The 507,244-nt window shown below is 50.4% G+C and overlaps 9 protein-coding genes, 1 long non-coding RNA gene and 2 pseudogenes across 35 annotated transcripts; 6 read left to right on the plus strand and 6 right to left on the minus strand.

The window, feature by feature from the left end:
* The first annotated feature begins 2,177 nt into the window (after positions 1 to 2,177).
* NICOL1 (NELL2 interacting cell ontogeny regulator 1) lies at positions 2,178 to 4,147 on the plus strand. Its single transcript, XM_005554303.4, is given in 5 exon segments — positions 2,178 to 2,223; positions 2,225 to 2,259; positions 2,508 to 2,662; positions 2,912 to 3,000; positions 4,037 to 4,147. Coding segments are annotated over 5 exon segments (384 nt in total). The 5' UTR covers positions 2,178 to 2,184; the 3' UTR covers positions 4,103 to 4,147.
* Positions 4,148 to 20,132: 15,985 nt separating this feature from the next.
* NAT8L (N-acetyltransferase 8 like) lies at positions 20,133 to 29,789 on the plus strand. Its single transcript, XM_045392041.3, has 3 exons — positions 20,133 to 20,700; positions 21,757 to 21,921; positions 24,505 to 29,789. The coding sequence occupies exons 1-3, from the start codon at positions 20,325 to 20,327 to the stop codon at positions 24,870 to 24,872; spliced, it is 909 nt and encodes a 302-aa protein (XP_045247976.1). The 5' UTR covers positions 20,133 to 20,324; the 3' UTR covers positions 24,873 to 29,789.
* A 2,858-nt stretch (positions 29,790 to 32,647) lies between these two features.
* POLN (DNA polymerase nu) lies at positions 32,648 to 190,206 on the minus strand. Of its 10 annotated transcripts, XM_065544683.2 has the most exons (25): positions 189,935 to 190,206; positions 173,363 to 173,442; positions 166,993 to 167,493; positions 156,738 to 156,931; positions 151,810 to 151,872; positions 150,703 to 150,815; positions 136,603 to 136,760; positions 133,654 to 133,722; positions 132,068 to 132,128; positions 131,335 to 131,399; positions 124,792 to 124,875; positions 124,376 to 124,471; positions 114,283 to 114,339; positions 112,988 to 113,041; positions 111,917 to 111,982; positions 86,102 to 86,159; positions 84,004 to 84,081; positions 82,950 to 83,064; positions 57,520 to 57,602; positions 46,968 to 47,099; positions 43,066 to 43,176; positions 42,398 to 42,476; positions 36,225 to 36,292; positions 33,663 to 33,724; positions 32,648 to 32,988 (listed from the first exon to the last, which is right to left on the minus strand). In XM_065544683.2, the coding sequence occupies exons 1-25, from the start codon at positions 190,065 to 190,067 to the stop codon at positions 32,803 to 32,805; spliced, it is 2,766 nt and encodes a 921-aa protein (XP_065400755.1). In that variant the 5' UTR covers positions 190,068 to 190,206; the 3' UTR covers positions 32,648 to 32,802. The 10 variants fall into 10 exon arrangements, with proteins under 10 accessions (XP_065400755.1, XP_073895339.1, XP_073895338.1 ...); XM_074039238.1 differs by lacking the exons at positions 133,654 to 133,722; positions 136,603 to 136,760; positions 151,810 to 151,872; ... (2 more) ...; positions 173,363 to 173,442; positions 189,935 to 190,206 and adding an exon at positions 33,226 to 33,322 and having other exon boundaries at positions 150,703 to 150,839; XM_074039240.1 differs by lacking the exons at positions 133,654 to 133,722; positions 136,603 to 136,760; positions 151,810 to 151,872; ... (2 more) ...; positions 173,363 to 173,442; positions 189,935 to 190,206 and adding an exon at positions 33,148 to 33,322 and having other exon boundaries at positions 32,867 to 32,988; positions 150,703 to 150,839.
* On the minus strand, positions 49,954 to 52,076 carry LOC135970865 (uncharacterized; annotated as a pseudogene).
* A 1,126-nt stretch (positions 190,207 to 191,332) lies between the features above and the next one.
* Positions 191,333 to 203,498, minus strand: HAUS3 (HAUS augmin like complex subunit 3). 2 transcript variants are annotated; one of them, XM_005554304.4, is made up of 5 exons: positions 203,428 to 203,498; positions 201,438 to 202,491; positions 200,001 to 200,440; positions 197,629 to 197,857; positions 191,333 to 192,994 (listed from the first exon to the last, which is right to left on the minus strand). In XM_005554304.4, exons 2-5 carry the CDS (start codon positions 202,344 to 202,346, stop codon positions 192,761 to 192,763), a joined length of 1,812 nt encoding a protein of 603 aa, XP_005554361.3. In that variant the 5' UTR covers positions 202,347 to 202,491; positions 203,428 to 203,498; the 3' UTR covers positions 191,333 to 192,760. The 2 variants fall into 2 exon arrangements, with proteins under 2 accessions (XP_005554361.3, XP_015305520.3); XM_015450034.3 differs by having other exon boundaries at positions 202,903 to 203,498.
* A 5,457-nt stretch (positions 203,499 to 208,955) lies between these two features.
* MXD4 (MAX dimerization protein 4) lies at positions 208,956 to 227,899 on the minus strand. Of its 8 annotated transcripts, XR_001490548.3 has the most exons (7): positions 223,380 to 223,576; positions 223,188 to 223,287; positions 219,502 to 219,531; positions 213,937 to 214,051; positions 212,586 to 212,748; positions 209,725 to 212,210; positions 208,956 to 209,644 (listed from the first exon to the last, which is right to left on the minus strand). XR_001490548.3 is itself a non-coding variant. In XM_005554307.4 (6 exons), exons 1-6 carry the CDS (start codon positions 223,441 to 223,443, stop codon positions 212,053 to 212,055), a joined length of 630 nt encoding a protein of 209 aa, XP_005554364.3. In that variant the 5' UTR covers positions 223,444 to 223,576; the 3' UTR covers positions 208,956 to 212,052. The 8 variants fall into 8 exon arrangements, 5 of the variants coding, with proteins under 5 accessions (XP_005554364.3, XP_065400753.1, XP_045249088.1 ...); XR_012434556.1 differs by lacking the exons at positions 223,188 to 223,287; positions 223,380 to 223,576 and adding an exon at positions 227,687 to 227,899; XM_005554307.4 differs by having other exon boundaries at positions 208,956 to 212,210.
* A 3,190-nt stretch (positions 227,900 to 231,089) lies between these two features.
* ZFYVE28 (zinc finger FYVE-type containing 28) lies at positions 231,090 to 384,711 on the minus strand. Of its 4 annotated transcripts, none has more exons than XM_045393152.2 (13): positions 384,275 to 384,711; positions 319,229 to 319,369; positions 305,694 to 305,831; positions 303,631 to 303,833; positions 301,250 to 301,339; positions 297,951 to 298,040; positions 281,889 to 281,990; positions 266,649 to 267,899; positions 236,002 to 236,156; positions 235,111 to 235,227; positions 233,159 to 233,263; positions 232,796 to 232,899; positions 231,090 to 232,341 (listed from the first exon to the last, which is right to left on the minus strand). In XM_045393152.2, exons 1-13 carry the CDS (start codon positions 384,311 to 384,313, stop codon positions 232,210 to 232,212), a joined length of 2,667 nt encoding a protein of 888 aa, XP_045249087.2. In that variant the 5' UTR covers positions 384,314 to 384,711; the 3' UTR covers positions 231,090 to 232,209. The 4 variants fall into 4 exon arrangements, with proteins under 4 accessions (XP_045249087.2, XP_045249086.2, XP_065400749.1 ...); XM_045393151.2 differs by lacking the exon at positions 384,275 to 384,711 and adding an exon at positions 330,345 to 330,890; XM_065544677.1 differs by lacking the exon at positions 319,229 to 319,369.
* LOC123573683 (transcription factor Spi-C pseudogene) lies at positions 285,990 to 286,868 on the plus strand (annotated as a pseudogene).
* Positions 384,712 to 384,976: 265 nt separating the features above from the next.
* Positions 384,977 to 431,729, plus strand: CFAP99 (cilia and flagella associated protein 99). Of its 3 annotated transcripts, XM_005554308.5 has the most exons (16): positions 384,977 to 385,128; positions 394,024 to 394,151; positions 402,913 to 403,057; positions 404,108 to 404,202; positions 408,580 to 408,692; positions 410,608 to 410,785; positions 415,422 to 415,502; positions 415,687 to 415,758; positions 416,699 to 416,770; positions 417,183 to 417,271; positions 418,016 to 418,220; positions 425,046 to 425,187; positions 425,431 to 425,582; positions 426,348 to 426,553; positions 428,729 to 428,891; positions 429,098 to 431,729. In XM_005554308.5, the coding sequence occupies exons 2-16, from the start codon at positions 394,041 to 394,043 to the stop codon at positions 429,212 to 429,214; spliced, it is 1,941 nt and encodes a 646-aa protein (XP_005554365.3). In that variant the 5' UTR covers positions 384,977 to 385,128; positions 394,024 to 394,040; the 3' UTR covers positions 429,215 to 431,729. The 3 variants fall into 3 exon arrangements, 2 of the variants coding, with proteins under 2 accessions (XP_005554365.3, XP_065400751.1); XM_065544679.2 differs by having other exon boundaries at positions 428,729 to 429,289; XR_012434555.1 differs by lacking the exons at positions 428,729 to 428,891; positions 429,098 to 431,729 and having other exon boundaries at positions 425,436 to 425,582; positions 426,348 to 426,557.
* On the plus strand, positions 394,240 to 395,487 carry LOC135970838 (uncharacterized). The gene is given in 3 exon segments (XM_074040914.1): positions 394,240 to 394,248; positions 394,340 to 394,405; positions 394,407 to 395,487. Coding segments are annotated over 3 exon segments (1,038 nt in total). The 3' UTR covers positions 395,370 to 395,487.
* LOC135970866 (uncharacterized) lies at positions 427,204 to 429,183 on the minus strand. 2 transcript variants are annotated; one of them, XR_010586708.2, is made up of 4 exons: positions 428,571 to 429,183; positions 428,273 to 428,442; positions 428,053 to 428,138; positions 427,204 to 427,930 (listed from the first exon to the last, which is right to left on the minus strand). It is a non-coding gene; the product is annotated as an uncharacterized lncRNA (long non-coding RNA). The 2 variants fall into 2 exon arrangements; XR_012434558.1 differs by having other exon boundaries at positions 427,358 to 427,933.
* Positions 431,730 to 435,397: 3,668 nt separating the features above from the next.
* RNF4 (ring finger protein 4) lies at positions 435,398 to 480,976 on the plus strand. Of its 3 annotated transcripts, XM_045393155.2 has the most exons (8): positions 435,398 to 435,523; positions 456,640 to 456,799; positions 464,260 to 464,374; positions 467,321 to 467,400; positions 477,066 to 477,075; positions 477,543 to 477,702; positions 478,197 to 478,245; positions 478,777 to 480,976. In XM_045393155.2, exons 2-8 carry the CDS (start codon positions 456,791 to 456,793, stop codon positions 478,924 to 478,926), a joined length of 573 nt encoding a protein of 190 aa, XP_045249090.1. In that variant the 5' UTR covers positions 435,398 to 435,523; positions 456,640 to 456,790; the 3' UTR covers positions 478,927 to 480,976. The 3 variants fall into 3 exon arrangements, with proteins under 3 accessions (XP_045249090.1, XP_073895345.1, XP_073895346.1); XM_074039244.1 differs by lacking the exons at positions 477,066 to 477,075; positions 477,543 to 477,702; positions 478,197 to 478,245; positions 478,777 to 480,976 and adding an exon at positions 473,598 to 473,955; XM_074039245.1 differs by lacking the exons at positions 477,066 to 477,075; positions 477,543 to 477,702; positions 478,197 to 478,245; positions 478,777 to 480,976 and adding an exon at positions 473,602 to 473,865.
* The last annotated feature ends 26,268 nt before the right edge of the window (positions 480,977 to 507,244 follow it).

The following is a 507,244-nucleotide window of genomic DNA, read 5'->3' on the forward strand; positions in this document are numbered from 1 at the left end:
TTGTTGAGGGCTCAGGGAAGGGGACATGGAAAGGCGGGGGACAGGTATCGCTTATAAACACCCGGGAGGAGCAGGCAAAAATGGGAGGGAGGGGACCCAGACCCGACAGGAGCGGGCTCCAGACGGAAAGGGGTAGGCACTGGCCGGCCGGAGAGGTGCGGGTCGCCGAGGGGGCGCCAGGTTTGTTTTGTTTGGATGTGAGGGAATCTCAACCCGTTTGCTAGAAAGAACAGTAGGGTGGGGGCTGTGCCTTGGGAGGAGGCGGCTGGGAGGAAGCGAAGGTGCACGGGCGGCCCGACGGCACAGCGATGTCCCCAGGAGAGGAGGGGGAGAGGGAGTGTGTCGGGCGGCGGTGGCCAGATTGGATAGTGGGACGAAATAGGTCCTCAGGCCCTGGGTGCCCGGGACGTGGGAGAAGGTGCGTGAGGGGTGTACGAGGAAGGGGGTGCGGTGAGGCCGAAGGCAGCCAGGGGCCATCCAGACCCTGGGAGGGGGGGCAGCAAGCCCGAGACTCCTGGCGACCCAGATGCACCGCCGACTGAGGCCCAGCCCACCTCGCTTCTGCGGAGGCGTTTCCCTTCCCCGCAGGGACGCGGCCATCTGTGGGCGCTAGAGGCAGGGGTGACAGGGCAGGTTTCGAGGGGGCGCAGCGTGGGACCGAAGGGGAGAAGGACGCCTGCGGCCCAGCACGTCCCCGGAGGCACGTCCCCCCCAGGGCTCAGCGGCCCCGGCGACCGCGTGGGGCTCCCCCTCTACGGCTCCCGCCCCACTGGGGGACTGCGACGGCCTGCTCCCGGGCTCGGGGCTCCGGGTGGAGAAGAGCGCGGAAGTGCGCACTAGCCCGACACTCGGGAGGGCCGCTGCCTCCCCGGGCGCCTGGGACACCAACCCGCAGCCCCCACCCATCCCCTCGGGCCCCGCCTGCGTTTCAGCGCGCTAGGGATGCAGTGCACCCCCGAGGCGTGACCAGGTCCCCGAAGCCCGGCGTCGGCCCAACCCGGAGGAGGCAGCAGCGGTCATGGGCACGCTTCCCCAGCCCACCGTCCCAGCCCCGCTCAGGGTCAGGACACCGCGTCCCGCCTGGGCAGGGGCGGCTCTGACCACGCGAGAAGCAGGTGCGTCCGCGGTCCCAGTTTGTGCCGGGAAGACCACCGGCCAGAAGCCCAGAGGTTGGGGATACAAGTCGGCTAGGCGGCGGAGGGGGCGCCCGAGGCTGGGGGTCCTGCACGGCGAGAGGGGCGGCCTCCCGGTAGGGGTGCGGCTCCGCCCACCAAGAAGAGGGTCTGGCGGGAGGTGTGGTTAGTCCCTGAGCTCCTGGCCAAAGCGCGGACTGCTGTGGCGGGGGCGGGGGGGGGGGGGCGCCAGCACCCACGTGGGCCTGGGACGCCTTCTGCGGAGGCCACGGCCTGTGTAGGTGTCGGCGTGGGGCCTGGCTCCGACGTCTGAGACCATCTCTCCCAGGGCGTCCGGGGCCCAGATTCGCACTTGCCGGGCGCCCCCAGGGACCACTGGAGGCACCGCGCTCTTTAAGGCCAACAGCCCTGAGTTCATGGGGCTGAAATCGGCACAGAGAGGCCGAGGACCTGTGGTTGGGGCTCCCAGCAAGCGGTTCTCCGGGCTCCGAGGACACCGAGAGGAGGAGAGGAGGACCCTGGGGAAGGGGTGGGCAGCCGGGAGGGACCGAGGAGGCTGGTGCCCACTCTGACGCCCGAGGATCAACGAGAGGCTGGGTCAGGGAAAGGCCGGGCGAGGGCCGATCCCCCGAGCTGATCCCCCAGGCCAGCTCTCTCCGGGCGGCGCGACCCCACACTGGACACTACCCGCCCGGGGTCGGAGGCCAGGCTTTTGCATGCACCGCTCCCCGCCACTCGCGAACATCTAGCAGCTCCCTCAGGATCGCCCCCGACCTGCTGAGATCCAGCCAAAGATCTCCCACTTCCTCAGCTTTGCTTCGCCGGCAGTGCGCCCTGGAGGTCTCGCCCTGGCGCCGCCTCCTCCAGGCAGCCCTCTAGACTGCATCGGCTATGGGCCTGGACGCTGCTCCCGGGGCAGCCCCCGGCCAGGGTTAGGCACACCCGACTCCTGGAGCGTCCTAGGTGCCTCTAAACGCGTGGCCAGCGCAGTCTCGGGTTTCCATGACGACGACGTCTGATGGGGAACCCGGGCGGGGTCGGGTCGGAGCGCATGCGCGGTGCGCGCCGGACGCGGAACGTCTGCCGGTGTCGCCCGCGCTGCTGGTCCTGGGGTCCCTGAACCGCGGTAAGGGCGGGGGTGCGGGCGTCCGAATGGGGGTTTTCAAGATAGGGGGCGCGGACTAGAGGCTAGCTGGGCCCAGGGACCGGCCAACTGGAGTCAGGGAGCCGGGGGTGGGGCGGGGGCTCCCTGGCCCGGGGTGGGTGGGTCCAGGGCTCCCCGGCCTGGGGCGTGGACGAGGGTAGCGGGCCTGCGGGAGGGGACGGGGACTCACCGGCCCGGGGCGGGCGCCGCTGACCCCTCGCTGGCTTCAGGGCGGCCCCGCTCCCTCCGCTGGCCATGGCCCCTCCGCCCGCGTGCCGGTCCCCGATGTCACCGCCGCCGCCGCTGCTGCTGCTGCTGCTGAGTCTGGCCCTGCTGGGCGCCCGGGCCCGCGCCGAGCCCGCCGGGAGCGCCGTCCCCGCGCAGAGTAGGTGCTGGGGGGCCGGGTTCCGAGGAGCGGGGCGGAGCTGGCGCCGGGGGCGTGCGGGGCCGGTCCGCGGGGAGGACCGCGCCTCGCCTTTGTTCCTGGGAGCGGGTCCTCCCCTTCGCGGGAGATGGTGCCGTGGGGAGTGGGGACGCGCGCTCTGTGGCTCTGGGTGGACGGGCCTAGGGTGCGTGGGGGCCTTGCGGGTGACCCCCCCTGCGCCCCCTCCACCCTGACCTGCGTTCCCCGCAGGCCGCCCATGCGTGGACTGCCACGCCTTCGAGTTCATGCAGCGCGCCCTGCAGGACCTGCGGAAGACAGCCTGCAGCCTGGACGCGCGGGTGAGCGCACGCAGCGCGACGGTCCTCCCGGGCTTCTCCGGGGGTGGGGAGGGCAGGGAGGATGCGGAGGAGGCCCCCGGGGGAGAGTGGAGGGTCCCTCATCCTTCACCCCTGATTTAAGACTCCACACCTATGCCCCCTTCCTCTGGCTCCAGTCATCCAAGGGGCATTCTGGGCACCCATCTCACCTATGAGACACGCCTCTCTCCAGCATGCTCTGTTTCCAGCCCCTCCCCCAGAAGGCCCTCACTGGGCACTTTGTCCTATGACTGCCACTCCTGAGGGCTGTGACAGACCTGGACCCTGAAGAAGAACTGTCAGCCCAATCCAGGATCCCCTAGGTGGGCGGCGAGGCCCTGGGGCAGAGAAGAAACTGAGGCCAGAGGATGTGGCCAAACTGTCAGGAATGGGGGGTCAGGCTGGGCAGCGTGGTCTGGATCCTGAGTGGATGCACAGGTTGGCTAAGGTCCCTCCAAGCCTGGGTGAACAGGGAGCCCCCAGGCCATGGGGTGCAGCGAAGGAGTTTTGGTTTGTGCCGGGGCTCCTGCTTCTTCCCGGAAAGGGAAAATTCTAGGAAGGAGAAAGCAGGGAAGACCCTGCCTGGTCCCCCCCACCAGCCCTAGTGTCCTTCTTGGGAACACTCCAAAGGGCTTGGACTAAGACCTGGAGCCCTGTCCCCACTCCCAGAGGCTGGAGCTGAGCTTTTGGGAGGAGCAGCCCCCACCTATCCTTAGGCATGGGGGTGGGAGGGAGTGGGGGACAGCGGACCCCTGCGGGTGGTGTGGGAGCTGGAAGAAGGCAAGTGGGCACTCTGGCATGGCATGGGCACCAGCAGACCCCAGGCAGGCCCCACCAGTGGGAGCCACTGCAGAGGGAAGAGACAAGTGGGAGGCTCTGGGTGTGGGGCTTAGAGCCAGGGCCTGACCTTGTCTGTCTCAGGAGCCGGTGGAGATAGGGCTGCCTTGGGTGGGTGGAGGTCCAGGGGAATGCCAGTGGGCAGCTGGGCTGCACCCTCACACCTCTTGTTGCTTTGCAGACGGAGACTCTATTGCTGCAGGCAGAACGCCGTGCCCTGTGTGCCTGCTGGCCGGCAGGGCGCTGAGAACCATGCTGCTCCATGTCAATAAATGCCCAGTGGCACACCTGTGTCCTGTTTCCCTGTTCTGGCCATCAGAGCCCCTGCGTCGCCCCCAGCAGTCCTGGGTTGGGCCCCTCTCTGGGCTTGGGTTTCCCCAGCTGTTCCACCTGGGCAAGCCCTCTTGGCTGCTGTCCCACACCAGTGCCCATGCGGAGAGGTAGACACACACGTCTGACCTCAGTGACCTGTGCTTCCTTGGACCTGCTCCCCTGCCTGCCTGCCCTTGTTTTGAGGCTGGGAAAGTGTAGAAATCGGCCTGACCCCCCTGAGTCCCCAGAGCAGCTGCCCCAGGGCTGAGCCCCTCCAGGCTCCTGTACCACTGAACTGGTGGACCAGCTGCCTGAGACTGGGAGACAGAGGGTCCTGGGGAGAGAGGGCAGGGCCACCCTGCACAGCCTCAGCTCCCCTGCCAGTCCCACCTGTAGCCCTGAGCCCGGCCCCTGGTCACCGGGGAGCTCTGAGTGGGAACTTGATGAGGCTGTCCTCCCATCCACACACATGTGCACACAGCACCCAACAAGTGACCTCCAGCTGAAGCAGGCACCTCCCTCTTTTCATTCAGTCTGTAAATGCTTTTTCAGTAAAATTAGAGCCTTTTATCAAAGTAATGCAGGAACGTGGTTAGGAAAAAATCCAGGTGAACAGCAAGCCAGAAGTGACTGCCATGTGCCCTAGGTGGGACTCGGCCTTTGGGGCTTTGGTTCCCTGGCCCTGGGGCCCCAGCCCCACCCTGCCTCAGGCCGGTGGAGCTGGACAAGCCTGGTATCCACAGTGAACAGAGTCATCCCTTGGAGCTGGCACCCGTGGAGAGACTGAGTCAGGTGTCCAGCTGGGAGGATGTCTGCACCCTCTAATGCAGGCCAGGGAGAGGAGGGGCCCGACATCACTGCAGGCCCAGGCAGGGTGGGGTGTGGGGCAGGAACCAGTGCCAGCCACCAGCACTTGCTCAGAGGCTAGGAGGCTGGGCCATGTCTTTAGGGGCGTGGCTTGGGTGGTGCTCATGTCCCATTGGTCAGCCTTCCTCACGTGGCCTTTCTAGCTGCAAGGGAGGCCAGGAACATAGCCGTATTTCTAGGCTTATATTTACAGATTTAGCCAGTCAAGTCCAGGAACAGCCAGATTCTTGTTTATCCCTGCAGTGTTAGGGATTCCTCACACTAAACATTGTTTATCTAAAAATTCAAATATAACTCAGTGTCCTGTGTTATGGGCAGCTGTGTGTCCTGGCACAGGGTGAGGTCTCCATTACTATAAAAGACAGAGTCTGGAGCATACTTGTCACGGAGCCCTGGGGAGATGCCCTCTGGGATATGGTGGGGACACGAACCAGGCTTGGCTGTGGGGCACTGGGTGGATAGGCTTCCTCCTAGGCCTTGCAGGGCTGGGGCAAGGACAAGGTTTGGCGACAGGAGCTTCTGGCTGGCGGTAGGGAAGGGATTCGTGGGGCCTGTGAGGAGGTGACGGCAGACTGAGAAGGAGAGCGGCCCCATGGCAGCAGAGGGTAAGAGGCAGCTGGATTCCAGGTGTGTTTGCAAGTAGAGCCTGTGGGATTTGGGTGGGGGGTGGGAGTGGTCATGGGGGTCTGGGAGGCCACTGGGGGGGTACGCCTGGAAAAGGAGCTGGAGAGAGAAGTCTGGGATCCCCTGTGGCCTGTTTGGGGGCAGAGGAGAGAAGAGGGCCCCTAGGGGTGATGAGCAGCTGTGAGGCAGGAAGAGAACCAAGCTGCATCCCAGGCAGCCACAGGTGTGTCTCATGCTACCAAGGTCAAGCAAGGCAAGAGGACCACAGGGTCCCTGAGGATCGGGGAAGGCCTGGGAGGAGCAGAGTGGAGGGAGCTGGGGCATAAGCGTTGGCAGGGCCAGTGGCATTCACATTCAGTCCTGGAGCCATGGCGTGGCTTTCCTGCCAGGGGCTCAGCAACTCCAGGATGAGTCAGCCCTGGCATGGCCGAGCAGTGACCTGGCACTGCAGTCTCTTTCTGGGACATCTTTTCTTTCCCTGGACCTGCTGTTTCCCTGATCTTCCCTGCATTCCCCCCTTATATCTGTACCTTCTCCAGTGTCAGGGCATCCCCTTGGTCCAGGGCCTGTCCCTGTGTTCCCTGTGGGCCCTGCCTTCCTCCCAGCCAGCTGGGCATCCCCACTGCCCACCTGCACTCTAGCCCAGAGCTGCCTTTCTCTGGATCCTATGCCCTCTGCTCCCTGCTGCTGTGTTGAAAAGTGTGTGGGAGGGACACTGTGTCAGCTTGTCTGGAAGGCGGCCGCTGCCACAGTTCATCTGCAGGTCACCCTTCCCACCGCAGGGCCTGTGCATGCGCCCTCTGTACCCACGCACTCTTTGCCCCGTGACCGGCCTCACTCTGCAGCCCCGTGTCCCTCCTTAAATAGTTTATTTTTTAGAGAAGGCCTTGCTCTGTCACCCAGGCTGGAATGCAGGGGCCCCATCACAGCCCCCTGCAGCCTCAACCTCCTGGGCTCAAGCCATCCTCCTCACTGGGCCTCCTGAGTAGGTGGCCCACAGCGCGGGTACCGGCCCACAGAGCCCAGAGCCTGCAGCTGGGTTCCCAGCACATGCCCACACACCCAGCCCTGCCTTTTCTTCGATGCGTTTGTCCCTAAGGGGTCCCGGGCTGTTTGTCTCTGTTTCTTTCCTGACACCCCGCCACCCCACACTGGATTGTGAAGCCCAGGAGGGTGAGATCTGCGCTTCCCGGGGCCCCTGCAGGCCGAGTGTTCACCCAGTGGAAGCTGCAGGGAGGCTGCCCGGGCCAAGGCTCTGGGAGGAGCTGGCTGCAGGGGTCCCCCGCAGCCCCTCTCCCTTCCTGCCCTGGGGTCTTTGGGACGCAGGGCTACACGGGGTGTGGTTTCGGGCCATCTTCCCCTGGAAGATGCTGGCAGGGAGAGCCTGGGGCTTAGGGCGCTTTTCTGCCACTCCCACCTCCCGGCCTCCTGTGGAGCCCCCGTTGGGCGCCCTGTGGGTCTGGGGACCGTTCTGCTTTTCGTCCTTCTTCTTCCGGCCTCCCGGTCTGTAGTTCTGCTTCATAAGAGCAGCCGCCCCGCCGCCCCCGGCTCCGTCTCACCCGCAGCTCCATTCCACCCCGCCCGCTCCCTCCCCCCGTGGCCAGGCCCGCGCCGTCCCGGGGTTCCACTGGGCTGCTCGCCGGCTCCCCGCGCCCCTGTTCTTCCTCCCCACGGACTCGGGCTCGGGGTGGCCGCGGTGGGATAGGAGCGCCCCGACGGCCTTGGAGGAGAACCCGCGCGTCCGGCTTGGGCGTGGGCTCGCGGGTCCCAGCTCCGCTGTGGGTGGGGCTGCCCTGCCAATGTTCCCTGTGTTTGGTGTGCCCTCCTCAAACCTGAGTATCCAAGCGGCGGAGGCCTGGGCGCCTCTCAGCTTGGCCTCTGAAATCTGGAGTCTCGGCCGCCGTGCTCTGGCCAGGCCGGGCGCGGGGGCAGCTGGGGTGGGGGCAGCTGGGGCGGGGGTCTCCGGTGAGGAGAGCGCTTAGGGAAGCAGGAGCCAGAGGCAGGGATGGGCGGCCAGGGAGGACCGACAGGTCTGGGTTTCCGCTCTTGCCCCGCAGGCTGACCTGAGCGAGCCTCAGTTCCCTTCTCTGTAAAATGGGCCTTGGCGCCAACCTGGGGCTGATACAGGCGCTCTGCTGCTGGCGCTGGCAGAGGAAGCACCTGTTGCCTGCGGGGTTCTCCCCTTGTCGTGGGGAGGGGGCTCTAGACTCCCCCCCCAGCCCCCACCTAGAGCAGATGCCATGGTCTCCCAGACCTTCCAGGCTGCTGCCTAGAGCCCAGTCCTGACCCTTCCAAGCTGACGGTGTTCTGGTGCCTTCCAGGTACCTGTGAACCCGGGGCTGGAGCACAGGCCTCAGCGGACCATCATGGCCACTGGGGGTCACGTGGCCCCAGGCGTTGGGTGACTTGTAGGGGGCTGAAGGCTGAGGCCAGACAGGCTGGAGGGAGGAAGTCTGCAGATGCAGACTGGAGGGGCCACCAAGGCAATACTGAGCAGGAGCCCAGGCCTGGCCTCTGCCCTTGGGCCTGGCTAATGGGGCCCCGCAGTGGCAGGCTCAGGCTCAGGCTGTGGGGATGAGGTGGAAAGGGCAGGGGCCAGCAGAGGCTGTGGCCCTGTCAGGGCTGGACCACTCTCCTTGGAGGTCACTAAGGCCTTGGGGTCTGGGTGGGGACACTGCTCAGGAGCTCCTGGACAGTGGCCGTGGCTTCTTCCCTCTCCTGGCTCCCATCAGAAGCATGACAGCCTGTTCCCCCAGTATCTGCTCTGGAGCCCAAGGTCCCCATTCAAAACCCAGCCTCACCTTCCTCCAGCCCCCTGGCTCTCCAGGCACACCAGCCCCCAACTCGTCTCCAGTGCCTGGTGTTTCCTGCCCCTTGTGTGCTGATCCCTCTGCTGGGACGCTCTTCCTGCCGTCCATGTGGCCAACCTCGGGACGACACTGTGGAGCTGCCCCTGCGGCTGGGCAGGGACCCTGGTCAGCGCTTGAGCCTTGCGTGCAGGGGTTGTTGAATGGATCAGCGAGTTCCTTCGAGATGTTCCATGACCCACGTTGCCTCCCTGGAAGGCATGAACGTAAAGGGTTGCCCTGACCCTGTGCCCCGGGGCTGCAGTCCTCAAGCCTGGCTCCAATAAACTCTCTACTTCACATTAGTTTTGCCTCAGTTTTTTCCATTAGGTCAGCGTATCTGGCGTAATTCAGCAGGCTTCGGTGACCCTCTTCCCTGACCACCCGGGGCTCCTTCCAGGACTTGGGGTGGTATGAGCAGAACCCACCGTGCTCCCCTCCCTCCAGAGGTTTCCTGGGTGCACAGCAGTGAGTCCTCCCAAATTCAGAGCTTTGTTTTCTTTTTGCTGGACACCTAGATTTCATTTGAAGTGTTTTTTAAACCTGCTTTTAACAGAAAGGGGGCTTCAGTCTCTGTCTCTGGACAGGGGACTCAGATAAAGAGAGAACTCTGCCTTCTCTGCCACTGCCTCAGGGCAACAGGTTTAGGGCATGGTATGGGCAGTCTGGCACTGGTGGTTTCACATCTTTGGGTCTAAAGTTACACAGCAAGCTTTAAAATTGCAACTGTTGGGCTGGGCGCGGTGGCTCATACCTGTAATCCCAGCACTTTGAGAGGCCAAGGTGGATGAATCATCTGAGGTCAGGAGTTCAAGACCAGGCTAGCCAATATGGCAAAACCCCATCTCTACCCAAAATAAAAAAATTAGCTAGGCACAGTGGCACACACCTGTAATTCCAGCTACTCGGGAGGCTGAGACACGAGAATCACTTCAACTCAGGAGGCAGAGGTTGCAGTGAGCCAAGATGGCGCCGCTGCACTCTAGCCCGGGCAACAGAGCGAGACTCCATCTCAAAAATAAAAATAATAATAATAACAACTTCAACTGCTCCCCGTTGCCTGTAGTTCGGACTTGTCTTTTCATTTGGGGCCAGTTCCTATCCGTCCTACACGGCAATGTGCATAAGCGTGAGTTTCCTCGCCCCGAAGAGAAGAGTCAGGTGCTCTGTGTGACCCATGCAGGTGCTCTGGGCAACTAGAGACTTCGCAGATGTCAGAACTGTTGTCCTGGGTGTGCGGTGGCCTCATAGGACACCCCTCACAGGAGAACATTTCTGGAACTCTCACTTATCTGGAAAGGTATAAATAAGGGACTGGTCACCCCATTACCTTGAGTACCCGACTCTCAGTTGACACCCTGAGGAGTGGCTCATTAGCAGCACGCTTCACCCGAAAACACATTCTCGGCCTTGGTCACTTTTGAAAAGTTCCTAAATTATGGGAAACCAAGCTTCAAAATCTGAGCATTCTTTTTCTATTTTTCTTTCTTAAAAAAATTTTTTTTGAGATAAGGTCTGGCTGTATTGCCCAGGCGGGAGTGCAGTGGCACGATCTCAGCTCACCGCAACTTCCCCTTCCAGGGTCAAGCCATCCTCTCACCCGAGTAGCTGGGGCTACAGGCATGCACCACCACACCTGGCTAATTTTTGTACTTTTTGTAGAGATGGGGTTTCGCCATGTTGCCCCGACTCATCTTGAATTTGTGAGCTCAAGCAATCTGCCCACTTCGACCTCCCAAAAGGCTGGAATTACAGGCGCAAGCCACAGTGCCTGACCAAAAGCTGAGCACTGTTTTAAGGGACAACTGCCTTGAGAAACAGCAGCTGGTTTTATGTACATCACCTGTGAGGCATCCTTTTGTAAATATCTAGGGAAATGGACCCACATAGCCTGGGACGGTCGTCAGCAGTAATGGCTGAAATGGGGGTCCTTTTAATTGCTAAAATAATTCATTTGTGTGCACAGTTGGAAAAGCTGATTTTAGAAACAGACTGATGGAAGACCTACTTTCTGTTTATCCTGACTGAAATCTGATAATAAGAGGGTGGAAGGGATTTTTTTTTTTTTTTTAATAGCTCTATGGTCAGAAGTCAGCCTAATTAAAAGCTAATATTCATCCACGTGGGCAACATAGCAAGATCCTGTCTCTACAAAAAAAATTTTTTTTTTTTTTTTTTGAGACGGAGTCTGGAGTGCAGTGGCCGGATCTCAGCTCACTGCAAGCTCCGCCTCCCCCGGGTTCACACCATTCTCCTGCTTCAGCCTCCCTACAGGCGCCCGCCACCACACCCAGCTTTTTGTATTTTTTTTAGTAGAGACGGGATTTCACCATGTTAGCCAGGATAGTCTCAATCTCCTGACCTCATGATTCGCCCACCTCGGCCTCCCAAAGTGCTGGGATTACAGGCATGAGCCACTGTGCCTGGCCCAAAAAAACTTTTTAAAAATTAGCCAGGCATGGTAGCACATGCCTGTGGTCTCAGCTACTCCAGGGGCTGAGGCAGGAGGATCACTTGAGCCCAGGAGTTTGAGGCTGTGGTGAGTTATGTTCGTGCCACTGCACTCCAGCCATCTCACTCCATCCACTCACTCCACCAACAGAGTGAGATCCCATCTCTTAAAAAAATAAAATTTGAGTTACGCACATGCGCGCGCGCGCACACACACACACACACACACACACATTTTTAAAGGCCTTTCTATATTTTTGTCTTGTTTTGTTTTGTTTTTGGTAGACACCGAATCTTGCTATGTTCCCCGAGCTGGTCTCAAATTCTTTGGCTCAAGTGATCTTCCTGTCTAAGCTTCCCTGAGTGCTGACTCTTCTGTTTTGGATCCTGTTGCTGGGATTTTTTCAGTCGACTGAAACCCCTTTCAAAATAAGTTTGGTCCCTTTGTTTGCTTTTCTTGTTGGCATGATTTTGCTGCAAACAATGTAAAACGTCCTTGACCTTTTAGAAAGCCTCAAATCTTGAGAACTGGTTCCTCTGTGACGCCTTCCATTTGCCGCCGCTTGTGCTCCTCCTGCCTTTTACCATCTTCAGCACCACACAGGAGACTTCCAGCAACCTGAGACCTCTTGAGGAACACAGAAAAGGCCACGCACACCCCGTTTTGGGGGGGCTTCTGCCTTTCTCACGGAGTCTCAAGAGTCCGGGGCAGGCCCCTCTCAGGCCCAAAGCTCTGCAGTCTTTTGCATTGCATTGCCTGATCTCTTTGGCTTTGCGGGTTCCAGGGATTACTTTGTACTATGAGAGAGAACCTGACCTTCGTGTGTGCCATGGCTGACAAGGCACTGGCGAAAGCTACAGTTTGGGCAGCAGCTGGCAGCGGCTGCAGTGAACCGTTATCGTTGCAGGGGCTACTTGTTTCTCTGTGCAGTTTGGGTCCCTGGAGGCTATGGGAAGACTTGCCACCAAGGGATAAGACTCCTAGGGGTGGTGGGCTGACCACAGGGCAGGCTGATTGGTGTGGGGTCACCCACCAACCTTGGGAGAATGTCTTGGTAGCATGGTGTGCTGCGGAAACACTGCGTGGCCCGGTCCCACGGGGTTTCTTCTCTTGGGGGACCTGGGATTTGGTGTAAAGATGGGATCCTGGATTCTTAAAGATCTGGATGCTCTGCCTTCCCGCTGTGCCTGCTCTTCACATACTTAAACATCAGGCCCGGAATACTGCAGATGCTTTCTGCACCCTGTTCACTACAGGGCTCTACCAGAACGCAACTTTCTGACATTTAGCTGGCTATTTTGAGACTCTTTGTAAAAGAAATGGACATCTATAAAGGAAATCTCCATTTCTAAGGACATCTCTTTCTCTAAACCACTAGAAACTTTGAGGATGAGGAAGATATTGACTTAACATTTATATTTACATAACAAGTCTTACTTTTGCTTAAGATACTTTTCCTGGCATTTTTAAATTGTTAATTAAATTAAATTAATTTATTTATTTTGAGAGAGACGGGGCTTCACTCTGTCAAGCAGGCTGGAGTGCAGTGGCACGATCATAGCTCACTGCAGCTTTGAACATGCGGGCTCAAGGGATCCTCCCACCTCAGCCGGGATCCCGAGTAGCTACATGCATATGCCACCACAACTGGCTACTTAAAAAAATTTTTTTTCTAGAGATGGGGTTTCACAATGTTGCCCAGGCTGGTCTTGAACTCCTGGCCTCAAGCAATTCAGTCTTATCTTGACCTAATTATCTGTGCTCCTTTTGGTCTCAAGAAATAACAGTGTTTAGCTCTAAGTTCTGTGCCTTTGAGATATAAATTTTCTACCTTGTTTCACCTAAGAATCATGTCTTTGGAAGTACAAGTTGAGGGTTTCTGAGCTAACAATTGTTAAGAGCAATGGAACAGGTAATCAAGAGACTGATAGTCTAAAGGTGGGCGAGAAACAATTTGAAAACTGGCAGATGAAGAATCTTATACCCCTACAGGATCTGCTGCTGTCTGTGTGTCTTTATGTCTCTACGTTTATGTGTCATACGCATGTGATATTTCACTACCGACAGGTATGAAAGTGCTCTAGTTAATTAACCAATTCACCAATTAGTTACTTGGTTTAAAGAAAAAGGTGTTAAAATATTTTATCAGAAAAATAGAAACCAACTCAACTACCTTTGAGTTCACATGACTTGAGGAAATCTCTGGTAGGTAAGACTAGTTTGATATTGTTAGATGAAAACAACGGTGTCTTCTGATTGGTGACATGCCTGTGTTTGAAACTTTGGGGTTCTCACTTATATGGTCACTGCCTCACATTTTCAGGCTGTAAAAATTATTGACAAGGAAATAACCTGAGATGATGGCTAGCTTTGTTTAATGGACAAATCAAGCATAATTGTTAAGAATGAGTAAAGTTGGCCGGGTGCGGTGGCTCACGCCTGTAATCCCAGCACTTTGGGAGGCCGAGGCGGGTGGATCACCTGAGGTAGGGAGTTCAAGACTAGCCTGACCAACATGGAGAAACCCTGTCTCTACTAAAAATACAAAATTAGCTGGGCGTGGTGGTGCATGCCTGTAATCCCAGCTACTCAGGAGGCTGAGGCAGGAGAATTGCTTGAACCCAGAAGGCAGACGTTGTGGTAAGCTGAGATTGCAGCATTGCACTCCAGCCTGGGCAACAAAAGTGAAGCTCCGTCTCAAAACAAAACAAAACAAAACAAAACAAAAAACAATAAGAAGAATGAGTAAAGTGAATGTAAATGGGATAAAAATTTATAAATGAACTTTTCATAGTTACAAAAGTATTTTTACTTTTTCGTTTGTTTTTGAGATGGAGTCTTGCTCTGTCGCCCAGGCTGGAGTGCAGTGGCAAGATCTCGGCTCACTGCAAGCTCTGCCTCCCAGTTTCACGCCATTCTCCTGCCTCAGCCTCCCAAGTAGCTGGGACTACAGGAGTCCACCACCGCACCTAGCTAACTTTTTGTATTTTTAGTAGAGTTGGCCATGTTAGCCAGGATGGTCTCGATCTCCTGACCTCGTGATCCGCCCTCCTCAGCCTCCCAAAGTGCTGGGATTACAGGCATGAGCCACTGCGTCGGGCAGTATTTTTACTTTTTAAAAAATAGGATCGGCCGGGCGCGGTGGCTCAAGCCTGTAATCCCAGCACTTTGGGAGGCCGAGATGGGCGGATCACGAGGTCAGGAGATCGAGACCATCCTGGCTAACATGGTGAAACCCTGTCTCTACTAAAATATACAAAAAACTAGCCGGGCGAGGTGGCGGGCGCCTGTAGTCCCAGCTACTCGGGAGGCTGAGGCAGGAGAATGGCGTGAACCCGGGAGGCGGAGCTTGCAGTGAGCCGAGATCCGGCCACTGCACTTCAGCCTGGGCGGCAGAGCAAGACTCCGTCTCAAAAAAAAAAAAAAAAAAAAAAAAATAGGATCTTGTGCTGTTGTCTAGACTGGAATGCAGTGGCGCAATCATAGCTCACTGCAGCCTTGAACTCCTGGGCTCAAGTGATCCTCCTGCCTCAGCCTTCTAAGTTGCCAGATTTGCAAGTTCCACTGTACCTTGCTGAAAAATCTTTTTCAGTAACTTAGTATTAAAATCATGTTATGTCAAATTAATAGGTAATAATTGTATTAGTCTGTTTTCACACTGCTGTAAAGAACTACCTGAGACTGGGAAAATTATGAAGAAAAGAGGTTTAATGGACTCACAGTTCTGCAGGCTGTACAGGAAGCATGACTGGGAAGCCTCAGGAAACTTATACTCATGGCAGAAGATGAAGGGGAAGCAAGGCACATCTTCCCATGGCACAGCAGGGGAGAGAAAGAGAGAATGAAGGGGGAAGCACCACACACTTTTAAACCAGCAGATCTCATGAGAACTCACTCACTATTGTGAGAATACCAACGGAGAAATTCACCCCCCTGATCCAGTTACCTCCCGCCAGGCCCCTCCCCTGACACATGGGGATCACAATTCAACATGAGATTTGGGTGGGGACACAGAGCCAAACCATATCAATCACAACATGTCTGAAGTTACTTTTTATTTTTATTTTTTGAGACGGAGTCTCGCTGTGTCGCCATGCTGGAGTGCAGTGGCATGATCTCGGCTCACTGCAACCTCCGCCTCCCGGATTCAACTGATTCTCCTGCCTCAACCTCCCAGGTAGCTGGTACTACAGGCACACGCCACCATGCCCAGCTAATTTTTGTATTTTTAGTAGAGACAAGCTTTCACCATGTTGGTCATGATGGTCTCGATCTCTTGACCTCATGATCTGCCTGCCTTGGCCTCCCACAGTGCTGAAATTACAGGCATGAGCCACGGCGCCTGGCCACAACATGTCTGAGGTTACTTTTAAGTGAGTTAAAATACTGAAATAATCATTAAACACAATTTTAAATTGATATACTTTGGCATTATATTTTTATATGGTATAGAAAAGTTAAAAATATTTAGATCTGTTAATAAGCAAAAAATTGAGGAAACATCTTCCTAAACAATTATTAAACGGGCTGGGCACAGTGGCTCATGCCTGTAGTCCCAGCACTTTGAGAGGCTGAGGTGGGCAGATCACGAGGTCAGGAGATCAAGACCATCCTGGCTAACACGGTGAAACCCGTCTCTACTAAAAATACAAAAAAACTAGCCGGGTGTGGTGGTGGGCGCCTGTAGTCCCAGCTACTCAGGAGGCTGAGGCAGGAGAATGGCGTGAATCCGGGAGGTGGAGCTTGCAGTGAGCCAAGATTGCACCACTGCACTCCAGCCTGGGCGACAGAGCGAGACTCTGTCTAAAAAAACAAAAAACGAAAAACAAATTATGAAATGGTTTTCTTCTAAAAATACTGATAAGAAACAGTTCAAAATTACTTCCTAGGTTTTTTACTAAAATTAAGGCTCCTGACTTAGAATTGTAGTTAATGCACTTTGAGAGACCAAGGCAGACAAATCACTTGAATCCAGGAGTTAGAGACCAGCCTGCACAACGTGGTGAAACCCTGTCTATACACAACATACAAAAATTAGCCAGGCATGGTGGTGTGGGTCTGTAGTCCCATCTACTTGGAAGGCTGAGGCAGGAGGATTGCCTGAGCTCAGGGGGCGGAGGCTGCAGTCAGACGAGATCGCAACACTGCATACAGCCGAGATCTTGTTGCCTGAGCAACAAGAGGGAGACCCTGTCTCAAAACAAACAAACAAAACTGTAGTTAATGTATGTAATTAAAACTACTAGATGTAAAAGAAACAATTCTGAATACAGAGCATGTAAGAAAAATAGGTTATGTTTTTGGTAAAGATTATAAAGAAGGCATGAGTGTGGTTTTTGCTGGGCGCGGTGGCTCACGCCTGTAATCTCAGCACTTTGGGAGGCTCAGGCGGGTGGATCACGAGGTCAGGAGATCGAGACCATCCTGGCTAACACGGTGAAACCCTGTCTCTACTAGAAATACAAAAAATTAGCCAGGCGTGGTGGTGGGTGCCTGTAGTCCCAGCTATTCAGGAGGCTGAGGCAGGAGAATGGCGTGAACCCGGGAGGCGGAGCTTGCAGTGAGACGAGATTGTGCCACTGGACTCCAGCCTGGGCGACAGAGCGAGACTCTGTCTCAGAAAAAAAAAAAAAAAAAAAAAAGAAAGAAAATGTGGTTTTTGTTATGGGAAGAGTAAATTTGTCTAGAGGTTTTTAAAGGTTAAGCTGAAGGGATAAAAAAGAATGATAGATAAAAGTGAATGGATATAGAAAGCTGTGGAAAGAAAGAGAATGGGGAAAATTGTGACAGGTTATAAAAGATTTACTGGGCCGGGTGTGGTGGCTCACGCCTGTAATCCCAGCACTTTGGGAGGCCAAGGCGGGTGGATCACCTGAGGTCGGGAGTTTGAGACCAGCCTGACCCAACATGGAGAAACCCCATCTCTACTAAAAATACAAAATTAGCTGGGCGTGGTAGCACATGCCTGTAATCCCAGCTACTCGGGAGGGAGGCAGGAGAATTACTTGAACCCAGGAGGTGGAGGGTGTGGTGAGCAGAGGTTGCGCCATTGCACTCTAGCTGCCTGGGCAACAAGAGCGAAACTTCATCTCAAAAAAAAAAAAAAAAAAAAAGATTTATTGGCCGGGCATGATACCTCATGCCTGTAATCCCAGCGGTTTTGGAGGCCAATGTGGGAGGGTCACTTGAGCCCAGGAGTTCCAGACCAGCCTGGACAACATGGAGAAACCTTGTCTCTCTCTGAAAAAAAAGAGAGAGAGAGAGAAAAGAAAAAAAGATTGATTGCCATCTTACCTTGCAGAGTGCAAGCTGGTTGGGATTGGAGGGATTGGCATTCCCACCGTGTTCGCAGCCTTCCTCTGTCTTCCAGACTGTGGAACGCACAGGTGGGATAATAGAAAACCCATCTGCAAAGCTAAAACCAACTTCTAACTCTCCCTGGCCTAACATGTTTCCACTGTGGTGCTTAACTTGGGTTCTACCCTGTTTGGAAAACTTCAGCTTTCTCGCTTTGAAATAATACCAGGAAGGCCCTGTGCCTGCATGAAGGAGCCTCCAAACCAGCTCCCCTTAAAGGCGATATTTTTCATTATTGCCAAGACCCTATAGAGCTTCTCATTGCACATTCTAAATTAATTAAGGATTCTGTTAACAGCAAGTTCTCAGGAGATGAAGATATGAAAGATCAAGGTCTCCAACCTGGAGATTTTATGAGAAAAGCATCAAATATGCTTCCTCCTGGGACCACACCAGGCAGCCTCACCAGAGATGACGTTTTCATCACTGGAGAACTTCAACATCTTGTTCTTCAGGCCAGGACCAGAAGGAGACAAAATAGGTATCTGTTTACCTTCAGAAATAGAAGCACTCTTCAGTTCTAGATTTCAAATTGTTAACAGTTGCCCTTATTTGTGTCATATTTTTCTTTTCTTTTCTTTTTTTTTTTTTTTTGAGGCAGAGTCTTGCTCTGTTGCCAGGCTGGAGTACAGTGGCATGATCTCAGCTCACTGCAACCTCCACCTCCCAGGTTCAAGCGATTCTCCTGCTTCAGCCTCCCAAGTAGCTGGGATTACAGGCGCCTGCCACTAAGCCCGGCTAATTTTTGTATTTTTAGTAGAAGCGCAGTTTCACCACGTTGCCCAGGCTGGTCTCAAACTCCTGACCTCACGTAATCTGCCCGCCTTGGCCTCCCAAAGTGCTGGGATTACAGGCATGAGCCACCACGCCTGGCCCATATTTTTCATTCTTAAATTGATTAGGCTTTGTGTTTCTGGATGTCCAAAGTCAACCAAAACACCCCGAGGATGCTAGCTAGATGCTCAGAAGGCATCCAGCATGCGTGGCTCTTTTGTAGCAGATGGCCTGACAGACCCTGTGCCAATCAACCTTGGCCTTGAGGCCTCAAGAAGTACTTAAGCGCCCACTAAACGTCTCCTCTTTCCCCCCATGCGGGGTGAGATGGCCCGGGAATGAGCCTTCCCAGCAGAAAAACTTACATCTAGAATGTCAGTCATCACTGCTTTGAGAAGAGAAAGATTTTGATCAAACACAAGAAATGAGAAAAGAAAAATAGCCTAGAGCATCCTGAGCTATGTGGGGTACCCAAAGATTATCTGGTCCAGAGACACCTGAGCACAGGGCCTCAGTCCCGCCTCCCCACCCACGCCTGGGGCAACTGCTGGAAGGCATTTTGTTCTTTTCTTTCCTATATTGTCCGCCTGGCCGCCTCAGCGTCATCTTCATGTTCCTGGAATTTGTGACACAAATAATAATGCACACCAATCAATAGCTTATGTTATTTGAGTGCAAATTCTTGGTGAACTTAGGAGCTGCGTCTTCGTTTTTCCTTTAAAAACGCACTTGTAAACTGCTGCGAATGAGAGCGCGTGCATTCAGACCAACTTGAGTCTGTGCTTCCACGCTGCAGTCCTCAAACTTGGCCCCAACAAAGTCTATTTCTATTCGTTTTGCCTGTTTTCTCCTTTAGGTTGAAAAGCTGACAGCGGGCCCCAGACGCTGAGGGGGCGCCTTCCCAGCTTGACTTCCCGCCCCTCCCCACCCCCGCCCCGTCCCCTGCCCCTCTTCAGGGCCTGTTTACTGGCAGTCGGGGCTGTGGACCAGTTCAGCCATCCCTCCCCACCCCACCAGGGCGCTGCGGCCTTACTCCTACGTCCACGAGCAGGCTCAGCCCCTCCTGGCAGCCGGGTGACCTCAGCTACCCCTCTGGCCCCAACTCCACCGCACAACGCAGACTGCGGGACCCCAGGCCTGGACCCCTGGCCCCGTCCCGCCCGCGCAGGTCGGGGGAGCTCCGCTCGGGCAGCTCTCGGGGTGGTGCTGGGAGGCCGCGCAGAACTGCAGGTGGCTAGGTTCGCGAAGCGCCGAGAATGGGGTCTGTGGCCTCCTGCCCGCACCTGAGTTCCTCCGCCCCAGCCTGCGGCGTCTGCAGGTCCCGCTCCGCGCCGAGCCCCCGCTGCACCTGCACCGAGGCCACGGGGCGCATGCGCGGCCGCGGGGAGCGGGGGCCGGGGCGGGAGGGGTCCTGCGGGCCCCGCATCCCCATGCCCACTGCGGGGCTCGGACAGGGGGACGCCACGCCAGGCCGCAGACCCCGCCCTTCCACGTCCCCACTCCGGCGGCCCGTGCGACTCCGGACGACGCTTCCCGGGGGCTGCGGGCCGGGGCAGCCGCGGCGCCCCCTCCCCAGGTCCACCGCGGGCGCCGCTTTCAGACAAAGGCAGGAGACGGAGCGGGAGACGCTGCCGTGACTGCTCCGGGCGGCCGCGGAGGAGGAGAAGGACGTGGCGCCACCGACGCCGGCGGCCGGGCCCGGGGTCTGGGCGCTCCCAGGCGCGCGGCGTGGGAGCGGGGGGCGGGGCGGGCGGCGCCCATCACGCGTTCCGCGGCCGGGTCCCGAGCCCCGTCGGGCGCCCAAGGGGCCAGGAGTCCCCGCCCGCGCCGCCACCCCCGCCCGCGCCCGGCCCCTCGCGCTGCCCCGCCGCCCCGTCGCGCCCAGCGAGCCACGGCGGGGCGGGGGCGGTGTCTCCCCCACCCCCGCGATCACATGGTGACCCCCGGCAGCCAATGCAGTGGACGCTAGGACCCTGCGGGCCGCGGGCGCCGCGACTGCACCGGCGCCGCCGCATTATAAATACTTCTCCAAAATGCGGCGCAGCTCCCTGCGCGCGCCCCGGCCGCCCGCCGCCTCCGCCCCGCGCCCCTGAGCCGCCGCCGCCGTCGCCGCCGCTGCTGCCGCCGCCGCCGCCGCCGCCGCCGCCGGTCCGAGGGCGCCGCGCCCTTGCCCTGGGCCCGGCCGTGCCCGCCGCCGCCCGGCCGCGTCCCCGCTGCCGCGCCGCCCGGCCGGGTGCATGCATTGTGGGCCTCCCGACATGGTCTGCGAGACGAAGATCGTGGCCGCCGAGGACCATGAGGCGCTGCCGGGGGCCAAGAAGGACGCGCTACTCGCCGCCGCCGGCGCCATGTGGCCCCCGCTGCCCGCCGCGCCCGGGCCGGCCGCCGCGCCCCCCGCGCCCCCACCTGCCCCGGTGGCTCAGCCTCGCGGCGGGGCGGGGGGCGCGGGGCCGCCGGGGGGGCGCGGCGTGTGCATCCGCGAGTTCCGTGCGACCGAGCAGGAGGCGGCGCGCCGCATCTTCTACGACGGCATCATGGAGCGCATCCCTAACACGGCCTTCCGCGGCCTGCGGCAGCATCCGCGCGCGCAGCTGCTCTACGCCCTGCTGGCGGGTCAGTGCGTCGGGCCCCCGGCTGCCGCAGTCCCTCGGGCCGGCGCGGAGCTCCCTCGCCCCGGCGTCCACGCGGACCCCGCGCCCGGCGCCCGGGGACCAGCCTGGGAAGCCCCCGCTTTCTGCCGCGCCGGCCCCGGGCAGGGCTGGCCAGGGGCGTGGGGATGAGCGCGGGGCCCAGAGCGGGCTAGAGCCGGGGAGGGTCCGGGGTCCACACCTGCGTCCCTGCCGCGCAGCTCCCCACCCCCCACCGCCTCCCCTGTCCCTTCCCGGGCATCCTGGGTGGGGGCGGGTGCCAGGGCAGGTAGCGCCCGCCGCGGCTGGGCCCCGGCGAGTGCCTAAATATAATCTGCGGGCGGGGGAGGCCGCCTCCCGCTCGGTGCTAATTTATGAGAGGAAGACAGCCGGCGCCGCGGGGGGTGCGCGCGCCTGGCACAGCCGGGGCGGTCGCAGAGGCCGGCCCCTGCAGGGTCTTTGGGTGCCCTTCCCCTCAGAGCTTCCTGCCGGGGAGAGGGAGTTCGCTCCCATTTTACAGATGAGGAGCTTGAGGCCGGGTGGGGAGAACGCGACTCCCCCAAGGTCATGGCAGCCGAAATGCGGCTGGAAGCCGTGTGGGGCCTCCCTGCCCTGTCCCTGCTCTCAGAGCGCCCGGACGCTAGCCAGGAAGGGCTCTTGCTGGGGCCCTGGGAAGAGGGGGGCCTAGGGCCCGGTGCGGGAACGTGGGACTTCCCTTCCCCCTTCCCCTCCCCCGTGCGGGGCCTGGTCTGCGGGGCAGCTCCCTGGCAGAATCTGCCCACCTTGGCTTCAGCAGGTCAGCGTGGGCAGGGCCCTTCCCAGCCCGGGCACCCCAAGGGTGCCCTGCCGTGTTTGGAGGCTTGTTCCAGGCGCTGGGGGTGGGTGGGGTGGTTGTCTTTACCGCAGGAAGCTTGGAAATAGGGAGAAGTAGAAAGCACCCGAGATGACCCCGGCTCCTCCACCCGGAGCGCGGCCCGGCGCGGCGTCTCCCAGGGCCTGGGGACCCCCCGCCGCGCCGCTGACCCGCACCCTCTGCCCGCAGCGCTGTGCTTCGCCGTGAGCCGCTCGCTGCTGCTGACGTGCCTGGTGCCGGCCGCACTGCTGGGCCTGCGCTACTACTACAGCCGCAAGGTGATCCGTGCCTACCTGGAGTGCGCGCTGCACACGGACATGGCGGACATCGAGCAGTACTACATGAAGCCGCCTGGTGAGTCCCGCTCCTGCCCCTCCCCGCCCTCCGCCCCAGACAGCCCTCGGGTGCACCCACTCCAGCAACCTCAGGGCAGATTTGGGCGAGGGCCAGCGTGGGTGGGCCTGGGCCGGGGCCCCTGTGACCTGAGCCTTCTGGGTGACCGAGGCCTCCAGTGTCAGCGGGGCTGGGGGAGGCAGAGCCGGCTCCTCCCGCTGAGTGACCTGAGCTGGCCCTGCGACGCGGTGGCTCCACCATTCCCTGCTCTGGATGCGTCTCCCTGGTGTCTGCTGCCGTGGGGCAAGGGCCGCTGGGCTCTGTGGGTCTTATCTGGCATGCCTTGGGGTTGCCTGCAGTGCCCGGCCCTGGGGGGAGGGGACTTGTGTGGCAGGGGCTGGGGGCCCTATTGGGGCACAGAGGATGGGGTGGCGGCAGGGGACCTGACCTTGAGCCTTGGCCTTCACTTCTGGCCTGATCTCTGGGCCACTTAGCTGGAGGGTTTTGTCCCAGCCCCTGTGGCCTTCTGTAGCTGGAGGGGCTGGGACTGGGCTCTAGGGGGGCGGGGGGTTGCTCTCCACCCCAGGCTGGCCCCCAGCCGCTGAGCCACACCGGTTCCCCCATGCCAGATGCCCCAGGGGCGAGGACTTTGCTCTCTGGGGTAGGAGGCTCTCTCAGATCCTGGAGGGTCTGTAGGCCAATGAGAGGGACAGAATGGGCCCAAAGGGTTGGGCAGGGTCTGTCAGTATCCCGGTCAGTGTCAGGGGAGGGGCAGCGGCTCCGGCATCGCTGGCTGCCATGCTCTACCCCCGCCCCACAGCCTTGGCGCCTGCTGCTCGAGCTTGACCCTTTCCTAAACCCAAACAGAGCATCTGAGCAACCCCTGAGCCCTGGCCAGCCTCTGCTTGGGAGGGGAAATGGGCCATGAGGAAGCACAGGCCACAGCAACAAAGGGGGCTCTGGTGGGCACATGGGGCATGGCCTTCTCCCTCTGGGCTGTGGCCTCCCTGGTGTGAGGGAGTGGAGGGGTAGCTGGCAGGGCTGCAGGAACACCCCGTGAGGGCAGAGGTGGATAGCTGCTGATGGTCCATGCTGGATACCTTGGAGCTGCTTGGGCACATGGGCAAACCGAGTCCTGGAAGGAGTGAGGTGTGCCCAGGGCCACATGGTGCTGGGGGTTGTTATTCCTGGGATGGGCTTGATCTCTATCTGGTCTTGCATGGGTAGGTAGAGGCAGAACCCCTGGGTGGTGGGCAGGCCAGCTGGTGGGAGGGGTACTGGTCCAGGACTCCCTCCTTGGAGGTAGAGGTGTTGTGTAGGTACGGAGATGGGGGGGTTGGGCGTGGGAGACCCCAGGGGCTCCAGGCCAGGGGGCCGAGAAGGGGCAGCCCTCCTGGGAACCCTGGAGCTGCACAGAGCTTGGAGGGCCGAGCTGCTCGGGCCCGTGGCACTGGCAGCGGTGCCCGGTGGCTCCCCCTGGGCTACTTCTCCTTGAAGGGCCCTCAGTACCCCCTTAACCGCCTGCCAGGCCTCAGTGTCCAGCACTGAAGGAGATGGAGGTCCCCCCCATGGAGCCAGCGGGCTGGTGGCTGCGCAGAGCGGCAATGGGGAGGGATGGGAGGGCTTCCTGGGGCTGGGGGCAGGTGCAGAGCCTCCTTGAGGAGGAGGCCGGAGGGGCCACAGGCAGCCTGTGTGGCTCTCCACTGGCCAACCCCTTGGTCTACAGAGAGGTCTCTGGGTGTCACCTCTGCCTTTGGCTGCTGGAGGCGGCCGGGCTTCCCTTGTAGCCTGTGCCTGCAGGTTCCCTCCCACAACTGCCCCCACCTGCCCCTGCACCTCTCCTCCCCTGCCGGTTCCCCTCCCTGACGACCGCCACCTCCTGGCTTCATGCCTGACTTGAGGCGGGAATTGGGCTGTGCTGTGGATGGGGTGGTGGCCTGGCCACTTGGCTTACTGCCAGGAGAGGCTGGGACCAGAGGGGCCACCCGCCATCCCCCACTTGGATTTATAGGAAAGCTCCTCCTGGGCTGCAGGGAGCCTTCTGGACGCACTTTGCTGACCGCTGCCTCTCGCGGCCTCTGGTGTGGGTGCTGGAGTTTGCCGTGATGGCCTGGGTGAACCTGGGTGGCCAGGAGCCACAGCAGTTTGGCTGCACCATGGCCTGTTCAGGGTGGCCCAGGCCATCGAGGCATTTGGGTCTGGAGTAGCTGGGCAGGGCAGGCGCCTGACTGGGCAAAGCCTACCCCAGCTGTTGGTCTCAGAGGAGGGACTCGGGCCTTTGACCACCAGTCTGAGCAGCGCAGCCTCCAGGCTTGAGTGGGTCCTGGCTGTTGGGCTATTGGGTAACAGGTGTTGGGCTGGCTTTCTCTGCTTAAGGAGCTCTAGAGGGGGGTTCTACCTGCTTGTCCTGAATAGTGGCTGCCCCTCCCTTGGCTCCGGCAGAGCTAGGACCGGGGGGCTGCCGGGACTGGGTGTCCCACTGCCCTGACTTGGTGTCTGGCTGGAGGGGACCCCTACCAGCCCCTGGCCCTGTCTCACCCCAGAGGTGGAGGGGTCTCCCCAGCCTTCCTCACCGGGTGTCCCTGACCACCCTGTCCCCTGCAGGCTCCTGCTTCTGGGTGGCCGTGCTGGATGGCAACGTGGTGGGCATTGTGGCCGCACGGGCCCACGAGGAGGACAACACGGTGGAGCTGCTGCGGATGTCTGTGGACTCGCGTTTCCGTGGCAAGGGCATCGCCAAGGCGCTGGGCCGGAAGGTGCTGGAGTTCGCCGTGGTGCACAACTACTCCGCGGTGGTGCTGGGCACGACGGCCGTCAAGGTGGCCGCCCACAAGCTGTACGAGTCTCTGGGCTTCAGACACATGGGCGCCAGTGACCACTACGTGCTGCCTGGCATGACCCTCTCGCTGGCCGAGCGCCTCTTCTTCCAGGTCCGTTACCACCGCTACCGCCTGCAGCTGCGCGAGGAGTGACCGCCAGCGCTCACCCGCCTGCCACCCCGGCCGCCCTGCCCGCCTGTGCCCGCCTGCCCGCCGCCCGGCGCGGCCTCTGCTTTCAGACGCCCACCTGGCGTTTGGGTTGGGATTTCCCTTTTCAACATCCTGCGGTTGTCTGGCTGGTTCTGGGGGGTGCGGGGCTGTTGCTCTTCCGCGACACTGGTGGGGGTGGGTCATTTGTCGCCATAGCCCCTTGCCCTTCCCCACCTGCCCGGGCGGCTTGCCACCTGAAGAGTGGCATCTTGGACCACCGCAGTTGTCCACGACGCTGCCCTGCCCGCCGCCACTGGGGAAGGCCCAGCCTTGCTCACCAAGCACAGAACCTCGCAACAGAGCCCGGGGCCAGGCTCCAGCCCCGCCTGCGGCCCCAGCGCCACTGCCCGTGGAGGCCCGAGCTGGCCATGGCGCTGCTTTGCTCCGCGCATGCCGAGGGTGTGGCCCGGCCGAGCATGCCGCATGCACACAGCCCCGCCCTGCCGCCCTGCCCGGAGACCCGGGCCGGTGAGCGCCCCTGTCCCTGGCCCCGAGCTGGCCATGGGAGGGCCTGTCCCTGCCCCCACCCCCTGGAGGGCCTGGTCTGCCCTGCGCCGCCCGGCTCTGTCCACGCCTGCTTTGCTCTGATGCCCTCCTTTCCTCTGGCTCCGGCCCTTCCCCTGCCTGGGCTGGGCTGGCTGGTGTCATCACCGGGGTGGCTCCCATGGCGTCCGTGGCACTGCCGGGGTGGGGGTCCATGGGATCCCTCTCCCCAGTGCCCACTGGATCACGGTGGTTTCTCTCAGATTTCCCTGGGGACCTCCTGTCTCTGGCTGATGGTCCACCCTGTGAATCTTACCAGCCCAGGCTGCTGCCAACAGCGCCCAGCCCACAGCTTCTCCCAGCCTGAAACCAACCCATTTTCTAATAAGTTATTTAGACAGAATAGCACTCTGCATGACTTTAATTCTTGGGACAAAACGGTAGTTTGTACCGTAAGACACAGTTTCTGGCCCAGTGTGATGGGGGTGGGTGGCCGGGTGGGTGGAGCGTTCTGCTGTTGGAGACCTGGAGGGAAACCCTGACTGGGTGTCATTTCCCACCATGGAGCACGCCTCCCAGCCCTGGCCTGCAGGGTGGGCAGGGTGGGGGGCAAGGGAGTCCGCAGCCTCTGGGAGGAGGGGCAGGGCGCTGCCTTGGGCTGGGTGGGAAGAGGGTTGGCCGCCTCGGCTCCTGCTGGCCATGCTCCTGGTCTCTCCTTCCTGAGGTCCCAGGCGGGGGTTGCCCTGGGTGGGGGGGGTGGCCTGGAAGGGGAGACAGAGGAGGAGGGTGACACAGGTCACACATCCAGCCTAGAGGCAGACCTGGCTTTGGTGGCAGGAGAAGAAACACTTGCCCAGACCCTTTTGTGTAGGGAATTGGGGAGGGGGTGTGGCAGGCAGGTGGGCCACGGAACTGGGTCCCGGGCACCAAGGCCATGTGCAGGGCCACGGACGGATGCTCCTCACGAGGCTTCAGAAGTGAGCGAGGGGACGGAGAAGCCCCGCGTCCGAGGGCCTTTTGTCCCGTTAGCAATTGAGGTGTGCAGAGCACTGTACAGACCCTACTCCCCTGTACATTCTCCCTGGAGGTGCCCGGTCCCTGCTCGGGGATGGGAGTTTTGTAGACTGTATAGAAATCGGCACCCTATTTTCTTGCAGCTAGATTTTGTTAATCTGGAAAATACAGACAGACGTGAAGTGTTTTAGCAAAATGGAAACAAACAGTTGTGCCTTTTTCCTCTTTTGGTTTGGTTTGGGTTTGGCTGGGGGCAGGAGGGGCAGGGCGGGCCAGGTGCAGTCAGGTCTTGGGAGTGTCATGTCGGGGTGCCACCAGCTTCCCTTGGTCCTGTGCCTTTGGAGCCTTGGGCTCCTGGGGTTAAGGGCACTTGGGGCTGGCTGTTGGAGCCCACCAACGCCAGGGCAGGGCCTGGAGGCCCAGGGACTGCCAGTGTCTCGTTGATACTGACCTGAGCTGGGCTCATAGCAGCTCCCCCTCCTGGGGGTTCTGAGAGTTCTGGGCAGTGTGGCCCTCTCCCATTCTGGTGGCACCTGCGCCCCTGAGTGACCTCTTCCCTGGCTGCACTGCCCTGTGGGTGGTGGGACGCTTGGCCTTTCTTTGTTGCTGCCAGGACTTGGGAGAGATGGCAGGAAGGGTGTGCGGGGTGGTTGTGTGCGGAACCCTGCCGCCCCCGAGGTGAGCGGAGGCACTGGCGTGCCTGCCAGGCTGGGGCGGAGCTGCCCGGAGCCCTCTCCAGGCCAATGTGCAGCTCAGTGGGGCCCTTGAAGGCCACTGGGGGGCAGATGTGTCCTCCCCCCGGGCTGGAGGCCAGTTGCCCTGGTGGGTGGCCTGCCCTGGGCCGCCTTGTCCCTCCAGCCCGGGATCTCACTGCTCTGCACATGTGCACTGACGTGAATTTTATATGTTTGTAGAAACTGATGTAACTTCTTCTACCTCTGAAGCGCCCTCCTGGGCCCTGCTGTCATGTGGCTGGTGCGGCTTCCCCGAGTGCTGGCCCCCTGCCCGCTCCCCATGGGTACCCACCACTCAGACTCTGCGTGGCGAGGCCCGGGGAAAGCCAGCCCGGGGCCCGGCACTGCGTAGGGGCCTGGGGCTCCTGGAATTCCTGTGTGTTTGGAAGCCTCTGTAGTGGGGAGGGCGTAACGTGGGAGGGGCTGGCAGTGCCCGGGGCCAGAGCTGGGCGAAGGAGGACATCCTCGCTGGACGAGCAGTGCAGGCCTGACGAGAGGCTCCGGGCAGCTGAGGGCTGAGGCGCCTTGGGATGCCCCGCACTGCCCAGAGCCATGGGTCTTGCTGTACTGGGGGTGGGGTGGCCCGTGTGGCTGCCACCACCCAGGTGTGAGCCGCTGCAGACCTGGCTCCTGAGGGTGGGAGGCCTGCTTGTGCTGAAGCTGCCATTTGGTCTGGCCCCCAGAAGGGCTCCTGAGTGTAGGGAGTTGAGCCCCGCAGCCATGGTGGCGTCTCCCCCTCCTTCCTCCGCCCAATGCCCAGCCTTGCTTCCGGCTGGTGTCATGCCTTGGGGCCAGGCAGCAGCTGAGAAGCTGCCCCCGGAGGGAGGGACCGAGGGCTGAGTTAGTCTGGCCTGAGGGGTGGATGGCTGGCCCTGGGGGAAGGCTGGGTCTGGGAGGCCTTGTGGACAGCAGGCCTGGGGCCACCCCTCTCCTCTGGGTGTCCTTCTCAGAGAAGATGGCAGAAGGTTGCAGGCCCTAGAGGGGACGGGCTGGGGACTCCCTGAGCTTCCTGGCTGTGTGGTAGGTGCTGAGGAAGCTCTCTGGGCCATAAGGACCTGGCTCCCCTCTGAGAGGCCCACCTGCCCCGGGGCACCCAGGACTGTGCCTGTGGCCTGAGGCCGGGAACTTGGTTTCCTGGGCTCTGCTGGTGCCTAGGATTTGTGGGGGCCAAAGGTGATTGCCCCGCCAGGCAGGGGGCTGTGTGGGCCCTCATGGGGCCGCCTTCTTGTCAGTGCCCGAGGGACGGTGGAACAGTTGCCCCTGCGCCGAGGGAGCCCACTGCCGTCCCCTATGAGCTGGCGCTGCAGCTGCGCACCCTGTATTGCCTGCTGACTTGCTTGTGTCTGTTTGGAAGCAGTTTCTGTTTGGCCACAGGCCTGTGTGCCTGGGCTGATGGCCACAGAGCTGACACTTGGGGTTTGAGTTCCAGACTTGGCAGACCCTGGGATCCGCTTACTCCTCGGCGCCATGGCTGCTGTGCTTCCAATGGTGGCATGATGCCTCCTGGGGCCACAGCGGGGTGAAGGAGGGTGAGCCGGACATACCATTGTTGGATGTATTTTTTTTTTTAAAACAGCAATAATTAGCCATTTTAAAGGAGGGGTGTACCTGTGTGTGCATGTGCACGTGTTTGAGCATGTGTGTGTGTGCAAGTGGGTTCTTGATATGTGTAGTGTGAACATGTGTGCATGTGTATAGGTGTGCATGTGTGAGCGTGTGCACATGTATGAGTGCATGTTGTGTATGTGCATAAGCATGTACACGTGTGAGCATGCATGTGTGCATGTCAGTGCACACGTGTGTACAGGTGTACATGTGCATGAGTTCTTGCATACCTGCGTGAGCACGTGTATGATATACGTGTGTGGGTGTGTGTGCATGTGTAAGTGTACATGTGTTTGTGTCGGGTATGCATGAGCATGCACGTGTATGAGTGTCCATGTGTATGCATGAGCACGTATACATGTGTGATGCACATGTTCCTGTGTACTTCTCTGAGGGGGCACATGTGTATGAATGGATGCGTGTGTACATATGCGTATGGTGTATGTGTACTTGTGTATGCGTGGGCGTGTATGCGTGAGTCCTTACGTGTGCTGGTGTATGTGTGGGCATGCACGTGTATGGATGTACATGTGAGGTGTACATGTAGTGTATATGTGTGTTGCATGAGCATGCACGTGTGTGAGTGCCTGTGTGTGTACTTGCATATATGTGGCTGTGCAGGTACCCGGCGGTGGTGAGCTGGCAGTGCCCGGGGAAGCAGGTCCTACCCACCAATTCCCTGCTGGGCCCCCGGCCCTGGGCAGAGCCTCCCTGGCCCCTCTTGCCCCTCAGTGGGGCAGGGCCTCGGTGGACGGCCTGGGCAGCTCCAGGGCAGGTCCAGGGAGGCCAGGCTTGGGGAGCGCAGGGGGTGGGGTTCACCTGCTGCTGTTTGTTCCCGAAACTGTACTGTGAGCCCACGGCGGGGGCAGATTGTTCTGAGGCCCCAGATGTGCCAAAACAGCCCCCAGGGTGGGGGCAAGCGCGTTCTGAGGAGAGGGGCTGCGGGGGCCCGGGGTGGGTGTGCACCCCTCCCCTGGATGGCCCCCAATGCTGCTGTTTTTCAATAAAACCAGAGTTGAAGGCACCTGGCTCCCGTGCTCTCTTGAGGCGCCTCCTGCCCACTGTGTGGCAGGGCTGGCTTTCAGGGATGTGGGCCCCCACCCTTGGTGCCCCAGTTTGGCCCCTGCCGCCTCCCCCTTCTCCCCTGGCCACCCCCTTTCCTCACCTTGGCTCCCCTACACCTGGCCAGGCTGCCCTGCAGCCAGCACTGCCCCCTGGAGGGAGTGTAATCTGGGAGGTGGGGCAGAGAGGCTTGGTGGCCTCATGGGCTGAGGCCCCTCCCCCAGCAGGCACCCAGCCGGGTGGGCTCTGCCCATTCACTCTCAGGCCCGGGATCCCCCTGAGCAGCTCCTGGGCTCTGCCCTCCCCCAGCTCTGTGCTTGGCCCTGGGCACTCTAACTCTTGGCAGAGAGCTTGGCCCCCAGCCCCTGCCCCCACACCATCCTTGCCACCCCAGTGGGACTCCCGGCCAGGCCCACCAGGCCCTGCTGTCCTGTCCTCCTGGGTCTGAGGTTCCCAGTTCTCGTGGTTATGCCCATCCTTGCCCTGGCAGCCCCAGCACCTGCCTGGCCCCTTGGAGGAACAGTGGTGCTGAGGGAGGGTGTGAGGTGAGTGGGCATTAGAGCCCACCAGGATGGGGGTGGACCCCCAGTGTCTGTGAGGGAGGATGCCAGGTCTGGGGTCCAGGCCGAGGGTGCTGCAGCTCAGGGCTGTGGTGGGGAGCAGGGTGTTGGGGGGGGGTCTTGCAGACAGACATGGGGTGGACACAGACCCCTGCCCTGGCAGATCCCTGTCAGGATGCCAGTCTTGTTGGCAGAGGGACTCCTGGAGTCTAGGGGTCCCCCAGCTCCATAGCCCGGTCCCCTGGGCCGCTTTCCTGGTAGGGGTTTCCTTGGCCCGGCTTCTGCCTTCTCCACCTTCCCAACCCGTGCTGCCAGGCCCTCCAGCCAGGACCCTGGAGGAACCCCAAGCTGCGAGTATCTTTCCAAGGGCAGGGGCAGGGCTGCCCCTCAGCCTGGAGGGCTAGGCAGCCTTGGCCTGGGCTCAGGTAACCAACGGCAAAGCCCATCTGGGACATCCCACTGAAACTGCGGCAGGACGGAGGCCTGGGTGCAGTGGGTACATCAAGGCCTGGCGGGGCCTGGTGGGGCTCAGAGTGCTGCCCAGGGAATGGAGGCAGGGGCAGCACCGCGCTGGCAGGAGGGCCCAGCAGTGGTTACAGGCAGCTCCCTGGATCACTGGGACGTCCCACCACACTGGGGACAGGCCCGGTCACCCACGACCCACACACATGGGAGGCGGTGAAAATGTTTTTGATGCCGGGAGAAAACCAGGCTGTCTCGGCCAGAGTGGGTGTCCTCTTCCTGGGGAGAAACCAAATGCTTCCTTGAGACACAGGATGGGCACCTGGCTCCCCCCAGGGGGCAGGAAGCACGAAGAGGGGCGAGGCTGGCGTGGCACAGCAGCAGGACTGTGATCTGGACCCAGCTGTCCCTGCCTCCCCAGCGCCACCCATGGTGTCAGGCAAATGCTGCATAATTGAAGGGAAGAAGGAACGGACTTCCAGCACCCACAGACCACAGCAGCGAGGTCCCGGCCAGTTTATTGTGATGACCCAGGTCACCCAGAAAAGATGACCCATGTTCAGTGGGCACAGGCAGGCCGCGCGGGTGACACAGCCGCCATTTGAAAGAGGGCAGGGTGGTACACGTGGTGGGAGGGGGCCACTGCTTAAACCCACAGTGCCATCTGCACCCCATATACTCACCCCGGCTGGCCTCCTGCAGTGGCACCAGGTATCCCCACGCGCAGCCAGCACCTTGATGGTGAGCCTGAGTGCTGGCCGCTCTGTGGGTGGCACCCACAGAGGTGACAACCCTGAAGGGTGCAGGGGGCCCTGTGCCCCACTTTAAGGGATGCTCTTGGAGCCCAGACCCAGACCTTGGTAAGGAAGTACATGGAAGGGGCTGAGGCACCCGGGGCGGGGGTGGCCTGAAAGCAGGACCCCAGGAGCACATTTCCAGGGGCCACCACAGAGACAGGGAGCCATGGTACAGGGTGAGGATGCAGCTGAAATCCTGGCTGGCGCAGTTTTGAGCCCTGTGACCTTTTGGTGCCTCAGTTTCCCCACGTGCAAAGGGGGGATCGTGTTGGTGCCTCTGTCGCAGCCCGCTGTGAGGTGGAGGCGAGTCACAGGTGTCTTGCTGGGATGGCAAGCGAGGCCACTGTGCATGAGGGAAGGCAGGGGGCACGTGGGATGGGAAGAGTCTGGAGGGGCTGCTTGGAGCACTGGCTGGCTGGCGGGAGCCAGCCTGTTTGCAGCCACTGGTCACCAGCCTGCAGGAGGCTCATGGGAGAGACCTTGTGTCCTGAGAGCATGTGACCCCAGACGCCCACAGGTCCTCGGTGGCCCCCAGGCCGTGTCCATGGCGGAGGCCTGCAGTGGGTGGGCAGGCCTTCTCATAGAGGGGCTCCTCTGGTCCTCCTGACGCATCAGTCAGGAACACAAGCTCCAGGGGCCTCAGTGCCTGCGGGGAGACTGCGTTCTCTCCGTCTCAGTACAGGGCTGCACGCTGGGCTGGCCTGGGAGGACGGTGCACGCCCTGGGCCATGGCTTCCTGAAGCAAAGGGAGCCAGCAGTGGGGGGACACCACAGGGCGTCAGAGCTGGTGGCTTCTTGGACACCTGCCAGGGGTGAGCAGCTGCTGAGCCACGAGGGAGCCCTTCCCCTGGAATCCGTGGGGGAGAGAACCAGGAGTGCCTACCCTCTCTGGAGTGTCTGGCCCAGACCCAGCCTGGGTCACTCCCACTCACGGCCAAGTGGCTGGGGGTTGTGGACGCGACATTTCCCACGCACAGGAAGAATTCACTCAGACAGGATGAGGAGGGCTTTGCACAGGCATTTACTCCAGGGGATGACAGGCCACCCCAGCCCCAAAGGGTTAATGCGTCCTGGGGCACACAGAGCTGGTGACCTTGGGGAAGGCCACACAATGGACTGCTGGAAACCAGTTCTCTCCTCCCACTGTTGCCTGGGGCTACAGACAAAATGAAGGCGAAAAATGCGGGGGCGGGGGGTGGCTGCTGACAGGGGACCCGGGGGTAGCCAGGCTGTTGCTGGGAGACTCAGTGCGACATGGGCCTAGTGGAGGGCCCCAGGCCTCCTGCAGTGGCAGCAGGTGTCCCCATGAGCGGCCGGCACTCAGGCTCACCTTGAGCGGTACCTGCAGATGGCAGCCAGAGGTGAGCCTGAGGCCTGGGCCGGCCATCCCCAGCCACCTCCCAGACCCCACGCATGGGGACAGGGCCTACAGCACACAGGTGCACACATCCAGACACGTGATCAGCCACACGCACACGTGTGCATACACGTGCACACTCACCACACTCGCCCAGTAACAGGCGTTTGCCACATCCACCTCCCAGTCACGACACCTCGATCTTGGCGGAGGTTCCCCCACCTGCCAGGGCCTCTGTGCCAGTGGGTAGGCTGTGGCTGGCAGACAAGGTGCCCTTGGACGGGTGCGTGTGTCCTGGGTGTGCTTGCCCCTCAGGGTCCTGCCCCTGAGAGGATCGGTGGTTCCTAGAGGCCAGGAGAGCCCTCCCCGGGGTCCCTGACCCTGAGTGGACCAAGCCTCCACGGCTCTTGACAGGGAGGGAGGGGTCCAGCCCCGCCTGCTGTCCCTGTTCACTGAAGTGAGCAGAGTCGGGTGGGGCTTCCCAGCTTCAGGGACCGTCCAGCCTCCACTTCTGTGCCTGCTGTGGAGTGGCCATCTCTGGGCCAGGGCCATCTCAGGGCTGGGGCTGCACCCTTTGGCCTGGCTCTTCTGCCCTGGGGGTGCTGGCCTCCCCTCACCCTGGGCTCCGTGAGACTGGGCAGGGTTGGGTGTCCCCTCACCTGAAGCTGCAGCTCCAACGCCTGCACCTGTTCCAAGGACTCCATGGTCCTCCTGACGAGAGCTAGAGTGCGGGAGAGAGAGGAGGCCCTGCTGGTCCCTTGGCCTTGGGGCCTGGGAGCCCAAGACAAGAGAACCTCCAGGCCCAAGTCCTGCCCCGACCCCCGAGCCCCCTTGTTTTTCCTGTATCCACTCGGTCACCCAAACCAGCTGTGGGACCTTAATGCCCACAAGCAGCCCCTGAGTGCCCGGCCCCTGAGGCTGGGTCCAGCTCCCTCGGCCCCGTCTACAGTCCAGGATGCCTCTCGCAGGCCCCTTGGCCCTCGCTGCATCCCCTCCTCCTGGCCTGGCCCGCCACACTGCACTGGCCCTCACCCCTACCCCTCCGGCTCAGCTCACCCCAGCTGGGGGCCGTGGGGTGGGGCAGGCATCATGCCAGCTCTGTTCCAGAGCCTCTGGGGCTGGGAGGAGGGGGGAGGCACAGGGAGCCCCACCAGCCAGAGCCACCAGGCACACAAGAACCCCCAATCCCCACTACTGCCGGGTGAAGTTTGAGGAAACAGTGGCTTTGTACCACGGGCAGACTGGCCCCATTGTGGGGGCTTGGATCACCATGCAGCAGTGGGGCTCAGGGCCCTGAGAAAAGGAAGGCCTGGGCAGGGGGTGGGGGCGGGGGCAGGACCCACAAGCTCAGGCTTTCTCAGGGCTCGCTCTGAATCCTTGAGCCCCTGGATAAACATTCGTTCAGTCCTTTTGTGCTGTGTGACACCGCAATGCAAAGATGGTGGCAGGAGCCCTAAGCTGTGGTAGGCACCACCTCAATTTCCAGCCCTGCTGGCCCCAGAAGAGCCAGGGCCTCCCTGGTGTGTCCTGAGCCAAGGCCAGTGGCCACCTGAGGTCTGTGGCCCTCAGTGTCTTCTGTGCAGGAGCCGGTCACTGTCTGCAGGGAGCTGTCGGCCAGCAGGTGGGCATACGGCCCATGTGCACGGTGGGGAGCCCTGCAGAAGGACCTGGGCCGCCCTGGGGACCTTCTTATGGGGACAAGGCTGGAGAGCCGATGCAGTCCAAGCTGGACCGTTGCTCCTCATGCTGGCTGGGGCTACCCCGAGTGTGCAGAGAACGGGCCCCTCCTCTGTGCCTGGTAGGGTGGTGCTGTTGACTGAGTGCGTGATCCCAAGCAACTGCTGCTCAGAGAGGGGCAGCAAGCGTGGGGCTGAGCTGGCACTCAGTTGGAGTGCTCCCTGTGGGGCCTCGGGAGGGCAGGCAGGGCAGAGATGCTGGGCACTACACGCCGCCTGGGAGACACGACCTGACCCCCAGCCCTTCAGGGATGGTGCAGGCCCTGCAGTCCCTGGCCCTGAGTGCTCTTGAGAGAGCAGTGCACAGGCTGCAGCCTGCCTCAGGAGCTGCCAGGCCAGCTGGAGGAAGCTGCTCCCGGGAACAAGGCCGTTTGGGAATGTTTTCTTTCCTTTTTTAACCTACAGCTGAGCACACGTTATACTTGTTAAATGGTCACGTAAGATGGGTGTGTTTTCAAATGAGTGGCTGGACATAGTTTTCAAGTGGCAGAGCCCTGCTTTAGGCTGGAGTGGGCTGGGTGGGCACCAGGGATGGGAGCCTCACACCCCTAAGGGTAAGACCTGGAGAGGGTGGGGCTAGGAGGGCATGGTGACCACCACTCGACAGTTGGTGCCCGAAGCTTCCAGCCCTGATGCTCCCGTGCCTCTTCTCCCAACGCGTGAAGCTGCCCTGGCCATTTACAGACCTGGCCTGGAGAACTGGGGGCACAGGTCCACGTGGGCACCTGCCCTCACCTCTCCCCTGTGAGGCCAGAATGGGAGCCTCCATGGGACCAGTGGCTGGGTGTTGTGGGGAGGTCCTGGCCCTCCCAAGGGAGACAGAAAGAACCCCTCGGCCTGACCGCTGGGGGTGACTCTGCCTGAGCTCACTCATCTATGGGCTCAGCAGAGGGGGTGGCCTGTGGGACAGGATGGGACCCAGGCCTGAAGTCTGTGCTGAGCCTGCGGGGCCTCCGTGACTCCAACACCCCAACAAGAACACCTGCTGCCCGCTCCGTAGCCTGGCCCCAGTCACCTGGGTGGCCCCAGTGCCCACTCCCCATCTTTCTAGACCCCAAGACACAGAGGCCTCGGGCCGCAGACAAAGCAGCCTTGGGTGTCTGCAGCTGCTCTCCCGAGCTCCCGTCAGCTGGAACACCTGGCGCGCTCGGGGGCGGAGCCCACGTGGGCCTTTCAAGGGCCCCCAAACCCAGGCTGGCCCCTCTGCCTGCCAGGACCAAGGTGACACAGCAACATGAGGTGGCAGCAGCCCGGGGGCTTTCCTGGGCTGGGCCCATGGAGCATGGAGCCTCCTCTTAGCTGTTCATGAAGACCAAGCAACGCTGTGTTGCCCCAGGACTACCTGCACACTCCGGGACGCCCCAGGGCTACCTGCACGCTCCGGGACGCCCCAGGCTACCTGCACGCTCCGGGATGCCCCAGGGCTACCTGCACGCTCCGGGACGCCCCAGGCTACCTGCACACTCCGGGATGCCCCAGGGCTACCTGCACACTCCGGGATCTGCGGATCTTCCACTTCAAACAGCAGCTCATCATGGATCTGGGCCACCAGCCTGGCAGGGAGGGAGGGGGTCACCTTGGGAGGCCAGGACTGTGGGGTGGGGGCTCAGGGTTGCATGCAGAGGCGGGGGCCCATCCTCAAGGTTTCTGAAAGGTGGTTCTGGCACTGGGGCCCAAGAGGATGTGGCTCCGTGAGGCACGGGGAGGACCCAGCCCATGGGCACCACTGCCTCCCCATGGCATGGGGAGGACCCAGCCCATGGGCACCACTAACCCAGCCCATGGGCACCACAGCCCATGGGCACCACTGCCTGAGGTCACCCACTGTCACCAGGACAGCTCTGGGCAGCTGGGAGAAGGGGTGATAGGGAGACAGGCTGGTTGGAAGTGACTCTGGTCAGCTGCAAGGAAGCAGGTGGCACACCCAGCAGGAGGGGCTGGGCGGCCCGTGTCCGCCCCACCCAGGTTGGTCCCATGGGGCTGAGCAGTTCGCGTTCTGAAGTCTTGGCAGGGATGGAAAACAGCCCTTCGCGAACTGTTGTGGGGCCTGACATGGGCTGAGCCTCATGAACATCATGGGTTCCTGTGCCCTGAAGGCTTCTCGGAGAGGCGGGGTGCTCATTCCTGGCTCCTGCCTCGCTCTGGTGAGCGTCCAGCCAGCCCCAGCCAGCCCCAGCCAGGCCCCAGCCAAGCCCCACCCTTCCCCAGCCTCCTTCATGGAGCCCCTCAGTGCCCCTCCCAGGGCGTCAGCAGGGAGAGCAGGTGGGACCCGAGTGGGAGGACATTCCGGTGAAATGCACTGCCGGGGGCAGGTCCCTGGGGCAGGGCTTACAGATTGAAGTACAAGTTCAAGTGTGCACAAGGTGGACGGATCATGGCTCCGGGCGATCAGCTCTTAAGGGCCCACACCACGCTGGGCACAGACCCGGCCACAGCTGGATTCGGCCAGGGCGCTGCGGCTCCACATGCTCCTTGGAAATGGGTGATACACACCTTGGGCAGATGATGCCTCAAATGTTGGTGATGTGAGACCTCTGCTGAGGCCTGCTGCCCCCAGACCCACTGCCAGCCTCTGTCGGGTGGACACGGGCAGCTCACCCTGTGCCCTCGGAAGGGTACATGCGGTGTGGGAGACTCACAGGATGAGCTGCTGGGAAGGATGGGGTGCCAAGGGGTCCCACACGCTTTGTCCTCTGTGTGACTTTGGCTCTGTCTCCTGGATTGAGCCTTCATGGGCAGGGGTCACGTCCTATCTTTGACCCTGCTGCCCGTCCTTGGTCGGCACAGACAGGGGCACAGCGGGCCCAGGGCCCTAGGGAGCTGGGCTGCCAGGGAGCCCTCGCCGGGCAGTAGTCACGGGCATGTGATGGAGAGTCCCAGCTGGGATGAGGGGCAGCCTTCAAGCCCCAGGGTACAGGTGGGCCATGCTGGCACTTTCCACAGGGGACGTGGACTTTGCAACAGCGATTTCTGGTAACCTGCCCCAATCCGCCCTTCCTCTCTTTCTTCACGTTGGTCCCTTTGTTGCCGGATGGGGTGGAGGTGGGGCTGTGTCCTCAGCTGCAAAGGACATTTCGCAGGCTCTCTCTCAGGCAGGGTGGCCCAGGACCGCATTCCCTCCAGCTCGCAAGGAGGCTATTTTTTTTTTCCCCCCTTAGCAGGGAGGGAGGTGAGGAGTGGGATGGAAAAGGAGACTCCAGGAAAGCTCCTAAAAGGGAAGGCTCTTTAAAGGGCTGACTGTAAAGGGCTGCCAGGGGCAGATGCTCTTCTGACCACTACTACTTTCTCCTTTTGCCTGGAAGGTGTGATGGCTGGAGCAGCAACCTCCATCATAGCACCAGGAGGGAGTGGCCAGGGAGCCAGAGGGACTTCGGTCCTGCTGCTCTGCGCCTCTGAAACAGCAACCACTGTTCTCTGGACTTCTCATGATGGGAGAGAAATCTGCCTTCTGGAGCCTGAGCTATTGTAGCTTGGGCCTGTGTCCCTGACGGCCAAGTGTCCATCCTCCTGGGTGTACATCCACAGCACACTGCGTGGGCCCAGACAGTGGTACAGTGCTGCTCACACCCTGTACCTGGCAGGCTGCCCCCAGGGAGCGGGAGGTGGGCCTGTGCTTTATGTGCAACCTCTGGCCAGGGGCCGTGGACGCTGCCCTTCCAGAAGTCAGAGGGGTGAGAGAGCCCCAGGCTGTCAGCACCAGCGAGCTTGTCTTAAACTAACTTCAAGGCCTCGGGCAGAAGTCTTTGTCTCCCAAGAGAACTTACTTTTCAAATGGGCAGAAACCTCAGAAAAGGCACTTGTAACTTTTTCCAGATTTAGCAGAAGCAGTTTTCACACTTCTTGAAATTACATTGTGAAATTCTGAGCTGCTGGTGTGGCAGGAACCTAAGAATAGGTGTAGTTGTCAGTTACTTACACATCATTCTTGCAGCCACTGAGACATGACCGCGCTTCTAATTGGGAAATGGGGCATGGGTGAAAGAAGAAGGACGTCTGTCGTCTCCGTGTGGGGTAGAGGAATGCAGGACCTTGGATCCTGTTGTGTTCCGGAAGGGAGTGGACCTCTGGTGCAACTCATATCCCTGTTCCTGAGAGGGGTCGGCCACAGAGCTGCTGTGTTCGGCATCTGGATGGCCTCACTGAGATCACTGCACGAGTAGGAGAATGTTCCAGAAGAGCCTCACTGCGTTGCCCTGTCTGGGGCCTGCAGGGGCAGCTTCCTTGCAATGGATGCCCCCAGCCCTGCTGAACTGTTTTGTGGACTCATCCTGAGTGTGGGCGCATGGTGGCCTCATGCAGACCCGCCTTGAGAAGGCCCAGGAGAGGGACCGTCACAGCACTGACACGTTCTGAAACCCAGGAAGGCCTTTTCATAAAGGGCCTGCATCAGAAGAGACAGGACAGCTGAGCCATGGCACAGAGGCCTGTGAACACTGGCCACTGGCCTCCTGCTCTGAGCCCGACCTCTCTGGTCTTTTTAGAGTCTGGACCGAGAGGCACGAACAAATGCCATTTCTCTATCACAGGGACTGTGGGTGGGGAAGGGGGACTGTCCTGTGGCCCCAGCCCACCTGGGCAGACCCTTGGGGCGGCCAGATGAATCTTTTTTGTTGTTAGACAGCATCTCGCTCTCGCCCAGGCTGGAGTGCAGTGGTGCGATCTCAGCTCACTCTAGGGGCACCGTGTGCCTCCCAGTGATCGAGTTTCATGCCTGCTGCTTCAGGCAGAGATGCCCGGCCACACTGAGTCTGCACCCGTCCCTTCCAGATGCCATCCACGTTACTCCTGGAAGAACAAATTACGTTCACAAAACACAGACCATGGAGTGCCCAATATTCCACATGAGTCCGCTTTGCATTTTGCTATGAGAGCATTTCCTCGTGACAGCCAATGGTTGATAATAGAAAGACGACTAGCGGGTAACTGTGTTCCTGAGTAAAAGTGTCTGTGTCCAGCTTTCGGAAGGACTCAGTCAGCAACAGAGAAAGACCTCAGCTCCTCACATGCCAACTTCCTTTATCAATTCCACAAGGGTTGAAAGTGAACCGACTTTTTCTTTTTTTGAGGCAAGGTCTTACCCTGTTGTCCAGGCTGGAGTGCAGTGATGTGATCATGGCTCACTGCAGCCCCGACCTCCCAGGCTCCGGTGATCCTCCCACTTCAGTCTCCTGATTAGCTGGGACTACAGGTGTGCACCACCATGGCTTGCTTTTTTTTTTTTTTTTTTGGTAGAGACAGGTTTCACTATGTTGCCCAGGCAACACATATGTTGGTCACAAACTCCTGAGCTCAAGTGATCCACCCGACTCGGCCTCCCCAGTGCTGGGATTACAGGTGTGAGCCACTGCACCCAGCCTTGAATCAACTTTTCTAGACTTGCAGTATCTTAGAGGCAGGACCACCATTTGGCTTTCAGTTCCTGCCAAAACTAGCACAAGCTGCTCATACCCTGGGAGAAGCTATAATTTACCTGCAGAAACTGGAAGTGAGCTGGATGCATGGATTTCAGGACACCAGGAGAACACTGTGCGGCACTAGAGGCTGGCTGGCATCAGTGTGTATGTATGTGTGTGCACGGGTGTGTGAATACACGTGTGTGTCCATGTGTGTGCATGTGTATGGGCGCATGTGCTTATGTGTGCATGTGTGTGCGTGTATGTGTGCGTGTGCATGCACACGTGTGTGTTGGGAAGGAATGCAGATGGCAGCGAGATGGGGCAGGAGAGGACTGAGAGTGAATCTTTTTTGTTGTTGTTGTTAGCGTTTCACTCTCACCCAGGCTGGAGTGCAGTGGTGTGATCTCGGCTCACTGCAACCTCCACCTCCTGGGTTCAAGCGATCTTCTTGCCTCAACCTCCTGAGTAGCTGGGATTACAGGTGTGTGCCACCACACCTGGCTAATTTTTGTATTTTTAGCAGAGATGACATTTTGCCATGTTGGCCAAGTTGTTCTCAAACTCCTGACCTCAGGTGATGCATCCGCTTCAGCCTCCCAAAGTGCTGGGATTACAGGTGTGAGTCACCACGCCCAGCTGAGAGTAAATCTAATGCTCCACTCCTGCCTCCTGACCACTTCAGTTACTGCAGAAAGCAGCACTGATAGCCCACAGCCCAGTGAAGCTGCAAGCAGAGCCTCTGGGGCAGTGCTTAGACCCTGTGGGGTCTCAGGTATCCTCCCTCCCTGGGATGACAGCCTGGGCTTCAGCCTCCTTCTGGGCTTCGTTTCCCTGAGGTTTTGGGTGATTGTGGACCAGAGGAAGTACCCAGAGGGGCTGCAAGGGGAGGAGCCAGCTGGGGTTCGGTGGACTTAGGGACCACCCCCTCCTCTCCATTGCTGGGTGTCACACCTTGGCCTGGGCAGGGCCATTGCTGGGGACACAGTTCTGCACAAAGTCGCTGAAATCACTGGAACAGCACAGGCTTGAAAGCCACAGTGACAGGAGGGAGTTCGTGAAGACATAAGGAGGCCACTTTTAAAGAGAGATGAGGGATCTCTAATAAGGCAAAAAATCATGCCTTGAGAATGTAAAATAACCTCAAAAGCCAAGAGAAAGTTGTAAGCTCAGATGTTGTAAAGTTGTAGGCAGGACATGGGTTTGTGTAAGCTCCTGCAAGGACGTTTGTGATGAGATGGAAAAGAGAGGCCACGGGTAGGCAGGACCCACAACCCAAAGTCAGGGGTGTGCACACTGGGGAGGCCTGAGCCACATCTTATACTCTAGAAGCCTCTGCCTCAGCCCACCCTGGGCTCCCCTCCTGGGTGCATCTGCAGTGGCAGGTGCACCCTGGTCTGCAGAGGCTGCCCCCATGGGACTGGCACCAAGAGCTTCAGGGCCCTTAGGGTGGGGGTAGGAAAATGTCTATGGTGGGTCAGAGCGCCAGAGGCCCTTCTGGGGGCTGACACTGGGGGGTGCTGAGGCGGCTCAGCTCCCAGAAGGGGCTCTGGGATTCCTGAGGGGATCCCCCACAAGGAGAATGAGGAGAGGAGCTGTCTGGGTGGCCATTTCCAGCAACCCCAGGGCCTTGGTTGGCAAGGAGGAGGTGGTTGGGTGAGGGCTGCTTGTCCTCTGGCTGCCGAAACTCTTGAGGTATGTGCCCTGGGGGAATAACTGAGGCAGGGACAGAGGCCTGAGAGAGCTGTGGCCTGGGGGGCAGCCACGGTGCAGCCTCCACCACCAAGGCACGTCTGAACGTTGGCTTTGGGCTCGGGGCTGCAGCCAGAGCTGGACGTGGGGCACACTGCCTGGCATTGGTGGCAGCAACAGGTAGGAGTGGGGACAGTTTGGAGTTCCCAGGGTCCTGCTCAAGGGGCTGAGGGGTTCACCTGCCTCTGGGGTGGGCAGCCCCAAGGGGTGCCCCTGTGCTGTGCAGACACCCTGAGGAGGAGGGGTCTGGGGGAGACAGCATTTCTGTCTGGAAAGGCCTCATCTGCGCCCCATGCTGGTAGACAGCTGGTTGCTGTCTGCATGCCTGCTGGGGGTAGCCTCCAGGGCCTGCCACAGGCTGAGAGCCTCGGGAGGGGTTGGGGGCCCGATGAGCAGAGCTGGTGAGCGGTCAGAATCGTGAGCCCCCAGAGGGTCTTCCCGCAGAACACTAACCCTCCCATCCAAGCCCTGGGAAGGGCTGGGGCCCAGGCAGGCTGACCGCCACCCACTGACCTGGCTGTCAAGGTGCGGGAAGTGGCCACTGCAGTGAAGACACGGATCATGGCCAGCTTGCAGAGGTCAGCAGCGGAGCCTGTGGGGCACGTGGTGCTGTCTTGAGGTCCCAAGGCACACGGTTCATGGTGCACTCAGCATTTGGCACCGTCGCCACAGCTCTCACGGCACCTCCACACAGAGGTGCTGGCTCTGAGCTGTCTGAGTGCCAAGGCCACAGACGACTGCAGGCAGACACTTCATCCTTGCTCCTCCCGCCCTCTTGCTACTGCAGGGCACCTGGGTTTTGGGTGCCTTATTCCCAGAGGCCTCACCCCTGCCAGGCATGCATGGAGAGGATGGAAGGGCCTAGGCCAAGCACCAAAGGACCGAGCTCCAGGTCTGCCTAAACCCTTGAAGCCTCAGTTTCCCACCGCAGAGATATGGGAAACAGTACTGCCTGGGCCCAGCTCTTGGGGGAATCATCCTAGCTACAAAGATGACTGTGTCCCCTCACGCCCCTGACAGTAACTGCCAGGCAGGACATGGGTAGTGTAAGCTCCTGCAAGGAGGTTTGTGATGAGCAGGAAATACCACATCAGTGATCAGTGGGTGCCACCAGCCCTGTGGCTGCTAAAACCCAAGAAGCAAAAATGGACACAGAACTACAGGGTTAGAGGCTTCCGTACCTTGCACCACAAAGTTCACTGCCTGTCGCTCTGCTTGTGCCCGGAGTTGCTGGTCATGAGCGTGAATCCTTGGCAGGGGTCTCCTTCTGCCCATGATGGATACCACATAGCCTGAGTCACACAGAGCAAAAGCAGATGAGGGACAGAAACAGGCACTGCAGCAGGTGCAGCTCCCTTGGGCCAGGTCCAGAGGCCCCAGAGAGACAGTCACACTGCAGTGCAGACTCCGAGCCTCCCCTGGGCCCTTTGAGTCTATCGCAGGGGCAAGCGGGCTCTCCAGTGGGAAGGCAAGGGTCTGCTGCTGGGCACTCTGCACTTTTTTTTTTTTTTTTGAGACAGAGTAAGACTCTGTCACCCAGGCTGGAGTATAGTGGCGCGATCTTGGCTCATTGCAGCCTCCTCCTTCTGGGTTCAAGCAATTCTTCTACCTCAGCCTCCTGAGTAGCTGGGATTACAGGCGCCTGCCACCACGCCCAGCTAATTTTCTGTATTTTTAGTAGAGACGGGTTTCACCATGTTGATCAGGCTGGTCTCGAACTCCTGACTTCAGGTGATCCGCCCACCTCGGCCTCCAAAGCACTGGGATTACAGTGGGGAGCCACTGCCCCTGGCCACACTCTGCACTCAGCTCTGCACTCTCCTGACTTCTAGCTGCACCTGGATCTCATATAGGACGAGGGAGGGCAGCTTTTGCAAAGTCATGTGGAGGCCTTGGGCCCAGGCCAACTCCGAACTGTGTGGAATGGAGGAGAAAGGGGTCAGCCCACATCCTCAAGGAGGGGCATGTCTGAGTCAGGTCCACACCCTGCACTGGGCAGATCCAATCTTGTGTGGCCTGAAGTGTATGCGGTTTGGGGGCTCTTTTTAAGAAAATGACTATATTCCTGACCAGTGAGGACTTCTGCCTTAACTAGGTGTGGGCGGGAAATAAATCCTCCACCTGTGACTGAGGATGAGAAGAATTTCCCACATCTGTAATAATCAAAGTGACAAGGGATTGAGTACCTACTACATGCCGGGCAACACGCAGGATTCCTGAGAGGGACTGGCATGAGGACCCGAGACGGCTTCTGCTCTGACCTGGTCCCTTTCCGCTCCTGCTGTTTTGTCGGTCTAGTGAGTTTTGACCGGACGCTGGGCACTGTGAATTTTACGTTGTTGAATGCTGGGGTGTGCTGTCTTCCTTTTGAGGGTGTTTTGGCAGGCTTAAGTTACTTGCCAATCATCCTGATCCTTTTGAGGTTTGCTTCTAAGCTTTGTCAGAGTGGATTTGGAATAGTTGTAATCTAGGGCTAGTCCAGACCTGTCTCTAAAGTGTGACCCTTCTGAGGCCTCTGCTGAATGTCCCAGGTGTCTAACAAGGACTCTCTGCTCTGGATGGTCAGAACTCAAACATCTCCTCGTTCCATGTGAACTCTGGAATCATCCAGCTTACTGCTCCCAGCAGTTTTTGTGCTTAGTCCCGTAGCGTTTCACTCAATGTATCTGTATCTTAGTGTTCAAAAACAGACACAAGGGAGACTCCTTGAAGATTTACAAAGCTCTCTCTCTCTCTCTAGCTCCCTCCTCTCTGACACTCTGACTTGCAAAATACAGCTGCATCTGCCTCCCCAGCCTGGATCCATGTCTCCTCCACTCATCGAGACCACTCTGCAGTCTGCGTGGCTCCCCTTGCACACACGGGCTGTGCCTCCAGACACACGGCGTTCACAGGACTCAGCTCACTGGCGTCCTTTCTCTCAGATACAAGAGCAATACGCTACCCACTAGCTAGTGTTGGAAATGGCTGCTCCAGGTACTTTGCCCCGTTTTCTGGTTCTTCATGGTGGGTGCAAAGTCTGAAGCCAGTGACTTCCTTGTGGCCTAAGGCAGAAGTCTCCTGACTCCATACATTTCAAACCTCATTTCTCCTCCACCCAGTGCTACCAGTGCCAGTGTCCTGGCCTTTTGTGGTGATGCTCGCATGGCACCAGGGCTCCTGGAAGCCACTCTTGTGCCAGGATGGCTAGCACCACACCACACAGAGAAAGCAGGGGACCACAGGAGCACCAGCAGGAAAATCCACATTAAATGAGTTGCCAGCTCAACTGGCTGTGGCCCCACTGATGCCACCCGGCATAGAAAGGTGTGTGGTGGAGAAAGCCAGAGCGGTGGAGGCAGCAGTCCTAGCCGAATGTAGCTGAAACACTTTCTTTTGACATGTTTACAAAATGTAGAAGGACGTGAGCACATTGCAGGGCCTCTCCCAGGGCCTTGGGACGGCCAGCATCAGAGTAAGTCTGCTCCAGCCGGGGCGGCCAAGTGCCCTGTGGAGAGCACTGACCCCTGAGGGCTGGTGGCCAGAGAGGCATCTGAGATCCCAGCTGGCTCCCAGCTTTTGATGCCTCTTTGACATCTCTTACGTGCCATTCTCCCTCCGCCCCTCCTCCGTTACTGTGTTAATGCCTGCATGCTTCTAGATTATTCTCAGGGGTGGCTTTGACTGCACCTCAAATCTCTTTCCCACATCGTGACTGGAATCATTGTTGAAGGACAAAGCTCAGGTTCTTTCTGCATGGAGTGTCATGCGTGGTCTGGGTTTACCCAGCCCTACCTGTTCTCTGGCCCACCTGCCCATGCTGGCACTCCTCCTGGCCCTTCCTGTCTCCACTCAGGTCGCCCGTTCCATGAGGTGGAGACTGGCACAGCTCCCTTGGGGCCTCTGCGACTGCTCTGTTCCTCTCACACCTGGATGCCACCTTCCTGTCCTTGTCTGGATGCTTGTGGGTTTACCGTGTCCTCCAAGGACTATAAGCTCCATGGGAGCAAGCAGCTTATGTCTCAGGTGCTGGAGAGGCCCCCCTTCCAGGCTAGCATGGGCTGTGGCACAGATGCTGCCCACCTGCCCGTCTGCTGTCAGACCAACGAGGAGCCTGTAGCAGGGCTGGCCAGAGCTCATGGGTACTTTGGGCACGGGCCCCAGAGTGAAAAGTCATCAATGAGTCACTGGGAGAGGCTCACGGAGAGGCTCTACGAGGCTGCACACAGACACTGCCAGCACCCAGAGGCAACAGGTCACAGCATCCAGGATGCTGGCCCTGCTGAGGCCAACTCTCGGCTGATTTCCTCACTCCCAGTGACTGCTGAGTGCTGTGAGTGCTCTTCCTGTGTCTGTCGTTCATCCTCCTCTTTGCTGTTTATTTCATTAATTTCTGCTCTCCCACTAATTTCTTCCCTTTTTTCTCTGCTGCTCATTTCCAGATTTCTTGTGTAGAACACAACTCATATATGCCCACAACTTTCTCTTTCTTTAAAAAATACTCCTTTAAAAGATTCCTTTGCTTCTGAGTGAGGCGTCAGCTTAGCCACATCCCAGTTTCTGATGAGATACTTTTACTTTTAATTTATTTCTAACATTTTTTGTCATTTTCTTAGGGTTTCTTTTTTTAATCCTAAATTATTAGGAGTATAATCAATTTCCAAATAGGTAGGTGGAAGGATGGCTACAGATACTCAGACATACATGTGTGAAAACACCTTTTCATTGCACTGTGGTCACAGAATTTGTTCTACTTGATATTCTTTGAAATTTATTTGGGTTTCCTTTGTGACCTGATTGTGGTGATATTTGTAAATATACCAGTGCTTTTCACAAGAATCCATGTTTTCCCTTTCCAGGTGCAGGCTTGTATCTGTTTTTACCTATCTGCCCACCCACCATCTAGTCACTCAAGTATGTTCACTGTGTTGCTTCAAGCCGCCCAGACTCCTGTCCCTTCTCGTGTGGAAGCTTCAGCCCTATTTGTCCAACAAGAGCTGAGGATTCACCCAGGGCCCGCCCACACACCACCCACCCAGCTGTCCCCGTATCCTCCCACAGAGGGTGGGCAGGGAGCAGGAAGCTCTGGTTGTGGCCAACTCACCTGTCCGGTGACACTGGGCAATAGCTGCTCGGGCAAAGTCCTTGATTTTCTTGTACTTCTGCAAAAAACTCTCCAAAAACTGGGCAGCTTCCTGAACAGGAACTCCAAGGCAAGCAGCAAGCCTCTCCTTCACTGTCAGTCAGAGAGACGCATGTCAAGGCCTCACTCACACCGGCCGTGACCGTGTGCATGGGCTCAGTGAGTCAGGTCCAGTTGACAGCACTGGTCTTTTCTGATGGGTTGGGATGCAGTTGGTGTTGGCTTTACAAGCTGGGTGCTAGGTGCCAATCAATCAGGACTGGGGCCTGTGAAACATGTATTTATTCAGTGATACTAACTCAGCGCCTGCCAGGTGTTTCAGGTAATGTGGTGATGAAGTAGACACGGTCCCTCCTCCCAGTGCAGCCAGTGGGAGACCCAATTCCAGAACTGCGGAGGTTAGAGTGGGGCACAGAGGAAAAGAGGAAGGGGAAGTTCCATGGTCAAAGTATGAGAAAATGGTGCTCAGGAGTTCAATATTTGGTTCTAGAAGATGCAGGTGTTCTTGTGACACTGCTGGTAGAAATGTCTCTGGTTGGGGCCAGGCATGGTGGCTCATGCCTGTAATCCCAGCACTTTAGGAGGTTGAGGCGGACGGATCACTTAGGCCAGGAGTTCAAGATCAGCCTGGGCAACAAAGTGAGGCCTACTTTCTATTTATCAACAAGAAAAGAAAAGAAAAAAAGGACTTTGGCTGGGCAGTGGCTGAGTTCCACAAGCATGTGAGCAGGTTCAGCGACCACAGAAGCCTGGGTCTGGGCCCAGTCCCACCAGGAGGTTCCGTGTGGCCCTGGGGATGTTGCCTGACCCACATTAAAGCTCGTTTCTGCACTGTATATTAGGAACAAGAGCCCTTATCTCCAGCTGGGAGCCCCATGAGCTAAGGCATGGGAAGCTCTAAGCAGTGCGTGGTTCCTACTTGGTACTCAATATACACTCATTCCCTCCCATTTTCCTCCAGAAGAGAATAATAATGTAAATAGAGAATGAGGAATCCATGAGGACATCATCCCTTGCTTGACAGTGGGATCCTAGGGAAAGCCTTGGCCCTGGGGAGTAGTGCTGTGTCCTTGGAAGGAACCCCAGAGAGACAAGCAGCCTAAAGACCTGCCTTCCTGGGGGAGCATGCCCGGGACCAACAGCGGTCTTGGCTGTCCTCTGTGATAGGTAAACTCTGGGGTTGTACTAGAGGGGGCTCCATGGATCTTTGGACAGGATAGTGCAGAAACATGGCCCAGGGGGTGAAGGTGTGGGGTCTGTGAAGACCAGGGAAGAACCCTCTGGAGGAATGGGATCGACTGGCCTCTCTGATTCAGCCCTTCTTTCAGCCAGGCCACTCCTGGCCCTGGCCAGCTAACGGCGCAGCAGCTCTGGACAGAGAGAATATTCAAGTCTTAGGAGAGTGAAGGGGCAGGCGTTTGCTTCCACTGCTTTGCCAGCAAGAGTGGGAAGGTCTGGGGTGCCCTGTTCTCCCCAAGTTTATCCTGGCAGAGAGGGATAAAGTCATAGTCCTTCTATGCCCAGGACTGCCTGATGAATTGGCACCATTTGGCTGGAAATGAAAAATCTCCAATATCTCTTTTAGGGCTTAAAACCTATTATTGTGATATCTTCACAAATAAGTTATGTGTTCTGCTACACTTTACTGAAATAATTCATCTATGACTCTTTCTTTCTGTCAAATTCCAACCACCACCCTCACCTAGTGCCTCAGCTATGGTGCTGCAATGGAAAATTCCCTTGGCTCTCAGAAAGAAATCCAATGGTGGCTGGATACACAAGGTTGGCCAGATGAGACTTTGAGTATCTTCTTAGACAAGTCTTTTCTCACCTCCAATCTGCTGTTAAGCCCATCTGGTGAATATTTTATTTCTGATATGCAGTTCTAGAAATTCCATTTTAGAATTTTATTTCTTGAAGTTTTCTTTTTTCATTTATTATGAGCATATTTTCTTTTACTTCCTTGAGCTTAGTTATTAATAGCAACTTTAAAACCCTCATCTGTTAATTCCAACATCTGGGTCATCTTAGGATCTGTTTCCATGATTTCCTTTTCTCTTAAGTATGGTTAAGCTATTCTGTTTCTTCCTGTTTAGGAATTTGGGGTTGTATGCTGGATATCATGTATGATATATGTAGAGTTTTGGATCCTATTATGTTCTTCTAAGGGGTGCTATTTTTTTTTCTGTTTTTCTTTTTCTTTTTTTTTTTTTTTTGAGACAGTGTCTTGCTCTGTTACCCAGGCTGGAGGGCAATGGTATGATCATAGCTCACTGCAGCCTTCAATTCCTGGGCCCAAGCGATCCTCCTGCCTCAGCCTTCTGAGTAGCTGGGACTACAGATGTATGCCCACCATGTCTGGTAAAGGAGTGCTAATTTTTTGTTTACACTTTTTATATATTTATTTTAAAGTGTATATTTAGGACAAATGTTTTTAAAAATGTATAAAAATAATTCACATAAAAATCCAACTTCTATATTTACATGGTCCCTTAAAAGATTTTCATTTTATTATCATTAAAAATGTATTTCAACAATCTTCACAGTACTCTCAAAAGTCAGGAATTTTAAGATTTTCTAATAGAAAAATTTCAGTATTTATCTACACAAAAATAATGAAACTAGGAATTATACCATATTTTAAAATATAATGTCTCAACTATGCTGTGCCACATAAGAATAATCTTCACACTAAACGATTATAATTCCAAGTCCTGGCATTTTCATTGATGAACAAAGCACAAAAACATTTCATAGAAAAAAAATTTCATCATAAAAAACATAGGAAGTGGAATGCTTCAAACAAAAATATCTGAGGTCTGATTTCACAACAAGTTTCCATATCCACTTTGTAAACATATACTTACTCAGTATAGGTTACCAGCTTAAATAAAGTCAGTTATCACCGAAAGAAGACATAGTTAAAAAAAATTCAGTGCAAAAATACGTATCAACTAATCAACTGACCTATAACAACTTTGGTGAAAATCACAATTTGAATCCCATCATATAAAGTGATTCTCTGAAGACTTTAATTAAAAATAAAAAGCTCTACAACAGCAATCAAGTTTTCCTTTTGTTGCTATTCTCTAGTAAATGCTTTTTTTGATTAGCTTTTACAATATCATCATGTGATACTGATTTGAAGTCAATGGTGTTATCACTACAAGAGGACTTATTTCTTTGTCCTTTACATCTTGAACTTGTCTACCATAAAGAAAAGTCTTACAGAAGTCAAGGGTGCGTCACTTGCAGCTTTTCAGTGGGTGACAAAGACACAGTGTTGAGGGAAAAGCTGAACTTCTAGCAGCAAGGGCCTTGGTCTAAGACAGAGAAAAAGGTGGTTTCCTAGTCAGACAGCCTTATTGTTTTTCTTATTATCCTTAGCAAAATTGGAATTCTTCCCTAGCTTTGAACTTAGAACTTCAGTTTGTGACGATGGAGCAATGGATTGGTCTACTATACGCTTTGAAACAAAATCTGGGTTTTTTATAAGGACACTGAGATCAATATTTGAATCTATTCCAGGAGACCTCTCTTCAGATAAACTGACTTCAAAGGACTCTTTCTTAATCTGAGAGTTGTATACATCAATCGTTTCTGCAATCAATTCAGAAAGTGACAAATTCTCAAGGTCTCTTGTGAGAAGCTTTAGGAAATGCCAGTGACAACAGAGATCCTGTTAATTCTGATATTCCGGGTGAAGACTGACAGTGATTTGCTAATTGTGACAGGCGAAAGGATCCCAAACTTAGATCTGTGAAACTGGCAGATGACTGGTTACAAAGGTCAGACAAAGTAAAGCACTGGCTTATATTGGTTTCTTTGTGTTCCCGAAACAGTTCAGTTAGGAATGGACTTTTCACACTGAGAAAACTGCAAATTATCATTTTAAAAAATGTAATTCTTGGCACTTTGTTCAACTAAAGAAACACTTCCAACTTCAGTTTCTTTACTAGCATTTAAATTATCAACAGTCATATTTTCCAATGAGCTAGTTAAGCACAAAGGATTATTTGAACTTCCTAAACTGCCCTGTACTGGAATGTTTTGAAAATCAGATAGTGAATTATTTTGAATATATAAAGAATTACTCGGTGTTGTGCTCTTTATCATCATGGCCTTTAAATCCGGCATTTCTTTGAATGCAGAATCATCTTTGGAAACACATTCGGATGCATGAAGTCTCAACAGATCAGCATCTAGGTTCTTTGAAAGTAGACTTTGCAGACTGTAGATGATAATCTGACTGATGGCTGACTGTCACAGGAATCTCTTGACATATCATGAATTAGGTCAGTTAGTGAAAGTTCTTTTGTTAACTTACATAATTCCAGTTTCTTTTCCCTTTTAAGTCTGTCAAGTTTCTTCTTCCTAAGGAGTAAACAGTGACTTGGAACTGAAGAATTATGAGATAATCCGTATTTTCCTACTGAGCTAGAAAAATCAAAGGGTTTGCTACGATAATCCAAATGATTTGCTGACTGAGGATAAGAGCTTTGAACATTATTAGCTGAAACTTCAGAAGAAGAAAATAAGACTCCTTACCTTTTGTTGTCTTTCCTGTAGATACTGTTCCCTCATTCTCGTCCTTCAAATTCTGCATGCTAATCCAGAACCCCTGACAAAGGCTTCTGCACATCAAACTTGTTCTTCAGAACTGCTTCAATTAATATTTCATCTGGCACAGCATCTCCAAGTACCTTCTCTCATTTGATCAAGGAATGAATAAAGATGAGCTTGATCAAATCCACTGAGCTGGTGGTTCGAAACAGAATTGGAAGATTCTTTCAGATCTTCATGATCATGTTCTTTTACAGGCTCAATGGAAGGTTTGTCACCCCGTGAATAAATAAACTGAGCAGCTGTTGATGGTGAAATACAATAATCATCCTCTACAGACTGGCCATAGAGATCATCAACTTCAAAATCTTCATTGTAGTCAAAGCCTCGAACATTCCGATGCCGGGCCATGACGGCGGAGAGGGCGTTTACCACAGCCCCTTAACTCTTTCCAAAACACTCCGCTTAGATACTGTGCCAACTCAGGAGTACTAATTTTTTTTTTTTTTTTTTTTGAGACGGAGTCTCGCTCTGTCGCCCAGGCTGGAGTGCAGTGGCCGGATCTCAGCTCACTGCAAGCTCCGCCTCCCAGGTTTAGGCCATTCTCCTGCCTCAGCCTCCTGAGTAGCTGGGACTACAGGCGCCCGCCACCTTGTCCCGCTAGTTTTTGTATTTTTTAGTAGAGACGGGGTTTCACCGTGTTAGCCAGGATGGTCTCGATCTCCTGACCTCGTGATCTGCCCGTCTCGGCCTCCCAAAGTGCTGGGATTACAGGCTTGAGCCACCGCACCCGGCCAGGAGTACTAATTTTTTTTAAAGGGGCACTTAGTTTGGTTGAAATCAAACTCTGTCTCCCTGCAGTGGGAAAACGCTGAAATCTCAGGTCAGTCCTTTTTGTCTTGGCTTCTGGATTGTTTGAAGTCTGTCCTATTCATGCATAGTTAGGAGTCAGCCAAGGATCTGAGTAGAGTTCATACCTGGAATTTGGCCTCATTTCCTGGCTCTCTTCTTTCTAGAATTTCTCCCTTCACTTTCCAGATCCTCTGGTTGTCCAGAACTCTGTCCTCCAGTTCTTCAAGCTAGTAGGATTGTATGTTCCTAGCAGAGTTTCTGTCCCCACAGCATCAACTGAGGTTTGCCTTCAGGTAAGGGCTATAGAATGAGAAATTCACCAGTGCCATTCCTTTCCTCCAGGTGTCAGCTGACCTCCAACTGCTGTTGCTCTGGTCACTTCCCAGTGCCTCTGGGTAGTTGTCTTTTTATACATTTTCCACAGTTTAAAGCTGATCCCTGCAGGAGGGCTGCTCCAATCGGAGCGACTTGGCCATCACCAGAAGTCATGCCTTGCTTTCTAAATACTTATGGCCAAGGGAGAATCCCTTTCCTTTCTTCTGTGGAGCTGTCGGGATCTCTGAAGGGCAGCGGGTGGCCTCAGTCCCCATGCATGAAGAACGTCCATCCACAAGAGAGCAGACGGTGTGGTGGCTCCACAAGCAGCAGGGATGAGAGACTGAGATGGAGCCTGAGGGTCCGGGAGGACTTCCAGGCCCTGGATCCTTGCTCCTCACTCCTTGGACACCCTTAGCAGTGAGGCTGTCACACTCAAAGGTCACTGTCCCTTCCCCAAGCAGGATGTCTTTTGGCTCTGTGGGGACTTCTCTGTCTCACGCTTCCTGTGGACTGCTCCTTCTTTTCATAGAACTTGTTCCCACACTGTGATTCCGTTGATCCTGTTTCACACACAGGCCCTGAGAGATCTGCATACTAGGGGCACTAAGTCCTCCCTACCTCTGAAATCCTACATGAACACACAATTTGACTCTTCCCACAGACAGCTAATCCTATCTGGTGGGTACACATGTGAGTCTATGTATGTGTGTGTGCTACAATTTGACGTTTAGCAGGGACAATCTTCACTCCCTTTCCTCCAAGTGCTCTTCTGCTCCACACATATTGCTAACAGGCTTTCACTCCTGTTTATGTTTCTAGGGATGAGCAAGTGCCTGTACATAGTGGGCCTTTGGGAATGTGGGCTGGTCTAGCTGGGACAGACCTGACAGTAAATCCTATGCTACTTTCAAAACTCAGCTCGGGTGTTGCTGCTCTGGGCCAGCTCCTGGACTCTCCCAACTCTCCTTGGGCTGGGTCCCTCCCCTGGCTCCCTTGGTACCAGGGACTCCTGCAGATGCACTGATGGCACAGCGCTATGTGCCCAGGCCTGCTCCTGTGTCTCCTCTGACAGGTGCGAGCCCCTCGGGAGCAGGCACTGAGCCAGGGGGCATGCCCTCAGCACAGGCCTGTGGGTCACATGATGACTGGATGTGGAGGCAAGCTTCAGAGTCATGGAGTCATCTGAGAAGACTCAAGGGTTAGACTCTAGGAGCAAAAGGGGCTCAGAGCAAGATCCGAGGAGTTAGGAGCTGCTTCCAGGAGAAGGCAGGTTCCTGCTGGGCTCCGCAGCAGCCATGAGCAGGGCCATCAGGCTGGGGATGGACATTTGAATTCAGTTGACTGATAGAGGAGCAGTGAGACTGTGAGCCAGCCTCTGGGGTCAAGGCTCCCAGACAGTGGCTGCTCTGTTACTCCGTGTGTTCCCTGCCAGCTCCTCCACAGTGTCTGCGGGGGCTGAGCGTACAGACCTTGCACCCTCTGGGGCATCTCCCCTGCCTCTCACACAGTCCTGCCGCTTCCTCTGCTATCTTCTTTACAGTTTTCACAATAGTCATGTCGCCGATTTCTCAAGAATGTGTAGGAACCGTGCCTTGCCCCACGCCCCCAGCATTTGTGGGCCGTTCAGAGGTACGTTACGTGAAAACATGTCACTGCAATCCGCTGCAAGCCGGTAGGTGCAAAGCTCCTCTATGGAATTTCCAAAGGGTACCCAGCGGCCCGGGAGGCCTGGCAAGTTCACAGGCTTCCTCAGTCCCAGCTCATGTGACAAAGTTTCAAACACAAGGAGAACAGAGATGCAGCCTAAGCCCACAGCAGTGGATACACAGTAATTCCAGCTGTCAAGCCAGACCAGAACAATGGGAGCAGCAGAGCCGGAGGCTCAGGGTGGGAACCCGTGTCACTGTCACAGCTAAAAGCAGCCAAATTACCCTTTTCGACATTATGGTTAATGACTCAGTACTTATTTACAAAATGCAGCTCTTTTCCTCTCCAGGAAAAAAAAAAAGAAAAAGAAAGTGAATACTCCAGAAGGAGCCAAATGGGTGGCAGAGAAGACCACCTTTTTCTGAGGAGGTCAGGGCAGCCGTCCTGCCGGAGCACAGCTGCCCCACGGCAGGTGCTCGCACTCTCATTCTGTGTTCCTCCCTCCTAGCTGGATTTGGGGTGGCTGCCCCAGCTGGGGACAAGGCCGGGGCTGCCACAGGAGACCTACAGAAGCTGCTCAGTCACTTGGAGGCATTTATTGACATGGCACAGAAGTGAAGTAGGAGTCAGACATAATGGCAGATGACACAGAAGAGAGCTGACTGTGCCAGGTATGGCCCCGTCCACCCTATGAAAACATTTTCCCAGGAGGAGATGGCACAGGGAGGCGGAGGGCCTTGTACAAGGCCACACAGTCAGGAGGTGACAGGGTTGGGGATCAAGTCCAGGCTGCCTGGCCCAGGATTGGGGAGGCGATGTCTTGCCCGCAGAGCAGAAGCAAATGTTATGTTTGCAACACAAGATGCTGGAGCAGGATGCAAGGCAACAAACTCTCATATAATTTGGCAGAGTGATGCCTTCCCCACAAGACAGAGGCCCCAGGGAGGTTCAGGGGTACAGCACAGAAGAGGCTGAGAGGAGGAAGTGGACCAAGCAACTTTGAGGAGAATCAATCCAATGTCACATTACTGTCACTCACAGAATCTAGTTCTTTAAAACAAAGTTTCTTAGTCTATTTTCCAAAAACCATGTACACAATCAGAATGTTTTCAAAAGTGGAAATAAGACCACCAAGTCCACTAATTTGTTCCTGTGTCTTCTCTGTGCCAGGCAGTGAGCTAAACTGATGAGCTCCTTTCTTTGAGATGCCCATGTTCGAGCTGGTGCATGAGACCATGAACAGGCAAGTGAGTGCAGAGCTGGCGTATCTTGCTCCCTCGCTGGTTTGAAGAGCAGAGCTGCCAAGATGTAGGCTCTGCCCAAGGCGTGAGGCCCATGTGGCAAGGAGCTGAGACCACCTCCGGCTGACAGCCAGCAAGAAATAGGCCAGCCAGGTGCGGTGGCTCACGCCTGTAATCCCAGCACTTTGGGAGGCCAAGGCGAGCAGATCACTTGAGGTCAGGAGTTCAAGACCAACCTGGCCAACATGGTGAAAGACCATTTCTCCTAAAAATACGAAAAATTAGCCGAGTGTGGTGGCAGGTGCCTGTGATCCCAGCTACTCAGGAGGCTGAGGCAGGAGGCTTGAGCCCAGGAGTTGGAGGTTGCAGTGAGCCGAGATTGTGCCACTGCATTCCAGCCTGGGGAACAGAGCAAGACTGTCTCCAAAAAAAAAACAAAAAAAACAAAAACCAAAAAAACCCAGAAGCCAACAAAGTGGATCCCTCCCCAGCCACAGATGCGACCACAGCCCCAGCCAACACCTTGACTGCAGCCCTGCAGGGGACCCAGTTATGGCATGCCCACACCCAGAGAAACTGTGGGATAGTGTGTATTATCTTAAGTTACTATGTTTTTGGCAATTTGTTACCCAGAAATGGGTAACAAATACTGTGGTTGAGGAAGGCTGCACAGGGGAGAGTTAAGCGCAGGTCTGCAGAAGTGAGGGATGGGTCCTGGTGGTGTAGGGGCAGGCGTTCCGGTAGAGGGAAGAGCAGTGCAAAGCTCTGAGGTTGGAGCCAGCCTGGCTGACTGACTGACTGTGGTCAGCCAGGTGGGGCACTTTGGACCCTTGTTCAACAGCACCACAGTCTCAATGGAGACTGCAGGGCAGCTCTTAGGGACGATGTACTATGTGCTTGCCCCATTATTCTTCCACTGAAGCTTGTTTGGTTTTGCTGCTTTTCTGTGAATAAACAAAGGGTTTCCATGGCAGGATGGTGAATCTTCTTTTAAGGGTCTTTGCACAAGCCCCTGCTGCTCAAAGAACTGATCACAGGGAAAAGGAGGTCTGAACAGGCTTAAGAAGGAGCTGGCGGGCTGGGGAAATTAGGCCACACTGATTCAGCATTACCCAGGGCCAGAAAAGAATTAAAAAAACCCAGACAACCCATGTCAGGGAGTCCAAGGGAGAGTAGAAGAAGGGCGAATGGAAGAGAGTAGAAGGCCTGCTTTGACATGGGCGCTGGGGCTGGGGGGTAGGAGGAAGGAGGGAGAGGAGCAGAAGCAGGAAGAGAAGTGAAAAGGGAAGGGGAAGAAGAGGCTTGCAGAAGAGGTCCCAGGCAGCCCAAACCTCTGGCCTCCAGTCCTTCCCGGCCTAGCTCTGCTTTCTCCTATCTGCTACCCCTGAGATTGGATCCCCACTGTCCTGCTCCCAGCCCAAGGCCTGGTTCTGCCTTCTGTGGGGTGCTTTGGCTGTGTGGCCCAGCTGGGTGAGCTCTGCCCTAGGGAGATGGGGTGCATGCTGAGATGTGGCAATGAGTCCAAGCACTGCACACCGTGAGGCTGTCTTTATAACGTCTTGGCATGTGTGTGGACAAGGGTCTCCTCGAAGGTCTCCAAGCACAGCAGTGGTGCCTAGCACAGTAGTATGGTGTAGGGGTGGAGCCAATGGCTTGGTCACACTTGACCTGCCCACCTTTGTGGCCTCCCCCTGAGAGACTGGATGTGACTCTGAGCAGGTCAACGCGTGGGGTGGTCTGGCCAGTGTCTGGTGGCTGCAGGTGTCATCAGAGCATAAACACCACCCAGGGACTCACAGATGATTTCTGAGGCACAGCCACATTTAAACACAGGCACACAGCTGCCAGCTTACAGGTGACCCCGAGACCCCAGCTCCCAGCCTGCAGCCTACCTGCTCCATAGACCACCGCGTATACCACCCTCTTGGTTTGCTCTCTGTCTGCGTGTGTCACGTGTTCCATGGGCACGTCCTTCCTGCATGGAGAGAACATGTGTGTTCAGGCACAGGAGGCATTGTCAGTGCAGGGCAGACAATCTAACCACACGCCCCACCACTGCGCTTCCTCTGGAAATTCTTCACAGTTTCACGGTGGCTGGCACACCGGCACGGGAGACATTCCATACCTGTGGTGTCAGCTTGGCAAGGGCCCCAGGCAGATGCCTTTAGCAACACTGCAGCAGCTGCTGCCAGCCAAGCACTACCCCACATTCCCAGGTGTCCACAAATCAAAACCCAAAACTGCTTTCACCAAAGGCATGCCCACCCAACTTCAGGAAAGCCCATTCCCCATGTTGGGGTGCCTGGACCTGGGCCACGTCTGTGTCTGCTGCAGTGGGGGAGCTGGTTTCTAGGCCTATCTAGTCCCACTGCTTGACTGGATGAGCAACTCTGTCCTGGCCTCCCACAGATAGAGGCCATGGGGGTGAGCCCCACCCTGGGGCTACAGCATTCAGATAGAATAAGGATCAACCCAGCATTTGACCCGCATCTGAACCACAGCAATCTCCAGAGATTAAAGCTGAGACATCTGAGTAGCACAGGAGCTCCAGGGCACTCCCAGCACCACCAAGAGTCCCTCCTCCTCTGAGAGCATCCCCAAAGGATAGGCAGCCTGCCAGGTGCCCTGGGTGCCGCCTCCTGTCTGCTGCTTTTGTAAACATCCTTATCATCTACACCAGGCCTCCCTGATGGAGTGGGCATCTCAGATTCAGAAGCCGAGAGAGAGAGAGTGTGAGAGAGAGAGAGAGAGAGAGAGAGAGAGAGAGAGAGAGAGAGAAACAGAGACAGAGAGAGACAGAAAAAGTAACAGAAACTTCTCCCAATCTGTTTTGTGAATGACTTTGTGCTGGGGCCTCCTTCATTGCTTAGCCAGGTTGTTCACAGCTCTACCTTAGCCTTCACTTCCTACTTGCACTGAGCATAGAGACCAGCCCCAGGTGAAACTCAGGTCTTCTTAGCTCTTTTCTGAGCATGCAAGCTCCCTGCGCATGTATGGGGCTTTCTACATTTCCTGGTATCCACAGGTACTTTTGAATGCTCTAATTTCCAAAAGCATCTCTCTCCTCAGTTTTTCTTCCAGAGCTTTCAGTGCTTCATTGTTGTCTCAACTATACTTTTTAGCTCCAGGAAGCTGCAAGTTACTTGCCTTACAATGTTTCCAAGCAATGTCTGCCACTCTTCTGCAGCAAGTGGGTTCTGAGTTAGGTGAAACAATGACAAGTGCCTGTGTCAGCCCTTCAGGCAGCCACCAGACTGGTGAGAATACCCACTTCTTTTCGAGTAAGGTGTGCTCTGCCTCCAGAAGCAGAGACCAGGTCCCATGCTCAGAATATACTGCTGCCTTCAAGATTGGGGGGTGGGAGGAGGGTAAATAGAGTCATCACAAGGCTCTCCTACCATTTTTTATTTTTTTTTGAGACAGAGTCTTACTCTGTCGCCCAGGCTGGAGGGCAGTGGCATGATCTCGACTCACTGCAACCTCCGTCTCTTGGGTTCAAGTGATTCTCCTGCCTCAGCATCCTGAGTAGCTGGGATTACAGGCACCTGCCACCATGCCCAGCTAATTTTTGTATTTTTAGTAGAGACGGGGTTTTATTATGTTGGCCAGGCTGGTCTCAAACTCCTGACCTTGTGATCAGCCTGCCTTGGCCTCCCAAAGTGCTAGGATTACAGGCGTGAGCCACTGCACCCAGCTCTCCTATCATTTTTAAGTTTTTTCTTATTTTTATTTTTTTAGAGGTAGGGTCTTGCTTGTTCCCCACTGGTCTTGAACTCCTGGTCTCAAGCGATCCTTCTGCTTCAGCCTCTCAAAGTGCGGGGATTACAAGCATGAGTCACCATACTCCGCTTGCCTTTTTCTTGATTCAGCATTTGCTTGGTTGCTGTAAACCTTCGCCTATTTTTCAAAGTTTTGATGAAGTTGGTTGAGACGGTTTTGTTAGATTTTTCAATGTTTCTTTGGGGGACGGGCCCATGGGGCTGTATACCCCATCATTCTTGCTGACATCCCAGACTTCACTGATTTTTTGCCACCTAATTTCTAAGTACCAATGCATTTCCAGTTTTCCCCCTTTTTCTGCTGTGTTAAGCTATTTTGCCACCTCATTTAGCTGCCCTTAAACTTGGCATTGTTAATAGCTATATTTAGATAAGAAGCAAAAAGCCAAAATGGGCTGAGTGCAGTGGCTCATGACTGTAATCTCAGCACTTTAGGGGGCTGAGGTGGAAGGATCATTTGAGGCCAAGAGTTCGAAACCAGCCTGGGCAACACAGCAAGACCCCGTCTCTACAAAAATGAAAATTAAAAAATTAGCTGGGCATGATGGTATGCCCCTGTGGTCCCAGCTACTTGGGAAGCTGAGGTGGGAGGACTGCTTGAGCCTGGGAGGTTGAGGCTGCAGTGAACCATGAGTGTGCCATTGCACTCCAGCCTGGGTGACAGAGTAAGACCCTGTTTAAATGAATAAACAACTACATGACATTTTTGTAGACTATTTTATAAAACATATTTAAATTTAACCAAATGAAAATGTATCATAGAGGTCTTGGTAAGTTTAGTTTGATGCCAGGTACATAAGCAAGGGAAGGAGCTAGAATGATCCACGGGTATGGCTTAGCACCAGAGACACCAGTATGAACTCATAAGCTCCATGTCGATGCACATGGTTACACAGAGAAATATTTAAAGATGTGTGTATATACAAGGTTGGCATGCATGCATAACTTCCTGTTCTGTCAGCTGAGAGGGCCTAGAAGCAACCTGCTCAGTAGCAAAGAGCACCTAGGAGCTTGGCCTTTAACACCACTCTCCAATGAAAAATGGGGCTCCCTTGGAGAAATGGCTGATTCCAGGACTGGGGCAGGAAACATACAAGATGAGCCTGGAATATCTTCTAGTGCCGGTAAGTAAGGAAGTGATAAATGTGTGTGCACGTGCGCGCGCGCACACACACACACACACACACTAAAGAGGTTAAGTCAAAGGGACACAGGAGCCATCTGAAAGAGGTCCCAATGGCCAAAGCTGGAACAATTTAAGCAAGAAAACAAAAAAAAAAAATTGGATTATAGCCCAAAGTAAAAAATAAATATTCATGAATCCATACGAATTTGGATTCAAAGGATTAAATAAATAAATGGGGGAGAACACAGATCTCCCATACAGAACAAATCCAAATAATGTATATAGATATCCTGTCCTTAAGAAGACAAAGCATAACCCCCAACTCCTTAATTAGAGGCTGTGCTCAGTGACTTGCTCTCAAAGGGTACCATGTGGAATCAGAGTAGAAGAGAGTATCTTTATAGTAGAGAAACCTGACAAACACGCCATCAGCCAGGTGACCCAGGTCAGCATCAGCAGGGGTAAGTCCTGTTGACAGTGCGTGTCCCTGATTCAGTGTGATGGGAACGGCCCTGCACCTCTGTGCTCTTCCTCTTTCAAACCCCAAATCCCAGTCTCGTCATGAGAAAAACATCAGACTAACACCAACTGAGGAACATTCTACAAAATACCTGACCAGTCCTCCTCAAAACTGTCAGGGTCATTGAAAACAGGGCAAGTCCAAGAAAGTGTCACCATCAAAAGGAGCTTACAGAGACTGTGACTAAATTCAGTGTGGTGTCATGGAGGGGGTCCTGGAGCAGAAAGGGGACAGCAGGGAAAGACTGAAGAAATTCAAGTCATGTGCGGACTTTAGTTTATGATAACACACCAGTATTGGGTTCCTTCATTGTGACAAATGTACCATATTAATGGAAAACATTCATACCAGGGAAGCAGGGGTGGGATGCATGAGAACTCTTCGTACCATCCTTGCCATTTTTATGTCAATTTAAAACTGTTCTAAAATAAAGTTTATTTAAAAAAGTGATCCAGTTCAAGACCAATCTGGGCAACATGATGAAACTTTGTCTCTACTAAAAATACAAAAAAATTAGCCAGGTGTGGTGATGTACACCTGTAGTCCCAGCTATGTGGGGGGCTGAAGCAGGAGGATCACTGGAGCCCGGAAGGCTGAGGCTACAGTGAGCTGAGATTGTGACGAGTGAGACCCTGTCTCAAAAAAAAAAAAAAAAAAAAAAAAAAAAAGAGAGAGAGAGAGAGAGAGATCCAAAAATTATGCTAGGTTGCAAATCATTTATATAGTATGACTCGATTTTAAGTCATAAAATTGCAGATAAATATGTGAGGGAAAGCCCACAAGTAAGTCTAGTGGGCTTACGGAAATTTGGTTTTTGTTATTTTGATAGCTGGTATTTAAATTTTTTCTAACCAATGAAAACTATAAAGAAAAAATTACCCATAAAAAATTCCACAGTAAATACAGGAGAGTCAATAGCTTTCCTACTAGTAATAAACAGAAACTATAATAAAATGACCACACTCACAATAGCAATAAAAACCTCAACATACCTGACAATAAGTTTAAGAAGAAATGCACCAGACTTTCAACAAGGAAGGGGCATTAAAGGACACAGTGGAAGATGTGCCGTGCTCCTGGACAGGACACTACAACAGTGAAAAGACATCAACTTTGCCATATCCAGTTTTACCTTAGCACACTTTCAATTAAGGTATCGAGAGGATTGAGGGGGAAAACTTAAGAAAGCAATTCTAAATTTCATCTGAAAAACAAAACAAATGGGAACAGTCAGGCCAAAGCTAAAAAGGGCGAGTAATGAGGAAGAACAGGGAAAGGTACACAAAGCTCAATACTGACGCAGGAGTAAAAATAGATAAATCGGGGGAAGCAAAGAAAAAGCCCCAAACAGGCTGTAGTATATTATAAAACATAGTCAATGATTTGGCATTTTAAATCTATACTGGGTTGGAACTGACTCATTATTTGGGAAACTATGAAGTTAAATGCCTACTTCCTATCATACACAAAAATAAATTAGAAGCTCATTAAAGTAAAAACAATCATGAAAGGATGATGTTGAAATACATATACAGAGAAGAACAGAGAGCCCAGTGGCGGTGCTGGGGCTCGTGGGCCTTGGTGTGTTGCAGAGGTGAAACACTGGATATGGCCCCATGCATTGACCTGGGACAACTGGCTCGCCATGGTGGAAAAAATCAAATTAGATCTTTGTTGCCACACAAATCACAAAAATGGGGTCCAGACTGAGTAAATGCCTAAACATGAAAGAAAATCAAAACTTAAATAAGGCTAAAGAAAACAAAGGAGAATACATAAGTCTCATAAATAGGAGTGCATTGAAAAGAAACACAAACAATACAAATCATACTAAGAAATATCTTTTTTTTTCAAAACAGCTGATTAGATGCATTTCAAGCATGCCTCATCCACTTAGAAGAACAAAAATGCTATGTAGACAATCACACTTTGAATACATTATCCAAGACAGAACACAGCAGTTCAACAGAAAAGCAAAAGAAAACTCCACAATCTAGGAAGAAGGAAAACAGACAGCCTGCGTGGCCGGGACAGGCTGGGAACCAGAGTGACTCCCCAGTACTGGAGGGGTGATATCTTTCTGTGGTCCACTTTCCCACTGGGAGATCATATAATCCAGGCCATAGGAGAGCACCTTAACCCTCCCCAGCCCTGCTTCAGGGAGGGAACACGCCCTGGGTCCCACGTCCTTCCTAAGACCTAAGTAGCTAGAGTAAGATGTCATTGTTGGTCCTAGCTTCTAACAGACTGTGTGGTGCCATGAAACAATGGCATTAGGCCTAGGCATCAGGAAAACTTGGGCTGCTGCTTGTGGAACAAGGATGTGAGCAAAGTGTGAGCTCCCACAACTAGAATTGGAAAGCAAGCATGGCATGGGCTGCAGTCACCAGAGTTGAAAGTAGGCACTTTCCCTGGGAATTGAGCAGGACGAGAGTAGCTGTGGAGGCTTGGTCTTGAGCTGGATAGGGGCTCTTATGGCCCAGGGCTGAGTTGTGGGTTAGGTGTGAGTTGCCAGGTCTGACTGAAAAGTGAGTCAGCTGTGACAGCTGGGATGGGGGAGGATGCCTGGATTGGACTGGGGTGTGAGAGGGACACAAGTTCCCCACTCTCCAGCCAAGGCTGTGATCACCGGAACAGGCCTTCACTCGCAGGACCTCAGCATAGTGGCTGTTGCCCTTCACTCAAACATTTCACCAGGGGCCTGGGGATTGCCATGCCATCCCTAGCCCTTCACCAACGCAGGTGCATGAACTTTCCACTGGGGGGCACTTACCATTCGGGGTCCAGCACAAGTTCACCTGGTCCGGCTATGCCTGCCTTTATCCCCAACAGAGTGCAGGATCCAGGGTCCTGGGGGTTCCACAACCCAATTCAGCACCTGGGACACTCAAGCACTTTTCCAGCGGGGCAGAGGTCAGGCATAAACACCATACCACTACCATCTCAGCTGGCTCCTACCTGCAAGTGCTGCCTGCTGGCCTGGGGGCCGGCCTGCATAGCCCATTGCAACCACTGCCAACACAAATGCACAGCACTTGGGACCCAAAAGAGTATCTCACAACCACTGCTACTACCATCACTCAAACCACCCTGGCAGCCGAGGAGCTCAAGAGCCCACTCACCCAACCAGGACATCACTAGTACAAATGGCATCTGAGAAAGCCAACCAGAGGTCTAAGAACTGGTCTGCCTGGAACCGCCAATACAGGTGCCAGCATATGCTGTCCCAGGGCACAAGGACAGTCATGCTTAGCTCACTAAGAGAAAGTGGCTGAAACCTGAAGAGAGGCCCATCTGGCATTTTAGTCCCTGCAAAACTTTACCACAGCCTCCACCAATACCTACACCCTGACATCCCAAAGAAACCACAGATACCACTAATGCTATTCACAGCCAAAGAAATCATACAGAGTCTTCACTACTGCATGCAATCAGAAACAAAGCCAAAGGGTCCTATCCAACCAACAGAGAGTCACATCTTCAGGAACCCCCACACCCAAATGAAAGTAAATTAAAAAATAAGAAGCAGCAACTGTTATACTAGATGTGCAGAAATCAGTGTAAGGACACAGGAAACATGAAAAAGCAAGGTAATATGACACCCTCAAAGGAACACAATAATTCTCCAGCAATAGATCTTAACCAAAAAAGAAATCCTCAAAATCCCGGATAAATAATTCAAAATACTGATTTTTAAAGAGGCTCAATGAGATGCAAGAGAAATTTGGAAATCAATACAAAGAACTCAGAAAATTAACTCAGGATGAATTAAAATTAATTCACAAATGAGAAACTTACCAAAGAGATAGATATCTCTAAAAACAAAACCCCCAAAACCAACTAAACAGACATTCTGGAACTAAAAAATTCATTGAAGGGAATATAAGATACATTTGAAAGCTTCAACAACAGACTGGGCCAAGCAGAAGAAAAAATTTCAGAACTTGAAGACAGGGCCGGGCACGGTGGCTCAAGCCTGTAATCCCAGCACTTTGGGAGGCCGAGACTGGCGGATCACGAGGTCAGGAGATCGAGACCATCCTGGCTAACACGGTGAAACCCCATCTCTACTAAAAAATACAAAAAACTAGCTGGGCGAGGTGGCGGGCGCCTGTAGTCCCAGCTACATGGGAGGCTGAGGCAGGAGAATGGTGTGAACCCGAGAGGCAGAGCTTGCAGTGAGCTGAGATCCGGCCACTGCACTCCAGCCCGGGCGACAGAGCCAGACTCCGTCTCAAAAAAAAAAAAAAAAAAAAAAAAAGAACTTGAAGACAGGTCTTTTGGAATCCAGTAGGCAAAATTAAAGAAAAAAGAATAAAAAGAATGAACAAAATCTTTGAGATGTTTGGGACTATATAAAACACCCAAATTTATAAATTATTGGTATTCCTGAGGTTGAAGAGAGATCAAAAGGCTTAGAAAACCTATTTAACAGATTAGTATATTAAAAATTCCTGTCTAGTAAGAGATTTTGACATCCAAATCCAGGAGGTTCAGCAATCCCCAGGAAAATACAAGAAAAAAGGACTTTGCCACAGCACATTACAATCAAACTGTCTAAAGTTAAAGTTAAAGAGCAAATTCTGGCCGGGCGCAGTGGCTCACACCTGTAATCCCAGCACTTTGGGAGGCCAAGGCGGGAGGATCATGAGGTCAGGAGATCGAGACCACCCTGGCTAACATGGTGAAACCCCGTCTCTACTAAAAAAATACAAAAAATTAGCCGGGCCTGATGGCGGGTGCCTGTAGTCCCAGCAACTTGGGAGACTGAGGCAGGATAATGGCATGAACCCAGGAGGTGGAGCTTGTAGTGAGCAGAGATCATACCACTGCACTCCAGCCTAGACGACAGAGTGAGACTCCGTCTCAAAAATAAATAAATAAATAAAATAAAAATAAAAAATAAATAGAGAGCAAATTCTAAAGTCTGCAAGAGAGAAGTGTCTAGTCATCTACAAAGGAAACCCCATTAAACTAACAGCAGACTTTTCAGCAGAAACCTTACAAGCCAGAAGAGAATGGAATGACATATTTAAAGTGCTGAAAGAAAAAGCAAACAAACAAAAATGCTGTCAGTCAAGAATTCTATATCCAGCAACACAATCTTCATAAATGAAGGATAAATAAAGTCTTTCCCAGACAAGTAAATGATGACTGTATTTGTCACCACTAGACCAGCCCTTCAAGAAATGCTCAAGGGAAGCTGGGCGCAGTGGCTCACGCCTGTAATCCCAGCACTTTGGGAGGCCAAGGTGGGCGGATCACAAGGTCAGGAGATCGAGACCACAATGAAACCCCGTCTCTACTAAAAATACAAAAAATTAGCCAGGCACGGTTGTGGGCGCCTGTAGTCCCAGCTACTCAGGAGGCTGAGCCAGGAGAATGGCAGGAACCCGGGAGGCAGAGCTTGCAGTGAGCTGAGATCGCGCCACTGCATTCCAGCCTGGGCGACAGAGCGAGACTCTGTCTCAAAAAAAAAAAAAAAAAAAAAAAAGAAATGCTCAAGGGAGTCCTAAACTTGGAAGGAAAAGGATGACATTCACCATCATGGAAACATACAAAAGTATAAAACCCACTGGTAAAGCAATCACACAAAGGAGGAAGTGAAAGTAATCAAATGGCACCACTACAGAATTCCACCAAACCACAATGACAGAGAAAATGAAAGAAATAATTTATAAAACCAGAAAACAATTAGCAATATGACAGAAACAAAACTTCACATATCAACATTAACCTTAAAGGTAAATGGATTAAATGTCTATGGCAGAACAACAATCCACTGTATGGATAGACCATATCTTGCTTACTTGTTCTGCTGATAGACAGTTAGGTGTTTCCACCTTTTGGCTATTATGACTAATACCACTATGAACGTCATGTACGAGTTTTTGTGTGGACATATGTTTCCATTTCTATTGGGTATGTACTAGGGGTGGAATTGCTGGGTCATATGGTAACTCTGTGTTTAACTTTTTGAGGAACTGCCAGACTGTTTTTCACAGTGGCTGCACCATTTACCAATGGCAATGTATGAGGGTTGATTACTTTTATTTTGTAGGAAAGCAGGAAGGAAGATCAGTCCTTGAGCTTTTTACCCAAACTTCCCCCAGAAAACACAATCCTGGAGCCCTTAACAAATAATTAAAACTCTCTGGAGGGATATTTGACTGAGCAACATGGGCCTATGCTGTCTGCACCCAGCAGAGAGCCTCATTTGCAAGTGGCATCTCCCTCTTATAGTAAAAGCTATCCCAGTCAGACCACATGAGCCATGACGGCTGTATCTGTGGCTGAAAGAGGAAGAGCCCCAGGGATAGACTGTGGCCTCAGGTCATAGATCAAAGCTGTCCACTCCTCAGTGCGAGTTACTGCAAAGGTGCACGTGCTGTTGCTGTCATTCACCCTCCAAGTGCTGCATACCTATCAGGGTGGCAGGGAATCAGACTGGCTCCCTTCAGAAGCGTGCACAGGTCGGGGGCACACACATGCATACAGTCATGTGCAGCCCAAGAGCAATCACCACACCAGCTACCCTTTGTTGAGATCTGCCCCCCACTATCCCATCTGAGCTCCAGTCTCAACAACCTATTTGGCCTCTCCACATGGGTGCAGCAGAGATGTCCCAGGTTCAACACGTCTGCGTCTTAACTCTCGTTCTGACCTCCCCTCACATCTTGTGAAAACACACCACCCACCCTGCTGCTGGCCCTCAATTGCCCCACTGGCACTCCCACGTCCAGTCCATCTCCAAACCTCATCACCTCCACCTCCTAATATCGCTGGAGTCTGGACCTTTTTATCGTCTCTACTGATTGTTCCCTGCCCCTCATCTGGATGGCAGCAATAGTCTCCTCTGCCTTTTGTTCCCCTACAATCCATTCTCTGCTCAGCACCATGCAATTTGAAAACTTCCTTGCTAAGGCCGGGTGCGGTGGCTCAAGCCTGTAATCCCAGCACTTTGGGAGGCCGAGACGGGCAGATCACGAGGTCAGGAGATCGAGACCATCCTGGCTAACACGGTGAAACCCCGTCTCTACTAAAAAATCCAAAAAAACTAGCCGGGCGAGGTGGCGGGCGCCTATAGTCCCAGCTACTCGGGAGGCTGAGGCAGGAGAATGGTGTGAACCTGGGAGGTGGAGCTTGCAGTGAGCCATGATCCGGCCACTGCACTCCAGCCTGGGCGACAGAGCAAGACTCCGTCTCAAAAAAAAAAAAAGAAAACTTCCTTGCTGAAAATCATTCAGCAGGCATCCAGTTAAAGGTGGCACATCTATTTCTCTCTGCTCCCTACCAAGATCCCACTAAAATAATGCAAAGGAATTAAGAGGAATAAATCTACAAGAAAAAAGAGATCAGGAGAGGGATTATCACCAGGCAAGAGAGCTCCATATATTTATGAAAGCTGGTGAAGAGCTGGTGGTGAGAAAAGCCATCACCCAGAAGACCCAAGAATGTGAGCTCCGGAATAGGGAGTGCCTGGTATAATGCAAGGCGGAGACGGGGAGCTGAAAGCAGGGAGGGGACATGAATCCAACACATGTACACAGAATGGTCAAGCATCCTCTTTGACTCGCCACCCATCACTCCCGACCCCAAACACTCCACACAAGTCTGTCCAGGAGCCCACTCCCCCAGACAAATAATGATGATGATGATGATGGTGATGATAAAATGGACCATGGGATTCTCTCTACAGAAACTGATGGTCTTGGCAAGCTCTCCAACACCCTCCATATTGCTGAACTTGACAGTCACTCCCTAGTCTCTGGCCTTCTTAAGATGTCCTCAAAGAAGAAAACCTGTTCTGTGCTGCTCACTTCACTCTTACTGAGCAAACTCAGGAAGAGTTTACTCAGGTACTTTTTTTTTCCTAGCAAAAATGATCTCTATGGGCCTACTATGCTTATAATGCTAGCTAATGAAATTCCAGAGTCTGTCTTTAAAATGCAAGTCTTCATAATTAAAAAAAAAAAAATTGAATCTAAGAAAGAAATGAAGATGTTCTCTCTGGCCTGCAGCTGTGGAGAAAGAAACATCAATCACAGACCCAATTTGAAAAGTGTTAAATGGGGAACTTTCACGTGAATAGCCATCCTGGTTTCCTGGGAACTGCAAAAACTGGCATGAATATCCTTAACTACTGCACTCTTCTCTCTTCTGTTACCATGAAATTGCCTTTGGAGGTCTTGCGAGACTCCTAGACTTTAGAATGTATTGCCATGTCCTGTGACAATCATCTTGAAGAAGTCTTGTAATTTTGATAGACTGTCTTACTTGATAAATTTTTTGCCCAGGGAATAATGCTAAAATTGGCATGTGTGAATTCCTAACCCATATAAATACTTACAAGACCTAGCTGTTGAATAAGAAGAGTGTCACTGGCTGTCCCCTCTTTCAGCATACACAGGACCAGCAAATACAAAGCCCAGGGCTCTTCCAGATGATTATTTAACAGATCCTTTGAAACAGTTTTTCAGTTAAATTGCATTTATCTTTTATCATATACTAAATGTTTACACATATTCCAGTAGGTCTTTTTATGGACTTCATTTTTTTCCATTGATCTATTCTGGTTTTTATTCATACCACTGTGTTTTAGCAACTGTGACTTTAATATTAATATATTTTAGTATCTGGCAGGACTTGGTCTTTTTTAGTGCTTCTCTTAAAAAGTTTTTAGGATTATTATGCATTATTTTTGCATCATAAACTGCAGATTAGTTTGTCTAGTTACTAAAAAAACCTTACTGGTATTTTTTGGCATATTTGTTAGGATATTTCTATATTTACATATTAATGTAAGGAGAAGTAACATCTTCATAAAATTGAAGTTTCCAATCTGTCCTATTTTTCACATTTCTCAGATCTTGCACATTATCCATTGTATTATTATAGATATTTTCTTTTTCATTGCACCTTTTCTTCCAATACATTTTCTAACCAGTTGTTTATATTTGGGGAGGTAATTTCTGTATATTAATCTGTGCCTAGTCTTCTTCCAGGTCCTAGTTTTAATAGTTTTTAATAGTTTTCTTTTAGTTGATTCACTTGGTTTCCTAGGCAGATAATCATACCGTCTTCACCAAATGATGGGTTTGCTTCCTCCTTTCCAGGTTTTTTTTTTTTTTTTTTTTTTTAGGCGGAGTCTCGCTCTGTCGCCCAGGCTGGAGTGCAGTGGCCAGATCTCAGCTCACTGCAAGCTCCGCCTCCTGGGTTTACGCCATTCTCCTGCCTCAGCCTCCCGAGTAGCTGGGACTACAGGCGCCCGCCACCTCGCCCGGCTAGTTTTTTGTATTTTTAGTAGAGACGGGGTTTCACCGTGTTAGCCAGGATGGTCTCGGCCTCCCAAAGTGCTGGGATTACAGGCTTGAGCCACCGCGCCCGGCCCCTTTCCAGGTTTTAAGCTTGTTTCATTATTTCATCAACCAGAGTAACCATACATACTAGCAGCAATAGTATCTTTTCTCATCTCTGAGTCTCACAGGGGTGCTTTGGTGTTTCATGCATGGCTTGCGGTGGGTAAATACTGTCAGCCATTGAAAGCTTGGAGGGGTTGCATGATCTGACTGAATCTCAGAGAGATAATGGGGTAGCATTAGGGCGTGGATTGGAGTTGGGGAGTGGGGGACCAGCCAGGAAATTATTACAATGGTAGATGTGGGAGATAACAAAGGCCTAAGCTGAGGTTGTGGAAACAGGAAGAGAGAAAAGGTCTAAGGCCAGGGGGACCACTGGCCTGGGGAATGTGAGGTGGGAGAGAGGAAGAGAGGAGGCATGACCGCTGCCTGAGGTACTGGCCATGGCACTGAGCTCCCTCCAGACCCACTGAGTTTGAAGTGTTTGTGGGATAGCCATGGAAAACCGCCCCTGAGGACTGGAATGCTGGCCTGAGCTCAGGACAGAGAGGAGCTACAATGACCACAACAGCCACATATCAACCACTCCTGAGGTCTTGCCATGAGCCAGGCACTGGGCCACTGCTTCTCCTCTGAGCATCACCTGATCCCACGATACCTCTGCGATGCTCTTCATCTGAACACTTTGCACCTTTGCTCCTTTTGCCTGGTGAGCACCCCTTCTCTTCCTCTGCTGGATTTCTCCTGACTCTTAAACACTCAGTTTCTCCTAAATTCTTCAGAGAAGTCTTCCTGACTCCAAGCAGTCCCAGCTGAGGGTCCCTTCTCTTTCTGGCCAGGGCTCGACTGTGATGATTCTAAACACAGGAGGCTAAGAGAAAGGTACGAGGCATTGACTTGCCAAGACCCAAGGGCTCAGATCAAAGCTCCAGAATCAGACTGTATGGGTAAGGAAGGTGGCTGCTTCTCTCGCTGGACAACTGTGCCCCCCCAGGCACGTTTCTTAAAGGCCCCAGGCCTCAGTTTCCTAATCCATAAGATGGGGACAATAGCAGCATCCTAAGTGGTGGTTGGTATTTAATCAGATGTGCTTAGAAAAACCTAGACATATAGTAAGAACTCGATAAATATTAGCTATTTGTATTGTTAAAGGGATAGAATGCAGAATAAAAAGAGGGAGAGAACGCTCCTAGGTACAGAAAGGAGGATGTCCACAAGGTGGTCAGAACAAAAGTTTAAATTCGGTGAGTTTTTCTTCTAAATTTCGATTACAGCTCCTAATTAACCATGCAGTGAATCACATGTATTGACGCCCACTAAAATTGAAGAAGACTTTTAGGGTAATTTTGTCGCAATTATTTTCTCCTGGCTTTCTCCCTGTAAAGCATGCAGTGTGATTCTTTGTGTGTTGCTCAAGCTCTGGAACTTGGCTGCAGCTAACCAGAGACACCCCGGACAGTGCCAGAAATTTGTGGCTGACATTCACCCCTTCTTCCACGGGTGCCCCCTCAGTATGGCACACTAATCTTCAAAACCTTGATGGGAAATGACAAAATGGCCATGGTCCTCAGGCATGCAAAGACGCTTTCCTCGTGGGCAATGAGGAGACGGTCCACCAGGCTTTTCCACCGAGAGTGGGGGCTCTGCTCATTCACAGGAGTGGGCGTCTGCTCTGCCCGCTAAGCAGAGCTGCTGCTTTAGAGGGTTTGTAGCGCTAGGAGGCTTTGAGGGCTTGTGAAACACTAAATCATTAAAAATCATCAATGATTATAGAAATACTGGAAGGAATTAGATGTGCCAGGGATCTGGTAAATTTTTTAGTAGAAGAATCTCAAAGATTAAGCAATATCATTTAGGAGGAAATGATTGAAAATGAAAAACAAAAAACAGGCCGGCACGGTGGCTCAAGCCTGTAATCCCAGCACTTTGGGAGGCCAAGACGGGCGGATCACGAGGTCAGGAGATCGAGACCATCCTGGCTAACACGGTGAAACCCCGTCTCTACTAAAAAATACAAAAAACTAGCTGGGCGAGGTGGCGGGCGCCTGTAGTCCCAGCTACACGGGAGGCTGAGGCAGGAGAATGGCGTAAACCCGGGAGGCAGGGCTTGCAGTGAGCTGAGATCTGGCCACTGCACTCCAGCCCAGGAGACAGAGCAAGACTCCATCTCACAAAAAAAAAAAAAAAAAAAAAAAAAAAAAGAAAAACAAAAAACAAAAGGAACCTCTGAAGCAGAGCTAATCATGGGGGGAGTCCTTTGCTATAATTAATCGTTACGGCACAACTTTCTTTTTCTTTTTTTTTTTTTTTGAGACAAAGTCTCGCTGTGTTATCCAGGCTGGAGTGCAGTGGCGAGATCTTGGCTCACTGCAAGCTTCGCCTCCTGGGTTCACGCCATTCTCCTGCCTCAGTCTCCCGAGTAGCTGGGACTACAGGCGCGCACCACCACGCCCGGTTAATTTTTTTGTATTTTTAGTAGAGACGGGGTTTCACCATGTTAGCCAGGATGGTCTCGATCTCCTGACCTCGTGATCTGCCCGCCTTGGCCTCCCAAAGTGCTGGGATTACAGGCTTGAGCCACCGCGCCCGGCCGGTACAACTTTCTTAAGGAAGCACCACACAGGGTCTAGGAAAAAATAATGTATGGTAATCAATGTTTAACAATGCAGACAGCCTGAAATCAGTAACATAAATTGTATCCTAAAAGAGCAATAATCAAAATAATACAATATGGCATCTTAATTGCACATTTATTAAACTTTATTTAAATAGAAATTCCCCTTCTGAGAAAAGCAATGAGACTTTTTCAGGGAATGAATGATTGAATGAAATGTAAATTCGATTTCACTCTTTAGTTCTGTCAAATTTTGCTTTAGGTATTTTAAAGTTGTTTTAACAGGTGCAATAAAATTTAGGATTACTATATCTTCTTGATGAATTGGCCCTTTTATCACTATGAAATGTCCCTTTTTATCCAGCAACACTTTTTGTCTTGCAGTTTACACTGATACTAGTCTAGTAATTGGCTTTCTTATGCCTAGTGTTTGCATGACATATTTTTCCTTACCAGCAGTTGTAACAGAGGGAAAGAGATGAAGAGGAACCACGTGCAGACTCTTAAAGTCTTGCTTAGGAGTGACATGTCACTTTTACTCATGTTCCATTGGCAAGTCACATGGCCAAGTCTGACACCTACCGGGTACGGAAGCACCATCTTCCCTGGACAGGGAGCCACAGACAGCAATACTGTCTTCCACACTTGCCTGTACTTTTTCTGTATATTTCTTGGAATTTTCTACACTGACAATCATGTCATCTGCAAGTAGAGGCAGTCTCAGAGAAGCACTCCAAAACCATCTTAAGCAGAAGAAAAAATGAACATATTCTGCAATTAAAAATTCTTCCGGCCGGGCGCGGTGGCTCAAGCCTGTAATCCCAGCACTTTGGGAGGCCGAGACGGGCGGATCATGAGGTCAGGAGATCGAGACCATCCTGGCTAACACAGTGAAACCCCGTCTCTACTAAAAATACAAAAACTTAGCCGGGCAAGGTGGCAGGCGCCTGTAGTCCCAGCTACTCGGGAGGCTGAGGCAGGAGAATGGCGTGAACCCGGGAGGCGGAGCTTGCAGTGAGCTGAGATCCGGCCACTGCACTCCAGCCTGGGTGACAGAGCGAGACTCCGTCTCAAAAAAAAAAAAAAAAAAAAAAAAAAAAATTCTTCTAAGTTTCAGTCTGAAAATGCTGAGTTGAATGCACAGCTGATAAGAATTGTTTTTTATTTGCATTTTATAAAACTTTTAGGAATTCACCTAACGAGCCAAGGACACGATGGTTCCTTGAAGAAGGCGCCTCAATGGCATGTCTTGGGCCCCGCAGTGCATAATGGCTGTGTCTTTTGCTTGTGTGAGTATGCATGTGTGTGCACACGTGTGTGTGTGAAGTTGCTGGAGCTGCAGCAAGCAGCTCTGAGGTCCTGTCTGATGTGCATTCCCTGGGGAATTCCCAGCTCTCTGGGTGTCAGCACCAGTCTCTCAAATTGTGGCTTTATAGTTGATTTCTTTTATTTCTTCCAAACTCCATTTATATAAGCTTAAAGGTTTTTCAAGGAAATTGTTATTCTTTGAAAACATTACTAAATATTTCAGAATATCACATCAAATTGCCTTTTTGCTTTTTGTGTTTCAAACAATAAGGCATTTACATGAAACAAACATTTTTAAGAGTGTATTTGATCTTGCTGCTTTTTTACCACATGCTATTCTAGTCCTCTGTTTGGAACATAAGAATTATTTCCACAGCAACTAATTACAGTGTAAGTCACAAATGTTGGATTACTATTGCTGATGGGGAATTAGAAGCAACCACCATGCAAATATTAAAAGCTTCTTATTTTTGAAGTTCTCCCAAGAACTAATACAAGCTAATAAAATACAGGGAAGACATATGCTATATCCAATGTAGATATGAACTTTTCAAGTTGGCTTTATGAGTGCTCGGCTTGACACAAATCTGAAGAGAATTATTTTCTGTCTAATATGTTACACCTTTGTCAAAAATTGGTAAAGTATATTTGTTTGGGTCTATTTCTGGTTTCTCTTTTCTGTTCCACTGATCTAGTACCTATCCTTCTGTCAGTACCACACTCTCTTGATTACTATATGTATAAAGTTTTAATATCAGGTGGAGTGACTCCTTCCATCTTATTCTTCTTCAAAATGGTTTTAGTTATTCTAAGCCCTGTGCCTTTTCATCTACATTTTAGACTAAGCTTCTCTGTGTCTACAAAAACCTTGTTTGGGTTTTAACAGGAATTGCACTATAAACCTACAGACCAATTTTGGGAGAACTGACATTATTTGTATGTTGAGTTTTCCATACCATGAACATGGTATTTCTCTTGAATTCTTTGATTCCTTTCATCAGCATTTTATACCTTTAGGCATACATATCTTGTATATGTTTTGTTAACTGAAATTTAAGTACTTTATTATCTTTGGAGTGATTTTTTTTTTTTTTTTTTGAGATAGTTTTGCTCTTGTTGCCCAGGCTGGAGTGTAGTGGCTCAATCTCAGATCACTGCAACCTCCACCTCGTGGGTTCAAGTGATTCTCCTGCCTCAGTCTCTCAAGTAGTTGAGATTACAGGCATCCATCACTACAACTGGCTAATTTTTTGTTTTTTTTAGTAGAGACGGGGTTTCATCATGTTGGCCAGGATGCTCTCGAACTCCTGACCTCAGGTGATCCACCCACCTTGGCCTCCCACAGTACTGGGATTACAGGTATGAGCCATCATGCTTGGCCATCTTTGGAGTGATTATTAATGGCATTGCGTTTTAAATTTTGATTTCTGCATGTTCATTGTCAATTTATAGAAATGTGACCAATTTTTGTGAGCTGATTTTGGGACTTGCAACCTTGGTGAACTTACTTATTAATTCTAAGGGTTAAAAACAACTTTTTGTCTGTTCTGTGGGATTTTCCACATAGACAATCATGTCATCTGCAAAGAGAGACAGTTTTATTTCTTCCTTTCCAATCTATATGTCATTTCCTTTTTTTTATCTTGTGCAGTGGCTAGAACTTCGATATGCAATATTAACAAGTTGTTCCTGATCTTAGGGGGAAGGCATCTTTCACCATTAAAATATGTTGTTGGGGCCTGGGTGTGGTAGCTCATGCCTGTAATCCTAGCACTCTGGGAGGCCGAGGCAGGCAGATCACTTGAGGTCAGGAGCTCGAGACTAGCCTGGCCAACATGGTGAAATCCCGTCTCTACTAAAAATACAAAAATTAGCTGGGCACGGTGGCAGGTGCCTGTAATCCCAGCTACTCTGGAGGCTGAGGCAGGAGAATCTCTTGAACCTGGGAGGCGGAAGTTGCAGTGAGCCGAGATTGCATCACTGCACTCCAGCCTGGGACACAGAGAGAGACTCTGTCTCAAAAAAAAAAAAAAAGAAAAAAAAAAAAATCTCCAAGGAAGCCATCTGAGCCTGAGGATTTCTTTTTCAGGAACTTTTAAGGGACAAACTCAATTTCTTTAATAGTTATAGGAATATTTAGGGTATCCATTTCATCTTAGTTAGATTTTGGTAGTTTGTGATTTTCAAGAAATTGGTCCATTTCTTCTAAATTGTTGAATTGTTATAGTATTCCCTTTTTATCCTTTTGATGTCTGCAGAATCTATGGTGATATCTCCTATTTCATTCCTGATATTGATGATTTACATCATCTATTTTCATTTTTTGTCACCCTTGCTAGAGTTTATCAATTTTACTGATTTTTCAAAGAACCAGTTTTTTTCATTGATTTCCTCTATTGTTTTCTGCTTGTCAATTTCATTGATTTCTGTTGTTTATTATTTCATTCCTTCTGCTTGCTGTGGGTTTATTTTGCTCTTCTTTTTCAAGTTTCTTGAGATAGAAACTTATTGACTTGAGATCTTTCCTAATTTCGAATGTAAGCATTTCATGCTATACATTTCCCACTTTACCTATATCCTTCGCCCAGTACTTTGACAAAAATGCTTTGCTGTAATACTTGGTTAGCAACAGCCAGAGTAGCTTTGGGCCCACTGAAGAAAGTAACACTTGTGATCTAATCACCAACACTCGCACTGAATTGCAGAGAGATTCTCTCATGCATTCTAAGGGAGGAAATCCAGGACACCTATTCCATCCAAGCGCTAAGGTGGCAACAAAGCTCAAAGGTTAACCAAGAAGCAAAATGGTCTTCCTGCCTGAACTAAAACCATCTTCTAAGACTTTCTGTATCTCTGGAGAGAGAGCAGGGGTGTTATTAAATTTATTACATACTTTAAAAATTCTATATTGTCTTATATCCTAACTGGAAGGAAAGCGAAAGTGAGAAAAAAGGACACCTTCTGGGAGGAGGGACACAGAGAAAGGCAGGCAAGTAAAACACTCCAGGGTGCACCTGTGTTCAGGTGTAGAGGAGGGGCAGGGACAGAGAGTAAATGACAAGTCCACAAAACCATGCTCAACACCCATCTCCATCAAGGAAATGCAAGTCACAGCTCAATGAGATACCACTTCACACTCACAGGATGGCTAGAATCAAAAAGACAGGTAATACGAAGTATTGGTGAGAATGTGGAGAAGCTTGAACCCCATATACTTATGGGAATGTAAAATGGTGCAGCATTTTTGGAAAATTATTTAGCAGGTCATGGAAAAGTTAAATATGGGTACCACTGAATTGCACATTTTAAATGATTAAGACAGTAAATTTTATGTGACAGGTATTTTACCACAATGAAAAAAGTTAAACATAGAATTATTTTATGACCCAGCATGTCTACTCCTAGGTATATACTCAGGATAAATTTAAATGTATGTCTGCACAAAAACTTGCACACAGACCAGGGGCGGTAGCTCACACCTGTAATCCCAGCACTTTGGGAGGCCAAGGAGGGAGGATCGCCTGAGCCCAGGAGTCTGAGGCCAGCCTAGGCAACATAGGAAGACAATCTCTACCAAAGAGAAGAAAAAAAAATCTAACCAGGCATGGTGGCATGTGCCTGTGGTCTCAGGTACTCAGGAGGCTGAGGTGGGAGGACTGTTGAGTCCAGCAGGAGGTCGAGGCTGGAGTAAGCTGTGAGTGGCAGTGAACCACTGCACTCCCACTAAGGGTGACAGATCGAGATCTTATCTCAGAAACAAAACAAAACAAAACAAAACAAAACCTCAGCCGGATGTGGTGGTTCACGCCTGTAATCCCAGCACTTTGGGAGCCCGAGGCAGGCAGGTTGCTTTGTAATCAGGAGTTTGAGATCAGCCTGGCCAACATGGCAAAACCTCATCTCTGCTAAAAATACAAAAATTAGGCTGGGTGCAGTGCCTCATGCCTGTAATCCCAGCACTTTGGGAGGCCAAGGCAGACGGATCATTTGAAGTCAGGAGTTTAAGACCAGCCCGGCCAATACAGTGAAACCCTGTCACTACTAAAGTTACAAAAATTAGCTGGGTGGCAGTGGCACATGCCTGTAATCCCAGCTACTTGGGAGGCTGAGGCAGGAGAATCTCTTGAGCCTGGGAGACAGAGGTTGCAGTGAGCCGAGATTGTGCCACTGCACTCCAGTCTGGGCAACAGGGTGAGGCCCTGTCTAAAAAAAAAAAAAAAATCAGCCAGGCATGGTGGCATGTACCTGTGGTCCCAGCTACTCAGGAGGCTAAGGCTGGAGAATCACTCAAACCTGGAAGGCAGAGGTTGCAGTAAGCCAAGATCATGCCTTTGGTCTCCAGCCTAGGCGACAGAGTGTGACCCTGTCTCAAAAAAAAACCCAAAACCAAAGCCAAAACCAAAACCAAATCTATATACAAACGTGCATAATGCATTGTTCATAACTGACAAAAAGTAGAAACAACCCAAATGTCCATTGAAGGACATCTGATGAATAGATAAATACATAGATTATTTGCTTATTTATATTGAAATATATAGAATATATTATTCTATATAATAGAATATTTTTCAGTCATAAAAAGGAATGAAGTACTGTTACCTCCTACAGCATGGATACACCTTGAAAAAATACTATGTTCAGTAAAAGAAACCAGATACAAAAGGTTCCCTGTTATACAATTTCATTAATGTGAAGTGTCCAGAATAGGTAAATCTAGAGACAGAAAGTAGATGAGTGGTTTCCAGGGCTAGAAGGCGGGGTGAATTGGGAGTGGTGGTTAATGGGCATGAGGCTTCTTTTCAGGGTGATGGAAATGTTCTGGAATTAGATAGCGGTGACTGTAACTTTATTTTTTGAGAGACAGGGTCTTACTCTGTCAAGGCTGGAGCTCACTGCAGCCTCAACCTGGGCTCAAGCAATCCTCTCTTCTTAGCCTCTCAAGCAGCCAGGACTACAGTACAGGCGTGTGCCACCTCATCTGGCTAATTTTTTTTTAAATTTTTTTTGTAGAGATGGGAGTCTTGCAATGTTGCCCAGGCTGGACTCAAACTCCTGGCCTCAAGTGATCCTCTCCTCTTTGCCTCCCCAAATGCTGGGATTATGGGCATGAGCCACTGTGCCAGGCCAATTGTAACCTTAAAAGGGTGAATTCTATGGTCTGTGAATTATATCTTGATTTTAAAAGATGGTGAGAGCTTGGGAGAAGGATGTTTTCCCAGGAGCGGGGGCACAGAGACCAGGAGAAAGCACCGGGACAGGCAGGGACCAGGGCTGCCGCACACCCACAAAGACCTGTGCAGTCTCTGACTTGTCCCTTGCTGGGGGTGGGGTCTCGCTGCTGTTGCTGGCCCTGGACCTTGGAGCCAGAAACACCCTGGAGGCAATCATTGTCTTAGATGTGAGGAGTTCTGGGCTTCAAATACAAATAAAGGCCTATGTAGGTAAAATGAAAGTTTGTTTTAAGAAGCAAGAAAGAGGTGGCAGTGAGAAAGTATAGGGAGTAAGTGTAGATTTCTTTTGTATAAGCAATAAACGAGGTCTTCAACCAGGTTGAAGATAGGATTTCTTTCTAGGGTTCTATTTAGGGGAATCCTAAAGCAGGATTTTTGTCCCCCAGTAGAGGGGAACGAGGAAATCAACAAGGATATATTAACAATGCTAGAGTAAACATGGAAAATAAAAGGAATATGGATGAAGGCTGCCATGTAAGGCTGGGCTGGTTGTACACCGCACAGCTGTGGGAGGAACCAGGCACACAGGTCTAGACACGTGGCAACTCCTGGAGATCTACACTGCACACTCCTTATCCTGGCAATAGAGAAGCTCCCTCCTTTGAGACAGGAGCCATTGGAGAGAGGGAGGACGGTACATGGAGACACTGAGGCAGGGTGGAAGGGAGTTCAGAAGCCCCTGTCTTAGGCTTTCTACTTTGTCATTTAAGTAAGAGGGGAGGTTCTTTTTGGAGATTAAGAGAGAATAGTAGTTATTTGTGGGAGATCAAAAAAGTCTGGAGCAACAAGAGAAGACAGGAAGTCGAGAATATTAAGGGCTTCTCTGAGTCCACATGGCCTGAATTTCTATTGGACTCAGCTGCCACCACCTTGCAACTTCTTCCAGCACCTGGGGTGGGGTAAGTGGTGAGCAAGTAAGTAATGGGAATCACTCAGGGCTGGAAGCCAGAGAGCAGGGAGAAGTCAGAGGAGCACAGCTTCCTAAGGGGGCAGCTGATGGGGCTGAGCAGAGAGAAGAATGGGTCTGTGTGTGTCCTGGGATCCATCCTGGGACCTTTCCGGAGTGCCCAGGAGGAGCTGGAGCTGACTGGGTCTCCGTGCTTTTGGAGCTCAGTGGGGTACAGGCAAGACTGGCTAAGTGACAGACCTGGAAAGAGATGCCAGGAGGAAGGCCACTGGCAGAGTTGTGAGTGAGGCTAGCGAGGACCCGGTGCAGATCTGGGCATTCAGAGGTGGAGAGTTGGAGTCCCCGAGTGGGCCCTGACTGGGGTGGAGGCCACTCGTGTGAAAGGACCGGGTCACAGAGGGTAGGGTGCAGGGTCTGAGGATGAGGGAAGAGGATGGGAGAGAACAAGAAGATGCCCTGGATATGGGGTGAGAGGCAGGACCCAGTGCTCAAGAGCTGGCCTTGGCTCCTGCTGCCCTGGACCCCACCATGTGCCGTGCTCGTCACATCCACCCAGTACAGTGCCTCTTCCTGGGCTGGGCAAACACTTCATTATTCTTTGCTTTTCTCACTTTCCCTGCTGTCACTATAAACACAATTTCACAGCTACTCCAAAGTCCAGTTGAGTGTACAGTAACATTCTCAATCCTCTGCTCCTGGTATATAAAATATTTCTTCCTGAATTTTGTCATTCAAGTAAGAGTCCTGTGGTGGTAGCCTTTTTGGAGAGATTTTCTGATTCAAACGCAAGTTTGAGTTCTATACTATTTGTTCATTTATTTGACAAATCCTTTGTGAGTCCCCACCCTTTGTGGAGCACAGTAGGGACCAGAGTGGATGAGGTCTCGGCCCCTGGGCGCTGATGCTGCAGCAGGATGAACAGTAGAGCAATACATGAGAATGTGCATCGCACCAGAGACGAGTGGAGACCAGAGAGGAGTGGCAGTGTGCCCAGCATCAGGGGAGGGTGGTCAGGGGAGGGCCCTGAGGAGATGCCGGGAGGGCCCACTTGGATAAGGTGGTGGAGGGAGACACACGGACATTTGGGGAAAGAGCTTCCTGAGCCCCAGGGCAGGAAAGGCCGGAGTGAGGCGGGTAACTGGTGTGCTCAAGACCAGCCAGGGTAGCTGAAGAGGGAGCACAGGGAGAGTGGGTGGCAACCAGGCCAGAAAGCAGCCAGAGCCCTTGCAGGTCCCCCTGCCTTCAGCAAAGACAGAGGCAGAGACAGCACATGGGGAGGGGAGTGCAGGGGCTTAAGAACGCAGGGAATGCAGGGGGCCGGCCTAGTGAGGGGACAGACCCCCCCCCAACCTGCTTAGGACTCTGCTCCTCTGACTTCTCCCCTCTGGCTTCCACCCCTGAGGGACCCCCCGATCCGCTTCCTCATCTCCCACCCCATAGGTGCTGGGCAGCCTTTCTGTGTGACGTGGTGAGGGTCAACAGGTGTCAGGAGATGAGCTGGGAGGGGAAGGGTAGGGAGGGGTGAGGGGGCTGCAGGGGGAGCAGAAGAGGCCCAAGGTGATGGGAAGGTGGTGCCTGCAGCTGCTGAGGAAGGGGACGGTGACTCAGACACAGGGACCTTCCACCAGCCAGCACACCCTCCCCCTCCCCTCCTCAAAGGGGCACTGATGCGCCTGGCCCGGTGAACACCTGCCATGTATACACCTAACACAATAATCACTCCTCCTTTTTGTGGAGTAGAATCTCTCCACCTCCCTTGCAGCTGGTGCAGCTGCATGACCTGCTCTAGAAAGTGGGGTGTAGCTGTTGTCTGCACTGGGCTCTGCAAGAGCCCCTTGACTTTCCTGGGCAGAGGAGAGGGGTGAGAGGAGAGCCTCGCACCTGTCTCTCCATCCTGCTTTGGAGACTGGAGCAGGTATTCCACAAGGAGGAAGAGAAGCCAACGTCCTGAGAATATGATGCAGAAGGACGGGCCTGGGACGACCCTGCCAAGCTGCCCAACAAAACCCGAGCCCATCTGCCTCTGGAATTCTCCAAGAGTGTAAGCCACTCAGGCAGGGTCTTTCACCTGCAGCTCAAGAAGCCCCTGGCCCACAGACGGGCTGGGGTGTGAGTGCGCAGCAAGCACCTTGCTCTCCTCGGAGGGCAGCGGCTCACAGCCAGCACCGTGGGCTCACTCTTTCCATGTTGCTCACCTGTAGGGTGCAGGACTCGCTGGTTATTTTATCATTTCTATTATATTTTCTAGGAACGGACTTCTTTTTAGTGGAGAAGAATCATCCCTTCTTTCACAATTAGGTAACTCATGGCATCCTAGTTATCTACTCTTCTTTTCAAAATGATTAACTACTAGCCACATACACAAAAAAATATATAATTTCTGTCTTATGAAAGTAGCCTTGGAATAATTCAGGCTTTTAAACTCATATTGGCCTTCCTGCAGATCTGATAATATTGTGAGTTCATATAGCTTACCACTGTGAAGTCAGAGTAGAAAATACATCATCTCTTTCAGATTCCTGGAATAACTTCAGAAGTTCTGGATCCCCAGATAAATGTGCAAGAATGCGCAATTCAATCTGTGAAAAGTCTGTGAGATACAGTTCTGCATTAATTTAGAATTTGCCAGCAATGTTCCTCGTGGTTGCTGCCCAACCCGGCCACCCTCAGACTCTCCTGACTGTAGCCTCAAGGTCCACGTCCCCGCCTCCCATCTCCCAGGGTCTTCTGGCCTCAGTGTCAGGAGGTGAGAAATGAAATGGGGAGGCTCGCACAAGGTGAGGAGGCTCAGGAGTGAGTGAGAGTGTGTGCGTGGAGGGGAGTTGTTGTTATAAATAGGATGACCAGTTACCTTATAGGCCTCATCAACAAAATGACATTGAGCAAAGGCATGGAGGAGGCAAAGGAGTGCACTAAGATGGTCTCTGGGGAAGAGGAATGGCTGGGAAAGGGCCTGGAGTGGAGGTGATACTGAGCTGGGAGAAGCAGGGCCGGGCAAGGCCGCAAAGAGCAGGGCAGACAAAGCACGGGGGTGGGGACCAAGGGTATCTGGGATTTAGATATGGTGATGAGGGGACACTGGAAGCAAAACTTGTTATTATGTACTGTGCCTTAGAATTTATTTGAAAGAGGCTGGCTGCAGTGGCTTATGCCTGTAATCCCAGTACTTTGGGAGGCCAAAGTGGGCAGATCACCTGAGGTCAGGAGTTCGAGACCAGCCTGACCAACACGGTGAAACCCTGTCTCTACTAAAAATACAAAAATTAGCCAGGCGTGGTGGCGCACACCTGTAATCCCAGTTACTTGGGAGGATGAGGCAGGAGAATCGCTTGAACCCAGGAGGCAGAGGTTGCAATGAGCCAAGATCGCACCATTGCACTCCAGGCTGGGCCACAAGAGCGAGACGCTGTTTCAAAAAAAAAAAAAAGAATTTATTTGAAAGAATGAATTCCATAAGTACCTTTGAATTGTTCAATTTCTAAACCATTGAACTCTATGAAAATGCATAAAGTAAGCTACAGAAACGTACCTGCTGCTAGAAAGGTGTGGCCTTTGGATGAAACAAACATGGCCCTCGGGGAGATCGTGAGAATTTCATCTTCTTTACCTGAATTGTTATTTCAAGAGCATTTAGTGACTTTGGTCATGAACTGACATAGCTATTCCTTAATACAATATTATTTGAATATTATTCTAAAGTCAAGAGTTAAGATTTTAAATTTTTCTGAATATTTTTATGAATTTAATTTTTTTTAGAGATGGGGGTCTCACTTTGTTGCCCAGGTTGGAGTGCAGTGGCACAATCATAGCTCACTGCAGCCTTGTACCCCAGGGCTTAAGCAATATTGCTGCCTCAGCTTCCCAAAGCAAGCTGGGACTACAGGTGCACACCGCCATCACCAGCTCATTTTTAAGTTTCTTATAGAGATAGGGTCTCACTATGTTGCCCAGGCTAGTCTCAAACTCCCGGACTTAAGCAATCCTCCTGCCTTGGCCCCCCAAAGTACTAGGATTACAGGTGTGAGCCATGGTGCCTGGCCTTATTAATGTAACTTAAAAATAACATATTACTACTGAAAGTTAACTAGGTTTTCTGTCTTTTTAAAATTTTCTGTTTTGTCTAGAATTCTTAGTGAAGAAAAGAAAAAGTCAAATGTTGACAACTGAATGCATTCCAGTAAAAGCAATCTTGAAACTCTCTGAGCCTCACTGATTGAAGGTCTATGTGGGAAGCACAATTGTGATTTTCCCACTGAAGACATTTTAAAGGGGCAGCAGGGGATGAAGCTGCTCAGGATCCCTCTCCATGGACCCTATTTCAGGGCAGTTACATGTATTTTAGAAAAGACTGCTCATCGGGGTGGGGAGCAGTAGCTCACACCTGTAATCCCAGCACTTTGGGAGGCCGAGGTGGGAAGATCACTTGAGCCCAGGAGTTTGAGACCAGCCTGGGCAACATGATGAATCCTCATCTCTACTAAAAATGCAAAAAATTAGCTCGCCGTGGTGGTGTATGCCTGTAATCCCAGCTACTAGGGAGGCTGAGGCAGGAGAATCGCTTGAACCCAGGAGGCGGAGGTTGCAGTGAGCTGAGATCATGACATTGCACTCCAGCCTGGGCAACAGAGTGAGACTCTGTCTCAAAAAAGAGAAGAGAAGAGGAGAGGAGAGAAGAGGGGAGGGGATGGGAAGGGAGAGGAGGGGAGAGGAAAGGAGAGAAGAGACAAGATTGCTCATCGGGTTTCACTGCTTTGCCAGGACCTTCTTGCACAGCAGGGCCCCCAAGAGAAGGGCAGGAGCACCACTGCCAAGGGGAGGACGTGTACAGGGCATGGGCAGCAGAACTCTCATTTGCTCAGATTTGAACTTTTTCTTTTTTAGAAATGTACCCATCAGCATTACAGCAGAATAGTTTAAAAGAAAGACGAGTGTTAGTGTGCTTTATAATGTGCTCTTAGACTCTTTTTAAGAGTGTTAGTGTGCTTTTATAAACATTTCCAGTAATGTTCAGACTTTAATAAGCACCAGTGCTATTATATGTTTGTTTTTTCTTTATTGGGAGGCTGGTGGGGGAGAGATGGTAGGAGGAAAGCTACTTTCCTGATATAATTATCATCTATTTCCACTTGTAAACTGCTAACAGGGAGGTACCATATCACTTTAGCTGTTTTTTATTTTTTCAATGTATATTTAAATCCTGGTGATGCAAATACAAAGAACTTCAGGAAGGTGAAGCAGTTAGTTCTACAGAAAATCAATGACAAGTAACCTTTTTAAAAATTTTAAAAACGGCACAGTGGCTCACACCTGTAATCCCAGCACTTTGGGAGGCTGAGGTGGGAGGATCACTTATGCCCAGGAGTTTGAGACCAGCTTTGGCAACATGGCAAAGCCTCATCTCTACAAAAAATACACACACACACAAATTAGCCGGGTATGGTGGTGCATGCCTGTAGGCCCAGCTACCCAGGAGATTGAGGTGGGAGAACCACCTGAGCCTAGGAGGTCAAGGCTGCAGTGAGCCATGATCACACAACTGCACTTCAACTTGGGTGACAGAGTGACACCCTGTCTCATAAAACAATTACCAAAGACTTTATTTAGCAAGATAGTAAGAAATGAGTTACCTTTAAAATTCTTAGGTTTAGTAATCTGAATTGGGTGCTTGGAGATACCTTGGATATTCTGTTAATAATAAGAGACTAGCTTTAGTTAAAACATCTACTCTTAATCTGTACCATTTAGGATATTTAATGGGTATCACATTTTATTAAACATTAAAACAAGTAAGCCAATGTATCATGCATAAGCACATTAATACTTAATACAATTGTCTAATATCAAAACATAATTTTGGCGAATATACCACTAAATGTACTTAGCAGATTTGAGAACAATTCCTTTTGACTCCAGCCTGTGTGACTCTTAACATAATTATGTACATTCTTTTTACAGCAGCCCAAATTATGAACTCAGCTAACTTAAAAATTCCTACAACATATGCTGATGGTAGGTTTCGGTCAAATTTGTACATTGTACTTTTATTTGAGAACATATTTTAAGATGAAAATTCTGGTCTCTTTGATGCTGGTCATTGCCCTCCCTCACAGGTCCTGGCACTTGGTGCCTGCCTCTGTCTCAGCCTGTCCTAAACTTAGTGGCTTGTGCTGTGTCCCCTGCAAACTCTTAGGGTCATTTGTCAAGCACCTTCGCACTTTTACAACTTGGACAATGTGCAATGATTCACATGCTTCTAGCCCGTTTCAACTATTCAAATCATGAGAATTTCTGTCACAACATCTTTTGGATTCTTGGTAGTATCTTGAACAATAATACCCTGCTATGTCTGGGAATAGAACTCCCTGGGCATTATTAGTTAGTCTTGACTCCCTGGCTAAATCTGACAAATTGCGCCAAGCATCGAAGTCCCGGAGTCTTACAGCGATGCTCCTTAGTTCCGCCTAGAAACCCTGGGAAGTGGTAAGGCCACATTGTCCTCCTCATTTTTTTAAGATGAGGACGTGAAGGCCTTGGAGTATTAAGTCAGTGGCTCTCAAGTTTTCTATACATTAAAATCACATGATACCTCAAAAAATACCCAATATTTACAGGAAAAGCTCAATAATAGTGTAGAGATGACAGAGAAAACAGCTATTGAATTTGAAGAGAGATCAATAGAAATGATCCAATCTAAAGAAGGGAAGAACAATAAACAAAGACTCAGGGATCTGTGGGCTAGTATCAAAAGACAATATCAAATTGTGTTCTCTTAGTTCCTGGGGAAAAGAAAGAGAATTGTGCAGAAAAATATTTTCTTAAAGAAATAATGCCTTCAAATTCTGAAATTTAGTGAAAGACATACTTTTTCCAATTTGAGAAGCTGAACAACCCTAAATATGGTAAAGTAAAAGATAACCAGGCCCAGAAACATCATAATCAAACTGCTGAAAAACTATAATTGAAAAAACATCTTGAAAATAGCCAGAGCAAAATTGACACTTTACATGCTGAGGAATGGCAATGTGCGTGACTGCAGACGTCTTATCAGGGACCATGCAGACCAGAAGACAGTGGAACTACAACTTTCACAGACTGAAAGAAAAGAACTGCCAACTCAGAACTCTTTATTCCATCCTCCAGGAATGAAGGTGAGTTAAAGACATTCTCAGACGAATAAAAATTAAGGTACTCTGTCTGTCATCTGCAGACCTGCTCTAAAAGAAATGCTACAGGAAATTCTACAGGCTGAAGGGAAATGCTTCCAAAGGGAAACCTGGAACTTCAGGAATGAAAGATGAGCAACAGAAATGGTCAGCATCTGGGTAAATATTAATAAATCACCTTTTTTGAGTTCAATGGCTTGTGTAAGCATTTTGCGTCTTATTTGAAGTGGTAGAATATGAAATCTAAAAATAGCCTGTGATTGGGCACAGTGGATCACACCCGCAATCCCAGCACTTTGGGAACCCAAGGCAGGAGGATCGCTTGTGCCTAGGAGTTTGAGGCCAGCCCGATGTAAATTTACATGGCTATTATAAAAAATAGCAAAAAAGAACATGCTGGCAATAATGCAAAGAAAGGGGGAACTCTGGTATACTGTTGGTGGTAAAGTAAATTAGTGCAGTCACTATGGAAAACAGGATGGAGGTTCCTCAAAAAAAGAAAAATTAAAATACCATATGATCCAGCAATCCAGTGCAGGGGATGTATGGAAAAGAAAGGAAATCAGTACGACAAATAAGTATCTGCACTCCCATGTTTATTGCAGCCCTGTTCACAACACTCAAGATATGGAATCAGCCTAAGTGCTCATCAGTGGGTGAATGGATAAAGAAAATGTGGTAAATATACACAATGAAATACTATTCTGCCATAAAAAGAATGACATCCTGTCACCTGCAGCAACACGGATGAGCCTGGAGGCCATTATGTTAAGTGAAATAAACCATTAAACATGCAATATTTGCAGTGTATGTACATAGTGGTAGCAGAACTGTTCACCTGTACCCCTGTGGAAACCAACTTTATTAACTAGAGTGCAGTAATTGGGTTCAGTTGCTTCTGCCTTTTGTCTTTAAGACTCCACTCATTTCAGGTCAGCATCTTTTTCCTCCCCTGCCCCCCAACAACTTTCCCCAGTGAGGCTGTTTCACGCAAATTTAATATAATTAGATTGATATGTCACATTCTGTTTCCCATCCTGAGATCCCCCGACGTCATAAATGACTTTTTAAAATTTAAATACATTGTAGTTCACTCTTGCTGTTGCACATTCTATTGGTTTTGACAAATGCATAGTGTCAGCTATCCACCATTATAGTATCACACGAAATAGTCTTACCACCCAAAACAATCCCTGGAGCTTTACTTATCCAACCTCATCCCCAAGTCCCAGCTCAGAACTTCTGGAAACCACTAACCTGTTACTGTCTCTACAGTTCTGCCTTTTCCAAAACGTCACATAATTTGGAATCGTATGGTATGTAGCCTTTCCAGATTGATTTACTTCATTTGGCAATATGAATTTAAGATTCATCCATGCCTTTTTATGGCTTTATAGCTTATTCCTTTTTATCACTGAATAATATTTCCCAGTATGAATGTGTCACAGTTTATCTATCTATTCACCTCTAAAAAGACATCTTGGGCCGGGCGCAGTGGCTCAAGCCTGTAATCCCAGCACTTTGGGAGGCCGAGACGGGCGGATCACGAGGTCAGGAGATCGAGACCATCCTGGCTAACACCGTGAAACCCCGTCTCTACTAAAAATACAAAAAAATTAACCGGGCGTGGTGGTGCGCGCCTGTAGTCCCAGCTACTCGGGAGGCTGAGGCAGGAGAATGGCGTAAACCCGGGAGGCGGAGCTTGCAGTGAGCTGAGATCCGGCCACTGCACTCCAGCCCGGGCTACAGAGCAAGACTCCGTCTCAAAAAAAAAAAAAAAAAAAAAAAAAAAGACATCTTGGTGGGTTACAGTTTTTGGTGATTATAAATAAAGATGCCATAAGCATTTGTGTGCAGGTTCTTGTGTGGACATAAGTTTTCAAATTAATTTGGTGGATGCCTAGGTGTGTAATGGTTGGATCATATGGCATTTAGTTCTGAAAGAAACTGCCAAACTAGAAAAGTGGCTGTACCATTTTTCATCCCCACCAGCAATGAATGAGTGCCTGTTGCTCCACACCCTCACCAATTAATAATATAAGGGTTTTTAAATTTTTATTTTTTTTGCTTTTTGATCTTAGTCGTTCTAATATGTATGTAGTGGGATCTTGTTGTTGTTTTAACCTCCTCACCTTTTTGATATCACGACTTCTCCTCATCCTTCAAATCTGCACACAAGCAGACTTCCTCCTTTCCTTAAGAAAGAAACCTCCTCTAGCTCCCTAAGCAAGCAGGCTGGGGTCTGTCACAATGCTCTGAAAAGCATCCTTGACAACTCTCAGTTCAGACGAAGTACTGATCACAACACTGAACAGCTGGGGACCTGGATCCCCCTTACCAGGAGCACCTCACACATAGAAAGCATGTAATACATGCGTGTTTACTGAATGAGTGAGACAGAGAAGCACTGAAAGCCTCTCAGTTATAAAAACTGAATACACGTAATGTAAAAATTGCCACCTTTGACTAAACTCCTTCCTTCTGCTTGTGCCTTGTGCACGTATCCCTCCAATACTGGTGATGTTCTGCTACACAGAAAGCACCACGACACGCAGCCCAGGGCGGGGCAGCAACGCAAAAGAACTCACACACAAATCTGGCCTTCTGGGAGTTATTGTCTGTCGTGACGTGTGTATCACACATACAAGTCACATAACGCAGGGTTCAAATGAACAAAATGAAAGGATGTCACAGGAGACTCTCCATGGCGCTCTGAGGGAAGAAGAGAGTACTTCAGGCCCCTGAGGAGCGAGGCAGGGGAAATCAGCCTCATTGATGGCAAATTTCCAGGAAATCAGGAGACAGGAAGCAGCCACAGAACCACATGTGTTTCTTCTGTAACCGACCTTCACGGCCCTTTCAGCAAGGCCTCTCTGGAGGAGGTACCAGCCCATGCCAAGCCTTCCATGACCAATGCTCCCCGCTGGTTGTGGCACTGTGCGCCAGGGAGATCTGTGAATGTCTGTTCATGTGCATGGGTTCACATTTCCAAACACATGAAATGCTGCTGCACTTCTCTGTGGGCCTCTGTGATGCAAGCAGCCATCACACAGAGTGCCGTCCCTAACGCCTCATGGGCAAACGCATGCTCACAGGTGTCTACGTGAGCAATGAGCACAAACAGCATGTGAGCTACCAAAGACCAAAGGTGACCACAGTGACTGCGGCGGGAAGCGACAACTAACAAGAGTCCGAACATCTGGGAGGAAGCTGGGTCCCACTGGGTGGGAGGCCGAACGTGGGAGAAGCCTGTGGCTGGCACCCAGCACACTAGGGGTGTGGATTAAAGTGTGGTTGTCACACGACCATGAGAGCATCGAAGTCAGACATCACTCCAGCAAGCGGCTGCTGTCACAGACCAACACCAGGTGCCAGCACCCAGGAGAACCGTTCGAGGAAGAAGAACAGAGAAGCAATCACTGCCTGCAGGCATCCTTTACAGGGAGGGGCTGGACCCCCCGTTACTCTCCTTGGGCGAGGAGATGGCCGCCCAGGCTGACAGCAAATGGTGATATCTGAATATTTCTGCAGGTGAAAGCCTCGGAACCAGCACACTCCTAATTTGTTGGAGTCAATCATGTTATTTACATTACATCAGCTGGTCCCCTCGTGTTGACCATCCGTGGACATTTCATCTCCCAGGTCCAACCAATGTCCAGGGGGCGGAGACCATGCCCATGGGTCTCCTAAGCACTCTGGAGCCGAGCAGAGGGAGCACACAGTGACACAAGCACACAGCAGAATGACTGTTTTAAGTTCCCCAAACTATGGAAATGGAAGCAAACTGGAATACTTTTCTTAGAATTTTAATATCCTCTAGGGTATACAATTTTCTGCTGTTACTGTGGACATCAAAATGTGTGGAAATCACTTCTCAGCTGCCTGTGTAAATAAGCCCAGTCAAACCCCACAGAGGTGGGCTCAGCCCCCATGGGTTGCTCTGGGCAGCCCAAGTCTCCCGTGAGTGGCTGCAGGGGAAAGTGCCAGCTGTGGGGAGGGGGCACACCCCAGCATCTGTTTTCTTGGTGAACTTGGTATGTTTTTGCAAAAAACAAAAATGATCTAAAAAAATTGAATGTTAGCCTCTATTTAACATTCAGTGAAAGGCAAGGTGCTGAGATGATGTTTTCATTCTACAATGTGGCATTTGTTAAAATCTCAGTAGTTGTTAAGTGAAATGCTATGCAGGGAATAGTTTCAGCTGTGGGTGAAGGGGTTGCACCCAGGAGGTACATGAGCCTTTGCTTTTCTCCCTAGGTACTGTGTGGGCCTGGGTATCTTCATCTGTCTACCTGACCGAAGCTCCAGATGGAAGGTGCCAAACTGGGGAGGTGGTGGATATAAGGGAAAGGTGATGGCAGCCCTGCTTTTAATGTGTCAGCTATGTCCTTGCAGCCTCTGGAATGAAGCCAAAGGAAAGTGATAGTCACAGGGTCTCGGCCAGCCTGAGGGCACGCCGGCTCTTCTCATCCTGAGAAAGCTGTGGCAGCTGCCCCACACGCGCCAGGCTGTGTGAGGCACCTGAGAGGTGCTGTGCAAAACAGCCACATGGTATTCCGCCCTCTGGACACAGCCTCCCGGGGCAGGGCCCACGGCGTCTTCACTGTGTCCCCAGCACCTACTACACAGCCCAGCACACAGGAGCAATTCACAAATGGTGGTTGAATGAGTAAGATGAAAAATAAGTAATTTTTTTTTTTGAGACGGAGTCTCGCTCTGTTGCCCAGGCTGGAGTGCAGTGGTGCAATCTCTGCTCACTGCAAGCTCCGCCCCCCAGGTTCATGCCATTCTCCTGCCTCAGCCTCCCAAGTAGCTGGGACTACAGGCGCCCGCCACCTCGCCCGGCTAATTTATATATATATATTTTTAGTAGAGACGGGGTTTCACAGTGTTAGCCAGGATGGTCTCGATCTCCTGACCTCGTGATCCGCCTGCCTCGGCCTCCCAAAGTGCTGGGATTACAGGTGCGAGCCACTGCGCCCGGCTGAAAAATAAATAATTTTCACAATAACCTAGCAAAGAAGGTGCTACTTTTATCATTCCATGGATGAGAAAAGTGAGGTTTCCATAAGTTAAGTAACTTGCTAGAATAACACAGCTATTGACTGAGCTGAGATTTGAACTCAGTTCTGCCCTAGGCCAAGGTTCTGTTGCCTCCAGAGTCTGCCGGAAAATGCCAGAGGTCTCCTGAAATAATTTTTCTTGATACAAAAAAAACCAAACCAAACCAAAACAAAAAACCCAAGTGAAAACCACAACAAAAACACAGAAAAGGGCAGCTGGCACAGAGCTCAGAGTGAAGGCCACAGCGGCATAGCTGCTACGGCACCTGGGCCAGGCTGATGCCGCTGCACTTGACCTAAGCAGCTTGTGGAGCCTGACCTGCAGCCTGAAGGGCAGTGTGGCCCTGACCCCATGTGGGGTCTGGAACCCTGTGAGTGGCTTGGATGGGAAGCCCCCTCTGCCCGCTCCACCTTGATACACTCCCGTGGCCCCCCTTACCCACTAAAGCTTCTGCTCAGTTGCCCCCTCCCCAACCTCTTTAACACTGCCTTCCCGAGGCTGGCAATCCCCCCGCCACTACATCCGTTCCACACATTCCACTCTCCCCTGTATTGTTTCTTATTCCATATGCGTATTGGCTGTCTCATGCCTTCTATCCCGAAGACTTCACAGAGCAGAGGGGTTTCTTTGCGGGGGTGGGAGGGTTGGAGTGCACAGAGTCTTACTCTGTCACCCAGGCTGGAGTGCAGTGGTGTGATCTTGGCTCGCTGCAACCTCCTCCTCCTGGGTTCAAACAATTCTCCTGCCTCAGCCTCCCGAGTAGCTGGGATTATAGGTGCATGCTACCACACCCAGCTAAGTTTTGTATTTTTAGTAGAGACAAGGTTTCATCATTTTGGCCAGGTTGGTCTCAAACTCCTGACCTTGTGATCCGCCCACCTCAGCCTCCCAAAGTGCTGGGATTATAGGCATGAACCATCGCGCCCGGCCAGGGCAGAGTTTTGACCCATACAGTGCAAGCACCCTGAACATCCTGGCACACAGCTGTTCAGAAAACATCTGTTGAATAAATGATGACGAATGGAGAGTGGCAGGAAATGGAGTTGGAGAAGCAGGTGGGGTCAGACCACCCGAAGCCCTAAGAGCCAGGTGAGGAGACCAGACATTAGTTAGCCCAAGAGCTCTGGGAGCCACTAGAGACTTTAGGGAGTGGAGCTAAGGCGTTGGGCTTGCATTTCTGAGAGACTCCTGGCTGGAGGGAGAAGAGCAGGAAGGTGGGTGGGGAACTGGAAGTCTGGCACCAAGATGTGTAGACAACAAGGGTGGGGACAGCTATACCGGGAGGCCCAAAGGCCTTGGTGCCCAGCTGGGACCCCTGGGCTCCAGCCTTTGTGACCAGTTAGTTGAGCTGAGGAATCACCACCTCCACAGGGTAGCTCAGAGGAGAAGCCAAAGATCTGGCTTAAAAATCGTGAAATCAGCCAGGTGCGGTGGCTCATACCTGTAATTCCAGCACTTTGAGAGGTCGAGGTGGGTGGATCATTTGAGGTCAGGAGTTCGAGACCAGCCTGGCCAATATAGTGAAATGTGGTCTCTCGTAAAAATACAAAAATTAGCCAAGTGTGGTGGTGCATGCCTGTAATCCCAGCTACTTGGGAGGCTGAGGCTACTCTGAACCCAGGAGGCAGAGGTTACAGTGAGCCAAGAATGTGCCACTGCACTCCAGCCTGGACAACAGAGTGAGACTCTGTCTCAAAAAAAAAAAAGAAAGAAAGGAAAAAAAAGAAAACGGTGAAATCACTGTGCCCTTTTTTTTTTTTTTTCTCTAAGATTCCTGAAGGAAAGCTGAATGAAGAGGGTTGAGACTCATGAGCATCTGTGCAGGCGTGGAAGCTGCCGGGAAAGGAGGTGCTTGTGCAGTGGGCTCTGAGGAGCAAGGATGAGCACCCTTGACCACAACAAATGGGTAGAGGGAGAGGAGCCCACTCCTCTGGGAAGGGGACAAGGCGCAGGGTCAGAGGGGAAGGGCAGAGCCACACTGGGTCACTAGCAGGGCAGAGTGGAGACAGGGAGGAGCCACGGAAATGGGCCAGGTCCCCAGGGGGAAGCATGAGCCTCTGCCAAGCAGGGCTGGCTGGAGCCTGGGGCCCGCAGCTCCCCTGGGGTCAGCAAGGCTGTGGTCACTGTACTGGACAGCGTGACTCAAAGGGAGCCAGGCTCCTCTACCTGCCAGCCTTTGGCTCTGATGATCCATTTTAAACTGTGGGTCCCAGTTCCTTAGTGGGTCACAAACAGCACTTTCAAAGGTGAACTGAATAGAAGAGAAAATAGCAATGTGCGCTGCACGTAGTGGAACCTGGAACCTGCTCTGCATATATCCCAGTCAAGAGGCAATGCACAGAAAGTACCAGAAGGCTCCTCTTCCCACTGTGAGGTGACGGATGGAATAAGGGGATGGCTCAGTTTACTCTAGGTAGAAATAGGAAAATATTAAATCACTCAAAATAATAAAGTACAAAGATTTTAAAAGTTCATTTGGGTTTCAAATAGTGCTACAGATTTAGCAGTAATTATGTGATGTATGAACACCTTGCTAATAAATCTTTTGATAATATTTAAATTATATCATATGGGAGGAATATTCATCAGGAAAGCAGAAAAATAACATGGCAACAATGTAAAGGTCTTGATTAGAATTACTTCAAAATAGTACTTATATCATTTATGTGGGTCCTAATGAAAACAGAGCCTAAAGACTACATCAGGAAAGAAAGTCCTCTTCATGTGGGGGTATAGTCAGTACCCTGAAGAAAATTTTATAAGAATCTCCAGGAAATAACAACTTACGAGTGGCTGGGGCTCTGGAAGACAGAATAGAACACTTCCTATTAGAACTCAAAAGGTAAATAGTAAACAGCTCTTTCACTTGTTTTTGGTACATTCAAAGGGATTTTTTTTTTTTTTTTTTTTTTGAGACGGAGTCTTGCTCTGTCGCCCAGGCTGGATGCAGTGGCATAATCTCGGCTCACTGCAACTCTGCCTGCCGGTTCAAGTGATTCTCCTGCCTCGGCCTCCGGAGTAGCTGGGATTACAGGTGTGCTCCACCATGCCCAGCTAATTTTTCTATTTTTAGTAGAGACAGGGTTTCACCATGTTGGTCAGGCTGGTCTCGAACTCCTGAACCCATGATCTGTCCACCTCAGCCTCCCAAAGTGCTGGGATTACAGGCATGAGCCACCGTGCCTGGCTGGGATTTGTTAAATTGATGCATGGAACAGGTTTAAAGTGTGTAACCCTTATTTCTGCTGACGGTAGGAATAAACTAATTTGCCACTTGGGCTGGGCGCAGTGGCTCATGCCTGTAATCCCAACACTTTGGGAGACCAAGGTGAGTGGATCACTTGAGGCCAGGAGTTCAAGACCAGCCTGGCCACCATGGCAAAGCCCCATCTCTACCAAAAATACAAAAATTAGCCAGGTGTGGTGGTTGTACATCTGTAATCCCAGCTACTCGGGAGGCTGAGACACAAGAATTGCTTGAACCAGGGAGGTGGAGGTTGCAGTGGGCCAAGATGACGCCACTGCACTCCAGCCTGGATGACAGAGTGAGATTCTGTCTTAAAAAAAAAAAAAAAATTGCCACTTGTGGAGGACACAGGCTATTTGGGGCCATACAATACTTTCTTTTCCATTTTGTTTAGAAAATGACACTTGGATCTTCATGATGGTGCCCACCACCCCCCTCCTTTAAGCCAACCAGCGGACCTCATCGTCATGGAGACACAGGGAGACACTTGCCAAGGCATCTGCGAGACGCATGTCTTCATCCTTCTGTGAAGCTGCATGAGATGCTCTGCATCCCCACTGGAGAGAAACCCAGCAAGCACTGCCCAGGCCTGCTGGGACACGTGGGGAGGCTATGCAAGAGAGAGGCTGAGGAAAGGGCAGAGAGAAGCTGGGTGTGCTCATATAATGTAGGCTGCCAGATCAAACCTTGCCTGAAGCTGGCCCTTCTTCAGCCTTCTAGGTCAGGTAAGCTGAGACATACCCCTAATTGTTTAGGTCAACTGAGTTTGGTTTTATGTAATCTGCAACTGAAAGTCTGCCTGAACACATGGATTGTGGTATTTTAACCTACAGTTAAAATGCTGGGAAAAGCGCTTGGTCGGTGTGGCATTCATAGCTGGCTGATTAAGAGCCCAGCTGCTCTCCCCTCTCTGTCCTTCTCCCTCCACTCACACTTCTCCTTCCCGAGGTGGTGTCTGGGGTGGTGGATGATTCAGGGAGCCTACATGCCCCTCTGGCACCTGAAGAGAGGGTCCTGTGTCCCCAGCTGTGGCCACCCTGCCCTTGTGGGCCTCGGCTGCCCATGTCCTTGCCCTGTTTGCTCTGTTGGTGAAGTGTCCATGAAGGACTGCAGTGAGTTCTGTGCTCTCGGCACGGCCAGCATCTAACATACGTCCTCTGCCAACTGGGCCCTGGCGCTGGCTCTGGCAACACTGTTACCTCCTGAAGCTCAACGGCACCCTCCCTGTGGACCTGGCCTTTGGCTGCCCATCTCACAGCTCTCCTCCACGGACCAGTGAGAACCCAGAAAACATGGGCAGCCGTGGCTTCCGTATCAGGGGAGTGCAGGACCCCAGGACCACAGGAGCTTCCAGCCCCCTCTCAGGCTCCTTGGAGAGCACTGCTTCCGGCCCCCTCGGCCTGGCACTCCTGGAGACTGTGACCCAGCCTGTGGGGCACTGCATTCCCCTCTCTGGCTTTCCACCCCCACTCTGAGTTTCTAACCCAGAGGGGCCAGAGGAAGTCAGAGCCTTTCAAAGACTCTTTCAAAGTGTGCTGAGCTCTTGGTTCTGCTCTCATGCTCTCCCCCTCAGCACCTCTTCCAAGCCAAGGAGGTACCCTCTCCCTCCTGTGAAGTGGGTCTCTTGCATCCTCTCTACTCAATGGCTTCCTTTATAATGTTAAACTCTAAAAATACAAGGCTTTGAGTCTTGATATTTAAAAGGAAGCTTCTGAAATTCAAAAATTAACAAAACAAAACACTTTTTGATCTCTCATGCCGATACTTTTCTTGTTTCTGCTGTGCCCTTTCACAAGTTCTAGTTGAAAGCCAGAGCTGAACACTGATTCCTTTATTCTCAGCTGAAACTCCCTCTCCCTCTGAAGTAACAGAGGCCTCAGCCCCACTGGGCAGGCAGTCTCTAAGTAGCAAGAGGTGCTGGGAATAAAATATGCACTGGAGGGTTTCTCAAAACTACCCCGGTGCTATCAAGTATTTTGTTCGATTAAAACTGCCAATAAGGAGACTTCTGCTTCCAGGAAGGTTGTGTAAACACGTTCCCTGTCCCTATCCCAAGATACAACTAAAACCCTGGGCAAGTACAAGAGACTCGGAAAGGTGGAGAAAATAAGGCAGATTGGCTAGGGACCACAGGACCCAAAGAATCCCACAGAGGTGGGTCCCAGGTTTCTTTTTGCCTAATGTGTCCCAGACAAGCCAGTAGCGTGGAAATGCCAATAACCACAGACAAAAACAACAACAAAACAAAACAAAAAACAAAACCTAACAAAAGCCTGCTCTCATTAGCCAAAAGACCAGGAAAAGGCCAGCCTAGCGGGAAAGAAAACCTTTAGACAATAACTATTCTACTCCAGCCAAATGCCATACAAAAACCCGTATTTGTGGTTTTTTTTTTATCCCCCACCCCCACGCCCGCCATCCTTGATACCTAGCCAAGATGTTTTTGGTAATTTTCCATCTACTGAACCCTCACCCCCTCTGTTGGCTATAAATCTCCAGCTGCCAGTGTGGTATTTGGAGTTGAGTTCAATCTCTCTCCCCTATTGCTGTAATCTTAAATAAACTCTCCCTTGCATGTTTAACTCTGATGCAATTTTTTTTTGGACAAACTATAACATGTCAAAATGTATGGGTTAAAGCTAGAGCAGTGCTGAGAGGAAAATTTATAGCACTAAAAATGCATACATGAGAAAAAAGAAAAAGTCTCAAAGCAATAATCTAAGCTTATACCTAATAAGCCTAGAAAAAGAAAAGCAAAATAAACCCAAATCAAGCAGAGAAAGGAAATAATATGGAATCGATAAATTGAAAATAGAAAAATAATAGAGAAAAATCAATGAAAAGATCAATAAAATTGACAGAACTCTCAGTAGATTGACAAGGAAAAAACAGAGAAGACACAAATTATCAATATCAGAAATGAAACAGGGAATATCACTACAGACCCTAAGACATCAAAAGGATAAGGAAATGCTATGAAAAACCACACACATGTAAATTTCACAACTTAGACAAAATGGACCAATTCTTCAAAAAACACAAGCAACTGAAATTCACCAAATATGAAAGAGATAATATGGGCAACTGCATAACTATTAAGGAACTTGAACTCATAATTTTAAAACTCCCCCAAAATAAATGTCTAGGCCTAGATGATTTCATTAGAGGATTCTATCAAATGTTTAAAGAAGAATTAACACCAATTCCACATTATATCTCCCAAAAAGTACAAGAGGAAAGAACACTTCCCAATTCATTTTATGAAACTAGTAGTACCTTGATACCAAAACCAGATCCCTCATGAACATACACATAAAATCCTTTAATAAATATTACCATACAGAATTCAGCAATATATTAAAAAATATATGATCCAACAATTGACTTGTGCACACTTATCCCAGAAAAATAAAGACTTAAGTACACACAAAAACCTGTATATGAATGTCTATGGTAAACTTATTTTAACAGCCCAAAACTGGAAACAACCCAGACGTCCTTCAAAACTAAAGTGCAACTTATACCCAGGAACTTCAGGTGGTAATACATTGCCCATGGGAACTTAATATCTGTCTTCAAAATACATTTTAAATATATGATTTAAATATATTCTTTTGAACAACTAATAACTTTCCTCAAAGTTGTAAAAAGGGTCTTCTATAAAATACATATTCACTGTTAAAAATTTGTTTTTTTGTTTTGTTTTGTTTTGTTTTTTGAGACAGAGTCTCACTCTGTCACCCAGGCTGGAGTGCAGTGGTGAGAACTCGGCTCATTACAACCTCTGCCTCCCAGGTTCAAATGATTCTCCTGCCTCAGCCTCCCAAGTAGCTGGGACTACAGGCACGTGCCACCATGCCCGGGTAATTTTTGTATTTTTAGTAGAGACTGGGTTTCACTGTGTTGGCCAGGCTGGTCTCAAACTCCTGACCTTGTGATCAGCCTGCCTCGGCCTCCCAAAGCGCAGGGATTACAGGTGTGAGCCACCACCCCGACCCTAAAAATATTCTTAAGAAGACTCTTAACTAGAGGATTTCATTCATTGTATTCATCAAAATCCTGCCATGTGCCAGCTATTATGAAAAATGCTAGTTCTTTAAACACATAACCTACAAATAATTAATATTTAAATAATATATAAACTACTGGACAAAATTCCTTTACCTGGTGAATATAGGCTGTAAGAATGAATGCTACGTATTTTTCCCTAAAAATTGCCCCCCGCCCCCATTATCCATTAGCTATATTTAGCACTCGATAACTAAGATGTAAGTCCCTGGTTTTACTCTTTCCTTCAGTAACATTTAAGGATTACCTATCAACTAGTAGACACTGAGCTTGTTTCTTGGAATAAAATATTGAAAAAATTCAAGGAGCCTACAGTAGAGAGAAGGCAATCACTAGCAATGGAACGATGACCACGTTAGGTAGTCAACACTCTGGGAATACATATCTGTAATGAAGCTATAGGAAGTTAAGACTGTGTAAGAATATGGAAATAGACCAAAGGCACAGAATTGAGAGCCTAGAAACAGACCTATGCATTTGTCAAAATTCACAAATGACAGAGGCATTACAAATTACTGTAGTTCTTACAATAACAATAGTTATAACAAAGTTACCCAAACGGAAAAATAATCAGATCTCTACCTCACACCTATATAAAAACAAATTCCAAGGGAATTAAAGACTCAGTGTAAAAAGTAACTTTATTAAGAGAGTATTTGCTATCACAGAACACACGACAGGCAAAAAAAAAAGAGAATTTGAGTATCTTTATGATCTCCAAGTAAGAAAGGGTTCCTTAAATGAGACAGACAGATACAAACCTTAAAAGAAAAGACTACACATTTGGCAATAGTTTTTAAACATCTGTAAATCAAAGACATAGAATCCAATCTGAGAAAAACCAACCAATCACAGACTGGGAGGAGATATTTATATAAGTGAACAAAAGACTATTATTCATAATAAAATAAAAAACTTACAAGAAAAAGACAAACCACTATATTGAAAATGGGCAAAAGAGATAAACAAGCGAGTCATTGAAAAAACTCAAATGACAAATAAACATACAAATACACTGACCCTCATTAGTAATTAAAGTAACATGAATTAAGCCACACTAAGATATTAATCCACACTCATCAAATTGGCAAAAACTTAAAAATGTGGTAATACCAAGTGCGGTGGTCTGTACGGCAATGACGTCTCTATCACACTGCAGGTGAGAATGTGAGTGAGTCCACTCATTTGGAGGGTGTTTAGTGATGTCAGGATAGTTGAATACCAGCATGCCCTATGGTCAGGCAATACTGGTGACGTGATAGAGAAACCCTCGCACATGTTCCAGAATATTCCTCCCAGCATTTACTTTTTCCTTGCAGCATTGTTTTTAATAGTGAAATATTGGAAACAACCTAGTATATCTGTACAATGACATACTACATAGCAGCCAAGATGAATAATTTAGAGCTACGTCTGTCAACACAGATAAATCTCAAAAACATAATGTTAAATGAAAACAGCAAATTTAAAAGTACAATATGCTATAATTTATATAAACTTTAAAATAGCAAAAAAATACAATCTATCATTTAAGGACATATATATATTTAAGAAAATATAAATAAATAAATACATACATACATAAATAAATGCAAGCATTAAAATGGGATGATAAAGACTAAATGTAGAATAGAAAAGGGAACTGAACTGGGAAGAACACACTTGGGAAAGGATTAACAGGGGCTTTAAATGTTCTCAAGTAGGCCAGGCTCGGTGGCTCACACTTGCAATCCCAGCACTTTGGGCGGCCGAGGCAGGCAGATCACCTGAGGTCAGGAGTTCCAGACCATCCTGGCTAACATGATGAAACCCCGTTTCTACTAAAAAGATAAAAAATAACCCGGGAGGTGGAGGTTGCAGTGAGCCAGGATTGCGCCATTGCACTCCAGTTTGGACAACAAGAGCTAAACTCCGTCTCAACAACAACAACAAAAGTACTCAAGTAATATTGAAGCTTTTAAGCTGAACGATGAATACACACGTGTTCATTATATTGGACTCCATACTTTGTTACTAGGAAAAGGGGTACTCACTGACTTCTAGTGTGGGGAGGGGCAGGCGGTTGAACAAGGCTTTTGAGGACATGTCCCCTGCACTGAAACCAGAAGAACTAACAGGCAGCAGCCAGGCCAAGAAAGCTGGGCTGAAAGATGTGTTCATGGATGTAGAGACAGAAAAAGTATCTTGACAGAGGTAACAACAGCAATGGCTTGAAGGCAGGTGAGAGCACAAGGAATCAAATAAACAAATTTTATCAAAGTATTATCATCACAGGACAAAATGGTAATTTGGCTCCATCCCAGTTAGATACTAAAAAGCTAGTACAAACATGCTAATGCAACAATGAACACATATTTAGGAAAATAAAAAAACTAAGGGGGAGAAAGACTCATCAACCAAGAAATCAAAGCAAATATCCAGCTAAATAATCCCTAGATTTTAACATTTCCAATTAATACAGCTATAACATTTAAAAAAATTAAATACTAAGCTACAAGAAAAATGAGAACTCAAGATACTAAAGAACTCATAAGAATACAATGTGAAAGGTCAGATATTTTGAATTACATAATGTTGATAAATTCTGAGCCAGTATCATGAGTGACTGTAGTGAAATGAGGACATTGACAAAAACTGGCTCTGCTGATATAGAAATATTAGGAGGGACCTCAAAGCCATGTGTGATAAGGAGGTATTAGATTTAAGAACGTGGCTCCTGGCAGTGCAATGAGAACAAAGGTCCTCAACACCTTCCCATGAGAAGGCCTTCGTAAAAAATGACAGCTCTAAGAGGGGCTTTCAAAACAAGGATTGACAAGATGACCCCTAAAGTATCCGAGTTGGGGAGAGAGGAGGATTTAGAAAAACAAGAGTCCATGACCAATTCATGCCCAGGGTGAAGAAGGCGACAGTCCAGCATGGGGAACAGGCTTGGCCCACATTGTCAACAGGCCATAATACTGATCATGATCCCAAACCAAATGATTTTGAGACACTGAAAGACAATTCAAGAGTAGATCAAACATCCAGTTTTTCTTTTCTTTTCTTTTCTTTTCTTTTTGAGACAAAGTTTCACTCTTGTTACCCAGGCTGGAATACCATGGCGCAGTGTCAGCTCACTACAACCTCCACCTCCCAGGTTCAAGCGATTCTTCTGCCTCAGTCTCCCAAGTAGCTGGGATCACAGGCGCCCACCACCGCGCCTGGTTAATTTTTGAATTTTTAGTAGAGATGGGGTTTCTCCATGTTGGTCAGGCTGGTCTCGATCTCCTGACCTCAGGTGATCCACCCGTCTCAGCCTCCCAAAGTGCTGGGATTACAGGCGTGAGCCACCGCGCCCAGCGTTTTTCATTCAATACACACTTGGTGCCTACTGCATTCCAGGTACAGAGCCAGGCTTGGGGAAATGTCAGTGAAGCACACAGAAAAGGTTCCCATTCTCATGGAATTTACAGTTCAGCGAGGTGAACAGAAGTGCAGGATGTTATAATATGGTATAACGAGCACTATGCTAGAGGAAGTATAGGGAATATTTGGGAGGACACTGGACTGAGGTTCTAATAAAGCAAAAATTGAACTACAGCAATCAGTGAACTAGACAATATAGCAATAGAAACTATCCAAATTGAAACAGAAAAAAAAAAATCCCAGGAAAAGAATAAAAGTGAGTTTCAGTGAGCTATGGACAATTCAGTGAGCTATGGGACAAATTGACCTAATATATGTAATTATAAGTGGAATCCCCGATGGAGAGGAAAGGAGGACTATAAAAAGTATGTGAATAGGCTGGGTGCAGTGGCTCATGCCTGTAATCCCAGCACTTTGGGAGGCTGAGGCGGGTGGATCACGAGGTCAGGAGTTTGAGACCAGCCTGACCAACATGGTGAAACTGCGTCTCTACTAAAAACACAAAAATTAGCCAGGCATGGTGGCACGCGCCTGTAATCCCAGCTACTCAGGAGGCTGACGCAGAACTACTTGAATCCAGGAGGTGCAGGTTGCAGTGAGCCGAGATTGCACCATGGCACTCTAGCCTGGGTGACAGAGCAAGACTCTGTCTCAAAAAAAAAAAAAAAAAAAAAAAAAAGTATGTGAATAAATAATCACCAATAAATTTTCAGGTTTGATGAAAACCATAAACCAAATATCCAAAAACTCAATGAATCCCAAATACAAGAAACATGATGGCATATCATAATCAAATTTTTCAAAAATAGTGATAAGGAAAAAAAAGCTAAAAGCAGCAAAGAAAAAAGGCACATTATATGAAGATAGTGATGAAAAACTTCTGATCAAACAATGTGAGAAGAAAGTAACATCTTCAAAGTATTGAGAAAAAAAACTTGTAACTGAGAATTTTATACCTCTCAAAAAAACCTTTCAAAAACCAAAGGTGAGGGCTGGGTGCAGTGACCTGTCACTGTGGTTACAGGCTGGGCGTGGGCCTGTAATCCCAGAACTTTGCGAGGTTGAAGCAGGGAGATGGCTTGAGCTTAGGAGTTCAAAACCAGTCTGGGCAACATGGTGAAACTCCATCTCTACAAAAAATACAAAAATTAGCTGGGTGCAGTGGTATGAGCCTGTAGTCCCAGCTACTTGGGAGGCTGAGGCAGGAGAATTGCTTGTGCCTGGGAGGCAGAAGTTGCCATGAGCTGAGATCGCACCATTGCACTTCAGCCTGGGCAACAGGAGTGAAACCCTATCTCAAAAACAAACAAACAAACAAACAAAAACCCAAAACAAAAAACAAAACCAAAGGTGAAATAAAGACATTTCCAGACCTACAAAAGCCAGGGGAATTCATCAATGGCAGACCTACAACACAAGAAATGTTAAAGGATGTCCTTTAGGCAGAAGGAAAATGATGCCAAAAAGAAATCTGTTTGTAAATAGGGAAATGAGAGCACTGGAAACAGTAACTACATGGGTAGATAGATAGGATTTTTCTTATTATTAAAATCTATGCTGCCCAGACTGATCTTGAACTCATGGCCTAAAGGATATAGGATAGCAAGATCCATCTCTAAAAAAATTAAGAAGTTAGCCAGGCACAGTGGCACACATCTGTGGTCCTAGCTACTCTGAAGGACCAGGCAGAAGGATCACTTGAGCCCGGGAGTTAGAGGCTGCAGTAAGCTATGGTTACACCACTGCACTATATAGCCTGGGCAACAGAGTGGGACCCTGTGTCTAAAAAGAGAGAGAGAGGGCCGGGTGCGTTGACTCAAACCTATGTAATCCTAGCACTTTGGGAGGCCGAGGTGGGCGGATCACGAGGTCAGGATTTTGAGACCAGCCTGGCCAACATAGTGAAACCCCATCTCTACTAAAAATACCAAAAATTAGCTGGGCGTGGTGGCGGGCGCCTGTAATCCCAGCTACTCAGGAAGCTGAGGCAGGAATCGCTTGAACCCGGGAGGCAGAGGTTACAGTGGGCCAAGATCACGCCACTGCACTCCAGCCCGGGCAACAGTGTGAGACTCCGTGTCAAAACAAAAACAAAAACAAAAACAAAAAACAAACAAAAAAACAAAACAAATAGGAGAGAGAGAGAGACACATATGCACACACAATAGTTTAAACGTAAAAGAACAGAAAATACCACGCTACCATTCAAAGAAAACTGGAGTGGCTATTTAACATTAATATTAAATTATATTTTTATTAATTGTATTATTTCCAAAATTATTCTAACATTTTGTTAGTTAATATTAAATTAATATTTTAATATTAGACAAAATAGATTTCAAAGCAGAGAACAATACCAGGGATAAAAAAGGTTATTTTATCAAAATAAAGTAGTCAATTCTCCCCAGATTGAGTTCTTGATTCAAGGTAATCCCAATGAAAATCTCAGCAGGCTTTTTTGTAAAAATTGACAAACTGCTGATTATAAAGTTCATATGGAAATGGAAAAGACCAAAGACCCGAAATAACCATTTTTTTAAAAAACAATGTTGGAGGACTTACATGCCCCAATTTAAAACCTTACTCGAAAGCTATAATAATAAAGACAGTGCATTGCTGGTATGGTAGGTATATAGATCAACTAGACCAAGATCAGAGTATAGTATTAAACCCTTACATTGATAGTAAATTTATTTTAGACAAAGGCGCCAAGGTAATTAAATGGGGGAAAGATGGTCTTTTTAAGAAATGGTGCTGGGACAACTGGATCTCCACTCGTAAGAAAGATGATGTTAAACACTTAACTTTACACCATATACAAAAGTCAATTCAAATGGCTCTAAATGTAAAGCCCAAAACTATAATACGTCTAGAAAACAATGTAGAAAAAATACTTGCAATCTTGGTTTAGGCAAAGGTTTCTTAGATACAATATCAAAAGCATGATCAATGTAAGAACTCATTGATAAATCAGAATTCATTAAAACTTAAAACTTCTGCTCTTCAAAAGATGGTGTCAAAAGAATGAGAAGACAAACCACACACTGGAAGAAATTATCTGCCAAAATATACCTGATAAAGGACTTGTGTCTAGAATATATACAGAACTCTCAAAACTTAATGATAAGAAAATAAGCGGTCCCTTTAAAATACACAGAAGATCTGACTAGATGCTTCACTGAAAAAGAGAAATGAATGGCAAATTAGCACATGGAAAGACTCTCAGCAGTAGTGATTAGGGTAATGCAATGAAAACTGCAATGAGACACAACAATGCATCTAGCAGAATGGCTCAAATTAGAAAGACCAGCCAGACCAAATGCTGCTGGGAGTGTAAAAGAAGTAGAATTTATACACTGCTGGTAGGAACGTCAAATGGTAGAACCACTCCGGAAAGAGAGTTTGGCAGTTGCTTAAAAAGTGAAACCTACACCTACTGTATGACTACACCTACTATATGACTCCTTGGTGTTTACCCAAGAGGAAAAAAAGTATCTATCCATGTAAGGACGTGCAGTGAATGTGTGTAGTAATATCCTAAACTGAATAATATCCCCAAACTGGAAACAACCCAAATATTGATCAACAGGTAAACTGATAAACAAAGTGGGGTACACAGAGTCCATGGAACACTACTGAGCAATAAAAAGAAATGAGCTACTGAAACACAGAGCAACATAGCTGAAGCTCATAGTCACAATGCTGTGAAAGGAGCCCGATAGGAGTCCATGCTGTGTGGCTCCATTCACAGAGGTTTCCAGAAACTGCAAACGAATAGATAGTGGCAAAGAGCAAGTCAGTGGTTGCCAAGGACATGGGTAAAGGTTGAGGGGTGGGGAGGGAAGGGAGATATTACAAAGAGACACAAGGATACTTCTGCACAACTGGTAGCAATGACTCTTTTTTTCTTCTTTTTTTATTTCCATATAAAGGACCAGAAGCAATAACTTTCTCTTAGGAGGGGGTGTGGGGGAAATTTAGCTTTCTGAAAATACTGAGAACCAGCTATAACCTAATTTTCTTTTCTTTTTCTTTCTTTTTTCTTTTTTTTTCTTTCTTTCTTTCTTTTTTTTTTTTTTTTTTTTTTTTTTTTTGAGGTGGGATCTCACTCTGTCACCAGGCTGGAGTGCAGTGGTATGATCTCGGCTCACTGTAACCTCCTCCTCTCGGGCTCAAGCAATCCTCCCACTTCAGCCTCTTGAGTAGCTGGGACCATAGGCATGCACCACCATGCCCAGCTAATTTTCTGTATTTTGGTAGAGATGAGGTTTCATCATGTTGCCCAGCCTGGTCTCAAACTCCTGAGCTCAAGAGATCTGCCTATCTCAGCCTCCCAAAATGCTGGGATTACAGACATGAGCCACTGCACCTGGCCTGACTTTTTTTTTGTTTTTTTTTAAGAGACAAGGTCTTGCTCTGTCACCTAGGGTGAAGTGCTGTGATGTGATCACAACCCCCTGCAGCTTCAAACTCCTGGGCTCAAGTGATCCTCCTTGCCTCAGCCTCCCAAGTAGCTACCATGCTCAGCTAATTTAAAGCATCTTAAAATTTATGTAGAAATGCGGTCTTCCTATGCTGCCCAGGCTAATAATCTGATTTTTTAAAATATTAGTCAACTGTATTTTGTGCACTTCAAGCAAAAAAAAAAAAAAAAAAAAAAAGCAATTGAAATTCTAGCCATTTTATGACATTATCATGTAACCTACATAGTATTTTCTTAAATAATGTGCAGCTGGATTCAAGTTTTATGTGTACAAAAACAGAAGCACAAATGTTCTATCAGAAAATAGAGGTGAGTATTTAAATAATCTGTCTAAGATGACACTAAGACAGAAACAATAAGGGACGTCAGTACAGGGGAAAGTCACCATAGAGAGTGGGAAAGGCTCTGCCGCACATTGCTCAGGGCAGAGACAGGCTGAAAGCATTTTGGAAGACAATCTAATAAAAGCTATTAAAAGTAAAAATGTAATATCTTCTGTACCCAGTATAGTAATTACTCAGTAATTCCATATCTGAAAATCCATCCCATAAAAATACATGTACCAATACAACAGGACATACATGCATGGTGTTCATTGCAGCTCTACTTTTAGAGGGCAAGTGCACAACACACCCACGTGTGGAACACACATAGCTAAGAGTGGGACAAGGCTCTGTCAGGTAAGCTGCAGGGATCCCCATAAGCTGTTGCTGACAGCAAAAAGCAAGAGGCAGGAAAGGAAAATTCTGAATCTGTAAAATAAATAATGACAAAGTGCATGTTTCTATGTGTATATGTGCAGACACATATGGGCCTATATGAGACTGTATAATAAGTCACAAGGAAAATATGGATATGCAAGCTCTAGGCTGCTATCATGGGCTACCAAGAGCACTGGGATTGAGGGTGGAGGGCTGAGGTATGTGGGTGTGAGAGAAGTGTCTACAATAAAAACAACATATAAAATGTGATCCCATTTATGTAAATGTGTGTGTGCATAAAGAGATAAATTAGAGGATGGTTACCAAAATGTTAAAGATGGCCATAGCGGGGATATGGAGTTTTGAGTGACTTTTTACTTTGTTATTTACATTTTTATCTATTGTTTGAATTCTTTAGAAATATCATGTTATTTGTATAATTTTAAAAAGCCATTTTAAGTATAGTAAACCAGAATATGTATCTTAAAAGTTAAAAGGCAAAAGAAAATTGGAGGAAAATAATTCAACATTTTATAAAGGGTTAATCTTTATTATATAAAGAGCTTTTCCATACCAATAGGAAAAAATAAACACCCTCCAGAGAAATGGGCAAATGACATGAACAGGCAATTCAAAGAAGAATAGTTGTTTCATGTAGTCAACCTCAACACATATTTAAAGAAATGGAAATTGAAAAAATGAGTCAGGAAAGTAATCAAAATGAAAACTCCTTGTGTTGGCAAGGATTAGGGGACCAAACATTTCACACACTATGTGGTGGGAATGTTATTTTTGGTGGAGAGGCTAATTTGGCAATGTAAAGCCTTAAAAATACATATATACTGTAACTCAGAAACTCTGTCTCTAGGAATTTATGCTATAGAAATCAACATAAAAAAAGTACCAAAAATGCTTATGGTATTGGTTCTGGTATTGCTATTGAAATTGGTATGGTATTGCTATGATAAAGTACAAGTATGTTTATGGTATCTCTATAAAATAATTAAAACTGCAAACAATCTAAATGGCCATCATTAGGGGTAGCCATTAAATGGAATACAATGCAGCTGTTAAAATGATGACACAAGCTTCCAGTTAAAGGTCACGGCTGAATGCACATGTTATGTTTACATCTCATCTTTCCAAAAGCTCAACTGAAATAACGGAAAAATGAGTAGGTAAAATTAGAACTTCACAGAGAACTTGGGAGGAGTGCTACTCACAAACCAGACCCTTCAGAAACTTCTGGAAGAGAATAAAACACAGCAAGAAATTTACTGAAAATGTAATGGAAAAAGAAACTTATAACTCCATAAAAGCAAAAGCAAGGACCTCCACGAAAAGTTTCTCAGCAGAATTCCTAAATAACTCCTAGATAAGAAGTATCAACTAAGAGAAAACTGCAGCAGTTGTGGTTGGTTGAGAAATTAGCCCAAGGGTAATGTGGCAGCAGTGCCTGCATTCAGAGGAGATGGCACTGGTATTCACATGGATATTGGTGCTGGTATTGGTATTCACATTAGTATTGCTATTACTACTACTCTTCCCTAGATAAAGACCCCAGAAGAGCCCCCTAAAGTGCAAGGCCAGAGACAGCTGGCAGCCCGAGAGATGACTGACCAAGAGTGGGTGTCCATGCACCCAAGAGACCATACAATCAGTGCAAACTCCCCCCATCCCAGCCTCTCTTCCTCTTCCTCACACAGTCACCCGAGTGTGTCCCTCTGCCTGCACGCACCTGGTACACCATCTATGCAAATGCCTGGATGAAGTCCTGACCATTAATGGAGGGAACCCACGGGACAGACACATGTTATGGAGGGAAGGGAAAGATGACTAACATTTGCTCATTCTGTAAATCTCCACATACTTGTATTTCTTTACCATTAATATATATTCATATTTGTATATATTAGTGTATACTTAAATAATTCACATATTTAATTCATATATTTAAATTTAAATATAGATTCAAATCAATATTTATTAATATAGAATGATATCAAGAGATGTTAAAATAGAAAAGCATAATATAAAATAGAATGGCTTTATCTTTGTAGAAAAAAAAATTTTTTTTTTTGAGACAGAGTCTTGCTCTGTCACCCAGGCTGGAGAGCAGTGGCACGATCTCGGCTCACTGCAAGCTCCGCTTCCTGGGTTCATGCCATTCTCCTGCCTCAGCCTCCTGAGTAGCTGGGACTACAGGCACACGCCACCATGCCTGGCTAATTTTTGTATTTTTAGTAAAGACAGGGTTTCACCATATTGGCCAGGCTGGTCTCCAACTCCTGACCTCATGATCTACTGCTTTGGCCTCCCAAAGTGCTGGGATTACAGGCATGAGCCACCACACCCGGCCTAAAAAATTGTATTTTATAAATATATGTGCTTAGCAAGAAGTGTGGAAAGACAGACACCACAGTTCTGCATGGTGCATAACAAGTGACTTTTTATTATTTTTATTTCTTTTCTGTATCTAAGGAATTTTCTGTAATGAGAAATTAATCATGAGTCTTTTTTAGTTCAAAATACAGAGCCATGGCCGGGCGCGGTGGCTCAAGCCTGTAATCCCAGCACTTTGGGAGGCCGAGGCGGGCGGATCACAAGGTCAGGAGATCGAGACCACAGTGAAACCCCGTCTCTACTAAAAATACAAAAAATTAGCCGGGCGCGGTGGCGGGCGCCTGTAGTCCCAGCTACTCAGGAGGCTGAGGCAGGAGAATGGCGGGAACCCGGGAGGCGGAGCTTGCAGTGAGCCGAGATCGTGCCACTGCACTCCAGCCTGGGCAACAGCGTGAGACTCCATCTCAAAAAAAAAAAAAAAAAAATACAGAGCCATTTAGAAAGTTAATTGCTTTAAGTGTGATGGAAGCTGCATCATAAGTTCAAGGGAATTTACGGCTTTTTTTTTTTTTTATCAGAGACACAGTTTCAACAACCACCAAAAAATTAAGCTGTTCATCATAGCATCAGCTATTTCAACACATTTCTGGAAATCAGAAGCCACCTGTCTGGCACAAATCTGAAAAGGAAGATGGGGTAGGGGTGCCCTTTTTGCCCTCACACTGGAGTGCATGGTTTCTGGGTGTGAAGCCCCCGCCCTGCTAACTCAGCACTTCACAAGAAGAGAACCCACCTGCCTTGTTCTCCTGCTATGTTCTCAGAATAAACAGAATAAAACACAGCATATCAGTATGAAGCCCCCTCTTGGAAACAGAAAGTACACAGGCAAACGCATGTGGAGACAAAACTTCAATAGCAAGGCAGGAAAACGGCGTTTAACAAAGACAGCTGTTTACACAACTTACAGGATGCTTGGCTGAAAGTCTTCCAGTCACAGTTCCAGTCTGATTCCATGTAGAGGAAATGGAGCCCTGTATTAGTTAAAAAGAATCAGTGTAAACTCTGGCAATGCTATGTGAAGTCGAGGATGTGGCGGAGCCTCCACCCACAACACACAACACTCACTGGTCCTCCGGAAGCCAACAAGCTGCTGGCCCTAAACTTCCAACCCTGAAATGTCCTTGGGGTTACAAAATTCCTGACGTGTGATTAGGGAAGGGTGAGGAAGGAGGCTCCCCCTAACCCATGTAGGAACTGCAACAAGACTTTATGTCACTCACAAATCCTGTGCATGGGGAGAGTAAGAGCTGTTGGGCTGTGGGGAACTTGGCATGGGCTCAAGATAGGACTGTGCGTCACAGACAGGTTCTGTCACTTGCTGAGTGAACTTGACCGAGTCACAGAACATCTCTTGACTGCAGTCTCCTCAGGTCTGAACTAAAACAGTAACATCTTCCTCAAATGAATCCAGAACAGAGACACAATCGTGGATGTGAAAGGTGGTCAGCTAGAGCTTCCTCATAAACGGAGGGTTTCAAGGCATAACGTCAACCTATGCTGCAAGGGGACCTAAATGATACCAATATTATGGTTCATAGTTTCAAGGATATTAGATTATTTTGGCTGGGCGCAGTGGCTCACGCCTGTAATCCCAGCACTTTGGGAGGCCGAGGCAGGTGGATTACGAGGTCAGAGTCTGAGACCAGCCTGGCCATCATAGTGAAACCCCGTCCCTACTAAAAATACCAAAAATTAGCTGGGCGTGGTGGCGGGCACCTGTAATCCCAGCTACTTGGGAGGCTGAGGCAGAAGAATCGCTTGGAGCCGGGAGGCGGAGGTTGCAGTAAACTGAGATTGTGCCACTGCACTCCAGCCCAGCGACAGTGCGAAACTCTGTCTCAAAAAAAAAAAAAAAAAAAAAAAAGAGAATATTAGATTATTTCATCATTTACTAAAATTACAAAGGTTCTATATGTATCTGAACTCACACAAAAACCACAATCCTAATCACAGTATCTTTTTGTAAAGCTTGTTACCTTTTTCATACAAGCTAATAATCCATCTACAAAGGTTGACTTGATCTTGTGAACCTAAGGTAGAAAGACAAAAAAAATCATTTTCTTTAAGTCGTAAGTCTTTTTTGGGCGGGGGAAGGAGTCTTGTTCCATTGCCCAGGCTGGAGTGCAATGGCATGATCTCAGCTCACTGAAACCTCCGCCTCCTGGGTTCAAGCAATTCTCTTGCCTCAGTCTGAGTAGCTGGGATTACAGGCATGTGCCACCATGCTCAGCTAAGTTTTACATTTTTAGTAGAGATGGGGTTTCACCATGTTGGCCAGGCTGGTCTTGAACCCCTGACCTCAGGTGATCCACCTACCTCAGTCTCCCAAAGTGTTGGGATTACAGGCGTGAGCCACCACACCCGGCCGGTTTAAGTCTTTAATCAGGAATGGTGTGAATGGTGTTTCACAGAGTGCTGGGTACATGCTGCTACTATCACCTCAGATGACTCCGGGAGGCCCTGGAATGACCTTAGGTGGCACCAGGATTAAATAACACTGATCCACACAGAAAGATGTCATTCCACTCTTTAAAAATAGCTCTATTAATTCTAGAATCTTTCTAGATTTACAGGACATTTGCAAAGATAAACAGATAAACAAATACTCTGACACAGTGTCTCCTGTGGCTGCCCCTTTACATTGCTGCAGGGAGAAAGGGCCAGGCTGGAGCCAATGTGCTCCCTCACAGCTGCCAGGCCCTCAGGATACAGCAGGCCACAGGCTCAGTGAATACTAGGACCTATGCTGTGGGCAGTGGCAAAAGCTATAAACGTGGTTCACAACCAAAAGAGAACTTTGGAAGGAAATGGCAGGTGTGTGAACAGAGAAAGGGAATCACCAGGGGAGGGAAGGGGGCCACTCATGAAATCTCTGGCAAATGTAAATGCAGGACGACACAACACTGCTATGGTATGGTCTTGGCAGACCTAGAAGCCAGGGAGGGGTTATGGGAGGCTTCGAGACTAGGTACTGCTGGGCGTCTCCTGCACACTGACGACACACAGCCGTGGCATGCCACCTACTTCCTTCTGATTCCTCATTGTCTTCTTCCATTTTGACTCCTGGGGTTCGCGAGTGGGGCTGATTGCAGACTTGGGTAAAATCACATTAGGGTGCAAGTAAGCAGTGCCAGTACAAGGTTAACCTGACAAAACTCTATTCCCCCGAGAACACTGGGAGGGCTATTTCAGCCATTATGGATTTCTGTTGATGACACAGGGCTGTATGGTTCCCCTTCATCACCTTTTACGTACAAAAAAATTAACTTACCTGCCTGTATTCCAAAATTATCTTGGGTAATGGATGAAGGTCTCGCAGAGCATTTAACTAAACATGAAAATAAATATTACCAATGTAATTCATGTTAACATTTTAAACACTTATTTTCATCTGGAGAAAGTCTTTGTAATAAATGGTCTAATTGAGCATATTTTCCAAAATAAAGATGCATAATAAACTCAAGTTTATCAGGTGTCTTAATCCTAACCCCTTACAAAACTATTCTGATGTCTACATGGGCACTAAAAACATCTCAGATAAGCTTGGAAATAAGATTCCTCTTGAGATTTAAATTAGCGAAATCTAAATCTAGGATAGGTAAAATACCGTGTCAGTGTCTACAAACATATAACTCACTAACTGCATAATTTCAGGGAGGGAGTAATGGATTATGAGTTTAAAGATTAGCTTTAAAAATCAAAATATAACATACCTATAGGAAAGTGCAAGAGAGTAAGAAAAGTTTGTTAATTATCACAAAGTGAGCACAGTTGTTAACCACCACCCACAACAAGCAACGACACATTCCAATTTCCCCAGTAGGTACTGGCTGCTTCCCCAGGGCTGACCACCACCTGGACTTCTACCACAGGCTACCTGTTTCCTGTCCTTGGTCCAATGTTATTTTTTTTAGGGTTCATCAATATATGAAGCAGTATTTCATTTATTTGCACTGCTGTGTAGTATTCAAGTGCATGAATGTAGAATATGATCCATTCTACCTTTGATGGATATGTGTTTTTTTTCTACCTTAGGGCTATTATGAATAATGCTGGTACAGAGATTTTAGTTAATGTATGTCCACAGTTCTGTGGAATACATACATTAAGAAGTGTGAAACTGCTGCGTCAACTTTAGCAGAGATACTGCCAGTTCTCCAAAGTAAACGTACCTGCTTATACCCCTTTCAGCAAAACATAAAAGTTCAAGCTGATCCACATTTTTGCCAATGCATGTCATCACTGGTGTTAATTTTAGCTGTTCTAGTAAATGAGAAGTGATCTCTCACTATAGTTTTAGTCTGTATTTCCCGTGACTAATGTTGTTGGACACTATTCATATATTTGACTAATTGTATATCTTCTTTCATTAAGCCCTTGTTCGTGTCTTTTGCTCACTTAAAAACTTGGTGTGTCTTTTCCTCCTTGAGTTGTAGAAATTTGTTATTCTGGACAGTTTTTTGGTCAGTTATATATTTATGGGAAATATCTTTTCTCCTTCTGTGGCTAGCTTTTTTATTCATTTTTTTTTAACTTTTAATTTTTTTTTACATAAGGTCTCACTCTGTTGCCCAGGCTGGAGTGTAGTGGTGCAATCATAACTCACTACAACCTTAAACTCCTGGGTTCAAGTGATCCTCCTCTACCTCAGCCTCCCGAGTAGCTGGACTACAGGTGCACACGACCATGCCTGGCTAATTTTCTAAATTTTTGGCAGAGATGAGGTCTCGCCATGTTGCCCAGGCTGGTCTTAAACTCCTGGCTTCAAGTGGTCCTCCTGACTCAGCCTCCCAAGGTGTTGGTATTACAAGCATGAGCCACAGTACCTGGCTTTTTCACTGTTTAATGGTGTCTTTTCGTAATTAGAGATTTTTAATTTGATTGTTGTCCTGTTTATCAAGCTTTCCCTTTATGGTTGATGCATTTGCTGTCCTACTTATGAATGTTTACCTACCTCTAGGTCTTAAAGATATCCTCTTGTTATATCTTCTCCAATCTTTACTATTTTGCTTTTGATACTTAGATACACAATTTACTTGGAATTTATGTTTATGTGCTGAATGAAATGGGGGCCAAGAAGCACTGGCCCTTTATGTAACAAGCCCTCCTTACTTAATGCTTTGCAGTGATGCCCTATGAGACACATTCTCTCTCCCTCTCTTTCTTCTTGAGACAGGGTCTTGCTCTGTCACCCAGGCTGGAGTGCAGCGGTACCATCTTGGCTCACTGCAACCTCTACCTCCGGGGCTCAAGGTATCCTCCTGCCTCAGCCTCCAGAGTAACTGGGACTACAGGTGCATGCCACCATGCCCAGCTAATTTTTGTGTTTTTTGTAGGGATGAAGTTTTGCCATGTTGCCCAGGCTGGTCTTGAACTCCTGGACTCAAGCAATCCTCCTGCCTTGGCCTCCCAAAGTGCTGGAATTACAGGCATGAACCACCATGCCTGGCCCGATTTTCTTTATTTTTTTTACCTTTAAGTTCTGTTGGACTTGATGTTTGTGGATTTTCTATCTTGGTCCATTGGCCTAGTTACTGACCCTCGAGTCAACACCAAATGGTATTGCCTAATTAATTCCTAGTAATTCCTATTGCTTTATAATTAGTCTTGATATTCAATAGACTATGTCCTTAAATAGTGCTTCCCCTCCTCCCTCCAGATTATTTTGGCTCTTTTTAGTTTTTAGCATTTCCATATAAATCTGAGAATCAACTTTTCAATTCCTAACAAAAAAACTCCTGCCAGGATTTTAATTAAAATTGTTTAGAATCTATATATCAACTTGCGGGAGAACTGATTATATGATTTTGATGTAATAGTGTAAACCACTAAATCATAGTGCTCTCTGAATAAAGACTGAGAACACAAGAGCTGGAACCATAAAACATTAACAGTGGGAGGTATCTTGCCTCAGTATAATCCAGAATTGCAGTTTTTGTAGAAAAGCTATCCCCAGGGGGGTGAAAGTGCATGAAAATACTTAGCCAAGAAAACAGCTTAAGATCATCTAACTCTCCTTATCTTGATACCTTACTCACAAACTAACTTTCTAACCAATAGTCTCCCAGTATATTTTGACTTGAGCAGCCTGAGAACACCAAAAAGAAGTAGTGTTTGATTGCACAAACCGTGTATAAAGCACTGAGTGTTGGCTGAGGGCCAGAGGCAGAGCGCCATCCGCCGCCATGGCTCTGTGGGCTCACCCGCGCACTCTGCGCTGGCTGCAGACACCACATTCTCCTGACCTCCCTTCTCACTCGTTTCCCGCTGGTGCCTCTTCTCTCTCTGACCTTTAAAATACCAGTTTCTCGGAGTTTAACTCTGTGGTCATCTATACCGGCTGTGTACCGCAATCAACAGGGAGCTTCAAAAGCAGGCCCATGACTAGGCTCCGCCACCCAATTCTGACTCAGGGGATCAGCTGTGGGCCTGGGCATCCGTGTTTTCCAAATCTCCAGGCAGGGCAGAGGAACATTGTCCCAGGGCGACTTTAGTAAAAATCAGCTGGCAGCTTCCAGGTGTGGATTCCCAGCATGAGCCCCGTCCCACAGGCCCACTGCTGTTTTGTGACATGGCACATCACTGTCTCACATACACTTCTGTCCTAACATATCCAAGGCTGAACACTTGACCTTGCCCTCCATAAACAGTTCCTGTTCCAGTTTTCCCTGAGTAGTGGCTGTATCCATTTGCCCAAGTGCACAACTTAGAAAACTCAGAACTACTCCACATGCTGACTTCTGTTCACACTCACATGAATTTATCAGAAGGTCCTTTCTGTTCTAAATATCCTCTAAAAATCCATCTGTTTTGCTCCATTTTCATTGCCATGACCTAGACTGCAGTGACAGCCTACTAATGAGTATCCCCCATTCTCCAACCAGCTAAAAGAGTAATCTTGGCTGGGCATAGTGGCTCACGCATGTAATCCCAGCACTTTGGGAGGCAGAGGCGGGCGGATCACCTGAGGTCAGGAGTTGGAGACCAGCCTGACCGACATGGAGCAACATGGAGAAACTCTGTCTCTACTAAAAATACAAAATTAGCCGGGCATCGTGGCATGCACCTGTAGTCCCAGCTACTCAGGAGGCTGAGGCATGAGAATCACTTGAACCCAGGAGGCAGAGTTTACCATGAGTCAATTCATCACGCCATTGCCCTCCAGCCTGGGCAACAAGAGCAAAACTCTGTCTCAAAAAAAAAAAAAAAAAAAAAAAAAAGGCTGGGCATGGTGGCTCACACCTGTAATCCCAGCACTTTGGGAGGCCGAGGTGGGCGGATTACCTGAGGTCAGGAGTTCGAGACCACCCTGGCCAACATGGTGAAATCCCATCTCTATTAAAAATACAAAAATTAGCCAGGAATGGTGGCACACGCCTGCAATCCCAGCTACTCGGGAGGCTAAGGCAGGAGAATTGCTTGAGCCCAGGAGGCGGAGACTGTAGTGAGCTGAGATTGTGCCATTGCACTCCAGCCTGGCTGACAGAGCAAGACTCTGTCTCAAAAAAAAAGTGATCTTATAAAAACATATCCAACACCTATTAAAATGGTGAAAATCCAGAACACCAACACCACCAAGTGCTGGCAAGGATTTGGAGCAACAGGAACTCTCATTCATTGTTGGTGGGAATGCAAAATGGTGCAGCTACCCTGGAAGACAGTTTGGCGGTTTCTTACACAACTAAACGTACTCTTATCATTTCATCCAGCAATCGTACTCTTTGGTGTTTGCCCAGATAAGCTGAAAATTTATGTCCACATAAAAACCTACACGCAGATAATTATCTCTGCTTTATTCATAATTAACAAAACTTGGAAACAACCAAAATGTTCTTCGTAGGTAAATGGAAAATAAACTGTGATACATCCATGCAATGGAATATTATTCACTGCTAGAAAGAAATGAACTATCAGGCTATGAAAAGACATGGAAGAAACTTAAGTACCTACCACTAAGTGAAATAAGTCAATTCAAAAAGGCTACACACTGTGATTCCAATTTTGTAACATTCTGGGAAAGGCAAAACTGTGGAAACAGTAAAAAGCATAGTGGCTGTCAGGGGCCGGCGGGAGGAAAGGAGGAATAGGCAGAGCACCGGATTTTTAGGGCAGTGGCACTGCTCTGTATGATGCTGTAATGGTAGATGTATGTCATCATACATTTGTCTAAACCCACAGAATGTCTAACACCAAGAGTGAACCCTACACACAAGAGCAGTCCAAGAGTATACTGTGTAACTACGGACTTTGGGTGATAATGATGTGTCAGTGTGGGTTCACTGACTGTTAACAACGGTACCATTCTGTCGAGGATGTTGATAGAGGGGGAGCTTGTGCATGTGTGAGAACAGGGAGTACAGAACAGGGAGTATGGGAACTCTTTGTACTTTCTGCTCAATTTTACTGTGAACCTAAAACTAAAAAATAGTCTTTTTTTTTTTTTTTTTTTTTTTTTTTTTTTTGAGACCGTGTCTTACTTTGTTGCACAGACTGGACAGCAGTGGTATAATCACTGCTCAGCGCAGCCTTGAACTACTGGGCTCAAGTGATCCTGCCACCTCAGCCTCATGAGTAGCTGGGACTACCAGCATGCACCACCACACCTGGCTAATTTTTAAATTTTTTGTACAGACATGGTCTCACTATGTTGTCCAGGCTGGTCTTAACTCCTGGCCTCAAACAATCCTCCTGCCTCGGCCTCCCAAAGTGCTGGGATTACAGGCGTGAGCCACTGTACCTGGCCATTAAAGTCTATTTTTTAAAAATCTAGATCATAGTTGCTCCCTTACTTAAACAATTCCAAGGCTATCCATTTTTCTAAAAATCTACATTCCTCCCCATAGCCTGCAAAGCACAGCAGAATTGGGTCCTTGTTCACCCTCAACCCCATCCCTCCCATTCTTCTCAGTCACAAGGCTCCAGCCTCAGCCCCTGAGCAGCCTGAGCCTTTTCCCATTGCAAGGCCTTGTTCTTATCCTTTGCATAGGCACTTCCTCATCTTCGAGCTTCAGCTTACACACAATTCCTTAGGGTTCTCTCTGGACCACTCGGTCTGGAGTGTGTCGCTCTCCCTGTTATTACCTTAATGGCTCTTATCCTGCTGGATGGTTCTTGTAATATCTAATTTTAGGTGTCAACTTGACTGGGTTATAAGACAACCAGACAGCTGGTAAAGCATTATTTTCTATGTGAGTGTTTCCAGAGGAGGCTGGCATGTGAGTTGGTGGACTGAACAGGGAAGATCTGCATTGATGCGGGCAGGGAATATCCAATCAACTAAGGGCCCAGTTAGAATAAAAAACAGAGGAAAGGTGGATTCACTCACTCTGCTGGCATCTGGGACACGCTTCTCCTATCTTTGGACATCAGAACTCCAGACTCTCCAGTGTTTGGACTCTAGTACACACACTGGTGACACTCCAGGCTCTTGGACCTTCAGCCTTGGACTGAGTTACACCATCAACTTCCCTGTCCCAAGGCTTTCGGGCTTGGACTGAGCCACACTATCAGCTTTCCTGGGTCTCCAGCTTGCAGACAGCCTATCGTGGGACTTCACAGCACCCCCAACTGCATGAACCAATGTCCCTAACAAATCCCTTCTCATATACCTATTATCTGTATCTATATCTGCATATATCCTACTGGCTCTGTTTCTCTAGAGAACCCTGCTGTAGTTCCTCACTGGAATAGATATTCCATGATGATAAAGACGTTTTCCCCACTAAACCGTCAACAGTGTCTAACACAGAGCCAGGGCCACAAGAGTGTTTGCTGACTAAAACAGAAAGGGCATCTGTCCTGCTCATGGCTGTATCCCACATACTGGATGCCCAGCAATGGGGTCAGTGCACACACATGACCTGGAGACTCCATCACTTCAGTTAGTCAAGGGGTGTCAAAAGCAACTCCTGGAAATGATGAGTGACTGGTCCAGGAATCCTGATCCCAAAGCTGGACCACTTTCCCAGAGTTTGAACTCCCTGTGATGTTCTGAGAACATGTGACTTCATTGCAGAGAAAAAAAAAAAACCATCAAAGCTTCCTTCAGTTCGTTAGGGAGGGACCTTTGTTCCCCACTCGTCACGTGCCTACTGAGGGGAGGGAAAGGGAATTCCCACTATACCCCAGCAGGAGTGAGCGGACCAGCTAGGCACCACAGGACTCTAAACTACACTGTACAGGTACAAGGGTACGTGTGTTCTTCAGCCCATGTGGAGCATCTGAGAACCCTGAGGTGAGTGTCAAAGAACTGACATTGCATAGATCGTGTTCTCTTACCACACTTCATTTAATTCAGAAATCAAGGCTGGGCACGGTGGCTCATGCCTGTAATCCCAGTACTCTGGGAGGCCAAGGTGGGCAGCTCACCTGAGGTCAGCAGTTTGAGACCAGCCTGGCCAACATGGTGAAACCCCGTCTCTACTGAAAATACAAAAATTAGCCAGGTGTGGTGGCAGGTGCATGTAGTCCCAGCTACTCAGGAGACTGAAGCAGAAGCATCGCTTGAACCTGGAAGGGGGAGGCTGCAGTGAGCTGAGATCACACCACTGCACTCCAGCCTGAGCGAGACTCTGTCTCAAAAAAAAAAAAAAAAATTAGAAATCAATAACAAAAACTATCTGGGAACCCCACACACATTTGGAAATGTTAAGACACACTTCCAAACAACTCAATGGTGAAAGAATTATAAAGAAAATATGTAGAGTTAAACGATGAGAAAAAAATGGCACATCTCAAAACTTGAAGGGTTCATTAGTGACTTCCTGAGCATCCACTATGCCCCAGGCATTGTACTAAGCACTGGGAACATCCCAGCAACAAAAAAAAAGTTGTGCACTCTTTGGGTTACATCTAGTTGGGGGAGCTGAGCAGCAGCAAATCTGTGTGTGACGCAGGGGATACCATCAGCTGGTTTCCCCGACATCAAACATGAATTCGTGGAGGAAAAGGGCAGGTTGGGGACAGGCGCTGGGGTGAGAGGAGCCACAACGCTCACCAAGGCCTCTGGGAAGGGGGCAGGGAGGATGGAGAGAAGTCATGAGAAGAAATCTGAATCTTGAATTTGTCCATGTACATGGCATAAGCCAATCTTTTCATATGCATGAATGAACAACTTGACTTATTCAGTTAAATAAAAGAGTGAGGCTAATATGACTTATGCTCATTATGTCTTTATGGGAGAAAAATGAGCTCCTCATGAAAGCTGTTGCCTTAACATGAGAGCACATCAGCACCAGAAGACAGTGATGCCTCCTTTCTTGCATTGCTGGTTGTCTGGAGAGGGAAGGGAGCTGCAAAGGGAAGTGCGGCAGTGCCAGCTGGTGCCAGGACAGAGGTGAGCTCAGGTGCCAGTGCGGGATGAGCGGCTTGCCCAGGCAGCGCCCCCTGCTGGAGCTCTGGGGCATGTTACCCATGTCCACTGTGTGGTGTTGAGACCCAAGCCTTAGTCTCTGCAGCAAGACAGATGCTGCTTCCAGGAACCACCTGCTGACCCAGCACTCCATGAACACACCACAGATGCTGAGTTCAACACCAGGGGCTGGTTTGGTTCTGGGGACAAACTGAAGTCTTTGATCTGCACAACCTACATTCTAATGGAAAAAGCAAACACACACCTAAGATAAATTTTAGGTAGTGGTGAGTTGGTGAGTTGTGTGCAGAAAATAACTCAAGGTGAAGAAACAGCTGTGACCGGGGACCTTACTGTAGTCTGGGCGACCAGAGGTCTCCTGAATGCAATGTATAAGCTGACAATCAGAAGCAAGCGGGAAAAATTTGTGGCACGAGTCTGGGGACAGAGGAGGAGCTGGCGCACAGAGCTGCAGGCAGCTCAGCAAGTGCTGGAGTGTGGAGAGAGAGGAGGTGCGGGGCCAGCAAGGCACAGCCAGAGCACAGGCCTGGGGATATGCTCTGCAGCTCGGATTTGATGGTAAGTGCAATAGAAGCTACTGGAAGTCCTAGGGCAGTAACATGACTTTTCCAGTGCTTTTAAAGGATCACTCTGCCTGGGTGTGAGGGATGAGCAGCAGGGGCAAGAGTGGTTGGAGGGATCTAAGTGAGAAAGGTCTATGGTGGAGACGGGGAATGGGGAAAAGGAGGCACGCTCAGGACCTATTTTGTGGGTAGAGACTGTGACACTCGCTGTGGGGGAGGTGGAAGGAAAGTCAAGGATGACTCACAGGATTTTTCTCGGAATGGCCAATGCTAACTGGTCTTTTGAGAGCTTTTATGTCAGGCACAGTCCTAAGTGCTGTTTCACACAGACACATGGACACACATGCACGTGCACTGAATTCTCACAAGATTCTAGGAGGGAAAGTACTATTATTATCTTTCTTTTATAGATCAGGAAACTGAGGCACAAGTAATGTTTTCATGCTGTCCAAACCATGCCGGCCAGTGATGGCTCACCCCACTGCCCCTGTTCTTACTCACTACTCTGCACTAGCTCCCAAGGACCTGGATGGAAGATGGGCCCTTCACTAAGGTGGAGAAGGCTTGAAGAAGAAGAAGATTTGGAAAGGCACAGTTCTGAGTCCCTCCAGTGGAGCATCCTCTGCAGGAGTCCATTATTCACCCAGTAACTGCTCATTAAACCAGCAAAGGCCAAGTGCAGGTACAGTCAGCGAGCTCAGGCTCCATGAGGGCCTGTACTCTAAGACACCCTCACAGGGCGAAGACCGGAGGTATGTGGTACTGGAGAGGGAACAGGACCAGAGGAGGCATCTTAGAAGGAAACCTTCCTTTGCTACAAAGTCAAATGCTGGACAGAGCACAGAAAGCACAAACTGGAGCCTCAAAAGCTGATTCTCACCACAATAACCAATATTCACAATGACATTAATTCACTTATTTACTGACCTCCACTCTGGGTCTTTTCAGTAAAAGTACTCACTGGCTTCTGAATATCGACGTATACTCTCCCACTCCAACACAACACAATCTCACTACTCCTTGTCTTCAAAAAATTGATTCCTCTCAAGAGAGGAGTAGGTAAAATTCTCTAAAATAAATCTGGGGAAAGGAGAAGACTGATGACCTGCTTCTAGTTCCTCTTGGGGACACGAAGCAAAGAGATTTTGACTGGATTGTCAAGAAGTTGGTTTTAAGAACAAAACTCCACCAAATTATGCTTTTCAGAAAGTCAAGCCAATTAACTGCTTCTGCAAAAGTGCACTGTCTGACTCTCTCTCCTTGGTCCGCAGTGAGAAAAGCAACCTTGGTGTGGGGAGCCCCTCTTCTGCAGAAACTGCTGCCAGCATGAGGGGACGGCCTGAGAGTCTCGGGTGGGTCTAAAGGTCAGCACACAGGTGGTGCAGACATGCTGTCATTCTGAAAAGAAAAGGATAACTCTGAAATCTTACCACTGCTTCTGATGTGGATGGGTATTTCTGCAGCCCTGTTCTGGGGAGACTGTTCCTTCGACTCAGCAGGTGCAGCTTTAACTTGCCAAAGAGGATCTTCAACAAAGCAATTTACACATGGTGAGGGAATCTCACATTTGAAAGAAACAGAACATTACTATAGCAGAGCCCATGCCGCCAGCCAGAGAATACACACCCAAACAGACGTTACAACATGCTTAAATTCTCACTTAGTACTTTTCTTTGATTTAAAGGCTTTGAAGTAATGAATCTCAGTGTGTTCATTACTTGTGAGAGACCATGAAAAACTTACTTTTCGGATAGTTGACATAAAATATTTATAAATTCAAAATAAATCTCCCTTTAACTCCTGAATAAGAAATACATTTTATGAAAGAGCCAAAATTCAGCTTTACCTCTCGAAGCTGGTTACTGCTCATTATAAGAAACCGTTCTCCTGCAACAAAATGAGCTTCTTGCTCCAATTCCTTGAGACGAGCCTGAAAATATGATACACACAATTAATCTCATTCATAGCTTTCACAATTTAAGATTATTTTTTGTTCATCAAACAATTCTCAACAGCGAGATGGGCATGGTGGCTTACGCCTGTAATACCAGCCCTTTGGGAGGCTGAGGCGGGAGGATCACTTGAGCCCAGGAGTTTGAGACCAGCCTGGGCAACACAGTGTGGCCCCATCACTAAAAAAAAATTAGCTGAGCACAGTGGTGCACACCTGTAGTCCTAGCTACTTGGGAGGCTGAGGTGGGAGGACTGTATGAACCTGAGAGTTCAAGGTTGCAGTTAGTTATAACTGCCACTGCACTCCAGCCTGTGTGACAGTGAGACCCGGTCTCAACAAACAAACACATACACACAAAATTCCCAAAGAAAGCTCTTAAGAGAGTAATAAATAACCTATAATTTATCAAAATAAGCATAAAAATACATATTTTGGCCAGGCGCAGTGGCTCACACCTGTGATCCCAGCACTTTGGGAGGCCGAGGCAGGTGGGTGTCTTGAGCCCAGGAGTTTGAGACCAGCCTGGGCAACATAGTGAAACCTCATCGCTACAAAAAAATAAAAATAAAAATAAAAATAAACGTATTTTGCCTCATGGTGAAATACCTAGGCTCATAGAAGCATCCTCCCCCAAAGGTAAGAAAACAAACTTAAAGAAGCAAAAATAATGGGAAGGGAAGAATCAATTCTCCAGCAATATTAAGACTAAAAAAGGAATCCAACATCATATAGAACAAGACAGAGGTAGAAAGTATAGGAAACAGGCTTGTATCAAGAATACATCAGGATATCCTATACATCAGTAAGCAAAAATATAAAAATGGGTAAAAGACTTGAGCAGATCCTTTACAAAAAGAAATTCCTAAAAGCTAATGATGCTTATGAAAAGCTAATCAACCCCACTAGTGTGAAATGTGACATACAAAATGACATCACTCTGGTCCAGAGCTCTAGAGTAGAGTCAGGGAGCCATTAACGCTGAAAAACAAAACCAAAAAGACAGGGACTTGCATTGAACCTCTGAACTGGGCCAAACTGCAATGACCACAACATCCTGGAAAACAGCTGGATTTTGCCAGTGCTGCAACTCCTGAAGAGTGACAACCAATGAGCTCAATGGATTCATGCACTGAGCCAGCCACCTCCACCAAGATCATTCTTTCACAACTGTGTATTTGCCCTTAGCTTCCTCTGAAAAATCTCGACTCCCCTTCCTCTCTTTGGAACACAATTTGGCCTTTAGCTGAATGTGTCCCCTAAATTGCAATTCCTAAGACCCCAATAAATGCCTTGTTTTACTGCTTTTCAGTCTGGTTTTTTGCCTTTTCTTGGTTGACATTAAATGGTGTCAGAAGTAGGACACAAAGCAACTCTCCTCTGCATTCTGGCACTGCCACAGATTTGAGCATGATACTTGCAGGAACCCCTTGTGCCCTATCACCTCCCTGAAGGCCTGGGACCCTGGTGGAGAATCCTCTGGTTTCCCTGAACACCCTACCTCAGTTGAGGTTCAGACCTTTACTGGGCGTCTGTCCTTTGCTGCTGGCTGTTGACAGAGGGACTTTTCCCTTTTTGGTGAGTACTCATGGTGACTTCTGCTTCTGAAAGTACAGGTGCTGAGTCACCCTCTTCTGGAATTTCTGCTGATTTTCTGTACAAAAATTACGGTTCTTTATCTTATAAATTTATTTATTGAACCAACATCACTGAAAGTGATTTGGAATTACAATGGCCAATCTGGGCATCTTTGATCTCCCAAAATTTGTTTTCCTCCACAGAAAATTAGAAGGGCTAAAAGGAAAGATTACACAGCCTGAGTGGAACAGCCACTTTACTTTGGTATCTTGAGGCATCTAAAAGAATCCAGGGAACTAAACTAATGTTCCTAAGAGATAACAATGCCGAATTAGCTCAAAGACTCTCTAAACTAGGAAAGAAAAAATAAAAACCCAGAAGCATCTTCTACCCCGACCCTTCCCATCCATTGTCACGCTCTGTACTCTCTTGCTTATATGGTAGAAACTTATTCTAAACCTGGAAAATTACCTCCCGGGTTTTCCATGAAGAGGCGGCTTACTGGATTGGGTAGCTACTGGAATAAGTATACCACTGGAAATTCTAATCATCAGTAGCCAAACAGTAGATCTTTAAATGAGAAAAACTCCCATAAAATATTTTTGATATCTCTCATTCTTACGGGAGGATCAATTTTTTTTAAGAAAGACACATAATAGGCTGAGTGTCGTGGGTCACACCTGTAATCCCAGGACTTTAGGAGGCCGAGTCGGGAGGATCACTTGAGCCCAGGTGTTCAAGACCAGGATGGGCAACATACTCATCTTAAAAAAAAAAAAAAAAAAAAAGCCAGGCATGGTGGCATGTACCTGTAATCCCAGCTACTCAGGAGGTTGAGGCAAGAGGATGGCTTGAGCCCAGGAGTCTGAGGCTGCAGTGAGCTATGATTGCAGCAACTGCACGCCAGCCTGGTTGACAGAGCAAGGCCCTGTCTCTAAAAACAAAAATAAGGCCAGGTGCGGTGGCTCGCACCTATAAACCCAGCACTTTGGGAGGCCAAGGCGGGCAAATCACTTGAGGTTAGGAGTTCAAGACCAGCCTGGCCAACATGGTGAAACCCTATCTCTACTAAAAAGACAAAATTAACGGGCACGGAGGTGGGCAACTGTAATACCAGCTATTTGGAAGGCTGAGGCAGGAGAATTGCTTTCAATTGGGAGGCAGAGGTTGCAGTGAGCCAGGATCATGCCACTGCACTCCAGCCTGGGCGGACAGAGTGAGACTCTGTCTCAAAAATTAAAAAAAAAAAAAAAAAAAAAAAAAAAAAAAAAGGCCATGCAGGGTGGCTCACACCTGTAATCCCAACACTTTGGGAGGCTAAGGAGGGTGGATCACTTAAGGTCAGCAGTTCGAGACTGGCCCAACCAACATGGTGAAACCCTGATTCTACTAAAAATACAAAATTAGCCGAGTATGGTGGCACATGCCTGTAATCCCAGCTACTTGGGAGGCTGAGGCAGGAGAATTGCTTGAACCTGGGAGGTGGAAGTTGCAGTGAGCCAAGATTGTGCCACTGTACTTCAGCTTGGGAGATAAGAGTGACACTCTGTCTCAAAAAATAAATAAATACATAAAATAAAATAAATAAATTTAAAAAGACACATAATAGTGTCATGGCTAGCCTCAGAAATTCTCTTGATGAAATTAAACAACAAAAATCTGACCTGAACAACATTAACATCCTTTGTACATTCAAACTGCCTGCTTTGGATTCCCTGCGGAACTTACAAAAAAAAAGAAGACACTCTACTTTGGTCTCATGGAGATGTAAGTCCTTTAATTCAGGAGAAGAACCACTAATTTAAAACCTGGTTTAATATGTGTGTGACTCTTGACTTTGGGGGGGTTCTTCTATTTTTCTCATGGATCCCCAAGAGTGATGAGCAGGTTCAAGTCTAACATATAGGCACCTCAACTGACTATCCTCTGGACTCCAAAACTTTTTCTTTTTTTTTTTTTTGAGATGGAGTTTTGCTCTTGTTGCCCAGGCTGGAGTGCAATGGCACAATCTCAGCTCACTGCAACCTCTGCCTCCTGGGTTCAAGCGATTCTCCTGCCTCAGCCTCCTGAGTAGCTAGGATTACAGGCATGCGCCACCATGCCCGGCTAATTTTGTATTTTTAGTAGAGATGGGGTTTCACCATGTTGGTCAGGCTGGTCTCAAACTCCTGACTTCAGATAATCCACCCACCTCGGCCTCCCAAAGTGCTGGGATTACAGGCAGGAGCCACCGCACCTGGCCTCCAAGAAAACCTTTTCAAAGAATGTTCCCAACATTAACCTTTGTTTTTCTTCCATTTGTGAGGCTGTCCGCAATGCCGTCTTCTGAAATAAGACACAACTATTTAATTGAACTGACCAGTTCCCAGAAATGGGAGAGTGGCTTAATAGGACCTTTTGCCCCTCAGGTAAATCAATTTTTCTCTACACATCCATCAACGTAGCTGTTACCGTGTGAAGCCTCCATGGGAGCTTCAGAAAAGGGAATGTTGAGGTGCAGAAGATGATCCTCCAAATATGGTGATTTGGCATGCTGAATGCTTTTGAGAACTGAAAGGCTCCAGGAATATGTCTTAGAATCTAGATCCTTCTAATCTTGTTGTTCTTCCCACTCCAAGAGCAGGGAGGAACTCTGTCTCTGGAATTTTCTTATCTGGCTAAGAAAGCTTCTTACCAAAAGAAATACAATTGTCTTCTACATGGTTCCTGAAATCTCATTATCTATTTCGGAAAAGAAGACTGAGGAATGACATTTAGACATGTTAATAAAATGTGTGGCTCTCCTGATATACAGCTAATCACCATATAATAATGCAGGCCTCCTTATTAAAACGGCTCTCTTGTTACTCAAAGTTCACTCATCTCTGAAGCCATATTGCACACTGACTTTCAACAACCCCCCTCTGTGAGATAAGACACTCTAAACAGGCAGTTCTAGTTCTGGGGAAAAGAGATAACAAATCTGTGGCTGACCAACCAATAACTGACCAGTGATGATTCCACATTTCAGATTTTGAGCAAAAGTGGGGAATGTGACATGCAACATGCAAAATGGTATCATTTTGGTCCAAGGCTCTAAAATGAAGTCAGGAGGCCATTCTAAGGACTACCTATATGACCTGCAACCCTGCAAAACAAAACAAAACAAAACAAAACAAAAAAACAAGGACTTGCCTTGAACCTCTGAACTGGGCCAAACTGCAATGACCACAACATCCTGGAAAACAGCTGGACTTTGCCAGTGCTGCAACTCCTGAAGAGGGACAACCAATGAGCTCAACGGACTCATGCACTGAGTCAGCCACCTCCACCAATGATCATTCTTTCACAACAACTGTGTATTCACCCTTAGCTTCCTCTGAAAAATCTCGACTCCCCTTCCTCTCTTGAGAACGCATATTGGCCTTTAGCTGAACCTGTGTCTCCTGAATTGCAATTTCTAAGACCCCAATAATACCTTGTCTAACTGCTTTGCAGTCTGGTCTTTCACCTCTTCTTGGTTGACAGTAGTAATCAGGAAAATAGAAACAAAACTCATAATGAGATATCATTATAGCCTCACCAAAATGGCCATAATGTAAATGTAGCCAGGGGAAGTGAGGATGTGCAAGAACGGGATCCCGTATGCATTCTCATGGGTGAGACTCTGGGAAGCCATTGGGCATTACTGAATAAAACTAAGCAACAGATTCCCTGTGTCCCAGCACACTAGTCACCTCATAGCCCCCAGAAAGCTGTGCCCACGGGCACAGGGAATACCCTCAGAGGTACAGCGTGGTTTGTAATGACAGCCACTTGGAAACAACCACACGCCTATTGGCAGTGGGACAGAGACACCAAGCACAGCACAGCCCACAACAGAAAATTCCACAGCACTGCGTGACACACAGAAATACAGGTGGAGCTGAGATGTAGAAGGCTGGGTGAAAGGCTACATGTAAATCACTGTTTACTTACAGTTCAAAAGCAAAGCTAACCGACATTGTTTAGGCTTTGAAGTGGGAAAGCTAGAAAGAAGAGCAACAATGAAAAGGCTACAAAAGTCAGGGCTATAGTTACTTTTGGCAGCAGGAAAGGGGTTCCCATAGGGAAAGCACACAGGGCTCTGGAAATTCTATGCTTTGAGCCAGGTGATGGTTATATTGGGGTTTCCTTAAACATTTTATTTTAAAGATGCTCCTGGCATGTGGTTTATTTAGACTTTTTAAAAAACTTGTGCAGATGTATGTGGTATGTGAGAAAATGCGTTACGTGTATATAATATGTGGTGGTGAAGTCAGGGTATTCAAAGCGCCCAGCATTCGACTTCAATACCTTTGTGTTAAGTACAGTTATCCTATGCTGCTATCAAACACTGCATTTATTTCTTTTATTTTACTGTTATGTTTGTACCCTTCAGCCCGCTTCTCTTCATCTTTGCCCTCCCCGCTGCTCACCCTTCCCAGCCTCTGTGTCTATTTTCCCACTCTCCATCTACATGTGTTTTCTTAAGAAAACTGAAGTAGAGCATTTTTATGTATTTTTTCATGCATCTTTACACGTCTCTGTATTTTTGTTTTTCAAGAAACCCAAGAATTCCTTCACCAAACTACAGGGGACAATGTCCCTGTAAGAAAACTTAACTTTTGAGAAGGATCCTGAGGAGCCATTAAAGAACTCCCCGGACACACATGCACTATGCTGTTTAGGTCTTTTCAATGCTTGGTTCTCCCCTGCAGGAGTCAGAAAGAGGGAGAAGAACTGTCAACATCAAACCAGGAAGAGAAGACAAGGAGAATCTACTCTAGACCTGCCACTGGGAACAACTATCTCATGCAGGAAAGAGATGGCCAGTACACACCGTCTGGAATAATAACTTACCCCAAGAAGTGCTGATATCTTCTCCATCTCCTCTTTGTTCACCTGAATGGCGTGGCTTTCCATCACTGTGATTCAAAACCAGATCATATTTGCATTAATGTATCCTTTTTACTAAACGCTAAAATGCTTCACTCCCTGATGAGGACAATAATGACTGCAACTGCCATTTACTCAGCACCTGCTGCATGCCAACCTCTGCACAGGATCTGTCAGGATCCCTGTGTCATACAGGCAAATGGGTGCATTGACAGAGCTGGCCTTTGAGGTGTGAGTGGGCGAGGGGACCGCAATGGCCAGCCTGGCCCTCCCCACACTGTGAATGCCCCCTGGCTGACGTGGTGCCCATCAGGACCTGCGTCAAAGGCAAAGGCAGAAGAGAGCCCTGCATCGGTTCTTGCAGGAAGGTTCTCAAGGTTATAAGGACAGCAAACCAGAATGAGAGACAACCACTAACACATAAAATATTTAGAGAAACCTACTCCTCCTGGGCCAGGCAGCACAGCAGGGATCCCATATGACCAAAATGTCAGAACCTCTAGTCTTTCCACACCAATGGGGAATGCAGTCCAACCCCTCACTACATACAGAAAGGGAAAGTAATAGGCTTGCTACCTCTCCGGTGCCCATGGGATACACTATCTACTCCTAAATAAGGTACAGAGAAATATTCATCCCAAACAGTGTGAAGAACCCTCTAGAAAAATGGCTCTACTTCATCTTTATGGTGACTTACCTGCCAAAATTGGTATCAAAGGAACCTCCAAAGTACAAAATAGTTGCCATAAACCATACTCCTGTTTAACAGGAAGAAATAATATCAATGTCAATTTAAATATTATTGTATCTACATTTTATTGAAAAGCCTATTTTTTTTTTGAGACAGTGTCTTGCTCTGTCGCCCAGGCTGGAGTGCAGTGGTGCGATCTCGGCTCACTGCAACCTCCACCTCCCGGGTTCAAGCGATTCTCCTGTCTCAGCCTCCTGAGTAGCTGGGACTACAGGCACCCCCCACCACGCCAGGCTAATTTTTAAACATTTTTGGTAGAGACAGAGTTTCATCATGTAGGCCAGGCTGGTTGTGAACTCCTGACCTCAAGTGATCTGCCCATCTCAGCCTCCCAAAGTTCTGGGATTACAGGCAAGAGCCACTGTGCCTGACCAAAAAGCCTCCTTAATTTTGTTGAGCTAGAATAAAGGAGACCCCTATCATGAGCATGGCTGGTCTCCTACCCAACTTCTACCCCTCTTGCTTGCTCTTCCCAATAAACTTATTTCCCTTAAGTAGGCTATTTTATTACCAAGATCTGGTAGAGATATTTAGAAATATAGATAGGTTCAAGTCAAACATTGGAAGTGGCAAAAAAGAAATAAAAAGAAATATCTGATAGGCCAAGCCCCATTCTCAATTTTCTTTACTCTTTTTCATTTTTAAGATTGATTTAAGCATTTGTAGACTTTTAGACTACCATTTTAATTTCAGAATAGGCTTACTGAATTCCCAAAATTTACTAATAATTCTCATTGATTTTTCACTGCCACTATGGATTAATTTGGGGAACATTAGAATCTTTATTCTAGGCCACCTCCCCTGAGAGCACGGAATCTCTATTTATCTGGGCCTTCCGGTGCTCTTCATGAGTCTCATTTTTTTAATTTTTCCTGCTGCCATGAGAGAGTCCCAGGTTCCATCCTCCAACTCTTGCCCTCATGTTCCCTCCTGCTCCTCCAGACCCATTCTCTGCCCTGCCCTTGCCCACAAGGCGGGGCAGGCCCCTCCAGGTCACATCACCCGGGCCACTCCTCTGCCTTCAGATTGGGCACTGAGGACAGAAGGGAGGGAAACGGGCTGAGCTACTGCCTGTCCCTGGAGGCTTCTCCTTCTGGCTGGTTCCCTTTGCCCTCCCTGGCCTCTGGACACAGTCCCTCCACTCAACACTTCTTGGTTGTTCATTGCAGTGGCTGTCTGCTTCCCAGGAAGACTCTGATTGAGTGAAACTACGTCCATCCCACTATTAATCAAAATCAATGCTCAGCTTTTACGTTAACTATGGCACTGGAAACATCCCACTGAAAGAGGAGGCTCTAAAAAATATTACAACTGTTTTCAACCTAGAGAAAGCATTTTTAAAACTTCAGGTCTTATCATTGCAGACTACCCTTCTCTGAGTAATGCACAGGTTAATTTGTTCTTAGAACTCAAGGTTGCGTTTTCTTCACATTCAAACACAGCGCAGGGTTGCTCCCTGGGAGTGCGGGTGCAAATGAAAAGACATCTCTTGTGAGTCTCCGTCAGCCAGAAATTATAATAAAATGTCTTGCCTTCAGTTTAGAGCAAAGGTCCATTGTAAGTCTGTAGAGTATCTTCAGGTTGTCACGTACATTCTGATTCTTTAAAAGAGTAAAAGTATTTTTAAAAATCAGATAAACTTGGTGGCAGTACTCATTACGGTCTGGAACTGACATGACTCGAAAACTGTTTCCTAGTAAAAGCCCATGAGGTTTTCAATGGCAGATGTCATGTATGTGGTAGTATCAACAAACACCTCAACTGGACAAGTTCCTGTCTGTAGAAAGTGCTTCTACTGTGCAAGTGCAAGCTATCCATAGTTGGACACTTCCTCCCAACCTAGGGTATTTCCTTATTTTACAGATTAAGAAACAGAAACACAAAGAAGCCTAATGTCTCAGGTGCAATGATTAAATGGTAGTAGGGAGAGGAGAATGCAGACCTGGCCTCTCTGGAGTCCACAGCTCCATTCTCTCAGCCTTACCACCTTGTACCTGCGCACAGCTGCTGCCACGCTCCTCACTTACCCCTCCATTCTCAGCCCAGGAGATGCACACAGAGGCCCTGGGAGATGACAAACAAGGGTCTGTGTTTGGCTGACAAAGAGGGAGATGGGATGAGATGTGCCCCTCAATACAGAGTCTAATTATCCTTCCCCTAACATGGAGCGCCAGGACCTCTTCTTCAACACCCCATTCTGTCAAACAAATCCCCCAACTCCAGCCCACTCAGACTCAGTTTTCTGCTAAAGGCCTGAGATTAGAGTGAACATCCCATGGGACGAGTGGCGAGCCACACACCACCTGGCACTGTTTTCTAGTCATCTCGGTTGTGGCTCTCCTGTGAATGTCGGGAGAACATCCTATGGAAGAGTCCCTCCACGTCAAGTTCTTAACTGCCACTTGGGAGAATCTACCCGGCTGCCTGCAGGAGCCTTCCGCGCCCCAAAGCTGACCATGTGATTCCCAGTCTGATTAGCCCCAGGACAGGCCCGGCTCCCTGGTATGGCGCAGCTGCATGAGGAGCCCCTACATTTTCTCTGGCTCCCCACAGCCATGCCTCCTTCTCCCCAGGTCGGCCTTGCTGTCCTCCACAAAGGCACCATGTTCTCTGAGAGTCTTACTATATCCCTGCTGCTCCCTCTACCTGGAACTCTCTTCCATTTATCGGAACAATTCATGCCACCTCTTTGGAGAGAAGGGTGTAATCTGTGATCATGTAGATTAATGGCTGGACCTCCATCTCCCATCCTCATCCATGCACCACATGGCTCAACTACAGACACATATCTGGCTGATGAGACATAAATAGAACTGCATCTGAGGCTGTCTCTTTTCTGCCTGGAGTGTGGATGAGTTAAACCCTGGGCCTCAATTTGACCCTGGGCAAGGTACATGTACGTTAACCTTTCTACACCTCAGTTTTCTCATCTGTAAACTGGGACTGATAATTCTGAGATGGACTACTCCTCTTTCTAATATCTCAGCTTCTGTTTGAGAAGTCTTCCTGCCTGACAGCATGGATTCTGAGTAGGAATACTAATCAAGATGCCTGGCCTCCTTGGTGGGGTGTAGACACATGGTACAAGGAGGGAAAGAAAACACTCTCCAAGTGCTGAAACTTTGACTTTTGGACAAGAGAAAAGGTCATGGTTCAGTGCTGCCACCATGCCTACCGGTTCCAGCTCCCTGGGACCCAGGGCCACCTGACTCCTGTTCTTCCCAAGGCCTGGTACTGCTTTTCCTCTGACTCTGTTGGCTACCCTATATCCTTCTGATAAATCTCTTTTTATATTAAGGGAAAGTGCATTTCTGCAACTTATAACACCAAACCCTTATTGGTACAAATCTTCACATCATAGATGATCTGTGAGGATGAAGTACATGAAGCAAATATCCCCAGCTCAGTGCCCGGTGCCTGGCACGGGCTCATATCACCTCTTACCCCCAGCTCAGTGCCCAGCGCATGGCACACGCTCACATCACCTCTTGCTTTGCTCTGATTGCTGGAGCTAGCTCAGTAGCCTGTGTGTTCTTCTAGCAGTGATTTTACCATGTAACTGTTCACTGACAGCTAACTAGAAAGCCTGAACAGAGTGGCCCCAACTGTGACCACACTGACACCACTAGACACCTCTCCTCTGGGGCCTGCTGAGAAGTCTCTCTCTGGGTTCTAGGCACAGTTCTAGAAGCTGTGAGTGCCTTTGTTTCTCCAGATGGTGCTTCCTGATAACAAGGGGGAATCTCTATCAGGGGAGGGCCTGGAGAGACCCAAGACAGTTCCTTTTTTTTTTTTTTTTTTTTGAGACAGAGTCTCACTCTGTCACTCAGGCTGGATTTCAGGGGCACGATCTCAACTTACTGCAACCTCTGCCTCCCGGGTTCAAGCAATTCTCCTGCCTCAGCCTCCCGAGTAGTTGGAACTACAGACACCCGCCACCATGCTTGGCTAATTTTTATATTTTCAGTAGAGACAGGGTTTCAGCAGGTTAGCTAGGTTGGTCTTGAACTCCTGTCCTCAAGTGATCTGCCCACCTTGGCCTCCCAAAGTGCTGTGATTATAGGCATGAGCCGCTGTGCCCAGCCTGAGACCCAGGGCAGTTCTGACCATTCTCTCCACATAGACTGAAGAGTGGCCATCCCAGGACCTCTGGCACTGTGGCCACATCACCAGCACTAAGGATTTATCAACGAGTGGCTTTCTGTTCATGGAGCAGGGGACACTGACACCAGAGAGTCATCTGGAAGAGTCACACTATGGACAGATTTCCTAGGAACAGGTGCCATGGAAGAACAGACATCACCCATCCTTATTCAACATTCTCCACCAGAAACGCCAAGGTCAGGACTATTTGTGCTGAGTAAGTGAAAATGAATGTTGACAACATTCTTTTTACTATTAGGCTATCAAAAAAATAGAAAAAGCTTCCGGAAAGAAAAGGATGTATTAAAGTTGATAAAACCTTATCTTAAACAACTCACCACAATATTTCTTGAGGAATTTTCATATGTGCTGTTCACTTTAACCGTAATGGATTTTTCACAGTATTTTTCTACTAAATCTTCAAAAGAGGGTACGGCATCACTAGGATCTATAAGCCATGCAGCAATTCTGGGATCTAACCCTACAAAATCAGCAACTGAAGAGAAAAAGGTCATTCAGTCATCCCAGGAAAAACCAATAATTGTTTTTCCTGCTTTGACAAGGCTCTTAAGTTCAAATGAGTAATAGTAGTATTATCATCCTCTCAAATTATAGAGCTAAGGACCAAAGTGACTCTCCATCATTCTCCAGAATTTGGAACCTTTGGTAAGGCAGCCTCGATGAACCCAAGTCCCACATGGCCCATCTCTGTGGGTGTCACATTAAAGAGGCAGATTTCAAGTAGCCATAAAAGAGGAACTCCAAGCTCACTTGCAATTTGGATCTCTCAAAAACATGTTAAAAGCTGTCGAAGTCAGTGTGGTGGGCCATGCTTTCTGCCTCCCCTCTTCCTTGCTCCTCTTTCCCTCAGGCATCCTCTCTGCCAAGTTCTGCCCTCCTCCAGCCTCTCACTGGGCTGTCTTGCACCATGGAGTCTGGAATCCAAGCCTCTTGAGCAAAAGGAAGAAGGGTGGGAGTTGCCTGAGCACACACGACACCCTCGTCGCTGAATGTTGAACAGGTAGTGTGTGCAAGGCAAAGACACTTTGGCACTCTCCCTGAAGTGTGGAAAATCCACAAGACAACTAATGTGCAGCGCCTTGGTACTGTATAAGGAACACCAGGTCTAGATTCTGAATCACCCTCTGAGCCTGGGAGGCCACCTCGCCCCTTCAGTGTTAGTTTCTTCATCCAAAAACTGGGGGGAAAGATTACTGCAATTATCTGAGATACACATGAGAAAACACTTTCTAAAAAGTAAACACGATATTTGCTAAACAAACAAGTGTTTATACCAGAACACTTTAGACATGAAGGGAGAGTCATAAAAGGACAGAGGGCGGGTATAAATTAATAGACAAACTAAATCCTAAAGTGACTGCTTTTTAAGTTACTTTAAAATTTTGAATTGTGCCATACAAAAATAAGGAGTTTGCCTTCAAATAAAACTATAGTCTTAGATCATATCACATTAAATATTATATGTTCCAGCATCTTAAATTATACCCGTCTAAGAGATTTATATTTACCAAAGCAGCCAGTATTATGACTTTCTCACTTGATAGCTAGGAAGTCTCTTACAGTGGCACATTTAGAGCTCTGGATTAGAGAAGTCAGTGGTCCTCTGGCTGCCTGCCACCTCTGTCAGCAGGGCATGATTTTCTTTTTTTTTTTTGAGACAGAGTCTTGCTCTGTCACCCAGGCTGGAGTGCAGTGGCCGGATCTCAGCTCACTGCAAGCTCCGCCTCCCGGGTTTACGCCATTCTCCTGCCTCAGCCCCCAGAGTAGCTGGGACTACAGGCGCCCGCCACCTCGCCCAGCTAGTTTTTTGTATTTTTAGTAGAGACGGGGTTTTGCCGTGTTAGCCAGGATGGTCTTGATCTCCTGACCACGTGATCTGCCCGTCTCGGCCTCCCAAAGTGCTGGGATTACAGGCTTGAGCCACCGCACCTGGCCCAGGACATGATTTTCTACAACACAGTCTGGTGATGCAGACTGACCCAATAGGACTGTTTCATTCCACTTCCCTTTTCAATGCTCTAATGTTTCTAAAGTAACGGTTATCAACATATATTTTTTAAAATCCTTGGGGAAGCTCTGACAGTATAAGAATGCTCTGGGAAATGGTCCCTATAATCTCTTGCAACTGACAAACTGAAGCTTGCCAGGACAAATCCCACACTAGGGAGAAAATGCCAGTAGCTGAAAAAGAAATGCTAACAAAATGAGATTTAAAACAAGTTCAGAAAATTAAGAAAGAGTAAAAGTTATGAATAAGTAAATAAATCCGAATTATATACTTAGAAATTAAGTGACTGAGAAAAAGAAAAATTATACAAAAAAATGACAGAATCCAGGAGAGAAAAATTTTTTAAAAAGACAATTCAGAAATAAAAACTAAACTGGCAAGACACAAACGCAAATAAACATAATAGCTAACTACTTAAAGTAAAAAAAGATTTAAAAAAGGGAATTTTTTTGTTTGTTTTGTTTTATTTTTTTGAGACGGAGTCTTGCTCTGTTGCCCAAGCTGGAGAGCAACAGCACAATCTCGGCTCACTGCAACCTCCGCCTCAGAGGTTCAAGTGATTCTCCTGCCTCAGCCTCCCGAGTAGCTGGGATTATAGGCCCCCACCACCACGCCCAGCTAATTTTTGTTTTTTTAGTAGAGATGGGGTTTCACCATGTTGACCAGGCTTGTCTTGAACTCCTGACCTCAGTTGATCTGCCCACCTCAGCCTCCCAAAGTGCTGGGATTACAGGTGTAAGACACTGTGCCCAGCCAAAAAAGAGAATTTTTTTTAATAAAAAAGAATCAAGTCCACCAGAACTAAAAAATAAAATAAAATAAAATTTTAAAAAATCAAAAAGAAATGAAGAGACTGAAAATGGATTCCGGACAAAAAAACGATAAATATGACAAAAAGATAAATATGAAAGACAGACAAAAAGATTCAACATATGAAATAGGAAATCAAAGGGAAAAAAACAAACGAACACAGCATTAAACACTATAATTCAAGATGACTTTAGGCAGGGTGCGGTGGCTCATGCTTGTAATCCCAGCACTTTGGGAGGCCAAGGCAGGCGGATCACGAGATCAGAAGAGGCAGATCACAAGGTCAGGAGATCGAGACCATCCTGGCTAAAATGGTGAAACCCCGTCTCTACTAAAAATACAAAAAATTAGCTGGGCGTAGTAGCGTGCGCCTGTAGTCCCAGCTACTCAGGAGGCTGAGGCAGGAGAATGGTGTGAACCTGGGAGGCAGAGCTTGCAGTGAGCTGAGATCGCACCACAGCACTCCAGCCTGGGTGACAGAGCGAGATTCCATCTCAAAAAAATAATAATAATAACTTTAAACTACATAAAGACGTATACATAATCAATACAGTATAGTATTGACACAGAATAGACCTACAGATCAGTGGAGCAGAATTGAGAGTCTAGAAATAAACCCATACATCAGTGGTTGATTGATTTTCAACAAAAGTACTAAGAATGGTGTTAGACACCAACAGCGGGTTGAATTGTGGTCCTCAAAAGATAACTCCACCCAGAATCTCAGAATGAGAACTTATTTGAAATAAGGGCCTTTGCAGATATAATTATGGTAGGAATCTTGAGATGAGATCATCTTAAGTTAGGGTGAGCCCTAAATGTAATGATGGGTGTCCTTATGAGAGACAGAAAAGAAGGTGACATATAGAGACACACAGAGGGAAAAGGCCACATGAGGATGGAAGCAGAGACTGGAGGGATGTATCTACAAGTCAAGGAGTGAAAAGGACTTCCAGCCACCACTAGAAGCTAGGGAAGAGTCACAGAATGGATTTTCCCTCAGAGACTCCAGAAGGAACTGTCAACACCTTAATTTGGACTTCCAGCCTCCAGAACTGTAAGAAAATAAATTTGTTGTTTTAAGCACTCAGTTTTAAGTTACGCAGACCTAGGACACTAATACAGACCCCTACCTCACACCATATGCAAAAATTAACAAAAAATGGATCATAAGCCTAACCTCGGAGAGAAAATGATTAAACTCGTATAATAAAAATATTAGTAAATCTTTCTGACCTTGGATTAAACAATAATTTCTTAGGTTTGACACCAAAAACACAAATGACAAAAGAAAACACAAATAAATCAGATTTCCTTAAAAAAAAAAAAGAGTGCTTCAAAGGACATCAAGAAATTAAAAAGACAAGTCACAGATTGGGAGAAAGTATTTGCAAATTGTATATCTGACAATAAACTCATATTAGAATATAAAAATAATTATTTCAAATAAACAATAAAAAGACAACACAATTTTAAAATGGGCAAAATATTTGAACAGACATTTCTCCAAAAAAAGATATAAAAGTGGCCAATAAGCACATGAGAAGATGTCCAATATCATTAGCCATCAGTATAATACAAACCAAAACCACAAGGTGTAACACTTCACATCCACTTGGATGACTAAAATAAAGATAGACAAAAACATGTATTGGGCAAGGATGTGGGGAAATTACAATGCTATATACAGTGCTGGTTAAAATGGTGCAGACCTGTTGGAAACAAGTTTGGCAGTTCCTCAGAATGTTAAATACAGAGTACCACATGACCCAGCAATTCTACTTCTTCTAGATATATACCCAAGCAAGTTGAAAATATATCCATGCAAAGACCTGTACACCAAAGTTCATAGAAGCATTAATCATAACAGCCAAAAGTGAAAACAACTCAAATGTCCATCAGCTGATGAATGAATAAACAAAATATGAATATTATTCAGCCATAAAAAGGAATAAAGTACTGATATATGCTACAACATGAATGAACCTTTAAAACACTAGGCTAAAAACCACCAACAACAAAAAACTACATCAGGCTAAATGAAATAGGTCAGTCACAAAAGGCCGCATATGGTATGATTCTATTCATGTTAAATATTCAGAATACACAACTCCAGAAACAAAAATCAGCAGATTAGTGCTTGCCAGAGTCTGAGAAAGGGGAGATGGGGAGTGGCTGCTAAGGAGTACAGGGTTTCTTTCTGGGGTGACAAAATGTTCGTAGTATGACAAAATATTCGTAGACAAAAAATGTTCTACGAACATTTGGACTTAATTTGTCATAGGTTAGGCTTATGATCCATTTTTTGTTAATTTTTGCATATGGTGTGAGGTAGGGGTCTGTATTAGTGTCCTAGGTCTGCTGTAACTTACCATAAACTGAGTGCTTAAAACAACAAATTTATTTTCTTACAGGTCTGGAGGCTGGAAGTCCAAATTAAGGACTATGACAAAAATGTTCGTAGACAAAAAAGTTCGTAGTGATATTACGTAGTGGTGATAGATGCACAGTTCTGTGATTACTTTAAAAACCCCTGAATTGTACAGTTAAAGAGTAAATTTTATGGTATGAAATTATATCTTAATAAAACTGCTATTTTTTAAAGCTATACCAAAAAGCTGTTTACAACTTTTTTTTTTCTTTTTTTTTTGAGACAGTCTTGTGAGATCTCTGCTCACTGCAACCTCTGCCTCCCAGGTTCAAGTGATTCAACTGCCTCAGCCTCATGAGTAGCTGGAACTACAGGTGCACGCTACCATGCTCGGCTAATTTTCAATTTTTAGTAGAGATGGGGTTTCACCATGTTGGCCAGGCTGGTCTTAAACTCCTAACCTCAGGTGTTCCACCCATCTTGGCCTCCCAAAGTGCTGAGATTACAGACATGAGCCACTGCACCCAGCCAAAGTTTTTTTTTTTTAAAGGTACATACATATATTGGAAAACTGATCCAAAACAGCCAACACCAAGACACAGTCTAGTAAAACAACTAGACTTAAAAAAAAAAAAAAAAGAAAAAAAGAAAAAGGAAAACAAAACAAACAAAAAACTTTGGGCATTCAGACAAAAAGACCAAGTCATTAATTAGGGAAACAGAATCAGATTTTCACCACACTTTCTGAAAGCACCACTTTATGCCAAAAAACAATAGTATAGCATATTTTAGAAACACAAAGAAAGATGCAAACCAGTGATCTTATATACAGCCAAACTGACCTCCAAGTACAAAGGATTCTTCGGTATGTTTTAAAGGAGATGAATAAGGTTAAGTAAAAACTCTGTCATCCTGAACATGAATTAGAATTATCAGTATGAACTCATGGTATATTTTATCTTTAAAAATACAAGCATCTTAGCCTGGTAACAAAAGTCAACCTAATAGTGAGGTTTACACCCAGTGACCAAATTCTGGTCTCTAAATGCCATTTTTACTAAAGTAATAGGGCTTCTTGAAGAAATGGTTAATTTCAGGTCTAGGGCAGGAAATGCACAAGATGACCTGGAAACATCCTACCATACCGCAAATCAAGGAAGATGCCCAGATTACTAGGTTTGTATGACAAAGACTCACCTAACTCATCAAAGATCATGTGCAATGTGTCAAAACATATCAAATATATTTAAATTCATATGCTCATAATGATACTAAAATGAAAAGACTTTTAAAATTATCACCTTTTGGTGATTCTATGAAACAATTCATTATTTTGAAAACAGGTAAATAAAGGAAAATAATCAAATTTTTATCTTGGCTTTTCCAAATGAAGTACACTTAGGGTAACCAAATAGATGATAAAGGGGGATTTCTCTTTATGTAAGTATTACAGCTAATAAATGAAGAAAGCATAATAGATCTTAAATATCACCATGTTGCAATTAAGGAACCTAGACAATGACAAGCAGTAGCTTCTAACATCACACAAAAAAAGGTAAACATCCAAACATTATATACTTCCTGACAAATATATACAACACTATGTAGTCTTGCTCTCCCAAAATCTAACCTGAATCTGATCAAGCATCTGGATCTAACTGCCAATTTACAGGAAATAGAAGAGAGCGAACATATTAAATGACAAGGAGATGTGCTCAGTAAAATCCAGACTGTGAGAAATTCTACAGGACAAACACTCTGGTTTCTTCAACAACAAAACAACTGCAAGGATGTAAGACAGAGGAAGGGAGAACATATAGATGAAAAGAGGCTTAAGAAATACAAGCACACCTGGCTGGGCGTGGTGGCCCATGCCTGTAATCCAAACACTTTGGGAGGCCGAGGCAGGCAGATCACCTGAGGTCAGGAGTTCGAGACCAGCCTGGCCAACATGGTGAAACCCGTCTCTACCAAAAATATAAAAAACTAGCCAGGCGTGGTGGCACGTGCCTGTAATCCCAGCTACTCAGGAGGCTGAGGCAGGAGAATTGCTTGAACCTGGGAGGCAGAGGTTGCAGTGAGCCAAAATTGCACCACTGAACTCTAGCCTGAACAACAGAGAAAGAAAAAAAAAAAGAAATACAAGTTACGGGCTTTGGGCCCCAGTTAAAACAAATTGTAAAAAACAAAACAAATAAAACAAAAACAGTTATAGAACAACTAGGGAAGTGCAAACACTGACCAGATATCTAATAATAAAAAGAGATTATTGGTAATAGACTGATGTTACCAAAATGGTGGAACACAAGCAAGCTGGCTTCACTCTCCTTCACAGAAAAGCAACAACCAATATATAACATCAAGATTATCACCAGCAATATCCCAGAACCCAAATATAAGGATGACACAGTTTCCAAGGCCACATAGAAGTGAAAAAACTCCATGCAGATAGTAAGAGAATCAGACTTTATGTCCCTTCCCCCATCTGCCAGTCACCAAACATGTAGAAAAATTTCCCTCAATTCAGTTACTAAACTGGAAAAAGTGAGACCAAGGTGGACAATCAACTTTCCCATCATCTTGGGCCCCCTGGCAGGAGAACCCTCCCTGCCACAATCCACAGGAAGCATCATGAGTGCCTGAAGGGAGAAATATCCCTGAGGAGAGCCAGAAATGGGCGGTGGTTGAGACTAGCAGACACTCTCCTCTGTACCACAGACAGAGAAGACACCAAACCAGAAAGGCTGGTCAGGAGGATCATGTTGTAGGAGGTAGATCCTACAGGTCCCCTGGGCATGAACTCCCAGCTAGCCTTCCCATACTGCGAGGTATATACCCTTAGGGACTTTCCTCACCAGGGATGGGGAGTGCTCTGAAGTTTGCTAGAGCCAAGGCACACCTGGGCTTAAGATGCCATCTAGTGCTGAAAAGGAAGCAAGGACCTAGCAAAAACGAAAAGATACTCAACAGATATATTGAAAAAAATTCTGAGCAAACATATCCAATAAAAAACCAAAACAAGCCAGAAAGAGAAGATTGGAACAAAAAACTAATCCTTCAATGCAAAGAAATAGATATACATTCACAAGAAATAACAGTAAGTGGGGAACCATGACCTCTTCAAACCAGACAAAGCAAGGAGCCAGGGACTGACCTTAACAGGATGGCGATAGGGAAGCTCTTTGATCAAGAATTCAAAACTGCAGTATTAAGGAAACTCAGTGATCTCTAAAATAACACAGAAAAACCCAGAAATTAATCAGAAAAATTTAATAGAGGTTGACATAATTTAAAAAATCAAACAGAAATCCTAGAACTGAGAAATATATTTGCTGAACAAAAAAATTCATTAGAGGCTCTCAACAGCAGAATGGATCAAGCAGATAAAAGAATCAGTGAGTCTGAAGATAGGCTACTGGAAAAGACACAGAGGAGAAAACAGAAAAGAAAGAAGAGAAATGAAGAACACCTATAAGATATAGAAAATTGCCTCAAAAGAGCAAATCTAAGAATTATTGGTGTTCAAGATGAAGCAGAGCAAGAGCAAGGAGTAGAAAGCTTATTCAAAAAATAATAACAGAAAACTTCCCAAATCTTTTTTTTTTTTTTTTTAGATGGAGTCTTGCTCTGTTGCTCAGGCAGAAGTGCAATGGCTTGATCTTGGCTCATTGCAACCTCTGCCTCCTGGATTAAAAGTGATTCTCCCATCTCAGTCTCCCAAGTATCTGGGATTACAGGTATGTGCCATCATGTCTGGCTCACTTTTGAATTTTTAGTAGAGACAGGGTTTCACCATGTTGGCCAGGCTGGTCTCAAACTCCTGACCTCAAGTGATCCACCTGCCTCAGTCTCCCAAAGTGCTGGGATTATAGGCATGAGCCACTGTGCCCGGCCCAAATCTTGAGAAATATATAAATATCCAGGTACAGGAAGGCCAGAGATCCCTAAACAGATTAAACCCAAATAAAACTACCCTATAATTACCCAAATATAACTATCCTATATTTTACTACACATATAATAAGCAAACCCCCAAAGGTCAAGTACAAAGAAAGGACCCCAAAAACAGCAAGAGAAAAGAACAAATAACATATAAAGGAGCTCCAATTCATCTGGCAACAGGTTTCTCAACAGAAGGAGGGAGTGGGATAACCTATTCAAAGTGCTGAAAGAAAAGAAAACTGCCAGGCTTGGTGGCCCACACCTGTAATCCCAACACTTTGGGAGCCCAAGGCAGGAGGATTGCTTCAGGCTAGGAGTTCAACAGCAGCCAGGACAACATAGTGAGACCCCTGTCTCTACAAAATAAAAATAAAAACATTATCTGGGTGTGGTAGAACACACCTGTAGTCCCAACTACTTGGAAGGCTGATGCAGGAGGATCACTTCAGCCCAAGAATTTGAGGTTACAGTGAGCTATGATCGCACCACTGCATTCCAGCCTGGGTGACAGAGTGAGACCTCATCTCCCCACCACCCCCCACCCAATAAAAAGGAAAACAAAACAAAAGACAACTGCCAACCAAGAATTCTGTGCCCAGCAAAGCTATCCTTCAAACATGAAAAAGAAATAAAGCCCCAGACAAACAAAAACTGAGGAAATTCATCATCACCAGATATGTCTTCCAAGATATGCTAAAAGGAGTTCTTCAACCTGAAAGAAAAAAACACAAACATACAAAAAGGAAACATTTGAAGGATTGAAACCCACTAGTAAAAGTAAATACACAAACTCAGCATACTCTAACACTGTAATTGTGGTATACAATCCACTCATAACTCCAGTGTGAAGATTAAAAGATAAATCTATAAAAAGCAGTAACAGCTATGGCAACCTGTTAAGAGATGGGCCATATAAAAACACATAAATTGAGGCAACAAAAAGTCAAAATGTGTGTAGGGGGTGGAATTAAAGTGTAGAGGTTTTTTAGTTTTTCCTTTATTTGTTTGTTTCTATTCTTTTCTTTGTAAATAAAGGTAAGTTGTCATCTGTTTAAAATAACTAGTTACAAGATTTTTTTGTAAGCCTCCTTTTTATTTGTAGTGTATATATTATCGGTTTTTGTAACCACAAAGCAAAAACCTACAATAAATACACACACACAAAAAAGCAGCAAATTAAAAAGATCCTACCAGAGAAAATCACTTAACCACAAGTAACAAAATGGCAGAAATAAGTCCTCACCTACCAATAATATTGAATGTAAATGGACTAAATGTTTCAATTAAAAGTCATGGAATGGCTGAATGGATAAGGAAATACTTATACAGATTTACATAGAATAAAAGTGAGGGAAAGCAAGAATTAACATTGCTAAAATATCAATGTTACCAGCTGGGCGCAGTGGCTCATGAGGTCAGTAGATCGAGACCATCCTGGCTAACATGGTGAAACCCCGTCTCTACGAAAAATACAAAAAATTAGCCGGGCATGGTGGCAGGTGCCTGTAGTCCCAGCTACTCAGGAGGCTGAGGCAGGAGAATGGTGTGAACCTGGGAGACGGAGCTTGCAGTGAGCCAGGATCGTGCCACTGCACTCCAGCCTGGGCGACAAGGAGAGACTCCATCTTAAAAAAAAAAAAAAAATCTGTGTTACCTATAGCAATCAAAGAGTCAATGAAATATCCATCAAAATACCAATGACATTCTTCATAGAAATAGGACAAAAAGGCCAGGCACGGTGGCTCACGCCTGTAATCCCAGGACTTTAGGAGACCAAAGTGGGCGCATCACAAGGTCAGGAGATCGAGACCATCCTGGCCAACATGGTGAAACCCTGTCTCTACTAAAAATACAAATATAGGCATGGTGGCGGGTGCCTATAGTCCCAGCTACTTGGGAGGCTGAGGCACGAGAATCGCTTGAACCCCAGGAAGTGGAGGTTGCAGTGAGCCGAAATCACACCACTGCCCTCCAGCCTGGCAACAGAGCAAGACTCCATCTCAAAAAAAAGAAAAAAGAAAGAAAAAAGAAAAAAAAGAAATAGGACAAAAAAAGCCTAAAATCTGTATGGAACCAAACACCCTGAATAGCCAAGCAATCACAAGCAAAAATAACAAAGCTGGAGGAATCACACTACCTGACTTCAAATTATACTACAAAGCTATAGTAACCAAGGCAGCATGGTACTGACATAAAAACAGACACATAGACCAATGGAATAGAATAGAGACCCCAGAAATAAATCAACACATTTACAGACAATTCATTTTTGACAGGCTCCAAGAATATATATTGGGGAAAGGTGCTGGGAAAATCACATGCAGAAGAATGAAACTAGACTCCTATCTCTCACCATATACAAAAATCAAATCAAAATGGATTAAGGACTTAAATCTAAGAACCTGAAATTATGAAACATCTGGAAGAAAACACTGGGAAAATGCTCCAGGACATTTGTCTGGGCAATGATTTTTTTTTTTTTTTTTACTAAAACTTCAAAAGTATAGGCAACAAAAGCAAAAATAGACAAATGAAATTACATCAAGCAAAAGCTGTACAGCAAAGGAAACAATGGAGTGAAGAGACAACTCACAGACTGGAAGAAAATATTTGCAAACTATCCACCTGGTAGGGGATTAATAACCAGGATATAAAAGGAACTCAAACAGTTCAACAGGGGGAAACATGATTTAAAACAGGCAAAGTATTTGAATAGACATTTCTGAAAGGAAGATATACAAAAGGCCAACAATAATATTTAAAAATGCCAAATATCACTAATCATAAGAAAAACGCAAGGAAAATCACAATGAGATATCACCTCACCCCAATTTAAAAGGACTTTCATCAAAAAGATAGGGAATAACAGATACTAGTGAGGATATGGAGAAAGGGGAACCCTCATACACTATTGGTAGGAAAGTAAATTAGTACAGCCACTATGGAAAACAATACGTAGGTTCCTCAAAAAACGAAATAGAGCTACCATATGATCCAGCAATCCCACTCCTGGGTATATATTCAAAAGAATCAAAATATTCAAAAGAATCAACATATCAGAGCAATATCTGCATTTCCATGTTACTGCAGCACTACTCACAATGCCAAAATAAGGAATTAACCTGAGTTAATTTATCTGTCCATCAACAGATAAATGAAGAAAATGTGGTATATTTATACAATGGAATTACTATTCAGCCATAAAAAATAATAAAATCCTGTCATTTGCAGCAACATGGATGGAACTGGAGGTCATTATGTTAAGTGAAATAAGCCAAGCACAGAAAGACAAATATCGCAGGTTCTCACTCACATGTAGGAGCTAAGAAAGCAGATCTCATGAAGGTAGAGTAGATTGGTGGTTACCAGAAGTCAGGGAGGGTAAGGGGGTGGTGGGTGGGATTAAGAGTAGTTGATTAACAGTTGCAAATATATAGTTAGGTAGAATAAAGAAGACCTGGTGTTCAGTAAATCAGTAGAGTGACTATAGTAAATAATAATCTATTGTATATTTCAAAATAGCTAGTAAAGGAAAATTCAAATGTTCCCAGTATAAAGAAAAGATAAATGTTTAAGGTGATAGATATCCCAATTATGCGGATTTGATTATTACAATTACACATTATATGAATATATCAAAATATCACAAGTCCCCCCAAAAAATGTATATCTATTATGAATCAGTAAAATTTTTAGAAGGAAAAAAAGAGAAAAAGATTATTGGCTAATTTCCTCGGGGGTGGGTAGAGATGATGGTGTTGTTTTAAAAACTGAATCTCACATTTTAGTCATACAATTGAAATATTTAGAGATGAATCACATGATGTTTGGGTTTTGCTACAAAGTATTCAGGAGGTGGCAGTTTGGAAGTATGGGGAGTTATAGAGCAAAAGATTGGCTGTAGCCAGGTGCGGTGGCTCACTTTGGGAGGCCGAGGCGGGCAGATCACAAGGTCAGGAGTTCAAGACTAGCCTGGCCAGCATGGTGAAACCCCGTCTCTAATAAAAATACAAAAATTAGCCACTCATGGTGGCGCGCACCTGTAGTCCCAGCTACTCGGGAGGCTGAGGCAGGAGAATCACTTGAACCAGGGAGGTAGAGGTTGCAGTGAGCCAAGATCATGCAACTGCACTCCAGCCTGGGTGACAGAGTGAGACTCTATCTCAAAAAAAAAAAAAAAAAAAAAAAAAAAAAAAAAAAAAAGTTTGGCTGGAAATTGATAATTATTGAAACTGGGTGATGACTACTTTTGTATATGTTAGAAATTTTTGACAATAAAAAGGGCTTTTTCCAACCTTTTATTATGAACAGTTTCAAATACACAATTTGAAAAGAATTATACAGTGAACACATATGTCCACCACCTAGATTCTACAACGAATATTTTTGCTATATTTTCTTTACCACTTATCTGTCCATCTAATTGTGTGTTTGTTTTTTTTTTCTCCTGAGACAGAGTCTCACTCTGTCCCCCAGGCTGGAGTGCAGTGGCGCAATATCAGCTCACTACAACCTCCACCTCCTGGGCTCAAGCAATTCTCCTGCCTCAGCTTCCTGAGTAGCTAGGATTACAGTCATTAGCCACCACGCCCAGCTAAATTTTGTATTTTTAGTAGAGACGGGGTTTCACCATGTTGGCCAGGCTGGTCTCCAACTCCTGACCTCGTGATCCGCCTGCCTCAGTCTCCCAAAGTGCTGGGATTACAGGCGTAAGCCTCCGCGCCCGGCCATGTCCATCTAGTTTTTAAGAAGTTATAAAAAACTTTACTACTTTAAGCGAGGTGCAGTGGTCAGCACTTTGGGAAGCTGAGGCAGGAAGTTGGCTTGAGGCCAGCAGTTTGAGACCAACCTGGGCAACAGAGTTGGACCCCATCTCTAAAAAAATCAAAAAACTAAAATATATATGTACATTTAAAATCTTCAGTATTTTAAATAAAAGGTAGGTCCTATATTGTTTCAATGTTAATTACTCTGGACTGTAGTTTAATTCTTAGAAAGTTTATAAGCGATTTGTGGTCACAACAAATCTCACTGACCATGCTACTTAAGTTAATTCTTTCCTATTTTAAATTATGAAAGTAATGTATACTTGTAAAAATTCAAATAACCTAGAAACATGGAGGAAAACTTCCTTCCCATGCCTAGGGCCCATGAAGAGGCATATGAGTGTGTGTGGCCAGGTCCCCCAGGAGTTGTGTGACATGGCTGCCCTCACCATTCTCCCATTGATAGGAGGAGTCACAGTTGAAGAGTTAAATTATAGAGAGAACAAAAAATATAACTTACCATGCTTCCAACTGCCATCATTACCAAAAAACTGCAGCACTATTCTCACAAAATCCTTAGCATTAAAACAAATAACAGGACATTTACATTTCAGTGTTTGAAATAGCACGTTCCTGGAAGATGAAAAGAAATTCACTGATTTAAACATTAACTTGGAACTTTCAACCTTGGAAAAATATTACTACTACTAGACGAATAGCTATCACTTAGACAGCACATACACACATTAACTAAAGAATTCCAAGAGGTTGGTATTATTTATTATCAGCATTTTACAGATGATGAAAGCGAGACACAGAGAGACGAGGTAAGGTACCAAAGGTCACGCAACTGTCAAGTGCTTATCCCTGGGTAACATCCCATTACCTGTAGATTAAGACCTACATCCCTGAGCAAGGTACACCTACTCTGGGCTCTTCATAGCCAGGCCCCAAGATGACTCTCTAGCCCGTTCTCCCAGAGCTCCCCTCAAACATTCTACTCTCTCATCGCACTAAATTCCCTTTCCTCCACCACCAGGCTGTGCCATGTCCTGCTCTGCTCCTGGGCCACTGCATATACTGTATTCTTGACTACAGTTCTCTTCCCACAGTTTTCACAAACTGTTCAAGGGCCATCTTCAGGAAGGTATGCCCTAATTCCGCAGGCAGGGGGCTGCTCCCTCTTCTGTATCTCTTCTGTAGCCCTGCCCACACAGGTAGTACAGTGGGAAGCACACTTGCTCTATTAGAAGGTACCTTGAACATTTGTTCTCTCCATTATACCATGAGCACTTTGAATATGGGATTCACAATTGTTAAAACTGACTGAATACTTACCATGTGCCAGATACCATGCTGAACACTTCGTAGCATTGTGTGTGAGGTGACTGCTGCATTGAAACCTCATCACGATCCTATCTGGCATGCACTAGAACCATTTTACAGATGAGAAAACTTCGTCTTGAAAAGCTTAAGCAATTTGGCCAGGGTTAAATGACTAACAAATGGCAATGCTGGGATCTGAGACCGTATCTTCCTGCTGCCAGGGCCCAAACTCTAAGCTACCAAAGCCATCAATCCCTCTTTATAGTAAATGTTCATTAATACATTAATGAAGATTTCTTACCTGGCAAATTGTTGATATGCCTCCTGTTCTTGGTCCCAGAAGGTCGAGGTTCTTTGGTTAGAGCTGAGGGAGAAAGAAATCAAGAGCCTAATGAGCTTTGCACACTTAGCCAAACTGCAGTTAGATTTTGCTTGGACTTGTTCCACAGAAAGACATTTGTAGGCTTTTTGTACTTTATGTGATTTCACCTTGGTTTCCCTTGAAAAGGGCGGCCAGGATGGTAGGGAGGGTAAAGTGCCAATAACACAGCTTCAGATCTTGGCTCGGCTGGACCGGTGAGGAGGGTGTCCAAGATGGAGTAAAGAGCTTATGAAGGAGAAGAACTGGGGCCATGGAGCCCAATTCCCGTTGCTGCTCCTTCATCCTTAAAACTCAAGAGTTTCATGATAAGGTAATCTACCAACTACACTATCTTCTGCTAATAAGAGACTAATTGATTTTTATCTTTATAAAACAAACAACAAAAAGAATACCTTGTAAGCTAAATGGCAATTAGCGAGGCATGGTGGTGCATGCCTATAGTCCTAAAGTCCTAGCTACTGGGGTAAGGCTGCTGAGGAGGGACAATCACTTGAGCCCAGGAGGTTGAAGCTGCAATGAGTCGTGATCACAACCACTGCACTCCAACTTGGGCAACAAAGAGAGACTCTGGCTCTTAAAATAAAACATGTATATATGTACATGTATATACACACATACACACATATATATTTACATATATATAAGCTAGATTTGAGGCTTTCTCATCTGTAAAATGGAGTGAATAAGGTATAACATACAGAGAGAATGTGAAGGTGAAGGGACAGTGTGTATGTGAAAGGCCTTGCACAGGTCATTTAATAAATGTTATTAAACATGTTTTGTGCAAAAAAGTATGTGTATTAATTTAAATGCGATTTATTTAAATTTATTTTGAATCTCAAAGACATAATCATAGGATTGGGATTATTATTTCCAATTTATGGTACTTGAGGCAATGTATTAATTTGATTGTCCTAGAACTTATAAAAATTAAGCCTCAACATTCATTCATTCAATGATAATATTGAATAAATACTGATTAAACACTTGCTTTGTAGCATTGTTCTTAGATATTGGGGATACATTAATGAACACACTACTGAACACAAATGAAAGTCATGTATGTGGGGTTAGCAGTGGGGTACCATCTCATGTAGGGTGGTCAAGGAAGGTCTGATAAGGTAATTCTTTTTTTTTTTTTTAGCTTAGTAATTCTTTTTTATTTATTTTAGCTTGGTAATTTTTTTTTTTTTTTAAGACAGGGCCTCACTCTGTCATCCAGGCTAGAGTGCAGTAGCGCAATCACAGCTCACTGCAGGTTCAAACTGCTGGGCTCAAGTGATCCTCCAACATCAGCCTCTGGAGTAGCTGGGACTATAGGCACATGCCACTGTACCCGGGTAATTTTGAAATTTCTTGTAGAGATGGGGTCTCACTGTGTTGCTCAGGCTAGTCTCAAACTCCAGCCTCAAGCCATCCTCCCACCTCAGCCTGAGCCACTGTTCCTAGCCAAGGTAACTCTTGAGGAAAGACATGAAGGATAAGGTAAACAAAAGCCTAGTTGGTAGAGGAAAGTTATTTACAGAAAATTTTAGCCACTAGATGTGGAAGAAACGATAGAGTTAGAAAAATCACCATCTTACTAGCCATAATTAAATAAGTGATTTAGATGATCCTCATCAAAGGACAAAACCATTAAGGGAAAGTTTGGGGGAGAAGTTTATAAGGAAGGGCTTGTGCTGACACCACCTGAACCCGCTGCTCCCTCTCAGCACCATGAAAACTGGGACAACCCAATTGCATCATTAAAGGAAGTCTGGAGGACACCAGTTAAGTCTGAATTTCAGAAAAATCATGAATAATTATTATCTGAAAAAAATTACATATTTTTTAGAGATGTATTCTTCTAGTATAAGTATGTCCCATGCAATATTTGGGACATACGTATACTAAGAAATTAGTTATTTATCTGAAATTCAAATTTAGTGTCCTATATTTTAATTTGTTAAATCTGGCCATCCAACTGCATCACAGATGGAGTGTAAAGCTTATGACTCCACCTAGGAAGTGCTGCGCAAAACAAGTTGGACCCAAATAATCAAGCATTTAGAGCTAACTCCAGTTTACAGAAAATATGGAGGAGAGAGAACAAGTTAAAGAACTTCATGATGAGGCAAACAAACGAATCCAGGACATGGGACCTCCTCCAAGACAGGGAGAGGGGCTGAGGGATGCTCCAGATTAGAAAAAAATAGAGACATGGCCACCCAATGCTATGTCCTGATCCCAACAAGTCAACTGTAGAAGGACATTTTTGAGACAATCAGGTAGCTTCAAATTTGGACTGGATATACAACTTGTTAAGTTTTAAAATGGCACTGTGGCTCTGTAAAAACAAAACAAAACAAAGCCCATAGTTTTTAGAGTCATGAGAGGGCAAAACAATAGGTTGGGATTTTCTTTAACCTCAGTCCTCTCCCCCTGCCCCAGGAAACGGACAGATGAAGGAAGTAAGGAAAAACCTTTGATAATGTTGGCCTGGGTGGATGCGTATACTACTCTGTACTTTTGTGTTTTCATAGTTTACTTTTTGTTTGTTCAGAGAAAAACATAAAGGAATGTGGCAGCAAACCATGCAGTTATTTGGGAGAATGCTGCAGGGAAGGATGGTGGCACCAGGCCCTTGGGCAGAGGCGCGTAACACATGGTCAGGAACAGCAAGGAGGTGGGAGTGCACTGAAAGGCCGGGAGAGAGGAGGGGTGAGGCTGAAGACAGTGGAGGGGCCAGAGTAAGCAGACCTTGAGGGCAAGGGCCTTCACAGGTCCTGTGGCTTTTCTTTTTTTTTTTTTTTTTTTTGAGACGGAGTCTCGCTCTGTCACCCAGGCTGGAGTGCAGTGGCCGGATCTCAGCTCACTGCAAGCTCCGCCTCCCGGGTTCACGCCATTCTCCTGCCTCAGCCTCCCGAGTAGCTGGGACTACAGGCGCCTGCCACCTCGCCCGGCTAAGTTTTTGTATTTTTAGTAGAGACGGGGTTTCACTGTGTTACCCAGGATGGTCTCGATCTCCTGACCTCGTGATCCGCCCGTCTCGGCCTCCCAAAGTGCTGGGATTACAGGCTTGAGCCACCGCGCCCGGCCCCGTCCTGTGGCTTTTCTACACTTGATCTTAGCCAGAAGGCCTAAAAGCAGTGATTTTGGGTTTTCCTCAGAGTGAAGCAGGAGTTGTTTGAGGGTTTGGGGCAGGGAAGTGATGTGACCTGATTTGTGCTTTAACAGGCCAGCTCTGGGTGCTGCACAGAAAACAGACTGAAGAGGCAGGTGGAAGCAGGAGTCCAGTGTGGAAGTTCTTGTGATCCAGTAGGAGGTAACAACCTGTGCCGAGTAACAGCAACACAGTGGATAAGCAGAGGGCAGATTCTAGCTACACTTAAAGGCAGAGCCAATAGGACTTGCTGAGAGCTTGATATGGTTTGTGGAAAGTAGAGAGAAGTCAGAGTTAACCCCAGGACTTTTTGCCTAAGCTCATGGAGGGCTGACACTGACTAAAGACAGCCAGGCCACAGGAGGCAGGGTCCAGGGAAGACAGGAGTTCAGTCTGGACATGTTTGCCTAAAATGACCACTAGATGTCCAAGTGCAAAACGTCAACTAGATTCAGAAACATCATCTAGATATTAGGGCTCTGTCCTCACAAGGGATCTCCATACACTAGACCTGACCAGTTGTTCTTTAAAGAGAAAATTACATAAAAAGAAAATGAAGGGTTCTGTTGGGAGCTGAAAGCTATGTTTGTCACACATTGTCCCCTTCTCCCCAAAAGTTACCTAAAATCACCCAGAGCCCAGTGAGCCTGTATGAAGCATGGAAAGGCTAGTAATGGGGCCCAGCTTCCTCCGGAGCTGGCTTGATCTTCCAGGGTGGCTAACTGGCCTTAAATCAGAGGGCTGGGGCCGGGTGCGGTGGCTCAAGCCTGTAATCCCAGCACTTTGGGAGGCCGAGACGGGCGGATCACGAGGTCAGGAGATCGAGACCATCCTGGCTAACACGGTGAAACCCCGTCTCTACTAAAAAAGTACAAAAAACTAGCCGGGCGAGGTGGGGAGCGCCTGTAGTCCCAGCTACTCGGGAGGCTGAGGCAGGAGAATGGCGTAAACCTGGGAGGCGGAGCTTGCAGTGAGCAGGGATCCGGCCACCGCACTCCAGCCTGGGTGACAGAGCAAGACTCTGTCTCAAAAAAAAAAAAAAAAAAATCAGAGGGCTGGGAAGGTAGTGGATACCTCCATTTGAGGCAGAAGCCCAAGTCATGTGTATAACCTAAGCAAAGAAACAGTGAGGAAGAGTACAAGATCCATCCCAGAAAGGGTTTTTCAGAATCCAGAAGGGGCGGCAGGAGGAACCCTGCCTGCTCTAAAATTCTGTGACTCTAAGAGGGCCAGTCCAAAGAGGTGAGACAGGTCTTGCCTCTTTCCACAGACATAGAGCTTTGAAACTAGTCCCATCCTTGGTGGTATTAAGGACAATTATTGTTTGCAGGCAGTGATAACTTTGTTTTCTAATGCTGTGAATGAATGAACAAGTATGATAAGGAAAATCATCTGGGACTCTGCCAGTGACAGGGGATTTTCAGGGTCTGGGGTTGATGCTTTTCTCCCTAGCTTCTCATTGTGAAGTTGCTTCAAGTCCTGGAGCAGGCTGCTCCCACAGAACGGAACTCCATTCCAGATACTCTCTGGGAGAGAGAGGGCCAGTATTTGTAGAGATTTCTATCACTTGGATCCATTTTATTTTCATGTGCCCACACAAAACTTCTAAAAGTTTAAACAATTAAAACTGGACCTTGAAAAACTTTCCATTAGTATAAAGCAGGCATGTAAGTAGGGTGTGAGTCCATGCGTGAAGATTTTTTACCGGGCAAATTGTCGATGTGCCTCCTGTTCTCGGTCCCAGATAGCAGAGTGCTCTATTTGAATGTAGATGCATGGATCATTCGACACAAAGCCCTCCAGGACAGGACCACAGGCCGGGGCATCTGGACAACCATGGCCACCCTCTGCTTGGCGCTTGAGTAACATCACAATTCCTCTAACAGAGGAAATGGGGGTCTGTGGAAACACAACAAAATAAATTAAACCTAGACAATATATCTGTTGTAGAAAGATACACATTTTAAAATTAAGCAGAGAGAACAAGAAAAGGCCTAAAATTAAACTTGAAAATGAATGGCTTTTTTAATGACAATTGAGGCCAAAAGCCGAATCCATGACTTTACATTCCAAATCTGGTGTCTACCCTCTCCAACATCATGACGGAAGTCTCATCCAGGGCAATATGAAAGGAGAAAGGAATAAAAGGCATACACATCAGAAAGGAAGCATCATACTTTCCCTATTAACAGATGGCATGAATGTCTGTGTAGAAAATCTAAAGGAACCTGTAAAAAATGAATCCTGAAGCTAATATGTAAATTTAGCAAGGTTGCAGGATACAAGATCAAAGGACAAAAATGTAATATATTTTTATATTCTAGCAATAAACATGTGAAAATAAAATTTTTTAAAACCACCATTTATAGAACTCTAAAAAATGAAATACTTAAGTATAAACTAACAAAATACATACAGGATACGTATGCTGAAAACTACAAAATGCTAATGAAAGAAATCAGAGAAGACCTAAATAACAAAGACATATAATACTCAAGGATTTAAAAACTCAACATAATAATAAGTTTGTCCTTTATCCCCAAGTTAATCATTAGAACCAAGAAGATCAATAAACCTCAAGTACAAGGAACATGAAGAAAACTACAGATCATTTGCTTAAAACCAGTGATAAAGGGTGGGGGGTGGTGAGAGAACACATTACATAGATAGAAACAAAGATAAGGATGACAGCAGATTTCTCGTCGGAAATAAAGCAACTCAGAAGACAGTAGATATATATACATACTTTTTTTTTTTTTTTAAGAGACGGAGTCTTGCTCTGTCACCCAGACTAGAGTGCAGTGGTACAATCTCAGTTCACCGCAACCTCCGCCTCCCAGGTTCAAACAATTCTCCTGCCTCAGCCTCCAGAGTAGCAAGGACTACAGGCACACACCACCACAACCAGCCAATTTTTTTTGTATTTTAGTAGAGACAGGGTTTCACTGTGTTGCCCAGGCTGGTCTCGAACTCCTGAGCTCAGGCAATCCGCCGACCTTGCCCTCTCAAAGTGCTAGGATTACAGGTGTGAGCCACCGTGCCCAGCAAACAGTAGAGTAATATTATGAAACTACTGGAAGAAAATAAACTATCAACTTACATTCTTTAGCCATCAAAATGCCTTTAAAAAAATGAAAGGTAAAGCAAGACTTGCATACTACACTGAAAACTATAAAACACTCCTAAAGGAAATTAAAGTTTTAAATAAATGGAGATACCCCATGTTTATGGATCAGAATACCCCATGTTTATGGATCAGAAAACTCAATACTATTATAATAAGATGGCAAGACTCACAAAATTAATCTATAGATTTAACACGATTTATATCAAAATTCCAGTTGGATTTTTGCATAAATTGACAAACTGATCCTAAAACTGACAAGCAAAGGAAGCACAATACCCAAAAGAATCTTGAAAAATACAAAGCTGGAGGACCCACTCTTCTTGATTTCAAAACTTACTACAAAGCTCCAATAATCAGAGAGAATTAGGAGACCATGGCAGATGGGAGGCAGAAGTAGATTGCAGCTCCCCCTGGGATGGACAGAGCAGAGCGTGGAGGCTTGCATTGTGACCTTTTGCTCTAGAATGACTACAAGAATAAATCAGGAAAGCAGAGAGAACACAGACCCTCTGAAGGAAGCAGATTGCTCCTGCAGGACCCAGGAGACACCCCAAATACTGTGTTGGTGTCCATGGCCAAAAGACTCACAGACAGTTCACATCACAGGACTCTGAGCACACAATCCCTAGTACCAGCCTGGAGCCTGGTAGACTTGCTGGGTGACTAGATTCAGAAGACAGATAACAGTCAATACAGCTCAGCTCTCAGGTAGCCACATCCCTAGGAAAATCGGGAGAGGACGACATAAAGGGAACACCCTGTGGGATAAAAGAATCTGAACAACAGCCTTGAGTCCTAGACCTTCCCTCTGACAGAGCCTAACCAAATGAGAAGGAACCAGAAAACCAACTCTGGTAATATGACAAAACAAGGTTCTTTAGCATGCCCAAAAAATCATACTAGCTCACCAGCAGTGGATCCAAACCAAGAAGAAATCCCTGATTTACCTGAAAAAGAATTCAGAAGGTTAGTTATTAAGTTAATCAGGGAGGGACTAGAGAAAGGCAAAGCCCAGTTTAAGGAAGTCAAAACAAATGACACAAGAAATGAGGGGAGGCCAGGTGCTGTGGCTCATGCCTGTAATCCCAGCACTTTGGGAGGCCAAGGCAGGCAGATCACGAGGTCAGGAGATTGAGACCATCCTGGCTAACATGGTGAAACTCCATCTCTACTAAAAATATAAAAAATTAGCCAGGCGTGGTGGCACATGCCTGTAGTCCCAGCTGCTCGGGAGGCTGAGGCAGGAGAATGGTGTGAACCCGGGAGGCGGAGGTTACAGTGAGTCCAGATCATGCCACTGCACTCCAGCCTGGGTGACACAGTGAGACTCCGTCCCCCACAACACTCCCAAAAAAAAAAACAGAAAGAAAGAAAGAAAGAAAGAAAGAAGGAAGGAAGGAAGGAAGGAAGGAAGGAAGGAAGGAAGGAAGGAAGGAAGGAAGGAAGGAAGGAAGGAAGGAAGGGAGAGAGAAATGAGGGGAGAAATTTTCAATGAAATAGGTATAGATAGTATATATTAAAAAAATCAAAACTTCAGGAAACAATGGATACACTTATAGAAATGCAAAATGCTCCGGAAAATCTCAGCATTAGAATTAAACAAGCAGAAGAAAGAACTTCAGAGCTCAAAGACAAGGTTTTCAAATTAACCCAATCCAACAAAGATAAAGAAAAAAGAATAAGAAAACATAAAGCCTCCAAGAAGTCTCACATTATGTTAAACGACCAAACCTAAGAATAATTGGCGTTCCTGAGGAAGAAGAGAAATCTAAAAGTTTGGAAAACATATTTGGGGGAATAATCAAGGAAAACTTCCCTGGACTTACTAGAGACCTAGACATCCAAATACAAGAAGCTCAAAGAACACCTGGGAAATTCACTGCAAAAAGATCATTGCCTAGGCACATTGTCATCAGGTTATCTAAAGTTAAGACAAAGGAAAGAATCTTAAGAGCTATGAGGCAAAAGCACCAGGTAACCTATAAAGGAAAACCTATCAGATTAACAGAAGATTTCTCAGCAGAAACCCTCCCAGCTAGAAGGGACTGGGCCCTATCTTCAGCCTCCTTAAACAAAACAATTGTTTCCAGCGAAACTAAGTTTCATAAGTGAAGGAAGGATACAGTCCTTTTCACACAAACAAATGCTGAGAGAATTCGCCACTAGGAAGCCAGTACTACAACTGTTAAAAGGAGTTCTAAATCTTGAAACAAATCCTGGAAACACATCAAAACACAATCTCTTTAAAGCGCACATCTCACAGGCCCTATAAAGCAAAAATACAATTAAAAAAAAGAAAAGAAACAAGCTATGCAGGCAACAAATAGTACAATGAATGGAATGGTACGTCACAACGCAATACTAAGGTTGAATGTAAATGGCCTAAATGTTCCATTTAAAAGATACAGAATTGCAGAATGGATAAGAATTCACCAACCAACTATCTGCTGCCTATAAGAAACTCACCTAACACATAAGGACTCACATAAACTTAAGGTAAAAGGGTGGAAAAAGACATTCCATGCAAAGGAAGACCAAAAGCAAGCAAGAGTAGCTAACACAGTAATAGCCGGGGACTTCAAGACTCCACCGACAGCACCAGACAGTTTATCAAGACAGAAAGTCAACAAAGAAACAATGGATTTGGCCGGGCGCGGTGGCTCACGCCTGTAATCCCAGCACTTTGGGAGGCCGAGGCGGGCGGATCACAAGGTCAGGAGATCGAGACCACGGTGAAACCCCGTCTCTACTAAAAATACAAAAAATTAGCCAGGTGTCGTGGTGGGCACCTGTAGTCCCAGCTACTCGGGAGGCTGAGGCAGGAGAATGGCAGGAACCCGGGAGGCGGAGCTTGCAGTGAGCTGAGATCCGGCCACTGCACTCCAGCCTGGGCGACAGAGCGAGACTCCGTCTCAAAACAAAAACAAAAACAAACAAAAAAAAGAAACAATGGATTTAAACTGTACCCTGGAACAAACAGACTTAACAGATATTTACAGAGCATTCTACTCAACAACCACAGAATATACATTCCATTCATCAGTGCATGGAACTTTCTCCAAGATAGACCATATGATAGGCCATGAAATGAGCCTCAGTAAATTTAAGAAAACTGAACTTATATCAAGCACTCTCTCAGGCCACAGTGGAATAAAACTGTAAATCAACTCCAAAAGGAACCTTCAAAACCATATAAATACATGGAAATCAAATAACCTGCTCCTGAATGATCATTGGCTCAAAAATGAAATCAAGATGGAAATTAAACAATTCTTCAAACTGGGCTGGGCATGGTGGCTCACGCCTGTAATCCCAGCACTTTGAGAGGCCGAGGAGGGCAGATTATGAGGTCAGGAGATCGAGATCATCCTGGCCAACATGGTGAAATCCCATCTCTACTAAAAATACAAAAATTAGCTGGGCATGGTGGCACGTGCCTATAATCTCAGCTACTTGGGAGGCTGAGGCAGGAGAATCACTTGAACCTGGGAAGCAGAGGTTGCAGTGAGCCAAGATCTGCCACCGCACTCCAGCCTGGCAACATAGTAAGACTCCCTTAAAAAAAAAAAAAAAATTCTTCAAACTGAAGGACAACAGTGACACAATCTATCAAAACCTCTTGGATACAGCAAAGGCAGTGCTAAGAAGAAAGTTCATAGCCCTAAACACCTACATCAAAAAGTCTGGCCGGGTGCGGTGGTTCACGCCTGTAATCCCAGCACTCTGGGAGGCCGAGGCAGGCAGATCACAAGGTCAGGAGATCGAGACCATCCTGGCTAACATGGTGAAACCTCGTCTCTACTAAAAATACAAAAAAAATTAGCCAGGCGTGGTGGCGGGTGCCTGTAGACCCAGCTACTGGGGAGGCTGAGGCAGAGAACAGCATGAACCCAGGAGGCGGAGCTCACAGTGAGCCGAGATCGCGCCACTGCACTGCAGCCTGGGTGACTGAGCAAGACTCCATCTCAAAAACAAACAAACAAAAAAATGTCTGAAAGAGCACAGACAATCTAAGGTCATACCTCAAGGAACTACAGAAACAAGAACAAACCAAACCTAAACCCAGCAGAAGAAAGGAAATGACCACGATCAGAGCGGAATTCAATGATATTGAAACAAACAAACAAACAAAATACAAAAGATAAATGAAACAAATGCCAGGCACGGTGGCTCATGCCTGTAATCCCAGCACTTTGGGTGGCAGAGGAGGGCGGATCACCTGAGGTCAGGAGTTGGAGACCAGTCTGACCAACATGGTGAAACCCCGTCTCTACTAAATACAAAAAATTAGCCAGGTGTGGTGGTACACGCCTGTAATCCCAGCTACTTGGGTGGCTGAGGCAGGAGAATCACTTGAACCCGGGAGGCAGAGGTTGCAGCGAGCTGAGATTGCGCCATTGCACTCCAGCCTGCACGAGAGCAAAACTCTGTCTCAAAAAAAAAAAAAAAAAAAAAAAAAAGATAAATGAAACAAAAAGCTGGTTCTTTGAAAAGATAAATAAAATTGATAGACCATTACCAAGATTAACCAATAAAAGAAGAGAGAAAATCCAAATAAGCTCAGTTAGAAACAAAATGGGAGATACAACAACTGACACCACAAAAATGCAAAAGATCACTCAAGGCTACTATGAATAACTTTACAAACATAAACTCGAAAATCTAGAGGATATGGATAAATTCCTGGAAAGATACAACCCTTCTAGTTTAAATCAGGAAGAATTAGACGTCCTGAACAAATCAATAACAAGCAGTGAGATTGAAATGGTAACAAAACAATTACCAACAAAAAAAGTCCAGGACCAGACAGATTCACAACAGAATTCTACCAGACATTCAAAGAAGAATCAGTACTGATCCTATTGACACTATTCCACAAGATAGAAAAAGAGGGAATCCTCACTAAATCATTCTATGAAGTCAGTATCACCCTAGTACCAATACCAGGAAAGAATATCACCAAAAGAGAAAACTACAGACCAATATCCCTGATGAACATAGATGCAAAAGTCCTTAACAAAATACTAGCTAACCAAATCCAACAACATATCAAAAAGATAATCCACCATGATCAAGTGGGTTTCATACCAGGGATACAGGGATGGTCTAACATATGCAAGTCAATAAATGTGATACGTCACATAAACAGAATTAAAAACAAAAATCACATGATCATCTCAATAGATGCAGAAAAAGCATTCAGCAAAATCCCGCATTGCTTTATTATTAAAACTCTCAGCAAAATTGGCACACAAGGGACATACCTCAATATAATAAAAGCCATCTATTATAAACCCACAGGCAACATAATACTTAATGGAGAAAAGTTGAAAGCATTCCCCGTGAGAACTGGAACAAGACAAGGATGCCCACTCTCACCACTTCCCTTCAATATAGTACTGGAAGTCCTAGCCAGAGCAATCAGACAAAAGAAAGAAATAAAAAGCAACCGAATCAATAAAGAGGAAGTCAAGCTGTCACTATTTGCTGATTACATGATTGTTTACCTAGAAAACCTTAAAGATTCCTCCAGAAAGCTCCTATAACTGATGAAAGAATTCAGTCAAGTTTCTGGATACAAAATTAAGGTACACAAATCAGTAGCTCTTCTATACACTAACAGTGACTAAGCTGAGAATCAAATCAAGAACTCAACCCCTTCTACAATAGCTGCAAAAAAATAAAATACTTACGAATATACCTAACCAAGGAGGTGAAAGACCTTTGCATGGAAAACTACAAAACACTGCTGAAAGAAATAACAGATGACACAAACAAATGGAAGCACATCCCATGCTCATGGATGGGTAGAATCAATATTGTGAAAATGACTACACTGCCAAAAACAATCTACAAATTCAATGCAATTCCCATCAAAATACCACCATCATTCTTCACAGAACTATAAAAAACAATCCTAGGCCAGGCATGGTGGCTCATACCTGTAATCCCAGCACTTTGGGAGGCCAAGGTGGGTAGAACACCAGGTCAGGAGTTCAAGACCAACCTGGCCAATATGGTGAAACCTCATTCTACTAAAAATACAAAAATTAGCCAGGCGTGGTGGCAGGCACCTGTAGTCCCAGCTACTTGCGAGGCTGAGGCAGAAGAATCACTTGAACCCAAGAGTTGGAGGTTGCAGTGAGCTGAGATCACACCACTGCACTCCAGCCTGGGTGACAGAGCAAGACGAGCAAGACTCTGTCTCAAAAAAAAAAAAAAAAAAAAAAAAAAAAAAAGAACAAATCTGGAGGCATCACAGTACCTGATTTCAAACTATACTATAAGCATCATTACCAAAACAGCATGGTACTGGCATAAAAATAGGCACACAGACCAATTGAAGCAAATAGAAAACCCAGAAATCAACCAAAATACTTTGTTTTTTTCTGAGACAGAGTCTCGCTCTGCCGCCCAGGTTGGAGTCCAGTGGCGTGATCTCAGCTCACTGCAAGCTCTGCCTCCCAGGTTCACGCCATTCTCCTGCCTCAGCCTCCCGAGTAGCTGGGACTACAGGCACCCGCCACCACGCCTGGCTAATTTTTGTATTTTTAGTAGAGACGGGGTTTCACTGTGTTAGCCAGAATGGTCTCGATCTCCTGACCTCATGATCCTCCCGCCTCGGCCTCCCAAAGTGCTGGGATTACAGGTGTGAGCCACTGCGCCCAGCAATAAACCCAAATACTTATAGCCAACTGATCTTCGACAAAGCAAACAAAAACATAAAGTGGGGAAAGGACACCCTATTCAACAAATGGTGCTGAGATCATTGGCAAGCCACATGTAAAATGAAACTGGATCCTCATCTCTCACATTATACAAATGTCAGCTCAAGATGGATCAAAGACTTAAATCTAATACCTGAAACTATAAAAATTCTAGAAGATAACATTGGAAAAACCCTCCTAGACACTGGCTTAGGCAAGGATGTCATGACCAAGAACCCAAAAGGAAATGTAATAAAAACAAAGATAAATAACTGAGACTTAATTAAACTAAAAAGCTTTTGCATAGCAAAAGCTATAGTCAGCAGAGGAAACAGACAACCCACAGAGTGGGAGAAAATTTTCACAATCCATACATCTGACAAAGACTAATATCCTTAATCTACAATGAACTCAAACAAATTAACAAGAATTAAACTAAAAAGCTTTTGCATAGCAAAAGGAATAGTCAGCAGAGTAAACAGACAACCCACAGAGTGGGAGAAAAATTTTGCAATCCATATATCTGACAAAGGACTAATATCCTTAATCTACAATGAACTCAAACAAATTAGCAAGAAAAAAACAAACAATCCCATCAAAAAGTGGGCTAAGGACATGAATAGACAATTCTCCAAAGAAGATGTAAAAATGGCCACCGAATGTATGAAAAAATGCTCAATATCACTAATGATCATGGAAATGCACATCAAAACCACAATGCAATACCACCTTACTCCTGCAATAGCCATAATCAAAAAGTCAAAAAATCATAGATATTGGCATGGATGCACTGAACAGGGAACACTTCTATACTTCTGGTGGGAATGTAAACTAGTACAACCACTATGGCAAACAGTGTGGAAATTCCTTAAAGAACTAAAAGTAGAACTACCATTTGATCCGGCAGTCCCACTACTGGGTATCTACCCAGAGGAAAAGAAGTCATTATATGAAAAAGATACTTGCACATGCATGGTTATAGCAGCACAATTTGCAATTGCAAAAATGTGGAACCAACCCAAATGCCCATTAATCAAGGAGTGAATAAAGAAACTGTGCTATATACATATGATGGAATACTACTTGGCCATAAAAATGAATGAATTAATGGCATTTGCAGTGACCTGGATGAGACTGGAGACTACTATTCTAAGTGAAGTCAGTCAGGAATGGAAAATCAAACATTGTATGTTCTCACTCATAAGTGGGAGCTAAGCTATGAGGATGCAAAGGCATAGGAATGACACAATGGACTCTGGGGACTCAGGAGGAAAGGGTGGGAAGGGGGTGAGGGATAAAAGACTACAAATTGTGTGCAGTGTATACTGCTTGGGTGATGGGTGCAGGAAAGGAGAGGAAAGAAGAGGAAAAGAGAGGAAAGGAGAGGGAGGGAAGGAGGGAGGGAAGGAGGGAGGGAGGGCGGGAGGGAAAGAAGGAAGGGAGGAAGGGAAAGAAGGCAGGGAGGGAGGGAAAGATTTTTTTAAAAAATTAACAGAGATCAAATTTTTAAAATATTGTGCTTCAAAAGACACCCTCAATAAATTCTTTAAAAATAAGCCAGAAATTGGCAGAAGTATAAATGTTATATCTTATAAGAGACTTGTATCATAATGTATAAAGAATGCTTACAGATCCAAAATAAAACACAAATAACCCAATTTTAAAATGGGCAAAAAATTTGAACAGATATTTCATCAAATCATCAAAACAGAAAGAAGATATCAAAGAAGATATACGAATGGCCAATAAGCACATGAAAAGATGCTCAATGTCACTAGGTAATAGGGAAATACAATTTAAAACCACCATGAAATACCACTTCAGAATCACTAAAATGGCTAAAATAAAAAAAAAATAGACAACAACAAGTGTTGACAAGGAGGTGGAGAATTTGAAACCCTAGTACACTGCTGGTGGAAAGTAAAATGGCACACCCACTCTGGAAAACAGTTTTGCAGTTTCCTAAGAAACCGATGGGAGCTATCCATTGTCAATCACTTACCACTGGAGGGGAGGGAAAGCCTTAAAATCTTGTTTCTAGCTCTCCTATCAAAATCAGACACTAAGAAAATGGGCTTCTTTTATGGTGTCAAGACAGCAAACAAAAACCATCACTGTTTACTAACCTGGTCAGCTCTTAACTGGGTGGAACCATCAGTATACATCAGAGTTACCACCAGGGCTGCTGCCTGTTTGAGCATTTCAATCAGCTGGCTTTTTGCCCAATCATCCAAATGCCTAATATCACAAAAATGTTTTTTCAATGCTCCTGAGTTCCCAGAATTTAGGTAGGCTTCAGCCTCATCAGTATCTTCTTCCAATGCCATTTGTTTACTTGTTTTCTCTGAAGAATTATTATATGTAATATGTTTTCTTTTAAGATTAATGCTTCCTTTATTTTCATTATTTATATTCTCCATTAGGAAATGCTTTCTTTCATGCTCCTTTTTCTGTAGAACTGAAGCCTCTTGATTATACCGTGGAATTAAACAACTTGAAAGAGCCAATGAGCTGATGCTCTTCTGTTTTTGGTCAGTAGATAGCTGATCTGTGAGTCTGACACCGAAGGACTGAGGAGAGAGCTTAGCGGAACCTCTTGATGTCTGACTTCTTAAAGATTTAAGATTCTACAGAAAAATGGAAAATATTTCATTAGAATATGGATTCCTAAGACAGATTTATAAACCAAACTAATTTCTGGTAAAAACTTGTCTAAAGTAATACAGAGACACAATCTTCATATTATCTATAATCACAACTTCTTTTTTTTTTTTTTTTTTGAGGCAGAGTCTGGCTTTGTCGCCCAGGCTGGAGTGCAGTGGTGCGATCTGGGCTCACTGCAAGCTTCCCCTCCTGGGTTCATGCCATTCTCCTGCCTCAGCCTCCCGAGTAGCTGGGACTACAGGCGCCCACCACCATGCCCAGCTAATTTTTTTTTTTGTATTTTTAGTAGAGACGGGGTTTCACTGTGTTAGCCAGGATGGTCTCTATCTCCTGACCTGGTGATCCACCTGCCTCGGCCTCCCAAAGTGCTGGGATTACAGGCGTGAGCCACTGCGCCCGGCTTCTATAATCAAACCTTCTAAGGAAACCACATAGTGTCTTCTAGAGCAGTGATTTTTCTCAACCAAGGTAGGCATGCATATCTGGATCAAGAGCTCAAAAGCCTAGTAGCTCACACCTGTAATCCCAGCACTTTGGGAGGCTGAGGCAGGTGGATCACTTGAGGTCAGGAATTTGAGATGAGTCTGGCCAACAAGGTGAAACTCCGTCTCTACTAAAAATACAAAAATTAGCTGGGCATGGTGGCAGGCGCCTGTGTAATTCCAGCTACTTGGGAGGCTGAGGCAGGAGAATCACTTGAATCCAGGAGGTGGAGGCTGCAGTGAGCCGAGACTGCACCATTGCACTCCAGCTTGGGTGACAAGAATGAAACTCTGTCTCAAAAAAAAAAAGCTCAAAAGCCTCCAACAAGCCCCTGTTCTGGGAATCAATGCACGTAATGAGAGATGTCATGGATAGGAATATGTTGCATATGTGCATAAGAGAGAAGATTAATAATTTACAACTTCCAAGTAAAGACCATTTATAGGCCGGGCGCGGTGGCTCAAGCCTGTAATCCCAGCACTTTGGGAGGCCGAGACGGGCGGATCACAAGGTCAGGAGATCGAGACCATCCTGGCTAACATGGTGAAACCCCGTCTCTACTAAAAATACAAAAAAACTAGCCGGGCGAGGTGGCGGGCGCCTGTAGTCCCAGCTACTCGGGAGGCTGAGGCAGGAGAATGGCGTAAACCCGGGAGGCGGAGCTTGCAGTGAGCTGAGATCCGGCCACTGCACTCCAGCCTGGGCGACAGAGCGAGACTCCGTCTCAAAAAAAAAAAAAAAAAAAAAAGACCATTTATAGAGAAAATGAAATCACCAAAACTATTTAATAATATGTTAATCTGTCTACTAAAAAAAATTTTTGGGGCCAGGCGCAGGGGCTCACACTTGTAATCCCAGCACTTTGCGAGGCTGAGGTGGGCGGATCATGAGGTCAAGAGTTCGAGACCATTCTGGCCAACATGGAGAAACCTCGTCTCTACTAAGAATAGAAAAATTAGCTGGGCATGGTGGCGCATGCCTGTAATCCCAGCTACTCAGGAGGCTGAGGCAGGAGAATCGCTTGAACCCGGAAGGTGGAGGTTGCAGTGAGCCAAGATCATGCCATTGCACTCCAGCCTGGGTGACAGAGCAAGACTCTGTCTTGAAAAAAAAAAAAAAAAATTAAACCCAACTCAATAGCAGTTCTCTACCTGTCTCATTCTCATTCCATCAATGTACAATATACATTCATAGATCCACAAACTAATCAAGGTGGGGAAAGCAATCCTATCCATTTCATTATAGAACTTATTTATGATAACACTTTATTTTTAAGGTTTCTTCTCTTTTCCTTTTTTTTTTTTTTTTTTTTGACACAGGGTCTTGCTCTGTTGCCCAGGTTGAAGTGCAGTGGCACAATCTCAGCTCACTGCAACCTCCATGTCCCTGGTTTAGGTGATCCTTCCACCTCAGCCTCCCATGTAGCTGTGACTACAGGGGTTCACCACCACACCCAGCAAATTTTTCTATTTTTAGTAGAGTGAGGTTTCACCATGTTCCCCAGGCTGGTCTCAAACTCCTGGACTCAAGCAATCTGCCTGCCTTGGCCTCCCAAAGTGCTAGGATTACAGGTGTGAGCCAACGTACCCAGTCAAGGCTTATTTTATATATATATATATATATATACACACACACACACACACACACACACACATATATATATATGTTGCTTTGAATGACTATATTAATATTACATTTTAAATAATTTTGAAAGAAAATGTTTTAACGCTTGGTCATATGTCATGAAAATTTTTAATGCATACTTGTATTTTTGTTTCAGATAAATACATGGTTTCCAAGAGTAGGCTTTCAAGCATAAAATTACATTAACAATTCCGTGGAGGAGTAAACAAGAAAGGAATTCAAGGAGAAAAAGAAAAATATAAAATTTCAAACTGTTGAAGATCTTGCTCTGTCTTTTTTAAGGGGATTATTGTGGGCTGGGCACAGTGGCTCACACCTGTAATCCTGGCCCTTTGGGAGGCTGAGGCAGGAGGACTGCTTGAGCCCAGGAGTTCAAGACCAGTCTGGGCAAAATGGCAAAATCCTGTCTTACTACAAAGAATAGAAAAATTAGCTGGGCGTGGTGTCCTGTGCCTATAGACCCAGCTACTCAGGAGGCTGAGGTGAGATCACTTGAGCCCAGGAGGTCAAGGCTACAGTGAGCCATGGTCACACCACACTGTACTTCAGCCTGGGCGACACAGTGAGAAAGTCTCAAAATAATAATAATAATAAAAACAGGCCAGGCATGGTGGCTCACGCCTGTAATCTCAACACTTTGGGAGGCCCAGGCAGGTGGATCATGAGGTCAGGAGTTCCAGACCAACCTGGCCAATATGGTGAAACCCTGTCTCTACTAAAAACATAAAAATTAGCTGGGCATAGTGGTGTGCGCCGTAAATCCAGCTGCTCGGGAGGCTGAGGCAGGAGAATCGCTTAAACCCGGGAAACGGAGGTTGCAGTGAGCCAAGATCGCATTACTGCACTCCCGCCTTGGTGACAGAGTGAGACTCCATCTCAAAAAACAATAAATAAGTAAATAAATTAATTAATAAATAAAATAGGCCAGGCACGGTGGCTCACACCTGTAATCCCAACACTTTAGGGGGCCGAGGCAGGCAGATCACCTGAGGTCAGGAGTTCGAGACCAGCCTGACCAACATGGTGAAACTCCGTATCTACTAAAAATACAAAAATTAGCTGGGTGTGGTGGTGGGCACCTGTAATCAATCCCACCTACTCAGGAGGCTGAGGCAGGAGAATTGCTTAACCCAGGAGGCGGAGGTGGCAGTGAGTCGAGATCGCGCCACTGCACTCCAGTGAAGGTGACACAGCAAGACTCCATCTCCAAATAATAATAATAATAATAATAATAATGAGATGATTGTGGATATCAAGTTGTCAAAGTGCAGTATTTAATTTTTGTGAATATATTTTAAATAATGTAACAGTAAAAATGTCAATATTAACGATAGAGCAGAAATCACGTACTTTGCAATTTTTTAAACTTGTGATAAAGACTTTAAATTTCGGCTGGGCGCGGTGGCTCACGCCTGTAATCCCAGCACTTTGGGAGGCCGAGGCGGGCGGATCACAAGGTCAGGAGATCGAGACCACGGTGAAACCCCGTCTCGCCGGGCGCGGTGGCTCAAGCCTGTAATCCCAGCACTTTGGGAGGCCAAGGCGGGCAGATCACAAGGTCAGGAGATCGAGACCACAGTGAAACCCCGTCTCTACTAAAAATACAAAAAATTAGCCGGGCGCGGTTGTGGGTGCCTGTAGTCCCAGCTACTCGGGAGGCTGAGGCAGGAGAATGGCGTGAACCCGGGAGGCGGAGCTTGCAGTGAGCCGAGATCGCGCCACTACACTCCAGCCTGGGCGACAGAGCGAGACTCCGTCAAAAAAAAAAAAAAAAAAAAGACTTTAAATTTCAACTTTAAAATATATCAGGCAGTACACACAGTTTGAGATGGCCAGGCATGGGGGCTCACACCTGTAATCCCAGCACTTTGGGAGGCCAAGGCGGGAGGATTGCTTGAGCCCAGGAGTTTGAGGCCACCCCGGGCAACATGGTGAAACCCTGTCTCTACCAAAAATACAAAAATTAGCTGGGCAATGATAGTGTGTGCCTCTAGTGTCAGCTACTTGGGAGGCTGAGTTGGGAGGATCACTTGAGTCCAGGACTCAATTGATTAGCTGGGCACGGTGGCGGAGGTAGAGGTGAAAATTGCAGTAAGTTGTGATCACACCACTGCACTCCACCCTGGGCGACAGAGTGAGGGGCTGTCTCGAACAAACAAACAAACAAAAACAAGAAAATTATTTTGAGAGAAAGGGAGCAAAAAGTTTGCAGACCCCTGCCTTCGGGATCCAAGGAGCACAGTTTGTTCACCACTGAGAGATACAATTTCCATTCATTTACAGAGGGAAGAAGAGAAGAGTCCCTTCTCTGTGGAAGATACCTCTTCCCTCCACTCCAAGGGCAGATAATCATCCTATGAGCCCAGGGACAAATAATTATCCCATCAACCCAAGAGACAGGTCCTATTATCTCACTTTACTATAGGGAGTTTAGGTTTAAATTTAGTTAGCTTGGGACTTGAACACAGGTAGTTTACCCCAAAGTCCATTCTCTTAAACATTATGTAGCCTCTACCACTTTCATACACAAGGTCTTTGGTGATGTGACCTTTTCTTTTTCTTTTTTTTTTTTTTTTGAGATGGAGTCTCGCTCTGTCCCCCAGGTTGGAGTGCAGTGGAGCGATCTCAGCTCACTGCAAGCTCCGCCTCCCGGGTTCACGCCATTCTCCTGCCTCAGCCTCCCGAGTAGCTGGGACTACAGGCGCCCGACACCACGCTCGGCTAATTTTTGTATTTTTAGTAGAGGCGGGGTTTCACCATGTTAGCCAGGATGGTCTCCATCTCCTGACCTCATGATCCGCCTGCCTCAGCCTCCCAAAGTGCTGGGATTACAGGTGTGAGCCACCGCGCCCAGCCACAACCTCTTTTATATCTCCTCTCTAGCCCGTACCACATAACGCACCCATTGTGAATGTTATATCCCTACCTTTCTGAACTTCTATTATTTCTACTACCCAAAGTTCCAAGCTTTCTTCCCTTATCTGAAAATGTTCTCAATGTCCTGCCCCTACTCCCTTAAAGGTGGGGATCTTTTTATTTTTTATTTCTATTTTTTAGAGACTGAGCCTTGCTCTGTTGCCCAGGCTGGAGTGCAATCACAGCTCACTGCAGCCTCAAACTCCTTGGCTCAAGTGATCCTCCAGCCTCAGCCTCCTGAGTAGTTGGGACTACAGGAGCAGGCCACCATGCTCAGTTAATTTTTTTTTTTTTGTATTATTTTTTGTAGAGACAGAGTCTCCTTATGGTGCCCAAGCTGGTCTCAAATTCCTGGCCTCCAGTGATCCACCCTGCTCAGCTTCCCAACGTGCTAGGATTACCTGTGTGAGCCACTGCATCCAGCCTAGGTTGATCAACTCCTAATCATCCAATAGATCTCAACTCAGATATAATTTTCAGACTTCAGAAAGACATCCCTGATTCTTCTCGTCAATACCCAGAAGGGCAAAATGAAATAGCACAAAACTGAGTTAGATGTCCCTCCTATTGTCCCAGAGCACTCTGAACTTACTTCTTCTCTCACGGCGCTTACTTGCCCCTCCCCACATCCAAATTAAACTATAAGCTCTTGGAGAGCAAGAACACCCTTCTTTTTCTTTTTTAGGTGTTGTATCTACAGTGCTTAGCATATAGTAGAACACTTAATAAGTATCTGTTGAACAAATGAGTGTTATCTGTTTAAAATTACTCATATTTGCAATGATTTACCTTTTTTTCTGGTGATCGATTCTTCCCATCTTCAAGTTGTACTGAATACTTAACACTGGACTTGTTTATCACTTCTGTAGCTTTTAAAAACAACAAAAAAAGAAACATGGGGCATTAAAGAAACACTAATATCTAAGTAATACAGTTAACACTGAAATAACCTCTATAATCATGCTTATTTATTCATTATTAACTTACTTAAAACAATGTAATAAAATTCACAAGTAAAATGCTTAGTACCATTGCAATAAATGTTTATGTAAAGTACCTTCAAGTTAACTGAAGATAGCTCTATATAATCATAAAACATTTATTAAAAATCATTATTTGGGCCTGGCGCGGTGGCTCACGCCTGTAATCCCAGCACTTTGGGAGGCCAAGCTGGGCAGATCACAAGGTCAGGAGATCCAGACCACGGTGAAACCCCGTCTCTACTAAAAAAAAAACAAAAAATTAGCCGAGTGTGGTGGCGGGGGCCTGTAGTCCCAGCTACTCGGGAGGCTGAGGCAGGAGAACGGCGTGAACCCGGGAGGCGGAGCTTGCAGTGAGCCGAGATCGCGCCACTGCACTCCAGCCTGGGCGACAGAGTGAGACTCCGTCTCAAAAAAAAAACAAACAAACAAAAAAAATCATTATTTGGCATTTGCATTTGAATACGTGACTCTAAAAACCTAAGGTCAACATTTATAGAAACCTTAAAAGTATTATTAAAGGTTTGGGGAAATTCTTAGACTGAATACTGCAGTGGAGCAATTAAAGGTTCAGTAAAACATCATTAAAACAAACTTCTAACTTAGATTTTTGTTTTAATTTCAATAAGCCTGGGCTGAACAGTAAGTGACAGAACCAGGATCCAATCCCAGGCAATATGATTTGGGAGTCTGTGCTCTTAACCACTGTGACATATATTTCTTCTGCAGGAAAAATAACAACCTAGAAATGCAAATAGGGGAAAATATTCCACTTACAATATAAAAACATTATACTTAGAATAAATACAACAAAAAAAGATACAAGGCTCTCAATGATGAAAATGTAAAATCTTATTAAATGGCATAAAAAAAGATCTGTACAAATGAAAAGCCACAGCATTAGGATATATATCACAAAATGTTTAATTCTTCTAAATTTAAGGCAATTCCAATTGAAGACCCTACAGGGATATTTTAATTTAATAAATAATTTCAAAGTACAAAGAGACAAGAAATGTAAGCTTAGGCCAGGTGCGGTGACTCACGCCTGTAGTCCCAGCACTTTGGGAGGCCGAGGCGGGTGGATCACCTGAGGTCAGAAGCTCAAAACCAGTTTGGCCAACATGGTGAAACTCCGCCTCTACTAAAAATACAAAAATTAGCCAGGTCCGTGGTGGCAAGCACCTGCAATCCCAGCTACTTGGGAGGCTGAGCCAGGAGAATTGCTTAAACCCGGGAGACGGAGGTTGCAGTGACCTGAGATCGCGCCACTGCGCTCAAACCTGGGTGATAGGGCAAGACTTCATCTTGGGGGAAAAAAAAAATGTAAGCTTAAAAAGAAAAAAAAAAAGAGAGAGAGAAAAGACCTCTAGAACAGGACAGACAACCCAGAGACTGATCCCAAGTCTTTATATACAACAAAGACAGTATTCCAATTCAATAGAAAAGGATAGATTAATTAATAGGGCTGGTACAACTAGCACCACATCAAAAAGAAAATAAATGCATTGGGAAAACTATTTGGAACAAAAATGACAAAGAGTTAATTGCTATATATACAACAAGTTCTCATACACTTACAAGATAAGACAAACAATTCAACAGAAAAATGAGCAAAGAATAGGAAGAGGCAATACACAAAACAGAAAACCCAAACAGGAAACGAATACAATACTCAGGGAAATGCAAATTAACTATAACTGAAAACGGAGGGGAAGAGGTAGTCTCATGTATTGCTGGTAAAAATGTAAATAATTAGACTCTTTCTAGAAGGCAAACTGTCAAGACTTATTAAAATTAATAATGCGGGCCGGGCGCGGTGGCTCAAGCCTGTAATCCCAGCACTTTGGGAGGCCGAGGCGGGCGGATCACAAGGTCAGGAGATCGAGACCACAGTGAAACCCCGTCTCTACTAAAAATACAAAAAATTAGCCGGGCGCGGTGGCAGGCGCCTGTAGTCCCAGCTACTCAGGAGGCTGAGGCAGGAGAATGGCGTGAACCCAGGAGGCGGAGCTTGCAGTGAGCCGAGATCGCGCCACTGCACTACAGCCTGGGCAACAGCGTGAGACTCCGTCTCAAAAAAAAAAAAAAAAAAAAATTAATAATGCGTACATCACTCTTGGGAATTGGGAGGAGTGGGTCACAGGGAGCTTAACATGGGCCTCTGGGAATGCTAGTGATGTTTCCTGAACTGGGTGTGGGTTTGTGAAATTTTGACCTAAACGTAACAGGATATGTGTGCTGCTTTTTATATATATATACACACATACCCATATACACATATATATACACACGTATCTATATATACCCCAGCCATATATATATATGAGAGAGAGACAGTGTTCTTGTCTCAACAAAAACAGAAAATAGTATCAATCATCTAACCAAATAATCTCACTCTTGGCTGTTTCACAGAAATATATGCAACAGTAAACAGGTTTAAACCAAAACGTTTATAGCAGTATTGCTCATTTTGGCAAAGGACTGAAAACAAAGTAGATACCAATCAGAAGAAAACTGAGGAATAAATTACATAATATCCACATCATGAAATATATAGCCACTAAAAAGAATGACCTTGTTAAAACATAGATTGCAGGGGGGAAAATGACTCCAGCTATAGTGATTGACTGAAGATGATGACCTCATTTTTAAAAATAATGACTAAATCTCCCCACTTGTGTACACGAAGATGTTATGCACGTAACACTGGCACAGGTGGGGTCCCCTGGGAGACCACCTCTGTGATGAAGGCTTGCATTTGAAAAGGTGATTGGAGAGTGAAGGAGGCACAACCCAACCAAGGAAGATGCAGTCACTCAAAGGTCTGCCCTGGGCTGAGCACAGTCCTGCAGAGGTGTCTCCCAATGGGTCAAGGCAGCTGGGCTTTTATACCCCTGCACACACTAATCACTGGACCAGTCACTCTTGGGGAAGGCGTGGGCCCTTGAGCAAAGACGTTCTTTGCAGCCAGGCAATTGGGGAGGAGCTGTACCAGGAGCAGGGACAGTGCTTCAGTACTAAAGGGGCACATGGGCGCCACAGTGCTCGCTACAGTCCACACTGTGCTGCTCATAGCCACTTGCTTCAGAGACGTTCTGGGAGCAGCTCCTGCAGGATTCTGGTGGGCCTTTTCCTGGGGAAATTTAAAAAGGGAAGGTACTGGGATGAACTACATCTTGTTGCTGCAGCTGGCCTTGAGGTTGCAAATTACATTCATCTCCCCGCTCTACTGCCCATGCTAGGGTTCATCCTCACCCTTGCCTATCTCCTCTACTGCTCTAGGTGGCTTAGTTTACCTGATCAGGTAACGCAAACCCTCATCCCTGAGAGGTAAGCCCCTGGCCACCATGCCCTTCTCTGGCCATAGCCCCTGCATTTGCCATCAACTTTGGGCAGGGGACCATGAGGTGGCCAATCACATCACCTGGGTGCGTCTCTGCCCCCAGTGTGGTGCCAAGTGTGGCGGTAGCCAGGTGTGGTGGCAGTAACAGCTCTACCTCCACCTGATGCCCATGGTCAGTCATCCCAGAAGATGGAAATTACATTCCTTGCCAGCCAGTCTCTTGGCACGAGGAACTCGAAATAACCAGGCAGCAGCCAGAGCTGGAAATTAAATGACATTGTTCATTTGCCCCTGCTGGAAAGGTTTCCCCTTTGAGAGTCAAGACCTTTAAACCTTAAGAACCCAGAGGAGTGTGGGGGAGAAATACAGATTTCTAAGTGGGTCACTGGGAGTGATGAGTTTCACCTTTTGGTTCCCAGACCCATTTATCACACAAACCAAGGACACTGCATCAGTACTGGTCAGTGATTTGCAGTGCAGACTGCACCCTGGAGGTGACTGCTTCATCGCAGGTGTCACCTCCAGGCTGCACACGAGGTGAGCTGTGCCTTCCACAGACCATCCTGCTGCTCCATCAGGCTGGCAGCTTCTTGGTGTGTGGCTGTGAGGGAGCCAGTGGGTCCCATTCTCATGTGTCCACTGCTGCAGTTCCTTGGCTGTGTGCCGGATCCTGTGGATCAAACACTCTGTGAAACTTGGGTGACAGAGCTGACTCAATCCATGAGAACGGGAAAGGCAAACCCATGCCTATAACATGTGTTGGTTCCAGCCAAGATGAATCACTGTACCTTCTAGGGCACAAGGGATTCAGTGTTGTCAAATGACTGTTTCCCTCCAAGGAAGGTGCAACTGGGGACTCAGTGTTTCGTCTTTGTTGTTGGAAGACTGGATGTTCAGCAGAGAAATAGCTAGGTCAGCTCTGGTGAGGGGGAGCCCCATGCTATGGGCCATGCCCAGCATCTACCCACCCCATGATTCCATGAGAGAGCCCAGTGTGCCAGCATGGGCACAGCAGATGGCAGAGGCTAGTAGATGTCAACTGGCCAAGTCATCCTATTAATGTGGTGGTTTGGTGTGTCCTCATGGTGAATGTTCTCGGCTGGGATGTACTTCATGTCTGTTCCCACAGATCCCTCCACATGCCTTACTCCAGGAAGCCCCTGATCTTCCAATCTTTCTTATTCCAGGTACCTGAGCAACCTGTCAAGCCACTAACCATTGCCCAAGAGTTCCAAATGTGTTAACATTGGGGCCACTTCTCCTTCCACACCAAGTAGTCAAGGGGACCACCCAACGTTCTACCCATTGGGTTTCCCTTGAGCGCTGTCTTCCAGGGCTGCCTAAATCAGGCTGTTCAGAGCCCACCCACCATGAACCAAGCTCGAACTTTTCCTGCCTCCATCAGCTTGTCTTAAGACTGCCCCCTTTAGAAGTACCAGTGCCAGCACCGATGATGTCATGGGTTCTGGGCCACACGAGAAGCTTGGTTGTGCCTGCTTGTACCTAGCACTAAATGAGCCACTTCCAACTTGCAATGGACAGCTGCACGCCCACCTCTCTGTGGGTCTGACAGAACCAGCTCATGCTGGCAGTTCTGGCTCACGGTCACTTGATGTCACCTTGGCCTCACGCTCCATCTCTACCAGGGCCCAGTAGCATGACAGTTTTGTTTTTGAAAAATTTATAATTCTTTTCTGCAGATAGCATTGCCTTGCTCCAGAGTTCTAGGAGGTCTGCATTGAGATTTTCCTGCTGGGGCTTTGCCTTAAGCCTCACATGGCATCTTTCCCCACTACAGATACCTCTAACATCATAAGGTCTGTTGGGTTGGAAGTCCAAGTAGCTGGGCCACTTGCTTCACAGCCTAGGCCTCTTACAGGATGCTTTCCTATGCAGTATTCCCAATGTAGAATATGCTGCCTCCACTCCCTAAACCCAGAGATGCCTATCAGGTGTTATGGTTCACTCTTAATGGTTAATGTGGTTAACCACGTTGCAGGATGACTCGACCAGTTTCCATCTTCATTCTTAATGCTTCATTCTTAAAAATGCAGTAATTTTGCCAGGTGTTCACTTGTAGTCCCAGCTACTCGGGAGACTGAAGCAGATCACTCTGACCCCAAGAATTTGAGGACAGCCTGAGCAATATAGTGAGACGCAGTCTCTCGGAAAAAAAAAAAAAAAAAGGTGGCCGGGCTCCGTGGCTCACGCCTGTAATCTCAGCACTTTGGGAGGCCAAGGCAGGTGGATCACCTAAGGTCGGGAGTTCGAGACCAGCCTGACCAACAAGGAGAAAGCCTATCTCTACTAACAACAACAACAACAAAATTAGCCAGGCATGGTGGCGCATCCCTGTGATCCCAGCTACTTGGAAGGCTGAGGCAGGAGAATCACTTGAACCTGGGGGACAGAGGTTGTGGTGAGCTGAGATCGTGCCATTGTACTCCAGCCTGGGCAACAAGAGTGAAACTCTGTCTCAAAAAAAAAAAAAAAAGAGGCACTAATTTGTCCTTTACTTGCAAGGGGATATCCTACCTATCCCTCAGACCACCAAACTTCCAAAAACTTCATGGTTGTGGTGGGTCCCAGAATATCTGTGGGCTTATCTCCCATGTGTTGGACAGCAAGACGGCTAACAAACTTGCCATTTCTTGCTTATGCTGATTGGCATGATGTCATCAAAACAGTGGATGGCTGGATAACATAGCACTGGGGCAAGGTGCAAATTTATATTGTCCATTCAGAGTGAATATTTCTGCAGGGACGGAAAAGAATGTGTTCACCAAATCAGTAATTCCATTTCATATACCTGAGGTCTTGTTAATTGCCTATGCCATGGCCGGGCGCGGTGGCTCACGCCTGTAATCCCAGCACTTTGGGAGGCTGAGGCGGTCGGATCACAAGATCAGGAGATCAAGACCATCTTGGCTAACAGGGTGAAACCCCATCTCTACTAAAAATACAAAAAAGCCGGGCGTGGTGGCGGGCGCCTGTAGTACCAGCTACTTGGGAGGCTGAGGCAGGAGAATGGTGTGAACCCGGAAGGCGGAGCTTGCAGTGAGCCGAGATCATGCCACTGCACTCCAGCCTGGGCGACACAGGGAGACTCCGTCTCAAAAAATAAAACGAAAAATAAAATTGCCTATGCCACATCCAGCCCACCAGCTGTCATTAGGGCTATAACTTGGTCAAAACTATTCACGGTGTCAACTGTTATTCTCCAGGATCTGACTTCTATGAGCACCTACCTGGTGAATTAAATGAATATATGACAGGGACCACCCTGTGCCCTGAATCCTGTAGGTGTTTAAGGATGGCACTAACTTCTGCCATTTCTCCTGGGTTGCCATACTGCTATACTAATTCACTATCTTTGCTGGGAAGGCAGTTTCAGCATCATCCACTTGAGCTTACTCACTATGAGAGCTCTCATCCTCAGGCCAAGGAGCCAGTACCTGAGGGTTCCTCCAACAGTCTGTTCACTCCAAATAACATTTGGGGACTTGGAAAATGGCTTCAGAGTGAGCCCTCCCATTATGGTGTCATCTGGGCCAAGGTTCCATTTATTGCTTGAGTCCTCGTGCCTCTGACAGAGAAACCATGATGATACTTTAGGTCTCCAGGCATCAGTATCATATGAACGTTTCAGTATCCCCCTCTCCCATGTATAAGTTCTCAGAGTAAATGGCCACAGGTTTCCCTGGGGGAAAGACAGTAGGAACAGCTGCCATATACACTTGCTATGGTGTTACACAGTCCTTCCTCCTGGGGACCCGGCCTCTCCTTCAGTCAGTCAGTTCCAGGTCTGAAGTCACTTTATGAGAGCTGTGCCTACCCTGCTTCTGACAGACACCACCACCTGGCCTCTATGTCAGGATTCTGTCTCCCTCACTGTTATCAGGAGGCATCTCCTACTATCATCCCTGGTCTATAGAGGACACCACTGAGATTCTCAGTGAAGCCGATGCTCCCCACTCCCTCATCAGCTTTCATTATTGCTTCGGTAAATACAGCATCCAGAGCGCCCTTCTGCAGAACACTGTTACCTGCTGAGTTTCCCAGCCCTCCACAATATGGACATTCTAGCATGTCCACCTCTCCTGGCTTTTCATGCCTTCTTTTACCATCTGCCCTGGCAGTTCTAACATTTCTACTTCACTTAGTGTGAACCCTCTCCTACAAGGAACTAAAAGCCATCCTAGCAGTATGTTGGCACCACCTCTTGGAATCTTCATCGGGTTGTCAAATCCAGTGTCTCTGAAGTGATCCCGCATCAATAAACTTTCCCTTACCCAACCTTAGTTCCACCTGCCTTAATCTAGTACCCTCAGACCCAGCCCACCCATAGGTACTCTCCCAGGCCTGCGTTTATGACCAGTTAGGTCCTGCAGTTCCTTGGGAGTAGAATCTCTTTTGTCCCTGTGCCAGTTATCAACGTACTGCCTCTCAGTTACAAATTCACCCCTCAGCACACTGCATGCCCTACAGAAAATACACCTCCTTTGCCACCTGGCACGATGTTAACCTCTGTCAGCAGAGGGTGCTAGAGGGACGCTGCCAGAGAAGAGGCCTCTGGCTGCTGTGCTTTGCTTTCCTTTCTTCTTGCTCCTGCAGCTCTTAGCCAGTGTACTAGACACCCATGAGCAGCCCCACTGGCCACTTTCCAGCTACTTCCACAGACATTCTAGCCAGCCCTTCAACAAGTTTCAGTCGATCCCTGTGGGCAGCTTCCTATTGAGTTTCACAGGCACCCCTACCAACTTCTCAGTGAGTTCAGTGATGCTCCATAGGTGGGTTCCCACTTGCCAGACTGACTCAAGCACGTCAGCCAACTTCTTGGCCACCCAGTGGGCTACATCCACAACCTCTGACAGTCTGAATCTCAGCCTTGAGGGGAGAGATTCTGCTAAATTTGTCCCTTCCTTCAGCACCCCACTTCAGCCCTAGGGGAGGAAACTGCTCCCTGTGTCTGCTATTGCTGGATTCTTTAGAATTTTCTCTAAAGCTATTCCTGGTAGCTAATCCTGCTAGTTAGTAATGCCTTAAACATTCCCTGTTCAAATTACTCTATGGTTTCTGTCCCCTGACTGGACTGCAACAGGCCCAGTACTTTTTGGCTGGGTTATTTTGTGACTTAATGACCAGGAGAGGAGGAGGGGGCAGCAAAAAAGAAAAAGCCTGAACAATACATTTATGAATCTTTTCACAGTTCCATATGAAATGACATATGTATGCGTGTGTATAACTATACAAAAAGATCTGGGGAATTATGAACGTTGTTTGGTTTTTCTGTTTCTCCCTCCCCTCCCCAAAAACTTTTCCTAAAGTATTATAAAATAATGAGGGAGCATGTCTTATTTTTCAAGACAGAAGCTCTCCATTGTTCTCAAGCAAAGCTGTGGGGCGGCGGGAGCGCTCAGGGTGGGGCCATTTCTGCAGGTCTCAGAGGTATCTGATACTCAAGATTTATTTTTTAAATAAAATTTATTACAATTATTATTTTTTGAAACAGGGTCTCATTCTGTTACCCAGGCTGGAGTGCAGTGGCACAATCTCAGCTCCCTGCAACCTCCACCTCCCAAACTCAAGCAACAATCCCCCTGCCTCAGCCATCCAAATAGCTGGGATTACAGCCACCCAGACAGCTGGGATTACGTGCCATCATGCCCCACTAATTTTTTGTAGAGATGAGTGTGAAAGGAAAATAAATCTTGGGAACCCCAAGTCACTAAGTTAAAGGGAAAAGTCAAGGTGGGAACTGCTTATGGCAAACATGCCTCCCCATTTTATTCAAAGTCAAATTCTATCCGAGGTTCACCTGAGACAAATGCGAATCGGATTGCTTCCTCTCCCCTATTGTTTATGTAAAAATACAGACTCACTAAATTGTGCTCCCACTGGTAAGCCAGACAAACCCACCTTGAGCCAAAGTCTTCTCGCTCTCGCCGACCCAGGCTGGAGCGCAGTGGCGCGATCTGGACTCACTGCAAGCTCCACCTCCTGGGTTCACGCCATTCTCCCGCCTCAGCCTCCCGAGTGGCTGGGACTACAGGCGCCTGCCACCTCGCCTGGCTATTTTTTTGCATTTTTTAGTAGAGATGGGATTTCACTGTGTTAGCCAGGATGGTCTCTGTCTCCTGACCTCGTTATCCGCCCGTCTCGGCCTCCCAAAGTGCTGGGATTACAGGTGTGAGCCACCGCGCTCAGCTGAGCCAAACTTTTAACTCCACTACTACTATTTGCATTCCACCCACAACTTGTGATGAGGTCATCAGTGCCAGCTCACCTGCGGGAGACCAAACTCTAAAATCACATGTCTACTTTCTCAGACAACAACTGCCACCAGCTGTAGCAGATCAGGTTCCCTGAGACTGAGATTTGTCAGCAGAAAGCTTACTGGGGAGTGGCCTTGGAGATTAGAAGAATTCAGCCTGCAGAAGCTGAAATGTGATACATTGCAACAAATGCCTCAGCCAATGCTACCTGACGAGTGGGGTTGGCACAGATATATACAAGCTATAATTACAGTTATGTGGGGTATGTTCTGAGAAACGCACCATTAGGTGACTTCATTGTTATGAAAACATCACAGATCAAGGATCCCCAACCCCTGAGTTGAGGACCAGTACCTGTCTGTAGTATTAGGAACCAGGCCACACAGCAGGAAGTGAGCAGCAGGTGAGTGAGCATTCCCACCTGAGCTCTGCCTCCTGTAAGATCAGCAGCAGCATTAGATTCTCATAGGAGCATGAACCCTACTGTGAACTGCACAAGCGAGGAATAGGTTGTGAGCTCCTTATGAGAATCTAATGCCTGATGATCTGAGGTGGAACAGTTTCATCCCGAAAGCATCCCCCCAACCCCTATGCCATGGAAAAACTGTCTTCCATGAAACCAGTCCCTGGTGCCAAAAGGTTGGGGACTGCTGTCATATAGTGAACTTACACAAACCTAGATGGCATAGCTTACTACAATCCTAGGCTGTATGGTCTAGCCTATAGCTCCTAGGCTACAAACCTGTACAGCATGTTACTGTACTGAATACTGTAGGCAACTGTAACACAACAGTAAGTACCTGTGTATCTAAACATAGGTAAAAATACAGTATAAAAGATTTTAAAATGGCACTTATATAGGGCACTTACCATAATGGAGCTTGCAGGACTGGCAGTTGCTCTGGGTGAATCAGTGAGTGGGGAGTGAGTGTGAAACCTTAGTGCATTACTGTACACTACTGTAGACTTCACAAACACTATACACTTAGGACACACTAAATTTATTTTTAAAAATTTTCTTTCTTCAGGCCGGGCGTGGTGGCTCACGCCTGTAATCCCAGCACTTTGGGAGGCCGAGATGGGCGGATCACGAGGTCAGGAGATCGAGACCATCCTGAACGGTGAAACCCCGTCTCGACTAAAAATACAAATATTAGCCGGGCGAGGTGGTGGGCGCCTGTAGTCCCATCCACACGGGAGGCTGAGGCAGGAGAATGGCTTGAACCCAGGAGGCGGAGCTTGCAGTGAGTGGAGATTGCGCCACCGCACTCCAGCCTGGGTGACAGAGCGAGACTCCGTCTCAAAAAAAAAAAAAAAATTTCTTTCTTCAATAAAATCAATGTATTTTAACATTTTTTACTTTATACACTTTTAAATTTTTGAACTTTTGAACTCTTTTATAACATTTACCTTAAGACAAAAACACATTGTACAGCTGAACACAAATAGTTTTTCTTCATATCTTGATTCCATAACCTTTTCTCTATTAAGATACTTCACTTTTAAAAAAAGTTCTAAACTTTCTTGCTTAAAACTAAGACACACACACACATTAGCCTAGGCCTACACAGGGTAAAAAGCATCAGTATCACCACCTTCTACTTCTGTATCTTGTCCCCCTGGAAGGTCTTCAGAGGCACTAATACATATGTAGCCGTCACTTCCTATGATAACAGTACCCTCTTCTGGATACCTCCTGAAGGACCTGCCTGGAGCTGTTTTACAATTAGCTTTTTTTCCATAAGTAAGAGTACACCCTAAAACAATGATAAAAAGTATATATACTATTGTAAATATATAAACCACTAACATAGTCATTTGTTTTCAAGTACTATGTGCTACATATAATTGTATATACAATTATACATAGTACAGTACAGTGTAGTAGGCTATGCCATTTAGGTTTGTGTAAGTTGACGGTATGACATAGATATATACTATATACAGAGTGCTATACTTGTATATATCTGGTAGTGCAGTAGGTTTGTTTATGCCAGCATCACAACAAAAACATAATGCGGCCGGGCACGGTGGCTCATGTCTGTAAACTCAGCACTTTGGGAGGCCAAGGCGGGCAGATCACCTGAGGTCAGGAGTTCAAGATCGGCTTGGCCAATATGGTAAAACCCTGCCTCTACTAAAAATACAAAAATTAGCCAGGCGTGGTGGCGGGCGCCTGTAATGCCAGCTACTCAGGAGGCTGAGACAGGAGAATCACTTGAGCTGGGAGGTGGAGGTTGCAGTGAGCTGAGATCGCGCCATTGCACTCCAGCCTGGGTGACAAGAGTAAAACTCTGTCTCAGGGGAAAAAAAAAATGTAATGCATTGTGCTATGATAACAGGACAGCTAGGATGTCACTAGGAGACAGGAATTTTTCAGATCCATTATAATCTTATGGGACCACCAACATATGTGCAGTCTGTCGTTGACCAAACATCATTCATTATGCAGTGCATGACTCTCCAGCCATAGAAGTTATAATCATAGAAAAAAATTAACAAAAATATAAAACGCACATACTAAGTTGTTAACATAGGTTAATAATAAGGGAGAGGGTTCAACAAGCAAAAATTAACTTGAACCTTCTCACAATTTTATATTAAAATAATGTAAGTATGCATGTATACAAATATGTAAAAAAAATTTTAAGAAAATGTCTTTGGGAGGCTGAGGCAGTTGGATGGATCATTTGAGGTCAGGAGTTTAAAACCAACCTAACCAATATGGTGAAACCCCGTTTCTACTAAAAATACAAAAATTAGCCAGGCATGGTGGTGGGTGCCTGTAATCCCAGCTACTCAGGAGGTTGTGGCAGTAGAATCCCTTGAACCCAGGAAGGGGACGTCACAGTGAGCTGAGATCGCACCACTGCATTACAGCTTGGGTGATAGAGTGAGAGTCCGTCTCAAAAAAAAAAAAAAAAAAAAAGATAGAAAAGAAAATTGTGTGGAATTACAGATTTCAGTTTAAAAAAAAAATACGTGGCCGGGCGCAGTAGCTCACACCTGTAATCCCAGCACTTTAGGAGGCTGAGGCAGGCGGATTACAAAGTCAGGAGATTGAGACCATCCTGGCTAACACAGTGAAACCCCGTCTCTAATAAAGAATACAAAAAACTAGCCGGGCATAGTGGCGAGTGCCTATAGTCCCAGCTACTCGGGAGGCTGAGGCAGGAGAATAGCGTGAACCCAAGAGGCGGAGGTTGCAGTGAGCCAAGATTGCGCCACTGCACTCCAGCCTGGGCGACAGAGCAAGACCCTGTCTCAAAAAAAAAAAAAAAAAAAAAAAAACCATGTTTCCTAATGTATTACAAAAAGACTCCCCAAAAATGTTGTGGAAAAAATTTATAATACTAAAAAAAATAGTAGAACAGGCCTGTAATCACAGCACTTTGAGATGCTGAGGCAGGAGAATCATGTGAGCCCAGGAGTTTGAGACCAGTTTGGGCAACACAGTAAGACCTCGTCTCCATAAAAAAATAAAAAATTAGCCAGACACGGTGGCAAGTGCCTGTATTCCCAGCTACTTAGGAGGCTGAGGTGGGAGGATTGCTTGAATCTGGGAGGTTTAGGCTGCAATGAGCTGTGAACTCCAGCCTGGGCGACAGAGCAACACCCTGTCTCAAAAAAAAAAAAAAAAAGTAAGTTTACTTCTCTCTCATGTTCTGAGGTGAATGGTCTCAGTAGGTGGTATAGCTGTTTTTTAAAGTCACTCAGGGGCCCAGGATCCTTCTAGCATGTTGTTCCACAATCCTCTAGAACACTGTTAGCATTTGCAGGGTTGGAGAAGAATCATTTCAGCTCTGACTGACAGGAAGCAAAGAGGCCAGACAAGTAGGCAGGCTGTCTTGGAGCCTCCCTTGGAAATGGCACCCGCTTGAGCTCACGACGCACTGACAGGCACCTGGCAACTTGGTCAAACCTGACTGCAACAAGATTGAGCCATGTAGTGTAACTGTGTGCCTCAGAAAACAAGGATGGATTCACCGTGGTAAGAAATGAATAATCGCTGCCAAAAAGTTATCTGGAATAATATAAAATGCCCATGATTATGAAGTGGTTGCCATAAAAGGCAGGATAATTAATGACTACATTTGAGCATGGAGAGATTTTAATTGAGTAAATTTTAATTAAGTAAATTTTGAGGTGTTGGCAATGTAAGTGGTAGTTACATGGATGTTCTCTTACATTAAGTTTTGCATTTTTAGTGTTTTTCGTGACAAAGTGTTTTTAAATAAAGAACTATACTTATTTCAAGAAGATATAATAGTCCAATCTTTACTGTAAGTGTATCTTGAGACACCTCAGTCAGTCTAGCAGATAAAAAAATTAGACCCCAAAATGACAAGTATCACAGGTTTAAAACAGTTTGGTGTGACTTAGTGTTTGTAAAAATATTTGTAGTTTATTTCCATTAATTTCTGAGTTTAATTTTGGTATTTATTTGGTAGGAAATAGGCTCATGGAAATGAAAGGCTAATTTACAATACTTTTCTTAGAATAATTTGACATTAACAGCTCAGTATTTGACAAGAATCTGGAGTCAGTTAAAACTTTAGCTCCAGCATCACTCATCAATAATCCACCAGCAATCCAACTTTAATTTGGATTCAAATGATGAAGGAATAAAACTGGTGAGAATCTGTGGTGGAAAGACTCCAAGGTGGTCCTATGATCCCTGCCTCTTGGTATCATGTCCTCACGTAAACCCCCACCCCTCTGAGTGTGAATGGGACTACTGATTAGCTTCTAACCAACAGAACACACCAAAGGCAGCAGCATGTATGTGATCACATTATATAAAACTATAATGTCAGTCTTGTTAGAGAGACTTTTGCTGGCTTAGAAAAAGTGAGCTGCCATATTGTAGGTTGCCCACAGAGAGGATCATATGACAGGAACTGGGGATACCTTCCATACACCAGCCAGTGAGAAACTGAGACCCTTGGTCTGAAAGTCTGTAAGAAAATGAATTCTGTCAACAACCATGTGAGTTTAGAAGAGAATGCTTCCCCAACTGCAGCCTCAGGAGAGACACCAGCCCTGGCTGATACCTGGAGTCCACCCTTGCAGAGGACCTAGCAGAGTCAGGTACAGGCTCCTGATGCACAGAAACTGTACAACAATAATTGTGTTGTTTTAAGCCAGTAAGTTTGTAGTAATAATGTTATACAGCAATAGAAAATATAAAATCCTTATGAAAATTCCACTATTTTTCCAAATCCAAGAGAGAAAAGTAGTATCATATATTTTTCTTTTATCTTCTCAATAACCTTTAACAAACAAAAGCCAGAATTTTAACAGGGTATTTTATTTTCAGAGATGGGATCCTGCTACGTTGCCTAGGCTGGACTCGAACGCCTAGGCTCAAGTGATCGTCCCAGGCATTAACGAGGTATTTTAGGACAACAATAAGAGCTGATATGAGATGGACTGTCATAAATTTTTCATCAGACCCTCATATTATAGCTGCCAGAGGCATTTCATTATTCTTACCAGTTTTTGAAGGGGAGTGTATTTCCACCTCTGTCAAGTATACACCACTCTATTATTCAAAAAAATATGGACTAATAAATGTGATTATGATAGTGTCTTACACAATCAATTGCTAGGCATGTAATTTGCACTTAAAAATTCTTACCAGTTTATTAGTGACTTTTACTATAATAAAGTACAGAAGCAACAGCTGCCTGAATATGAATGGATCAAAACGTTAAGTGCAACTGTATCTTAATCAAGAAGCTGTGTTTATAAGAGCTTTTGTGCTAATATTCAGCAATATTCTCAATTATTTCAATTCAATTTCATTTCTCAATTATATCTCACTCACTTATACCTTATTTTGTAGGAGAAACTAATCACAAATTATTGACTTGCAAATTTAAAATAAAAACTGTTTTGCTAGTAGCAAAAAAAAGACAACAAAAAAGACAACAAAAAAACACCAAAAACCCTGGTGTTACAAACATTTCAGTGACATTTGTGAGCATATCACTGCTTTTACTTTTTTTTTTTTTTTTTTTTTTTTTTTGAGACAGAGTCTCGCTCTATCACCCAGGCTGGAGATCTCAGCTCACTGCACGCTCTGTCTCCTGGGTTCATGCCATTCTCCTGCCTCAGCCTCCCGAGTAGCTGGGACTACAGGTGCCCACCACCACACCAGGCTAATTTTTTGTATTTTTAGTAGAGACAGGTTTTCACTGTGTTAGCCAGGATGGTCTCGATCTCCTGACCTCATGATCTGCCTGCCTTGGCCTCCCAAAGTGTCAGGATTACAGGCGTAAGTCACCGCGCCCAGCCCCACTGCTTTTACTATTATACCACGTCATAAACCCATATACACTGATCCAATAATCCTTGCCACCTAAGAGTTTACATTTCTATAGAAGTATAATACACATATTGTCAAAAACATATCTCTTGTTCACCACACACAACAGCAAATACTATGTACAGGTTTGATGACCTGAGAACCAAGATTAAAGCATCCCTTTCAAAGATACTAAAATACCTGATCCAGATTCTAAGGGAATGTTTGACAGAAATACCTGGAATAAGGAAGAGAGTGTTACATTTTTAAAGCAATGAAGGTTAAGGGAACATGAAAGTTAGCAAGCAGAAGTTCAGTCGGCACTGAGTGTAAAAAGGCGCAGAAGCTGGGCTTCATCTGTCTAGATGCATTCGATTTTCAATTCTTAGTCTTTAGAACAACTAACATTCAAAGTATCAAGAGAGAGAAAGGTTCATAAAAATTACTTACTCTCTGTACTCTTTCCCCAAGTCTTAGAATCCACTAAATCACCTGAATGCATAGCAGACATAATCTTCTGAGCAACAGTGGAGAGCGGTGTATTACAGAGATCAAAGCCTACCAATGCCTCATAATTTTCCATTTTCACAAAATCCTAAATGTAAGATTAACATAAGATAAATCCCATATATTAATTCTAAGACTTTAAAACAGGAAATACAATTATTTTGAAAAATTTATATACCAAGACTTTCATTTAAAATGTCTATATTCATAACCATAGAAAATAGGAATCAATCATCCAATAATACGGATAGAAAGAAAAAAGCAAAATAGCTAGAGGCTCAATCCAGGTATCATAGTAAATAGATAAAGAACTTATTTTCTAGGTAACCAATTTAGAAGCAAGAGATCTACTCAAATACTTCCTGAGGTTTGAAAAATGATATTAAATCTCCAAATAGGCTCACGCCTGTAATCCCTGCACTTTGGTAGGCCGAGGCAGATGGACCACCTGAGGCCAGGAGTTCGAGATCAACTTGGCCAACATGATGAAATCCCATCTCTACTAAAAATACGAAAAATTAACCGGGCATGGTGGCACCTGTAATCCCAGCTACTCAGGAGGCCTGAGGCAGGAGAACCACTTGAACCCAGGAGGGGGAGGCTGCAGTGAGCTGAGATCACGCCACTGTACTCCAGCCTGGGCAACAAGAGTGAAACTCCGTCTCAAAAAATAAAAACAAAACAAAATAAATCTTCAAATAAACATATCTAGTAACACAATGATTATAACTTCAGTAATTATGGCAGACACACAACTACCATCCCTGCCTTGATCAGTCCTGCTGGTCCCCTGGCCTGAGCAAGCGAAAGTTTGGGTGGGGACAGTATAAATCAAGCATCTGGGCAGGGGCATGGTGGCTTACACCTGTAATGCCAGCATTCTGGAAGGCCAAGGCGGGTAGATCACTTGAGGTCAGGAGTTTGAGACCAGCCTGACCAACATGGTGAAACCCCGTCTCTACTGAAAATACAAACATTAGCCAGGTGCAGTGATGCACACCTACAATCCCATCTACTCAGGAGGCTGAAGCAGGAGAATCACTTGAACCTGGGAGGCAGAGGTTGCAGTGAGCTGAGATCGTTCCACTCAACTCCAGCCTGGGTGACAGAGTTAGACTCTGTCTCAAAAAATTAATTAACAAATTAAATAAATCAAGCGTCTGGCCACACATCTAAGTATCTGACACTAATTTAAAGAGAATTTGCTACCATAAACCAGGAAACCAGATGACGTATTTTCCACATTATTGGAGAAAAGAAAAATTTTAAGTAAACTCTCTATCCCAAGACAGAATACAAAAAAATATATACAACAAAAATGTTGCTCAGGTGATATGGAGCTGATAGCAAAATTGTAAACAAAATTTATTGCTACAAAATTAAGGTTTACATAACATTTTAAATAACAAACACAATAACTGGAAAATATTTTTGTTCGATGGGTTTCAAAAATCAAGAGGGTTCATCTATCATCCAGGTATGCCTGTTTTCTGATGGTTATAGCTAAAAAATTCCACAAAGACCACCCAAAACATGTAGTTTTTAGATTGGCACTCCATATTACAAACAGGTGAGGAATATTCTTAAAGGTATTCCTACAAAGCTCACAAGGTATTTGTCATAGGCCACGTATAAATTAGGCACTCAAGAAGCATCTGATGTAGTAACAGATGAGCTACTTCAAATTATTTTAGACCAACCCTTATTTTCTGGTTGCCCAAATACCATTATTAAATATAATTAAACATTTTTGCTCTTAAACTGATTAAAATAGTATCATACATCTTTTGAACAACCACTTTTACAGAATTTTGAAATTCAAATTTCATTTGAAAGTCATTTATGATGTGTAAGTCACATTAAAGTCAAAGCACTGCTGAGCTGTCTTGTAGAAAACTTTGAGTCCCCAGAATTCAGACTCTAAAATGAATGATGGCCAAGGAAGTCCTAATACTCTGCGGTACAAGTAGGGACATTAAAACAGTCTAAAGGTCCATAGCAGTGAATTATGGAGTAATACAATTTAAGCAGCAAAATTTTATCTGACAATCAAACACGAGGGGACCTGGCTATTTCACATATTAAGGTCTATAGATTTAAAAATGCTGACTAGAAGTTCTACACATTTTAAAATATTTAATAGCAGCTGAGCGTGGTGGCTCACGCTTGTAATTCCAGCACTTTGAGAGGCCAAGGAGAGGGGATCATGAGGTCAGTAGATGGAGACCATCCTGGCCAACATGGTGAAACCCCATTTCTACTAAAAATACAAAAAATTAGCTAGGCGTGGCAGTGCACGCCTGTAGTCCCAGCTACCGGGGAGGCTGAGGCAGGAGAATTGCTTGAACCTGGGAGGTGGAGGTTGCAGTGAGCCAAGATCGTGCCACTGCATTCCAGCCTGGAGACAGAGTGAGACTCCATCTCAAAAAAAAAAAAAAAAAAAAATTTAACAGCAGAAAATTTCTATTTCTAAAAAGAAAGTAAAGAAGAGAGATAACTATATTTAAAAATATTTGCATTATGTAATAATGCTTTTTCCCAGTAAGTAAAAAATTACCAGGACTAAGTACCACTAACATGCTCAAGTCATAAAAAGCACTGGTACTCTGAATGTACCACATGAGAAAAAAGCCAAATTAATACTTGAATTCATCAAATGAAATGTCCCATTGACCTCAAATTTTAAAAATTTAGTAGTGTTTATTATATACAGTCTCCTCCTAATAAATAAAAGAGCACATGTAATAAAGATTCGGTTTCCAGTAATTTTCAATCTTCAAGACTAACAGCCTTAATCTTTGATTGAGTTTCTAAATTCTCCACAATATCTTTCAGATAATCTTCATCTTTTAAAAAATATACATATAATTCTCTTTCCATTTGATGTAATTTATTATTTGCCAAAGTTTTTCTTTTTGTCTTCACATCAGCAAGAATATCAGTGAGGAGATGATTTAGCTTATTCAGTTGAGATTCAACTTGATGAAACTGCTCTGTTAACTCCTAAAAAAAGGAAAATAAAAATAAAAATTCAAACACTTTTTTCCTAACACCAATTATAAAATTAAAGTATAATTTACATGGAAAGACTTTAAATGACTTAATAACTTCCCACAATTTTAGCAATAAATAAGCCTCAATTTAAAATCCATAATAGGTTTAATATAAATTCTTAGTAAGATTAATTGCAACAGTTTCTGATAGGTAATTTTAACTGATTCAAAGGAAACTCTTCCTGAAGAGTACTTGATATGTACGCTGTTCTGTGCATTCATATATTCAACAAATACTATTGTGCCAAGTACTGTTTTAGAGATTACTGATACAAGAATGAATAAAATCTCCCTCATGGAGCTTATATTCTGCTTAATTAGTCAAACCTTGTTTTAGCTTATTCTCTGTTTATTCTAGACAGAAAGTACAGAGAAAGTTGAAATGAAGACCAATAAAAGAGAATTATCTCAACACAAATCTCCATTTTTCATTTTTTCTTATTATCTTACCAAATGGAATTACATGACATTCCATGAAAATTATGCTGACTAATCATGTAATTTTCCTGCTCAAGAATCTAGACATGCCGACCCTTCACATTTATTATTATAAATTCAAAATCCTTAGTGTCTAGCATTTAAACTAGATTAACAAGTTTTCATAGCTTTCTAATCAAGCACTCTACTTACAAATTTTAGCCAGTATCACCAAAGAGGTTCTCAGAAAAATCTGTTGCTCTAACTACCCTCAATTTTCTACAGCTTCTAGGCATGGTCCACAAGCATAATTATCTGAGGTACTTGTTATGAATACAGATTCCTGTACCCCCTACTAGATTAAATTACTTAATCTCTGTACAGAGCTAGGAACCTGCATTTTGATATGCTCCCTGATGATTCTAATGTACAAGTTCAAGAATGACTACCTAAGACCTGTCATAAATGCCAATTCACAGAGCAGTACTTCTTAAAATACATATTTTTGAAAATCAAGTAATTTCAACATTTTATCTACATTTAGTGATCTCCTCTAAGACAAACTTGATAAACTTGAATATACTGAGAAACAACAATCTCATCTTTACCTTCAATTAAATACTAAAGATCATACAGTTGCTAAAATATTGCTACAGAGACTGAAGTTCAGCTTCATTAATAATAGAAACACAAGTTAAAATTGATACAGCATTTTACATCACATTGAGCTAGGGAAAAATGCTAATGATACCTACTGATAAGATTAGAGTGAAATTACCATATTTTAGTGATTCTTGGATGCATTTTTTTTTCACATTTTAACATATCTGAAATGAAGATGCATCTTAATCAAGAACATCACATGACTGTTTCTGGCCAGGTACTCTTAAGAAATACTTTCTCATCAACATTCTTGATATACAGTGTGGAAAATTACAGACAACTCTGAGTCCAAAAATAACTTAGAAGAATTGAACATTGAAATGTGATGCTTTAGAACTACCCTAACCATTTAAATTGACTTATTTTTTTTCCTTTTAACATATGTCCAAGAGTGGTATGATAAAAATCTATGTCTACCTACACATAGGTAGGTAAAAGATCTTTTCTACTAAGTATGAAAAACAAAAATTCTTAATAAGAAAACATTGTGTCGCTTTAACTAAGAGGTTTTTTTTAGCAATTCATAAAATGATGGTGTGCCAAATGATCAATGGTGTCTAGTGGACGCTTAAATAGTGCTGGTAGCATTATAAACTCCTTTAAAAGGCAATCTGGCAGTATCAAAGGCAAAAAAAGTGTATATACCACCCCGGCACAAAAAACCCCAACGATCCTATTTCTAAGAATTTATCCAGATGGAAGTATCCAACAACAAAAAGCTATATACACAAAGATATACATGATATTGTTCAAGAGCAAATAAAAGAAAAAAATGAAGACTATCAAAATGCCCAATAACAATAACCAGCTACAAAATTAATGGCATAGTAATTAAATCAAGACAGTATAGTTAACATTAAAAGTTAAGAAAACTTTAGAGAGTAAAAATGTTTATTTCATCATGCTAAGTAAAAACAAAACTATGGTCTTTGCTGAGGGTCTTTAGAAGTTAGCACCACGGCAAAAGACATGAAGGTCAAAATTAAGAACTACAGGACTGTCCCATTTGACAGCCACTTTGTCAACTAGAACCAGAACATGAACTGCTGGCAGAACTACCTGGACTTCTACCACTCCAAGAAGGCAATGCCTGCTAAAGGGGGTGATGTCTCTGTGTGCAAATGGTACTGGCATGTGTAGAAGTCCCTCTGCCCCGGCCGGGCGCGGTGGCTCAAGCCTGTCATCCCAGCACTTTGGGAGGCCGAGATGGGCGGATCACGAGTTCAGGAGATCGAGACCATCCTGGCTAACACGGTGAAACCCCGTCTCTACTAAAATACAAAAAAAATTAGCCGGGCGAGGTGGCGGGCGCCTGTAGTCCCAGCTACTCGGGAGGCTGAGGCAGGAGAATGGCATGAACCCGGGAGGCGGGGCTTGCAGTGAGCTGAGATCCGGCCACTGCACTCCAGCCTGGGCAACAGAGCTAGACTCCGTCTCAAAAAAAAAAAAAAAAGAAGTCCCTCTGCCCTATATCCTTGGTCTTGACCTGGGACAAAGGCACGCTTCCTGGGAAAATCTGAACTGGCTCCACCCCACCTTTCCTCTGTTCTCCATCCTTCTCCCAGGGTGGTAGAGGGGGACCTAGGTACATGATGATCCCTACCCTGGGTCCGTGAATTAGGACTTAACTAATAATAAAAACTTAATGGAAAAGTGTAAAGAAAACTATATGCCTTACAATTACTAAGAAAAAGAAAAATGACACAGGAATATTAATATTAGACAAAAGAATATTAAGACAAAAAGCATCACAGGAATAGTCATTATGTAATGCTAAATGCTTTAATTCACTGCAATTTAAAACGATCAGGATATTCACTGTGATTTTAAACCTAGATATAACTTATAAAACAGACTCAAAATACATAGAGGAAAAAATGATATACAACTACACGGAGAAATTTTCTTCTTTTTTGAGACCGAGTCTTGCTCTGTCACCCACGAAGCAGTGCAGAGGCACGATCTCGGCTCACTGCAACCTTTGCCTCCCGGGTTCAAGCGATTCTCCTGCGTCAGCCTCCCAAGTAGCTGGGATTACAGTTGTCCGCCACCACGCCCAGCTAATTTTTGTATTTTTAGTAGAGATGGGGTTTCACCATCTTGGCCAGACTGGTCTTGAACTCCTGACCTTGTGATCCACCCGCCTCAGCTTCCCAAAGTACTGGGATTATAGGCGTGAGCCACTGCGCCTGGCCTACGTGGAGACATTTTCGAATCCACCATCACAGTGGAAATTTGTATACAATTCTCAATAGATCAAGAAGACAAAAATCAGTAACGGGAGACCTTTCAAAAAACAAATCACAGATACCACTTCACACCCATCAGGATGGCTACTATTTTAAAAACCACAGGAAATAAGTGTTGGCAAAGATGTGGAGAAACTGGAATTGTGCAGCTATGAGACATACAAGACTATCATAGGAGTAAGATCTATAGTAATAAAAACTGTAAATAACCTAAATGTCTGTCAATCTAACAGATAATTTCATTGTGGAATATCACACAATGGAATACTAACTACACAAAAGAGAACACTATGAATGAACTATAGCTTTACATATGAGTGAGTCTCAAAAACACGTTAAGCCATTGAAAAAGCAAGCAAGTCATTGAAGGATACATACCTTCAATATACATACCTTCGGTATACCAACACCAGTGTAACAGCATATAAAGTTCAAAAACACATAAAATTAAGTCTAAGAGAGGCCGGGCGCGGTGGCTCAAGCCTGTAATCCCAGCACTTTGGGAGGCCGAGACGGGCGGATCACGAGGTCGGGAGATCGAGACCATCCTGGCTAACATGGTGAAACCCCGTCTCTACTAAAAAATACAAAAAACTAGCCGGGCGAGGTGGCGGGCGCCTGTAGTCCCAGCTACTCGGGAGGCTGAGGCAGGAGAATGGCGTAAACCCGGGAGGCGGAGCTTGCAGTGAGCTGAGATCCGGCCACTGCACTCCAGCCTGGGCGGCAGAGCGAGACTCCGTCTCAAAAAAAAAAAAAAAAAAAATTAAGTCTAAGAATATATATATATGTGTGTGTGTATGTGTGTGTATAATAAAACTATACATAAAAGCAAGAAAATGATGAACAAAATTAAGCATGGTAGTTACTCTTTGAAGATGAGAGAGGAATTATGTTAGGAGGAGCATGTACCAGTAAGTGTACACAGAGGATTTTAAAGATATAAAGGCAATCCTGTGTTTGCTAAGATGAGTGAAAAAAATACAGAGGCAGTTTTATTTTTTAACACTAATATAAACATTACATATCCTTTTGTGTCTGAAAAATTGTATACATTTTAAAATTTCTGTGCACACTCATCAAAACTATCTGAAATACATATTTATATGTGAAGAAAAATTAGGAGACATAGAAATATATTTTATATTAAGGCAATGGAATTGGGGTAATATTTTCCTCATGTTAACATTTTCTTTAATATCTTTTAAAACAAGCATTTTTTAAAAAAGCATTTTTAACTACTATGGCAAATACCCACCTGATCACTAAGCAAAAGCTGATTTCCTCCTTGATACAAAGCATCACAAAGCATGTCCACATCCTTATTCCGTTTGGACAGAAAGAAAGAATGTTCTTGAGCAGATACTGCCAACTGATCTTGTACTAAAGAAACATTCTGTTTCAATTTCTCAGCCACTTCTTCAAGGTTTCCATGAGTTAGAAACAATTCTTTTTTCTTATTCTCTCCCTCTAAAAGTTGGTAAAGCCTAAAATGTAAAAATTAAAATTATAGGGAAAAATTATCAAGTCAGTATCATTTTCAAAATTATAATCCACTGTATTGGGGCATTTGTGGAGATAGCTAAGTAACAACTTATAAAAATATTGGCCGGGTACAGTGGCTCACGCCTGTAATCCTAGCACTTTGGGAGGCCAAGGTGGGCAGACTGGCTGAGCTCAGGAGTTCAAGACCAGCCTGGGCAACATGGTAAAACCCCATCTCTACTAAAATACAAAAAAATGTTAGCCAGGCATGGCAGCATGCACCTATAGTCCCAGCTACTCAGCAGGCTGAGGCAGGAGGATTGCTTGAACCCAGGAGGCAGAGGTTGCAGTGAACCAAGATCGCGCCACTGCACTCCAGCCTGGGCAACAGAGTGAGACGCCGTCTCCAAAAACAGAAATAATAATAATAATAATAATAATAATAATTTGTGCGCCTGCAAAAATCAAGCAACTGAAACCATTCTAACTGTAACGCTATCTCAGTACAGAAATATATATTCTAACTACTACATTAGATAAGCAGTCTATTACTGAATCCCAGTTTCCCCACCATCCAAGTTTTAGATATAAAATTCTTCTTAACTGCCACTAACCCACTTCAAAGTGCAATTCAGAGATACCTCCCAAGAAAACACTTGTCTCACAGAATGTAACGATGATGTAGTAGAAACAACAGGCTATGGCTCGTGCCTGTAATCCCAGCACTGTGGGAGGGTTACTTGAGCCCAGGAGTTCAAGACCAGACTTGGCAACATATTGAAGTCTCATGTCTACAAAAATAATTTTTCTTTTAATTAGCCAGGCATGGCGGCATGTGCCTGTAGTCCTAACTACTCAGGAAGTTGAGGCAGGAGGATCACTTGAGCCCAGAAGCTGGAGTCTGCAGTGAGCTATCATCACATCACTGCACTCCCACCTAGACAAGAGAGTGAGACCTTGTCTTAAAAGAAAGAAAGGTAAGGGAAGGAAGGGAAGGAAGGGAAGGAAGGAAGGAAGGGGAGAAAGAGAGAGCAAGGAAGGGAAAGGAAGGGAAAGGAGGGAAAGAAAGGAAAGGAAGGAAGGAAGGAAGGAAAAAACAAGCAAGCAAGCAAGCAACGAATTTGAAACAGAAGACCTAGGTCTAGGTCTGAGTTTTCTGTTACGTGAAACCTAGGGCATATCAATCTCTGAGACTTATTTCCACATCTTAACTACTCCACATCTTAACCTACCTGTATTACTGGATTGTGGTGGGATTAAAAGAGAAAAACTAAAATTGTAAACAATGTAAAATATAAAAATAAATGTAAATTTTAAACAATGTAAAATGTAAATAGTTACATAAATAGCTATAATAGTAAACTTTTGCTCAGAATTTTTTAAAAAGTTATTTTTTTAATCAAGTTGTAACAGACTTTCTAAAACTGGTTCAATCCCAAAGCTGCCAATTACATTCTTACAGGTGTAACTACACAATTTCAGGGGTATCACTCACATAGATCATGATGTCAGTGGTACCCCCTGAAATTGTGCAATGAGGCAACCCTATCCAGGCCCCTCATTTTATTAATAAGAAAACAAAAAGATTAGATGCTCTTACCCTAGTCCTGGAGAAAAATGAGGAGTAGGAGCCAGATTTTTGAGGTCTTAAGACTACTTCAGCCCTCCAATTTTCAGTATCCCTCTGCCATCAATTGCTCAGACATCCAGATGAAGCTTGGGAGCTAGCATTCATTCTCAATGATTCTCCTGACTACACACAGAAATGAAGTCTTCTCCCCTCTCTACTGCTACCTTCTCCAAATGCAGTCAATCCCCTGCCCAGCAATACCTACCAAACTTCTTGCCCCAAATCTAAAATAAGGTATATAAATAATAATGTCTAAAGGGGAATAAAACCCATTCATTCCTCCACCTCATCCACTTAAGCTACAAAGTAGCTATTTTCAGATCTAACATAAATGGAATAGGCAGCAAAAAAACTAAAAATGAAAAAAGGCATATGAAAATGGAAAAAAAATAGAAAGATCAAAAGTGAAATGCAAAGAATTGTTAAAAACTTCCAAAATTTTAGCTCAAACTCTCTCTAGTATTTTGCAAAAACAAAAGGAAAAATTTACTAAGGAAACAATGAAGCATACATACCTATGAGTAGAATAATCCTTAGTATCAATGGTATTCCTTGGATTTATCTGCTGAGAAACTGATGGATCTGTTAATATTTCTAATTGCTTGTAGAGCATCATGTTACTTTGACTAAGTTCTTGAACCAAATTTTCAAGTTCACGATATATGTCCCAATGCTTTCTTAATTCAATTTCATACGATAACTGTAGAAGTTCAAATGATGCCTTTTGTTTTATTAATTGATTTAAAACTAACTCTTGTCTTGCTGTGTAATAATCTTGTTTAGCAATCTGCAGATCAAAATCTCCCTTTACCACTGGCATATTCAATAACTGGGCATTCTCTCTTACCACAGCAGGTAAACTTCTGTCTTTTATTTGAGTGATCTGTTCTTCAAGTTTCATAATCTCACTGGTCAAGCTAGAAATTTTAGCATCTAAATTTTCTTTGTCCACAGCCTATACAAAGAAAAGCAATCACATTTCAAACTGTATGCCTAAATTTGAAATCATCTTAAGATTATTTTCACTTTCCACTTTAGGTGACCAGATAATAAGCTCAATGAATGAAAACTAATTTAATATTCATATAAACCAAAATTACAGTTTAAAAGGGAAAAATGTGGACTAAATTAAGGATATGAATTACTAAATTTTACTGCTATTACTACCATATATATAGTAATGGCTACCAAAATAGAGATCTTATTATACTTGTTTTACTCAATCAAAATCATTATTAATAGCACACTATTCACTGAATCCAAGTGTATGTTACTAGTTTTTCTTAAGTTAAAATTACCTCAATAGGTCCTAGTCAGCCAGTTGATTTTAGCACTTCTACATAACCATTGGATTTCCTATATTATTCCAGTTTTTTGTCAGCTATAGAAACTAACCTGGTGCTGATATTCAGATTCAGAAATGTTACATTTTTTACTCAAGTATCTAGCAGTTATATTACCCAGAAAGCAAGCTCTCCAAGAGTGCAGACAGACATCTGCAATACATCTATCCATATATTCTCAAAAAGAAATCAGTTTCAGTCTACTGAACCTGGACCTCTGACTTCATTAGCACTATGCTCTGGTTGGAGCAAATGAGGCAGAATACCCAAAATAAAGCAATTAGTTTCTAGCCACATCCTAAAAAGAAAATTTCAGTCCAGTCTGTATCTGCATTACACAAATTTAAAATTCAGAATGCAAATTAAAGCACGTTTGTTTAAAATAAACTAGATAATGTGGTTGAGATAATTACTATTGCTGCCTCCATTAACGTACGAATCTATTTGTATGAAACACTGACACAGATCACAAACAAACACTGAACAATGAGAAAATAAAATGTAATCTCTTATTAGATGCCCCATTCTAAAGTACTTCAATAGCAATATTATATCCTCTATTCCTAACAATAATTACAATGTGAATCCAAGCTCATTTCTTATGCTTACCTTGCTGGTTAGGCTATGAAGAGTCTCCTCTGCCCATTTTATACTTGACTTCATGCTTGAATTACTTGCTTTCAAGTGAATTAATTGATGTTGAGCACAAATGTACGCCAGCTGCAGTCTAGCCATCTCTAGTCGTCTCTCCTCAAGGATTTCTTGATTATCACAAATAGATGGTGTTTGTATATCTAAAAGCTGAAAATTGTCTTCATTTGAACTTTCAACTACTTCATGTATACCCTGAAAGAACTGTTTTTTGGTATACAAAGTTAATGCTGCTGTGCTTTGCTCTTCCTGACTTAGGTATTTTTCCAAGGAAAATTGCGATAAAAATACCAGTGGATTTGTCCCTTGACCTAAATTAGAATGTCTGAAGAACATCATCAATTGTGTAACTTCATCAGTAAGAGCCTGAAGTTCATTACTGATCTTAGTATTCACTGCATTTAGAATTCCTTGACTCTGCTTCAGCTTTTTAGTGGCTGATTCTTCTTTAGCATTTAACCTCAGAGATTTGTGGCTAGTTACTGAAGCCATCAATTGACATTTATTACGCCGCTGAATTTTTAGGTTCTTTAATTTCAGTAGAGTTTGAACCTCATCCTCTAATTTCTCCAGCTCTTTGTCATCCAGTCTAGGTGTCTTCAAATCAGAAGTTTTACACGTTTTAAGAGCTTCATCCAGTGCCGCCCCTTCTAGGATGGGCTTGCCTGATTTCTGAAGAACGCTAAAAGCTTCCAATTCTCTTTCAGACAACACGTTCTGTTCATTCACATTCCCACAAAACCACTTCAGAAACGATTCATCTTCAATGCCCTCAAACAACCAGTCAAAGTCTTCTCCATTAAGATTATCAGCTTTGGGAAAACCAATTTTTTTTAATGTTTCCACAAACTCATTTCCACAACTCATGGTTTAACTACCCCAATTTTGTTGTATCTGATGTGGGTTTACGGTGTTGATTTTTAGAAAATAAATCCAAATAGAAAAAAACTACGTTTTATACCAAGTCCACAGAGAAGGGAAAATCTATTTTTAGAATCTATAATGATTCCTCCTGGGGGGGGAGAAAACAAGTATTAGACCACAAATATGACGACAGTGTTTTTAAAAAGAAGACACAGACAAATATCACATGATATCCGAGAGCAGCATAATTGGCAGGCAGTCGTAGCTGCAATGTTTGATGATGATAAACAATTAGGCTAGTTCTCAGAAAACCCCAAAAGTAACGAAAATTAATTAACAAGAAAGTGGATCTATTTGGATCCACTTTATCGTTTTTTCCAAAGATAAAATGGTTTAAAATGCATTACTCTTTATAGAGCAACGTTTGTTTGTAATTCAAAATAAATGGATCCAAACAAACCCAAGTCACCAGGAGGCTAGGCAGCCTCTCTTCCCTGCCCTCCGTATGTAAGAAAACGCAAATAAGTATGGCACATCTTCTGAAGAATCAACTATTTACCTCAACGACTCGTCGGGCAAGGCTCTACCTCCAGAGTCCACTACCGCGGCGCGGAGAACAGCAGGAGCAGCAGGGAAGCGCGCGGCCACAATTAAGGGCGCTTCGGGCCGGCCTTCAGCCAGCGCTGAGGCAGCCGCGACGCCGGGGCCGCGCGAACCCGAGGCGGCGTCAGGCCCAGGGATCCGCGGCCCCGAGGCTGCGATACACCTGACGCGCCAGCGGCAAAACCTTCCTTCCGAGAGTCACCCAGCTGTGACACCTAAGCACGCTAACAGAACGAACGCAGAAGCCCACCGAATCGCCGTCGACACCGAGCTGCAGACGCGGGGTGACCGGCCCTGCGCAGCCCCCGCCCCAGCTCCTCGTCCCGCCGACCGGGCCGTGATGCCCGGGCAGCTGCCGGAGCACCTGGAAGGAGTCCCCAGAAGCTCAAGAAAAGAAGAGGCAGCGGGGTGCAGTCGGGGATCGCGGCCACTACTCCAGTCCCACACCCCGGCGCCCAGAACCCAGGCCCGCGTCAGTCACCTGAGGAAGCTCCGCTAGCTTCTCACAGGAAACCGCCGCCACCGCCCTCCGTAACCCGCGCGCCTCGCACTGCCTGACGGGAGCGCCGGGACGCGCGCACGCGCAAGGCGGTGGCGTGGTCGCGGGGATGACCGTTTGCGCAGGCGTGGTGTCAAAAGAGGCGGAGTCGGCGAGGCTGGACTATGGGGTGGAGCTGAGCAGGCGGCGCTCCGCCCCCGGCCGCGGCGAGCAACCTGCCTCCTGGGCGGGGCGCAGGCCAGAGAGAGGCAGGGTCTCGGCCGGGCAGGGCGGGGACAGGGCCAGGCAGGGGCGGGGCCTGGGAAGAGGGCGGGGCCTGGGCAAGGATTGGGGTGTAGAGGAGTGCGGTGGGGTATAGTGGGGCGCCCTCTGCGGAGCCGAAGCTGCGGGCCTGCTCTCAACGGAGCCGTCAGTTGTGCTTCAGGCCTGCCCTGCCCCGTACCTCAGTCTAAACCCTCTGAAGGCACTTTTGAGGGGTACAAAGAGAAGCACAGGTTGGTGGTTGGGAGACAGGCTGGAGCCCGGCGGTGATAGCGCTGGCCCCCGAGAGAGACGAGTTCCCACATCCACAGCAGCCGGAGCAGTGCCTGGTACATTTTAAGGGTTAGGGATTGTTCGCTTAGAATCTTTTACAATGAACTTTATTTTGCAAAAGCACTTAATTCCCAATCCCTCACCTGACCACTATGTAAAAAGCTGACTTCCAGCCGGGCGCGGTGACTCATGCCTGTAATCCCAGCACTTTGGGAGGCCGAGGCGGGTGGTTCATGAGGTCAGGAGTCCGAGACCAGCCTAGCCAAGATGGTGAAACCCCATCTCTACTAGAAAATACAAAAATTAGCCGGGCGCGGTGGTGGGTGCCTGTAATCCCAGCTACTCGGGAGGCTGAGGCAGAAGAATCGCTTGAACCCAGGCAGGCGGAGTCTGCGGTGAGCCGAGATCATACCACTGCACTCTAGCCTGGGCGACAGAGCAAGACTCCGAATCAAAAGAAAAAAAAAAAGCTGACTTCCTCCACAATTCCATTTTCAAAATGTTAGAAATGAACTCACATAAACGGAGTGGCCTGAGTTAAATACAACGATGTATTTAACTCAGGGAGGATGATACACTATTTCCAAAGAGGATGGCAGTCAGTGAAAGATGACTGAAACGGGACTGCTAAATTTCATGCGAATCTGGCTGATGCCCTACAGCCCAGTGAAACCAGACCTCTCTATTGGACAGAATTCGTTTGCATCTCTATCAAACAAAAATCCTTTGCCACTCCTCAGTCTTCCACAGGTTAGCAGGGGCTTTGGTCATGGGTAAATATAATGGAACTCCCTCCCTTCAGCTTCAAATGACCCTAAAGGTGGCTTGTTAGACAATCTTCTAGTCCAGGGTGACTAGGTAGAAGTCGTTTGGATAGTTTTTCTTAACATTTTCAAGGAGAGAAATAAGAATGTTCTAAGGCAAATATTGTAATCTGATAGAGTCAAAGATTTTCCTATTCATTCTTCACTTGTTTTACGTTTTTATTCTCCTCTTTTAAAAGTCAATGAGGCCTAAAATGATCTGAAAAACAAACATGACGGGAAAAATTTCAGAGTGGTGCCCAATCTGCAGGCAGGGAAACCAGGGATGCTGGAAAGGGGAGGCCTGGTGGGAGGCCCCCTGCAGCCCAGGGTTGGAGGTCCGGGGGTGTGCATCAGGAGACAGAGTTGAGCCAGTTTGGACAGAAGGAAGTGGGAGCTGTGCAGGCAACGCCTTCCAGAAATGTTGCTGATGAGGCAAAGACTGAGTGGGAGGAGCGTGACAGAGAGAAAGAGAGAGATACAGAGAGACACAGAGAGACAGAGACAGAGACACAGAGAGACAGAGACAGACAGACACAGAGACAGAGAGACAAAGACAGGGACAGACACAGAGAGACAGAGACACAGAGAGACAGACAGAGAGAGACAGACACAGAGACAAAGACAGAGACAGAGATACAGAGAGACAGAGACAGAGAGAGACAGACACAGAGACAGAGAGACAAAGACAGAGACAGACAGAGACAGAGAGACAGAGTCAGAAAGAGAGACACAGAGAGAGACAAAGACACAGAGACAGAAAAACAGAGACAGAGACAAACACAAAGAGACACAGAGACAGAGACACAGACACAGAGAGAGAGACAAGAGACAAAGGAGAGAGAGAGAGCATGCAAAACGACACAAGCTGAGGGGGTGGGAATGCAGGGCTGAGGGGAGGATTTTTTATTTTGTTTTGTTTGAAAATGAGAGGAACTTGGGGATATTTATAGACTGCAAGGAGGAACTCTGAGGAGACAGCATTAAAGATGGCAGAAAGACAAGGGGCTCCTTTATAGAAAGAGATCCCTGGAGGGCAGGAGGGGTGCACTCCAGAGCCCTGAAGGCCGTTCTAGAAACCCACTTTCCTAGTGACTCCTGGGTGGTTTCTTGGGCCACAAATTAATTCTCCATCTGATTTTGAATTGCTGACCATAGTTATTTGTTGCAAAGGTGCTTACGAGACCATAAAAGCCATAAAAACATTAAGTAAAAATTACAACAGTATCAGCCCCTAGAGTACACACGACAAACACAATAGGTTTAACTATACAGACATGGAAAGTTTTCTTCAGCTTGCCTTGGGAATTTAAGAAAGCAAGTATGTTACACTTATTTCCAGGGTAAGCTTTCTTTTCAGCAGTCAAAATTATTTGGAGTTTTAGTAAGGTCAAAAGATAAATGGAACTCAGGAATTAATCCTCCCTGAGAAAGCCCATGAGAATATAATGGACTAAACAGACCTAAAGACAGAGCTGTGAGGATCAAGTGTTTTTGCTGTTTGCTTTTTCTCCTTCCTGTGGAAGCGATTTTCTCCTATTAGTATTTAAAAAATATTTTAGGTTTTGGACAATATCTTTTCAGACTATTTTTAAACTTTAGAAGTAACAGTCAGATGCTAAAGATTATTTGTTTTAGATGTAGTTTTCCATGAATTTTGTGGGACTCTATTCTGCAAGCAATGGAGAATGAGGGGGTGTTTTCAAGCAGGAGAGTGAATTCTCAGATGTGTGTTAGAAGCCTAATTCTGCAAGACCAAAAATGACAAAAGGTGGTAAGAGACAAGATACAGGACCACTGTTGCAGCATGTAGGAGAGGAGGAGAGAGCTGGACAGAGGGAGCTGCAGGAGCTGGCAGAGCCTGGGGCCTGATGACTAGCCTGGGTCCGCGAGACTCTGGGGTTTCCAGCTGAGCAGGGAGTGGCATTTCTTCCTATTCTTCCTACTAATCCTTCCCATTAAGAAGAAAGAAGACCATAGGGTTGGGAAAGAGTTTGTTTTCCATCCTGTTGACATTCATGTGACAAAGTGAGAACTCAGTCCCCAAACTCAGGAGCAGGTTTGGGTCAGCACAAGCCCAAAGGAGGTGACAGAGTTCATTCACCAAGGTGGCCATGTGGAGAGGGCCTTTGAAGTGGGGAGGAATGGGGACCACAAGGGCTGGCAGCGGAGACTGGGACTGGTGGGGTGTCAGAAAGGGCCTCAGGACAGGAGGAGGAGTTGTGAGCCCCTGAGGCTCAGCAGGTCAGTGGCATAACCATTTACATTCTAGAAAGATCCCCATGAGGCTGGAGTGCACAGGGCTGACCTGGCCAGCGACTCGGAAAGGAGGAAGGAGTAATGTGAGAAGGTCCTGTGGTGATTAGCCCAGATGATTCCAGTGCCTAATTTGGGTGGCCATAATCTCAGCAAAATATGGTGGGAAGGGATATAGGGGGCTCAGGGCCCACTTCCCAGAGGAGGTTGTGCCTGAGCTGGTGAATGCAGGGAGCAGGTGGGAGTGGGGGGCTAAAGTCAGTGCAGGGGTGGGCCGAATTGAGCTGAAGGACAAATGGCGGTGTTTGGGTTTAATCTGGAGGCCATGGGGACCCAGAGGAGGACTTTAGGGAGGTGAGCAAGGAGACCTTTGAGGTCATTCAGGCTGCCAAGAAGAGGGTGGGTGGGAGGCTGCAGGCAAGTGTCCTACTTGTAGGGGGACTTGCTATAACCCAACAAGCACAAAGATGGAAAACAGAGATGGACTCTGCTTGGAGAATCAAGGGCTTCCCAAAGGACAGGGATCCTGTCCCAGGTATCCCACTCTCCAGCCTGGTGAGCAGGGGAGGGGTGCATCTCCAAATCTCAGCGTGCCACCTGTGAGAAGGGCCCAGCATGATGATACCAGGTACCAATCATACATAGAACTGGGCACAGCCCCTGGCACCTGCATGCCCTCGATAGAAAACAGTAGTGGTGATCCCAAATCATAATATTTGGGATTTAAACGTCCACATTTACATGAACGACCAAATCCTGGTGGCTCTAAGGCCCCAGCCACATTCCCAGGAGGAACTGATTTCTATCCTGGGGTGCTCCCCACTAATGACCTCGAGGGCTCCTGGGGCGCACACAGATTCAACGATCCAGACTCTGCTGCTGGGGGTTGGGGGAGCTCAGATTCCTCCGAGGCCCCCAGCAGGCACCCTCCATGGCCACCCCACAACCTGCTGGTGGGTCCCACTGGGCCATCTCCAATGCATAGCTGCCATGTGCACAGCGTGGCGACTAAACACTCAGGAGCCCCCATATGACCACCCGGCTCCATCAATTCTCCAGCAAAGCAGGCATGTCCTCTCAGCTGCCCATTGCTGGGCCCCCCAGGACTCCTCCCTCTGCACCAGGGTAGCTGGGCCCACACCGCCCCAACCCTGGCCCGGCAGATCAGAGGTCTCTGCTTCCAGGGGCGTTCCCTCCAAAAGGCCTCCCTGGAGGGGAGCAGGCAGCCAGCCCGGCTTGCTTGGGTGAGGGCAAGACCTCTTCTCCCCACTGCGCGAAGTCTCATCACCTCACAACCACCCCATGATGGGCATGACAGGAGCCTGTGTCTCCACGGTCACCACCGGCACAAGGGGATAGCTGGCCATGCCATCTCACTTCACCTCAGCATGACAGGTCCCCATGACAGGAAGCAGAAGCCATACCCAGGTAGTTGTGGGAACAGGTGCAGGAGAATTCTCACAGTGCAGCTCCGAGAGCTAGCAGCCTCTATGCAGAGGGTTCCTGGCTGGCATGGAGCACCCCAAGGGGTCGGCTGTCCTCGGCCAGCAGGGCCAGCAGGGCCCCAGCACAAGAGCCAGAGGCAAAGTCCCAGTGCCTCTGGGACAAGAGCAACAAGAGCATCCAGTTGGCCAACAGGCCTGTAGCGGCACCCGCCTCAAACCCGCCTTCACCCAGCTCCAGGTGCCAGAGCATCCAGGGAGGCAGCTGTGATGGCGGGCCCAGTGTGGTTGGCAGCAGGGGGTGACGTGCTCCGTCAGGCCTCCCAGAAAAGAGGCTGTGGTAGGGCAACGAGGGCCACGGCCCAAAGGCCACACAGTATGGTGCCACTGGGTCAGGCTCTCTGCTTGGGGGCCGAGGGCAGGGCGCAAAGCATGGTGACAGTGACAATCACAGAAAGAGCCGGAGCCAGCAGGGTGAGATATAAAAATCTGTATTTATATTACAATGACATAAGGACACAGCATGGCCCACATGGTGGACAGGTGGGCGGGGGCCCCTTTCCCCTCTAGCGCACACCCCCCTCACCAGCACCAGGCCCTCATGTGGCCCCTGACTCTGGCACGGAACCTGCCCTAGTGCCCAACGTGGACCTGGGGCCACACTGCTGGCCCAGGGTCAGGGTCCTCTGTGCAGGCAGTGGGGAGAGGGGTCCCAGATTCCCTGACAGAGGGAGGCAGGGCACGGGGGAGCCTGCCTTGCCCAGCAGACGGCATGGGCTGGGGCAGACAGCAGAGTGGGGCCCCCAGGGCCACAGACCAGTACAGGGCTCCACCACCCGGGGAACACAGGCCCAAGCACTGTGCCACTAAGGTGGGGTCTGCAGAGGCAAAGCCTTGCTGCAACATTTTCCCCTCTGCGAGGATGGCGGGGGTCTGCTATGTGGTTTGCAGGGGTTATCCTGGTATGCGGGAGCTGCCTTCCAGTAAGTCTGGGGAACCCAAGCCTGAGTCTGGGTGCTCAGTGGCCGAGAGCACCGGTGTGGGCTGGGAGGGCACACGCAGAGGCTCAGGAGCCCCCGGCGCTGTTCTGCTCCTGTCTGCTCTCTCTAGACACGGTGATGGCCTCTTGGTCCCTGCAGCCTCCAGTGATGGCAGCCTGGGCCCCTGGCAGGGAGCAGTGGGAAGTTTGAGCATATGGTGAGTCCTAGCACCAGCCCCCACCCAGTGGGCCACCCTTCACCCACCTGCTGGTGGCAGGGAGGGGCAGCTGAACAGCACGCTGGGTGGCTATGAGACTGCCTCCCAGTCCACGTGGGAACCACGGCCTCAAGAGCCACAGGCTGAGCTGCTGGGAGGGTCGGCTGAGGGGCCACCACTGGTCACTGGGTGGATTCTGCTGGTCAGAGATGAGAGCAGAAGCCCCCCAGCTGCCCCAGGCACTGGAGGGTGGGGCAGGGAGCTGGTGCTTCAAGAATTGAGGGCAGGGACACGACCACCTCAGGGCCCTGGAGTGCTGGCTGGGGAAGCAAGGTTTTGCACACGGCCCGCCTTGCTCAGAGGTGCCGCAGTGTTTGAAATGAAGCCTCGGGGGGACAGAATCAGGCAGGCAGGGGAAGCTCCTTTCTGGGTGCCCCTGGCCCCCCGTGGGGCCGGAAGGAGATGCAGACAGGCCTCCTCACAACCACCCACAATGCATTCGGATGCCCCTCAGCTCCAGGCACCACACCCCTATGGCCTGCAGGGCAGGTTCTGTACCAGAGTTGTTTCCAGGGACCCCCTTCCACCACAAAGGGCCCCCAACCCTGGGACATCTATGCCTATGACTGGAAATAGACACAAATTTTCCCCATCATATGGAAATTGGCTAGAGATGCACCAGAGGCACGGCAGGCACTGCTGTGGGCCAGCCCCAAGGACAGAGGACGTCAGGAAGGAAGGGTGCAAGCCTCCTGGTGCCAGGCCTGCACCACCCAGTGAGCAGTCTTCATTGGCTGCCAGTGTCTGAAACCTGGAGCCCTCACTTAGACCAGGAAGCAGGGGGCTCGAGTCAGGTGACAGGTGAGAATCCACCTCTCTAGTGAGCAGGCAGGCCCCTGCCAGCTGCTGGGGAGGGCAAACACTAGGTCCCTCCATGCCACCCACAGGGGCCTGGCTGCATCGCCCCCAGGAAGCCCTGGCTGCTGGGAGGGGCTGCCCACAGGAGATGGGAAGACAGCACTAGCTGGGCAGGCCTGGGGCACCCTGAGCCACGAGGGACATGCTGGTGGGAAGGGCAAGGCCAGACACAAGACACAAGGCACACTTTGACGACATGACAGAGGGACAGGTCCCTGAGACGCTGGGTGGCTCCCACCCCTCAGCAAACAAGGACACAACAATGGCTAGGAAAATAGAGTACAAAAATCTGGTACGGGAAACAGAGGCGGCACACACGGACGTCCCTTGGCCGAGAGTCTTTAGGCTTTCTTTTTTTAAAACACGGTTGTTTTTTTGGGGGAAGCCTCTCTGCCTGCTGAGGCTGCCGCAGCAGAGCTGGTGAAGAGCCCTTTCCTAAGGTGGCTCCCGGAGCCCTCACTGGGCTGCTGGGCAGTGCAGCATTTTACTTTTTTGCTTTTTGTTTAAAAAAGGGAGATGAGTGAGCCCCCGAGGACCCAGTGGCTGCAACTTTTACCAGCCTCCAGCTCACCCCAGCCCTAGCCAGGAAGAGACGCCCCTCTCCTACGCGGACAGGCAGGCACAATGGGTGGGCGTGGTGAGCGGGAGCTGGAGGGGAACCAGGCGCAGCCCGGGGCTGATGTTTGCCAGAGGACCCTGAACGCCATCATCCCCAGAACAGGTGACCTCGGGGTGCCCAGGTGTGTCTGCGTGTGTGAGCATGTACATGAGTGCGTGTACCTAGGTGCGTGCGTGTGTGCGTCTGACAGTCCTACCAGAGCAGACGCTGCCCAGCTCGGTGTGGGCTGGGCTGGCCTGGCCTGCCCCGAGAGCCCAGCCCTAGGTTCTGACACCTGCGACGTGGGAAGGACCTTGACCACCCACCTGCCCCAGGTGCTCACCCAGGTCCCGCCCTTCACAGATCCCTTGTCCACGCCAGGAGCCTATGTGGACTGACAGGTAGGTGGACAGACGGACGGATGGACAGACAGCCTTGCCTTCCTTCCTTCCTCGGTCCACTCCTTTCTCCTGGGATCCAGGGTTGGGGTCTGAGCTCCCTGTGGTGGTCATTAAGCCCCTCACACGGCACCTGCCGAGGTTTGCAGCAAAGATATTTAATACTTCTGGAATGATTAGGAATCTGAGAACAGACCGTGGGCGGCTATGCTGACCAGGGCTCCGGACGTGGAAGCTGGGCCCTGCCTCCTTGCAGGGGACTCTGCCCAGCTGAGAGGGGCAGGCAGCTCGGCAGGCCCTGACCGGCAAGCGGGCAGTGCCAGGCAGCCCAGGTGGCAGCTGGAGCTTCCAGAATGGCACAGCAGTGGGCCTGTGGAGAGGCTGGCGTCAACTGAAGGAGAACTGGAGGGCTGACACGCGTGGCTGGCGAGCAGGCAGGCCAAGGAGCAGAGGGCACGGGCCTACGAGAGGGCGGGGCGGCCCAGCCGCCGGCAGTGGGGCCCGAAGCCACTGTCGCCGCCGCTGCCACTCTGCAGGCTGTAGTGGTCGTCCGCGTCACTGCTGCTGCCAACACTGTCCAGCTCACCAGGGCCAAACTCCATGCCCTCTATGTCCACTTCTGGGGAGAACAGAGCGGGGATGGGGTCAGGCCACTCTAAAGGTGCCAGCCCATTTCTCCCTTTTCTGGAAGCAGAAGCTCTGGGCAGAGGAGCAGAAGTGCAAACCGCGCTGTCTGGGCCCTGGGGCAGCAGACGCCAGGAGGGCTCTGGCTAAGAACCCAGCCTCAGAAGCACCAGTCCTCAGCGGGCCATGCGGCCTCTGCATCCCACCCTCCCTGTCCAGTCCCTTCTGCACTTAGATGGTGACAAACACCCCAGTGCAGCAGGGAGCTGGGAGGGTTCTCCCCAACCCCAGCACCAGGAGCCTTCTCTCCACCCAGGGAGCTGTGCCACTGAGTGCCCGGAGGCCCAGGTGAGGCTGCCCCACGCCCCACCTTGCTCTGAGTCGTCCGTGGAGACGGCGGAGCCTGTGCTATCTGTGCGCACGCGCTCCACACTCTGCACCGACAGCTGCTCCAGGCGCCGCTTCAGGAAGCGATGCTCCTGCTGCAGCTGCTCCTTGATGCTCAGTGCCCGGCGGTCCTGCTCCTCCAGTTTCTGCGGGCAAGGGGGACTGTGAGCCCACGGCGGGAAGGGGACTCCCCACTTCCCCCTGGCCAGGAACCGGGTCACCCAGGCCCAGAGGTTCCCTCTCCTTGACAAGACCTAGCCAGGCTATGGGCCACAGGGTGCCCAGTCTCTACCGGCCCCACAGCCTGAGGTGGATCCCTCCCTGTCCCAGCCAGGCGGTCACAGTCAGATGCCACCTCCCAGCCCTGTGGTTTCCATCTATGGCCCAGCTCTAATACCCGCAGCCACCAGGCAGCCTTGGTCAAGCTGAGCCATGTGTGGCCATGACACCCTGGGTCAGCGCTACCCAATCTTTGGCTGGCACCTTCTCCAGGACAGTCCTGCTTCCAGTGGGTCTCCTCACACACTCCCAGCCCTGCCTGCCCCCGCAGGGCTGTGGCTTGTACCATGCCTATCTCTGCAACACCTGCGCCCTGCCCTCTCTAAACCTTCCCGTGGGCCCCACTGAGACACTGCTTACTCTGTGAGGGCCCCCAGGGCTCTCGTTGTGCCCATCTCAAAGCTCCTGCCACCCCAGCCTGGAGATGGCCATGCCTATGCAGGCAGAGGCCCTCAGAGCAGATGGAGACTTGCCCTGGTTGGCCCAAATGTCACAAGGCCCCCAAACCAACAGGGCTGTCAAAAGTCCTTTGGGGGCTGCCCCAGGGAATGTCTCCCTCAGCCCCGACCTACTGCCAGCCCCCACTGCCCCAACCTCCACCCTGGCCCCCCCCCGCCAGGCTGCCTACTTTTAGTCTGCCTTCTGATGGCACCCAGAAACACCTGCCCCTCCTGGCCTCTTCTCTCCTTCCTGGCCCACTCTCTCCTTCCAGCAGCTGCCTCTTCACAGCCCAGGGCCCCAGAGAGCAATCTGTCCCCCGAACTCCTCCTCTCCATCCCAGCCTATGCTGCACTGTGGCTTCTTACGCCATCAGCACCCAACAAATGCAGCACAAGCCACGGAACTGCCTCCACCCCTTGGCAGCTTCTGTTGCTGCTCCTCCACCCTGGCAAAAACCACTAGGCCCCCGACACACACCCGCCAGATGGCTCCCCACCCACCTTCAGGCCCTCTGATCCAAGGGCCACCCAGGGTCCCCTGTGAGCACACCCCCAGGGCATGCAGGGACACCGAGGCAGCCGGACAGGGCAGGGTGGAGTGCAAGGCCCACTCACCTTGATGTGCACCTTGGCCCGCTTCAGGAGGCTCAGCGTGGTGTGGCGGGTGCTGTCGGGGCCCAGGGGCACCAGCTGCTTGAGCTGCTCCAGGTACAGCCTGAGTTTGGCTCGTCTGAAAGAGCCAGAGACAGAACCATCAGGCTGGGGTGGCCAAGCCCATGGGGTGAGAGGTCTGGGGGAGGGCGGGAGGCAGTTCGCAGGGCCCTACACAGACCCATCCTCACCGTCCACTGCTGCAGATGTGCTGTGGGTCCCTCTCTGAGGATCCCCTCCTGGCCTGGCTGGGAACTCCCCCCGCCCCCAGGAGCAGCCCAACACCCACAGCCCCCAGACAACCGGCAGAAGCGCCCAGCTCACCATGGCCTGCAGAGCCTCAGTGCGTCACCACCAGGCACTGCCCAGGAGCCCCAGCTCGCCGCCCTGCCATCCCCCATCCCCCATCCCCCATCCCTGCCCTGGAGTCCTCATGCAGGGCAGGGTGGGGTAAGGCGAGGGTGCTGTTCAGGCTGCACCCAGAGATCTGGAGAGACCCAGACAAGATTTATGTCTCTCCACCTCATCGTGCACAACGTGCTGTCACTTTTGTGACCATGGAAACATGATCAGCCTAGGTCAAGGGAGGGCCAGGGACCAGGCCCTTCCAACCCAAGTTTCATATCCCCTTGGAAACCGCCTCATTCCAGAGTCTGTCCCTGTATCCACAGATGAATCCACTTTTCACACAACTGGAGCCATGACACCCAGTGGCGCTTGCTTGTCTGTTCACACTCAAGGGCACTTGCTCACACGCTATAATCCTCCAGGACACATTCATCGGGCACCTCGGGAGAGGGGCCCTGGCTTCATCCTAGGCCTGCCCCTGCGGAAACACCGCCTTCCCGGCTGGCCTGCTTGTCTGCGGGGGAGGATGGTGGAGCTCACGGGGTGCGGGGAGTCCAGCTCACCCAGAGGCCCGGGACCCTGGCCACGCCCACGTGCACCTGCCTGGCAGTGCAGGGCACCGGGAGGTTTTGTCACTGCCATGTTCAACCACAGACTCACCCATCCCGTGCAGGCCGCAGAGTCTGCTTCCAAATATAGGACACTTTGCTTTGGGTAAATCCTTACGAGTGGAATGACCAGGTCAAGGGGTAGGAATACTTTTTGAATCTTTTGAAAACCTGATGCCCAACTGCCCTGCCACAGCTGATGCCTACACACGTGACTTTCCCCACATGGCGCCAACACTGAGCACCCCAGCCCTGGCATGTCTGCTCCTGCCGTTCCCAAGCCCAGCAAATCTTGTCCCCCGAAGAGTAACGTGTGCAGGGGCAGCCATTTCCTTTGGACAGAGGAGGAGACTGAAGAAGGAGGGGGCTGCTGGGTGCAGCGGTTAACAGCTGCACCAGTCGGGAGGTCTGCCTGGAGGTGGCCTGAATGGGGCCAACATCCTCAGCATCTCCCACGCTGCCTCCCGTGCCCAGGTGCAGGGAAAGGGGTCCCAGGCTGCCACTACATGACGACCCCAGTTCCTGGAAGCTCAGCCTCCCCACCTCCAATGGGAGCGAGCGCCCTGCCACCCCCAACCCAGGAACTGCGCAGCCAGGAGGCCGAAGGGTGCTCTCTGCTCAAGGAGGGGCCTTTCCCGAGGCACGCTGCCAACGTACTGTAGCCACCACTGGGACTAGGTTTGCAAGTGGGGGCGTTGCCAGGGGCCTCCTTCCCTGGTCCACTCTAGCAAATGGCTTTCCAACCCACCGTGTAATTACATCAGCACTACATGACCTCTGCAGAACAATTTAAAAATGCAAATCAACTTTAAAAGGAAAAAAAATTAAAAGTACCCCCAAACTCCACCACCCCAAAACAACCTCATTACCATTTTAGTGTGTTACACATGCACATCTTGAATGTTAAGTGAAAAAATTAGAATACGGAACCACATAGGTGACAAGTGACCCAATTTTGTTTAAAAAATAAAAGAGCAGACGCACACGAGAGACGACAGAACAAAACGAGGCACAGGGAGCGTGCGTCTCCAGGCGATGCGCCTGGCAATTTTATTTCTTTAGCTTTGTACTTTTCTGTATTTTCCAGGTTTTCTATGCTAAAAACACACACACACACACACACACACACACACACACACACATTGCTGTGACAATCAGAGAAAGACACATTTGCACAAGAAAGAAAAACACAGCTAAGAAACAAATAACAAGTAGAAAAATCTTTGCAATACATATAAAAGACAAATGGTTAGTATTCGTGGTATTTTGAGCTCACACACATCAAAAATTAAAAGCAGAATGCCTCGACGTCACAACGGGCGGAGGACACAAACAGGCTGCAGGACACGAGGGCCAACCTAACCTAACGCCCGGCTCCATCTCACCAGAGCCAGGAAATGCACACGCAAACAAGGAGGTACGACTTGCACCCTCCGACAGGCTGACGTGAGAAGGGATGGCTCCTGCGCCAGCCAACTCGAGGGGTCGTTGATGGTTTGCTGGTGGGAGAGCAAAAGGGGACACAGGTCTGAAGGGCCATCGGCACAGTTATCATTGACCGCCATCCAGCATCTCTACTTTTAGGGCCTTGGTCCTACAAAACTATCCCCCCAGATCCGCAAAGGTCTGTGCTCACCAAGGCACATCGCAGGACCGTCCGGAAGTCCCTGTGTTAACCAGAGGATCATCACTAAGAACGCTGGTGGCACAGCCAAGTGTCCTGTGCAGTCATCGGGGATGAGCAGGTGGAGGAGTGTGCCCTGACGCAGGTGGACAGGACTTACGTACGTGGTATCAGGTGAAAGATCAAGTGAGGAAATGGAGAACAAGGTCCCCTGCTTATCCAAGTCTCATCGGCAATGTTAGTGCCCGCGGGGAGCAGAGGAGGATGTGGCTCAGCCTCCGAGTGCCTGGGATGCAGTCTCTGGGGTGGGGTGCAGGGGAGGTCCATGAACAGACCGCTTTAGAAATCACGGAACACCTTTCTCGAGAGACAAACAGAAGCCATCTGACCACATACACGCACTGTCCGAGCCAGTAACAGGTCCACCTGGCCCAGGAGGGCAGGCACCAGGGCTGGAGGCCACAGAAATTCCAGCCCTGAGCAGTGGCAGTGGCCTGGAGCCAACTCTACCAGCGGCTGGTTGTGGGACCCCAGGAAGATCCCCACCAACCCCTCTGAGCCAGGAAGCCCCTTGGCCCAGGGATGCACTGGGCTCCCACTGAGCCCTCCCCTCCTGAAGCCGCTGCAGTGCCCTGGGCCCCCTGCCAGCACCCCACGGCTGTCCCTGGGCATTCAAAGGGCTTTTAAAACCCCCACTTCCTGAAGGAACCCTGTGTGGATTCAGGAGGCAGAACCCGCCTGCAGGACTAGCGCGCTGGTCTGGTATCCACAGCAGCCCCACCTCTGACGCAGCACTTTCCAGCTCCCCCAAAAACCCCAAGCCCAGAGGGGGACCCGGGGCACCGAGAGGGCATGGCTCCACGCCAGCGTCCCAGCCAACCAGAGAACCTGGCTGTGGCTGACGGGGAGCTAGGGGCGGCCCAGGAGCAAGCGTGGATGTTGCCAACAGAACTTCCCAAGGTACGTGAAGGCCGTGTGAGGCTGCATCAGCACATGAGGCTGGGCTGCAGGGGGCTCCTGGGGACCTCCCAAAACCTGGACATGCTTGGGGCAATGTGGGGCAGGGACTCAGCTGAGGACTCTGGACTGGCCTTTGGAATGGGCTCTGCCATCCAAGGGCTGTCAAGGGCCAGGAAAGAAGGCTGGGGCCTTCCCCCAAAACACACTAAGACCATAGCCTGGAGTAGGGCCAGTGAGGTCAGCAGCCAAGAAGGTGAGGCCTCCACAGTCCCCAGGACCCTGGGGTCGGCAGCAATGCACCGGCCTCAGACCTGCTGAAGCTGCCTCTCTACAAAGAGAGGAGGAGCAGGGCTGGGCAGGCTTGGCTCAGAGCACCCACAAGGGGAAGTCCCACAAGCCCTGCCCAGTCCCCAATAAGGGAACACCTCCGGGCAAAGCAATGTCCAGGGCCTGCCTCCCGGGGATGGCTGGGTGGCCCAGCCAGGGGCTTCCTTCCTTCCTCAAGACAGCACGCAGCCCTTCCCTGCAGCCAAGAGCAGCTGGCATCAGGTAGGCTGTGATCCAGGGCCCCAGGCCTGTGAGTGCTTGGGGCTGTCCACATCTGCCTCTTGGCCAGCCAGAGACAGAAACCCCCTGCACTGGGGTGGCGGAGTCCACAGACACCCTGGCTGCCCACCCATCCCTCCTCTGTGTCTCAAGAAGGCTCCATGAGGCCCTGGCTAAATGCAGCCTCTGGAAAGAGAGAGCAGAGGGCAAAGCCAGGTCAAAGGGCAGCTGCAGGGGTCCCCTGTCCTCCCCAACAGCTGTCACATCCTTGCCACCCATCCTCCCCCAATGTCATTGTCCCTCAGTCTGTCCCCATTAGGAGGCTGTCCTCCCAGGGACTGCCTCCAGGAAGCCTTCCTTGAACACCCCCACGTGTCTGCCCCAGCTCCTGGGTCCTGGTCAAAGCTAGGCTGGTCTCCTTAGGCCTGGAAACAACTCCAGGCCTGCCTGGTTCTCTTGGGCCCTGTACCTGCCCCCACCTCTGTGGCCTCTAGGGAACCCCCCAAACACACATGACCTGTCCAGGAAGTGCAGTTCCTCAGAGAACACTGCGTTCTGTCCCTGCCCAGCTGCCCGCCCCAGCCAGCAGCCCGAATCCCAGGGGAACGGAAGTTGGCGCTGCTGTGGGGGTAGACATGGGGGGGAGGCAGAGACCTGGCTGAGCACCAAATCTTTCTAGAGGGGACTGTGCGGGGGCTCAACCAGCACGCAGACCTGCCCCACCAGGAAGGGAAGAGCTGACCCATTTCACAGATGGGATCACAAGTCAGGAGGGAGCGATGGCCCAGCATCCTTCAGGGGAACCTTCCTTGTCCTAGCACGGGGGCTCCTGCCTCTAGGGCTGCCTCTGCATTCACCCAGGGCTCCCACTGCCAGCCCCTAGGCCACTGAGCTCACCTGCACCTCATCACCACCAGCAGAGCTGGGCCTGCAGCCCTAGCTGCCTCCGGCTGTCACCAGGGGGAATGAACACCCCGCAGCTTTACCCGAGGGCTCGCCTGAATCCTGCCCTGGGCCAGAGCTTCCCACACGGCCAGGGACTGGCTGCTCTCCATCTGCCCCTCGGACAAGCCTGTAGCACGGCTCCTTGGAAGGCAGACCCCAGAACGCACAGGGCAGAGAGCCGAACCCTCCTGATTGGAGACCACTGTTCTGAAAGCTAAGGGCCCTGACTGTCACATAGCACAAGGGGTCTCTGGCTCCCACTTGGATGAGCTCTGGAAAGCAGGGCCTGGGCCCCCCGCCATCTCCTGCCTCTAGCACAGAGTGCCTGAAACAGATCTCAGCCTCCTCCTCCAAGCTTGACCCTTCCCAAGACAAGGACACACCCTAGCAGCACACTTGGCCATGCCCGGGACAAGGGCAGGCTCAGCGCACCACACACCCTCAGTAGAAGGGTGGGCCAGGTGCTGGGCTCATGTTGGGGGCTGGGGGATCACTTACCTGTGCTTTTCTAGCTCGTTGTGTGAAGACCTGTTTAGGGAGACAGAAAGACAGAGCTCACTCTGCTGCGTGACCACCAGGGCACAGAGAACAGCGCCCTCCTCAGGGGCCAGGACCTGCAGACAGTGGCTGGCTGTGTCTGGGTTCCGGAATGGCCCAGAACAGTGAGGGCTGGGACAGCTGTCCACCCAGGGTTGGGGGAACCACATGCTGAGGGTGGACACTGGTTGTCAGCTTTGGGTACTCCATGCTGGGGGAGACCCAGCTCACGCCCTGGAGTTCTCCATGGGTCAGGGAGCTGGTTTGGTGAGAAGCAGCAACAGGGGCCGGGTTTGCTCACAGGGAGGCCCAGAGATGCAGGCAGGTCCAGGGCGCCCAGGGCCACAAGCCCACCTAGCAAGGCCTGTGGGGAATCTGGCTGACAGGAGGACCCAGGCCTCCTTCCAGAGGCGTGGGGGAGGCCCAGGGAGCAGCAGCAGGTCCTGGCGCTGACCTCTACTAACTACCTGCCTTCCCTGCTCCCCAATCCCTGAGGCCAGCTGTGTCCTTGGAGCCAAAGCAGCCTAGTACCTGGGACAAACAGCAGGTGGAGATGGAGCCCAGAGACCTGGCCCTCAGGACACGGGTGGTCCTGTCCTGACACCACCACTCTGTTGGGCTCACACACCTGCGTGACCACAGCCCACCTTACCAATGGGGATCAGGGACACAGCGTGTCAGCCAGGTCAGCCCATGAGGGGGCTTCTGAGATGTGGATGCTTCCCAGGCCAGTGGGCACAGTTCCCTCAGGGGAACTGCGTGCTAGCAGGATGGGCCGCCCTGGAGGCCCAGGCTCAGCCTCTCTGGGGACAGTGGCCTCACCTGCTGCTCACCTGTCTTGCCCATTCAGACACGGGCACACAACTCCGAGCACCACAGCAGGTGCCACAGCATCTGCCCTGGAGGACAACAAGGCAGGGGGACCTCGCTCCCAGCTCCAGGCCACCTTCCCAGTCCAGGCAGGACCCCACAGGCCAGCCAGGGCTCCCGGGCCTCCCAGGATGCTGCTGCACAGGTGGGCAGAGTTCAGACCACCTCGGGGCACCTCCAGACCCAGCCCTGAGGCCTCTCCCTGCCCTCAGGTCCTGGCTCCTTCCTGAAGTTTCTGCTGACCACTGCCTGCTTCAGGAACGTGGGATCTGGCGTCTCCTGTCCCAACCACTCAGGCCAAGGGCCTGCCCCTCCCACCTGCTGCACCAACAGGCTCTAGGCCCCCCTGTGTAGCCTCAGCAGAGCCTCCAGACCCAGGTCTCAGGATCCTGGAGAGCCTGGTGGTCACACGGGCTGGACAAGGAGCCTCAAGAATCACTGCCAGGGCCAGCCAGGGCCGGCCAGAGCGAGCAGAGGCCACGGCCATATGCTCCTCACTGGCCTCACAGAGATGGGCCCCTGCGCCAGCCTTTCTGCCTCCCCAGAACAGGCAGGCCACAGGAATGAGCTGCGCTCTCTGTCCTCAGCCCAAACCGCAGCCTGGCCACATGGGTCTGTAGTCTGCTGGCTCAAAAGGAAGGTCAGAGTCAGCAGGTGCCCTTCAATGTAAAAGCCTACCTGCCTACCCCTTGAAGGGTGGCGTGGCACTGGACCCCACCCTGGAGGCAGGGGGCATTCCTCCAGCAGCTCCTCCTGGGCCCAGAGACCCTTGGGGCCCATCGAGGGGGATGTTTGCCACATGGGTCCCGGGAGCACTCTATCCCTCAGGAGAGGTGGGACCCATCCCCGCTGAGGCTGGGACAAGTGCATTCTCAGCACTCCCGTGACCCCAGGAGACAAGCACACTTCCCATAGAATGGACCCCCCTGCAGGCTAGCCCCAGTCCCCTGCCGCCTCCCTCAACCCTGACACTGTCCTCTGGCCCCACTCCCTACCTGTTGCCCCAGCCCCACTGTGCCATGTCCCCTCCCTCACCCTGGCAGAGCATGGAAGCCTCACAGGTGGAGACAAGTTAGGGGCTCAGAGACCCTCTGGCCCCCTGCTCTGCCCAGCTACTTGTCTGGGCTGGCTGAGGAAAGCCTCCAGGGCAGTGCTGCCCATCAAGGAAGGGGCCAAGCCGCCAGCCCTGGGTTGCCTCAAGCCCCAGGGGAGCGGGGCTCGGCCCAGAGGAGCCAAGGGGAGACGCACCAGAGTTAGGGAGCCCTCTGCCTCCCTCACCAGTGCCCCCATGGTCTCTGTCCCAGCAGAATGTGGTCAGCCAGGACCCAACTCAGAACAGGTGTCATCAGAGGTGGGTGAGTGGCAGGCCTCAGTTTCCTTGGCCATAAAGAGAGATAAAAATCACATCGCCTCTCTGAGCCTGCGGTGAAGATGAACCGGCTGCGTGTGTGAAACGCTCAGCATAGAGGCAGTGTTCCGGCAGCCTTGACCAGGACGCTGGCTGTCAGCTTTGGGTACTCCACGCTGGGGGAGCCCCAGCTCATGCCCCGGAGTTCTCCACCGGTCAGGGACTTGGTTTGGTGAGAAGCAGCAGCAGGGACCGGGCTTGCTCACTGAGGAGGCCTGAGGCAATGGTCCCCTCGTCACACTCCTGTCCTTCCCCAAACTGTCCCCAATAAGGGACCAGGGGCTGGGACTCAGAGACAGGTCCCAGCCAGGGCAGCAGGGAACTCAACCAATTCCTCGCCTGGCTCAGGACACCACAGAGATGGGTCCCTGCGCCAGCTTTTCTGCTTCCCCAGAACAGGCAGGCCACAGGAATGAGCCATGCCTTGGGGCTCTGAAGCCCCCTACAAACGCAGCTCCCAGCCTGCTCACACAGAAGGGTTGGGCCAAGGTGGGTCCAGACAGGGCCAGGTGTGCCGCGGTCCTCACAGTAGCCAGGAGGATGGAAATCCCTGGGAAGCCCCGGCCCAGGATCCCCACTTCCCACGCGGGGGACCTGTACGCATCCCAGCTTCAGGCCTTCTGCTGCCTGAACACGAGGCCAAGGTATGGAGTGCGCAGCTGGCACCAGGAGTAATGACTTCATGGGGCCCTTGACGTGCAGCCTACCCCTCCTCCCGCCCCCTTAAAAGGCCTCCGTCTTAAAGAAGACGACCCCCACACTGGTAGCTGGAGTTTCGCTGTGTCAGGAGGCTGGGCAGGAGCGGTGGGCACCCTGGGAGGAGTGGTGGCCCAGGACAGCGCCTCCACTCGCCTTCTCTGTCCAGGCTCCTGGGAGATCGGGGAGGTCGCCGAGCAGCACAGTTCGGCTCTCAAGAGTCAGTCGAAAGGAGGCCGCCCACCCACCCGCGGAAAAAAAGGGTTAGGGCCGGCAGACCCTGGGGACCCTGGCTGAGGCTGTTTCCCCAGACCGACCGGGCACCAGCCAGCGCCCGCTGACAACTTTTCTACCGCCTGGAAAAGTCCAGAACAACTCGGGGGCGGGGAGCGGGCGCGGGAGCGGACCCCGGCGGCGGGCGCTGTACGCGTGGCACTGTTTACGCGAGCGGCCCGGGAGGCGCGGCCGCAGGAAGATGGCGACGGCGAGGGCGGGGCCGGCCGGGCGGGGCTGCGGCCGCGGCCTGCGCGCCTCCTCCTCCAGGCTGGCCGCCGGGGCGCGCGGCGGCGGCGCTGAGGGCTGCGGGCCGGGAATCCAGGCCCAGGGACCACGCTCCGGGCGGGGGGGGGGGGTTCGGGCCGGGCCGGACGGGGGCGGGCGTGGGGGGCGGTACCTGTTGTTCGGGGCCTTGCGCACCAGGCTGGCCGCCTTTGTTTTCTCCCTGGTGAAGTCGCCGTCGAAGGGCAGCACCGAGGCATAGCCGTGCTCGGCCTCTGCGGACACACGGCGCGGTCAGCGGCCCCCGCCCGGCCCGGACCCGCCGCCCGCCCACCGCTGCGGGCGCACAATGGGGCGCGAGCGCTACCTCGATCCCTGCGCTCCAGGTACTCGGCCGCCTCCAGCAGGATCAGCAGGGAGTTCAGCTCCATCCTCCCGCCCGCGCCTGTCCCCCCCGGGACGGCGGCGGCCGCTGCCCGGCCCGCTCCGGCCGGCTCCGCTCGCCGCCCGCCCCGCGCGCCCGGCCGCCGCACTTCCACACTCCGCGGACTCCGGCGCTCGGCCGCCACCCTCCGCCTCAGGCCCTCAAATTGACACATAAGGGAGAGCGGCGGCCCGCAGAGCCAATGGGGGGCGGTGTTCGGGCTCCGGGGGCGGGCGCAGGGACGGACCGGGGCCAATGGGGGCGAGTCGAGCGCCTCGGGCGGAGCCGAGAATGTTGACAGATGCGGAGCTGGGCTGGGATAGGCCGGCCGCGCTAGTAACAATTTAGAAGCCCGAGCTTAGCAACAGCACGTGGTGGCCCGGCCCCCGCGCTAGCTGACTGGCGGCCACCATGCATGTTAAGTAGGCACCGCGCACCGATTGGCCAGAGCGGCCTATGTAAAACAGGCACTGCGAGCCAATGGCCGGTGGCGGGGCGCGCGGCCAATGGGGGTGTCGCTGCCGGACGCGTTGCCGAGAGGAAGCGCAGCGCGCGGTGACCGCCCGCCGGCGTGGGGGCCCGTTAGGACGCAGGAGCGTCTCGGCGACGCGGGCGCAGCGGGGCGCTCTGGGGCGTGCGCCGGGCCAAGCCGGGCCTGAGCGCGGCGAAAGCAGTGGCTCCGCGGGGTACGAGGTCTCGCGCTCTGCCCGCGGGTCTCGCGTGGGGCCGCGAACGACTCCCCTCCCCACCGGGCGCAGAGTGGCCCTGGGAAAGGCCCGTACTTGGGAGAGGGACACAGACGCTCTGAGCCTAAGAGCCAGGCCCCTCTGAGAGTGTCAGTGGGGAAACAGGCCCAGAGCGGGCGGGCTAATCAGATGGCCCAGTGGACGCCGGAGCTGAGGGAGGGCCCAAGTCTGGGGAAGGGACACAGACGTGCACCCAGAGTCGCGAGGCTCCCCAGAGTCGGGGGCTGCGTGCTCTGTGTCTAGTCTGAGGGCCAGGGACGGTCCCAGAGGCAGGCGCTGGCCTCTGGCAACGACGCTCTTTGTAGGGAGGGAAGTTGCCCTAAGTGGGGACGATGAGAGTGAACTCTTCATCAAATCCCGGCTGGCGGGTCTCCCTAGTGACCCCTGATCCTAAGGCTGGCCCAGGAGGTGGCAGGACTGGCAGCTCCAGGCTGGCCATGGCACCCCCCACCCTCTCGCTGATTTTTTATTTTATTTTATTTTTGAGACGGCTCTGTCGCCCAGGCTGGAGTGCAGTGGCGCGATCTCAGTTCACTGCAACCTCGGCCTCCCGGGTTCAAGCGATTCTCCTGCCTCAGCCTCCCAAAGTAGCTGGGACTACAGGCGCATGCTACCACGCCCAGCTAATTTTTGTTTTTTGGAAGAGACGGTTTCACCATGGATGGTTGCGATCTCCTGACCTCGTGATCCGCCCGCCTCGGCCTCCCAAAGTTCTGGGATTACAGGCGTGAGCCGTCTCACCCGACCCTTCTTGCTGATTTTTGAGGTTGATGGCCTGGATGTGCCAAGGGCAGGCCCTGCATGCTAGAGAGTGTGGAGGCATAAGGTGACTGGACCCCTCCAGAAGTTCTCAGTGGGGCACAGGGGCTGCTGCTGCCAATGAAACTCAACAAAAAATGTAAAACCTCAGCACCAGGACCGGAGTGAAAGCTTCGTGTGCATCATCTCCCTGGGTTTTGCATGCCCGGCTTGCAGATCAGGACATGGGACTAGGGGCTCAGGGATTTGCTAGGGTCTCCCGGAAATCTCAGCAGAATGGAGATTGGTGCTGCCACAGACGACCCAGGGCTATAGGAATGCAGAGGCCAGAGCATCCTGGCCTGGCTGGTCCTGCTGGGTGTAAGCCTGTGGCGTGGGCTTCAGAATAATGTGTTCCCACAGAGCCCTGCAGGACCCGGTGGGGAACTTGGTACACTGCTATGAGACAGCCCTGCATGGACATTGAATCAACCCCCTTCATGTTAGCAGGGGCCCTTCCTGCTCCTGCCCCGCAGTCACTCCAGGGCCCCAGGCAGAGCCCCTCACAAGAACTCAGCACCATGGCCCTCCAGGTTAGTCTGTAGGGCTGCTCAGAGCTGTGCATGGTAAAGAAAGGTGCCCAAGTCTGCGGAGGAGCAAGGTGTGTTTGGGCTCTGGGGACCCCAGCTCTCCACTTAGGGGTCAGCATTTTGCAAAGTTGCTCCATCCCTGCTTTGGCCGCCCGGTGAGTTGCTGCCGACACCTAAAGCAGACACCTGGCCTGGTACAAGTGCACCTGCTGGGCATAGTGCATGCCCCCTTCCTGCCATGGGCCAAGAGGTTTGTTCTGTATGGCAATGGGCAGCACAGGTGCTCAGGTGTGTCTGTGGGGAGGCACCTGCAGGCTGCCCCAGTCTAAGAGATTTCTAGCCTCAATTTAGGCCATTTATGGAATCACCCTCGCCTCCCCACCACACTGAGGACCAAGCACTTCCCTGGTGTCCCTGGGCTCAACTTTGCCTGGAAGTGTGGTCACCACTGCCTGGGGGAGCAGGAAGGAGTGGGGAGTTGGGAGGAGAAGCCACAGGAGGCAATGGATGACGGAGGGCTGAGCTGCAGCCAGGGAGGGAGGTGCTGGAGGCATCAGCCAGCTGGGGCAGGAGGAGAGGGAAGGGGAGGGAGCAGCCAGGAGAGGCCTGGAGGTGATGTTAGCCTGGCCCAGGTGGCTGCAGGTGGGCCTGGAGCCCCACCAGGAGAAGTCTGGAGCCCCTGGGGGATAGGGGCGCTGGTCCCACCTGCGGCTGGCAGGGTCTCTACACCCACAGGTCTCAACTTGTCCTTCCCAAGATGGGCAGAGGCACCTTGGGTCAGTGCTGGCAGGCACCAATGCCCATGGAGTCCCAGGGATGGTTGAGGAGTGGGGAGGACGTGGCTCAGGTCAGCCAGTTGGACCCAAGCCCTGCAGGGCATGGGCCATGCCCCCTTCTGTAGGGCAGGTCCCCCACAGGGTGTGGCATCTCCGGGGAGCTTTCTGTGGGCACAGGCTGCTGCAGGAGGCTCCTGCCCAGTCCTGCCCTTCTCCGGAGCCAGGACCTGTCCAATATGCACCAATGAAGGCTAGGAGAGAGTGGGCAGACATCTCCAGCCTCCTTCCATGGGAAGCCCAGTCCCCCTACCCTACTCTGGGAGGACCTCTCTATGCCACTCCGGGACCCCCAGGGTGCATCCCATTCCTGCCCCATCTTCTGGGCCCCACCTGGCCTTGCATTCTTCCTGAGTCGTTCACCCTCACTGTCTCCTTTTCCTCATGACGGCCCACCCGAGCCCACCCCAGGCAGGGGCTCCCAGGGAAGGGATGACCTGAATGCAGAAGGGCTTCCCCGGTTTTGGGTGGAAGGCCAGGGCAGGCTTGTCTTCTGCTGCCTGGATTTCCTGAGTTTTCTTGCCCCAGCTGCCACAGCCTCAGCTTCCCTGGCTAAGAACGGGGCTGGCGGTGCTGCCTCTTGGGACACGTGGAGGACGGAATAGGACTAAAGGATTCCTGGTTTTGCTTGGGAAAGGCTACTGGGCTGACTCCCCACCCCCAGGATCTCTGAGAGTATCTAAGGCTGGCCCCGAAGAGACCTCCAGAAGATAGCTTCCTGGCCTTCCTGTGCCCACTGGGCCCCAACTTCCTTCCTCTGGACTCAGGATCCACAAACTCCTCATGGCCACACACACACGACTTCTTGGGGTGTCTGAGTCTCAGCACAGCCTCAAAGAGCACCCCTCACACACCCAGGGAGGGAAGGTTGGTGAGGCCCCGGCAGCTGCAGAGCCTCTTTCCCACACTTCCAGGCTGACCGGGCCCTGATCCCCCCAACTTGGCCACTGACGCCCTGCCCCTCCCACCTTGGGCCTCCTGTCACTGGGTGGACTGCCTGCAGCCCCCAGGTCCCCTGTCCCAGCATTCTGGGCAGGAGGCTGCCCTGCCTCCACTCCATCAGAATCCTCCCGCAGCGCAGTCCCCATCTCCACAGCCCTGAGGGGTGGCGGGTTCTAGGTCTGTGGGGTGGCCCGGGTTAGGGCTGGAGAGCTGTGACCAGCTCAGCATGTGCCCAGTGCCCCGGGGCCTTGGCTCCCCTGCACCAAGAGGCCTGGTTTTGTGCCGGCACCAGGGGGAGTCCTGTGGGGCCTCTCCTTGAAGCCACCCTGGATTCTAGTCCTGTCACTCATCCTCCCTGAGCCTGTTTCCTGGGCTATAAAATCGGGGGTGATGGTACTTGCCTCTTGGGTGGTTGGGGTGTGCCATGGAGGATGCATGCAAAGGCCTGCGCAGCAGCGGGCTGGGCTAAGGAGTGCCCAGGAAGTGCCAGGAATATGAACATCAGCTCCAAATCAGCAAGAGCCTCCAACCCCTCGGCCTTGCTCACAGAGAGACGGGGCTTAGGGGAGACAGGGCCTGCCCAGTCTCAGCCGGTCAGTAGCAGAGTCTCACTCAGAACCTGGGTGGAGCTTTGGCCGCCCAGGCTGGCCAGCCACGGGCACCAGGCCAGGCCTCTTGGGGGCCTTCCAAAAAGTTTGATACTCAGGAAAACACTCTCCAGAATACAAAAAGGCGGCGGCACAATCAAAATGCATGGAGATGTAATTAAATGTTTACATAACCTAATATCCGCCTTATTTTTAAATTTAAAATAAGATAATTCTATTTGTGAACAATTGGTGGGGTACATTTTTTTTGTCACTTTACAAGGTTTTCCCAGCATGCTGATGACCCCAGACAACTCAGACAACTATAAATTAAATGAATTTCCTATGGCCCCAAATTTCCAAAAGCAAGGGAGTAAATTTTCCTTTCAAACACTTTTACAAGAGGAAAACAAGTTTATGAAAGAGGCTGTGGCTGCAGATTCAAGGCACTCGCTGTGGGTGTCTGGGGGTGGCCTCCAAAATTGAAAGGACCAGAACCTCTGAAGCGAAGCTGGATAGGCCCTGCCTGGTCCTGCTACGGTTCTGGGACTGCCTTTCTTCCCTGAGGCCTGGGGTAGAAGAGCAGGTCCTCCTCTCATGAATTGTAGGGGTGCTGCTATCTGGGAGGGTTTCCTGGAGGAGGTGGGTCTGTGGGGCCTGGGAGCACCTCCAGGACTCTGGGGCATGGGGGTAGTATGGGTGGGCACTTTGAGGCCTGCCTGCCTCCCCTGAGCTCCCACTGCAGAGTCCAGAGGGCAGGAAGTGCAGGGGCTGGGCGCTGGTGGAGGCATCAGTGCACAGATGCCACAAAGCTGCCTCTCCAGGGTTCTGCCAGCTCCCCGCCTAGCCCTGGTGGTACAGGTGTCCAGCTCCAACAGGACCACTGGGGGCATGGTCTGTCCTGCCCTTGGTCATTGCTGTACTCTCCAGGGCCTCTCTGGACCCTCCTCCCAGGTGTAGAACCTTGAGGACTAGGGCCTGGCCACTGGGTCAGGCTGTGCAGGGGTCTCTGTCCAGACATAGGGCGCCTGGCCACGGTGGGGGGACCCCAACACAGGCAGGACCTCAGGCTGTGCTGCCTCTAGGAGGCAGTGGAGTTGGGCGGGCCCTGGTGGCCATTAGGGGCAACAACAGGACTCCTGAAGATAAGCAGGAGCTGCGGTGGGGGGTGGGGCAGGGCCTGGACCACAGGACGGGAGGGGACGGTCCCTGCCTCAGACCCGCTCCCTGGCCCAGCAAGGACACCCACCACTTCTGAGCCTCCCTGCATTCTCGCCCCAGGCCTCCCCAGAGCCACCTGCCCCTTTGTTCATGGCCTCCTTATCGCCACTCGGCCCAGGAACCAGCACAGCCAGTGTGGGTGAGGAGCTTGCCGCCTAAGGAAGGGCCACTGGACAGATGAGCAGCAGGGGACCCACCACAGTGCAGGTGGGTGAGGGCCTCGGGAGACGTCTTAGCCTGCAGTGGGCAGGGCAGGACAGGGTGGGGTTTCTCCCTTCTCCCCCACCTCGTCCCACCTCCCCAAGATCAGGTGTGGCAATGGTCTCTCTGCCCCAGGCTTCCTCCTGAGCCCCTTGGACACAGCAAGCTCTGGGGATCCTCCCAGCCCTGTGCATAGCCCGGGCAGTGCAGGGAGGCCTGGCCCAGGCAGCCCCAGCCTTTCTCCAGCTGCTGGGACTAGGAACCCGGGTGCTCAGGGGTGGGGACGTCCCTGCCTCCGCAGCAGCCTTCCCTGGAAATGGTCTCCAGACACCATCCAGGCACCATCGGCCATGGCCAGTGCTTCCTGGAGCACCTCCCATCACAGGAACTTCTGTGTCTGCCTCTTGGAGACCCTCCTACATGCCCACAACCCAGTTCTATCACTTACAGACCGTATTGAGCCTCAGTTTCCCCATCTACAACACGGCGATGCTGCTCCCTCGAAGGGCTGTTGTGGGGAGAGGAGACAGCCCTGCTCAGGAAACAACAGCAGTGATGGTGATGGTGGGGAAACTGAGGCTCACAGGGGATGACCCCACAGCCAGATCCCATGGCACTCTCCTGCTTCCAACCCAGAGACTGCAGTCCCCAGCCCCATCTGTGGGTGGGTGACAAGTCTTCCCTTCTAGAGCCTTCCAGAGCTGGTTCTGCCTTGGCCCAGCCCCTCTCACCCCCAGGTCCTGGCTCTGCCCTTGGGGTGGGAATAGCCCCATGGGTGGGTGGTGACCACATGTCCTGCCTTTAGTATGGAAAGTCCCGCAGCCCAGGAAACCTCTCATTCCTGGGGGAACAAGACAGTTGGTCACCCTTTTTGGGGGGATCCTGCAGCCCCAGGCTTTCCTGCAGGGCAGCTCTGCTGCACAAGGCAGGCCAAGGCTGGCCTGGAGGGCTGCCAGGGACACAGGCCACATCCAGACCTCTGAGGGGAGGACCCTTCTTCTGGTGTCTGCTCCCTCTGCCACTGCTGACCTGGCGGACGAGGAGGACCCCCTTGCCTTAGCCCAGAAGGCGGCCACCACGGGTGTCTGTGAGGAGCCAAGGGATGCAGTGCAGCTTCGTGCAGCACAGCTGTCCACTGGGGTGGGTGTGGGGGCAGGCAGTCCATCTCAGAGTCCCCCAGTGTCCCTTCTCCTCTGCTCCCAAATAACTCAGCACTGCTCAGACGGGGCCCCACATTCCAAAACACTTTCTCCCTTGGCAGAAAGAAAGCACCCCTAGTATCTGCCCACCCACCAGTGCCCACCTCCAAAGGACAGGGTACCCGAGGCCCGTGGGCACAGGCCCATTGTCGAGGCAACCCGGGCTGCGGCCATCCTTCCGAGTTCTCTCCAGGACACTCCAGAAGGCAGCCGCTCTGGGTGTGAGTAGCACAGCCCTGCAACCAGGGCCACCAGGTGGGGCAGGCCCCAAGTCGGGGTGGCCACGAGCACTAACCCTGCCCCCCACAGGCCAGGGGGCTGAGCTGAAGACGCCTGCGAGAAGAGGAGCTGGGCAGGTAGATGGGCAGGTGGGGACGGGCATCGCGGGGGCAGAGCCCTGGAAGGTGGGAAGGAGCCTGCAGGAAGCAGGGGGTGGCCACCGCTCCTGAGGCTGGCAGGAGCCAAGTCCCGCCCTTCAATTGTCCTAGGAGTCCAGGAGCCTCCAGCTTCTTAGAGGAGAATGCATATTAGCACCAACACCATCGCTTTCCAGACAGAGAAAAAAGATCCGCATTCACGGAAGAAAGGAGAGCGTGTGCAATCCTTAAATAGATTTATGGAAATGGCTTCAAATTACAGCATTTAGAAAATAAATATAATCTCAGTACATAATATTTCTTCCATTATATACTCTCCCCCCGACAGAAGCCGTTTCCATGCATGTGTACTCCACCGGTAAATAGTAATTAGATTTTATCCTAGAAAAGAAGCAGTAGGTGTGTCATCTCCAAAAATAAAACTGCAATCGTCATTGCAATGTGAAGCCTGAGATTTAAGCCTGAGGAGGTGTCTGCTGGGGCCACTCAGCTGCGGCAGCTTGGGTCCCAGGCCACTTTGGGGTCTGAGGAATTGGGCCAGGGTTCCAGAGGGTGCAGAGGGAAGGGGAAGTGGTGGCCGAGCTGGCGGCCCCAGGCGTCCTGGCTGACTGGTAAGCCCGGCCCAAGGCCCCGAGCAACGTCTGCCTGCGGTGTCAGTGCCTGGTCAGACCCCCACGCCATCAGCAGGGGGACAGTGGTGAGCAGACACCAGGAGCACCCTGCCCGCTTAGAGGACCACTAGGTCAGCTTCCCGCATCTCCCCACTCCAAGAAGAAATGAGATGCATGTTGTCAAGTCCTGAGGAAGGATGGTGAGGGGTGAGGGCTGGGGAACGAGGTGGGCAGCTGTTGGGGAGAATGGGCAGCCTGCATTTTGGGTTTGGGAGGCACATGGGGAGCCCTGCTGTGCCGCAGAGGCTGTGGAGTGGCCCTTGCTCTGGCTTCCAGATTCACCACAACAGCAGAGGCGGCAGAGTGGCCTCACTCTTGTACAGCTCTGTCACCCACCCCGATTCCCACAGCCCCAGCGGAGCTCCGAGGGACCAGTGGGAGGGCCCAGCCCTTCTCCGCCAGGCACCCTGCCCTGAGGCAGCTACCAGGCTCCTCCGGGTCCCCTGCTGGGCAAAGCTGACCTCCTGTTGGCCCCTGCAGCTGGCCCGGGGTCCCTGCGGGGAGGCCAGGATGGGCGAGACAGAGGCTCTGGATGTTCTAGAGGTCTGGGCGGCCCTGCAGCAGCAGGGGCAGCAGCCTCATGAGACTCAGTGAGATCGCCTGCAGCGTGGCCCCACCTTCCTGGGGGTTCCTGGCCCGGGTGGGTTGGGGCTGCCCCTGGCGCCACGTCACAGGCCGGCCTTGTCGCTGTAGAAGGGCGTGACGTGGAACATGTAGCAGTGGGTGCACACTCGGACTGGCTTCACCTGCCCGTAGCGGGGCAGTGGTGCTGAGTGCGAGGAGCAGCGCGAGCAGAAGATCTGGAATGGGGTTGGGGCAGTGAGGGTCTGCAGCAGGCCAGCCCCACCCACGCTGACTCCTCACCCTCCCACACACCTGCCCACCCAGCTCAGGCCGCGTTGGTGGGTGGGGACTGCCCAGCCCTGGGTGCCAGGGGTTGTGACTTTCAGGAGGCTGGGCTCTATGAGGGGCCCACATCCTGCACCAAGGCTGCTGCAGCCTCCTGTTCACACTCACTGTCCCCTCCCTGTGGCTGGCTCTGCAGCAGCTGGGACTGGACATGGGCACCATCCAGGTCCCCGTGGTCAAATGCCTAGAGTCAGAGCAGGGCCCAGGACCTCCAGGAGCCTCTGCACAAGACCCCACAAGCCTCGCCGGCCGCCTTGGGCATCGGTCTTGACTTCCAGACCTCAGGCTGTGTCCGTGGAAGCCCTTGGATGCTGGGGGACCCTCCGTGCGTGCGGCCGCACCCACCTTCCCACAGCTGCGGCAGTGGTGCTTCCGGCGGATGACGGTGAAGGGCGCTTTGCACGCCATGCAGAAGCCACAGGCCTCATCTGGCACCCACTCCGGGGGGTCTGTCACAACAACAGCAGCGTCACATCAGCAATGGCAGGGGCAGGTGGGCTGGGCCGGGACCCTCAACCCGCCCTGGGCCCTCCTTCCCAGACTGCCAAGCTGCCTGGCCTCCAGCCAGCCTCCCAGGGGTGGTCTCCCAGCTCCCACATGCCCAGACCGGGTGGCCTGCAGCCCCTCCCCCAGGAGGAAGGCTCCCCTGGCTCCTACAGCCCTCACTGGTGTCTAGTGCAGTGTCCTGGCCCAGAGTCTCCCACACACCTTCGAAGTCCCCGTCGCGGGTCTTGGCTGCCAGTTCAGAGGATGACAGGGTCTCCTGGCACAGGGCACAGTCCTCCAAGGCCGCACTCCGCAGAGTCTGGGTGACTGGTGGAGAAGGAGGGGTCGTCGGGGTGTGGTGAGGGAGGCGGGGAATCGATGCCGGGTCACCTGCACCTGCTCGGCACAGCTGGGGGCTTCCAGCAGTGGGGCAGCTCCCCAAGCCCACTGGCAGTCTCATGGCAGGTGGCACCACAGCAGGGTGGGCGCTGATCCTGGCTGGGGGTCTTCCTGAGCAGGGGCCTCTCCTTTGCATAGCATGGGGGCCCAGAAGCCTGTGGCTGCTGCCCCTGATAGGGGCATCCAGCCCTGGGGCCCCTGCATGGCACATGTGTGGCCAGGACTCCAGCTCACAACCTCTGTGTGCAAAACAGGGCGTCACCTGCCGTCTCTGAATCATGATTTCCAGAAGGCAGCCCTGCCAACCTCCCTGGTAGAATGCAGCCTGGCGGTGTGGATGCTGCAAGGCAGAGCTGGCTTGGCACACGGGCTCCTCCCTGCTGGCAAGGGTATGCCCTGCTGGGCCAGGGCTCCAGGACCAGGCGGGCTGCCCCATGTGCCCGGACACCCACGAGCAGAAGCCCCTGTGGTGAGGGGCGGCTCTGCTGGAAAAGTGCCTCCGCTCAGCACCAGAGCACCGGGCATGGCGAGCAGGGGCTTAGCCCCCTTTCCTGCCCTGGATCCCTCCCTGTGCCTAACCAGTCCCTGCCCTGACGCCTTCTCCCTCCTAGATAATGTGTGCACTGTGTGAGTGGGAGCGTATGTGCACATGTGTGCGTGGGTGTGCATGGGTGTGTGTGCATGGGCGTGGGTATGCATGAGTACATGTGCACATGTGAGGGGGAGCGTATGTGCACATCTGTGCGTGTGTGGGTGTATACATGAGTACATGTGTGCACGTGTGGGTGGGAGCATATGTGCCCATGTGTGCGTGTGTGTGGGTGTGTGTGCATGGGTGTGGGTATACATGAGTACGTGTGCACGTGTGAGTGGGAGCGCATGTGCACATGTGTGCGTGGGTGTGCATGGGTGTGTGTGCATGGGCATGGGTATGCATGAGTACATGTGAGTGGGAGCATGTGTGCACATCTGTGCCTGTGTGTGTGTGGGTGTGTGCATGAGTACATGTGTGCACGTGTGGGTGGGAGCATATGTGCACATGTGTGCGTGTGTGCATGTGGGTATGTGTGTGCATGGGTGTGGGTATGCATGAGTACATGTGTGCACGTGTGAGTGGAAGCGTATGTGCACATGGGTGTACGTGTGTGTGCATGGTGTGGGTATGCATGAGTACATGTGTGCACATGTGTGTGCACGTGCCTGTGTGTGAATGTGACTGTGAGAGCCGCCTGTGTGCTTGTGCTGTGTCAGCGTGTGTGACACCTCAGCAGCTCATGGGCAGCAGTGGACTCCTTTCCACCCCCATAGGGAGGTGGGTTCGGGGAGGGCTGCCTCGAGCTGCTCTGAGAGGCAGCATTCGGTAGAAGTGACGCGGCACCACAGCTGAGTCTCATCCTCAAGAGGGAGGGTTTGGGCTCTCCCAGCCTCCATCAGAGCCAGAAGTGAAGTCACCTTGCTGCCACACGTGCAGGGGACAGTAGCCAGGGCTGTGGGCACGAGCCAGGGGCCCTTGCCCATCTGCTCATTTGCAGGGGTGGAGTGTCTTCCTGGGCAGGCAGCCCATCTGGGCACTTCCTGGGCCTGCTGCTGTGCCCCTTGGCTTCCCAAGCAGGCAGGGCAGCCTGGCACATTTGGAGTGCGGAGGTCATGGGACCCTGGGCTCAATGATTACTTGCCCAGGGCCAGAAGGTATAGATTTCTGAGCACCCCCTCCCTGTGGGCAGGGACATGGCCACCAGTGCAGGCCTCAGAGCCCGTCCTGAGTGGGCACTCACCCTTCCTCAACTTTTCCTTGTCGTCTGTTTCAGGCTTGGTGGCCATGACCTCAAACAGTGTTTTAAGAATACTTCTCAGGTCACTGGCATAGTTCGTCTGTAGCTGGTCAGCCACACCTGAGGGAGGAAGACCACAGTAACAGCAACAGAAGGACGGATGGAAGGAACTGTGGAGGTTGGTGCTGCAGGCTGGGCGGACCCAGCCAGAGCTCACAGCCCAGGCCAGTGTGTTCTCAGATCAGCCAGGGAAGGAGGCGGCCCACCCCCTTGGGGCAGGATTCCCTTGACAAGAATAAAAACTCGGGAGTCAAAAGAGAGCAGGGGAAGGGAGAGGACCAGACAGACAGCCCTGCCACAGTTGGTCTGCCACTGACATTCACGCCTTTTATGCACAGGTCACAGCCATCACCACTAAGCTGGCCGGGCCATGCACTAAGGGACACTTACAGAGCCCCTGCACTGTGCCCACCCCCAGGCCAGTGCTTGTGACTGTCACAGCCACTCAGGCATCCAGATGTGTCTACCTGCAAAGCATGTCCTCCTCCCGCAGGCACAGCCCCCAAGCAGCCTACGTGGTTGGGAGCCCAGGGTGGACCCTGTCCAGAGGTGGTGCCTAGTGCCTGGCTCTTCTGCCCCTCACCCCACTGCCCCCGCCACCACTCCCTGGAGGAAAATGCCTCCCACCCTCACCTGCAGATCCCCTCCTCCTCCTGCCTGTGTGGGGTCAGTCCAGCCTTCTCCATGAACAGGAGTGCTTGCTCCTTAGGGGCAGAGTGGGCTGCCGTTCACAGGAAAGTGAGGGGGAGGCTGTGCACGCCCCGCCTGACCTCCCCTAAAGTGCAGCCCATGTGTCCTCAAGCCATACACCGGTCCCAGGCCCCGACACGGCACCTGAAATGCAGACGAACAGGCGGTGGATGAGGTCGTGGCTGCCGTGGAACCTGGACCGGATCTTCTCTCTTGTGGCCTGTGGAGCGACATGCGTGGCTGCTGGGGCCACCTCTGGCCCCGTCTTGTCTGAGGAGCAGGACCCAGCCGCGGAGCTGCTGCATGGAGAAGGAGACACCAGCATGTGGGGTGGGGCACGGTGAGGGGCTGTGGAGCCTGAAGGTCACTGGTCAAGACAAAAGTCTGTGTCCTCGCAGACACCCACCCCACAGGCGTGTATCTGTTGCCCAGATACACAACTTCCCTATAACTTCACCTAAAACGTCCTCAGTGTAACACGCTCACCACATACGCCAGGTGGTGCAACAGGGCTCTGAGCCAGTCCCAGGCCTGTTCTGGGTCTTTGATTTCTGCTGGGCCTCCTGGAATTGACAGCTGGTGGCGACTCACCCACGGAGGCTGCACTCCTGGCTTAATATCAACCGGCTTCCCCTATGGAAACGTCAACTCACCTTTCACACCTTTTCTAATGGCCTGAGTGTCAGGCAACCCCCACAAATATCTCTTCTCACCCTAGCCTCTGAAACCTGTGAACATGACCTCCTTTGGAAAAGGGGTCTCAGCAGGAGTAATTAAGTGAAGCATCTGGAGATGAAGAGATTGTCCTGAATGATCCGGATGGGCCATAAGTCCAATGACAAGAGTCTTTATAAGAGGCAGAAGAGGACACAGACACAGAGGGCAGGAGAGCCCATGTGACCACAGAGGCCGAGACCGGAGACGCGGTCCCAACCCAAGGAACACCTGGAGTCCCCAGAAGCTGGGAGAGGTGGGAGGAGCCTGCCCTGGAGCCTGCGGATGGAGGGAGGCTCTGCCAGAGTTTGCACTTCTGGCCTCCAACTGTGAGACAGTTTCTAGGGCTCAGGCCAGTCTGTGGTGACAGCAGCCTCAAGAAACGAATACAGGATCCCCCGCCCCCACCTACACTTCCCGTCTCCATCTTCCCAGCAGCTGCGTCCTCAGCTTTTACCAGATTTGCCGTTCAGGGGTTCCATGGTGACCCTATAAATCATTCACAGCTGGGCCTGTACTAACTTAGGGGGTTCACCTCGCCCAACTCTAGGGGTGCACCCACTGACCCTCTCATTTTAAAATAATTTATCTCCTATCATATCTTTTTGTCCCATTTTCTGGGAAATTTCCCCCAACTCGTTCTTCTAATTTTGCTCTTGACTTTTAAATTCCTGCTATCAAGTTTTAAATTTACTGCTGTTAACTGTTGTTTCAGGGATGCAAAATCTTTTCTCTACCTAGAAATATTCGGATAATTTTTTTCGGTTGCCATTGGCATCCTGCGCAGCCTCTTTTGGAGGGCTTGGCTCATTTATCTGGCCGTGTCTCATGCCGAGCCTTGCCCCAAATGTGACCTGCGCAAAAATAAGAAGAGTGTGGGTGGAACAACAGGAGCCTTCACCTTGCGGGTGGGAGTGTCAGCTGGTGCAGGCACTTCAGAAAAAATGTTCGCACCATTTCAGTAAAACCAGGGCTGTCTACACTCCGGAGCCCGGTGGCCTCTGTTGCTGGCACACACTGGAAACGTGCGTCTGAGTCTGTCTGCAGAGATGCACGGTCTTAGACGCAGTGCTGGGGTTTCCAGTGAAACGCAGGACAGGATCGCCGGCAACGGAATGGAAGACCCATTGTGATCTAGTCATTCACCGGCAGAGGCCACGGAGGCGGAGGCCAGCCAGCCACGGCCCCGCCAACGTGCGCGAATCCCGCATGGCGTGAGTGCTTTCACACACCGTGGGAAACACGCAGAACTGCCTGGTATCTAATTTAGGGACACAGCCTCGTGACGTAAACCCTGCAGAAGCACAGAGTCATGACACACGTGAGAATTCAGGGTAGCGAGCTGCGGCAGATGCGGGGAGGAGGCTGGAAGAGTCCCCGGAGCTGCTCGGGGCCCCCTCCCTCATGGGGATGTGCTAACAAGCTGAATATTGACCGGAACGTGGGGGCACAGTGGGAGGCTTGGGGGGCCTGGGTCCATGGGACGGAACCCTCTGCTGGGACCCCAACAATGCTCCATGGCTCTCCCCTCCCAGGTGGTCCAGGTTCCACAGACGAAGCCCCTACCTTCAGCTTGGGGGTGTGGGCCTTGCTGCCCTCTGCCCTGGGAGCTGAGTAAGGGAGGGGCCTTCACTGTCCAGGATGTCAGCTTCCACTCAGTACCCCCAGCCTCATCAGAGCCTTACCCAAAGGAACTGAAATTTGGAACTCAGATACTTGCACACCCACGTTCATAACAGCCAAGAGATGGCAGCAACCCAGGTGTCTGTTGGCAGAGGCGTGGGTAAACCAAATGTGGTCCATCCATACAACAGAATATTATTCAGCCTTAAAAAGGAAGGAAATTCGGATCTAGGCTACAGCATGGATGAATGTTGGCAAGATCATGCTGAGTGAAATAACCCAGCTACCAAAGGATGAGTCCTGCGTGAGTCCCTGACACGAGGTCCTGAGAGCCATCACGTTCATACAGACAGGAAGTAGAATGGTGGGTGCCAGGGTGGGCAGAGGTTGGGGAGTAGGGGGGAGCGAGTGATGGGGAAACAGTTTCAGTTTGGGAAGATGAGGACATTCCGGAGATGATGATGGTGACGGTTGCACAGCACCGAGTGTGTTCAATGCCATGAAATTGTATGCTTAGGAAAGGCTAAATAGTAAACTTTATGCTACATATATTTTACAAAAAATTAAAAACATGAAAAAAAAAGAATTGGGGCAGGGAGAGAGCAGAGGAAAGGGAACGGAGGCGGCACGTACGTGGCAGAAGGCCGGATTGGCATGGCGCCCGACGCAGAAGGCTCGGGGGTGTTATTACCCACAACTACTGAGCTATGTGCTTTAGAAAGGTGAATTTTGTGGTATGTATGTTATATATAAATAAAGGCTTTGTTTAAAGACCACTTGTGTTTAGATATGGTAGCAATAAAGTGAAAGTGAAATTAAGAAAACAATCCTTAGTCCTTTACAACAGCATAAAAAAGATTAAAATGCTTAGACTAAATTTAACAAAAGAAGTACAAGAATCATACACGGAAAACAACAAAACATTGTTGAAAAATATTAGAAGACCTACATAAATGGGAAGACATCTCGTGTTCGCAGATCGGAAGACAGCACTCCCCAAATCAATCCACAGATTCAACGCAATCTATACGGAAGTGTCGGCTGCCTTTTTTTCTTGCAGAAATTGACAACCTGATCCTAAAATTAATATGGAAATGACTCAAGGGACCCAGAAGAGCCAAAAGAAAAAAAACAAGTTGGAGGACTCACCCTTGTGGTCTGCAATGTGGCACGAGAGAGCAGGAATCAAGGCTGTACGGCACCAGCATGGGACCGACATACAGACCAACGAGACCGAGAGTCCACAAAGAACCCCATACGCTTGTGGGCAGTGGATTCTCAGCAAGGGCGCCAAGACCACCCAACAAGGAAAGGATAGTCTTTTCAACGAATGCTGCCGGAAAACTGGAGACACACATGCAAAAGGATGAAGCTGAACTCTGACCTTATACCACATACAAAAATTCACTCAAAATGAATCAAATATGTAGATGTCAGAGCTAAAACTCTAAGGTTCTCTTTTTTTTTTCTTTTTCTTTTTTTGAGATGGTGTCTCACTCTGTCACCCATGCTGGAGTGTAGTGGCACAGTCATGGCTCACTGCAGCTTCAACTTCCCTGGGCTCAAGCAAGCCTCCCATCTCAGCCTTCCGAGTAGCTGGGACCACAGGCATGCACCCGGCTAATTTTTGCATTTTTAGTGGAGAAGGGGTTTCACCATGTCACCCAGGCTGGTCTTGAACTCCTGGGCTCACACGATCCAGCCACCTCGGCCTCCCAAAGTGTGGGATTACAGGCGTGAGCCATGACGCCCAGGCTTAAAATTCTTAAAAGAAAACATTGGAGTAAATATTTGTGGCGTTGGGCTAGGCCACAAAGCATGGGCACCTAAAGCATGGGCAACAAAAGAGAAAACAGATAACTGGACTTCATCAAATTGAAGGCTTTCTGCTGCATAGGACACCACCAAGAAAGTGAAGAGAAAACCCACAGAATAATTTTTGCAAATCATGGGTCTGATAAGGACATTGTATCTGCAATATAGAAAGAACTCTTACAATCCAACAACAAAAAGACAAAAAAAAAAAAAAAACAAAGTACTGAACAAATGGAAAATAGATTTGAACAGACATTTTTCCAAAGAAGATATACAAACAGCTAATAAACACATTAACAGATGCCCAACATCCCTGTCAGTCAGGATGTGCCAAAAAAATTACAACTAAATACCATTTGATTTATTAGGATGATGAGAATGTCCCCCTGCCAAAAAAAAAAAAAACCCAGAAAATATGAAGTTGTGGTGAGGAAGGTGAGGACGTAAAGGAACTGGAATCCTCATCTCTTCCTTGTGGGAATATAAAATGACACAGCCACTTCAGAAAACAGTTGAACGGACAGACAAAATGTGGTCTATCTATATAACGGAATAAGTTTCAGCCATAGAAAGCAACGCAGCATTACACATGCTTCCATGTGGATAAGCATTGAAAACACCATGGCATCATCCCAGCCCTGTGGGAGGCTGAGGCGGGCGGATCACTTGACATCAGGAGTTTGAGACCAGCCTGGCCAACATGGCGAAACCCCGTCTCTACTGAAAATACAAAAATTAGCTGGGCGTGGTGGCACATGCCTGTAATCCCAGCTACCCGGGAGGCTGAGCAGGAGAATTGCTTGAACCCGGGAGGCGGAGGTTGCAGTGCGCTGAGATCGCGCCATTGCACTCTAGGCTGACAACAGAGAGAGATTCCATCTAAAAGAACAAAAACAAAAACACACCCATCGTGTTGACTGAAAGAAGCCAGTCACAAAAGATCACATACTACGGCCGGGCGCAGGGGCTCACGCCTGTAATCCTAGCACTTTGGGAGGCCGAGGTGGGCGGATCACGAGGTCAGGAGATGGAGACCATCCTAGCTAACATGGTGAAACCCCGTCTCTACTAAAAATACAAAAAATTAGCCGGGTGTGGTGGTGGGCACCTGTAGTCCCAGCTACTCGGGAGGCTGAGGCAGAAGAATGGTGTGAACCCGGGAGGTGGAGCTTGCAGTGAGCCGAGATCAAGTCACTGCACTCCAGCCTGGGCGACAGAGCGAGACTCTGACTCAAAAAAAAAAAAAAAAAAAAAAAAAAAAAAAAATCACATACTGTATGATTGATTCCATTCACATGAAATGTCTAGAATAGGCATAGGGGCAGAAATGCCACATAGGGGCAGAAGGCAGATCTGTGGTCAGCAACAGCTGAAACGGGAGGGGAACAGGGTGACTGCTAACGGGGAGGGGTTTTCTTTATGGGGTGATGGAAATGTTTTGAATTAGACAGTGATATTGGCTGTACAGCCTCGTGGATGTACCAAAGATTACTGAGCTGTACATCAAACAACAGAAGAGAATGTTTTTCTTGTAATCACCCAGCAAACTCATATGCAAGAAATAGCTCATAAGCTGTTTCTGTTTCGCTGTCCATCGACAGTGGGTTGACTCAATACATTAGGTCATATCCATATGGTGAAAGAATCTGCAGAAGGATAGTTCACTGGAAATGTTAAAATATGAAACGAAAAATGTAGCATTTAAAAAATTAGAGGCCGGGCGCGGTGGCTCACGCCTGTAATCCCAGCACTTTGGGAGGCCGAGGCGGGCGGATCACGAGGTCAGAAGATCGAGACCATCCTGGCCAACATGGTGAAACCCCATCTCTACTAAAAATACAAAAAAAAAAAAAAAAAAAAAAATTACCCGGGTGTGGTGGCGGGCGCTTGTAATCCCAGCTACTCGGGAGGCTGAGGCAGGAGAATGGCGTGATCCTGGGAGGCGGAGCTTGCAGAGAGCAGAGATCATGCCACTGCACTCCAGCCTGGGCGACAGAACAAGACTTTGTCTCAAAAAAAGAAAAAAAAAAAAATTAGAGGCCAGGTGTAGTGGCTCATGCCTATGATCCCAACACTTATTGGGAGGCTAAGGTGGGAGGATTGCTTGAGGCCAGGAGTTCAAGACCAGTCTGGGCAACATGACAAGACCCCTGTCTCTACAAAAAATACAAAAATCAGCCAGGCATGATGGTGTGCACCTGTAGTCCCAGCTACTCTGGAGGCTGAGGTGGGAGGATCACTTGAGCCCAGGAGTTCAAGGGTACAGTGAGCTATGATGACACCACTGCACTCCACTCCAGCCAGGGCAACGAGCAAGACCCTGTCTCCTAAAATAAATAACTAAAATAATAAAAATAAAACTTGGAGACATCCTTTGTATATAAATGACTCACTGGGGAAGATACTCCAGGTAAGGCATTAATCTTACAGTTACTTGAGTAGTAAGATTCCAGGCACATTATTATTTTCTAAAGTCTCTTCTTGGATCAAGTATTGCTTTTGTGATCAGAAGAGATGCCATTTCAAGAAGAGAGGAAAGTGCCTGCTGGCAGCAGATGGCACCCTCGGGCCCTGCCTGTGGCGAGGAACCTGTTTCCCTGTGAAAGGAGAAGCCCTCGGGAAGCATTCGGTCCCACAGCTCCAGCCCCTGGAACCGCGCCCCGAAGCTGGGAAGGCTGTCTGGACAAGCCTCCTGCTGCTGAAGCGCCCCCGGAGGTGAGAAATCAGGGGAAGGGCCCTGACATTCAATAGAGGGTTGAGTGAGGCGTAAGAACAATGGCCTCTTCCAGCAGGTTGAGACCGAGGCCAGGCCAAGGCTGGCCGATTGCTCATGGGTGGGTCAGATCACCCACTGCCATCTCACCCCCCGACGTCCTTCACTTACCACAGGAAAGGCCCTCTCCTGCCTCCCTGCCCTGGTGGGCTGGAAGCTCTGGTGGCGCGGGAGGGGGAATGGCTGGACAGGGAGAGCCAAGGAGCCCCGTACGGAGATGTCGCAGGCAGAAAAACCAATGAGGCACTGCCCAAGGGAAGCGGCTGGGCTTGGAAGGCCCAAGGGGATACAAGAGAGCAGAGTGGGGAGGTAGAACCCAGGATTTCACCGAGAGCGTGAGCCTGGGTCCTTCTGGGTCAGCCATTCCTGAGGCCGTGTGGATGGGTGTCTTCCTTTGCTTCCTGCTGCTATAGAGTACCACAGTCTAGGTAATTTAGAATGAACAGACATGTTTTTGGCTCACGGTCTGGAGGCTGGGAAGCCCAAGGTGGAGGGGCCCCATCTGACGAGGGCCTTCTTGCTGTGTCACCGCATGGAGGAAGGCATCGCATGGGCAAGAGAGAGGGGAAGGGGGCCATGCTCACCCTTTATAAGGACCCCACTGCGGCAATAACAAACCCACTCCTGCAATAACATCAATCTGCTCAGGAGGGCAAAGCCTTCATGACCGAGTCACCTCTTAAAAGTACCACCTCTCAACGCTGTTGCAGGGGGGATCAAGTTACCAGCACATGAGCTTTAGGGCCACATTCAAGCCACAGCAGGGGCACAGCTTGGATGCCAGTGGCCCAGGAACACTGCCTTTGGAAGGGTGTTGATTCCCTGTGGCCAGTTGCTGAACAGAAAGGGTAGGGTCATGAGGAGGACCCCAGGGGTAGATCAGACGCTATGTGTCCCCTGAAAGCCAAGTCTACTGGGGGAGCCGCACACATTAACAAGACAGAGCTGAGAAGTGAGCTGGTGCCCAGCAGGTCCATCCCTGTGGTGAGGAAGGGAACAGTACGGGTGAGATACGGCCACAGTTCAAGACACAGAAAGACAGAGGCTGGAGGAGTGAGGGGCACCTACCCTGCCAACAGCTTCCTGTGTCTCACCACAGAGTGTGAACCCTTGCCACTGACATTCTCAAGTCAGTGGATCAACGTCACTTCAGCACGTTCACCCGGGTGTCTAAAAGTCCAGCCACCTTCCGCAGCTGCTAGACACTCCCGCACCGGCTGCCTGAGTGTTGCTTCCTGCCACTCTCTTACAGAAGGCAGCACAAACTCCCTGCAACAGCCCCACTTCGGTTGGAACTACTGTGAAATGTCATTCTCTGGTAAAGAAAGGCAGTGCAATTCTGAACGATCACGTCGATACCAAAGGCTGACCAGCCTGTGTCTTCAGCTGTGTCACAGTTAGGCCACAGGGCAGGGGCCAAGTTTCCAACGTGCTCCTCTTGAACAGGACACAGGGAGGGTAAATGGCTGATGTCATCACTGGGGTGGGAAAAGCGGTGAGGGGAGCTCTGAGATGTTGGGAACGTGGAACACTCCTGAATTCAGCAATTGGATAGAGCAGAACAGGGAAGTTTACTGAACTTATAATTTTAATTCCAATTACTATGGAAAAGAAAGACCATAGCAAAGCCCAAATGAATCTGATGCAGAAAAGAATTTAGCAAGTGTGTATGCAAACAGAAAGACAGGACTTTGCCACCTTGAACCTCTAGGAGTCTGTGAAAGAAGAGAAGGTCAGCTTTGGAAAAACTAATAGCATCACAGGATGTTTCTCATTGTGACATCAGATAGGTTAATTTTTGAACTCTTGACACCATTTGCAAAGGCTAATGAAGAGAAAAACAGAGTATAGTCCCAGCTACGGGGAGGCAGAGGCGGGAGGATCCCTTGAGCCCAGGAATTCAAGGCTAGCCTGGGTAACATAGCAAGACTCTGTCTCTAAAGAAAAATAAATGAATAAAAAAGAGAAAAACAAAGAACAACAAGAGTGACTGGTAGGCTCCAGAGGCAAGGTTTCATTGTGCTTGGATGTGGGAAAATTGGCAGCTTGGACATTTGCACAATCACATACTAATGAGCCACCTTGGGCCCTGACACAAACGGTCAGCTGGCTGCTGCTTGTAAAAGTCATCCATCCATCTATCTATCCATCCATCCATCCATCCATCCATCCATCACTCACTCATCCATTTATCCATCCATACCTTTACCTATCCATCCATCCACCCATCCATTCATACACCAATCCATGCATCCATCCATCCACATCCATCCATCCACCCACCTACCCACCCACCTATCCATCCACCTATCTAATCATTCATCCATCTGTCCACTCATGTACCCACCCGTCCACCCATCAATTCATCTACCCATCCAATCTTCCACTCATCCACTCACCCATCTACCCATCCACCCATCCATCCATCCATCCATCCATCCATCCATCCATCCACCCACCCACCAACTCACACATCCATTTACCCATCCATACATTTACCCATCCATACATTTACCTATCCATCCATCTACCCATCCATTCATCCACCAATCCATGCATGCATGCGTGCATGCATGCATCCATCCATCCATCCATCCATCCACCCACCCATCTAATCATCCATCCATCTATCCACCCATGTACCCACCCATCCACCCACCAATTTGTTTACCCATCCAATCTTCCACTCATCCACCCACCCATTTACCCACCCACCCATCCATTTATCATCCATCCATCCATCCACCCATCCATCCATCCATCCACCCATCCACTTATTCATTTGCCTGCCATCCATCCATCCATCCATCCATCCAACCATCCATCCACCCATCCATCTAACCACCACCATCCATCCATCCATCCACCTGCTCTACAAACATGGACTAAGCACCAACTATGATCCAGGAATCGCACAGTTCAGCCCTTAGGAGCTCATGATTTGATGGCAGAGATCAATAGGTGAACAGTTAATTATCACACACATGGAAAGTGTAACGGAGGAACCATCAAGGATGTTGTTGTGGGAGGTCAGAGGGGAGACTCCTCACTCAGGCTGGAGAGAGTCTGGAGTGCCAGGGAGGGTTCCTGGAAGGTGCAGCATGAGCACAGCTTGAATGAAGGCTGAGAGGTGGGAAGTTCCCACAGACTGTAGGGAACCCCCGGTGATGCTGGGAGAGGCCAGGCAGCGGTCGAGGCTAGGTGGAGGCTCACTGGGAGGGCCTTGTGAGTGTGCCAGGCAGTTCGGACCTTGGCCTGTTGGTCAGTGCCCCCAGAGGATGCTCCACAGATCGCAATTCCTGTAGGCTACACTTGAGGGAAAAAGAGTTTGAGGAACAGAGCACAGGTGCTCTCTTTCTTAGAGTCCCAGCATCCACATTCATTGACATCAATCGACAGCTCAGGCTCGCTGTGGAGGACCTGGCCACCTAATACCTGATTCACGCGTGTATGCAGTGGAGGGAGTCAGCCAGCCTGGAAACGAGTGTTCAGAAATGAGACCATTTCCCATCGTGATAAAGGCCGTGTTGCCCAGGCTGGAGCACAGTGGCATGACCATGGCTCACTGTAACCTCAAGCTCCGGGCCCCACGCGATCCTCCAACCTCAGCCTCCCAAAGTACTGAGATTACAAGTATAAGCCACCATGCCTGGCCTGGGGCTTTGAAGACCATGATGGGGAGGAGGAGCGCGCGATGGGGCACAGTGGTGGACAGCCCAGCTTGCAGAGGAAGCATTTTGGTGGAGATTTCACCAATGAGATGGAGAGGACCTCAGTAACAGGATTCCGAGATGGGGTGAGCACAGCCTCCCAGGAGTCAGAGGTGAAAGACTGGCTGCCTGGTCACACTGGCCACCAGCCCAGGACAATCCCACAGTCCTGGATGCCTCTGGTTCCCCAAAGGAGTTGGAGCCTGCTGGGACATCTCGTCTCCTCTTATGGTGCCCCACAAAGACCTCCAGGGGACTGAGTCTGCAATGCATAAGGCCTGGCTTTGACTTCCTTTGTGAGTCCTGGAATCAGGGAGGGCTGAGACACCCTTCCAGGAATCAGCTCTGGAACTGTCTGCCAAAGTCACAGCAGCTCGGCTCAGGCCACAGTGGAACCAGCAGCAGGCAGACCCTGCTTCTTGGCAGGTGCCCTCAGAGTCTAGCATGGCAAGGATTTAGCAGGGAGGTGCGAGTGAACTGTTTGGGGTTGAACTGGGGCCCCCCACCAAGCTCATATGTTGAAGTCCTAAACCCCAGTACCTTAAAATGTGACCTTATTTGGAAATAGAGTCATTGCAGGTGTAACTAAAGTTAAGATAAGGTCATACGGCCGGGCGCGGTGGCTCAAGCCTGTAATCCCAGCACTTTGGGAGGCCGAGACGGGCGGATCACGAGGTCAGGAGATCGAGACCATCCTGGCTAACCCGGTGAAACCCCGTCTCTACTAAAAAGTACAAAAAACCAGCCGGGCGAGGTGGCGGGCGCCTGTAGTCCCAGCTACTCGGGAGGCTGAGGCAGGAGAATGGCGTAAACCCGGGAGGCGGAGCTTGTAGTGAGCTGAGATCTGGCCACTGCACTCCAGCCTGGGCGACAGAGCGAGACTCCGTCTCAAAAAAAAAAAAAAAAAAAAAAAAAAAAAAAAAAAAAAAGATAAGGTCATACAGGAGTAGGGTAGACCCTAAGCCAACTTGACTGGTATCCTTACCCATGGGGAAAATTTGGGTGCAGGCCCACACATGGGCAGAACCCCACATGGACTGAAGGCGGGGGCTGGAGTGATGCTTCTGTAAGCCAAGGAACACCCAAGATGGCCAGCAAACCACCCGAGGCTGGAAGGCAGCCTGGGACAGAGTCTCACTTACGGCGCTAGGAGGAACCAGCCCGGCTGACACCTTGATCTCGACTTCTGGCCTCCAGGACTGCAAGACAACAAATGCCCCCGTGATTTAACCCACCTGGCTCACAGTGCTTCGTCACAGCAGCCGGGGGAACTAACGCATGGCGCTGACCCCACATGGCGCCGACCCCATGGCTGTGAGGCCTGTGCACTGGTGTCAGCCCTAGTAACTTCCAGCAGCAAGTAAGCCAATTTACTCTGAATAGGCTGGAATCTTCCTGCTTCCTTTCCTCTCCAGCCCCTTGCAAAGTCATTCTCTCATGCTTTTCCTGTGTGACTCGTGTTCCCAAGGAAGTTGGTCTTCTCACCACAGCTCCTGACTGCAGCTCCATAGCCCCTGGGTTGAGCACAGGCTAGGACTGAGAAGGAGACAAACGCTGCTCTGTGACCAGGGCATCCTCAGAAGGGCCGCTGCCACTGCAGGCCAGAACGAGGGACAGAACCGAGGGACAGGAAGGAGGGCTGGCCCGGGCCAGGAGGGCAGGCGCCCATCCCGGAAACAGCTCAGCGGGGAGGGAGGGAAATCAAAGCCGGGATCTCAGTGCTGCCCCGCCCTGGTCAGCTGGCCGGGGTCTGCCCAGGCTGCTGTCCCTGTGGTCCCCACAGGCAGGCACTAGCTTGGTCTGCAGGCCTCTCTCCTGGACGTGTCATCTGGTCTCGGCGCATTCTCTTGGATCACCCTCCAACGTCCATGCTCCTCTGGTCCCAGGGTGTGGGTACAGGCCCAGGGGTCCTTCCAGACACTCTGGCCCAGTCACTGCTCCCCCACCCATCTCCAAACCTGCTCCATGCAGGCACTCTAGGGGGTGCAGGGACAGTGGCCTGAGATTTGCTGCTGCAGGACTTCGGTCCCCGTGGGGAGCATGGGGTCAGGGGCCAGAGCAGCGGGGAGAGGACAGCCCTAGGTGGGCACTGACTTACTCGCTCTCTCAGGGTGGGCTGCACAGTCCTCACCCCTCAGTTCCTCCCTCCCGGCCCCCAGGCCAGCCCTGCTTCCTGCTAATGAGACCTAAGAGACCTCAGCAGAAGGATGCCAAAAAAGCAGCAGGTCAGAGGTCAGGTCAGAGGTCAGCCCCGAGGCCTGCCCTTTGCCAGGGGAGGGGGGGGCATCAGGCATGGAGGATGTCAAGTGCTAAGCTCCACACCGGCCACCACCGCATCTCAGTCTCTTCTCAATCAACAAGAAGTGATGAAATAAACCTCAGCCATTCCAGACGAGAGCGCAGTCCATGGCACCTGGATTTCACCCTGGGGAGACCCTGAGCAGAGAACCCAGTCGTGCTGAGACAGGCATCTGACCCATGGACGCTGCAGGACCCTTACTCAGAATTGCTTATGCACAGCCTAGCTAGCTGATGCAAAGCTGAGACGTGGGCTCTTGGTGGAGCAAATGCGGTCTCCGGTTCACCTATGCCAGGTGGGATTAGGGAAGGAGCTCAGCCCTGGGCTGCTGACTCTCCAGCCCCTGCTCTCTGCTGTGTCCTGAAGACAGGGTGGGGGGTGACAGGAAGGGTGAGGGGCTGGAGGCACAGGATTCAGATGTCATGGTGGGCTGAATGGGCCCCCCCAAATGTGAATCTGTGACAGTGACCTTTTTTAGAAGAAAGTTCTTTGCAGATGTCATGAAGTTAAGGATCTTGAGATGCGACCATCCTGGACTATCTGGATGGGCACCAACTCCGGTAAGTGTCCTTATAAGAGACAGACACAAGGAGGAGCCAAGAGAAGATGGAGGCCGAGCTTGGAGTGACCCCGCCACAAGGCAAGGAAGTGCCAGGAGCCACCAGAAACTAGAAGCAGCAGGAGGATCGTCCCCTAGAACCTTGGGCTGCAGTGCCACTCCGTCAGCGCCCTCATCTCAGATGCCTGCCTCCAGAACTGGAGACCAGCAAATCCCCATGGTTTTAAGCCTCCCAGCTCCTGGGGGTTCTGTTCCAGCAGCCCCAGACAGGCATCTACAGGTGGACTCTGTCGTCTGATCCTAAGAGCATTTCTCACCCACTGGGCGACCCTGGGCAGGTTGTGTGGTCCAGAGCTTTGCTCCCTGAGCCACAGACCAGGACAGTAAGATAGCCACTGACGGGTCAGACAAGTGAGATCCTCTCAGCGGTGTGGATGCGGCACAGAGGCAGCAAGGGCCTCGGGCCTCAGGCCTCACGTGCAGCGGCCGTAGGACGGGCTGAACGAATCCTGGCTTAAGTCCCTGAAGGGCCTCTAAGTTTGCAGTCACTCTTTCAACATCCAGGGACAGTGCTTTGCGAGGAGGAGGAGGCGTTGATTTGCTGTATTCCTTCCACAAATCTTCCTTTCTCTGTGGTGACTGACAGGAGGTGGCTGTGGCTGGAGTTCCCTGTGCAGAGGCCGGCACACATCACAGATCTCCAGGACGTCTGGAGCTAAGGGAAGGAAGGGGCGTCCCAGGCGCCCTTGGGATCTCTTTAGGTCTCTGGAAGGGAGACAGCTCCTCCCTGCCCCCACCCTCCCAGTGCCTTTTGTGATGTGGACACCGCTGTGCTACAGCGGTGGGGGCTGCAGGGCGAGGGGGGCACTCTGAGGGGGCAGGGGGAATCACTGTAGGACCCGCAGTTTGGTTCCAAAGTACTGAACATAAGGAGACACCGGATATGGATGCGTGAATGCTCTGAAAATTAGCTATTTTCCCGTCTCCTCTAATTCAGCAGCATTGCCTTGATGTCTCTTGGGATTCAGTTAGGAACACGAATTCCTTTATGTTTTTCACACTCCCCCCACCCCCACTCCTGTCTGGCCGGGCCCTATCAAGGTGTAGCGGGCCTAGGAAGGCAGAAGCAACTGGCCTGTGATCAGAAGCCCACAATGACAGCAAGGCACAATCACCATACAGCAGGGAGGACTTCCTGGAGGAGGTGGCCTGACCTGAGCAGCGATATGGCCCTACCCATCCCTGAGTCCACGAAGGCCCAAGGACCTGCATCACCTCCCAGCCATAATCACTGGGTACAGGGCCTCCATCTCCTAGGCCCCCTTGTGGCCCCAGAGCTGGCTCCCAGGAAAACCAACAGGTGAGACTAGAACAGGGACCCCATCTCTAATGAGGGCAAGTCCTGACCTGCACAGTGAGGGGGTGGGCCAGGTGAGCGCCTGCTACACAGTGGGGGAACATCGGGCCCCGGGCTGGGTGCTGGGGCCACAGTGGAGGCTGTGGGCTGGCAATAGGAGGAGACCCCCGAGGGGACCTGGGCACGTGGCTGCTGCTCCAAAGGGAGGTCCTGCCTTGGGGAGGGTGTCCTCGAGCTGGGCTGGGGAGTCACAGGTTAGCCAGTGTGAGCTGAAGGCCCTTGGGCATCACCACCTCTGCCATGTGGGCAGGGAACTTAACCTTCCAGGGCCTCAGTTTACTTGTCTCTAAAACAGGAAAGTGAGGCTGGGCGCAGTGGCTCACGCCTTTAATCCCAGTACTTTGGGAGGCCAAGGCAGGAGGATCATTTGAGGCCAAGAGTTTGAGATCAGCCTGGGCAGCACAGTGAGACCCTGTCTCTACTAAAAATTAAAGAAAAGATAGCTGGGCATGGTAGCACGACCCTGTGTTCCCAGCTACTCAGGAGGATCACTTGAGCCCAGGAATCCTAGGCTGCAGTGAGCCATGACTGCACCACTGCACTCCAGCCTGGGTGGCAGAGTGAGACCCTGCCTCAAAAATTAAATTAAATTAAATTAAATTAATAAAATAGGAGTGCTAAGACCAGGCATGGTGGCTCATGCCTGTAATCCCAACACTTTGGGAGGCCCAGGTGGGAGGATCACTTGAGGCCAAGAATTCGAGACCAGCCTGGCCAACATGGCAAAACCTAGTCTCTTCTAAAAATACAAAAATTAGCTGTGGGGGTGGCAGGTGCCTGTGATCCCAGCTAGTCTAGTGGCTGAGGCATGAGAATGGCTTTAACCTGGGAGGCAGAGGTTGCAGCAAGACAGGGTGGTACCACTGCACTCCAGCCTGGGCGACAGTAAGACCCTGCCTCAATAATTAAATTAAATTAATAATCTAAAACAGGAGCACGATACTGCCCACACAGCGTCCTTCGAAGAAGGGTGCCCCTCGGCACATACGATGCAGGGGTGGGGTAAGTAGGCGCTCAGGTCCTGGGTGTGGCCCTGGGCCGTGTAACATGGGCTGGAGCACAGCCTCCTCAAAGTGAGGGGGTGGTGTGTGACAGAGGCTGAAGCTGCTGGGCCAGACCTCAGGGCCACGGCCTCCTGCCACCTGCTGTCATCAAAGAGGCCAGCCCTCTGGAGGGTCAGGCAGGGGGTAGGCATCAAGCCAGGTACCGCCCCACACTGTCGGCAGCCCCGTCACCCCCAGGGTGATCCTCCTGCCTCGGGTCCCAAAGTAATGGGATTACAGGTGTGAGCCACAGCACCTGGCCTCGCCTTTTACAGACAAGTAAACTGAGGTGCTGGGAGGCTAAGTTCCTGCCCAGACGGCAGAGGTGGTGATGTCCAGGGTCCCTGTGGTGACACAGCTGACCACAGCCTGCGGGGGCCTGTGCATCATGCCCCAGGACACTTGTGGACCTGGGGGAGTTCCTGGAGATGCCTCTGGTCAGTCACGATGGTGGTGTCCAGAAGAACTCGGAGAACCTGAGTTCCCCTGAGCGCCCCGATCCTCATCACCCATGGGTGACAGCCAGGCTGTGGTCAGCGCTCCTCATCCCAGGGACGTTCTACAGAGGCTAAGGGGGAGGGCAGACACAGACAGACCGTGGACAGGCCCAGGGAGCCGCTGTCCTCACGGAGGCCAGCCCAGTCCAGCAACTGACAGACAGCCAGGCCTCAGCCAGCAGCGTGGTGGCAGGCCCCGTCGGAGCCACTCCCCAGTGGCTGGGCCCCCAGGCTCTGCCCCGGGGGACCCATTGTTGCAAGATGTGCTCAGGGGGCAAGGCCGCCCATGCTGGCAACCGGAGCCCAGAGAGAGCAGCCCATATGGGGATGGCCCAGCAGTCCCCGGGCCCATCCCACCTGGAAGGTGTGTGACCACAAGCCTGCCTGCCTCCTCCGAGGAGGTGGGGTCTCCTCAGCTATAGAATGGGCTTCAGAGGATCAGGTGCAACCGTGCCTGCTGAGACACGCAGGTTGCAGGCCCCACGGGCTACTTTCCCAGTCGTCATGGTGACCCCTCCATGGATCCCGTAGCTACCCTGACAGCTCCTGTCTGTCAGCCCTCTCCAGCTTTGTCCTCTCGTGAAGATGCCACGCTGCTCACTGATGGCCCCCAGGAGATGTCTCCAAAAACCGGGGGCCATGGGTAGGTGCAGCAGAGCTGGGCACGACCACACCTTTCCCCTGGCCCCAGAGCAGCTGCTGACACCCACGGCTCACCAGGTCCTTCAAGAAGTCGGCTCCTCTGGGCCAGCCTCACCCCTCTCCTGCTGTGGGACAGGGGCCACACCAGGGCTGGGCCAGGGGCTGGGCATCGCCTTGGGGTGCTCACCCGGCCCCCTGCTTCCCCTATTAAGTCCAAGCACAAGCCAAGCAGCAGTGGGGAGGGGTGGGGGCCATAAGCTGATCCCTCCTGGCCCAGCCCTGCCTGGCCAAGATCTGGGCTCTGGGGACACAGTGAGGCCCAGGCCTAGACATGGCCCAGTTCTTGAAAAGATCCCACTATTATTATGGTCTGGGAAGCTATTCTTTGTTTTTCTTTGTAATTACGGAAGCAATACATGTGCACCCTAAAAAACGAGGAAAGGCAGATTAGTGAGAAGAGTGCCTGCACGTGTGCTCCTGCCCCCAGCACACGAGCAGGAGGAGCTCCTGTCGCCCTTCGCGTCTCGCACCTTGCGGGCGCTTTCGCTGCTTTAAAAAGCTCTCTGAACAGAAGCCGCCACAACTGGTGAGTCTCAGAGAGGCGGGTGCAGTCGGCTGAGGACCGCCTCCAGGTCTCCTGGTCTCCGGGTCTCCGGCTGCAGTAACCCGGCGCTTGAAACCACTTCCTCTTGCTTTCGGCTCAGTGAAAGTGGGAGGAGATGCTTGGCTTTCGAGAAGGGGCTGTTCCCCCTGGAATTTTCCTGGTCCCACGGGGTGGAGGAAAACAACCCCTCGAGGATGCTTCCTGGAGCCACTGGGGAGCAGGAAGCTAGCACCCTCTCACCTCCTCAGGCTCAGGGGGAGGCTCCCTCCCTTTCCAGGCTCCCTGAGGAAGGGCTAATGCTTACTGAGTAGGCTCCACTCCAGCCAAAGCCCCCGCTTCCACCCCTTGATGGGCTCCGTGATGCTGCCAGGAGCAGGGAGTAGGTCCAGAAGTGGCCTTAGGTCCCCTCACCCCCCGCCTCAGACACTGCTGTGTCCCTCACTGAGAAGCGTCCTGAGGGACAGCACTGGGGGCCCCAGGGTCGGGAGAGCAGGAACTGAGAGCCGCACCTCAAGGAGCAGCACTATAGGCCTGGACTCTGCCCAGCTCCTTCTCCTGGAGCTCCCCAAGAATGGCAGCCCCCCACACCTGCCGATGCCCATCCCACTCCCCACACGCCTGGTGGAGGACATGAACCCTGCCTGGGTGGGCCCCAGCATCTGTGCCTTGGGAGGCTGAGGCTGGAGAGCCACCTGCCAGTCCATGGGGCTGCACTGGGCCAAGGAGCTGGGGTGGGGAGCAGAGGTGGCCAGGCTGCAGGGCAGCAGTTGCAGGGAGAGTCAGGGACGTGAGTGTCCAAATGAGCCAGGCGCCGGCACATCCTCCCAGGCCTTGCTGCCTTCCAGTCCTCAGAGCCACCTCCTTTCCACTTAGCCTAGAGCCAGCACGTCCCCCAACCAGGATCCTCAGTCACATCCAGGTGCTCTGGGATGCGGCATGAGGGGCTGGGAGGATGCCATGCTGCCGCACCTGAGAGGCACAGGCTGAACCTTGGGATGGGTCCTGCAGGCGGCCGGAGAGTTGGGTTGGAAGGGATGGTCCAGCCATGAAACGAACAGGAATGCCACAGACATGGAGACTCCCACCTCGAAGGCAGCTGTGGGACTCAGTGAGACCCAGCTGACAAAGCTCCCTACAGCTTCGTCCAGGCAGCTGAACGATGGTGGCTCCATGCCAAAGGGACAGGGAGGGAGGCCACAGTATAGAGCGATGCTAGCCCGAAGGGCAGACAGGGACAGGAGCAGGAGGGCACGCGGGGTCCAGAGGCAGGTCCCCTGGTTTGGCAGGGACAAGGGAAGCCGATTGCAGGGGCAGGGCTGTGGTGAGGGCCAGGTCAGATCATTGAGGGCCTGATAACGAGTCAGCGCCTCTGAGGGGACATCAGGAGGATGGACCAGGGTCGACGGATTACTCGATACTGCAGCAAAGAAACTCCATTCACGGAATAAGATGATAATTCAACAGACAGTCTGCTAGAAAGACATTGATTTTGTAGTCAAAAATCTTCCCACAAAGAAAACTCCAGGCCCAGATGGCTTCCCTGGTGAAGTCTACCTCACATTTCAGGCAGAAATAATGCCAGTTCTACACAAGCTCTTCCAGAAACCTGAAGAGGTGGAGCACTCCCCAACTCATCCTAGACAGCCATGCTCCTGCACCAGAAACAGGCATGACAAGAAGACAGCTGCCTGACAGTCCTCTCAGACAGATGCAAAATCCTACTGAAGTTTAGCAAATCAAAGCCAACGGTAAATCCAAAGGATAATACCTCATGACCGTGTACAGTTTGCCCCAGGACTGCAAGGCTGGCCGAACATCTGAACATCAATCAATGTGATTTATCACATTAACAGGCTAAACAGGAAAACCATGTGATTATGTCAAAGAAAGCAGAAAAAGCATTTGAGAAAATCCAACATCTGTTCTTGATAAAAACAAACAACAAAAAACCTCTCAACAAATTAGGAATAGGAGAGAACTCCTTTTCTATTTTAGAAGATGAAGGGCATCTGTGAAAATCCTACAGCTCAAATCACACTTAACAATAGATACTGAATGCTTGGGAATGAGGCAGAATCATCCTGTTTCATTGTTTTCATTCAACGTTATACTGGAGGTTCTGGCTGGTTAAAAAACACAAGAAAAAGAAATACATATAGGACATACAATTGAAAACAAGCAAAACTGTTTTTCTTCTCAGATGACAAGATCATCTAGGTAGGAAAACTGATGAAATCTGTGAAAAAACCATAACTACTAAAGTGAGTTTAGCAAGATCAATCTAGAAGATTAATCTTTTAGAAGATCAATCTACAAAGATCAGTTATAGCTATATATATTACCAATGAACAATTACAAATTAAAGTTACAAAACAAACCAATTTACAATGGCATCACAAAACATAAAATACTTGAGGATTAATCTGACAAAAGATGTGCAAGACCTGTACAATTAAAAACCATAAAACTTTGCTCAGAGAAATTAAAGGCCTAAATAAATAAAGAGATATACTATGTTCATGAACCAGAAGTATTATTAAGATGCTAATTCTTTCCAAATTACTACATGGATTCTACATAATCCCAATCAAAATTCCAGCAGGCTTTTTTTTTTTTTTTTTTTTTTGGCAAAAGTTGACAACCCTAAAATTCATATGGAAATACAAAGGAGACAGAATAGCCAAAACAACCTTTCAAAAGAAGATAAAGCTGAGCACTTGCACCTCCAACTAAGGCTTATTATAAAGCTACCATATTTAGGATGGTGTGGCATTGGTGTCAATACAGGCAAATAGATCAATGGGAGAGACTGGAGAGTTCAGAAGTGAACCCACCCCATGTGGTCAGCTAAAGACAAAAATGCAAAGGCAATTCAGTGGAGAAGGAATAGTCTTTCCCAACAAATAATTCTGGAATAATTGACTTTCCTTATGCAAAACAAAACAAAACAAAACTTTGATCCATGCCTCACACCATATACTTGAATTAATTCAAATGGAATATTGTATAGATCTAAATGTAAAACCTAAAAGCATAAGATTTCCAGAAGAAAACATGGAAAAAAATCTTTGTGACTTTGGGTTATGAAAATAATTCTTAGTACAGCACCAAAATCACAATTCATAAAATAAAAAATGGATAAATTGTACTTCATCAAAATTAAAAACTTTTGCTCTTCAAAAGATACTGTTAGAATGAAAAGACAAGCCACAGATTGGGAGAAAATATTTGAAAATCACATAACAGACTTATATCCAGAATATATAAAGAACTCTCAGTACTCCATATGGATAAACAACCCAAGTGAAAGAAAAAGCAAAAGATGTCAACAGATGCTTCACCAAACAACCAATGACAAATAGCACATGAAGCGATGCTCAACTCAATGAGGTAGCATGCCTGTAGTTCTAGCTACTTGGGAGACTGAAGTGAAGTAGGAGGATTGCTTGAGCCCAGGAGTTCAAGGACAGCCTGGGCTGAACATAGTGAGACCCTGTCTCCAAAAAAAAAAAAACAAAACTGAAAAAAAAAAAAAAAGATTTCCAACATTGTTATTCCTCAGAGAAATGCAAATTAAAACTACAATGAGGTACCACTTCACACCTATCTGAATGGTTAAAAAGCCCACCATACCAAGTGTTGACAAGGACATGGAGGAACTGAACTCTCATACGCTGTTGTTTATCGTATGCCAATCATATTTCAACAAAGCCATTTACAACAATTTTTTGTTTTTTTGAGATGGAGTGTCGCTCTGTCGCCCAGGTTGGAGTGCAGTGATACAATCTTGGCTCACTGCAACCTCTGCCTCCCAGGCTCAAGTGATTCTCCTGCCTCAGCCTCCCAAGTGGCTGGGATTACAGGCACCTGCCATAATGCCCAGCTAATTTTTGTATTTTTTTTAGTAAAGACGGGGTTTTACCATGTTGGCCAGGCTGGTCTCAAACTTCTGACCTCAAGTGATCTGCCTGCCTCGGCCTCCCAAAATGCCGGGATTACAGGCACGAGCCACCATGCCCAGCATTTACAACAATTTTTAAACCACTAGACCACTTCACCACCACGCTCACGTTACCGCCTCTGATGCCGTTCCTTCTCTCAGGAAAGTCTTTCCTGCCCACCCTGCCCACAGAGCTCTCTGAGATTTCCCACCCCACCGACCTCCTTCTGCCCTGTTCCCTGTCCCCTCTGCTCCTTCCCAGCACCTCGGCCCTCACAGGTCCTGCCACCTGGGCACCTTTCCTCCAGCCCCTTCCCTTCATTCAGGCCTCAGCAAATGTCAGTGCCTGCAGGAGGCCTCCCCCCACCCCACCCCCCGATTTTTGCTCTCACAAAAGGAGCTGCCTCACTGGCACTCTGCACCTCATGAAACAATTCTAATTTCTTCCCAGCACTGGCTGGAGGACCAGGTGGGGGACGTGAGGGAGAGAGGATGGTGACGGGCTCCTTCCATGTAGCCGCAGCTGCCTGCAGGTGGTGCCCTTGAGGTCGACGGTGATGGAGGGGAAGGAGCAGGGTGGCGGATGTCGCAAGAGGTGCAGGGTGTGGTCCGGAGGCTGGGGGAGAAGCTGTGGTCACCAGGGAACAGACAGCCTATAAGGAAGGGCCCTCGGTGCGGTCATGAGGATGTGTGGGGGACCTGCGGTAATGACCATCCCCTTGGCCAGGCCTCCTGAGAGCACAGCCAGGCCGGGGCCTTCCCTCCAGCTCTGGGCCAGCTGTGAATTGGGAGGAGGCCCATCTGCAAGAAGGGTGGCACCTCCTCCCAGGACTTCGCTGGCCTGCGTGCCTACTGCATCCAGGGTACCACTCAGGGCCTTGCGATCACTGTCCCCCATGGGGTTCTGGTGACACAGGCATCACCGAGCTTGCTGAGGTTGTGTGCCTGGGGCCGGTGAGAGCAAGAACCCAGCTCTGCCCTCTCACCCAGGCCTGTGTGTGGCGGACCAGCCCTGGTCTTATCCCCGACTCACCGTGTCAGCCCGGGAGGCCCTGTCACTTACAAACGATTGACTTAATGACAGTCATTACACCTAATCTGTTTTTCAAGAGTCTAATTAATTCCAAGTCCTCCTCTATTTTTAAACCACTCAATCATTCTCGTTTTTCCTGCCGGGGCATGAAGTGGGTGGAAGGTCTCGGTGTTCCCTGCAGGGCCTCGGGACACCTGTTTTAGGGACCGATGGCTGCAGCAGCCTAGTGGGCACCTGCCACCAGGCCCCAGACAGTCTGGGGGAAATGGCAGCCATGTAAGCATCCCAGTGAGGGGGAGGGGAGGCCCGTGGGGTGGCACCTGCTGCCCAAGGTCACAGGCACTGGAGCAAGGCTGGGCTGCCCCAGTCCCAGACCTGTCACTCCGTCCCCTCGTCCTGCGGTGGGTCCACTGGGGACCCCCTGGAGTTGGGGAGCCCCTGCAGCCAGGGAGCCCCTGCAGCCCAGCAGCCCAGTCTTCCACCCAGAGGCTGCCTGTGTCCTCTGAGCCCCCAGAACAGCTCCACAGTGGGGTTGGGCCACTGAAGGCTCTGTCAGTCCTGCCGGCACTGCAGGGAGGGAAGCATGGCCTTCCGGGCCACTGAGGCCAGAGCACCACACGGCCCTTGGATGAGGCCCCACCCAGGGAAGGGGCTGACGCCTGTCTGCTGGTGGGAAAGCCAACTGGGGGATGTGGGAACGAAGCACATCGGAAGTGCCAGCAGCAGGTGACTCCCCATGCAGTGGCGCCTTCACCAATGTGCCAGCCACAACCTGCCCTCCTCTGGGCTGGGCACCGGGGGACGGGCTGGGGGCCGCAGGACCCTCTGTGTCATGGCCCGGAGGGGCCCAGGAGGATTTGCAGTAGCGACCTCACCACAGGGCAGGGGTCAGCAGGCCTGGGAAAGCTGGAGCTGCCTTGGGATAGACCGGCTGCAGGCTCTCCTCCATGACACCCCGAACCCTGTCCTCACACTGGCAGAGGGCAGAGGAGCCCGTGGAATGACCCCAGGCCACGGCGGAGAAGGAGCCAGGTGGGGTGCAGCGGGTGGATGTTCAAGCTGGAGGCCGGGACCCACTGTCCGGGAGCAAGGTCATGAAGCACCACGGCAAAGCCTGATGTCACCCGGGACAGCTGTCACCGCCAGGAGAGTGGGAGACGGAGATGTGAATCCAGGAAACAATGAAATCCAGAGGCAAAGCCAAGACTGATCATGGCAAAGATGACCAGGAACGGCTGCAAGAGCAATCCGGAAGCAAGGTGAGGAGTGACAGTGGGGTGCCACGGTGACATAGTGACATGGCGGGCTGTGCTGGGAGGAACAGCAGAGCACGAGCTGTGATGCGTGAGGAGTGCGTCCTGCCATGTGGCTGGGGCCTGCTGTTGGTTCATTTTGCAGATGACAAAACTGAGGCTCAGGCTGAGCAGCCAGTTCACCAGGCACTGCCTTTCGCCTCACATCTGCCTATGGAGCAGAGCACTCCCCACCGCGCCTCCAGTGAGTCCCCTAAAAGGGATCTCCCTCAATGTCCGTCATCTGTCTGCCACTGCCAAGTTCCGGAAGGAAGGCGCACACAGTCAGGGCATGTGCCACATGGTTGGGGCAGAGGCTTGGCCACTGTCTGTCCCGAGAGGCCTGTGAGACTCCTATCATTCTACCTAGAGCAACGGCCAGAGAGGCTGCTGAGCATGGTGGGGCAGTGGCAGGGGGGTGAGGTCACCAGCCGGACTCAAGTGCAGTCACAGGCGCTTGACTGCACAACGGAGCAGGCCTGGCCTTCCCCTGTGGGACGGACAGTGACAGGCCCTGGGACCTCCCTAAGCCAGCGCCTGGGCAGCCTCGACCGTGTGTCAGGACGGCCACAGCCTCCGTCAGTCCCACTCTGATGCACAGAGGCCCCTGACACTGGTTCCAGCCTCCTCCCAACTAGGCATCAGGGCTGCAGGATTGATGGCAACAAATAAAACCCAGGCCACCAGAGATGAGAACGTTCTCCCGCCCCGCCGCAGAGGAGGAACGCGCCTTGCACCACACGATCAACCAGAAAGGCAGAGGAACAAACTTGTTTCTAGAATTTCTATAAACTTAATTACACAAGATAAAATTGAGGACATCTGCAAATCAAAACATATCCAAAAACGAAGTCAAAGGGCAAGAACAACTTGGAGAAAGCCATAAACAGACCAGACGGAACGTTTTCACGTCCGAAAAGCGTGATGTCCCAGCTGAAAAACAGCAGAAAACACAGTCACTTCGCAGAACGAAAAACACAGGCGCTAACAGAACAACTGCCCAGGTTGGCAGTCACCAGAGAGGGGCAAACCTCAGGAACCGCGAAGGGTACTCCGTTTTCTCCCCCTCGAGTTGGAGTTGGAAGTGTCGGCGGTTTTCTCCCCCTCGAGTTGGAGTTGGAAGTGTCGGCGGTTTTCTCCCCCTCGAGTTGGAGTTGGAAGTGTCGGCGAGGGATCGCACTACTGCGGCCATCAGCTCTTTCTGGAAAGCAGTTTGACAGTGAATGGCAGAGCTTTCAAATGCTTCATACCTTTGCTTTGGTGATTCTACTTCTAAGGACCAATTCTAAAGAAATAATCCAAGGCTGGGCACAGCGGCCCATGCCTGTAATCCCAGCACCCTGGGAGGCTAACGTGGGAAGACAGCTTGAGCCCAGGCAGGGAGCCATGTCTGTGCCACAGCACTCCAGCCTGGGCAACCAAGGGAGGCTCTGTGGTTGAAAAGAGAAAAGGGAAAGGAAGGGGAGGGGAGGGGAGGGAAAGGGAGGGGAGGGGAGGGGAGGGGAGGGAGGAAGGGAAGGGGAGGGAGGAAGCGAAGGGGAGGGGAGGGGAGGGAGGAAGGGAAGGGAAGGGAGGGTGGGAGGGAAGGGAAGGAAGGGTGGGTGGGAGGGAAGGGAAGGGAGGATGGGAGGGAGGGAAGGGAAGGGAGGGTGGGAGGGAGGGAAGGGAAGGGATTGTGGGAGGGAGGGAAGGGAAGGGAGGGTGGGAGGGAGGGAAGGGAAGGGAGGGTGGGAGGGAGGGAAGGGAAGGGAGGGTGGGAGGGAGGGAAGGGAAGGGAGGGTGGGAGGGAGGGAAGGAAGGGAAGGGAAGGAGAAGGGAAGGGAGGGTGGGAGAGAGGGAAGAGAAGGAGAAGGGAAGAGAGGGTGGGAAGGAGGGGAGGGAAGGGAAAGGAGGGTGGGAAGAAGGGAGGGGAGGGTGGGAAGAAGGGAGGGGAGGGTGGGAGGAAGGGAAGCGAGGGTGGGAGGAAGGGAAGGGAAGGGAAAGGAAGGGAGGGAAGGGAGGGGAGGGTGGGTGGAAGGGAGGGGAGGGTGGGTGGAAGGGAAGGGAAGATGGGAGGGAGGGAAGGGAAGGGAGGGTGGGAGGGAAGGAAGGGAAGGGTGAGGAGGGTGGGAGGGAGAAAGGAAATGGAAAGAAAGGAGAAAGAAAAGGGAAAAAAGGAAGGAAAGGAAAAAAAGAAAGAAGAAAGAAAGAAAAGGAAGAAAAGAAAGAAAAAGAAGAGAAAAGGAAAGCGGATCCAAGAGGCAGACAAAAAACCGTAGAGGAAACTATAAAACCACGTTCAGTGGGAAAAAAATAATAAAACCGTTCATAAGATTAGGAGTGATATTTATGTCTTTCTTTACTTCTTTTGTTTGTAAGAACTAGGGTCTGGCTCTGTCACCCAGGCTGCAGTACAGTGGTACAATCATAGGTCACCGCAGTCTCCACCTCCTGGGATCAAGCAATTCTCCTGCTTCAGCCTCCAAAGTAGCTGGGATTACAGGCCCACACCACTGCACCTGGCTAATTTACTTTTACTTTCCATGAGATGGGGTCTTGCTATATTGTCCAGGCTGGTCTTGAACTCCTGGCCTCAAGCAATCCATCTGCCTCAGTCCCCAAAGGGCTGGGAATGCAAGCATGAGCCACCAGACCCAGTCTCTCCTTCTTATGTTTTCCAAAGTTTCTACAATGAACAGGGACCACATTTATAATCAGCAAACAGGGAGTCAGTGTTACTTTTCGCAGAAGGCAGAGGCTGGAAATCCACTTCATGGTGTCCTTGGAAGGAACGGACGACCGGCCTGAGCAGAGTTTCTGTCATCTAGACAAGTAACTTACAAGGGTGACTTCAAGAGGACAGAAGGTTCTGGATCAATGAGGTGAGGCTAGCTGAGGGGAAAATAAGCTTTTAAAAAATGTCAACTTCTCCAAAAGGATTCATTGACCACTGAGAAGGTGGGAAAGAAGCCAGTAAAATGAAAAGAGCGGAAGGGCGTAGGTTCCAGAACATTCTCATCAGCAAGGCTGATTCACTGCTGTCTGTCGAGGATGATGTCTGGACTCCCGGCGACACCACCCGAGGAAATGCCCCAGACAGGGGCTCCTCCTGGCTGGGACCCTCGCACCAGGACCCCAGCGGGCCGTGTGCCAACCCACCTCCTGTGTGCATCTGTACCCTGGCTGGTGGCCGGGAAGCCCTGTCCTTCCTCCTGGAGGCTGTCGTCTGCCTGGCCAGAAACACAGGCTCCAGGGGTCTCGGGGGAATCTGGCCTCGCGGGCCGGTCTGCCACGGCTCCACACATTTCCTTCATTTGCAGCACACGGAGGTCCAACTCACACATGGGACTGGAAGCCGTGAGTCAGGGCCGTGCCCTCTTTTTCCCTCTGAACCGTCCACACCACAACCACAGGGGCTGCAGGGGCGCCTGCCCGGTGAGCGGGTCTCATGGCCAAACAGGCCCGGGCTCTTCCAGATGCTCTCAGCTAAGGCAAATACCACCCTCTCCGGCTCAGTCTCTCCTGCTGTAGAATGGGAGGGCTAACCAACCACAGCCACACCTGTGCACGCGACCGGCCTCGCACAAACGTTACTTAACACCAGCCAGGCTTCCTGACACGCGGCTGTTTGAATTTGGGTGAACTTTCTCCGTGTGTGAAGCTGGCCTCCTCGTCTGTCTGTGTAAAAACCTCCACTGCCTTATCACCTCCGTATGGTGTGAGGTGACACCTGGGGGGACAGGGCACGTCTCTTGTTCCTTGATGGGTCTCCGGTGCCTGGCCCAGAACATGCTTGAGACACAGATGAGTGGGGGAGTGAACGAGGCTCCCAGGGTGCGTACCGCCTGTGCCTTGGATGGGACAGTTGCCATGTGCCGCCGCCTGCTGACCTGATTTCCAGCTACCTCCGGGCACAGTGCTGGGCCCAGGCACTGTCCTAAATCGAACCAAACACGTGCTGTCCTGATTACCCTGCGATGTGCTTGCTCTCTCGGATCCTCAGCACCTGCCAGAAACGCTTCCTTGGAAGATGGCACCACCACCTGGGCTCCTTCCCTTTCCTCAGCTGAGCCTCAGCGCCTGTGCTGAGCTGCGTGAGGCCTGGAAAGCTGAGGCCGCGTTAAGAGGCCGTGTCCGTGGTGGAGCACAGAGCTCAGGCCAGGAAGGCAGGAGGAGCTTCCGGAGGGAGTGAGCGTCCACTGGCTGTCACCTGGACAACCCCCACCACCCCCAGCAGCAAAAGATGGGCAGGCCCCAAACCAAAAACTCCCCTCTTATCCTGTCAAAGAATTTCTGACGGTTTCATGTGAAACTTGGAGAAAAACGATCCATTGCCAATGAACTGGGTCTGGTCTGAGCCCCTGAGGAAAGCATCCAGTAGTAGGGAAAAGGTGCCCTGGCTGACACGGCCGAGAAGTTCAGGCTGTATCTCAAAAATGGTCTCACCCAAAAGAGGAGAGGCTGTTTGTGCAACGCTGTTCATCGTGGCACGTCTGTGACAGCAAAAGGCTGGAAACAAGCCCAAGCCAGCACCGGGACCCGAGTGCACGTCAGGCCAGCCTCGCATGGGGCCCTGCCCCGAGGTGAAGGGAAGGAAGGACGTCTCTAGCAAGCACAGGAGCCGCTCGGGCAGAAGGCCAGGAGAGCGAGGTGGGGGCGACTGCCTGTAGCAGGAGGCCCTTCACCAAATACGGGGACGGGGGATACGCAGGTGTGTATCTGAACTTCTACTCATGTGCCTTTGCTTACATTTTTGAAAACTGAAGGATGTACTACAAAACATTCTTAAACTGTTCCCTTTGGGGGCAGGGGAGAAAAAGGTTCCTTCAGACAGAGTTCTCTGGGTCTATCTTATTTATAGATTTGACTGGGAACCACACAAATAGAAAGTTGTATCAGCTGTCAATGGCAGTCTCTACACACGTAATGCTGAATGAGACCATGGAACCTGCTGTAAAGCAATGGTGTCCAGTGGTGTTAGAGCCATCAGCTGACTGCTGACCAGTGGGGTGTGCCCTAAGGACAAAACAAAGACAAGGACCAGTGTAAGGAAGGACGTGGAAACTGGAACCCCCGTCCGATGGCTGCCTGGATGCCAACGGCGGCCACAGTGGAAAGTAGTCTGGCAGCTCCTCAAAACGCCACACACAGAGTGACCACATGATCTGCAATTCTGCTCACAGGGATCTACCCAGACGAGCTGAAGACATGTGTCCACACAAAAACTCGGATGAAACTTTTCATCACAGCCAAAACGTAGAAACAACACATCCGCCATCCACCAGTGAATGAAGAAGCGAAAGACGGGCTCCCCATGCGGTGAGCGTGATTCAGCCATAAAAAGGAACGGCGTGCCGCTGTGCACCTCTACACGTGGCCCTTACAGACGTTACGCTCGCTGGAGGAAGCCGGGCCCCAGAGGTCACACACCACAGATGCTCCTTGACTCAACCCATCGGATGCTAAGTCAGAAATGCATCTAACACTCCTAGCCTCCAAAACGCGGAGGACGGTTCCTGCTGGGTTCGCGTCACTTTCACGCCCTCGTTAAGCCGAGCCATCGTAAGTCGGGAACCACCTGTACCTGAATGTGTTCACAGGAAGTGTCCAGAAGAGGCAAATCCATTGATGGAAAGTGACAGAGGCTGCCAGGGCCTGGTGGGGAGTGGGGAGGGATGCTGGGAAGCAGGCCCAGCCCACCCAGCCCTCAGCACAGGAAAGAGCTGCAGGGAGGCCCGGAGCCCTGAGTGGGCAGCGGAAAGGAAGAATGGCCTGACTGTCTCAGGGCCCTGGCCAGTCCTGCTCCTCCAGCAAGTGTACGACCTGGGAGGACCCAGCACAGGAAGAAGGAGACGTCTGCCCTGCACTGAGAAGCCCCTTTCCCCGGTGTGAGGACCCTCTCCTGGGCCTGCCCGCCATCCTCCAACACAGCCCCTCACTCCTGCCACCTGTGCCCCCGACCTCTGTCCCCATCTGCTGCCCAGCTCCCACGGCTCCTGGGGGGCTTTTCCGGCCTCCAGTTGAACCTCCTCCCCTCCATCCTCCCTCTCTCTTCCCTGTTAGAGAGGCCTATAGACACGGCCACAGCCAAGGCGGGAGCCCTGCAGGGTGGGGTCCTGGCAAGGGGGCCAGTGGCCCTGACAATGCAGCCATGAGACAATGAGCCATGCCTTTCCCTCCCTGTCTCCAGTGTGGGGGATGTGAGCCCATGAGAAGAGACAGGAGACCTCCCCACCTCCCCGCAATGCAGGGAAAGGAGGAGATAGTCCTGGGAGGGGCAGAGGCCCTGGGAACACCCCTGGGAATTTGCCTGTGGGTGGTCTCAGGACCGACCCCTCACGGCCCCAGGTTCTACGCCCATAGCCACGGGTCTGTGTCTTGTTTCAGCCCGGTGCGAGCCAGGCAGCCACGGTGGTCAGCAAAGAGAAGTGAGCAGTGCGCTTGGATGCGGCCCAGGGCAAGGGGCTAGGCACCGGCACAGCCCACTCCCTCTGCCCTGCGTCGGCACACATGGCTCACACCAGGTGCGGGATGAGCCGGGGCTGTGGCAGGTGAGCTGAGGGCTTGGCACTGAGCCCATGACACCTGAAAGGCACCTGGAACATCAGAAACAGGGAAGCGGGCCTGCTGGCACACATTTCCCGGTGCACGATGCCCCACAGGGCGGGTGCCTCTACAGCCAGCTCCTGCCCCTGCCCTCCTCACATAGACCCCACACCTGGCCAGGGCCCAGCACCTGTCGGTGGCCAAGATGGCCCAGGTGGAAACACTGCAATGCTTGGAGAACGCGCCAGCACCTGCCCCCAGTGCAGAGAGGACAAACCCAGTCCCTGGGCCAGACTGGCTCTTACCTGGAGCCCGACAGGGGCTGAGGTGCCTCATGAGCCGAGGGGCTCCCGGCATCCAGCTCTCTGACCTCTGGCTCCTGCTGACCTGCAACCCCGGCCTCTCCTTGCAGCCCACTCGCTGTGTCCACCTGGGAACCTGAGGTGTGAGGCAGGCACTTGTTGGAAGTGGGGGCTTTGGGCTCCCGCCCGTCGGAGGCATCTTCTGAGGGCGGGGGCGCCTCGTTCTGTCTCTCAGCGGCCCTGTCGCTGGCCTTGGCTAAGCTGGCAGCGTACGAGGCGCCAATGACGCCTCCCGGGCTGCACTTCTCCTGCAGACGCTCCACCACATCCTCCCTGCTGTCCCCACAGCTCCCACAGCACACGCAGGAATGCAAGAGGCAGTTGGTGGCCGCAGTGCTAAGCTTGTGGGGGCCGCCATCCATCCCCTCGGCCACGGGCTCCGAGGCGGCCTCCTGGGTGGCGACAGCAGAGTCCAGGGAAGTGGGAGATTTGGGGTTGAAGATGACCGTGGCTGAGAGCTTCATGCCCCCTGTTCGGTGGGCGATCATCTCGGCCGTCTCTGCGTCGTCCGCACCTACCTCCCAGCCGTCCAGGTGCAGCCGCGAGTCCAGGCAGCTGCAGGAGCTGGTGCCCGCGAGGCTGGCCCCGCCTGTGCCCTCGGCCTCGGGGTTGTTGTTGTTGCTCAAGTCCTCCTCCTTTTCCGAGGCGGGCACGCTGACCCCCGCTGCTCCGCCTGGCCCACCCTGCCCTTTCTCCTGGGGGTCGGCCCGAATACTGCCTGCCCACCCAAATGGGCCACCTGGGGACTCCGGCCTGGCCAGGGCTTCTGCCGTCCCCTCTACGTCATCCATGAAGAACACACGCTCCTCCTCGTCACTGCCCGACCGCAGGCGCGCTCTGCGTGGAGAGGCCTCCCCGCCTGGGCTGCCCTCTGCTCCTGGCCTGTGCGCGGGGGACTGGCAGGCGCTGGGCGGTGACAGCAGAGAGGACATCTCGTCCCCCGCTCTGTGAACCATGCGGCTGAGCTGCTCCAGCTCCTGGTCGTCGTACTGCATGGAGCAGGCCAGCTCTGCGTCCGGGTCTTTGGCCTTGACTGAGAGTGGCCCCTCAGGGGGGAGAGGGGCAGAGAGGGCAGGAGTCAGCACGGCGGGTCCCTGCACGTCTGCGCGGATGGGGAACTCCACGTCTTGGGAAATGCAGAGGTTCCGTTCCAGCGTGTGCAACTCCTCCTCTGTCAGCGTCTGCAGCAAATCCCTACAAATCAAGACAAAACACAAGGGTGAGGGTCCCCAAAGCCACACCAGCCTCCTTGGCCAGGAGCGGATGCAGCACCCTGGAGTCTGCACCAGCAGAACAGCAGCCAGGCACTGAACGCTTGCACCTGAATTCACATGGCACCAGCAGGTCTCCTCCACCACAGATCAAGGCTCAGGTCTCGCCGCCCAGGACAACGGTGTTCAAGGTGGCCGGCTGGGATTCTAGTACAGTGTCTTTTTTAAAACAAGATTCTGGAACCTTTTGCTGAAAATAAGAAAGCCCTGATTGTTAGGCATGTGTTAGTTGCATGAATAAAAACTCCAAGGAGTGAAAAAAATATGTGCTGGTTTACACACAGACCTTCACCCTTTCATTCCGCAAATACCACTGAGCACTGGCTATGCGGCAGGAACCGGGCACTAGGACACGAGGACGAAGGCAGGTGTGCTCCTGCCCTTGTGGACTCAGCCTGCAGTTGGGGGAGGCAGATGATAAACAGGTATTTATACAAATAATGACTGAACTACAATAATGACAGCTGCAACCAAAGACAACGCAAGCCATGAAGGAGGGTGCAGCAGGGCACCTGGTTGAGGCCAGGAAGGCTTCCTGGAGGAAGGGGCATTGAGGCCGAGACCCAAAGGTGCAGTAAATTCAGTGATGCTGAGCAGGAAGCTCCTGCAGCAGGCTCCTACAGGCCGACTGTGGGCTGCTCTCTGCTGGGAGAAGCTTCAGCTGTGTCTGTGGTCTGAGTCCCACATAGGACGTTCCTGCACAGCCATGGCTGTTGTGAGGAAGTGCGCTTTGCAGAGCTGGGCAGAACTTTCATAAGCTGAACCCACCCATGTGAATAGCAGCAAGATTTAGAAGTGAAACCCCAACCAGGCCCCCAGCACCCTGGCTGTCGCATGACATCATCCTGACTCCATAGGCCGAGGCACGCACCTGCTCTGCTGCTCTGAAGAAATGGGAATTCTGTCTACACTCTCTTGTGGCAGGATTTGTTCGCTGATGGTATATTTGTGTAGAATCTCCAGATAAAATATAGGACACTCAGTTAAACTTCAATTTCAGATAAACAACAAATAAGTACTTTTAAAGTGTCATTAGAAATAGTTGTAAGTGTAAGTATATCCCAAATGCTGCTCATTTGGGACATACACTAAAAAGAGTCTGTTGTTTATCTGAAATTCCAACTGAACTGGGCGATCTGCTATTGTATTGCTAGATCTGGCAATGCTATTCTGTAAGATTCACGCATCATAGAGCACGTTGCCATAGGTCATTAATTCTTGTGGCTGCACTGTCTTCCATGGGGTAAATGTACGTAGTTCCTTTATCTGTTACACCTGACGGGTTTTGTGACCCAGGATTTTCGTGCATCTCTCTTGAAGAACACACGAGTGCATTTCTGCTGACTGCACATATGGGGTGGAACTGCTGAGCCAGACAGCGGGGAGGAGCCAGGATCCAGGCACGCCTGCCCACAGCTTGGCCAATAGCATGGCTTGCCCCAGGCCCTCAAGAGCACCTACTGTCTTTAACTGAATCCTTCCTGGTGAGTGAGTAATAGTATCTTATCTTATTATGGCTTTCCATTGTTTTAGCCTAATGACCAATGAAGTTGGTCACAGTTGACATACTTATCAGCCCTTAGATTTTCTCTATGCAAAGTTCCTGTTCAAGCCTTTTGCCCATTATTAATTGGGTTGTCTGCCTTTTTCTTATTGATTGACAGGAGTTCTTTATTAGATATATTCTCCAACTCTTTGGCTTGCCTTTTCATTCTCTTAATGGTGCTTTTGATGAAGGTTTTAATTTTAATAAAGTCCAATTATAACATTTTTTCTTTATGATTAGTGTTTTGTGTCCTGTTTCAGAAATCTCTTCCCAGTCCACAGTCACAAAGATGTTCTCCTTGACATTTTCCTCTAAAAGCTTTTTATTATTTTTTAAGACATGGTCTTGCTCTGTGGCCCAGATCTGGGGTGATCATGGCCCACTGGAGACTCAAACTCCTTGGCTCAAATGATCCTCCTGCCTCAGCCTCCTGAGTAGCTGGGACTACAGGTGCAGACCACCATACCTGGCTACATATTTTTTATTTAAAAATTTTTTTTAGAGACAGGGTCTCACTATGTTCCCCAGGCTGGTCTTGAACTCCTGGCCTCAAATGATCCTCCTGCCTTGGCCTCCCAAAGTGCTGGGATTATGGCATGAGCCCCCGTGCCTGGATTTTATTGTTTTACTTTTTATATCTACACTTCGTCTGGAGTTGAGTTTTTTGTACAATAATGGTAAGAACCCAGACACTAATAGATAACCATATGAGACGCTTTTCCTCACGTGGTCTTCTATTGACTCAGCCCATTTATTGGAAAGAAAAACAACAATTCCTGCTGTTCGGTAATGTCACGTTGTCATAAATCAGAGACCTATATATGCATTGCTCTGTTCTAGATTTTCTATTCTTTTGAATGCGCGTCAAGTCCATCCTTGTACTATATCTGTCAGCATTACTATAGCTTTACAATAGAAGATGTCTCCAATTTTCTTTCTTTTTTTTTTTTTTTTAGAAATGGGGTCTTGTTCTGTCACCCAGGCTGGAGTTCAGTGATGTAAACACAGCTCACTGTAGCCTTGACCTCCTGGGCTCAAGAGCTCCTCCCACCTGAACCTCCCAAAGTGTTGGGATTATAGGCATGAGCCATTGTGCCTGGCCTTTGTTCTTTTTTTATGAAGTACACACAGCAGAAAAGCATATGTTCACCTGGAGACACCCACAGGGGTAGTCACAGCAGCGCTATTTGTGGAAACTACCCAAAGCCCATCGAGAGAAGAACAGATAACGTTCTGCTGCTGCTTGGCTATTCCAGGCCCCGTGCATCTCCACATACATTTTAGAATTAGTTTGTCAATTTCTACAAGGAAGGAAGGAAGAAAGGAAGGAAGGAAGGAAGGAAGGAAGGAAGGAAGGAAGGAAGGAAGGAAGGAAGGAAGGAAGGAAGGGAGGGAGGGAGGGAGGGAGGGAGGGAGGGAGGGAGGGAGGGAAGGAGGGAGGGAAGGAGGGAGGGAGAAGAAAGAAAGAAAGGAAAGGAAGGAAGGAAAGAAGGAAGGAGAAAGAAAGGAAAGAAAGGAAGGGAGAGAGAGAGAAGAAACGAAAGAAAGGAAAGGAGGGAAGGAAGGAAGGAAAAAGAAAAGGAAAGAAAGAGGGAGGGAGGAAGAAAGGAAGGAAGGAAAAAGAAAAGGAAAGAAAGAGGGAGGGAGGGAGGAAGGAAGGAAGCTAGCTAGCTTCTGGGATTTTGATTGAGACTGCATTGAACTCATAGATTAATCTGAGAATAACTGATATCTTCATAACATCAGGTGTTCCTCTCTCTGAATGGAACTGCTGTCCAGGGCTTTAAAAATTTATGGTAATAACATTTTATAACTTTCAATGGAGGTCTTGGACATCGTTAATTTGATTTATGCTTACGTATTTGATATTTACTGGTACTACCACAGATGGTATTTGCTATGGTTTGGAGGCGGTTTGTCCCCATCAAAACTCAGGTTGAAATTTAGTTCCCAATGTGGTGGTGTTTAGAGGTGGCGTCTTTAAGAGATGATTAGGTCATTAAGGAGATTAAAGCCTTTCTCATGAGACCAAATTAGTTACCACAAGAGTGGGCTGTCATGAAGTGAGGCTGCCTCTCGTGTGTGGCCTCTTCGCACATGCCCCCTTCCCCTCCTGCTTCTCTGCCACGTTACGACAGAGCACAAGGTCTGCACCAGAAGTTAACCAGATGCAGCCACTTGATCTTGTACCTCCCAACCTCCAGAATCATGAGCTAAATGAACCTCCTTCTTTTATAAATTACTGAGTCTTAGGTATTCTGTGATAGCAACACAAAATTGACTAAGACAGTATTTTGATTTCATTTTGCATTTATTTATTGCTGGCATACAGAAAGACCATTTATTTTTGTATATTGATCTTTTACCTAGTGACCTTGCTAAATCCACTTATTATTTCTAATAGTTGGAAGATGCTTCTGAGTTTCCTAAGTACTTGATCACGTTATCTACATAAAATGGCAGTTTTAGTCCTTCATTTCCAATGTGTGTAACTTTCTAATTTTCCTTTTATTTTTGCCTTATTGCACTTGCTAGGCCACAATACAATGTTAAATGGAGATAGTGAATAGTAGACATCTTCTTCCTCATCTCAGGGATATGTGCTGTAGTACACACACAATAGACAACACACACACAGAGATACACACGGACGAAATCTGTACCTTTCTCTCTGTGGCCAGATTAAAGAAGTTCCCTCCTATTCCTAGTTTGCTAAGAGACGCTTTTCTTGTTCTGCTTTGTTCATTGCTAAGAGATGTTTTCATCATAAAATTGGTGTGAAATTTTTTCAAATGCTTTTCCTGCAACTTTCAAAATTACATGATTTTTCTTCCAATTTTTAAAATTAATGTGGCAAAACATCAATTTGATTTTCAAATGTTAAGCCAATCTTGTATATCTGGAATACATTTCTCTCTTTTTTTTTTAATTTTGAGACAATGTCTTGCTCTGTCACCCAGGTTGGAGTGCAGTGGTCTGATCACAGCTCACTGCAGCCTCTGCCTCCCAGGCTCAAGCAATCGTCCCATCTCAGCCTCCCAAGTAGCTGTCAGTACAGATGTGTACCACCATGCTCGACTAATTTGTAACTTTTTTGTAGAGATGAGGTCTCACTATATTGCTGAGGTTGGTCCCAAACTCCTGGGCTCAAGCAATCCTCCTGCCTCAGCCTCCCAAAGTTCTGGGATTACAAGTGTGAGCAATGTGTGTACATTTCTCTTGGTCATGATATATCTTATTTATATATGGTTGGGTTTCACTTGTCTGTATCTTTTTAAGGGTATTTGCATCTATGTTCATGAGAGATTGGTGTAGTTGTTGTTTCTTGTAATATCTTGGTCAGGTTTAAATGTTTAGATTATACTCTTACTGATCAAAAAAAAAAAAAAAAAAAGAGTTAGGGCTGGTTATGGTGGCTCGTGCCTGTAATCCCAGCATTTTGAGAGGCCGAGGTAGTCGGATTGCTTGAGCCCAGGAGTTTGAGACCAGCCTGGGCAACATAGTAAAACCCTGTCTCTACAAAAAATACAAAAATTAGCTGGGCATAGTGGTGCATGCCTACGGTCCCAGCTACTCAGGAGGCTGAGGTGTGAGGATCACTTGAGCCTGGGAGGCAGAGGTTGTAGTGAGTCTAGATTGTGCTGCCACACTCCAGCCTGTGTGACAAAGTGAGAGTCTGTCTCAATAATAATAAGTTAGAAAATGTCTTTTTTTTTCTATTCCCTGAAAGAATTTATGTAAGACTTGTGTTATTTCTTCTTTAAATGTTTAGAAGAATACACAAGGAAAGCCATGCGTGCCTGATGTTTTCTTTGTGGGAAGGTTTTAAAATAATGAATTCAACTTCTTTAATAGATATTGGATTAAAAGGTTTTCTATTTCTTCTTCTGTTAGCTTTAATTGCTTTTTTGAGGAATTTGTCCAATTAATTCAAATTGTCAAATTTAGTGATACAAAGTTGTTTATAATATCCTCTTACTATCATTTTAATATCTGTAAGGTCTGTGGTGATGTCTCCTTTCCATCTATATTATTAGTGATTTATGTTTTATCTTTTTTCTCTTGAACTAGTCCAGCTAGAAATTTATCAATTTTATTAATCTTTTAAAATAACAAACTTTTGGGGCCAGGCATGATGGCTCACACTTGTAATCCCAGCACTTTGGGAGGCCAAAGTGGGCAGATCACAAGGTCAGGAGTTCAAGACCAGCCTGGCCAACACAGTGAAACTCTGTCTTTACTAAAAATACAAAAAAATTAGCTGGGTGTGGTGGTGGGCGTCTGTAATCCCAGCTACCTAGGAGGCTGAGGCAGAAGAATCGCTTAAACCTGGGAGGCAGAGGCTGCAGTGAGCCGAGACCATGCCACTGCACTCCAGCCTGGGTGACAGAGCTAGACTCTGTCTCAAACAAACAAAAAACCTAACTTTTGGGTTTGTCTTTCCCCTACTATACATTTGTTTTGCATTTCATTGACATCTGTTCTTATTTTTATTATTTCTTTCCTCCTGCTTTCTTGAGGTATTAAACTTATTTTTCCTAGCTTCCTTAGATAAAATTTTACATAATTGAATTTCATCCTTTATTCTGCTCTAATTTATAGCATTTAGTGCTATAAATTTCCTTCAAAGCACTGCTTAGGCCTCATCTTAATTTTCCTTTTTTTTTTTTTTTTTTTTTAGAGATGAGGTCTTACTCTGTTGCCCAGACTGGAATACAGTGGCAGGATCATAGCTCACTGCACCCTTAAACTCCTGGGTTCAAGCAATCCTCCTACCTCAGCCTACCAAGTAGCTGGGACTACAGGCGTGTGCCACCATGCCCAACTAAGTTTTTTATTGTTGTTGTTTTAATATGTTAAAGAAAATTGAAGGGGGCAAATTAGATAAGAGGATGAAAAATTTAAACAGATAATTGGAATCTATACAAAAAGTTACTCAGGAGGTTGAGACAGAAGAATCAGTTGAGCCTAGGAAGCAGAGGTTGCAATGAGCCAAGATCGCACCACTGCACTCCAGCCTGGGTGACAGAGTGAGATTCTGTCTCAAAAAAAAAAAAAAAGAACATGAATTCTGGCAATTGTTGGATGTACTGTGACACATGTAAGTTAGGTCAAGTTTGTTGGTTTTGTTATTGAGATTTCTTACATCCTCAAGGGTTTTCCTGTTAGTTCCATCAGTTATAGAGAGATAAATTAAAGTATCCTGCTGGTTTTGGATTTGTCTATTCCACCTTATATTTCTATTATTTGCTTTACAAAAGTTTTACAGCTATGTTATTCCGCCCATACACACAGATTTGGGATTGTGACATCTTCCTACTGAATTGCCTATTTTGTTTGTTTTGTTTTGTTTTGTTTTTGAGACAGAGTCTCGCTCTGCCCTCAACCTCCTGAGTAGCTGGGATTACAGGCATGCGCCACTACCGCCTGGCTAATTTTTGTATTTTCAGTAGAGACTGGGTTTCACCATTTTGGCCAGGCTGGTCTTGAACTCCTGACCTCAAATGATCCACCCACCTCGGCCTCCCAAAGTGCTAGGATTACACACATGAGCCACCGGGCCCAGCCTTATGTTCTTCTTAAAAGTATGTGGAGGCTGAGTGCAGTGGTTCATACCTGTAGTCCCAGCACTTTGGGAGGCCCAAGTGGATGGATTGTTTGAGCCCAGCAACAACAGCTCAACAACAAGCTCCTGTTGTTGCTGCTGTTTTAACCCAGACCAGTAAACTTAGTTTTATACTTAGAATATTTAGTCCATTCATATTTAATGTAATCACTGATGTGGTTAGGTTTGTATCTTTCATCTAATTATTTTTTTCTATTTGGTCCATTTGTTGTATCTTTTCTTTCTCTGTTCTTACCTTATTTTGGATGTTTTTGCTTCTGTGAATTTGCTAGTTATTCATCTTTATTATTTTAGTGTTATCCTAATATTATAATAGTGATCCTTGATTGACCACATTCTAATATAAATAATTTATTCAATCACATTTCCAATACAACTTTAAAATTCCATTTACCCCTTTCTGTCTTTTCTGCTACTTGTATCATGAATTTTACTACTATGTATAATTTAAACTCCACAGACACTACAATTATTTTGTACAGTTAATATTCATTTATATTAACCTACACCATGTTCTTCAGTCTCTCTTGCATTACTTTTTTTAACACAGGGCCTCTCTGTCACCCAAGCTGGAGTGCAGTGGCACAATGATAGCTCACCGCAACCTCAAACTCCTGGGCTCAAATGATCCTCCCACCTTAGCCTCCTGAGTAAGACGGAACTACAGGCATGCCACCATACCCAGCTAATTTTTTTTTTTTAAGTAGAGAGAGAGCCTCACTATGTTGTCCAGGCTAGTCTCAAACTCCTGAGGTCAAGGGATCCTCCTGCCTTGGCCTCCCAAAGTGTTGGATTACAGGCAGTAGCTGGGATTACAGGCAGGAGCCACCGCGCCTGGCCTCTCTAGCATTTCTACATTTCCCTCTGATATATTTTTTTTCTGAAGAACTCCAATTAATTGTTTTATGTGCAGGTTGCTGATAACAAATTCCTTCAGTTCTGTGTTTTGTAATAACTCATGAAGGCAAAATATCACCTTCATTTTTGAAGGATATTATTGCTGGTTATAAAATTCTGATTGTCAGTTATTTTCCTTCAGCAGTTTTTGTTTTGTTTTGTTTTGTTTTGTCTGTTTTTGAGACAGATTTTCACTCTGTTGCCCAGGCTGGAGAGCAGTGGCATGATCTCTGCTGGCTGCAACCTCCACCTCCCAGGTTCAAGTGATTCTCGTGTCTCAGCTGGGATGACAGGAGTGCACCACCATGCCTGGCTGATTTTTGAATTTTTAGTAGAGATGAGGTTTCACCATGTTGGTCAGGCTGGTCTCACACTCCTGACCTCAGGTGATCCACCCATCTGGGCCTCCCAAAGTGCCGGGATTACAGGCGTGAGCCACCGCGCCCGACTTCCTTCAGCAGTTTAAATAAATGTTATTTCACTGCTTGTCGGCTTCCCCTGTTTTTGTTTGTTGAGAAGACAGCTATCCATCTTATGTTCGTTTCAAAGTAGTATGTCCTTTTCCTCTTGCTGCATGTCAAATTTTTTGTCTTTGTTTTTGGCAATTTCACTATGATATACCCAGGTATGCTGGTTGGTTTTTTGTTTGTAGTTTTCTTGCTGAATCCGTGGCTGGAGATTTTTGTCTTTTGGAATTTGGGGAAATGTTTAGTCATGACTTCTTTGAATATTGCTTCTGCCCCTTCTCTTTATTCTCTCTGGGGCTCCAATTATGTATTTTAGGCCTTTGGAGTTTGTTACACATGTCTCTTATGTTCTATTCCGGTTTTCTGTTGTTGTTTCTTATTGTTGTTCCCCTCTTTTTTCCTGTCTGAGCTTCAGTTTGGGTCTCTTCTATTGAGCTATCCTCAAGCTGACTACTTCTATATTCTGCTGGGTCCAATCTGCTATTAAACCCATCTACTGTGTCCTTATTGTCAAATTGTGAATTTTCTTAGCTTTAGAATGTCATTTTTTTCTTTCTTCCGTCCTTTCCTTTCTTTCCTTCCCTTTCTTTCCTTCCTTCCTTCCTTCTTTTTCTTTCTTTTCCTTCTTTCTCTTTCTTTCTCCCCTTCCCTCCCTCCCTCCCTCCCTCCCTCCCTCCCTTCCTTCCTTCCTTCCAGATGAAGTCTTGCTATGTCGTCCTGGCTGCAGTGCAGTGGCTATTCACACTCTACTGTAATGGTACAATCCCACTACTGATCAGCACGAGAGTTTTGACCTGCTCCATTTCTGACCTGGGCCAGTTCCACTCCTTAGGCAACCTGGTGGTTCCCTGCTGCAGGAGGTCACCATATTGATGCCAAAGTTTAGTGCAGACACCTGATCAGCATAGCACACTAGAACTTAGAACTCCTGGGCTCAAGTGACCCTCCAGCCTCAGCCTCCGGAGCAGCTGGGACTACAGGTACATGCCACCATGCTTGGTTGTGTCTCTCTGGATAGATTCCAATTCTCTGTTCAATTCTCCATCCTCTTATCTAATTTGCCCCCCTTCTGTTTTCTTTAACATATTCATCAGAACTGTGTTCACATTCTTGGGTGTAGAATCTGGATCATCAGCAGTCTGCATCCACTTTCTGGCTCTTCTCTAAACTATCAGATATATTTATATATTTTCTTGTCTTTTTTTTTTTTTTTTTTTGAGATGGAGTCTCACTCTGTGGCCCAGGCTGGAGCACAGTGGTACAATCTTGGCTCACTGCAACCTCCACCTCCCAGGTTTAAGCGATTCTCCTGCCTCAGCCTCCCAAGTAGCTGGGACTACAGGTGCGTGCCACCATGCCTGGCTAATTTTTTATATTTTTAGTAGAGATGGGATTTCACCATGTTAGCCAGGATGGTCTTGATCTCCTGACCTTGTGATCTGCCCGCCTCGGCCTCCCAAAGTGCTGGGATTACAGTATTTTCTTGTCTTTTTTTTTTTTTTTTTGAGACAGAGTCTCACTCTGTCACTCAGGCTGGAGTATAGTGGCATGATCTTAGTTCACTGCAACCTCCACCTCCTGGGTTCAAGCGATTCTCTGGTCTCAGCCTCCCAAGTAGCTGGGATTACAGGCATGCACCACCACATCTGGCTAATTTTTGTATTCTTGTAGAGATGGGGTTTTGCCGTGTTGGCCAGGCTGGTCTCAAACTCCTGACCTCAGGTGATCCGTTCGCCTTGGCTTCCCAAAGTGCTGGGATTACAGGAGTGAGCCACTGTGCCCGGCCAACATTTTAAGCAATTTTGGATTATATGACAGACATTGGATATAAAAGAATCATAAAGGTTACAGATGACGCTTTTTCCACCAGAGAGGACTGCCCCTTTCTCTGTTAGACTGACCGCATGAGGTCCATTATTGCATTCCCTTCAGAAACGGAGTAGGTTGAGGCTTGGCTGCAGCTTAGGTCTGGTTACTGTAGTTCTGAGTCTGCTGGGCTCTCTGTCTTCTCAAACCCCAAAATCTGCAGGAGACCGAGTTCTGTCCTTCCAAGTTCCAGCTCAGCCTCCAGTCACATGCAACTTCAAAATCTGGCAAACATCTCTAGGAGTGTGCTCACGGCATGCTTTGTTGTTGTTGTTGTTTCTTTGTTTTATTGAGATGGAGTTTTGCTCTGTCACCCACGCTGGAGTACAGTGGCGCAATCTCGGCTCACTGCAACCTCCGCCTCCCGGGTTCAAGTGATTCTCCTGACTCAGCCTCCCAAATAGCTGGGATTACAGGCATCCACCACCACGCCCCGCTAATTTTTATATTTTTAGTAGAGACAGGGTTTCACCATGTTGGTCAGGCTGGTCTCACACTCCTGACCTCAGGTGATCCACCCATCTGGGCCTCCCAAAGTGCCGGGATTACAGGCATGAGCCCCTGCACCTGGGCTCAAGGCATGCTTTTGTTCCTAAGCACCTGGGAACTGCAGGAAGCCTGTTGTCAGGGGGCTTTCTGCCTGTATTTCCTGCTTCTCCAGGACTGGCAGGCGTGCTGCTTGAATGCCCCGAAGCTGCCAGACTGTTCTGCCAGCCCTCGTGATTAGATGTTCTTTCTCCAGTGGAGCTTCTCTGCCTGGGAAGCCTGGGCCCTGGATGAGCCTGGAATCATCAAATCTTCCCTGGGGAAAAACAGCCAAGTAGACTGCAGCTCACCTTAAAAGGCTCCCTTCCCTGGGGTCTTAGTTCACCCAGTCCTCACTTCCACAGTTCAGGTACCTTTAAAAGCATGATCTTTTGGCTAGGCACGGTGGCTCACACCTGTAATCCCAGCACTTTGGGAGGCCGAGGTGGGCGGATCATGAGGTCAGGGGTTCAAGACCAGCCTGACCAACATGGTGAAACCCTGTCTCTACTAAAAATATTAAAAATAAATAAATAAATAAATAAATAAAATAAAAATATAAAAATTAGCCAGGCATGGTGGCGCACATCTGTAATCCCAGCTCCTCAGGAGGCTGAGGCAGAAGAATCTCTTGAACCCGGAGGCGGAAACTGCAGTGAGCTGAGATCACACCACTACACTCCAGCCTGGGAAACAGCGAGACTCCGTCTCAAAAAAAACAGCTGGGTGCGGTGGCTCACACCTGTAATCACAGCACTTTGGGAGGCCGAGGCAGGTGGATCACGAGGTCAGGAGATCGAGACCATCCTGGTTAACACAGTGAAACCCCGTCTCTACTAAAAATACAAAATATTAGCCGGGCATAGTGGCAGGCGCCTGTAGTCTCAGCTACTCGGGAGGCTGAGGCAGGAGAATGGCGTGAATCTGGGAGGTAGAGCTTGCAGTGAGCCGAGATGGCGCCACTGCACTCCAGCCTGGGCGACAGAGCGAGACTCTGTCTCAAAAATAAAAAACAGGATCTTTCAAATGTATCCAGCAGATTTTCTGTAGTTGCTGCAGCTGGAGAACTGGCCACCACAGCCTGGGCATCCTATCTCTCCCAAAGCAGTAGTTTTGCCCAGCTTTTAAAAAGACATGAAGTTGCCTGGTTGTGTCTGCCTATATTTCCTACATATTGCCTATATTAAAATATCCACTCTAAAAATTTCATATTTTTTGCCAATTATTTTACAACAGACTGCAGGTTCTTTTTAAGGGCTCTACTCGGACACCTCTTTCCGGCTTTCCTCTTCCAGGGTGGCAAGTGATCCTCAGCTGAAGTTAGCAGTTTCTGGAGCTCTGTCAACGTCAGGCCACGTGGACAGTAACAGGTAAGTCCTCAAACCCTGACACTGGAGGAGGTGCAGGCTCATCCGTGGACTCTCGCTGTTCTCCGTGCGTGGGCAGGGGGCACACGCAGCAGTTCTGTTGGGGCGGCAGGGCCAGCCTGTGGGTACACACCTGGGTCCCAGCTGCCCTACCCATGGGTGAGGTTCCCCACATCAAGGCCCCAGGGTGGGCAGCAGAGTCACGTTCTATCCACACAGCTTTCTGCAAGGTGAGGTGATTCACACCTGTAATCCCAACCCTTCGGAAGACCAAGGCGGGAGGAAAACTTAAGCCTAGGAGTTCAAGACCAGCCTGGGCAACATGGCAAGACCCCATCTTTACCAAAAGATTTTTTAATTAGCTGGGCGTGGTGGTCCGCCTGTAATCCCAGCACTAATCCCTCGACAGCATTCTGTCTCCAGCCCATTCAGCTTCATCCCCCTCTCCATTGCCCACGTAGGCCAAGGGCGGATATGCTCCCAGGACGTCCACTCCACTCCTGCGTGGCCTGGGCCCCCTTCCGGCCTCACACTGCCCAGGAGGCTCATTCTCCAGCCACGGCCCAGTGCCTGCGCCACCTTTCCTGTAAGACCCCCATATGTGGGGTGGGGGGCACATATGCCTTCCCGGTCTAGGTGGCATCGGTCTCCTCTCCTCGCTGTGGTCTCCTCCACGTCACTCGAGGAAGGATGGGACTGCGACCTCCAGGTCCAGAGGTCCCATCCCCCCCAAGCAGGAGGGAAGCAACGACAGCCATCTCCCAGATGAAACATGGACTGAACCAAGCACCCCTGCCCCTCAGCCCACTGACACCAAGGACCACCTGTCAAGGCCCCAAGAGCTCACAACCCCATCTGCAAGGGTGACAGGCAGCCCATAGCCCATGGGGTCACTTTCCACTGTCTGGACTCACAGGACCTCTGGCCCTCATGGGGCAGGGCTCTAGGCTTCTGCGTCCCCGAAGGAAACCTGGTTGCAGTGATCAGGGGCTGTAGTAGGAAATACCGAGCTGTCCCAGGCCACAGGGCCAGGGTGGCACACGGAGGACATGTGGCCATGGGCTTCATGTGGCCCCCATCCCTCCAGGAAGCCACAGCTGGGTTCTGTCGGCTCAGGCCGCCCAGCAAAGCCCTTGGCCCATATGAAGGGAAGGCATCAGGTTTTAAAAGGGGGGGTCCCCCACACGGACACAGACGTAAACCAGTAACTAAAGACAAAGGGCATAGGTAGAGCACCACGACTGCAACAGAAGCGAGCGCTTTGGGGATGGTGGGGACAATGGGGACGGTGGGGACAATGGGGACAGTGGGGACGGTGCGGACAGTGGGGATAGTTAGCTGTTGCTGCACTATGTCAGGAAGTGTGAGGTTCACTCCCCCAGCTCAGCCCAAGAGAGTGCCCACCCCATGCAATGCCAGGCAGGGGCCAAAGCCAGGACTCTGTGACCCCCATGGGTCGTTTGTGACCCCCACCCCGCTCACCAGGAATATTAACCGGCCCATCCTTCCTCGCAGAGAGGAGGAGGACCTGGAGGCAGCAGCTAAACATGACTTTAGCGCCCACCCATGGCCCTCCTGTCCCCCTCCCCTCCCCCATCTCCTCTATCTCTATCCCCACCTTATTTTCCGCAGCAACGTGTGGAAGGGCCGGAACAGCTCGGACATGTCTTCTGCCTTGCGGTCCAAGTTCAGGGGTCCGTCCGCATAGACCACGAGGCCACTGCATTTGAGACACAAAAGCCAGGATGTCAGGCCTGTGGCCCCCTGGGTGCCGCAGACAGCCCAACTTAACCACCTGCGAAAACCACGGCCGCTGGGACTCTGCAGCGTCACTGTCCCAGCACGGCCGCCGCCTCATGCTTTGCCTTGTGTGATTGCATCATAAATAAGTTTAGAAAACAGCAGTAAAAATTATTACCCAGACTTCACCCTCTTTTGCAGTTGATTAGCTTGTGTTCACTGGAGGGGTCGTAAAGTAATCAGAAAAGTGTATCTGCACACATCGGTGCTGCAATCACATAAATTCGCCTCAAGGTTTGTTACCAAAACCTACCTTCTTGCAAGTTATAAAAACTGGATTTGTGGTTAAATTTATCTGCAGAGCCTTATGAGAACTGGACCTGGAACCATCTTCTCCAAAAGCAAAACCAGCTGCAGGTGTGAGCTGAGGCCCCGCACGGGTTCCCTTCCTGCAGCCTGGCCAATGCTCCACCACCCCACAAGACCAAAGCAGCCTCCCCTCATCTCCCACACAGGACCCACCTCCCTTGTGGTACCCACCAGGCCCCGAGAAGCTCCCCTCCCCAGGACTGCAGCCCCATGTGGCTGAGGCCGGTTTTCCTCACTGTCCCTACCCCAGAGTCTGGCTCAAGGCCTGCTGAAGGACAAGCTTCCCAGATGCCACCTCTGGCGGCCCCCACTCCTCTCTGTGCACCGTCCAGCCCTGCCCAGCTCCGAGTGTGCCTTGATCATCCATGTCTCAGCCCATCTCTCCTTGAGGGCACTCATCCCAGAAGACCTTCTCTGGGTGCCTCCTCCTGGGTCTCCTGGGACCAGACCATGTCTCAGGTGCCTGGGGAGTATCCACCCACGAAATCGTCCCCTGTCCCTCATCATCATCATGTTCTTCCTCATCAGAGCACAGACAAGGGCCATGTGGGCTTGTCTGTGTAAATGGAGCACCACCGGCCTGTGTCTTTCAGCAGACGTGACACCAAGGTCAGGTCCAGCCAACACTATCCAACACCAAGTCCCCGGCAGCTCAGGGACAATCTCCTTGTCCAACGCACCCAGCTCAGTGAGAAGGGCTGATAAAGGGAATTGAACAAAGGGAATGTTTTTCCCTAAAAATCGTTGGGTTTCATGTGCAAAAAGAAAGATTTGAAAGTCACAGGAAAAGTATGTGCACTGCTGCCTCTGGGGCATGGGGGCGCCAGGCCCTGTGGAGTGGCCAGCTCAGCTGGGCAGGAGGCTGTGTCCTGACCTCCTGTCAGTGAGAGGACAGCACAGCCAGCCTTCCATTCTGCTTGGTGTCCTTTGTGGCTCTTACATGAGCTGTCTGTCCTGATTAAACGAACAGTATTCAGGGGACAATTACCCAAACCGAGCCTTAACTCTATGGGTGAATCAGGCAGTCTCAGGACAAAGGCAGAGGGAAACAGAGCAGGGAAGGGGGCAGCCCTGACTCCAGCGGCCGGGCCTCAGGGAAGCCATCCCCAACCCCAGTAGAGCTCCTCCCTGCTGGGCATAGGACTCAGTCCCGCAATGACCCGTGCACCCAACGTCTGCCCGTCTGGAAACCTCGCTCCTGCCTGCTCCGGGCAGCAGTGTGGCCGAGGAAGGTCTCAGCTGCCCCCCAGGGCAGTCAGCAGGAGTGGGGGAACGAGGCCTGCCCATAAGAGTTGCTGGCCCAGGTCCTCAGAAAAGAACTCGTTCATCAGGAGGCTCAGACCCAGAGGCTGCTGTGCCACCTCCTCCTGGGAGCCTGCGGGGACCCAAGGACCCCCGGGCTGTATCCCTGCATCCAGCTGTGTGTCGGCTTTTGCGTGCTGGACGAAGGGCCAAGCACTCCACGGTGGCCGAGCCCTGCTGCTCAGCGACTCTGCAGGTGCCCGAACTACAGAGAGGAGGCCTGTAGGACGGGAGATCAGGCTCAGGTGCTGAAGTAATGGGGTGTGGGGGCCAGAGGTGGGGAGAGGTGGGGAGCAGTCCCCAGGCAGCAGCCAGAGGCTCAGCATCTGTCTCTGCACCTGGCCTGGCACTTGCAGGAATCTGGCTGAAGGGGCTCAGAATGAGGCCTGGGAATGAGCCATTGCTAGAAATGGTGGTTCTGATGCAGCTGCTGCCCATGGTTACAGCCCGACAGGCCACCCAGGACTGTGTCCACGCTGCCACAAGCAGGGGTAAGGCAGTCACCCACCAGTGAGCCTGGAAAGCTGGATCCCGGGGTCTCGGTGTGGCCAGGGGTGTGGGGGCACCGTGAGGGGCCTGGCCCAGATCCAGCTAAGGTGAGCAGGCCAGAGGACACCCTGCACAGTGGAGAAAGCTGGGCCCTGCTGGAAGTGGGGGTGGCCAGTCTTCCCTTTTCTTTTTTCAAAGAAATTCATATAACAAACAATTGTTTTAAAGGATATGATTCTGAGGCATTTTCTGCATTCATGCTGCTGTGCACCCATCACCTCTCTAGTTTCAAAAGGTTTTTATCACCCCAGAAAATACCCTTTTAATAATCACCACTGACTTATTCACCTCAGCCATGGCAATCCCTCATCTGCTTTCTGTCTCTCTGAATTGGCCTATTCTGGGTATTCCATGTAAACAGAATCACGTAATGCGTGACCTTTGTGACCGGTTTTCACCTTGCACCACGTTTTCAAGGCTCATGATGCTGTGGCACGTGGCGAATGTTCCCGCACATACATTTCTTCATTCATCCACGGGTGGACGTTTGGATTGTTTCTGTCTTTGGGCTATTATGAATAATGCTGCCATAAACATTCGTGTAGAAGTTTGTTCACGGACATATGTTTTCATCTCTCTTGGGTATATGCCTAGAAGGGTATGTGGTATGACCATATGGATCACATAATTCTATGTTTAACTTTTTAAGGAACCACCAACTGTTTTCCGTAGCAGCTGCGGCATTTTACACTCCCGCCAGCAATCCAAGGGTTTTGACTTCTCCACACTCTCACTACGTATTCTTTTCCAATTTTTTTGATTACAGCCATCCTGGTGGGTGTGAAGTGGCATCTCATCATGGTTTTGATTTACATTTCCTTAATAACAAATGATGTGGACCATCTTTTTCACGTGCCTGTTGGCCACGTGTATATCTTCTTTGGAGAAATGTCTATTCAAGTCTTTACTCATTTTTAAATTGGGTTGTTTGTCGATTTGTTGTTGAGTTGAAAGGGTTCTTTATATGTTCTAGACATTAAATCTTCAACAGATATATGATCTGCAAATATTCTTTAGGTTGTCTTTTCTTTTTTTTTTTTTTTTTTTTTGAGACGGAGTCTTGCTCTGTAGCCCGGGCTGGAGTGCAGTGGCCGGATCTCAGCTCACTGCAAGCTCCGCCTCCCGGGTTTATGCCATTCTCCTGCCTCAGCCTCCCGAGTAGCTGGGACTACAGGCGCCCGCCACCTCGCCTGGCTAGTTTTTTGTATTTTTAGTAGAGACGGGGTTTCACCGTGTTAGCCAGGATGGTCTCGATCTCCTGACCTCGTGATCCGCCCGTCTCGGCCTCCCAAAGTGCTGGGATTACAGGCTTGAGCCACCGCGCCCGGCCTTCATTTTCTTTATAATGTCTTTTGATGCATCACAATTTTAAATTTTGATGAGGTCCAGTTTCTCTTTTTATCTTTTTGTGGTGGTGCTTTTGATGTCAAATCCATTGAAAAATCTGAGAACAGGAAGACTTACCCTCTGTATCAAAGTTCTCTAGAGAAACAGAACAAGAGAGAAAGATTTATTTATTTTAAGGAATTATTTCATGCAATTGTGGGGGCTGGCAAGTCCAAATTCTGCTGGAGACCCAGAGAAGAGTTGACATGGCAGCTCCAATCCAAGGAGTCTGGAAGCCGGATTCCCTCTTACTTGGGGATCTCAGTCTGTTTCTCTCAGGGCCTTCCACTAATTGGATGAGGCCCACCCACATCACGGAGAGTCGTCAGCTGTACTCAGAGTCTACTGATTTAAATGCTAATCTCATCTTTAAAATACTCACAGCAGGGTAGTGCTGACATGCGTTTCAGAGGACAGGGAAGGTTGTATCCACATCGTACAGTGGATGCTACATTGGACACCGATGGGAAGAATCATCCATTCAAGGAAGCATGACTTGTGTTGAACAAGACAAGCTGGGTGAAGCATTTGAAGGTGCTTTTGAGGTACTGATGTAACATTCAACTGATCTTCAGTCCTCCCCAGGTGACAAAAATGACCTGGCTTTCATCAACCACTGTCCTCACGTCAGAGGAAATTCCATCTGCTAAGAAGTGTTGCCCACAGAGGAACCTGTGTATAACTGGAGAACCATAGTAGCAGGAAGAAGCTCTGACCATTTTAATACCTTCACGAATTCCCACGTAATGCCAAGATGGCATCTTGTATCCAGGGGTAGATAAAACCAAAGACATCTTTCCATTTATATTGAAAAATAAAGAAAAACTTTAGGGAAAACCTTCAGGGAAAAAGAAAAGTCAACCAGAACCCCGTGACTTACTCAGAAAATTGCCAGGGCCCTGAGGAATGATGGAAGAACTAGAGAAATCGCCAAAATCCAGAGGAAGCTGACCTACCAGTTTACCAAGGCCATCCTCCAAAGACTCTATCTTATTTCTCGGGGAAAGCAATCTTCTACTCACAGTGTGTTCAGCCTGATCAAGAATATCTCAGTTTAAATAACTAGAATGCAAATTATAACTATACACGTGCCAATTACCATGAGCTAAGTCACCCTGATTGCTAAATATACTCTCACGTTTCATGGTTTCCTGGCATCAGAAATCCCTACAAGCTTCAGGATTTTTCTCTTAAAGCAAATGCTGAAGAGAAAAAAAAAAAATTAACTTTATTATTGCTATCTTTTGTCAAATAGCATAGAATCTATACTAACTTGGTGGGAAATACTGCCAATGAACAAATTTATTGTTGGAAATGACCAAGCCCTATGTGAAAGTACTGACTAAATGGCCTTGCTCTTACTATTCTCTATTCAACCACTTTCTTCCCGATTAATACTGCCAGTACAGGAAACTAATAATGATTCAAACATTCTTCTGTCATATACTCAGGTGAAAACATCACTCTAACCTGTATCTGCTGGCTTTACAAAAAAATCATTTACAAAAAAAACGAATGCACATGATAAAAGCATTTGTGCAAAAATACATTCATGGCTTTAAAAACTTCAGTGAAAATGTATATTCAGTTCCCTTACTCACATTTTTTCCTTTCCCCCTTGTCTTTAAATCTTACTTTTTCATTTTTCTTTTAAGAGACAGAGTCTCATTCCATTGCCCAGACTGTAATTCAATGGCATGATCATAGCTTACTGCAAACTCGAACTTCTAGGCTCAAGTAATCCTCTCACCTTTGCCTCCCAAGTGGCTGGGACTACAGGCACACACCACCACACCTGGTTTTTTGCCTTTGGGATGAGGTTTCATTATATTGTCTAGGCTGGTCTCAAACTCCTGGCCTCAAGCTATTCTGCTGCCTCAGCATCCCAAAGTGTTAGGATTACAGGCATGAGCCACCAAACCCAGTCTCTTACCCATTTTTGTTGTTGTTGTTGTTGTTTTCTTGCTGTTTAATTTTTTGAGTTCTTTATATATGTTGGATATTAACCCATCAGATGTATGAATTGATGTAATCCAATTTATCGATATTTATTTCTGTTGCCTGCACTTTGGGGCCAAATCCAAAAAGTCACTACCCAGACTAATGTTGTGTAGTCTTTCCCCTAAGTTTTCTTCTAGTAGTTTTAGAGTTTCTGGTCTTATATTTAGCTCTTTAATCCATTCTGAGTTGATTTTTTTATATGGTGTAAGATAAGGGTCTAGCTTCATTCTTTGACATGTGAAAATTTCAGATTTCCCAGCACCATTTATTGAAGAAGCTGTCATTGTCTTCTTGGCACCTTTGTTGAAAATTAGTTGGGTTCCCTTCTGGGCTCTTTATTCTGTTCCACTGGTATGTGTCCTGTTGTCTTCTTTTTGCCAATTCCAAGCTGTTTTAAAATTACTATAGCTTTGCAGTAAAGTTTAAAATCAGGTAGTGTGGTATATCCAGCTTTGTCCTTTCTGCTCATGATTGCCTTGGCTATTCGTGGGTTTTTATGGTTCTATATGAATTTCAGGATTTTTTCTCTTTTCATAAATAAAATGATGTTGGGCTTTTGAAAGGGATTACATTAAACATGTAGATTTATTTGGGTAGTATGGACATTTTAACAATATTAATTTTTCCAATCCATGAAGATGGAATATCTTTCATTTGTCTTCTTGAATTGATTTCATTGGTGTTTTATAGTTTTCAGTGCACAGCTTTTTCAGCTCCGTGATAAAAATTATTCCTTAGTATTTTTTTGTAGCTATTGTAAATGAGATTATTCTCTTGATTTCTTCTTTCAGATAGTGTATTGTTAGTGTATAAAAATGCTACTAATTTTTGTGTGTTGATTTTGTGTCCTGGAACTTTACTATATTCATTATTAGTCCTAACAGCTTTTTTGTGGAGTCTGTAGGGTTTTCCACATATAAGATAAGGTTGCCGGCCGGGTGCAGTGGCTCACACCTATAATCCCAGCACTTTGGGAGTCCGAGGCAGGTGGATCACCAGATCAGGAGTTCAAGACCAGCCTGGCCAATATGGTGAAACCCTGTCTCTACTAAAAATACAAAAATTTAGCCAGGCATGGTGGCGGGCACCTGTAGTCCCAGCTACTCGGGAGGCTGAGGCAGGAGAATGGTGTGAACCTGGGAGGCGGAGCTTGCAGTGAGCTGAGATCGTGCCACTGCACTCCAGCCTGGGCAACAGAGTGACACTCCGTCTCAAAAAACAAAAAAAATTAGCTGGGCATGGTGGCACATGCGTGTAGTCCCAGCTGTTCAGGAGGCTGAGGCAGGAGAATCGCTTGAACCTGGTAGGTGGAGGCTGCAGTGAGCTGAGATTGTGCCACTGCACTCCAGCCTGGGTGACAGAGCAAGACTCTGTCTCAAAATATATTATAATAACAAATAAAATATATATATTTAAAGTTGCCAGCAAACAGTAACAATTTCACTTCTTTTCCTATTTGGATGCCTTTTCTTTCTTTCTCTTGCCTAATTGCTTTGGCAAGGACTTCCAATACTATATTTAATAGAAGTGGCAAGAGTAGGCATCTTTGCCTTGTTCCATATCTTAGAGGAAAGGCTTTCAATTTTTCTCCATTGAGTATGATGTTAGCTGTGGGCTTCTCATTAAATATGGCCTTTATTGTGTTAAGGCACATTCTTTCTTTCTTTTTTTTTTTTTTTTTTTTTTGCACTTTCACTCAATGGTACTCTTGAAGGGATACATTCCTTCTACATCTAATTTGCTGATTTTTTTCATCATAAAAGGAAGTTGAATTTTATCAAATGCTTTTTCTATATCTAATGAGATGATCATATGGGTTTTTTTCATTCTATTAATGTGATGTATCACAATTATCAATTTGTGTATTTTGAACCATCCTTGCATTTCAGTGATTAAAAACATTTCTCAAAAGAAGACAAATGACCAACATCACTAGTCATTAGAGAAAAGCAAACTAAAGCCACAATGAGATATCATTTCTCATTTGTCTGAATATCTTTTATCAAGAAGATGAAAGATCAGTGTTACCAAGGATGTGGAGAAAAGGGAAACCTTGCACACCATTGGTAGGAACGTAAATTGGTACAGCCATTATGGAAAACAGTACAGAGATTCCTCAAAAAACTACAAATATAATTACCATATGATCCAGCAATCCCACTTCTGGGTATTTACCCCAAACATCTGAAATGAGTTTGTTGAAGGGATGTCTGTAGTCTCATGTTTATTGTAGCATTATTCACAGTAGCTAAGATATGAAATCAATCTAAGCGTTTAACAGATGAATAAAGAAATTGTGGTATATATATATATACAATAGAATACTATTCAGCCTTAAAAACAAAAGAGATTCTGATATTTGTGAAGAATTGGATGGAATTTTAGAACATTATGCTAAGTGAAATAACTAAGACCCAGAAAGACAAATACCATATGTTCTCACTTACATGTGGAATCTCAAACAATTAAACTTACAGAATCAGAGAGCAGAACAGTGGTTATAGAGGCTGGGGGTGTGGGGAATGGCCAAAGAGTATAAAATCTCAGACTAGAAGAATGTTTCTTCTTTTTTTGAGTTATTTGCACATCATAGTGAATACAGTCAAAAACAGAGTGTTGGACATTTCCAAATTTTAAGAGAGTAAATTTAAAATGTTCTCATTCAAAAAATGTTAAATATTTGAGGTGATGGATATGTTAACCAGCTTGATTTAATTATTCCACACTGCATTCATAGATTATAATACAACTTTGCACTCTATAAATCTGCACAATTATAAATTGCCAGTTTATCATTATAAAAAGAAAAAAAATACCTTCACAGCAAAATTCAGACTGGTATTTTACCAAATATCTGGGTAATGTGGCCTAGCCAAGATGACACATGAAGTTAACCATCGCAGGGTACAACTTTGTTCTTTTGCATGTGGTTATCCAGATGCCCCAGGAACATTCTTTGAAGAGACTGTTCTTTCCTTATATTATGATCTTGGCCCCCTTGTCAATAATCAGTTCACCATAGATGTTTGGATTTATTTATGGCCTCTCAATTTTATTCCATTGGTCTATACATCTATCTTTATGCCAGTACCATAAGGTTTTGACTTGTAGTAAGTTTTGAAATCAGGATGTATGAATCTTCCAACTTTGTTTTTGTTTTTCAATATTGTTTTGGCTACTTAGGGCCCATTGCAGTTCCATATGAATTTTAGAACACCTTTTCCATTTCTGCAAAACCAAAAGGCCAGTGGAGTTTTGACAGCAATTGCATTGCATCTGTAGATCACTTTATGGAGTATTGGTCTTCCCATCCATGAACATGGAATGTCTTTCTGTTTAATTATGTCTTTAATTTTTTCAGCAATGTTTTTTAGTTTTCAGCATCCATGTCTTTCACCTTCTTGATTAAATTTATTCCTAGGCATTTTACTCTTTTGAATGTTATTGCAAATTCCTTATTTAAAATAACACCTAATTACATACAATGGAATATTATTCAGCCTTAAAAAGGAAGGAAATTCTGACACATGCTACGCATGGAGGAAGCTTGAAAATATTATGTGAAGTGACATAAGACAGTCACAAGAGGGTAAATCCTATATATTAGCGTGGTGCAAAAGTAATTGCAATTTTTGCCATTAAAACCCTAAGAAAGGGTCAAAATGGCGAATTTTGTTATGTATATTTTACCACAATAAAGAAGAATGTTTATTGCCTTAATTTCTGTTTACAAAAGTGTTATCTATCATTTTAAGGAACGCTGTAAAATAGAGACATACTATTTGATAACAATTTTTGTACTTAATACACCGGGGATGTTTTTGCATAGCATTAGGAGATTTTCTCCGTCATTATTTAAATGGCTAGAGTATTGTTTTTAACCAATCCCTCAATTCTGGATATCCATCCCTTCTCAAATTTTTATGATTACAAGTAATACTTCAGGGATAATCTTTGTGGATATATATTTGTGCCCCATCAGATCAATGCAACGAAATTCTGTAAAAGTCTACTGTGCTAGGACATGCCAGGCACTCAGGGTGCATCAGTGAATAAGAGTTATGGTCTAGTGGGGGAGACACAAAAATAACAGAAATCCCATTTATACGAATAACCCAAATAGGTAAATCTATAGAAACAGAAAACAGGTTTGTGGCTCCCCAGGGTTACGGGGCAGGATGAAGGAGATCGGGGGTGGAGGTGGCCGCTCAGGAGTAAGACACATCTTTGTGAGTATGAAAATGTCACGAAATTTGTGGTGATGGCTGCACAACTCTGAATGTACCAAAAATGACTGTGCACTTTAGATGGGTGAGTCATAGGGTAATGAATTTTCTCTCAATAACATGGAAAAATAAATAACAGAGTAAGTCATGCAACATGCTGGTGGGAGATGGGCTTGGATGAGCGGTGCAGTGGTGGGGACATCGCAGAGGGAGGGACAGCAGGGAGGAGGGGACAGTACAGAGGAGGGGACAGCACAGAGGAGGGGACATCATAGAGCAGGAGACAGCATGGAGGAGGGAACAGTGCAGAGGAGCACGGGGGAGAGGACATTGCAGAGGAAGGGACAGCATGGAGGAGGGGATGTCATAGAGGAGGAGACAGCATGGAGAATGGGACAGCATAGGGGAGGGGACAGCATGGAGAATGGGACATCACAGAGGATGGGACAGCATAGAGGAGGGAACAGCATGGAGGAGGGAACAGCATGGAGGAGGGAACAGCATGGAGTAGGGAACAGCATGGAGGAGGGAACAGCATGGAGGAAGGGACAGAATAGAGGAGGGGACGGTGCAGTGAAGGGGACAGCATGGTGGAGAGGATGGAATGGCCAAGAGAACACTGGAGCAGAGGGGACAGCATGGAGGAGGAAACATCATGGAAAAGGGGACAGTGCAGTGGAGGGGACAGTGAGGCAGTAGGGATAGGACAGCCAAAGGGACTCTGGAGCGAAGGGGACAGCGTGGTGGAGATCAGGGCAGCGGGTGCACGGGGACTGGGGAGAGGCTGAGTGTGGGTGCAGGTGGATCACAGTGGGAGCGGGGAATGGGGAGAGGCTGGGTGTGGGTGCAGGTGGATCACAGTGGAAGCAGGGACTGGGGAGAGGCTGGGTGTGGGCGCAGATGGATCACAGTGGGAGCGGGGACTGGGGAGAGGCTGAGTGTGTGCGCAGGTGGATCACAGTGGGAGCGGGGACTGGGGAGAGGCTGGGTGTGGGCGCAGGTGGATCACAGTGGGAGCGGGGACTGGGGAGAGGCTGGGTGTGGGCGCAGGTGGATCACAGTGGGAGCGGGGACTGGGGAGAGGCTGGGTGTGGGCGCAGGTGGATCACAGTGGGAGCGGGGACTGGGGAGAGGCTGGGTGTGGGTGCAGGTGGATCACAGTGGGAGCGGGGACTGGGGAGAGGCTGAGTGTGGGCGCAGGTGGATCACAGTGGGAGCGGGGACTGGGGAGAGGCTGGGTGTGGGTGCAGGTGGATCACAGTGGGAGCTCCGGCAAGGGTCTGAGCAGGGCCGAGATGACACCTTGTCTTGACACAGGTGGATGGGCGAGGGCCCCTGAAGAGGATCTGGCAACCATCCCGCAGGCCACGGGGGCGGTGGCTCCTGGACATGTTCTGGGATGGGCTGGAAGGAGGGGCCTGGGGAGGAAGGGAGGGGTAGAGGAGAGGGGCCTGGGTTCTGCACAGTTCCGGTTTGGGAAGCACCCGAAGCAGAGCTGTGAGTGTAGACCAGCGGGCGGGCGAAGTCGCAGCGACGGGAGCAGCCAGCTCTGTGCTGATGGGGATTGAGAAGTGACCACTGGGTCTAGAGGTTTTATTTCATTTCTTCCTTTAAAGGAACTGTTTTAAGGCCGGGGCTGGGCACGGCAGCTCACGCCTGTAATCCTAGCACTTTAGGAGGCCAAGGCAGTCAGATTGCTAGAGCCCAGGAACTTGAGACGAGCCTGGACAACATAGCAAGACCCTGTCTCTATTTTTTAATTAAAAAATAAATAAATAAAAAGTTAAAAAAAAAAAAAAAAAAAGAAACTGTTTTAAGATAAATCCCCAAAAGTAAAACCAGTTTGTCGAAGAGTCTGAGCCTCGTGGAGACACTCTCCCCAGGATGCTTGTCTCCACCGGCAGAAGGGACTGACTAGATGCAGGTTTTAGGGAGGGGACAGGCCGAGGGGTTCAGGGCAAGTAGGGCTCCTCTCTTGCGGCTCAGAGCAAGTCCCCACAGGGATGACCTCCAGTTTTTGTCCTCACTGCCTGGTAAGGCCAGACTCTGCCAGGCTGCACCCTAAACAGGGGGCAGGGTCCCACCCAGCCCTCCCCTCCACCTCCCTGTGCCAACCTGAAGGCCTCAGTTTACCACTGCCTCTGCCCCAGGCAGGCCTCCTCTGCCGGCCACAGAGCTAGAGTTTCTGCTTTCTTGTGTCACAGGTGAGCAGCAGGCTCTGACCCTTGGCTGGGCTTGGTTGTGCCACCTTCAGCTGTTGACCCCCAGCAGAGCCTTTGCCACTGGAAGCCCCTCAGAAGGGGGCCGGAGCCTGGCCCGCAGCTCGTGCTTGGTCAATGTGGCATCACAGTTCTGTGACACTGTGTACTGGAGAAGGGACTGGGGCTCCTGGGCAGCAGCAGAGTCATGGGCAGAGCCACAGAGGAGTTCCACCCCCAGCTCCTGCCCCGCTCAGCGCCCCCGCCTCCCCTCTGCTCTCAGTGTTCCCTGGGGGTCACCTGGGGGTCCCAGGATGCCCACTTCACAGAGGCAGGATCCTGCGAGGGTGTGGGCCCAGGAATGCAGGCTACAGGGGTCTTCATTGCTGCAGAAGTTCCTGTGGCCCCTGGTCCTTGCTCAAGCCCTGGCCACGCCCCTGAGCACACACCACCTGCACCAACGTGCCCCCCTCCCGCCACCTGCACAGCTCCCACCTCTGGGCCAGCTGCCCTGGTGAGCCTCTCCCTCACGCCTCCAGCTCCTGTCCACCGCATCGGGTCCCTGCACTGAGTTCCCCTTCCAGCATCCAGAACATTCCACAGCCCTGTGGTCAGCCCACCTGTCCATCTCCCTGCTACAAGCATAGGGTGAGGTATGCAGCAGGCACTCAATACTTGCTCGCTGCGTGAACACAAGAAGGAGCAGGTTCTGGGCCCCACCCCGGGCAGCTGTGGCTTCTGCCTGTGAGGCTCAAAGCGGTTGCTGTGGACGATGAGGAAGAAGACCGGGAGCCACTGGTGGTGCAGGACTGCAGGGCCCCGGTGAGCATCCCCGAGGGGTGGCCTTAGGAACAGCTGCCTGCTCGGCACTCTCCCGCTCAGCACTCACTTGCCCTGCTGGAGGCTCGCCGCACAGAGGGGTTGTAGTGGCAGCCTGGTGCACCCCACGGTTCCTCGTATCCGCAGCCTGGCTCTGCGGCTAGATGCCTGCCTCTGGGGGGCTCGCAGCTGGCCACCCCCCTGGACAGGCCTGCTCCCTGGACTCCGGCTTTGGGCTCCTGTGCCTGCTTATCCTTCCTCCCTCCTTCACCTCCTGGGGGTCCCTCACCCCCTTTCCAGGCTCTCCCTCTGTCCTGAGCTGGAGAGGACCCCACACCAGTGCCTCCAGGAGGGGACCCACGGGACAAAGCCTCTGCCAACAGGAGCCCCAGCTTCCCTCCCCCACCTCCCTCCCTCAGCCTCCCGACGAGCACTTGCTGCCCTTCCCTGACCCCCCACACTCCCGCACCTCCCTCCCCCAGCTGCCCCCACAACTCCCGCACCTCCCTCCCCCAGCTGTCCCCACAACTCCCCCAACCTCCCTCCCCTGGCCTCCCCTCCCCAGTCCCCCACCCGCCCCCCCACCTCCCCTTGCCTCCCAGGATGAGAGCTCAGGACAGAAGGAGGAGCAGAGGTTTGGCCACCGGCAGGTGGACTGAGGTTGGCAAACAGGACACAGATGATACTGGTGGGAAGCGGCTGCTGTTCTGTGGTCGCCTGTACTCGGCAAACGTGGGCAGCAGACTCAGTGTGAAAGTCCAGGAACACGGTGTGCCTGGGGTGCAGCCTGTGGGGAGGGTCACCTGGGGTCATCTGCACACACCACGCCCGACCTTTAAGAGGAAGTCCAGCCAGGGCCTCAGCAGTGCGTTGACACGGGCGTGAGTGGGCGTGAGTGGGTGGTGGCTTGGTGCCACACCTCAAAGCACGCACGGAGGACTTTCTACAAGGACAGCAGAGCTGCTCATTTGCTGTGAGTGCCCTTGGGACAAGGAGACACCTGTACCCGAGGGAAAGGCTCACTGCGCCCTGCGCCCTGGCGGAGACAAGGCCGGCTCACCAGATCTTTGCTGTTCTGTTTTTTAAACAAAGAGAAGAATAAGGACCAAAACTGCCTGTCATTTTCTTCAAAGTGAGTTTGGCCACAGAGAGACACTTGCCTAGTAAAGAAAAACAATGTCACCAAATCCTGTGGCCCATGGGAAGGGGTGCTCTGTAGTAGCTTCCGGGTAGCCTCTCCCCACCAGGACACTTCCCTTCAAGCCACCTTGGAGGCCACTGGGGACACCCCGCCCTCCAGCCTCGAGGTCTTCAGGTGAAGGGAAGTCCCCCGACTCTAACGGGAGGAGGATATCCGAGCCCGCCTCCGAGCCTCCCTCTGGCGCAATGTGAGGCTCGCTCTCTCTGGTTTGCTAACTTTGAAAGACGCAACCTCTGTGAGGACAGGTGAACAGTGCAGGAAACAGGCCAGGCCCTGAGCTACTGGAGGGGACTCTGGGGAGCCAGGGCCCGGCAGATAGAGACCACGCTGGAGCCCTCCCTGAGGAGGTGGCGCCCAGGACCTGGGTGAGTGGGCGGCCTGGCCCGGGGGAGTCCGGACTGGCCCCGGCAGCAGCCCCCATTGCTCCCCGCTCCAACAAGGGGGGATCGGCACATCCCGGGGTTAAGCACCTCTGTCCCCTACAGGCCCGGCCGCCAGCCCCAGCCCACTGCACTGCCACCGCCCCACATGCTCCCACCTCTGCACCCCCGTTTCCCACAGGAGGGGTATCCATGTTCAACCCCAGCACGCTGCCACGTGTGCCTGTGCCCCGGGGTTCCCTGGGGGTCCTCAGCACGGCCTGAGCCTGGGCCAGTCCTGGCCTCTGTGCCCACTGCACACTCCCTGACCACTTCACTGACGTCCACATCTCCACAGGGCATCTCTCTCAAGGGATCCCCATCCCCTACTCTGCCCAGTCCCACACCTGCAGGCCGCTGCCCACTGGACCCTCCCCCTCATCCCCTACTCTGCGCAGTCCCACACCTGCAGGCCGCTGCCCACTGGACCCTCCCCCTCATCCCCTACTCTGCCCAGTCCCACACCTGCAGGCCGCTGCCCACTGGACCCTTCCCCTCATCCCCTACTCTGCCCAGTCCCACACCTGCAGGCCGCTGCCCAATGGACCCTCCCCCTCATCCCCTACTCTGCCCAGTCCCACACCTGCAGGCCGCTGCCCACTGGACCCTTCCCCTCCCCCCCAGCTGCAAGCTCCATTAAGCTCTCTGTGGCCCACTCACTGTTCCGCCCCCGTGACCACCCGCCTGGCAGGGGCATAGGGAATCCCCGTCTAGAGTCAGGGTGTGTCTGAGCAGCGTGGGCCAAGCCCCAGAACCCCTGGGTTCTGACCTTGGCCCCAAGCAGCTCAGAGACGCTGAGCGGGTGACCCCATGCCTCCTGCCTCGGTGGATTTCAGGCCTGAGCTTCCATGTGCTGTTTTCACGTCCTTGAGCCCCACAGGGCCCTACAGGCTGCCTTGAGTTCCCTGCTGTCCCAGATGGGCCCCGCTGGCAGGAAAGGCTCCACACGGGTATTCCCGCAGCCAGACCGACTGCCCCCACCTGCCCTTCAACCCAGTGAGCTTCACCTCCCTGCCAGCCCCCAAATCATTCAAACAAGCCAATCACATCCTCCTGAGGGACCAGGGGGCACCTCGTCCTCTTGTTACCACCAAGTCTGCCTCCCACAGCTCCTGCGAGGCCACTCTGTTCCGAGCATGGCCCTGTGTGACCCTCATGGTCTCCTGTGACTAATGAGCTCACATGTCGATCTCACCTGTCCAGTGCCAGGTGCCAGGTGTTACGCCACCTCGCCCTATCTAGGGTGACAGAGCCTCCCTCACCAGCAAGGTGAACAGAAGGCACTCAGGACACGTGGTCCCTGGTCTGCTGAGGGCCGAAAGCAGGCCTGCCTGGTGACTGACCTGGGGCGGCCGAGCGGCCACTGTGCGGTAGAGGCGCCACGGAACAGCACCCACACGGGACCCGGCACCGTCAGCCCTGCCCGTCCTGCAGGTTTCTGCAGAGGGCCTGGGCACAGGAGGCACTCACCACACGATGGCCAGCCTGGGGATGCTGAACATGAGGGCCGGCTCGTAGTCATCAATCATGTCCTGGGTCAGGTACCCGAAGTCAAGGGCCCTGTCCGGAGAGAGGGACAGTGAGCAGCGTGAGGGCTGGTCCACCGCAGCCACAGGTCAGACCCCAGCAGGGATGGGCAGACCTCAGTCTGCACCTGCGGTCACGCGTGGTGGCCACATCAAGAGGTGACACATGCCACCCCCGGCCCTCGTATGTGCAAGGGGCTGGGGCTGCAGGAAAAGGCCACGCACTTCCCTGAATGCCCTGGCAGGTGGCTCCAGCTTGACCTTTCCATCTGCCAGTCCCCACCTCTGCCCCAGGAGGCAGGGGCAGGGAGGATGTGTGAGGACAGCTATGATGCCCAGCAAAGAAGGTAAGGCAACCCAGAGGACAGCTCTGCTCGGCCAGGAAACCGAAACAACTCCAGTGTCAAGAATGAACACAGAACAAAAACACTGCCCCAAACAATTCAACACTTCCCTGAGAAACCAGCTTTATTTCCCCCCACCCGGGGCCTGCAGAGGGCTTTTCTTGCACCTCGTGAGCAGGCCTGCTGGCATCGCAACTTTTCAAGATAAAAGGGATTTCCTGTCATCTTATTTTCTGATAATTTGAAATATCCCTCAAAGCATAAATAGTAAAAATTTGCTTTTTAAAAATAACAAACATACAATGTGGTATTAGTCCATTTCAAATCTTCCAAACACCATAGTACCACTTGAACAAGAGAAACAACAAGGTTACATCTTAGCCCCAAAGTCCGCTGAGAAAACCTGACTCCAAATTACTGTACAAAGCCTGAGAAGAATACTGATGGCTTCCCCCGCCCCCACCCCCCACAAAAGAAACACTTGTTCAGCAGACTTAAAACCCAGCAACAACCCAATCCTGGCCTGGGGAGGTGAGGAGTGAGGATTGAGGAGTGAGGATGTGAGGACTGAGGAGGTGAGGAGGTGAGGAGTGAGGAGGTGAGGAGGTGAGGAGTGAGAACGTGAGGAGTGAGAACGTGAGGAGTAAGGAGCTGAGGAGTGAGGAGGTGAGGAGTAAGGAGTGGAGGACTGATGAGGTGAGGAGTGAGGAGTGAGGAGGTGAGGAGTGAGGACGTGAGGACTGAGGATGTGAGGATTGAGGAGGTGAGGATAGAGGAGGTGAGGAGGTGAAGACTGAGGAGGTGAGGAGTGAGGAGGTGAAGAGTGAGGGGGTGAGGAGGTGAGGAGTGAGGAGGTGAGGGGTGAAGAGTGAGAAGGTGAGGAGTCAGGAGGTAAGGAATGAGGAGTGAGAAGGTGAGGAGTGAAGAGGAGTGAGGAGGTGTGTAGGTAAGGAGTTAGGAGGTGAGGAGCGAGGAGGTGTGTAGGTGAGGAGTTAGGAGGTGAGGAGTGAGGAGGTGTGGAGGCGAGGAGTTAGGAGGTGAGGAGTGAGGAGGTGTGGAGGAGAGGAGTTAGGAGGTGTGTAGGTGAGGAGTTAGGAGGTGAGGAGTGAGGAGGTGTGGAGGTGAGGAGTTAGAAGGTGAGGAGTGAGGAGGTGTGGAGGTGAGGAGTTAGAAGGTGAGGAGTGAGGAGGTGAGGAGGAGAGGAGTTAGGAGGTGTGGAGGTGAGGAGTGTGGAGGTGAGGAGTGAGGAGGTGTGGAGGTGAGGAGTGTGGAGGTGAGGAGTGAGGAGGTGAGGAGGAGAGGAGTTAGGAGGTGTGTAGGTGAGGAGTTAGGAGGTGAGGAGCGAGGAGGTGTGGAGGAGAGGAGTTAGGAGGTGAGGAGTGAGGAGGTGAGGAGTTAGAAGGTGAGGAGTGAGGAGGTGAGGAGGAGAGGAGTGAGGAGGTGTGGAGGTGAGGAGTGTGGAGGTGAGGAGTGAGGAGGTGAGGAGGAGAGGAGTTAGGAGGTGTGGAGGTGAGGAGTGTGGAGGTGAGGAGTGAGGAGGTGTGGAGGTGAGGAGTGTGGAGGTGAGGAGTGAGGAGGTGAGGAGGAGAGGAGTTAGGAGGTGTGGAGGTGAGGAGTGTGGAGGTGAGGAGTGAGGAGGTGTGTAGGTGAGGAGTTAGAAGGTGAGGAGTGAGGAGGTGTGTAGGTGAGGAGTGTGGAGGTGAGGAGTGAGGAGGTGAGGAGGAGAGGAGTGAGGAGGTGTGGAGGTGAGGAGTGTGGAGGTGAGGAGTGAGGAGGTGTGGAGGTGAGGAGTGTGGAGGTGAGGAGTGAGGAGGTGAGGAGGAGAGGAGTTAGGAGGTGTGGAGGTGAGGAGTGTGGAGGTGAGGAGTGAGGAGGTGTGTAGGTGAGGAGTTAGAAGGTGAGGAGTGAGGAGGTGTGTAGGTGAGGAGTTAGGAGGTGAGGAGTGAGGAGGTGAGGAGGTGAGGAGTTAGAAGGTGAGGAGTGAGGAGGTGTGTAGGTGAGGAGTTAGGAGGTGAGGAGTGAGGAGGTGTGTAGGTGAGGAGTTAGAAGGTGAGGAGTGAGGAGGTGTGGAGGTGAGGAGTGAGGAGGTGTGGAGGTGAGGAGTTAGAAGGTGAGGAGTGAGGAGGTGAGGAGGAGAGGAGTTAGGAGGTGTGGAGGTGAGGAGTGTGGAGGTGAGGAGTGAGGAGGTGTGTAGGTGAGGAGTTAGGAGGTGAGGAGTGAGGAGGTGAGGAGGTGAGGAGTTAGAAGGTGAGGAGTGAGGAGGTGTGTAGGTGAGGAGTTAGGAGGTGAGGAGTGAGGAGGTGTGTAGGTGAGGAGTTAGAAGGTGAGGAGTGAGGAGGTGTGGAGGTGAGGAGTGTGGAGGTGAGGAGTGAGGAGGTGAGGAGTGAGGAGGTGTGGAGGTGAGGAGTTAGAAGGTGAGGAGTGAGGAGGTGAGGAGGAGAGGAGTTAGGAGGTGTGGAGGTGAGGAGTGTGGAGGTGAGGAGTGAGGAGGTGTGTAGGTGAGGAGTGAGGAGGTGAGGAGTGAGGAGGTGAGGAGGTGAGGAGTGAGGGAGTGAGGAAGGTGACAAGGTTTGGATGTCCAACCCATCATGCCCGAGGCTTCTAGCGTTTGTCCTCTGACATGTGACTTCACCTGCAGGATCTGCCCTTCTGGCCGACAGAAAAGTGACCATGGGGCGGTGGAAGGGGACCGGGCAGAGGTGAAGGCAGGGGCGGCCTCTACCCTCTGCCCACCTGTGAGGAGAAGCCGGATGTAATGTGGGAAGACATGGCTGGTGTCTTCCATCTGGAGCACTCCCAAGACAGCAGGTTCCCCCAGAGCTGCCCTCTGCCCCAGGCCTGGAGTGAGGCAGGGACTCCCCAGATGCTGCCCCCAGCCCCGAAGCATCCCTGTCCTCACCTCTCCACCGTCTCGCAGAAGAGCACGATGACCTCCTGCTGCACGTAGTACTCCCTGGGAGACTTCACAGGCACCATGGCCGAGACGTAGCTGCGAACACAGGGAGATCTGTTAGGCCGCACGTGGGCCGCGGCGGGGCCTCTCCAAACAGAGGGTGGGGCATCTTCAATCAAAGCTGCAATACTGGGCAAGGTGGGGGCGGGGGCCCTCACACCCATAATCCTAGCACTTTGGGAGTCTGAGGCGGGAGGATTGCTTGAGCCCAGGAGTTCGAGGCAACACAGCAAGACCTCATCTCAACAAAAAATGAAAAAGTCGGGTGTGGTGGTGGCATGCACCTAGTCTCTGCTACTTGGGAGGCTGAGGTGGGAGGATCACTTGCGCCCAGGAGTTGGAGGCTGCAGTGAACGGTGATGGTGCCACTGCACTCCAGGCTGGGTGACAAAGCAAGAAATTGTCTCTTAAAATACACACACACACACACACACACACACACACACACACCCTACACCACCACCCCATTTCGGCAGTTTCATAGTACACAGTTCCTGCCAGCCAGGCCTACTACAGGCCTTCCCTTGAAACCCCAGCTCTGTCCATGGGGGATGGTTGTGCCAGCTCCCAGGGCTAACCCTGGAGCCTGACCACCCTGGACCCAGTGCTGCCCATGTGCAGGACCATCCCCCACCTTGGCACCGGCCTTAATGGGCGAGAGAGAAACGAATGAATGTATGCATGGGTGGGTGAAAAACCCACAGCCCCAGGTGGACCTCAACAGCCACGGAAGCCAGCCCAGGCTGGGCACAGCGGCTTGCAAGAGGCCTGCGAGTGGCTGTGAGAGTGATGGCTTGTTCAACCCTTCCCCAGATGACAGCACTTTCTTTTCTTCTAAATCACTAACTCTAGGCCAGGGGTGGTATCTCATGCCTGTAATCCCAGCACTTTGGGAGGCCGAGGCCAGCAGATCACATGAGGTCAGTCGTTCAAGACCAGCCTGGCCAACAGGGTAAAACCCTGTCTCTACTAAAAACACAAAAAAATTAGCCAGGCGTGGTGGCGGCCACCTGTAATCCCAGCTACTTGGGAGGCCGAGGCAGAATGGCTTGAACTCAGGAGGCGGAGGTTGCGGTGAGCTGAGATCACGCCACTGCACTCCAGCCTGGGCAACAGAGTGAGACTCCATCTCAGAAAATCAATCAATCAATCACTAACTCTAATTTTTTCTTATGAAAACTGATTTAGAAAATCTGGGGAAGATAAGAAAATAAAACTCGATTGTCCGTGCTCTCGCTTCCTGGAGAGGACTGCCCTTAATGCATCGGTTGATCTCCTTCTAGGGGCCAGTAGATTACAAGATGAAAAGTTTTTATTAATTGGAACCTCCACAGACACCATCTGCCTCCGTTTTTTGTTTGTTGTTGATGTTTTGAAATGGAGTCTCACTCTGTTGCCCAGGCTGGAATGCAGTGACTGGATCTCAGTTGAACCCACTGCACCCTCTGCCTCCCAGGTTCAAGCGATTCTCCTGCCTCAGCCTCCTGAGTAGCTGGGACTACAGGCGCCCACCACCATGCCTGGCTAATTTTTTGTATATTTTTTAGTAGAGACGGGGTTTCACCATGTTCGCCAGGATGATCTGGATCTTCTGACCTTGTGATCCACCCACCTCGGCCTCCCAAAGTGCTGGGATTACAGGCATGAGCCACCTCGCCCGGCCTCTTTTTTTTTTTTGTGTGTGTGTGTGTGTGTGTGTGTGTGTGTGTGTGCGCTCTTGTTGCCAAAGCTGGAGTGCAATGGCACTATTTCGGCTCACCACAACCCTCGCCTCCCGGGTTCAAGCGATTCTCCTGCCTCAGCCTCCCAAGTAGCTGGGATTACAAGTGTGTGCCACCATGCCCAGCTAATTTTTGTATTTGTAGTAGAGACGGGGTTTCACGTTGCTGGCCAGGCTGGTCTTGAACTCCTGACCTCAGATGATCCGCCTGCCTCGGCCTTCCAAAGTGCCAGGATTACAGGCGTGAGCCACCGCACCGGCCTGGCTGCCTCCGTTTTCTTCTCACCTCCTGTGAGGTCTCATTCATTCCAGAGGCATCATTCATTCCTGCCCCCTTGGGCCTCTCCAAAGCCCTTCCCCTGGAGGCCCATGGCGGCCAGATCCCCACCTGCGTCCTCTATGCTCACCCCACTCCCTGGAAAGATGCCCTCGATCACCTCCACGCTGTGCTCTCCAGGGCTTAACCCCACCCACAGGCGTCCCTGAACCCGCCTGCCTCCTCCCTCTGCAGAATTTTCCAGCTTGAAGTATCAGGGTGAGCCCGGGAAGGTGGCACAACAGTCCCCAAGCTCATACAGCCAGGGCTGTGGACCCACAGCCGCAGTACCTGAGCTCGAACTCGGCGAACAGGACATCGAAGTGCCTCAGCGCCTCCCTCATCTTCTCCGTGTAGGTGTTCAGGTCCCGCAGCGCCTGGTCGCGGAGGGCGCCCCGCACGTCCTCCAGGCTGCGCGTCAGCTCCTTGGCCAGCGGGCGCATGGCCATGCTCTCCAGCTCCCGGTTCATGATGATGGAGCCGGCGGCCAGGCACTGTGGGAGGGGACGCGCTCAGGGAGGGGCCCGGGGTGGGGGCCAGGCTCTCAGGGGTTGCCGTCCCGGGGAACCTGACTGCACACCTCGGGGACCCTCTTCTCACCCTGGAGCACAGGCCGGCTCGTGTTCCCGGTCCCCGCAGGAGGTTTTTCTTACATTCAGAGCAATCGTGAGGGCGATAACCAATGTCCCCCAACGTGACCCACGGGGTCCTCGCAGGGCCCCAGGAGCAGGGAGAGAAGGGCAGGGGAGGGGAGGGGAGGGGAGGGCAGGGCAGGGGAGGGGAGGGGAGAGGAGGGGAGGGCAGGGCAGGGCACGGCAGGGGAGGGAAGAGGAGGGGAGGGGAGGGGAGGGTAGACTGAGGCTCTTGGGTCTGGGGGCTCAATGCAGGAGGAACCCTGGTCATGTGACTCTTTTCCCCTCCCCTTCCAGGCCGCAAGGATGAAGGTCAGGGAGCTTGGAGCTTCCAGACTCCACATTCACGTCTGCGCTCCCAGGGATGAAGCAGCCAGGCTGATCCGGGCCCCGAGGCCCCCAGCCTGTCTAGGGAGCCACAGACACTACGGTCAACTTGCTCACAGCCAGAGAAACGCAACCTTCCCCGGAACGGAGACTCATCAGTGTGAGAGTCCGCGGGCTCCTGGGCAGGTAAGGAAGGCTCCTCCGCACCCACAGATCCACCCACGTCTGCCCTGGGCACTGCCAGGCAGCTCTCCAGTGTGCGCTCAGCAACTGGGAGTCTCACCAAGCTGCTCTCTGGCACGGGGGCTGAGTCCAGGCCCTGGTGGACCTGGTGTCACAGGGAGGCTCGTCCAGGGCCTCACCAGGGTTAGGATAGAACCAATCCACCTGGTGTCCCCTCAGAGATGATCAAGTGACGCAGGACAAGCAGCCATTTCTGAGGTGACAGAATGAGACAGCTACTGATTTCCCAGGCCCATGCTACGGGTGGGCTCTGAGCTTGGGGCACCAGGACCACACAAGGAGCTGTGCCCGCCCCTGGGCATGCATGCCCCTGCCAGGCCAGCCAGGCACAGAACCCGCTCCATCCCATGACTGCCCCAGGACCCACTCCACAGAGGTGGAAACTGAGGCTGGGGAGGAGACAGAACCTGCCCGCGGGCCCCTGTAACTAACCCAAGCCTCGGCAGAGGACACCCCAACCAAGTGGCTCAGAGGTGGGGTGGGCAGGGTGGACACAGGGACAGGGAGGCGTGGGATGAAGACTCCACACCCCAGGGATTCCTAGAGAGGGGAGGCGGGGAGGATGGGGACGGGACAATAGAGAGGGCGGTGATGTTGGGGCCGAGGTCAGGCTCCGGAGCACGGGGAGGGGAGGAGGCTGGGAGGTCTGCATGGTGGGGGCCTGGGGGAGACTGTTCCTGCCACCTCGAAGGGCGCCTTCCTCTCGGTGCCTCAGTTTCCTCATTGGGAGATGAAGATGAAGATGACAGGCCAGATGTGGCCTGCATGGGGCTGCAGCACAGCTCCCCAGCCCCCGCTGCTGCCTGTGCCGCAGGGCGGGAGGGGAACACTTGTTCCTGATGCGGGCATTACTGCCATTAAGAACCACTTTTAGGTCCTGGCTGTCTGGGGGCCTGAGAACCGCAAAAACATCACATGGGAAATTTCATTTGTATATACAGTTTGGGGGGCACTAGTTCATGGCTTTCCCAGATCCTCCAAGGGTGCACTGCCTACCAGGCTCAGACCACACCATGTAACCCAGAGTGGACGGAGCTCTTGGAGGAGACACTGCGGCCCGGCACCTGCAGGCACCCATGCACAAGGTTCGCAGGGACACGGCTAGACGCCACCCCACATCAGGACCTCCGAACCCAGGTGGCCACCCGCTACCTCGGCACCGAACCACAGCTGGCCGGCCAGGTTGTCGTGCCGGATCTCCTCGGGGAACTTGACGCAGAAATCTCTGGGGGCACGGTCCTGGGGGATGCACTCATCCATGATCTGGTTAATGATGTTCAACACATTGTCCTGAAACAGAAGACAGGGAGAAAGTGCGCCAATCGCTGTGTCCAGCTGGCGGCCGCCATGTACTGCTAGAAAACACGCACGGTGCGTGTTACTATTTTTTAGGATTATTATTAAAGTGACAGAGGAGGCTAGGCACAGTAGCTCATGCCTATAATGCCAGCACTCTGGGTGGCCGAGGCAGGTGGTTTACCTGATGTCAGGAGTTCGAGACCAGCCTGGCCAACATGGCGAAACCCCGTCTCTACTAAAAATACAAAAATTAGCCGGGCGTGGTAGCGCACACCTGTAATCCCAGCTATTCGGGAGGCTGAGGCAGGAGGATCACTTGAACCAGGGAGGCGGAGGTTGCAGTGAGCCGAGATCGTGCCGCTGTACTCCAGCCGGGGTAACAAGAGCGGCAACCATAGGAGCCATGGGCTCAGACGAACTCTCAGCCGGCTGGGGACCTGCAAAGCCCTCGTCTTCCCTGAAGCTCAGTGCACTCCTCTGTAAAGTCAGGGACACAGACCACGTCTTAGGGTCGGAAGAGTGCAATTACATCAAGGCCAGGCACAGCTGGGCCCTGCTCTTCCATCCAGGTGGCGTCCCCTCCCACCTCCTCCGGAACCAGCAGATCAATTACAGCAACGCGTAAGTCAGTCTGCACTGGAGGGGGCGCGGCTTTCACAAAGTGGAGACCCTGACTCCACCCCTCATGGCTGTTCAACCAGGGACAGGTCACTTCGCCTCTCTGATCAGCCAGATCCCCTTCTGTAAGCCTCGATACACAGCAACTTCTGACTTTTTGTTTATTTTTAGAGACAGGGTCTGGCTTTGTCACCCAGGCTGGAGTGAAGTGGTGCAATCATAGCTTATGACAGCCTCAAACTCCAGGGCTCCAGCCATCCTCCAGCCTCAGCCTCCCGAGTGGCTGGGATTACCAGAGTAAGCCAGCATCCCTGGAAGCAGCTTCTATTTTAAAGACTCTTTAAAATTATTTTACTTTATTTCCTTATGTTCAAAATATAAAGTATAACAGACTGTTTTGAACACTTTGTGTATATGAGGGAAAGAAGCCCGTGTTTTTACGTCTTAAATTGCATTCCATCCTTTTCTGTAAACTTGTCCTATTCTTTAAACATTGACGATTCCTTCTGTAGATTACAAAAACACTGGAAGCTTAACTTTTGTCTTTAATTTGTTAAATATGAAATCAATACACATTCATCCTAGGAAAACTGGAATCAATGGGAAAGGAGAGAAGTGGGGAAAATGTCCTTGGGGAAACATGACTGCAGGTGGGACACAGTTCCTTGTAATTCTCATCCTCCAAGGGCCAGTTTTCAGCCAACATTGAGATGATCCATGTACCGAATACTGCATTCTGCTGTGGTTGCTGCATCCAACTTTTGATGGATGGTGACATGCTATTCCAGCACATAGACCGTCCTGTTAACGGACTCCTTTGTCTTCTGCTGGACACTGACGGTGCCTAATCCTCCACCTCCATGCAGCGCTGCCCTCACTACTGTGGTGCACGACGCTCCGGTTGTGGATTACTTCCTCAGGACCCACTGCTTGCTAGAAATGGAATTACAACGTCAAAAGTGCAAACTGCATTTCCAGGCTCTGATGAGATACTGCCAAGTGGCTTTCCAGAAAGAGCACACGAACTGACACTCTCACCCGTGGCCATCCCTCCTTTCTGCCCTCCGAGGCTTGACTTTCATTTTTCTTAGGAAGGGATATGAAAACTCACTACGAGTGGGGAAGCATGACCCTTCTCAGGCAAGAAATGAAAACACTGAACTCTGAAGGAAATTCTGCAGTGTAAGAAAAATGTTAAGCCTTTATCATACAAAAAATAAAAACAAAATTCAACCAACAAGTGGCTCTACTGTCACTTCTTTTTAAAAGGTTTTCTGGGTAGGAAGGTCCCTTGCTCATGATTCAACAAACCAATGAGCAAACAACGGCAATCACAGCAACAGGCAGTGCACAGTAACCACCGGCTGAGATGAAGAGTCCAGGATCTGAGGCTCAGCCCGGTGGCACGGCTTATCTAAGGCTGAGGAGACTTTAGTGGCCGTGCTTGGATTCATTGCCCGCCCTTCCTGGTCTACCGGAACATACCTGCCTGAGGGAAGGGCCTTCTGTTACTCACTGATGAGTCTCCAGTGCCTAGAACAGTGCCTCACACACAGTATGCTGAACAAACACTTGCCAGGACTTCTAACTCCAGCCAAGATGGAGTCAGAGGAACCCAATGTACCCCACTCCCAACGACAGTGATTCCCATGACACTGGACATCAGGCCACAAAGGACACTGATCCCCAAGAGACAGGAAATAAATAAGGTGAGCCCCCCGACTACCTCAGCTCACTGCCTTGAGGAAAGTTTCAAGTCATGGAACAGGGACAGGGAACTCGGATGGAACCAAGGCAGTTAGGGTTCAGAGAGCAGGAGGCAGAGAAGAGAGAGAACTCTGGAGATCTGGGGAGGGTCTCAGGGGTTCAGCCGAGAACTGATCAACACATGCCCGTGGGGAGATGACCTAAGGCCGGGAAAGAAGCACCTGAAGGATTCCAGGGAGCAGTGGCAGGAGCTCTCCAGAAGGCTGGAGTAGCAGGAGCGCTCACAGTTCACAAAGTATCGAGTAGAATACCCAAAAGTGTCTTGCCTCCATATGAACAGCAGTTAACTCTAGACTAAACACAGCTCTGGTCCTGCCTAACACCTTAAAAAATAAGACCCAAAGGAATAAACTGTTTCTAAGTAACTAAACTGCATCACAGAACAACCAAAAATATTTACAGTAATATAAAAATAGCCCCCAGCAAGGTGAAATTCACTATGTCAGGTACCCAATTAAAAAATTACCAAGTTTGGCCAGGTGCCGTGGCTCACGCCTGTAATCCCAGCACTTTGGGAGGCCGAGACGGGCGGATCACGAGGTCAGGAGATCAAGACCATCCTGGCTAACACGGTGAAACCCCGTCTCTACTAGAAAATACAAAAAACTAGCCGGGCGAGGTGGTGGGCGCCTGTAGTCCCAGCTACTCGGGAGGCTGAGGCAGGAGAATGGCGTGAACCCGGGAGGCGGAGCTTGCAGTGAGCCGAGATCCGGCCACTGCACTCCAGCCTGGGTGACAGAGCCAGACTTCGTCTCAAAAAAAAAAAAAAATTACCAAGTTTGGCCAGGTGCCGTGGCTCATGCCTGTAATCCCAGCACTTTGGGAGGCCGAGGTAGGTGGATCACCTGAGGTCGGGAGCTCGAGACCAGCCTGACCAACATGGAGAAACCCCATCTCTACTAAAAATACACAATTAGGCCGGGCGCAGTGGCTGAAGCCTGTAATCCCAGCACTTTGGGAGGCCGAGACGGGTGGATCACGAGGTCAGGAGATCGAGACCATCCTGGCTAACACAGTGAAACCCCGTCTCTACTAAAAAATACAAAAAAAAACTAGCCGGGCGAGGTGGCGGGCGCCTGTAGTCCCAGCTACTCGGGAGGCTGAGGCAGGAGAATGGCGTGAACCCGGGAGGCGGAGCTTGCAGTGAGCCGAGATCCGGCCACTGCACTCCAGCCTGGGTGACAGAGCCAGACTCCGTCTCAAAAAAAAAAAAAAAAAAAAAAAAAAAAATTACCAAGTTTGGCCAGGTGCCGTGGCTCATGCCTGTAATCCCAGCACTTTGGGAGGCCGAGGTAGGTGGATCACCTGAGGTCGGGAGCTCGAGACCAGCCTGACCAACATGGAGAAACCCCATCTCTACTAAAAATACACAATTAGGCCGGGCGCAGTGGCTGAAGCCTGTAATCCCAGCACTTTGGGAGGCCGAGACGGGTGGATCACGAGGTCAGGAGATCGAGACCATCCTGGCTAACACAGTGAAACCCCGTCTCTACTAAAAAATACAAAAAAAAACTAGCCGGGCGAGGTGGCGGGCGCCTGTAGTCCCAGCTACTCGGGAGGCTGAGGCAGGAGAATGGCGTGAACCCGGGAGGCGGAGCTTGCAGTGAGCCGAGATCCGGCCACTGCACTCCAGCCTGGGTGACAGAGCCAGACTCCGTCTCAAAAAAAAAAAAAAAAAAAAAAAAAAAAATTACCAAGTTTGGCCAGGTGCCGTGGCTCATGCCTGTAATCCCAGCACTTTGGGAGGCCGAGGTAGGTGGATCACCTGAGGTCGGGAGCTCGAGACCAGCCTGACCAACATGGAGAAACCCCATCTCTACTAAAAATACACAATTAGGCCGGGCGCAGTGGCTGAAGCCTGTAATCCCAGCACTTTGGGAGGCCGAGACGGGTGGATCACGAGGTCAGGAGATCGAGACCATCCTGGCTAACACAGTGAAACCCCGTCTCTACTAAAAAATACAAAAAAAAACTAGCCGGGCGAGGTGGCGGGCGCCTGTAGTCCCAGCTACTCGGGAGGCTGAGGCAGGAGAATGGCGTGAACCCGGGAGGCGGAGCTTGCAGTGAGCTGAGATCCGGCCACTGCACTCCAGCCCGGGCGACAGAGCAAGACTTCGTCTCAAAAAAAAAAAAAAAAAATACACAATTAGCCAGGCGTGGTGGTGCGTGCCTGTAGTCCCAGGCATGGAATAGCATGTCACCGTCCATCAAAAGTTGGACGCAGCAACCGCAGCAGAATGCAGTATTCGGCACATGGATCATCTCAATGTTGGCTGAAAACCGGCCCCTGGAGGAGGAAAACAGGCCCTGAGGCAGGAGAATCGCTTGAACCCGGGAGACGGAGATTGCGGTGAGCTGAGATGGTGCTGTTGCACTCCAGCCTGGGCAACATGAGCAAAAAAAAAGATTACCAAGCTTGAAAAGAATGAAGAAAATACGACCCATGACTAAAAGGAAAAGCAATCAATCAAAATCAACCCAGACTTGACAAAAATGATCAGGGACATTAAGACGGTTGTTATAACTGATTCCCATGTGTTCAAAAAGTTAACTAGAGACAATGAAGAAACTAAAAGTCCCAACCTGATTTAGAGATGAAAATTACAGCGTCTGAGATGAAAAGATATACTGCATGAGATTAACCTCAGATTTGATAATTCAGAAGAAAAGAACAGTAAACTTGAAGACAGCAACTGAAACTATCCCAATGATTCAGAAATAATAATAGATCATCAATGAACTGTTGGACAACTTCAAAGGTCACATATGAATGTAATTCAAGTCTCAAAATGAGGAGGAATGAGATAGAAAAAAATATTTGAAGGAATAATGGTCAAAATTTTTCCAAATTTAATAAATATAAACTCACAGAACCAAGTAAATGAACCCCAAGCAGAAGACACATTTTTAAAAACTATACTAAATTACAGCATAATCAAACTGATCAAAACCAATAAAAAGAGAAAATCTTTAAAGTAGCAAGAGAAAAAAGATATGTTACACACAAGGAACAAAGACAAAATGGCATTAGATTTTTCATCCAAAATAATACAAGTGAGAAGAGAATGAAACATCTTTTTTTTTTTTTTTTTTTTTTTTTTTTTGGAGACTGAGTCTGGCTCTGTCGCCCAGGCTGGAGTGCGGTGGCCGGATCTCAGCTCACTGCAAGCTCCGCCTCCCGGGTTCACGCCATTCTCCTGCCTCAGCCTCCCGAGTAGCTGGGGACCACAGGCGCCCGCCACTTCGCCCGGCTAGTTTTTTGTATTTTTTAGTAGAGACGGAGTTTCACCGTGTTAGCCAGGATGGTCTTGATCTCCTGACCTCGTGATCCGCCCGTCTCGGCCTCCCAAAGTGCTGGGATTACAGGCTTGAGCCACCGCGCCCGGCCGAAACATCTTTAAAGTATTGAGGGGAAAAAAAATATCAACCTAGAATTCTATACCCAGCAATAATATCTTTCAAAATCAAAGGTAGAATAATTTTTCATTCAAACAAAGGCTGAAAGAATTCATGACCAGTAGACTTGCACTATAAGAAATGCTAAAGAAATTCTTTCAAGCAAAAAGAAAATGACACCAGACGGAAATAGAGATCTATACAAGGGAAAAGACAGCACTGGAAATGGTGACTACACAGTAAATATACAAGATCCTTTTTTACTATTTAATTTTCTAAATTTTAATTTTAAAAATTGACCATTTAAATGAAAAAAATACCCTAACAACATAGTGTGAGTCTATAACATACAAAAGTAAAATGTATGGCAACAACAGCACAAGGTCCAGTAGGAGAAATGGAAGTGACTTATTGGAAGGTCTTTATACTCTATGTGAAGTTGTATAATGTCATTTGAAGGTATCCGTAATTAAAGACAATTATTATAAACCCTAAAGCAACCACTAAAATAACAAAACAAAGAGTTCTGGTTAATAAGCCAACAAAGGAGACAAAGCAGAATCATAAAAAATAAATAGAATACATAAAAATTAAGCGATGAAGTCACTGAAGCCAATTAATAAAAAAAGAAGGAAAAAAAGAGGAAAGGGGAATAAATAAAAGATAGGACAAACAGAAAACAAACAGCAAAATGATACTCAAATCTAACTATATCAAAGATATATTAAACAAAAACGATCTAAAATCCCCAAATAAAAGACAGAGATTTTCAGATTGCATAATAAAAAGAGACCCAACTATATGCTGCCTACAAGATCCCCACTTCACACACAAAGACACAAATAAGTTAAAAGTCAAAGGACTTTTTAAAAGTTATATCATGTTCACACCAATCAAAAGAAAGCTGGAGTGGCTACATGAATATTGAAGTAGGTTTCAGAGCAAAGAGTACTACCAAGGACCAAAAAAAAGTCATTTCCTAATAATAAAGGGGTCAATTTATTAGCAGCACATAACAATCATTAACATTTATGAACCTCATAATAGACCTTCAAAGGGCATGAAGTAAGATGACATAAACAAATCCACAATTATAGTCAGAAACTTCAGTACCTTTCTCAACTGATAAGACATAGAAAGTAAACAGAAAATCAGCAAGGATAGTAAATCTTAGCAATGCTGTTAAAACAACCTGACGTGGTTGACATTTACAGAACTTTCCACCCAACAACAGCCAGAGGCACATGATTCCCAATTGTATATGGAACATATACCAAGAAAGACCAAATTCTGGGCCATAAAACAAGCCTCAATACATGTAAAAATAATCCAAATCACACAAAGTATATCCTCTGACCACAGTGGAATTTAATTAGAAATCATTAACAGAAAGATCTCTAGAAAATTCCGTAAATATTTGAAAACTAAATAACACACTTTTAAATAACTCATGAATCAAACATGAAATCAAAGAGGAAATCACAAAGTATTGTGAATGAAATGAAAGTAAAAATACAACATATCAAAATTTATGGAATACTACTAAAGCAGCAATTAGGGAGAAATTTAAACCACTAAATGCCTAAATTAGAAAAGAAGAAAGGCATTCATTCTCTAACCTCAGTTGCCATATTAAGAAACTATAAAAAACTATAAACCGTATATATTTTATATGGTTTTGAAGTCTACCATATAAAAATAAAAAAAGAAACTAGAGAGAGAAGAGTAAATGAAACCCAAAGCAAACAGAAGAAAGGTATAGCAACAATCAGAGCAGAAATGTAAAAAGAGAAAAGATTAAAGCAATAGAGAAAATCAATGAAGTTAAAAATAGTTCCTTTGAGAATATCAGTAAAATTGATAGAACTCTATCAACACAGAATGTTCAGAATGACAACAGAAGTTTAGAATGACAACAGAAGTTCAGAATGACAACAGAAGTTCAGAATGACAACAGAAGTTCAGAATGACAACGGAAGACACAGCTTAATAACAGGAATGAGAGAGGTGACATCTCTGTGGATCCTACTTACATTAACAGGATTATAAGGAAATATTATGAACAACTTAATGCCAATAAATTCAACAACTTAGATGAAATTTCTTAAAAGGCATAAACTACCAAATCTCTCTCTAGAAGAAATTTCTGAAATAATGTGAAAACCCTGTATCTATTCAAGAAATTAAATTTGTAGTTAAAAATCTTCCTACAAAGAAAACTCCAAATCTATCTCCAGATAGATTAATAGTGAATTACCAGGTCCAGATAGATTAATAGTGAATTCTACCAGGTCCAGATAGATTAATAGTGAATTCTACCAAACATTTAAGAACAACTAATACTACACAAACTCTTCCAAAAAACTGAAGAGGACAGAATCCTTCTCAACTCATCTATGACATTGTCTTGATACCAAAATCAGACAAAGACTATGGGCCCATACTCCTCATGAACACTGATCCAAAAAATCCTAACACAATTTTAGGAAACTGAATTCAATAATGCAAAAAAGGATAATGTACCATGAACAAGTGGGATTTATCCCAGGAATGTAGGAGTACTTTTTTCTTCCTTTTTTTTTTTTTTTTTTTTTTTTGTGAGATGGAGTCTCGCTGTGTCGCCCAGGCTGGAGTGCAGTGGCACGATCTCGGCTCACTGCAAGCTCCACCTCCTGGGTTCAGGCCATTCTCCTGCCTCAGCCTCCCGAGTAGCTGGGACTACAGGCGCCCGCCACCACGCCCAGCTAATTTTTGTATTTTTAGTAGAGACGGGGTTTCACCATGTTAGCCAGGATGGTCTTGATCTCCTGACGTCGTGATCCACCTGCCTCGGCCTCCCAAAGTGCTGGGATTACAGGCGTGAGCCACCGTGCCCAGCCAATTTTTTTTTAACATTCAAAAATCAATCGATGTATGCTTATGCTCTTCCTGGACGAAGTAAGGCAGAATCTCTGGGACTGGGTCCTGGCATCTATATTTTTTAAGCTCTCATAAGGACTGTGAACCATGGATATGGTCAAGGATATGGTCTAACATCTGCATTTTCTTAGCAACATGTCTGATCGCTTCTGTATTTTTAAAAATCTGTTTTTATTTAGGGCCAAATTCTGTCTTTTATCTTTGTGGCATATTTGTGATACCCGGCTGGTTCTATGATCTTCTTTCTACCAGGGAACTAAAATGATGTGTCTTCCATCATTTTGCAAGACAAGAAGACACCAAGAGTTCCAGCTACCCTGACCTTTGGGTGCTGTGGCATCCAGCAAATGACCCCTTGTTTTCTGTTTATTGCATGTGATGACGGATGCGTCACCCAATCTGAGTGGATTTAATGTTCTAATTCACGAAATAAGAGAATCGGACCAGATGAGCCCAAAGTTTCTTTCAGTGCTAGATAATCACAACTCTAAAATAGCTATGGTGAGAAGCCTAAATGTATATACTAGCATGAGATTCAAACTTTTGGCAGCTTGACACAGTTTACAATTGTTTTTGTGATATCATAGCTATCATATGCAAAAAAGAATAAGTCACATTATTCAAAAAGAAAATAAATTAAAATTTAAGTGAATCACCCAAGTGTTCCCTGTTTCAATGATATAACTGAGTGCCTACTATGTACTAGGCACTGGGATGTACTGGTGAATGTTGTGTGTACACATAGCCCTGCCCTCGTGGCATCTACATGCTGCTTTTGTTGGGTGATGGAGTGGATACTAATAAAAAAGTCAATATTTATTGAGTAAAAAAAGACCATCAATTTAATTTACCATATTAAAAATAACATGATAAATCTCCATTGACACAAAAAAAGCATCTGAAAAAAAATCTAACATCCATTCCTAATAAGAACTCTTAGCAAGCGATGAGTAGGTGGCAACTGCCTTGGCCTGACAAAGGGTAGCTACGAAAATCCTACAGCTAACATCACACTGATCTCTGGGGAGAAAGCATTCGGTTTTCCATCATTAACAAAAGATGTCTGCTCTCACCACTTCTATTCAACTTTGTACTGGAATTCTAGCTAGTTCAATAGGGTGACGCACACACACACACACACTCATGGCATCCAGATAGAAAAGGAAGAAGTGAAGATTATCTTTATTGGCAAAAAATGTAACAGAATCTACAAAAAGCTGCCAGAAATACTAAGTGAATTTAGAAAGTATGATATTGTAAAATATATGTTTGGTCTTCTTCCCATTTCCTGACATACAGCTCCAAAAAGCCTGGGACTCTCTAGAGTGATACGAGTTCACTGGTGACTGGGGGGCCCTAGACAGCTTCAGGATGGGGGGCTGGTCCCTGGGAAGATCAAGGCATGTTAGAGAGTTGCGACTTTCAGCCCCCACCCCCAACCTCCGGGGAGGGGAGAGGCACTGAAGAATTGGGAAGTGTTCTCACCAATAGCCAACGATATAATCAATCATGGCTCTATAAAGAAGCTTCCGCAAACACCCAAAAGGACTGGTTCAGAGAGCTTCCTTCGCACTGGCGAACACATCCGCCTGCCAGGAGAAGTGCACACCCCAACTCCACGGGACAGAGCTCCTGCCCTTGGGACCCTTCCCGGCCTTGGCTGGTGCACCTCTTCATCTGGCCGCTCATTGTACCTGTTACTACGTCCTTTATTCCTAAGCCAGAACCATGAATGGAGTGTTGCCCTGGGTTCTGTGAGCCACTCTACAAATTGATCCAACCCGGAAGGGGGTCATGGGAGTCCCGATTTATAGCCAGCTGGACAGAAGCACAGACCACACCTGGACTTGGGATTGCCATCTGAATGGGGGGCCGTCTTGTGGGACTGAGCCCTCACCCTGTGGGGTCTGAGGTCACTCCGGGTGGACAGTGTCAAGATGGGGTTGAACAGAGGACCCCCACTGCTGTCCCCTGCAGGACCTGCTGGGGAATGACTTGGTGTGTGGGGAAAACCCTACTCATCTGGTCATGGAGTGTTGGGTGACTGTGTGAGAGTAGAGTAGAAAGTAGGAAAAACCCATTATTTAGATTCCCACAGAAAGGTTTTAGGATACAACATCTATATACAAAAGTCACTTGTATTTCCATATAGTAGCACCAAACAATCAAAAATTGACATTTAGGGCCAGGCATGGTGACTCACGCCTGTAATCCCAGGACTTTGGGAGGCCAGGGCAGTTGGATCACTTGAGTTCAGAAGTTCGAGTCCAGCCCGGCCAACATGGTGGAACCCCATCTCTACTTAAAATACAAAAATTAGCAGGGCATGGTGGCGCATGCCTGTAATCCCAGCTACTCAGGAGGCTAAGGCAGGAGAATCAGTTGAGCCTGGGAGGTGGAGGTTGCAGTGAGCCGAGATTGTATCACTGCACTCCAGCCTGGGCGACAGAGTGAGATCCCACAGGGTGAGGGCTCAGTCCCACAAGACGGCGCCCCTTCAGATGCTGATGCCAAGTCCAGGCGTGGTCTCTGCTTCTGTCCAGCTGGCTATAAATTGGGGCTCCCACGACCCCCTTCTGGGGTTGGATTAATTTGCAGAGTGGCTCACAGAACTCAGGGAAACACTTCGTTTATGATGCTGGCTTATTTTTTAAAATTGACCTGTAATAAGCAATACCACTTATAACGTCATGAAAAGACATGAAATGCAACCATCCCTCAGTACAAGCAGCGGGCAGGTGCCAGGACCCCCAACATATATCATATCTGCACATACTCAAGTCCCACACTTGGACCAGCAGAACCTGCACAGCCCTCCGTGTATGTGGGTTTTGTGTCCTGAGAATACTGTATTTTCGATCCCAGTTAGGTTGAAACAATGCATATATAAGTGAACCTGTGTAGTTCAAACCATGTTGTTCAGTGGTCAGCTGTGCTGGGGGTAAGGTGGGCCCTGTGAGATGCCCCCAGGGAGCTGGGGGAACACCCGGGGAGCATACCCCAATCTGGGCGGACGAGAGGCCGAGAGGCTCCCCTGGGGGTGCTCAGCACCGACATGGAGCAGGCTGAGGCTGCCATGTTGGGGGTCGGACAGGAAGAGGCCAAGGACTGGGCGTGGGACCCACATGGAGGCGGCTGGGGGAGGAAGGGGAGATAGGAGGAGGGAGGAAGAGGGGGAGGTGTGGAAGAGAGAAGGGCCACAAAAGACCCAGTGGGATGCGAGGTGAGCCAGAGGCAGGGCCCTGGAGCTGAGTGAATGGAAGTGAGCCCGAATCAGATGATGCTAAGGGGCCTGGATGGTGTCCACACCCTCTTAGTTCCTTCAAAGACCACAGCAGCAAGGAGAAGAGCGTGAGTGTTTAAGCCCCTGACTGTACTGGAGCACTCCCCTCCAGATCCTTCTTGCAGGGCAATTCTCACTGTGACACATCCCAGTTAAAGCCTGTGGCAGCGGGAAGCCGGAGAAGGGGCCACCTAGCTTGGCAGCCCTCCTGGCCCTCCCCCACCTCTCAAACTCACTTAAAACCAGGCTTTATCATCAACTCTGTCAGTCAACAAAAAAGCACACAGGTCAGAGCATGTAAAGGGAACAGAGCTCTCCAAAGGTTGCCACGAGGAACAGCCTCCAAGCTCCCTTCCTCAGCCGTGGGGCCGCAGGGCAGGTCAGCACCTCTCCTCCGCGGCACTCTCCTCCTCCAGGCTCCAGGGCCCCCAGCACCTGTCCTCTGGGCAGGAGCTCTTTCTAACCTGAGCTCTTGGGGGTAGGGACTCTCCCCACCACAGAGGCCGTCCCCGGAGGGGCCCAGGACATCTGTTGGAACATCTGAACACACAGAAGGTGGAGGCTGCCACTGAACAGCCCAAAAAAGAGCCCAGAGCCTGATCTGGCCAGAAAAGCTGTCCCGGCCACACACAGGGCCCTAACGCTGCTGAGTTCCCACTGCAGCAGGGCCAGGCCAGAGCCAGGGCTGGGGTGCAGCCAGCTCAGCCACTGTGCAGGACCCCCACAGGGTGGGACCCTCAGGATCACGGTGACACAGGGATGGACCCCCCCTGTTGGAGGAGCATGTGTCAGCCCCCACCTCCCACGGCCACAAGGATTCAGCAAGACCCCATGGGGAGAGTACACCAAGAACATTCCGGAACTTTGTGAAAACCCCTCATCATCACTGGATAAAACTTTGCACCATGCCGTTTGCTATTGTGCTGGAGATGCCTCTGAATGCTTGGTGCACTGGGAAGAAAACCTCGGCCGGGATATTTTTAGCAGCAGCTTCCAGGGCCATCTCTCAATTATGCAGCAGATGCCGGCAGCGCCATGAGTCAGCGGCAGAGTGTGACCGCCACATGGTACCCAAGCTCTGCACGAGCACCTGGGCAGGCCCACCCCTCCCACACTGGCTGTTCCTTGGCTCAGAAGCCTGCTCACGCTGCACCCCCTGCCCCCACGCTCCCAGCCTCTGCTCCCCCAAGTGTCCCATGCGGTTTCTCACTTCCAGCCCGGCTATACCCACCCCACACATCCTGCCCGGGATGGTCCCTCTTCCTAGGCCTGGCTTCTCTAGCACCTGACCCTGAGAACGCCACCACAGGGGGCTAGCAGGTGACAAAGCCTTGGTCTACTGAGGACAGGCCACTCTGTCCAATGCCCAGCCGGGCCAGCCAGCTTCTGCTGCCCCGTGGCTCACCTGGCAGGAGCGGAACTGGCTGACCAGCAGCGTGCACCGCTGGGGGTCCTTCCGCCCATCCAGGCTGTCCAGCTCCGCGGCCACCTGGTTCAGCTCCTCGTCGGCATAGTAGAACCGGGCAAGCAGCTGCGGATCCGACCTCTGCAGGAGAGAGGGGCCGGGGCGTGAGTGGGTGGGGAACTGGAGGGGATGCCTCTGCCTTGTCCCCTGTCCCCAGGCCATGTGTGGGCTCCGCCTGGGGCCTTCCACCCTGAGCCGTAGCCGGCGCTTTCCTCAGCTTTCCACACCAGGATCTGGAGGGAAACAGCTAAAGCCGAGGCTCAGGCTGCCGGCTCAACCCCTGATTCGAGGGTCCCCAGACCCTTCGCTGCACCTCAGACACGAGGTCCTCACGCTCCCTCTGGTGGAGAGCCCACAAAAAAGGGGCTCCGGGAAGAGTGGGGTCCCAGGCGCTCCAGGCGACGAAAGCAGCTCTTAGGACATTTTTTTTTTTTTTTTTTTTTTTGAGATAGAGTTTCACTCTTGCTGCCCAGGCTGGCGTGTGATGGCACGATCCCAGCTCACTGCAACCTCCACCTCCTGGGTTCAAGCGATTCTCTTGCCTCAGCCTCCCCAGTAACTGGGATTATAGGCACCCGCTACCACGCCCGGCTAATTTTTGTATTTTTAGTAGAGACAGGGTTTCACCACGTTGGCCAGGCTGGTCTTGAACTCCTGACGTCAGGTGATCCACCCACCTCAGCCTCCCAAAGTGTTGGGATTACAAGCATGAGCCACTGTGCCTGGCCAGGAAATATTTTTTTATTCACAAAACCAAAATATGAAGCGGCCCAGAATAATACAATAAAATTTACTCCACTTAAGTGAAGAATGATTGACAGTGCATCATAAACCATTTCCCATGATTCATAAACAATTTGCCATCCCCTCGTTCTCTAGAAACTTCATAGCGTCTCAGTCCAGTTTCCACAAGTCAGTGCACTGTGGCAGGAAACCCTATGCTCAGAGTCTCCCCTCTCACCAAACACGTGGGGGCTCAGAAGCTGGTTTTCAACTGCAACCACCACCCACCCCAACCCTGGCCGGCCTCCTCGGTGCTCTACACACACAGCACGGCCACCCTCCCTTGCCACGTGAGGTTCCCAATGCCCCAGGATGCAAACGGCTTGTTCCCCTGGATCAGAGTTTCCAGGATTCCGAGAAGCCCATTAGAAAAGTGATGAAGTCCTTTTGTGTGTGTATTATTATTATTATTATTATTATTATTATTGTTATTATTATTATTTTGAAGACAGAGTCTCACTCTGTCACCCAGGCTGGAGTGCAATGGCGAGATCTCAGCTCACTGTAACCTCTGCCTCCTGGGTTCAAGTGATTCTCCTGTTTCAGCCTCCCAAGTAGCTGGGATTACCGGTGCCCATCACCATGCCCAGCTGATTTTTGTATTTTCTGTAGAGATGGGGTTTCACTAAGTTGGCCAGGCTGGTCTCAAACTCCTGACCTTGTGATCCACCCACCTCGGCCTCCCAAAGTGCTGGGATTACAGGCATGAGCCACTATGCCCAGCCTATATATTTTTTTGAGACAGGATCTAGCTGTTGCCCAGGCTGGAGTATACTGGCATGAGCATGGCTCACTGCAACCTCCGCCTCCTGGGCTCAAGAAATCCTCCTGCCTCAGCCTCCCAAGTAGCTGAAACTATAGGCACACATCACTATATTCAGCTAATTTTAATTTTTTTCTAGAGATGGGGTCTCCCTGTGTTGCCCAGCCTGGTCTTAAACTCCTGGCCTCAAGCCATCCTCCCACCTTGGCCTCCCAAAGTTGCTGAGATTACAGAAATTAGTCACTGTGCCTGGCCTGAACCTATTTTTATAAAAGGGACTCTTCGTAATCACAGAGAGAAAGACAGAGGAGAGGGGAATATACCAAATCACACACAGTCCAAATGTGCCAGCAGTGTTCCCCACAGACTCCCATCTCCGTCGGGGCATTTCCTCCATGTGCTCTGGCCTGCTGCCCCTCCCCTCTGTGTGGCCTTGGCCAGGGTCACTTTGTCCTGACTCTTTCCTGGTCCTCCAGTCCCCTCTCTCTGGATCAGCTCAAGACGCTGGCCCAGACCCCTGGGGTGGGGAGAGCAAACCCCAGGGAGGCTGAGCGGACCCACACGAGGCCATCCACTGCCCCCTGCGTGGGCTCCAGCAATGGCTGCATGCACCTGTGACCTGGGCAGCCAATGGGAAGCCTTCCCTGGGACTGTTCACAGGAGGCCTGACAGAGCCTCTGCAGCCACTCACTCCCCGGCAGATGCTGCCTGAACGTCCACTCTACTAGGAGCGGATCTGGACCTGGGACACAGCCCAGAGCAAGACAGACCCAGGCCCCACCCCGCCCGGCCGTTGACATGCTCACAGATGCCAGAGGCACAGAGATGGATGGTGGGCACTGGCTGCCATCTGCTCCCACCCTCTCAGCACCACGGCTGTGCCTCATGCCTTTCTGGAGGTAAACACATCCCCTCCACGCGCCCAGCCAACCGCGGAGAGCCACAAGGTTGCAGTCACCCAGCAACCCCTCTGTGATGAAACGGGAAGAACCGTGGGGTTGGGAGGCAGGAGACACTCTTAACCTCGTTCCTGCTCTACTGCCTGCAAGGAAAGGAGGGAGGTGGGGAAAGTGAGGCCCAAAAGGCCCCTCCCGGCCCTTCCCCATGGTCCGAGCCCCAGGAGTGCTGCACCTTCGAAGCCTTGTGGTTGTCAACTTACAGATGAGCAACTGAGCCCTTGACCTTTGCTTCAGACGCAGCCCCCATAATCCTTTTTTCTTTTTTTTCTGAGACGGAGTCTCATTCTGCTGCCCAGGCTGGTGTGATCTCAGCTCACTGTAACCTCCACCTCCCAGGTTCAAGCAATCATCCCACCTCCCGAGTAGCTGGGATTACAGGTGTGCACCACCACATCCAGCTACCTGTTGTATTTTTAGTAGAGACAGGGTTTCACTATGTTGCCCGGGCTGGTCTCAAATTCCTGACCTCAAATGATCCGTCCGCCTCGGCCTCCTAAAGTGCTGGGATTACAGGCGTAAGCCACCGCGCCCAGCGCAGTCCCCAGAATTCTGACTGGCTTATGGGGTGGCCGCCAGCTTCCCCTCCCCTAGAATTCTGAGCCAGCTTCTGGGGTGGCCACCAGCTTCCTCACCTGGACCTGGGGCCTGCCAATGCCCCTCCTCGCTCCCAAGGAAGAGGGGAAGAGCCAAGAACAGCACCTTCCTACCAGAGGGCAGAGGAGCCGTCCTGCCACTTCCCGAACCAGGAGGGAGCATGGCCCCTTTTCGGGGTAGGGCTGAGCTTGCAGCCTGCCCAAGGCCGGCATGAGACCCGCGGGGCCTGACACCCAGCTCAGGCATTAGTCCAGGTCAGCAGAGCCACTGGCTCCCTTCTGGCCCCACACCTGCCAGCTCCCCTTCAAAGCAGTAGGTATGGGAGGTGGGGGAAGCAGGAGCCTGGTGCGGACGGCCCCACAGCAGACACCTGGCTGTGACCGAGCTGGACCAGAGCCCTCACAGTCCCTCTCCGCGTGCGCCCTGCAGCCCCGACCACAGCTCACTGATGAGACACCATCTGGCCCAGCAAACAGGCCAGGTACTGAATTTAGGGCACTGGATGACAACACCTCCTGGAAGCTAAATCTCGGCTCTGAGAAAGAGGACACGACGAGGGGCCACGCACAAACCCCCAGAAAGGAACCCAGAATCATTCTCTGCCCTGGCACCAAAAACCTCACAACACTCAAGGAGTTCCCAGCAATGCCAGGTCAACACAGGCCCCTCACTGCTCGGTAAGCAGAGGAGACAGCTCAGCCACAGCGCAGGTGCCTGAAAGGCTGATGGCAGCGTGGTGCTGCACAGAAAGCCCCCGTCATCACACAAAGCCCCAGACCAAAGAGGGGACTGAGCCTCTGAGCAAAGAATGGGGTGCATGCATGTCCCCTCAGCTCACTCACACACTTCCTCTCCTGTGCTCTGGAGAGGCCAAGAACCGCCACCAAGAACCGTGTGTGCAAGTATGTATGTGTACACGCATGCACCTGTCCATGGCTGTGTGCGTGTGAATCTGTGCATTGTGCATGTGCATAAGTGTGTACACGCATGTGCGTCCATATATCTGTGTGCGTGTGAGTATATGTGTAGGCATGGATGTGCATGTGTGTGTGGACGTGCATGTGTGTGTGGATGTGCGTGTGTGGATGTGCATGTGTGTGGATGTGCATGCATGTGTGAATGTGTGCGTGCGTGGATGTGTGCATGTGGATGTGTGCGTGTGTGAATGTGTTGTGTGGATGTGTGCATGCATGGATGTGTGCATGTGTGAATGTGTGCGTGCGTGAATGTGTGCGTGCGTGGATGTGCATGCGTGTGGATGTGCATGCATGTGTGAATGTGTGTGTGTGAATGTGTGTGTGTGAATGTGTGCGTGTGTGAATGTGTGCATGTGTGGATGTGCATGTGTGTGTGGATGTGCATGCATGTGTGAATGTGTACGTGTGTGAATGTGTGAATGTGTGCGTGGTGAATGTGTGTGTGTGGATGTGCATGCATGTGTAGATGTGCGTGCGTGTGGATGTGCATGTGTGTGTAGATGTGCATGCATGTGGATGTGCATGCATGTGTGAACGTGTGCATGTGTGGATGTGTGCATGTGTGAACATGTGCATGTGTGGATGTGCATGCGTGTGGATGTGTATGCATGTGTGAATGTGTGCGTGTGGACGTGTGCGTGTGTGGATGTGCATGCATGTGTGAATGTGTGCCTGTGTGAATGTGTGCCTGTGTGAATGTGTGCGTGTGTGGATGTGTGTGTGGATGTGCATGCATGTGTAAATGTGCATGCACCTGTACATGTGAGACTAGTGCAGCAAGTGTCAAGATGAGCTCCCACAGGGGTGACGTGTCTGTCTACTTGGCAGGGTAAATGCTAGAAAGGGGTGCTCATCACCAAAATAAAAGGCATGGGAGGTAGGGAACCCTTCAGGGACGGGCCTGACACTTGACCCCTCCTGGCCCTGGCTCCAGTTAGCGGGGATGCTTGGTGCCCTGCAGGGAAGCCGATTCTCACCTGCAGCAGGCAGCCTGTGTGCCTCAGGGCTCCCTGCCTTCCTCTTGGGGCAGGTGAAGCCTCTGAATGGTCTTCCACGGAGCTGAGGTGTTACTGAGCACACAGACTGCACTGCCAGGCCTGCTCACTGGTGGGGTGGGCATGGAGGGGTTGGATGAGGCAGATTTGCTGTGTGACCTTATCATGAGCTAACCTGTGACCACACCCCCAAATTCAAACATTGAAGTCCTAACCCCCAGGACTCAGAATGTCAGAATGTGACTGTGTTTGGAAACAGTATGTCCCTTTTTTTTTTTCTTTTTTTTGAGACAGGGTCTTGCTCTATCCCCCAGGCTAGAGTGCAGTGGTGTGATCACAGCTCACTGCAGCCTCCACCTCCTGGGTTCAAGTGATCCTCCCACTTCAGCCTCCTGAGTAGCTAGGAAGACAGGTGTGTACCACTACTACACCAGCCAATTTTTGTATTTTTTGTAGAGATGGCGTTTTGCCATGTTGCCCGGGCTGGTCTGGAACTCCTGGGCTCAAGCAATTCGTCTGCCTCAGCCTCCTAAAGTCCTGGGATTACAGGTGCAAGCCACCGTGCCCAGCCTAGAGATAAGATCTTTAAAGAGGTCATTAGGGTCAAATGAGGTCGCCAGGGCGGCCCTGATCCAATAGACCTGAAGTCCTTATAAGAGGAGGAAATATGGACACAGGCATATTTGGTGGAGGACCGACCTTGCGGAGACACTGGCAAAAGGCGGCATCTGCAAGCCAAGGAGAGACCCAGCCTGAGGGCCCCAGCCCTGCCACGCAGCAGTCTTGGACTTTTGGCCTCCAGGACTGAGAGAAAATAAATTCCTACTGTTCCAGCCACTGAGTCTGGAGTCCTTTGTTGTGGCCGCCTGACCTGTGTGGAAGGCCCAGGAGGGGGCTGGGGAGCCAGCCCTCAGCCAGACCCCTCCATGCTGCACTGCCATGCAGGAGGGCCTGGGAGCCCTGACATCCACTTAGCAAACCCCGCCAGGTAACCCTCCTCCAAGGTAAAACCCCAAACTGTGGGCCTGTACAACTCTGAGGAAGCTGCTCTTGGGGTGGGCTCCAGCTTCCCTGAAAGACCCTGGGGACCCCCATCCACCCGGAAGGACAGCCCCCTTGGGCCCTGGACCTGAGCCTCGGAGCCTTCACCCACCCGAGAAAGCGCACGGCATCTACAACAACCTGCGAGGCCATGTGTGGTTCTCTGTGATTTGAGGATGCCTCCGTGATGTCTAGGGACCATGGGCTCTGACAGTATAACTGCCTGCACGTGGGAAATGGGCATCCCGAACAGCGTGTCCAAAGTCACCACCCCCGAGAAAAGGGAAGCGCTGAGTGTCTCCACAACCACAAGGAACAACACTCGCCACACCCCACCTCATGCCACGCCATGACGGGCACCAGTCACACTGCTGACTTGGCATCGGTGCCCACAAGCAAACGCCCTGCTGCTGTACCTCGATTTCAGTAAATTAGAGACCTTAAAACCAGACCTACAAACGTGTTGACCATCTGCAAAAAGAGAGCGCTAATCTCACACACACACACACACCCCCACACACAGAAACTCTGCTATTTGAAAAGCTGAGTTAGCCCCTGAGCTAGCGTCCTGGCCCTTCAGGACCGGTATTTCAGAGGAAGAGGCCAAGGTTCCCGCATGGTCCCGGCGGTGCCTGGGGTGGGAGCAGGAGAGATCTTTATTCACTGTGTCCATCATCCCACCCAGACGCCTCACTGTGAGTAGAGACCTCCAGGCAGGGGTCCCAGGAAATGAATTAACACAGCTTACAAAATTCAGTCTGTCCTGATCAACAGAATCCAGAAGAAAATGTGGGGTACTAAATTTCCATTTCTAAGTATGCAGAGTATAAAGCAAACAATTACAACCTCAACCTACTTATCACCTAGTGCTAAATCTGTCCGGCATGACAGGGCTCACCCTCAAGTCAGCCTGTGGGCAGGAGAGAGAAATGGTGTAGTGGGGGAGGGGGTTAACATTCCAGCACTCACAAATCGTCTCCCTTTGATTTGAATCCACCAGCTTTGTTCAACGACATTTTACAATTTCATTTTAAATTAAGTTTTTAAATGTCCTCAAATACAATGTCCACAATAAAGGGAATCAATTGATATAAATAGGAAGTACTCACCTTGTTAAAATTTTTGAAATAAAAATTGTAAAAGAATATATTAGAACCTAATAGGAATCTCTTTTAAAACCACACCACGTAAATATTTTCTCAAAGACAAATCCATAGCAGTGAGAGTGTTCACTGTTAAAAGGAGTTAGAAATAAACCCGTAAAGGAAGAATTTCGTTCAGGAGGTCAGATGACTACTGAACGGACAGCCTCAAAAAGAGCAGGAGAAAATACGCATGAACAAAGCAGCTCTCAATTCAAAATTACAAGGATGGACGGACTGAGGGCTAATTTTGCAAAGCTGATTAAACTGTTAATTCATTCAAGCCCCTGGTCCCTAATGTGAGCTGGGGCTGCAGGCGGGAGGCGCAGGTTGGAGGCACGTGCAGAGTGAGAGACGCAGTGCGCACGTGTGAGCTCAGCCCGTCTGACCCTGGAGTGTTTCCGGGCAGTTACGAGGGCTGGCCACCAGGCTCAGAGTTTACATGCACTACACCACCCACTGGGGCAGGCCCAGCCACCTTGAGGCCCAGGAGGGCTGGGGCTCCAAGCTCTGCACAGGGCACAGAAGCACAGTCCATCACACTGCACCTTCCACCCAGACAAGGAGACTGACGCTTCTGAAGGTAACTCATGGCCAAGGCCACATCGCTGAATGACAAGGAGCCAGATCTCAGTCCAGGTGTCACTAGGATCCTCTGGCATCTACATGGGGAAAGAGGGGGTAAGGGCCCAGGACTGGATCCCTTTCACACTCTTGTTTGCCAAATATGACATAAATCCTGCAGGTGGGGACCTTAAAGAGACACTTTGTCACTCCAGGGCAGCAGCATCACAGTCTTGGCCAAGCTGCGGCAGGGACGACGGGAGCAGGCAGGTGGCGGGACAGATGGAAGGACAGGCAGCACAACCAGGCCAGAGAGGACCAGCCCCGCCCTATGGGCCCCAGCAAGGGAGGGAAGCCCAGTCCAGCTCCTACTGCCTCCCTCCCCACACAGCTGAACCAAGGACATAAGCTAGGCTGTAAGCTCCAGTTCTCAAGACAGACCACCCCAGGCAGCCAGCTCCCTACCCCTACAGCCCCCACACTCAGCTGTGGAGACCCAGGTACATTTGCCTCCTAGATATCAGCAGATCTCCGGGAGACAGTGGCCACATGCGGACTTCAGCTGGACAGAGGCTGGAGCGTGCAGGGGTGAGGACCAGGTGTCTGAGGCGCCGTCCTGGGCCTCTCCGGGGCCAGCTTTCCATTAAAGCCTGAGACTCCTTGCTCTGGCACCAGGAATCCAAGAGCACCGTGAAGAAGCCAGGGAAGAACCTCTGCCCGGGACACCCAAATGAAGCCCCACAGCTGTGAACCCCCACACCAGCTGTTCCTCAGCCCTCACCATGACCAATTAACTGTCGAGGAAACCCCTCCACCCCTCCACCCCTCCACCCCTCTACCCCTCCACCCCTCCACCCTCCACCCCTCCACCCCTCCACCCTCCACCACTGGGGCCAGAACTATTCATTGCCGCCAATCACAGGCCCAGTCCCTCCTGCAGATCCCCAACCCCTCCTGTCTGCACTGAGGCCTGGCGTCCCTGGGCAGCTGTGACCCATGTCCCCAAGGCAGGCTTCATCCACAGCAGACACCCCAGGGGCTGCCAGGCTGAGGCCCCACTGATCTGGCAGCACCACCAGCCATTGGCAGCACATCTGGGGCCCCAGACAGGCACATACTCCTGTGGTCCCAGGCACAGCCCTGCTGCCACACCCACCCCAATGCTACCAATGTTGCTACTGCCTCCCTCCCCATCCATCTGTCCCCATTCTCTACCCTGCTCTGGGGCCAGGGAGGTGCAGTGGGCACACTGGGTCAGCAGGAGGCCTGGCAGGGAGTGAGGACGGGACGGTCCTGCCCACTTCCTGCCTTGGCCTCCTGCGGACCCCACCCAGCCCTCCTCTCTCTCAGGACTCGGTACTGGCCCTCCCTGTGGCCTTCGGGCCCACATGTGGCACCAAGCCCTGGACTCATCACCATCCCTGTGGTCCCCTCAACCCCATTACATGATGAGTGTCCCCAGCACAGCCTGACCAGGGAACTGCTGAGACTGCCGGCTACTTCCTCCGGGACTCAGAAGACCCTGGCAGTTCTAAGGCTTGATGGGCGGGGGCTGGACACAGTTTAATCCCTCATATGACCGTTGACCAGTCACCTGTGAGAGCGGCATATACGCTACCCAGCTCAGGTCACCTGTGAGAGCAGCATACACACCACCCCAGCTCAGGTCACCTGTGAGAGCAGCATACACACCAGCCAGCTCAGGTCACCTGTGAGAGCAGCATACACACCAGCCAGCTCAGGTCCACCTGTGGGAGATAATCCCTGCAGGAACGTCTCCAGGGGGCCTTGGACCAACCCAGCACTCCCAGTTTTCTTGCTTGCTGGTAGAACGTGCTGAAGATGTGGCATCCAGAGGCAGGGAGAGACTGCCCAGAAAAGCCCGGGCCTTGTCCTTGACCCTCCCAGGGATTATAACAGCTTGAGTTAGGGAGGAACTGCCTGGGCTTTGCTTCTTTCTCCCTGGAAGCAGGGTGTCAAAGCTTTGCCTTGGGGGTCACGTGGCCCCTGAGGTCTCTAACGGGGGTGGCTGATTCCAGGGCCCTTCAACCCTGGTGCAAAGAGAAGCATGTGCAGTCAGCAATCCATCTGCCCTGGGCAGCCTTCCCGACACTGGGGACTGGCTCTGTCCCTTGCTTTCGATCTGTAAGTAATCAACCTGCTTTGTATAACTTGTATGTGAGTGTGTAGGTCACCAGTGCATGGAGGACTAAACAGTAGCCTGGGATGCGGTGCCCACAGGCAGAAGTTCCTGGCATTTGGCTACGATAATCTTTGCTATTCTCCACGAAGTAGGAGTCTTCTCTTGGGACTGGTAATTATCAAACCTGCTTTGAAATCCCTACTACCCCAGAGGAGATAAGGGGCGGTTCTCCAATTTACAAAGGGAAGAACCAAGGCTCAGAGAGGTTCACAAATCCACCCAAGATCTCACTTCCAATAAGCAATGAGGCCAGCATTTCAAAGCCACTCACCCTCCCTCATGGTGGAAGACTTATCCTGTGACTCGGTTTCCTTGTTTGCTCCTGCTAGGTATAAAGGGTGAAAACAGCACAAAGCCACCACTGATGTTGGTGCCGCAGCCCCAGGGCAGGCACTGTGCCCTGTGAAGGGAAGGCCTCCCCAGGCCTCGGGTCACAGCTCCAGGCTCACTGTGGCCTTCTGGCCCAGTGAGGCATAGGTTGTCCAATGCTGGCTGGGAAGGTGTTGCCTGGGACGTTCAAATTTGTGCCCCCGGGGACAGCTTGCACATCAACTCTGTCCACCCGGCCTGCCTGCAGACCAGGGCTTGGTGCTGAGCCCCCAGCCCCACCCACCCCCTGCAGGTGCCTGTGGGTAGACAGCCAGCCCCACACACGCCTCCAGCCTGACCTGGAACCACAAGCTGCCTGGCCTCCGTGTTGTGGGGCCAGCCAGGCCACTGAACGCCCTGCCTGCCCCAATGGCACAGTCCCCCACCTCTCCAAGCCCTTCAAAGCAAACCGCCAGGAAAGGCTGGCAGCTTTATGTTCGATTCACACCAGTAAGTACTTTACCCAGACGGCGGCCGTGCCTGTTTAGAGGAATCCTGCGCAGCCCAGACGCGACAGGAGCCACGTGGGAAGGGAATTTAGAGGGTCGGCACTGGGCACAGACGCCCCGGTGGACACCAGCTTCTTTGCCGCCTGTCCCGATTAGCATCTGCGAAGTGGGCTTAAGGACAAAGAGAACCCGCTTAGCCTGGACAAACCCTGCGCACCTCGCGTCCTGGCCCGCAGGAGTGACAGTGGTGGACGCAGGTGATGAGGTTAACGCCTCGCGTTCCCGCCGCCAAGCCCTCAAGGCAGCCTCGGTCTCCAGCGGGTGACTGGGAATGGCAGGGGCTGCGTTCCGCGACACAACCCCCGCGTCGCCACAGCAAAGTCTGCCGCGAGGGGGCCGTGGACCCCCCAGGAGGCGGCGCGGAGGGACAGCGGGGCGGGGCCCAGCGGGGGCGTTGCACGGGGGTCACTCCCGAGGCGTCAGACCCCGCACGGCGCGGGTGGGGTGGGGGCGGTGGACGAGGAGATCCAGGCCGAAGGACGAGCGGTGGAGCTGGGCCGCCCGGCAGGCAGTGGGCAGCAGGCAGCGTTGGGAGAAAGGGGCCGGGTGTCCCTGAACGCCGCGGGGGAAGGGAATGAAAGGGGAAGGGGCACGGGAGGCGCAGGTGGCAGGCATCAGGGCCTCCACGTCTCCCCGGGTGGGCCACGCTTCCAGAGAGCGCCGTGCGCGGAGGCCACAGGCAGCAGCCGGAACAGCACGGGACAAGGGTGGGAGGAGGGGCGCGCGGCGCCTGTCACTCGGAGCATGGAGCGCTGCCTTTGGGCCCGCACGTGCACTCACAAAGGGCGTGTCCCCCACAACTGCCTGCACGCGGCAGGGGCCTCTCAGTGCACCGAGGGTAATAATAAGGGTGACGACAACGCCAGCCTCCCCAGGATCTGGGCAGGTCACCCAGGCCCACCTTCCCACCTGCAGAAATGCCCCTGGCCCTGCCTGCTGCCTCCCCGGCCCACAGTCTCTCCTGTCCCTGCTTCAGGTCCACGCCCAACTCTCCCAGCCTTCAGGGGGAGCCCCGAGCCCCGGCCCAGCCTGGGGACAAAGGCTCCGGCTCAGGCCTGGGTGGAACCGCTCGCCCCACTCAGGCTAGCAGTGCTGGCTGGGCCTTGGTTCTGTGCCTGAAGCTGGGCTACACCGGGAGGACGCCTCCCAGGCCCTCCAGCTCACCCTCAGCTGGACTTTGGGTTATCAAGCTCTGAGAGTCACCCCGATACCAGAAGGCCCCAACTGGACCACCTGCAGAATAAATTCTGAAGGAAAAGGGAGCACACAAGCATACATGTTTGTTTCCCAGGTCCTGAGGTTCAGACATGGGGGTCTGGGGGGCCCCCTCTACCTACAGGAGGGATGCAGGTGGCAGAGCACGGCCCGTGCTCCCTAAGGGCAAGGCGAAGGCTGACCGTGTGACCCGCTTGCAGGAAGCCAGGGCAAGATCCAGCTGGCCTCACTGTGAACTCCAATGGCCCAGCATGGCTCCCCAGCACAGCCAGTGAAGGAAGGACCCTGAGGCTGAATGTGGATGTCCCAGCAGAGGCCACCTCTCAAAAAGCATAGGCATGAACTCTACACACACTAAAAACATTCACATGTACGTTCTGAGATGGAATTTTTAACCTCACTAAATTTTTGTTTAAAATGCTTTTACAGCTGTTACCAGTGCTCATGTTTCATAAGAACCTGCTTATGCAAAGCTGCACGTGGGCCTCCCTCAGAGGCAAGCCCAGGCCTCCGCAGTTTCCCAGATGGTCTGGTAAATCGGTGCCCTGGGAAGCTTTAGACTGGGGGACTGGTTTAGACACCCCAACAAATCAGTTCCCTGCACCTGCTGTCTCACCAGGCAACACCCGTTTCCCGGCCAAGTTGCTCTCACTCGCAGCAGAAGCCACAGCCAGCTCGGAGGGGCTGGTGATGGGTGGAAGAGGTGGCAGCCTTCCCCACAGCCACTGTCCACTCAGCTCAGTGGAGTGCTCAGTGGCCCAAAGAAAACCCTCCAATTGCAGAGGGTACAGTTCCATGCAGCTGGAGGCCTCTGCCCCTTGGGGCACAGCAAAGGGCCCCTTTGTCACCTCAGTGTAGTCTCTGATGTGGAAACAGATCCCCTCCCACCCATGGAAGGAGATGCTCCCCAGAAGCTGGACCCTGCCTCTAGGAGGAGGGTGGGTTGGCCCCCTGAGGATAAGGCATCCCCTATGATGCAAAGACATGCTCCTTACAGGAGAAACAGCTGGGCATGGCGCCACACAAACCCCAGGTGATAATGCTGGCCTTGACCGTGGCATGTGTTCCACAAGCCAAGCCAGACACAAAGCTGGGAGATAATTGCACATCTAGCAAAGCGTTTTCCAAGGGAAAATGGATTTTCAAATCAAATTCTGTCAAGTACTGCCTATACAAATGATGTACCAAGAACACGGATTGCAGAAAATTTAACCACAGTAGCTGCAGTGGGAGCATAAAGAAACGAACGAACTGCACAGCCCCTCCGTCACTGCCGAGGAGGAGAATGGGTGGTGAGAGAGCTCCGGAGGGAAGGGTGCTGCGTCACCAAATGGAATAAGCCTGTATCTGACAGCTGGGCATTTAAACTGCCAGAGATCTCATTTTGAACTCCATAGGTTTAAAGATTCTTTAAAATGCATTTTATTTTTAAAACTGACTATTAAATAGCAAACTTGCTAGGAAGACAACTGATTCCATTCCCACTGTGCTAGCAGGGTGCCCCCGGGGTGCTCCCTGCTCAAGCCCCACTGTTGCAGGGGCTGAGCACAGCTCAGGAAACTCCGAAAGGGTGGTGGGGATGGGGGAATGCAGTCTGGTCAACTCCTAGGATGCATGGAAATTTGCTTGTGGAAAATGGAAACTTAAACTGCTTATTTATAAATTATTCCTCTCCTTCCAAAAGGATTTGAGGTGATTTGCTAAGTGCTCACAAGAACTGAGCTTGCTCCTTTAATCAGAGGAGCAATTCAAACACCCAGACAGGGGTCTGAGGTTGTGGGCCAAGAGAACTATTGCAGTGGGGCCGCAACAGCCGGCCCAGGATACTCTGGTCTCTACTTTGTTGGCTCAGGCCTGGGGGGCCATACGTGTCCCACGCTCCTGGGCACACTGGAAGCCATACTCAAGGAGGCCTCACCGGCCCAGGCAGGTGGACTAATGCTCAGTCCTGGACCAGCTCCCCTTGAAGGACCTAATGGACTTAGACACCCAGGGTGGTTGCTCCTCTAATCATGGAGCCCCCGACTCTGACCCAACATGAGGCCAGCTGGATCTTGCTCTGTGGTGCGTGCCGGTCGTTGCAGGTCTGTGTCTAGGTGGCTCCAGCCGGCAGAGACAAGCCCAGGCTCTGCTGCCCAAAAGAGAGCAAGCATTGCTTTCTGAAACTGTTATTATTGAGATAGAACTCACATGCCACAAAATTCTACCAAAGTGTGCCATTCAAAGGCCAGGCACGATGGCACTTTGGTGCTTTGGGAGGATGGGAGGTGGTGGGAGGATCACTTGAGGCCAGGAGTTCAAGGCCAGCCTGGGCAACAAAGCAACACCTTGTCTCTATAATAATAATAATCCACTGTATCCACACACAAAAGATTGGCCAGGTGTGGTGGTTCACACCTATTAGTCCCAGCTACTCAGGAGGCTGAGGCGGGAAGATCACTTGAGCCCAGGAGGTAGAAGTTAGAGTGAGCTGAGATCATCCACTGCACTCCAGCCTGGGGGACAGCGTGAGGCCCTGCCTCTATGGTATGCGATTCAGCAGTTTTTAGGGTATTCTCAGAGCTGTTTTTTAGGGTATTCCCAGAGCTGTGCAACCACCACATGATCTAGTTTCAGAACATTTTCATCACCTCCAAAAGAAACCACTCCCGTTAGCAGTCATCCCCCTACCCCTTCATCGACTTTGTCTCTGGATTTGCATGTCTGGACATTTCCTGTGCATAGAATCATACGAAACAGGGATTTTGTGTCTGTTTCTTTCACGGAGCAGTGTTTTCAAGGTTTGTCCACATTACAGCATAAATCGGTGCTTCCTGTGTGCCACTGTGTGGATGGACAGACCACATTTTGTTTATCCAGGCGTCTGTCGATGAACACTTGCACTGCTCCCATCTTTTGGCTGCTATGAATAGTGCCGCTATAAGCAAGTTTTTGTGGGGACATATGTTTTCAGCTCTCTGGGTATATATCTAGAAGTGAAATTCTTGGTCATATGACACTTCTATGTTTAGCTTTCTGAGAAACTGCCAGACTGCTTTCCAAAGAACTGCACCATTCAACAATCATAGAACAGCAGTTGGTGTGGCAGGGCTCTGATTTCCCTAAATCTTCACCAACACTTGTTATTATCTGACTTTTCAATTCTAACCATCCTGGTGGCTGTGAAGTGGCCACTCACTGTGGTTTTGACTCTCATTTTCCCAATGGCCAATGACACTGGGCACCCTCCATTGCTGGCTGACCATCTGCACATCCTCTCTGGAGACCATACGCTGTGAGCAGGTGGTGCTTAGAGGGGCATCCCTGCCATCCTTCCTTCCGGTGACATCTGTGAGTCAAGGGTATGGAACGCCACACTCTGTGGACTGACCAGATCTGCTTTCTCACATCAGAGCAATCTAGGCCAGGCTGTTCCATCTGGTGAGACAAGGGTCCCCCCTGCCATAGCCACAGGACCCCATCAAAGCCATGGGCAGGTATGGACTGGACAATGTGGCACCTTTGTTGTGATTAGGACCTAATTTGCCACAAAGAGAGGCCCTGGAGTAAGGAAAAGGTGTCCCCAGGGCCTGCTCTGGGACCCCAGACACAGTTCCTACCCACCCACAGTGGGTCAAATGGTGGTCCCCTTGAAGCACGTCTGGAATGTGTGAATATGACTGTATTTGGAAAAACAGTTGTTGCAGATGAAAGAAAGGTAAGAATCTCAACCTGAGACCACCCTGGACTCTCTGGGTGGGCCCTAAACCCAGTGACAGGTGGCCTTAGAGAAGGTGAAAGGCACACAGAGGAGAATGCCATGTGAAGATGGGGCAGAGATCAGAGTGACGGGCCTGTGAGAAACCCCAAGGATAGCCGGCAACACCAGGAGCTGGAGAAGACAAGGAACGACCCTCCCTCAGAGCCCCCAAAAGAAACCAGTGCTGCCCACGCCACGACCTCAGACTTCGGGTCTCCAGAACTTTGAAAGAAAGGATTTTTTTTTTTTTTTTTTTTTTTTTTTTTTTGAGACAGAGTCTCGCTCTGTCACCAGGCTGGAGTGCAGTGGCATGATCTCAGCTCACTGCAACCTCTGCCTCCCAGGTTCAAGCAATTCTGCCTCAGCCTCCCGAGTAGCTAGGATTACAGGAGTGCACCACCAAGCTCAGCTAATTTTTGTATTCTTAGTAGAGATGGGGTTTCACCATGTTGGCCAGGATGGTCTCGATCTCCTGATCTCGTGATCCGCCCGCCTTAGCCTCCCGAAGTGCTGGGATTACAGGCGTGAGCCACTGCGCCCGGCCGATTTTTGTTGTTCTAAGCGCCCCACAGTGTGTGACTTGGTCACAGCAGCCATGTGGAATGAAGACGCCCCTCTCCCAGGGCACCACGATTACCTGATGTCCCTCAGCGGAGAGAAGGGGATTTGCCTGGTCCTGTGTCATCGGGAGACACTGAGTGCATCGACCCCACGTCAGTGCATGTATCCTATAGACCAGCCCTGACCATTGCTCGGCCTGAGCCCCCTGGACACACCCGGAGCTGGCAGAGCTGGCCGGGCTGCCCAGTCCATGGATGGGGTTCCCTGGGCCCACACCCCAGCTCACGCTTGGGGGTAGGGATTCCCATCACCCCACATTCTGGGCGATCTCTTTCGACAAATCTTCCACCCGTGCAGGTGGGACACAGGCAGGACAGAGGTGGCCCTGGACCCAATCCTGCTGGCCCAGGGCCCAGAGCCTGCCAGTGAGATGCAAAGAAGGGGCCAGAGGGAGCACCCACCCGCCTGAGCATCACTGTACCAGGGGAGGGGTGTCTCCCATGCCTGCTACCACCTCCACCTGTCGGCTCCCTGGACAGTGGCATGGCCATGGAACCACCTGCAGTGGGCCAGTCTGGGGTGCTGGATTGCACACCGCATCCCTCGCCGGCCACCCCTCCTGCCCGCACTGTGACGCTGGACGCCTCTGTGACTGCCCTCAGGAGGGATGGGCACCCAACCCTGCCATGTCCATGTGGGTCAGGTGTGTCTCGGATCCTCCTGTGTAATGCGGTGTTCCAGGTGCTTCCACTGAGAAGACACGGTGCCCACTGTCCACCACGGCAACCCCCAGGGAAGAGAACCAGGCCTGGGGCGAAGGTGGACACAGCATGTGGGTCGCAGCCTGCGTCTGGCTCTTCATCTTGACCAGTTGTTAGGTTTCGGGCCCTGCTCCTTAGGAGAAGTGGCAGGTGGGCGACTTGGTGCTGGAGAGAAGATGGGGAGCTCACGTGGGGGCCGAGTGGGGAAGGAAGCACACAGGGGATGGGGTGACCGCAGGAGAGGGCAAGGCCACCTAGACACACGGACACAGCCAGCACCCGGCGGGGCTGATTCATGTGGTTGCCCGCATTGCCAAGAAGAATCCCTGGCACATTCTTCTTTTGTACTGTGGTTATTGCTGAAATAATTAAATAATGCAAATAAAACTTAGAAGCATTTGACTTATAATGGTGCCCGCTACTAACAGATGATTAGGACGATTCCATCATTCTTTAAAAATAGCTGTCCTAAAGGAACACCTGCTCTCACCAATGTGTCATTTTACCAGAGGATAAAAATTATTTGTAAAATAGTCCAGTGAGAACCTGTACTTTATTTTTATGCATTATGAGAGGAAAAATGACGATGTTCCAGAGGCTTGACATATGGCAAGAAAAGCCAAACAGGTATTCGCTCAGAAAAACCCAGGAAAGGATCTGCAGAAAAGTAACTCAGGCACTGGGGCTCATGGCACGGCATAAAACAGACAAGCAAACAAACAAACAAAAACCAGAAAACAAAAGAATAGAAAGACTCCCTTCAACAATAGCAGGCAAATAATTAAAACTTTTCAGTGTCTTTAAGGGCCAAAGCCAAACTGGAAAAGGCACGGTCTGGCCACTGAGGCCGGCCTGGGAAGGCCACGCTGCAGGTTCAGTCCTAACCCAGCAAACAGCTGGCAGCCCGCCCCCCACCCGGTGTGAGAAGCCCGCCTGGGCAGCAACAGGATGAAGGTTGGGCTGCAGGGCGGTGAGCTGATGGCCATGTGTCCCCAGGATCCAGGGCTGGAGAGTCACACAGGAACAGCCTAGAGGCAGCAGACCCCAACTATGACGACGGTGATGGAGCCGGGGGCTGGCAGGCGTGCAGGGCCACGCACGCCTCGGGTCAGCCCAGTGGAAGCCTGGAGGGCGACGCAGCGTGTGGCCGGTTCTGGTGCACATGGCCCCTGTGGACATCTGTCAGAAATGGGGAGTGGGGAGGGAGGCAAATGTTTTGTTGGCTATCACCTATTCCCGTGACCAACAGGACCCAAAGGACCTTCCAGAGAACCAGAGGTTTCTATCCTAGAAGGATGGTGGCGAGGCTGAGTCTGGTTCTGAGGAGGACTTGTGAGGGGGTAGAAATGACCCCACCACCCTCACGGGGACACAGGGGTGTGTCTTCACAGCCCTGCGCTGCCTCCCCAGCCCTTCCATCGCCGCCTCCTGCTGCCACCACTCCCGCCATCCTCCTTCTAGTCCTCGGCATGCCCAGCAGGTTCCAGTCCTTGCGATTCACCCAACACCTGACTCACTCCCCATTCGGGTCTCTGCCTGAACGTCACCATCATCGAGGCCTCCCAGCCCCTCCAGTAGGGCACCGTGCCCCATCACCCCGTGATGTGGGAGGGGTACACAGAGGTGCGGGCAGGCAGGGGTGCTGGGGTGCTGACCAGGGCCTGCATTCTGGGAAGGGACCTGAAGAGGGAGGGCCTGCGGCTGGGCACAGGTGGGCGCCGGCTGTCACTCCTCCGCAGAGGCAGGGCCAGGCACTCCAGGGCTTCGGTGATTGTGTCCGTTAAACTCTGAGGGTTGGGGCTCATGCTGGCAGAGCCAACTGCCTACCTGGACCAAGGATGCTGCACACCCCTAAGACCCAGTCTCCCCAAGGCCTCTCCCCAGGGCTGACTCACCACAGCCTAGACCCAGGCCCTACCCACGGGCCCTCCTAGCACCCCCAGCCTCTCTGGCCAGCTGGCTTTGTGCAACTAGGGAGGGCAAAACCACAGCATGCCACCAGAAGACCACCATGTCTCTGGGCAGACACTCGGGGTACCACTACCCTGTGCCCGGGCCAGCTCCTCCCCCCACAGCCACCGCCACCACAGGGACAGAAGGCTCAAGAATGGAGTGGCAGACAGACAGCATTCACCAGTCACCCAAAAGTGAATGAGGTGATCCACTTCAGCTATGCTCAGACCTTCTTAGAGAGTGACCATGTCTGATAGAGCCTGTGAAATACAAAATGACTTTTAAATAATTTTTTATCATAAAAAGTATGAGCTGGGTGCTGTGGCTCATGCCTGTAATCCCAGCACCTTGGGAGGCTGAGGTGGGAGGATTGCTTGAGCCCAGGAGTTCAAGACCAGCCTGGGCAACATAGTGAGACCCCCATCTCTACAAAAAATTTTAAAATTAGCTGATTGTGGTGGCATACACCTGTGGTCCCAGCTACTTGGGAGGCTAAGGTGTGAAGATTGCTTGAACCCCAGAGGTTCAGGCAGCACTGCCATGATCACACCACTGCTACTGCACTCCAGCCTGGGCAACAGTGTGAGACCCTGTATCAAAAAAATAATTTTAAGTATGGAAATTCTGACAAATGTAAAAGAAAAACAATGTTTCCTGGAGCTGAAACACTGTCAACATCTTGGTCTTCCACCTGTGTGAACCTGAGAACACATCGATCCATTCTTAATTGCCTCAGACCTTCAAGCAGGGGCTCTGAAACCCATGCAGTGGCAAACATGCACTTGTATGCCCTGGCAGAATCTCCGTTCCCCAAGGAGCCCCTCAAATGCCCTGATGTGTTCACCTCATTCTAAAAGCTAGAGATGACGTGAGCAGCACACAACACGGTTTTAGAACACGATAAAACGGCAGCACAGAGTATGTGCCACACCTCTCCACCTTCAAAACCCAAAAAGTAGGGGAATGCATAGAGATTCCTGCCCAGGCCCTCCCTGTCATGCCCTAAACCCTGCCTCCCTTTGTGCCCTCTCTCCTGGCTCTGCCTTTGCTGCCCCACCCCAGCCAGTCCTGACCTTGGCCCTGACTGCCTGATCCACCAAGATGGGCTTCATCTTCCCCATGGGTCTCCAAGAGCTCCTCACTCTGAACAGCAAAAGGTAATGTTTTTACTCTAAAATCATGGTATGTGCATGGTCACATACAGCCCACCATGCCCGTAGGTAAGCCCTTCCAATCTGGAAAAAGCTCAGGGGCAGCCGGAATGCGAGTAAACAGAAAGAACCAGAACCCATGCAGAAACCTCTCTCAAAAATAATAATGTGTCTTCAACTAGTGTTGTTAGAAGCTGAAGGCTATTAGTACAAGGACAGATGTCAGTCAGAAACCCGTTTTGGGCCAGGCATGGAGGCTCACACCTGTAATCCCAGCATTTTGGGAGGCCAAGGCAGGAGGACTGTTTGAGTCCAGGAGTTCGAGACCAGCCTGTACAACACAGTGAGGCCTCATCTCTACAAAAAATACAAAAATTAGCTGGATGTGATAGTGCACACCTGTAGTCCCAGCCACTTGGGAGGCTGAGGTGGGAGGATCGTTGAGCCTGGGCAGGTTGAGGCTGTAGTGAGCTGGGACTGTGCCACTGCACTCCAGCCTGGGCGACACAGTGAGATCCTGTTTCAAAAAAAAAAAAAAAAACAGAAGAAGAAGAAAGAAGGAAAAAGAAAGAAGAAAGAAGAAGGAGGACAAGGAGGAAAGAAATTGGTTTTTAAGCAAGTATTTGTGTGCTCATATAGAAAAATGCCCAAATATCTACGAAAGAAACCTAAACTTTTAAATTGAACTTAAACCCCAACATCAGACGCTGTGGCTCCTGCCTCATCTCCCCACCTTTGGGCAGAAACTTGATGCTCTTTCTAGAAAATTCTTAGGAAGTATCTTTGTACCCAGCCCCACATGCCACATTCGGCTCCTCCTTGGTGGGTTTGCGGCTCAGCAGCATGTGATGACCATGTCCCCTGTTGGCACCTGGTGCCAGTGGATAAGGACTGAGCCCAGTCCTCCTGCGGAAGACCCTGAGGTTCCAGACAGAATCCTCCTAAGTCCTTGTCTTTCTCTACTGCTTATGAAAGTGTAAATTTGGATGACATGAATAGCAGTTCAGACCTCCAGTACAAAGCTCTGAAAGTGCTATGGCCTTCCCCAGGCACTGGCCCCTGGGCTCACATCCCCTTCCCTCCCTGCTGCTGTAGCAAAAGGTGGAGCCACCATGGCTTTTTCAAGAAAGCTACTCTCCTGCAGCCTCGGGGAAGGTGGTTTTCTCTTCTTATCCTCAAGCCCTCTTTTTACAGGAAAATGTTATAATTAAGTCATTCCTACTCATTGTAAACAACTGTGCATCAATACGGGGTTAAGTTCTAACAAGGCCCAAATCACCCAGGGTCAATCACCCGGGCCAGCATTGAGGGAGGCCCCAGCACCTCCCCAAGGGTTCTGCCGGGTTCTTCCCCCTGCTGGACAGCAGTGGCTCACACTGTGACCCCCAGATAAAGTCACAACTTGGTGGCCGAACTGAATGAATCCACACCCAGCCAGGTGCCGGCTCGTGCCCACGGACAAGAATGAGCAGTGGCTGAGCTCACTGGATTTGCTTGTGCTAAAGGACTGTGTGAGGAGGTAGCTCACCCCACACACTAACCCCTCAACTCCTCTGTGGACCAGGAGGAGGGGAAATGACGTGGCGCCTGCCCTGGGGCTGGGCACAGGACTGTGCCACCCCCACCTCTTATCACAGGCTGAGAAAGCACCGCCCCATAAACAAAGGGCACCCCACTGACAGCCTCCACCCTCCCTTCTAACCCTACCACGTGGAGCGATGGAGCCCCAGATTTCAGAGTTCACCATGAATGTGCAAGATCTCATAGTTTTCACATTGATTACATGTTAAAACAATATTCTGATCAAACAAAATATTATTAAAATTAATTTCACCTGTTTCTTTTACTTTTTTTAATGTGGCTACTAGAAAATTTTAAATTGGCCAGGCACAGTGGCTCAGACCTATAATCCCAGCACTTTGGGTGGCTGAGGTGGGAGGATCATTTGAGCTCAGGAGTTTGAGACCAGCCTGGGCAACACAGTGAGACCCTATCTCTAAAAAAAAAAAAAAAAAAAAAAAAAAAAAAAAAATTTTTAAATTAGCCAGGTGTATTATTCCATTCTCACACTGTTATGAAGAAATATCCAAGACTGGGTAATCTGCAAAGGAAGGGGGTTTAATTGACTCACAGTTCTGCATGGCTGGGGAGGCCTCAGGGAACTTACAACCATGCAGAAGGTACCTCTTCACAGGGCAGCAGGAGAGAGGCAGCAGGAGACAGAGGCCAGCAGGGGAAATGCCAGATGCTTATAAAACCATCAGATCTCCGGAGAATTCACTCACTATCATGAGACGAGCATGGGGGGAACTGCCCCCTTGATTCAATTACGTCCCATCAAGTCCCTCCCATGACACGTGGGGATCATGGGATTATAATTCAAGATGAAATGTGGGTGGGGACACAAAGCCAACCCATATCACTGTGTATGATGACATGACCCTATGGTCCCAGCTACTTGGGAGGCTGAGACGGAGGATTCCTTGAGCCCAGGAGGTTGAGGCTGCAGTGAGCCAAGACTGCACCACTGTACTCCAACCCAGGCAACAGAGTGAGACCCTGTCTAAAAAAGAAAAAATTAAAAGTTATACGTGTGGCTTGCACTCAAAGCTCACGTCGTGTTTCTATTGGACAGCACTGGTCTAGGGCTTTACTTTTATCTCTATTTTAGGACACATACAAATTTCTTAAACAATTATGAGCTAAACTCGCTGACATTTTATCAGTTTCCACCCTCGTGGCTGCTTCTTTTATCTTTCCTCCGAGTTCCGTTTTCTTGCTGACATGCATCTTATAATAGTAAACCTTACAATGAGCATCTGTAAATGGTTAAAAATGTTTGCCTGAAAAATGTCTTGATCTTGCCTTCCACCCCTTCACTTAGCAGTTCGTTTGGGTATAAAATCCAGGGCTTCCAGTTGCCTTCCCGCTGCACTGTGGGCTCATTCTCTATCTCGTGGCACTTGGGGTTGCTGAGAAGAAACCTGCCGGGCTTCTTCCATTTCTCTGTAGTTACTCTGTCTTTTCGGCTAATTCTAAAGATTTTCTCTTCATCCTTGACATTCTGCAGCTTTACCACAACACATCTCAGTGTGGATTTACTCCCAGGTGTTTCTGAACGATGTGAATATGTTCTGAGAATGGTGTCGTCAGTTGACTTCGTTATTGTGCAAACATCAGAGAATGGACTTCCACAAGCCTAGATGGCCCTGCTCGACAGACCTAGACTACATGGTGGAGCCTGTTGCTCCTGGGCCACAAACCTGTACAGCACGTTACTGTGCTGAGCAGTATAATGTAGGCAATTGTAACACAGTGGGAAGTATTTGTGTACCTAAACAGAATAGGTACAGTCAAATACGGCTATCATAACAGCCTAGGCACGGTGGCTCACGCCTGTAATCCCAGCACTTTGGGAGGCTGAGGGGGGTGGATCACTTGAGGTCACGAGTTTGAGACCAGCGCGGCCAACATAGTGAAACCCCATCTCTACAAAAATGCAAAAATTAACCAGGTATGGTAGTGCATGCCTGTAGTCCCAGCTGCCGGAGAGGCTGAGGCATGAGAATCGCTTGAATCCGGGAGGCGGAGGTTGCAGCGAACCAAGATCACACTATCACACTCCAACCTGGGTGACAGAGCGAGACCATATCTCAGAAAAAAATATGGTTATCATAATTTATGGGACTACCGTTGTATATGTGGCCCGTCATGTGGCCCATGACTGCACGTTTCTTTATCCTACTTGGAACTCATTTTATCTCAGAACTCATGTCTTTCTTCAATACTGGGAAACTCAGCTACCATTTCTTCAAATACAACTTTTCTTTTTTTTTTTTTTTTTTTTTTTTTGAGACGGAGTCTCGCTCTGTCGCCCAGGCTGGAGTGCAGTGGCGCGATCTCAGCTCACTGCAAGCTCCGCCTCCTGGGTTTACGCCATTCTCCTGCCTCAGCCTCCTGAGTAGCTGGGACTACAGGCGCCCGCCACCGCGCCCGGCTAATTTTTTGTATTTTTAGTAGAGACGGGGTTTCACCGTGGTCTCGATCTCCTGACCTTGTGATCCGCCCGCCTCGGCCTCCCAAAGTTCTGGGATTACAGGCGTGAGCCACCGCGCCCGGCCCAAATACAACTTTTCAATCATTCTTTCCTCTCCACTCTCTCCCTGGGACTCCTATGAGACACTTTTTGGAACTTCTCCACTGCACTTTGATGCTTTTTCCTTCTTTCTTAGGGAAGCCTGCCCGACTCCCGGCTGGGGCTGGTCCTCCTATGGACGGTGAGGCAGCACCCTGTCACTTCCTCTGCACTGCTTTCCTGGATTGAAACTGGGTATTGATCCACCCCTGCTCCATCCACCCACCCACCCAAGAATTCTGAAGCCAGCCAAAACGACCACTTGTTTTTGTTTCAGACCCTACACCCAGCCTTTCATTCTCCCACGGCTTGCCACAGATCTTGATTATTCCCAGAGAAAGAAGAGGCAAACTGAAGCCAAATCGGAATCAAGGTCCACCTGCCCCTTCCCAAACCACCTTAGACTCCCACAAGGGTGGGAGCTGGTGCCAGAGGCTCTGAGCAGAGGGCTCTTCCTGTATGGGGCAGATCTGTATCTGGATGTCTCTGGGCTCCAGGCATCCTGGTGAGCCACTGGGAAGGTGTCCAGAAACTCTAGGGGCCTACCTGCCTGGGCCACCCAGCAAGGTCTGGCTGGCTCATCACAGCAGGGGGCAGAGCGGGGCTGGTCACATGGACAGACAGCATCTGAGAGTGGCCAAGCCCCCCAGTGTGCACAATGCTGGCAGCACAACCTGTGCCAGAGAGCAAGCAGGTGTGGGCACAGGGGGGACCGCCCCAGGGAGAGACAGAGCCCTCAACAATCAAAGAAATCAACGGGAGGGACTTACAGTTTCCTCCTCTACCAAGAAAAGGAAATCTCAGAACCCCAGCTTCTGTCCAGACCTGGGAGCAGGTGGGCACTGCGAGGATTCTCGGCCCTCCAAGGCCAGGAGCCGTCCCCCTATGCCAGGACCTCAAATTTAAAGCTCTCTCCTCTTACCAGAATCAGGAAAAACCAAGCTGACAGCTAAAATGTTCAGCTAAAGTTTACAAAATTGTAGAGGCTCAGATTGTCATATTATAATCATTGACATTCAGCAAAAAAATTGGCCCATCACTCCTGGATGACAAATCGCCCCCCAGTCTGACTGCCCCTCCTTAATAAATAGTGCAGAGATGGCACGGGCACCTCTGCCATCTCGAATTCACATTGCCACCCCACTTCCCTCCTGTAATTTTATCCTCAAGGGATACATTTCTATGCTTCAAAGTCTTTTACTGATCACCTGTCAAATCTATCTGCAACATATATATCAAAATTACATATTTATAAATCTATAAATGGGATTTAAATTTTTAAATTTTCACACTTTTTTTAAATTTTTAGACAGAGTCTTTCTGGGTCACCCAGGCTGAAGTGCAGTCGCACGATCTCAGATCACTGCAGCTTCCATCTCCTGGGTTGAAGCGATTCTCGTGCCTCAGCCTCTCAAGTATCTGGGATTAGAGTCATGAGCCACCATGCCCAGCTAGCTTTTGCATTTTTAGTAGAGACAGGGTTTTGCCATGTTGCCCAGGCTGGTCAAATTTTTTAATTTTCTGTGAGGCTCTGAGTGTTAGCATTTTCTCTACACTGACTCAACAATGTAAAAACTGCAATTACTTTTGCAGCAACCTAATAGTATTAGTACAAAAGCGATCAAACAACATAAACATGTAACACATCTTGGCAAACCATCATTTCACAGAAAGGTGTCTAACAGAAATGTAGTTCTTGATGGGGTGGCTGCATCTGGGGCTGACTAGCTCATGTCTCTTTGGGTAACTCACTCATTGCCAAAGCAGACTGGCCTCAGCTACAAGGCTGTTCCTGCGTTTTGACTTAGGTGAGTGCCAAGAAACCTGCTCTCACGGCTGAGTCAGCAGGAGCGGGGAAAGCAATAGAGGAACCTCCTGCCACTCCGAGAACAACTGTTGAGTTATCGGCTAAGAATCATTGCTTCACGACCAAAAGTCATTCTTAACACCCTGTCAACTGCAACTCAACCAAGTCCTCCTTCAATTTTATTGAAGTCAAAACAGCAGAAACCACCTGGTTTGAAGGATTTGTCATTGGCATCATCCACTCCTTGGTCCTGCGGGTCACCTTTTGATATGGTTTGGCTACATCCCCACCCAAATCTTATCTTGAATTATATTCTTGTAATTCCCACGTGTTGTGGGAGGGACCCAGTGGGAGATAATTTGAATCATAGTGGCAGTTTTCCCCATACTGTTCTTGTGATAGTGAATAAGTCTCACAAGGAGTGATGGTTTTATCAGGGGTTTTCGCTTTTGCATCTTCCTCATTTTTCTCTCGCCGCCCCCATGTAAGAAGTACCTTTTGCCTCCCGCCATGATTCTGAGGCCTCCCCAGCCATGTGGAATTGTAAGTCCAATTAAACCTCTTTTTCATCCCAGTCTCAGATATGTCTTTATCAGCAGGGTGAAAAAGGACTACTACAGTAAATTGGTACCAGTAGAGTGGAGTGTTGCTGAAAAGATAACCACAAATGTGGAAGCACCTGCCCTAGAGGTTTATGGAACTCTGAACTTGAGAGGGATGATTTAGGGTATCTGGTGGAAGAAATTTCTAAGAAGCAAAGCATTCAAGAATTGACTTGGGTGCTGTTAAAGGCATTCAGTTTTATAAGGGAAGCCAAGTATAAAAGTTCAGAAAATTTGCAGCCTGACAGTTTTTGTTGCTGTCATTGTTTTTGAGACGGAGACTCGCTGTGACACCCAGGCTGGAGTGCAACGGTGTGATCTCGGCTCACTGCAACCTCTGCTTCCCAGGCTCAAGCAATTCTCCTGACTCAGCCTCCTGAGTGGCTGGGACTATAGGCACGCACCACCACGCCCGGCTAATTTTTGTATTTTTAGTAGAGACAGGGTTTCACCATATTGGCCAGGCTTGGTCTCAAGTTCCTGACCTCAAGTGATCTTCCCACTTCGGCCTCCCAAAGTGCTGGGATTATAGGCGTGAGCCACCGCACGCAGGCATGACAACGTGATAGAAGAGAAAAACCCATTTTCTGAGGAGAAATTCAGGCCAGCTGCAGAAATTTGCATAAGTAATGAGGAGCTGAATGTTAATCCCCAAGACAACTGGGAAAATGTCTCCAACGCATGTCCAAGGTCTTCAGGGCAGCCCCTCCTGCCGCAAGCCCAGAGGCCTAGGGGAAAATGGTTTCATGGGCCAGGCCCAGGCTCCCTGTGCTATGTGCAGCCTAGGGACTTGGTGCTCTGTGTCCCAGCTGCTCCAGTCATGGCTGAAAGGGGTCAATGCAGAACTCAGGCCGTGGCTTCAGAGGGTACAGGCCCCAAGCCTTGGTAGCTTCCACACGGTGTTGAGCCTGCAAGTGCACAGAAGTCAAGAATTGGGGTTTGGGAACCTCATCTAGATTTCAGAAGATGTATGGAAACACCTGGATGCCCAGGCAGAAGTTTGCTGCAGGGGTGGGGCACTCAGGGAGAACCTCTGCTAGGGCAGTGCAGAAGGGAAATGTGGGGTTGGAGCCCCCACACAGAGGCCCTACTGGGCACCACCTAGTGGAGCTGTGAAAAGAGGGGCCACCATCCTCCAGACCCCAGAATGGTAGGTCCACCAACAGCTTGCACCGTTTGCCTAGAAAAGCCGTAGACACTCAACGGCACCCTGTGAAAGCAGCTGGGAGGGAGGCAGTACCCTGCAAAGTCACAGGGTGGAGCTGCCCAAGACCATGGGAACCCACCTCTTGCATCAGCGTGACCTGGATGTGAGACACGGAGTCAAAGGAGATCATTTTGAAGCTTCAAGATTTGACTGTCCCGCTGGATTTCGGACTTGCATGGGCCCTGTAACCCCTTTGTTTTGGCTAATTTCTCCCATTAGGAATGGCTGTATGTACCCAATACTTGTACCCCCATTGTATCTAGGAAGTAACTAGCTTGCTTTTGATTTTACAGGCTCATAGGCAGAAGGGACTTGCCTTATCTTAGATGAGACTTTGAACTGTGGACTTTTGGGTTAATGCTGAAATTAGTTAAGACTTTTGGGGACTGTATTAGTCCATTTTCACACTGTTGATAAAGACACGCCCGAGACTGGGAAGAAAAAAAGAGGTTTAATTGGACTTACAGTTCCACATGGCTGGGGAGGCCTCAGAATCACGGCAGGAGGCAAAAGGCACTTCTTACATGGCAGCAGCAGGAGAAAATGAGGAAGAAGCAAAAGCAGAAACCCCTGATAAACCCATCAGATCTTGTGACTTATTCACTATCACGAGAATAGCATGGGAAAGGCCAGCCCCCATGATTCAATTACCTACCCCTGGGTCCCTCTCACAATATGGGGGAATTCTGGGAGATATAACTCAAGTTGCTATTTTGGCGGGGACACAGCCAAGCCTTATCAGGGACTGTTGGGAAACCATGATTAGTTTTGAAATGTGAAGACATGAGATTTGAAGGGGCCAGGGACAGAATTTTATAGTTTGGCTGTGTCCCCACCCAAATCTCATATTGAATTGTACTCCCATAATTCCCACGTGTTGTGGGAGGGACCCAGTGGGAGATAATTTGAATCATGGGGGCGGGTCCCCCATACTGTTCTCACGGTAGTGACTAAGTCTCACGAGATCTGATGGTTTTATCGGGGGTTTTCACTTTTGCATCTTCCTCATTTTTCTCTTGCCACCTCCATGTAGGAAGTGCCTTTCGCCTCCCGCCACGATTTTGAGGCAACCCCCGCCCCACAGCCATGTGGAAATATAAGTCCAATTAAACTTCTTTTTCTTCCTAGTCCTAGGTATGTCTTTATCAGCAGTGTGAAAACAAGACTAATACAGTGGCAGCGTGCTTATCCCAATACCCAGGATGACCTGAGGAATCAAATGCTGCTTTTAGTCACCTCCACTGACCCAGTATCTTCTGTTAAAATGCCTTTATCTTTTCATATCACGCTTCAAGTGTCAAAGCCTTGGCACCATCAATGCAGACTCGAGTGAATGGCAGGCCACACACTGGGCTCATGGCCAATTATGGAAGGAGGAGGCACACTTCACATTGGTTGGGATTTTCCAGCAGGCCTTCCACAGATCTAGAATATTCTATTTCTAAGAGATCCTGACAGAAAAGGCTAAGGGCCTTTCTCTGTGTATGGCATCGCTGGCATGTGTTACAGACACTCACTCTCCAGGGCCATCTCCAAGAGCCATTCCATGTGTTACAGACACTCACTCTCCAGGGCCATCTCCAAGAGCCATTCCATGTGTTACAGACACTCACTCTCCAGGGCCATCTCCAAGAGCCATTCCATGTGTTACAGACACTCACTCTCCAGGGCCATCTCCAAGAGCCATTCTTTCACAAGACTGGAGAAAGTGAGGTTGTCACACAGCGTCATCACTCACAGTCTCTCTCAATGATGCCTTGATGACCTAAGATGTCCCCATCACCCTGAAGTGTCTCCACTGGGGCTGTTCTGCAAAGAAGGGCCTTGAGGAAGAGGGCACATGTCCCACTCAGGCAGAGTGATTTTTGGACAGGGGCACACACAGTAGATGCAGTGTTGGGTTCCCATATTCTACCCACAGGGAAGAGGCCTCCGGGACTGTCAGCCAAAGTCAATGCCACAGAGCCCTCTCCTCCCTGGGTACTTCGAGAAACGCTGAGGAACTGAGACTGCGCTGCCGACAGAAGAAACTCTCTGGAAGGAATTCCCTTTATCTGAGAAGAGGAAACTGGTTTTGTAGGAAAGTGTGAGAGCTTCTGTACCCACAGATTAAGTTATTCGAGAAGGGTCAGATGGAAGTGACCACCCGCCAAGAGAGTGAACAACTGCTCGGGGCTGCCCAGGGTCACCCCAGCTGCCTGGTTTCCCGGGAGAGGGCTGTGACTGACCACTGGAGGAGGCACAGGCAGGCCACCAGGACCTTGACAAAAGCAGTTTGGGAGCAGGAGTAAGTTCAAGCAAGAACAAGAGGAGGGGAATGGAGCAGGGAGCAGCCAGGCAGGAATCTCCTCCTGAGGGAGTGCTAGATGGGGTGGGGGAGCAGAAGCACAGAGGGCCAACCCCTCAGGGCCCGGTGGGAGGGTAGGTGGGGAGGGAAAAAGCCTTACCTGCCAGGATCACAGGGGAAGCATGGAAACACGCAGCCAAGACTTGTGAACAATTGAATGACTGAATTATTTCTGAAAAATCTTTTATTTAATTCAGCAGAGGCAAAGGAGACAAAGGCCAAGAGCCACCTCACCTCCTGGAGTGTGAGACACCTGACCAAGCTTCAGCCCACTCTGCACCAGGAGTCACACAGAACTCTGCCTTTTCAAGATGTGACGGAGACAGGCTCAGGTCCTAGACTTGGTGGGAGGGGAGTATAGGGCAATCATCTGTCCTGATTTTAAGGATTATCATAAACACACTAATCCTGTACGCCCTCAAGGAGTGCAGCAAAATCATAAAACAGAGTTTCTAAAAGGCCTCGCCTTTGGAGCCATGCATAAAGCCATCCAACCAAACCTAGATGGCTTGAACTGCCCAGGACTGGCGAGAAGGGGGACCAGCCTGGAAGGCCAAGTCACTCAGGGACCCACAGATGCACCCCATCACATCTGCAGAGGCTCTCTGGGAATACACCCAAACTGCTGCCACCCCTTCCCATCACTGGCTTCAGGACAGACAGACCTGGGCCATGGAGGAGTACAGGGATGACCCTGGCCTGTCTGGTGGCTACTTATGGTAAGGCAGTGGGCCAAGAACAGCAGCAGAAAGAGGTGAGACCCACCCGAAGCAGGCCCCAGCCCTGAGAGAGCATCCGCTGCCCTTACAGAGCTGCTGTCTCCTGACCCCAGCCTGTCAAAGTTGGGATTTGAGACTAGGTCTTTGGACTGTGAGCTGGGACCCTGAGCATCGCCACCAGGCAGCAAAGCACCCCTTTGTTTCTGCAGCAGGTCAGCACCCAGCAGCACAGGGGCTGCCTACATGGCCTCCCACAGGCTTCGGACAACAGAGGGGGCACCCACTGCCTGCATGTGAGCCTCTGCCCTCAGGGCTGACCTCTGACCTCCTGCATGGATTCCCTCCAGCCCCATTGGCTTGCCTTCCTCAGGACAGCATGGGGCAGATTTCCCTTCTCACAAAATAAACAAAAAAACACACCAGGCTTTCACAAGGCGGGACTTGACACCCTCTCACACCCCCACTCCAGTGCTCCCAGCTCCTTGCTTAAGAGCTGCAGACAGGCGCCCTCACAGGGGACCCATCTGGTTCTCTAGGAAGTTAAAATCACAATTTGGCTTTGTCAGTGGGTCCTGAGTTCACAAAGTGGAGTATTTGAGGGTTCCCCATAAACACTGCACGGGGCTCGCTCTCATCCCAGGCCAGAGCCAACACAGAATTTAATTTTCCACTTGCAGACTAATCCCAAATGTCTCTTTTCTGTTCCCACCAAAAACCCCACAATTTCTTCCCTTCCCGTCCCTGCTGGTGCTCACTCCCACGGCTGCAGCAGCTGGCTTTCCACCCAGGCAGGGCTATGGTTCGAATGCCCCCTCCCAAATGCACGTGGACGTGAATCCCCCAACAGAACAATTAAGAGGTGGGGCTGGCTGCACGCAGTGGTTCATGTCCGTGGTAATCCCAGCACTTTGGGAGGCCAAGGCAGGTGGATCACCTGAGGTCAGGAGTTCGAGACCAGCCTGGCCAACATGGTGAAACCGCATCTCTACTAAAAATACAAAAATTAGCTGGGTGTGGTCGCGGGTGCCTGTAATCCCAGCTACTCGGGACGCTGAGGCAGGAGAATAGCATGAACCCAGGAGGCAGAGGTTGTGGTGAGCTGAGATCACACCACTGCAACCCAGCCTGGGCAACACAGTGAGACTCCAACTCAAAAAAAAAGAGGTGGGGCTTTTAAAAGGTGACTGATTGGGTCATGGGGGCTCTGTCCTCATGAATGAATCCAGCCGTTTGTGGACTGAGGGTCAATGGGCCATCAAAGAGCGGGGCTATCATAAAAGCTACCTTGGCTCTCTCTCCTAAGCCCCCTAGCCATGTGATGCCCTGGAACGCCTGGGGTCTCCAGAGTCCCTACAGACAAGGAGGCCCTCACCAGATCATCCCTGCGACCTGGGACATCCCAGCCTCCAGGACTTAAGAAACCCAAATGCCTTTTCTTTATAAACGACCCAGTCTCAGGTATTTCATTACAGCAACAGAAAAGAGACTAAGACAGGTGCTTTCCACAGTAAAGCCCCTCTTTGCGCCTGCTGAGGCCATGCCCGCCCGCCTGAGCCCCCAGCCAAGCTCGCCGCCCTCAGCTCCACTCCCGGAGCAGCCTCCGAGTCCAGTCTTGTCTGGACAGAAACCCCGCTGGCCCCCGCAGTCAGGTAGCACGAGCAGCAGGGCTGAGGCCCCAGAATGGAGATTTCTGGACACAGCCAGAGGGCTGGACGGCTCCGCAGGCTGCATGAGACTCCGGGGCCATGGCCACTTCCTGGAGGAGGGGGCTGAGCCAGGATGGAGACCGGAGCCACAGTCCGCCTGCCTGCAGGAGGAGGCTGGCCCTCCCCAGAGCTCGCCACCAGCGGCCTGGGGTCCCCCAAGGTTCCCGGCAGTCCTTTGGGAACCCGGAAGCACAGTCCAGCCTACGGCTGCGGGGCTCTCCCCTACCCATCCCCTCACCCAGGGCCACCTCTGCTGCACCTAAGCCTCGCTGAGGAAGGAAACTGAGCTTCACGGCCGGAAGTGAGACGGCTCTGCTTGCCCGTCATTGGCCAGAACCCATCACGTGGCCCGCTTGCCCTCCCGCCGGCAGGAAGCAGGAGACCCAAGTCCAGGCGGACGAGACGTCCTTGTCCTCGTGCTGTGCCTGGGGGAAATCTGCCTGTCAGGGATGCGCTGCCACACTTGGCGAGCAGCTGGGGACACGGGATGTAGGGCCGGGCAGTGCTGCCTTTCCAGGGAGAGCCCAGAGGCAGCCTAGGCATGGAACAGGGACCCTCTGAGCTTGGCAGGGCCATCCTCTAAGCACACCCAGATCCCAGGGATGCTTGGGTGGGGAGGTTCTAGAAGGTTCTGGAATACTGGTTGAACAAAGTGTCCTGTTGCTTCTCCTGCCAAAAGAGCACCAAACAAAAAGGAGGAGGCAGTTACTATTCTGGGGGAATGGTGGCCATCATGATGGGCTGTGGTATCAGGGATCACCTGGCTCCCTTATCACCTCCAGAAAGAACTGCCCAATAAGAAATTGGGAATGTGGGCTTCACAGCAAGGCGCCTGGCCAAAGACTGCCAGACAGCAGGACCCCTGAGCCTGGGAAGCCCTGGAGGCCCGCAGCAAAGGGGCCCCCCATTCACGCTGCCTGAATGCAGATCTGCAGCCCTGGGTCTGGAGTCGCCATCCTCGAGCAGAGCCAAGACAGGTCCTGTGACGGGCGGCTGGCCTCCCATGGTCTGCGGGAACCCACTGAGCAGATAGTGAGCTCCCATAATGCAGCACTCATCCGGGAACAGGACGCAGCACACGCTGCCCACCAGTCCCGGTGCGAACCTAAGGGTTTATCCCACAGGGCTGCTCTCCTAAATTGTCTTCAAAGCCGGGGCATAAATTCAAGACACATAAAAACTGGCAATTACGACCATATTAAACATGGATCACATCAGGAGAAACAAAAGCTCTCACAATGTCAGTTTCCCAATTAGCTCCTCAAGGTCACTCCTAATAATGTCAACCCCTAGCACAATTATCCCATGGAAGAAAATCCTAGAGGCAAAGAAAAAAGGTCATGGACTATCAACAGCACAGCGAGGGCTCCCACATTGCTTGGAAATACCTTTTTCCACAAGAGCACACCTTCTCCCATCCCACTGCTGCACACGAAGGGAAGTGCCAGGGCATTTCTGGAGCATCCCAGGACAGTGTCACCCCAAAGCCCTAAGACCCACCCAGGCAGCCTCTTTCCTGCCCATGTGACGACTTTATTTAAAGAAAGGCTTTCAGAGGAAGGAACATAGGAGAGCTCAGGAGAACATAAGGAGCTTAGGAGAACGAACAGGGTGGAGATGGTGGTGTTGCTCTCAATGTTCACTGCATTTAGGTGAAGGGCTCAGCTCCACTTCCGAGGGCTGGGTCTAACAGGATCCCTCCCCTACCAAACTGAGAAAGCTGCACAAGACTGAGGCAGTGAGGATGGGAGGGACCAGACCACCCAGACCCTCTCCCCTGCTGGGCTGGAGGAGTCACCCTGGTGGGAAGCAGAGGAGGGAGCTTAACAATTTCAACCCGAAATCTAGGAACACGGTTTACCCTTTTAAAATAAGCACTGACGGCAAAGGAAGAGTCCTGCCCACAGAGAGGGAGTGGCCAAGGCAGCCAAAAGCCCCCACTGCCAGTAGCTGTGGCTGGTTTGCATTTCTACCGTTCTCCATTGTGGGGGAAGAACCTGGGAGGCTGATGATTCCGTCCTCTGAGACCCCAGATCCTCTCCTCCACCCATCTGCACTGTCCCAGCTCCCTCAGAACATGGCTCCTGCCCCGTGGATCCACCCCATCCCCCCACAATCCTAATGGCTACAGCCCAACCCCACTCACTCCCACGGCCAGTCAGGCCATCCAGCCAGGTCCTGCCCACACAGCCAGGGGTGTTCCGGCCTCCATGGATCTGGAACACCCACAGCCCACCTGGATCTCATAACAGCTTGATGGGGCTGCGGGGGCCAGCATCTGTGACGTGAGAGGCCAGCCTGCCTGAGGCTACCCCCATGCCCCACCCTGCTGACCCTGTGAGCCACAGACACACTGCCCGGCCCTTTCCTGGGTCTCAGTGCCCACCACATGAGGAGGCTCAGCCTGCTAGTGCCCCATGGTCTCTCCTATGGCTCAACTCAAGGCCAGAAGAAGCTGTAGAGTGCTTCCTGCTACACCCAAGGGACACATGTAAGGCCAGGCGGCTTCTGATAGATTAGGAACAAGCTGCCCAAAATTTCACCTAGAAAAACGCTTTGCAGCCCCCAGGACACGGGAATGACAGCCCTGTGTCGGAAGCATCCATTCCCCCATCGGGCTCCTCTGTCTTTCTCAGATGTGCCTGCAGTTTGGGACATGTCCATTCTGCAGGGAGCCCCAGAATGAGGGTGATGAAGCAGCCCCAAAGCCCCTAAGGAAAGGCAGCCCTGCAGAGGTCCTGGCACCAATTTGGGAAGGGAGTGGCCTGCTAGCTCCCTACCTACTCTCAGCAGGAAAACACACCACATGCTCACCTGCATGCTGACACGGTGTCCCCTCACGGCGTCCCCTCCAGCCTCAGAGCTGCCTCCTGCCTGGCTCTGAAGCCCAACCCTCCCACCAGAATGCTGTTGTGGGTTGAATGGCAGTCCCCCAAAGATAGGTCCACCTGGAACTTGTGAATGTGACCATATGTGGCAAAGGGGTCCTTGCAGATGTGATTAAGGATCTTATGATGAGATCCTGGATTATCTGGGTGGGCACCAAATCCAATGACAAGCGTCCTTAACAGAGACAGAAGGAGGCGGCCGTGTGAAGATGGAGGTGGAGACTGGAGCAAGGCAGACAGAGTCAGCAAATGCCAAGCTGGCTGGCAGCCACCAGAGGCTGCAGGGGCACAGAGCAGGTCCTCCCTCAGAGGTTCCAAGAGGAACCAGCCCTGCCGACACCCTGATTGTGGACTTCTGGCCTCAGACTCTGAAGGGGTGAATTTCTGTGGTTGAGCCACTCTGTTCGTAGTAATTTGTTGGTGACAGCCACAGGAAACGAACACAGGCAGGGCCACCACAGGGAGCTCCCCCTGCCCCCGTGTCTCACTGGGGAAGCAACCATGCCTCAGCTGGAAGATGATGGGGACCCCGTATTGGGGGCTCAGGAATTCAGTTTTCCTGAAGCTGGAAGATGATGGGGAGCCACGACCCCGTGTCGGGGGTTCAGGAATTCAGTTTTCCTGAAGCTGACAGAAGCTGCAGAAGCCATCAGGCAGTGAGGTGACCGGCCAGGTTTGTGTTCCAGAAATGTCCCCAGAATCACCACTTGTATAAATTATACATAAGCATGGATATGTAAAGAGAAAGATCTGGAAAAAACAAACCAAAATATCAGCACAGTTTTTCTTCTGAGTGGGTTTCCCTTTTGCCTCTCTAGCTGCCTGAAGTTTGAGTTTAGTTTACAATAAGCGTGTATTGTGTTTTTAGCCGTTACTACCACAATCAGAATACAATGAAGTTGTTTTCTTTTTGTAAGAAAACAAGGCCTATGGCTGGCCTGGCAGTGTGGCCAGGGCTCACCCTGCATGCTGCCCTGGTCCTGGGATGCCCCAGTTGAGGAATCCCCGTCCGGTTGGGGTCCTCCTGCTGGATTCTTTCCCACTACTCAAAAATCCTGTCCTCTGGCTGCCAAGCTTCACAGCTGAAAGTCATTTCATAGAAGACGGCAGCCCCTGTGGGGCGGGGAGCAGACACTGGGGCTATCTGCAAGGCTCCGGAGACCTGCCTGTGGGCACGCAGCCTCCTCTGACCCCAAGCGCCCTCCTAAATGACCGACAAGGGGCCGTGCTCGCCTCAGCCCTCCCTCTGTGTTTCCTGATTTTCCCAGGTGCTCTCTCTCCCCTTCTGCTCCATTCCTGACTTCTGGATTTAGTGCCTTTTTATAATTCCGCGTCATCCCTGCTGCTGCTCATCACTGTTCCTTCCTCTTTCATGTCCTGGTGGTCACAGCCCACCTTCAGTGCTCCCAACCCGTGCTCATGTGTGGCGGAAGAGCCTCACGTCCACAGACTCGTTCCCTCCCTCCCGTCCTGGGGCCACTGTTGCCGCACGTTTACCTCTATGTACACAACAGACCCCACAATGCAAGGTTACTGTCAGGTCCGCTAGCACTAAGGAGGTCAATTACCTTTTTTATTTTTTTACTGTGGTAAAATGCAAATAACATAAAATTTGCCATTTTTACCATGCTTAAGTGTACAGCTCAGTGGCATTAAGCACATTCACATTGTTGTACAACCATCACCACCATCCCTCCCCAGAACTTTCTCACCTTCCCAAACTGAAATGTCCCCATTAAACTCTCCCCCACCAATTCCACCTCCCCTAGACCCTGGTACCCACCACTGTCCTTTCTGTATCTATAAATGTGACAGTTCTACGGCTTCCTGTAAGTCAATTCTCTTTTTTTTTTTTTTTTTTTTTTTTGAGACCAAGTCTTGCTCTGTTTCCCAGGCTGGAGTGCAGTGGCGCAATCTCAGCTCACGACAACCTCTGCCTCCTGGGTTCAAGCGATTCTCCTGCCTCAGCCTCCTGAGTAGCTGGGATTACAGGTGCCCGCCACCACGCCCGGCTAACTTTTGTATTTTTAGTAAAGATGGGGATTCACCAGGCTGGTCAGTTCAAGATCAGCCTGGCCAACATGGCGAAACCCCACCACTATAAAAATACAAAACTTAGCCCGGTATGGTGGTGAGTGCCTGTAATCCTGGCTACTAGGGAGGCTGAGGCGGGGGCATCACTTGAACCCAGGAGGCAGAAGTTGCAGTGAGCCGAGATTGCACCATTGCACTCCAGCCTGGGTGACAGATCAAGACTCCATCCTCCCCCCTTCAAAAAAAGGGCGGGGGGGCATATTTTATGTTACCTGAATTCCACTTAATTACAAAATATAGCCTGGGGGGAATAAAGCAGCTCCCTGGGACGGTGCATCCCAGGCAGAAACCAGCCCCTCCACGGCCAGCCTGGCTGGATGGCACCATCTCCTCTCCCGCAAACCCTGAGCTTCTCCCTAAACAAGTAGTGCCCAGTGATCACTCTCCAGCCCATCATAATCCAATGCGTAAGTACATCCTCTATCAGAACAAACATGACAACTACAGATGGGACAAAAAGTATGAATAGATGGAACTCTCTAAAGTAAAAGTAAAATCACGTTACATTACTTCTTCTTTCATCCATGCTTAGCATGCATGGAATTTGGGAACAAACTCATTTAAAGCCGGTGTCTGCAAGCAGGTCTGGATAGATTCATCCTTTATAGCAAATAAAAATAAATTAAGGGTTACTAATAGACCATCCCTCTGCATTTTAGTGACTCTTAAATTGTATTAAATTATTTAAATACAACTAAATTTTGCAGGTCACAATGAATTGTTTATATCTTTTCTTACCGTCACCTAATTCTTCATGTAACTCCAAGGAAAAATTATCAAAGGAAACATTACGTTCTCTTTATTCTTCTCTCAAACTCCCACCTCCCAGCTCTTCCCATGCCCAATATTTAAACTGACATCAGTCGAAAAGCTCAGCTTTGGCCCTGTGAATTTAATGAGACTCGTGCTTCACACACCTCAGCTGTAAGGAATTTACAAAAATGCAGAAAAATATGCCCATGTAGAATTGACCCTGGCTGGAGTTAGAAGAAAAGAAAAGCTTTTATCTCTTTCCAGATTCAGACGAATATATAGGATCTTTTGCTCCTGTCTTGGAAAGAATTGGTTCACAAAGTTCCTCGTGTAAGGGCCGCAGGCTGGCCCCTCCTTCGAGGACGCTGTCGTACTGATCATGGCCAGTCAATCCCATCTCATCTGCAGAGCCCCAGAGGAGACCCCCACAGCTCCTCGGCCCATGGAATGCAGGATGTCGGTGGCACCTGAAATCTCACAGTGCCCGCTGCATAAAAGATCACTCCATTTATTTTCCTTTTCTAGACACAGAACACCTGCCTTCCCATTGTCAAATACAGAGTAATTCCAATACCTGAAACGCTTCCTGTTTTACACATAATGCCACAGGCAGCACTAATTTAAAACTCTTGGGCTGGGAATTCCTTGGAAGGCAGGCCACACAGGCCTGGAGACAGCTAATTCCCAACTATGCTGAAAAGTTAAAGGCTGTGCTAGTTATTTTTGCTCATGCCATGAGTCCCCAGAAGCTCACCACCTACTGTGCAGGGGGGTCCTGCCACAACCACCCCTGCCCGCCCCTTGGCCGCTCGCACACCTCCCACAGGCCCTGAGCCTGGCTCTCACAGCCCCTTCCAAAAGCTAGGTGGCAGCCATATGTAGCCCTGAAGCGTATTTTTGGTTGTTTTTGACTCTATAAAAAGGACATAATGCGTATGCAATATTTCGAGACTGGCTTTTTTCACTCCACATTAAGCTGCTGAGACTCCCGCCAGCCCCTTGCCGCTGCCCCTCTTCCTGCAACTGGACGCCCCCAGTTCACTCGGCCATGCCTGCGCAGTGGGGGACGGACTTCTGGGCTTTACTGCTGCGAGCAGAGCTGGCTGTGCGTGTCCCCAGGAGGCGTGTGCTAGTTTCTGTGGCTGCCGCGACAAATCACTACAAACTCCGTGGCTTAAGATGACAACATTCACATCTTACAGTTCTGGAGGACAGAATTCCAGCCTGTGTCTCACTGGGCTAGGACCAGGCGTCAGCAGGACCGTGTGCCTTCTGGAGGTTCCAAGGAAGAGTCTGTTTCCTTCCCCTTTCCAGCTTGCACAGCTACTTCCCGACGCACGGCCACCTGCCCGACCTTCAGAGCCGGCGGCATTGCATCTCTACAGCCTTCTTCCCAGGCCTGGCTCCTCTGACTCTCCTGTCCCCTTCTCCACCACTGAGGACTCCTGTGCTTCCTTGGGGGCCACCCAGATAATCCAGGAAAATCTCATGATCGGAAGGTCAACTGATGAGCAGCTGTAGTTCCATCTGCAACCTTCATTTCCCCCCGTAGATTCACAGGTTCCAGGGGTTCACACATGGACACCTTTGGGGGCAGTTATTCTGCCTACCGCAGGTGGCACAGCTGGGTCACCCACCCCAGCAGCCACGTCTGTGATCCCACGGCCACACCTGCTCCAATGCCCGGACCTGGAGGGCTCCTTCACGTTGCCAGCTGACTGGCAAAGGCGCTCTCTCACCGTAGACTTGAGTTACAATTCCTGGACCCCTAGACTGGCTGCGTTTCTCTTCACAGGGTGGTTGACCTCATGAGAAGGGTCATGAACCGCAGGTTATGATGGCTGCAGCTCTGGGCACATAAGGTCCTAAAACATCAACGCCTCCTTTCTAACAAGGCACATGCTTCCAGCCGCTTGGTCACAGGCGGGGGCCTGGGTGTTGGGTCACACAGGTCTGCGATCCGATCCTGTGAGCAGGCACCACTCTGCGCAGTTGCATCGACGCTTGACTGCACGTGCACATGCTTCCATTACACTGTTGGCGGCCAGAGGCATCCTCGTCCTTGCAGCAACCCTGGTGCCAGCGGCAGATGCCAGCACCCAGCACAGTGGGTGGCACAGGGCAGGTGCCTCGCAAATTCAAGGAACTATCATGCAATCTCTTCCCTGCAAAGGGCAAGGCCAGCCCTCATGATACTCTCTCACTTCCCGTTAAAAATCCCACTGCATTAAGCCAGGAGAAGCTTCTGTCTTCTTTCCAGGAGTGAAATGAAATGGCACAGAGTTTAGTGAGGTGGCCTACAGTGAAACCCCTTTTGTTCAAGACTTAAAAGCATCATACCTAATACAATAATTGGCCATCCTCTCCTCAGCTTGAATTGCCAAGGTCACTGGTGCCCGATCCTGGCAGCTCCCCATCACTGCCATGCCAGTGGTACCCTGCAGGGGCCTCCCCCATCTCGGTTCCTTCTGCAGAACAGACAGTCAGGGCACTGAACCTCAGGAAGGCACTGAACTCAATTTCCATGTTTTCTTTACTCGACTACTAAGAGAGGAATTCACACACGCTACCTAACATTTCATAATCCCTAACATACTCAACCACACTGTTTCTCATCCAAGAGCAGGCGGGCGTGCAAGGCGAAGGTTTTGCTTTACTGCGGACAGCACTGCTCCATCCAAGCCCTTCATAAGCCCCAGGAGGGATCCCAGCACTCTCCCCGCACACAGGCAACCAGGTCCAGGTCATGGGAGCTGGAACAGTGTGAGGGGTGGGGACTCCGGCCTCTGCTCAGCACAGCCTGGCTGTCACACTCAGGTACAATGTACACCAGTCGTGGACCAGAGTCCCCAAAACTCCCTTGGTGACATCCCATGGCACCTGGAATTTTCAACCTGGGAGCAGGAAACAGGGGTTTCCTGAGATTCCTTCCCCACTTCCAGCTCTTCTCCAACCATGGTCACCAGGAATGCCAGGCCAGAAGAGGTGGCTGGACCCAACATGCCAGGGACAGCCTTTGACCGTGGTGCTGCCGCCCCACCCAGATAATGGTCCAAGACAGCAGGGGGGAGGCTCACAGGAGGCAGTGGGACTCTGGATTGGGGCGGGCTGTTTCTCACCCAAGGCACTGCTGACACTTGGCGCCAGGGGGTTCCTTGTCAGGGGCTCTCCTGTGCATTGTGGGATGGCTAGCAGCACCCCCACACTGCATGACAATGAAAAATGTCTCCAGACATCGCCCATGTCCCCTGGGGGTCCGAGTCAGCCCAGATGAGACCCACTGGGTGAGTCTCTGCTAAGGCAGGATTTGAAGGGAGCTGATGGAGGAGCCATCCTGCAGAGGGGACCCAGGCAGGGGTGTCTGGGAAGCCGCAAGGAGCCTGGGTGGCTGAAACGGAGCAGAGACAGCTGGGGGAGGGTACCTGACCCTGAAGGGGCTTAACTCCAACTGACACAGAGTCACTGGGGGTTCCTGAGCAGCGAGGCGTGACCAGAATTGAATTGTGTGTTTCAACAATCACTCTGGCTGCCGTGCTGAGAACAGCCAAGTGGGGCAGGACAGGAGCCAGGGTAGAAGGAAGGAGGCCGGCTCAGAGGCATCAGAGGTGACTGCCACGGCTGGAAATCGGGGAGGCATCGGAAGGGGTCGTCTCCTGCAAACATTTTTCTATTATTATGGTAAACTGCAGTGATTTAACATAACACAAAATCTACCTTTTAACCTTTTATGAGTGTACAACTCAGTGGTATTAAATGTTATTGCTGGGCTGGGCACGGTAGCTTGTGCCTATAATCCTAGCACTTTGGGAGGCCGAGGTGGGCAGATCACCTGAGGTCAGGTCAGGAGTTTGAGACTAGCCTTGCCAACGTGGTGAAACCCCGTCCCTACTAAAAATACAAAAAATTAGCCGGGCGTGGTGGCGGGCGCCTGTAATCCCAGCTACTTGGGAGGCTGATGCCTGAGAATCGCTTGAGCCGGGGAGGTGTAGGTTGCAGTGAGCTGAGAGTGCACCACTGTACTCCAGCCTGGAAGACACAGCGAGACTGGGTCTCAAAAAAAAAAAAAAAAAAAAAAAGTATTCACATTGCTGTGCAACCATCACCACCATCCCTCTCCAGAACTTTCTCACCTTCCCAAACTGAAACTCCGTCCCCATTAAACACTCACTCCAGCGCCGCAGTGGCTCAAGCCTGTAATCCCAGCACTTTGGGAGGCCGAGACGGGCGGATCACGAGGTCAGGAGATCGAGACCATCCTGGCTAACACGGTGAAACCTCGTCTCTACCAAAAAATACAAAAAACTAGCCGGGCGAGGTGGCGGGCGCCTGTGGTCCCAGCTACTGGGGAGGCTGAGGCAGGAGAATGGTGTAAACCCAGGAGGCGGAGCTTGCAGTGAGCTGAGATCCGGCCACTGCACTCCAGCCTGGGCGACAGAGCGAGACTCCGTCTCAAAAAAAAAAAAAACACTCACTCCTACTCCCCTCCCCGGCCCCCACCGGACTACTTTCCATACCTATGAACGTCATGCCTCTAGGGACCTCATGTCGGTGGACTCAGACAGTATTAGTCCTTTTTTGATTTAGTCTTTTTCAGCAGAGTGTCCTCAAGGGTCACCCACGCCTTAGTGTCGGAACATCCTTCCTTTTTAAGGCTGAATAATATTCCACCACATGAATACACCACATCTTGTTTATTTATTCACCCACTGACAGACACATGGCTATTCGGAATGACACTGCTGCAAACGCACGTGATCCTGGAGACACTTTGGAGGCCACGCCTACAGGATGTGCGGAGGGATGTACGGTGAGATGTGCGGTGAGAAACCAGGGGGAGAGCCAAGGCGGGTTTCCAGGTGTGAGGCCCGGGCACCCATAGAAACAGCGATGGAGGAGAATGGAGGGGGTGGGGCGGGGGCAGGTGAGACGAGGGGGTCTGGTAGACATCCACATGGAGACACTGAGGGGGCAGCTGTCCTACGAGTGCAGCGTCAGGGCAGAGGCAGGGCATAAATGTGAGGCACCAAGGCCAAGGGACCTAGAGCTGGTGCCAGTGGATGGCCTGGCTCCACAAGAGGCCACGCGGGTGGGGAAGGCCAGCGCCCATGCTGGGGTGCAGGGCACCAACACGGGAGGCCATTGGTGACCCGATGGGTGGTCACAGTGGGCTGCTTGGGGGAGCGACCAGAACACAGAGCAGTGGGCTTGCATGAGGGCGCCCAGACAGCTTCTTCAAGGACTTCTGCTGAAAAGAGGGCCAGGAGCTTGAGAGATGGTAGTCAAGGAGGGCTGCTACATGGCTGCTGCTTTAGAGGCAGGAGAGGTCATGGCAGGTTTTCACCTCTATGGGAATCACAGACTGGGAGAGACTAGTACAAGAGACAGAGAGCACTGCAGGAAGCTCTTGAGTAGGAAAATAGGTGAGATCCAGCACAAGGCAGGGCGAGATCCAGGGCACAAGGTGGGGGCCGAGATCCAGGGTACAAAAGTGGGGCAAGATCCAGTACACAAGGCGGGGTGAGATCCAGGGCACAAGGGCAGGGGCGAGATCAAGGGTACAAAGAGGGGCGAGATCCAGGGCACAAGGTGGGGCCCAAGATCCAGCACACAATAGGTGGTGAGATCCAGGGCACAAGAGGAGGGCGAGATCTAAGGCACCAGGTTGGGTGGTGAGATCCAGGGCACAAGGTGGGGTGAGATCGAGGGCACAAGAGTGGAGGTGAGATTCAGGGCACAAAGAGGGGGCGAGATCCAGTGCACGGAGTCGGGTGAGACCCAGTGCACAACGTGGGGGTTGAGATCCAGCCCTGCACTGGGGGGTGCAGCAGGGGGTGTGGCTAACCACAAAGCTGCACCAACAGCCCATCCATCCGTCCAATCCCATGTGTTCACGCCTTTCCCCCTGTCCAGAGGTGAAACCTCCGCCCCTCTTTGTGGACCTGGGCTGACCGTGACTTGCCCAGACTGTGAGAATGCCAGCATTCCCCTACCACACCCCAACCATGCTGCCCCCAACCATGTCCCCAAGCCAGCTATACCCTCGCAAGAAAGTACCCAGGAAGGCCGGGGCCTCTGACATCTGGTTCTCTGCCAAGTCCCAAGCTCAAAGCCTGGCACATCATACATACCCAGCTCATGTTTGTTGAATGAATACATGACTGTTTTAACTCTGTGCCTATTTTGAGATGGTCAGGGAGGGGCTCACTGTGTCCTTCCATTGCACCAGGTGGCCTACAGGGAAGCCACCTGCCTCCCACCCAGCAAGTGGTGACACTTGGATCCCAAGTGCAGAGCGGAGCGGAAGAAACAACGCAGGCCCCCGACTTGGAGCAGAGCTCGGAGCAGGGCCCGGGACATCATCTGGACCCAAACGCTGCTGGACATGAGCTGTACCAGTCACGTGGGCCACATGGGGCTGGGTGCCCTGTCACCCACGTCAAAGCTTCCTCAGCAAAGGTGGAGGAAGAGGGCAGGGCACCCACTGTGGCCACCAAGAGGCACCACCATGTCCCTCCTCCTCAGAAAGGGGAGCCCGAGGAAGTGCCGGCACCACGCAGCATGCCCAGGGCGGACGGCCCCCGCTGCCGCTTCAGATGCTGCCTCTCCACATGCAGGGTCCTTCCCAGGAGTTCCTCAGGGCGGGCACAGAACCCTGACCCTGCATGGAGCTCCTGTGACATTGAGAGCCTGCAATAAGCCTCGGGGAGCCACAGGTCATGGGGAATACATTTTTTTACTTGATTGCGCTTAATTCATCTACGTGCAAGGTCTTGGGGTTACCCACTTTTATACATAGCTGGTCTGGTCCATCGCAGAATGTCTAGAAGTACTAAGTGCCATCAATGATGTCCGTCAAGTTACTGTGTCGAGACACGCACACCGATTTCATCAAATTAACTCTCTGACAGCACACGTACAATGCTGACCTCCTCAAACATTACCAGTCTCGGCCCCTAAAACACAGGCATCTGCACCACAATTCGACAGTAGCCCAGGTCCCGAGCCACCACAGGAGGGAGTGTCATGAGGCCCCCAGACACCCCAGTTTGCCTGGGTATATTAGGGCTCTCTAGAGGGAGAACTAATAGGATAGATATATATAAAGGGGAGTTCATTAAGTATTAACTCACACAATCACAGGGTCCCACAATAAGCTGCCTGCAAGCCAAAGAACGAGGAGAGCCGAGTCCCAAACGGAAGAACTTGGAGGCCGATGTGCAAGGGCAGGAAGCATCCAGTACGGGAGAAAAACGTAGAAAGACGTAGGCTGGGAGGCGAGGCCAGTCTAGTCTTTTCACATTCTTCCGCCTGCTTTACATTCCATCCGAGCTGACAGCTGATTAGATGGTGCCCACCAGATAAAGGATGGGTCTGCCTTTCCCAGCCCACTGACTCAGATGTTAATATCCTTTGGCAGCATCCACACAGACACACCCAGGATCAATACTTTGTATCCTCCAATCCAGTCAGGTGGGCAGTATTAACCGTCACACAGGGTGAAGAATTCCAGACCAACAGGATTCAGCTATTGATTGTGGTTGACTTACACTCTCTTTGTCCACAACGACTGGAGGTGGCGAACGTCACACACACCCTGAGAATGTCCCCAGGTGTGTGGGGGATGGAAACTGGCACCCGGGGAGGAAGGCTGGGCAGGTGGGCCATCAAGACTGGGGAACTCGGCCGGGCGCGGTGGCTCACGCCTGTAATCCCAGCACTTTGGGAGGCCGAGGCAGGCGGATCACAAGGTCAGGAGATCGAGACCACGGTGAAACCCCGTCTCTACTAAAAAATACAAAAAATTAGCCGGGCGCGGTTGTGGGCGCCTGTAGTCCCAGCTACTCGGGAGGCTGAGGCAGGAGAATGGCGTGAACCCGGGAGGCGGAGCTTGCAGTGAGCCGAGATCGCGCCACTGCACTCCAGCCTGGGCGACAGAGCGAGACTCCGTCTCAAAAAAAAAAAAAAAAAAAGACTGGGGAACTCTCCCCAGTCCCCAGGGGAAACACCGGCTCCACGGAACTAAGGTGGGCCCCGAAGGGGATGGCCAGTGGGAGGTGAAGGCACTGATATTGCAGGGCCCTGCCACCTTGGATTGGTCACTGACAGTGCAGGGCCCTGCCACCTTGGATTGGTCACTGACAGTGCAGGGCCCTGCCACCTTGGATTGGTCACAGCTCACATGCAACGACAAATGGCCCAAGGGGGAGGTGCCGATTCATCCCGTGCAGAGCCACCCCAGGGGTGTCCCGGTTATGGGGGCGGGGCAGCACTGCCACTTCCATCCGGGCAGGTGGGTGGGGCTACGGCAGGAGTCCAGGTGCCCGCATCCCACCCTCACAGCCTGTGCAGTGGGTGACCCAGGGCCCAGGCCGCAGGGACACACCCTCCCGGCTGGGCAGCACTCAGAAGCTGTCCTAACCACAGGATGCTTTCACTCTGACACCAGAGGGTGCTACCTGCCCCACCCCGTACCCTCCTCCTCCTCCTTCTGGCTCTGTGAGTTCTAAGCCAGGCAAGAGAGTGTCTACAGAGAGGTTTTTCAGAGGGTAAAACTGCCTTTTCCACAGGCCTGCCTTTCTGGTCAAAGTCGCCAAGAGCCAAAAGGGGTGCCTCCTTGCGGTCCCCTCACCGCCCCACACCGCAGTCCAACCCAAGAACCTCTACGATCCCCCACACTCAGGTGCAGAGTGGAGGCCACAGCTCCACGGGAGCCTCTTCATCCATCAGCAGCAAAACCCTCGGGGGTCCCAGTGGTAGCGGGGGTCCTGGCCCGAGACCTGGGCTGCATCATCTCCTCGCGCCTGTCTCATGAGAAAGACCTTTCAGACAAAACCAGCTCACTTGGCCCTCCCAGCGCTCCCTGAAGCCCCGTGTAAAACCAGCTCACTTGGCCCTCCCAGCGCTCCCTGAAGCCCCGTGTGTGCGGTGGTGGCCAGCCTGCGGGATTGCGGCGGGCAGCTCACGATGGCCCCGAGGCTTTGTCATGCTGCAGTCTCTGCTGTCAAGAAACACAGAGGAAGAAATCCTGGTCGTAGCAACTTTTAAAATCCTCCCCCTGGCGCTGGAGGAGGGACTTGCTCAGCTGGGTCCCCAACGAGCATGGAGCTCCACTGCCACCACTCCCCTCATGGCACCAGGCCCTGCACAGACAGTGCTGCATCTGGGAGCTCCTTTCAACCTGGGGACAGCCCTGCCGGGTGGCGGGGCCCTCCACCCCCGCTCCTCCCAAGGTCAGCTGCTCCAGGGCTTGGACCCAGTAAGTGGACCAGGCAAGCCAGCACCGCCCCCGCCATCAGACACCGTCCCCACCCGCCTCAGGAGCAGAAGGTGCTGGAGGGCCATGTCCTGCAGCCTCCGCTTGGCTAGTCCCCAGAAGTCCTGATGGCTCAGCAAGAGCTGAATTAAGCAGAGCAGGCAACAACGGCAAAAACTAGCAGAACATCCTCACGCCGGGACTGCGTGTGAGGAAGACAGCACCAGCGTCACTGTTTCATAGTGGGATCCACAGAGCCCGGGAACGTGGCAGAAAACGTGGAGGCCACGCAGCAGAGAGCGGACGGGGAACGCGGTAGACAGTCGTGCAACAGCACTCAGACAGACACCAAGAGAGAGGCTTAGGAGGGAATATTAAAAACCTCAGCAGCTGAACCAGACGAATAAGCTTAGGTGTGTTTGCACTCTATTTACCCACCCACATCTCATGATACACCAATGCTGGAATTTCAGCTCACTCTGCTCTCAGTCAGCCTCTCACTGCATGAACACCAGGGCAGCAGTCCCATCACTGACCCGTCCCTGCAGGGCCAGGCCTGCCCCCTCCACCGAGGCCCCCCGTCCTAGCTCAGGACCCGGTCAGCTAACACCAGCATGGTCCTCACAGGACATGCCACCCACCGCCCATCTAGCACCCTCAGAAACAGGATCCCCATTTGGGAGTCTCCATGAGGCTGGCGTGCCATTACCCATGTTTGAGAAAAGTCAAAGTACAATGCTGACCTCTCTGACAACGCAGGGCACGTAGAACAATCCACGTCCTTTCCCTGTGGCCGCCCGATGACCCCACTGGGCTGTGGCCCAAGCCTGTGTGACCCCAGCTGCCTTCTCCTCGGCTGCCGGGGCTGCCCTGAGCCCCAGTTCCTCACAGATGCCCCCACACTTCCAGGGCTGCAGCCAGGAGGGGACAAAGCCTGTACCCCAGCATCAGGTCTGCAGAGGGATCTGAGATGGGCAAAGGCCTCGGGGGACCTTGTCACTGCCACTCAAGTGGGGGCGTGGGACCTTCCATTGGGAGAAAGATGCAGTCACACACACAAGTGTCAACACGCAATATGAGCCTTCCAGAATTCTCAGAGCATGGCCCTGGCCAGCCCTGGATTGTGGTGGGAGGACATAGCCCCACTTTTGAAGACCTCCCCAGGCCTATGGTTTCAAGGGGTTTGACTTGATTTACAAGCACAGGAAACGCGGGAGTCCTATCAGGGCACTCTGCTCACCAGGGCTGGGGCAGCCCAAAGCCATGGCACACAGTGGGGCCACAGATTCCCTCTCAGGCCCCTCACAGCACTCACCAACCCCGCCTCTGATGACCCACTCTCTGTCAAGAACCACAGTGGAAGCCAGCCGCAGTGGCTCACACCTGTAATCCCAGCACTTTGGGAGGCCAAGGCAGGCGGATCACCTGAGGTCAGGAATTCGACACCAGCCTGGCCAACATGGTGAAACCCCATCTCTACTAAAAACACAAAAAAATTAGCTGGGTGTGGTGGTCCCAGCTACTCAGGAGGCCGAGGCAGGAGAACAGCTTGAAACCGAGAGGCAAAGGTTGCAGTGAGCAGATATCGTGCCATTGCACTCCAGCCTGGGTAACAAGAGTGAAACTTCATTTCAAAAAAAAATAAGAAGAATCACAATGTGGAAAGCAGTTGGCAGTCCCTCAAAAAGCTGAAGATGGAGCTACACCATAATTCCATCCGAGCACCTCCCCAAGAGAATCAGATTACAAAGACGCGAACACACACGCTCATGCTAGCGTCATTCATGACAGCCAAAAATGGAGACTACCCAAATGTCCATCAGCAGGTGAATGGAAAACAAAAAGTGGTCTGTCCACTAATGGAATATTATTCAGCCATAAAAACGAAATGCTAATACATGCCACAACACGGATGAAACTGGAAGAAGCCAGACACAAAAGGCCCCACAGCATGCAATTCCTTCTAGATGTCCAGAAAAGGCAAATCCGCAGACGGAAAGCCGACTGGAGGTTCCGGGGGCCAGGGCCAGGGTGAGTGGGGAGTGACTGACTACATAATAGAAACGGGGCGTTTATAGAGGATGATGAAAAGTTTTGAAACCAGAGAGAGCCAATGACTGCACCACACTGTGAATACAGGAAGTATCACTGATGGCTTGCTTTCAATGGTTGCCTATATATTCTATGCATTTCACCCTCTCAGTCTCACTTTTTTTTTTTTTTTTTTTTTGAGACAGGGTCTTGCTCTGTCGCCCTTGCCCAGGCTGGAGTGCAGTGACACAGTCATAGCTCACTGCAGCTTCAAACTCCTTGGCTCAAGCGATCCGTCCCCCTTGGCCACCCAAAATAGGTGGGATTATAGGCGTGCGCCACCATGCCCAGCCACACTTCAATTTCTTAAAAGATTAAAATAGGCCGGGCGCGGTGGCTCAAGCCTGTAATCCCAGCACTTTGGGAGGCCGAGACGGGCGGATCACGAGGTCAGGAGATCGAGACCATCCTGGCTAACACAGTGAAACCCCATCTCTACTAAAAAATACAAGAAACTAGCCGGGCGAGGTGGCGGGCGCCTGTAGTCCCAGCTACTCGGGAGGCTGAGGCAGGAGAATGGTGTAAACCCGGGAGGCGGAGCTTGCAGTGAGCCGAGATCCGGCCACTGCGCTCCAGCCTGGGCGACAGAGCAAGACTCTGTCTCAAAAAAAAAAAAAAAAAAAGATTAAAATATATACAAAAATGAACCATAACAAACCTCATCCATAAGCCGAATTTGTGCCCAAAGGCATATCCTTGGACAGTTCTAAAGTGAGCCCCAGATAACCCCACAGAGTGGCCTGGGTCAAGCGGTGCTGGGCCTGGGGCCTTCAGGAGAGAAGTCATGTGTCTTCCCCATACTCTGAGCAGCACCGTGAAGGGAAGGTGGGGTGCACCAGCACCTGCTTTTCTGTTCTCTCCCCACAGTGAGCTATGAGGCAGGCCTTACCACCCACAGTCTGTGGCCTTTACAGAAGTGTCAGGCGCACACCAACTGGACCAAGTTTGAGAAGACCAATGGGACTTCCTCAGATTTCGAACACCGTGGGAGGCTGCAGATCGATGTGCTGATGGTCTATTGATGGGTGCGCTGAGCAGCCTTACAGTTTCCTGTCATTCCCACTCCCACTGCGCCCAGCCACATGGCCGAGCTGTAACCTCGGGCAGGGCCAGGCTCTGAGATCTGCAGGTGGGAAGCCTTCCCTAGCTTAGAGGGAAGTGGCCGGGGCACAGGACAATGGTCCCAGTGCCCATTGTCCCTGAGACCTCACGGCCCTTGGAGTGGTCAGGAGGGGGCCGGGCGAGGCCGAAAGCCAGTCCTCCTGTCACTGTCCCTCGTGTTCTCTTGGTTCTTTCAACAGTTTCAAAATGCCCACTGGCCAGGCACAGTGGCTCACGCCTGTAATCCCAGCACTTTAGGAGGCCGAGGTGGGGGGATCATCTGAGGTCAAGAGTTCGAGACCACCCTGGCCGACATGGTGAAACCCCCTCTCTACTAAAAATACAAAAATTAGCCGGGTGTGGTGGCCTGGCCTGTAATCCCAGCTACTCAGGAGGCTGAGGTAGGAGAATCACTTGAACTCAGGAGGCAGAGGTTGCAGTGAGCCAAGATCATACCACTACACTCCAACCTGGGCCACAGAACGAGACTCCATCTCAAAAAAAAAAAAAAAAAAAAGAAGGAAAGGAAAGGAAAGAAAAGGAAAAGGAAAAAGAAAAGGAAAAGGAAAAGGAAAGGAAATTAGCCAGTCATGGTGGCACCTGCCTGTAATCCCAGCACTTTGGGAGGCCGAGGCAGGTGAATCACTTGAGATCAGGAGTTCAAGACCAGCCTGGCCAACATGATGAAACCCCATCTCTGTCAAAAATACAAAAATTAGCTGGGTGTGGTGGTGTATACCTATAATCCCAGCTACTCGAGAGGCTGAGGCAGGAGAATCACTTGAACCCGGAAAGCAGAGGTAGCAGTGAGCCAAGATCATGCCACTATACTCCAGCCTGAGCCACAGAGAAGACTCTGTCTCAAAAAAAAAAAAAAAAAATACCCACTGGGAAGGGGCTGCCCGAGAGCTCCTGTGACTGAGACCAGGACTAAAAAGGTGGGGCAGGGAGGCCTGGGAGCCGCCAGTGTGCAGCAGGAAGCCAGCCCCTCCCTGTGGGGAAACATGCTGTCATTTTGCTTTGAGCTCCGTGCTTACCTGACACAGGGAGAAAGAACTTCACTTCCTTGCTTTTGGTAAAGGCCTGGTTCACCTTTTCTGCCCCTTTCCTTTCAACCTTTCTGCGGAAGCTGTCTTGTGGATGTGTCTCGTCAACAGCACAAGGCCGGATTGTTCAATGCACAAGTGCACTCTCAGTCTCTGCCTGGGAGGTGGGTTTGCTCCACTCACTGTGATTCCCGATTTATGTGCAATTATTTCTTCGGCTTTATTTTTTGCTTTTTGTTTGTTGTGCTTTGCTTTGCTGCCCTCTTCTCATCCCTTCCTGCTTTGATTGAATTCTTTCCTTTATTCTCCTTCCTCCCTCTCCTGGTTTAGAAGTTATCCCTTCTCTGGGACTGTTATCCTAGTGCCTGCCCTGTGGTAATTCACACACTTAGCTCATGGTCTCAAATCCAGCCTTATCGCAAATCATCACAGACCTCAGCACCAGCTCTGATTGCTGTCCAGGCTTGCTGTCCAGAATTTCTACTCCCCCTTGCCAGGAGCACGGATGCTCACGCTCCCCAAGGTGACTGCTGCTCCCATCTACCCACTCCCTGCCCGACTCCTGTGCCCACCATTGCACCTTGCCTCCCACTCCCTCCTTCTGACTTTGATTCTCCTCTTGGAGTACATTTTCCAGTACTTCTTCAGCAAAGATTTGGGGGCGGTTACTTTTTTGTCTTCATCTAAAACTGTCTTCCATTTTGCTCCCCTCCACGAATGGCAGCTCAGCTAAGCCCAGAACTCTGCTCTGACTTTGCTCCCTGTGGCCCTTGAAAGATTTCGCTCCACAGTCCTCCGGGCCTCCAGTATTTAGCCAGTCCAGCAGAGGCCCCTGTGAGATTGTGGCCCGTCCCCTTAGGCCCCTCGGATGCTCAGAATGCTGTGCCACTGATCCCATCTGGGGTGTGGGCTTATGAACCTGATGATTCAACTCAGGAAGACTCTCAGCCGTGAGTGGAAAACAGCCTCCTCTCTCTCCCTGCTCTTGCTCCTGAAGTCCCAGGAGTTGCATCTTGAACCTTCTCATCCCTCCGTGCCTCAGAAGCTCCCACAATTGCACAGGCTGGAGTGTAATGGCGCAGTCTCCGCTCACTGCAACCTCTGCCTCCCAGATTCAAGAGATTCTCCTGCCTCAGCCTCCTGAGTAGCTGGGATTACAGGCACGCACCACCACACCCAGCTAATTTTATATTTTTAGTAGAGACAGGGTTTCACCATGTTGGCCAGGCTGGTCTCGACCTCCTGACCTCGTGATCCACCTGCCTTGGCCTCCCAAAGTGCTGGGATTACAGGCGTGAGCCACCGCGCCTGGCCTGCCTTGTGGTTTCTATCCTCAGTCTCTTGGCTTGGTTTGAGCTTATGCATGCCAGAGTGTGTGCTCATGGAGAAGCCCACCCAGACGAAGCCCATCTAGATGATGATACCCTACCCAGGTAAGCCCATCTAGATGATGATACCCCACCCAGGTAAGCCCATCTAGATGCTGACACCCCACCCAGACGAAGCCCATCTAGATGATGATACCCCACCCAGACGAAGCCCATCTAGATGCTGATACCCCACCCAGACGAAGCCCATCTAGATGATGATACCCCACCCAGGTAAGCCCATCTAGATACTGAAACCCCACCCAGACGAAGCCCATCTAGATGATGATACCCCACCCAGACGAAGCCCATCTAGATGCTGATACCCCACCCAGACGAAGCCCATCTAGATGATGATACCCCACCCAGACGAAGCCCATCTAGATGATGATACCCTACCCAGACGAAGCCCATCTAGATGCTGATACCCCACCCAGACGAAGCCCATCTAGATGATGATACCCCACCCAGACGAAGCCCATCTAGATGCTGATACCCCACCCAGACGAAGCCCATCTAGATGATGATACCCCACCCAGGTAAGCCCATCTAGATACTGAAACCCCACCCAGACGAAGCCCATCTAGATGATGATACCCCACCCAGACGAAGCCCATCTAGATGCTGATACCCCACCCAGACGAAGCCCATCTAGATGATGATACCCCACCCAGACGAAGCCCATCTAGATGATGATACCCTACCCAGACGAAGCCCATCTAGATGCTGATACCCCACCCAGACGAAGCCCATCTAGATGCTGATACCCCACCCAGACGAAGCCCATCTAGATGATGATACCCTACCCAGGTAAGCCCATCTAGATGATGATACCCCACCCAGGTAAGCCCATCTAGATGATGATACCCTACCCAGACGAAGCCCATCTAGATGATGATACCCCACCCAGACGAAGCCCATCTAGATGCTGATACCCCACCCAGACGAAGCCCATCTAGATGATGATACCCCACCCAGACGAAGCCCATCTAGATGATGATACCCCACCCAGACGAAGCCCATCTAGATGCTGATACCCCACCCAGACGAAGCCCATCTAGATGATGATACCCCACCCAGACGAAGCCCATCTAGATGATGATACCCCACCCAGGTAAGCCCATCTAGATGATGATACCCCACCCAGACGAAGCCCATCTAGATGATACCCTACCCAGACGAAGCCCATCTAGATGATGATACCCCACCCAGACGAAGCCCATCTAGATGATGATACCCCACCCAGACGAAGCCCATCTAGATGCTGATACCCCACCCAGACGAAGCCCATCTAGATGCTGATACCCCACCCAGACGAAGCCCATCTAGATGCTGAAACCCCACTCAGACGAAGCCCATCTAGATGCTGATACCCCACCCAGACGAAGCCCATCTAGATGGCCCCACACAGTAAGCCCTGCCCATAGAAGCCCCACCTAGATGAAGCCACGCCCAGGTGAGCCCCACCCAGAAGACCAGCACCCCACGGGCTGATGCCCCCAATCCTGACGGGGGGCAGCAGTGATGGTTTGAAGCTCTCAGTTCCAGGTGGTTTCTAAGTGGACCCTTGGACCCTCCCATGTTCTCAAATTTAGGTTTTAGTTTCCTCTTATTCCTGGCACTAGGGGTTACGCCTTCTCTTCTGCAAGCTCAGTACTTTTAAAAGTGTTTTCGTGATTTTATGCAACATTCCTGGGCACCTCGCAGTGGGGAGGTCTGCCTTTACACGGTCTGCAATACAGCCCTGAACGCCCCTGGCCCCCCACCCTGACATTCCCCGAGGAGTTGCACGGCCATCAAACACACTGTCCAAACCCCAACTCCTTCACCCCCACCCCCACACTCCACCCTGCAGCTCCTCTCCCGCGCTCCCCATCCCCAAACAGCACCCCTCCCCCACCCAGATCCTACCCCCTCCAGGCCCAGATCTATCCACTTTCTCCATCCAGAGTTGCCTGCTGCCATCCTCTCGCTGGAATCCCCGCCACCCACCAGTCGCAGCTTCCAGTCTTGTCTCTCCCGCAGCAGGCCTGGAAGGACCCCACAAACAGCAGTGCTGACCCCATCATGCCCCCTACCTTCTGTGCCTGTGACCCATCCCCAGGCAACCTCCCAACCCCATCTGCAGCGACCCTACCTTGTCCCCTGTGCTCCAAGTGCACCGAGGCTTTCAGGCTCCCCGACCCATACTCCCTTGCCATTCACATCTCAGCAGCCCCCTCGCCCCCACTCTGCTGGCTGTCCCTCCGATCCCTGGCTCAGGCAAGGCCCACATGGCCTGACAGCCTTGGAGCTTCCCACTGGGCAGCCCCTGCCGGCGCTGTGAGAAGGCTGAGTCTAGCACACCCATGGTGGGGTCGGGGGGGCTCGTCCCTGAAGGCAGCTCTGTGGGAGGAGGTTGGTCTGAGAAATTTGTCAGAACTACCCAACCATGATGAGTCCCAGACACAGAACTCCTTCACGCTGTCTGCTGGAAGCCCCAGGACAAAGGTCCCGGCAGCAGCCCAGGGTGGGAGGAGAGGCTGGGCTGGGACTTGAGGATCCATCTTCAGAGGCCAGGAAGATGCCCCAGCCAGGTAGCCTCAGTCAGCAGGCCAGGCTGGCAGGGTGCCTTCCAAACCCCCAAGTCAGCTGCCTTCCCCAGAAAGCCAAGCTCGGGAACCGTGGCCCTGGGCCTATTTTCCTATTTTTTTTCACTCAGGGGCAAAACACCTTTTCCCTTGATTATCTGTTAACCTCAAAAACTGCTACAATTCCTTTTTTTTTAACTGAGGTGAAATCCACACAACATACAATCAGCCATCTTAGAGGGTACAATTCAATGACATTTACTGCATTCGCAATGCCTCCCAACCATCACCTCTCGCTGCGTCAAAACCTTTTCATCACCCCAAAAGGAAACCCCATGCCCTGTAAATCGTCACTCTCCATTTCCACTTCCGCTCTCCAGCCCCTCACAACCGCCAGTCTGCTTTCTGTCTCAATGGTTCTGCCTCGGCCGGGCGCGGTGGCTCAAGCCTGTAATCCCAGCACTTTGGGAGGCCGAGACGGGCGGATCACAAGGTCAGGAGATCGAGACCATGGTGAAACCCCGTCTCTACTAAAAATACAAAAAATTAGCCGGGCGCGGTGGCGAGCGCCTGTAGTCCCAGCTACTCAGGAGGCTGAGGCAGGAGAATGGCGGGAACCCGGGAGGCGGAGCTTGCAGTGAGCCGAGATCGCGCCACTGCACTCCAGCCTGGGCAACAGCGTGAGACTCCGTCTCAAAAAAAAAAAAAAAAAAAAAAATGGTTCTGCCTCTTCTGGACATTTCATAGAAATGGAATCACACAAGATGCAACCTTTCGCAACTGGCTTCTTTCGATTAGCATCCCGTCTTCCAGGCTCGTGGCGATGGCTTGTATCAAAACATCCTCCCCTTTTTTTTGTTGTTCATTTTTTAAATTTTTATTTATTTATTTATTAATGAGACAGAGTCTCGCTCTGTCCCCAGGCTGGAGTGCAGTGGCGCCATGTCGGCTCACTGCAAGCTCTGCCTCCCGGGTTCACGCCATTCTCCTGCCTCCAGCCTCCCAAGTAGCTGGGACTATAGGTGCCCGCCACTACGCCCGGCTAATTTTTTTGTATTTTTAGTAGAGACAGGGTTTCACTGTGTTAACCAAGATGGTCTCAATCTCCTGACCTCGTGATCTGCCGGTCTCAGCCTCACAAACTGCTGGGATTACAGGCGGGAGCCACCACACCTGGCCAGAACATCCTCCTTTTCTAATGCTAGTATCACGCCATGGTGCGGAGGGACCACAGTTATCTGTTTCCCCCTTTTGGCTGTTATGTATAGAGCTGCTATGAACATGAGTGTACAATTCTTTTTTTTTTTTTGGTTTGTTTTTTTTTTTTTGAGACGGAGTCTCGCTCTGTCTCCCAGGCTGGAGTGCAGTGGCGCGATCTCGGCTCACTGCAAGCTCCGCCTCCTGGGTTTACGCCATTCTCCTGCCTCAGCCTCCTGAGTAGCTGGGACTACAGGCGCTCGCCACCGCGCCCGGCTAATTTTTTGTATTTTTAGTAGAGACGGGGTTTCACCATGGTCTCGATCTCCTGACCTTGTGATCCGCCCGTCTCGGCCTCCCAAAGTGCTGGGATTACAGGCGTGAGCCACCGCGCCCGGCCAGAGTGTACAATTCTTAAATGTATCTGACATTTAAGTAGTTGATTCTGCTTTTAGGTGTTTTTTGTAATCATGATATCCCTAAAAATAATTGGAAACATTCTCAAAAACTGAAATCCAAAGAAAAAAAAATTGCCCTAAGGCCACCATCCTGGGTGTGTTAGCCCAGTCTCCCCAAGAAGCCAGTGTAAAATAGCACCCCATCTGATGCGGGAGAGCCAGGGCCAGCACAGCTGGAGCAAAACCACACCCATGGCAGAGACTGAGAGAGCCAGCCTTGCAGTTTGGACCCACGCTCCTCAGCCATGGAAGGCGCCCCACTTGATGTGCCCCCTACACCCCCTGCCTCCCTCCAGCAGGAAAACAATGAGAAATGGAAGAGCTTCAGAATACTTACTGTAAGAAGGAAAAAATCATTCCATTCATCTTATCCAACTATTCTACATAAATTACCATAACATAAAATGTTCTATTCTACTTGTGCTTAATCTATTCAGATCAGTCAAAAAATATCCATTCACTTTTGTCTTCCTCCTTCAAACACTTGACTTGCCCATCAATATCTAAGTTTTTTTTGCAATCCAACTGAACAAAGCACAAAAGTAATCGTTTCACCAAATGGGACTCATGTAAAATCCGATGACAGTCCAGTTCCTTCCTGCAGGAAAGGAGACTTTGCCTGACAAACGCGGGTGCCAGCCCTGGGGTCCCACGGACCTGAGTCCTCCTGGCTGTAGAGGTTCCAGCAAAGTGACTTGTCCTGAGACCCCATTTGTAAAACAGGGTGCATCAGCATAGTTTAAACATTCACAAACGGCCCTCAAACCTCAGTGCCTTAACTGATAGAAGTTTATCGCCCTCACATCACGGTGCAGGGTGAGTGCACCCCAACCCCTTCCCCGCTGCCACCCCAGAGCCCTGGAGTCCTCTCCTAGGTCCTGAGCATCCAGACAACAAATGGGGCACGGGCCATGGGAGGACAGCATGAGAGGTTTGGGGATCAGTCCGACATGGTGAACCCCATTGCTGCCCACACCAGCTGCAGTCAGCCCTGGTCCTGTCAACCACAGATGAAGCAGGTCTTCGTGTGGTGGGTGACATGACAGCATCTCTCCCCTGGGGCGCGGGCAGGGGCAGTGCACATCCTTCATCCTCAGGGGGACATGTAACCAGGCCTGTGGGGATGCCTGGGGCGCAGGCAGGCGCAGGGCGGCATCCTTCATCATCAGGGGGACCTGTAACTGGGCCCACAGGGATGCCTGAGGTGTCCTAAGTCAGGGTCTGTTCCCAGCAACCAAGCACCTGCCACCCACCAGAAAAAGGCGCAGGGGTGTCAGGCCCCCACTGAGACCCTTTCACTCTCAGAATGGCCTGGCTGGAGGAACTGGAAGCTGTGATGGTCTCTGGGACTCCAAGAAATACTGACATGAAACCCTAAGTAGCTAAATGTTGGTTGTGTGGAAGTCCCCGCGTGCTTACACCACCCACTGGTTCTCCCAGTATTGACTGGGGTCAGTGGTTAAACTGTTCCTGTGAGTCTTGGACAGAGATGGTCTCCTCACATGCTCCCAACAATTCCACAAGGCAGGTCTCAGCATGCCCACCTGACACTAGGGAAACTGAGGCACAGGTGTGGGAGGGACAGGAATCCCCAGCCAGGCCCTGGAGCTCCCATGCTACTTAGACACATGGCCAGCAACCACTGAAGACAAGAAAACACTGGGGAAGCACTGAAACCCACAGTCTTCCCAGCATTTATTTTTCTTTGAACTGGAATCAGCTCACCATTATTCGCCTTTGCACCCGGCACACCCTGTAGCTGCACAAGGCTGTCAACTCAAACGAAACCACACCCTGGCCGTCACTTACCAGCTCTCAGATGTGCACTTGCACACATTTAGAGCAAGCACACCCGGTATTCTGGGAATTCTTGGTAGCTGAAACCGGCCACTGAAGCCTCCTTAAATTACCCATCTCTCCTCTTAAAGTCGAATAAAATGACCTAAAAACACTGAGCCTGTGGGGGAGGACACTGGGGCCCTTCTTCCCTCCCCCATCTGTCCTGCCTGCTGAGTCCAAATACCAATTATATGAAGCTCTTGACTCCCTGCCTCCGACTCGCCCATTTAACAGAAACCATACCAGACGTTTCCAGTAAGTACTCTGCCCTGCCCTGCCAGGGAAGGAGAGCCCTGAGTGATGACAGCGTCGGCACAGCGAGTGATGCTCGCCCTCTGTCTGCAGCCCAGGCTCTTAATTGCCCTGCAAATGCCGCTGGCACAGGGCAAGGCATGTGAGGTCCCACACTCCCCCGACCACAAACAGAAACCTCAGCAAAGCGCAGGAAATGAGCTGTGAGCTGCCCGCTGAGAGTCACTTCCTAGGAGGCCAGGGAGCGGGTTCTACAAAGCCACTTTAAGAGCAGATGGACTCTCAGGCGTCCGCACTGCACTCCTGCTGACCACAGCCTGAGTGCTGATGTGGAAAGGAAGGCTCTCTGGGAGGGGTAGCATGACCTGGATGCAGAGCCGGAGGAGTCCCAGAGCCCTCTGAATTCAGAGAACCCCATGCAACAGAGAGGGACCGGTGTGCAGGGCCAGCCACGCCTACTCTGACTCAGCGCTGCCAAGCATCCTCCCAGGACTTCCCGAGCCCCCTCCGTGCCAGGCGCCCGCCAGGAGAGGGAGCACCGCCGGGCTCAGCCTGTGCAGCATCCGGAACGCTGACTTTCCAGCAGCTCATCTCAGAGAGAAACGTGCCAGACCAAGGACAACCCCCTGCCACAGCTGGGCACTTGGAGTTTATCAGTTGAAAACTAATTCATCAGTAGCCTGGCTAGAAGTTATCACTCAAATCCCAAGCCCCTGGAACAGGGTCTGCGCTTGGCATGGGGCACGGACACAGTGCTGTAGGGACAGCAATTCATTTCCCAGGTGACGCAAAGCAGGGAAGTCGAGGCACATGCTGGTGACTGCCCTCTCATAGGTCCCACTCGTGCCAGGTCCCAGTCTCCATCAAGACCCCTCCCACAGCATTCCAAGCCCCAGCTGTGTAGTTCTGGGGGGTCTCTATCATCCCTCACCCTCAGCCACCAGTGGGGAGCCCTGAAAGGAGGACCAAGTTGCGCCTCATCTCTGCACATCAGGACCAAACAGATATATCCAGACCTTGCCCCACCCCCAACTCTGGGGCCCGCCCCCATCTGCCAGTTCGTTTCCAGGGTGCCGCCCCTCTCAGCCAGGTGGCCAAGGTACAGAGTGCTGGCCACCAATGAGCAGCTCTCTTCAAGGGCCCGTGACCAAGTGGGCTGGAACCCTGGAAATCCTCGGATGACTGAGGCGGGGTTAACACAAGAGCCGAAGGGCAGGAGGTCCTATGCTCAGTACTGCTCAGTCCTATGCTCAGTACTGCTCAGTCCTAGCAGGTTCCCACAAAACATGCCAGTGGGGTTGGCCCCCAGGTGGATTTTACCAAACCCAAAGGGTTCTTCTTTTATAAAGCACACACACCCAGCAAGTCACTCAGGCTTCTCTTGGCAAAGGCCATGTCATTGCTAATCGGGGCCCAGAATGTTTACAGGAAGTTGCCGAATACATATCACTCAGTAAGGCAGATTTAAAGGAATGTTCTCCTACATAGCGGGAGGACAAGAAAGGTTAATAGCCCCCACTCTGAAAACGGTCTGGGGGTGCAGACAAGCGAGCTCTTCTCAGAGTGCAAGGTTGAGCATGGTAACCAGCCATACAAGAACGACCCCATCCACCTGGCCAGCATAACCCACGGAGGGTCAATTCCTCCTCAAAGATGGGAAACACAAATTCATCCTGGGTGATTATTAATATGCTCTTTGGTGATGGCCAGGAAATCTTGCCCAGGTCCAGGTAAGTGTCCAGATCCCTTTCCCCCTTGCCGGGAGTTCTCACCTCCTAGTGACCAGGAACCTCTAGCCAGGTCAATCAATAGAAAGTCATAACCAAGCAAGAAACACAGCACTGACACTTTTGTTTCAAATGAAGACATCAACCATGCCAAAATGGTTTGCCTTTCTAAAGCATAAACTCTCTTGAAAAGACTTTAAAGAAAAGCAAGAAAGTATTTCACCAACATCAGTAAAGCAGGACAAGCTGACAGGTTTTCCTGCACGTCTCTTCCAGGTAGTGTTCAAAGTCAGGATAATACTTAAAAGATCTGAACACTTAACACCAAGAAAAATCATATTGGTGTTTAAAAGACTGATTAAGAAAGTGAATAGAAATACAATTTGCAAATGTCATTTTAATGTTAAACTTTTGTATTATTCATCAGGCATTCTTTTACTCAACTTAGGTAGCTAATGTAGTAGCAAATTTTTATTCAGATATCAAAATTTATGTCACACAGGAATATTTTTAAGCATTTCCAACTGCTTTTTAAAACTATAAGAATGGTGAATAATATTTTCATTTCAGAATATTTTCCACCATATTGTAACGAACAAGGAGCTCAGTGTTGGCCAGGCACAGTGGCTCACACCTGTAATCCCAGCGCTTCGGGAGGCTGAGGCAAGAGGATTGCTTGAGGCCAGGAATTTGAGTCCAGCCTGGGCAACATAGTGAGACCCTGTCTCTACAAACACACACACACACACACACACACACACACACACACACACACTTAAAAATTTATAAAAATAAGCTCACTGTGCAGTTTTAAACCAAAGCAGGAATTCAATTAAAAATTCAGTTTGAATTGTACATCTATCTAAATAAAGTGGGAAAAAAAATTCCTAACTGCAGGCAACAGTCTCCCCCAGACACATCCTCCCACAGCTAACGTTTAACACTTCAACTCTTCCAGGCCCAGAATCTTCCCAGGACTGACTTTGTGCTTATTTGTGCCAAAATGTGTTAAATTAGACAAGAAGGAGAAGCATAAAATTCAATTCATAATCCAAGACAAGAATCTGAGCTTTGGTTTGAAAAATGAAAAGCTCTGGAATGACATAACATACTCCAACCCTTCAAACAATCAAGATATTTAACTCCAAAGACAGATCTCAAATAAGAGACAGCCCAAGTTCAGACTGCCCACAGGGCACCAGCTCCCAGAAAATGCCATGCCATGGCCGGAGACAGATCTGAGTTGGAGATACGCCTCAAGTCCAGAGCTCTGGAGCTAGTACCAGACAGCATGCGGGGAGAAGACAACGAGAAAAAGGAGAGGTCCAAACGAATCCTGTTTCCTCCCTTCTCCAGAGGCACACAGCTCTGGGCTGACTCCTGGGATCAGCTGATTCACTGGCGGTGCCCTCTCAGTGCCTGCCCCCTGCCTGGAAAGCCAGCTGTCTGCTGAAGACGAAAAGTTAGAAACACAATTCCTAATTCTTGGGACAACCTCTAGTATCATGTTCTACCTTTAAAGTGTCTTCCCTAAACGAAAACAGACAAGGCCATTCTGAAATTACTCAGCTACTTATGAAACAGAGTCTACAATTATTTTTCCTTCCTTTTCAACACAATTAGGAGGGTGTCCCCCCCAAATGCGGCCTCTTCCACAGCCACGTCCGGAGGGGCATCCCCTAGTGTCCCAGCAAGTGCTTTCAGCGACACCAGAATGTTACTTTAAGACCTGAGACACCTTTCTCCAGCTGCCTCCCGCCTTGTGTCACAGAAAATAATGCTGCTGCACGCTCTCAAAACGCCGTTTTACAAGCCGACTTGGTTTTCCGTAACTGGTGAGGAAAAGTCACTGGAACCAAACGCCACTCATACAGCTATCCAGAGGCCACCGCCCTCCCCCGGCAGAGGCGCATGGGGGCAGCAGGCAGGACCGAGAGGGGCTCGGAGGCGCCGCAGGAGGAGAGGCTGGGCGCAGACGGCTCGGCCCCAAACCACACCCAGCGCTAGGAAGCGCAAGGCTCCGGACGAACCCTTAAGAAGTCGCTGCTAGGGGCAGGGAGGTTGGGAGAAGGGAGTGCCGCCACAGGAACCCTGAATCCCCTCCCGGTCAGGCTAAGGCCGAGCATGTACCGTAAGCCCTCAACCCAACACTCCTGCAACGACAAATAGAATTCCCCGACCTCAAAGGCGTGAAGCACGCGCCCTTCTGGGCCCTGAGTTCGCCCTCGAACCTCCGTGCCGATCTTCCAAACCAACCTCCCGCCTTCCTGGAATGGGCGCACGCGAGGCACGGATTTCAGGAAATCTCCGCCGTGACAGCTCACCCACGGTGGAGGCGGCGGTCTGGGACGCTGGACGGAGAAAGGTGGCCAGCGGAGGGAGGAGGGGTGGGTCGGCAACGCAGTGGCCTTGGATATCCGAGCTGCCCGGACGCAGCGCTGGCCCCACTCCCGCCCTTGGTCGCCGCGGTGACCCCACCCGAGCCGTGCCCTCTCCCAAGATCTCAGGGCCAGGGCCTCCCCGCTGCGCCGGCCCCAGGGTGCCACCCTCGGACGCCCAGATGCGCCCTGGACCCTGCGCCGGGATCCCGAGCACCGCCGCGCCTCTACCGCGCGCCGAGCGCGCCCGGCCCTGCTCCGGCTGCAGCGGACACGAGCCCCAAGCGGGCGGCGGGGACGCAGCGCCTGCAGTGCGACTGGCGCAGCCGCCGAGGCACGGAGAGCGCCGCCCGGACCCCGACCCCATGGCGCTAGGAGGGCCGCGGGCGCGGGCTGTGGAGCCGCACCTCCAGCCCCGCCAAGGCTGCTGGCCACCGGCGCGCTCGTCCCAAGGGCCGGGCGGAGGACCTGTCCCGGATTCCAGAGGACGCGGGTGGGGAAGGGACAAGGATGGGGACAAGGGAGGGGACGCCAACTGGGCCGAGGTGTGGGTCAGTCCTGGTTCGGGAAGGGAGGCCGCCATCAGGATCCTCTCTGGACTCGGAAGGAGGGGTCTGCCCTGGACCCAGGGATTGGGAAATGTGGCTTCTCTCAGAACCTGGGGAAGTGGGGAGAGGGTCTGTTCTGGAGTGCGGAGGGAGGTCCATTCCCGGCCCAGGACAACGGGGGTGGGGGCAGGAGGGGAATGAGGGAGCATCCCTGGTTCAGGGAGGGGAGACGGATAAGTAGTAGGGGGTCTGCTCCAGGCCCGCGGGCTGGGGACCACGAAGTGTAGGAGGGCACCGTCCAGGACCGGGATGAGGAGGGAGAGGGGCCCGTTGTGGCCCTGGAAAAAGGGAGAGGGAAAGTGCTCCCCGGCCCGAGGGGAGGAGCAGGAGGGTCAGTCCTGGACCTGGGCTTAGGAAGCGAGGAGGGACGTTCGGACCCGCCCCAGGGACAGGGCGATGAAGGTCTGTCCAATTCGCGGAGTGGAGGGAAGTATGTCGGCGGTGGGGGAAGAGGCCGGCCACGGACAGGAAAAGGGGGTCCGTCTCGTAGGGGGGACGGGCGGTCCTGGGGAAGGGAGAGGCCTCGGCGCGGGGGGCATCCGGCCCGAGCGGGGCCGCTCACCTTGGGTTTGTAGAGCCACTTTCGGAACCTGTTCATCATCGCCGCGCCGGCCCTGGCCGGACTCCGGGCGGCCCTCGCCCTCCGCAGCGCTGCGCCCGGGCCCGGCTGCGGCGCGGGGCGGACGCGGAGGCACGGCTGGAGCCCCCGCGCGGTTGCGGGGAAGCTGGCGAGCTGAGCCCGGAGCGCCGAGCGGGCGGCGGGCAGGTGCGCTGGGCAGGCGCGCGGGGCAGGTGCGCGGCCCTGAGGATGCTCTGCAAGCGGCGCGCCGGGCGGACCCTCAGACCCGGGAGCTGGCGCTCTGGCGCTCGGGCGCACGGACAGACGCGGGCACGGGGGCGCGCGGCTCCTCGCTGCTCACTGACACCCCGCACTCCGCTGGTCACGGCCGCCCCGCGCCGCACATGCGCCTATGGCGCCGCGAGCCCCGGGCCCACCACGAGCGGCGGGCGGGGCGGGAGGGACGGGCGGGGCGGAGGCGGCCCAATCCCCGCGCGCGGGCGCCGCACCCCGCCGAGGCGCGCTCTCTGCTGGCTGGGAGAGTCGCCGCGCCCGGGGATCCAAGAAACTACAAGTCCCGAAGGACATGGCGGAAAGGCGGTGCCCAGGACTTGGCGTCCCGGGCCGCGCCGCGGCGCTGTGCATTGTGGGGGTTGTGGTCCACCCGACGTCGCTGGAGCGTGCAGCCGGTTGCCAGGCGACGACGCCAAACAGCCGCCGCGTCCTGCCTACCAGGAGCTGACGGACCGCGACTGCCAACCCCTTCGCCCCAGCTGGTCGAGGAAACTGCTGCGGCGGCAGGTGGCGGCGGCAGGTGGCGACAGCAGGAGGGCTCGACTGCCCGGAGGGCCCGCCAGGTACGGGGGCGGGACAGGTGCGGGGCTACGCGCCGCCGACTTTCATGACCGGCCGGCCGGTCCCTCTCACTCGCTGATCATCTTGCTTCTCCCAAACACCTTTTCGGTCTTCTTCCCAGCTCCTCGATGAAAGTGAACGGTGCCTCTTTTTTTTCTTTCTTTTTTTTTTTTTTTTTAAATCACCACTACCAGCGGTGCGTTCTAAAAAGATACTCTCCTGCCCTCGCTACTCCCCCCAATGGTGCCCTAATTTGTACCTTAAAACGCTCACCTCAGAGTACCTGCTGTGTGTCAAGCAGAGAGCTAAAAACCCACACGTGGCCTCACTTAAACTTCCCATTGACGGCCGGAGAAGCAGGCACAACGAGGCCGGCGTGCCCTGGCTGTGGGGGTTGCATCCAGATCACGGCGGGTCTGGGTCGGCCTGACCCCACAGCGCTGCACTTTTCCCTGCCGCACCAGCACCACGTTTCTGGCTTGTGGTGAAACGTGCAGATGTGAGACACAGGAGATGGAAATCATGCCCTGCTCGGTTCAGAATTTAGAAGTATGACCTGTTCCTGGTTGTCCTTACTAGCCAGGGCCAGGTACTCAGAAAGGTCCGTGGACTCCATGACCACTTTATTCCATCATACTCATTGTGAGCCTAGGTGCGCTGGCATCTGAGATTTCTCTTAGTTGGGGGTGGGGTCCATGTTCATTTTTGAGTAACTAATTGACTTTCCCTAACCTCCTCTTCCTACCACAGTCGACCCTCTGAAGGGTAAAACCCTTCTGGAGTTGTCCCTTATCTCCAATTCCTTCCCACCTGTTCTTTCTGGAACCTACTCCAGTCAGATTTTCACCTAACCACTCCTCTGAAGCTCTTTATCAAAGTCATCCTTGACCTTGATGTTGCAAAATCCGATGATCAGGGGTCAGCGCTCATCTCTTCCTTGAACTGTCACCACCAGGTGACCCAGCCGACTGTGCCTTCTCCGTAACACACCATCCTGGCTTGGCTGGAACAGATCACTCTGTCCACTTTTCCTCCTTGCTCCTGGCCACACCTGCTTGATCTCCTTGGCTGGTTGCCTACCTTGCTCACCGACCTCTCAACACTGGAGACCCTGGACTCAGTCCTTGGAAGCTACTCTATCCACTTCCTCCCTGGGGATTTCCTGCAGTCAGGTGGTTTTATAAACAACCATTTTCTCCCAAACTTCTCAAAACCTGCATCTCTAGCCTCAACCCTGAAACTCCTGTTTACCTGTTCTTCACCATTTGGACGCCTAACAGATCCTCTTCAATTTAATGTGTCCCAAACTGCACTCTCAATCTTCCCCCATAAAACCTGCTGCTCCCAAAGCCATAATTTCTTCAGCACAGGATCTTGGGGTAGACACTTGATGGGCTTGTCCACTGAGTGAATGGCTATTCTCTTTGGGTCTATCCTTGGCCAACTCCAGGTCCTGGAGCAGTTTTATCTGCTCAGAGCTTCCCTTCCTTTGTTTTATAGTTTGAAATTGTGCATGGGATGAAGGCTGAACTTGGGGAATTGGGGTATCAGTTAGGTTTAGCTGCATGTATTGAAAAATCCCAACATCATAGTGGCCTCAACAAGAATATTACTCATACTTTTATAAAAGAGGTTGCCGGGCACGGTGGCTCACGCCTGTAATCCCAGCACTTTGGGAGGCCGAGGCGGGCAGATCACGAGGTCAGGAGATCGAGACCATCCTGGCTAACACGGTGAAACCCCGTCTCTACTAAATATACAAAAATTAGCCGAGCATGGTGGCGGGCACCTGTAGTCCCAGCTACACGGGAGGCTGAGGCAGGAGAATGGCGTGAACCCGGGAGGCGGAGCTTGCAGTGAGTGGAGATCGCGCCACTGCACTCCAGCCTGGGCGACAGAGCGAGACTCCATCTCAAAAAAAAAAAAAAAAAAAGAGGTCATGGAGAGGCAATCATGGTTGGTATGGCAGCCCCAAAGTCCTCAAGGATCAACTTTTCTTTTTTTTTTTTTTTTTTTTTTTTTGAGACGGAGTCTCGCTCTGTCGCCCAGGCTGGAGTGCAGTGGCCGGATCTCAGCTCACTGCAAGCTCCGCCTCCCGGGTTCACGCCATTCTCCTGCCTCAGCCTCCCGAGTAGCTGGAACTACAGGCGCCCACCACCTCGCCCGGCTAGTTTTTTGTATTTTTTTAGTAGAGACGGGGTTTCACCGTGTTAGCCAGGATGGTCTCGATCTCCCGACCTCGTGATCCGCCCGTCTCGGCCTCCCAAAGTGCTGGGATTACAGGCTTGAGCCACCGCGTCCGGCCAAGGATCAACTTTTCTAGCTGCCATTCACATTTCTTCATGATCCAGGATGGCTGCCCACATTCCTGCCATCACCTCCTCAGCCCAGGTACCAGCTGCAAAAGAGAAGATGGATATGCCCCTCTCGTTCAGGGAGACTTTCCAGAAGTCTCACACCTTTCCACTTCTTGAAGGTGATGGGAGAACGTAGCCACAAGACCATGCCCCAGCTACCAGGGAGGCTAGGAAATGCCATCTTTCAGTTGGGCAGCAGTAGACCCAGCTAAAAGTCAGAGTTTTCTTATTTGGGAGGAAAGGGGGAGTGGAGATTGAAAAGCAACTAGCAAAACCTGCCACGTGGGATTGTGCTTTAAGCAGAAGCCATGGGGGCTGACTTGGCAGCAACCCTTAGGAGACTGGCTTCAATCAGGAGAAAAGATTATATTTTAATTAACATACATTTGAGATCTTAGGTAAATGAGTTATCTCCTAGTGGTTGAGAGTGTCGAGCTGTTTTGTGTCTGATGGAATTTAAACCTCCTCATATAATCTCATTTGTGTCTATAAAATATTTCCTAAGAAGGCCGGGCGCGGTGGCTCAAGCCTGTAATCCCAGCACTTTGGGAGGCCAAGATGGGCGGATCACGAGGTCAGGAGATCAAGACCATCCTGGCTAACACCGTGAAACCCCGTCTCTACTAAAAAATACAAAAAATTGGCCGGGCGAGGTGGCGGGCGCCTGTAGTCGCAGCTACTCGGGAGGCTGAGGCAGGAGAATGGCGTGAACCCGGGAGGCAGAGCTTGCAGTGAGCTGAGATCCGACCACTGCACTCTAGCCTGGGCGACAGAGCAAGACTCTGTCTCAAAAAAAAAAAAAAAAAAAAAAAATTTCCTAAGAAAAGAGAAGCTTCAGCCCACCCTTTTTTTAAGATAGTCTTGCCCTGTCACCCAGGCTGGAGTGCAGTGGCATGATCTCGACTCACTGCAACCTCTGCCTCCCAGGTTCAAGCACTTCTCTGCCTCAGCCTCCTGAGTAGTTAGGATTACAGGCACCCGCCACCGTGCCCAGCTAATTTTTGTATTTTTAGCAGAGGCGGGGTTTCACCATGTTGGCTGGTCTGGAACTCCTGATCTCAAGTGATCTGCCCACCTTGGCTTCCCAAAGTGCTGGGATTATAGGCGTGAACCACCGTGCCTGGCCTAGTCCAGCCCACCTTTAAAGTTGCCTTAAATATAAGATAGTCAAGTCCTGATCAATGGAGTTAAAAATCAATATGAGAAAAAAGTCATTAAGCTTGGAAATTAAATCCCACTTCCCACATAGATGGTACTTCACTATTAAAGCTGAACTTTGGAAGACTCAGGTGGGAGGATCGCTTGAGGCCAGGAGTTCAAGACCAGCCTGGGCAACATAGTAAGACCCCTGTCTCTACAAAAAAAAAAAAATTAAGTACAAAATTAGTTGGGCGTGGTAGTGCACGCCTGTAGTCCCAGCTACTTAGGAGGCTGAGGCAGAAGGATCACTTGAGCTGTAGTGAACTATCATTGAGCCACTGCCCTCCAGCCTGGGTGACAGAGTAAGACCCTAAATCAGGAACAAAATAAAATCAGGCTGAGAGTTTGAGAATGAGCGAACACATGAATATAGCTGAGATGCTGAAAGCAGGCGTCAGAAGTGGATGAATTTTAATACCTATTTCCTCCCCAAAGATGTGATTGTTTTGATGAAGTTCTTAGGCTAATTTCAGTGGGATTCAGAATTCAAGCATCTCTTTTCCTTACATCCACCTTCACGTACACCTGCTCTGGGCCAGATTCAGGGTGCAGAGGCCCCGCCCCAGCGACCTTCAGGCCCGACAGTGAACCAGGGTTCCAGGGGCAGGGCAGGACAATTTGAGTCAGGCTGGACTCCAAAGGGGCTCCTCTCCCCTGCATCCCCATCTTCAACTTGGTTTGTCCATTTTTTCCTTCCAGTTCATTCCTACCAGGTCTGCCCTGGATTGGGGGGACGGGCTTGGCATGGCCCTCTTGCTCTCCTCGACTTGCATCACCAAAGGATGCCTAGGATCATCCTTTCTCCAGAATGCTCCAGCTCCAGGACAGGGGGAGACGGCAGGGAAACTCTTCCACCCTGGGAGCAGCTGCCACCACACTCGCGCAGACCACCCACTCTCACCGCCCGCACCAGGCGCAGGAAAAGACCCTTTCCTGGGTGTATACCCAGTTCCTCCAGACAGAGCTGTGTCCAGAGCACATTAGAAAAGGCTGGGGCAGGCCGGGCGCGGTGGCTCAAGCCTGTAATCCCAGCACTTTGGGAGGCCGAGACGGGCGGATCACGAGGTCGGGAGATCGAGACCATCCTGGCTAACACGGTGAAACCCCGTCTCTACTAAAAAAATACAAAAAACTAGCCAGGCGAGGTGGTGGGCGCCTGTAGTCCCAGCTACTCGGGAGGCTGAGGCAGGAGAATGGCGTGAACCCGGGAGGCGGAGCTTGCAGTGAGCTGAGATCCGGCCACTGCACTCCAGCCTGGGCGACAGAGCGAGACTCCGTCTCAAAAAAAAAAAAAAAAAAAAAAAGAAAAGGCTGGGGCAAGGGGACCCCATCCCAGGGCAACCTGACCCGCAACGTGAGGTGGAGGCAGGGCAAGAAAACTCATTCTTTAACATTGTTTCTCTAAAAGTAGACTTTTACATTTATTTATTTATTTATTTAACAGGATCTCAGTGTGTCACCCAAGCTAGAGTGTGGTAGCACAGATGTAGCCCAAAGCACCTTCGACCTCCTGGGCTCAAGGGATCCTCCCACCTCAGCCTCCCGAGGAGCTAGGACTACAGGCGCACCACCATACCTGAGTCATTCTTTAATTTTTTTTGTAGAGAAGTCCCCAGTTACACTGTGGAGTTTTAAAAAGCGCCTCAATGTGGCTGACCTTGGCAAAGATGGGGAGTGGGATTTGTGAGCTGTGAGCTCACTGCCTACGGGGAGCCCCCACTGCTCTCTGCAATGCCTGGAGTGAAAGCCACAGGTCCCCCATCCCCAGTGAGCAATGCCCCAGAAAAGTGCTTCCTGCCGCCAGCAGCCTATTGCCCCCTGGCTGTGTTATGGCTGCCTAGATCCACCTACCCACCAGGGTTGGCCATCACGCCCACACTGCACCTCACGGCACCACACCCCTGCCATACTGGTGGCCTGGCCTGCTGGGACCCTCCCGAGGAGAGGAGCTGAATTCAGAGAGAGCAGGGACTTAGGGGAGCCTGTCACAAGCTTAAGGCCCCACCTGAGTGTTCCTGCCGTGGCAGGCTCGAGGGAGGGTGCTCACTGGGCCTCCTGGGCCTTTCTGCTCACAGCTGCCGAAGTTCTCACCCCAGAGGCTCAGCTAGAGGGGATCAGAGGAGAGTGAAGGGACACTGAGGCTGCGGTGGGGTGTGGGTGGTCTCTCTTCCATGGCCCAGCCTTCCAAGAAGCAAAGGTTTCCTGCAGGGTGGGCTGAGGCAGCTTAGGTGGCAGGTCCCCAGGGGCAGGCTGTGGAGGGGGTGGGAGACCTCAGAGGGTCTGGGCAGCTTCACCCACAAACCTCTCTCATCTTGCCCAGGCAAGCCTGGCTGCAGCATCTACAGCTCAGCATCTGTGGATTTGCAGGTTTAATGGCTTCTGATCTGGTGTCCTCCAAGCCAGCAGCATCTCCGTCTCTTCCTTTGCCCTGAAGCATCAGGACCGCACTGGCAGAGGAACGCGTAGCCAGGCAGCCTTGCTGGTCTCCAGACACGGGGTGGGGGAAGGTGACCCAGCCAGGGCCCAGGGCAGGCTCCCAGGCAGTGACGGTCCTGGCCGTGCCAGAGGCTCATGCTCGCTTTGTTCTGGGAGGCCTGGTCTCCAGGGCCTGTTCTTGGCATCAGGGCTTCAAGCCAGATTTCCAAATTCCAAGCGACCTTTCTTCTGGCCTCCTTAGAGAGAGGCTCCTGCTGGCCTCTGTGTCCATGCACAGCCAGACTGGTCCCTACAGCAGCCCCTAAAAGGACAGCCCAGCCAGGCGCGATGGCTCACGCCTGTAATCCCAGCACCTTGGGAGGCTGAGGCGGGCAGATCACCTAAGGTCAGGAGTTCAAGACCAGCCTGGCCAATATGGTGAAATCCCATCTCAACTAAAAAATACAAAAATTAGGCCGGGCGCGGTGGCTTAAGCCTGTAATCCCAGCACTTTGGGAGGCCGAGACAGGCGGATCACGAGGTCAGGAGATCGAGACCATCCTGGCTAACACGGTAAAACCCCATCTCTACTAAAAAAATACAAAAAACTAGCCGGGCATGGTGGCGGGCGCCTGTAGTCCCAGCTACTCGGGAGGCTGAGGCAGGAGAATGGCGTGAACCCGGGAGGCGGAGCTTGCAGTGAGCTGAGATCCGGCCACTGCACTCCAGCCGGGCGAAAGAACAAGACTCCGTCTCAAAAAAAAAAAATACAAAATACAAAAATTAGCCCGGCATGGTGGTGGGCGCCTGTAATCCCAGCTACTCAGGAGACTGAGGCAGGAGAGTCGCTTGAACCTGGGAGATGGAGATTGCAGTGAGCCGAGAGCGTGCCATTGCACTTCAGCCTGGACAACAAGAGCAAAATCTATCTCAAAAAAAAAAAAAAAAAAAAAAGCCCATGTCAGGCCTCAGGTGGTGCAGCCAGCAGGGAGGCGGAGACATAGGCCCTGGGCTGATGCCATCCCTGGCCAGGGCCAGCGTCACAGCTTCTTTCCCTAACTGTGTGATTAAACCCACTCGCAGAACATGCCAGGTGCTCCTCCTGGAGACACCCCTGGGAGCCCCTTCCCTCCTTCTCTGTCCTTGTCCTGCCAGCCAGTGTCACCCTGGGGCTACCTGCATTGCAGCCTGGAAATTCCCCATGACGACAGTCTCTTGGGTTCAGCCCCTGCTTCCCAGGGCACCCCCAGCCGAGATTCCTCTGCATCCCTGACTCTTCCTCCACTGAACGTGTTCAGGGCATCCCCGGCTCTGAAATATCACGACCCATTCCCTGTGCTGAGCTGCCAGGGGCGCCCTGTCCGCCCAGAAGACCACATCCTTCAGTTCTAGGGCATTTCTCTCTTATCTTTCTGGAACTCCTGTTAATCGGGGTTTGGACCTTCAGTAATAGTTCCCTAGTTTTCCTAGTGTTTTCCCCTACTTTCTACAGCTTCATCTTTTTCTACTCAGGGAGATTTCCTCAACTTTACCTTCCGTCTCCTGTTTATGTTTTTAGTTCTGCCATCATATTTTGGTTTCCACAAGCCCTCTCTTTCTCCAACCATTGCTTGTTCCTTGGACGCTGTATCTCCTCTTCTCTTGCATGGCAGTGCCTGGTTTCTAGGCTTTTTCCTGCCTTGTGCATCGTTTTCTCCTGGTTCTTTTCTTATGGTTTCTATGTCTCATGTCAGAGGTTTCTCTAAAGTGTCTGGTGACACCTGGCCTCCCCTTCTCTCTGCGTCTTGGCCAGGAAGAGAGGCGGGGGGCAGATCAACATGACCCTTTAGCACAGCCAGGGTCAGCATCTCACTGAGGACCCTCCAGTGTCAGTGGTGGTTGGGGGAATCGTTTGTATTTTTTTAATCAGTCTCCAGCCTGGAGGGTCTAGGTCTGGGGACTGCTACCTGGGGCTGTGCTAGCCTGTTGCAGGGTAGAGGAGAGGTACTCCCACTGTCCCCAACTTTGATGGCCCTTCAAGCCCAGCCTGGCCCAGAGCAGCTGGTCACTCATGGAGCAAGAGGAGGGTGAGAAGGGCCCCCCTCTGCCCAGTGCTGCCCTACTGTCCTGCATAGTCCAGCCAGAGCCCAGGCCTGCACCGCACCCAAGGATGACGGCCTTTGCTGACAGGCCCCGCCTTCTCTGAGGAGAGTTTGGGGGCCACATGTTGTCCTTAGAGCTGGTTCACACAGGGTGCCAACCTCACCCTAGGCAGCTTCTCCAAGGTCCCCTGGGAGGGGCTCTGGGCGAGTCTGTCCCCTGGAACTGCTGTGCCTCTCGAGTGTTCGGCGCCCCTGCGAGCCCTCCCCAGGGCCCTGTTCCCCCGTCGTCAGGATGGCGGTGTTGACCCCAGGGACCCCAGGCTCCTTCTTGCCTCAACCATGTGTGATGAGGTCACCCTCACCCAGGACCTTCTGCTCCCCAGCAGGGTCTGACGAAGAAACCGTCACCTTCCCGGGCAAAGCTGAGGGATGCTAAGAGGCTGGCTTGAGAGGTGCCTCTGTTCTCTGCCATGGGCCCCTTGCAGGGGTGGGTCACCCCATCCAGGAGGCATGGCTGTGGGGCCTGAGGGGCACTCAGCTGGCTTGGGGTTGTGGTGATGGGGGGCCTGAGGGTGAACTCACCCAGGCCAGCCTGGGCTCCTGAGCCACAGAGGCCTGCAGGAGACAGTACAGGACATGAACCTTGGGGTACCTGCCAGGGCCCTCACTCACATCCGGCACTCCCCACTGCTGCAGGTCCAGCACCCTAGCCAGGGCCCCCAGTCACATCCAGCCTCCCCGCTGCTACAGGCCCAGCACCCTGGCAGACTCCTGTTGCTGCTGGGGAGGATCCTGTCGCCACATCCCAGGTCTGGAGGGTATGACCTGCACCGTTTGTTCTTAGGATCCTGCCCTGAGAAGATGGCCTACTATGGAAAATGCATTGAAACTGTCATCGAGAAACTCGACAAATTTACACCCAAGAGGGACAACCCTGAGCAGTTCCTAGAGGCTGTGGCCCTCTCCCTGCAGGTAGGGTCTGCCGGGGGCTCCTGGGAGGCTGGTCTGCGGGGGGCTCCTGGGAGGCTGGTCTGCGGGGGGCTCCTGGGAGGCTGCACCAATGGCACCTGTCATGCAGCTGTTCTCGTTAACAGCATCAAATACCTTCCTAACGACTGCCTTCCTTCCAAACGGGGAGAAGCTGACAGTGTTTTCCACAGAGACCTGCTCTTTGTATAGGGAGGTGCTCCTGGCACCCAGAATGTGTGTCAGGCCAGGCTCTGGTGAAAAGAAGCCTTGGCCAGAACCCGGGATATGACATCCACGCTGAGGTTCCATCCTCAGTTAACACAGACGAGAAGGGTCAGCCCTGGAGTGCCCCCATGCCCCACCCCCACTTTGGAGGGCATCTTATCTCGGGAAATGGGTCCTCCATCCCCCAGGGGCCCCAGGGCTGTGGCAGTGAAGGTGGGTGAGGTCACAGCTTGCGCTGTATTTGTGGTAACCGAGACTTGGGAATCACTGACCGGGTCTCCGACAGAGGCAGGGGCTGGCCTGGGCAGTGAGGCCCCTGGGGAACCGAAGGCTGCAGGCATCCATACACATCTCCTTCATCTTCCTACCCACACCTGGAAGAAGTCACAGGCCCACCTGGAGGCTGCCCAACTCTTCAGCTCCTGTCCTCCTGTCCCTGGGTTTTCCTTAGAGCTCCATCCTGGTCCTGGCAACCCCTGCAACCTTGGCAGCCCCACCCCACTCAGGGGCCTCCCTGTCACCCAGTCTTGGCTCCCACCCCCAGGTGCTGATCTCACATCTGCCATCTGTCAGTGGCAGGTCCCCAGGGAACAGGAGCTTGGATTGCAGGGCCCCTGCCTCCAGGAATGTGGGACGTGGCTCCATTGGATGGGGCCTCCAGAGGAAGCTGAGCCCACCGGGGGAAATCCTGGGGGGGCTGTCTCATGGGCCATCCCGGCCCATCATTGCCCAGGAGCAGAGAGAGGGCACTCGCCCCCTGGAAGGAGGGCGCTCGTAGCAAGTGTGCTAATTCAGGCCGCCTGCCTGTCCTTGCAGGCCACAGCCTTCTGTGCTGCCGTGCTCTGGATGAACTTGGCCTGTGTATGCTGCTTTCTGCGTGGTCCCTGGGGGCTGCCCTGGCCATGCTCCAGCCCCAGCCCTCACTACCTGCTCAGACGCACCTGTGCTGCTCCCCTAGGCCACAGTCTGAGCCCACCTTCCCTTGGGGTAGAGTGAGGGATTCATCCTTCATTAGTTACCCCTGGGGCAGCCTCAAGAAAGCCCAGAGGGGAGGTGTTGTGAGTAGGTTACAAAGGCTGCAGGGGTTGGGGCCAAGGCCTCTGCCATAAGAGAAGGCCTGGGGCCCTGACGCATCCCTGCTCCCAGCTTCTGGAAGAGGCGCCTCCTCCGGCTGGGGCCTGGCAGCAGCAAGGAGTGGAGAAGGGAGCAGGGCCTGTGTGCAGAGCTACAGGCTTCCATGGGCACCTCCTTCCCTCTGCTTCAGCATCCTCCGGCCCCCAGCTCTTTCCCTGAGCCCCTAAGCACCGCGGGGAAGTGACGCAGACAGCTGGGGCCCAGATTCATCTACACTCCTCTTCCCACCTGAAGGCCCCAGGACCACGGGCACACCTCTCGTCCCACCGGCCAGCCCTCCCTACACCCGTCCACAACAGACAATAGTGAAGGCCCAGGTCCCCTTGGCCAGAAACCTGTCCTGGGAGCTGGCATCACCCACCCCACTGCCTGGGCCCACCTGCAGCCCAGCCCCTCTGTCCCGTCCAAGAGCAGCTCCAGCAGCTCCTCCTGTCTGTCCCCTCATTTCCCTCGGGATCTTTCCTGTCAGCCACCCGTGCTGCTACTTCTCTCATCCTAAAAACATTTGTTTAAAGTCCTCTGGGCCAGGCGCGGTAGCTCACTCCTGTAATCCTAGCACTTTGGGAGGCCGAGGCGGGCGGATCATGAGGTCAGGAGATCCAGACCATCCTGGCTAACACAGTGAAACCCGTCTCTACCAAAAACACAAAAAATTAGCCGGGCGTGGTGGCGGGCGCCTGTAGTCCCAGCTACTTGGGAGGCTGAGGCAGGAGAATGGCGTGGACCCGGGAGGCGGAGCTTGCAGTGAGTCGAGATCGTCCCACCGCACTCCCGGCCCCACTGCACTCCAGCCTGGGTGACAGAGCGAGACTCCGTCTCAAAAAAAAATGAAAAATAAAAGTAAAGCCCTCTGTACTCCTCTGCGGCTCCCGCGGTCCCCGCCTTCCAGACATCTAACAGACTCCTTGAAGTCCCTGCCAGGAGCGGCAGCTCTTCCTCCATCCTCCCTCACGCCCCTCCCGGCAGACTTCCCCAGCCCTCCACCCACGGCCGGTCTAAGTCGCCCCCCTCCTCCTGGTTGCCAAATCCAGTGGTGCAGCCTGAGCGCCTCTGACCCAGCTGACCCCGCCCCCAGCTCCGGGGCCTTCCAATCAGCTTCCTGGGTACACCCCCCCCCCGCCCACCAGCCAGGCCCGCCTCTCACCAGGCAGCCAGTGCTTCGCGGGCTCCGGCCTCCCCTGTCGGGTGTGCGGGGTGCTGCACACACTCCTGGTCCCCTCACCTGCTGACAGCTCCTGCTCCTCCCTCATCCTTGACCTCTGCAGAGCCTGGACTCACATCTCCCTGGGTGTACAATGGGCACCTCCCGTGTGACCCGTCAGCAGGTGAATGAATTCATGTGACCTCCCCCGAGGCTGCTGATTCCGGTATCCCCAGTTCAGCCGGAGGCCACTCCGTCTCCCCTTGCTTGAGTGGGAACCCTGGCGCCTCCTGGGCGCCCTCATTCCTCTAGCCCACATCTGTCCATCATCAGCTCTGCCTTCAACTCTGCCGCATGTGCACTCTGCTCCAGCGGCACTGGTCTCCTAGTGTTTCTGGAACATTCCACGTGTTCCCCGCTGCACTAGCTGTTGCCTCCACCTGAGAAACTTTTCCCCTGACGCTCTCTTGGCCTGCGCAGCCACACAGCACCTTGGCAGGGAAAGGGAGTGTGTTTACCCCTTCCTCAAGCAAAAAGTGGCAAAGTTCATGTCTTTATTTCTTGATACTAACCATTACAGAAAAATGAGTTTGTTACAACAAATAGTTTGGATTTGGGTTTGTTTTCTATAACCCACAGATTATTAATGGTAGATAAGACTAGTTGCTACCTGGCAAGTCACAACGTGACGACCACAGGTGTGCGTTTCCACAGGGAGCCTGGCACACCGATAATACTAGCAAACTGGCAGAGGCAGACACAACGGATCATCCAGAGGGCTGCGCAGCACGGGCACAGATGCTCCCATTGGTAGCAAGGAGGCTTGTTCCTCAGAGGCACTGGTTTTTCAGATCCTTTCTTTTTTTTTTTTTTTTTTTTATTTTTGAGACGGAGTCTCCCTCTGTCGCCCAGGCTGGAGTGCAGTGGCATGATGTCGGCTCACTGCAAGCTCCGCCTCCCAGGTTCACGCCATTCTCCTGTCTCAGCCTCCCGAGTAGCTGGGACTACAGGCGCCCGCCACCATGCCCAGCTAATTTTTTGTATTTTTAGTAGAGATAGGGTTTCACCGTGTTAGCCAGGATGGTCTCAATCTCCTGACCTTGTGATCCGCCCGCCTTGGCCTCCCAAAGTGCTGGGATTACAGGCGTGAGACACTGCGCCCAGCCTTTTCAGATCCTTTGAAAAGCCCCTCACAAGCCTGAGTGGAATGGTGCGTTAGATCCTGATCCAGTTTGGACAACTCGTTTTCCTCTCCAGCTGTCAATAAATTGTTGCAACTCTCTGATTTTGCTAGGCCAAGGCTCAAGACTGCCACTTGCCAGAAAATTACACAATACATAAACCAAATGGCAGACTCTGGACAGCAGAGTGCGGTGAAAGGCAGTGTTTTGGGTTAAATTGTGCCCCCCCCCAAAAAAAAATACTAAGCCAGGCATGGTGGCACGTACCTAGTCCCAATTACTAGGATGTCTGGGGAAGGAAGATCCACTTGAGCCTAGGAGTTCGTGTCCAGTTTGGGCAACATAGCAAGATTCCATTTCTCTCTAAAAGAAAAAAAATGAGCCAGGCATGGTGGCTCATGCCTGTAATCTCAGCACTTTGGGAGGCTGAGGTAAGAGGATTGGTTGAGGCCAGCAGTTTGAGACCAGCCTAGACCACACAGCAAGACCTTTTGTCTATTAAAAAATATAAAAATTAGCCAAACATAGTGGCACGTGCTTCTAGTCCCAGCTACTTGGGAGCTGAGGAAGGAGGATTGCTTGAGTCTAGGAGTTAAAAGCTACCATGAGCTATGATTACACCACTGCACTCCAGCCTGGGTAACAGAGTAAGATCCTAGCTCTTTAAAAAAAATGTTGAAATTCTAACCCCTGGTTACCTATGAATATGACTTTTTTTAGAAATATAGTCTGTGTAGATGTAATTAAATTAAGGATCTAGAGATGAGATCTGTTACAAACCACTGTGGGACTGACTAGCCACCTGTCCCTTTGCATCTTGGATGCACCCAAGGTCAAGTCCAAGAAGACACAGGTTCTCGCTGTGAGAGTAATTGGCTCTCATGCTTTCAGTGTGGATTGCCAGTTAGCTCTCCACGGAGATCCACTGCTGCTCTCCCAGGCAGGTAGGGAGCGCTTGTTCCCCTACACCCTCATATCTTTGCTCATATGAGAAGCAGTCTGCAGACAGGCAGTCTAGAGTGCCTTCAGCAGTTCCATGGTGCCATGAGGAGCTCTTTCCATTCCTCTCCACGCAGCCGCCTTAACACGTATTATTGCCTCATAGTCACTAAATGGCTGCCCTACCTCCAGCATTGCATCGATATCCCAGGTGAGGAGAGGGGAAAGGCAAACAGTATAAGGCATGTGCCTTCCTTTCAAGGTGCTTTCTTGGAGGCCACACCTTGCAATTTGTCATTACATTTTACTGATTAAAACTGTCACATGGCTCTATCATCAAGGAGAGTTGAAAATATGGTTTCAGCTGAACATATTACCATGCCCAACAGGACGGCATTCTTTCTGTTAGGTGGAAAGGAGGGTAGAAGGGATGCTGTGTGGCCCTGCAGCCTCCGTTTCCTTTGCCTGCTTTTCTAACTGACTTCAGGCTTTGCGTTACTGATGAGCAAGTATTGGTGACATGAATCACAAATCCTGTTGTTAATCAGCCTCCTGGCCCCGCACCCTTCCCCTGCACCCCCTCCCCGCAACCCACCCCGGCCCGGCCCTGGTCTAGCTCTTCCCCAACCCTGTGAGTCCAGCAGACAAGTGCACTTCTGGAGGTGCTGAGAGACCCCTGCAGCGATGGTGAATGCTGGACCCTTCACTACTGAGAGCCTGCTGCTGTCCCTGGTTGGGGACTGAGGAGCCCTGAACTTGACCAAGGCCCAAGATTTTATCACAGACTCAGAGACTCTTGGGCAGCCACAGGCCGGTCTCAGCGACAGGCTGGTTCCCCATTAGGAGCCAACTCCTGTGGCAAGGGCCTCCCCTGCCTCCTCTGGGAGAGAGAGCCCACCTGGCCTAGGCCCATCTCTGCTGGCCGGGTCAGAAGGACCTGGTCCAGGGCCCCTGAGGCATGTGTCACCCCTTGCCCCCAGCCCCAGGCCCCTCTCTGTGAATAGGCTGGGCACCACGTGTCCTGGCGGCCGCCAGCCCAGCATTAGTGGCAAGGACCTGGCTGTGGGCCTGGCCCGGCCTGGCATGGACTGGGATGTCATTTACTAGCTTCTCACTTGGCTCTGCAGCTTCCAGGACCCTCTGGCCCAGTGTGGCCCTGCCCAACCCGCCTTGCCTGGGGCTGCTGGCACAGGGCTCAAGGCTCTGACCTTATTAAAAATGCATACTCACACTTCCAAAACACAGACGTCATTGATGAGAAGTGGAGTCGCCGTTGCCTGAGCCGGGGAGGCCAGAGGAGGTTGTCAGCAGCGTCCCGCAAAGTCATCACCCTCAGCGGCCATGCTGACTCACTGCTCTCGGAAGGGTCTGTCCTGGCTCCTGGGCTTCTCTGACAAGATGTTGTCAGTTACACGGGAGGAGGTCAGTGCCCTCGGCGTGGGTACAGCCTGGCAACTGCAGGAAACTGAGAGGGAAACTGAGGTGCCAACCCCCAGCAGAGCCCCTCCTGGCAGCTCAGCACCCCCCGAGCCCCCTCTCCATGCCCAGCCCCACTCACAGGATGTCACTGGGTCCCCGTGATCTATGTATTCTCTTTCCTCTCTGGCGAGCGCCCAGGTGACCGTCTAGCCAGGAAAGGGACAGTAAACAAGCCATGCCGTGACTAGGACAGGCCATGTCCCACGAGGACTGGTCAGGAGCACAGTCCTCACAGCCGTGGGGTGATAGTGCCAGGAGGAGGTCGCAGGCAGAGGGAACAGCCAGTTCCCCGATGAGGAAACAGGAGGCCAGTGTGACTGGAAGAGAGCCAGGGCGGGCCGGGGACTCCGAGGGAGCTGGGCATGCCCCTGCAGGGCCTCGCTGGCCACGGTGAGGAAGGACGCCTGAGGCAACATCCATCTGAGAAACCTCGCCCTGACTGCTGGGTCGAAGAGAGACTTGAGGGGAAGCAAGAGGAGAGGCAGGGAGAGCAGCTGGGGTCCCCCAGCCAAGGGGCCAGGAAGAGAGACAGAGAGACACGCTGGGATCAGGGAACCGTGTTTACTGTGCCACAAGGTTGGGGGCAGTAAATAAGGGGCAGGCTTGGGCGGAGCCCAGGAGGCTGGTTTCAGACGCACTCATGTGAGACGTCTGCCCCAGTATCCAGGAGAGGCCCAGCGGCAGCAGGATCGAGGTTTTTGAGTTCAGGGAGCGGTGCCGGCTGGGGTGTCCATTTGGCAATCAGAATGCTGTCAGCCTTGAAGCTGGCTGCGATCACTCAGAAAGTAGATAACGAACAAACGTCACCATAGGGGAACTGCACCCTGAGCCCCTCCAATATGTGGAGGCTGAGAAGACAAAGAGGCACCCGCAAGGGAGTCCTAGAACGAAGGGCTGTCCCCGGGAGAACGTTGCTACCAGCTGGCATTCCAGGGGGAGTCCAGAAACCAGTCCTGGCACTCCCAGGAGAAAGGGATTTAAATTTAACACGGGGAACCTTGTGCTTAAAGCCGTTGCAAGGACTGGAAGAACTCATGCTGAGTCAGTCCTGGCTCCCAGCTGGTCAGGGCACTGCAGGGAGCAGCTCCCGACCACATGGAGTGGGAGAGGCAGGGGCGAGCAGAAGGCTCTGGGAAGCCCAGCGTCTACCACTCCTGGGGAGCTGAGGAAAAGAGGCGTCCCCCAACCTTGCCCCTGCCACTTCTCCCATAAGTGTATATCTTGCTAGCAGAGCCCAGGCTGCACCCAGAACCCCAGAGGCAGAGCTGCTGAAGCGGATAGTTCTCAGGCCTCCAGCCCCTGCACTGCAAGGGCAACACTAGAAGGGTGTGGAAATGGCCCTATTTGCAGAGCAGTACCCAAAATGTTCTCGTTCACATGTGTGGAAACCGAGGCCCCACAAGGTCATGTGGCTTGTCCAGAATGCTTCAGGTTAGCTCGTTACCCTGTTATCTTAGTGTAAAAGCAACTGAAGGGCTGGGTGGGGTGGCTCACACCTGTAATCCCAGCACTTTGGGAGGCCGAGGCAGGCGGATCACATGAAGTCAGGAATTGGAGACCAGCCTGGCCAAAATGGTGAAACCCCATCTCTACTAAAAATACAAAAAATTAGCTGGACGTGGGTGGCTGGAGTCTGTAGTCCCAGCTACTCGGGAGGCTGAGGCAGGAAAATTGCTTGAACCCGGGAGGCGAAGGTTGCAGCAAGCTGAGATGAGAAGGTTGCAGTGAGCCACTGCACTCCAGCCTGGGCAACAGAGCAAGACTCCGTCTCAATAAAAAAAAAAAAAGAAGCAACTGAAGAAATCACAAAGGAAAAGATAGATTTGATCTAAAATAAAAGTAAAATTCCGGCCTGGTGCGGTAGCTCACGCCTGTAATCCCAGCACTTTGGGAGACCAAGGCGGGCAGATCGTGAGGCCAGGAGATCAAGACCATCCTGGCTAACATGGTGAAACCCCATCTCTACGAAAAATACAAAAAATTAGCCGGGCGTGGCAGTGTGTGCCTGTAGTCCCAGCTACTCAGGAGGCTGAGGCAGGAGGATGGCGTAAACCCGGGAGGCGGAGCTTGCAGTGAGCCGAGATCGCGCCACTGCACTCCAGCCTGGGCAACAGAGAGAGACTCCGTCTTGGGAAAAAAAAATATATATATATATTTATTGTGGTAAAATACACATGACGTAAAATGTACCACTGTAGCCATTTTTCAGTGTAGAGTTCCCTGGGGTTAGGCACGTTCCCACTGTTGTGCATCCATCACTGCCCTCTATCTGCAGAAGCTTTTCACCTGAGCAAACTGAAGCTCTGTCTGCATTAGGCGACTCTCATGCCTGCTGGCCCCTGGCGCCCTCTGCTCTGCCTCGATGTGGTGGCCTGTTCTCATTAGCTAGAACCTCACAGTACTTGTCCCTTGTGTCATTCCTTGCACTGCCTCATTGTCTTTGTTTATTTCTGTCTTTGCCCCTACCTCATCTCACCAACACAGGAGAATCTGGGGACCAGTCCCTGAGTGGGGAGGTACTGCCAGCTTCCCTGGGGGCCCAACTAACTGGCCCTTAGCAGCCCTGGGGCCACTCCACCCCTGCCTTTGCCCAAGTTTCCCACCCCCACCGCTGCCCTCTCCTCCCGGCCCAGCCAGGGCCCCCCACCGGCCATTTCTCTTCCAGGCTCTGAGTCCCCAGACGCAGAGCTTTGTTTTGGAGGTGCTGTCTGGGTGCCTCGAGTACCGGAAGCTGCTGACCATTGTGGTGGATGCCTTCTACGTGGAGGATGGCCGACTCTGCCTGCGGGTTGACCGCAGCCGCTTCATGGGTACGTGCCCGACTGGTCCCCAGGGCCAGGCCACAGAGACCGTTCACTCAGGCTCTCTGTGGAAAGGCCTGGCAGGCAGGCGGCGGGCGGGCGGTGCAGCTCCCGTTCCTGCCCTTGCACTAGAGACTTCCTGGGCCCTCGCCTCACTTGGTCCTCACGGGGCAGACCAGGACCTTGGAGACAGGGAACTAATGCCCCAGGGCAGCCGGACCTGGCTCTGCCACCCCAGTTTAGGGCATCCAGCTCCCAAAGGCAGCCTGGACAACACGAGAGCCTTCCGTAGGCTGACCCCTAGCCACCACTGACCCCAAGGCCTTTGGACAAGATGGACCCTGTGGCTGCAGTCTGGACAGTCCTATGGGGGATTGAATACAAGAGACTCGCTGCCTGGGCTTCCTGTAGCCTCTGACAGCTGTCTGCTTTCATGGGGCAGGACGACCATTGCAAGCCAGGTGGCCCGTGTTGCTGGGGGGCGATCAGGGCAGCCCTGAGACCCTGCACAGGGTCTTGCTGCCCCTGTCCAGGAAGGGAGAGGAGTGGGGCGAGCACTGTAGGGTACTGGGAAACTGAGCGGAGCCGTTGGTGCCAGTCCTGAGCTAGGCTCCTGTCCCCGACCCCTTGCCACCCAGCTGGAGCCTTATGATGGGCAGTGCGTCTAGGCTGCAGGCTAGGGGCCTGTTACAGTTCCTGCCTTGGAGTAAACTTGGGCCCAGGTTTATTCACGTTCTAGCTGGCTTGAGGTGACAACTGAGCTGCTCAGAATTGACAAACAAGTCCAAAATGATTTCACTTTTACCTGGGGAGCCTTTGCAAATTCTGAGAATTTATCAGATGGGATTATTTGACAAAGTGCTTTGCAACCACAAATGCATTGCACTCTAAGACAATGTTGTTTGTGGTCGCTTATCATTTTCAGGTGGGCACCAGAGGGGTGGAGGTTTTCCTGTGGCTGTGTGCCCTGACATGGTGGAGGCCTTGGGCTCCAGTCCCACCGTGCCCCTGGTGCCCCTGTGATGTCCCTGAGCCTCTGACAGGTCCCCTGTTTTCTAGTGATCTGCTACCTAGCCACATTCCTGCTGGAGGAACTCGGCTTCCAGCTGTTCTGTAACATCATCAAGTCCCAACCTGTGGATAAGATGTGCAAGGTGAACCGCCCCTACCTGCCCACCAGGCCACGAGGCCCACGGGTGAGGTCCATCTGATCCTCGCCCACCTTTCACCATTCTGGTTGGTTTTAATGAAAGAAACTCTGGTGGTTTTCTTTTGTATTTCAAAGAAGTAGCAAGCCAGTCATGCTGGTGCCCGTCTGTGGTCCCACCTGCTTGAGAGGCTGAAGCGGGAGGATCACTTGAGTCCAGGAGTTTGAGGCTGCAATGAGCAGTGATTGAACCACTGCACTTGGGCCTGGGTGACAGAGCAAGACCCTGTCTCTAAAAATCAAAGAAACAACAACAACAAAAAAAAACCCAATGCACACCGACTAGTGCGGCTAAATGCACTGCTTTTGTCCTGGGGAAATCCGATTCCGCTCCTGGGGGGCTCTTCTGACTTGTAACAGGCCCAGAACAGCCTCTCCTCCCTGTGTAGCTTTAGGGGTCCCAGGGAATTGGTTCGGGGTCAGTTCTGAGGATTGGCATCCCAAGGGGGAGCCTGCGGGAGCCCACACCCCTGACTGCCTGGGGCCACTTGCATGGGAAGCAGGCACACACAGGCCTCCGGACCGAAACGTCTGGGCTTGGGCCTGCTGCTCGTGCTGACTGCTGCCCACTCCCACTGACTGCCAGGTTTCCCCGGACACTCATCGTGCCTGTTCTTGCTCCATTCTTTTTTTTTTTTTTTTTTTTTTTGAGACGGAGTCTCGCTCTGTCGCCCAGGCTGGAGTGCAGTGGCCGGATCTCAGCTCACTGCAAGCTTTGCCTCCCGGGTTTACGCCGCCATTCTCCTGCCTCAGCCTCCTGAGTAGCTGGGACTACAGGCGCCTGCGACCTCGCCTGGCTAGTTTTTTGTATTTTTTAGTAGAGACGAGGTTTCACCGGGTTAGCCAGGATGGTCTCGATCTCCTGACCTTGTGATCCGCCCGTCTCGGCCTCCCAAAGTGCTGGGATTACAGGCTTGAGCCACTGCGCCTGGCCCTCTTGCTCCATTCTTAAAATGACCCAGCGAGGTTGCTCCTACATGGTACCCATCCCAGGGTTGCAGAAACTGGAGCACAGAGAGGATAAGTAATTTGCCCAACGTCACACAGCAGGAGGGTAGCACAGCCAATTCTCAGACTAGGCTTTTAGCCACTGGCTCGCTCCTCCTTACTCTGCGTAGAGGGGACAGTTTCAGCTGAGGAGAGTCACTCCCTGGAGAAGAGAGTGGGAAAGCCCTTGGGCCCAGACCTTCAAGGTCTCTCTTGAAGGAAGCAACTAGTTCTTCAGGGGGTGTTCCAAGCCTGGAGAAGTGGGAGAGACCTGGAATGGCAGAGCCCACCAGGATTGCAGCCCCAGAGATCTGGGACTGGCGGCTCACAAAGTGCCTCGGCCACCTAACAGGTGAAGGGAGGGAGAGTGCAGCCCCAAGCCAGCACTGTGTACGTCAACGACATGTTTTCCATCCACATGGAAATGTAAGTAATTCATGACGCGTACACATTTGTATCGTTAGCTTTAGCAAGGTCTTCATTTTAATGAAAAAGCAGCAGAACTGATGGCATTTTCTGGGAGATACCTGGAGACTGGAAACAAGCAGGCACTGATGTCTGCTCTTCTGTTACAATCTTGATATTCTTTTTTTTTTTTTTTTTTTAAGACGGGGTCTCGCTCTGTCACCCAGGCTGGAGTGCAGTGGTGTTATCTCGGCTCACTGCAACCTCTGCCTCCCGAGTTCAAGTGATTCTCCTGCCTCAGCCTCCCAAGTAGCTGGGATTACAGGCATGTGCCACCATGCCTGGCTAATTTTTGTATTTTAGTAGAGACAGGGTTTCACCATGTGGGCCAGGCTGGTCTCAAACTCCTGACATCAGGTGATCCGCCTGCCTTGGCTTCCCAAAGTGCTGGGATTATAGGCGTGAGCCACCGTGCCCAGCTTATCTTGACATTCTTAATGAACAGGCGGGGCATGGTGGCTCATGCCTATAATCCCAAAACTTTGGGAGGCCAAAGCTGGGAGATTGCTTGAGCCCAGGAGGTTGAGACCAGCCTGGGCAACATAGAAAAACCTCATCTCTATAAAAAAATGGGATTTTTTTGGTTTTTTTTTTTTTTTTTTTTGAGATGGAGTCTCACTCTGTCACCCAGGCTGGAGTGCAGTGGTGCGATCTCGGCTCACTGCAAGCTCCACCTTCTGGATTCATGCCATTCTCCTGCCAAGTAGCTGGGACTACAGGCGCCGCCACCACACCTGGCAAATTTTTTTTGTATTTTTAGTAGAGACGGGGTTTCACCATGTTAGCCAGGATGGTCTTGATCTCCTGACCTTGTGATCCACCCGTCTTGGCCTCCCAAAGTGCTGGGATTACAGGTGTGAGCCTCCGTGTCCAGCCAAATTTTTTTTTTAAATTAGCCTGGCATGGTGATGCTTACCTGTAATTCCAGCCACTCAAGAGGTTGAAACAGGAGGATCACTTGAGCCCAGGCGTTTGAGGTTGCAATGAGCCGTGATTGTGCCACTGCACTCCAGCCTGGGCGACAGAGCAAGACCTCTTCCTAAATGATAATAATAATTATTATTATTATTGAGGCTGGGCGCGGTAATCCCAGCACTTTGGGAGGCTGAAGTGGGTAGATCACTTGAGGTCAGGAGTTCGAGACCAGCCTGACCAACATGGTGAAACCCCGTCTCTATTAAAAATAGAAAAAAATTAGCCGGTCGTGGTGGCACATGCTTATAATCCCAGCTACTCAGGAGGCTAAGGCAGGAGAATCACTTGAACCTGGGAGCTGGAGGTTGCAATGAGCTGAGATTGCACCGTTGCACTCCAGCCTGGGTGACAGAGCGAGACCCCGTCTTAAAAAAAAAAAAAAAAAAAAAAATTACTGAACAAAGATCCATGTTTTGTCTTGCCCTGGGTCCCACAGTGGTGGAAGTGACCCTGGATCAATCTCAGCCTGCAGAGTCCCCAAAGCACCAGCCCAGGACAGAGTGCTCAGGGGCTGCTACAGAGACTCCCTAGGAATTCGGGGCGCTGGCCGCACAGAACCCTTGGGCCCAGGGTGGTGCCCCCAACACTGGTGCCTGTGCACTTACCAGCTGAGAGAGCCTCTGGAGGCAGGTCCATGGGAACAGCCCACATAAACCCCCAAGGGTACTGCCTGAGGGACTGCCTCCCTCCATCCCACACCCCATGCCCCACTGGGCCATGCCCATCCCATTGGGGTCCTTCTTCCTACCTTGGGGCTCCAGGAAGAGGCCAGCCTGGGCCTTGAAGAAGGAGAGCAAGCTACTGGGACGCCACCCTGTGGGCTCTCCAGGGAAGCCCCTGGGCCACACCTTGGGTGCTGTCACCACCATGGTCAGCAGTAGTGAGCAGTGACACGGTGTGGCTCCCAGGAGCTGGCATTCTTCACTCTGCAGGGAGTAGCCCTGAGACACCTGTGGGGGGCTGATGGCCCCGCTGGCTCCAGGGAATCCGCCAACTGGCAGAGGGGGATTCAGACGCACCGCAAAGCCCCACCCCAACTCCAGCAGGTTCTGGGTACGGCTGCCCCATCACACCCCAGTGAGGATGGGGGCCTCAATACAGGGCTGGTCCTGGTGGCAGCAGCCCAGCTGAGACATTGAGTGTGGGGATGGGGTTTGGAGATGGAGGGATTGGGTGGGGACAGGGACCAGTGCTGAGTCTGGGGCCATCACCATGGAGCCCCAGACCCTCAGCTCCCCGTCCAGCTGGCTTTCGGGAAGCTGACTGGACAAGGCCCTCCAAGCTGAGGATGTGCTGCCAGCTTCTCAGGCACCCCTCTCCCCATGGCAGCCCACCCAGGGACCCCGGGGGCTGTGCTCCTCCCAGCTGAAGGGGAGCCAAGGTCCAGGCCTCCAGCACCAGCACCAGCACCAGCACCGCACATCAGAGCGCCAGGAGAGTTCCGTAGTGACAGTCCCAGAAGCATACCCTGCACGATGGCCTTGGGGGCAGGGAGCCACTGGGGGTGCTGGTGGCCTTGGGGGCAGGGAACTCACTGGGGGTGCTGGAGGCCTTGGGGGCAGGGAGCTCACTGGGGGTGCTGGGGGCCTTGGGGGCAGGGAGCTCACTGGGGGTGCTGGGGGCCTTGGGGGCAGGGAGCTCACTGGGGGTGCTGGGGGCCTTGGGGGCAGGGAGCCACTGGGGGTGCTGGGGGCCTTGGGGGCAGGGAGCTCACTGGGGGTGCTGGGGGCCTTGGGGACAGGGAGCCACTGGGGGTGCTGGGGGCCTTGGGGGCAGGGAGCCATTGGGGGTGCTGGGGGCCTTGGGGGCAGGGAGCTCATTGGGGGTGCTGGGGGTTTTGCCCGGTGAGGGGTTGGGCCCACAGCTCCAGCCCCGTGACAGCCCCGCTCCACCCCAGTTCCTTAGGTTCTTCTTCAACCCCCTGCACCTGTGCTCGTGGATCAAGGACGAGTGGAGCCTCATCTACGAGCCGGCCCACGTGAAGGAGAACTGGCTCGACCCCCTGATGAGGTGGGCTGGATGGGGTGCTCTGGGGGCCCTGAATGGCATCTGTACCCCACTCCAGGTGCCTCCACAGGCACAGGAGCTCCACGTTCCCCTTCCTGCTCCCAGAAGCTCTATGAGTATCAGTAATCACTCCGTGTTGGGATGAGAGCTTCGGAGAAGCCCCAAGTGCCGGGCTGGCCCCACAGCTTCGGCAGGGAGGAACGGACATGGTCCAGCTGCCCAAGCGCCAGCCTGGGTTCCCTCCATGCCAGGCAGCTGACACGTGGTGGGTGGCTGATGGCCATTTCAGGACTGGCTGAGTGAATGGGGCAGAGCTGACTCTTGTGCGCCGGGGCCTACGTGCTGGCTGGGGCTGCGTTGGTGGCTCTAGTCCTGTGGGGACACTGCAGGGCCCTTGGCCTCTCTGCAGATCCCAAGAGTGCAGAGTACGGGTGGGGGTGGAGGGAGCTGAGGAAACCACACATCAGTTCCTGGTGGATTCTGGGGTCCAGATCTCTCTTGGGGTCCCCAGGGCCATGTCCAGGCCTGCTGCCCTCATGCTGCCCTTGCCGCCTTCTCCTGCCTCCCCAGCAGGACTGGGGCAAACACCGGGGCAGGCCAGAACCCCCACGCAGAGGGGTCAGCACAGTCACTAGGGCCCTGCCTTGTGCTCCATGGAGAGGCCCACTGGGGCCTGGGTGCAGCTGAGGGGCCCCCCAGTTTTTCCTTTCTGATAGGACTGAGGGGAGCCACTTTGTCTTCCTAAGGACAGACAGACAGACTGTTCTGGCACAAGCAGACCACTTAGGTGCCAGCTGGGTGCAGAAGACCTGGAGGCCCGGGGAGATGGAAGCCCTTCCTGTGGGGAGAGGAGGCCTGGAGATGTTCCTTTACCAAGGGGAAATCCCCAGTCCCAGCCAGCCCACTCCTGGCAATCAAGATAAACCTCCAAAGGAAGGAGTAGGAGCAGCCCTGCTGGTGCCCCTACCTTGTGCCCCAGGCTGGACTCACTGCCTACTCAGGGGCCCCCATGGCCTGGGCCTGCAGGGTTGCCTCTGGGAAGCTGCTCAGCTCAGTTCCCATGAGCCCCTCTTCCTGCGCCACCACCCCCAGTCGGCTTCCTCTGCCTGCTCTAGGACCAGCCCCATCACAAACCTCCTGCCCCTCTCCCCAACCTGCCTCAAGCTGGGAGCACTGGGGCCTGGCCCTGGAGAGACCCCCAAGACCCTCCTTGCTATGGGCCCTGGACCATGGCTTTTAAGGTGAGGCAGGAGCTATTTCAAGCCATGCCCTCTGCCGCGTGGGAGCCCACATGAGAGGACACTTGATAGGCTGGTGATGGCGGGCTGTGCCCATGCAGGGTGTGGGACATGGAAGGGGGAGCCCCAGACTTGGGCGGCCTGGCAAGGCCCTTCCCAAACCCCTGCTCCAGAGCACCCCCACCCAGAGGCTGTACCAAGTACAACTGGGCTCCTGCCCCGCCTGACTCCACAGCTCCACTTCCAGGAGTCACCAACAGTGTAGTTCCAGAATGTTCCTTTCCAATCAGCTCCTTTCTCCACTGCTGGCTTCCATCTGCTCCGGCCCAGATTGGCTTCCTGAGTCCTGGCGACTGCTTGTCCTCAGAGCCCCTGGATTCCTGCAGCAGGGCTGTGCCTGTCCTCTCAGCTCCCCACTCACCAGCATGGCCCAATGCCTCTGGGCCTGTTTCCTGTATCTGTACAAGGGGACTGCATCTGTATATGTTTCAGGGGTGTGGTTGACAGTGTGTGTGCCTACAAGTAGAAGGCACTTCGTGAAGTGAGGCCATCCACCCCACTATCACCTCCACCCCAAGGTGGATCCAATCACCTGGGAGCCTTTTGTATCCTAAAGGCCATCGCCTTATTGAATAGCTTACGGAGTGACCATAAGAGGCGTTTCCACTTTTGCCTTCAAGATGGCAGCCAAAGGTCCAGGAGCTGATCAACCACCTGGAGGGCATGTCTGCCAGTCAGTCCTCTCCTTTAAAGACCAAGGCCAAGGTCACAGAGCCCAAGGAATTCAACCTGACTGCCCCCAGGCCTCGCACCATTCCAGCGCCTGAGCTAGTCCCGGTCGTGGCCAAGCCAAGACCAGTGAGTGTGGGCATTCTCAGCGGGCACCGGCTTGCAGGCATCAGGGTGGCCAGGCTGGGAGAGTGGACTGTGTGGGCCTGTGGGATACTGGGCCCCCCGCAGGGCTGAGGGTGCACTGAACTAGACCAGGAACACTAAATGACCCCACCCCATCCCCACCCCCACTCCCCACATTGAGGGAAGCCCAGCTGACCCGGAGCCCACCCGGTGGGCTCCCACACTCCACACACTGTGGTCCTCTTAAGTAGGTGTTGAGTGGAGCTGTCAGGCCATGGGGCTCCGACCTGTCTGGAGTTGGAGCTTAGAGCCCACTTTTAACTCTGACGTATTGCAACACCCCCTCCCCATTAAGTATGACACGTAGATAACAGCATACTCTTTGGGCAGGCCTAGAGACTCTTCCTCTCTTTTTCTCTCCCCACTGCTGACTTATCAGTCAGGATGCTTTGTATTGCAAATAACAGAAAAATGCAGCTCAAACTGGCTTAGACAATAGAGCACGGGCTCTACTGAGTGAAGTAGTATAGGCTTCAGGCATACGTGACCAGGGTTCCGGCTCTGCTTCTCTGTGGCTCTCTGTCCTAGTCTCCTCTGTAAGTCAAATTCATCTTTGGGCTAACTTCCCTGATTATAGCAAAATATCCTCATTTGCCACCACCTATACCATGAGAGGACACCTGGGGCCAAGAATTCTTTGGAAAAGTCTGACTGGACCAGCTTAGGTCTCATGCCTGCCTTGAATTGATCACTGTGATCAGGAATATAATGTCTTGACTGGTCACGGGCTCTACCCCAAGCAATGGACTGAGCTTCCCAGAACCAACAGGTTCTGCAACAGGACTAAGGGATGTATGTGAGGGGAAGGGGATGGTGCTGGGAGGCCCCAGAGTCCTGCCCCACTTCTGCTATCCTTCAGGTCTCATTAAAATCCCTCTTCCCAGAGAGGCTTTTCATGAATGCCTCAAACATGTCAGGTCCTTCACTTAGTTTCCTTCTCACTGATCCTGGCTCCTTTTCTTCACAGAATTGAATTTAGAGTTGTTTAGTAATTTGTGGACCTGCCTATTGTCTGCCTCCTCCAGCAGACATCATCCATCTTATTTGTCCCATATTCTTTTTATTTTATTATTATTATTATTATTATTATTATTATTAGAGACAGAGTCTCTCTCTGTCACCCAGGCTGGAGTGCAGTGGCGCAATCTTGGCTCACTGCAACCTCTGCCTCCTGGGTTTAAGTGATTCTTCTGCCTCAGCCTCTGGAGTAGCTGGGATTACAGGTACTGGCCACGACGCCCGACTCATTTTTATATTTTTAGTAGAAGTAGGGTTTTGTCACGTTGGCCGGGCTGGTCTCTAACTGACCTCAGGTGATTCACCCACCTCGGCCTCCCAATGTGCTGGGATTACAGGTGTAAGCCACCGCACCTGGCCATTATTTCTCCCATATTCTCAATGCCTAGCCTAGTCATGGCTCAAAGCAGAACCTCAGTGAATATCTGTTGGATGGATGGGTGGACGGATGGATGGATGAATGGATGGACTATCGGATGGTAGGTGGATGGGTGGATGGATGGATAGATGGATGGATGGATGATTAGATGGGTGAATGGATAGATGGATGATTGGATGGAAGAATGGATGGGTGGATGAATGATCAAATGGATGGACGGGTACATGGGTGAGTGGGTGGATGGATGTCAGATGGATGGATGAAGAGATCACCAGGTAGATGGATGAATGAGTAGATGGATGGGTGGGTGAATGAATGGAGGGATGGGTAGATGGATGGATGGGTAGATGGATGGATGGATGGTTGGATGCACAGAAGGATAAGTTGATGGATAGATGGATAGTCAGATGGAAGGATGGGTGGGTGGATGGATGGAGATCAGATGGATGGATGGATGATAGATGGTCAGATGGGTAGATGGATAAACAGATGGGTGAGTAGATGGATGGGTGAGTGAATGAATGAATGAGTTGGTAGATGGATGGATGAATGGAAGAATAAGTGGATGGGTAGATGGATGACTGGATGGATGGATGGATGGATGGATGGATGGATGGATGGATGGACGGACACATGGAAGGATAAGTGAATGAATGTAAGGATAAATGCATGCATGGAAGGATAAGTGGATGGGTGGATGGATGGATAATTGGATGATTGGATGGATGATTGTATAGATGATCAAATGGTTGGGTGGGTGGGTGGGTGGGTCAGTGAATGGGTGATCAGGTGGATGGATAGATGATCAAATGGATGAATGGATGAGTAGATGAATGGGTAAGTGAATGAATGGATGGGTGGGTAGATAGATGGATGAATGGATAGATGGACAGATGGATGGACAGATGGGTGGATGGATAATTAGATGAGTTTATGGGTGGATGAATGGATGAACACATGGGTGAGTAGATGAATGAGTGAGTGAATGAATGGATGGGTGGGTAGATGGATGGATGGATGGATGGATTGGATGACTGGATGGATAATTAAATGGTTGGATGGGTGGGTAGGTGAGTGAATGGATGACCAGATGGATGGATAAATGATCAAATGAATGAATGGGTGATTAGATGGATGAGCAGATGGGTGGGTAGGTGAATTAATGGATGGGTGGGTAGATGGATGGATGGATGGATGGATGGATGGATGGATGATTAGATTATGGATAGATAGATGGATGATCACATGGGTGAGTAGATGAATGAGTGGGTGAATGAATGGATGGGGGGGTGGATGGATGGATGGATTGTTGGCTTCATGAAGGATAAGTAGATGGATGGATGAGTGGATGAATGGATGGATGGATAGATGGATGGATGGATGGATGGATGGATAGAGGGATGGATAGATGGATAGACGGATGGATGGGTGGGTGAGTGAGTGGGTGGGTGGATGATCAGATGGATGAATGATTAGATGGAGGTGGATGAAGGATGGATGATCAGAGACCTTGCTGCTGAGCAATCCCACAGTTGCCCCATCTGTATAATCTTCAGCATTTCTGACCCCATCTCCTCAGGGCTCAGTGTGTTTGTCTCAGGTCATGCTGCCAGCTTCCTCTCTCTCTCTCTCTCTCTCTCTCTCTCTCTCTCTCTCTGTGTGTGTGTCTGTCTGCCAAGCACAGCCCCTGCCTTGGCCCTCACCATGCCCTCCCATGCTCTATAGCTGTGTGCTTCTCAGTACAATCTGTGAGATGTTGGTGGACATGTACCTTCTCTGCATCCACAGGGTGGCTGTGCTGAAACTATACTCTACCCTCCCTACCCTGTCCCATGCCTAAGACATCCTTCCCCTTCAGGGTTGAGGGCCCACTGGAATTCACTCATTCATTCATCCAACAGATAGTTACAGAGTGCCAAGTGTATGCCAGGCACTGTGACCTCATGAAGCATGCACTTCAGTGGGGGACGCAGACAAAATCAGGATAAGTAAAACATATGTTGTATTAACTGGTGATAAATGCTGAGGAGACAAAAGGATGCAGACAAAGGAGATGAGCATTGGAGCGGTTGTGATTCTAGATTGTGTGGCCTGGAAAGGCCCCCCAAGAAATGCCATGGAGTAAAAATCCAGAAGTGAGCAAGTCAGCCATGGGGTGTCTCAGGGAAGAGCATCCTGGGCAGGAGCAAGGTGCAGGCAAAGGCCCGGGGCGGTGCCCACCCCCCGTCAAGTGTTTAAGGGCGGCCAGGAGGGGCTGGAGTGGAGTGAGGCAGGGAAGAGGGAAGGCGGGGTACCAGTCTGGTGACACATGCACTGGAGGGAGCAGAGACAGGACACATTGAGGCAGGCTGGCACCAACACAGGGTCCCTCCAGCTGCCGTGGCCAGGGAGGGTGGTGAGAGGCAGTTTGTGGAGATGTCTTGAAGCAGGTGGGCAGGAGATGAATGTGGGTGTGAGAGACAGGTGACAAGGAGGACTCTGAGGCATGGGTGAGGATTGGACAGCAGTTGTGGTCAGTGAGGCTGAGGGAGGGCTGGTTGGAGGAAGATGAGGGTTTTAGGTTTGGAAAAGTTGATTTTCCATGACTGTTAGATGTGCAAGGGAGAAGGCATGGAGTTAGGAGGGTAGATACAGCGGTCTGGAGCTGGGCCGGCCTCCTCCTGCTCCTCCACGGACACAGCTCCGGCCATGTTATCGGAGCCTCTTGTGACTGGACTCGGGGATGTGGTCCAGCTGCCCTGTCCTCTGCAGTGTCCCCTCCCCACAGCTTACTTTGCAGGGGTCTGTGATATTCTCCCAGCCTCTCCTGCCCAGGCAGCCATCTTCTGCCTGTCTCCCAGTGTCAAGGGAACTGGCTGCCCTCTTGCTCCTACCCACCCTGGCCATCCCATGCTGGCCGATGGTGCGCCCTTGGTACTGCCGGCTCATGTCTTACCCCACCCACCGCATCCCCGGCCAAGCTCCAGACCCCGCGCCAATGACCAGCCTGACCTCCTTCCCTTTACTTCCAACACTGACCCACCAGCACCTAGCAGTGTTAGCTCCAGCCCTGCTTCTCCTCCAGTGCAGGCTGCCACCACCCTCCCCTTCACCTACATCCACCAAGCTGTTGGCCCTGGCATTCCTGGGCCCCTCCCACTCGTAGCTGCTGACCACAGGCTCCTCCTCCCACCGCTTCAACAGGTCCCCCAGAGCACCTACCAGCCACCCAAGGAGCAGCAGCAGCTGGAGACGGTCAAGAGGCACAACCGCCGAAAGGCCGAGGTGAGCTGTGTGCGACCCCTGCCTTCCCAGAGACCCCATGTGGGGGATGTATGAAGGGAAGGTGGGGTGGGGAGAGGGAGGAGGAGGCAAGAGGGGAGAGACTGGGTGGAAGCTCGTCCTCCCATGGCCTGGAGGACACTGGGCAGAGGCTGGTGGAACTGGAGCCGCCATGTCACTGTGGCAGGAGCTGCTGCTGAGGGCAAACATTGAGGAACTGCGCTGCGCCATGCCCAGGTCCTGCGGGGAGCCAGTGCAGGTACCGCCCAGCTCTCTCAAGACCCATCATCGAGGTGGCATCTTCTCAAGCCATCAGAAAGTTCCTCCCAACATTATCGCAGTGACCACTTATGTAGCCTTTTACCACTGAGGGCCAGGGAGGGGCGGATTCTCAGTAACACTGGGAAAGTGCGCCTTGAGCCCACTGCGGTGTGGCCCCTAAGCAGGCGGGTGTAGATGCGCATCCACATCCCCTGGGAGGAAGCTCACGGGAAAGCACCTGCAGGTGCTGCCTCTTGGTGTCTCCAGATGTTCTGTGACGAGCATTTCATGCCTCTGTAAGGAAAAAACAAACCCAGGTATGTTTGCCAATAAAGAAAAAGCAAAGCGACAAGGACAGGAGAGACTGTGCCTGGCGGGGTTCACTCAGGAGCACGGCCCCACTGGGTGGCAGGGGTCCCACCGTGAGGGCAGACCCGGGGTGGGCAGCCCGCATGGTGCATGCCGCGGGGCCGACTTGGCTGAGTGCTCAGAGGGGTGGCCTTTGCAGCCACTCCACTCACTGCAACTTGCAGTGCCCACCTGGGGTGTGTTGGCAAAGCAGCTGGAGGCTGGGCCGGGAGCAGACAAGCTTGGAGAGAGGCCATGGGGGCCAGCCAGACCCCAGCTCTGGGGGTGGCTGAGAAGAGAGTCACTGAGCCCTGAGGCCAAGTTGTCCTGACTAGAAACCACTGTTCCCAGGCCCACAGGCCCTGCACCCTCCCTGTTCCAACCTGGGTGGAACCCCAGCAAGGTTTGGGGGGCATTGGAAGACAGAGATGCTGACCTGGGGTGGTGGTAGGAGTAGGCAGCTGCGGGGAGGATGAAGAGGAGTGAGCCAGGCCTCCCCAGGGTGCTGGGCCAGCATCTACCTGGTGTGTGTTTGGGGGCACCCAGCAGGCACAGGTGCCAGGCAGCCAGCTCTGCCCTGACTCCCGCAGGGCTCCAAGCAGCAGCTGCGGCTTCAATTCCCACCCCGAATCCGAAAGACTCCGAAGCTGACCTTCTATAGGGTGAGGGATTCTCCTGGATGGTCAGGCTGCTGTCCCTGGGCACCCACCCCTCCAGACCTTTTCTGTCCCTAGAGGCTCAGATGACCTGAGCTGGGGGACCCAGAGTCTCAAGGACGGCCCCACTCTGGGGGAGAGGGAAGCACCCGGGCAGGGAGTAGGTGTGAAGGGCACCTGGGCAGGGGGTAGGTGTGAAGGGCACGAGAGCAGGGGGTAGGCGTGAAGGGCGTGAGGGCAGGGGGTAGGCATGAGGGGCATGAGGGCAGGGGGTAGGTGTGAAGGGCACCCTGGCAGGGGGTAGGTGTAAAGGGCACCCGGGCAGGGGGTAGGCATGAAGGGCATGAGGGCAGGAGGGTCACTTGTTGCTCCCAAAGGTCCCCTCAAGTCCCCACCACAGCCAGTCCCCGCTCCACAGCCAGACAACGTCCCGGTCAAGCTGAACACCACAGCCATCCTGCGAGAAGGGGCCTTGTACCAGCGGCAGGTGGAGCAAGAGCTGCAGAGGTGAAGGGTGGCAGGCCCCCCACCTGCCTTCCACAGCATCCCCCTTGGGAGCAAAGGCCCAGACGAGGGGCCTGGGGGCTGGGCAGCTCCGTGGAGAGGGCTCAGGGGTCACAACAGGCTGTGGTCCTGCAGCGGCAGGGGCGACAAGCAGGACTGTGTCAGGGTCACAGGTGCACCTTACAAAGATCATCCCGGCTCATGGAGGGGCATGAATGGGGGTGGAGGAACTTAGCAAAGGCCTGACCCACCCCAAACCTCCCTTGGGGTTACCTCCTCTCTGGACCCCTTCCCGATGCCCCCCCGCATCTCCTAGACCACCAGGGCTGCGAACTCCTGTGCTTACCCCACGCAATGTGGTCATGTCTTTCCTTGTCTGCAAGTCAGGCTGTGGGGGGAGCATGGGTGCCTGACCAGATGGTAGAGTGGACGCACAGATGGTGCACAGGGGCAAGGGTGGCCAGGCCAGTGGAGGACAGAAGGTTGATAAATGGACAGATGACGGACACAGGGTTGGTGAGTGGACAGACAGTTGGACAAACAAGTGGATGAAGGGAGGGGTGAGTGGATGGGGCTGATGGGTGGATTGTGGGTCGGGGGTAGGAGTAAGGGCAGGCCATGCAGCTGGGTGTCAGGAGTAGCAGCCCACGCCTGCGTGGCCACTGTCCCCCAGGAAAATCTGTGGCCACCCAGTAGCCTCCATCACGGGAGGAACCCCAAGTTATGCTTCTGTCCCTCTTTGCCCAGGGTTGATAAGCTCGTGGATGGGGCTGGGGACTTCTCTGAGTTCCTTGAGTGGCAAAAGAAGATGCAGGCGAAGGACCGGGAAGAGCAGCTGGCTGCAAGCGAGTGCCGGCGGTTGCAAGGGAAGCTTAGCCATGAGGAGGCCGTACTGGCCCGGCAGAGCCTCATGCAGGAGAACAAGCAGAGAGTGGAGCAGCAGAAGGAGCAGGTGGGTGCCATGCGGGGCAGCTGGGCATGGGGCAGCCAGCTGAGCTGTGTGCCCACTGGGAGCTGCAGGGCCAGGACTGGCAGCGGAGCCGAGTGTCCACAGCACCCCCGTAGAAGCTACTGATGTGTTGGTCCCGGCTCCTCTTCCTCCTCGAAGGACACACTGCCTAGGTAGGCATTCTCAGCCTGTGTTCCCCGAGAGTGCCTGCTCCTTCCAGTGGGCCTCCCAGTGGCCTGGACCAGCAGGGAGCCTCAGCCCCAGGAGGCCAGCCTGTATACTCTCTCCTGGGACGTATCCCTTTGCAGGCCTGTGGTCAGGGGCTTGATCAAAGATCACTTAGATTGTTTCTTTTGATAGTTTTGTCTGTGTCTGTATTCAATTTTAAGGTCTGCCTTTTCTTTCCTTTTTACTTTAAAAAAGAAATATGAAGGTCAGGCCAGGCATGGTGGCTCACACCTGTAGTCCCAGCACTTTAGGAGGCCAAGGCCAGAAGATCACTTGAGCCCAGGAGTTCAAGATCAGCCTGAGCAACATAGCAAAATCCCGTCTCTATAAAAAATACAAAAATTAGCCGGGCATGGTTGTGCGTGCCCATAGTCCCAGCTACTCAGGAGGCTGAGGTAGGAGGATCACTTGAGCCTGGAAGGTCAAGGTTGCAGTGAGCCATGATCATGTCACTGCATTCCATCATGGGCAACAGAATGTAGCTGTCTCAAAAAGAAAACAAACAAACAAACATAAAAATGAAGTCCAAACAATGTGAAAAGGTAGACTCAGAGAAGTCTCACCTCTTGTAAGTCTATAACTTACAATCCATTTCCATCTTCCTTTGTAGGTCCTTCCTTTCATGAATTTCTGGATTGCCTTTCCCGTCTTTCAAAGCAAATAACACCCTTGTATATATGTACTTTTTCCTTTCCTTTTTTGTTACATAAAAGGTCACATTTTGCTTTATCTGCAAAGAATAATGTGCAAGGCTTTCACCTTTGCAGAGCTGGATTTTCAGGATAAACTTCTAGAGGAAGTTACATTTTCAGATGTCACACCAAAGAGTAACTGGATATGCGGGAGTCCTCGTTTGGGACGCGTGGTTTTACTGAATATGGCCAATCGTCTCCCTGGTACTTTTATTACCATCTTACTCCCCCAAAGTGTGAGAGGGGTCTGATCCGCATGCCCCAGCCCAGAGTACCAGGTGAATTCGTGAATTTGTGCCTGTTTCATGGGTGAGAAATAGTATCTCGGTATAGTTCTGATTTCCATCTCATTTATTTATCAGTGAATTTGAGCAAATGTCCACATGTATAAGTGATTTCTGTGTCTATTTCTATGAACCGTCTATTCGTGTCTTTTGTCCATTTTCTATTGCACTTTTGACCTTCATTTCCTTGACTTTTTTTTGGTTCTTTATTTCTTTAACTTGACAAATGCAATTGAATATATTTACGATATATAACTTTTTTTTTTTTTTTTTTTTGAGGTGGAATCTTGCTCTGTCGCCCAGGCTGGAGTGCAGTGGCGCAATCTCATTTCACTGCAAGCTCCGCCTACCAGGTTCACGCCATTCTCCTGCCTCAGCCTCCTGAGTAGCTGGGACTACAGGTGCCCACCACTACGCCCAGCTAATTTTGTGTATTTTTAGTAGAGACAGGGTTTCACCACGTTAGCCAGAATGGTCTCGATCTCCTAACCTCGTGATCTGCCTGCCTTGGCCTCCCTAAGTGCTGGGATTACAGACGTGAGCCACCGCATCTGGCTGATTTATTTATTTATTTATTTACTTTCTTTTTCTTTTTTTTTTTTTTTTTTTTTTTTGAGAAGGAGTCTCGCTCTGTCGCCCAGGCTGGAGTGCAGTGGTGCCATCTCGGCTCACTACAAGCTCCGCCTCCCAGGTTCACGCCATTCTCCTGCCTCAGCCTCCCAAGTAGCTGGGACTACAGGCGCCTGCCACCATGCCTGGCTAATTTTTTTGTATTTTTAGTAGAGACAGGGTTTCACTGTGTTAGCCAGGATGGTCTCAAACTCCTGACCTCGTGATCTGCCCACCTCGGCCTCCCAAAGTGCTGGGATTACAGGCGTGAGCCACCGCGCCCAGCCTTTTTTTTTTTTTTTTTTAAGATGGAAGCTTGCTCTGTCGCCCAGGCTGGAGTGCAGTGGTGTGATCTCGGCTCACTGCAACCTCTGCCTCCTGGGTTCAAGCAATTCTCCTGCCTCAGCCTCCCAAGTAGCTGGGACTACAGGTGAGCACACCATGCCTGGCTAATTTTTGTTTTTTGTTTTTTTTCTTTTTGAGACAGAGTCTTGCTCTGTCGCCCAGGCTGGAGTGCAATGGTGTGATCATGGCTCACTACAACCTCTGCCTCCCGGGTTTCAGAAATTCTCTTCCTCAGCCTTCTGAATAGCTGGGATTATAGGCATGTGCCACCATGCCCAGCTATATATATATATTTTGGTGTGTGTGTGTATTTTTAGTAGAGATGAGGTTTCACCATCTTGGCCAGGCTGGTCTTGAACTCCTAACCTCGTGATCCACCCACCTCGGCCTCCCAAAGTGCTGGGATTACAGGCGTGAGCCACCGCACCTGGCCTAACATGATCTTTTGGAATACAAATACATTGTGAAATGGCTAAATCAAGCTAATTAGCATATGCATTATCTCATATACTTATTTATGGTAAGAACACTTACAATGTACTCTCTTAGCAATTTTTCTTTTTTTTCTGTTTTTTCTTTGGGTTTTTTTTTTTTTTTTTTTTCGAGAAGGAGTCTCACTCCATTGCCCAGGCTGGAGTACAGTGGGTTGATCTCACCTCAGTACAACCTCTGCCTCCCAGGGTCAGGCGGTTATCCTGCCTCAGCCTCCTACGTAGCTGGGACTACAGGTGCACACCACCATGCCTGAATAATTTTTGTATCTTTAGTAAAGATGAGGTTTCACCATGTTGGCCAGACTGGTCTCAAACTCCTGACCTCAAGTGATCCATCCACTTTGGCCTCCCAAAGTGCTGGGATTACAGGCATGAGTCACTGTACCCACCCACAGTTTTTCTTTTTTGAGACAGGGTCTCACTCTGTCACTGATGATCTCGGCTGATTGCAACCTCTGCCTCCCAGGCTCAAACCATCCTCCCACCTCAGCCTCCCTAGTAGTTGAAACTACAGGCGTGCACCACCTTTTTAGGAGAGACGTGGTTTCACCTTGTTGCCCAGGCTGGTCTCTAACTCCTGGGCTCAAGTGATTCACCTGCCTCAGTCTCCCAAAATGCTGGGATTATGGAAATGCGCCTCTGCGCCCAGCCTGATGTTCTTTATATGTTATGAAAAATAATCTTTATAATATATTGTTGCAGATTGCTTTTTTTCCAGTTTGTCATTAGACTTTGTATATGAGGCTTATGATGTGTGTTTCCCATGCAAATATTCTTTTTATGTCTTCAAATTTAACATTCTTTTCTCGTGTTGTGTTTGGAGTTAGAAAATGCCACTCTTGGCTGGGTGTGGTGGCTCACGCCTGTAATCCCAGCACGTTGGGAGGCTGAGGCAGGCCGATCACCTGAGGTCAGGCATTCGAGACCAGCCTGGCCAACATGGTGAAACCCCATCTCTACTAAAAACAAACAAACAAACATTAGCTGGGTGTGGTGGCACACCAACTAATTACTCCTGAGTAATCCCACCAACTCAGGAGGCCGAGGCACGAGAATCGCTTGAACCCGGGAGGTGGAGGTTGCAGTGAGCCAAGATCATGCCATTGCATTCCAGCCTAGACGACAGAGTGAGACTCTGTCTCGAATAAAAAAAAAGAAAATGCCGCTCTTCTCACACCAGGTTACAGAGGGATTATCAGGCTTCTCTCCTGGTCTAAGGATGTCCGGCTACACGCATTCATGTGACTAATACTTTTTCTTACTAAATTAACTAGATTAGGTGGCACTAAATATTTGAAGTAAAAAGAGTTTTAGTTTTTCTTATGCAGCTTATATTGGACTGATTGCTTTTACAGCCTCAATGTGTTTTAGTGAACTGTAACTTTTGTTTCTGCTTGAGGTTCTAGTACCACAACCTGACCCATGGGCACCCTTTCGTCTCCTCCTCTGACCTTTGGGCACTGCTTAAGAGTCTTTGGAAGCATCTTTTCCATTGAGAGGAGAGATGTTTGGGGCCTACCTGAATGTTCTCTGCTTAAGACACACAGACTCAGTTATTCTCCAAGGAACCTCCGTGCCTCATAGAAGCCAGTATTGAGTTCCCTATCTGGGTGCTTTTCTGTTTTTTTCAACAGTTACCAGTTTTTTGGGGTTTTTTTTTTTTGGTTTTTTTTGGAGATGGGGTTTTTGCCATGTTGGCCAGGCTGGTCTCGAACTCCCGGCCTTAAGTGATCCACACGCCTCGGCCTCCCAAAGTGCTGGAATTACAGTCATAAGCCGCCATGTCTGGCCTACAGTGACCAGTTTTAAAGTACTCTAGCAACGGGGCTGGAAAAGGATAGATTTTTAAATTACGGCTGGATGCGGTGGCTCACACCTGTAATCACAGCACTTTGGGAGTCCAAGGTGGCTAGATCACTTGAACCCAGGAGGTCGAGACCAGCCTGAACAACATAGTGAGACCCCGTGTCTACAAAAAAATGTTTGTTTGTTTGTTTGTTTTTGAGACGGAGTTTCACTCTTGTTGCCCAGGCTGGAGTGCGATGGCATGCTCTCAGCTCACCATAACCTCTGCCTCCCGGGTTCAAGCTATTCTCCTGCCTCAGCCTCCCGAGTAGCTGGGATTACAGGCATGCACCATCATGCCCAGCTAATTTTGTATTTTTAGTAGAGACGGGGTTTCTCCATGTTGGTCAGGCTGGTCTTGAACACCCAACTCAGGTGATCTGCCCACCTCGGCCTCCCAAAGTGCTGGGATTACAGGCATGAGCCACTGTGCCCGGCCAATAACTTGTTTTTTAATCTGTTATCACTGTGACATTAACCCAGAATAGCTGTACTAGTATCAACACTAAACTCCTGGGTAAGCAATGACATTTCATGTTTTGGTTGTCATGGGTAATCATTCTTTGAATACTTTTTTTTTTTTTTTTGAGATAGGGTCTTGCTCTGTCTCCCAGGCTGGAATGCAGTGGCACAATCATGGCTCACTGTAACTTCAACCTCCTGGATTCAAATGATCCTCCCACTTCAGCCTCCTGAGTAGCTGGGACCACAGGCATGAGCCACCAGACCTGGCTAGTTTTGTATTTTTTGTAGAGACAGGGTCTTACTATGTTGGTCTCAAACTGCCGGGCTCAAGCAATGCTCCCTGCTCAGCCTTGTGCTGGGATTACAAGTGTGAGCCGCTGCAGCTGGCCCTGGGAGAACATTTTACTGAAGTCTTCAGGCAGATTGTTTCATCAAGCAGCACTTGCATCTTTTTTCCACTTGATTCTGGTCACAGAAATGCTGTTCTATGTGTTCTCCCTTCCTTTTAATTTTGAAGGTGCCGGTGCAGGTAACTGAAAGCTCGGGCTTGGTGTGAGCTTAGTAAGCAGCCAGTGCAAGCCATGCTCTGTGACAGGAAGGAGGAGGGAATGTGTGGGAAACCTGGTGGGACGTCCACAGCAGGCCCAAGGATGCATGTGGCTGCCCCGGCCCCTGAGTGACGGCAGGCAGGACCGTGGGTCCAAAGTTGATGTCTGAGTGGACCCAGCCTGGCGTGTGACCTTGGACTCAGGCTCTGAGGCTGCTCTCTCCGCTGCTTACTGCCTGGGAACCCTCGCCTTACTGTGAGCCTGGCCCAGTGACCACACACTCATAGACTGTCAAACACCTATCCCTGTCCACCACTCCCGGCCTGTGGGCCTCTTTTCCTTCTTCCTCTGCTCATTCCTCTCTGCCGACTCCCTATTCTGTGCTGAGGCTGGTGCTGTGGTTGATGGGGACACTCTTTCCTGAGCCCTTGCTGGGTGCTGGCCCAGCACCCAGTGCACCTGAGGAGGTGGGCGTGGCCATCTTCATTTCCCTGCAAAGAAACTGAAACCCAGAGAGGCCCAAGATTTGTCCGCTGCCAGGGAGCTGCCAGGGTGGCAGAGGCAGAACTTCGCATCCTGTGTGTCTTACTCCCAAGCGGGAGCCTTATCTGTGGACTGCTGCTGCCTCCCTGATTCCACATTCCCAAAGAGCCCGGAGGCACTGCCGCCCTCTTCTACACTCCCAGCCTGAGGTGCCCAGCCATCTCCGTGCCGTGGCCCCTGGCGCTGTGGCTGGGGGCGGAGGGCCGGTGTGGACCGCCTCTGTTCTCTCTTTGCTCATTGTCTGGTTGACTGAGATGGGACTTTTGGTATTTTTTGGTGCCCACTTTTTTCACCTCCTATTTCCATACAACGTATTACCAAATTTGTAAAGAAACTTTTATTTTTTTTATTTCAGAACAATTTTTAAATTTACAGAAAAGCCATAAAGGTAGTACAGAGTATTCCACGTCCCCCCTACCCCGGGCTGCCTACCCTGGTTCCCTCCACTGTGAACAGCTTACGTTGCTACTGGGTGCACTGGGTCTCTAGGGCTACCACAACAAAGTACCACAAACTGGGTGGCGTCAAATGCAGGAAGGTACCCCCCAAGACCACGCTGGGAGGAAGGGAGAGGACGTGAGGTGGAAGTTCCCCAGCAGGCCCAACCTCCAAAGCCCCGCCAGGAGTGAATGGGCTTAGACCTGGGTTCGGGGGTGATTCAAAGGCAGGGACCGGGTCTACCTTCAGACCTCATGCTGTGGCCTGGGCCGGGGCGGGACCAGGCAGGGAAGCTGGTGCAGACCCACTCACTGTGGCAGGTTCCCTGTCTGAGCAGATGGCCAAGCTGATGCTGCAGCATGCGGAGACACGGCTCCGGGAGGACAGGTCCAGGAAGCAGCTGGTGGAGCAGGTGATAGAGGGGCAGAAGAACGTCAAGGCCGCCCAGACGAAGCTCACGAAGGGCCGACGGCAGACAGGTAGTCAGGAGCCAAGTGTCACTGGCCCGGCCCCGTTCTTCCCCACTCAGGTGCTGTGCTACCACCCTTTCCTGAGCCAGCTACTATAGCTGTCAAGGGTCACGGGGCCCCTTAAGGGAGGTACTCCCAAGTGGCCGCACTGAGGCCAGGGGCCTGGCTGGGGAACCCTGGGGGAGGTGCCTCCCTGTCCAGCGCCTGCCCTGACACCCACCGGCCACCTCAGCTCCTGGCTTGGCCCCCAAGTTCAGGAGGTGATTGAGGAGAGTCGGGGGCTGCTGCGGCGCAGGGCACAGGCGGCCCAGGAGGAGCAGCGGCGCCGTTGTGAACTCATCTCCCAGCTGCGCGCACTTGAGACGCAGCCCACGCGCAAGGGCAAGCTCGTGGACCTGACCCAGGTGAGGACACAGTCCTGGACAGGCCCATGCCTCAGGGAGCCTCCGTGCTGGCACTGCCATGGGAGGCAGTTTCCAGGGTTCCCACCAGCGCCACAGGTGGGTCTTGCACCACCTGAAACCTGGCCTGCCACCCTCTGTGACTTAGCACCCATGTGGCGCGGGCCTGGGTCTGGTCCTAAGAGTTCACAATCCCGCAGGTGAGGCAGACACTGAGCCAGTCCTCTGTAACCCCTGGGGGTGGCCAAGGTGGGCTTCACGGAGGAGACCACTTAGGAGCTGTCTGTTGAGGGAGGGCCAGGGTGGAAAGGGCAGTGTAGGGAGAGGGCAGGTGTTCAAAGGCTGGATGGAGGCTGGATGGAGCAGGAGGTTGAGGAGGGTCTGCTGGAAGCCCGTGTGAGAAGGCATGATGAGGGGCCAAGCCTCAGAGGAGCACGGGGAGCCAGCTGCAGGGCCTGGCCCAGCCCCAAGGCCATGGAGAGTGCAAACGGCTGTCTGCCCCAGGCCCCGAAGCCTGGCTGGGGAGATAGTCATGAGCTCCATTTGGGACTTGCCACAGTGGAGGGGCCTCAGTCCAGCTGAGACGTGCAGACCCACACAAGGTATAGCGTTGCAGAGCAGAGCCCAGGCTGGAGAGGCTGGGGGCATGTTTCATAAGCAGTGTTGAAGCAGAGGGAAGGTGGGCAAGGGGTGGGCCCATGGAGCAGGGGAGGGATCCTGGTGGGAAGCATCAGGGCCCAGCTTGGGGCCTCCCCTACCACCCCATAGACCCCTGGCTATGGCCTGGAAGGAGAGATGTCCATAGTGGAGCTGCGGGAGCGGCTGGCCCTGCTCAAAGAGAATCAGCGGCGCAAGGAAGAAGAAAAGCGGGATCAAATCATTCAGGGCAAGCGCACCAAGAGCCAGGAACTGCAGAACACGGTGGAGCAGATCTCGCTGTGCCGTGCAGCCATGGGGAGATCCGCAGCCTTGAGGTTGGTACTGGGCTTGGGGAGGGTGCCTCTGGGTGGACAGGGAGCAGTAAGCCTGCCTTGTACCCTCCTGGGTGGGTCTCCTTGAAACAACCCGCCACCCTCCTGCCCAGGAAGTTCCTTGCCATAACTCCCCTCACCCCTATTATTGTATTAGGTGACTTCCAGGCACATGGGAATGGTGCAAAATTCTGCTTCCATGGCTTAGATGCCATGACCTAGATGCGGTCATTTTTGCACCCAGCTCATGGGTCCAACCTTTTACCATATGTGCTTCACGTAGCCAGCTAGCTATTTATGTCTGCAGAAGCATTTGGAAGTAGCTGCAGGAATCGGGCACTTTACTCTTAAACACTTCAGCATACATCTAAAAAAAAGATCGTCCTACATAAAACCACAGCACCCTGACACCAATAGAAAATTGAAAAAAATTCCCAACATCATCTAAATATCTCATTTTTTGTTTCACATTTCTCCAGGTGTCCAAAGACTGTTGGCCAACTGTGTTTTTTTTTGTTTGAGATGGAGTCTTGCTCTGTCACCAGGCTGGAATGCAGTGGCACAATCTCAGCTCACTGCACCCTCTGCCTCCCAGGTTCAAGCCTCAGCCTCCCAAGTAGCTGGGACTACAGGAGTGTGCCACCATGCCTGGCTTTTTGTGTTTTAGTAGAGATGGGGTTTCACCATGTTGGCCAAGATGGTCTCAAACTCCTGACCTCGTGATCCGCCTGCCTTGGCCTCCCAAAGTGCTGGGATTACAGGCGTGAGCCCAGCCTGGCTAACATTTTTTAAAGACTGCTGCTGTAATTTTTTTTTTTTCTTTTTAAACCAGGATCTAGTTGAGGGTGGCAGATAGCTCGTGTGCATACACACACATACAGATGCCTTTTTACTTGTTGGGGGGACAGTCTGGTGATGTTTTTTAGCCCCTTGTGGCTATCCCCTGGCAACCAGGTCAGACATGGGCAGGCATGTCCCCTGGCCCTGGGGTCAGGCTGGTCTCTGGACCCTGGCCTAGTTCCCAGGGAGGCCCAGCTGTTGTAGCAGAGCCTTGTTTGGAGCCTGGCATACAGGGCTCCAGAGAAAGTTTCTGAGTGGGACTGGGTGGGGTGGATGACAGGGAAGACAGAAGGAAGGACTAATCATTGCTGATGGAAGAGAACCCTTCACTATTGGTCCTTGGAGGGGCTGCTGCTCTGGTTGCAATTCAGAGGACGCACAGGGCAACCGCTGCTGGTGCTGTTCAGGGCTGGCTGGCTGCCCACCAGATCCCCAAGGTGGCAAACACCTGGACAGCTCTCACTTCCAGCTGCTGGCCACGGCCTGGCAGAGCTCAGATGCAGCCTGGTTGGTGTCAGGGTGCCTCCAAAGGTCTACTTCCTGCTAAAAAAGTTAGAGCAGGGCTCAGGAATGCACTCAGGCCCCAGGCCATACATTCACCAGGGGCGACCTGGACAGTGAGACAAGAGTGGTGGAGACAGGGGAACAGCACATGCAAATACCCCAAAGCTGTGAGGTCTCCGGACGCCAAAGCCAGCAGGGAACGATATATACCATCAGAAGGATCAAGGGCCATGTCTGCAGATACCTGTGGAGATGCACACCATAGCACCACAGCGTTAGCAGGGAGTACCTCCAGGCAAGAGACAAAAGAGTGTGAGGTCAAAGGGGGCTTTCACATTTGTACCCCAGTTATGCATATACTTAGTACACCTGTAATACCTTTTTTAAAAAATGTTAAGTTTTTAAAAAGCTGCCAGGCACCGTGGCTCACGCCTGTAATCCCAGCATTTTGGGAAGCTGAGGTGGGAGGATTGCTTGAGCCTGGGAGGTCAAGGCTGCAGTGAGCCACGATCATGCCACTGCACTCCAGCCTGGGCGACAGTGAGACCCTGCCTCAAACAAACAAACAAACAACAACAACAAAAATTTTTAAAAAGAAAAAAAGAGCAAAAGGGTAGAAGTGCTGGAGACCCCCCCACCCCCAGCCCCTGCGCGGTGGTCCTGTCTGGGAGCGCACCGCGGCCCCTGGGCTTCGCTGTGTGTCCTAAATTATTCCGGTGAACCTCTCCGGCCGCGTAGCTCCTTGTCCCCGCGTCGCTTGGACACAGGTGGCATCATGGGTCTGGCCTGGGCCTCCCGGCGGCCCGTTTCTGAGGCCGCCGCGTCGCCTGCCAGGTGGGAGGAGAAGAAGGCCCTTGCGGCGGCCCCGGAGGCCCCCTCGCAGGACGAGCGCGTGCAGCAGCTGCGGCGCAGGATCTCGGAGAGGGCGGCCGAGCGCAGCAGGCAGGCGGCCTTGCTGCACGTGTCGGCGCCGCGGGCCGCGGGCCCCAAGCCCCGCGTGAGTCCGGGTTGGTGGGAGGAGCCCGGGCGACTGAAAGCCGGGGCCGGGTGGGGATGGCGGGCGCGGCGCGCAGGGACCGGCGTCGAGGAGGGGGGGATGGCGGGGAGATCCGCTCCGGGCCGCAGCCAGGAGCTACTCAGAGGCGGGCGCGGGAGGCGGTGGGGGGCGTCCCTGCCCGCGCCGACGCGTTCTCCGACCTGCAGGCGCAGCTAGAGGCGCAGCACTGGCTGGAGCTGGAGCGGAGCCGCGAGCGCAGGCTGCAGGCGCTGCAGCAGGGAGGCTCCGGACCGGGGCCCGCGCGCCGCCTGGAGGCCGCCTGAGCCGGGCAGAGCGCGCCCCAGCCGCTTGCGGGCCACCCCCACCCCCACCGCCCCAATAAAGCGTGCGGCCCGCGGTGCGCGCCTCCTCTTCCTTGGCCGGGACCCCCTTGGCCCCGCTGCACCTGCCCCCGCACCCCTCTCCCTCCCTAGCCCCCATCTGCCCAGAAAAGGATTGCCAGATAAAAAGGCAGGACGCCCAGTTACTGCGTGGGGGCAAACTTATGCTAAAAATGTATCCTCTCCTTATCGGGAATTCAACTTAACTGGGCATCCTGCAATTTTATAAGCGAAATCTGGCCACCCCGGCCCAGGTCCTAGCACTTCCCTAGCACAAGGCATTCCTGGTGCCCACCTCTTGGAACTCCCAGAACTCCTTCGGATGTGGAAATCTGGAACCCCCACCCTTTGCCGGCATCCAGGTGGCTTCACCTAGGGAACCCCCAAGACTGAGTGGCGACTGTCAGTGTGCGTTTGGCTAGGGAAGTGGCCAGGATTCTTGAGTGCCAACGTTGCACTGGCCCTTCACGCACCTCCACCATCCTCACTACCGTCCAGGGACCTAGGAACTGGCCTGCCCCTGTTCTGCTGATGAGGCCACAGGTGCTCAGAGAGGCAATGTGACCTGCCTAGAGGGCCAGAACCCAGAGCTGGGCCTGGGTGACTTTAGAGCACCCCCTCCTCCCCTTTCTCTAGCATCAGAAGCAGCCCAGATCCAACAAGATCAGGTCCACTGGAGACAGGACTTCACCCAGGGCAGGGACCAAGATGGATTGGTTCTGCAGTGTCCTGGGACCCGGTGGGCTAGAGAGGGTTCCACCCTGAGGACAGGCTTGCTGAGTGAATGCCTGCTGGTGAAAGTCAGCCTCAAGAAGAAAGTACATTAAGCCATCTTCTTCCCAGGAAAGAGAGAAGAGGGTCAAGTCCGTGGGGTGGTGAGCAGTAAGGGGTTGGGGAGTGGAAACTAACAGATTTAAGATAGATGTCCAGGGGAGATATGTTTCCACCCCCAACTCCCAATATTCTCCTTGGGCCTGCAGAGGAGATGGCACCTCAGATGAGGAGGCTGAGTCCCAGGGTACACTCAGCCCAGGAAGGCAGGCATCTTGGCAGTGACAAGAACAGACTAAAGGACCAGAGCCCTACTCCAATATTCTGAGTTTGTGAGAACCCCAGGATTTTACCACCCAGGTGGGTAAGGAGAAGAATGTCCACCTCTGTAGAATTGCAGCTGGGAGCAGATTAAATTTTATTTAAAGAAATAAACATTGGCTGGGCAAGGGGGCTCAAACCTGTAATCCCAGCACTTTGGGAGGCTGAGGCAGATGGATCACCTGAGGTCAGGAGTTTAAGACCAGCCTGGCCAACATGGCAAAACCCCGTTGCTACTAAAAATACAAAAATTAGCTGGGCGTAGTGGCGGGTGCTTGTAATCCCAGCTACTCGGGAAACTGATGCAAGAGAATCGAATTGCTTGAACCTAGGAGACGGAGGTTGCAGTGAGCTGAGAATGCACCACTGCACTCCAGCCTGGTGACAAGAGCAAAATGCCATCTCAAAAAAAAAGGAAGAAACATTGCTCACATTCTGTGTTGTGTGATCCAAACACATTTAATTTGATATTGACGGAATACATCGATGATGCCTGGCCCAGAGAGCCCCTCTGAGCTCTGGAGGTTTCAAAGGGGGATTTATTAGCTCTCATAATGCCAATCCAAAGGTGGCAGACTTCACGATGTGCCAGATCCAGTCTGGTAGCAGTTCCAGCCTGAGGGACAAAGAACAGTTGCCCCAGCCTCACTGGCCTGAATTGAACATGCTTGTGCTGAGCCAGTTCCTGCTGTGGGGGAAGGTCTGCAAGGGTGCCTGAAGCACTGTGGCAAGGTGGAGAATTACCCTTCACCTAGGAGGCTGGCCTCAGGAGCGGAGGGGGGATGTGGCAGCTAACAAACTGAGGGTACTATTGCCAACACTGTTGGTTGGCAGGTAACAAGTCCCCTCCTGGACTGAGCAGCCGCTTAGAGCTAGCTTGAGAGCACCTGGGGCCTCTCCTCATACAAACCGAGGTGGGAGCAGGCCTGGGACCACTCCCTAAAGTTGTGGCCTGGGAGTAGGCATCGTGTGATAGATGGCAAAAAGTCTGTGTATCTCGGCCCCTTGCCGTGTGACTTTACACCTCCCACCAAGAGGCGGAGTCTGTTTCCCCCAGCCCTTGCATCTGGTCCGGCCTAGTGACTTTCTTTGGCTAATAGGGTGCAGCAGAAGTAACCATGTGTCAGTTCTGAGTCTGGGCCTCAGGTGGCCTTTGAGTTCCCAGGGAACCTTGCCCAGGCCCCATGTGAGCATGACTAGGGTGGCCTGCTGGGATCAGACACCATGTGGAGGAGAGCCCGTTATCTCAGAGGCCATCCTAGAGCAGCAGAGCACAAAATGAGAGCAGACGGACAAGAACCTCCCCCAGCCCCACTGTCTTGTAGATTCATGAGCAACAATAAATGTCTATCGTTCAAAGTATCAAGCTTTGGGGTGGTCTGTTCCAGAGAAATAGCTAAGGGGCACACCCTTAAGGGCCCAGGGCCTTCACAGTGGGGGCCCCTGCCTCCCCTCCCTGCATAGGCTCTTTACAGAAAATCAAGCTACTCCCCCAAAGGGGGCCAGCCAGAGTGAGATATGACCCAGCTAGTGCTGACAATCCCTCTCTGAACCTTTCCTGGCTGGACTGCCTGGGGAGTGGACACTTTGCCTGAGTACAGGCTAGTCAGAAGGTCCTATGCATAGCATCTGAGACCCACTTGGGCAGGGGCTTTCTTTGGAAATAGTGAAGAAAGCAGATTCAGTATCTGGTGTGAGGCCCCGGAACCTGCATTCAGCTGGTTTCCACATGTGGGACTACGGGAGCACCAAGGTCCCAGTCTTTTCGCCAAGCTGCAGGTGTTCAGGGCCCAAGGGAAGCGCTATTTGTGAAGGAACAAGTTCAGTGCAAGTGAGGCTTGGAGAAGACTTAAAGGCAGCTTTTGTTTGTTTTTGTTTTTGAGGCAGGGTCTCGCTTTGTCACCCAGGCTGGAGTGCAGTGACGTGATGATAGCTCATACAGTTTTAAACTCCCGGGCTCAAGTGATCCTCCTGCCTCATCCTCCCTACTAGCTGGGACTACATGCACTTACCACCAAACCCAGCTAATTTTTTATTTTTAGTAGAGATGCGGTCTCACAATGTCGCCCAGGCTGAAGGCAGCCTTTGAGCATGAAACTGGTATTTGTAGAGACTTTCAACATCACATGTTCAATGTATTACAGTTACAAACAGAAAACCCTAACTTTTCCTTAGGCTGTAAAATACAAATTACTAATATTACTCTTTTTTTTTTTTTTTTTTTTGAGACAGAGTCTTGCTCTGTTGCCCAGGCTGGAGTGCAGTGGCCGGATCTCAGCTCACTGCAAGCTCCGCCTCCCGGGCTTACGCCATTCTCCTGCCTCAGCCTCCCGAGTAGCTGGGACTACAGGCCCCCGCCACCTCACCCGGCTAGTTTTTTTTGTATTTTTTAGTAGAGACAGGGTTTCACCGTGTTAGCCAGGATGGTCTCGATCTCCTGACCTCGTGATCCGCCCATCTCGGCCTCCCAAAGTGCTGGGATTACAGGCTTGAGCCACCGTGCCCGGCCATATTACTCTTTCTAAATCTGATTTTTTTTTTTTTTTTTTGAGAGAGAGAGAGGGTCTAATTCTGTCACTCAGGCTGACATGCAATCACAGCTCACTGCAGCCATGACCTCCTGGGCTCAAGCAATCCTCCTGCCTCAGCCTCCTGAGTAGCTGGGACCACAGGGACATGCCACCACACCCGGATAATTTTTTTTTTTTTTTTTTTGGTGGAGACGGGGTTTTACCATGTTACCCAGGCTCATCTATAAACTCCTCAGCTCAAGCAATCCTCCCACCTCACCCTCCGAAAGTGTTAAGATTACAGGCGAGGCCGGGTGTGGTGGCTCACGCCTGTAATCCCAGCACTTTGGGAGGCTGAGGCAAGAGAATGGCATGAACCTGGGAGGCGGAGCTTGCAGTGAGCCGACATCATGCCACTGCACTCCAGCCTGGGTGACAGACTCCATCTCAAAAAAAAAAAAAAAAAAAGATTACAGGTGAGAGCCACCATGCCCAGCCTAAATCTGATCATTTTTAACCACCATTTTGATTAATCATGTACGGCTCCATTTATGAACTGAAATTCTCTTAAACATTTTCAACTGCATTTATACATGTAGAATCTAATTTTATTCTTTAGCATTTCAGTTGTCTGCCTTATCAAGTATTAATATTTAAATAATTCTCATAGGTATATTAAATGTCTACATTTCTCTTAAACTTTTAAGTTCTCTTTGTTCCAATTATAATCACAAACTTTGGAATACCTTTCAACTTACAATCACTATCAAAAATCGAATACCTAGGGCAGGGTGTGATGGTTCATGCCTGTAATCCCAACACTTCGGGAGGTCGAGGCAAGCAGATAGCCTGAGCCTGGGACTTCAAGACAAGACTGGGCAACATGGCAAAAGCCAGTGTCCACAAAAAAAAAAAAAAAAAAAAAATTAGCTAGGCATGGTGGCACACACCTGTGGTCCCAGCTATTTGGGAGGCCAAGGTGGGTTGATCATCTAAACCTGGGGAGGCCAAGGCTGCAGTGAGGCATGATCGTGCCACCACACTCCAGCCTGGGTGACAGAGTGACACCTCGTCTCAAAACACACACACACACAAATACTTAGATATTTTACATGAGAATTAGATTTATCTATCAGATACTCTACCATGCCAGATTTCCTTACAATTACAGAAAATAGCAAACACATATTGTTTGTAAACACAACGCAAAAACGTTAATGCTCTGGTTTCTATCTGCCTTGTCATTCCATTATTTGACTCCATTTTCGAGGTTAGAAACTTACTGTACGGTGGCCGGGCGAAGTGGCTCACACCTGTAATCCCAGTACTTTGGGAGGCCAAGGAGGGTGGATCTCCTGAGGTCAGGAGTTCGAGACTGGCCTGGCCAACATGATGGAACCCCGTCTCTACTAAAAATACAAAGAAAATTAACCGGGTGTGGTGGCAGGCGCCTCTAATCCCAGCTACTCGGGAGGCTGAGGCAGGAGAATCACGAGAATCCAGGTTGGAGGTTGGAGATTGCAGTGAGCCGAGATCGCGCCACTGCACTCCAGCCAGCGCGACAAGAGCGAAACTCCATCTCAAAACAAACAGAAACTCAGTGTAAGAAAACAATGCAACCCAAGGCATTTGGGGTGACCTTCACATTGCCTGGGGGTGCCGAGGGACCAGAGATGCTGGCCATGGACTAAGGTCTGGGTATTCTCAGGCAGCAGGGACAAGGTGGGATTTTTTCCTGGTTGCTAAACCCACGTCAAAGTCCAGCTCAGGGACTGGAGCTCAAGAAACCCACCACCCATTCTCCAGTCCGACCGGGGACCTGCATGCACCTGTGCCGTGCTGCCCTGAGTCCTCCAATCCTCCACACTCTTCATCTGTTAGGTACACGTCTGCACCCCAGCCTGCAAAAGTTCCAGGTTCCTCTCAGGGGCAGGCACCCGCACGCCGGCCCAGGGCTTGGCACGCGGGGGCGCTGAAACAGGGCCAGGCCTGGTTTCCAGCCGATCGTCATAGTCCCCAGGCCCAGCAACCTTCCTCACAAAGGCATCGTTAAGAGGCGGGGAAACAAGAGCCAGGAGAGGGGCGCGGAACGGCGGGCGGGACGAACTACCAGCTCCGCGTCCCGGCCAGCTGCGTCGAACCAGGGGCACGGCAGCTGGTGTGCGGTTCGAAAACTAGGAATGGGAAGGTTCGGGGCCCGCTCGGCTCCGGAGGCAGTCGGCGGGCAGTCGCTGGCGGCGTTGGGACAGTCAGTCGCAGCCGGGTACAGGAGCCCGGTCGGCCCTGAGACCGCGACTCCCGGAAGGCCTTGCGGGCGGGGCCGCTCCCGCGCCGTCTCTTGCCGGAAGGTGCGAATTAGGGCGCTCGATTGTGGGCGGGGGCGGAAAGAGGCGCGCTTTAAAGTGGTAACAGATGGTTTTCTTATCCAATAGGATTTAAAAATTTGTCCTTACCCGGCCAACCGCGGAAGTAGGGTAGGCGGGCGGCCAATGGGCACACGGCGGGGGGCGGAGCCGAGGCCTCCGAAGCGGAAGTGGGTTGCTGTTGAGGCGGCGGCATCTTTCTCGAGGGGCTCTCCTGGGCGGCTGGAGAAGCAGCTTCTTCTCTCGAGTGCGACGGCGGCGGCGCCTGCGGACTTAACTAGCTCCAGGTTAGGCTGGGCTTTGCGGGGAAGCAGCGGCAAATCAGGGCCTGTGCAGATGCGAGGTTTAGGCGGCTTCGCGGCCTACAGAGGCCTCGGCCCGCGCGGCTCCACCCGGCCGAGACTCCGCAGCCCGGGACCTCGAGCCAGCTCTGGCCGCTCGCACCGCCTTCCGCGCGGGCGCACCTAACCCGGCTTGGCGCGGGCGACAGAAGTTAAGAGGCCTGCGTCTGGGTCTCGGCTCACCCTGGCGGGCCGCGGCCATGGGGCTTAGTCCATAGCTTAGGAAGGGAAACTGAGGCTCTGGGAAGGGCAGGAACGCCCCCAAGGTCACTCGGAGAGTCGGGCAGGGTGTGCTGTTAGGGGGGAGACCTGGGCAGGGTTTTTGTTCCCCGCTGACGACGTCTCCTTTGTGTGTTCGTGCAGCCGCCCCGCCATCGTGGGGCCTGCGAGTTTGCCCGGGTGCCCGGGTGCCCGGGCCGCATGGCGGGGCCTTTTGTAGGTCGGGAGGATCTGAGTACGGGTGCGGGACTGACAGTGTGGGGCGCCGAGGTCGCAGTCTAAAACTTGGTAGGGCCTCGACTTCCGGACGCGCTTCCGGGCCCCGGCTGATGGTTGGTGGAACGTGTGACTGTGAGGCTTGCGGCCCAGCCCTGCACCGCTCGGGCCCTTCACCCTCTGGCGCGCCTGTAGGCTGGCGTATGAAGATTCTCAAGACCCGAAAAAGAGTTGCTAGTAAACACCGCTTTTCCGCCTTTGATCCATCGAGGAAACAGGGAAAAGGATAGAGCTTGGGCAAGCAGTTTTGGTAGGGATTTCAGCTTTTGTCTTTCACTTGTCGGTTCCCATAGACGTTCACAGTCTTAATAACTTTTGTTCTGTTTCTGCACGAAGTTCTTGAGCCAGACGTTGGGTCTCAGCTCTGGAATCTGACTTACAGTGTCCAAGTGGTTGGGGAGACTGAGGTCCAGAAAAGTGAGGTAGTCTGCCCAAGGTCACAAAGCCGGCTCTTTGGCAGCAGATGAGATTAAGTCTTAACTGCAGGATTAGGCTTTTGAATTCGGTGACCAGGAGTTTTGGGACCGCTGACAGTAAAAGAGACATTGAAGGGAATGTTTTGTTGTTTTCTTGGTGTTTTACTTGTTAATGGACAAGGATACATTGGGTTCAGTTTTACTGTGAGTTTGAGATGAAATAGGGACATTTGAGTAGCAAGCTGTGTTGCTGGCTTTTGTATTGCCTGAATTTGAGCTTCCAAAAATCTTACTTTAATACATCGTTTATTGATCTTAAATTACTACCTTTGTAAGGAGCTTTTGTAAACATTGTTTTTCTAATCTTCATGAAATCTTAATGCCATACGTAAACTATTTTTATAGAATGTATACACATCTGTGCTTTGTACATAAAATGAGTAAGATATTTCACTCTCCTCAAGATCGAAGTAGCATATTTTTGAGGTGTCCTGTATGCCAAACTTACAGCAGTCAACAGTCGTGGTGCTGGCCCTCCTGTAGCTGGGTGAGGATGGAGGGAATAAGAGATACCTCATTTTATTGTGCTTTGCACATATTGCCTTTTTTGCAAGGTGAAGGTTTATAGCAAGTATTCGTCGAGCAAGTCTGTAAGTGCCAGCCATTTTTCCAACAGCATGTGCTCACTTCGTGTCTCTTGTGTCAAGTTTTGGTAATTCACAATATTTCAAACATTTTTTTTTTTTGAGATGGAATCTCAGTCACCCAGGATGGAGTGCAATGGCATGTTCTCGGCCTCACTGTAACCTCTGCTGCCTGGGCTCAAGTGATTCTCCTGCCCCAGCCTCCGGAGTAGCTGGGATTACAGGCACATACTACCACACTCAGCTAATTTTTGTATTTTTAGTGGAGACGGGATTTCACCATGTTGGCCAGGCTGATCTCGAACTCCTGACCTCAAGTGATCTGCCTGCCTTGGCCTTCCAAAGTGTTGGGATTACAGGCATGAACCACCATGCCCAGCCCCAAACCTTTTCATTATTGCATCTGTTACGGTGAGCTGTGGTCAGTGTTTTGGGTTACCATGAATAGCACTAATATAAGATGGTGAACTTAACTGGTAAAAGTTGGGTGTCTAGTAACAGTTCCACTGACTGGCAGTTCCCAGTCTCTCTTCTCAGGCCTCTCTATTCCTTGAGACACAATATTGAAATTAGGCCAGTCAGTGACCCTACAGTGTCCAGACAAAAGGAACAGTCAATTGAATCTCTCTTACTTTAAATCAAGTTAAGAAATGATTAACCTTAGTGAGAAAGGCATATCAAAAGTTGAGATAGGCCAAAAGCTAGGCCTCTTGTGCTGAACAACAGTTGGCCAAGTTGTGAATGCAAAGGAAGAGTTCTTGAAATTAAAATGCTACCCCAGTGAACGCATGAATGATTAGCCAAACAGCCTTATTGCTGATAGGGAGAAAGTTTTAGTGGTCTGGATAGATCAAACCATCCGTGACATTCCCTTAAGCGAAAGCCTAATCCAGATTTAAGGCCCTAACTCTCTTCAGTTCTGTGAAGAGTGAGAAAGGTGAGGAAGCTGCAGAAGAAAAGTTTGAAACTGGCAGAGGTTGGTTCATGAGGTTTAAGGAAGGAAGCCGCCTCTGTAATGTGAAAGTGTAAGGTTGAGGCAGTAAGCATTGATGTAGAAGCTGCAGCAAGTTATGCAGAATATATAGCTAAAATAATTGATGAAGGTGGCCACACTGAACAACAGACTTTCAATGTAAATGAAACAGCCTTATATGGAAAAAAAAAATACTATCTAGGACTTTCATAGCCAGAGAAAGATCAATGCCTGGCTTCAAAGGACAGGCTGATTCTCTTGTTAGGGGCTAATGTGACCCGTGACTAAATTGTAACCAGTGCTCATTTACCATTCTGAAAATCCTAGGGCCCTTAAGAATTATGCAGAAATCTACTGTGTGCTGATCGGTGAAACAAGAAAGCCTGTGTAGTAGCATATCTGTTTACAGTATGTTTTACTGAATATTTTAAGCCCACTATTGAGATCTACAGCTCAGAAAAAAAAGATTTCTTTCAAAATATTACTGCTCACTGAGAATGTGCTTAGTCACCAAAGAGGTCTCATGGAGATGAATGAGATTAATGTTAACATCTGTTCTGCAGCCCATGGATCAAGGAGTAATTTCAACTCTCAAATCTTACTTAAGAAATGCATTTTGGGGCTGAGCACGTTGGCTCATGCCTGTACTCGCAGCGCTTTGGGAGGCCAAAGCAGGTGGATCCCTTGAGCTCAGGAGTTAGAGACCAGCCTGGGCAGCATAGTGAGACCACCCCCTCCACTGCCAATCTCTTAAAAAAAAAAAAAAAAAAAAAAAGGGCGGGACCAGGGGAAAGAAATGCGTTTTGTAAGGCTATAGCTACATAGATTGTGATTCCTCTGATGGGTCTCAACAATGTAAATTAAAAACCTCCTGAAAGGATACACTATTCTAGATACCATTAGGAATATTTGTCAGGCTGGGCGTGGTGGCTCAAGCCTGTAATCCCAGCACTTTGGGAGGCCGAGACGGGCGGATCACGAGGTCAGGAGATCGAGACCATCCTGGCTAACATGGTGAAACCCCGTCTCCACTAAAAAATACAAAAAACTAGCCGGGCGAGGTGGCGGGCGCCTGTAGTCCCAGCTACTCGGGAGGCTGAGGCAGGAGAATGGCGTAAACCCGGGAGGCGGAACTTGCAGTGAGCTGAGATCCAGCCACTGCACTCCAGCCTGGGCAACAGAGCAAGACTCCGTCTCAAAAAAAAAAACAAAAAAACAGAATATTTGTCGCCAGGCGCGGTGGATCACAGGGTCAGGAGATCAAGACCATCCTGGCTAACATGGTGAAACCCCATCTCTACTAAAAATACAAAAAATTAGCCGGACGTGGCAGTGGGAACCTGTAGTCTCAGCTATGCGGGAGACTGAGGCAGGAGAATGGTGTGAACCCAGAAAGAGGAGCTTGCAGTGAGCCGAGATCGCACCATTGCACTCTAGCCTGGGCAACAGAGCAAGACTTCATCTCAAAAAAGAAAAAAAAAATATATATATATATATATATATATTTGTGATTCATGGGAGGTCAAAATATCAACATCAGTAGGTCATGGTGGCTCACGCCTGTAATCCCAGCACTTTGGGAGGCTGGGGTGGGCAGATCACCTGAGATCAGGAGCTCGAGACCAGCCTGCCCAACATGGTGAAACCCCATCTCTACCAAGAAAATACAAAAATTAGCCAGGTATGGTGGCACGCTCCTGTAGTCCCAGCTACTTGGGAGCCTGAGGTAGGAGAATCGCTTGGGCCCAGGAGGTAGAGGCTGCAGTGAGCTGAGATTGCGCCTCTGCACTACAGCCTGGGCGAGAGTGGGATTCTGTCTTTAAAAAAAAAGAAAAAGGACCAGGCGCGTTGTCTCACGCCTGTAATCCCAGCACTTTGGGAGGCCGAGGCGGGTGGATCACAAGGTCAGGAGATCGAGACCATCCTGGCTAACACGGTGAAACTCCATCTCTACTAAAAATACAAAAAATTAGCTGGGCGTCATGGCGGGAGCCTGTAGTCCCAGCTACTCCAGAGGCTGAGGCAGGAGAATGGAGAATGGTGTGAATCCAGGAGGCAGAGCTTGCAGTGAGCCGAGATCCCGCCGCTGCACTCCAGTCTTGGGAACAGAGAGACTGTGTCTCAAAAAAAAAAAAAAAAATTTGATTAACACAACAAGAACTTGATTCTGACCGTCATGGATGACTTTGAGGGGTTCTAGACTTCAGTGGAAAAAGTAACTAAATGTGGTGGAAATAGCAAGAGAACTAGAATTAGAAGTAGAGCCTGAAGTCTGGGCCTGGTGGCTCATGCCTGTAATCCCAGCACTTTGGGAGGCTGAGGCAGACTTGAGATCACTTGAGGTCAGGAGTTCCAGACCACCGTGGCCAACATGGTGAAACCTTGTCTCTACTAAAAATACAAAAATTAGCTGGGTGTGGTGGTAGGATTATTACTGCGTAGTAATCCCAGCTACTCCAGAGGCTGAGGCAGGCGAATTGCTTGGACCCAGGAAGCAGAGGTTGCAGTGAGCCAAGATCGGGCCACTGCACTCCAGCATGGACAACAGAGTGAGACTCTGTCTCAAAAAAATAAAAGAGCTGGGCAAGGCGGTAGGAGAATCGCTTGAACCCGGGAGGCGGAGGTTGCAGCGAGCCTAAATCATGCCATTGCTACTCCATCCAGCCTGGTTGACAGAACGAGACTCCGTCTCAAAAAAAAAAAGAAAAAGAAAGCAGAAGCTGAAGTTGTGATTGAATTGCTGTTATTTTATAATAAAACTTGAGCAGATGGAGAGTTGCTTCCTGTGGACAGGCAGAGAAAGTAGTCTCTTGAGGTGGAATTTACTGCTGAAGGTGCAGTGAACATTGCTGAAATTATAACAAAGGATTTAGAATATTTTATAAACTTAGTTAATAAAGCAGTGGCAGGGTTTGAGAGAATCGACTCCAATTTTGAAAGAAGTTCCACTGTGGGTGAAATACTGTCACACAGCATTGCATGCTACAGAGAAATCTTTCATGAAAGGAAGAGACAACTGATGCAGCAAACTTCATTTTAAGAAATTATCGCAATTGACCCAGTATGGTGGCTCACACCTATAATCCCAGCACTTTAGGAGGCCGAGGCAGGCGGATCACCTGAGGTTGGGAGTTCCAGACCAGCCTGGCTAACATGGAAAAACCCCGTCTCGACTAAAAATACAAAAAAATTAGCCGGGCTTGGTGGCGCATGCCTGTAATCCTAGCTACTCGGGAGGCTGAGGCAGGAGAATTGCTTGAACTAGGGAGGCAGAGGTTGCAGTGAGCCAGAATCGCACCATTGCACTCCAGCCTGGGCAGCAAGAGCAAAACTCCATCTCAAAAAACAAGAAAAGGAAATTGTCACAGCTGCCCCAACTTTTGTCAGCCCCCGCCCTGAGCTGCCCCAACCTTCATCAGCCACCGCCCTGATCCGTCAGCAGCCATCATCAGGGCAAGACCCTTCACCAGCAAAAAAGATTACGACTTTATGAAGACTCAAATGATCATTAGCATTTTTTATTTATTTATTTATTTATTTATTTATTTTGAGACGGAGTCTTGCTCTGTCGCCCAGGCTGGGGTGCAGTGGCCGGATCTCAGCTCACTGCAAGCTCCACCTCCCGGGTTTACGCCATTCTCCTGCCTCAGCCTCCTGAGCAGCTGGGACTACAGGTGCCCGCCACCTCGCCCGGCTAGTTTTTTGTATTTTTTAGTAGAGATGGGGTTTCACCGTGTTAGCCAGGATGGTCTCGATCTCCTGACCTCGTGATCCACCCGTCTCGGCCTCCCAAAGTGCTGGGATTACAGGCTTGAGCCACCGCGCCCGGCCTTTTATTTATTTTTTAAGAGAATCTCTCCCTGTTGACCCAGTTGGAGTGCATTGGTGCAATCATAACTCGCCTCAGCCTCCCAAGTAGCTGGGACTACAGGCGCATGCCACCACACCTAGCTAATTTATTTTTTGAGACGGAGACTCGCTCTGTCGCCCAGGCTGGAGTGCAGTGGCGGGATCTCAGCTCACTGCAAGCTCCGCCTCCCGGGTTCACACCATTCTCCTGCCTCAGCCTCCCGAGTAGCTGGGACTACAGGCACCTGCCACCACGCCCGGCTAGTTTTTTGTGTTTTTAGTACAGACGGGGTTTCACCATGTTAGCCAGGATGGTCTCGATCTCCTGACCTCGTGAGCCACCTCGCGCGGCCCACACCTGGCTAATTTTTAACAAATTTTTGTAGACTGAGTCTTGCCATATTGCCCAGGCTGGTCTCAGACTCCTGATTCGTGATTAATATCTACGGTTGAGTGATTCCCTACTTCTCACTATCTTACAGAACCACCCTATAAAGTAGTTGTTGTAGTTAGCCCCATTTTACTCTTCCTGAGGCACGGGGAGATCAGGGCCACTTGCCCAAGGTCACACAGTTAGTAAGCAGAGCTTGCAACTTAACCCCTGACTCCTACCTTTGTTCTTTTGTTAGGCTTTGTTATGTCTTGTGCTTTTTTTTGTGTGGTGGGAAAGCACATGGCCAATGTTTCTAGAAACTTCAAATAGTAAAAACAAAACTTAATAGTATCTTTATTTTTGCTTTCATCCCAGAGGAGTCTGATAAATACCCTCAAGAAACGTTATTGATTCTCAGTGACTGTATTGTATTCCTCAGAGTTATTGTTCCTAAGTTTTCTCCTCTCACCAGCTAGGGGAAGTTGTCCTAGGGCCTAGGCATTTGCCTATCTGCCGCACCTCACCTCTTTCTTTAGCCAAACTACTGCTAAATTCTGCTGCTAAATATGGCAGCATTCTGTGTTACCTGCACTAAAATTTGCTTCCTTTCTAAGTACCTTCTTGCTGTCTTCCAGTGTTGGTTCTGGCCTCCTACTCTTGCAAGTTGAAAAGTTGAAAATGCCTCAGGTAGAAATGTTCTCTTCTATTCTCCCATCACGATCATCTGTGGTTTTTTTTGTTTGGTTTGGTTTTTGTTTTTGTTTTTGAGACAGAGTCTCACTCTGTCACCCAGGCTGGAGTGCAGTGGCACGATCTCAGCACTGCAACCTCCACCTCGCAGGTTCAAGCAATTCTCCTGCCTCAGCCTCCCAAGTAGCTGGGATTACAGGCACGCGCCACCACGCGTGGCTAATTTTATGTATTTTTAGTATAGGCGGGGTTTCACCATGTTGGCCAGCCTGGTCTTGAACTCCTGACCTTATGATCCACCCGCCTCGGCCTCCCAAAGTGCTAGAATCACAGGTGTGAGCCACCACATCCGGCCCTTTTCTTTTCTTTTTTTTTTTTTAAGAGAAGGTTGTCTTCCTATGTTTCCCAGGGAGGAGTGCAGTGGCCATTTGCAGGTGCAATTATATAGCACAGTACAGCCTAAAACTTGTTTTTGTTTTTGTTTTTGTTTTTTTTTAAAGACAGAATCTTGCTCTGTCACCCAGGCTGGAGTGGTGCAGTGGCACAGTCTCAACTCACTTCAACCTCCACCTCCTGGGTTCAAGTGATTTGCCTGTCTCAGCCTCCCGAGTAGCTGCGATTACAAGTGGGCACCACCACACCTGGCTCATTTTTGTATTTTTAGTAGAGACAGGGTTTCACTATGTTGGCCCACCTGGTCTTGAACTCCTGACTTCAGGTGATATGCCCGCCTCAGCCTCCCAAAGTGCTGGGATTATAAGCATGAGCCACTGTGCCCAGCCTACAGCCTCAAACTTCTAAGCTAAAGTGATCCTCTTGTCTCAGTCTCCCAAGTAGCTGGGAATACAGGTGCTGATATGGTTTGGCTGTGTCCCCACCCAAATCTCATATTGAATTCCCACATGTTGTGGGAGGGACCTAGTGGGAGGCAATTGAATCTTAGGGGCAGGTCTTTCCCATCCTGTTCTCATGATGGTGAGTAAATATCAAAGAGATCTGATGTTCTAGGCCCAGATGCGGTGGCTCATGCCTGTAATCCCAGCACTTTGGGAGGCCAAGGCGGGCGGAATCACGAGGTTAGGAGTTTAAGACGAGCGAAACCCTGTGTCTACTAAAAATACAAAAATTAGCTGGACATGGTGGTGCATGCCTGTAGTCCCAGCTATTTGGGAGGCTGAGGCAGGAGAATCGCTTGAACCCAGGAGGTGGAGGTTAGAGTGAGCAAGATCGCGCCACTGCACTCCAGCTTGGACAACAGAGTGAGACTTCGTCTCAAAAAAAAGAAAAAGAGATCTGATGCTTTTATAAGGGGGAGTTTCCCTACACAAGCTCTCTTTGCCTGCTGCCATCCATGTAAGACATGACTTGCTCCTCCATGCCTTCCGCCATGATTGTGAGGCCTCCCCAGCCATTTGGAACTGGCTTTTGTAGACCTCTTGCTTTTGTAAATCACCCAGTCTCAGGTATGTCTTTATTAGCATTGTGAAAACAGACTAGTATAGTAAGTTGGTACCAGTAGAGTGTGATGCTGCTGAAAAGATACCCGAAAATGTGGAAACAGCTTTGGAACTGGGTAACAGGCAGGGGTTGGAAGAGTTTGGAGGGCTCAGAAGAAGACAGGAAAACGTGGGACAGTTTGGAACTCCCTGGAAACTTGTTGAATGGCTTTGACCAAAATGTTGGTAAGGATATGGACAATGAAATCCAGTCTGAGCTGGTCTCAGATGGAGATGAGGAACTTGTTGGGAACTGGAGCAAGGGTGACTCTTGTTATGTTTCAGCAAAGAGACTAGCAGCATTTTGCCGCTGCCCTAGAGATTTGTGGAACTTTGAACTTGAGAGAGATGATTTAGGATATCTGGTAGAGTAAATTTCTAAGCAGCAAAGCATTCAAGAGATGACTACTGTTAAAGGCAATCAGGTTTTTTTTTGGTTTTTTTTTTGTTTGAGACGGAGTCTCGCTCTGTCGCCCAGGCTGGAGTGCAGTGGCGTGATCTCGGCTCACTGCAAGCTCCGCCTCCCGGGTTCCCGCCATTCTCCTGCCTCAGCCTCCCAAGTAGCCAGGACTACAGGCGCCGCCACCTCACCTGGCTAGTTTTTTGTATTTTTTAGTAGAGACGGGGTTTCACCGTGTTAGCCAGGATGGTCTCGATCTCCTGACCTCGTGATCCGCCCGTCTCGGCCTCCCAAAGTGCTGGGATTACAGGCTTGAGCCACTGCGCCCGGCTGGCAATCAGTTTTATAAGGGAAGCAGAGCATAAAAGTTTGGAAAATTTGCAGCCTGACAATGTGCTAGAAAATAAAATTCCATTTTCTGAGGAGAAATTAAAGCCAGCTGCAGAGATTTGCATGAGTAACAAGGAGCCAAGCGTTAATCCCCAAGACAGTGGGGGAAAATGTCGCCAGGGCATGTCAGAGGTCTTCATGGCAGCCCCTCCCATCATGGGCCCAGATGCCCAGGAGGAAAATATGGTTTCCTGGGCTGGGCCTAGGGTTCCTCTGTTGTGTGCAGCCTAGTGACCTGGTGCCCTGCATTCCAGCTGCCCCAGCTGTGGCTGAAAGGGGCCAACATAGAGTAGAACTCAGGCCGTGGCTTCAGAGGGTACAGGCCCCAAACCTTGGCAGCTTCCACATGGTGTTGAGCCTGCGAGTACACCAAAGTCAAGAATCAGGGTTTGGGAACCTCCACCTAGATTTCAGAGGATGCTTGGAAACACCTGGATGCCCAGGCAGAAGTTTGCTGCAGGGGCAGGGCACTCATGGAGAACCTCTGCTAGGGCAGTGCAGCAGGGAAATGTGAGGTCAGAGCCCCCAAGCAGAGTCCCTACTGGAGCACCACCTGGTTGAACGGTGGGAAGAGAACCACTGTCCTCCAGACCCCAGAATGATAGAGCCTCTGACAGCTTGCACTGTGCACCTGGAAAAGCTGCAGACACTCAACACCACCCCATGAAACAGCTGGGAGGGAGGCTGTACCCTGCAAAGCCACAGGGGTGGAGCTGCCCAAGACCTTGGGCACTCACCTCTTGGATCAGCATGACTGGTTGTGAGACATGGAGTCAAAGGAGATCATTTTGGAGCTTTGAGATTTGGACTGCTCTGCTGGATTTCGGACTTGCATGGGGCCTGTAGCCCCTTTGTTTTGGCCAATTTCTCCCATTTGGAATTACCCAATGCCTGCACCCCCATTGTATCAAAGAAGTAACTAAATTGCTTTTGATTTACAGGCTCATAGGTGGAAGGGACTTGCCTTGTCTCAGATGAGACTTTGGACTTTTGAGTTAATACTGAAATGAGTTAATACCTTGGGACTGTGGAAAGGCATGACTGGTTTTGAAATGTGAGGACATAAGATTTGGGAGGGGCCAGGGGTGGAATGGTATGGTTTGGCTGTGTCCCCACCCAGATCTCATCTAGAATTTCCACATGTGGGAGGGACCTGGTGGGAGATAATTGAATCATGGGGGCAGATCTTTCCCATGTTGTTCTGATGATGGTGAATAAGTCTCACAAGATCTGATAGTTTTGTAAGGGGAAGTTTCCCTGCACAAGCTCTCTTTGCTTGCCGCCATCCATGTAAGATGTGACTTGCTCCTCCTTGCCTTCCATCTTGATTGTGAGGCTTCTCCAGCCATGTGGAACTGTTAAGTTCATTAAACCTCTTTTGTAAGTTGACCAGTCTCAAGTATGTCTTTATCAGCATTGTGAAAACGGACTAATACAGGTGCACACTGCTGCACTGCCTCCAGTCCCGGTTTTAAGGCTCCATTTGTTTCTTAATTGTGACTGTTTTTACTTGCAATGTAAAGGCTTCATTTCCCCCATCTCTGAAATTATTTTTTTTCTTTTTCAAAAACGCTCTGCCATGTATTCAAGGTATCTGCCATCTCTTTCAAGCATGTGATCAGCTTGATAACTTTTGCTGGGGGTCAGTGTTCGGAATGACAGGCTGGAGTGCAGTAGCACAGTCATAACTCACTTTAGCCTCGACCTCCCTGGGCACAAGCGATCCTCCCATCTTAGCCTCCTGAGTAACTGGGACTACAGGCGTGTGCCACCACATCCTGCTAGGTTTTTTTTTTTTTTTTGGTATTAATATTTTGTGGAGAAAGAGTTTCACTGTGGTGACCAGGCTGGTCCAGAACTCCTGGGCTCAAGCAGTCCTGCCTCAGCCTCCCAAAGTGCTGGGATTACAGGCATGAGCCTCTTTCCTGGCCCTAGAGTTTGCTAATTTCATTCTTTTTTTTTGTTTGTTTTGAGGCAGAGTCTCACTCTGTCACCCAGGCTGGAGTGCAATGGTGCAATCTCGGCTCACTGCAACCTCTGCCTCCCGAGTTCAAGGGGTTCTCCTGACTCAGCCTCCTGAGTACCGGGGATTACAGATGCCCGTCACCATGCCTGGCTAATTTTTGTTTTTTTAGTAGAGTTGGGGTTTCACCATGTTTGCCAGGTTGGTCTCAAACTTCCAACCTCAGGTGATCTGCCCACTTCGGCCTCCCAAAGTGCTGGGATTACAGGCGTGAACCCAGACCTTGATAATTTCAGTGGGGAAAAAAAAATCTTATTTACATGTTTGGGCCAAGTGCTGTGCTAATGGGTGGGGACATCTTGATAAGTATTTGATAAGTTATGTTTCTTGTCTTAAGGGAGTATAGAAGGAATGGTTAAGTCAGCACTGGGAGGAGTGAGAGAAATTGAAACCCTTTGAGGTAGGCCTTGAATGAGCAGAAATTCCCCCAAAGGGTGGGAGTGGCAGGACCAACCTGGCCAACTTCGGACCTTCTTTGAGTTCCAAAGTCAGGTACTTTGAACTGGCTTCCAGGATTCCTGGAGTAAAGTACAGTTCTGCTTGAAGTGTTTGTTTGGAAACATGAGTTTGTTCCAGTGAGGCTGCTGTATTAGATAACCACTTGAGAGTTTGCTGTACACCATGTCATCTGTGAGAAACGTTAGGTGATCGTGAAAAGTTGAGGCCAGCTGTACCAAGCCATGTAATATACACCCCTTCAACATAGATCAGTCACCTCAGTTGACTTGTTGTATGTGAGCCACAGTTGTGTACATCGGATGTTACAGCATTCACTCGCTTTGCCTCCACTTCTCAATAACTCACAAGCTGTAAACCGTCTGAGGCCCACTTCCACAGAGCAAGCCTCAGGCCTTTTTCAAGGTAAAGTATCACAGTTACTTGTATTTCTTAACCATTTAACGTGTAGAACTTTACTACCATTTTCACTAGATTGTTTTGTGTATGTGTGTCACTGACAGAATTTTTTAGTGTTGTGCCCCTAATTCCATTTTTCCTCACAAATGGTGGGTTTTTGCGTAGCAAGATGCTTTTTTATTTTTTTTAAGAAACACATGTCTGTAACTGCAAATGAACCCAGAAAAGTGAGGAGGAGTTGGGAGAGGAGGTTGGCTATATGATATGAAGACTTTGGCGTATGTTCTGTAGGCAATGCTTGTGATTATTTGGGAGCACTTGCAATATTCTTGGATATTTTGGAGCCTGGTGATTCTTTGCATTACCTTGTGGTGCTTTTAACTTCCATGAACCTCCTCCTCCCCCTTCTCCCTTCTGCCTTCTGTCACCTTCAGAGCATTCCTGTTGTGTGTGCCTGTTTTTCTTTATCTTCACCGGGAGCCAGTGATTTTTTGACTTGCATGTGTGTTTTTGTTTTGTTTATGATATTTTTTTGAGACAGTTTTGGTTTTTTTGTTTTTTGTTTTTTTTTGAAGACAGAGTCTTGCTCTGTTGCCCAGGCTGGAGTGCAGTGGCACAGTCTCTGTACACTGCAAGCTTCGCCTCCGATGTTCACGCCGTTCTCCTGCCTCAGCCTCTGGAGTAGCTGGAACTACAGACGCCTGGCTAATTTTTTGTATTTTTAGTAGAGACGGGGTTTCACTGTTAGCCAGGATGGTTTCGATTTCCTGACCTCGTGATCTGCCCACCTCGGCCTCCCAAAGTGCTGAGATTACAGGCGTGAGCCACCACACCCGGCGTTTTTGTTGTTTTTAAGACAGGGTCTCACTCTCACCAAGGCAGGAGTGCAGTGGCGCGGTCATGGCTCACTGTAGCTTCAACCTCCCACTCTCAAGTGAGCCTCCCACCTCAGCCTCCCAAGTAGCTGGGAGCTGGGACTAGAGTCACACACCACTATGCTCAGCTAAGTTTTTGTATTTTTGTGTAGAGACGGGGTTTCCCCATGTTGCCCAGGCTGGGACACTGACTTGTTAGTTTACTTTCTAGGTAAAGTGTTGAGAGTTGAAGAGGGTCTAGATTAGGACTTCTGGATGCTGGATTTCTCCACCAAGATGCAAGCCCTTAAAGAGCTGGGTTTGGCTAGCCCTTTGGTGACAGCTTGTATTGCTCCTCAGCCCACAGATGCACCTGACTAAGGATAGAAGAACATGTCTCGGTTGAGGAGCCTGGAGCCGGAGAAAGTGCTGTTTGAGATGAGGCCTCCTCTGGTGTGCCCTTCAGAGAATTCCCATTGTGGGGCACTGCTCAGCTGCTCCCACCTGGTATGGGTCAAATAATCAGATTTGTGAGCGTCTCACAACCAACTCTATAGCCCAACCAACCCTGAATTCTGGATACAGTAGAGGCAGCTAAGCTGCTAGCTGGTCTTCTCCAGCAGGCTTTGTGCTCAGTGGCCATTAACACCAGGTAGCTTGGCAAGCCTGCCTCCTGTGCTGACTGTGGGCTCTGGGGAAGTGTCGAGAATGTTGACGGCCTCTAGCATCTGAAGTACACCTGCCCATCGGCCTCTGGAGGAGTTGATCCTTCGATTTCCTTCATGATCTTACCCTTTCTCCTGGCCTCCAGAAATTACGTTGTTTTTGTATGAGACTCCAAAGCCTAGGCCATCTTGGCTGAAAGATGTGAAAGCCCTTTGTGCCTTTCAGGACCCTGGGGATTTCGGTTGTAGCCTGATCGCTGGTGGCAGCTTAATCAGGGCCATAAGATAATTTTATGGAAGACCTGGTTACTTGGCATCTGAACCTGCCTCATTGCCTCTCTGAGCATAGTCTGCTGCTTTTTTTTTTTTTTTGAGACGGAGTCTCGCTCTGTCACCCAGGCTGGAGTGCAGTGGCCGGATCTCAGCTCACTGCAAGCTCCGCCTCCCGGGTTTACGCCATTCTCCTGCCTCAGCCTCCCGAGTAGCTGGGACTACAGGCGCCTGCCACCTCACCCGGCTAAGTTTTTGTATTTTTAGTAGAGACGGGGTTTCACTGTGTTAGCCAGGATGGTCTCGATCTCCTGACCTCGTGATCCGCCCGTCTCGGCCTCCCAAAGTGCTGGGATTACAGGCTTGAGCCACCGTGCCCGGCCTAGTCTGCTGCTTTCTGCTTTGATCAAATTCATTCCTCTTGTCCCTGCAAACCTTCAAGGGAGGCCAATGTTCGAGGCCCCTGAGCCTTAGGAATAAATAACTCTGGGTGAGAACTGCCTGTCATTGGCTCTGTGCCGGCTTTCTTCAACCTCCTCTGAGTCCTCCTCTAAGTCTAAGCCATTGTGATTAGCTACATCCTGCCAAGTCTCTTCTGGAAATGAATAAAGCCCTTGCTAAGAGCCGGAAACATTGGTTCCAATTCCTCCTGGGGTGAAGCTTTGTTTTATTGAATAGCACTCATACCTGTAAGAAGAGCCATTTTCTCCAGCCCTTCTGATATAACATCTGTTTATTACTTAATGTGTTGATCATTTGTCCAGCTAGGATATATGCTCCTTGGGTGGTTTTTTGTTGCTGTTTCCCATTCCGTTCCTAGCCCCTGGAGCAGTGCCTTACCCAGACTAGGCACCTGTGAATAGTGAGCGAATTAGCTGATAGAGTTGCCTTCTGGGTGCGAGGAACCATACTGCGTGTTTCATTCAGCGGCCACTGGTTCCACAGAGGTGAGGCGTTCTACTCAGTTAAAGATGCGGACACTGAGGCACAGAGGGCAAGTCTTTGTCCAAGGCTGTAGGGCTTATTGGCCAGCCACATCATTGCTGACCACTTACCACATACCCTCATTTGTATAATGAGCAAGAGGCTCGTATTTCTTCTGAGTATTAAGATGTGGTTATTAATATGACTGAGGGTATCAAAGTTCCGTTTAAGAGGTGTTTGTGACCAGGTGCAGTGGCTGACTCTATAATCCCAGCACTTTGGGAAGTTGAGGTGGACAGATCACTTGAGGTCAGGAGTTGGAGACCATCCTGGCCAACATGGCAAAACCCCATCTCTACTAAAAATACAAAAATTAGCCGGGCATGGTGGTGGGTTCCTATAATCCCAGCTAGTTGGGAGGCTGAGGCATGAGAATTGCTTGAACCTGAGAGGTAGAGGCTGCAGTCAGCCAAGATCACACCACTGCACTCCAGCCTGGGTGACAGAACAAGACTGTCTCAAAAAAAAAATTATGTGTTTTTATTTATTTGTTTATTTTGAGACTGAGTTTCACTCGTCGCCCAGGCTGGAGTGCAATGGCACTGTAAACTCCGCCTCCTGTGCTCAAGTGATTCTCCTGCCTTGGCCTCCCGAGTAGCTGTGATTACAGGCGCCCACCACTACATCCAGCTAATTTTTGTGTTTTTAGTAGGGAGTAGGTTTCCCCATATTGGTCAGGCTGGTCTCGAACTCCTCACCTCAGGTGATCTGCCCACTTTGGCCTCCCAAAGTGCTGGGATTACAGGCGTGAACCACCATGCCCAGCCCAGGTCTCTTATTTTCAGTGGGTGATTGTATCAGACCCTGCCTCCCAGGCAGGATTTGAGGGTTCTGTGTACCTGATGTAGGGCTGGGCTAAACAGAAGAGCTTCTCATTAGAGCATCTCCCCGTGGACTGGCTGCAGAGTTACAGCATCATTCTGGTTCTGGTGTGCTCCCCACTGCCCCTTTTCCGCTGACTCACTCTTTGCTCATAGGAATACAGTGATATGAGATACAGTCGTAGAATTTGGTTCCAGTCTAACCCTCTTCCTGTTTCCTGCCCGCCTGACAGTCTGTCTCTGTCAATTAGCAGACTCTCTTATATATGATAGAGACACATGCACATATGAATACACAGTCTCTGACTTACAGTGGGGTTTTTTTTGTTTTTTGTTTTGTTTTGAGAGAGAGCCTCGCACTCTTGCCCAGGCAGGAGTGCAGTGGCGCCATCTCGGCTTCCTGCAGTCTCCGCCTCCCTGGTTCACGCCATTCTCCTGCCTCAGCCTCCCGAGTAACTGGGACTACAGGCGCCGCCACCACACCTGGCTAATTTTTTGTATTTTTAGTAGAGACCCGGTTTCACCGTGTTAGCCAGGATGGTCTCTATCTCCTGACCTTGTGATCTGCCCACCTCGGCCTCCCAAAGTGCTGAGATTATAAGGCGTGAGCCACTGCGCCTGGCCAATTTACAGTGTTTTATTTAGGATTTTTCAACTTAAGATTTATTGGGAGTTAACCTCATTGTAAGTCAAGGAGCATCTGCACATCATATACATATATACCATAAATATACATAATTAAATGTCATACTCCTGCTAGAGTTGGGGGGGTCAGTATCTGAAGTGCTTATAATAGCTTTATGTGGGGGTGATCCTCTAAGAATAAGAGAATAGTTACGTAGACCTTAAATAATAAATTATAAGAATGAAGAAAGCCCCGAAGCCCCCCCAACTTCCACCCTGTCAGTCACCTCTCTGTCCTATACTCTGTCACTACCCCTGAGCCTCACGGCTTTCTTCATGCCTGGTCTACCCTGAATCTCCTCCTTGGTCTACCGTCTGACTTGTTCAGTCTCCCATCTGTTCTCTTCGGCACCTTTGTTGTCCTCAGTTCTCTCCCCACCTCCACACAGTGCTTGTCTGGGACATCCCTCTTCCTTCCGCCCACCCCACCCACATACATTGTTTCTTGACTGACACCTCCTGTCACTTTAGGCCCCATTCAGTGCTGCTTCCTCTAGACAGCCCAGCTTGATCCTCAGTGCAGTTAGGCTGGGACTGCAACTCCTTTGCTGCCGCTTCCACTTGCTTAGGTCACCGTGTCCCACTTCCGTGTCTGAGCTCACTGGCTGCCTTTTAGTTCCTCAGCCTGTGCATTGCAGCTGTTCACTGCTTCTTCCTCCTTGAAGAAGGAGGTTTTGTCTAAGTGACAGCTCCAGGTTATCCTAGCTTTGTTTCTTTTAAATTCTCTTTTACAGATTCTATCTACCTGCTTCCCCAAGTTTTCACACATTCTGAAATCTCTACGTCCATCCCAGTTCTCACTCTTGAGTTTCCAGCTACCTTCGGCCCTTTCTCCCTGGGTATCTCACACCCCACTTTTCTAAAAGTACACTCAGCTCCTGTTTCTATTCTCCCTTCCCTTGTTGGGTTTTGTGGTATCACTCTTGCAGGGTAAGAAGCTAGATAACCTTGACATGAGTTGTTTCTCCTTTCACCTTAGAACTTTAGGGCTCTCTTGACCATCCCCAGTCAGGAATGACCACTTCTCTACCCCAGCTCCTCTTTTCTTAGTGGCGGGGGTGCCATCAGCACCCCACTCTTACCCTCATTTATTCCTTCAATAAATGTGAGCATCCGCTTTGTGTAAGGTCTTAGCTAGGTACAAAGTAAATCGAGCCCTGTCCTCGTAGCACTTGTGTAAGTGAGAGCATCCTGGACGAGAGGCTGGAGGATGGTGGGGCCCTTTCCTGAAATGGAGTGTATGTTGGCGGAAGGAGGAGGCATGGGTTCCTTTTGGAACACACTAAATTTGAGATATCTGAAAAATCACCATCAGTGTTCCAGCTAGTTTCTAGAATTGACGTATTTGATTCTGGCACTAACATACCTATTTGAGGGTGCAGGTTTTGGTGTCAGACTGCCCTGGTTTAAGTCTAGGCTCTGTTTACTAGGTGTGGACGACTTTGGGCAAGTTACTTAACTTTAATCCTTAGCTGCTTCATGTGTAAAAAGGGGACCATAACAGTGCCTGTTTCCCTACTGGGTGATACGAGGAGCACATGTGGTAATATTTGGGAAGCACAGTGCCTTGTGCAGATGCATAGAAGGCACTTCTCAGCTGTTGTTAGTTTTCTTATTCCACTGGACTCTCACCTACATGATCCAGAACCCTTTGTAGTTGGTGAGGGCTACTTTCCCATGACCCCTAAGGTCTCCTTTCACTCTGCATTTCTACATTTCTGCATTTATTTATTTATTTATTTATTTATTTTTTTTGAGATGGAGTCTCACTCTGTTGCCCAGGCTGGAGTGCAGTGGCCGGATCTCAGCTCACTGCAAGCTCCACCTCCCGGGTTCACGCCATTCTCCTGCCTCAGCTTCCCGAGTAGCTGGGACTACAGGCACCCACCACCTCGCCCGGCTAGTTTTTTGTATTTTTTAGTAGAGACGGGGTTTTACCGTGTTAGCCAGGATGGTACATTTCTGCATTTCTACATCCCCACTATGAATGAGGCAGGGAGGTATGCAGCCCCTTCTTAAAGCTGGGTGGGAGGTCGGGCGTGGTGGCTCATGCCTGTAATCCCAGCACTTTGGGAAGCTGAAGCAGGTGGATCACCTGAGGTCAGAAGTTCGAGACCAGCCTGACCAACCTGGTGAAACCCCGTCTCTACTAAAAGTAGAAAAATTAGCTGGATGTGGTGGCACACGCCTGTAATCCCATCTACCTGGGAGGCTGAGGCAGGAGAATCGCTTGAACCTGGGAGGTGGAGGTTGCAGTGAGCTGAGATTGCACCACTGCACTCACTCCAGCCTGGGCAACAGAGTGAGACTCTGTCGCAAAAACAAAACAAAACAAAACAGTGGGATGTGATATCACACAGCGTTTTAGGGCTTGAGCAGAAGGTTGGAGCTGGGCACTGGAAAGGTGAATTTGGAGAGACTGTCAGCCTGTGCTGTGGGGCTGAGTGTGGTGATGGGTATGTGTCAGCCCACAGACCCTGAGCCTTTACAGTGTGTCTGCACTGCTCCAAACACTCTCTTCTAATAACTTCTGGAATCCTTACACACCATTGAGGTAGGTGCAGTTCTGTTCTATAGACAAGAAATGGGGCACAGAGAAGTTCAGTGCCATGCCCCAAGGTCACAGGTTGGGGTTCAGGTGCCTGGATTTTTTTTTTTTTTTTTAGATGGAGTTTGGAGTTGGGCTCTCGTTGCCCAGGCTGGAGTGTAATGCTGTGATCTCAGCTCCTCCACCTCCTGGGTTCAATAGATTCTTCTGCCTAATTCAAGAGTAGCTGGAATTAGAGGCATCCACCACCACTCTCGGCTAATTTTTTGTATTATTTAGTAGAGATGGGGTTTCACCATGTTGGCCAGGTTAGTCTCAAACTCCTGACCCCGGGTAATCCACCCGCCTCGGCCTCCCAGAGTGCTGGGATTACAGGTGTGAGCCACCGCACCCAGCTGGTGCTTGGATTTCAATCCCAGTTGCCTGGCTCAAGAGATGTGCCCTGATTGCAGTGCCAGCCTGGCTCCACACACCATGCTTAGGAGTTAGGTCTTGATAAGGATCCAGGGAAAGTTGCTGCGGCAAATGTTTTGGAAAGATGGCCTGGCAGTAGGGTAGATGGGCACCCAGGGACAGGAGACCCAGCATGAGCAGGCATGGTAATGGTGCAGAGAAGGATGACACGGCAGCAGCACTGGGGATGCACAGAGGGTGGATATGAAGAGCGTTCCTGTTGTTTCCGCCACCTGGATCCCTTTCACCTGTGTCTGCTTTGCAACTCCATCCCATTATGCTACTTCAGTATGTACCATGGTGTAGTCTCTGCAACAGCAGCACCTGGGAACTTACTAAGACGTGTAAATTGGAGGGCCTAGCAGCCTGGGCTTAACAAGCCCTCTGTGGGGGAGCCTGATGCTTGAGGCTCATGCTTGAGAAGCACTCTCCTAATCTAAGCTGCTAGCACCCAGCAGTGGGTGACCACAAGGGTCTTGTCCTTGCTTTGGCTCTCTCCTAGTCCCTCAGCCTTGTCCTGTGCTCAGGACTTGTGGCTCCATTACCCACTGCATTGCTGACACTGAGTTTACCGTGTTCAGCCTCACTTCTCAGTGAAATCCAAGCGCCTCTCAGCCTCTCCATCTGGTGATTTCTCTGCCTTTGCTCAGAGCTTCTACTTGGCTGCCTAGTCCACAGTCTCCTGGTTCACCATTCACCTGGTCCCAGCAACAGAAGTCTCAGCTGGACACACAGTGTGCTTTAGAGTGAATGGCTCTTGTCTCCTCAACTCTAGACGGTGACAGTGAAATTGTGGGAAGAGCCTGAGGCTCTGAGCTCTGTTTGGCCTCAGAAGCTCTTTCCCTTCCCTTCCGGTTACGGTTACTGAGGAGTTGGTGTGGTCGTGTGTGGCAGTCCTGACTTGCACCTCTTCCCAGGCGTTAGCACAGTACCTTGCCGAGATGGCAGGAGCCAGAAAGGAGGTAGCATAATAATTACAGTTGCAGACTTTGGGATCAGGAAGTCCTATATCCAACAAGAATGCTTGCTTCCTAAGATGAATATAGAATTAAGGATGTCATTGCGTAACATATTCAGAAAAGAACCTAGGGACAGAAAGGACCAGTACTTTATCGAGCTGAGCTTTGTTTCAGTGATGTAAGTGGCAGCATTTATCAAATCAGTATCTTTGTTTTTCAGGACTTGAAAATACTGGAAATCTGTCCGGATCCAAACTCTTTTGCAAGCCAGATGAGTAACCAGACGGCATGAAAGGTTGAGAACATTTGACTTCCCTGCAAACCTTGGTATAGATCACTTCCTCTCCTGTAGGTTGGCACCAAAGAGCACAATGAGTACAGTAAGTTTTATCTCTTGAATTTGTGATTTTTTAGGGCTAATTAACTACCTTCTTCCTTGTAGCACATGAATGAAAGTGAGTTCCATAATGGCACTTCAGAGTAGCCCCACTTCTTGAAGGAGTGTGTATAGGATCTTTCTGGTAGTTACATCAGCTCACTTATCGACACTGAACTAAATTCCAGTCATAAAGGGCAGTGCCCAGAAGACAAAAGGCTAAGAAGGAATAACTTAGGGTTTGGTAATCTCAGACCTTCGTCAGCAGTCGTCAGCGTCATGGAAATACTAAGACTTTTTGCTTTTTAAAATTATTTGTAGACTGGGCATGGTGACTCACACCTGTAATCACAACACTTGGGAGGGGTTAAGGTAAAAAGATCACTTGAGCCTAGGAGCACCCAGGGCAACATAGGCCCTATCTCTACAAACAAATAAACAAAAAAAAATTGAGCCAGGCATGGTGGGGTGCACCTGTAGTCCCAGCTACTTGGGAGGCTGAGGCAGGAAGATTCCTTGAGCCCAAGAGTTCAAGGCTAGCTATGATGACACCACTGCACTCCAGCTGGATGACAGAGTGAGACCCTGTCTCTATAAAAGTCTTTCCACCCAGTTTTCCATTTTTCCTTCTATTTTGTTTCTCTGTGACGTTCTTGGTTCATTCATTGTGAGCATGATAGTAATCATCCATAGTGAAAAGTTTCTTATATTCTGTGACCAAAGTTGATTCGTCATTATAATAACTGTTTAGAGCTTTTGTTTATTTTCTGAAACAGGGTCTTGCCCTGTCACCCAGCCTGGAGTGCAGTGGCCCGATCTTGGCTCACTGCAACCTTCACCTTCTGGGTTCAAGTGATTCTTGTGCCTCAACCGTCCACATAGCTGGGATCACAGGCGTGCACCTCCCCGCCCAGCTGATTTCTGTATTTTTAATAGAGACAGTTTTTGCCATGTTGGCCAGGCTGTTTTTGTTTGTTTTTTGAGATGGAGTCTCTCTGTGTCGCCCAGGTTGGAGTACAGTGGCACTATCTCGGCTCGCTGCAACCTCTGCCTGCTGGGTTCAAGCAACTCTCCTGCCTCAGCCTCCTGAGTAGCTGGGATTACAGGCGCCTACCACCACACCCAGCTGATTTTATATTTTTAGTAGAGACGGGATTTCACCTTGTTGGCCAGGGTGATGTCAAATTCCTGACCTCAAGTGATCTTGGCCTCCCAAAGTGCTGAGATTGCAGACATGAGCCACTGTGCCCAGCAGTTTTTGTTTGTTTTTAAGAGACAGGGTCTCTGTCTGTCTCCCTGTCTGGCGTGCAGTGGTGTGATCATAGCTCACTGCAGTCTCCAACTCCTGGAGTCAAGCAGTCCTTTCACCTCAGCATCCTGGGTAGCTAGGATCATAGGCATGCACCGTCACACCTGGCTAATTTTTAAGAAAATATTGGTTGGGGCCGGGCACGGTGGCTCAAGCCTGTAATCCCAGCACTTTGGGAGGCCGAGACGGGCGGATCACGAGGTCAGGAGATCGAGACCATCCTGGCTAACACGGTGAAACCCCGTCTCTACTAAAAAAAAAATACAAAAAAAAACTAGCCGGGCGAGGTGGTGGGTGCCTGTAGTCCCAGCTACTCAGGAGGCTGAGGCAGGAGAATGGCGTAAACCCGGAAGGCGGAGCTTGCAGTGAGCTGAGATCCGGCCACTGCACTCCAGCCTGGGTGACAGAGCGAGACTCCGTCTCAAAAAAAAAAAAAGAAAGAAAATATTGGTTGGGCGTGGTGGTTTACACCTGTAATCCCAGCACTTTGGGAGGCCGAGGTGGGCGGATCACAAGGTCAGGAGCTCAAGACCATCCTGGCTAACACGGTGAAACCCCGTCTCTACTAAAAATACAAAAATTAGCCGGGCATAGTGGCAGGGACCTGTAGTCCTGGCTACTCGGGAGGCTGAGGCAGGAGAATGGCGTGAACCCAGGAGGCAGAGTTTGCAGTGAGCTGAGATCGCGCCACTGCACTCCAACCTGGGGGACAAAGCAAGACTCCGTCTCAAAAAAAAAAAATTTTTTTTGTAGGCATGGAGTCTTGCTTTATTGCCCCGACTGATCTTGAGCTTCTGGCTTCAAGCAATCCTCCCACCTAGGCTCCCAAAGTGAGTGACCATATCCAGACTGTTTAGAGCTTTTATTGCATCTGTGAGGCAGCTCTGGTTTGGTGTAATTCAGGTATCACGTGGAACCCCTTGAGCTCTAGAGGAGATTGCCTGAAGGTCCCCCTGTCCCAGTTTATTCCCTACTGATAGAGTTCCCACTGCAAAGTGGTTTAAATGATCTAAACTCTAAAACAACTGTTGTCTGAGATCCTGAATTCCTTGTCAGACAGACCAGATGTGAAATAGCCTGCTGATTTCTTCCAGTGCTCCAGAGATGCTGTGAATGGTATGGGAAGATGGATGGTGGGGGCAGGATGAGGCTGAACAAACAGCTCTCAGAGGGAACGGTCATGGAAATGCTGGTCACACCCTCTGAGTCATTTGAGTGCTCACCCTCTTCTGTTACTTCCTGGCCATTCCTGGCCCCCATTTTGCTCCAGGACCCACTTTTGATGGTGATACACAAAAAAGCCTGCTTCTTTGACCTCCCACCTTGGTGCTTCACCTGCAGGTTACCACGTAGCTCACCTATAGGGAAATAGGTGCTCTAAGCCTTACCTCTGAAGCCCCATCTCTGCTTAGGCTGGATCAGAACAGGCAAAACAATGTAGCCTTTTGTGAGTGTGTGTGAAGAAATTGGTTAAAATTCCTGAAAGTTATGGTGTGGTTATAGCTTATGTGGTTGTGATTGGATGGTCAGTTTTCACCAAAAGCTATGGACCTCTGAGGGCCCTGCTAGTAAAAAGGAGAAGAGTTATGACCAGAATTATGGGAGGGCGAGAGGGGAGAGTTCTGCAGATATTCCTGGATTTATTGAGCCTGTCTTGAGTGGTGCAGGGAAGCTACTTGGGGGGAGGAGGGGGCTCAGAGAAAGCAGAGTGGGAGGGTGAAGGATGTCCTCAGGAAGGAGGTGACATTTGAGTGGGTTCTGGAAAGCTGGGCAAGAATTGGCCAAGTGAAGAAAGGGAGGGATGGGTACTCCAGGCAGGGAAGAAGCTCTGGATAAAGGCATGGAGGGGTTGATAGAGCAGGCAGGAAAGAGGATTCCTGAGGTTAGGGAGGGGTGGGGACATTCCTGTAATTATCCATGAGGGGAGATTTGGGGTCCAGGACCCATGGCTGCTTTCTTGGCTCCCTCAGTGGGGCCCCGAAACCACACAGGTAGCTGTGGGACATGAAGGTCTGCTTAGCAGTGTCTAGTAAGAAAGACTTGGTCTGCTACAGACTGGGCATGGTGGATCACAGGAGTTCGAGACCAGCCTGGCCAACATGATGAAACCCTCTCTCCACTAAAAATACAAAAAAAATTAGCTGGGCATGGTGGCAGGTGCCTGTAATCCCAGCTACTCGGGAGGCTGAGGCAGGAGAATTGCTTGAACCCAGGAGGCAGAGGTTGCAGTAAGCTGAGATCGTGTCACTGCACTCCTGCCTGGGCGACAGAGCCAGACTCTGTCTCAAAAAAAAAAAAAAGACTTGGTCAGCTACAAGGGAAGGAGGGTACAAGGACAAAGGACATTATCAAAGAGAATGGGATAAATTTTTTATTTATTTATTTTGAGACAGAAGTCATGCTCTGTCGCCTAGGCTGGAGTGCAGTAGGTGCAATATTGGCTCACTGTAACCTCTGCCACCCGGGTTCTAGTGATTGTCCTGCCTCAGCCTCCCAAGTAGCTGGGACTACAGGTGCGTGCCACCAGGCCCGGCTACTTTTTGTGTTATTAGTAGAGACAAGGTTTCAGCATCTTGGCCAGGCTGGTCTTGAACTCCTGACCTCGTGATCCATGAGAATGGGGTAAATATTAGAGAGTCCTAAGTATTTGAAATGCTTGTTTTCCGGTGCTGTAAAAAAATAGCATTTGAACATAAATTTAATATTTTCAGCAAGGCCTTTTTTTTTTTTTTTGAGACGGAGTCTCACTCTGTCGCCCAGGCTGGAGTGCAGTGGCCGGATCTCAGCTCACTGCAAGCTCCGCCTTCCGGGTTCACACCATTCTCCTGCCTCAGCCTCCCGAGTAGCTGGGACTACAGGCGCCCGCCACCTCGCCTGGCTAGTTTTTTGTATTTTTTTAGTAGAGATGGGGTTTCACCGGGTTAGCCAGGATGGTCTCGATCTCCTGACCTCGTGATCCGCCCGTCTCGGCCTCCCAAAGTGCTGCGTTTACAGGCTTGAGCCACCGCGCCCGGCCAGCAAGGCCATTTTTATACTTTCTGCAGAAAGGGTACACTCACCAGTAGTTTTGCCGTGAGAGTACATTGAATAAAGGAGACAGGGTTATTGATAACTTGGTGTGTTTACCCTGTTGCTGTGTTCGGTTTTTATTGGCTGGAATGGGACCTCACATTCTGTATTTGTCCCAATTGGTTAGTAACTTACAACTTGTTGTTGTTGTTGTTGTTGTTTTTGAGACGGAGTCTTGCTCTGTCGCCCAGGCTGGGGTGCAGTGGCCGGATCTCAGCTCACTGCAAGCTCCGCCTCCCGGGTTTACGCCATTCTCCTGCCTCAGCCTCCCGAGTAGCTGGGACTACAGGCGCCCGCCAACCCGCCCGGCTAGTTTTTTTGCATTTTTTAGTAGAGACGGGGTTTCACCGTGTTAGCCAGGATGGTCTCCATCTCCTGACCAAAGTGCTGGGATTACAGGCTTGAGCCACCGCGCCCGGCCGTTGTTGTTGTTGTTGTTGTTGTTGTTGGGGGGGAGGGGAGATGGAGTCTTGCTCTGTCTTCCTAGGCTGGAGTGCAGTGGTGTGATCTCGGCTCATTGCAAGCTCTGCCTCCTGGGTTCACACCATTCTCCTGCCACAGTCTCCTGAGTAGCCGGGACTACAGGCGCCCGCCACCACGCCCGGCTAATTTTTTTTTGTATTTTTTTAGTAGAGATGGGGTTTCACCGTGTTAGCCAGGATGGTCTCAATCTTCTGACCTCGTGATCCACCCACCTCAGTCTCCCAAAGTGCTAGGATTACAGGCGTGACCGCGCCTGGCCAGAACTTTGTAAAAGAGGCAAAGGCAGAGGAGAATAAAGGAATGAGGAAGTAACTTATGGAATGCTGAGAAAGGTAAAAATAACCTTTAAATAAGGAAGAGAAACAGGCTATGATCTAATGCTTGCTTGGACTAATATAAGCATGCTAGGGTAAATATTTAGGCTAAATTGTGGGAGCTAAGAATATAAAGTACATTGATTTCTTTTTTATGGCTAGCAGATATTTAATGTTAGTACAGGTCTTTGAGTAAGTTTTGCTTTTAAGAGAAGTTACTGTTTATTTGTAATTAGATGGGGAGGAAAGTCTTTGAAGAGGAACATCTACTTTTTACATAAGTAACCTAGTAACTGCTGGGGAAACCCTTAAAACACTAGGCAGTAGAACTCCACTGAGGTTATTGTCAGCTCACTTGAGGCCAAGAGCAGCTGCCCACCTGGGAGTTATGGCTGCTGTCACTTGGCCTCTGGGCCCTCCTGGGGCTGTTTTTGTGCTCCTTAGTCGGTGGGAAGTTGCTAGACCCAGCTTCATTTCCAGAACATCTCAAGCTGCCATTTGATAAGAGTAGCATTGCAACACAGATATAATTAAGCTTATCCCTGTTACCTGGCATGGGCTTGGCTGGGTGGTGAGTGTTCCTAGATCTTGTATGAATCTCACTTGCAATATTTGGTCCTTTCAGAGTTTCCTGGGACAGATTGACCCTAGTAAGGCTAAGGAATTGGCATAGTAGCATATTCCACCTCTGCGTAGTACTTTACATGCATGATCTCATTTAGACCTTGTAACAGTTCTGCAAGGCTGGTACTGGTGGGGAACTTGAGACTTAGTAGTGCAGTACTTGTCCAGGTGGTCCAGTGTGAAGGATAGCAGGACAGGGCACAGGGGAGAAGAGCACGGAAATACACAGTGGGAATAACAAGGCGACAGGCTCTGTTGGGAGGCTCTGTCTCTTGGTTAAGGTGGAGGGTATTCTCAACTCGTCTTTTGGGACCAGCCAGCCCAGAAATGGCTAGAGCATATTGGCAAAAGGCAGCCTAAGGATTTGGAAGAAAGGCTGGTCAGAGCGTCAGTTGCAGATCAGCCAGTTGAAAGCCTGAACCTTCCGGAAGACATGGCTCTTGGGTAGCCACTGGGAACATCCTTAAAACAGGTTTGGTTCTCTGAGTTCTTTGTGGGGGATGATTGTCTGGTGTGAATCACAGTTGATAATACCCTGAAAGGTTCAAGGCCACATTTCCCCGGGGAAGATGAGCTTTCCACAATGTATAGAAACTCAGAAAACTCCAAGTTCTTTATGCTAAGAAACAAAAAGGGCTCAGAAAGGCTGGACACAAAGTCAGGGAAGAGAAATTGATAACTTGGTTAAAGGGAAGGGTTTCCAGCCTTTTGGCCAGGGCATCCACGACAAGTCCAAATCCTGACTTGCCCTGAAGCTTTTGTAAAGGGATGCATCGTGTCCCTTTTGACGTGCCAATAGTTTTTGTTTTTTTGGGTTTTTTTGTTTGTTTGTTTTTGAGACGGAGTCTCGCCCTGTTGCCCAGGCTGGAGTGCAGTGGCCGGATCTCAACTCACTGCAAGCTCCGCCTCCCGGGTTCACGCCATTCTCCTGTCTCAGCCTCCCAAGTAGCTGGGACTACAGGCGCCCGCCACCACGCCTGGCTAATTTTTTTTGTATTTTTAGTAGAGAGGTGTTTCACCGTGTTAGCCAGGATGGTCTCGATCTCCTGACCTCATGATCCACCTGCCTCGGCCTCCCAAAGTGCTGGGATTACAGGCATGAGCCACCACGCCTGGCTTGTTTTTGTTTTTTTGAGATGGAGTCTCACATTGTCGTCCAGGCTGGAGTACAGTGACATGATCTCAACTCACTGCAACCTCCGCTTCCTGGGTTCAAGCGATTCTCCTGCCTCAGCCTCTGGAGTAGCTGGGATTACAGGTGCCTGCCACCAGGCCCAGCTAACTTTTTGTATTTTTAGTAGTGATGAGGTTTCACCATGTTGGCCAGGCTAACCTTGAACTCCTGACCTCATGATTCTCCTGCCTCAGCCTCCCAAAGTGCTGGGATTACAGGCATGAGCCACCACCCCAAGCCGACCTGCTGATGGTTTGATAAAACAGAAGTTTTACTTTCTAGAATTTCTACTTGTTGTATGTCTTGGATGATTTCTCTCTATATAAGCATTCAGTATTCTGGAATCTCAAGTTTTGAGAGGAGCCCTAACTTCAAGTCTACTCACTGACCTGTTAGTGAGGTGAACCGTTTCTGTTGTTGCCCCTTTAGTTCTTCCTGAAACCCTGACATTCTGATGTTCATGTGACTATTCTTTCCCCCTTGCTACTCAGAGAAAACGTCGTGGTGGAGCAATAAATTCTAGACAAACCCAGAAGCGAACTCGGGAAGCAACCTCCACCCCCGAGATTTCCTTGGAAGCAGAGCCCATAGAACTCGTGGAAACCGGTAAGATTGCCAGGGACACTACAACTGTGGGATGTTAAAGTGGAGAGAGGTAGCTCACTGTACCAGGGTGAGCTATTAGAAGGTGTTTTCCGTGTCTTTAGAAGGCCTATGCAATCTCAGCTCACCATTTACAACTCAAAGCTTCACGGATTCTGAAATAGCCTCTCAGCTGGTTTAACTATTCAACTCTGATAATGTTTAGCAGTGGGGTAGGACCCATTTAGAAAAGTCTCTAGTTCCAATGAGATAGCCCACCTTTTCTTTTTGAAATTACATCCCCAATTTGCTTGACCTCATAAAGGACTTGGCCTTCCTCCTCTGGTTTTCATTAAGACACAAAGTCACCCGCAAAGGTAAACTTGTCCACAGAGCTCTCTGTGTTGGAGCTTGGTGTAGGCAGAGTCCAGATTGGATTTTGCCTTTCTGCCTGCTCAAGAAGTGGTTGATGACCCGCCTGAGTTAAGTCCCTTTGCTCTGCATATATTGTTTTTATAACTAGGATATCTGCAAACTGGCATTTTAAACAGAAGCAGCTTAGTGCAAGATAAATTTCATGGGCCCCCCAGGCGTAGTGAAGTTCTCTATGTGGTCTCTGAGTTTCACTTCTACAAGTGAATTCTTGAAAGCCTTGACTTGAGGCTAAGATCCTGGCTCTAGACCAAAAAGGAACCAACCGCTTTCCAGCATGGCACTTGTCATCCTCTAGGCAGTCTTACCCCTGTGTGTGCTTAGGGCTGCCCATTAGAGCACTTTTTTGTTTGAGACGGAGTTTCACTCTGTCACCCAGGTTGGAGTGCAATGGTGCGATCTCGGCTCACTGCAACCTCTGCCTCCCAGGTTTAAGCGATTCTCCTGCCTCAGCTTCCCAAGTAGCTGGGATCACAGGTGCCCACCACCACACCTGGCTAATTTTTTTGTGTTTTTAGTAGAGATGGGGTTTCACCATGTCAACCAGGCTGGTCTCAAACTCCTGACCTCAGATTATCCACCTGCCTTGGCCTCCCAAAGTGCTGGGATTATCAGCATGAGCCACTGCTCCAGGCCTAGAGCACTGTTTTTGTAAGAGCCCAGAATTGTGTTCACCAGAAAGAGAATGGTTCAATAAATTGTTGTATATCAGTATATGGACTGTTGGGCAGCCCTTCTTTTTAATAAAGAATGCAATAATGTTATATAAATTATATTGTATATCTAAGGTTATCATGGTTTTTATTCCTGTGAAACTTTATGATACAAGAAAATAAAACAGGCCAGCCAGATTGCTTGAGCCCAGGAGTTCCAGACGAGCCTGGACAGCATAGCAAGACCCTGTCTCTACAAATAAAAAAATTAGCCAGGGCCGGGCGCGGTGGCTCAAGCCTGTAATCCCAGCACTTTGGGAGGCCGAGACGGGCGGATCACGAGGTCAGGAGTTCGAGACCATCCTGGCTAACACGGTGAAACCCCGTCTCTACTAAAAAAAATAGAAAAAACTAGCCGGGCGAGGTGGCGGGCGCCTGTAGTCCCGGCTACTCGGGAGGCTGAGGCAGGAGAATGGCGTAAAAACCCGGGAGGCAGAGCTTGCAGTGAGCTGAGATCTGGCCACTGCACTCCAGCCTGGGCGACACAGCGAGACTCCGTCTCAAAAAAAAAAAAAAAAAAAAAGCCAAGTGTGAGAGGCTGAGATCAGAGGATCACTTGAGCCTGGAACATTGAGGCTGCAGTGAGCTGTGATCATGCCACTGCACTCTAGCCTGGGCAACAGCAAAACCCCACCTAAAAAATAAATAAAAGAAGTTACGTTAGGCTGGGCGCTGTGGCTCGCGCCTGTAATGCCAGCAGTTTGGGAGGCTGAGGCGTGTGGATCACCTGAGGTCAGGAGTTCCACTGTGCCTGGCCCATTTAGTGCCTTTAAATATTAATAGTAATCAGCAACAAAACGGTTGTGAGTCATTTTTTACTTTCTATAAATGGAAGTTGTACATTAACTGTTTGGTCCATGTCCTTTTCACCTTCATCCTGTGCTCACGTAGACATCACAGTATACCCTAAGGGCTGAAAGGCAAGCTTCACAAGAGATGCAACCCATTTTGTGTGCTGAGGTTCTAGGGACCAGTAAATATCACTGTTATTCTCCATCCAAGTAGGAGACACTTGGGAGATAAATGGAGATTAAAAGTTTGTCCTTGGCTGGGCATGGTGGCTCACGCCTGTAATCCCAGCACTTTGGGAGGCTGAGGCGGGTGGATCACAAGGTCAGGAGTTCAAGACCAGCCTGGCCAAGATGGTGAAACCTCTTCTCTACTAAAAATACAAAAAAATTTAGCCAGGGATGCTGCCGGGTGCCTGTAATCCCAATTACTTGGGAGGCTGAGACAGAATTGCTTGAAGCTGGGATGCGGAGGTTGCAGTGAGCCGAGATGACGCCACTGCACTCCAGCCTTGGCGACAGAACGAGACTCTGTCTCCAAAAAAAAAAAAAGAGTTTGCCCTAGATCCCTAGATTAACCAATGAAGTCACTAAACTAAGCCTGACTTTTGGTCCTTAGGCCAGGGGAGAGTGGTCTGCTTCCCCTACTGGGAGGAGCAAAGGTTTCAGGCTTGTCCATCCCAAAGAGAAAGGCCCAGGGCTGGGCATGCATGGTGCCTTCTCCCAGATGGGGCACAGAGGCATAGCCGTGTGGAAGTGGGATGCCGTGGCATAGAGGTGTGCGCGTGTGCACACATATATAACCGCCAAGGTACATTTGTAAAAACCATACATCCCCACTCAGAGGAGAATTCTGGAAGGGTGTTGACTGGCTTTCCCTCCTGAAGGAGGTGTTGGTCCTGGTGCTCTTTACAGTGTGTACTTCAGGATTATTTTAGTTAGGGGTAAACGTATATTACGTTTGCAGTCATACTAAAGGGTAGAGGCATACAACCTTATTTTCCTCTTAATGCTTGTTGAAATACTTTCTTTTGAAGCTGGAGATGAAATTGTGGACCTCACCTGTGAATCTTTAGAGCCCGTGGTTGTTGACCTGACTCACAATGACTCTGTTGTGGTAAGTGTTGGAGTGTGGGTCCCTGGCCAGTGCCAGCATCTGACAGCCTTGGTCACAGACTACAGGTCAAGGTTATAGCTTATGCTAAAGAAGTTCATGCATCTTGTGGAATTGAGCTTTTAGAAAGAAACTGTAACAACAACAATAATAAAGAAGTACATGCGGCCGGGCGCGGTGGCTCAAGCCTGTAATCCCAGCACTTTGGGAGGCTGAGATGGGTGGATCACGAGGTCAGGAGATCGAGACCATCCTGGCTAACACGGTGAAACCCCATCTCTACTAAAAATAAAAAAAAAAACTAGCCGGGCGAGGTGGCGGGCGCCTGTAGTCCCAGCTACTCAGGAGGCTGAGGCAGGAGAATGGCGTAAACCCGGGAGGCGGAGCTTGCAGTGAGCTGAGATCCAGCCACTGCACTCCAGCCTGGGCGACAGAGCGAGACTCCGTCTCAAAAAAAAAAAAAAGAAACAGGGTCTCACTGTGTTGCCCAGGCTAGAGAGCAATGGCATGATAAGACCTTACAAATGCAGCCTCCAACGCCTGAGCATAAGTGATTCTCCCACATTATCCTCCTGAGTAGCTGAGGCTACAGGTGCATGCCACCATACCCTACTAAATTTGGGTGGGGTGGTGGTGGTGATTTTTTAATATTTTTGTAGAGACAGGGTCTCACTGTGATGCCCAGTCTGGTCTTGAACTCCTGGGCTCAAGCAGTCACCCACCTCAGCCTCCCAAAGCACTAGGATTACAGGTGTGAGCCACCACACTGGCCAGCTTTGTTTTGTTTTGATGACTAAACTGCTCTTGCTACAAGGGCTTCCTCTCTGCACTTCCCTACCTTCCTTCTGTTTCCCTGCGCTAGGGCTCTATGTTGTCAGTCCTACTCCCAATTAACCTGGGGCTGCCTGGTTAACCTTTATAAGATCTGCAGTCATTGGGAGACCCAGGGACTGGGAATATTGGCATTGAGGGAGCTGCCCTGGAAAATGGATGGGTGGCCAGAGGGAGAGCTGATAGGTAAAAGGGAGACACTCCTGGCTTGGGAGGCAGGAGTCTTCGGTTCTGGTCTGAGATCTACTGGTCAGTTTGATCAGTGGATTTATCTCACACTGTCCTTAGTGTTCTCAGCCACAGAATAATTGTTTTGGACTTGATAGCTCTTGCTAATCATTCTCCACTTATTTTTGGTTTTAATAAGTCCATTTAATAAATGCCAGTTTATGAATTTACACTGAGACGTATACCTGAGTTTGGAATTCTGCCTCTCTGAGCGAATCTGTTTGGGAGGCCTCTAATGCTATTCACTGAGGACAAGGGGCATCTATAGATGGATCATGTGTTCAGGGTGACCCTAGACTCCACCTGCAGGAGAATGTAAAATGGATAAATGTATTCTTTCTGGAAGTGGGGTAACCTTCCTTACCAGTTCCACCAGGACCTGTTGAATAGCTTGAGTGCACTGCTTTAGCTCCTGGAGCTCTGTACCTTTAAGACAGGAATCCCTGGATACCAGGATCCAGAGGTAGCCGTCAGAACATCAGGGAACCCTCCAAACTCTGTGCCTGTGGTCCCAGCTACTGGGGAGGCTGAGCAAGGAGGATCTCTTGAACTCAGGAGTTCAAGGCCAGCCTGGGCAACGTAGTGAGACCCTGTTTCCTTCAAAAAAGAAAAAAAGACTGGAGGCCGGGCGCGGTGGCTCAAGCCTGTAATCCCAGCACTTTGGGAGGCCGAGGCGGGTGGATCACGAGGTCAGGAGATCGAGACTATCCTGGCTAACATGGTGAAACCCCGTCTCTACTAAAAATACAAAAAAAAACTAGCCGGGCGTGGTGGCGGGCGCCTGTAGGCTCAGCTACTTGGGAGGCTGAGGTGGGAGAATGGCGTGAACCCGGGAGGCGGAGCTTGCAGTGAGCCGAGATCACGCCACTGCACTCCAGCCTGGGAGACACAGCGAGACTCCGTCTCAAAAAAGAAAAAAAAGAAAAAGAAAAAAAGACTGGAAACTCTGCATGCAGGTGTGCACCTTCTTCCAACTTTCAAAGGAATTCAAAGCCCCTGAAATATGAAGGGAAATGAAAAATGTGGTAAGATGCAGTGAGAGACTTTGTTCATCTCGCTTTATTACTTTCCCTCAAAATGAACTTTCATTTTTGGCATTGCATTGCCTAAAAAAGGCGTCACTGCTGCGTCCCGAGGTGTGAGTGTCTTTGAGTTTTACTGGATACATGCCAGACTGTTTTCTAAAGAGGGAGCAGTTCACATTCGTGCCAGTGTTTGAGGTTCTCCACATCCTCGTGGTCACTTTTAATTTTAGCCATTCTGATGCTTGTCCAGTGGTGTCTCATTGTAGTTTTAATTTGTGCTTTTTGATTACTGATGGGATCAAACACCTTTTCATGTTTATTTTTCTCTTTTGTGAAGTGCTTGTTATAAAACTTTTTTGTTTTATAACTTTCTTTTGAGATGGAGTCTCACTCTGTCACCCAGGCTGGAGTGCAGTGGCAAGATCTCAGTTCACTTAGTTCACCTCCACCTCCCAGGTTCAAGCGATTCTCCTGCCTCAGCCTATTGAGTAGCTGGGATTACAGGCACATGCCACCATGCCAGGCTAATTTTTTGTATTTTTAGTAGAGATGGGGTTTCACCATGTTGCCCAGGCTGTTCTTGAACTCCTGACCTCAGATGATCCACTCGCCTTGGCCTCCCAAAGGGCTGGGATTATAGGCATGAGCCACTGCACCTGACTGTTGTATACCCCCTTTTTTTTTTGAGATGGAGTCTTGCTCAGTCACCCAGGCTGGAGTGCTATGTGCTATGGTGCAATCTCGGCTCACTGCAAGCTCTGGTTCCCGGGTTCACACCATTCTCCTACCTCAGCCTCCCAAGAAGCTGGGACTACAGGCGCCCACCACCACGCCCGGCTAATTTTTTGTGTTTTTTAGTAGAGACGAGGTTTCACCATGTTAGCCAGGATGGTCTCGATCTCCTGACCTCGTGATCCACCCGCCTCGGCCTCCCAAAGTGCTGGGATTACAGGCGTCAGCCACCGTGCCCGGCTGTATACCTTTTTTTTTTTTTTTTTTTTTTTTTTTTTGAGACGGAGTCTCGCTCTGTCGCCCAGGCTGGAGTGCAGTGGCCGGATCTCAGCTCACTGCAAGCTTCGCCTCCCGGGTTTACGCCGTTCTCCTGCCTCAGCCTCCCGAGTAGCTGGGACTACAGGCGCCCGCCACCTCGCCCGGCTAGTTTTTTTGTATTTTTTAGTAGAGACGGGGTTTCACCGTGTTAGCCGGGATCGTCTCTCGATCTCCTGGCCTCGTGATCCGCCCGCCTCGGCCTCCCAAAGTGCTGGGATTACAGGCGTCAGCCACCGTGCCCGGCTGTATACCTTTTTTTAATACAACTTTCGTATATCAACTTTTTTCATCAGAAATAGGACTTTTCGCTGTAGCACCTGTCTCATCCCAGTAGCTTTTCCAGAACTGCTGTCTTCACCATAAAAGCTCCCTCCGTTTTCCCAATGCACACCTGAGTGTGTTCAGCATTTTCACTTTTCTAACAGAGACAACACGGAGGGGATACATAGATTTGCAGGCCTTTCTGTGTCTTCTCCAATGCTGTCCGGAATAATTGTCTCCACCACTTCTTTCAAGTTAACTTATCTGCATCTCTTGGGTCATAATTTCCATCATCTTAGAACTGTTGGTGCTGAGGTTTTCTCTAACCATTGGTAGTCTAGACATCAACATGAGCTTCAATCATGGTCTGCCCTTTTTTTTTTTTTTTTTTTTTTTTGAGCCGGTATCTTGCTGTCACTCAGGCTAGAATGCAGTGGCATGACTTCAGCTCACTGCAACCTCCGCATCCTGGGTCCAAGCAATTATCCTGCTCCTCACCCTCCCGAGTAGCTGGGTCTATAGGCATGTACCACCACACCCAGCTAATTTTTGTATTTTTTGTAAAGACAGGATTTCGTCATGTTGTCCAGGCTGGTCTCGAACTCCTGACCTCAAGTGATCTGCCCAGGTGGTCTGCCTTTTTTGTTTGTTTGTTTTTTGTTTTTTGAGACGGAGTCTCGCTCTGTTGCCCAGGCTGGAGTGCAGTGGCACGATCTCGGCTCACTGCAAGCTCCTCCTCCCGGGTTCCCGCCATTCTCCTGCCTCAGCCTCCCGAGTAGCTGGGACTACAGGCGCCCGCAACCGCGCCCGGCTAGTTTTTTGTATTTTTAGCAGAGACGGGGTTTCACTGTGGTCTCGATCTCCTGACCTTGTGATCCGCCCTACTCGGCCTCCCAAAGTGCTGTGATTACAGGCGTGAGCCACCGTGCCTGGCCTGCCATTTTTAAATCACAGAACACATTTTGTCATGGGTAAGACCCATGCATGGAAGCTAGGCAGTTTTTGCCCTGAACATCTTGAACAGTCAGCTTGAGTTTTCTGCAAATCAGCAAGCCTTCAAACATAACCCTTGAGGCCATCAGATACAATTTTGGTTCCTTGAGTCCTATCAGCTTTTTAAATAGTTGAAGAAATTGAACTAGAACAAAGCAAACTATTGGTTGTCTTCTTTTCCCCCCCCGAGACAGAGTCTCCCTCTGTCACCCAGGCTGGAGTGCAGTGGCACAGTCTTGGCTCACTGCAACCTCCATCTCCAGGGTGCCAGCGATTCCCATATCTCAGCCTCCTGAGTAGCTAGGATTACAGGTGCATGCCACCTTGGCCAGCTAATTTTTGTGTTTTTAGTAGAGATAGGGTTTCACCATGTTGACCAGGCTGATCTTGAACTCCGGGCCTCAAGTGATACACCTGAGTCAGCCTCCCAAAGTGCTAGGATTATAGACGTGAGCCACCATGCCCAGCCTCCTTGGTTGCTTTTAAACAGCAAATCATTTTTTTTTTTTTTTTCTGTTTTGTGTGCCTTTTCCAAATTTGTTGATTTTTTTTCTTTTTTTTTTTCCCCCTTGAAACAGGGTCTCACTTTGTTACCCAGGCTGGAGTGCAGTGGTGCCATCACGGCTCACTGCAGTCTATACCTCTTGGGCTCGGTTGAGCTTCCTGCCTCAGACTCCTAAGTAGCTGGGACTATAGGGGTGTGCCACTATAGTGATTTTTTATATTTTTTTTGTAGAGACAAGGTCTTACTATGTTGCCCAGGGTGGTCTCAAACTCCTAGGCTCAAGCAATCCTCCCACCTTGGTTTCCCAAAGGGCTGGGATTATAGTTGTGAACCACTGAGGCTGGCCTTGGATCACTTCATGAGCATTTTCAGTATGCCCATCTCTGCTCTGGCTGGAAGCAATGCAGTGGTAGAAAAGAGACTGGCACCTCTCTTCAAGGAATCGAGATTTTTTAGGGGGAGATTATTGAAAATGTTACTTAGGCTGTTTTTCTTAAATTTCCAAATATTGTCTCTTAGGTTGATTTTTCTGGAATCTTTTTTTGGTCTGTTTCTACAGTGTATTAATAAGTCACACTATTTGCTTTTTATTCTGTATCCTGCCTGGTTTTCCATTTATGAGACTCTGTAGAAAGGATGCTTGATATTTCTGGAAGGAAGGACGAGACAGAACCCTGTAGATCTCTGGGTATAAAGGACACAGGAGGCACACTCTTGGAATAAGTGAGCCAGCCAAATTCTATAGGAAGAAAGAAGAGCTCAGAAAAGCCCAAATATCATATCCAGGAATTAGCCAAGATGGGTTGGCTGCTCAGCTAGAACGTAATTGTCAGCACCAGTCTTCCCAGCACTCCTGCCAGTGCTCCACTTAACAGGCATCAGTAACTGCATGATGTGTGTAGCTGTTGGACATCGAGTAGCCTTTTGTGTGCACAGTGCTTGGAGATGGCTGTGTCTCCAGTGGAGCAATGTGCAGTGCTGTGAGCTGTGAAGTTGTCTAAAGCAAGTGTGTCTCGGTGCTCTTGGCTGGGTGAACATTCCTAGAAATGCTAGGGGCCAGCCTGAGTGCACGGGACCCCAGTGATTCCTATACTTGTTTCTTTCATGCAGAGGTGTTCTGAGGCTCACTTGTGCTTTTAGAAGCACAAAGGGGCTTTGAGTGACCAATCAGATGTGCCTGCTGCAGGCCCACTTGTCTCTAAATGCTCTGACCTGTGGACTCTTCTCCATAGTTAAGAAGTTAGAGTAAAGTAGAATGTATGAGAGAGTGAATCTTCTTCTTTTCTTTTTTCTTTTCTCTTTTTGAGACAGGGTCTTCCTCCGTTGCCCAGGCTGGAGGGCAGGGGCCCAATCTCAGCTCACTGTTGCCTCAACCTCCCAAATTCAAGAGATCCTCCTGCCTCAGCCTCAGGAGTACTGGGACTACAGGCACTCACTGCCATGCCCAGCTAATTGTTTGTATTTTTTGTAGTGACGGGGTCTCGCCATGTTGCCCTCCCAGGATGGTCTCGACCTCCTGAGCTCAAGCGACTCAGCCCACCTTGGCATCCCATGGTGCTGGGGTTGCAGGTGTGGGACACCATGCCCAGCCCAGGAAGTGTGAATTTCTGATCTTGGGCTAGCTTACCACAGTACTAATTAAACTATTCAGTCCAGGGGATTAGTTCATTGTTCTTATTTCAGTTTCGGTTTTTCACTTATCTTAAAGGCCTCTCAAATGGATTAGAGGCCGCAGAGCTTGTGTTGCACCTCTATCCATCTCTCAACTCATCTGGTAGGCGTTTATGAAGCGCTGGTACTCTTCCCCTTGCACCCATCTTCTGTGCTAGGCAAGCACTGTGTCACCCGCGGGGACACAGCTGTGAGTTAAGTACAGTACAGAGTTCTTGGGATGTCTGCAGGGATTCTGGAATTTGATGTGACTCGGCCACTGTGTGGAGGGAACACCAGTGACCAATACTGTCTTGTCCACCAGCTGAGAGGCCAGGCTGTGGTGTGTGTGTGTGTGTTTGAGACGGAGTTTCGCTCTTGTTGCCCAAGCTGGAATGCAATGGTGCGATCTCGGCTCACCACAACCTCCGCCTCCCAGGTTCCACCAAGTGAGTCTCCTGCCTCAGCCTCCCAAGTAGCTGGGATTACAGACATGAGCCACCACACGCCCAGCTAATTTTGTGTTTAATTAGTAGAGACGGGGTTTCTGCATGTTGGCCAGGCTGGTCTCAAACTCCTGACCTCAGGTGATCTGCCCACCTCGGCCTCCCAACGTGCTGCGATTACAGGCGTGAGCCACCGCGCCCAGGCTTTTTTTTTTTTTTTTTTTTTTTTTTTTCTTTTTGAGACAGTTTCACTATTGTTGCCTAGGTTGGAGTGCAATGGTGCGATTTTGGCCCACTGCAGCCTCTACCTCCCGGGTTCAAGTGATTCTCCTGCTTCTGCCTCCGAAGTAGCTGGGATTACAGGCGCCCACCACCACGCCCAGTTAATTTTTTTTTTTTTTTTTTTTTTTTGTATTTTTTAAGTAGAGACGGGGTTTCACCGTGTTAGCCAGGATGGTCTCGATCTCCTGACCTCGTGATCCGCCCGTCTCGGCCTCCCAAAGTGCTGGGATTACAGGCTTGAGCCACTGCGCCCGGCGCCCAGCTAATTTTTGTAGTTTTAGTAGAGGCGGGGTTTCACCTTGTTGGCCAGGCTGGTCTCCAACTCCTGACCATGAGTGATTCACCCACCTCCGCCTCCCAAAGTGCTAGAATTCCAGTTGTGAGCCACTGCGCCTGGCCTGTGGTGTCATTCTTATGCTGAAGACTCATCTGTAAGCTGTTTTCCTCTCATTGAAAGTGGGGACCGTCAGAATTGTTACCAGTGAGGAAACACTCTGGCCCCCCTGTTCTTATGCACCCAGTAGTTGTGTGTATATCACCTGCTGCTTGCCAGCAGCCCCCGGGCTCAGGGCTCAGGACAGGCCTCAGTTTGACACTATCCAGGGGCAAACTGGGTATGACTCATAGGAGACCATAAAGACTCAGTACCCACACTCTCATGGCTGGGGAACTGGGAGTGTCATAGCCCTTCCAGGTGTCCACACCTAACTAGTGGGTCATCTTGGCAGAGGGTGGAGGCATGCTGGAGCTGTAGAAAGCTGGGGTCATTTCGAGCCACAGAAGAATTTGCTTCTGCTCCCAGCTAAACGTTTCCACAAGGGCCAGCACTGTTACCAGAGCCTCCTTTCTAGATTTCATGCGGACAGTACATTGTGCTGGCCCTGGTAAGTTTGGTCCTGTTGATGAGGTTGACTGATTGTCCCCGGATTTCCCTTTTCACCTTCTGCAGTCTCCTCTAAGAGGAAAGGGGAGCACTTTTCAGTGCCTCCACATGTGTGGATTATATTCTCATCTGCAAATCGAAGACCTTTATGCTCGGGCCTACATTCTTCCTGCATGGCCATTTGTGTGTGTCAGGATGCCATTTGGGAAACAAAATCCACTCTAATTATTCTTAAGCTTAGTGGATTTTAACATGGAATCAGCAGTCTCTGGGCTGCGTCGCAAGGAATAACTCTTGACCTCGAAGTATTGACCCACCTAGGGAGCTGCTATGTCTGCTCCACGAAGAAAGTCTGGAGGTGGGATCCACCCCCTGCACTCATATCTTTGGGTTCGAGTAGACAGTACTGCAGACCCTTTCTAGGGAGGAGAGGCCTGGACTCAAGACATAGCAGCCTCTGCCAGAACTGTTTCTTCATGATGCAGCTGTGCCTGCCAGTGCCAACACCCACAGCAGCTCAAGTCGGCCTCCACCCCCTGCCCTGCCAGTAGCATGAGTGTGTCTGTTTGAGGGAACATGGTTCACGTCCAGGATCCTAGCTGTGCGGGATCCAGAGTAGAGGATTAGAGCTTTTTGTCACTGTGGGGCAGATATCCTGCCCAGGGAACAGGCAGGGTGAGGTGAGCAGTAGGGCTTTGGCGGTGAGAACTTTTCCTGAAGCAGTGCCTCCTGCATGCTGAGCAAGAGGGAAAGGGCGTTCCACTGACCTCCCTAGATGGGGAAGAGCACTTGGCCAGAAGGCGGGAGGAACCGAATTTGAAACTGTTGGAGCAGAAATCGTCTAGCTGTAAGTTCTGAGCTGGCAGGTGAGGGGCTTGTCAGGTTCTTAGACCCCCAGGACACAGAATTGGATTGAGCTCTGTCCTTGGTGTGTGTCACATGCATTGGTCATGCATAGCCTGCTTTGCTTTGTTAGTTATTTGTAACAACCTACTGAGCAATGCAAATCCTCCTCCACATGAAGGCTCCACCTTGGCAGGGGCCTACATTGGCCGTGTCAGCTCGCGAAAGCATGGTGCCCCTAGTGCTGTCTGAATGTTCACTGCCTCATGTAATCCTCACAACACCACAGTCAGAGGTGGGCTCTGGTGTTTTTCAGAAGAGGAAGCTGCAGCCCCCAGATAGTAAGTAAGGTCCCCAGGTCTTGCAGCCAGCACATGGTGTGGCTATGGCTGTGGCTGTGGCTGTGTTCACGCTCCCAGAGACTCCACTAAACACCCAACAGGGAGAGACACAGCCCATCAGCTGGGAGATGGAGTGACCTGGGAAATGGGCTTGATTGACTGGGGGAGGTGCACAGATACTCTGCGGGTGGGAGGAGGGTGGGGCCCCTGCTGCTCACCGGAGGGTTCCACAGAGGGTGTCACAGGTCAGAAAAAAGAAATGCCTTCATTTATCACTTATATCAAACTGATTGCTTGTTTCTCTTTTGTTTTTCTCCTTCTTTTTACAAGATTGTTGATGGTAAGTGGTTTCATTTCCTTTTTCACTGGGTTTGGAGCAAAAACTGCCTTAGGTGAGAGCTGCGGTGCGACAGGCCTTGGCAGACCTTCCCCAAGGGCTTGGAGCTCTCCAAGCAGGAAGATCCCTTCACACATACTGTGGTCAGACCCGCACAGGCAGTCCACTTGTGCCTGCTGAAGAAACTTCACCCCTATCACTGACACTGAGCTGTCGTCCTTTCTTGTGGCCTACCAGATTTTGGGAAAGGCTGGTAGCTCACAGCAGGGGTTGGGGCATTTCTCCTGAGAAGATAAGATAGTGGCCTCCAGAGCTGGGCAGAACCTTCTGGGTTATAGCTGAGCATGGCAGCAGTTTCTTTCTGGGGGTCCCAGGCAGGGAAGGAAGAGGGTCTTAAGAGGCATCAGGATGGGGGTGGTGAGGATGGTAAGAGTAGGGAGCCTCCAACCTGAAAATGTGACCTACCTTAGAAAGAAGAAGACCAAGGAGGAATGCTAGGAGGCTGCCCCAGGACCATGCTGACAGCTGCGTGGTGAGCAGTGACGACGAGGAGTTGTCCAGGGACAGAGACGTGTATGTGACTACCCACACTCCCAGAAACACCAGGGATGAGGGCGCTACAGGCCTCAGGTACCAACATGCCCCCAGCTCTGCTGCTGCCGTGCTAGGGGGTGGGACCAGGGCATAGGAATGCTTTTCAGCAAACCTGAGGGCTTGGCCCTGGCAGGGCTTGACCAAGCCTCTCCCCAGCATCTGGATACAGTTGGAACCTGGCCCAGAACTGAGCCCAGCTGTTTCCACTGTAACCAGAGTATGCTGAGCGCTGACAGAGTGGGCGCAGGCAGTCCCGGTGGCTCCAGACAGGGATCCTGGGGCCAGTAGGGACGTGGGGGAGGGCAGGGTGACTCAGGTTGTCTGCACCTTCTGATGTTCACCCTGCCACATGCCCTTGGGGCAGTTGGCTTTTCTGAAAGTCTCTTGGATGCCTGTGCTAAGGCAGAGTCAGAGGAGGCCGGGGTGGTTCTCTTGTAGGGGATGCAGGCCACTTACATGAAGGCCACTTATGGGGTATAATAAAATATTTGCATTGACTGAAAAACTAATGTGAAGCACTGTGCTCTTAGGCCCTCGGGTACCGTCAGTTGTCCTATCTGCATGGATGGATACTCTGAGGTAAGTAAACCAGGCTGTATCTTCCTTGCTTCTGGTTTCTAAACTTCATTGAAAGAACTGGATGAGACAGGATCTTCTCCCTTGGTGGGACTGGACAGCCCTACTCGCAGTCATGCCTGGGCATCACTTGCTGCAGATCTGCTTGTGAGTGGAGAATGTGCCAGTTTCTCCTTGGACCCTACAACTTTCACCTTCAGCGCCTGTATCCCTGTATGCCTTGAGCTTCCGGGTGTAAATGCGTCCTCCTTTTGTGTCCCCCATCCTGACTCTTCTGGAAGCGGCTAGTGTTTACTGGCGTCCCTCATAACCTTGGGCTGTCACACTGTTGAGATGCCATGGCCCCTGCCTCCTCCTCTCCAGCTTAGAGCGATCGCAGCAGGCACAGTTAGCTCTCCAGACCCCTCCCTGTTGCAGCCTGGCTCTTGTTTTCCTTCAATTGGTCATCTTAGGCATAGATGGGTGGGATTCTCTGGGGACCATGGCTGCTCTGGGATAAGGACAAACTCAGAGGCTCTTTTTAATCCCTTCTAGATTGTGCAGAATGGACGTCTCATCGTTTCCACAGAGTGTGGCCATGTCTTCTGTAGCCAGTGCCTCCGCGATTCCCTGAAGAATGCTAATACTTGCCCAACTTGTAGGAAAAAGATCAACCACAAACGGTACCACCCCATTTATATATGAAGTATTCAGAGTCGCCCAGGAGACACGGATGGACAGACAGACAGACAGGTTCTCCAGTGGTATCTGCCTCCATTTTCCTGAGCTCAAAAAGACTGTTTCAGAACCAACGTCTGATATGTAAACTGCTCTTTTGTTTCCAACCCCTTCTTTTTGTTATCTCCAGTTTGATGCTATGGCGCTGGACCCAGGGCCCTCCCAGGCCATCTCTGTTCGTCTGGGGTGGTCCAGTTCTAGAGTGGGAGAAAGGGAGTCAGGCACATTGGGAATCGTGGTTCTAGTCTGGTTGCAGAACCTGCACATTTGCCAAGAAATTTTCCTTGTTTGGAAAGTTTGCCCCAGCTTTCCCAGGCACACCACCTTTTGTTCCAAGTGTCTGCCGGTCGACCAATCTGCCTGCCACACATTGACCAAGCCAGACCCAGTTCACCCAGCTCGAAGATCCCAGGTGCAAGAGTGGCCCCTTGAGGCCCTGGAAAGACCAATCACTGGACTTCTTCCCTTGAGAGTCAGAGGTCACCCGTGATTCTGCCTGCACCTTACCATTGATCTGCAGTGATTTCTGCAAATCAGGAGAAACTGCAGGGCAATCCCGTTTCCTAAGAACAAAAAAGTGCAATAAAGGCCATTCATTACCTACTTTTCGGCACCCCACAAGATGTAGCACTATTAGCGTCCCCCTCAGAGGCCTAATGTTGCCTGGGGAGCAGTGCCCATCCCAGCCCGTTTCTGCCCGCCAGTTGTTCTCAGGAACCTTACCCATGCTCCAGCGTCCTTCACCTGGCACAGGACATGCAAGATAAATAGGGCAGGCACGTGTTTGGGTGTCCTCTCTTTTCTGATAAAATCCATCCTGTATTTGCCACACGCCCTCCAGTCCTCAGTTCCTCGGTTTCCACTGCCTAACGTCTGCCCCCGCGTAGATACTGAGAGGTGGTGGCAGTAATTGTGGCCTTATCAGCCGCTCAGTTCCAGGCTTTTGCCCAAGTCACTGTTGCCCCATGTTTCGGAGAACCTGGCCCACCTGACTTGGCTTTCTCATCCTTCCCAACCCAGTGCCATTTGTTTCAGAAGCTACTCCTCTGGCCAGCTGGGCTTGGATCCTTTGGGCTTTGACTGCTCCATAGGTTTTGATGGGTGAAACACGGGCCCAGATGACAACCTCTCCCTCACTCCACAGGTATGTGGGAGCCTCAGGTTCTCTGAAGGGCAGCAGAGTGGCCCACGCTGCCTCTGACAGCACAGGGCCTGGGGGTGGCTAACAAGAGAGGCCTTACAGTGCCAGCCTGCCTCCTCTTCCGCTGTCCTCCTTCCTCAGAGGGCTTCAAGCCAAACAAACGGCCTTTTCGTGTGAAACATCTTCAGAGTGGGAAAGGGGCCACTTCTGGCTTTGTTAGCAATAACTGACCTTCAGTTTACCCTTCTGAAGGAGCAGGGACTCAGCACAGAATTCACTTTAGACGGGGCTGAAGGAGTGTCCCTCCTCTATGTGAAAAGAAAATTGTTTTATTCTTCATTCTGACTTTTTAACTGTTTGGCTCACTTCCAGTTAGTTTGAATGAAAATAATAATTTTCTACTTGGAGTTGAAGAGGGCAGAATCCTCAGCTCTCATCATTGTGATGTGTAGCGTGTCTGCCCTCTGACTGAACATCATTGCCATTAACTTTCTTCTGGGCATCATGCGAGTGTCATGATGCCCAGACTTGGAGCAAGGCAACCTTGGAGTCAGTCCACTAATAAAATATGGCACCACCCATTTTAAAATTTCTTTAAGTTTTATCCTTAAAGACAACTTCAGTGGTTAATTATAAAAGTTGTGTTACTTCGTCCTAAATTAAATTGATAAAAAGATTTAAAAATGTGTTTTGTTTCTACTATTCAGAAACTGCGAACTAGGGAAAGGTTGGTATGAAAAAAATGTCTTTCCTTTTTTCAATGTACATAGTTCAACTCTTTCTTTGTTACATTTAAACTGTATCCATGGATATCAGTCTGCTTTGGACTCCTCTGCTAGTGTTAAAGATGGAAATAAAACCATTAATTTGAACCAAGTATCTTTGACACACTCATTTGCTCTTTGGAACTAGAATCGGCTTCCCCCCTTTGTCTGCCTCACGTTGAGTGTATTTTGCGTTGGTGTGTGTTCGGGAAGTTCGCATGTCCGAAATCCAGCACGCTTGTGGGAGGCTGTTCTCGGAGCAGAGCCGGGAGCCCGAGCCCTGGAGTCCCTGAGAGAGCAGAGTCTACCCTGAGAGGCAGGGTCGACCGAGGAGCTGTCTGCTCAGCTCAGCCAGTCTCAGAGGTGTTGGGGTGCTGCTCTGAGTGCGATGGACTGAGATTGCCCTGGATGCCTTGCATTGCAGTGCCCCCCTTTGCCACCTAGATACAAAATTTGCCCTCTGAGTGGGAGTCAGCACTGGGAGTGCATGGATGTGCCAGCCACTGCCACAGGCGAGCAGTGCCAGCAAAGCCACAAGGAGGAAATGGGCTTGGCAGTGTGGCCAGGCTCTCCCTTTGCCTCTGGCCTCCTCTGTACCTATCCAGCTGTCCGCAGGGACTAGAAAGGCTCACATGCTGGCTGCCTGGGTCCCAAAGGCCTACCATCCGGTGCCGTTTCTTACCATGCTCCTGGCACTGCACTTTTGGCTCTGTGGGCAGTGAGGCAGACATCATGGAACATGTTTACAGAGGAGACAGTCCCCCAGGCCAGGGGAAAATTGAAACTGACGAGGGTGAGGTACAGGAAACCAGGAGATTCAGCAGGAGGAAGTTGAACCTGTCCAGAAAGCTCTCCCTGAGTAAGGGCTGCTAAGTTGCCATCTTCAAGGTCCAGAAAGCTCTCTAGGGAAAAAGGAGAAGAAGGAATTCCAGAGAAAGACCTGCTTGCTGGCATACAGTAGGGTCTGCAGGCCCCCCTGATACCTCAAGGCACTGGACCAGACACTTCTGGTGGCTACCCGGGGGAGGCAGGGAGCAGTGTATCCCTAAGACTGGTACTGCTGGAGTGGGTCTGGTCCTGGAAAGGAGGGAGCCCCCAAGGCTGGCTGTGGAAACTCAAAAAATGTCTGTATTAACTGGGTTTTTTCTTTTGTTTTGTTTGGCAGCATAGAAACAATTGAGTTTTGTATATTGTGTATCCAGAATCCTTGCCAACTGTTTCTTTTTTTTTTTTTTTTTCCTTTTTTTTCCCTCTAAGACAGAGTCTGGCTCTGTCGCCAGGCTGGAGTGCGGTGACTCGATCTCGGCTCACTGCAGCCTCCACCTCCCGGGTTCAAGCGATTCTCCTGCCTCAGCCTCCCAAGTAGCTGGGATTACAGGGACACGCCACCTTGCCCAGCTAATTTTTGTAGTTTTAGTAGTTACGGGGTTTCACCATGTTGGCCAGGCTGGTCTCGAACTCCTGATCTCAAGTATCTGCCCGCCTCGGCCTCCCAAAGTGTTGGGATTACAGGCATGAGCCACCACACCAGCCCCAACTCCGTTTTTTTTATTTTTTATTTTTTCTATTTTTGTATAGACGGAGGTCTCACCATGTTGCCCAGCCTGGTCGTTAACTCCTAGCCTCAGGTGATCCTCCTACCTCAGCCTCCGAAAGGCACTGGAATTAAAGGTTTGAGCCATGACGCCAAGGCTAGCCCAGTTCATTATTATTAACACACAAATGGTGTGGGTGGACACCTTTGTGTTTCAGTGTTTCATCAAGATAGATGTTTACTGTAGGTTCTTGTTAGATAACTATCAGGCCGAAAGTCTGTCTTTAAAAAAAAAAAATGGCCGGGCGCGGTGGCTCAAGTCTGTAATCCCAGCACTTTGGGAGGCCGAGACGGGCGAATCACGAGGTCAGGAGATCGAGACCATCCTGGCTAACACAGTGAAACCCCGTCTGTACTAAAAAATACAAAAAACTAGCCAGGCGAGGTGGCGGGCGCCTGTAGTCCCAGCTACTCAGGAGGCCGAGGCAGGAGAATGGCGTAAACCCGGGAGGCGGAGCTTGCAGTGAGCTGAGATCCGGCCACTGCACTCCAGCCTGGGCGACCGTCTCAAAAAAAAAAAAAGACAGAGTTTCACTCTTATCACCCAGCTGGAGTGCAGTGGTGCAATCTCTGCTCACTGCAATCTCCACTTCCTGGTTTCAAGGTATTCTCCAGCCTTAGCCTCTCGAGTAGCTGGGATTACAAGCATGCCACCACCACGCCTGGCTAATTTTTGTACTTTTAGTAGAGATGGGGTTTTACCATCTTGGCCAGGCTGCCCTCAAACTCCTGACCTCAGGTGATCCGCCTGCCTTAGCCTCCTCAAAGTGCTGCGGTTACAGACTTGAGCCACCGCACCTAGCGGCATTTGTCTTCAATTTCTGTTTTTTGTTTTTTGGGTTTTGTTTTTTGGTTTTGTTTTGTTTTGTTTTTTTTGAGACGGAGTCTTGCTCTGTCGTGGCCCAGGCTGGAACGCAGTGGCCGGATCTCAGCTCACTGCAAGCTCCGCCTCCCGGGTTCACGCCATTCTCCTGCCTCAGCCTCCTGGGTAGCTGGGACTACAGGCGCCCGCCACCTCGCCCGGCTATTTTTTGTATTTTTTTTAGTAGAGACGGGGTTTCACCGTGTTAGCCAGGATGGTCTCGATCTCTTGACCTCGTGATCCGCCCGTCTCGGCCTCCCAAAGTTCTGGGATTACAGGCTTGAGCCACCGCGCCCGGCCTTTTTTTTTTTTTTTTTTTAAACGAGACAAGAGTCTTGCTCTGTTGCCAAGGCTGGAGTGCAGTGGCACAATCTCGGCAGGTTCAAGCAATTCTCCTGCCTCAGACTCCTAAGTAGCTGGGATTACAGGAGCCGCCAACACACCCGGCTAGTTTTTGTATTTTTCGTAGAGATGGCGTTTCTCTATTTCTGTTTTTGGTCACAAGTGAATGTTCAATCTTATCAGTCCTTTTTCTGCTTCTATTGAGACAAGATTCATTAGCCTTTCTAATAGTTAATGTATTGTGTAACACAGGTATATGTAGTTTAACTACAGGGATATATTCTTTTTTTTTTTTTTTTTTCCTCCCCCTAAGACAGAGTCTCACTCCGTTGCCCAGGCTGGAGTGCAGTGGCACAATCTCAGCTCACTGCAAATCTCCCATGTTCAAGCAATTCTCCTGCCTCAGCCTCCAGAGTATAGCTGGGATTACAGGTGTGCACCTGTTAATTTTTTCTATTTTTAGTAGAGTCAGAGTTTTACCATGTTGGCCATGCTGGTCTCGAACTCCTGACCTCAAGTGATCCATTCACCTCAGCCTCCCAAAGTGCTGGGATTACAAGCGTGAGCCACTGCACCCCACCTTACAGGGATATGTTGTGAGAAATATGTTGTTAGGCAATTTTGCTGTTGTATGAACATTGTAGAGTGTAATGTGTAATTAGATAAACCTAGATGGCAGATCCTACTACACATCTAGGCCATGTGATACAGCCTATTGCTCCAGGCTACAAACCTGTACATGTTACTATACTGAATACTGAAGGCAGTTGTAACACGATGGTAAGTGTTTGTGTATCTAAACATAGAAAAGGTACAGAAAAGGCAGGGTGCCATGGCTCACTCCTGTAATCCCAGCACTTTGGGAGGCCAAGGCGGGTGGATCACCTGAGGTCAGGAGTTTGAGACCAGCCTGGCCAACGTGGTGAAACCCCATCTCTACTGAAAATACAAAAACTAGGTGGTGTGGTGGTGCACACCTGTAATCCCAGCTACTTGGGAGGCTGAGGCAGGAGGATAGCTTGAACCCGGGAGGTGGGGGTTGCAGTGAGCCAAGATGGTACCGCTGCACTCCAGCCTGGGTGACAAGAACAAAACTCTATCTCAAAAAATAACAACAAGGCCGGGCGCGGTGGCTCAAGCCTGTAATCGCAGCACTTTGGGAGGCCGAGACGGGCGGATCACGAGGTCAGGAGATCGAGACCATCCTGGCTAACACGGTGAAACCCCGTCTCTACTAAAAAATACAAAAAACTAGCCGGGCGAGGTGGCGGGCGCCTGTAGTCCCAGCTACTTGGGAGACTGAGGCAGGAGAATGGCGTAAACCCGGGAGGCGGAGCTTGCAGTGAGCTGAGATCCGGCCACTGCACTCCAGCCTGGGTGACAGGGCGAGACTCTGTCTCAAAAAAAAAAAAACAAAAAAAAAAACAATAATAGAAGGACTACAATCTTAAAATACAATGAATAAGCCAGTAACATAGTCATTTATTATTATTATGTACTGCACATAAATTATATGTGCTATACCTTTATACAACTGGTAGCATCACATGTAACAATGTACTACAGTATGACAGCTAAGCTGTCACTAGGCAATAGGCATTTTTCAGCTCCATTATACTCAGTGGGACCACCCACCATTGTGTATGTGGTCTGCTGACTGAAAGGTCTACAGCAGCACATGACTGTATTTGATTTTCTAGCATACACTATACTTGCATTTCTCTGATAACTTCACCCTATTTATGATACTTTGTCCTTCTATATGTTTTGTTTTTGTTTTTGTTTTTTTTTGTTTGTTTTGTTTTTTGGGTTTTTTTTTTTGAGATGGAGTTTCACTGTTGTGGCCCAGGCAGGAGTGCAATGGCACGATCTTGGCTCACTGCAACCTCCGCCTCCTGGGTTCAAACAATTCTCCTGCCTCAGCCTCCCGAGGAGCTGGGATACAAGCACCCACCACCACGCCCGGCTAATTTTTGTGTTTTCAGTAGAAACAGGGTTTCACCATGTTGGCCAGGCTGCTCTTGAACTCCTGACCTCAGGTGATCTGCTGTCCTTGGCCTCCTAAAGTGCTGGGATTATAGACGTGAGCCACCATGCCCGGTCACTACTGTACATTTCAAGACCCCCAGTGGATACCTGAAACCTGAGTACCAAATTGTATATATACTGGTTTTTTCTTATTTATATATACATACATATAAAGTTTTAATTTACAAATTAGGCACAGTAAGAGGTTAGCAACTAATAAAATACTGTATATGCAGTACTTTTTTTTCTTTTTTTTTTTTTTTTTTGAGATGGAGTCTTTCTCAGTCACCCAGGTTGGAGTGCAGTGGCGCGATCTCTGCGCACTGCAAACTCGGCCTCCCAGGTTCAAGCAATTCTGCCTCAGCCTCCTGAGTAGCTGGGATTACAGGCATGCACCACCGTGCCCGGCTAATTTTTGTATTCATAGTAGAGATAGGGTTTCACCATGTTGGTCAGGCTGGTCTCGAACCCCTGACCTTGTGATCCACCTGCCTCAGCCTCCCCAAGTGCTAGGATTACAGGTGTGCGTCACTGTGCCCAGCATAGTACTTTCTTTTCCAGTTTTTTATTTGTGTTTTGTAGAGACAGGGTCTCACTATGTTGCCCAGGCTGGTATTGAGCTCCTGGCCTCCAGCAATCCTTCTGAATATGGTCTGAAAATATTTCATGGTAGTGTGTGCTGTGGGTGACTGTGTTCTCAAAGCAAAAGCATAGAAAAGGGTGTACTACTGTATTACATTGTAAGATTCATTGATGTTTGTAGTTCATTTTTCTCACTGTATGTTATTTTATTAGATGGATATGCTTCAATTTATCCACTATTCGGGTCATTTAAGTTTTGGGGCTATTAATAGCCAAAAAATGAACATTCTGTGTGTCTCTTTTGGTGCAATTTTGCTCACATATCTAATGGGTATATACTTAAAAGTGAAATTACTGGACTTGCAGTACGAACATACTGCAAAGCTCACAAATATATGGAACTTGAATAGAACACTGAACCAGTGGGTCAAAGAAGAAATTACAAGAGAAATTAGAAAATACCTGGAGAAGGGTGAAAATAAAAAGACAACATACCAAAATGTATGCAGCGGAAGCTCTGCTCGGGAATATTTGTAGCTGTAAACACCTACATTAAAATATCTCAAACCAATACAGAATTCTATACCTCAAGAAACACACAAAAAAAAACTAAATAAAAAGTTAGCAGAGGCCGGACGCGGTGGCTCAAGCCTGTAATCCCAGCACTTTGGGAGGCCGAGACGGGCGGATCACAAGGTCAGGAGATCGAGACCATCCTGGCTAACACGGCGAAACCCCGTCTCTACTAAAAACACAAAAAATTAGCCGGGCGAGGTGGCGGCGCCTGTGGTCCCAGCTATTCGGGAGGCTGAGGCAGGAGAATGGCGGGAACCCGGGAGGCGGAGCTTGCAGTGAGCTGAGATCTGGCCACTGCACTCCAGCCTGGGCGACAGAGCGAGACTCCGTCTCAAAAAAAAAAAAAAAAAAAAAAAAAGTTAGCAGAAGGAAGGCCATAATACAGATTAGAGTCAAGGTAGGCCGGGCGCAGTGACTCACGGCTGTAACCCCAGCATTTTGAGAGGTGGAGGCAGGTGGATCACTTGAGGGCAGGAGTTCAAGACCAGTGTGGCCAACATGGTGAAACCCCATCTCTACTAAAACTACAAAAATTAGCTGGGTGTTGTGGTGCATACCTGTAATCCTAGCTACTAGGGAGGCTGAAGCATGAGAATCGCTTGAACCTGGGAGGTGGAGGTTGCAGTGAACCAAGATCACGCCAGTGCACTCGAGCCTGGGCAACAGAGTGAGACTCCGTCTCTAAATAAATAGATAAATAAATTGGCTGGGTGTGGTGGCTCACGCCTGTAATCCCAACACTTTGGGAGGCCGAGGTGGGCAGATCACCCGAGGTCAGGATATTGAGAACAGCCTGACCGACATGGTGAAACCCTGTCTCTACTAAAAATACAAAAATTAGCTAGGCATAGTGGCGGGTGCCTATGACCCCAGCTACTTGGGAGACTGAGGCAGAAGAATCGCTTGAACACGGGAGGTGGAGGTTGCAGTGAGCCGACATTGTACCACTGCACTCCAGCCTTGGCGACAGAGTGAGACTGTGTTTATTTCAAAAAACAAAAAAATAAACCGGTCGTGGTGGCTCATGCCTGTAATCCCAGCACTCTGGGAGGCCACGGCAGGCAAATCATCTGAGATCAGGAATTTGCTACTCAGGAAGGCTGAGGCGGGAGAATCACTTGAACCCAGGAGGCAGAGGTTGCGGTGAGCTGAAATAGTGCCACTGCACTCCAGCCTGGGTAACTAGAGCAAAACTCGGTCTCAAATAAATAAATAAACAGTTAAGGATGGCTGGGCACCGTAGCTCACGCCTGTAGTCCCAGCACTTTGAGAGGCCAAGACAGATGGATCACAAGATCGGGAGACCGAGATCATCCTGGCTAACACAGTGAATCACCATCTCTACTAAAAATACAAACAATTAGCTGGGCGTGGTGGCAGGCACCCGTAGTCCCAGCTACTTGGGAGGCTGAGGCAGGAGAATCGCTTGAACTTGGGAGGCGGAGGTTGCAGTGAGCTGAGACCACGCCACTGCACTCCAGCCTGGGTGACGCAGCGAGGCTCCATCTTAAAAAAAAAAAAGATAGGGCCGGGCGCGGTGGCTCAAGCCTGTAATCCCAGCACTTTGGGAGGCCGAGACGGGCGGATCACGAGGTCAGGAGTTCGAGACCATCCTGGCTAACACGGTGAAACCCCGTCTCTACTAAAAAATACAAAAAACTAGCCGGGCGAGGTGGCGGGCGCCTGTAGTCCCGGCTACTCGGGAGGCTGAGGCAGGAGAATGGCGTAAAAACCCGGGAGGCAGAGCTTGCAGTGAGCTGAGATCCGGCCACTGCACTCCAGCCTGGGCAACACAGCGAGACTCCGTCTCAAAAAAAAAAAAAAAAAAGATAGGACATGACTACCGACTTTACAGAAGAATTATCACACACTACTGTGAGCAACTGTTTGCCAAAAAATTGGATAATATAGATGAATTCCTAGAAACACACTACCAAAACTGATTCATAAAGAAACAGAAAATTAATTAGTCCTGCAACAAGTGAAACTGAAACAATCGAAAAGTTCCCAACAAAGAAAAGTCCAAGACCAAATAACTTCACTGGTGAATTTTTTTTTTTTTTTTTTTTTTTGAGACAGTCTTGCTCTGTTGCCCAGGCTGGAGTGCAGTGGTGCGATCTCAGCTCACTGCAAGCTCTGCCTCCCAGGTTCACACCATTCTCCTGCCTCAGCCTCCTGAGTAGCTGGAACTACAGGTGCCCGCCACCACACCCGGCCAATTTTTTTGTATTTTTAGTAGAGACGGGGTTTCACTGTGTTAGCCAGATGGTCTCGATCTCCTGACATAGTGATCCGCCTGCCTCGGCCTACCAGAGTGCTGGGATTACAGGCGTGAACCTCTGCGCCCCAGCCATTTTTTTTTTGAGATGGAGTCTCACTTTGTCACCTGCACTAGAGTGCAGTGTCACCATCTCAGCTCACTGTAACCTCCGCCTCCCAGGTTCAAGCAATTCTCCCGCCTCAGCCTCCCGAGTAGCTGGGATTATAGGTGCTGACCACTATGCCCAGCTAATTTTTTGTATTTTTAGTACGAGATTTCATCATGTTGGTCAGGCTGGTCCCGATCTCCTGACCTCGTGATCCACCTGTCTCAGCCTCCCAAACTGCTGGGAATACAGGCATGAGCCACCACACCCGACCTTCACTGGTGAATTCTAACAAACATAAAAGAAAATTAAGACTAATCTTTCTCAGGCCAGGCATGGTGGCTCACTCCTGTAATTCCAGCACTTTAGGAGGCCAAGGCAGGCAGATCACCTGAGGTCAGGAGTTCGAGACAAGCCTTGCCAAGGTGGTAAAAGCCTGTCACTACTAAAAATACAAAAATTAGCCAAGCATGGTGGTGGGCGCCTGTAATCCCAGCTACTCAGGAGGCTGAGACCGGAGAATCACTTGAACCTGGGAGGTGGAGGTTGCGGTGAGCCGCGATCGTGCCGTTGCACTCCAGCCTGGGTGACGAGCAAAATTCTGTCTCAAAAAAAAAAAAAAAAAAAAAGACTAATATTTCTCAAACTTCATTTTAAAATGAATACGAGGCCCGGCACGGTGACTCAAGCCTGTAATCCCAGCACTTTGGGAGGCCGAGACGGGCGGATCACGAGGTCAGGAGATTGAGACCATCCTGGCTAATCCGGTGAAACCCCGTCTCTACTAAAAATACAAAAAAACTAGCCGGGCGAGGTGGCGGGTGCCTGTAGTCCCAGCTACTCGGGAGGCTGAGGCAGGAGAATGGCGTAAACCCGGGAGGCGGAGCTTGCAGTGAGCTGAGATCCGGCCACTGAACTCCAGCCCCGGGCACAGAGCAAGCCTCTGTCTCAAAAAAAAAAAAAAAAGAATAGGAAAAAACTTTCTAACTCATTTTGTGAGGCCAATAGTACCCTAATACTGAAGCTACCTAAAGACATTGCAAGAAAATAAAACTGCAGAACTGGCTGGGCGCAGTGGCTCACGCCTGTCATCCCAACACTTTGGGAGGCCGAGGCGGGCTGAGAGATCGAGACCATCCTGGCTAACACAGTGAAAGCCCGTCTCTACTAAAAATACAAAAATTTAGCTGGGCGTGGTAGCGGGCGCCTGTAGTCCAGCAGGCTGCAGCAGGAGAATGGTGTGAACCTGGGAGGCGGAGCTTGCAATGAGCCGAGATTGCGCCACTGCACTCCAGTCTGGGGGACAGAGGCAGACTCCGTCTAAAAAAAAAAAAAACAATGCAGAACTGGCCGGGCACAGTGGCTCACGCCTGTAATCCTACCACTTTGGGAGGCTGAGGTGGATGGATCACCTGAGGTCAGGAGTTCAAGACCAGCCTGGCCAATGTGGTGAAACCCTGTCTCTACTAAAAATATAAAACTTAGCTGGGCGTGGTGGTGGGTACCCTTAATCCCAGCTACTCGGGAGGCTGAGGCAGGAGAATTGCTTGAACCCAGGAGGCAGAGGTTGCAGTGAGCCCAGATCACACCATTGCACTCCAGCCTGGGTAACAAGAGTGAAACAAGTCTCAAAAAAAAAAAAAAAAAACAAAAACTGTAGAACAATGTATTTTATTAATATAGACGCAAAAATCCTAAACAAAACACCTTTTCATTAGAAAAACCCAAGCGCAGAAGAAAACTAACTCAACATTATAAGGGCCATATTAAAAAGCCCACATTTCACCAGGCGTGGTGGCTAATGCCTGTAATCCCAGCCTCAGCCTTTGGGAGGCCTAGGCGGGTGGATCACTTGAGGTCAGGAGTTCGAGACCAGCCTGACCAAGAAGGTGAAACCCTGTCTCACCGTGTATACAAATACTCATTTTGTATTTCTAAAACTACAAAAATTAGCCGGGCGTGGTGGTGCACGCATGTAGTCCCAGTTACTTGGGAGGCTGATGCAGGAGAATCGCTTGAATTCAGGAGGCAGAGGTTGCAGTGAGGTGAGATCATGCCACTGCGCTCCAGCCTGGGTGACAGAGTGAGATTCTGTCTAAAAAAAAAAAAAAAAAGCACACATTAACATTATATTCAGTGGTGAAAGACTGAAAGCTTGTCACCTAAGATCTAGAAACAAGACAAGAATGCTTGCTGTTGCCGCTTCTACTGAACCAAATACTGGAAGTTCTAGTCAGAGCAATTTAGCAAGAAACAGTCTCCATCCAAATTGGAAGTGAAGAAGTAGAACCATCTCTGTTCACTTCTATATAGAATATATAGAAGTATATATTCTATATAGAAAAACGGCCAGGCCAGCCAGAAAAATTACGGCTCATGCCTGTAATCCCAGCACTTTGGGAGGCTGAAGCAGGCAAATCACGAGGTCAGGAGTTTGAGACAAGCTTGGCCAATATGGTGAAACCCCGTCTCTACTAAAAATACAAAAATTAGCTGGGCGTGGTGGCTAACGCTTGTAGTCCCAGCTACTTGGGAGGTTGAAGCAGAAGAATCACTTGAACCCGGGAGGCAGAGGTTGCAGTGAGCCAAGATTGCGCCACTGCACTCCAACCTGGTGACAGAGCAAGACTCCATCTCAAAAAGAAAAAAGAGGCCGGGCGCAGTGGCTCACGCGTGTAATCCCAGCACTCTGGGAGGCCGAGGTGGGCGGATCATGAGGTCAGGAGATCGAGACCATCCTGGCTAATACAGTGAAACCCCGTCTCTACTAAAAACTACAAAAAATTAGCCGGGCACGGTGGCAGGCTCCTGTATCCCCAGCTACTCGGGAGGCTGAGGCAGGGGAATAGCGTGAACCTGGGAGGCGGAGCTTGCAGTGAGCGGAGATGGTGCCACCGCACTCCAGCCTGGGCGACAGAGTGAGACTCTGTCTCAAAAAAAAAGAAGAGGCCGGGCGCGGTGGCTCAAGCCTGTAATCCCAGCACTTTGGGAGGCCGAGACGGGCGGATCACGAGGTCAGGAGTTCGAGACCATCCTGGCTAACACGGTGAAACCCCGTCTCTACTAAAAAAAATACAAAAAACTAGCCGGGCGAGGTGGCGGGCGCCTGTAGTCCCGGCTACTCGGGAGGCTGAGGCAGGAGAATGGCGTAAAAACCCGGGAGGCAGAGCTTGCAGTGAGCTGAGATCCGGCCACTGCACTCCAGCCTGGGTGACACAGCGAGACTCCGTCTCAAAAAAAAAAAAAAAAAAAAAAGAAGAAAAAAGAAAAACCTAAAGAATACACAGTGTTCGTTTATAAATGAATTCAGCAAAGTTGCAGGATATAAAACACACGAATCAGCCGGGCGCGGTGGCTCAAGCCTGTAATCCCAGCACTTTGGGAGGCCGAGACGGGCGGATCACGAGGTCAGGAGATCGAGACCATCCTGGCTAACACAGTGAAACCCCGTCTCTACTAAAAAATACAAAAAAAATAGCCGGGCGAGGTGGCGGGCGCCTGTAGTCGCAGCTACTCAGGAGGCTGAGGCAGGAGAATGGCACAAACCCAGGAGGCAGAGCTTGCAGTGAGTGGAGATCCGGCCACTGTACTCCAGCCTGGGCGACAGAGCGAGACTCCGTCTCAAAAAAAAAAAAAACACACGAATCTGTTGTATTTCTGTATACTGTCAATAAGTAAATCAAAGAGGGATATAAGAAAACAATTCCATCTTCAGTAGCATCAAAAAGAATAAATACTTACGGGCCAGGCGATGTGGCTCATGCCTGTAATCCCAACACTTTGAGAGGCCAAGGCAGGTGGATCATTGGAGGTCAGGAGTTCAAGACCAGCCTCGCCAACATGGTGAAACCCAGTCTTTACTAAAAACGAAAAAAATTAGCTGGGCATGGTGGCGCTCTCCTCTAATCCTGGCTACTGGGGATGCTGAGGTAGGAGAATCGCTTGAACTCTGGAGGCAGAGGTTGCAGTGAGCCGATATCATGCCACTGCACTCCTGCCTGGATGACAGAGCAAAACTCCACCTGAAACAAACCAAAACAAAAAAGAACAAATATGTATAAATAAGGAGGTGCAAAATGTGCATGCTGAAAATATTGCTGAAAGAAATAAAAGAAGTCCTAAAACAGGCATCTCATGTTCATGGACCAGAAGATGCTATTGTTAAGATAGCAATACCACACAAAGCACAAAGTCATAAAAATAAGTTGAACTTCATTGAAACAAAAGGCTTCAATGAAATGAAAAGAACTGCCAGGCGCAGTGGCTCACGCCTGTAATCCTAGCACTTTGGGAGGTTGAGGCTGGTGGATCACTTGAGGTCAGGAGTTTGAGACCAGCCTGGCCAACATGCTCAAACCCCATCTCTACCAAAAATACAAAAATTAGCTGGGCCTGGTGGCAGGCACCTGTAATCCCAGCTACCTAGGAGGCTGAGGCAGGAGAATCACTGGAACCCAGGAGGTGGAGGCTGCAGTGAGCCAAAATCGCGCCAGACTTGGAGCGAGACTCCATCTTAAAAAAAAAAAGAAAAGAAGAAGAAAGAAAAGAAATAAAAAGAACTTGTGTATCAAAGGACGCTATCAAGAGGAAATGGCATATTTGCACATAATTTACAAAATAAATTTTTTTAAATATGAAAAGACAGCCTGCAGGATGGGAGAACATATTTGCAAGTCATCTGATATGGGATTAATACTCAGAATATATAAAGTACTGCAACTCAGCAACAAAAACAGATACCCCAATTTGAAAATGGACAAAGGACTTAAATAGATACTTCTCCAAAGAAGGTATATAAATGGTCTACCTACTCCAGGGGCTTACGTGGGAAGATTGCTTGAGACCAGGGGGTCAAGGCTGCAGTAAGCCATGAACAGTGCCATTGCATTCCAACCTGGATGACAGAGCAAGATGCTGTCTCTAAAAAACAATAAATGAAAAATTTAAACAGTAGAAGTTATCGGAGCCTGAGGGTAGAGGGGACATAAAGTTTTTGTTAATGACTACAGAATTTCTGTCTGAGATGATAAAAAAAAATTCTGAAAATAGTGGTAAAAGCTGCCCAACATTCTGAATATAGATAATGCCGTGGACTTGTACACTTAATGATTAAAATAGTCAGTTTTGGCCGGGTGTGGTGGCTCACCTGTAACGCCAGCACTTTTGGGGGGCTGAGGTGGGTGGATCACAAGGTCAGGAGATAGAGACCACCCTGGCCAACATTGTGAAACCCTGTCTCTACTAAAACTACACAAATTATGTAGGCCAAGGCTGGCGGATCCCCTGAGGTCAGGAGTTCAAGACCAGCTCGACTAACGGAGAAATCCCGTCTCTACTAAAAATACAAAATTAGCTGGGCGTGGTGGTGCATGCCTGTAATCCCAGCTACTCTGGAGGCTGAGGCAAAAGAATCACTTGAACTCAGGAGGCGGAGGTTGTGGTGAGCCAACATCATGCCATTGCACTCCAGCCTGGGGCAACAAGAGTGAAACTCCATCTCAAAAAAAAAAAAAAAACTGGGCATGGTGGCTCAAACCTGTAATCCCAGCACTTTGGGAGGCTGAGGTGGGCGGATCACAAGGTCAGGAGATCGAGACCATCCTGGCCAACATGGTGAAACCCTGTCTCTACTAAAAATATAAAATATTATGCAGATGTATGTGGTGGCACGAGCCTGTAATCCCAGCTACTTGGCAGGCTGTGGTGGTGTACACCTGTAATCCCAGCTACTAGAGAGGCTGAGGCAGGAGAATCGCTTGAACCCCGGAGGCAGAGGTTGCAGTGAGTGGAGATCGTGCTGCTGCACTCCAGCGTGGGCAACAGAGCAAGACTCCATCTCAAAAAAAAAAGTAAGTTTTGGTTGGGCATGGTGGCTCATGCCTTTAATTCCAGCACTTTGGGAAGCCAAGGCAGGCAGATCACCTGAGGTCAGGAGTTCGAGACCAGCCTGGCCAACATGGTGGAACCCCGTCTCTGCTAAAATTACAAAAATTAACCGGGCGTGGTGGCAGGCGTCTGTAATCCCAGCTACTCCGGAGGCTGAGGCAGGATAATTACTTGAACCTGGGAGGTGGAGGTTGCAGTGAGCTGAGATTGTACCATTGCACTCCAGCTTGGGTGACAAAGTAAAAAAGAAAGAGAGAAAAAAAGTTTTGAAATGAAGGGAGAAAATCTTCGTGATTTTGTCTCAGGAAAGAATTATAGTAGCATGATGGGTAAGAGAAAAACAAGTTGGATTTGATAAAAAATAAGAACTTTTGCACCTTAGAACACACCATTAAGGCCGGGCGCGGTGGCTCAAGCCTGTAATCCCAGCACTTTGGGAGGCCGAGACGGGTGGATCACGAGGTCAGGAGATCGAGACCATCCTGGAACACGGTGAAACCCCATCTCTACTAAAAAATACAAAAAACTAGCCGGGCGAGGTGACGGGCGCCTGTAGTCCCAGCTACTCAGGAGGCTGAGGCAGGAGAATGGCACGAACCCAGGAGGCGGAGCTTGCAGTGAGCTGAGATCCGGCCACTGCACTCCAGCCTGGGCGACAGAGCGAGACTCCGTCTCAAAAAAAAAAAAAAAAAAACCACACCATTAAGACAAAGAAACAGCTGGGCGCAGTGGCTCATGACTGTGATCCCAGCACTTTGAGAGACCGAGGTGGGCGGATTGCTTGAGCCTGGGAGTTTGAGAACACCCTGGGTAACATAATGAAACTCCATCTTTACATTAAACAACAACAACAACAAAAAAGGCCTGGTGCCCGGCGGCTCACCCCTGTAATCCCAGCACTTTGGGAGCACTTTGAGGCAAAGGAGGGCGGATCACGAGGTCAGCAGATCAAGACCATCCTGGCTAACACAGAGAAACCCCGTCCTGTCTCTACTAAAAATACAAAAAAATTAGCCGGGTGTGGTGGTGGGCGCCTGTAGTCCCAGCTATTTGGGAGACTGAGGCAGGAGAGTGGCTTAAACCCGGGAGGTGGAGCTTGCAGTGAGCTGAGATCCCACCACTGCACTCCAGCCTGGGCGACAGAGCAAGACTCCTTCTCAAAAAACAAAAGCTGGAAATGGTGGTGCACACATATGGCCCTGGATCCTTGGAAAGCTGGAATGGGAAGATTGTTTGAGCCCAGGAGTTCAAGGCTTCAGTGAGCCATGACCACACTACTGCACTCCAGCCTGGGTTACACAGTGAGACCCTATCTCCAAAAAAGTGAGACCCTGTCTCTAAAATAAACAGTAAGTAAATAAAATAGGCCGGGTGCAGTGGCTCACACCTGTAATCCTAACGCTTTGGGAGGCCAAGGTGGGGGGATTGCTTGAGCCCAGGAGTTTCAGACTACCCTGGGCAATATAGTGAGACCCCATGTCTACAGAAAAATTTAAAAATGACCCACGCATGGGCCGTGCGCGGTGGCTCACGCCTGTAATCCCAGCACTTTGTGATCTGAGGTGGGAGGATCACGGGGTCAGGAGATCGAGACCACACTGGCCAACGTGGTGAAACCCTGTCTCTACTAAACATACAAAAATTAGCTGGGCGTGGTGTCGGGCGCTTGTAATCCCAGCTACTCAGGAGGCTGAGACAGGAGAATTGCTTGAACCACGGAGTTGGAAGTTGCAGTGAGCCGAGATTGTGCCGCTGTACTCCAGCCTGGCCACAGAGCAAGACTCCAACTAAAAAAAAAAAAAAATTACCCAGGCATGGTGGTGTGTGCCTGTCGTCCCAGCTACTTGGGAGGCTGAGGTGAGAAGACTGCGTGAGCCCAGGAGATTAAGGTGGCAGAGAGCCCTGATCATGCCACTGCACACCAGCTCGGGTGACCCTGTCTCAATGAATAATAAAACACTAGGAAATGACAAGCCATAGGCTTGGCGAAAATTTTTTTTTTTTTTTTTTTTTTTTTTTGAGACGGAGTCTCGCTCTGTCCCCCATGCTGGAGCATAGTGGCCGGATCTCAGCTCACTGCAAGCTCCGCCTCCTGGGTTTATGCCATTCTCCTGCCTCAGCCTCCCGAGTAGCTGGGACTACAGGCGCCCGCCACCTCGCCCGGCTAGTTTTTTGTATTTTTTTTTAGTAGAGACGGGGTTTCACCGTGTTAGCCAGGATGGTCTTGATCTCCTGACCTCGTGATCCGCCCGTCTCGGCCTCCCAAAGTGCTGGGATTACAGGCTTGAGCCACCGCGCCTGGCCGGCGAAAATATTTTAAAATCACACATCTGATAAACGACTTGTATCTGGAATACAAAAAGAACACTCAAATCTCAATAATTAAAATGCAAAGAAATGAGCAAATGATTTTAGTAGACTCTTCCTCAAAGAAGATATGTGGTGTGGATAGTAAGAACATGAAAATGCAGCACAATTATTAGTAGTGAAATGCAAATTAAAATCACAATAAGGGCCAGGCGCAGTGGCTCACACATGTAATCCCAGCACTGGCCAGGCGCGGTGGCTCACGCCTGTAATCCCAGCACTTTGGGAGGCCGAGGCGGGCGGATCACAAGGTCAGGAGATCGAGACCACGGTGAAACCCCGTCTCTACTAAAAATACAAAAAATTAGCCGGGCACGGTGGCGGGCGCCTGTAGTCCCAGCTACTTAGGAGGCTGAGGCAGGAGAATGGCATGAACCCGGGAGGCGGAGCTTGCAGTGAGCCGAGATCGCACCACTGCACTCCAGCCTGGGCGACAGAGCGAGACTCCGTCTCAAAAAAAAAAAAAAAAAAAAAAAAAAAAAAAAAAAAATCCCAGCACTTTGGGAGGCCAAGGCAGGTGGATCACCTGAGGTCGGGAGTTCAAGACCAGCCTGACCAACATGGAGAAGCCCTGTCACTACTAAAAATACAAACAATTAGCCGGGCGTGGTGGCGCATCCCTGTAATCCCAGCTACTCGGGAGGTTTAGGTAGGAGAATTGCTTGAACTCGGGAGGTGGAGGTTGCGGTTAGCTGAGATCGTACCATTGCACTCCAGCCTGGGCAACAAGAGCAGAACTCCGTCTAAAAAAAAAAAAAAATTCACAATAAGATATTACCACACATTTTAACCCATTGGAATATCTAAAATTAACAATACTCACCACATCGGCCATTGGCAGAGATGCAGAGTAGCTGAAACTCACATGCAGTGTTGATTGGGAATGTAAAGTGATACAATCACTTTTGAAACAATTTGTTGGTTCCTTAAAAGTTAAGCATATTGGCTGGGGCGTGATGGCTCACAGCTCATGCCTGTAATCCCAGCACTTTGGGAGGCCGAGGCAGGCTGATCATGAGGTCAGGAGATAGAGACCATCCTGGCCAACATGGTGAAAACCCATCTCTACTAAAAATACAAAAATTAACTGAACATCGTGGCACATGCCTGTAGTCCCAGCTACTTGGGAGGCTGAGGCAGGAGAATCACTTGAACCCAGGAGGCGGAGGTTGCAGTGAGCCAAGATTTCACCACCACACTCCAGCCTGGTGACAGAGCGAGACTCTGTCTCGGGAAAAAAAAAAAAAAAAAAAAAAAAAACCTCACGCCTGTAATTCCAGCACTTTGGGAGGCCGAGGTGGGTGGATCATGAGGTCAGGAGTTCAAGACCAGCCTGGCCAAGATGGTGAAACCCCATCTGTACTAAAAATACAAAAAAATTAGCCTGATGTGGTGGCAGGCACCTGTAATCCCAGCTACTCAGGAGGCTAAGGCAAGAAAATCCCTTGAACCCGGGTGGCAGAGGTTGCAGTGAGCTGAGATTGTGCTGGAGTGCAGTGGCACAATCTCGGCTCACTGCAACCTTCATATCCCAGGCTCAAGTGATTCTCCTGCCTCAGCCTCCCTAGTAGCTGGGATTACAGGCGTGTACCACCACGCCCAGGTAATTTTTGTATTTTTAGTAGAGATGGGGTTTCACCATATTGGCCAGGCTGGTCTTAAACTCCTGACCTCAGGTGATCCGCCCACCTTGGCCTCCCTAAGTGCTGGATTACAGGTGTGAGCCACCATGCCCGGCCTCAAGCTGTACTTTTGTATGCATTAACCAACCTTTGGCTATCTCCCTCTTCCCACTACTCTTCCCTACCTCTAGAAACCACTATTCTAAGCTGGGCACAGTGGCTCACGCCTGTAACCCCAGCACTTTGGGAGTCCTAGGCAGGTGGATCACAAGGTCAGGAGTTCGAGATCAGCCTGGCCAACATGGTGAAACCCTGTCTGTACTAAAAACTTAGCCAGACATGGTGGTGCGCCTGTAATCTCAGCTATTCGGGCGGCTGAGGTGGGAGAATTGCTTGGACCTGGGAGGCAGAGGCTGCAGTGAGCCGAGAGATCACGCCTCTGCACTCTATCCTGGGCAACAGAGTGAGACCCCACCTCAAAAACAAAAACAAAAATTACCCAGGTGTGGTGGTGGGCGCCTGAAGTCCCAGCTACTTGGAAGGCTGAGGCAGGAGAATCACTTGAAAGAAAGAAAGAGAGAGAGAGAGAGAATCATTATTCTACTCTCTTCTCTGAGATCCTTTTTTTTTTTTTTTTTTTGCTTTATTTCTCTTTTGAGATCGAGTTTTGCTCTTGTCACCCAGATTGGAGTGCAGTCGGATGATCTCGGTTCACTGCAACCTGCGCCTCCTGGGCTCAAGCGATTCTCCTGCTTCAGCCTCCCGAGTAGCTGGGATTATAGGTGCCTGCCATCACGCCTGGCTAATTATTGTAGCTTTAGTAGAGACAGGGTTTCACCATGTTGGCCAAGCTGGTCTTGAACTCCTGACCTCAAGTTCAAGTCCTGACCTGCCTCGCCCTCCCAAAATGCTTGGATTACAGGTGTGAGCCACCGTGCCTGGCCAAGATCAACTTTTTTAGCTTGCACACATGAGTAATAAAGTGGTATTGATCTTTCCATGCCTGGCTTATTTCACATCACATAATGTCCTCCAAGCTCATCTATGTTGCAGCAAATGACAGAAATATGGGGTTTTTAATGGCTAAATAGTATTCCAAAAAATTGTGCTCCCTGTCCTGTGTCTGTAACATTTTATCAGTTCATCTGCTGATGTGCACTTAGGCTGATTCCTTATCTTGGCTATTGTGAATGGTGTTGCAATAAACATGGCAGTGCAAGTATCTCTTTAACATCCTAATTTCCTTTCCTTTTGATTTTTGAATCACACTAACCCAGTAGTGGGATTACTGGATCATATTACTAAATCAAAAATAGTCCTATTTTAGTTTTTTGGATTTATCTCCATACTGTTTTCCATAATGGTTGTACTAATTTATAGTACCAACAATGTATACTCATTCAGCCAATAATGTATAATAATTCCCCTTTGTCCCTTCACATCCTTGCCACCATGCTGTTTTTTGACTTTTTTTTTTTTTTTTTAAAGACACTCTTTCACTATCACCCAGGCTGGAGTGTAGGGGTGCAGTCAGCTCACTGCAGCTTAGAACTCCTGGGCTTGTGGGGCGTGGTGGCTCACACCTGTAATCCCAGCACTTTGGGAGGCTGAGGTGGGCGGATCATGAGGTCAGGAGTTCCAGACCATCCTGGCTAACAAGGTGAAACCCCGTCTCTACTAAAAATACAAAAAAATACAAAAAATACAAAAAAATTAGCCAGGCGTGGTGGCAGGTGCCTGTAGTCCCAGCTACTCGGGAGGCTGAGGCAGGAGAATGGCGTAAACCCGTGAGAGGGAGCTTGCAGTGAGCCAAGATCGTGCCACTGCACTGGAGCCTGGGCAACAGTGGGAAAATGCGAGACTCCATCTAAAAAACAAACAAACATGGCCGGGCGCGGTGGCTCAAGCCTGTAATCCCAGCACTTTGGGAGGCCGAGACGGGCGGATCACGAGGCCAGGAGATCGAGACCAGCCTGGCTAACACGGTGAAACCCCGTCTCTACTAAAAAAAAAAATACAAAAAACTAGCCGGGTGAGGTGGCGGGCGCCTGTAGTCCCAGTTACTTGGGAGACTGAGGCAGGAGAGTGGCGTAAACCTGGGAGGCGGAGCTTGCAGTGAGCTGAGATCCGGCCACTGCACCCCAGCCTGGGAGACAGAGCTGAGACTCCGTCTCAAAAAACAAAAACAAAAACAAAAACAAAAACCTCCTGGGTTGCGGGTTCAGGCAATTCTCCCGCCTCAGCCTCCCGAGTAACTGGGATTACAGGCGCAGCGCCTGCTACCATACCTGGCTTATTTTTTGTATTTTTTAATAGAGACGGGGTTTCACTACGTTGGCCAGGCTGGTCTTCAACTCCTGACCCTGTGATCCGCCCACCTCAGCCTCCCAAAGTGCTGGGATTATAGGCGTGAGCCACCGCACCTGGCCCCACCTAATTTTTTTTTTCATAGAGACTGGATCTCACTATGTTGCCCATGCTGGTCTTGAACTCCTGGGCTCAAGAGATCCACCCATGTTGGCCTCCCAAAGTGTTGGGATTACTGGCATAAGCCACCATGCCTGGCCTATTTTTTGACCTTTTGATAATAGTGGTTCTAAGTGGCATGAGGTGATATCTCATTCTGGTTTTAGTTTGCATTTCTCTGATGATTGGTGGTGGTGAGCATTTTCTGTGTGTATGCCTTCTTCTGCAAGATGTCTATTCAACTCATTTGCCCATTTAAAAATTGGATTATTTTTCTCTGCTGAGTTGTTTGCATTCTCTGTGTATTCTGGATATTAATCCCTTGTCACACAAATAATTTACAAATATTTTCTTCCACTCTGCAGATTGTCTTTTCACTCTGTTGGTTGTTTTGTTTGCTGTGCAAAACCTTTTAAGTCCCATTTGTCTATTTTCGCTGCTTTTGTTGCTCATGTTTTTCAGTTCTTCTTCATGAAATCATTGTCCACAGAAATGTCCTAAAGCATTTCTTCACTGTTTTCTTATAGAAGTTTCATAGTTTCAGGTCCTAACTCATTTTGGATTGACTTTTGTATATGTTAAGAGATAGATACCAGGCGGGGCGCGTTGGCTCACGTCTGTAATCCCAGCACTTTGGGAGGCCGAGAGGGGCGGATCACGAGGTCAGGAGATCCAGATCTAAGCCGGTGAAACCCCGTCTGTACTAAAAAATACAAAAAAACTAGCTGGGCGAGGTGGCGGGCGCCTGTAGTCAGCCACTCGGGAGGCTGAGCCAGGAGAATGGCGTAAACCCGGGAGGCGGAGCTTGCAGTGAGCTGAGATCCGGCCACTGCACTCAAGCCTGGGCGACAGAGCGAGACTCCGTCTCAAAAAAAAAAAAAAAAAGAGATAGATACCAGCTTGACCAACATGGTGAAACCCCGTCTCTACTAAAAATACAAGACATTAGTCAGGCGTGGTGGTGGGCACCTGTAATCCCAGCTACTCGGGAGGCCAAGGCAGGAGAATTGCTTGAAACCAGGAGGTGAAGGTTGCAGTGAGCTGAGATCATGCCATTGCACTCCAGCCTGGGCTACAAGACCAAAACTCCATCTCAAAAAAAAAAAAAAGATAGTCATCTGGTTTCATTTTCATGCATATAAATATCCAATTTTCTCAGCACTATTTATAGATCACTTTTTTTTTTTTTTTGAGACAGAGTCTTGCTCTGTGGCCCAGGCTGGAGTGCAGTGGCCGGATCTCAGCTCACTGCAAGCTCCGCCTCCCGGATTTACACCATTCTCCTGCCTCAGCCTCCCGAGTAGCTGGGACTACAGGGGCCCGCCACCTCGCCCGGCTAGTTTTTTGTATTTTTTAGTAGAGACGGGGTTTCACTGTGTTCGCCAGGACGGTCTGGATCTCCTGACCTTGTGATCCGCCTGTCTCGGCCTCCCAAAGTGCTGGGATTACAAGCTTGAGCCACCGTGCCCGGCCTATAGATCACTTTTGGTAGTATGGTCATTTTCACAATATTAATTCATCCAATCCATGAACATGGATTTTTTTTTTGAGATACAGTTTTGCTCGTTGCCCAGGCTGGAGTACAGTGGCACAATCTCGGCTGACTGCAAGCTCCAACTCCCAGGTTCATGCCATTCTCCCGCTTCAACCTCCCAAGTAGCTGGGACTACAGGCACCCACCACCACACCGGGCTAATTTTGTTTTTGTATTTTTAGTAGAGATAGGGTTTCACGGTGTTAGCCAGGATGGTCTCGATCTCCTGACCTCGTGATCTGCCCGCCTTACCCTCCCAAAGTGCTGGGATTACAGGTGTGAGCCACCGCGCCCAGCCTTTTTTTCTTTGTATTTTTTAGTCGAGACAGAGTTTCACCATGTTGGCCAGGCTGGTCTCCAACTCCTGACCTCAAGTGATCTGCCCACCTTGGCCTCCCAAAGTGCTGGGATTATAGACGTCAGCCACCGTGCACAGCCTATTTGCTTTTTAATGTTTTCATTTATTTTTGAGACAGGGTCTTGTTTTGTCCCTTAGGCTGGACTCTATTGGAATGATGATCGCTTGATCTCCCAGGCTCAATCCTCCCAGCTCAGCCTCCCAAGTAGCTGCGACTACAGGTGCTTGCCACCATTCCTGGCTAATTTTGTAAAATTTTTTTATAGAGACAGGATCTTGCTATGTTGCCAGGGCTGGTCTTGGACTCCTGGGCTCAAATGATCCTCCTGCCTTGGCCTCCCATAGTGCTGGGATTACAGGCGAGAGCCACCCCACCAGGCAGAATCTTTTGAACCTTAAATCTTGTCTTAAAGTCTTTTTTTTTTTTTTTTTTTTTTGAGACAGGGACCTACTCTGTCACCCAGGCTGGAGACCAGTGGCACAATCAGGGTTCATTGCAGCCTTGGGCTCAAGTCATTCTCCCGCCTCAGTCCCCCAAGTAGCTGGCCACTTATAGACGTGCACCACCACACCCTGATATATTTTTTTACTTTTATTTATTTATTTATTTGAGACGGAGTTTCACTCTTGTTGACCAGGCCAGAGGGCAATGGTGCAATCTCGGCTCACAGCCACCTCCACCTCCCGGGTTCAAGTGATTCTCCTGCCTCAGCCTCCAGAGTAGTTGGGATTACAGGCATGTACCACTCTGCACAGTTAATTTTTTGTATTTTTAGTAGAGACAGGGTTTCTCCATGTTGGTCAAGCTGGTCTCAAACTCCTGACCTCAGGTGATCTGCCCGCCTTGGCCTCCCAAAGTGCTGGGATTACAGGCGTGAGCCACTGCGCCAGGCCTATTTTTTTTTTTTTTTGAGACTGAGTCTGGCTCTGTCACTCAGGCTGGAGTGCGGTGGCCGGATCTCTGCTCACTGCAAGCTCCGCCTCCCGGGTTTACGCCATTCTCCTGGCTCAGCCTCCCGAGTAGCTGGGACTACAGGCGCTCGCCACCTCGCCCGGCTAGTTTTTTGTATTTTTTTAGTAGAGACGGGGTTTCACCGTGTTAGCCAGGATGGTCTCGATCTCCTGACCTCGTGATCCGCCCGTCTCGGCCTCCCAAAGTGCTGGGATTACAGGCTTGAGCCACTGCGCCCGGCCAATTTTTTACTTTTTATAGAGACAGGGCTGCCTCATGTTGCCCAGGCTTTACAGTTTTTTGTTTTGTTTCTGAGACAGGGTTTCACTTTGTCTCCCTGGCTGAAGTACAGTGGTGCAAGCATAGCTCACTGTAACCTCAAACTTCTGGATTCAAAGGATCCTCTTGCCACAGTCTGGTGAGCAGCTAGGACTATAGGCACACACCATCATGTGCCACTCATTAAACTTTTTTTTGTTTGTTTGTTTTTTAATAGACAGGGTCTCACTAAGTTACCCAGGCTGGTCTTAAATCCTGGCCTCATGTATACCTTCTTGGCATCCCCAAGTGCTGGGATTATAGGCATGAGCCACCATGCCTGGCCTAGTATTTCTTTTTTTTTTTTTCGAGACAAAGTCTGGCTCTGTCGCCCAGGCTGGAGTGCAGTGGTGCAATCTCAGCTCACTGCAAGCTCCGCCTCCCGGGTTCACGCCATTCCCCTGCCTCAGCCTCCGGAGTTGCTGGGACTACAGGCACCCACTACCAGGCCGGTAATCCTGTACTCGACTCATGCCTGTAATCCCAACACTTTGGGAGGCCGAGGTGTGCGGATCACAAGGTCAAGAGATCGAGACCATCCTGGCTAACATGGTGAAACCCCGTCTCTACTAAAAATTACAAAAAATTAGCCGGGCGTGATGGCAGGCACCTGTAGTCCCAGCTACCAGGAGGCTGAGGCAGGAGAATGGCGGGAACCCGGGAGGCAGAGGTTGCAGTGAGTCCAGATCACACCACTGCACTCCAGCCTGGGCGATAGAGTGAGACTCCGTCTCAAAAAAAAAAAAAAAAGGATGGCGGGCTCCTGAAGTCCCAGCTACTAGGGAGGCTGAGGCAGGAGAATGCCGTGAACCTGGGAGGCGGAGCTTGCAGTGAGCGGAGATCATGCCACTGCGCTCCAGCCTGGGCGACAGAGCCAGACTCCCTCTCAAAAAAAAAAAATTATTTTGAACAATCATTCTTTTTTTTTTCTTATCCTTTTTATTTCCCAGACATAAGGAAACAATTTCTTTTCTTTTTTTTCTTTTTTTTTTTGTTTTTTTGTTTTTTTTTTTGAGACGGAGTCTCGCTCTGTCGCCCAGGCTGGAGTGCAGTGGCGCGATCTCGGCTCACTGCAAGCTCCGCCTCCCGGGTTCACGCCATTCTCCCGCCTCAGCCTCCGAGTAGCTGGGACTACAGGCGCCCGCCACCACGCCCGGCTAATTTTTTGTATTTTTAGTAGAGACGGGGTTTCACCGTGTTAGCCAGGATGGTCTTGATCTTCTGACCTTGTGATCCGCCCGTCTCGGCCTCCCAAAGTGCTGGGATTACAGGCTTGAGCCACCGCGCCCGGCCTGGAAACAATTTCTTATGCTTTGTATTGGAGTATTTACTCATTTATAGTTTGTGTAATCTATTTAGACTCATGTCTACCATTTGTTACCTCTTTGACACACGTTTTGTGTTTTTTTCTTCCCTTCTTTCTTGCTAGATCATTCAATATTCTTCATTTTTCCTTTTGTTCTCTTCTCTCAAATGTTTTTTTGTTTGTTTTGAGAAAGATTCTTGCTCTGTCGCCCAGGCTGGAGTGCAGTGGCGCCATCTCGACTCACTGCAACCTCTGCCTCCTGAGTTCAAGTGATTCTCCTGTCTGAGCCTCCTGAATAGCTGGGGTTACACGCGCACGCCGCCATGCCTAATTTTTTTGTATTTTAGTAGAGACGGGGTTTCACTGCATTACCCAGTCTGGTCTCCAACTCCTAAGCTCAGGCAATCCACCCACCTTGGTCTCCCAAAGTGCTAGGATTACAGGTGTGAGCCACTGTCCCTGGTCATATTTAGTTTTTAATTTTTTTTTTTTTTTTTTTTGGTGGAGTCTTGCACTGTTGCCCGGGCTGGAGTGCAGTGGCGCACAATCTCAGCTCACTGCAACCTCTGCCTCCCGGCTTCAAGCGATTCTCCTGTCTCAGCCTCCTGAGTAGCTGGGATTACAGGCGCCCGCCACCACACCCAGCTAATTTTTTGTATTTTTAGTAGAGACAGGGTTTCATCATGTTGGCCAGGATGGTCTTGAACTCCTGACCTGGTGATTCGCCTACCTCGGCCTCCCAAAGTGTTGGGATTACAGGCATGAGCCACTATGCCCGACCTATCATTATTTTTATTCTTTTCTTCCTTTCGTTTTGTTTTGTGTTTTTGAGAGGAGTCTCGCTCTGTGGCCCAGGCTGCAGTGCAATCTCGGCTCACTGCAAGTTCCGCCTCCCAGGTTCACGCCATTCTCCTGTCTCAGCCTCCCCAGTAGCTGGGACTACAGGTGCCCGCCACCACGCCCAGCTCATTTTTTGTCTTTTTAGTAGAGACGGGGTTTCACCGTGTTAGCCAGGAGGGTCTCAGTCTCCTGACCTCGTGATCTGCTTGCCTCTGCCTCCCAAAGTGTTGGGATTACAGGCGTTAGCCACCGCACCCGGACTCTTTTTTTTTTGAGACGGAGTTTTGCTCTTGTTGCCCAAGCTGGAGTGCAATGGCACTATTTCGGCTTACTGCAACCCTCGCCTCCCGGGTTCAAGCTATTCTCCTGCCTCAGCCTCCC

This window comes from Macaca fascicularis, chromosome 5 (assembly GCF_037993035.2).
Source record: "Macaca fascicularis isolate 582-1 chromosome 5, T2T-MFA8v1.1".
In the NCBI taxonomy this organism is placed as follows: domain Eukaryota; kingdom Metazoa; phylum Chordata; class Mammalia; order Primates; family Cercopithecidae; genus Macaca; species Macaca fascicularis.

What these genes read in the sequence shown, in the direction of transcription:
- ZFYVE28 (XM_045393152.2), bottom strand. Translation starts at nt 384,313, where the DNA reads ATGATGAACAGGTTCCGAAAGTGGCTCTACAAACCCAAG. An exon ending in CCCAGGCTGGCCATCGTGTG is followed by an intron (nt 281,991 to 297,950) that starts GTGAGTGCCTCC and finishes TCTCAAATGCAG; the next exon opens with TGGCCTCGTGGTCTATGCGG. An exon ending in CCTGTTCGTCTGCATTTCAG is followed by an intron (nt 235,228 to 236,001) that starts GTGCCGTGTCGG and finishes TTCCTCCCTCAG; the next exon opens with GTGTGGCTGACCAGCTACAG.
- NAT8L (XM_045392041.3), top strand. Translation starts at nt 20,325, where the DNA reads ATGCATTGTGGGCCTCCCGACATGGTCTGCGAGACGAAGATCGTGGCC. An exon ending in GCTCTACGCCCTGCTGGCGG is followed by an intron (nt 20,701 to 21,756) that starts GTCAGTGCGTCG and finishes CTCTGCCCGCAG; the next exon opens with CGCTGTGCTTCGCCGTGAGC. An exon ending in GTACTACATGAAGCCGCCTG is followed by an intron (nt 21,922 to 24,504) that starts GTGAGTCCCGCT and finishes TGTCCCCTGCAG; the next exon opens with GCTCCTGCTTCTGGGTGGCC.
- MXD4 (XM_005554307.4), bottom strand. Translation starts at nt 223,443, where the DNA reads ATGGAGCTGAACTCCCTGCTGATCCTGCTGGAGGCGGCCGAGTACCTG. An exon ending in CCTGGAGCGCAGGGATCGAG is followed by an intron (nt 223,288 to 223,379) that starts GTAGCGCTCGCG and finishes GTGTGTCCGCAG; the next exon opens with AGGCCGAGCACGGCTATGCC. An exon ending in CACGGACGACTCAGAGCAAG is followed by an intron (nt 212,211 to 212,585) that starts GTGGGGCGTGGG and finishes TGTTCTCCCCAG; the next exon opens with AAGTGGACATAGAGGGCATG.
- RNF4 (XM_045393155.2), top strand. An exon ending in GAGGGCGCTACAGGCCTCAG is followed by an intron (nt 477,703 to 478,196) that starts GTACCAACATGC and finishes CTGTGCTCTTAG; the next exon opens with GCCCTCGGGTACCGTCAGTT. An exon ending in GCATGGATGGATACTCTGAG is followed by an intron (nt 478,246 to 478,776) that starts GTAAGTAAACCA and finishes AATCCCTTCTAG; the next exon opens with ATTGTGCAGAATGGACGTCT.
- POLN (XM_065544683.2), bottom strand. Translation starts at nt 190,067, where the DNA reads ATGGAAAATTATGAGGCATTGGTAGGCTTTGATCTCTGTAATACACCG. An exon ending in ATCGATCACCAGAAAAAAAG is followed by an intron (nt 167,494 to 173,362) that starts GTAAATCATTGC and finishes ATTTTTCTGTAG; the next exon opens with AATCTTAAATCTTTAAGAAG. An exon ending in TTTGATACCAATTTTGGCAG is followed by an intron (nt 131,400 to 132,067) that starts GTAAGTCACCAT and finishes TTTGAATCACAG; the next exon opens with TGATGGAAAGCCACGCCATT.
- HAUS3 (XM_005554304.4), bottom strand. Translation starts at nt 202,346, where the DNA reads ATGAGTTGTGGAAATGAGTTTGTGGAAACATTAAAAAAAATTGGTTTT. An exon ending in AAGGATTATTCTACTCATAG is followed by an intron (nt 197,858 to 200,000) that starts GTATGTATGCTT and finishes TTTACATTTTAG; the next exon opens with GCTTTACCAACTTTTAGAGG. An exon ending in AGCTTTTGCTTAGTGATCAG is followed by an intron (nt 192,995 to 197,628) that starts GTGGGTATTTGC and finishes TCCTTTTTTTAG; the next exon opens with GAGTTAACAGAGCAGTTTCA.
- CFAP99 (XM_065544679.2), top strand. Translation starts at nt 394,041, where the DNA reads ATGGCCTACTATGGAAAATGCATTGAAACTGTCATCGAGAAACTCGAC. An exon ending in TGGCTCGACCCCCTGATGAG is followed by an intron (nt 408,693 to 410,607) that starts GTGGGCTGGATG and finishes TTTGCCTTCAAG; the next exon opens with ATGGCAGCCAAAGGTCCAGG. An exon ending in GTGGAGCAAGAGCTGCAGAG is followed by an intron (nt 417,272 to 418,015) that starts GTGAAGGGTGGC and finishes CTCTTTGCCCAG; the next exon opens with GGTTGATAAGCTCGTGGATG.